This window comes from Lissotriton helveticus, chromosome 1_1 (genome assembly GCF_964261635.1).
Source record: "Lissotriton helveticus chromosome 1_1, aLisHel1.1, whole genome shotgun sequence".
NCBI lineage: Eukaryota > Metazoa > Chordata > Amphibia > Caudata > Salamandridae > Lissotriton > Lissotriton helveticus.
Window position 1 is genome coordinate 86,433,947 of NC_136057.1, and position 551,000 is coordinate 86,984,946.

The following is a 551,000-nucleotide window of genomic DNA, read 5'->3' on the forward strand; positions in this document are numbered from 1 at the left end:
GTTTCAGTTATATTCAAGTTCAAAAAGAAGCTAAGTGACAAAATGCCAGTTTCACTGAAAACGTGTCAATGTCTGAATGAGGAAATGCAACAGGACACTCGTCTACTTGTACGTGGAGCGGTAGAGGGGAAATCGGAGAGAGGTGGAAGAGTAAGGAGAATGAGAAATGTAAAACCCAGCAGGGCAAGTAATCTCGAGACATCATTTGGAAAGCAGAGAAAGCAGCACTAGCCCGAGTCGGCTAAGGAAAATGTAATTGCAATAAGGCCGGAAAACAGCCCAAGTCCTAAACAACCTCTGGCATTGCGCGGAGGGGGGCGGGGGAGCGGATTCCTTTGAAGTCTTTGAAGTCTGAAGCTCACAGGCTGCCAAATGGTGTGCGTTGTGCACGCACCCAAACACATGCACTGTAGGCAATCCGCCTGGAAAAGCATTTGGGAGCATTTTTGAAAGTCCCTACTTTATATCTCGCCAAAGCATTGCTAACGCAATGGCTCAGGCGAGACCTAAAAATATGGGTGGCACATCCTTCTCTGTTCAAGCAGCCAAACTATGGAACTCTTTACCCCCCCCAACAAAAGATCCACTGACAACCACCTTATCTTCAGAAAACTACTCAAGAATTGGCTCTTCCTCACAAAAGCAGCATACTGTATGTAAGCATTTATTTCACCATAGATATGTACCGATCTTTGTGTATTGCTTTCTATAAACATGCACAATAATTATGTTATTAATAAAAAATTTAAAAAATCATCTTTGGCCTACATGTACTTGCTTCCATTGTGCATCTATGTACTTGGATCTGTGTGTCAGTTACTTTTCTCCTGAAAAAGCATATCCAATGCACTACCCTATTTCTCATCCTGTACCTCTATCAATATCTTTAATCTACATATACTTACCTCCTTTATGCATTTATATACTTTCAATGTACTTATGGATCTATACATTTATCACTTTCTTCTAATTTAGCATTTCCAATGTACTACCATATTTCTCAGCCTTTACCTCTCTCAATATATCTTCTAGCCCAACTATCTGTCTCATCTCTACTACTCTTCCCAAGGCACTACCCTATCCCTCACCCTGTACAGCTATCAATATATGCTCTACGTCCACTCTCTCATTTATCCCAAACCCCATACCACTACAAAATAACCCTTTCTAGACTCTCTCCTACTCTACCCCTCCTTGCATCATCTGACATCTTTTACTATACCGATCCGTAAAGCAAACCTTTCTAAACTCTTCTCTCTGACTCTTCCCCTCCAAAACCCCTTTTACTCAACCAAAAGCCTCCTCCTACTGCTATGACCTCACAAAAAAACCTTGACTCCTTTATCCCTCCACTATCCTTTTCAATCCAAATAACAGTCTAACATGTTCACTTCTCAAGTTCCATATTCCACTATACTGATTTAACACTAATCCTTTATGGGTTCCAGAGTAGCGTGCTACTTGCCAATAAAGCGTTTCAACACCCCATCAGGGTTAGAAGCGATATATAATTACAAACCTCTTTCCCACTTCTATCCTGCTGCCTACCCTTCTCTATCCAAATAAATGACTGACATATCCACTACTCAAAATAATTTCATGTTTCCCCATACTAATTCAATGCTAATCCTTATGGGTTCCACAGATGCGTGCAGATGCGTGCTACTTGCCAGAAAAGCGCTTTAAAACCCCATTAGGGATAGCAAGAGCTATATAAATACAAACCTCTTTCCCTCTTCTATCCCACCACCTACCCTCCTCTATCCAAATAACTGGAATTGATAACTTGGCAATTAATGTGCGAAGACCCTTCCAGAACTTAACGAGATCAGAAAGAATCGCTTTGGAAGAACTCCAGACAAATGAGAATATCGTCATAAAACCCGCTGATAAGGGTGGAGGTATAGTTATCCTCGGAAAAGAAGGCTATATGAATCAATGTCTTGATCTATTGGCGGATGAGAAATTTTACACCAAAATCACAATTGATCCAACACCAAGATTACAGACAATCATTGCCATCATGGTTCATGAAGCCGAAACAAATGGCTGGATAAGCAAAAAAGAGGCTGATTTCCTAGTAACTGAGAACCCTAAGATCCCCTATTTCTACTCCCTCCCCAAGACACACAAAAACAGAATACCTCCTCCAGGCCGTCCAATTGTGTCGGGGATAGGGTCAGCACTGGAACCCCTATCTAAATTTGCGGACAAATTCCTCCAACCACTTGTCAAAAGAACACCAGCCTATTTACAAGACACCCGAGATCTGTTGAATCAGCTGAAAGATCTAACCTTTGACCCCACCAAGATGCTCCTGGTGGGATTAGATGTTGAATCCCTATATACGAGTCTGCCCCAAAAAAAGACTCTGGAAATGTTGGAAGACGTACTTTTCATGGAGAACTGGGATTTCAGAACACCCAGACACTTTGTTTTGGAATGCTGCCGGATGGCACTTACTGAAAACTATTTTGAATTCGAAAACCAATTGTTTTTACAGAGCCATGGGACCTCTATGGGCAGTGCCTTTGCGCCATCGGTGGCTGGACTCTACGTCAGTAATTTTGAAACTCATCATGTACTCACAACTGCCAACCCATACGTTTCCAGTATCATTTACTGGAAACGTTATATAGACGATGTCTTCTTGATTTGGCTCAATAACCAAGACCTGAAAACTTTTGTCGACTGGCTTAACACACGTGATCCCTGGTTGAGATTCACATACACAGCTGACAAGGAAAGTATTGACTTCCTAGACCTCACGATCTTTTCAGAGAATAACCAAATCGAGACAAAAACCTTTAGAAAACCGACTGCCAAAAATAGCTTGTTGTCCTACAAAAGTTATCACCCTCAACCGCTCAGAGACAACCTACCTTACAGCCAATTTTTGCGCTTAAAAAGGAACTGCAGTCAAAGAAAGGATTATCAAACACAATCACGAGCCCTGAGTATCAGATTACAACAAAGACACTACAAAAACAGCACAATATTAAAATGCCAAAAAAGAGCCCAGAACCAGCCGAGGGAAAACCTTCTAACATCTTTTGAAAAAACTGAAAATAAGGACCTCGTAACCTGTGTGACCACATTTGGCCCTGCAACATACCAGGTCAACAAACTGATCAGCAAGAATTGGCATATTGTAAACACTGGCAAATTCAACTGGCCAAAACCCCGTTTTGCAAATAGACGTACAAAAAATCTACGTGACATGCTGGTTCATACCCGTCCAAAACAGAAAAATCCAACGAATCAGATCAGAAACATAAACATGGCTCCAGTGTCAGGCCACTACCCATGCGGTTCTTGCACAGCTTGTACTTCTACATCCATTTCTAAAACATTGCAATTGTCACCAACATTCACGTGGACCCAGCGACAACATAGCAACTGCAACTCTTCCCATGTGATCTACATGGTCACCTGTCCATGTGACAAAAAATACATCGGTATGACCTGCAGAAAGGTTAAACTGCGCATAGGAGAGCACAAAAGCAACATACGCTTAAAAAAGAACACAACCAAACTATGTGCACATTTCATCGAACAAAAACATAGTATTGAAGACCTGAAGTGGACAGTTATAGAGAAAGTTCAAGACAATACACCCAACGTTGAAAAAGTGTTGTACGAAAAAGAACAACGCTGGGTGGACCGCCTTAAGACGAATAAATATGGTCTAAATGATGATATTTGCTGGCACCACTTCGCACGCTGATACTAGCAGTTTGTTAATCTGAAAATTTAGAGTCCACTTAGTGTTCTGACACTCATAACCCTATGAGATTCTAAGTTCATCCCGTCTACAAATGTACTCCCTAAGGAACAGGTACAGTCCGTATCCTTTACAAAGGATATATATTTCAAAGTTCATCCCGTCTACAAATGTACTCCCTAAGGAACAGGTACAGTCCGTATCCTTTACAAAGGATATATATTTTTCAAATATAAATTTCTATGATTCAATGCCTTAATAATTACGAGACCATGATGTAGATAACCTATAAATTACTTATTAGGCATACAATTTTTTAATAATTACTTTTGAAGCTGTTCTTCGGTTGTATACAAAAGTCTCATTTCTATCTCTATGATTAGCGTAGTTAAAACGCCATTGGAAACGTGCTCTTGGCGTCCAGGAGGCAGAGCCAGCACAAGACGCGGAACACATTTCCGCTGCGGGTAAGTCGTCCCTCCACCGCCCTCGCTTATCTACAACTTATAGCACCAGAGTGACTAATACCTTGATTCTCTGATACTGTTATAGCCTGGGATCTCCTGAGGGAACCTTTTTCTAAACACAATTAAGGTAAGACCTCACATGGGGTATGACGGACTTTCTTACCATTACGTAAATGTGCCGAACACTTATCATCCCCGTTTTCTCTGTCAGGTTCGCATACTCAAGTTCACCTGATTTAGAGGTATGTCACATTCCTTGCAATTTACATGTCGCATTAAGTCGCCACCATTTACTCGCCAACATGTCCCTATTGTTCTCAATTTCCTAAAACAGCATGCCACAATTGAGCTTGCATGAAAATGGTACAATGTTTTTCCATTTCTTCTTTTTAACCGCACTTTGGTAAAATGCCACTAGTGACCCCAACCCTCTTTTTCTTAAAATTTACAGGTGACTACATAGAACCACGTAAGGGTAAGATTGTAAATTACACCTCTACCCCCCTACATCACAAATAGTGATAGGTAGATCTCTGTTTATTGTTGTTTTTTGTCCTGACGAATGCTCTTAGACCCACGGGCCAACAGAGCAGAAACATGTCGACGTTTTGTCAATACTACTAATATATGCTATGGATTCCTAATTTTCCAGCGAGCATACCAACTTCTTTTTAAACTAGTTGTCCACCGATACTAATAATAAAGAGTATCTTAATCGGTTGGAAACTATTTTATCCCTTTTTGTGCCTTTTCTGTTGGGGTTATTCGAATTTTTTATCTCTGGAGACTGCCACGAAAAAACCAGAGAAAGCCTCGGGCGAGGCTAGGCAATACACAATTTTGTCAAACCCGATGATTGCTGCCAAAACGTTTGTGTGGGGCGGAGAACAAGATATACCGCTTCTCGTTATACACAACGCTTATGAGGGTTTCACAATATATTTCACAATATATTTCTCTTGGTATAAGTGGTAACAAGTGTCCTATCCATTTTTGATAATCTTAACATATGCACCACTCAAATTACTTCATATTTCACTATACTAATTTTAAACACTAATGCTTCATGGGTTCCGGAGTAGCATGCTACACGCCAGAAAAGCACTTCAACACCCATCAGGGGTAACAGGCGCTATTTGAATGCAAACCTTTCTTCCCCTTCTATCCCATCACTATCCTTCTCACTCCAAACAACTGACTAATATCCACCACTCAAATTACTTTCATATTTCACCATACTAATTCACCACTAATCTTTTATGGGTTTCTGGAGAAGCGTGCTTCAACACCCCACCAGGGGTGACAAGCTCTATATAAATACAAACCTTTATTTCCCTCCTCTATTCTTCTACTATCCTTCCGAATCCAAATAACTGACTACCCTATCCACTACTTAAAATGTACTTGCATGTTTCACTATACTAATTCAACATTAATCCTCTATGGGTCCTGGAGTAGCGTGCTACTCGTCGAAAAAGCGATTTGACACCTCGTCGGGGTAGTAAGCGCTATATAAATGCAATTACAATACAATACAATGAAAGTGAACGGGGATCCCATTGTGGCTCTCTTGGACACCGACTGTCATCAGAGTGTCATCACTGGAGGGGCTCCTGAAGTGGAAGATGCCCCATATATTGATGACATTGTTATATACAGTCCCTCATGGTAAACACATCTACAACACGTATGCAATGGTAACTGCCTTAACAACGCGGTCTGAGACAGGCATGTAATTTACCTGCAAGTGAAACCATGCTTACCTTAACCACATATATGCATGTTTAAGGCAGTGCGCGGTCTGAATGTCGGATAGGCAGGGAGATGAACAGGAAGCGTTAAGAAAGAAAGGTCAACGCGGACATCATCTGACATCTTTTACTATACCGATCCCCAAAGCAAACCTTTCTAAACTCTTCTCTCTGACTCTTCCCATCCAAAAGCCTCCTCCTACTGCTATGACCTCACAAAAAAACCTTGACTATCCCACCACTATCCTTTTCAATCCAAATAACCGTCTAACATGTTCACTTCTCAAATTCCATATTCCACTATACTAATTCAACACTAATCCTTTATGGGTTCCAGAGTACACATCTACAACACGTATACAATGGTAACTGCCTTAACAACGCGGTCTGAGACAGGCATGTCGTTTACCTGCAAGCGGAACCATGCTTACCTTAACCACACATATGCATGTTTAAGGCAGTGTGCGGTCTGAATGTTGGATAGGCAGGGAGATGAACAGGAAGCGTTAAGAAAGAAAGGTCAACGCGGACAGGTAGAGGGGCTGGGGTCGGGTTTGGGGGTGGAGTAGTTGGTTTTGGGAGGGTGGTCAGGGTAATTTTTAGGGCTTAAGGTTGGATTGGGTTAGGGCTCCTTGAGTTAGGACTCAGGGGCCATTTCAGTTTTGCACATATAGGAGTTAGCAAGGTTTGGCTGAAATTTGGTTTTTGACTTGGTTTGGCTGAATTTTGCTTGTTTTTGAATGGGTGCAGGTGTTTTTTTTTTAGGTCAAAAGTCATACCCATTCCTGTGAATCGATCGGATGCAGCTTGGTAGGTATTTGGGGACAAGTGGGACTTGTGTCCTTCCAAGTTTACAAAGGATCGAACAAGTGAAATTAGTAGAAAAGCAATTGTTTCTGAGATGCTGGTGTCCAATTTTATCCAATGGGCCCATTTTGGAGGTTCTTGAGAAATACTTTTGGGGTGGTTTCAGTTGCTCCAGGTGAATGCAGCTTCTGATGGTTGGAGATGCCTGCTGTGTGTATGAACATTTTGGGGAAAATCGATCCGCACTAAGGGGGGTTTTGGACCTAGTTTGCAAATCGCCTGCATTGGGGCCTATGGGATTGCATCTTGTGTTTCTGAGTGGAGCTAGTTGGATTTGCTGGTTTTGAAATTACCACACATATTCATTTAGCAGTCAAACCTTTGCAACAAAAATCGTTGTAAAGGCATACATAGTAAACAAATGCATAGTTAAGTCGCATTTGAGGTTGGAACTGCATTGTAGAGGCATGCGTGGTTCAGCCATGACTGCCTCTGTCATACAACCTTATGTAATGTTTTGGACTCATTAGGCTTGGTGGGTCTCAAGGTCAATCTCGTAAAAATCCACTTAGCCACTAGAAAATGTGTTGCAGGGATTCTGATCCTACACAGAACTGTGCACAGAGACCCAGGACCTCAGTCAATTGTGGTATACCAAAAAACTCACCTCAGTGCCTAGAAACCCTAACCAGCTAGCATCAGTGTCACATTAGCTCTTCATCCTATAGCAAAGGAACCAATGATTAGACAACCCAGAACATGCGACTTAGGGTATACTCAGGAATGGTGGGAAGCAAGATCACTGTTTCATTATACTCTCATACCAGTCCACAACAGGAGTAAAGAGAGACAGGGGCAAAGTTAAAATATTTATTTTAACGACGTGCTCTAAGATGCAGTATTTTTGCTAACATAAGCAGACATACAGTCAGAAATAATATGGTCAGCATTGTTACAATTCCATAAAGCACAAAAGGAGAAATCATATTACAATAATGGGGAAAACTGGTCTTATAGTGCCTAGTATAACACCCTCCCAAGATAGGAACTATGTTTTATAAAATATAGAAGGTCTCAGGCTTGTGCGGGTAACCCCATACCTCTAGGATCAGCAGGAATGTATCACATCAGGATCTGCAAGAGCTCTCTGTGTCTCTGGAAAAACGTGAGTCTTCCAAGTGCCTGAAATCCTGCTTACAGTGCATTATTAAAGGCACCAGAATCACGTTGACGGCAGCTGCATGTATGTTATGGCTAAAACGTGAACCGATCAGCCCGAACAACAGCTACCTTGTTATGATAACCTTGGAGGCTTTAGAACACTGTGTGCAGACTAGAGTCTCGATGTAAGTCTCGGGATGCTAAAAACAAGCCATTCTCATGTGAAGCATTTCACGCAGCCTAACTTACAACAACATTTATGTGTAGTGTCGTGTGTAAAAGCAGCGAAAAGGTAAAATGGCGTTTAAACTTCTAATAAGCCTATGCTAAAATAGCAATGCACGCAACAAGGCCCAGCCCTCACTACACCCTCCCTTGATCGGAGAACGCACAATAGCGGGGCAATTTCTAGAACGCAGAGTTCAAGTTTGAATGAGAGAGAACCCAGTTCAAAATTTCCCCAAACTGAATAATTTGGAGTACAATCCGAATTAGTAACCAGAAAAATTACAAATCCCATCAGGGGTGCATGTTGTTAACACACCTAAAAAGAGTAAAAAAGAAAAAAAAATGAATGAAAAAATCACGAGTCCACTACTTGTCTATGAAGCAGAGAAAAAAGTTTCACTTCAATCCAACAGCGTATAGCCACAGTACGTTGCAACCGCCTCCAACAGGAAGTCGTTGTTTTCGTCAGTGAACATTTCAGCCATCCAATTTAGCAATGGAAAATAACACACATGTTCCTCAACAGCTGGAGCCTCCAGCACCATTAGAGGACAACTCTGGTGTTCTTCAAGATAACTGCGCGCCAAGAAATCAGTGGCAGCAGTCCATACATTCCAATTGCCTAGGATTCTATGGGCCCCTGCGCAGGCCATAATCCCGACTCCAGAACAGTCTATTTCATGAGCAACTAAGGGGCTCATTAGTAGATCATATACTGGGTTAGGAGACACTGTGTTGTAGAGACACAAATCCAGAGCCCATTCAAAACTGCAATCCAGACAGTGGAAAACTGGCTGCACGCATGTGAAGTACAAAAACAGGAAAGACAAACCATACGCCACACTCAGAGTCGCCAGAGGTAGCGATCCATAGTATTCAAGCATCTGGTTGCGAAGTTGGAGCAGCCAGGGCAGATTGTCATGGGGCCCAGAATGTGCAACCATTTTGGAGTAAGCAAATCAACAGCAGTACACCAGCAGCCAAGGCGAGAATTAACAGGAAACCGCCAAAGAGGCTGGAAAAAATAGAATGAAAAAATTTTGGTATCACACCGAATATAGTTTGGAATGAGGTCACAAGGCCAGAACTTACTACTTTAAAAAAGTGTGCCAAGCCCGTGGTCGAGGAGGCATTGAATATAGAGTGAATCAACGGCCCCAAAATGCAGGGGGAGATCAGTATTTAATAATGCATGTACCTCGGTACGAGTATTAGCCACGTGAATGACGAATGTTTTACGCGCAGATGTAAGGGCGAATTCTTTTTGAGACAAAAGAGCCCTTATTCGACTCATCTTATTGAACTCTGTTTTCAAGGTCGGAATGGAAGGCCAGATGGATATATCGAGCTTCCCCGGTGGAGGAGGAAACACGACATTCTTAAAACAGACAACACGTTGGGAAACAGTTACTATGTACAGAATCCCTGCCAGCATACCACAGCACTCTTCATTAAGTAACTACTGTTTGCTAATAACGTGAAAGTAGGTGTACTAGCCGGTTCGGGTGTCCCTTTTAAAATACAGGCCAAATTCGGGCATCTGAATTACAGGAACCGAGCAAATATATATTCCTACAGACCAATGAGTGATCAGGGGGGGAAGTGCAATCTTCAACTTTTATGTAAACTTCTTTACCCTCCCTCAGACACCTATAGGTGAACAGAAGAGACCAAACCTCATGGAGATATGCACTTCCCAATGGTTCATACCTGCCTATGGCATAGTGTTTCATGCAAGCTTCAAATTTAAACAGTGGGAAGGTAACATTATTAACCCATGAAAAAGCTACACTGCAGAATTTGTCTCGGCCACAGAAAATGGTAAGGGTTCTTACTTTTCAATATGAGCAAAAGTAAAAATGTAGCATCTTTCATTGACATAAATTGTTATTTAACAGTCAGATTAAATGGTAAAAACAGTGAAGACGTGTTCATATAGTCCCAAGGCACTTTCCCAGCCTTCAACGTTCGTAAAGTCCATGTGAACTGCATAATAGAACGCAATTGATTTTGACCACGGTACAGGACTGTGACTTCATCTTGCACAATATCAACAACAGAAGAAACAATATTATCTAATGTGTAAATTCGGGAAGAAAGTTTATTAATGCTATTATCTACAACTGCAAGCACCTTTCTAAATTAGCTTGATCAATAGCTCTTAACCTAGAAGCAGCTTTAATTTGGGACAGTTTCCAAATTTTGTTATAAACTGCATAAATCCATCTTTTGGACCTGCCTGTTGCAGGACCTTTTACAAAGTAATTCAAGTCAACGGCGTCAGTCAATTTAGACAAATGGAGTTTAACTGACGCTAAGGTGGAGTGCTCGAACCAGGACTGACATAGCTTGCCTACAGAATAGGTAGTGACAGAATTGTCACTCTCAAAATGGGGAACCACTCTAAACTGTATATAGCCAGGTGTTAAACCCAGAAAACAATGTTGGCACGAATCTGCACTTTTTTGCCATAATAACCAGTCTTTGGGATTCAAACTGGAAATGTTAAAGGACGAATTTTGTAAATGAGTCTGTAACTCACTAAGGGACCTACTGGTTTGATTATTCCAATTGGAGTCATCTCCCAAATCAGGAACAGAAGGAGCATTTAATTTTTTAGACGTTGCCAATCCAAAGCAGGTGGTTTGTGAAATAGTAGAATTCAGAAACAACATATGGTTCGGTATGAGACAAGCACGATGCAAAGCTTCAGTGCCGTGCACTTGTCAATCTTTAGAACCCCAAACAGATTTAAGATCAATAGTATCTTTCCACAGCTCATAGCCTCATACAGCCACTTGGTCGATAAAGGACTTTGAATATAATAACTTAGTGTGGGTAAGTCTAACTTTGGAAGAAGACTTTTCAGTCATCATAAACAAAAATGCATCAGGGTGTGATTGATTAAAACCTGTAAAGTAAGAAAACTTTTTCAAAAGAGTTTTAGAGCTTCCTGCAACGGTAGCGGGACAATGTTCCCATTGTGTGTAATTAACTACATTCCTAAATGTGTTTGCTTTGTGCAGAAAATGATTGCCATAGTGTTGGTAACAGAACAAATCAGAATATTTAGCAGAATCTAAGTACAAACTTCAGCAGCGTAATATTTCAAATCAGAAAAAAGAGCCTCTACGGCTTGGACGTCCCAATCATCAGAGCGTGTATTTTGTTTAACCACACCCCCCATTGAAACACAAAGTACATTAGGGACATTAATAACCTCTGTGGGTCCGTGAATCTGAGATTTGATAGCACCCCATACAATCCCATCTAATACAGGCCAAGCAGTGATAGTCATGAAAGTCTGGTCCCTCTTCATTCTGTGTGGCGAGGAGTGAGGGGTCAAAGTTCCATCAATTAATCTAATCATAGTTCTTTCCATAACATAGTGGCCATTCACAAGACGGAAAAAATACACCACAAATCCAATGGACATAAACAAAAAAATTGAAAAAAGCACCAGCCAAATGGAAGTCCAAGGAGGAATCAAAAAATGTTTTTGAACCAAATAGCAAAAATGGAAACTTTTGAGGGAGACTTTGATCTGGTAGAGTCAGTGTCACATGAAAAACGTGATTGATTAGCCACACAGGTCTCTAAATCAGGCATGGATAAATCTGTGGGATAAGTGTACTCAGTATCATCCTAGGTCTATCCCAGTGGAGCACTAGAATAGAGAAAGGAATAAAGTAGTGATCGGACCAGATCACTGGACTAGGGTCACCGATTGTAATATCAGGGAGGTTAGAGCAGATAAGGTTGAACGTATGCCCAGCCCTATGTGTGGAAAGAGTCACCAGTTGAACTAATCCACAGTCATCCAGAGTGGATAGGAAGTTATTACTAGACATTCCTAGGATACTGGTTAAAGAGTTTGGCAGAAACTGGAGTAAGATCTCATCGGAATGTTTATTGGATCATCTCCCCTCTGCTGAACCACCAGGTGCCTTAGACCTGGATTCCCGTCTAGACAATTTTAATATTTGGGTGTCTTCAGCCATCGATTCTATTGCCCCACTTCGGCCTATTAAAACCTATCGCTCAGCCCCTGCTGCACCCTAGTATTCTGATGACCTGCGTAAATGTAAGTCTGCATGGAAATCTCTTGAACGCAGCTGGAGACAGTCCTATTCAGCAGACAGTAAACTAAAATACAGAGCCTCTCTGAAAGATTATCGGAAAATGATTATAAATCATAAACAATGTTACCTCTCGGAAAAAATCAATCAGGCTCATGGCTCTTCCAGGGATATTTTTAAAACGGTCAAAACTTTCACTGACCCCCAGCCTCTTGACCGGCGACCACCAGTGTCCCAAACTCTTTGCTCACGGCTCTCCGATTACTTTGAGGAGAAAATAGCCTTAATCTATGACTGCTTCCCCATTACTGAAAGTCATGATATCAGGGAAGTGTCATCGGTACCCCCAGCACCAACCTCAATCTTTGCTGAATTTCAGGAAATCACCGAAGATCGTTCCCTCCAAGAACTATACAAATGCAAGTCAGGGTCGCCTAACGACCCCATGCCAGCTAAACAATACAAAGCCCTTGCTATACTTCTCAATCCCCACCTTAACAGTATCTGGAATGCCTCTCTGCGTACCGCTTTTTATCCAGAGTCATGGAAACATGCCCTCCTTGTTCCCATTCTGAAGAAGGTCAACGCTGACCCCGATAACCCGGCTAACTACAGGCCCATTCCTTACTTCCAGCCCCAGCTAAGATCCTTGAAAGACTGGCGCACCAACAGCTCGCAGGCTTCATCGAATCAAATGGCCTATTTCATAATTCCCAACACGGGTTTCGGTCCGGATACAGTACTGAGTCGGCCCTGATAGAGATGGCCGACTCCGTGCGGTGGACGCTGGATAAGGGTTCAAGGGCGATGTTGGTGCTGCTGGATCTTTCCGCAGCATTCGACACCGTCTCCCACCCGATCTTGCTCAACCGTCTCAGTGCCATAGGCTTTCAGGGCATAGCACTCAATTGGATTGTTTCTTTTTTGTCCAATCGCACTCAACAGGTGTTTACCCCTCCCTACACCTCTACCAGTCGCCCACTTAATTGGGAAGTGCCGCAGGGCTCCTCGCTGAGTCCCCTCCTATTTAACGTTTACTTTTCCCCCCTGGCTGAGTTAACATCCCAGACTAGAATTAAGATGACATCGTACGCTGAAGACTTCCAGCTTCTTTTTTCCTACGATGATTTTAACCTTACCACCTTTGATCTCCTAAAAAATTCTCTGAGAGACTTTGATAACTGGATGGATGACAACTTTTTGACACTGAACGCAGGAAAGACCGAGGTTCTTTTCTTTAATCAACGCTCTCCTTTGGATTCGAACCTCTGGTGGCCGGTGGATTTGAGTCCCGCTCCCCTCCCTAAGGAATCAGTAAGAAACCTGGGTGTTAGATGGGATACGTGTCTTTCTTTCCATTGCCAAATTCATACGGTCTCCGCAGCCTGTTTCCAAAAAATTAGGTTGATAAAAAAATTCATCAACTACTTACCCAGTAATACCAGAAAAACAATTGTTAAGGCCCTTATTACATCTCATTTGGACTATGCCAATGGTTTATACCTTGGATTATCTTCAGGCCTGTGCCACAGATTGCAGATAGTCCAAAACGCCGCTGCTCAGCTAGTCTGTGGCATCTCTCTCCCAGAACATATCTCCCCTCGTTTGCGTAAGCTACATTGGCTACCGATCCACAAAAGGGTGGAGTTCAAAGCTTTGACTTAGGCAGAACTGCGTCCTTTTGTGGCCCGGTGAGCCAATCTCTCATCGTGCCTTCGTCCCTATAGTAATTCCCGAAATCTCCGCTCCAATTCCAAGCTACTACTTGTAACTCCCAGATTTAAAAAAGTACGCTCTGGCGGAAGAACATTTCAAGTGTGTGCTTCCTCTCGGTGGATCAAACTTTCGATCTATCTGCGCATGATTCAAGAGGAACTGCCATTCCGTAAATCTCTTAAGACCTTTTTTTTCTGTTAATCGTATCCTCCAGTAAGATCCAGTATCCTGACCATTAGCGCCAGGACACCCCGTTGGGGTAGCTGCGCGTTTTTTAAAACACACAAATAATAATAACAAATAAATAATAACCATCAAGAGGATCAGCAGTCTGTGGATTCAATAAAGGATTCGTAACTGTAGTCATCATGATGGCAACATCAGGTCCGGCAGCAGTTGTCGGGACTAGAACAAAGTTTCGCAGCATAGCTGGACAAGAGACCGCAGGTGTCATACTAAGAAGAATCAGCCACTCTGTGTAGTTTGACATTGTCAATGGAGATGTACCTGTTTTCCTTCTGACCAGGAAGTGGAGGTAAAATGACTGTTCTTGTATCCTACACGCCAAGCACAGGAACTGGAGCACGATATGAGGGGCCAAACTCCATGTTTGCGACCTTTTCTCTGACCAATTCACCAACTTGGGGTATCTAGCCAACTACCGGGATCTGCAACACAGCATCAGATGTGGAGGGTAAATGTTCCTTTTCAAGACAGTCACGGGTCTTTTGTAGATTCTGGAAAACAGTACAAGGTTCATCTACGTCAGAGGGATCGGCAGACACCGCTTGGTCTAGACCTTCAAAGTCCGGAACAAACATTTTGATACCAAAGAGCATCTCATATGGGGTCCGCTCATCCAGAGACCTTCTAGGGAGATTATTAAGTGCACGCTGACCGCTATTGAGGTGGGCTGGCCAGTTCCGGCCTGTACCTAATACCCCAGCTGTTAAGGATTGCTTTAAGTCACGGTTCATCCACTCCACAACACTGTTGCCCTAAGCCCGCTATGGAGACGAAAATTTGACTTGGACCCCCAATGAAGACATGGCATCCTTGTATGCCTTAGAGGCAAATGCCGGACCCTGGTTCAAATGGAAGGTACCACATGCAAAAATTCCCACAAAGACACGCAAATCCCTTACGACAGTTCGAGAATCAGAACTCCTTTGGGGCCACACCCACACAAAGTGCGTCCAAGAATCAACTGCTACTAAGATGTACTTATACGCAGTATCAGAGGAGAAAGGACTGCAGTGATCTAAATAAACACACCCAAGTGGTTTATTAGATATGTACAACTGTGTCTGGGGCGGGCGTGCAGCAGTAGAACGTTTAATCTGCTGTCAAATGTCACAATGAAGGACATAATCACGCATCTGTTTGTACAATCCACGCCACCAGTAACACTGTTGTTGGAGAGATACAGTAGATGACACGCCGGCATGCGCTGAGGCCATGCCCTCGTGAGCTGCTGTAATCAAAGTCTGCCTGTAGTCCGCGTTGGGAATCAACCTGTCACCAACGTCGATAATTCTCACATAAGGAACTTTATCAGGACTTAAATGATAAGAGTATTTAGAAGGGAAACCTTTTAGGAAATTACCTCCCTTCTCTGATGGGGCAATAGCTGCCAATATGTCATCATCTATCTTACTTTTGGAACGTGTAACTGCTGCTACTGTGTATGTCCCCACTGCTGCCTTGGCCGCTTCATCGGCAAGACTATTGCCAACAGCGTGAACTCCAACATGCTGGTGACCAAGAGTATGAATCACAAACACGAGTGGGAGCCGTTCTTTAAGTTTAGCCACTCGAACCCAGATCATTTTATGTTTTATTGTGTGACTGTTGTAGTCATTGTATGATTGAACACAGTAGTAAGAGTCACTTACGACAAGAGTAGTCAACCTAGGATCCACGTAATCTAATGCAAGCATCAGAGCACGAATCTCTGCCAATTGGGCAGTACAGTCCCCTAATGTCTGTGTATGCACGACATCGGACTTGAATTCACCAACCACCATAGTACCAACCACTATTGCACAGGCAGAAGAATAGGCGTGCCTTGAATCCGTAGCCAGTTGCACTGAACCGTCAGTGCATATGATACAATGGAACTCCTCCAGTGGCCGCATGGTCAGAAGAGCAGATGAACAAATTCATACTGCAAAAACTCCTGAGTCTGCAAACAGGAATCAAAATGAACGTGACATCCGGAGATGTCAAGGACGTGGCCCATTGTATCCACCTCGGGTGCAAAGTCTTTGAATTTGGTACACTGGCTTTTTTCACTGCCTCCAAGGCAGGATACTGAGTAACAACCAAAATGTGTTTTCCCTGCGACAGTGCATGTTCTTTAAGAATTGCCATTTGCACTGCTATCAAAACTTTTTCCACAGTGGAAAAACGCAACTTAGCCAAAGTGTACAAGTGTGACTTGTAAGCGATAGGGACTGTGTCACCCTAATTAAAAGTCAGGTACGTGAAACCCACCGCCCCAGGCACAATTCCTATTACCAGGTTAGTGTGGTTATCACAAGTCAATAAGAATTTAGATTCCAGAAGATCAGCCAGCAAAGATTGCAAGATGGCTGAATGAGCAGGCAGCCAGCAAGATTTGGAGAAAGTAGGTTATACCAAAGCGTAAAGAGGCTTGATACATTGGGCATAATCGGGAATGTAAGTACACCCGAAATTCAAAAAGCCCAACAAAGACTGTAGTTTTTTCAGTGTTGTAGGCGCGTGCCGTTGTGCGCATTTCTCCAGGAAGTGAGGAGCCATACCTCGACCTTCATTGTTGAGCTTGTAGCCCAGGAACAACATTGTGTACTTTGCAATGTGCGATTTTGCAAAGTTTAATTTATAGCCAAAGTCCGCAAAACGGCAAATTATGTGGTCAACACGACACAGATGCGGAGATAATTTGTCGTCTGTGAAATAAATTTCATCCACATACGAACAAGCATCTGGGTTGAGCCCCTCCAAAAGAGAGACTATGTGGGCGGCAAAGATGCCTGGACTGTTTTTATAGCCCATAGTCAAACGTCGGAATTGGCGTTGTTTGCCAACACTGGTAAAAGCTATCCATTGACTACTAATAGAGGATAGATTGTGGGCAAAGAAGGATATGTCAAGTGTGGTTTTAAACCTTTTGCGCACAAGACTATCCACAAGAGCAGAACTGTGAGTATTCTGTACCACGCACGTACGACAATGTGAGTTCAAGTGGCAGTAATCCAATACCAAACGGTACAAGCCATCAGGCTTAGTCACAGTAAAAAGAGGGTTATTCATCAGAGACACACATGTTTAAATCACACCTTGATATTCCAATTGCTCAAGGATTTCTGCTACGGGAGCTTTCGCCTCACGTCGCATGGGGTATTGGGGTTGTGGCTGTGGCATAGACCGCAAGGGAATCTCATGTCTAGGGGATCATTTGTCCCATCCACAGTGAGTACAGAACAAAGCCAGTGCAAGCACATTAGCCCAATCTTCTGCAAAATACAGAGCCTGCTCCTTCGGCACCGTGTGCGCAAAACTAGGGAGGGTTACCTCCTCCCCTTGTGGAGCTGCTAAAACAAAAGGCAGGGGCCAGTTGACCTCCACCAACAAAATGTCATAGGTAGCAGTCAAATTTTCACAATATACCCCTTTTATAGTACGTTGTATGTCACCTTCAATTGAAAGGACAATTTCAAAAAGTCTTTCAGGGGGAGCCACTCTAGTGTCAGCTGTCTCAACAACAACGAACGTGTCAGTTGCTGTCACCTTCAGAAGTGGATGCAGCCCCTCGCGCACTATGGTAGTCTCCGCTGCGCTGTCCAACAGCGTCAGAGCCCATGTCAAGTTCTGAAGCTGTGTTCTCACTATCCGTGACATATCTCACTGTTAAAGCAGCAACTTTCTTTTTCTGAAACTGGGGCCTCTGACGTGGAGAGTCGTCCTGCTTGCCTTTACTGTCCGTCTTGAGGCGTTGCTCTTGCTTCGCAACCCTTCCTCTGCCGCCGTCTACTCCACCGGTGGGTGAGACCGATGAATCCTGCAAAGAGCGAGGAGAACGTTGATCAGGAACCTGAAAACGATCAGGTGACTTAATCATTCATAAGTGCGCTCAGTAGACGCAGGTATTGGCGAGGTGGGATGGGACCGCTGATTCTGTTGCTTCTTCACCTGTGTCTTATTCTTATTCCAATTCTGTTTTGAAACAGAGGGGCCATAATCTTTGTCAGACCTCATGTTGGACCTGGCCTCGTGGTGTGGTTCCCCCCGTTCCTCAGCACCCCGTTAGCCCAGCCCTGCACCCAGAATCCCCTGGTCGTCCTGGTTCCTGTACGCCCAAACCCCCTGCACGACCCCGCAACCGACGACCAGCCCCGCATGCCCCCGTCCTACTCCCCGGCTCCGAACGCCCAGAACCTGTATTCCCCCACAGGGCCCGGCAGCCAATTTCCTTTCCTGAGGTCCCTGACTCCCTGGGCCTAGCATTACCCCGGCCCCAGCGAAACTTAGGCTCCAAGGCGCACCAGTCCCGGCTGGGGGGTAAAGGGCTCCCCGAGTGAGATAAGAAAGGGAGTTTCGATCGCACCGCTGGCCTCCCCGAGTGCTAGCTCCAGACCCTGCTGGGCGTCTGGGAATTCCCGGGCGCATCTTCAAAAGGATCAAAGAGCCAACCGCCGGACCTCTCCAACGACCAGCCCCCAAGGCATGAGACCTCCGCCTGCGAGGGTCCGGACATCAAACGGCCACTGGACTATATCAAGGACCGCCCGAGAACTAGCGGGCAGTTGTATCCTGGACAAGAAAGCCCTGCTGATCTGATCGCGGCTGACCCTTGGGGAGAACTGAACCTTCGAACTCTTCGAGCCCTGCTGACGCTGACGCGGCTCCTCAAGAACACCTCCGGATCGAGCCCTGCTGACCTCGTCGCGGCTCGAGGAGTACTCTGGTCCATCTGGACCATCGACGCTACCAACATGACCTGAGTCGACTCGAAGTGAGTGAAGCAGCCAGTACGACCGTCATCTTCCGTATCCCCCGGCTCGAGGATTGAGAGCTGTGCGCAGGGTACGCTTCGTACTGGCCTAAAGACTGAGACTGTCCCGCTTCCCGAATCTCTGAGACTTTACGATCCCTCGATCGCTTGTAAATAAGAGTGCTGATTTCTTTTTACTGTTCATAAAGAACTTGTTACTGAAAACCTACGGTGTGGTGTCCGTTCGTAAGTGTGGTGTGAGCTCAGTGTGTACGATCCTAGACTCGAAGTCCTCCCGGACGAGGACCTCACGATAAGACTCGGCAGTACTTGTGGGAGAATTGGGTCATGGAGTGGTCGGGTGAGCATAGCCTGGCCCTCTGGGATCACCCTTCTAACATTGGTGGCAGCGACGAGATAAGAGCCTACGTCTAGGGATCGTACAGTAAAGCGACTAACACACTACCCGAACGAAGAACAACCATGAGTCTCACTGTAACAAGCGAAAAGACCACATTCCAGAAGGATCTTCTGGAAGAGTATACCCACCGAGAACTGAAGCAATTCTGCAAAGACTTCCATATCGCTACCACTGGTTTAAGTACCAAAGAAGACTTCCAAAAAGCCCTGACAGCATGGGTAGAGGCCGGAGTCCATCTTCCCCCGCCAGAAGGAGACGGTGGAGAGGGAGGGCCACCGACCGAAACCCGCGTTCAAGAGGTTGAGGGAAGGGATTCCCTGACACGGAGTCCCAGCACGGAGAGAGGTCTGTCACCGGAGGAGATGACAGACCGAGAACGCAACCGAAGCCACGAGCTAGAACTGGCACGCCTTAAAATGGAAGGAGAGCTCAAGTTGGCCAAAAAGAAACTGGCCATGGAGCAGTTACGGCTGCAAGGAGAGCTGTAGGAGAAGAAGCTCCAGAGGGAACATGAAGGCAAGAGACTCCAGCTGGAGCACGAGCGCGGCCTGAAGGAGATCGATCTAAAGGCCCGGAGCGGAGACAACCGAACCTCGGAGAACCGAGAAGCCGTTCCCCCGGCGGAACCAAAAGTCCACATCCCCAAGGATGTGGTAAAAGAGTACTACAAGAACGACGATATCCAGCAATGGTTCAAGGCCTACGAAGACGCCATGACCTCCCACCGAGTTCCTCAGAAGGATTGGGGAGCCGGGTTGTGGGGTCGATTCCTGAGCGAGGGGAGGGACACCCTACTTGATCTACCGTCCTCCGAGCAAACCTCCTACAGCCACATGAAAGAGGCCCTCCTCACGAGCTACGGGCTCACCCCAGAGATGTATTGACAACGTTTTAGAGACTGCAAGAAGATCCCCGGCACCACATGGGTAGAATATGTGAATTTCTACAGCCGGGCCTTGGAAGGGTGGATCAAGGGCAGCAAGGTGACCACTTTTGAAGGACTCATTGATCACATCGCCTATGAACACTTATCCACCAATTGCTTTGTGGAACTGAGACAGCACCTTCTGGACAGCAAGTTGGCAGACCCTCGGAAGCTGGCTGTCGAAGCAGATCGCTGGGTGAGCACCAGATTCCCCCGGGGGCCCGTGGGAGACTATGGCCGAAACGAGCCGGGATCTTCCCGCCAGAGGGGAGGGGGAGGTCAGGGTAGAGAGAGGGGTTCCCACGCAGGGCCCCAACAAAGCCCCCCCAGAAACCAGTCAGGAACCTCTCCTCCCGCAGCGAGAGCAGGGTTCCCCCCAGCTAGACAAGGACCCAGAATCAGCACAGCCTGCTATAGATGTCAGCAAACTTGCATTATGCCAGTGACCCCCTGTGCCCCATGCTCTAGAAATCCGCTACTGCAGGTCCCCCAGAGCGCCAGCTAGCCACAGTAGCCTTAGAAGGTGAAGAGATAGAGGACCCAGAGGGGTGGGAACCAGCAGCCATGACTTTAGTCTCCCTGGGTGATAGGGAAATGGTCCCCGGAGCCCCCTTGCCAGACAACACTGAAAAGTACCGACAGCAGGTGACCATCAACGGGCACCGCATAGGGGCGCTCCGAGACACAGGGGCCAGCATTACTGCAGTAAGGTGTCACCGAAGACCAAATTGTACACAACGCCTCCTGCAGGGTGATCTCAGCAGACAATTCCGTCCGCACCTGCCGAAAAGCTCAGGTTCCGTTCGAGTGGGAGGGCGTCTCCGGGGAGTTACGGGTAGCGGTCCGCACCGACATGCCCGTGGACTGCCTACTGGGTAACAACCTGGAGAGCTCCCCGTGGGAGCAGGTAGAGCGAAGAACTCACCTGGAGATGGTGGGCCTGCCCGAGTGGGCCTGCGTGAACACCCGGTCCATTACCGCCCGACTGTCCACCCCCGAGGGGGTGTAACCCGAGAACCCTCGCCCGGTCTCTGAAGACCCGGAGGGCAGCGAGCAATCCGAAGTCCCCGAGCTTCCCCCCCGTGAGAGTATTGACCCCGACGCAGGTCCCCTAGGCCCTGACATCGGACAGACCCAGAACTTGGACGACCTTCCTGAATTAGCCCAGGGAGGACCTTCCCGAGAGGAATTCTGCCTGGAACAGACCTCCTGTCCTTCCCTGGTTGGGCAGCGGTAGCAGGCCGACGTCCAGGCCGCCGGTGACCAGTCCAGCTCCCACCTTGTCTATTGGGAAAACGGCCTCTTGTACAGTGAACAGAAGTCCACCGAGCTAGGGTCAGCCCGGGTGCTGGTGGTACCCCTACGCTTCCGCGGCTTCCTCCTGAACCTGGCCATGATGTGCCCCTGGCGGGACACCTGGGACAGGACAAAACCTACCACCGCCTAGTCACTCACTTTTACTGGCCCGGCGTGCGCTCCGATGTAGAGGCCCACTGCAAGTCCTGCCCCATGTGTCAGGCCAGCGGGAAGAGCGGAGGGAGGTGCAAGGCGCCACTCCAACCCTTCCCCGTGGTCAGTACCCCCTTTGAACGGGTGGGAATAGATATCGTGGGACCCCTAGACCCCCGGACCTCCTTAGGCCACCGGTTTATCCTCGTCCTGGTGGACCATGCCACCCGATACCCTGAGGCCATTCCCCTCCGAATGGTGACGGCCCCCGTAGTGGGACGAGCCCTCATGGGGATATTCTCCCGGGTGGGATTCCCGCGAGAAGTGGTGAGTGATCGAGGGACGAACTTCATCTCCAAGTACATGAAGTCCCTCTGGCAACAGTGTGGGGTGACGTACAAGTTCACCACCCCATACCACCCCCAAGGTAACGGCCTGGTTGAGAGATTCAACCGGACCCTCAAGGGAATGATCATGGGTCTCGAGGAGCCCCTGAGGCGCAAGTGGGACGTCCTCCTACCCTGCCTCTTGTTAGCCTACCGAGAGGTCCCCCAGAAATCCTTGGGGTTTAGCCCCTTCGAGCTGCTCTATGGGCACCCCGTCCGGGGGCCCCTCAGCCTGGTCAAGGAAGGTTGGGAAGCGGCGGCCCCGGAGCCCCCTCCAGATGTGTTTTGATACATCCTGGCCCTCCGAAACCAGACTCGGAAGTTCCGGGAACTGGCCGAGGCAAACCTCGAGGCCAGTCAAGAAGAAATGAAACGTTGGTATGACCAGAATGCCACTCTGGTCGAGTTTCAGCCCGGACAGCAGGTCTGGGTGATGGCCCCAGTGGAACCTTGTGCCCTGCAGGACAAGTGGACAGGGCCCTTCAAGGTGGTGGAACGCAAGAGCCAGGTTACCTATCTCATCGATGTGCAGTCCCCCAGGAACCCCTTAAGGGTCCTTCATGTGAACCGCCTCAAACCCCACTTTGTGCGGTCCGAGTTGAGTTTGCTCCTCGCCACCGACGGCGGAGCGGAAGAGGACACGGAGCCTCTCCCCGATCTCCTGTGTGCTAAAGAAAAAGATGGCTCCATAGAGGGAGTGAGTCTCTCCCCCTCCCTCACTCCCGAGCAGCACGAGGACTGTCGCCAGTTACTGGGACAGTTCTCTGACCATTTTTCCCTCATCCCCGGCGTCACCAGCTTTTGCGTCCATGATGTGGACACCGGGGACAGCCCTCCGGTACGGCACAGATCCTACTGCGTCCCTGACAGAGTTTAGGCATGCAGCAAGGCCGAAGTCTCTAAGATGCTAGCCTTAGGAGTGGTCGAAGCCTCTGACAGCCCATGGGCCAGCCCCGTGGTCCTGGTTCCGAAGGCGGCCGCCCCCAGCGCTGTTCCCGAGCTGAGGTTCTGCGTAGACTACCGCGGGCTCAACGCAGTCACCCGGACCGACGCTCACCCCATTCCCCGAGCAGACAAGCTTATTGACCGCCTAGAAGCTGCTCGCTATCTCAGCACGTTCGACTTGACCAGCGGATACTGGCAAATCGCCCTCACAGAGGGGGCCAGAGAGAGATCCGCCTTCTCCACCCCCGGATGGACACTACCACTTCCGGGTGATGCCCTTCGGAATGAAAAATGCCCCCGCCACCCTCCAGAGGCTGGTTAACCAGGTACTGGCTGGGTTGGAGGAATTCAGCACCGCGTATCTAGACGATATCGCGGTGTTCAGCTCCCACTGGTCCGAGCACCTCCAACACCTCTGGGAGGTGTTGATGGCCCTGCAGAGGGCCAGTCTCACCATTAAAGCAAGCAAATGCCAAATCGGACAAGGGTCCGTGGTCTACCTGGGGCACCAGGTCGGGAGCGGCCTAGTGACACCCCTTCAGCCCAAGATCGATGCGATCGTGGCCTGGGAGGCCCCCACAACCCAGACGGAAGTGCGGGCTTTCCTAGGGCTCACGGTGTACTACCAAAGATTCATAAAAGGATACGGCAGCATCGTAGTTGACCTCCAAAAACCAGCTGAAGAAAGTTAGCTGGACCCCCTGCCTGCCAAGAGGCATTCGAAGCGTTGAAAGACGCCATGTGCACTGCCCCTGTACTACAAGCCCCCGACTACTCCTGAGAGTTCGTGGTCCAAACGAACGCGTCCCAGAATGGCATCGGAGCGGTCCTATCTCAGGTGAACGAAAGCGGCCTACACCAGCCAGTAGTAGGGTAAGAGTACCTTCAAGGGATTTTAATGAACATAGGGAATTTTGATCACTTATAAGATGAAATCGTGTGGGTTTAGTAATTTAGGCCCAGTAATGCTATTTATGCAACCATAGAGATGATATATGTTCTAGCGCTGTTACTCATAAGTAATCAGTGAGGAGAGAGAGCAAACAAAGATTAAGGAGCAGGTGTGTACAAACAAAGAATATTTAATCTTTTTCTTTTTCAAAACAAGTTAAAAGGTTGGGTACAAGATGAATAGCAAAGATGTAAAAGGGAAACCATTAATTCACAAAGCCCTAGTTACATCAATTGCATGAGCTTTCTACCATAAACAAAATTCAGTAAACATTCAGTGGTAGATAAAGCCACAGTCGACGTTTCGGTCTCTATTCTTTCGTGCAGGAGACCTTCCTCAGGACATGTGTTTCATATCTTGAGTACCCTCAATAATGTAGTCGCATATGTCTATCCTAAAAAGAGTCCGGATCATAGAGTTAATTTCAAAGCGCTGATACCGGTACAGGAGTATATCCTACTGCACTGAAGTACCCTGCTGAGTTAGTTATTTACACAGCCGCAGGTTGTAGAGAAAAGGGGATCCTCGTTTACTTTGAAGGGTTACCTGACTTACACCTTAAAAGGAGTAGCAACGCTTTATAGCAACTCTTTTTCAATGAGGTAGGTGATTCTGGATTCAATGTGTCAAAGTCCGTCTCCATGTAGCAAATGATCTAGCAGTAGATGCCAGGGCATTCATTAGCCGGAGGCTACTCCCTCGAGAGCAAAGGTGGAGCACCATCGAGCGGGAGGCCTTCGCGGTGGTTTGGGCCCTGAAGAAGCTGAGGCCCTACCTGTTAGGTACTCACTTCCGGGTCCAAACCAACCACCGACCACTCCGGTGGCTAATGCAAATGAGAGGGGAGAACCCCAAACTGTTGCGATGGTCCATCTCCCTCCAGGGGATGGATTTCACTGTTGAGCACCGGCCTGGTGCTGACCACGCCAACGCAGACGGCCTGTCCCGATTCTTCCGCCTCAGTGAAGAGAACCCCCAAGGGGATGGGTAGTCCTCTCTGCCTTTCAGCTGGGGGGGACGCGTGTTGGACCTGGCCTCGTGGCGTGGTTCCCCCCCGTTCCTCAGCACCCCATTAGCCTAGCCCTGCACCCAGAATCCCCTGGTCGTCCTGGTTCCTGTATGCCCAAACCCCTTGCTCGACCCCGCAACCGACGACCAGCCCCACATGCCCCCGTCCTACTCCCCGGCTCCGAATGCCCAGAACTTGCATTCCCCCACAGGGCCCGGCAGCCATTTTCCTTTCCTGAGGTCTCTGACTCCCTGGGCCTAGCATGACCCCGGCCTCAGCGAAACTTAGGCTCCAAGGCGCGCCAGTCCCGGCTGGGGGGTAAAGGGCTCCCCGAGTGAGATAAGACAGGGAGTTTCGATCGCACCTCTGGCCTCCCCGAGTGCTGGCTCCAGACCCTGCGGGGTGTCTGGGAATTCCTCGGCGCATCTTCAAAAGGATTAAAGAGCCAACCGCCAGACCTCTCCAACGACCAGCCCCCAAGGCATGAGACCTCCGCCTGCGAGGGTCCGGACATCAAAGGGCCACTGGACTATATCAAGGCCCGCCTCGAGAACTAGGGGGCAGTTGTATCCTGGACAATAAAGCCCTGCTGATCTGATCGCGGCTGACCCTTGGGGAGAACTGAACCTTCGAACTCTTCGAGCCCTGCTGACGCTGTCGCTGCTCCTCAAGAACACCTCCGGATCGAGCCCTGCTGACCTCGTCGCGGCTCAAGGAGTACTCTGGTCCGGCTGGACCATCGACGCTACCAACACGACCTGAGTCGACTCGAAGTGAGTGAAGCAGCCAGTACAACCATCATCTTCTGTATCCCCCGGCTCGAGGATTGAAAGCTGTACGCAGGGTACACTTTGTACTCGCCTAAAGACTGAGACTGTCCCGCTTCCCTCTTCCCGAATCTCTGAGACTTTACGATCCCTCGATCGCTTGTAAATAAGAGTGCTGATTTCTTTTTACTGTTCATAAAGAACTTGTTACTGAAAACCTACGGTGTGGTGTACGTTCGTAAGTGTGGTGTGAGCTCAGTGTGCACGATCCTAGACTCGAGGTCCTCCCCGGCGAGGACCTCACGATAAGACTCGGCAGTACTTGTGGGAGAGGTGGGTCACGGAGTGGTCGGGTGAGCATAGCCTGGCCCTCTGGGATCGCCCCTTCTAACACCTCGCTACCTGAGTTTGATTTCGCGTTGCCTTGGCAAAAGGCTTAACACCTAAACTATTATGGCCAAAGGTCTTATATGCCGCTGTAATAATTTTCGGCAACTGACGGGGTTTCTCTGCATCGGTGACATCGCGTAAAGCATTAGACACCCGGAAGCTTACTTCATCTCCCTTAAAATTAGCAAGGACAAGATCGGAAACTACGTCAAACACTCCAACGAGTCTCATTCCCAATTCAACAGCCGACTCCGGCCCGTGCTCATCTTGAACACATTTAATGACGGAGGGTAGGACAGCCATTGACGGTGTGCCAAAGCACCTCATATAGACTGCCACAAAAAACATACCCCATGTGGTACGGTCATTTACTTCTGGCACTAAGTCTTTCTGCAAACTAATTGTAAGAATCCTGTGTTTCTCCACAGGAGTTGTATTAGGAAATACTGCCTCCAGTTGGACAAATTTCTCAGCAAGCCAAAAAGGCATTTCAATCTTATCCTGGGGACACTTGCCCATAACCGCATTAACTATAACGGGACTAAGCTTTAACCCGTTTGGCCTAACTGGATGCGCCGCAACACCAGGAGCCCCACCCTGCATGTTGCGTGAAATGTAATGAACAAAGGCCCTTATAACCCCTACAGCAGAGGTATAAAGGGTACTTACTGCACCGACGGGAGCCGTTCCGGCTCAGGGGTGTGGAGTAAATCCAGACAAAACAGGCCAAGAAGAGCCTGGGATGGACAAAGGACCTAATCTCACCGCTGTCAAGGAGTGGGGGAGGGCGTCATTAAACCAAACTCGGTGCTGCATAGCAGAAATCGAATCTCCTGTGTCCTATAAGGAGTGTACTCCATAGGCATGACAGTGTGAGTGCATGGAACATATTGGTATCCGCATTGACCGCAGGAAACGTAACCTTAAGTAGAATAGCTCAAATGGGTAAGTCACGTTAGCACTCACAACAAAAACCCATTGCCAGGCTTTCCAAGGGGACGTTAAAAGCCTGAAAATGATTGCGAACCGCCAAGCGACTATGCTGCGGGATTTCGATGTCACCCATTATGACACAGAAGAGAAAAGCACCATACAAAGTAATCTTGAACAACTGGGCAGTAATCCAACAGAAACCGTTTTAAATATCAAGCTTAAAAAGACCTATTTAACTATAGGTAGGTTTAGCCGTCATCGCTGTCAACCGGAAACAATAGTGAGGGGGTCGTGGACTGATATAAGCACTACTCGAGAGCCTCAAATGAAGACCACAACATTAAGTGCGCCATGTAGCAGGGATTCTGCTCCTACACAGAACTGTGCATAGAGACCCAGGACCTCAGTGAATTGTGGTGTACCAAAAAACTCACCTCAGTGCCTAGAAACCCTAACCAGCTAGCATCAGTGCCACATTAGCTCTTCGTCGTATTAGACAACCCAGAACATGCGACTTAGGTTATACTCAGGAATGGTGGGAAGCAAGAACACTCTTTTGTTATATTCTCATACCAGTTCACAACAGAAATAAAAAAAGTCACGGGCAAAGTTCAAATATTTATTTTAATGACGTGCTCTAAGATGCAGTATTTTTGCTAATATAAGAAGACATACAATCAGAAATAATATGGTCAGCATTGTTACAATAATGAAATTAATAGATCTCCGTGCACACTTAATGCTTTATGAAAAGTTGAGGGATTCTTAGCGCGTTTCCTTGTCACACCGTGCCAGTGGTGTCTTAAATAATGATGTCAACATGTGATTAAACCATCACTGTAAGGCGCGCTGGTTATACATGAAACCGACTGGTTTCTACACCATCTTTTGAATTATTAAGTAAATTCTTTTTAAAAAAACAATTCACTTCATTCTTGTATCCATCTTAAGAATTAATTAATTCCTTTAAAGGGGTTTCATCAAAATCAGAGGTGATTCATTTCATTCATGAATATTTTTTCTTTTCTTTTTTTGTGTTATTTCATACATTATTTCCTTCCCGCCCAATGCATTTCGGGGTAAACCTTCGTCAGGGGCCTATAGGATGAAAGCATACAGGACCTTAGTATTCAGTTTCCGAACTTAAAAGGTAATTACAATTTATAATTGCTTGTAGTGAATTTATGTACAAATACTGGTGCACTAGACATACATAATAAACAATCTATAAATGTTTCGCGGATAAATCATATCATATATAATGAAAACATAACTCGAACAAAAACGGCATTTACTCCTAAAATGCACATAGCATCAGGTAGGTTCCGTTTAATAATTAGCGCCCATAACGTGTAAGTAGCGAGTGGCGATGCTCATGGACTTACCAGGAAAATAATGCGCGGCGTTCTCGTGGTTCCAAACACGGAAATGTTCGAATGAATCAGAGAACCAATGAGGTTCTATGTTATAGGCAAGTGACGAAGTCACGTGATCTAGTGAGCAGAAACTCATGATCGACGATATTCATTGGTACCGAATGATAAGTGTGGATATATCTAACGTTCTCGGGTATAATCAGTAGATTATAACAACTGCAGTCTTAAGTTTTTAACAACTCGCGGTCGTTTAAAGACCGGGTAGTGATTAAGACGGGTTATGCGATAGGATGTGAGATAGTCACGTGGTGCCGTCACTCGGATAGACGGACTGGGTAGCGAATGAGATAGGCTATGTGATAGAGTGTTAGATGGTCACGTGGTACGCTATGCGATAATCAACAAACCTTTGGGACATGATGCGCGCTGTAGACATAAAGAAGGTCTGTTATATACAACTTAGAAAAAAGAGGAGAAAATGTGCATGTCAAGTAATTTGTGTGTAAATAATAACAATATTATAGCTCACGTTCGAACCTGAATGATAAACATATTAACATTGTAAATACCAATATAAACAGTATACTGTATCTCTGATCTTCATCTTACTCGTAGAGTAGCATAGAGTCTCTCATAGTGTCCAATGTAGTGGATAATTCACAGAAAACATGAATACTCAATTCTGTCATTAATCCCTGTGGGTTGTAGGGAATTCAATTTTTTGATCCAATAAAATTCCGCCTGTAAACGTTGTTTCAGTGGGTCTGTGTCATGTCGTTGTGGGAGTATCTCCAGTATGGTAAATTTCAACTGTGCAATTTGATGACTATGTTCTAGCCAATGCTGGGCTACGGCTGATTTTGTCTGCTTTGTCCTAATGTTACTTTTATGTTCCGAAATCCTAGTTTTGAGTTTTCTTTCAGTTTGTCCGACATATGTCTTGCCGCAGGGGCATTTGATTGCATATATCACATTTTTAGTGTCACAATTACCTGTGTATTGCAGATTGATTTTGTTACCTTTAGTTGGATGCATAAATGTATTGCCTGGTATTACGTTATTGCAATGTATGCAATTAAAACATTTAGACATTCCTTTATGTAGAGTTTTAGTAGATTTAGTAGATGTTAGCATTTCTTTAAGATTTCTTGATCTTTTAAAAGCAAAGGTCAGTCGATCAGTGTAAAGATTAGTTAGATCCGGTTCATCTTTAATCAGTGCCCAGTGTTGGTTGATGATTTTTTTGATTTTCGTAGCTGCGGTTGAAAATTTTAAGACACATACTGTCTTTTGTTCAGTTGTCTTGGATTTTGATGTTAATAAACTCTCTCTAGATAAGATTGCTACTTTGTTGATTGACTACTCTAAGATGTCTCTGGGATATCCGCGATCAAGATGTTGTTGTTGTTCATCTTTGATTGTTTTTTCTAGAATCTGTTGATCAGAAGTGATTCTTTTTTGTCTTATGAATTGCGATGTAGGCAGATGTTTTTTCAATGTTTCTGGATGGAAGCTTTGGAACAATAAGCTGGAGTTACGGTCTGTGCTTTTTTTATACACTTCAGTGTGTATATCTTGATTCAAGATGGTTATTCGTACATCTAAAAAGGATATGGTTTCTTTGTGTATGCTGTGTGTGAATTGTATTCTGGGATTCACTTGATTGAGTTCCATGATGTTAGTTAACAGTTTTTCTTTCTCTCCTTTCCAGATCATAAACAGATCGTCAATGAATCTTTTGAATATTATAAGATGGTATGTCCAATTGGTGTTGTTCAGGATGTGGTCATGTTCAAATTTAGACATATACATATTAGCATATGAGGGCACTCCCCCAAAGCCCATCGAGGTTCCATTACACTGATTAAAAAACTTGTTGTTCCATTCAAAGTAACTGTGATATAATGCGAAATGCATTAGCTCAGTTAAGAAAATCTTATTAGCTTCACAAGTTCGGAAACTGAATACTAAGGTCCTGTATGCTTTCATCCTATAGGCCCCTGACGAAGGTTTACCCCGAAATGCTTTGGGCGGGAAGGAAATAATGTATGAAATAACACAAAAAAAGAAAAGAAAAAATATTCATGAATGAAATGAATCACCTCTGATTTTGATGAAACCCCTTTAAAGGAATTAATTAATTCTTAAGATGGATACAAGAATGAAGTGAATTGTTTTTTTAAAAAGAATTTACTTAATAATTCAAAAGATGGTGTAGAAACCAGTCGGTTTCATGTATAACCAGCGCGCCTTACAGTGATGGTTTAATCACATGTTGACATCATTATTTAAGACACCACTGGCACGGTGTGACAAGGAAACGCGCTAAGAATCCCTCAACTTTTCATAAAGCATTAAGTGTGCACGGAGATCTATTAATTTCATTATTGAACTTTTGCCTGCAGTATCCCCCAGTGCACCTACAAAGTTTGAAAAAATGCAACTAGATGAGATCGCCCAGATGACTTCTAAACAAGCAGAACTTTTAGCTTTTACTCCAGAGTCAGCAGAGGAAATATATGGACTCATACAGGAGACCAGAGCCTTCAGTCCGAACGTGTCAACTAAAGCACAACTCATCAGACAATTCGAATTTCTCAGTAAAAAGGAAATTAATCAAAGACTACATGCTACCACTCTTATTCACTATCACAAGAACAAGAGGATACCCAGAGGGCTAAGAATCACTCTAAAACCAATGTTGTGTAAAAATAGTAAACAATTCGTCGATAAATGGTATCAAATTCTCAATAAATGCTCGCTTGATCTAATTTTACTTATTATACAAGAATTATCCAAAGTGCTTAAAGAAATTGAGACAGATCTCAACAACATGAAAAAAGAACTTGATACATTTCCGGATCTACAAACCACCCTTGAAGATGTGAACAAGAAATTAGATAAATATGCTAAGGAAGTAAATGACAGAAAAGTGAGAAAGTACAAAAGAGATACTATTGATTACAAGTATGACGAAGTATATACCTGGGCAGGAATATATAATCAAAGAAAATGGCAACAACCTAAAACTAAACCCACAACTAATTCTTCACAAGAAAGTTTAGTCTCTGAATCAGATATTTCTCAAACGAGACAACCCATGGATAAAACTCAGCAACCCAGTACATCTACTAAAAAACAGTCTTTTTTAGACATCAGCCCAGCAGCCAACGCCCCCCCTGGAGGCGCAACAGGAGAGGGAGAAGAATCTCCAGAAGAAATAGCCAAACGAACAAGGAGCCAGAAAGTTCAAAAAACGACTTAGTGATCAATATATCATCTAAAGAGTTGACACCGGCACAGATGGCTGTGCTTAATAAAGGAACATCATTCGTACCGACTTACAAAACGAATTTGGCTGAAACAGAGATAGCACTGTTTAAATTTTTCAGGACACTCAAACTGAAATATTTTTTCAAAGATGCCACTTCTACTCCAGGAACCTCTACCAAAATATTTAAACCCAAGAGTACTTTTTGTGCACCAAACGCTCACAAAACGATAGAAATATGTGAAAGACTCATTCTAACTGACATTCAGAAAATCAACTTCAACAAAACTACCAAAAGCAATTTGTCTAAAGCCGAATTAAGTACCATCACATGTTTATCAAGAGACACTGATCTTACCTTCCAAAGAGCGGATAAAGGGGGAGCCCTTGTTATAATGGATACGGATTTTTATCAAGACAATGTCAACCAACACGTGAATGACACTAACACATATATCCCGCTGGATATTGATCCAACTGAAGAGTATCAAAAAACCCTTAAATTGATTTTGGAACATGCACTAGAAATGAAATGGATTGATGAAAGAACAGAAACATTTTTGGAGACTAAATACCCTCGTAGACCTAAAATATGTATGCTACCAAAAATTCATAAAGACTTGAAGAAACCACCATTTAGACCTATAGTGTCCGCTTGTGGGTCCATATCAGACAGTATAGGTAAATATCTAGATTGTTTTTTGCAACCAATCGTACAAAGAGGACACACTTACATTAAAGACACGACTGCATTCCTGAATCTGCTGAGAAGCATTGAATTAGAACCTGACTCTGAGTATTGGCTATGTACAATTGATGTAGTATCATTATATACATCCATACCGCACAATGAAGGCCTAGAAGCCTTCGAATGGAACCTGTTACAAGACCAAGAATGTGAAGCTAATAAGATTTTCTTAACTGAGCTAATGCATTTCGCATTATATCACAGTTACTTTGAATGGAACAACAAGTTTTTTAATCAGTGTAATGGAACCTCGATGGGCTTTGGGGGAGCGCCCTCATATGCTAATATGTATATGTCTAAATTTGAACATGACCACATCCTGAACAACACCAATTGGACAGACCATCTTATAATATTCAAAAGATTAATTGACGATCTGTTTATGATCTGGAAAGGAGAGAAAGAAAAACTGTTAACTAACATCATGGAACTCAATCAAGTGAATCCCAGAATACAATTCACACACAGCATACACAAATAAACCATATCCTTTTTAGATGTACGAATAACCATCTTGAATCAAGATATACACACTGAAGTGTATAAAAAAAGCACAGACCGTAACTCCAGCTTATTGTTCCAAAGCTTCCATCCAGAAACATTGAAAAAACATCTGCCTACATCGCAATTCATAAGACAAAAAAGAATCACTTCTGATCAACAGATTCTAGAAAAAACAATCAAAGATCAACAACAACAATATCTTGATCGCGGATATCCCAGAGACATCTTAGAGCAGTCAATCAACAAAGTAGCAATCTTATCTAGAGAGAGTTTATTAACATCAAAATCCAAGACAACTGAACAAAAGACAGTATGTGTCTTAAAATTTTCAACCGCAGCTACGAAAATCAAAAAAATCATCAACCAACACTGGGCACTGATTAAAGATGAACCGGATCTAACTAATCTTTACACTGATCGACTGACCTTTGCTTTTAAAAGATCAAGAAATCTTAAAGAAATGCTAACATCTACTAAATCTACTAAAACTCTACATAAAGGAATGTCTAAATGTTTTAATTGCATACATTGCAATAACGTAATACCAGGCAATACATTTATGCATCCAACTAAAGGTAACAAAATCAATCTGCAATACACAGGTAATTGTGACACTAAAAATGTGATATATGCAATCAAATGCCCCTGCGGCAAGACATATGTCGGACAAACTGAAAGAAAACTCAAAACTAGGATTTCGGAACATAAAAGTAACATTAGGACAAAGCAGACAAAATCAGCCGTAGCCCAGCATTGGCTAGAACATAGTCATCAAATTGCACAGTTGAAATTTACCATACTGGAGATACTCCCACAACGACATGACACAGACCCACTGAAACAACGTTTACAGGCGGAATTTTATTGGATCAAAAAATTGAATTCCCTACAACCCACAGGGATTAATGACAGAATTGAGTATTCATGTTTTCTGTGAATTATCCACTACATTGGACACTATGAGAGACTCTATGCTACTCTACGAGTAAGATGAAGATCAGAGATACAGTATACTGTTTATATTGGTATTTACAATGTTTATGTTTATCATTCAGGTTCGAACGTGAGCTATAATATTGTTATTATTTACACACAAATTACTTGACATGCACATTTTCTCCTCTTTTTTCTAAGTTGTATATAACAGACCTTCTTTATGTCTACAGCGCGCATCATGTCCCAAAGGTTTGTTGATTATCGCATAGCGTACCACGTGACCATCTAACACCCTATCACATAGCCTATCTCATTCGCTACCCAGTCCGTCTATCCGAGTGACGGCACCACGTGACTATCTCACATCCTATCGCATAACCCGTCTTAATCACTACCCGGTCTTTAAACGACCGCGAGTTGTTAAAAACTTAAGACTGCAGTTTTTATAATCTACTGATTATACCCGAGAACGTTAGATATATCCACACTTATCATTCGGTACCAATGAACATCGTCGATCATGAGTTTCTGCTCACTAGATCACGTGACTTCGTCACTTGCCTATAACATAGAACCTCATTGGTTCTCTGATTCATTCGAACATTTCCGTGTTTGGAACCACGAAAACGCCGCGCATTATTTTCCTGGTAAGTCCATGAGCATCGCCACTCGCTACTTACATGTTATGGGCGCTAATTATTAAACGGAACCTACCTGATGCTATGTGCATTTTAGGAGTAAATGCCGTTTTTGTTCGAGTTATGTTTTCATTATATATGATATGATTTATCCGCGAAACATTTATAGATTGTTTATTATGTATGTCTAGTGCACCAGTATTTGTACATAAATTCACTACAAGCAATTATAAATTGTAATTACCTTTTAAGTTCGGAAACTGAATACTAAGGTCCTGTATGCTTTCATCCTATAGGCCCCTGACGAAGGTTTACCCCGAAATGCATTGGGCGGGAAGGAAATAATGTATGAAATAACACAAAAAAAGAAAAGAAAAAATATTCATGAATGAAATGAATCACCTCTGATTTTGATGAAACCCCTTTAAAGGAATTAATTAATTCTTAAGATGGATACAAGAATGAAGTGAATTGTTTTTTTAAAAAGAATTTACTTAATAATTCAAAAGATGGTGTAGAAACCAGTCGGTTTCATGTATAACCAGCGCGCCTTACAGTGATGGTTTAATCACATGTTGACAGCATTGTTACAATACCATAAATTACAAAAGGAGAAATCATATTACAACGATGGTGAAAAACGGTCTTATAGTGCCTAGTTTAACTCCCTCCCTAGATAGGAACTATGTTTTATAAAATATAGAAGGTCCCTTAGGATTGTGCGGGGGACCCCATAACTCTAGGATCAGCAGGAATGTATCACATCTAAGCATGGGCGTAAAATCCGTTCCGCTTGCGGAGTTTGTGGATTTTCAGTAAATTCGCAATCCGCGAACTCTCGCGAATTTGCCGAAAATCCGCAAATCCGCACGCGGCGGATTTTTTTGCTTGGTGATACAATATTGCGGCGCGCGGCGTTCACTTACCATCATTCAGCGTTTGCCGAGTTGTTTTTCTCGATATTTTGCGAGTGCTGCGCCATTTTTGATCTTGCTGCGGGATCCTGCGGGAGTTTGGCGACCGCGATTACGTAATCGCAGCTTGCCACCTTGCACAGCACGCATCGCGAGAGTTCGCAAATGCGAACACGTAGGTGCGGCGGGCAGCAACAATCTCGCACTCACGAAATACAGATTTTGCAATTCTGCACAAGAAATCCACCAGCAAACAGCATAAACCTTCAGAAAATGATGATTTTTTATCAGAATCACTCCTCAGGTTGACATTTGCCTGCACTTTTTTTTGCAAGGAGTCCATTTGGGGGGGGGAGTGCCCCACAGTCTCCAACTTCCTGTTCCTATCCAGCAGGCTCCTCCCAGTGCTTTCTTCATGTGCTGGTCACTTTCATTTGGATTTTGACCTGGAAGGATTACTTTTTGTGGATGCTGCTGGATATTTGGATTTGAGGCCTTTTTGACTTTCTTTGGATCACTTTTGGATTAGAAATCAACTTTCACAAGTAAGTTTGTTTGGGGCATTACAGTTGCTGCAACTACAATTTTGGAACTTTTTCAGAACATTAAATAAAACATATTGTGGGTAGCCACAGTATCCAGTAGGACCAGGGTTAGTTATGGGTGCATGATACAACTGTTTTGTTGAATTTAATCATCATTGAGGCCATAGATGGGCTGGGATTGTGCTGAATTTTGTGGTTTTTGTCGATTTTTTGGGGCTGCTGTTGGGGCCTTTTGCCCAGGGGTAGTGAGTGGTGCATTGACTGAGTCTGCCTGTGGGGTCTCACTCTCTTTAATGTAAACATCCTGGATGGCATTGGATTGTGGTGATTTTTCTGTGTTTTTCGTTTTTTTGGGGTGTATTGTTGATGTGGACTGGCCATGTGGGTGGTGGTGGCCATCTTGAGTGCTGGTACAGGCAACATGTGCTTGGGGTGCAAGGGGCCATTTTGAAGACAGGCAGTGTCTGAGGTCTGCACCCATTTTACCTAGCTTTCATCCATTATGCCCAGGGGTAGTGTGGGGTGTCTTGAATTTAAACATCATTGAGGCCATGGATGGGCTGGGATTGTGCTGAATTTTGTGGTTTTTGTCGATTTTTTGGGGCTGCTGTTGGGGCCTTTTGCCCAGGGGTAGTGAGTGGTGCATGGACTGAGTCTGCCTGTGGGGTCTCACTCTCCTTAATGTAAACATCCTGGATGGCATTGGATTGTGGTGATTTTTGTGTGTTTTTCGTTTTTTTGTGGTGTACTGTTGATGTGGACTGGCCATGTGGGTGGTGGTGGCCATCTTGAGTGCTGGTACAGGCAACATGTGCTTGGGGTGCCAGGGGCCATTTTGAAGACAGGCAGTGTCTGAGGCCTGCACCCATTTTGCCTAGCTTTCATCCATTATGCCCAGGGGTAGTGTGGGGTGTCTTCTTGAATTTAAACATCATTGAGGCCATGGATGGGCTGGGATTGTGCTGAATTTTGTGGTTTTTGACAATTTTTGGGGGCTGCTGTTGGGGCCTTTTGCCCAGGGGTAGTGAGTGGTGCATGGACTGAGTCTGCTTGTGGGGTCTCACTCTCTTTAATGTAAACATCCTGGATGGCATTGGACTGTGTTGATTTTTGTGTATTTTTCGTTTTTTTGGGGTGTACTGTTGATGTGGACTGGCCATGTGGGTGGCGGTGGCCATCTTGAGTGCTGGTACAGGCAACATGTGCTTGGGGGGCACCCATTTTGCATAGCTTTCATCCATTATGCCCAGGGGTAGTGAGTGGTGCATGGGCCTAGTCTTTCTGTGGGGTGTTTTCTTGAATTTAAACATCATTGAGGCCATGGATGGGCTGGGATTGTGCTGAATTTTGTGGTTTTTGTCGATTTTTTGGGGCTGCTGTTGGGGCCTTTTGCCCAGGGGTAGTGAGTGGTGCATGGACTGAGTCTGCCTGTGGGGTCTCACTCTCTTTAATGTAAACATCCTGGATGGCATTGGATTGTGGTGATTTTTGTGTGTTTTTTGTTTTTTTGGGGTGTACTGTTGATGTGGACTGGTCATGTGGGTGGTGGTGGCCATCTTGAGTGCTGGTACAGGCAACATGTGCTTGGGGTGCACCCATTTCGCCTAGCTTTCATCCATTATGCCCAGGGGTAGTGAGTGGTGCATGGGCCTAGTCTTTCTGTGGGGTGTCTTCTTGAATTTAAACATCACTGAGGGCATGGATGGCCTGGGATTGTGCTGAATTTTGTGTTTTTTTTTACTTTTTGGGGTGTATAACTGATGTTCCTCTGTCTTCCATTGCTTTTAGGTGCACAAGAGAACCACCAGTGCCAGGAAGAGGTCCTGCTGCGGTGTGTGCAGCACAACGTCACGTGTGGCCACAGACAACTCTGCAACTTGTGCAACTGCGGCCTGCTGTTCTGAGTGACATCTGAAGAAGATGGCCCCAAAAAAAGTTCCCCGTAGCTCCTCTAGCAAGAAAGTTGCCAGAAAGGAGCAGAAGAAGCAAGTTACCAAGCAGACTGGTGTGCCGGCCGCCACATTTTTGGGGAATAAAAAAAAAAGTACGCCTGCAGCAGCAGCGGGATCTGCTGGGGACCAAGCTGGGAGCAGCACCCCCGCTCCATTGGGCTCAGTGCCACCACCACCACGCCAACTTAAGTCCAAGCCCTTGAGTGCTGCAGAGGCAGCCAGTCTACTTGTTCAATCACCATCGACCAGTGATGTTGGCTCATCGCAAGAAAGCAGCAGCAATGTCCCTCAATCAACACAGGTTGTTGTAACTCATCTGACGAGTGTTGAACAACCACAGCCGCAACAACAACCACATGTGCAAGTACAAGCCCAAGTACATGTGGAAGGGGAGGCAGCGCAAGGAGATGCGCAAGCAACAACAAGTGCCCACAATAGTTGTTCCTCCAAAAGTAGGGGCACACCAGGAAATCGACAATCAAGCCGAGGTATCATTCGAGGAAGCCACTCCTCCTGAGGATCATTCATTGTCTTCCACATCCCGAGCAAGGAAAAGATCAAGGGTGGTGTCTACATCTTCTTCAAGCCCACCTCCTTCTGATGATATGGATCTTACTTGGGAACCAGCACCACTGCCGTCTGAGAGTGAGGCTGAGGCACACCATGATCTGACAAAGGTAGCTAAGCATAAAAGGAAGGTCGTCGAAACTCTCATAGTTATGGAGTGTGATGCCGCTCAACAAGAAGTGGCGTATACTCCTGCTGCTGCTGAAGACTCTCACGACAACGACGCAGTCATCACAGGCTTCACTCCAGCCCCAGCGGGCATGCAGCAAACAGACATTTTGACCCTAGCCCGACAAGCTGCTGAGCGTGATGATGTTGTCGACGAGGAGGCAATGGGAACACCACAATCATTGGAGTTAACTAATACACCACCACCTACCGCTTCCATATTTCTTCCTCGCCAGAAGGGACCTCCATCCACCTCGACCTCAATTAGTGGTGGGGAAAGTGCACAACGTAGTAAAGTTCAGCAATACGCAACCTCCACTTCATCTGGCATTAGCAGCATGACCACCACCAGTATCGCCTCCTCCGGCCCCCACAGACATTTCAAGTCCGCAGTTTGGGACTTCTTTAGTGTTTGCCCAAAAAAGGAAAACCTAGCCATTTGTAGCATTTGTAAGCTTGCAGTTAGTCGTGGTAAGCTATGGGACTGGAGGCCAGAGAGGTCATCTTGAGAGACAGCACCCTGTCCAATAGTTTGCGCACCTAAAGGAGATCAAGGAAGCCCGAATTGCAAGTCAAGAAAACGTTGATGTTCCATCTGATGATGACGAGGAGGAAGAAGCGTCACACACTTCACTTACACCCAGTACCCCTGGCAGCACACCCCCTGTGAGCCACACTAAGAGTGTGGGACCGAGTGAGACACCAATGCGAAAAAGTTCATCAGCGAGCGTAACTGGGTCGAAGAAGTCGTCATCATCCCGTAAAATGGTCCAGGGCAACATTAGAACCATGTTGTTTTCAGACGCGCCATATGAATGCAACCACCCAACGGCGCGTCTGTATAACACTAAGCTGGCTAAAATGCTAGCGCTGGACCTTCTCCCTTTTTCTTTTGTAGAAGGGGTTGGTTTTCTAGAATTAGTGGCAGCGCTCTGCCCTAAATGAAAGGTTCCTAGCCGGTTCTATTTTGCCCGAGTTGCGGTTCCAGCACTACATGAAGATGTGCTGGAGGTGATTGGGGCAGCTTTGCAGAAGAGTGCTGTTCACACTATACATCTGACAACAGACATGTGGACCAGTGGCGCAGGCACTGATTACATGTGCATCACTGCACACTGGGGCTCTTTTTCAGGGGTTAAAGCAAAGCTAAACGCAGGTGTTGACCTGGACCAAGTTTTTAAAGCTGCTCGGAAACATGCAACACTAGCCATGTTTGGCTTGGAGAAACGTCATACAGCAGAAAACATTTTGAATGAGTTTAACACAAAGGTCTTTCACTGGCTGTCCCCAAAAAAATGCGAGATTGGTTATGTTTCCACGGATAATGGCGCCAATGTAGTTAAGGCCATGGATCTGGGTCACTATTTCAGAGTGCCGTGTTTGGCCCACTGTATAAACCTGGTTGTTAAAAAATTCTTGAGTGAAGACAGTCCAGCGTGCGAGTTAGTGGCCACCTGCCGAAAAATGTGCAACCATTTCAGCCATTCTTTTAAGCCCCGGAAGCATCTGAGGAGCCTGCTACATGAACGTCGAATGCAAGTGAAAGCACTCATCCAGAAGGTGCCAACACGTTGGAACTCAACCTTCTACATGCTTGAGCGTCTGTATGAGCAGTTTACGGTACTCAATCAGTATTTCTTAACACTGGGTACAGCTCAGAAAGACCTGAGGCTAGATGCGGCGGAATGGGAGCTAGTTAAAAGCCTGACAGACATGCTTCGTCCTTTTGAGGTCTTCACGCGTGCAGTCAGCCGGGAGGACTGTAATTTGGGAAAAGCTATCGCATTGTTGCGCATGCTGGAGCACAAACTGAAGGCGGTGTCTTCTAAGTTTCAAAAAGATGAAGAAAAGCAAGAAGCTTTTGTTTTGGCGGAGAAATTATTAGAGCTCCTACTTGGCGATGAACGTCTTCAAAAGATCCACTCAGAACAGCATTACATTTGTGCTACTATTCTGGAACCACGCTACAAAAAGGCGCTGGCAGGCAGAGCATCATTTCCTTTTGGTGATGAAGATGTTACAAAGTACAAACATTGGCTAGCCGTGTCAGCCATGAGGTTTGAAAGAGAACGGCTGAAAATTCAAGGAAGAGGCAGTACATCAGCATCAGCAGGCCATCCCCAGTCAAAAGAATCCACTTCTGCACCTGTGGCTGTGGCAGAAGTGACCTCTCAGCTGTTAAAGACACCGGCAACCGGATCATCTGCACCAGACACAACAGAAACATTGGGTGCAGAAGAGGATTGGCTAAGGTCTGAGCAAAAAGTAAGCAAAGTGGAGGAAACGTGGAGAACCTTGAGTCGATGGTGCAGGACTCAACAGAGGTCTATGTTAATGCTGACCCATTGGCGTATTGGCATGGGAAAAAAAAATTGTGGCCAGAGATCACCAACCTGGCTATAAATTACTTGTCTTGCCCACTCGCAAGCGTGTCTTCTGAACGTGTTTTCAGTGCTGCTGGTGGCATTGTAACTTGCAAACGGACCCGCCTCTCGCCCAAAAATGTGGAGAGGTTAACAATGATCAAGATGAATCAGCACCTCATACCACCAGATTACAAAGTACGAGAATACACGACGGAAGAAGACGAGGAGGACAGCAACTTAGATGAGGGAATTTCTTCTGTGTTAGGTGACACTGACCTACTCCTGCCTGAATTCGCAGAGTATGAGGATGAACTCTTCTTCCCTGACACCGAGCCCTGAAAATGAGCCAATCAACCAATAACTTTCTTTTGCGTACTTATTCACTTTTATTCCTGTGTGTCTGTCTTTCTTTGTTTTGCACATACTTAAAACTTTAATCACCTGTACTTTTGCTTATTGGCTCTTTGGGGGTCTTCTACTTGTTTTCGCCTGGGTTGACGGCTCTGGGGCCATAGCTGGGAAGGTCTAATACCGGATAAAACTGGTTTGGACAAAATCCATGAGGAAAAAGTTTTTGCATTTTCTGACATTTCGCTCACTGTAGCGTTTTCGGGGGCCTGTTTGGGGGGCTTCCTGGTGTTTGTGGGTGGGTTTCGGGGTCTGGGAGCACTGCTGGGTATGGATAGTTTTGATAGCAAGAGGTTTGAAGGAAATCCATGGAGGCAGAGGGGAGTTAGGGCCTAGCTGCAGAGCGCGCGCTGAGTGATTTTGGAAATTTTCACAAAAGTGACCATTTTTGTACTTTTGCTTTTTGGCTCTTTGGGGGTCTTCTACTTGTTTTCGCCTGGGTTGACGGCTCTGGGGCCATAGCGGGGAAAGTCTAATACCGGATAAAACTGGTTTGGACAGAATCCATGAGGAAAAAGTTTTTGCATTTTCTGACATTTCGCTCACTGTAGCGTTTTCGGGGGCCTGTTTGGGGGGCTTCCTGGTGTTTGTGGGTGGGTTTCGGGGCCTGGGAGCACTGCTGGGTATGGTTAGTTTTGATAGCAAGAGGTGTGAAGGAAATCCATGGAGGCAGACGGGAGTTATGACCTAGCTGCACAGCGCGTTTGGACAGAATGCCGAAAAATATTGTAAGTAATATGAAATTTTCCATTTTGGCTTTTTGGCTGTTTGGGGGTGTTGTGCTTTTTTGCGGGTGGGTTGGCGGGTCTTGGTCCATTGCTGGGAAAGTCTAATACCGGATAAAACTGGTTTGGACAAAATCCATGCGGAAAAGCCTTTTGGCACTTTTTGTAACTTAGGGTTCGTTAGGGTTAGCCCTAGCAGCAGGATTGCATGTGTTTTAGGGTGCTCTTAATTTTTGCAACTGAGTTCTGGGGTCTTAGAGCACTCGTGGGAATGTGTAATTTTGGTTGCAAGTAATTTGAAGAAAATCCATGGTGGGAAAGGGGGGATTTGGCATAGTTAAAGAAAGCGTTTGCCACTATTCTTAACTTAGGGCTCGTTAGGGTTAGCAGTATTTGTATTGCATGTGTTTGGGAGGGGGCTGTTTGTGGGGGGGTTTGCGAGTCTTGGAGCGATGCTGGGTATGGATACTTTTGCTTGCTTGCAAGTGCTTTGAATACAATCCACGGTGGGTAAGGGGGGATTTGGGCCTACTTTTACTTTCAAAGTACGTTTTGTCACCAGTTTTCTACTAGGCCTCGTTTTTTGAGATCTGATTGGGGTCTTCTACATTTTTGCGACTGGCTTTAGTAAGGGTCTGGGTGGGAGCACTGCTGGGAAGGTCTAATTTTATTCTAAAACACAGTTTACAGTACACCTAGCTTGAGGGGAAAGATCCGCTAAATTAATTTGCCATACTTATTTATCCTTCAAAAGGAGAATCAGACAGAGTACGCACTTTCAAAAATATTGTACTGTCTATTAGGAAACTCAAAGTGTGACTTTTTGCACTACACAGCGTACATACCTTATATTTATTTGTCAGTGGTGTTCTAATATCACTTCCTGTTTTTCCATCAATAATTACAGGCCGGGTTTCAGTCTGTCCAATGGGAAAAATAGGATGAAGTCAGGCTTCACATTAGCGAGCCGCGCAATTCAGCATCCGCCAGGCAGGCAGTGGACAGGGTGTCTTCTGGTCACCAACATTGATGGACGGAGCGTCCGATGGAATGGAGGAGTCCTGCTAATAAGAGGAATGGTTTGATGCGTGCAACTTACTTACCAAATTCAACAGGACAACTACAACAACATACAGATACAGTATCCATTCTTTTCAAATTATTTTTTAAGTAAGGTTATTGCTGTGAACTTCTATGAGTGTGACTCTGCATTTCTTGGATCTCTCTCTGCTTCTAAATTGATCCCTACAGCCATTCTATAGGTTTTAAATCGGCTATTTTTTAAACCTAATTTAATGTAAGAAGTGTTTCTCTGAGTGCAGAGATAGGCAAGTGAAAACGCTGCAGCCCAGTACTGTCGCATTCTGTCATTCACGGTTGTCGAAAGTACTACTTACTTTTCAGTAACCGTGCATGCAGTAGTGCATGCACTTCCTTTATGTCACTTAAAAGATTTATGGTTAGCTTTATACCCAAAGATTTCTTTATCTTCAATTATTGTTTGTCCATGCTGTGCTTTTTTTTTCTTCTCTCAACAAAACTTACCCCAAAAAAAACCAATTCCCATCCATTTTCCAAAACCTAACCCTCTTCCCCCGGGCTGTGAGGTTTTGATTGATGTGTGACTAAATGACAGCAATAATTCCACACACTTGCTGGGGAGGATAAGGTCATAGCAACAGGCTGGTGAAGGAATCCAAGGATATATTCTAGACTTACTCAGCTTCAGTACTATTTCTTGTAGTAATAGCCAATGTCAAAGAAATTCAACGCAAGTACTAGTTATACTTTCAATACTTTACCATTTGTTAGGCTACATTGTGGCACTGTTCTAGTGTACTGTCACCTGCTATATTCTCTATCGTACCGTTGTAATGCTCCAGTAAGGACAAACCAGGTTTCATTTTCTTTTTTTCCATAGGCATGAAACTGCCACTGTGTCACACCACTAGTACCACCGCAATGAGGACATTTCATCCGCCCAGGATTGCCAACCTTAATCGCCATTTCCCGTGGAGCCTGCCCTGAGCCTAGCCCTACTTTCAAACACAAATTACAGGTAAGATAAGCGTTTGGTGGGAGGTAGTAAAATGGAGTATTAGGAGAGACGAGAGATTGACGGTAGTACTACTAAAGTCCTAGGACTCTTGAATTCACTTACTCTGTGAGAGGCACTTAGTGTTGAAAACATTTAGCCATTTACACTTAAAGGAAGAAAATGACACAGACTTAAGTTTCAGGAAAACAAATTTACTGGTAAACCCCCACCCACCAGACTCAAAAGCAGTAAAAAACAGGTATGCTCAGATAAAGTTTCAAAAAGTATATTTGTGTAGCCCTAACAAAATAATCTCCCGCAAGACCCTCCCTAACCCCAACAATAATCCTTCAAAAGTCCCCAAAACAACCCAACTCCCAATTCCCACCCCCCAAAAGTCACTAAAAAAGGGGCAAGGGACACTACGGCAGGATGCTGTTCACTTTAGCGGCCAGGGCATCATACTCCTTGCGGAGGGTGGCATGGTCGGAGCGGAGGCCCTCCACCGAGGTCTTATATGTTAGGACCTCCTGCTTCAGGTAGGACACTCTGAGGCATAAGCGGCGCTGGCGTGCCTTGCAACTCCTGTGTGGGGCAGCTGCTGTCTTTGCTGCTCGGCGGTTGGCTTTGGTAGCCCGGCTCCGTACCGCTGGAGCACTGCGCTGGCTGGCAGCCCGTGGGGGCACGGAGGAGGATGCAGCTGTCGCAGTGGATGTACCAGTAGACTGCATGTCCTCCTCCTCCAGGGCCAGCAGCCGCCGATATTCGGCTACCGTGGCATCCAGCCTCCGTTGCCAGGCCATTCGAGCCAGCGCCTTCCTTGTTGTTTTTTTTTATTTGGAAGGAGCAACTATATGAAGAAAGAAAGACATAGTCTGTAACCAATGCTCCTTAAGATTAACACAAAATGATTGAGCAGAAAGTTGTGTCACAGTACAACTAGCAACTTGAAAGCACAGTACATAACTATTGAGGCCAATATCTATCTAACCTCCCACTTCTTCATCCTTGCTCTAACATTAGTGGGAGTTTAAGGAACAAATTCTACGAGCACTATGGACTTCCATTACAGTCAACTATGACAGTACACCAGTCTTATTCTTCTTCTTCTCTCTTGTTTAGGAAAATTGGTATGTTATCTTATGCAAGCCGGCATAATGCCAGCGCAGTGAACTTGCACCCGAGAAAAACAGACGCACACCATGATGAGTGAGACATACTTGCGTTACTGTACTGGTCCAGTACATGCAGGTGGTGAAGCTCTTACTTTTCTTTTACGGGTGGCACTGAGAATACTCTGTTAAAAGGGCTACTGCTTAATTAATTTAACTTTCACCCTACAGTGCAAATGAGTACTAGAAAAGGAAAATGAAGAAGCTAAATAATCTGATTATCTATCACTTCACATGGGATGTATTTGATTACATATGGGATGACTTTAGGTGCTCTGCTTTTTATTGAGTGAACAGTGATACACCCACACATGAATGACGTACTACTACTAAACTAAACTTATTAAGAGAGGTAGGGAGTGTCCACCGTAATAACCGGATATATGCTGTGCTTGCAGTTGCAATACAAACTACTGCTACTATTCATGGTAGTATTTGGACAAAATTACAACTTCTTTTCCTTGCCTTTCCTACACTGGAATGGATGTGCGGTGCGGTGTTACATGCTCTTCAAAGTAACACTTAGTTCATCCAGTGACCGTCTACTCTCTCTAGATACACATATGCTATCTAAGAGTCAGATAGTACCATGATCCAGGCATCCATCCATTCAAAGTATATGCACACATACAGTTTCTGTTTCACCCACCCAGGCTGTTCTCCTTCCACCCATCCTTGTTTCATCATTCACCCAGCCATGCACCATACCATATTCTTTCCTTCCCAGCCACCTCGGGGACCAAGCAAACACATATCATTCTTCTTTGCCAGTCATCATTAAATTTCTCGTCCTTCCACACTTACTTACACCCTTCTTTCGCTTTTCGTTCATCCCATCCATCAAGTTCATCTCAGATCTGATTGGTATTCTTCTCGCCAAAAACTTCACAGCTAAGTCGAAGTACATTTAGAGGAGGCTACTACCTGTTGATTTATAATACACCCGTGCAGAAAGCACACTCTGCAGTCTTCAATCTCAATAAGTAAGGAATATATAGCTTACCTCTGCCCGCCACCACCGTGTGAACCCTCACAGGCACATTGGTGTTGTCCGGCACTTGCACCGCCTCCTCCCCAGAAGTGTTCTCCTCATCCAGCACCACCACTTCCGCGCTGGCCCCACCACCAAATGTTGCACCTACAAAGTACATTTAAGAATGTTAGAATCCTCCACTCACTACTATATAATATTTGGTCTAGGAATAAAGAAATGTGAAAAAAACCAGAAAACAATGTAATAATTTGTGACTGTCTACTCTAAAGTAAAAATGCCCCTTTTTCCAGGGAAGGCTGTTGTCTTGCTGCACTTTTTGGCACAACTGATGAATGCTTGCTTTTTATTTTTAACACGCACCGCTTTTTCTCCTAACAGACAGAAGCTTGACTTCTAAGAACACGAGCAAGATCAAGTTCAAACCAGGTGAGAGCTCGGCTCGACCACAAGAAATGTGTTCAATTAATCGTCAGCACTAAGCACTTTTCCATTTTCAGTTAAACGTTTAGTTTTATGACAAACTTGATTTTAATAAATGTGTTTACTTTTAATAAAGCTTTTAAAGTTAAATAGACTCTGTGGTTTTTGGTCCTCCAGACTAGAGTGGCTGAGCTAAAGGTTTTGCAATTTTTGCAAGCATGAGTCCGTGCCTCTGACACTTCTTGACTCTGACTCCGTACTCTTGTCCTGTGTTGGATAATCAATAATCATCATTGGGGATCAATCATCGGTGACTTTGGGAGCTAAATGACTCTGCCACACTATCTAGTCAGTAAGGGGATTGGGGGTTCAACTACAAAGTCTGTTATCACTGAGGTATGTGGAAAGTCTAACAGCGCCTATTATAATTGATAAGCTAAGCAATGCATTATTTAGTGTCCATAGTTCTGTTTGTGCAGATTTGTCCCTGCAACCGTTGCAACAGTAGTAGAATGGATTGTCCTCCTATCCAAACCAAAAGTAAAGTTGTATCTTATTCTTTCTTGGTGGTCATTCACCTTTTTATTGTTGGCAATTGTCAAAGCATAAACATTTAGAAGACTTGAAAAGACATTATGGACAATCCCAGAGGACTGCACTCAGTGCATAGAGCTATTGCTGACTAGAATGGGAGTCCAATGGAATTGCAAAAAATGTGCAATCTTAGTTAGCTACACAGACAGACTAATAAGAATAATCTAGTAATACCACAGGGAGTCATAGTCGAGGCAGGATAAGAATTTAGATACAGTCTACAAGAAGATCAAAGACGATTTAGAAAAAATCAAATGAGGAAAGCTAGGAAAAAATAGGTACTCTATATTAAAATTAAAACTTACCGGGGCCAGCAAAGGAGCCCTCGCCTGATCGATCCAGTTCAGCAGCAGCAGCAGCCTCCTCCAATGCCCTCTTGCCCCTTGGGGGAGCTGATGTACAACATGAAAGAAAGAAAGACCAGAAAACATGGATGATATTTGTCAACCAAATCAAACATTTCAAAAGAACAATAACAAAATATTTTGGCGAAATAGCAAATGGACAACTATTCCACAGGATATATTGACCGATCTCATGTGGTCTACTACGTTATTAGTATTGCTTGATTTGCGGACCGTCGACTTGGAAAGTTCTTATGTAACTCACTAAACAAACTACTAAAAAGGTTCGCCTAGGACTGGCAGGCAGCAGTCCGCAGCACGCGAAGTGACAGACAAAGTCCATCGTGATTGCAGATCAGTGAATACTCAAACTATCAATCCACCACCACTATTTCTTCTTATCGCCATGTGTACAAAGGAAGGACTGGACTTGAGTCTGTAGGGGCTGATTTAGAAGCCCCTTGCGGCTCTTTTGCTCCATTGTTGCGTGACTTTTGTGACGCAGCGGCAGAACAAAAGAGGCGCCATGGTGCGGCGTATATTAACAACGTGACGCATATGGGAGATGCATCACGTTGTAAAGCCCTGCGCCATCAGGGGGCGTTCCGGCGCAAGGGAGGGCGTTCCTGCGCAGGAACGCATCCTAAAAGTGGCTGAGGGACATCTACAAGATTTCAATCAGTCACTTTGAGGACAATTATGCGTGACTCAAACCCTGCGCCTGCTTGAAGCAGACGTACGGCTTGATGCAGCATTGGGGAGATAGGGCACCCCAGAGCATTGCTGGAGCTGCACCATCGTTGCGATGCAACTCCAGCAATGCGCCGCCTTTACGGCACAGAAGCGTAGCGCTTCGGTGACGTTTTGGGCACATGGTGCGCCGCATTGTAAATACGGCGCACCATGGGTGGTGGTGGCGTGGCGCACAATAACTGGCGCATCCCTGCTACTTTGCAGGGATGCGCCGGTAATTAAAAATCTGACCCTTAGTGTCTAGCATTATGCAGTTCTTTAAACTACACTCATGCATAATTTCACAGGCCAATGAAATGAACACAAAATTGAAAACAAATAAGCATAGTAGCAGCGCTACTGAGAAGGAGAGCAGTGCACCTGAAATGCACAGAAGATTTTGAAATATAATTTACCTACAATGTAATCAGCAGCATTATTGCTCTTGGTAAAAAACAAAAATTTGCAAGATAATAACACACAGAGCAGGAGAAAACAGAGTAGAAAAGAAATAGCTACTACTACTCACCAAGCTCGGGGATCTCAAGGCCGAGCAGGTCCAGCAGATTGCGTTCCCGGTCCAGGATATCCGTCCAACGGTGGGTGACCTGGTTGTAGGTGCGCCGGACGCGAGAGTGTTGGTACATGGCCCGGCACACCTTCTCCCACCGCTTCCGGCGCTCCCGGATCCCGTACCCACTAGCGATCCTGCCGCCTGCCATGATGGTCCTGGGGAGGCGGCGCTGAACATAAAAAACCAGTGCGCCCACCTCCTCCGCGCTGAAGATCTCTCGGGCTTGGAAATTCTCCCCCCTCAAACGCCCGCACGGGAGCCGGGCACGGGGTGCGGGACCCTTCCCCTTCTCAGGATGCTTCCCGGCTCCCTTTACCATGGTCTGGGCAGAAAGGAAGCTAAATAATAAAGAAGAAATAGAATAGGGAAGAAGAAAAGAAAAGCGTTTAAAAAAGTAGTTTAAAATTAACCAAAAGTAGCAGAAAACACAAAAATATAGAGCTAGAAAAATAGAGGGATAGATAATAAGTAAAATAGATTAAAAAAAAGCAGGTGCAAAAGTTCAATCTTAACATTAGTAACCATTCCCTCTAGTGCTTCCTGAGGGGCCCCTCCAGAGTTCAGTTGCCTATTTGCAACTATTCTATGACCCTGCTCTGACCCTCACAGCAGGCTCATAGAATAGGTACAAGTAGGCCACAAAGGTCCTGTTAAAAAAATTTCACTGCAACAGAAAGCAATTTACAGATAAGGAAGCAGGTGCCAGCCAGACTGGAGTTTAAATTCAGTGACACATTAATCAACCCCAAATTGATTCAGGTCAGCTGAAGCAGGGCAGGTGTGCTTGCTTTTTTTCACCCCCATAATCTACAGTGATTAACCAACGGGGTGGCAGTGATGTACCAGAGGGTGGCATGGGTGTACCAGAGGGTGGCAGTGGTGAAACAGAGGGTGCTGTGAACCTGTGATGATGAACCAGACGTAGAAACAACATAGTCGCGGCCGTTGCGAGCCGACAAGTAAGTTTGCAATTGCGAACTGGTACAAAACCCTCGCAAACTGGCAGAAACCCTTGCGAACACAAAAAAAAATCCGCAAATTCGCGAGAGTTCGCGTATTTTGCGGATTGCGAATCCGTAAATACGCAATTTTGCGGATTGCCAATTCGCAAAATCCGCCCATGCTTAATCACATCAGAATCTGCAAAAGCTCTCTGTGTCTCTGGAAAAACAGGAGTCTTCCAAGTGCCTGAAATCATGCTTACAGACCCCAGCTCACCCCCCACGCCGCACGGCTCCTCGTGATTGCCCGAGTCTCTGTCCTCTGCTCCGCCGCTGCCGAGGGTTTGCCCCTGGTATCCGGTAACTGTGTTTTTCCCCCTCTGTACTTTGCTATGGACTGTATATTGTAATTTGTATTTTTCGTATTGTATTCTCAGGCGCTCCAGGCACCCCTGCCCTCTGTGCCCCCCGCTCTCCGCTTCCCGCCGCTGCTCCCTCGTGGCTGCCCCCTTTTCCTTCTGTTTCTCCTGCCCTCGCCCATTGGCTGCCCGCTCCCGCCTCCCAGCTGCTCCTCCCTCCTAATTTGCCTCTTATGGAGGCCGCGCTCCCCGCAATGCCAAACTACACTACGACTCCAGCACCCTCCACGCATTCAACACCAAACGAGATCACCCTGCTACTGGGCCAACCCGAAGCACACCCAAGGGCCCTTCGCCTGCCGGAACTGCAGATTCACCAGCATCCAGCCCACCAAACCACCAACCAGAGAACCCAACCACCTCCGCTGCATCCTCCTCAACAACCGCTCCGCTCGCAAGCACGCCATCGAACTCTGGGACCTCCTAGACTCCACCGCCCCAGACGTCGCCTTCCTGACCGAGACCTGGCTGAACGCCACCTCCGCACCAGACATCGCCATAGCCATCCCACAGGGCTACAAGATCTCCTGCAGAGACCGCACCAACGGAGTGGGAGGGGGAATCGCCATCATCCACAAAGACTCCATCAGAATCTCGACCAACACCGACGACACCCTCACCACTGCCGAGCACATGCACTTCCAGATCCACACCGACCCCAAACCACCCTCAGAGGAACACTCGTCTACAGACCACTCATCTACAGACCACAGTTCAGAGACACCATCGCCGACCTCGTCAGCACCCACGCCCTCGCCTCCATGGACAACATCCTACTCGGGGACCTGAACTTCCACCTCGAGAACGACGCCAACTACACCGCCCTGATCGCCAACCTCGCCAACCTCGGACTCAAACAGCTCGTGACGACACCCACCCACACCGCTGGACACACGCTGGACCCCATCTTCTCCACAAGCCCCCACGTCTCCTTCAACCACACCACCGAACCCCACTGGACCGACCACAGATGCGTCCATTTCACCTTCAGGAAACCCACCACACACCACCGCACCCAACAGCTGCCACGCCACTGCTGGGGCAAGATCACCAAGGACCAACTGACTACCACCCTCGCCCTGAGACCACCCGCCGGCCCAGACACCACCGTGACCAACCTCAAACAGTAGATCAACGACTGCGCCAACACCCTTGCCCCTCTTAGGACCGCCACAACCAACCACACCAACAAGAAAGCTACCTGGTTCACCGAAGACCTCCGGATCTCCAAGCACACCTGTCGGAAGCTGGAGAAGGAATGGCTCCACGACCGAACACCTGACAGCCACACAGCCCACAAGAGTGCCACCCCCAGACACCACCAACTCATCAGGGCCGCCAAGAGGACTGCCTTCAAGGACCGCTTAGATAACGCACACAACACCAAAGAGCTCTTCAACATTGTGAAAGAACTCTCCAACCCCAGCTCCAACACCAACGACATCCCACCATCACAAGACCTGTGCGACTCCCTAGCCATCTTCTTTCACCGCAAGATCACTGACATCCACGACAGCTTCAACTCTGACTCCCCGCATCCACCACCGAGTCCACCACCCCTGCGACCACCACCCGCACCAGCCGCCTGACCGCCTGGTCCAACGTCAGCGACGAAGACACCATCAAAACCATGAACTCCATCCACTCCGGATCCCCATCTGACCCCTGCCCTCACCACGTCTTCAACAAAGCCAGCACAACCATCGCACATCACCTCTGAAAAACAATCAACAGTTCCTTCGAGACAGCAACCTTCCCAGAAAGCTGGAAGCACGTCGAGATCAACGCCCTTCTGAAGAAGCCCAAGGCGGACGCTAAGGACATCAAGAACTTCCGGCCCATCTCCCTGCTCCTGTTCCCGGCAAAAGTGACAGAGAAGATTGGCAACAAACAGCTAACCCGCTACCTCGAAGACAGCAACATCCTGGACCTTTCCCAATCCGGCTTTCGCAGCAACCACAGCACCGAGACCGCCCTCATCGCCGCCACTGACGACATCAGGATCCTGATGGACAAAGGAGAAACAGCCGCCCTCATCCTCCTGGACCTATCAGCAGCCTTTCGACACAGTCTGCCACTGCACCCTATCAGCACGCCTCCATGACGACGGAATTCAAGAAAAGGTCCTGGCCTGGACCACATCCTTCCTCTCGGGCAGAACCCAGAGCGTCCGCCTCCCACCCTTCCGCTCAAAATCCACCGAGATCATCTGCAGCGTCCCACAGGGATCCTCCCTCAGCCCGACGCTGTTCAATATCTACATGGCACCGCTCGCCCACCTCGCACGACAACATAACCTCCACATCATCTCCTACGCCGACGACACCCAGCTGATCATATCCCTCACAGAAGACCCCCACACCGCCAAAGCCAACCTCCACAGAGGAATGAAAACCGTAGCCGACTGGATGAAGGACAGCAGACTGAAGTTTAACTCAGACAAGATGGAGGTCCTCATTCTCTGACCCACCCCATCAGCCTGGGACGACTCTTGGTGGTCCACATCGCTAGGCACAGCCCCGGAACCCACAGACCACGCATGCAACCTAGGGGTCATCCTCGACTCCACCCTCTCCATGACCAAGCAAGTCAACGCCATCTCCGCGTCCTGCTTCAACACCCTCCGGATGCTCCGCAGGATCTTCAAATGGATCCCTCCCGACACGAGAAAAACCATCACCCAGGCCCTCGTCACCAGCAGACTCGACAACGGAAACGCCTCAGGAACAACAACCAAGCTCCTGAAACGACTACAACGAATCCAGAGCACCTCGGCACGACTGATCCTCGACGTCCCCTGACGCAGCCACATCACACCCCACCTGAGAGGCCTGCACTGGCTCCCCGTCAACAAGAGGATCATCTTCAAACTCCTCATCCATGCACACAAAGCCCTACACAACACTGGACCCACATACCTCAAAAACAGACTCAGCTTCCACACCCCCACCTGAAGCCTCCGCTCTGCCAACCTCGCCCTCACCACAGTTCCTCGTTTCCGGAAAACCACCGTCGGCGGCAGATCCTTCTCCTACCTCTCCGTCAAGAGCTGGAACACTCTCCCTACCAGCCTACGAGAGAATCAGGACCTGCTGGCCTTCAGAAAACTCCTCAAGACCTGGCTCTACAAATGCAGTGATTGATTGATTATTAAAGGTGCCAGAATCACGTTGGCTACAGATGCATGCATGTTATGGCTAAAACGTGATCCGATCAGCCTGAACAACAGCTACCTTGTTATGATAAATTTGGCGGCATTAGAACACTGTGTGCAGACTAGAGTCTCGATGTAAGTCATGGGATGATAAAAACAAGCCATTCTCATGTGAAGCATTTCACGCAGTCTAACTTACAACAACATTTATGTGTAGTGTTGTGTGCAAACGCAGCGAAAAGGTAAATTGGCGTTTAAACTTCTAATAAGCCTATGCTAACATAGCAATCCATGCAATAAGGCCCAGCTCTCACTACAAAGGTACAATACTTAGGGCATTTAATTGGGAAATCTTAATTTAACCCCAGAAAAAATTGCATCCATTCTCAAGATACTCTTCCCAGAAACAAAAAGAGACCGGAGGGCTTTCTTGGGACAGGTTGGCTACTGCATAAGATTCCTACCCAAATTTTCTCAATTAGCTGTCCCCCTAACACACAGCTTTCCAAACTTTATATGTTGGTGAGACACCTTTCCAACACTCTCCATATGGCGACAGTAATGCGAGCGAGTGCATCGAGCTTGCCCGAACCACCCCAGTTGGGGTTCGGGGGGGGCACGGGGGGTTCTCCCCCCGAGAAAATGTTCAAAAAATAGTGGGCAAATGGTGCATTTTCAAGCAAATTTGAGAAAGCAAGAAGGTTAAGAAAGCAATTGTGAATCTGTTCTAACAAAGACAGTGACTGGCAAAACTGGGTGTAAGCAGGATTAGGTTTGTACCTGAAACAAGAATATAATCATGGACACATTGACACATGCCCCAGTGATTTACGGCACAAAAAGGGGGGTGTACGCACGTCCAGCGCAGAGGAATGCCTGGAGACACCGACGGAGAGAGCGGTGCTCCTCATTTACCTGAGCTGCAGCCAGGTGAGGTGAGGCGCGATCCCCACTTTAATTGGATTGTGCTGGAGTATCTGAACCTGACAATCAGGTGATATGATTCCTTTTTATTCTTTTCACTATCCTTCACAGCAGTAGCAACAACTAGGTCCTGATGAATGCATGGGCACTTTCCGTTGATGCAGAAACATGTTGACCACTCGCTGAGCAGATATTTTGTTAAATCTGTTACTACACTTTTGTTTTTATGTTTGGGGAGCTGAGAGAAAACATTAAAAGTGCTTCTTCTACTCAGTCTCACCTAATTTTATATTCTCACTAATCTCTCACTTGCACTGCTTTTTTCAGTTGTCACACTACACTGATACCGCTCACTAGACAAGAACGGTGGGTCTTCTTACCCTCACAGTCCTCTTTTCCGTTTTGTGTGACTGTGTCTGCACTGACTCCTGGATAAGGAGAACCCAAATGATGTAAAAGTGGCGGAACAGATAGACAGCTGATGGGAAAAATTCTCACCTTGGGTATGTGCATCATGTGAATGCGGTGATATAATGTCACGTGGTGCAATTGTATATTTCAGCTCACACCCTTCTCTTTTTTGTCACGTTAATAGTTGTTTGTGATTTGAGCTTATTTTTTACTCCTAGATATTCCTTTGTGTAAACTGGGGTGTACGCACTGCCAACCCTTTCAACCATGCACGAAGCCTTGCTGAATAGGAGTTATACAAAAATCCGTTCAGGAAGGGAGAATTGCGATTGGTAAAACAATCAGGCAACTTATCAGCTGGTCTCTGCGCATTGAACTAATGTGTGACCGCTTTCCTCATCGCAGTGCGCCAAAAGGCAACAGAATATAAGACGAGTCATATGTTTTTCCATCCAGCACTTTGAGGTAAAAGTAACTGGATATAAGAGATAAGGACAAATACATATATGGCATATACATTGTAAATATCAATATGTATGGAGACCCAACATATCTTACGAAAACCTTTACTTGATTTAAAAAAATATATATATATGATTTGTAATATAACACACATACTTTTGCAAAACATGTTGTCCTTTATGAGTAAAAATATGTAAATATGTGCAAGAATGACAAACTTTGAATATAAACAATAGCACTTACTATTTTATTGAGATGAATGAGGGGAATAGGATGAACACGGCTGGTCAATAGTTGGTGGAATATTAGATAAAGACACTCGCATTTCGTCATTAAGCATTTTCAAGCTTCCACATTTCAGTGTCATGTTTTATTTCAGCTAATTCTTCTTCAGAAAGTGAAAAAGTTCCCAGTTGCAGTTGAAAGAAATGGATTTCTGATCCAATCATAGTCTTGGATTTCAACATTTGGGAAATAATGATAAACTTTCTCTTCGAGCCATGTTAAATGGTCAACAATCACCGGGCTGATCTCATTTTTCAGAAGGCACTCATCAGTTTTGGAAAAAATTTCAAACCTGCCCTCATTCACTTTGCTTTCCCAAATATGTATTTTGTCTCTCAAAGCACAAATTTTATCTACTGCCGTTAAGATATTTTCTCCTATTCCTTGCATACTGGTGTTAATTTTATTCAAATGTTCAAATATGTCAGTAAAATATGCCAATTTTGTGCACCAAAGTTTGTTTAGAATTAGATCGCAGAATCCGTCTTGCTGATTTTCCTCCAAAAGTTTAAGTATCATTTCCCGCAATTCGTATACACAACAAAGCACTCGACCTCTTGAGAGCCAACGAACATCTTTGTGCAGCAGCAGCTTTTTAAATCTTGTCCCCATTTGTTCACAAATATGAGTAAATATTTGTGATTCAAGAGGTCTGATTTTAATGTAATTGACCATTTGCATCACTGTGTCCATAACTTTTTAGCGACTAGTGCCTCGCGATGTAAAAAGCAATGAGTAAATATGATATTTTCATTTTCTTTCTTTGCTAAAGCTATAAAACCTTTTGTTGAGCCAACCATTGAGGGTGCACCATCCGTGCATATCCTGACACAATTTAATCAGCGCAAATTATTTTCCTTCATGAAGCAATTTAAAGTTTTAAATATATCCTCACCTCTAGTTCTCAGTGGAAGTTCTAGGCAACACAGGAATTGCTCAATTATTCTGTCACTATGAATGAAACGTATAAAAACCAGTAATTGAGCTAACCCACTGACATCTGTTGATTCGTTTAATTGCAATTTAAAGACCATATTATCGTCTTGGAAAAATCCTTCCTTTGCAGCTTAACGTTAGCTGGCATATCTTGAATAGGTCTTCCAATTGTGATATCTGCCAAAGGGATTTTATTAACTTCTATCTTAAATTCTGCCCCAAACATTGTTCGAACAATAGCACAGCAATATTGCTTTATGGTGGTTTCGGCAACAATGTGTGGTTCCTTGTTTCTGGCAATTATTTTAGCAACCAAGTAACTTGCCTTTTGAGCTTTCTCTGATGTCTTCTTTCTCTTTGTGAATGATGCAGACTGCTTCCTTATAGATTTAGAAAGTTCAAAGTATTCTACCGGTTTTTCTGACAAATGGCTGTGTTTTGTGGTAAAATGTCATTTTAATTTATTTGGTACCATACTTTCATTTGCAAGTATTTCCCCACAAACTAAACACTGGAGACAAGGATGGTTTTCATTACCCGAAAATGTGAACCCCAGTTACATATAAGCTTTATTATATAAACGAGGATTGGAGATTTTCCCTGCACACTTCTTACGTACTGAGACAGACCGCTCAATTGATTCTTGGGTTCTTTGCTCAATAGCTGCTACATTTTGTTCTTTGCAAACGCCATCTTCACCAGCTTTTCACTTTCTAATTATAAACGTATCCATTTTTGAGTTTCTGTTTGCCTTATGGGAAAATGATGAAATGTGGAAATCTAGACATAGGAAGAACATGAGATATTAAGTTTAACATTCTTACGCCTTGCTTACAGTCCTCATTCTCTCTAGTAACATTTCAGGATTTGAGTAGTAGATAATCATTTGAAATCAGAGCTCTCAGCATAAGGTGGGACAGAAGTAATAACTGCATTGACGCGGGCTCGGACAGACTCAGGATGCCAAGTGAGCTGTCCAGAACCCACAATTATATTCCATCCTTTATCAGAAGGCCCTTACATTTCTATGCCATGGTCTTTCCCGCCAAACTAGATTGCTTACTTTCCTAAACAAGCATTTGCAATGCAATAGGTCTCGCATTTGCGAGAGTTTGCGCTATTGGCATTGTAAATGAAAATGCCTTTTATTTGTGTGTTTTGAAATTCTGTAAGTGATGTGTAAACTCGCACTTTATACTTATAGTCATTGCTTAGGAGAAGCAAGGTTGGCAGTAAAAGAGGCACAGTTACTGCCAGCCTTGTTTCTTGTAAGCAACAACTATAAGTATAAAGTTGCATGTTTACGCACCACTGGCAGGTTTTCAAACATAAATAAAAGGCATTGCCATTTACATGGCCAATAGCTCAAACTCTTGCAAATGTGAGATTTATTCCATTGCAAATGCTTGTTGAGCTCTGAGACAGAGGCGACAGCTGCCATAGGAAGGCAGGGACCGTGACGTCAGGCCGTGCGTTTCAAAATCAGGAAGGAGGAGGAGGCAGCTGCAGCCAAAACAGACCTCAGACTTTGAATGCACAGCAAATGTGGCAAGATAAGAGCAAGATTTACAGCCCTGTTTACATCAGAGCTCTATAAACCAGGAACACTGGTCTCTCATGCTCCAACTTAAAGAAAGAAATAGTGCTCACAAGCTCTGAGTGACAATACATGTAACAGGGGGTCAGTCTTTGAAAATGGGCCGCGTTTTTAAAGCCCATTTCCTGAATACAGCATGTCCTGCAGATACAGCGCAAGCGCTGCCTCGGCGAGATAAAAAAAACTCCAGTGTTCCTATTTGAATTCACATTGGCATTTTGAGAAGCCCATGATCTGCACCTTTGCTGAAGTGACCTGCCGCAGAAGCAAAGATGACTTCCAAGCTGTCCTTGCAAATATGCCCCTAACGCCTGGCATATGAACAGACCTGAGATAACAAGTTCAGACTTACTGGTGTGTTGCTTTGTGCAGCACACATTAGAGATACATTGCGGAAGACTGACGTATGTAAATGTTTGTGCTGGAAGGTCCAGCTTGCTGTGTACATTCACAGCATGTGTCCTTGCTAATCCCATGTGTGCTGCATGTTGCAGCTCACCTGTACAAATCATAAATGGGCATCATCATACATGTCTGCTCATCATCATTTAAATCTACAGGGATGTTTTACTTGGAGCTCGGTGCGCAGCAAATTATGATTTCCACAATTACACCTCAGGGCCAGCCTCTGATGCAATGTGTGTTGTCGTGTTACAACATACACAAGATACAATGCCAGCCCATTTACACACAACACTGTGTGACAGTGTACCTCATTGTCATGTAGGTGTTGATACACATGGAGTTACGTAACACTGCTTAAACATGATGCTAGGCCCTCTTAGCAACGCTACTTTGATTACAGTCATGTTGAGTGTGCAAATTGGCTTGAGGATGCGCACATCACTTACAATGTGGCTGTCAACCTGGTGACGGGGAAGTTGCAACAGTGATCCAATGCATTTGTCCAGTGTCACTTACTGATTGGTGCACACTGCTGCCTTCAACACTACATCCTCAAACTGTAGTCCGGGTAGCTGTGATACACACCCATACTTCATGCAGCCGTGTACATCATGTGTTTCAGTCATCCATACCACTGCAACTTGCTAGTCAATTCATTTCAAACTCACCAGTGGGTCCTCAAAGCTGTCGATGTCCCCCTGTGTAATTGGCAGACGTCCATCCGTGAGACAAGTAAAGAAAATGTATGTGTATCAGCCAGCAATTCATACAGGACGTATTCACCTTAACAATCATTTACGTGACAGCATATGCTACCATACACTAGTGTGTCATTGCATGTTGAATACACATTCCAAGAATGTTCCTACTTTGAATGGCATTGACACCAGACGTGTGACTGTAGATATTTAGACAAACAAGAATGCTATGCTTGCTTCCATGAACATTAAAATTATGTCAGTGAACCACAAGGGACCCTTGCTCTGTGGTTCTGAAAAATATGGATCCGTAATAGTACCGGACTCGAGAATAAAAACTTCGTCGAAATAGGACGAATTTGGTATCAAAAGACCGGAAATGACGAGTACATCAAGCACATGTATTTTCAGTATATTCGAGTGACAATTTCACCTCGAAATCGTCATTTACCTTCTGAACCCTTAGTTGCATGTTGCCCTCTACATAGGCCTTAATCCAGTCGAATTTGATTCCACAAGGACACGTACTCCTTAATCGACTTCTTCCTGACCCCAGTACAAGTTAGAACCATTGCCCCAGGCCGAACTCGTTAGGTCAGTTCCCTCCCAGTGGCCAAGCAAGATAGTATCTAGGCCCAACCGGCCATAAAGCCATTTCAGCACGCACACCTGCCATATCTCGCTCACATCTTTCTTCACTCCTTTTCCTCACTTATTTTATGGTGGGGAGGTGACCATCTTTATTAGGGGTCCAGCGATATCTGATGAAATGTTGGGCCTTGCCGGATGATTTGTTATGGGTATCACGACGTGAAATATGTACATGTCATCATGACTCTGCTTTCTTTTTGTAATCAGTAACCATAAATGAAATACCGCGCACCCAAGGAATGTTTCGCCAAAGGGCAAATGTTATGTATAAGAAGAGAAGCCTAACTTTGTGAAAGTGTGCAGTCTCCTGAATATACTGGCATTGTACTTCTAGGACCCTGTCACCTTGGTTGCAGCCAATAAACTAATCTTTGACTTCACCTAGAAGACTCTGAAGTTTCTGTGGGTCTGACTCAGGAGAACCCGAGGTCTTTGGTGTGTTGATCCCCTGGCACCGCTGGGTTACCGGTTCGGTACCGGTTCCTAAAAACCCTGTACCTCATTTGGCGCCCAACGTGGGGCGATTCCAGTGGTACCAATCAGCCTGAAGATCGTGAGGAGCTTCGTGTGAAAATTCCGGAGGAGGGCCCACCACCTCATCGACCCCTGCATGTCGACGTGGTCCGAAGGTCTTTACTACGAGGTTCCCCGCTTCCCGACGGCTACAAGGACTGCTGCCCTGGCTATCGCCCTGATGTTGGACCCTTGAAATTTTCGGTAGAGCGAAACGCTGAGACGAGTCTTCTGGTGAAGCCATCGATATTTTCAGTTAAGTATAAGTGGAGCGTCTCCCAGTCCTTAGTTGGACTTACTTTGTGATATCTTAGAGATACATAAAGGTTTTTATTGGTTCTTGCAAGTACCATAACCGAAGGACTCGTGTTTTCACGAGCAATATCGTAATCGATAACTCCTTTGAAGTTTTGGAACTAGACTAGAGAAGAAGGATGCCTAGTCTTAGACTCGGGAATTTGTTTTGTCTTGGTAATAATAATAGGGACTCCCGATTGGAGGACTCATGTCCGGTTCCTCCAGTTGGAACTCCGACTTACGAGCTATACGTTAAACATGGGGTAGGCCCCATCGTTTACAACGAGGTATGGATTAAATACACTAGGAAAGACGGTGTTTTAAAATGGCCCCAATATGGTAGCTTTGATTCTGAAATCTTAGACAACCTTGAAGTTAAACTCTTCAAAAAGAAAGCCCGGCCGGCGATGTTTGACTCTTTCCGCATATGGCGCAAAGAAGCCAAACAAAAAGAAATTAAATTAGCTAAGAAAAATAAGAGAGAAGAAGGACTTTCAGTAATGCAAGCTGCCGTGCAGTTTAAAGATAATGAGGAAGAGCAGATAAATGAACAACTGCACAGGCAACGTAAAATGGCAATAGATAAGTGCTATCCAGTCTTGCCGTCTCTTCAGCAAGGGAAAGCAAAAGAGCGTGAAAAAGACCAATTAATGTCGCAATTGTTAACTTCGCCACCGCCCTATGCGCAGAATGCTACCGCACCCCCGCAACCTTTAGTTGCACAAGCTGCGCCTCTGGCTTTTCCACAGCACCCACCAGCTGTTCTTCAGCTGGCTCCTACTTCTTCGGTGCAGCCTCCTCTAGGCCCACCGACCACTTCTGTTGCTCCTGTGTTTTCTACGATCTATCCTACTGTACTTTCTACAAATGCCCCTTCTGTGATTTTGCCTAGTACCACATCTATTATTCCTCATACCTCTTCTGCCATCTCTGCATCCGCTTTACCTCACCCCGTTCTTTCATCTGTTTGTTCTTCCGTTTCACCTTCCCTTCGGCAAAAAATGGCCAGTACTGTTACTAATCTTCTTTTACCACTTTTCGGGTCGCCTGCTACGACCCCTAACATAGGAAAAAGACAGTTGCGAAGTCAACTGCCCGATTATCAAGAGAGAGATTCCCTGAATAATTTAGCTCGGAAATGGGTCATGGACACTGCGAAATATGATTTACAGTCTGTCATGGAAGTTTTCCATCAATGGGAAACAGCGACACAGAGATATGTGTTCGAACAGATGTGTGTTTTTCTTTGCGAGGATTTAGAAGACAATGATCAGGATTGCCTCCCACAAGAGATGTGTCGTACAAGGTTTAAGTTTAGTCTGGGTATGATTGTAGGTCCCGATGTAGAAGAAGCAGTTGAAATGCTATTATCACATCGAAGTAAGGGAAGTAGTTCTGGGTCACCATCAGAATCTAGTGCATCTAGTAAGAAAAAGGCACGACAATACCCTATGAGAGAAGTTCCCCCACAGTGGAGAGAGGGTGACGCGACAGCTGTCCCACCTGTCCTGCCCCACTTTCACCGAGTATGGGTACATGTTCCATGGAAGCGAGCAGAAGTTTTAGCACTCAAACAAACACTACCAGATCCGCGTAAAAATCCTGCAGGGTACTATAAAGAATTGTCGCAAACTGCTGGGTCATGTATTATGAATTTAGCCGATATCGATATGTTATTCGGGAACGTTGTTCCACAGCCTTTATGGGGAAAAATTCGTCATGAAGATCATGACCAGGAATTAGGTGACACGTGGGCTAATATTACTGTTGCAGATGCACGACAAGTTGGTGGTGCAAAACCTGAGCCCCTGATAGCGGAACTACCTGGTAGAATAGTAGATTACATGAAGACGATAATGCCTGCGATACGTGTAAATTGGGATAAGTTATCTGCATGCAAGCAAAAGAAAGAAGAAACTGTGTCAGATTTCTTCACCAGATTTGAAGAAACATTCATTGATCACAGCGGTCAAGATATGACCACAGAAGGTGGTCAGAGATTGTTCGTCGATAAATTTGTGCACAATCTGTTTCCAGACTTGTGTAGAAAATTGAAAGATTCAGAAAGTTCTTGGGCAGTCTCATCTTCAGCCCAGATATTAGCTACCGCACAGTACTACGAGAATAGAGACAAGGATGAGAAAGATAAAGTAGAGAAGAAAACTAGAGAACTCAAAACGAAGGTTTTGCTACAGCAAGCATATCCTCCACGTGGTGGTGGTAATAGAAATAATAATGGTCCGAATCACTACCGGAACACTTTTCAGCAGCCGCAGAGAAACTTGCAGAGATTCGATTACAATCAAAACCGCGTAGGTCCCAATCAGTGTTTATACTGCAAACAAGAAGGCCATTACAAATATGACTGTCCTGCCCTGCCGCAACGTACAAGCGAGTTTTCTGGTGTACGAGGTCGTGGTAGTCAGCAAGCGCCCAGAGGTAGAGGGCGTGGAAACACCCCTCAGGACACACGTCCCCTTCCACCACAAAACTCTATGAACAGGTTTGACCAGCAAAATAACGTATCTGATAGGACAGCTCAATACTACGTCGATGAGTATTACACAGAAAATGAGCAGTGGGAGAATAACGATTGCTAGGACAGCCTTAGACGAAGAGAGGGAGTTGTTTCAGTTCCAGTAGATCAGAGTGGACCTTACGTTGAGGTGATTACATCGGGTGTGTCAGAACCTTTTCTGTTGGATACTGGTGCTACAAAGAGTTCTATTATGCACTCCAAACTCCCTGGCGCACCTTTGTCTGGCGAAATGAACGTTTCCGTAGGTTTTTCTGGCGCCCCGGTTAGAAATCCGATTTCTGACCCTTTATCTCTTTCTGTTGGTCCTTGTGAATTCGAAGCACCCCTTATTTTGACAACAGGTTGTGGTGAAAATTTACTAGGATTAGATTTGCTAAAAAGATTGTATGCGACTTTGTACTGTTCTCCCTCGGGAGTACAACTGACTTTAGGTAAGAAAGTGGTCTCTCCCATGTATTTGTCGAGAAATACGCTTCCAACAGAATTGACACTTCTTCCGGATATTCTTTGGGCTACTGGTCCGAATGATGTAGGTCTTTTAGAAATTCCACCGTATGTTGTAACATTTAAGTCGAATGTCAAAATGCCACGAATTCCCCAATACAGAATATCCAATGAGGGCGAAAAAGCTTTGCTAGCGATCGTTTACGAGTTGATTGAGAAAGACGTAATTGAGGAAACACGAGGCAATGTTTGCAATAGTCCTGTTCTGCCTGTTTTAAAACGAACTGACCCTTCTCAGCCACCTGTGTACAGATTTGTGATTGATCTTAGGGAGGTAAATAAGATAGTGGTGCCACAATTCCCAGTTGTCCCCGACATTACAACATTATTGACTATGATTCCAGCATCCGCATCATGGTTTTCGGTGATTGACCTGAAGAATGCTTTCTTCAGTATCCCGATTGCGGAGGAGAGCAGGGATATTTTTTCCTTTAGTTAGGTGGTCGCAGTTTCCGCTTTAAACGCGCTCCTCAAGGCTACTGTGAGAGCCCCTCAATATACAGTCAAGCTCTGAAAAGTCAGCTTGACGCAATGGTTTTGCCCAAAGGTTCCACTCTAGTATAGTACGTGGACGATTTGCTCATAGCTGCGGATACTGACAAAATATGTAAAATGGCCACGTTGGCACTACTGCGTCATCTATGTGATCTACATCACAAGGTGTCACTTTCCAAGCTCCAATATTGCCGACAAGAAGTGACCTACTTAGGTCATCTCTTATCGAAGGAGGGAAGGAAACTGACCCCAGAAAGAATTCAGGCAATAGCGAAATTAAATGTGCCAAGAACGCAGAGAGAAGTACGCGCTTTCTTGGGCATTACATCGTACTGTAGACAGTGGATTCCAAATTTTTCGTTATTAGCCAAACCCTTATTGGCACTAACGTGTACAAATACACCCAATCCCATTCCTTGGTCCGATGAGTGCCAGAAAAGTTTTCTCGAATTACGCACAGCATTATGTTCGGCCCCTGTGTTAGGTAACCCCAACTACAGTAAGCCTTTCACATTATATGTCCACGAGAAGGAGGGCTGTGCATTGTCTGTGCTGACTCAGTTATACGGAGATAGACAACGGCCATGCGCCTATTTTTCGTCAACTTTGGATCCAGTAGCACGAGCATTGCCAAGTTGTCTAAGGGCCACAGCAGCAGCAGCTGTTTCTGTTCGACAGTCTGCAGGCCTAGTAATGAATAATACACTAATTGTGATGGTTCCGCATGCAGTAGATACATTGTTAAATAGGACCAAGACACAGCACTTAACTAGTGCTCGACTGTCCAGTTATGAATTGACGCTACTAGCGAGCCATGTGCACATCAAAAGATGCAGTACTCTGAACATAGCCACATTGTTACCAATTGCTGAGGAATCGGATGCTTCAGAAAAGCACGATTGTTTCCTCAGGACGGAGGAGGAGACCAAAGGGAGAGTTGATCTATCCGATACTCCTCTCGCCTAAAGTGATGGTACATTATGGGTGGATGGTTCATGCTTTAAACTCCCAAATGGTAACGTGACTACAGCGTATGCTGTCACAACTCTGCACACAATCGTTGAAACTGCGCGAATACCACATGGTTCGGCTCAAGCCGCCGAACTCGTGGCACTGACGAGAGCATGTGTGTTATCAAAAGGAATGAAAGTGACTGTCTATACCGACAGTCAGTATGCTTTTGGAGTGGCTCACAGTTTTGGTCGATTGTGGAGAGAACGTGGGTTCCTGACTTCGCATGGAGCTAAGATTCAGCATGGTCAGTTGGTGAATGAGCTTCTTGAATCGCTGACGTTGCCCCTGAAAGTAGCAGTTGTAAAATGTAGTGCACACAAGAAAGTGATCGATGATGTTGGTCGTGGAAATGCATTTGCTGACGAAACTGCTAAAGAAACGGCAAAGAATGTGATGAGCCGAATGTATGTTGCGAGCCCAGAAAGATGGACTGGTGATGTTGGAATGTGTGAAGACACGATAGAAAGTGTGAAGTCCATCCAAGCTGAGGCCACGGAGAAAGAGTTAAGCATGTGGAAAGAAAGTACAGGGAGAATGGATGTAAATGGTTGTTGGATTGAATCGACAGAGCAACAAAGATGGATGTTACCCGATGCGTATGTGCCTGCAGTGGTTACAATGGCTCATGGGATGGCCCATATCAGCGCGAAAGGGATTTGCGAGTTGTTGGCCCCAGTGTGGAAGAATTCAGGGATTCCCAAGTGTGCAGAAAATGTTGTCAAGAATTGCATGGTATGTCTGAAGCACAATCCTGGTAGGGGAACTCCAACTCCAGCTGGTCATTTCGCACCTCCTACGTATCCTTTCGAGGTTTTGCAGCTAGATTTCATACACATGGAGAGGTGCAACAACTTAAAATATGTGCTCGTGGTTGTTTGCGCCTTCTCAAGGTGGGTAGAAGCCTATCCCCTAAGGGACAATACTGCCTTGTCCACAGCGAAAGCCCTTGTGAAAGAGTTCTTCCCCAGGTTCGGAATGCCTAGAATGGTCTGGTCGGACAACGGAAGTGAATTTGTGGGTAGTGTGATGAAACGAGTGTGTGAAGGGCTAGGCATTAGTCAGAAGTTCCACGCTGCAAATCACCCCCAATCAGCTGGATTAGTGGAATGTTACAATGGCACGCTTAAACTTAAATTGGCCAACATCCAAGCGAGCACGGGTCTTAAATGGCCCGACGCTCTACCCTTAGCACTCCTATCCACCAGAATGACTGTGCATTCGCGAATGAAACTCAGCCCCTATGAAATAGTCTTTGGTCGGCCAGCCAACATATGGGGAGTGCCTAGGCCCACGAAGTTTAGCGAGCTGCAACACCCCATTTTGCTCGACTATCTGTATGAATTGACGGCTAAATTGCGTGTTTTATATCAACAGGTCCACAACACCTTGCCTCCGGTTTCTGAGACACCGGGTCACTCCATTGACCCTGGCTCCTGGGTTCTGGTCAAGAATTTCCAGAGAACAAGAAACGACCAGCCCAGATGGACCGGACCGCACCTCGTCCTCCTTTCTACAAGGTCAACTGTTAAAGTGGAGGGGAAGGCCAATTGGGTCCACGGGATCCATTGTAAGAAAATACCCTTCCCTCTGCCACATGACCAATGGGTCAGGACAGGAGGCACTGACTCAAAGCGCACAACTGATGAACGCGTAGAAGAAGCTAAACGCGATTGTGACAGTAAGAACATTTTTCAAGAAACTACGCCGCCATCAGAACAATTGAACTCTGTGGAACCTGAGCTACTATTTCCGGACCAGACAGCACCCGGGAAAAGACGCTATAATTTCCGACCGAGAAAAACAGACTAAAGTAAAAGTGATTCATTTTTTGATCCGAGAGAAAAACCTGTGGACTAATAAAAGCATGAGTTTTTTCCTTCCAAAATGCTATTTTGAAAATGCAGATTCTCCCATCTAGGTAACTTGCTTATTTTTGTTTTTTCGAACCGCCATCCGGGTTCCGCTGCTAGGGTCGCGGTTGACTAAAGACTTTTGGGTGCAGCTGACAACAATAGGTTGCCGGTTCCAGTTGGTCGAAGGGAGCCACCCTAGACTGACGGAAGCATCCTTTAGCAGAAACAACCTACCGCCGCGGGCAGCACCTTAGAGAGGATGGAGTTTCCTGATGTGGAGAGAACTGCCAGACAAATGAACTTTAAGCAGAGACTTTTGAAAACAATGAGAAAGAAAATTTTTATAATGATGTGTATTTTTATGATATTTAGCGTAATGGTGTTTTTGATAAGCTATGCTTTATCCTCTTTTCATGTGACATTCACGCCTACTACATCGCCCATACCTCCCCCTACTGTTTCCTCTCATTCTTTCCACTCTTTGCCTGACCACGAATCAAATAGGAGATTAGAGTTCATTAATAACTCCTTCATTCAGCTATTACACCAACACCAACTTGTGATGAACACAACCAACTGTTGGGTGTGTGGTCTCATGCCCCACACCACGGATAGAGGTATCCCCTATTTGGTCCTGCCATTTAGTCACAATGGGTCAGTATGGGCATATAGGACAATGTTCATATATGCACGAGAAATCCAACCCCTACGTTCTGTAAAAGACAACCTCAAGACTAGCGCTCTAGTGAAGGGTATAGTTGACATGATCAAGGAAGTGACTTCTTACGAAGATACCCCAGACGATGAGATACTTGCATATGTAGGTTGGAATGTGACCGGATATGGCACTACACTAAGTGAGAAACAGCAAGCCAAGAGATCGTCCCCTATCTGGATCGTACCCCATCAAGGTCACCTGTGTCTGCAAGGTATTGGTAGGAATCCCAGAGCTCAGCTAGGGAAGAGTGTCTGCACAGAAACGTATGTTTTTGGATCTCAGACTTCCCCTGCCTTTTTAGCCGCAAAGGGTACTTATTTCATCTGCCACGATAGAGCCTATACATGGTTGCCCCCTGACTTCTCAGGCTCATGTTTTGTTTCATTCCTGTTACCTCCCACCTACACAGCAGCGGCGGATTACCATCGGACAAGGGTAGTTAGAGGTGTTTTGAGTAAAGAAGACACTGCGGGTCAAGAATTTGGTGACTTTGCAATGGGTATTCTGCCGTTCTGGGGAGCCATGGTTAACAGCAGAAACATAAGGCAATTGACAAGGGTAGTTGAATCCACCGTGATTGAAACTGCCGGTGCCCTTAGTAACCTGACTGCTGAGCTCCAGTCGGATCGACTGATGACCCTTCAGAACCGGGTCGCTTTGGATGTAATACTTGCGGACCGGGGTGGGGTATGCAAATTGATCCAGTCCAGTTGTTGCATTTTTATTCCGGATAATGCTCCAACAGTGTACAGGGCCATCTCCAAACTACATAAGATTTCCGAATCTATCCATGTGGACAAAGGAGATTGGTCATTAATGGGATGTTTCTGGGGGCTGATATCTGCCTGGGGATGGAAAATTCTGATGGTCATTGGGATGGTCTTAGCCATTCTTTTCCTGTTCTGTCTATGCATACAGTGTGCTCCTGCAATATGTGGCCTCTGTGCTACATCATGTGTAAGGAAGCCTGTGTCAAGACACGAACTCAGCACTAGAATGATGTTGCAGCAACACCTCAATGACTTTATGAATATAGATCTGGACTCAGATTAACATGAGGATAGATTAATTGCCTATGTAAGGGCAAAAGGAGGGGCTGTGGTTCTGAAAAATATGGATCCGTAATAGTACCGGACTCGAGAATAAAAACTTCGTCGAAATAGGACGAATTTGGTATCAAAAGACCGGAAATGACGAGTACATCAAGCACATGTATTTTCAGTATATTCGAGTGACAATTTCACCTCGAAATCGTCATTTACCTTCTGAACCCTTAGTTGCATGTTGCCCTCTACATAGGCCTTAATCCAGTCGAATTTGATTCCACAAGGACACGTACTCCTTAATCGACTTCTTCCTGACCCCAGTACAAGTTAGAACCATTGCCCCAGGCCGAACTCGTTAGGTCAGTTCCCTCCCAGTGGCCAAGCAAGATAGTATCTAGGCCCAACCGGCCATAAAGCCATTTCAGCACGCACACCTGCCATATCTCGCTCACATCTTTCTTCACTCCTTTTCCTCACTTATTTTATGGTGGGGAGGTGACCATCTTTATTAGGGGTCCAGCGATATCTGATGAAATGTTGGGCCTTGCCGGATGATTTGTTATGGGTATCACGACGTGAAATATGTACATGTCATCATGACTCTGCTTTCTTTTTGTAATCAGTAACCATAAATGAAATACCGCGCACCCAAGGAATGTTTCGCCAAAGGGCAAATGTTATGTATAAGAAGAGAAGCCTAACTTTGTGAAAGTGTGCAGTCTCCTGAATATACTGGCATTGTACTTCTAGGACCCTGTCACCTTGGTTGCAGCCAATAAACTAATCTTTGACTTCACCTAGAAGACTCTGAAGTTTCTGTGGGTCTGACTCAGGAGAACCCGAGGTCTTTGGTGTGTTGATCCCCTGGCACCGCTGGGTTACCGGTTCGGTACCGGTTCCTAAAAACCCAGTACCTCAGCTCCAAGCATCATGATGTTCTATATGCACTGTGTACAATTGAGTTGCTGCCATTTGCACTACACCATTACACAGGTGTTGTTCGCCTAAGACGATGTGGAGATGTCCACTTTATGTAGATCTTTAGGCACATCGACATGCATTTCCCCACGGTAACTAGCTCCTGAGGTCAGTGTAGCTGACATGACACATTTCCTGATACACGCATATTGACCCAGGCTTTAGGACATCACACATCTCACATGCTACAAAAAATGGATAGTAAATGTACTCTCACACTTGTCAGTCCAAAAATTATTTTTGCATAGCACCAAGGGCTGTATCGCCACTTTATTAGCAGTACTTTACGCAACAGCAAAGATGTTCACATCACCCAATCAACAAACTGGCACAAACATACTATGGCTCATGGATGTAGCCGTTTGGATATTGCCTAGCTTCCCTTGGCTAATGTGATGCAAAGTAGGTGTGCCTCTCAGGGTACAACATTGAAATGTTAACTAACGGTACATCACAGGAATCACAAGATGGGTCAGTACTTGCGTAGTGAAGTAACTTCCACCACAACAGCCGATACGGGGGATTACTAACGTCTCCAAATTGTTGGATTTAGCCATGTGCATGATGGTTTGTGAATGTTAAGGTTACAACCACCTCTCACTATTGGGAACATGCCCATCTGCGCTTGTTAATTTGAGCTGGTTTACAGGGCATTTCTTTAGACTGGGCTGTATATGGCTGGTTCACACATACCCAGTCCGGTACTCATTGAATATACACAGCTAACACGGCACTGTACACTGGTGAGATTATGTGAGATTAAGAATGGCGTTAAGCGCAATAGGCGTTGATCAAAGCAAATCTGTTCTAATATGCCCCATGAATCTTCTTGCAATCACACACATTCACAGTCTACCTGCAATGGCAGGACAGTGATAAGTGTTGTAACTGCGCAGTGGGTGACACAGACTTGTAAAATGATGCTGGAGAAAGTAATGCGTATCTCCTGCTTGGATATGGCAACAGTTTGCACACACCTCAGCCAACATCCATATCTCACAATCTAGGCGGTGGCCCGCACATTGGGTTTTTCTATCCTCATACTATCAGATAAATGATGTAGAGACTGTACTCACCACTCTGTAGTCCTGTCATCAACCCGACATAATCAATGAGGTCCGCCTCACGTGCCAGCATGCCCTACCATCTATGTTTCCATTGGCGCATATTGCGTTTAACACCAAAGCACCGTTCCATTTGTGCCCGCAGGTGCTCCCACTTCATCTTCCGCACAGTGACATTATATCCCTGCAGGATCCGACCTCCTCTCTCCAACATGTTTGGTAGATAAAATTTAATCAGCCAGAGGAAGCCACCCAAAGCCGCCTCCGACATCCTGCCCTCCCTGCCCACAGACGACATCTCCCCACACCCCTGTGACCCTCAACTACCAAAAGAAAACCCTCCTAACTAACCCCAACAACTATTTAGATATACTACCCCAAGACAAACACCCAATAAAATATAGGACAGTAGACAATTTCACAAAGTTACAAAACACACAGCAGACACAGGACACAGCAACACTCAGCAAACTCTCAAATACAGCACACACCACCAATACACAACCAGCACTCTCAGCAATCACACTAATGTGCTTAAAAGTGAAAGTGAAACAGTAGAACACTACTCCAGTAGACAGGAAGCATGCATACATCACTTCCTGTCTGTTTGCGGCCCGTTTTCTGGCTTTGCGACAAAAATCTGCACGCAGAGAGTCGCAAGGGTGTCCTTATTGGTTTAGTGGCTGGAATCGACAAGCGAGGAGTCGCAAGGGTATCCTTTGAATGCTTGCAAGTCTCGCGCGATGTATTCAGCCATCGTGCGTGACAATGCATTTAAAATACTTGTTGCATAGTTATGTTATCGACTAAATCTTCACGCTAACAGCAATTCAATACAGTGATACTCTGTCAGTGCAATAATCAGTAGGTATATGTGGGTGTTGTTTTTCACTCACATTATACCATGCACATGGTGGGTGCTAAAGCATGTCCCCTGAATACATGAGTACCACACATGTCCTACCAGTTATTTAAAAAAACAAAAACAATTCATGTGAAATGTAATCTATTAATACAGGCGGCACTGTATTTATTTGTTTAGCATCCCATCCATCATGTATGAACAGCATAGAAAATATAAAATAGATATGCACAAACATTGTTATGGGGACTCTGTGCATTTATCTCATTGTCTCTATGCGCAGTGTCAGTGCCAAGAGTCTGTTGTTAATGGCTATTTAAGTGAACTGTAACTAATCGTTTTAGATTAATCAGGACACAATGGAACGCCACTTTGGCATGACGAAGCCGCATTGTAGGGTTGGTGTGTAGGAGTATGAGTTTAAATACATTGGGAAAGCAGGGCCAACGATAAGAGCACAGTCTCGTGTTATGTTAGTGAAATGCGGTGTGCCACATCGTTCACTAGCCGTGTCTGGCCCACCATGTGTGAAATGGAGGAGGTACATGCCATCTTGTCAAAGTGTGGAGGAGGTGGAGGGGGACAGCGTGCTGTGGTAGGGTTGCATCAATGCCGCAAGAGCGTTGGGAATCACGTGCTGCGGCGTATGGGTGTGTGAGCTCTTTGAGGAGTACAACTCAGACCTGGGCAATTTGGCATTTGTGCAATCCTGCACTTTCCTCCTAGAGTAGCATAGTGCTCTCAGCGCACATATTGTGAAGGATCACTTCCAGTTAACCGACGCTGGTGGGTCAGTGTGTTTCCATGGTTTTGTGAGAAAGCATATTGCCGTTATCAAGCCCATGTCTCAGAATCGGGATGTTACTCTATACTTTTTTCCCTGTGGGTACAGCCTCAGGGCACTGGTTTCCCAGTAGAATTGTTAGTGCTCTGCGGTACAGTTTATCAATGCATCCTCTACTGCTTGCTAGTAGGACCGTAGTGAGGCACAACACCAAACATGTGTAGCTAATCCACGCCTATTACTTTACACTGGGGACAAGCAGCATTATTGAGGTAGAAATAGTCATTGATCGTATCATGGGATAGGTACGCCTTATGTATTGTATATATCTGAAGAAGTTTGAATCGGGAGATGCATGGTATATAGGTGGAACCAGCTACAATTGTTGCCCATTTATTGTCTGTCCCCAAACGTCGTCTGTCTGCAGCCCACTTCTTGCAAAGTCTCATCAGTGGTTTCAACATGTGTGACAGGAGAGACTCTGCCAGCCAGTGTACCACGTGTGAGCCCTCCACCATTACATGCAGGGCTTGTATGAGTAATTGTGTTGTCGCCCCAGGCCACCGTTTGGGTACGCACTATTGCTGTGTGTTGGAGAAATTGGCTGGCAGGAATAGCATTTTCCATGCCCAAAGTATCAACTTTGTGATGGTTGCCCTCCACATATAAATTGCCAAATGCGTCTACAGCTGCCTCATGCCACGCTTCTAATTCAGTATCTGACACGTTCCCCTTGCCCCTGGGGGCTCATATTGATGGTAATGGTGAAGCATAGGGATGCGTATTGCGGGTCAGATGTAAGCTTATCCTGTAGAATTTATGAGCCAATTATACATAGATCTGTGGCAGACAGGGGAGCCGATTCATAGGTTGAAAGTTGTAGTACATCTGGGAATGTGGCCACGGCGGCACCGTAGTCGCAGTGTCCGTTAACCCCTGCCTGCTGATAGCTGTGAGCCAGGTAATACAATTCCATATTTGTGACCAGCGCCTTCTTCTGGAGGAGCCACGTGTTTTCTATAAATTAAAATTATGAAAACAAAGAAGAATGCAATTAATAAAAAACAATTCAATCTAAGGATAAAAAATAGACAGGTAGTCTTATATAAACCTCTTATATTAAAACAAGTTCACTAATCAAATACTTTCAACATTAATTTCAATTCCTTGTATATTTACAACCCAAAGGGGGTCAATTCTTGGGACTGTTGGGAGAGAGGAAAGGAGGGGGAAAAAAGTGGGGGAGAGAGAGAGGGGAGACCAAAGGACTTTGGAAAATGTCTTAAGAAGAGGGGACACGGATGACTAATTCTCTTGTGGATACATTAGTGGTCCTATTATCTATAGGTGGGTCATGAACTCTTTTTGTGAATGGGACACTCAAGGCTTGTCCTAGTGAATTCAAGCATAAATCAAGATAGTAGTTTTCTATAAAAGAGAAGGAACATTTGATTCAAGAATGTCTATGACTAGATTAGATGCCTAATTTAAGGGGACCCAATTCCAGAATTTTTTATATACTTACAGGTCAAGATAGAGAGAGTCGTGATGTATTTAAGATCAATGCTTCCATGGCTCAATTTCTATCTTCACGATAGTGTTCTGCATAACAGGTCCCTAAACTGTAAACAACATATCCCAATTAGGGTCTTTAATGCCTATTTTTAGGGGGGACCTGATTCCGTGTTTTTGATACTTACCGTTAGTGCTAAATAAAGTTGTGATGTAATAAGGTCAAAGATGAATGGTTCAATTTCTTTCTTCACGATAGAGTTCTAGAGTATCGGGTCTCGGAACTGTGGAAAACATAACATAATCAGGGTTTTCAATCTGATAATGGATATACATTGCCGATGTCAAGCAAGGGCCCTTCATGCCTGCTTAGTGAATTAAGGCGTTTACCTATTGAGTTTAGTTAGGCGCGTCCTCGAGATATCACTTTCTCTAGATGTATGATGAAACCAAGGGATGATTATTTATTTTCAATCGTTTTCCAGATTCCTATATTGAGACATAGAGCGGGGATTTCCCTTGTTATAATCATGTTCATGACATGTAGAAAAAGGTTGATATACAACAAAAAAGTATATATGTAGATACATAGCACCATTGGGTGGTATCGAACTCTAATCTCGATTTAATGGGTACTTATAGTACTGGGATTTATGATTGAAACAGAGCAGGGTCTATGGGTTAAGAAATATGTCAACATGTTAGCGCATAGGGTTCTCTTAATATATAAGGTCATTTTAGTATTTATGGTCATATTCTCGTTCGCAAATGAACTTAAAAAAAAAAACATATACCTGATATATATATAAAAAAGGGGGGGTGTGCCCTCTCGCCGTCCGAACTGCTGATTACTTAATGTTTAGCGGGCTGGAGACAGAGAATAAATAGGATATAAACGATTCGTTTTTTCAAACGATCGCCATAATAATAAAGATGATTCAAAGGGTGTGAAAGGTCAAAATACCTCCAAGGCCGTGCTGATTCCGTCTATGTCGGAAAGTCCTCCTGATATGGGGAAATTCCTTCTTTTTCAGATTCCTAATAATTTGTAACAAAGGTACATTATATTAGTTGTTACCGTTGGACAAAGCCAACACATAGCTAAATATCAGCTAAATAGCGTGATGGAACGTATAGAGTCGCATAGCTCTTACCTAATTTTGATATTGTAAGGAACTCATAAAGTCCGACGGCGAGAAGCGGAGTTCTGGAAACAACACCAAACAACTGATATATCTCGGGTAATGGGCAAGCGACGCTTTTATAAGGATATTTCCAAGAGTCATCGGCTTCAGCTGAGGATGATAAGTCGTCATTAACGATGCGACAATACTTTACTCTGTTTGTGAAAATCAAAGAGGGACTATTGTGTCAGGTACTAAGGAAATACAAAGGAAGGACTTCCCGTTTCTGGAATACGTCGGAATGCTAGAACGCAAAGACAGACTACAAACTTTTAAACGCAATGAGTAGAGAAAACTTAATATGTCGTCCTCTGAAGTGCGACAATACTTAACTTTATTTGTAAAGATAAGAAGTTAACTATTGTATCAAATATCAGGGAAATATATTTATTATTTGTAAAGATAAGAAGTTAACTATTGTATCAAATATCAGGGAAATATAAAGAAAGGACTTCTCGTCTCTGGATTACGTCGGAATGATAGGACAAGAAAACAGACTAAAGACTGTCACACGTAATGAGTGGAAAACATCAAAACCACTTAATAAACAACCTAAAATCAACCTATATTGGTTGATTGATATTCTAACAGCTACATAGATCCGCTAGTGTTCGAGATAAAGAGGAAATTAATTATTTATTGCATTATCCACCACATAATTATGTGAATAGATATTGCAGTAATCTTTAACAGAACTAAGTGGGGCGTGATAAAACTAATGAAAACTATTTTCTATAATATGGGTAATCAATTCATTCCAATTATCTAATAGCTTAATTATAATGCTGATCCATTACGTATTGTATTCCGAGTCCTAAACAATTGATGGACCTAATAAGTATTACTAGTCCAAGTTAACAGATTGCGTTCTCCCATGGGATTTCGCTATTGAGGCCATTCCGGAAAGAGTCAAAAATAAATATCCAATACACCTCTCTTTTCTTTCTTATTATTGCTCCAACTTTAGAGTCTGGTGTCTGGATTTTTTCCAACACACGCCATTTCATATCTTCTGGGCTATGATTTTTTTCAATGAAATGTTTCACCATGGGGGCAATAATCTTTTTTGTTCTGATGGCAGAACGATGTTCGGTGAGACGAGTTTGGATCATTCTGGATGTCTCTCCTACGTATCCTAAGAGACAGGGACACTGTATAAAGTAAATAACATTAGTGGATCTACAGTTCCACATCTCTTTTGCTCTAGTCGTGTGTCCATTATACCTGAACTCCTCACCTGTGATGATGTTTCTACATGATATACATGAAGAACAAGGAAACGTACCTTTGATTGGATTTTGAGTTAAGATTGATCTCTGCACTAAACTCTGTTCATCTGTTGGAATCTTGAACCGGGAATGTACAATATGTTCCTTAATGTTCTTATTTCGTCTGTAAGCAAATAATGGTTTTGCTAATTTCTGCTCCACTGAACAATTACTGTTAAGAATATGCCAGTTAGAGCTTATGATCTGCTTCACCTTGGCGTTTACAGTAGAATGCTTGGTAATACAGACCACCTGCTCATTTACTTTAGGTGTTTTAACTTTCAGCAGACAGTCTCGGTCGTAGTAGCGGGCCCTTTTATATGAGTGTCTCACCAGCCGGTGAGGATAACCCCTTTCTATGAATTTGGACCTCATAATCAACGCTTGCCTGTCAAAGTCAGCAAGGTCTGTACAGTTGCGCCTAACTCGCAAAAGTTGCGAGAACGGGATGCTATCTTTCTGTGTTCCAGGATGAAAGCTCCTATAGTGCAGGAGAGAGTTTCTAGCTGTAGGTTTTACATGAAGATCAACTTTTAACTTCCCTTGATTGTTCATTATAACAATGTCAAGGAATTCCACCTTCTCAGCACTAATATGTGAAGTGAAGCCTAGATTAGGATCTGCTGCATTTATCCATAAAATGAATTCCTCCAGAGTTTCTCTCCCATCAGTCCAGACAAAGAATATACCATCACTATATCTGGACCAATGGGAGATTGATTCGAAAAATGGAGCAACCTCATTCTGGATATATTTCTTTTCAAAAGCGGCCATAAATATGTTAGCAACTGATGGGGCTACCGATGCACCCATGCTACTCCTTTAATTTGTTGGTAAACATGAGGTCCAAATCCAAAGATGTTTTCAGTGAGAACAATTTCCAGGCAAGCAAGAACAAAAGTTATTGGGCAAGGGATACTATGTTGTTCGATAAACAAAGCAGTGGTTTTCATTGCTTCTGCGAGCGGTATATTGCTGTATAGAGATTCCACATCCATGGTTACCAGTAAGTCTTGGGTGGAGTTGAACGCTAAACCTTCAGTTTTCACAATCATGTGGCCTGTGTCCTGTACATACGAGTCAATTTTAGGTATGTAAGGGCGCAGATAGTTGTCCACATACTTGGATAAGGGTTCTGTTATTGTGCCGATAGTGGAAACTATAGGGCGATATGGGGGGTCATTTTAATTTTTATGTATTTTCGGTAATCCGTAAATACATGCCATTTTACCTTGATTATGATTTAAAAAATCATCGTATTCTTTAACTGAGATATCTCCGTCCTGTAAGGCTTGCTTTGTTAAAGAGCGTATTTTTTTAGACAAATTCAAAGTGGAGTATGTTTTAATGGGCTATAGAAAGCAGGGTCGTCAAGCATTTTAAGCATGTTCATCTCATATTGGGCCGTATCAATAATGACTATACCGCCACCTTTATCACATCCTTTTATAGTTAGACTCTCATTAGAGGAGAGAGAAAGTAGGGCTTTATTTAGCACTAACGGTAAGTATCAAAAACACGGAATCAGGTCCCCCTAAAAATAGGCATTAAAGACCCTAATTGGGATATGTTGTTTACAGTTTAGGGACCTGTTATGCAGAACACTATCGTGCAGATAGAAATTGAGCCATTGAAGCATTGATCTTAAATACATCACAACTCTCTCTATCTTGACCTGTAAGTATATAAAAAATTCTGGAATTGGGTCCCCTTAAATTAGGCATCTAATCTAGTCATAGACCTTCTTGAATCAAATGTTCCTTCTCTTTTATAGAAAACTACTATCTTGATTTATGCTTGAATTCACTAGGAGAAGCCTTGAGTGTCCCATTCACAAAAAGAGTTCATGACCCACCTATAGATAATAGGACCACTAATGTATCCACAAGAGAATTAGTCATCCGTGTCGCCTCTTCTTAAGACATTTTCCAAAGTCCTTTAGTCTCCCCTCTCTCTCCCCCCCCCTTTTTTTCCCCCTCCTTTCCTCTCTCCCAACAGTCCCAAGAATTGACCCCCTTTGAGTTGTAAATATACAGGGAATTGAAATGAATGTTGAAAGTATTTGATTAGTAAACTTATTTTAATATAAGAGGTTTATATAAGACTACCTGTCTATTTGTTATCCTTAGATTGAATTGTTTTTTATTAATTGCATTCTCCTTTGTTTTTATAATTTTAATTTATAGAAAACACGTGGCTCCTCCAGAAGAAGGCTCTGGTCACCCAAACGCGCGTCGAGAATTATTGTGCCACTTTTTACTTTTGAAAAAAAGAATTTTTCCTTTTTTATTGTAATTCAATTTTGTTTGTTATACCCATTTATATTCAATGTGTGTGATTAATTGATTTATTTATACATTTTTGTCATGTAATTGATGTTTTTAAATATCAATATTAATAAATATCAGATCATTTGATTGGTAGCTCCTTCTCTTTTAATATTTGATTTAAACAAGTTCTAACCATTGATTGCCTAGGTTCTTTTATGGCTGTATGTTGTGCCACCTGACTGCAGGAGGTTAGCAGTCTAGTTGTTAGGTACCCAGCAACCCCTGCTTTTGGAGGGAAAGCCTGGCACCCAGGGTGCGCTACTCCTCCCCAAGAGCAAGTTTAAACCAGTTTTCTAGAGAATTCCAGAAGCTGCTGGCACTGTCTGGGAGTTGGGGTGAGGCGGGTATAAATAAGGGGGATGTGCCACCATGTGCAGAGACAGAGCTGGGACAGGAATGTGAGGGGACCTGCTGCTGGGGGATACTGCCACTTGGGCCTGTGTGCTGGACCCTGCACCCACCTAGAACCCCCTTACTGTCCCCAGGCTAGTGGAGGCCCACTTCAGGAGTTCAGGCTGCTGTGTAGGAGGAGGGCCAAGCTACAGTGGGGATGGTGAAAGCCTACCGCCCTGTTTTGATGATGCCCCCACTAACTGCTGACCTGGCCCAGTAGTGCCTGATGCTCTGTCCCCCGGGCCCCTGACGAAGGAGGGCCCCCTAGGTCCCTGAAGCGCCTAGAATGAAAGGAGCACCTTGGACCCACCACCCAGGAGGTGAGAAGAGTTACCCTGGGGCTTGCTGCTGGGAGTGTCCGCCCCCCTTGCGCCGTGTGCCTGGAAGTGCTGGCTTGCAGGAGACTGCTTGTGTCCCCAGAGCACTGTGACCAAGAGTGCCCTGCTGATTGCCTGCTAAGCGCTATAATCTGGGAGTGCTGTACCTGCTAAGCGCTGTGTTGAATGATCCTACAGCGCTGGGCTAGGAAGATTGTGCCCTCAAGGAGCTGTGCTGCCTGGAAGCGCTGTGGGAGCCCCAGATAACTGTTGTTGGGGAGCGCTGTGTTGCTCAGGAGCTGTCTGCCTACAAAGCGCTGCATATAGGGCCTGCGCTGTGCCTCTAAGCGCTACAGCGGCAAAGTTATGCCCCCGAACCGCTGCTTCACCTAAGCGCTGTGTGGCCCAAAAAGGAATGGTTCTGCTGTAAAGCGCCGCGGGGGCCTACCCCGCGTCTTGGCGCTCTTGGACTAAGTCCTACTGTCGCGCGTGCCTACCCCGCGTCTTGAATAAATTAGGAGCGGGGTGCCCACCCTGCAGAATTGCCACCTGAAACTCACCGCGCGGCCCGGGGCCTGGAAGAGAGAGAAACCTAGCCGCGATCACTGCCGCGGCCCCGGCGCCGCAGAAGACAAGTCATCGGTTGCTCAAGGCTCCTTGTCGCGGCCCCTGAAGCGAGGGAGGGCCGCCGTGATATCGTTGAGGGCCGCGCTAGGCCCTGAAGCCGCCACTGCCCTCACGTGACTGGGGAGGCAGGAGAAGGTGCTGCATGTGACCCGCGGGGCTCCCGGTTGTAAAGGGAAGCCCCGCGTCTACCACGGAAGGGAACAGCCCGGAAAACGCCTGCTGCATTAGCGCCGGTGAGAGCCCGGAGCCAGAAGGACATCACAAGGAGCCCGGTGAGTGGGGGGCTCAAACAGACTGTGTTTGGGGGTATTTCGGGGCATACTGTCGGTGCCCAACCCCGCTGCCAGCATTCCGTGGTGAACTGCCGCCCCCAGGAACAGTGTTGTTCTCCAGGTACCCCGCCTGTCAGCGGGCACCTGCAACGTAGGGCCCTGACTTTTGCCCCCGGGACCAGGGTTTTGTTGTAGGGTTACATGCCTATGGCCCCCCCAGATCCCGGACTGCTTTTGCTGAACAGGGGGCAGGGGCAATGAGTGAAGGGCCATGCCCAGTCTTCCAATGGGTCTGAGTTGATGGTATATGCCCCATGTTAGAGGTGTTGAGGCTAATGGGATGGCCCCATGGTTATGGGTGTGGATAACGCTTTTACACTTAGTGGTTTATGCTATGTCTGACCCCTGCAATGTTACCTGTGCCATACAGGGGTGGTTTACTTATGCTCCACTAATGACCAGTTTCCAGATGGTGTATTAGGCTGCTGTGCTCTGCCTATCTGATAGTACCCACGGTGAATGCGATTATGCCTGGCTAAGCCTGGTATTAAGATTGCATGCCTTTTGTTCCTTTTTGCAGGAGGCGCAAATGTTTTATTTCCTGTTGACCTGCCCCAAAGGCCGATGCCTAGAAGTTCTCGCCCTCACAGTGATATTGCTGATGGTTCATGTCAATTGCTAATGTTCTTTTTATTTCAGCCTGGAAACTGATGGACTTACCCTTTTTCTTGCTTTATACATTTTCCCTGTAAATAATCCCCCTGGTATCCATTGCCCTGGCGCCAGTTGGCGCCCTATTGTGATTATGGAGCATTATTGTGTTTACTTTTGCAGGTTGGAGACAATACATGAGTTATTCTTTTCTTCCAACCCAGTGTCGTGTCTCTTTTGTAGTGTGCCTGGTGTGTCGTCTGTGGGTACTGCGTGGATGCTTCGCACATGTCCTCAGGAGTTTGGCCTGCCCGCTCTGCTCCATGCTACCCCCTGTAGAATTGGCAACCCCATTTCTAACAAGTGGGCAGCAATTTTATGGCTCTCCTTTTCAGAAAAAGGTAGAGACAAGCTCCTCACAGTTAGTGATGAGGATGCTGACAACTACAATGTCCTGAAGAGTGCTCTAATAGATGGGCTTGGCTTAAACACTGAGCAGTATAGGTTACTGTTCAGAGATACCCAGAAGACACAGACTCAGGCCTGGACTGACTTTGAAGATTGTGCCACTAAGGCTCTGGAAGGCTGGTTATTGGGCAGTACGGTTAAAGACTATACAGGATTGTATAATTTAATTAAATAATAATTGTCAGAACCAGTTATTGCATCAACACCTGATTGACTCTGATCTGACCTCTCCCCAAGAATTGGGAAAGAAGGCAGACAGATGGGTCAGAACCAGGGTGAAGCAGAAGGTCCAGACCAAGGTGGTGATCAGAAGAAGCAAGACCAAAAGGGCGGGGAGAAAGCAAAAGACCAGAAGTCTTCTCAAGGTCCCCAAAAAGCTTCTAATGGTAGGGGTTCCCAACAATCTATGAAAAAGGAAGGCCCAAAGAAACCTTGGTGCAAAACTTGAAAGTTAATTCTCACTGGACTAGTGATTGCACAAAGAAGGAGACAGCTCCAACCACTGTTGCCCCTATGGCACCTGCACCCCCAGTACAGTTAACAGAGGTGGTTCTCAACCCAAGGCTATAGTGGGGTTAACCCTGGCTACTGAGATGGATTCTGGCCTAGTCAGAATACCAACTCAAGCTGTTCTTGTCTGTGATGTGGACATGGCTATGTCCTCTACTGTGAGTCTCAATAACTTGGGCAAGTATAGACAGACACCTTTAATCAATAACAAAGTGGCTCAGGCCTACAGGGACACATGTGCCAGTGTCACCATGGTGACACCTAACTTTGTGGATCCTGGGCAGATAATACTAGGTGACAATTACCTAGTGACCAATGCAAGCAATGTCACTACCACCCATAGTATGGCAATTGTTCATTTCTCCTGGTGAGGGGTAACTGGCCTCAAAAGACTTGTTGTTAGTTCAGACCTCCCTGTGGAATGTCTGCTTGGCAATGATCCAGAATCTTCAGTCTGGTCTGAAGTGGAGTATAGGACTCATTCAGAGATGTTAGGTATACCAGCACATGTCCTTGCTGTGACCAGGTCACAGGCCACAAAGTGCAAAACTGAACAGGCCCTGGATCCTGAAACTATGGACCAGTTGCCTTCCAAGCGAAAGAGCAGTAGGGTTAATGCAGTGCCTTCCCCCCTGCCTCAGAGTGAGGATCAGCCTTCTGAGGAAGCTGATAGTTAGACCCAAGAAGGAACTGTCCTAGAAGAGCTTGAGCCTGATCAGGTTGGGTTTCTTAGGACAGGGGGACCTTCAAGGGCAGATCTGAGGCAGGCGCAGTTAGACTACCCCTCTCTTGAACCCCTCAGACAGCAAGCTGCTGCTGAGGCTGCTGGGAATGCTACAGGTACCCATAGAGTGTATTGGGATGAAGGACTCCTTTATTCAGAGGCTAGAGACCCCAAGCCTGATGCTTCCAGGAGGTTGGTCATACCTCTGGCATTCAGGGGCTTCCTTCTTACCTTGGTCGATGATATTCCCTTAGCGGTACATCTTGGCCAGAACAAGACTTGGGACAGGCCTGTCCCTCACTTTCACTGGCCACACATGTCAGAGGATACCAAGGAGTGTTGTCGCTCCTATGACATCTGCCAAGCCAGTGGCAAATCAGGTGGTACCACAAAGGCCCCCCTAATACCACTACCTGTGGTGGGGGTACCCTTTGAAAGAGTTGGGATAGACATTGTTGGACCAATGGATCCCCAAACAGCATCTAGGCACACATTTATACTGGTGGTAGTGGATCATGCCACCAGGTATCCAGAAGCTATTCTCTTAAGGACCACAACAGCCCCTGTTGTGGCAAGAGCCCTCCTGGGAGTTTTGTCAAGAGTGGGCTTTCCGAAAGAGGTTGTCTTAGACAGAGGTGCAAACTTTATGTCTGGATATTTGACTGTTATGTAGAAAGAGTGTGGAGTGAACTATAAGTTCACCACACCCTGCCATCCACAGTGCAATGGTCTGGTGGAGAGATTCAACAAGACCTTATAGGGCATGATCAAGGGACTCCCTGAAAAGCTTAGGAGAAGATGGGATATCTTGCTGCCCTGCCTTTTGTTTGCCTACAGAGAGGTCCCACAGAAGGGGGTTGGCTACAGCCCTTTTGAACTTCGATTTGGGCACCCTGTAAGAGGATCCCTGTGTCTGGTGAAAGAAGAATTGCGTTACCTCTCAAAAAGCCTAAACAAGACATAGTGGATTATGTACTTGGTCTCCGCCCCAGCATGGCTGAGTATATGAAAAAGGCATCTAAAAAACTTGAGATTAGCCAGGAACTCCAAAAAGCCTGGCATGACCAAAAGGCTGTGCTGACTGTTTACCAGCCAAGTCAGAAAGTTTGGGTGTTGGAGCCAGTGGCCCCAGCAGCACTCCAAGACAAATGGTCTGGACCCCACACTATTGTTGAGCAAAAGCGAGAGGTAACCTACCTGGTTGACCTTGGAACTCCCAGGAGCGCCCACAGGGTGCTTCATGTCAACAGATTCAAGGCATATGTTGACAGGACAGACTGGGGCTTGCTCATGGTTACAGATGAGGGACAGGAGGAGGAGAGTGACCCTCTCCCAGACCTGCTCACTCAGAACCCTGATGATGGTTCATCATCAGGGCTGCTTCCTGTTTTCTGACACCCGCACTTCAGTCCGCCAACTCCCTGGTCCACCACAGGTTTTTCCCAGTTGTTGTAGAGGGAGTGATGGCAGTACAGACGCTTTCCGGGTTAGAGGACAGGGGGCGGGACTACTCCTGGTTCAGTATTTAGAAGGCCCATGAGCACGATGCGCAAAGGCAAGCCCGTCCGCGCCCGTCCGCGACCAACCGGGACCAGGGGCCAACCCCCTGCTCGTAATACGATCCAACTTAAATATTCATATGGTGAGCTTAATAAACTATGTTCTGCCTGCCACCAGAATTGTAAACTACTAAACCTATAACATCCTTCATCTTCTTGCCAGGGCTGTAACTTCTCCTTTTCCCTGAGCTTACAAAATGTGTTAGGGGATACTCGGGTGTACAACAAACATAATCCCTATAGAAAGCATAAAGAGGTTAGTACGACCAGAGATTTCCGATTTTTTAGTATAAATTGTCGATCGTTGCCTAAACATAAAGAAGATATTTATGATTTAATAAATGATCTCCAGCCTGACGCCATTTTCCTGACGGAAACTTGGCTTAATGATAGCTCTGGACCGGATATAGCCACGGCAGTCCCGCTTAATTATACGATTGTTAGGATGGATCGCAAGAACAGAGTGGGTGGAGGTATAGGCATTATTTTTAGAAAATAATTTATCTGTAAATGGGAAGATTTACCATTAAACTATTGTGTAGCCGGATTATTTAAATTAACACTTACACCCCAGTTTACACTCTCAGGGATGTTGATTTACCCACCCCCAGGAGCAGCAGGAGCCTGGGTGGCTGCATTTCCAGACTTTATTTCCCCATATTTACAGAAAGCCACTAATTTCTCCATGTTAGGAGACTTTAATTTACATCTTGAGGATCACAACTGCTCCACTAGCTCGAATCTTATCTCTGATCTTGAAGCTCTTAATTATTTGTTGCTACGTAATTCCGGCCCCACACACAAAGTAGGACACTTGTTAGACCCCGTCTTTTCTAGTCTCATCAACTTAACATGTGAGCCTACTATACCTCTTCTATGGTCAGACCATTATTTGGTTAGTTTTAAAATCATGCTGGCAATGTCACAGAAAACAGAATAGGCTGATGCCATTTGGTCCAGGAACTGGAAAAAGCTTAACATTGACGGCTTAAATGCTCAATTACTCAACTCAATGCCAGATATAAAAGAGGCTAGAATTGCAGACACAACCATAATTAACCGCATGCGTGCGGCGGCTTTTCCCGCTGTGTGCGGCATTTTTAAAATTACCGCGATACATGACGAGCTGAGCTCGTCATCAGCGTACGGCAGGTAACGCTGAGGACGAGCTGAGCTAGTCATCAGCATGGAAGGGGTTAATAAATGGCTAACTGAGGCATCAGATATTATCATTCCACTTACTAAGAATAAACCCAGATCTAGCCGCCCTCCAGCTCCATGTTTCTCAGAATCGCTTAACACTGAAAAAAGTAGATGGAAGGTGCTTGAGAGGCAGTGGAGGAAACATGAACCAATAAAAAAATCGGAATATAAACAAGCTATCAGTCCTACCAAATTTCAGAATTTAGGAAAAATAACATCATGGCTGCACAAAATATTTCTAAACTCCTGTTTAAGATGGTACAAGATTTGTCGGGCACAGCACAACAACCTGACCCCCCTAAACTAACGGTTATGAAATGTAACCAATTGGCAAAGTATTTCAAGGATAAAATCTCTGAAATTTACACCGACTTCAGAACAAATAAAGAGCCGAGCCCTGCCCCCAGCTGTACCAACGAGCTGGTTTGACCTCCTAGGAATCTACTTACTAGCTGGCAACTGTTAGACCCTACTTCCTTTATGGAAATTTTAAAAAGCATTAAGTCGGGTTCCCCGAATGACCCTATCCCGGTTCACATTCTAAAACAACTGGACCCACATATCCTAAACTAAATTAGGGGACTTCTTAATGCTTCATTGGGGGAAGCAGTGATGCTGGACACATGGAAACATGCCAAGGTCTTACCTTTACCTAAGAAAGCCAACGGGGACCCAGAGGTTTTCTCTAACTTTCGCCCTGTCTCACTCTTACCGGCTTTCTCCAAAATCCTGGAAAAGCATGTGAATAACCAATTGGCAGAATTTGTAAATACCAACAATCTTCTGCACCCGTCACAATCCGGGTTCACAGCAGGTTACTCAACTGAATCTACTCTGCTGGGAGTGACTGAAACAATCCGCCAAAGACTGGACGGGGGTGGCACGGTGGCACTCATATTATTGGATTTGAGCGCCACCTTGGATACCATCTCCCATGAAACCCTTGACCTGACTCTGGAAATAAAGGGTGTTAGGAGCTCTGCCCTGCAATGGCTCGTGAGTTTTCTTACTAATCAATCTTTTCAGGTGTTTTCCAAAAATAATACGTCTAGGACGATGATCGCCCAGTATGGAGTGCCTCAGGGCTCTATCTTAAGTCCGTTGCTCTTCAATATATATATATAAGTCCTTTGGCGTCAATAGCAGAAGAAGCCGGCCTTACGATATTCTCATACGCAGATGACACACAGCTTGTTTTCTCCCTATCGGTAGCTGACAAGGCTGAGGTGTCTCCTCTTCGCATTGGACTTCAAAAGATTGCGGCTTGGATGCACTCCAATAAATTGAAGCTCAATGGGGGTAAAACAGAGCTGCTTATCCTCGGTGAACAAAAAGAGCTCTGGGGTCCTTTGCATTGGCCAAAAGAAATGGGTCCTACCCCTCAACATGTGCCATTTGTTCTCAATTTGGGCATTATGATCGATGATAAATTGTCCATGCGACAACAAGTAACGAAAACTGCCTTCATATGTTTTGCCATTTTAAAATGGCTGAGGAAAATCCTCTGGCAGCTTCCTAAAGGGGCCCAAAAACAGTAATTCAGGCTCTCATTGTTTCTAGACTGGACTATGGGAACATCTTATACCTGGGCTCCAATAAAGAAGTCACTTGTCGGCTACAAGTTACCCAAAATTCGGCAGCCAGACTACTGTTTCGCCTCCCTAGAAGAACCCACATCTCTGACTATCTACGCGATCTTCATTGGCTTAAGATCGGCAATCGCTCCAAATTTAAAGCACTCTGCTTTATGTTCAGAATCAGCACAGGAATGGCTCCCAGCTACTTATGTAAGCTGGTCCAAAAATATATTCCATCTCGTCTCCTTCGTTCACCGAATCAGGCGAAATTTGTAGTCTCTAGATTCAAACGAGTGCGGATGGGGGGGCCGCTCCTTTGCGCAACTGGCTCCTGTCCTGTGGAATTCACTTCCACTTCAACTACGACTGGAACAGAGTTATGCAAAATTCCGTATAGGCATTAAGACATGTTTTGTTCAATCAATAAACCTCTTTGTTCACTTCTAGGTGAGTGCATGTCCAGGGCGCCGGGAAACCTTAGGGTAGCTGATGCGCCATATCAATTCATTAAATAAAATAAATAAATGGTTCAGTCGATGTAGTGGCCTTGGCAAGCAGCCTCACTGACCAACAGCAGCAGGACTGCAGACAAGTTCTACAGTCCTACAGACATATGTTTTCTCTGACTCCAATTCAGACAAGCTGGTGCACCCATGAGGTGGACACTGGTGACAGTCTGCCTGTCAAGAGTAAAATCTACAGGCAACCTGACCATGTCAGAAACTGTATCAGGGCAGAGATCCAAAAGATATTGGAGTTGGGAGTTATTGAGCCCTCAGAGAGCCCTTGGGCCAGTCCTGTAGTCCTTGTGCCTAAACCTCACACCCAAGATGGTGAGAGAGAGATGAGGTATTGCATGGACTACGGAGGGCTCAATGCTGTCACTAGGACAGATGCCCATCCAATACCAAGGGCAGATGAGCTCATTGAAAGATTGGCTTCTGCCATGTTTTTGAGCACATTTGACTTGACAGCTGGCTACTGGCAAATCAGACTAGCTGAGGATGCAAAAGCGAAGACAGCATTCTCAACCCCAGGAGGTCATTATCAATTTGTGGTAATGCCCTTTGGTCTGAAGAATGCACCTGCCACATTCCAAAGGTTGGTGAACCAAGTCCTCTCAGGTCTGGATGACTACTGTGCAGCTTATCTTGATGATATTGCTGTCTTTAGCTCCACATGGGAAGATAACCTGATCCACCTGAAGAATGTTTTGGAGGCCCTTCAGAAGGCAGGCCTAACTATCAAGGCTACCAAGTGCCAGATAGGGCAGAGCAAGGTTATATACCTGGGTGACCTAGTAGGTGGAGGTCAGGTTCAACCACTGGAGCGCAAGATCCAGACCATAAAGGACTGGACTCCTCCGACCACCCAGACACAGGTCAGAGCTTTCTTGGGCCTGTCTGGTTACTACAGGAAGTTTGTTAAGAACTATGGGTTCATTGTGACTCCTCTTAATGACATCACCTCAAAGAAAATGCCAAAGAAAGTTCAGTGGACAGTCAGCTGTCAAAAGGCATTTGATGACCTGAAGCAGGCCATGTGCACTGCACCTATTCTACAAAGTCCATATTATCCAAAGAATTCATTGTCCAAACAGATGCTTCTGAGTTGGGTGTGGGAGCTGTTCTTTCACAATTGAATAAAGATGGTCAAGACCAGCCCATTGCTTTTATTAGCAGAAGGCTGACCCCCTAGAGAGAAATGTTGGTCAGCTATTGAGAGGGAGGCCTTTGCTCTGGTTTGGGCCCTGAAGAATCTGAGGTTATACTTGTTTGGTAGTCACTTCAAAATACAGACAGACCATAAGCCCCTCTTGTGGCTAAATCAGATGAAGGGTGAAAATCCCAAACTGCTTAGGTGGTCCATTTCCCGACAGGGGATGGACTTTACAGTAGAACATAGATCTGGGACTGACCATGCCAATGCAGATGGACTCTCTAGATATTTCCACTTAGAACCTGAAGACTCAACTGGTCAAGGTTAGTTTAATGTCCCTACATTTGAGGGGGGGAGGGTTGTGTAGGAGAGTAGGGTCTGCTTCCTATGGTCACCCCCACTTTTTGCTGTGATTTACTGGTTTTTCGACTTTAGTGTGGCTGTGGGCCTGCTAATCAGAATCACAGCCCAGCTGTTCTCTCTCTAAATTGATACCATGTACTTTAGGTACATACCTGATTGGGTCACCTCTGTGAGCCCCTGTATAGTGTACCATAAGTACCCAGGGCATAGGTGCATCCAAGGCCTACCAGGGGCTGCAGTATGTATTATGCCACCCCTGGCTGGCCATCCAAACTGACACCACAGGCTGATCACTCAGCTTGGGTAAGGTGGTGTAAACACCCCTTACATAGATATACTATTCCTATATCTAACCTTATATATAGACACATATGCACCTATAAGTCACTCCTATGGCAGGCCTCGACAATCCTGGAGGCAGTGTGCTTGGTTTTATGTGAGATGGTACTCTAGCATGAGCTGAGCCTGTCTGCAGCTTGCGGAACCATGTCCTTATAGCTGTTCTGGGATATTGCCATACCATATACTCTTAAGTGCATTATGAACCTCGCAGTTAAATGCTATCTTTGGTTTGGCTTTATCAAAACATGTTGTGTAAGGTGTAATACGCTTTGGAATACTACCCCCTCACCAGTTCTGGCGACGGGGGTAGCATTCCACCCTTCTAGAGGGAGAAGACATGTTACTAACCTTAATCCCGGTTAAAGTTAACCAGAGCCTCAGCATCACAAAATGGATGCTACTGCCAACGACACAAGTCTGACCTCCTGCAGCTGGGGGAAACTCCAGCAAGGGAGGCCTGGACAATAGGTTTCCTGTCGAGGGAGGCGCTTATACCTCCCCAGACAGCCTGTAGTGTATTGGGGCAGGGTGGGTTGAATGGAAAGATGCTTTTCCAGACACTGCCTGAGGCCCACAAGGGGCTCCATGCATAGCCCGGTTCAAACCAGTTGCTGGGGCCCTCCAGCCCTGCTCTGGTGCTAAACTGGACAAAGAGAAAGGGGTGTAACCAACCCCCTTCTCAGGACCACCCATAGGAGGGACCTAGCAGGTATTCCAGCCCCTTAGTTTGGTATAAAGTTAGGAGCAGTGCCTAGAGACATTAGATTACCCTGGAAAGAAACTACGATACAGAACTCTTGGACTTCGACATTCTATGCTGACTAGAAGACTGAAGAAGAACTCCCTTGTGGTCAAGGAGTGACCACCCTGTTCAAACAGGCACCACCAGTAACTTGCCAGTTTGCTTTGTCAGTGCTCCAACGGGCACCCGACAACTCAGCGACTCTGAAACTGGACTTCCAGACTTCTCAGACTTCGATCCACATCCACAGCAAAGCTGAGACCCGTGGCGGACACGAGAGACGTGGGACCGGTTATCCTGGACTACCTGCACTTTGCTAATTGTGCAACGACCGAGGTACCCTCACAGTTGGAATTGGAGTAAGAGAAGCCCCAGACCCGAGCATCATTTGCACCAGAGCTCAGCCCTCCTCACTCCACGAGTGCCACGCGCGGCCCCCTCCTGCATTTCTGCTCGATGCGTCTTCGCGGTTGCTAGCCTGTTGGGTAGTGAGCCCTCCAAAGACGATCCTTTGATTTTCCAATGCTTATCTGGTTGCTCTGGGCTTGCTCCAGCTTCCCTCCAAAAGAGAAGCGCCTCAGACCTTGCTGGTCTGACCTGAAGCCAATCTTCACTTTCTGTGTGGGTTGCGGTTGCCAAGGCTTGTTGGGTCCAATCCGGATACCGACACCGCAGTCAACTAGATCCTTTGTAGGACTGCTCGAATCCAGCTCCTGGTCATCGTCAACACCTCCTGGTCCTCGTGGCTGCAAAGACAAGCTTCACCTCTTCACCTGTTTGCATCGTAACATCACCAGGTTCCATCCTGGTTCCATCCAGGTCACTGGCTAGTGACCCAGACTCTGTCCCCTCTGCTGTCAGGTTCTTCACTGCTTCGATCCACCCTTGGATCAACCCGGACGCTCTTTCTTCAGCCGCCTGCAGCACTTCTTTTGCAGGTCTCCATTGAAAGCATCGACGAAACCCGACACGAAAAGACACCTATGCACCTGGCTTCCCTGGGTGAGGTAACTCAAGCACTCCAGTGCTCCCGTGGGTATTGACTATACAAGTGTCCTAGTTTAAAGGGGTTTTATCGTAGTCCACTCGGAAGTGCCCTAAATCAGTAACTTTGTGATTCCTTCGTGCTTCATTGAATTCAATGAGAACCTGCACCTGTGTTTAGACACTGCAGGCACCGTCCGTGGGTCTCCTACTTCCTAACCTTTAGTACTGTAGTGTAGTCGCAGCGATTCCCTAGGCCCTAGGCCTATTCACTGTTCGTGCAGTGGTTCTTATACCACTTACTTAGTATATGGTTTGTGAAGCCCCTAGAGCAGAATTGTATTTGTGCAACTTAAAGTATGCTAAATGAGTAACATGTAATGTATTTCGATCTCTGACCTCATAAAGAGTTCAGAGGGGTTGTGTAAGTAATAAATACATATATATTTGATGTATACCTTGTGTGGTGTCCTTTCATTTGGTATTCAAGGGATTATATATGGTAAATCAGCTGGCTTCATATGCTCTCTGAAGTTTTAGCCCAAGACTGCTGGTCCATGCTACCACTAGGATAGCTTGTCTATAAGGTTGACTTTACAACCACCATCAATAAGGGTCGTTTAGACGGGCGCAAGGTGCCCACTAGGATAGTGGACATCATATACCATGCTAACTTCTCACACCCCTCAAGGGTTATTCATGTTTATTCAAGACTACCTAATGCTGGTGTTTGTTCTTCAGCTGGGAGCTGATGCTTCTGACTGCGCAGAGCTGTGAAAGGCTGAACATGGATTGTCTTTGTGGAGACATCCCCTAGAGGTGTAAAGGTGCAGTTGTACAAGTGGTGCATTTACATGATGTTGTTTCCCTTAGGGATGGGAAGTCACATGCAATATGCAGAATGATAAGTAAATTGGAAATATGTTGCTAGGCGTTCTGGCCATGGTGCCTGGTTGTAATTTCATAATCAAGTGATAATGAATACGATGCCGTTTAGGGTCTGGGATTGACTTGCATTGATCATGTTACCAAATATGATAAGTACCTGTCATTCCAAGTGATGCTTAGGCATCATTTCTTGCTAATGCGTTAGCTAAACAACCAGACTGCCAGCCACTGTGATTTAAATATGTATACTGTATGGTCAGTATGAGACGCTCTCAGTCAGGGTTATGTGTCTCTATGGCAGATGTTCCCATTATAAGTGCTTGTTGAAATAATGGGTTGGCCACCACTCCAGGTTATGGTCAACCAGATGCATTTGGGGGCTGATGATGTTCACACAGTTAGTAGCGGTACTAGACCCCCCCGCGGGAGGGTTGGGAGTGTTTACGCAATGTCAACAAGTATTTCCATCAACTTATGTATATTTGTGAATTGATGCATAGTATTGAGTAGTGTGACTGTAATAAATGTGCTCTTCCTTTTTATAAAGAAAAGTACAGAGTGTTATTTCTGCGTACCTGTAAATGGCGATTTCTAGCCCACACTACAGCCCTAGACTAAGCCTTAGACTGCTCTGCAACGCTACCCTCTGAGAGTCAAGTGCTACATTGGGGTGTTTGGTTCCCAGTGAAGGACAAATGTAGACCCATTATTTGTGCAGGCCTCACAACTAATGCCTTGTTTTACAACAAGGAGTTAAGCAAAAAAGTCTGTTGGGCACCCATGGGAAACAGGGCAGCCATTCAGTGAACTTTAGGTGCTTTTAGAGGAGCTCCTGTTGCTCCTCTGAAGACAGAGGGATGGCCAGGTTGGTGGAGATCGCTAAATATGGTGGACGGTAGTCCAACGGGGTAGTGGAGGTTGTTACGTCTGTTCCTCTGGCAGACCGTGGACCCCTGTCAAACTATAAATGAGCGGGACATTCTTCAAATGTAACTCAAAATAGAAAAATCACTAAAGAAAGATGGGCTGGATTCAGGGTGTGGTGGACAGGGCACTCTATCAAAAATGCAACTAAGCATTATACCAGCCAAACCAACGGTTCACCCACCAGCCATGTTTAGAGGTGGATGGATTGTCAGCCTTTCATCGGAAATCCCACTCGGTCTGTCGATGGAAAACTTCTTCCGAAGGAGAAAGGGTTTTTGAAGAAAACCCACCAGACATTAGATAAAGCAGTGCTATAAACTTATAGAAACTTTAAAAAAAACTATTTTCTATTTGACAAATTCATGTTTAAATCCCTTGTATGGCAGACTGCTTTCAAGTACTCAACATTCTGTGGTATGTTTATGAATTATTAACAAGAGAAGTGCCAGGATACAGACATATTTTCAGCACCTCTCACTCTGAGAGAAGGCACACTGGCGAGAATAGTCCCCTCTAATGCCAACTGCGGCAGACTCCTGCTGAAAGCAGTCATGCTATTGTGACTAGGCCCCTCTAATGCCACCTGCAGCAGACTGCTGCTGAAAGCAGTCATGCTATTGAGACTAGGCCCCTCTAACGCCAATTGCAGCAGACCCCTGCTGAAATCAGTCATGCTATTGAGACTAGGCCCCTCTAATGCCACCTGCGGCAGACTCCTGCTGAAAGCAGTCATGCTATCGAGATCATTTGACCCCTCTATTGCCAAATAAACTAGGCTCCTTGCTGACATCACAAATTATCTTTATAGTTTAGGAAATAGCTCACATTTAAGATCTCCTAAACAATCAGCAGTCAAATACCATGAATTCAAATAAATGTGTTGTTTTATTACATATCAAAAAACATACATTTCTTATTAATAAGTAAAATCTAGTCATCATTGTGTACATTTCATAACAGCATGATTGTTCTTGCTGTATCATAATCTAGTTCATGTTATTGTTAAAGTAAATCCTGGTACACACCTCTGTAGTGTGGTTTTTAAAGGCTCTTGGATGTCCATACGTGGATGATGTTTGGTTATGTATCATTAATGCAGATTCATAAAGTATTGGGTTTCAAATGCATTATGCCACTAATGGCTGTAAAAACCACTTGTTCCTAAATATAAATTGTCCAGGTTAGAACTTGTTGCTGTTAACGTAAAACTAAAGTGGGTTTGACCCTGGAGCAAACCCCTGTAGTGTGTTATGTATAAGGATGGGCGTGCTGAAGTGCCGTCTTCTTGCTGTTCCTCGCTGGGTGGGTGGTGACGGTAGTGATGATGATGGTCGGCAGCAGGAAGAACTTCCTGGACTCAGCACTTTGTTGAAATGAACTTGGTGGAAAGCATTCGTTTCTACTATCTTTGACTACTGAAGATGTATCCTTTCTTCTGAAGTACATATTATATCGGTGAACTCCTTCCTCTATGCAAGGCTGGGCTATGAGAACACTGTATATTTGGCAGCTCCAGCAACACAAGAGCACCTTACAGATGATTCAGAATGCTACAATCCATCTTATTTGTGGTCTGAGGACGCCCCAACTACATCACAAAGTTTCACTGTTGGCTAACGAGGCAGCACATACTTTTTATGTCCATTCATTCACTGACAGTTTATAAAACAACGGGTTCGTTCTGCTTGTTATGTTATGTTAAATGGTTTTATAAAGCGCGCAGCTGCCCCAACAACGGGCGTACCAGTGCTAAAATGTCACTGCCATAAGCAAGCCAAGAACACCGAGGAGGCAATTATGCAGGGAAGAGAGAGTTTTGACGGCTTTACGGAAGAGAGAATGTTTTTAAATGTTTCTAATATGTGCAGGGAGGGAGTTCCAAAGCTTAACCGAGGAACAACCACTAGATGCTGGTCCTTGAAGCGCAGCTGACGGGTAGGTCTATAGGACACCATAAGGCTAGCCAGAATAGCAGGAGATTGGAGAATCATGATTCTGTGGGCAATACAGAGAGCCTCGGATGCATTTCTCCACTATCAATATCTGTTAAATCTCCCTGAAACTTAAGTGCACCCTGCCCAGAGTCGTCAGATAATGCCACCACCAGCTGTGTGTCATCCGTTTAAAATACCACAGCTAATCTTCTGCTCCTGGCCACTGCTCCCAGAGGATGGATATAGATGTTAAAAAGGGTTGGGCTTAAAGCTAGTAAATGCAAACCTGAATATCATTTGTTTCAAAACTCAGTATCTTTTGTGTTCCTTTACTTATGAATCCAGATTTCTTTTCCAATGCCAAGGATCAAGAAATGTAAAGCAGTGGGTTGATATTTCTGAATTCCAAGAGCTGTATTCTTTACTGCTCAAGATTCAATCTTTACCTAATCGTCAAGCTTTCAGAAACCTATTAAGAACTAAACTTTTCAACTGCTTTCTTTCTGATCAATAATTTTGGCATCATGCACGGATTTTGTCCTTTCACCAGTTATGATTTGGTTGAATGATTTTCTGTAAATAAGAAAGGTCTAAAATATGTTCATATACAATTAATCTTACTGTGAATCATTTACATTCAGCGGTGAGCCAGCAAATTTCCCAAGGGTCCAGCTTGATATTGGACACCTGTTGGGAAGTCCCACTAGGGTGGGTTCATTTACAGATGCATGTGATGAGTGAAATGAGCATCATTTGCCCCGCGTCAGAGCTTCGGATGTAAATGGTGTGCGCTGCAAGCATGATCTCTCGCAGTTACAGGTCACAATTTCCTACTTTTACTTTTTCTGCCTTTGAACGTTGTTCTCTAGCAGCTGTCATTGAACCAGTTGTTGCACAAAGGGACCAAACACCAAAATCAGCTAGAAATAATCTCTACTCTGTGCTTGTTAAACTTGTTCAAGTGTGTTGTGTTTATAGGTTTTACCATTAATCCCTGTAGTTTGCTGAAAATCCTTCCCACAACTACTTCCAAATCCACTGCAATGGTATGGTTTCTCTCCTGTATGTGTTTGCTGATGTCTTCGTAGAATTGATAATCGACTAAAGCTCTTCGTGCTTTCAGTGCACTTGAAAAGCTTTTCCCCGAGTTGTGTTCGCTGATGGTTTTTTAATGTCGAATGGTCACTAAAACTACTTCCACATTCAATGCAATTATATGGGCTTTCCCCAATATGTGTTTGCTGATGTCTTAGTAGGTTTTCTAATCGACTAAAGCTCTTCACACATTCACTACATTTGAATGGCTTTTACCCAGTGTGTGTTCGCTGATGTGTTTGGAGATGTGATAACTGACTGAAGCTCTTCACACATTCACTGCACTTGAACGGTTTTTCCCCTGTGTGCGTTCGATGATGTCTCTTGAGATGTGAGGAATCAGTAAAACTATTTCCACATTCACTGCACTTGTATGGTTTTTCCCCAGTGTGTGTTCACTGGTGGCTCCGGAGGGTTGATAAATGACTGAATTTCTTCACACATTCAGTGCAATGGTATGGTTTTTCCCCTGTGTGTGTTCGCTGATGGCTCCAGAGGGTTGATAACTGACTGAATTTCTTCACACATTCGTTGCAATGGTATGGTTTTTCCCCAGTGTGTGTCCGATTATGTTTCTGTAGGTCTAGTAACCGACTGAAGCTCTTCACACATTCACTGCACTGGAATGGTTTTTCCACCGTGTGTGTTCGCTGATGACTCCTGAGATTTGAGGAATAACTAAAACTACTTCCACATTCACTGCAATGGTATGGTTTTTCCCCAGTATGTGTTCGCTGATGTGATTGAAGATGTGATAACCGACTGAAGCTCTTCACACATTCACTGCACTGGAATGGTTTTTTCCCTGTGTGTGTTCGCTGATGAATCCTGAGATTTGAGGAATCACTAAAACTACTTCCACATTCATTGCAACGGTATGCTTTTTCCCTAGTGTGTGTTCACTGATGTCTTTGGAGTTGTGATAACCGACTGAAGCTCTTCACACATTCAGTGCAATGGTACGGTTTTTCCGCCATGTGTGTTCGCTGATGATCTTTTAGGAGTGCTAACTGACTAAAGTTCTTCACACATTCATTGCAATTGCACGTTGCTTCTCCTGTGTGTGTTTGCTGATGGCTCTTTAGTAGTGATGACAAACTAAAGCTCTTGCTGCATATGTATGAAGTGTCTCTGGGTCGGGTTTATATTTGTCTCCATCCCATGACTGCGTGTCCTGAGGAGCTAACATGGTTGATAAAGCCCTTGTCTTATTCTCACATTCCCTGCTTGTGTGTGGTATTTTGGATGCTTGATTTGAGATTTCACAATGAAATGCAAAACTCACCAAGTACATTTATTATAATTGTGGCAAGTAAAGCTTATTTTAGGTGGTTTTGCATGTTTGCGGGTAAAGATTAGTCTTCAGTCTGTTGTAGATCAGAGACCCTCTCTTTCCTTTACTCTTCAGTTGTCTGGCTCCACTCCATTGTGATTTTCTCTTGCTCCTGTGGTTTGGCTAGAAAGAGATTACAATACACCTATAACACTGAATGGTAGTCTGCCCTCATTACAGGAAGCAGAGCAATGCTCTATCCACCTCATACCGAACACATGATCAAAGCTGGTGGTGGAGGCCTGTTTATTCAGGAGGTAGTTTGTCGGTGTTGTTGCCTTAATTTTCTAGAGGTCATTTCTTAGTCCTGTTGCGTGCACAGCTCAGACTCTTAGATCCACTGAATTGCTCTGGACTGCTTCTTCCAGGATCTATCAGTTTATGTTCAGGTTCCTCAGTCTCTGACTGTGCAGATCTTTTCCTGAATATTGGAGCTCATTTTTATTAACCGCTTTTTTTCAGATTTGCACGATTACTGTAATTATTCACGATCATTTGTGCATTCAAGGCCGGTTTCCTATAGGATGTAAAGAGATTTAAAATCACTAAATGGAAATGTAAGAGAATGTGCATACACAATATTTAACTAGTTGTAAAATACATCATTCTTTACCATTTTTGAAAGTTACCAAGGACTATTTCACCATACACAGATATTTAACTAAATCTTCCTTTGAACATTTCACTCTTATCTACTTCAGAAAAGGAGGTGATTTTCCAGTGTTCACAGAGTAACTTAGCACAGAAAGAGCACTCACGGAGCGCCCTCTTGCTAGAGGAACCGCTTTTGGAAGATGCACATGGCCAAGATTTCATTTAAAAAAGAAGGGATTGTGGAAAAAGAGATGGATCAGGATGTGCTTCTGTCACTTCAGTTTCAGGAACTGCATAACAACAGTAACCCTTTCAAGAACTATATGACAAAGATAACTCTTCATGAAGTATATAATAAAGGTAACGCTTCAAGAAGTATATAATAAAGGTAACGCTCCTGGTAGTATATAATAAAGGTAACACTCCTGGTAGTATATAATAAAGGTATCGCTTCAGGAAGGATATAATAAAGGTAACGCTTTAGGAAGTATATAATAATGGTAATGCTTCAGGAAGTATATAAGAAATGTAGCTCCATTCACACTCTTCTTGACAATACTTTCCAGTTCACACTGTAGCAGCTGAAGTTCCAACTCCTGTCTTTACTTTTCTGTTTGTTAAGTTATCTTTGTCACATTCCTAGGGATTGCTCAAGCATTTGTTGGAAGATTGCAGCATTTATTATAGAGATCCCATCACAACCTGTAATATACCTGCGATATCTCTGCTGAGAATACAGGTCTGCGTTTTGTCTTTTTCTCCCTTACCATGGTTTCTGACAATGTTTTAAGTTTGGTGCCAGTATGCTTCTCTGTCGGTGGATGGAGCATTGGTAAAGTCGGACAAGATGTCCGTTGCTTGAGGGTGAGTGCAGCATTTACACAACTCCACATTTCTTACATTCAGCTTTACCTTATCCCTGTTCATCATCTACCATAATCCCTTATGTCTGTGTACTCGCTCAGCAGGGTTCATTGACAGCTAAAGCAGGGGTCGATGCACACAGCAGACATAAGGTAATGGTCTGATAGTCAAACGCCATGGTTGGCAGTACAAGGATCTTAGGCATCTTTAGAGAAGCTCGCCCAGACCATACAAACGGAGGATGTGCACAGGTAGATACTTATGAGGTACAAACAGGGGAGGCGAACATGTAGGTACATGCTCCTTTATTAGGGTCTGTTTCAGGGCTTTACTGGACTGGGTATTGGTGTGCACTGTCTCTTATTTCTGATGCTGATAAAGGCACTTACTGCATGGATGTTACCACTTTGACCCTTTACAAGAGGGGAGCAGAGCCTTAGAATGCACAACACCGGGAGACCTCCTGCCCTGAGGGGAAGGTGAGGGTCCGGGTGTCAGACAATATAGGCAAGGGACATAAAAGGATCCTAAGAAACACAGCCGCAGAGAGGCAAAATCGTCAACCCAGATGGAGAAGAGCCGGGTCTTCCACTGTTTCCGGATCAGTAAGTGCTATTGAATCTTTCTTAGGTTAGAAGGCATAGATTTCCATCGGGTCAGATCTAAGACATGGAAGGAGCAACCTCTCATTCTGGCTCTGCTATGATGAGGGATGTGGGTCAGGTTTAGATTGGCGAAGCTCTGTGTTCTGGACGGCATGTAAAACTTCATCTAGGCAGGTAGGCTGGGTACTCCCTGGGTCTCTGTTTTTTGGAGTTAAGTTTTAAACAGTTGTCATGCATCCATCTGGCCACCAAAGTTTTTAGATTTGGCACAAAAGCCAGTCGACTACTGGCAGGGAAATAATTAGCTGAGTGTTATCAGCTTACAACACTAGTGAGATATTCCAAAAGATATTTAGAAAGTGGATGGTGCGCACAACCGTTCACTTTGTAAGAAGAGTAAGAAAAGTTAACAGAAAATATTCTTCTTTTTACGCGGGTGCACCGTGGGGTGACTTTTCCTTCCTGGAACGTCTTAAATTCAACTCTACTTTTGTGCTTCCATAGAACCTGGTCGCATCCCCCTTTGGGGCACTCTTTAGTATAGTTCTGATTAAATTTCAATACAAAAGTTCCATTGATAACAATTACTGAATGTATTCATTCATGTTAAGCAATATATCCTTTGCTTTCTAATATATTCATTGTAGTTGCAGACATTAAATTATATATTCATCATTCCCTTGTCGTAATCTCCAATGCCTTTCGAGCATCTCCTGCTCTTCATCAGGGAGAACTTCCTGGAATTCAAACAATATGTGCTTACTGATACTCAGAAGACCAATGGTAAAAACAGGGCTCGACAAATCCGAAAAATGGTACTAGTCCTGCAGGTCTAGTACCATGGAAAATCCCCTCGACCTGACTGCAACCCACTTGACCTCCGTCTCTGAAAACGGAGCAAAAGTGACAAGATAACAAGATTTAAAGGCATCTTTATTGCTCATTCCCCTTATGAGCAATAAAAGTGCCTTTAAATCATGTTATCTTTTCACTTTTGCTCTGTTTTCAAAGACAGAGGACAAAAGTTAGTTTGACTTCCTACTCGCCAGAAAGGGCGAGTAGGACCTAAAAATAGCTCGTCCTGATCCATTCTCCCTCGCAAATGTGAGCGGGCGAGTGGATTTGTGGAGCCCTGAAAAACCATATCAAGCTTTTAGTGGGTGATTAAGTGTTATCTTGTTTGTAATGACAAAAAAAGTGCAGCAGCGTGAACTGATGTGATGGACAAAGTTAATGGTGAAAATAATCAGTGAAAATAATCAATGTGAGCCCTAGGTGTAAATACATGCATATACTCACTAGGTTAATGTTGAAAGGCTGATGCTTTGCAACTAGATTCTGTAAAAAAAAGTGTCACTAGTAAGCGTGGGTCTGATGTCCTCTATTATGCATCTTTAAACTACCAATTGTCAATTGCCCCAAGTCCGCTATGAGCTTTCACATCTGTCTATAAAGTTAGATGAAAAAAAACCTATGCCGTGCTGATGGCGCTAAACGCGTTAAAACTTTCTCTCTCGCTCTATTTTAAAGAGCACTTAGACTGTCAAACGGTGCGTGAGTCACCTACTCCTGCGGTATGGTCTCAGTCCCGCCCGGTGTCCGGACGCTGTGTGTGTTCATCTGCCGGTGTGTGATCGTTAGTGCTCTACAAGCAGTGTCACGTGTTTTTAAAAAAGTGAACAGTGGAAAATGGACTGGAGTTATGTATGTGAAGATGGCGGACATCTTGGAATGTGGAAAGTAGCTCAATCTCTAACTGTCAAAACGGACATATACAATAAACGGACCTCTAAAATATTAGTATGAAAATACACGTGCAAGTACAAGTATAATACAAGTGTTAAAAGTGTACAGTTGAAGTTTATTTGTCAAAATCCATAGCCATCGCCCCTAACGGAGCAGAAATATGGGGCAGAACTGAATTGGGTGCTCTGCAGAAAGTGGAGGATAAGTTTGTTAAAAATGCTGCTTCCAGTTACTCTGGCTTGCTCGAACCTGATTGGCCACAAAGAACTCGACCTCCCTTTTATTATTGACACAATCAAACTGGCCCCTCTCCACCTATGGTAGGGTATCTGGAAAAGGGACTCGGTTATGTTGAATCAAGCTGTAATAAAAGATATTTTCAGCCTTGACCAAGCCATTAGTATTCCTTGGCTAGCATATGTCAAGAAGTCTTTCACAGATTTGGGCCTAGCTTTTCTGTACACAACACCCTCTAAATGCTTATCATTCTCTAAAACTGAGTTAAGAGAGGCTTTTGTTAATAAATGTGAGTTAGAAAGATGGCAATGTAATCAAAGTAAAGTCACAGCTATATTCTACCAGACACTTCCTAGGGTGCCCACAGGACAGGATTAATTTCTCTACTTTGTCTCTTATAACATGCATCAATATCATTTAACAAGGATGAGATTTAATTTTAAGAACATGAACTAAATAATCTATTGATATGTCCTTGTGATGGCTTGTCTACTCAAACAATGTCTCATATTTTATTCTTCTGTTGTTTTTATAAAATGTAAAGAAAGAAATTCCTTCTCCCAATGTTAACAAAACTGAGTCTATTTTCTTACTCTTCAGCCCTTACAGTAATTCATTCCCTGGAAACCCCATTCATCTCTTTTATGACTGCAAATTTGTTATACTCAGTCATTCGGACTAGGAAAAGTTAATTAGAGAGGGGGGTTGTTTTATTTGATCATTTTCATTAGCCTGTCGTTAATTGCCCAATTACTGATAATGAATTGATGTAAGGCATCGTTACCAGGGGTTTCAATTTTGCTCTTGCTGTGCAGCACGGTGCAACTAAAATGGGCCTGCGTAAAGAAGGCTTCCCTGAAAATAGGACACACAATGCCAAGGGAAACACTCACACCACAAGCCAGAAACAGGAACCGTCCATGCTCAAGATACGGACACAAACAGCCAGGGTAGTAGATAACTCAATTAGGAAGGGGCACTGTTAGATTTGGGTTAATGTATAAAAAGGGCCCGCTCTTAGGAGTCCAGAACACCAGAGAACAACTGTTGCCTGTACTACCTAAATCACCATAAAACACTGGTTACAGTTCCAGAGTGACCCTTTATCAGATCAACATAACACAGTTGTCCTCTGTTCATTCCTAGAACTTACCGTGATGGAAACATCAGACATGGAATAAGCCTCAAACACACCAGGAAGATTGCAACAGAAAAATCACATGTGGTCCCAGGATCTAATACTTAAAGCAACAAGTCAGATGCACACACTCAAACACAAATAAATGCACAGCTGAGAGCATGCACTCCGGCCATGGAGTATGTCAGAGCAGCCGGTTAGTTGCACTCATCAGGTAAAGCCCAAACAATGTATTTGCAGTAAGCTTTACTCTAGATAACATACACAACACACCTGGACCACCTCAGAATGTGACATCCAGTTGGTATTAATGGTCCCTTCTATAAGAGTGGAATAAAGTATCTGAACACAATTTTTATGACCCACTGTACCAGAATTTCCTGCCCAAAGGGGGGCAAGCTTCACTTTATTGCACCAGGCGTACAGAATAAAACATGCCATGAACCTAACGCAAAGTGAATTCCAGCACGAAGCTGTCGGAGATGTGGCAGCTATTCCTGGCCATTATTGTTTAATTAATTTAAACTGTTCCTGACTGCCAAGCCTCGCTGTTCTACTTTTTGATAACCCGAACCTGCTTCCACGCAGCAATGGTTACAACATTCCACATTATCTGTAGTTAAGGAACATCTAAACTTCCTTTCTGATGACATGGATTTACAAAATTTCTTCTTGGGTCTTAGGTCACCACATTCTTACAGATTCATACACTCCACTTACAATGAACTGTGGAAAACTTCTCAGCAGGACCCTGCTGAACACTTAAGACAAATTGACAGGATTAATTTGGAAAATGCATTGGTTGTTGTGGACAATGGCATGACGGCATTGTCAAATCACATATATTCTTTGAAAAAATATTGTATCATATGCATTCTATGTTACGTTTCATGACAAGTGTCTCAAAAAGATGGAAGCTAACCATTCTACACAGGCTGGCTTTGTGATACACGACAGTCAGGTATGCTATGTACCATCTTAACCATCTGGTATCCTAGTAAGTTTAGGGGGGTCAGATGGGGCACTGTGAGCTAGTTAGGAACCAGGCCCAAAATGCCTGATGATTCGTGTGAACCAAATTACCATATTCTGACATTTATGTTGCCCAGAATACACAGTCCTACTATATTCGTATGAACAGTATAACATTCCCAGGGGTATGACACAGTCAAAGAGGGAATTGGATTTCAAGTCAGTACAAAAATGAAAGAACATTCTTTCAAGCCAAAAGGGATAACTTGCTACAGGGGTCACAGTGAGTGGCAATTCAGTAAAGAACTATCAGGTGACAGACGTGTCTCAGCAGCACCCATTATACCGAGTGTGTTGACTTGGGTAATAGCTCCCTGTTGGATTCAATCTAGCAGCAATCACCATTTTCAAAGGGGACACAGACGTTCAAATAACATTGGGTCTCTGTCCGTAGCTAGCCTCCAAGGGAGGAAGGTCATTACCCTGACACAGGTGCTGACAGGACTATAGTTGGGAGGAAGTATCCAGAGCATGAGGAGATTCTCTCTAGTGCCGGTTGGCACAGGCTGGCTATCCAGTGGGGATGACATGGAGTGCCCAATTGCCCGAGATGGGGTAGAAATTAATGGCACGTCTACCAATGATGTGATTGACCCTGGTTAAGTACCATGAACAGAAGCCTTCTCATGGATACATCTACGGTTGCTTGGACAGACAGATCAAGCTTACTCCTTATTGATGTTGAAGAATGCTTTGCTGTTGGGGACGTGGGTGGAGATTCTGTCTTCGAGCGCTTTTTTTCATCATTTTTCTGATGAGTTGGTGGTGGACTGTGGTGGCGGCTCTGAAGTTGTTGGGGGCTTCTGTGGATTTGGTATTCCTCCAGTCCTTTTCAAGCTGGCAGCAGGTGCGTCTGCACTCTTGAAGTTCGGTGATAAACCATCTAGCTTTCTTGGGGTGGGTGTTGTTGTTTTTCTTGAGGGGGGATAGGGTGTTGTTATCAGTGATCCATCTGTGCAGGGTTCGGGCTGTGGCATTGGGGACGTCATTTTCCGCAACGGTAGGTGCCATGACACCTGTGGTCATAGAACGACCAACAGAAAGTGTGTTTCTACAGCACCACTGCCCTGGATGATGCTTGTTGTTGCTCTGAGGCCAGCTGAGCTGGAAGTGGCCAGTGGTTTGTGGTGGCTCACTGGTTTGAAGCCACCTCCAGGAAGGAGGTGCCTCATGAAGAAGTTACAGAGCTTGCTTCCAGTCAGATGTTGCTCCTTTTCTGGCTGAGCGGTTCAAAGATCAGGTGACTCAGAGGTGCTCTAGGTCACCTTCCTCCTGATTGGCATTTGAGTGATAAAGTCACAGAGCTCAAATTGACTGAAAAAAAGGAAGCTGGATTTCACTGAGCTCAGAGGAAAACTGCTCCTACAATGAAAGGGATTTCAAGATCCCCCACCTACTTCCAGTATCAGGTAGGGGAGCCATAGCAATAGAAATGGTCAGGTTGTCAGGCACATCAGAGACACAGCACAACCAGCAAGTAACAACAAACAGCCAGCCAGACAGACACATACCTGTCCTCCCCACCCTCAGCCAGCAGTATTCCCCTTAGGTGTGCAAGTGAACACTGATCAATAATCTACTGCCATCACAGCCAGTCACATCATAGCATTGTTAGAAGGGGATCTATCCACTCTCAATGTGATTGGGGTACACTTTGGCCATTTTTAGTCTCTTGGTAAAGAGTATGGATCACAGAAGACTGGATGGGTATTCCACGTAGTATTCAAGACATCAAATAATTAATCAGAGAGTATACAACGGTTGCTATCTGAAGAAGGTGACCTTCACACGGACCGAATCCCGTTTGGGGAAAACCCCAATTTTCTTTTTTCGCCTCAGATGTTCACAAACTAAATGAGGTTCTCATTGGGTCAGAGATTGAAGAATTCAGCGTCGTCAAACTTTTTGGAAGAATTAAAGTGACCTAGCCGACTTATGTCTTTCTAGGTTAACAACAGAGTGAATTATCAAAAGTCAGCAGGTGAGGGATGAAAAATCAGATTTCCCTCCCTTTCAGTAGCATTAGATACAATTATATATTGTTAGCATGATGTACCTATATATCCTTTCATATATTATATAATGTATATTTACTCGTGTATTTTCTTTAGTGATATTAGGAGCATCGTACTGTTTCCCCTTTGTTATTAACGAGTTAGGCCGAAAATCATGCAGACGCCATTTTGTTGGCCATGTCCTATCCTAAGCTGTAGTCACGTTTTATTTCTATTCTGCTGACAGGATCTCATTATTTGAGTTGCAGAGAGCAGCTGAAAGGTAGACTGTCTTTTCCCTTCCCCAAGGACTCAAGGTCACATCTGGCTTTGAATGTGATAAGCGCATTCCGAAAGGCTCTGTGCCTCCACTCCCGGGCGCCAGGACAAAAGGGAGTCACCCCTCTGACCTTACTATAAGAATAGAGGTATTCTGAACCAATCCTGTATGCCATATATGGTCCTTCCTTGAGGCCCCCTGGGCCAGCTTGTACTTTTCCATGTACAGTGACTTCATGTGTTGATCTGAAAGTATATATGTTCTGTTTTGACTATAAGCCAGCAGTCTTCTCTGCGCACCCGAGGTGTGAGGGTCAGAGAGGTTCCTCTACAGAGTATTTTTGTTTAATAAATGATTGAACTTTCTTCACTGCCAACTGACTGATTATTTGGTAATTGGTATTGGGGGCTAGTGGTAAATATAGCTCTATAGGTTATTTATTTATGGTACTTCACAGTCCCAAAGTAAAATACAGATATAATTCTGTGTAACAGAAAGACTGGAAATTGCAATGAATCTAGTCCATCGTGTGTGTTTTATCTAGTTCTGAGATTACCCTCCTCAAAAGCCTTACGAACCCCAAACTTACTCAGCACATCACTAGACCCACCCACACCATCAAACACTTCCTGGCCCCTCTCTTCTCCACACTAAACAACATCAGAGTCTACAGACAAAGGCCTATCACCCGAACTGACAGCACCCTTTTGAGTTTCCAGCTCACCAACCTGGATCACAGGAGAACCACCACCTCTGGACAGGATTGCTGATGCAGGAAGAACATCCCAGAGAACGACTGGGCTTCTGCACTCTCCATACGCCTCTCAAAGCATACCAGGAACCTAGTGGAAGACATCAAAAACATCAATGAATGGATACCACCTGCACCAATACCCTGACTGACCCCCCCCCCCCCCCACCCCCAGCACAGAAAAAAAATCAAGATCACAAAAGCAAGCCAGCTGGTACACAGAAGAACTCAGGGTGGTGATGCAGCACTGTAAGCAACTGGAAAGTAAGTGGAGAATGATCCAAGATACCGCAGAAAATGACGTCTTCTAATCTGCCCTGACATGCTTCCACCAGCGTGTCTGAAATGCCAATTGAACAGCTCACACCCAATGCATTGAAGCCAGCAACAACAGCACCAAATAAATCTTCTCCATAATCAGAAAATTCACAGTGCTACAGCCACCAGCAGCACCATCTCCCCTTACAGGACCCATTGCAACAATCTCTAACTTATTTTGGAAGGCGATCACATCCACGTACGGAAACTTCAACCTTTAACCTGACTTCAGCAACCTCGCAGCCAGTCTTCCAATCTCACTCACCTAATGAATGGACCTTGACCATGTGGAACGGCATCACCACAAATGAGACTGACGCAACCATGAAGACCACCCACTGTGGGGCCCCCTGACACCCATGCCCCCACCACACTTTCAACAAAGGTCTAACCACCATCAGTGAAGTCCTCACTCCCATCCTGGATGACTCCATCATTGCGGTCCTCTTCCCAGAAACCTAGAAGCAGGCAGCAGTCACTGCCCTGCTGAGGAAACCCTCTGCATATCTCACCAAACTCTCCAGCTACTGACTGATCACCCTCCTACCATACATGGCCAAAGTCCTAGAAAAAAACCATCAAGAAGTGTCTGACCAGCTACCTCAGCAACCACCAGCTCCTCCAGGCCACCCAGTCTGGATGCAGGCCCAACCAGAGCACGGAAGCAGCACTCATTAAACCTACCTACGCCATTTGCATGAACTTAGACAGAGGAGAGAGTAAGGCAGTCATTCTATCGTACCTCTTGGTGGTGTGTCACATGGTACCACATTCAATCCTGATCAGGCTCCTTCACAAGTTTGAGATTCAAGGCCCTGCATGTGACTGATCTGCTCCTTCCAGATAAAAAGAACTCAGACAGTCAACCGGACATCATACTCTTTGGAAACTGGAAATCTCATCTGCAGAGTACCTCAAGGATCACTCCTCAGCAGAACACTTTTAATTCAACACTTAAATAACCCCACCGGCCAACGCCATCCATACCCACTACATCAATATCCTCTCCTTCACTGACAACACACAACTAATACTGTCCCTCTCGGGCAAAATCCAGAACACAAGGAACAAGTTCACTGCCTGCATGAAGGAAGTAGCCACGAGGATGAAGTTTAACTGTCTCAGACGCAACACTGACAAGACTGAAGTGTTGATCTTTGGAAACATCACCTGTCCATGGGACTCCACCATCCAACCTACGGCCTACTCTCACCTCTAGCTCTTGCGCCATCAACCCAAGGATCATCATTAACAAAAAGGTGGACATGTTCGCCCAGGTTAATGCCGTCACTGCTTCCACACCCTCAAGAACAAATGGCTCCTGAGAATCACCATAAGGCAGTCATCCACACACTCATCACCAGTAGTTTGGACTACGGGAACTCTCTCTATGCAGGAATCATCAAACAGCTCACCAGAAGGCAGCAACCATCCAAAACACAGCAGCCAGACGTATCCTCAACCTCCCACTCAGAACACATATAACAGCTCCCTGGCTCCAGATAAATAAGTGCTCACAGTTAAAACTCCTCACCCACACATTCAAGACACTACCCAACAAATTCCTGCCTACATGAACAACTGCATCTCCTTCCATCAACCCCCTATGCAACTCCGTTCACCCAGACTCATACTCAGACACATCTCATGCATACACACAAACAGACCCAGAGGCCAACTCTTCTCATACATCACTCATAAAGCGTAGAACGACTTCTCTCAACACATCAGAGCCTCCTCCTCACTTCTTGAGCTAAGCAATAAGCTGAAGACATGGCTCTTCAAAAACATGTCTAGAGTTGGAACAGATTGAGGTGCAAAATTGGTGCAGCTTACATTTTTTTTCAATGTATTTATTATTAGGAATTTGTTAGACCCAGCGGTTTCTGGCTAATATGCATCTAAGCCAGGCAGAATCCACTGTTGTAGATAGGTTGAGTATGAAACACTTGTCTCATAACCTACGCTCACCCTTGGATAGCTTGACACAGAGCAGTCAGGCTTATCCTCCGGGTCAAAGTGTAAAGTGTTGGTACAACCCTCAACCTCGCAACACCCTGTGGATTCTACAAAAAGACTCCACATGGTATGTATACAACACTGGGCTTTGTATTGCACACACACTGAAATCAAAATGACATACACATAGCGTATATACTTTACAGTTCAAACTCTTCCATTAGCAGCAGAACGGCATTAACCTACATATAATTGTCCTAACATATATATAATTGTCCTGGGTGTTTGCTTGCACCATTATCCCTTCAGCCTTGTAAGCAACATACACAAAATACAAGCAATCCCTTCCACATCAAAAGCAACAGAAACATATATCCAGGCTGTTAAGAGGTATTTCACTTTTCCGCTAACACATTTGCATAAACAACAACATTCCCATTATCGCGTACTCCGTATACTTGTAATGGTCAAGAAATCACAGGTTCTCCCTACACCTTGTGACTTAGCAGCTCAGCCACTCAAACTACACCAGCCAACGATACACATTGCCCCTACTGTTGACATGTTAATTACATTAAGGGACCACCTAAAGCGGAAGGAAACAGTTACGTATTTTCATCCATGCAGATTAGGTCCTCAGGCACCCAGTGGCACCTTCACAAGTGCAGGATCACTATCCTCCCCACTGGAAAAATTCTGCAACACCAGAAGCTGGCATGCTCCCAATTTGGAGATTACACTATGGGCTGTGTACAATCGTGATATGCTCTTGTGCTCAGTTGTATCGCCCTTTAATACAATTGCACCCTCCTATTGTTGACCAAAGGAACCTTAGTACGTTTTCTTATCTTTCAGGTGACCTTTACAGGTTCTTGCATATTACCGCCTTCTGACTGTAGTGACTTACGACCCCCCTGACGTCCTTGGACACATACGTGGATTATTTGACTCCTACAGCGATTTTTCTCTGGTGAGGCTTTGTACTCTGTGTCCTATATCATCTCTACCAGTTGTCACTTAACAGCCTTTGATAAATTGTGCATGAGTTAATATGGTACGAGTTTTTGATAATACAAATTTCCTTTGTTTCTAACTCTAAAGAGCACTATCTCTGTTCTATTGGATTTCGTTCAAACTATATTTCCATGTACAACGCTGGTCAAGCTATACCATAATGGACGTCGCTATTTTTACCCGATCCTAGGACCTATACAGGTTTCAGCTCACTTGATCTTGGTAAGGCTTTTTGTTAAAAACGTATTGCAAAAAGTGTTTGGATAATCTGTGGGTAAAGCTCTTCCTTTTCTTAACGTTATTGGTCTAGTCTTTTTCTTCTACTCTGCTCCTTTGTTCACATCCCCACTGTCTTCCTTTTTTTACCAAGTCTTTTCTCTTTAAAAATTTTGCCACCCCCCCATTCTTTCTCCCCCCTCTCTTTTAAAAAAAAAAACTGGTAGATCTATGTGACCATGCTACTTGACTGTAGGATATTAATTCAAATGATGGTTGTATCGTATTTTTAGTGTTTATATGTACTGTTCATTGTTCATTTGAGGTGCCATCTCCCCTTATAACTGTTGTGCTAATTGTCTTTTAATGTTGTAAATCATGTTCTGTATTTTTTTATATGTCTGTATGTATTATTAATATATGTATATATTTTCACATTTGGTTTCAGCCCTGACGAAGCCCCCAAGGCTGGGGATCGAAACGCGTTGGCTGTTTTTGTGCACCTTGCAAAAAGAAAAAAACGAATAAAAAGAAAAATATTTTTATACACCACCTTTCGCTTCTGCAAATTACTTTGACTTTGGTGCTGCCTCCATGTGTCTCTATACAATTTGGAAAATGATTTCGCCTCTGGCAGAGGTGGGAGCTACAGTTACTCCAGGGAGCAAGTCGTGGGTGCACACAAGGCACAAGGAGACCTTTCAGTCACGCCATCCTTAACAACGTAGTACCTTGTGGCGTGATGTCAGGCACTGCCGTCCTCCCAATCTGGAGGTCAGATACAGTCTATGCTGCCAGCTTGGCTATCGCAGGCTCTGCAAACTTCTCTCAACACTGTTCAGAAACCATACGCTAAGGAATACTAACTAGCAGTGGTTTCCGGCTGAAAGCTCGAGCCTCTCGGCCTCATTAAACGTCCCCAGCACTCGTCAAACTTGTCACGCTATAGCCACCCCAGGTGTGCCACTGAACTTTACCAGCTCACTCTTTAGCACAGTCTGATGACTGCACACGTCGGGAGGGTCCTTGTCCCAGCCGACGATCATGTTTACGCATCACCCTGTGCGGTCCTTATGATCTTGTGGAAACGGGGAGATCTTTTCTGTCCCTGGGAACTCATGGACAGGAGGCCAGTCAACCAGCCCTTGGAGAGTGCTTGGGGACCTGGGCTACAACAGTTGCCAATTAGATGCAGGCCAGCAACATCCAGGCAAAATTCACCAAGTGATAGTCCCCTTCCTAAAGGATAACAGGCCCCAGGCCACCAGTAGTCTGCAGATAATCCAGTTGCAGCCCCCTTGCCCCAATAGTTCTTCTTGTTGATGTCCCAGCATCGAACCAGTGTAGTATGTTTCCAATCCCCAAAGCGTTTCTAACTCCTAAAGGCAGAGCCCCAGTGGTTGCACCCACAATGACCTATGAAGATGAGATCAGCTCAAAAGGCCACCTTTGAAATGCACGGGCCCTCTCTAAATGTTGTCATGTCTGACATCCTACCCTGGGAGGCTTGATCAGTATCTTTAGTGGGGCCACAACCCTGCCACTTGGAATGCAGATGCCATTTCCACCCCCTCTTAACCAACACAGGAAGGCCCCTCAGAGTGAGAGGTCTACAGTATACCTTGAGCCCTTAGTTTATGGCTTTCTTATCAGAAATGCACAGATATAGCCATCCCCCCAGCAGCCAGCTGTGAATTGGAGACAGGTGGATAGGCATACAGACATTCCTACTTTCCCAAAATGGTATTTCCACCGTCAAAATGTCGAATTCACTCACACCACCGGAGCAGAACTCATCGATATCAAACACTATACTGACACTCTTCTGCATGCAGGAAATCCTGCTCAATGGTCTTTCCACAGATCCCTCAGGCCAATCCAATACGAGGAGCAGGCCCTACTGTGCCAAACACACTACTGTGTGCCATTCACTATCAGTGTATGTAGCAGGCACACGCACATACCCTTTTTTTTTTTTTTTTTGCAGAGTTTTTATATAGCGCGAACTAGAACCGAACCGAATCAGTTATCAGAGCGCTTTACATAGCACCAGTTTCGTTACATGAGGACACACTTTCATTTTTTTTTAGGCACGGGGAGATTAAGTGAATTGCCCAGAATCACAGGGGTTTTTTGGCGTTGTTACTGAGACTCGAACCCAGATTCCGAGGTCGAGCGCCTTAGCCGTTAGGCCAACCCCTTCCCTTTACCGACACCGCACACTGTCCCCATAGAGTACTCAGATATAGCAAGAGACATGCAGAACCTTGGAAAGCGTTTTCTTAAATGTCAAGCCTAGTAACAGTAACCTACACACACAGGCCCCGTCATGGCAAATCTGTGGCACATTTGAAGAACTACCTCCGTGGGTGGCATAACCAGTTCTGCAGGCCCACGGAGAAGGTGTTGAGTTACATGCCCTAGGTATAAGTCTCACCTCTAGACAATGGACTAACAACAAACTCAAATTAGCCAATCATGTATACACCAATCACCAGTATGTATATGACAAGCACATCACTTTGGCACTAAATGGCAGTGTAAAAAGCGATAAAAGTCCTTAGGCTATTACATAGATCAGTGGAAAACCAGGAGGGACAAAAGCAAAAAAAGAATTTGAGGGAAAGCACCCTAGAAAGGGCCACCTCCAACAGAATGTATTAGGATTGGTATGTTTGGTACAAAGGTAACACAGATCTGTGCAGTATGTGCATAAACACATTTATAAAGGAGGACGGTTGGAGCCTGGGACCTCCTAACTATCTCACTTGAGCTGAGATTGGTAACCCGAAAATACATTGATCCCTCCCGTTGGTTCATTACACCGTTCGGTGCTTGGGATTAAATCCCAGATCCAAAGCTATAAAGTTGGTTCAAGTATTGGTACCACTAAACAGCACATTATACCTATAACACTTGAAGACTCACATTCACGTCACACTTAAATCACATTTTTAGCTCCTAAAATATAATTCAACTTTTGGCAATTTATGAATTTATGAATTTATTGAATTTATGTATTTATGAATATTGTTCATTAGATTTTTTTTTCTGGCCATCTTTTAGAACTCTTGTTCGCTCTCGTGCAAATTTCTTTCTTTCACATTTTGGCCAATATGTATTAATTTCTTTTCTCCACCCTTCGTGTGTTTTCTCTCTGTATCCCTCTTATTTCTCTTCTCTGGCCTCTTTTTGCTTTTTCTGCTCACTCATCTTGTTCTCCCCTTCCTGCTGAAGTGACAACTAGAGCAGAATGACTTCAAGAGTCTCTTGGAATCCTTCATGTAGGCTTCATATCCTAGCACAATCCTCATCAACACACTGTTGATGAGAGAGTGAAGCAACCCCTTGTAGCATTGTCAAACAAGTAGCCCTGGTTGCTTGTGGGCAGTCACATATTTGAAAAAGCTGCCAAATTCTTCCAAACTATGGGGAAGAACTATAACTTCACATGTGACTTTGCTCAGACATCTACAGTGTGCTGAGTAGTTACTGACTATTCTGCACAGAGCAGACAATCTTACAGCAAGTGATCATAAAGATTTCAGTACAGAGAGGAGAGGCCAAGAAGAGTGACTGACAACTCGCCAACATCTGCATAAGCCAACCTATGCCGCTGGAAACTATTGCAATTACTAAGGTTTTACCTAGACTGAGATATGAAAACAGAGGCAAAGGGGCAACAGGGGAGCCTTGACGTTCAGCTGCCAGGTGGACATGCTTCTGACACAGGGGTACAGGAGGGCAAGTCAACAATCTAACAGCGAGAGCCGAGCAAAGAGTGTGCACAGATTTATCATATAGCGCTAAGATGCAGTGCAATTTAATACATTTTTTCACAGTGCAGAGGGATGCAGTAGAGTGGCACAAATTCCTTAGTACAGTAAGATGCACTATAGTGACACAGATTCCTTATAATGCTGTAAAGTGCAGTGTGCATCGATCTGCATAGCTGCCAAGGTTTTGGATGTCTATGTGTGACATTTTCATAATTTCAGTGTAATTATGAGTGACATTTCAGTGACAATGAGTGACACTTTCTCGCAAGCAAAATCAAGCAATGAAGACGAGGGAAACATATAAATATCAGAAATGATACCCATTTGAGCAACAAGAAACTCCAAGATCTTAAAACTGCTCTAAAGCACCAGACATGGAGGTAGTAATCTAGTGCCCTTGTAACGTAAGAGGCGACCACACAACATCATCATCCATGAACAGTGAGTTACATCATAAATGCTGGTCTCCTTAGTGAGCACCCACTCTGAAATGCAGCTGCCTGATCGCGCCACTCTGCCATTAATGCGTCTGACACACATTCAGGGTGGCTGCTACTTACTTGTTCAACACTTTGCAGCAGGCGCCGTGACTGTGTCTGCAACTGCCCTCCTAATATTACCAAATGTTTGTCCCCGATGTAGCTCGATTGGTCAGTGTGTATTTGTATGTATGTATTTTAATGCTTATTAAGCGCAGCTGTCACCCAGCGGGTATCCTGGCGCTGAGATCAGTTCCACCATCTGGTCTACAATTTAATCTGCTCTAGGTAAGAGATAGGTTTTAAGGTCCCTTTTAAATAAAATCAAATTTTGTCTGCTCCTCAGTGTTAAAGGTAGAGTGTTCCACATTGTGGCGGCCGTAAAACTGAAGGCGCGGCCGCCCATTCTCACTCTGTTTATTCTTGGGATTTTCACTAAGAAAGCTGAGGCGGATCTCAGAGGTCTGGCAGCCTGATACCACGAAAAGAGGTTTTGCAGTGGTATTGGTCCTTGACCATGCAGAGCTCCAAAAATCAGGCATAGAGCCTTATAGGAGATCCTCTGCTGGACCGGTAACCAATGTAATACTGCCAGAGCTCCGGCAGAAGAGGCCGAGCGAGGCAAGGACAGAGCTAGTTTAGCCGCCATATTTTGGACCCTTTGTAATTTAAGGATCAAGACCTTTGGGGCTCCTAGAAGTAGTGCGTTGCAGTAGTCTAACCTACTGAGAATGGTACTACGCACTACTTCTACTCTGGCTTCCCGCGGGAGAAGCGGCAGTATCTTCCGTAGAGCACAGAGCAGACCCATACATGTCCCAACAGTCCTATTCACCGAGACCTCCAATTGCAGGTTCGATTCAAACATGACTCCCAGATTGCGGGCCGAGTCTGCCGCCTCCACCGAGCCTGGAATGGAAATAGGCCAAAAGTCTTCCGGCAATGGGCGAGGGAGTCGGTCTGAAGAGCAGTGCAATATCTCCGTCTTTGCGCCATTGAATTGGAGTGAATTGGCTTGCAACCACTCTGCTGTGGCCGACATACACTGTATGTATTTACATATGGAACAATGTAAGGAACAATGTAAGTCTATCAGCCAGGAATTTCACATATATATTTTGATGTCAAGGTATAATAATGTTATTTGTCTGTTAGATAATCTTTTCATAGGAAATCTCTATCTGGGTTATGCAGGACTGTAATATCTGGACCATACATGGTTTGAGTCACTATTCCCATATTGGCATGTTTTAAAAAACCTGTGAGTGGTAATGTATAAAATGATTCGACATGGTGTCAAAGTCGATGCCTCTCGATATGGCAACACACAGTGCACATAAACGTATGTGAGAAGAAGGAGTTAAAATTTAAAATAATAGTAACATTACTTTGGCTAGGGCAAAACTGCTTTCTTAAAAAAGAAATCTATCGTAGAAGTTCGTGAAACAAAAAACAATGACCGTAATATGCATTTTTTCCTAGGAAGCACGGCTCCATAAAATATACAGGATCTAAGTTTTTCATACCATAAAACTTGTAAAACTTGTCAAAATTCGATTCCGAATAACTTAACCAGGTGCTCCAGTAAAAAATCGGCTCCAGTTCCCCAAATCAGTTCTCCGTTTTTTGCAGCCTGCACACATTTTACTTACAAAGTGTACACTTGTTACTTACCATGTCAGGCTTGGTTTCCTTTTCAGATATAACCATTCATGGCAGGAGCCAGGCTCCTTAGGCCCCGAGCAACTGACTCCCGCGGGCAACAATCATTTCTGTTTGGCGCCCACCTCCTCAGTCCACTGCAGGATAGTCCGCTCTCGGTTGGCGGCCTGGTGAGTGTGACACGTCTGTCCAGTGCTGGCAGCCCCTGGCTGCTGCACAGCTGGGTGACGCTCAGGCACAGAGTGCGCTAGAGAGAGACTCGGACCCCAGGCTCGGCAATTTCGGATTTGCAGCTGGTGGCGGCCATATGACAGGGCTACAGTGCGGGCGGCCAGGTTGATGCAAGCAGCAGCGCTGCTTAAAGAGAGCCATGATTATGATTGTGGCCTGGTCTGTGCACAAACCCAGCAGCTCAAAATCTCGTCGGCAACAGGAGATGACGTCACCCCGCAGCGACACGGCCGGGCGGCCAGATTTATTACAACCTGACCAGCAGAGTGGCGCCGGGGATTAAGATACATTGTAGCAGAACAGTGAGCTGCCTGCCAGCGGCCCGTAGTTTAACTGCGGGCACACCAAGCCAGCACGAGCTGTGTGTGCAGGCCAGGGGCGACGTGCTGATAGCTGCCACACACTTCAGTTTAAGGCAGCACTTCAGCAGACACATAATGTGGAATGCATCATATGCGTGACAACGCATTTCAGTGCGGTGATGCGGACCACCACACTGAAATGCGTTAGTGTCACACCTGATGCGTGATACTTGGCAGGACTGGATCTGTCACTGTCCATTAAGATGCAGTGCAGCGTACACAGATTCCTCATAGTGCAGTAAGATGCAGTGTACAGATTCCTCATAGTGTAGTAAGATGCAGTGCAGTGTGAACATATTTCTCACAGTGCATTCAGATTCAGTGCAGTGCACAGATCCCCTCTTTTACACAAATGATGACCATAAACACCCCAAATGTCCCTGGATAGAAGAGCCTTGCTCCTGAAGGAGATTTCCTCCAGGATTATTCAGTCTATTTCTACAAACACAGTACAAGGTGCTGACAATCTCCTACCTAAGCAGAAACCAGTGCAGACATTTCCAGGCTCTCTCCTCCTCCTATGGCTGGGGTGGGGCAGGTGCAGATTTGGAATCTGGGGTAGGAGGGGGGTCTATGAGGGTCTGAAGATGTAGATAGCTGCACAGACAGACAGAGTGTCCTTCCTCCTCTGCAGCAGGCTGGACACAGAGGGAGAGGCAGGAAATGATGTCAACATCTGCTGCTTGTACTGTCTCTGCCACTGCTGACCTGGAACAGGAACACCTTCTCCATTTCATGCAATGTGCTCAGTGAATTCATCTCAGCAGGCGAGGCCCGCCCTCTGCTGGCCACTTAAAGAACCATCACATCTAGTCTTCAGGAGTGAATATACACAAACAAGCATTTTGTGGCAGGAAATGCCTGGGTTTTTAAAGGTCTCAGAAAGTATTTACAGTTTCACTTCACATGAGCATCTTCAAAACACTGATGCAGAGGTCTAAAGAGTATTTATAGAAAGTTTTCAACTATAAGTGACAGTTTATAGGTCATTAAATATATGAGAATATGTGATAGTGGTGCAATTAAACTGGACAGCTTATTAATTTTTCATTTTATTTTTTTAACGCTTTATTTATCACGTTTTTCAGATGCACATCATGGTACATAGCAAAGTAAATAGAGAAATATACCATGCAATTTCATACACAAGACCAAATACAGTGTGGCCTTAAGTCATATGTCAAAGCGAAAATTTAAAGAACTGATTTTTTCTAATCTCCCTGTGTTTTTGGGTTATTCCTTATCATAATTGCCAAGGTTTCAGATTGCTATGAGTGACATTTCAATGACGATGAGTGACACTTTCTGGCCAGCATAATTAAGCGAAGAAGAAGAGGAGAGCATATAAATATCAGAAATTACACCCATCTGAGCAATAAGAAACGAAAACGTTAAGTGCTGTATAGCACCAGAAATGGAAGGGCACTAACCTAGTGCCCTTGTGCAGTCAGAGGCACAGCACTACTGTTAACTGCTGCAACTATTTAAAATATCTAAAACACGCCTAAAACCATTCATAAGCAATAGCTGTGTCACCTATAGTTTCACCATTAATTTTCGCCATGCGTGCCATGGTTTAAAGCTGTTTCTGTGATATCGACTGTTGAAGCTAAATCTGTTTGTCTATATCTGTATTACACATGCAGAACAAACAGTGTAACTCATAAGGATTCATGCTGACTGCTGTGATTTCTCAGTCGAATCAGGAGGCACGCTGGACGTGAGAGGAGCTCTTTGAACTGGTGGATGTCACCAGCTTCAAAGTACTAGAGTTGCCAGGTGACAGCAACAGTTCCAGGGGCCCAGGCAGGTAGGAAATTGAACTAGGGACATGTTGCCTCGGATACCTGTTGAGGGGACGGGCCAGTGTTCTATGGGCAAAAAAAGACGGGGAGCTCAACACAACGTTACACCCGCAGAAAAGCAATTAGTCATTCCAGCTTTCACCAGCCTTAGTACACCCACTGGGCCCTAGGCTTTTTGCTGGCAATTGAGGCAAAGGAGGAACATCACTGGCCAGGCGGATCTTTCTGTCCCACGCGGGACCCGGGTCTAGTCTTGTAGGATGTGAGAGGCCCGACACAGATTTCCGCTGCCTTACCCTTCATAATTATAGTCAGCTAGCAGTAGTCTAGGTCACAGCCTGGCAGGCTGCTGTATTTCAAAACACACTCACTGATAATTCACAGAATCAAAATAAAAAGCATTCATTATAGCTGAGATTCTGACTGCCATATGAGCCGGCGCTGTAGTTATTGGGTTTGTGAGGAGCACGCCGTTGTATTCTAGGTCATTAATGTTACTCAATCGGTGCTGTGATTAATAAGGATAGTCACTCCTTTGTGAAAAATTTGAATTATGATGGGTATGCTAGCCCATCTAATCACGCACTGTGCACTTGGTGCTCCGCACCTTAATCTCTCATGTTACTATTCACTGTAGTCATCAGTCTTTTTTATTGGTATCATGAGGTTTTTTAATTCACCTTATATTATTTTTATACCATCGTTTTTGATACATTCAATATTAGAACAGTGTGTATTTGTTTGCAACTGTTACATATCTGATGCAATCATTATTATACTGATGTACATTCCAACAATACATTATTGTATAAACATAAAAACATTTTCAATAAACCCAATGCATTTCGGCACCTTGGTGGTGCCTTCATCAGGGGTCAATCTGCAAAAAATAAAAATGTTCAAAATGTAAATGATCATGTGTGATTGCCCATGGGAGTTTACATTAGTGTATTTTCATGTGATTCATACCTGTATGAAATTACCTTCCAAAAAGAGATGTGAACACGTCAATGTCACAATGACCGCTATTTTTTCTGTCAATAAAGAAAACAGTGTGGTTCATTTGTAACCGTTCTACCATAAACGAAAGATAACTACTCGATATAATTGCTCACTGCCAAATATCCAGTCGTCAACGTACCTTATTGTGATTTCTCAAACTTATACCACTGCAAAAACAAATATTACACGCTTGGTTAATGCTTGCTATATTGCTATAAACCTAAGCAATGCTGTTTGACTCTGTACATACCTAATTCTCTTTTCTTCAGTCTTATCTGAAAAAATACCAAAGAGATTTATGTCAATGGCTCCGCCGTGCGCAATACGTCTTACTGGCCTCGAACTTGAAATAATCACCAATATCCGTACCTGTATTCCAATCATTTGCTCTTTACTAGATGAACCGTTCCGCAAGCTCGAACGCTGCCGGTCTCTAAAGCAAGCCGCCATCAATGCTCTTATTATTGAACCCATCCGGGTATTACGAAATAAACATAGGACTAGAACCATAGATGCGTCATCTAGAGACTATTTACGGGCGCCATCTTAGTATGGTGATTTATTCCGGTAAAATTCCCGTATTACTCTACCTTCACCCATACTAGTATCCGCAAACACATAGACACTACCGAATCCTTTTTAACGCTATGCCTCAGTTAATCCCTACAGTATTTCTGGAACGTGCAACTTTGTTATTCTATTAGTGTCTATATGGGATAGTGTTGGTTTTTTTAATGACTCTCGCTAATCGTAGATACCTCCACTGTCATGTTTAATTACTACCGAAATGTCAGATGTCATATATAGTGTAATATACTGTGTTGAAATGTGTCACAGTTCCATTTTATGAGCAATGTCGTTTTTTGAACCATGTTTAGTTGCAATCAAAAAAACATCATGTAGTGTAAATATTCGAATATCACATTATACTTGGTATTATGTACTGTTATAAAAAAATCACAATAATGTTTTCCAAAAGTACATATCTATGACAACATGTGGTATCGTTAACATTTCAATCATTAATTCTGTCCTATTGTCTATTTGCTCATAACCCTACCAAATACCGGCATCTAAGGTGTTCCCTGGATTAAGCTTAGTGATCACTGCTGAGTGCCCTTGTTGTTATAAGCTTGTTTTTGTTTTAAATCTAGATTTTGGATATTCACAAGTAACATGATAGATCGTATTTGTCATTAAGCCCGTTGGGGTGCATCGCATTCAAGTACTTGATCCAATATAGTTCTCGTTGCAACAATTTTTGGTGATTGTCAATCCCTGATTTGATGGGTACTTGTTCAATTATAAAGAAACGTAGCTGGGAAATCGTATGATTTGCTTCTCTCCAATGATAAGCTAATGGGGATGTTAAATTCATATTTCGGATCCTGCTCTTATGTTCCGTTATTCTCGTTTTCACCTTGCGCTCTGTTTTGCCAACATACACTTTGCCGCAGGGGCATTTGATTGCATATACAACATTCTGTGTGTTGCAGTCACTGGTATGTCTCAAGTTTATTTGTTTTCCAGTAATTGAGTGGGTACTTGTGTTTCCCAAAATGACATTATTACAATTACTACAATTGTGGCATCTAGTTGTCCCTTTGTATGTCGTTGCTGGTACTGCCAATTGTGTCCGTTTCAGTCTCTCCCTAAAATGTTGTCCTCTTGTATAAGCATGTAGAGGAGGTTCCTTAAATAGTCCTTGAAAGTCAGGTTCTGATGATAGTAATTCCCACCTGGAATTGATGATTCTCTTTATTGCTTTTGATTGAGTCGTATATTTGGTTACAAAGCCCATTCGTTCTTTTGATGTTTTACTTGTGGGTTTAAGAAGTTCCAATCTATCCATTTTCATTACTTTCGCTATGTGAGCTTTTAGTTCGGGTTGTGGATATCCTCTCTCTCCATATTTTTGTGCCTGTCTCTGAATCGTGCTTTGACAAGTATGTGGGTCAAAACAAATCTGTTCGGCAAAGTGTATGTTGGCAAAACATGTTGTGTAAGGTGTCAAATGCTTTGGAATACTACCCCATGCATAGCCCGGTTCAAACCAATTGCCCCAGCTCTGGCGCGAAACTGGACAAAGGGAAAGCGGTGTAACCACCCCCTTCCCAGGTTCCACCCATAGGAGGGACCTAGCAGGTAATCCAGCCCCTTAGTTTGGTATAAAGTTAGGAGCTGTGTCTAGAGACATCAGATTACCCTGGAAAGAAACTACGATACAAAACTCTTGGACTTCGATATTCTATGCTGACTAGAAGCCTGAAGAAGATCTCCCTTGTGGTCAAGGAGTGACCACCCTGTTCAAACAGGCACCACCAGTAACTTGCCAGTTTGCTTTGTCAACCCTCCAGTGGGAACCAGATGACTCAGCGTCTCAGAAACTGGACTTCCAGACTTCTCTGACTTCGATCCACATCCACAGCAAAGCTGAGACCTGTGGCGGACACGAGAGACGTGGGACCGGTTATCCTGGACTACCTGCACTTTGCTAATTGTGCAAAAAGACCGAGGCACCCTCGCAGTTGTGCATTGGGGTAAGAGAAGCCCCAGACCTGAGCATCATTTGCACAAGAGCTCAGCCCTCCTCACTCCATGAGTGCTGCATGATTTCCCAAACCTTGCCTGGTTGCTCTGGGCTTGCTCCAGCTTTCCTACAAAAGAGAAGCACCTCAGAGCTTGCTGGTCTGACCTGAAGGCAATCTTCACTTCCTGCGTGGGTTGTGGTTGCCAAGGCTTGTTGGGTCCAATCCGGATACCGACACCGCAGTCAACATAGATCCTTTGTGGGACAGCTCGAATCCAGCTCCTGGTCATCATCGACACCTCCTGGTCCTCGTGGCTGCAGAGACAAGATTGACCTCTTCCACTGTTTGCATCGCGACATCACCTGGTTCCAACTTGGTTCCATCCTGGTCACTGTCTAGTGACCCAGACTCTGTCCCCTCTACTTTCAGGTTCTTCACTGCTTCGAATCACCCTTGGATCCACCCGGACACTCTTCCTTCGGCCACCTGCAGCACTTCTTTTGCAGGTCTCCATTGAAAGCATCAACGAAACCCGACACGAAAAGAAACCTATGCACCTGGCTTCCCTGGGTGAGGTAACTCGTGTACTCCGGTGCTCCCGTGGGTATTGACTATCCAAGTGTCCTAGTTTAAAGAGGTTTTATCGTAGTCCACTCGAAAGTGCCCTTAATCAGTAACTTTGTGATTCCTTCATTCTCCATTGAAGTCAATGAGAACCTGCACCTGTGTTTAGACACTGCAGGCGCCGCCCGTGGGTCTCCTACTTCCTAACCTTTGGTACTGTAGTGTAGCCCCAGCGATTCCCTAGGCCCTATGCCTATTCACTGTTCGTGGAGTGGTTCTTATACCACTTACTTAGTATATGGTTTGTGAGGCCCCTAGGGCAGAATTGTATTTGTGCAACTTAAAGTATGCTAAATGAGTAACTTGTAATGTATTTTGATCTCTGACCTCATAAAGAGTTCAGAGGAGTTGTGTTAGTAATAAATACATATATATTTGATATATACCTTGTGCGGTGTCTTTTCATTTGGTATTCAAGGGATTATATATGGTAAAACAGCTGGTTTCACATGCTCTTTGAAGTTTTAGCCTAAGACTGCTGGTCCATGCTACCACTAGGATAGCTTGTCTATAAGATTGACATTACAACACCACCATAAGGGTCGTTTAGACTGGTGCAAGGTGCCCACTAGAATAGTGGACATCATATACCAGGCTAACTTCTCACATTGGTGTGCAGCAGATGGGATAAGATCTTGCTGTTGTTTTACCATATAATCTTGAGATAGCATTTGAAAGATCACATTAAGGTACCTAGAGGTACATATAAATCAAGTCTTATAATATTTAAGTTCTACGGAACTTAGTTGTTGTAGAGGAAAGGGCCTAGCACACCCTGACTACTCCTAGAGAGGTTCTAGTAGGTAACACTTAGTGTAGGTAGGTGCACACACCACACCTCACTAGAGAATGTCCTTGAGAGGAGAGCCTAATGTGTCTCTCCCAGAGGAAGTGGACCCTCCCAGGGTCCCTTCTCACTATGACACATTTACTTTTAATGAAATTAGAAGTTTGTGTTCACTCAGGAGACTGAGACAAGGACAGAATCCAACCCTAAGACACCTTATAGATTTGTTAGTGGAGTTTGATGCTGAGAAAGCAGCAACCCCAGATCAGACTGGTAGTGGAAGAGGGGGCCATCCATCAACAGAGGATTCCCAGGATGACAATCCAGGGGGGTCTGATGATGAGGATGATGATCAGGTCCAAGTTGAAGAACTGAACCAGGTCAACCTAGGACTATGGGACTGGACAGGAGAGAATCCCATCCAGGCCCCCAAGTAGGCCTAAAACTGAGCACAGAAGGAGGAGGTCACTTTCCAGTGACTCCCACCACTCTGATGACTTAATAGGGTCAGCAGTGATGAGGATGACTTCACCTCAGAGAAGGGAGCACAAGGCTAGGATGAGGGAAGTCAAGCTTATGATCAAGAGGCAAGAAATTGCCCTTGCCAAAGAGACCCTGGCTCTTGCTAGAGAGCAAATGTTGAGTGGATTAGATTCCATTAGTGGCAGTAACATCCCTAAAGGTAGGGAAAGGTCAAATGGCCATAGAAACCTAAGTAAGATTGTCCCTCCCTACCAGAGTGGGGATGACATCCACAAGTGGATAACTGCTTTGGAGAGGGCTTGCAGAGTACAGCAGGTACCCCAAAGTCAGTGGTGTTGGACTTGACCCTTTTCCCCCAAAATGTTTTGCCTTTCGCCCCCTAATGTAGGCGGTCTCCCCCATGGTAAAGGTTACTGTATAGGCCATGTGTGGTGTGAGACACCATGTTAATGTGTAATATCATGCAATGGTGTGAGCACTTGTCAATTCCCCCCAGTGTGTAAATGTACCCTGGTGAACTGCAATTTTTAAAATGGATGCCATGGCTGTATGTTGTGCCACCTGACTGCAGGAGGTTAGCAGTCTAGTTGTTAGATACCCAGCCACCCCTGCTTTTGGAGGGAAAGCCTGGCACCCAGGGTGCTCTACTCCTCCCCAAGAGCAAGTTTAAACCAGTTTTCCAGAGAATTGCAGAAGCTGCTGGCAGTGTCTGGGAGGTGGGGTGAGGAGGGTTTAAATAAGGGGGATGTGTCACCATGTGTAGAGACAGAGCTGGGACAGGAATGTGAGGGGACCTTCCACTTGGGCCTGTGTGCTGGACCCTGCACCCACCTAGAACCCCCCTACTGTCCCCAGGGCTAGTGGAGCCCCACTTCAGGAGTTCAGGCTGCTGTGTAGGAGGAGGGCCAAGCTACAGTGGGGATGGTGAAAGCCTACCGCCCTGTTTTGATGACGCCCCCACTAACTGCTGACCTGACCCAGTAGTGCCTGATGCTCTGTCCCCCGGGCCCCTGACAAAGGAGGGCCCCCCTAGGTCCCTGAAGCGCCTAGAATGGAAGGAGCTCCTTGGACCCACTACCCAGGAGTTGAGAAGAGTTACCCTGGGGCTCACTGCTGGGACTGTCCGCCCCCCTTGCGCCGTGTGCCTGGAAGCGCTGGCTTGCAGGAGACTGCTTGTGTCCCCAGAGCACTGTGACCAAGAGTTCCCTGCTGATTGCCTGCTAAGCGCTATAATCTGGGAGTGCTGTACCTGCCAAGCGCTGTGTTGAATGATCCTACAGCGTTGGGCTAGGAAGATTGTGCCCGCAAGGAGCTGTGCTGCCTGGAAACGCTGTGGGAGCCCCAGATAACTGTTGTTGGGAGCGCTGTATTGCTCAGGAGCTGTCTGCCTACAAAGCGCTGCATATAGGGCCTGCGCTGTGCCTCTAAGCGCCACAGCGGCAAAGTTATGCCCCCGAAAGCTGCTTCACCTAAGCGTTGTGTGGCCCAAAAAGGAATGGTTCTGCTGTAAAGCGCCGCGGGGGCCTACCCCGCGTCTTGAATAAATTGAATAAATGAATAAATTAGGAGCGGGTGCCCACCCCGCAGAATTGCCACCTGAAACTCACCGCGCGGCCCGGGGCCTGGAAGAGGGAGAAACCTAGCCGCGATCACTGCCGCGGCCCCGGCGCCGCAGAAGACAAGTCATCGGTTGCTCAAGGCTCCTTGCCGCGGCCCCAGAAGCGAGGGAGGGCCGCCATGATATTGTTGAGGGCCGCGCTAGGCCCTGAAGCCGCCACTGCCCAGCCACATCATCGGCCGCGCCCCCGCCCTTGCGGTCCCACCATTGGTTGGCTCTGCCACACCTCCTTGCCGGCCGCGCTGGGATTGGCGGCCGGCACCACACCCCTCCAGGGGAGGCCTCTGATTGGGCCTGTCCTCGGGAGAAGCCCCGGAAGCCCGCAAACCGGCACCCGTCAGGAGGGGGAGCTCACAGGAGAGCACGAGTCCCCCCCCTCTGCTTGAAGGGCCAGGACCGGCCGGAACACCAGCAAAGGGGGCCCCCAGGAGAGGGAGAGCCCTCATCCTCCCCAGACCTACCAGGAGGACGAGCTAAGCCCCAGAGGCCGGTCTGCTCGAGGCACAGGATCGGTGCCTGAGGATCCGCCCGGGGAAGACTGGGGAGGCAGGAGAAGGTGCTGCATGTGACCGGCGGGGCTCCCGGTCGGAAAGGGAAGCCCCGCGCCTGCCACGGAAGGGAACAGCCCGGAAAACGCCTGCTGCATTAGCGCCGGTGAGAGCCCGGAGCCAGAAGGACATCACAAGGAGCCCAGTGAGTGGGGGGCTCAAACAGACTGTGTTTGGGGGTATTTCGGGGCATACTGTTGGTGCCCAACCCCCGGTGCCAGCATTCCGTGGTGAACTTCCGCCCCCAGTGTTGTACTCCAGGTGCCCCGCCTGTCAGCGGGCACCTGCAACGTAGGGCCCTGACTTTTGCCCCCGGGACCAGGGTTTTGTTGTAGGGTTACATGCCTATGGCCCCCCCACGCCCCGGACTGCTTTTGCTGAACAGGGGGCAGGGGTAATGATTGAAGGGCCATGACCAGTCTTCCAATGGGTCTGAGTTGATGGTATATGCCCCATGTTAGAGGTGTTGAGGCTAATGGGATGGCCCCATGGTTATGGGTGGGGATAACGCTTTTACACTTAATGTTAATGTTAATGTTAAAAAAGCTTATAGAGCGCATGGCTACTCCAGTGACGGGGCGTCCCAGTGCTTGCAGACAGTTAGAGAGAAAGGCGCACTAATCCAGGGGGGAACTAGTAGAGTCATTTAGGAACCCTAGGTAGAAGGAAACAACCAGATTTTGATGAGTTTTCTAAATGAGAAGTAATTATTTGTAGCACGCACTTCCAAAGGAATCGAATTCCAGAGATTCGGAGCCAAATACCTGAAGGAGCGGCCACCAGCTCTGCTCCTTTGAATTTCAATGGTGCAAGCAAGATGGCGATCTGCCGAGCGGAGGGCGCGTAAAGGAACATAGGGAGAACACAGACCTCGCAACACTTGGGGACCAGAGCAGTGAAGGATTTTATGAGTTAGGCAAAGGGACCTAAATTGAATACGTTGTGTTACCGGAAGCCAGTGTAAGCGCCGCAGAATATGGGACGTGTGGCAGTGCTTGGTTAGGGCGAACAGAACACGAGCGGCTGCATTTTGGGCCCTTTGGAGTCGGTTGATGGCTGTTCGATTAGAGCCCAGCATTAAGACATTGCAGTAGTCCAGTGGTTCCCAAACTTTTTTGACCCGTGGCTCCCTTGACCTAATTGGCAGTTGGCCGTGGCTCCCCACCATTTTTTTACCCGCACACCGGGGTGCCGCGGCGCACCCTTTGGGAACCACTGGTCTACATGAAGAATCAAGCCTAGACGTGATGAAGGATTCAGAGAGTAGCCATCACTGTCATAAAACCTTATTTGCAATCACAAAGATCTTATAAAGTACATCTCAATGCATACAACACCATCATAGAGTAGCTTAAAGCACTCCCACTAAAAGTAACCAGGCTAGAGAAAGGCTCAAGGAGCTCTGTGGCGTTACAAGAAGTTTACGTGAAGTGGGCTCTGATCATGGGCATCCGCAGAAATGTTTTCGGGGGGAGGGAAATTTTTAACTTCATCACCATCCCCCTTGCATCCTTTCCCCCTCTGCCTTACACCCTTCTCGCCCTCCACCTTGCACCCTTCTACCCCTTCCCCTTGAATCCTACTTCACCTCAGCCTTGCACCCTTCTCTCCTCTGCCTTGCACCCTACTCCCCTCTGCCTTGCACCCTTCTCCTCTCTGCCTTGCACCATTCTCCCCTCTGCCTTGCACCCTTCTACCCTCTGTACCGACCCACCCAACGCTCTCCACCAAGTCCCTGAACCTGCACCCACCCAATGCTCTCCACCAGGCCCCTAGCCCCGCAGCCACCCGCCCAACGCTCTCCACCAGGCCTCTGACCCTGCACCCACCCAATGCTCTCCACCAGGCCCCTAACCCCGCAGCCACCCGCCCAACGCTCTCCACCAGGCCTCTGACCCTGTACCCACCCAACGCTCTCCACCAGGCCCCTGGCCCTGCACCCACCCAATGCTCTCCACCAGGCCCCTAACCCCGCAGCCACCCGCCCAACGCTCTCCACCAGGCCTCTGACCCTGTACCCACCCAACGCTCTCCACCAGGCCCCTGGCCCTGCACCCACCCAATGCTCTCCACCAGGCCCCTAACCCCGCAGCCACCCGCCCAACGCTCTCCACCAGGCCCTTGACCCTGTACCCACCCAACGCTCTCCACCAGGCCCCTGGCCCTGCACCCACCCAACGCTCTCCACCAGGCCTCTGACCCTGTACCCACCCAACGCTCTCCACCAGGCCCCTGGTCCTGCACCCACCCAATGCTCTCCACCAGGCCCCTAACCCCGCAGCCACCCGCCCAACGCTCTCCACCAGGCCTCTGACCCTGTACCCACCCAACGCTCTCCACCAGGCGCCTGGCCCTGCACCCACCCTACGCTCTCCACCAGGCCCCTGACCCCGCAGCCACCCGCCCAACGCTCTCCACCAGGCCTCTGACCCTGCACCCACCCAACGCTCTCCACCAGGCCCCTGACCCCGCATTGACCCATCCAACGCTCTCCACCAGGCCTCTGACCCTGCACCCACCCACACAACACTCTCCACCAGGCCCCTGCCCCCAGCCACCTGACCCTGCAGCCACCCACCCAACAGTCTCCACCAGGCCCCTAACCCTGCACCCACCCAAAGCTCTCCACCAGGCCCCTGACCCTGTACCCACCCACCCAACACTTTCCACAAGGCTCTTGACCCTGCACCCACCCACCCAACGCTCTCCACCAGGCCCCTGACCCTCTACCCACCCGCCCAATGCCCTCCACCAGGCCTCTGACACTGTACCCACCCAACGCTCTCCACCAGGCCTCTGACACTGTACCCACCCAACGCTCTCCACCAGGCCTCTGATCCTGTACCCACCCAACACTTTCCACCAGGCCTCTGACCCTGTACCCACCCAGCGCTCTCCACCAGGCCCCTGACCCTGCACCCACCCAACGCTCTCCACCATGCCCCTGACCCTCCACCCACCCACCCAACGCTCTCCACCATGCCCCTGACCCTGCACCCTCCCACCCAACGCTCTCCACCAGGCTCCTGACCCTGCACCCACCCAACACTTTCCACCAGGCCCCTGACCCTGCACCACCCACCCACCGCTCTCCACCAGTCACATAACCCTGCACCCACCCAATGCTCTCCATAGGTAGAGTGCAAGTGGGTACATGGCAGTGGGACATTCTGCCTACTGTGGACACGGCGCATTCAGACAGGACAGGCTCTCCTTGCAGAAAAATAGGGCAACAGCAGCCTCAGAGACTCACAGATTGACAAGACAGGAAGACATGCACTGGACTCATTTACAGAGAATCTGGACAGTCAGCTTAACCGGGCTCACAGAAACAGGACAGGCAGTGCAATCGGGCTCACAGAAACAGGACAGGCAGCTCCACTGGGCACAGAAACAGGACAGGCAGGACAGACCCTCAGGGCTAGTCCTTCCAATGGACAGACAGACAGACAGACCCTCAGGGCTCGTCCCCCCTGGACAGACAGACAAACCCTCAGGTCTCCTCTCCTCTGCAGGAGGCTGGGGCTCGCTGCTGCTGCTGACTCTGCCCCGCGTGACCCGGACACTATCACACTCACAGGCCTGAGGAGATCTCGGCAACATCCGGTACGTACAGACGCTGACTCTGCTGACGCTGACCCGGAAGCAGACATTATTGAGAGAGAGTGGGGCGGAGCTTATGGTATCCCGAGAGGAAGCTTCATTCCGCCTCCGCTGCTGGTGCTGACTCTGCCCCCGGTGACCCGGACACTGTTCCCCTCTCAGGCCTGAGGAGCGCTCCATCGGCTCCGTTTCTTCTGCTGACTCTGCCCCGGGTGACCCGGAAGTGAAACTGTACATTAGTTTCCAACAGTGAAGGAGAAGAGAAGAGACCCCTGGGAGAGGAGAGAAGGTGAGACTGAGAGGAGGGGGGGTGCGGCGGGCAGAGGGGGGAGGAAGGGGGGGCAGAGGGGGGGAGGAAGGGGGGGCAGAGGGGGGAGGAAGGGGGGGCAGAGGGGGGGGCGAGGGGGGAGAGGAGGGAGCAGGAGGGGGGAGAGCAAGGGGTGAGGGGGGAGAGGAAGGGGTGAGGGGGGAGAGGAGGGGAGAGGAGGGGGTGAGGGGGAGGGGGGCAGAGGGGGGAGAAGGGGAGCGAGGGAGAGGAGGGGGGAAGACTGAGATGGGGGAGGGGGCGAGGAGAGAGAGGGTGAGACTGAGAGTAGGGGCAGAGGGAGGGGGCGAGGGGGGAGAGGAGTAGGAAGAGGGGAGGGAAGGAGAGGAGGGGGGAGGGGGAGGGGGGAGAGGGAGGGGGAGGGGGGAGGGGAGGGGGAGGGGGAGAAGGAGGAGCAGAGAGGGGGCGAGTGGTGAAGAGAGAGTGTGAGACTGAGAGGGGGCAGAGGGGGGGCGACGAAGAGAGAGGAGGGGGCGGGGCGAGGGGCTGAGAGGGGGCGAGGGGGTGAGAGGGGGCGAGGGGCAGAGAGGGGGCACGAGGGGCAGAGAGGGGGGTGAGAGGGGGGATAGGGGCAGAGAGGGGGGCGAGGGGGTAAGAGGGGGCGAGGGGCAGAGAGGGGGCGCGGGGTGAGAGGGGGGCGAGGGGCAGAGAGGGGGTGCAAGGGGCAGAGAGGGGGGGTGCGGGGTGAGAGGGGGGCGAGGGGCAGAGATGGGGTCGAGGGGCAGAGGGGCAGCGAGGGGGAGAGGAGCTTTTATGTTCATTCTTCATGTTTGCAAACATGTTAGCTGTTGCATATGTAGGAGCTACGCACCAAGGTTTGTGGGAAAGGTGATGGTGTGACCATGTATTATACGGGATAAAGTACCACCTGGTGCATATCATAAGATTATTGCAAGTCACCTCAGTGTTCCCTAACCGTATAAAGGAACTCTGCCTTCCTCGTTCCTCTTTATGGTTATGGAACACCTTGTTGACTTGCAATATCCTTAGAAGGTGCATAAGGGGGTACTTTATCCCTAATATCTTTCCACTGAATATGGTTAAAGTGAAGTTGTAGATGGCCTAGTTAAAACACCTGAATGGGTTTTAAAAAAAACATCAGAAATTCTCTTAAAAACAAGGGTAAAATGCATATATGGTTAAGACTTAAAGCCGAACAAACTCCTGAAATTTGCAAGTTATGGTTAGACCCACAATCTGTCAGTCACACTACCGGGTGTGCAAACCCCAACTCAGTATGTTATGTGTGATGATGCGATGACATTTTACACAGTTAGTGAGTTTGCTAAACGCAGGATGCTGCTGTAGGGAGATCATGGCTACTTTTGTCTGCCCATAAAACAACTCTCTTTACTGAGCTAGAGGTTGGGAGGGTGAACTCACAAGTGACACATAACCAATCACTTTGTGTATCTGTCTACCATGAGCTGGTGTGCACTCCTGGAGAACCCTGCAGTGGCCACAACATCCCTGGTCGGCCCTACTGTTGAGGCTGAATTCAGACTAGGATTTTTCTATCAGGAACTGGAGATGACTGCATCTTACCCAATGTAACTGTGCAACTGGAAACACAGTTCCCTCTCTGGACTGCGCATGTCTGCTATTCTCAATGAACACCACATCACTTGCATCTGACTATTAAGTGTGATTCCGGCCAGTAATTCCTCCCATGAATAGCGCTATTTCCAGTTCCTCAGCCTGGAATAGCGACTAACAAGGAAGGACGGGAGCTACTGGCCTCCTTGTCTCATGCAGAGTCCCATAACCAGGCCTGTTCCTACACAGGAAGGATGCAATCCTGTGTGGAAACAGAGAAGAGTGCAGGGACACATCTAAAAACTATTTTTATTATTTGCCTATTAAAAGAGCTTTGCATGTGCAGTTTTGCCTTTATATTCTGCAAGTTCAGTAAACCTGCCCCCTGCACCCCCTGATGATGGTGTGAGGTCAGTACACCTGCACCCCCTGATGATGGTGTGAGGTCAGTACACCTGCACCCCCTGATGATGGTGTGAGGTCAGTACACCTGCATCCCCTGATGATGGTGTGAGGTCAGTACACCTTCCCCCTGCACCCCCTGATGATGGTGTGAGGTCAGTACACCTGCACCCCCTGATGATGGTGTGAGGTCAGTACACCTGCACCCCCTGATGATGGTGTGAGGTCAGTACACCTGCATCCCCTGATGATGGTGTGAGGTCAGTACACCTTCCCCCTGCACCCCCTGATGATGGTGTGAGGTCAGTACACCCCAGGCTGCATTCACACTCCTTAGGTTGCAGATGTTTGTGAGAGGCTCACTTACCTCGGCTGAAAGTGAGGGTGCCTGCAGCCAGGGCTCACAGGAAGAGCATAGCTGCCAAGGTTTTAGATTGCTATGTGTGACATTTTAATCATTTTAGAGTAATTATGAGTGACATTTCAATGACTATGAGTGACACTGTCTCGTGAGCAACATTAAGCAATGAAGAGGAGAGAAACAATAATATCAGAAATTGCACACATTTGAGGAACGAGAAACGAAGTTAACTGCTGCAAAACGTAAGAAATATAAATGACTTCCATTGATCAGACTCTAGCTAAAATTACAGAAATTAGATAAAGCAGCTTGGAAGTGGTTCAAAATGTCTTTATAATCAGCTGAATGACTCGCAGTCTCACTCAACTGCTGCCAGTGACCTGAGCTATAACACAACTGAAAACAAAAGCAGAGACATACTGTGTGAGTGACAGGGGCACAGGCAAACTCGGAATAAGTCTAGAATAGAGTCTTAGGCACCTGATTGAGATGATCCACACTTAACACACAGAACTGGGTAAGCTCTCAGGTATGTTTTCATGAGTTTAAAATGGTTGAAGTTTTCTGCAGTTTAAAATGCCCTAATATTTCGAAAGTAATCCGTGGTATTTAATTTGACGTTGTGAATAAACATGGCACAGTTTATTCAATTTAACAAGACGCTCTAATAAATATTGGTTCACTAAGGGAGTGGGGTTTGCTGTGCTAGCTGCCCTGACCCGGGCAATCTGAGTGCTTCTGAATAAGTGAAAGATCCGCCGTGGCCTTCATGTGCTGCCTCTAATCTATTTTCCTCTACTTGTGAGGAAGAGCGTGACGCTCGGAACGAACAAGGAGGCCCAATGAGGGGGTAGGTGGGGGGGCTCCTTTACCAAGCAATAAAAAAATCTTTCCAGTCGCTTCAGAGACCCACGGCCTCTCCCAAGGCTCCGAGGAGAGATAACCGAGGTACGGCGGAAGAGCTGCACGTGGGGGTGGGGGCTCAGCCAGCATCTTAAACTTAGCGCACACAGGCTCTCTCTCCCACTGACCACGACCATTCGAACATGAGGTGATAGCAAAGTTTCACTAACCTCAGTCACAGAAGAAGGGCCCTCCACCTCCAGTGTGTCCAGGCGGCCCCGGTGTCACTGACTTCTTTCCGTCGGCTACAGTAAGATATTGCATGATTCAATGGGGAGGTGGGGGGGATGGTGGTAATAACAATTGCACTGGTGCCCGAGCCGATGCAAACTGGCGGACGGTGCCGTAATCTAAGCAGTGCTCGCTCCCTTTAACGGTGAACATGCTGCGCAGCCCGCAAACTATCCCAGCCACATCGAGCGCCCAAAATAAACTGCGCGCGCTTCCGCAGTGACGTCCCCCCCCCCCGGGATGACATCAGCCTGTCAGTAAGAGCCCAGCCGTGGCAGTTAGATTCACCCAGGATATATTGTACTAAAGCTGCTCGCTGCCTCAGACTCTCAGTTTTAGTCAGGCTTGATAGTCACTCAGGCTTGACAGTGACAACCTCAAATACTGGTAATATACTCAGCTTTTAAATACGCTTATTTGCGTGACAATCCTTTCACATGCGGTAATGTAACTTAAAATGCGTTAGTGTCACACAGGATGTGTGACACTTGACAGGGCTGATCTTGAAGATAGGGGACGAGGCTGGGCTCCACTGCTGGTGATGACTCTACCCCCGATGACCCGGACACTGTTCTACCTGCAGGCCTGAGGAGCTCAGCAGGATCCAGTACTAGAGGAGACTCTGCCACCTCGGACCTTGTGAGAGGGAGGGGGCGGGGTAATGTTGTCCTGAGACGAATGCTCCCTCCGGCTTCCGCTGCTGGTGCTGACTCTGCCGCGATTAACCCAGAAGAAGGAATGTGCCGGTGTAATGTTACTTTCAGAAAACACAGAGGCTTTAAACATCCTCCGCGCGGAGCTGCCTCAGGTCACCCGGAAGGGAATCTGTTCAAGAGTTACAGATAGTGTTGCCATATTGGGTGACATTTTTTCCAATTGTGAGGGAAAAACCCATGCCTGGCGGGGGGGCACATTTTTGGGCTGCTATTAAGCGTGTGTGCGCTTTTTTCTGGCTTGGGCGTGCGCCGACCACGATGAGGACGTGGCGTGCGCCTATCACAGTGGCCAGACAGTCCGGTGACAAATGAGCGCGCTGACATCAGAGCAGCACAATGCTAATCATTGGCGGAGGACCCAAGACCACACCCACACTCGCGTGAATTGTGAAGTGCTGTACAGCCAAGACACACCTTGTCTAGTATCAATGTGAGTCCCCAGGGACACAGTTAAAAGTTCAGTTATGGTTCTGGCTCCAATGTGTTAAACCCATCAGGGGTAACAAGTGCTATATGAATGCAAACTTTTCTTCCCCTCGCTCCAAATAACTGACTAATATCCACCACTCAGATTACTTTCACATTTCACCATATTAATTCACCACTAGTCCTTTATGGGCTTCCGGAGTAGCGTGCTTCAACACCCCATTAGGGGTAACAAGCGCTATATAAACACAAACCTTTTTTCCTCCTCTATCCCTCTACTATCCTTCAGAATCCAAATAACTGACTAACATATACACCACCTAAAAAATGTACTTGCATGTTTAACTATAGAGGGGATGTGAGTCCAGGGGTGTAGAGAGGAGGTGAGTCCAGGGGTGTAGAGAGGAGGTGGGTCCAGGGGTGTAGAGGGGAGGTGAGTCCAGGGGGAGAGGGGAGGTGAGTCCGGGGGTGTAGAGGGGAGGTGAGTCCAGGGATGTAGAGAGGAGGTGAGTCCAGGGGTGTAGAGGGGATGGGAGTCCAGGAGTGTAGAGGGGAGGTGAGTCCAGGGGGAGAGGGGAGGTGAGTTCAGGGATGTAGAGAGGAGGTGACTCCAGGGGTGTAGAGAGGGGGTGAGTCCAGGGGTGTAGAGAGGAGGTGAGTCCAGGGGTGTAGAGAGGAGGTGAGTCCGGGGGTGTAGAGGGGAGGTGAGTCCAGAGGTGTAGAGGGGAGGTGAGTCCAGAGGTGTAGAGGGGAGGTGAGTCCAGGGGGGGAGGTGAGTCCAGGGGTGAGAGGGGAGGTGAGTCCAAGTGTATAGAGAGGAGGTGAGTCCAGGGGTGTAGAGGGGAGGGGAGTCCAGGGGTGTAGAGGGGAGGTGAGTCCAGGGGGAGAGGGGAGGTGAGTTCAGGGATGTAGAGAGGAGGTGACTCCAGGGGTGTAGAGAGGGGGTGAGTCCAGGGGTGTAGAGAGGAGGTGAGTCCAGGGGTGTAGAGAGGAGGTGAGTCCGGGGGTGTAGAGGGGAGGTGAGTCCATGGGTGTAGAGAGGTGGTGAGTCCAGGGGTGTAGAGAGGAGGTGAGTCCAGGGGTGAAGAGAGGAGGTGAGTCCAGGGGTGTAGAGGGGAGGTGAGTCCAGGGGTGTAGAGGGGAGGTGAGTCCAGGGGGGAGGGAAGGGGTGAGAACAGGGGGGAGGGCGAGGGGAGTCCAGGGGTGTAGAGAGGAGGTGAGTCCAGGGGTGAAGAGAGGAGGTGAGTCCAGGGGTGAAGAGGGGAGGTGAGTCCAGGGGTGTAGAGGGGAGGTGAGTCCAGGGGTGTAGAGGGGAGGTGAGTCCAGGGGGGAGGGAAGGGGTGAGTACAGGGGGGAGGGCGAGGGGAGTCCAGGGGTGTAGAGAGGAGGTGAGTCCAGGGGTGCAGAGGGGAGGTGAGTTCAGGGGGGAGAGAGGAGGTGAGTCCAGGGGTGTAGAGGGGAGGTGAGTCCAGGGGTGTAGAGGGGAGGTGAGTCCAGGGGTATAGAGAGGAGGTGAGTCCAGGGGGTGGAAAGGGGAAGTGAGTCCAGGGGTGTAGAGAGGAGGTGAGTCCAGGGGTGTAGAGAGGAGGTGAGTCCAGGGGTGAAGAGAGGAGGTGAGTCCAGGTGTGTAGAGGGGAGTTGAGTCCAGGCGGGGAGGGGAGGTGAGTCCAGGGGTGAAGAGGGGAGGTGTGTCCAGGGGTGAAGAGGGGAGGTGAGTCCAGGGGTGTAGAGGGGAGGTGAGTCCAGGGGGTGAGTACAGGGGGTAGGGGGACATGAGTCCAGGGGTGTAGAGGGGAGGTGAGTCCAGGGGTGTAGAGGGGAGGTGAGTCCAGGGGTGTAGAGGGGAGGTGAGTCCAGGGGTATAGAGAGGAGGTGAGTCCAGGGGGTGAGTCCAGGGGTGTAGAGAGGAGGTGAGTCCAGGGGTGTAGAGAGGAGGTGAGTCCGGGGGTGTAGAGGGGAGGTGAGTCCATGGGTGTAGAGGGGAGGTGAGTCCAGGGGTGTAGAGAGGAGGTGAGTCCAGGGGTGAAGAGAGGAGGTGAGTCCAGGGGTGAAGAGGGGAGGTGAGTCCAGGGGTGTAGAGGGGAGGTGAGTCCAGGGGGGAGGGGAGGGGTGAGTACAGGGGGGAGGGGGAGGGGAGTCCAGGGGTGTAGAGAGGAGGTGAGTCCAGGGGTGTAGAGGGGAGGTGAGTCCAGGGGGGAGAGTGGAGGTGAGTCCAGGGATGTAGAGGGGAGGTGAGTCCAGGGGTGTAGAGGGGAGGTGAGTCCAGGGGTGTAGAGGGGAGGTGAGTCCAGGGGTGTAGAGAGGAGGTGAGTCCAGGGGGTGGAAAGGGGAGGTGAGTCCAGGGGTGTAGAGAGGAGGTGAGTCCAGGGAGCGAGGGGAGGTGATAAGCAGCTGTCTCCAAACGTTCATAATGTCATAGCCGCGTCATTCCCAAGCCTGTTCATCTCTGGGTGAGGATTGTATGCAACATTTCTCTAACATGTTTACTTGTCTTCCCCTGCTTTGCGCATATATACTCCTCGATACTGATGTTATTCCGTCAGGACCTCTTCTCTAAGTCCTCCTCCTTTACTTATTATATTTATTTTCCCCAACTAAGTTATTTGGCAGGGTTATTGCTCTTGCTCAGAGAATCTGTTTGTTTGTCGCCTCCTACAATGACTTCATCTAGTTTTCCAACTCATCTGTGTCCCTTTGTATGTCGGCTTCACAGAAACTTTCAATTTATGGAGAAGTGTGGCTCAATGGTTAGAGTGGCAGACCCTGATGCAGAGGTCTAGCCCGGGACCAGGGTTCAATTCCCCGCCTCGGTGGGTCTTGGGCTCAAAATTCCACGGACCTGATAATTCTCGCCTCGGTGCCTATTTCAATCATGGAGTCCCACTCTGCAACTCTGGGCAATAGCTTGCTTAATCTCCACAACGGCCCCCACAACGCTAAGGATGCCTGGCCTCCACCTTGGGGGTGCCCTGGAGTGGACACCTCACAGGGAAAGCTAGGATGGGTTCCACAGCGGTATTCGTACAAGTGCCTTGAGAGCGGGTGAGTAGTGCGCTATACAAGTATCAATTTACATTTTTTTACATTTAATTTATAATTCACTCTCAACTGTGCGACACAACAAAATAAAAACTTAATGGGGAGATTGATTCACGTACCTTTCCCCAGTAGAGACCACTTTAGCACCTAGTATTATTTGACACAAGGAGTTCTCCACTTTATACCCTGCGACTTCTGCAACTTCCTTTTGAAGTGGCTAGATCTGGTTAGCTGAACAACGTCAATCCTGTAACAAATTTCAAACATCTGAACCTCTAAGTTGGTCCAGTACCTCTGTCATTACTCCCCACTTAGTTGTTAATGGTATGGTTCCTGCCCCTCTTAAAAACACCACAGCGAATCCCTTGTTCTGGAAGCCAGGAGCAGATTCCTTGGTTTAAAAAAAGTTATTACCAAAATCGTTACTTTCTTTTGCTCTTAGCTGGTGTAAAGGTTTGTAGCAAAACCACTTTCTCAAGGACACTAGGGCATGATTTCGGCCATCACACAATACAGAGACAGTGCCTCTACCGATTATGGATGAGCTGACATGGGAGCCGGAGCCAGTCCTCAATCTCGCCCCATTTGTTCACCAGTTATGTAATCCCGCTTGCTGAAGCTTTACTTGAGAAAGGTGTTAGAGCATTTATGTGTTCTGACGACACACAGATCTTGCTGTGTTTAGAAAGTTAACTCTCCCCTTGCTTCACATTCCACCAAACAATGCCTGTCCTACAGCAGTGGCTGGGTTGCAATAAACTAAAGTGAAACGCTGAGAAGACAGAAGTTCTGCTTATTAATTGTCATAATGACTAATGGCTTGATGCCTACTAGCCTTCGGAGATGGGCGCTCTTCCACTGTTTGCTCAAAATGTGTAGAGCTTGAAAGTAAATATCAACAGTGCTTTCTTGGTCTGGCAAGATCTGTGAGTCGTGTCATTGTGCATGTATCATATTAAACGCCAGAAAGAGATTGCCCCTTATTTGACACTAGAAAGCAGGCACATTGGAGCAGCTGCATAGATTGGGTCCAGTTTGGACTGGTCGAACATCCTCTACTTACAGTTTCCTACAGTCCACAAGAATGTTTATTTTGAGAGCCCAAAACATGGCCAAGGCATCCTTCCCAGTAGTGGAATGCCTACATTCAGCCTCCGGCAAAGCCCTAGATGCAAAGGCAATCATGACTTGCTTTCCGATCATGCCGCTGTTTCAGTTCCACTCCTAGGCCCTTGTCTCTGGCGTCCGTACCAATGCAATGGGGCAAAACTATGCAGACTGTGAGCATTCACAAGACTCTCCTTAACATCTGAAAATTCTTCTCGTATTCCCTACTCCACACGTAGTCTGCACCCTTCCACAGCAGGGCTCACATGGCACAAGTAAATTAGGTACAAACTGAGAATAGAAAGTTTCTCACCAAAAACGAGAGTGCCTCTTCTTTCTTTATGGGTTTAGGTATTTCCTGTGTGGCTTTAATTGATTCATCTTTGGGGCAGAACCCATCAGCAGAGAATACGAGACCTAGGTAGCTTCTGACAAGCACATTTGTATTTTTTTCTGGGAATTTAAATCTATTATTCCTCAAGGCTCAATTTCATAGAGAATATCTATTATGGTAATGCTTACCAAATTTTAATAACAAATCAATTAAAGAATTACAAAAACGTAATAGGTCTGTTAAATTATAGGGTTAGGTTTGATGATGTCATACTGATACATTTTGAAGCTTAACAGATCCACTCTGGATAGGGAGTCCTCTCTGGCAGGGCAGAGCGGACCTGCATGAAATCTCACCATATCACGTAAGGGCAGCACTGAGCGGGGTTTAGATGTGTAGCAGGGTAACTCCTGATGTCCTCGAGGACAGCCTGACCTTGAGCAGGGTAGATCCTCTCCAGCTCTTGAGACAATTTAGTTCTTTCGCGCCATTAGCTTGGCTAAATAATTTTTATTTAAACCTTAAACAACATGTGGTAAGACAGGAAGGAGTATTTTGACCTAATTGTCCTGTGATAATGTGTTGTCTTTTCTATTTTCTTCCCCTTCACAGACACTTGAGGACGTGAACATCAGAATTTCAGAATGGAGAAAAGGCAGGTTCCAAGACAAAAAGGAGAAGTGCAGTGTTCAACTGAACCCGTAAGAGTTACACTCCCTTCTCCTATCCATAATGGGCCTTCTTCAAGATCCCAAATTGATGCTCAGAGGGACTGTGAGATGGAAGCCCTATCGGGGAACCCGTCTAACATGATCCTTTTATCTATATTGGAGCAGTTGGAAGCCAAACTGGATAACTTGCAGAATACCCTACAGGACGTGCCGTCAAGAGTCGCAGGGCTTATGGAGCAAATCTGGATAGCAAAGGGTCTAGATCACCTTGAAAATGGGGCAGTGTCTTTGGAGAGGGTCAGTCCGGTGGTGGTTAGAGATTGTCCTCTCAGCAGGTCCCCTCCGATCAATCTTTCAGTCAGGGCCAAGGAGGTGAACCCATGCCTTCAATCTACATCTTCACCTGGTCGTGATCAACAGCCGAATCAGTGTCTTCAACCTCTGTCTCCTCATGGGCATGAACCAAAGCAGAGCCAGTGCCTCCAACCTCTGACTCCTCATGGGCATGAACCAAAGCAGAGCCAGTGCCTCCAACCTCTGTCTCCGGCTGGCCCTGGACCACGGCAGGACGGTACTGTCTCCGGGTGCCCTCCTCCAGATGTTCAAGTCATCCCAGGTGAGGCAAGCCTTCGTCTTTCACCAGTGTTTGATGATGGACAGGAACCACAGCAGGACCAGTGCATACAACTAGTTTTCCCAGTTGAACAGGAACAAGAGGAGCACGTGAAGAAAGAACCATTGTATGCAGATAGTTGGGGCGCACAAGAGAACGTCTGCCTGCAGCCACTGCTTCACGAGGGACATGAGCCACAGCGAAACCCCTGCAGACAACCAGTGCTCCCAGATGGGGAGGGACCAAGTGAACTCCTAAAGCAAGAGTTGTTGTGGTTTGATGGTGACGGTCAACGGCAAAACGTCTGCAGACACCCAGCATTTCAAGAGGACCAGAGTCTGCAGCTCAACACATGTCTGCAGGTGCTCTCTGATGCACATGAACCACATCAGAACAGCAAGACCGAACCAATGCACCTTGAGGCACTCAGTCCAGAGCGCGGCTATAAGCTAGAACCACCGAGTCCTGAGGACTACGATCAGAACTACAAGCAAGAACCACTGCACCCTGAGAATCAAGATGAGAACTCTGACCTACAACCAACATGTGCTGATGCGCAGGGCCCATCTGGATCCTCATCCTTCCTGCCACAGAATGTTCCTGATAATGATGGAGCTATCGCTAGAGACCCACTGGAGAGAGGAAATACAGACGCAGATGGATTGCTGCTCAAAGCCATCCCAGGTATTTGTTTCACACTGAATTAACATGCAGAATGTCTACTCACTTGTACAGTTCTGAGGGAATGTAGCATAAAATATCTCCAAAGTGGATCTTTCCAGATTTTTAGTAAGACCTGCAGAGGGCCAAATCTGAGTTGTGTGGACTGGTATCTTTGGGGGCGGGGCCTTGAGTCCACCAGAAGCGGTTATGTACCTAGTATCGCCTTTCTTTTCGCAAAGGAGTTTCTCCTTCTCGTTCAGTGATCGGCTAAGAATTGGGACTCTGCACAAGAAAAATGACAAGAATTCTAGACTGTGCATGAGACGCCCCTATCCGGGCACAGGACCTCTGAGGAATTAGTGGCAGAATCAGTGATTTCAATCGAAGCTCCACGATACTCACCATCCCCTAAGTGTGAGATGAAAGTGAGGTGTTATTCACCGAGAGTAACAGTGGCCTTTTTTGTTGCTAGTGCAAACTAAAGCACTTTCGAGATGGGGCTGGGTCTATGTGATGTGTGAGTGCCCAGAATATAAGAGGATTTCTGGGTCAGTCAGGGTCTGCTGCTTAGGAGGAGAGGAAGGCAGTGTGAAGAAGACAAGTGATCTGTAAGTCAGGTCTGTAGTGGTGGAATGTGTAGGGTAAGGTCTGTGGCATCCCAGAGCCTTCGATAAGAAGTGGTCTATTCTGTGGTGTGTAGGTACATGTACATAGAACTGGGGGGCCTGCAGGTCAGAGAGGGCCAGTTGTATTATAACATAATACATCATGTAGAACAACGTACAAGTTCAAAGAGGTTTCAAGATTAAGTGTGGTCTGTAGGGTTATGTGCACAGTACAAGGTGGTCTGAATATCAAGCCGGGTTATTTGTATTACAGTATACAGGATAGGGTGATATATTTCATTATGTTTATTTGATCTAATATGGGCCCCATTATAAGGCCTTAGCTATGTCTGCCATTTTGTCTCCTATTACATTTCCCTCACTTTTTCCTCCCTCCAAGTCAGCAATATCAGCGATAAAACAAACTCTGCTGAAGGGTGGGTGAAGTAAATGGTGATTGCTCTGAGATATATGGAATTACTGTGGAAATTCGGCATCTGATTCCCCCAGTCATTCCAGAGTACTATGATTGCATACGATTATTGGCTCTGTGATCATGTTTATGCGACCAATAGCTTTACGATATCACATGTATCTTTTGAAGGTCAATTCATCTTTCTTCCTTCTTTAGATAGCTATTGTGTCTTAGCCCCTCTTTAGACACTTCAGTGCATATTACGAAGTCCAAATCATGCAAGTTTCTGCCTCTCTGCACAAAATGGTGCAGTACAGTGTGTTGCGATAAGCTGTAAGCATAGCCCTGACAGCATCGTCCACTTTGATACCCGCCCTGAAAAAAAAAACCCTGATTGGCCAATCTGTGCATCCTCCCTGCTTGGCCATTACTCTGTGGGTGATGAAGTCAAGCACATTTTTGCTTGACACCAGTTCCATCCAAATACTCAAGACAAATTGTACACCATTATCCGATACCAATTCACCCAGAAAACCCTCTCTGCCATGTACAAACCGTACTTGCAACCAATTTGACATGTAGTCCACAAGCACAATGACAAATTTTTGATGTACAGGAAGCATCTGAAACAGACCTAAAAACAAACAAAACAAAACAAACTTTTACCCCCACCCACACACACACACACACACACAGTCTTTACCCAGCCAACAAATACTTGCTGCAGTACATTCCACATCCTCAAAGTCATTCTTTTTGTTCTTATGTTCCACATCTTCCTGCCCTCAGGGCAGTCGAGGCAAGCAATCAGTATTATTGTTCCTCTCTCCTGCAGTGTGTTCGACCTCAAAATGATGTTTCAAAAGTTGTAAACTTAACCTCACCAACCTGGCAGTAGCCTGCTGGTGTTCACATTATTACCATTCAAAAGAGGTTTATTATCAGTTCATATTCTGAACTTGTTCCCACACAAGGATGACTTAAACTTTTCAGTTGCCCTCGTGCAGTCCTACATCCCACGCTCACTGGTCGAGTGTTTACGTTCATGTTGTCGCAGTGTGTGTGATGCCATTGCACATTCCTCATTTCCTTTGCCTTGAGTCACTACAGCACCATTGCCAATGCTACCAGTATCATCAGTGATAGAGCACTCATTGCCTGGTAGATATAGACTCGGAAGTGCTGCATTGAGCAGTTTTCCTCTAATCTCTGCAAATGCAACGTCCTGTCCCCAACCCCAGATAAATCAAACCTTCTTATTGAAAAGGTTGTGAAGTGGTTCAGCAATCACCGCAACATTTTCAGTACATTTTGAATAAAATTCATACATTCCTGTGAGTAGGACCCCGAGAGTAGGGCCCTGAACCCCCGTTACCGGTCCTGGAAACCGGAGATGCCACGAAAACCAGGGGGCGGCAAGGGTTAACCTGTTGCACCGGACCTCACCTTGCAGGAAGAAGGAGGTGGCTTTACGGAGAAGGACCAATCAGGAAGGCCGACAAGAAAAGAAAAGGCAGAGACTGAAGATGCGGAGAGACCCGATGAGGAGGAGGCCGGAGTGTGCATCGAGTTGTAGCAGCAGGATGCCGGAGGAGAGAAGAGGGAAGAGACGCTGAGAAAACGGGACGAAGACGGCAATGATAACCCGGACGAAGGAGAGGAGTGGAGCGAGGATGGGTGGATCCCCACCAACCCCAGGAGGTGCGAAAACGCTGCCGCAGCTCAGGAGAGCTGCGGCTAGGACAGTGAGCGAACCGGGCCAAGTGAGGGCATCAAGTTAGAAGGGGAGAGCATATTGAGGCACAGGGAGGAAGTCAAAGGGTGGTTGTACTGCAGCAAGCTAGAAGGGGAGAGCATATTGAGGCACAGGGAGGAAGTCAAAGGGTGGTTGTACTGCAGCAAGCTAGAAGGGGAGAGCATATTGAGGCACAGGGAGGAAGTCAAGGGGTGATTGTACTGCACCAAGCTAGAAGGGGAGAGCATATTGAGGCACAGGGAGGAAGTCAAAGGGTGGTTGTACTGCAGCAAGCTAGAAGGGGAGGGCATATTGAGGACCAGGGACGAAGTCAAGGGGTGTTTGTACTGCACCAAGCTAGAAGGGGAGAGCATATTGAGGCACAGGGAGGAAGTCTAGGGGTGGTTGTACTGCACCAAAGTAAACCACATATTGTCTTTTCTTTCATGAGGATATTTCCTTGGTTTCTGCCTTTATTTTTCTTTCACCGTTTAGTTACCGATGTCTTGGGCTATTACTCATCTCTGGTGATTCTCTTCCTATAACTACTGAGTGACTCGGCTTGAATTACCTACACGGGGGGCATTAAGCCCATGGCCATATTAAATAGGCGTTAATTGTAATTGTAATTTATATTTGTATAGCGCATTATCACCAACAGTCTCTAAGCGCTTTGAGAGAGGGGCCTGCTTAGGTTAGGGGTGGGGAGATGGTACTTTACTGTGAGCCCCAGGCTTCCTTGAACAGGAGGGTTTTGAGTTGTTTCCTAAAAGGTGACAAGGACTGTTCCTTACGGAGGTTGTCAGGCAGTCTGTTCCAGATCTGTGGAATGATAGACGAGAAGGCTCTGCCTCCCATGGAAGACAGGCGGGAGCGGGGGCAGACCAGCATCCTGGCTTCCGAGGATCGAAGTACTCTGGATGGGGCGTAGTTAGTTAGGCTGTTTCTGATATAAGTCGGTGCCTTGCCATAGATGGCTTTATGTGCAATGCACAGGCCTTTGAACTTAATCCTCTGTCTGATGGGGAGCCAATGTAGTTGGCGCAGAAGGGGGGAGGCATGAGTGCGACGTGGGACTTTAAACACAAGCCGTGACGCGTCGTTCATAGTGGTCTGAAGTCTGGCCAATTGCTAATCTGGGAGTCCTAGGTAGAGCGAATTACCATAATCCAGTTGGGATAGGATAAGTGCTACTACCACTCGTTTGAGGGTCTCAAAGGTGAGTAGCTGGGCCAATTTTCGCAACTGCCTAATTATATTAGAACAAGCCCCGACTGTGGTGGATACCTGTGGAGCCAAGGTTAGTTTGTTGTCAATTTTTATTCCCAGGCTTTGAACTACCAAAGCTGGCTCTGGGTATTTGCCCAAATCGGGTGGCCAGAAAAGACAGTTCCAGGGGTTGGCGTCATTGGTGACGGCCAGCACCTCCGTCTTATCTGGATTGGTCTTGAGGTGGTTGGCCGACATCCAATTGATTGTGAATTTTAGGATGTTCTGTACTTTCTGGTGAGCTGGTAGGGCGTTGTCTATCCGAATAATAATTTGGGTGTCATCTGCGTAGTTGTATATCTGGCACTCCAGCTGGTTGAGGGCAGCTATCAGGGGCTGGAGGTAAGCATTGAATAGAAGGGGAGACAGTGCGGATCCCTGGGGGACTCCTCATGGGAGGGTGCCTGACCTGGATACTGCATCCCCCAGCTGCACTCTCTGAGAGCGATCTTTCAGGAAGGATGCAGGCCATGTCATTGCTGTGCCCTGCACCCCGAGGTCAGACATCCACGACAGAAGTACCTCGTGATTCACGGTATCAAAAGCCGCGGATAGGTCTAACAAAATCAGGGCGCGGGGTCCCTTGAGTCAGCCCTCAGTCTCAAATCATCCAGGACTGCCAGCATCACTAGTTCGGTACTGTGGCGAGGCCGGAAACCAGCCTGATTGAATTGCAGAAGATCGTTATCCTCTAGATGATGAGCTAGATAGGCAAGGACGTGCTGTTCGAGGACTTTGGCAAGGAAAGGGAGCTGGGAAATCGTGCGAAAATTTTTCAGATTTTTAATGTCGGCCCCAGGTTTTTTCAAGAGGGGAATCACACGCGCCTCCTTGAAATCACTCAGGACCACTCCTGTTTCCAGAGACATGTTCAGGAGTGATAGAATCTCACCTTCGATCTCGGGGAGGGCCATCTTGTAGATCCTGGGTGGGCAGGGATAGGCTGGGGAACCAGACTTCACACGTCCAAAAAGTGGCCCCAAGGCCTCGTGCGAAAGCGGGGGGAAAGACGTAAGGGCTAGTTCTGAGGGATGGCCGATGGAGACTGGGTTTAGCGAGCAAGTAAGCTTAGAGGTGTTCTCGATAGTTGTCAGAAGGTCCTCCACTTTGGAGGTGAAGAAGGTTTGGAACTTATCGCAGTCCTCTATGTTAAAGGCGGGCTTCTGCTCTTTGACCTGTCGAAGTTCCTTCAGCACTTTAAACGTTTCTTTATGCGTATTAGAAGCTGACGCAATCTTATTTTCATAAAAGGTCGCTTTCTCAGTCTGTATTGCATTTTTATATGTTGTAAAGACTTCAAGATAGTGTGAGAGGGCGGAGGGGTCATATGCTTTTCGCCAGGCTCTTTCCCCTTGGCGAAGCTGTTGTTTCAGACTGCGTAGATTTTCGTTGAACCACGGGGCCCCTTTCCCCTTATCTTTAATCCTTTCCCTACGTGCGGGTGCTAATCTGTCGATAGCACGATTAATTCTTTCTGCCTGGGCACGGTTTTTTGCATTGATGTCTCCAGAAGGGTAGTCTGGCGAGCAGGACAGTCTAAGGGCAGGGGCAAGGCCGTCTGCACTGATTTTGTTCCAGCTTCTAATTACTCTCCAGCTGGGGGAAGGTTGGGAACCTAATTTAGGGGGTTGAATGGTGCCATAGATGATTGAGTGATCGGACCAAGCACAGGGTTGGATGACAGGGGGGCTGGTAAGAGGCAGTGAGGCCCATACTAGATCCAGGGTGTGACCTTTTGCATGGGTAGGGCCAATGATGGATTGACTCAGTCCTAGAGCGGTCAGAGCCTCATCTAAGAGGTTGGCTTGACTCTCTTTGGGAGAAGCTTCCCAGTGGAAGTTAAAGTCGCCCAGTATAAGTAGGCATAGGTAGCGGGAGCATAGCTAGCCACTTAACAAACTTGGGGGATGTTTTCAGGGGACGGTACACGACTATGGCAGTGACACATCGTGAGGGAGAATGGAGTTTAACCCCTAACACTTCCGCCCCTTCGATGCTTTCCGTGAGCAGGGTCTCGGCTTTCAGGGATTTCTTTGTACAGCACAGCCACCCCTCCCCCGCGTGTGCTGCCTGGCCTGTTGTGATAGAGGGCAGCGTTGTTAGGCGGGATAACGGCTACAAGGTCGGGGGTTGATGAATCTTCCAGCCAGGTCTCCGAGAGGCCCAAGAAGTCGATTGTCTCATCTTCTAGCAGGGTAAAAACCTCTAGATGATGTTTTTGGAGTGAACGGGTGTTTAGCGAAGCGAAGGTGAGGGTCGGGGATGGTTTTTGGAGGGTAGCAGCCCTCCGCGGTGGGTCAAAGGCCTTTGGGGGGGGCCTTAGTAGTCCCTCTGCATTGAGGTGGGTAGCTACCTTGTAGTTCAGTGGTGCCGGTAGACTTTTTAACTAGTGCAGGTCGAAGAAACTGTACTGTATGCCCCGGGCAGGGGGACTGGCCCCTGGGCCCGGAGGGGCGTGGACGGGCGCAGACGGGCTTGCCTTTGGTGCGCCGCCGGCATGCCCACTGTGCGCACGCGCTGCGTGCTTGATCCAGTGTGAAAGATATAGGCAAAGTCACCACCCACCCGCCAATCAGCCCTGCTGTGCAGCGGCTGTCAATCCCCAGCACTAGACCGGTAACCAACCAGATGTGCTTCCACCGGGGTGCGTCATGAGGTGGGAAGTTAAGATGATGCGCCAACACTGTAAGAAATACTTTACTTTAAAAACTCTTAGATCAGTTAAAAAGTAAAAATAACACACTGTGCAAATTCGCGGTAGCAGCAATTTCAGTATCGTTTTTTTTTTTTAAAAGAAGCAACGAGCGTAGCAGCAAGACATTCAGCCTACCACGCCTGAGCAGGGCTCTATCGCCCCCCTCTTCATGCACAACGTGGTGTGGTGACGGGCACTTTCCCATCTCCTGACCTAGTAATTTTCCGAGAACCTGAGTCTCGTTGTCCTTTTTTTGTTCTTTTACTTTCAAGCCATCTGGGGACGGACAGGAACACACACCAGAAGAGACTCTCCGACCACCCGCCAGGACAGCAGCTCAAGAAGAACTAATGATTTTCTCTACAAACTACAAATAAACCAGAACAATTGATATACACCTAAAGCCTCCTAGCTTCTATTTCCGCCCATCCCTCCCACAATTTCCTTAAACTCAAGTTGTTGGTCACAGTGTTTTGGAACATGTATTTTAGTGACTGTCAACAGGCCAGGCCATAGTGAAATCTCTTTAGCTGAAACCACATGCCCAAATTATTCATCCAATCATACATTTATCTCTTTTTTGTGTTTTAAATCTCAAACCTCTTTTCAGGAAGGTTCTCAAGATATTCTAAGAGTACGCATATGCTTATCTAAATCTTTGCCGAAAATCAAAGCATTGTTTTGGAAAACCAAAACTTCAGAGAGACCATTCACCTCCTCTGCCATCCTTCTTTGGAACATGGCTGCTGCAGGGGCCAGACCAAATGGCATTGTGTAATACTGATTTATTCCATCAGGAACTACAAATGTCATCATCTGTCTTCATATCCAATGATGAGAAGATGTTTGCTCTAGCAAGTGTTGTCATTTCATCTATTATCAATCAATCAATCAATCATTTTTAAAGCGCACTACATACCCGCGAGGGTCTCAAGGTGCTGGGGGGCGCTACTAATCGAATAGCCAGGTCTTGAGTATCCTTCTGAAGGTCAGCAGGTTTTGGGTAAGTCGTAGGCTCAGTGGGAGGTTGTTCCATGTCTTGGTGGCGAGGTGGGAGAAGGATCTCCCACCGGTGGTTGTTCTTCAGATGCGCGGGACGGTGGGGAGTGAGAGGTCGTTGGAGGTACGCTGGCGGTGGGGGATGTAGAAGGAGAGCCGTCTGTTGAGGTTGGCTGGGCCAGTCTTGTGGAGTACCTTGTGTGCGTGGGTGAGGAGCTTGAAGGATATCCTCTTGTTGACGGGGAGCCAGTGCAGGTTTCTCAGGTGGGGGGTGATGTCGCCGTGGCGTCTTACGTCGAGGATCAGTCGTGCTGAGGCGTTTTGGATGCGTAGTAGTCGTTTGATGAGCTTGGTCGGGGCTCCCGCGTAGAGGGCGTTTTGGTAGTTGAGTCTGCTGCTGATGAGGGCCTGGGTGACTGTCTTTCTTGTATCTGTCGGGATCCATCTGTTGATCTTGCGGAGCACGCGGAGGGTGTTGAGGCAGGAGGAGGAGATGGCATTGACTTGCTTGGTCATTGAGAGCGTTGAGTCGAGGACCTCGTCAGAGCCGGTCGCTCCACCCGCCGCGTGGCCCATCCTGAGTGTGCCCGGTCTCCGCTGCCAGTAATTGTATTTGCTTCACTGTTGTGCCAGTATTCATATTTGTATTTCTAGTTCGCGTCCACTGTTGTGCCCCTGATTTCGTTTTCGTTGCTTCCACTGTTGTGCCCCTGATTCTTTTTGTGCTTCTACCGCCGTTTTCTCCCGCTGTTCCACCCCGTTCCCCGCTCCCTGCCGCTGCTCTCCCGCGGCCCCACCCCCGTTTCCTTCTGTTCACTGCTCCCCTCCCCACTCGCCACCCCGCTCCCACCTCCCAGCTGCTCCTCCCTCCCACTGGATACTTAGGGTGGTGTCCGCGAGGCGGGGTGCTGTGACCGACCTGACCTCGTCAGAGCCGGTCGCTCCACCCGCCGCGTGGCCCATCCTGAGTGTGCCCGGTCTCCGCTGCCAGTAATTGTATTTGCTTCACTGTTGTGCCAGTATTCGTATTTGTATTTGTATTTCGCGTCCACTGTTGTGCCCCTGATTTCGTTTTCGTTGCTTCCACTGTTGTGCCCCTGATTCTTTTTGTGCTTCTACTGCCGTTTTCTCCCGCTGTTCCACCCCGCTCCCCGCTCCCTGCCGTTGCTCTCCCACGGCCCCACCCCCATTTCCTTCTGTTCACCGCTTCCCTCCCCACTCGCCACCCCGCTCCCGCCTCCCAGCTGCTCCTCCCTCGTTCCACCCCCCCCACTCTCCATTTATGGCAGAGTCCGCACGTACGCGCAGCGATCACGCGCAGCGGGTGCGCCGATGGTGCACCGAAGGCGCGCCAAAGGCAAGCCCGTCTACGCTCGTCCGCGCCTTGACCGAGCCCAGCGCCAGGAACCCTGGATCATGTCGCTGCCAATGCACCCGACGAACATACGACGCTGCCACCCTCCACGCTCTCAACGCCGGCCGAACACCCACCTGCTACCGAGACACCCCGAAACTCACCCATGGACCCTTCACCTGCCAAGCCTGCACATACACCTGCCTCCGGACCTGCACCGCACCCGCCAAACCGAGCACCAGCAGCAACCACCTCAAGTGCATCCTGCTCAACACCCGCTCCGTCCACAGACACGCCGTCGAATTCTGGAACCTGCTCGACACAACATCACCAGACGTCGCCTTCCTCACGGAAACCTGGATGAACGCCTCCTCAGCACCCGACATCGCCATCGCCATCGCCATCCCAGACGGATACAAGTTCATCCGGAGGGACCGCGTCAACCAGACGGGAGGAGGAATCGCCATCGTACACAAGAACACCATCCGCATCACAACCAACTCCGGCGACACCCCGACCGCCACTGAACACCTCCACTTCAAGATACAAACCGACCCCAAGACCACCCTCAGAGGCACCCTCATCTACAGACCCCCGGGACCATGCACACAATTCAGCGAAGACATCGCAGACTTCATCCGCCCACACGCCCTCCCATCCACCGACTACATCCTCCTAGGGGACCTCAACTTCCACCTGGAGAACATCAAGGACAGCAACACCACCACCCTGCTGGACAACCTCGCCAACCTAGGACTCAAGCAACTGGTGAACACCGCCACCCACTACGCCGGCCACACGCTTGACCCAGTCTTCTCCTCCAGCAAACACGTCTCCTTCAGCCACTCCACCGGACTCCATTGGACTGACCACAGCTGCGTCCACTTCAGCTTCAGAAGAACCACGACCCACCACCACCCCTAGCAGCCCCTCGCAGGAACTGGAACAAGATCCCCGCCGACAAGCTCACCACCTCCCTCAGCAGGAACCCCCCCGTCAGCACAGCGGACCCCAACGAAGCAGCCAACAACCTCACACAGTGGATCACCGACTGCGCAGACGAACTCGCACCACTAAAGACCCCTCCCAACAGACCCGGCAGCAAGAAAGCCTCATGGTTCACCGACAAACTTAAGAACTCCAAGAAGAACTGCCGCACCCTCGAGATGGCCTGGCGCAAAGACCAGACCACAGACAACATGACTTCCCTCAAGAACGCCACCTGCAAACACCACCAGCTGATCCACACCACCAAGAAAACAGCATTCAGAGAACGACTGGACAACAACGCCCACAATAGCAAGGAACTCTTCAGCATCGTCAAAGACCTCTCCAACCCTAGCGCCGGAAACAACAACATCGCTCCCTCGCAAGACCTCTGCGACTCACTCGCCTCATTCTTTCACCGCAAGATCGCCAAAATACACAACAGCTTCGGCGCACCAACCATGCACCCCACCACCGAACCAACGCCCCCCACCATCACCCTCCGCGTCTGGACCCCAGTCAGCACCGAAGACACCATCAGCACGATGACCACCATCCACTCCGGATCTCCAACCGACCCCTGCCCCCACCACGTCTTCAACAAGGCCAACTCCACCATCGCACCCAAACTCTGGGACATCATCAACACCTCCTTCAACACTGCCACCTTCCCCAAGAGCTGGAAGCACGCCGAGATCAACGCCCTCCTGAAAAAGCCAACAGCTGACCCCACCGACCTTAAGAACTTCCGCCCCATCTCGCTCCTCCCTTTTCCGGCCAAGGTCATCGAGAAGACCGCCAACAGACAGCTTGCCGCCTTCCTTGAGACGAATGGATCCCTCGACCACTCACAGTCCGGCTTCCGAGCCAACCACAGCACCGAGACCGCCCTCATCTCAGCCACAGATGACATCAGATCCCTGCTCGACAACAGAGAAACGGCGGCCCTCATCCTCCTGGACCACTCCGCTGCATTCAACACTATCTGCCACCACACCCTAGTGCAGCGCCTCAACAACACCGGAATCCAAGAAAAGGCACTGGAATGGATCATCTCGTTTCTCACCGGAAGAACCCAGAGAGTCCGCCTCCCCCCGTTCAGATCAGAGGCCACCAAAGTCATCTGCGGCGTACCACAGGGATCATCACTCAGCCCCACTCTCTTCAACATCTACATGAGCCCCCTCGCAGCCATTGCACGCCAACACAACCTCAACATCATCTCCTACGCCGACAACACCCAGCTGATCCTCGCCCTCACCAACGACCCTGCCAGAACCAGCCTACACGAAGGGATGAAAGATGTCGCCGACTGGATGAAGAACAGCCGCCTGAAACTGAACTCAGACAAGACGGAAGTCCTCATCCTGGGATCATCACCCTCCGCCTGGGACGACTCCTGGTGGCCTCCTGCCCTGGGCTCCACTCCCAAGCCAACGGACCACGCACGCAACCTGGGCTTCATCCTGGACTCCTCCCTCTCGATGACCAGACAAGTCAACGCCGTCTCATCATCTTGCTTCAACACCCTGCGCATGCTCCGTAAGATCTTCCAATGGATCCCCACCGAAACCAGGAAGACGGTCACCCAGGCACTCGTCACCAGCCGACTCGACTACGGAAATACCCTCTACGCCGGAACCACAGCCAAACTTCAGAAAAGGCTCCAACGCATCCAGAACGCCTCCGCACGACTCGTCCTGGACATCCCCAGACACAGCCACATCTCCGGCCACCTTAGAGACCTGCACTGGCTCCCCGTCAACAAGAGGATCACGTTCAGACTCCTCACCCACGCACACAAATCGCTCCACGACCTGGGCCCCAGGTACCTCAACAACCGACTGACCTTCCACACGCCCACCCGCCTGCTACGATCAACCAACCTCGCCTCGCCACCGTTCCACGCATCCGCAGAGCCACCGCCGGAGGAAGATCCTTCTCCTACCTGGCAGCCAAGTCATGGAACTCCCTCCCCACCCACCTTCGGCGAAACCAGGACCATCTCGCCTTCAGGAAGCAACTCAAGACCGGCTTTTCGAGCAGTAACGGACCACTCCCCCCCAGCGCCTTGAGACCCTCCAGAGTGAGTAGCGCGCTTTACAAATGCTATGATTGATTGATTGATTGAGGATGATTCCCAGGTTGGGTGCGTGGTCGGTGGGTGTCGGGGCTGCCCACAGTGCCGTTGGCCACCACGAGTCGTCCCAGGCTGAAGAGTTGGAGCTGAGGATGAGGACCTCCGTCTTGTCTGAGTTCAGCTTCAGACGGCTGGTCTTCATCCAGTCGGCGATGACCTTCATTCCTTCGTGGAGGTTGGCTTTGGCGGTGATGGGGTCCTAGGTGAGGGAGAGGATCAGCTGAATGTCATCGGCGTAGGATATTATGTTGAGGTTGTGCTGTTGGTCTACGTGTGCGAGCGGGGCCATGTAAATGTTGAACAGCGTCAGGCTGAGGGAGGATCCCTGGGGTATGCCACAGATGATCTCGGAAGCTTTGGAACGGAATGGGGGAGGCGGACGCTCTGGGTTCTGCTGGAGACGAAGGAGGTGGTCCATTCCAGAGCCTTGTCTCGGATCCCTGCGGCGTGGAGGCGTGCGCGTAGTGTGCGGTGGCAGACGGTGTTGAAGGTGGCAGAGAGGTCTAAGAGGATGAGTGCTGCGGTCTCGCCATTGTCCAGCAGGGTCCTGATGTCGTCGGTCGCGGCGATGCGGGCAGTCTCAGTGCTGTGGTTTCTGCGGAACCCTGACTGGGAAGGGTCCTGGATTCTGTTTTCTTCGAGGTATCGGGTTAGCTGTCTGTTGACTGTTTTCTTGATGACCTTGGCCGGGAAGGGAAGCAGAGATGGGCCGGAAGTTCTTGAGGTCTCTTGGGTCTGCCTTAGGTTTCTTGAGTAGGGCGTTGATCTCGGCGTGTTTCCAGATCTCTGGGAAGGTCGCGGTCTCGAGGGGGAGATTGATGACGTTGCGCAGGTGGGGTGTGATGGAGCTGCTTGCTCTGTTGAAGACGTGGTGCGGGAATGGGTCTGACGGAGAGCCAGAGTGGATTGAGCGCATGGTCTTAATGGTGTCATCGATGCTCACGCTGGCCCAGGCTAACAGGGGGTCATGGTCGATGGTGTACGGAGGGTCAGTAGTGTTGCTGTCTGTTGGGGTTGTTTGGGTGTTGAAGCTGTCGTGGATGTCTGCTATCTTGCGGTGGAAGAAGGTGGCGAGGGAGTTGCACAGGGCTTGCGACGATGGGATGTTGTAGGTGTTTGAGCTGGGGATTGAGAGTTCCTTCACGATGTTGAAGAGCTCCTTGCTATTGTGTGCGTTGTTGTTGAGGCGGTCTTTGAAGGAGGTCGCCCTGATGAGGTGGTGGTGGTTGCAGATGGTGTCCTTGTGTGCTGCGTGGCTGTCCGGAGTTTGTTCTAGTTTTCCGGAGTTTGTTCTAGTTGTCTAGTTTCCGGCAGGCTTGCTTGGACGCTAAGAGTTCTGGGGTGAACCAACTGGCCCTCTTGCTGGTATCTCTGTGGGGGGGTTTCTTCAGCGGGGCGAGGGTGTTGGCGCACTCCTCGATCCAGCGTCTGAGGCTGTGGGCAGCGTCGTCTGTGTTCGAGGGTTCGGTGGGTGGGCTGAGAGCGAGGTTTGCGTGTAGTTGGTCTTCGCTGATTTTGCTCTAGCAGCGGCGGGGGATCTGTTGGGTGCAGTGGTGTGTGGTGGGTTTCTGGAAGGCAAAGTGGATGCAGCGGTGGTCAGTCCAGAGGAGTTCGGTGGTGTGGCTGATGGAGACGTACGGGCTTGAGGAGAAGACGGGGTCGAGCGTGTGGCCGGTGGAGTGGGTGGGCATTGTGACGAGTTGCTCCAGTCCGAGGTTAGCGAGGTTATCGATCAGATCTATTATGGTTAAAGGATGATGTAGGACAGTGCTCTTTTTGTATGGTCACCCCTGTAACCCTACACTTTTTTCCCAATGCTGATGGCTTTGACTCTGAAAGAGCACAGAGACCTGCTAACCAGACCCCTGAGCCTGTGCTCTCTCCCAAAAACTGTTACATGTGAATTGGTAACCCCAGTTGGCAAGGACTTTAACCCGCTTGTAAGTCACTGGTATGTGGTACCTGTGGTACCCGGGGCAGGGCCATTAAAGAGATCATTAGGGCCTGAAGCTCTATTTGTGCCACCCGAGTGACCCAACTAATCTGATGTTAGCAGGTCTGCCATTACAGACTGCGGAAGCAGTGCAAACCTCTCAGACTCGACTTTGTTTTCCATGGCATCTTTCTTTCTCTGTCGCTGTTGGTCTTTTCTGCTGTCTACCTCTATCATTTCAACTAACTTTTCATCTCTATCTTTCCATACCTTGTCTCTGCCTCTCTCTGTGCCCCAGAATCTCTGTCTTTTTCTCTGCGCCTGTGTCTGCCTCTTTTCTGCTTTTCCACTCTCTCTCTTCCACTGATGGTGTCTGCCTCTTTCAATGCCCCAGTCTCTGCCTCTCTCTTTATCTTTCATTTATGGCCGTGGCGTGGCCTGCCAGATCCAAAAACAAACCACAGTAATATTTCCTTGCAGTTAAACAGCACTCCCATGCAACAACTTCACGTCGCACAAACGGAAACACGCTGGGGTTAGTTCCAGCAAACGAGAAGAATATCCTCTTGCCTATTTATAATTCTTGGTCTGTGGATTTAGCACTTTATTCTGAAAATAATTAGGAAAGTAGCAATTTAGTGCAAATGCAATAAAAGCAGGGGGTGCAAAGTCAGATTTGCTTGCCTGAAAAATAATTCGTTTTAATACCCCAAACAGCTGTGTCAAAGCTTTTCCTGTTGAGCGAAGAGAAAATAAAATGTGAAGATCAAGTTTTTTTAAGTAGCTTTTTTTAGTCTATGCTGCCCAGCATTAGTAAAGCCTATTGGTCCAAACAGCGAGGCCTATTGTCTGTGCCAATGCTTGTTTTAATTGGGCTCTGGATCCGCGAATCCCCACCGATTCACACGGGGGGTGCACGCTGAGCGGCGTGGTGGATCCTCCTGTGGCAAAAATACAATGTTTTTGGGCAATTTCCTTCCCAAGAGGTGTCCCCCACAGACCCCTACATAAGTCCCATGGGGTCAGGATACACCTATCCTGATCCCTCATTCCAGCCAGACAATCACAGCATTGCTGTTGGTGCGCCCAAGATATACATACATCTTTTAGAACTCCAAAACTACTCAACAGATTTACACCAAATTACAAAGAACTCTTTCTGGACCAAGATCTAGATTTCAGCCAAATCTGGTGTAATTCCGTTTAGCGGTTTGGGCTGTAGTCCTGTCAAAAATCCTATGGGAATTTGCATGGGGAAAATATCATTTGGGACACCTCCTTTTTCTTGGTCCCTGCTTGATGAATCACCCCAAACCTATCTCTCTCTCTCTCTCTCTCTCTCTCTCTGTCTTAGTTGGGTGTTGAAACAAGGTAAAAAGGAACGAAAAACAAACCTGAAGTTCACCAGGTATAATTTACTGAGCTAACCATTACATGTGCCCCCACCTTGCACTGCTTGTGCCCTCACATATTACATCAATCATGATATGTTAAATTACATCATTGATGAGATCACTTTTGACCTCTCAAACAGCATTACTGATGACATCACTGATGACATCATAGTCATATGCAGCATAACGTTACTGAATGTACATGTGGAAGTCAATAGCATGAAAATAGTGTAAGTCCAAGAGACACGTGTAAATGTGCATTTTAAAAACTATACTGTGCATGCTTTTCAAATCACTAAAGTTCAGATGGAAGAATGACTCCATGTTGAAAAAGGTAATAGCTGAGTGCACCTGAAGTGGGTTACAGAGGTATATTTGAAAGTAGGTTGCGGCTTAACGCCCATTCTAAAGAAAATCTGTGAAAAAGGCCAAAGTAGCTGTTGACAATTCATTAACAACCTGGATTTCTGGCCCAAGTTAAGTAGTTGTGACACAGTGTTCTAGAGACATTTTATAAGCTGTGCATATTTATTTCCAGAACATAACTAAAGAATTTCAGGCATTACAGATTATTGAATAATATAAAATGCAGTGTTGTCCCATTTAGAGGTGGTTTATCCCATTCTAGTGCTGTAGGCGTGACTCTAAGGTCGCAGTTGTGATGCCTATCTCCAGGATGTGTTCAGTGTATTTGACTAATCATCTTAGCGCTGTGCCCAATGAGCCCTACAGAAGCAAACGTATACTTGTCAACCTCTGGACTTAAAATTTGGATCCATCCGAAGTCTTTAAGTTGATAATAGAAAATTGTCAAGCATGTTGAATTACTTAAAGTCATGACACTCAATAGGACGGTGTCACAATGTCTATATGGTGTCATCAGTGATGTCATCAATATTTTCAGATGTGATGTAATATATGAGGTCATAAGCAGTGCACGGCGGAGGCTCAAGTTATAGTTAGGGTTATAGTTGTTAAATATTAGTGTTTGTTTTGGTTATTTAACATTAGTTTTTGTAGTACTTCAACACCTAACTATAATGTTACTTTTAACCTTAAGTCAAACGGGACTTGTAGTCGATGGCGGCGAGGAGTCCAGTCTCGTGCTTTGATTGCTTCGGAAGCCAGATTGGGAGGTGTTCTGGATGTGGTTCTCTTCGATGAACTTGGAGAGTTGGGCGTTGATGGCCTTTTCGATGACCTTGGCAAGAGAGGGGAAGAGGGAGATAGGTCTGAAGTACTAGAGGTCTGTCTGGTCGGCAGTCGGCTTCTGTAGCAGGGAGTTGATCTCTGCATGTTTCCAGTCCTCGGCGAAGGTGGCAGCTTTGATGGAGCAGTTGATGGTGCTGCAGCTGCTAAATGGAAGATGTGATATGGGCAAAGATTCAGTGGGACTTTGGAGTGGATGCTCCGCATTGTCTTGAGTGTGTAATCTGTAGTGAGTGGAGTCCAGTTGAGCACGATCTGTTTGGGTGAGGCTTCGATGTGTGCGGTGCTGGCAGGCGTTATAGCAGGGTCTTTGGTGTCGAAGCTGTCGTAGATCTGCCTGATCTTGTGGTGGAAGAATGTGCTGAGTTTGTTGCAGAGGTCTTAGGGAGGGTGAAACATCTGTGGGCTCGCTGTTGGGGCTGGCCAACTCATTGACGATGGCGAAGACTTCTGTGCTGTTGTGTGCATAGGCATTGATTCTGTCTTTGAGGGGCCTTTTTCTTTGTGGTTTTGGGAAGAAGGTGGTGTGCGTTGACAGCGGTTTTGAAGGTCGCGTGGGTTTCTGGGATTTTGTTGTTCCTCTATCTCTACTTGAGTTGTCTGCTGGTATGTATGGACTTGTGGAGGGCGGGAGTGAACCAGCTGGCTTTCTTTAAGTTTTGCTTGTTTGGTGTCTTTTTGAGGGTTGCCGGCACAGAGAGAGTTGGAGATCCATTGGTGAAGGTTGTGTGCTGCGGTATTGGCGTCTGTTGGTGGTGTGGTCATGCTGAGAAAGTTGACGAGAAGTTCTACGGTGGCCTTGTTCCAGCTACGGCAGATGTGGCGGGGGCAATGAGGGTGGTGGTGAACGGTGGGAATGGTGACGGCGAAGTACACACAGTGCTGGTCGGTCCAGAGGATTTCGGTGGTGTGGCTCTAGATGATGTTCCTGCTGATGGAGAAGAGTAGGTCGAGCGTGTGTCTGGCTATGTGGCTCAGTGCGGTGATTTGCTGCTTGAGTCCGATGTTGGCGAGGTTCTCCAGTAGGGAGGAGGTGTTCTGGTCACTGGGGTTGTCCAATTGGAATTTGAGGTCTCCGAGTAGGAAGTAATCGGTGGATGCGAGAGCCTGGGGTGCAATGAGGTCTACAATGGCATTGTTGAAGGCCGCGCTGGGGACTGTGCCTTGGAGGGTGGTGTTGGTGTTGGTGTTGCTCTGGATCTGGAAGGGGAGGTGTTTCATGGTAGTCATTGGGTCATTTGAATAAGTGGTCAGTTGGAGGTTGTTCTTGTGGACGATGGCTATGCCTCCTACTGGTCAGTCGACGTGGTACTTGCGGGTGATTTTGTAGCCTTCGGGATGGCAGTGGCATCACTGATTTTAAGACAAACTTCTTGTGCCTTCGTGGTGAGCATTATCAATCTAGTATGATTGTATGAGGTATACCTCCCTTACCCTAAGTAGTGCACTGAAAAATGTAAAGAAATTATATATTTTTAACCTTGCAAGGAAATGGTTGTTTTTTTTTTTAACATGTGTTCTAGAGTGTGTCATTAGTGGGAAAGTGTGCAAATTACCTAGCATGTGTACATATATGTACTTTCGGCATCAGTAAGCATTCTATGTGCACGTGTAATTCCTCATCTTTATTCAGCACTGTTGGAAATGGGATCCCTGGCTGGCCAGGGCTTTCGCCAAAGTCAGTCAGAGACCACCACTCCCAAGTCAGGGCAAGGGAGTTACACGCCAAGATAGCCCCTGCTCACCCTCTAGGTAACGTGGCGCGAGCAGCAAGGCTAAACTCGGAGGCGATGTAAGTTAAGTATTTGCGCACGCACCCCAGCAACAACACCCAGGACCCACCACAAAGGAAACTCCACACAAGGTTATATAAAAATAGCCTTTGTATTACACCAAAACACATTAGATAAAACACACACTTTACAATGTGCCAGAGGCACGGGCAGAATTTACAGGGGATATTTACAAGACAGGGCCACCTGGACCACTGTCAGGAATCAGAAGTAACACTTTCAGAAATAGCACTTAGAATGTAAATCACTGTGGCACAAAATATAAAAATAGAGCACACAACCAGTAACTACTGGTAACCAGGACCTCACTAGCACCACCTGTACTAGCAAGCACATAACACATGATGCAATGCATAACATTCATTCAGAGGTGTAAGGAAGGAAAACACATGATACATTATCAACACATTCAGAGGTGCAGCGCAGGAGAACACATGATGAATAATCTACCCATTCAGAGGTGTAAGAGAAACACATGACGCATCAACACACGTTCAGCGTGTAAGGAACAAGGCACATGATGCATCAACAACACATTCAGAGGTGCAGAACACAGGGTGCACAAAACATACTACACATTGTACATTTCCTAACACCCAAAAGCAATAGGACATAGATCATAACAGCATCTAAACCTCAGTTAGCGCCTAAATCACCTTTAGCGCAGAACTCACAAAGTCCAGGTTGCGCCACATGCGCCAGAACCTAAACGTAGCAGCTGCCCACTACTTGCTGGGCAGCTGAGGGACAGAACAGGGGGCCTAAACGCTGCAGCTGGCACTAAGTGCTGCGCAGCTGGGGAAAGGCCAGGGATGAAGGAGTGCGCCTCACTCCTAAAGTCCAGAGTACATGTCCCTAGGAAGCAAAATACATAAACGGTGCAGCTGCCCACTAATTGCTGGGCAGCTGGGGAACAACTCTCGCCTGGGGCTCTCACTAGCCCCTCAGGGACACTGCGCCACCTTGAGCCATCTGGCTCTCGAAATAACTGGGCACCTGAGCCTCTCTGGACTCTCTAAGAACAAAGTTGCAGCCTCACTGGGCTGTCGGGGTCCCTCTGCCAAGCGGGGACGCTCAGCGTTGCGAGGGAATCCCTCGCGCACCCTCAGCACCCCCCCGTCCCCCGGGGCAGCTCTACTCACCGGCTGCTCTCCGGAGGCGGCGGGGGACACAGTCTTCTGGCAGCAGTCTGCCGGGGCTCTCCCTCGCTCACGGGGGCCTCGGCGGACATCCTCTGGCATCGAGCGGGGCTCTCCCTCACCTCATGGGAGCCCCGCCCGCTCCTTCTCTCGTCTTCACCCGGTCCCCCATCTCGGGACCGGAACTCAGCTCCAGGCTCAGTCTTTCCGACGGCGCTGGCCAATCCCAGAGCGGCGGCGGGCGGGACTTCCTCCGGCAAACCGGAAGTCCCGCCCCGCGTCAGGCACCGTAGTGCCTGACTTCCTGTTTTGCGACGCTCGGGCCGCGGCGGTGAATCTCGAGGGCATTTCAGAGGGGTGGCACCCTCGAGATGAAAATAAACAGCGAGGTGGGCACTCGCTCGCTTAAAGTAATAAACAGGGGCAAATAACGCCGGGTGGGCACCGGCTGAGATCAATAGCGCTCCCAAGCGCTAAAAGGCAAATAAAGCGCTCGCCCAGCGCTAGGCACACAGAATAAAGCTCTCATGCACCAGGGGTCAATGGAAAGCGCTCCCAAGCGCTAGGAAGGAAAATACAGCACTCCCAGCGCTATGAAGGCACAAAAAGCAACAAGTCCTTCAGTATTCCAGCATCTCAGCAGTCCAGGGGCTGGGCAGGGCTCAGGGAGGCAAGCCTTCCCCTGAGCCCAAGCAGCAGCACGCCCCTGGCAAGATTCAAGTTGGGAACAAGAACCTTTTCCAAGAAGTCACAGCCTCTTTTTATACAGACAAATCCTTTGTCTAAGGGTGCAGGGTGGGGGAGAAACCAGTCGCAGCTGGTTCTGGAGCACTCTTGATGGCCCAACCACCCTCTCTATTCACTGGCAGGGCTTGGGTCATTAGACACACCACAGGGGGGCGGAGCCAGCATTGTGTGGGGAAAACCCAGCCCATCCAGGACACAGGTACACTCCTCCCACACATCACTCATGCTAATCTCACACTCACCACCGGGCAGACCCATCCAGACTTCCTGGAGCCTGGCATGCCAGCCAGCTCCAGCCAATCACGCTGCAGCACCCTCTCTGCACACACATATCAATGTCCAGAAGTAGCACTTCCCTTCTAGACACATACATGCCGCATACACCATCTCGCAGCATTCACTCTCACGAGTTCACACATACTAAACTCGAGCCTGCACTCCCCACGCATCAGGAACTACCTGGGACACACACATTCCCCATGCATTCCTATGGGAGGGCAGGCCTATCTCACACACGCACTCAGGGAGCGCACGCACTTTACACTGCGCCACAGTGTCAAAGTGCGCAAAGGCCAGAAATCACTATACTTTAAGGCAAAAAGTTCAGGGGTGAACCTGCCACAAGGCCCAAGTCCAACACAACCCCCTTCCAGCCAAAACGCAGGGTAGGCCAATCACCACCGTGATGGACTTCCCTGCTTGGGGCGATAGAACACGGACGCGGGCCCGCACTGCAGGGACACCCTCCGGTTCTACGCCACGTTGATCCATAAGACAAGCACATACTTAAAAGAAAAACAGGCCCAACTAGGCTACCCCACTGGTACTCCTTAGTTGTCCACGGCTAGGACCAGGCCCTAGGCCACCTAGATACCACTGATCCTGGCCAATCTACAGAGTGGGGGGTAGTAACCCCTGGCCTACAATAGCCATTCTCCACTCCCTTTCTCAGTGTAGTTCCAAACTACCACTGATCCTCCAACCTAGGGTCCGCATCCTCAGGCTGACCAGAGGTCACGGGAAGGACTGCCCCACCCTACCTCTACTTCTGAAGCACCCTCCAGAACACAACTCTCCCACCAGTTTAGGACCTTACTTCCTCAGCTGCAAAAACAACAAGTGATGGACTGAATGTGGATCAATGTCACACACTCCCCCAGTCAAAAGATCTGGGCCCAAATCCATCGTTTTTTTGCACTCCACACCACCCTGGGTTAGACAATGGCGATATGCAAATCAGCTCTGACCCTGTTGCCCCATGGGAACAGTCCAGTCCGAACTACAAAAGCCATGTCCTTCCCAGAACGGAATCAAGCATCCGAGGACCGGACCGGTTTCGAGGTAACACCTCTCTTCAGCCCGGCTAGCTTGACTCCAAGTGGTGTGGAGTGCCTGGGACCCACGTCTGGGCATCCCCAGCGCACTTAGGGCGGCAATTGCAAAAACAACAAGTGATGGACTGAATGTGGATCAATGTCACACACTCCCCCAGTCAAAAGATCTGGGCCCAAATCCATCGTTTTTTTGCACTCCACACCACCCTGGGTTAGACAATGGCGATATGCAAATCAGCTCTGACCCTGTTGCCCCATGGGAACAGTCCAGTCCGAACTACAAAAGCCATGTCCTTCCCAGAACGGAATCAAGCATCCGAGGACCGGACCGGTTTCGAGGTAACACCTCTCTTCAGCCCGGCTAGCTTGACTCCAAGTGGTGTGGAGTGCACTCCGTTCTGGGAAGGACATGGCTTTTGTAGTTCGGACTGGACTGTTTCCATGGGGCAACAGGGTCAGAGCTGATTTGCATATCGCCATTGTCTAACCCAGGGTGGTGTGGAGTGCAAAAAAACGATGGATTTGGGCCCAGATCTTTTGACTGGGGGAGTGTGTGACATTGATCCACACTCAGTCCATCACTTGTTGTTCTTACTTCCTCAGCAGCAGTGACCACGGTCAGACCAGCACAAGAACGGTGTAGTAAGGCATTGCACTTTGCGGGTTGCCAGGTGCGGCGCAGGCGGCGGCTCGCGGACCCCGTCAAGACGGGGACGGCGAGCGGCATAGACTGCGCGGCCGAAGGCAGACGCGGCTCAGTGCGGTGCCTACAGGACACCAGGCTGGTCATGACAGAGTCACAGCTCCCTTAACTGGTTTACCACCTGGGATTCAAATTCACCGGATGCACAGGGGTCAGACATCCTCTGACCCCCTTCCAGAGTTCTGCACCCTCCCACTGTAGAACAGGGTCCCTCCACTTAAGGTAGGCCCCACCTGCTCTCAGGGTAGTACCACAACACTCAGCCAAGAACCCTAAAGATCCCTGCTAGGCCTGTACCACCCCTTCTGGGAAACACAGGGTCTCTTCACTTAAGATGAGCCCCACCTGTATTCACAGGGGTACCCCTAGAAGACAAACCGGCCAGGACACTGGCTACAGTTGCCCTGCCGTCCAGGACAGGCAAACACCTGAACCTGGCTCCCTAACCTAGGGACGCTACCCTTTGGTTAGATGCCTGGCGCACCAGGACTTCTACAAGTTGAAAACAAAAATCTAAGACTTTCTCTCCTCCTTCAGCAGCAAGGCAACCACTGCAGGTCAATACCCCATACAGCTTACCCGGTTCCTTCTCTTCAGGCAGGAGTTCCCTCTTGTAACTTCAGGACACTACATACAGTTGCCCTTACGTCCAGATCCGGAAACACCGGCTACTGGCTCCCCAACCGAGGGACGTACCCTTTGGTCAGATGCCTGGCGCACCAGGACTTCCTTGAGGGTGACACATAACTAATGTGTCGTGTACAAGTCAGCCTGACACTCAGGACAGAAGTGGCATCACCATGGTCACTCCCTGGCGACACAACCCTTCTGGCTGGTCCCTGACCCACTGGTTCTTCCACTGGGGAACCTATCCCCCTCGCACTCCTCCATCTGGACTTCTGCACCCTCCCAACTGGAGCGGTACTGCCAGACACCAGAACTACTGGAACCCTGGTTACAGAGGTTCCACGTTCTCCAGACACTCTGGAAGATCCTCCTCAAATGACCTATTGGTACAGCCTAGGCCCCCGACCTGATGTTCCCTTCAGAAACATTCCAGGCCCTGACACTGGGTTTCGGGCACCTGGAGACATGCAGTCCCACCCACTCCTTCTCCTCTTGAGACAGGACGTGGGCCCCTACACCGAGACCTAGCTGGGCTACACTGAACCTCTTCCACCATGCTGGGCTGGAAGACACCTCAGACACTCCTTTTGGAATCACTCCATCCCCTATGCCTCTCTCCTCCCAAAACATTACCTACTCCAAAATTCTGTCTCCAAACAGACCACAGAAATCAAAAAGCAGGCTCCACTGTCTGCAGACGTTCTTGGGAAAAGTTCAACACACAGGACTTAAATATCTGAGCAAAACTAGCATTCAGCAAGCTCCCCATCCAGAGAACTCACAACACGTCCAGTGCCACACGCCATTCATCCACACACACCCCTCCCCAGACTGGTAAGGCAGTTTCTACCACCCCTGACTTCTCAACCTGACCACACTTGACACAGGTACCATTACTCCAGGGCAGGGACGGGGGACACATGCACTGGACACACTTATGCTGCCACCACTGGATCCCACCCTTCTGGTGAATCCAGAAAACACACTGCACTTAGGGGGATGATCTACCCTCCCGAGCTAGGGACACCTAACTCAAAGTGCACAAGAAACACATTTCCACAGAAATAACATTTTCAGCAAACTTAAACAATAATCCCCACAATGTGATTTCTCTAAAATGCAGAGTTTTGTAGTGCGGCCAGTTGCCACTTTGGTACAACGCAAACACAAATCCTTATCCTCACCGCTGCGTCCAATGTTGGAAATGGGATCCCTGGCTGGCCAGGGCTTTCGCCAAAGTCAGTCAGAGACCACCACTCCCAAGTCAGGGCAAGGGAGTTACACGCCAAGATAGCCCCTGCTCACCCTCTAGGTAACGTGGCGCGAGCAGCAAGGCTAAACTCGGAGGCGATGTAAGTTAAGTATTTGCGCACGCACCCCAGCAACAACACCCAGGACCCACCACAAAGGAAACTCCACACAAGGTTATATAAAAATAGCCTTTGTATTACACCAAAACACATTAGATAAAACACACACTTTACAATGTGCCAGAGGCACGGGCAGAATTTACAGGGGATATTTACAAGACAGGGCCACCTGGACCACTGTCAGGAATCAGAAGTAACACTTTCAGAAATAGCACTTAGAATGTAAATCACTGTGGCACAAAATATAAAAATAGAGCACACAACCAGTAACTACTGGTAACCAGGACCTCACTATCACCACCTGTACTAGCAAGCACATAACACATGATGCAATGCATAACATTCATTAAGAGGTGTAAGGAAGGAAAAGACATGATGCATTATCAACACATTCAGAGGTGCAGCGCAGGAGAACACATGATGAATAATCTACCCATTCAGAGGTGTAAGAGAAACACATGACGCATCAACACACGTTCAGCGGTGTAAGGAACAAGGCACATGATGCATCAACAACACATTCAGAGGTGCAGAACACAGGGTGCACAAAACATACTACACATTGTACATTTCCTAACACCCAAAAGCAATAGGACATAGATCATAACAGCATCTAAACCTCAGTTAGCGCCTAAATCACCTTTAGCGCAGAACTCACAAAGTCCAGGTTGCGCCACATGCGCCAGAACCTAAACGTAGCAGCTGCCCACTACTTGCTGGGCAGCTGAGGGACAGAACAGGGGGCCTAAACGCTGCAGCTGGCACTAAGTGCTGCGCAGCTGGGGAAAGGCCAGGGATGAAGGAGTGCGCCTCACTCCCAAAGTCCAGAGTACATGTCCCTAGGAAGCAAAATACCTAAACGGTGCAGCTGCCCACTAATTGCTGGGCAGCTGGGGAACAACTCTCGCCTGGGGCTCTCACTAGCCCCTCAGGGACACTGCGCCACCTTGAGCCATCTGGCTCTCGAAATAACTGGGCACCTGAGCCTCTCTGGACTCTCTAAGAACAAAGTTGCAGCCTCACTGGGCTGTCGGGGTCCCTCACGGGGGACCCGAGAACACTGGGGCGCCCTGAGCCTCTCTCAGGGCTCTACCACAAATAACAAGGCACTCAAGAGCCTCGGGGCTCTAAAACAAATGACTGTCCCTTCGTTGGAGCCCCCCTCCTGGGGACTCGAAAACAACTGGTGCCCAGGGGAATCATTAGGAAACGTTGGGGTGGCCCTCTACCATCCGGGGCCGCCCTGAAGGCACCTCTCACATTGCGGGGCACACGGACCCCGAAGAAAACGCTATGCCCCCAACGAGCCCTCTAGGCTCAAAGAACAACTACTGTGGGCCGTGGGAGCGGCCCTCTGCCAAGCGGGGCCGCTCAGCGTTGCGAGGGAATCCCTCGCGCACCCTCAGCACCCCCCCGTCCCCCGGGGCAGCTCTACTCACCGGCTGCTCTCCAGAGGCGGCGGGGGACACAGTCTTCTGGCAGCAGTCTGCCGGGGCTCTCCCTCGCTCACGGGGGCCTCGGCGGACATCCTCTGGCAGCGAGCGGGGCTCTCCCTCACCTCATGGGAGCCCCGCCCGCTCCTTCTCTCGTCTTCACCCGGTCCCCCACCTCGGGACCGGGACTCAGCTCCAGGCTCAGTCTTTCCGACGGCGCTGGCCAATCCCAGCGCGGCGGCGGGCGGGACTTCCTCCGGCAAACCGGAAGTCCCGCCCCGCGTCAGGCACCGTAGTGCCTGAATTCCTGTTTTGCGGCGCTCGGGCCGCGGCGGTGAATCTCGGGGGCATTTCAGAGGGGTGGCACCCTCGAGATGAAAATAAACAGCGAGGTGGGCACTCGCTCGCTTAAAGTAATAAACAGGGGCAAATAACGCCGGGTGGGCACCGGCTGAGATCAATAGCGCTCCCAAGCACTAAAAGGCAAATAAAGCGCTCGCCCAGCGCTAAGCACACAGAATAAAGCTCTCATGCACCAGGGGTCAATGGAAAGCGCGCCCAAGCGCTAGGAAGGAAAATACAGCGCTCCCAGCGCTATGAAGGCACAAAAAGCAACAAGTCCTTCAGTATTCCAGCATCTCAGCAGTCCAGGGGCTGGGCAGGGCTCAGGGAGGCAAGCCTTCCCCTGAGCCCAAGCAGCAGCACGCCCCTGGCAAGATTCAAGTTGGGAACAAGAACCTTTTCCAAGAGGTCACAGCCTCTTTTTATACAGACAAATCCTTTGTCTAAGGGTGCAGGGTGGGGGAGAAACCAGTCGCAGCTGGTTCTGGAGCACTCTTGATGGCCCAACCACCCTCTCTATTCACTGGCAGGGCTTGGGTCATTAGACACACCACAGGGTGGCGGAGCCAGCATTGTGTGGGGAAAACCCAGCCCATCCAGGACACAGGTACACTCCTCCCACACATCACTCATGCTAATCTCACACTCACCACCGGGCAGACCCATCCATACTTCCTGGAGCCTGGCATGCCAGCCAGCTCCAGCCAATCACGCTGCAGCACCCTCTCTGCACACACATATCAATGTCCAGAAGTAGCACTTCCCTTCTAGACACATACATGCCGCATACACCATCTCACAGCATTCACTCTCACGAGTTCACACATACTAAACTCGAGCCTGCACTCCCCACGCATCAGGAACTACCTGGGACACACACATTCCCCATGCATTCCTATGGGAGGGCAGGCCTATCTCACACACGCACTCAGGGAGCGCACGCACTTTACACTGCGCCACAGTGTCAAAGTGCGCAAAGGCCAGAAATCACTATACTTTAAGGCAAAAAGTTCAGGGGTGAATGTAAATGTAAATGTAAATGTACAGGAATTTATATAGCGCAAATCACCGAGCGGTTTCTAAGCGCTTGCTTAGGGAACCCGTCCTGGTATTCCCCTGTGAGATAACCCCGGCAGGGTATCCACAAGGTGAAAGCCAGGCATCCCACCGCGAGGGGCCGTTGTGGAGATTAAGCAAGCTATTGCCCAGAGTCGCAGAGTGTGAACCCGTGAATCGAGTAGGCACCGGAGCGAGAATTGTCGAGTCCATGGACATTTTAGGACTCAAGACCCCGCCGAGCCGGGAATTGAACCCTGGTCCCGGGCTGACCTCTGCTTCCAGGTCTTCCAGGTCTGCCTCCTCTAACCAGTGAGCCACACTTCTCCATGAACCTGCCACAAGGCCCAAGTCCAACAAGCACCATGGCTTCCCAGGACCCAAGTCTGTATTATATCTTAAATCGATTATTTTCAATTTTTTCTCTTGATCACCTCCTCTGATATAAGGCCAAAGAAACTGAGCGAGTCTACAATACTATCATGGCATTTTTCAAAATATCCAGACACTGGGGAATTTTTGTCAGCGTGTTTGATGCCTCTCATATGCTCCATCACTTAGCAATAGGGAAAATCAAGTTGATCTGTGCTACAGGTTATGAATTGATTGCTTTGCCTTCCTGTTATGCAGAATAACCTCCTTTATTTTGACACCAGATTTGCAAGCCATACGTTTCCCTGATTTTCTGAAACCTTTTAGGTTAGATGGACCCTTTCTCTCATTGGACTATTCCAATAGCTATGGGGTTGTTGGTCCTTTAGGGATAGGGCTTTACGATGCGTGATGGAGGGATGTGAGTTAATATCGTGTCCAGTCACCTGATCAGCTTTTAATATTTTACCAATGTTTAGAATTTGTCTTGCTGCTGTGTATATAGTATTGTATGTAGTGATGAACCTTACGGTAATATCAGGTCCCTCCTTTGGTGTCTCTGATTTGAAAGTAGTTTATTCATGTTCTGGGTTCTCGCTTGGCTGCTGGCCATGTACTTTTTTCTTCCTTCTCATACACTTCTTGGCTTTCCCTTTTTCTACGGGTCCGTAGCATTTCACCATAGGGGATACTTTCTATAAGTTTCTTGGATGCACACTATTCACAATTCTCTGCTTTTTCCTTTCTATGTAGGCTTTTGACCATATGTGCTTCTATAGCTCAGTATGGATAGCCAGATCATTTATAGATTTATTTCTTATCTAATGAGGGAATTTTAGGTTGAGATCAGTTTTTGTCTGTCTCTGGATTAATCTTTAAACATTTCCCTACTTCCATCCCACAGCAGGGAAAGGTCATCTATATACCTGATCCAAATCAGCGTATGGTTTGTCATGTTTTCATTTTGTGATGTCCAGGCCACCTGTTATGTGCCCGGGTTAGGCCCATGTAGCGAAGTAGCTAATTTCATATATTGTCCTATTTTTTACAGTAACATTTCTGCTGTGACCTTTTGCACATATTTGCATGCACAACAATGTTGGATTTGTTTCTCTGAAACTACTTTGTTTACACATCTAGCTTCACACAAAATTATCACGATGCCTCTAACACCAAGTACAAGGCCTCTTGACGTACTATGTTCAAATGTCGTATCTTCATCCACAGGGTGACAGGGCTATCTACATATGTAGAACATAGACTAATCTATACGTACATCATAAAGATGGTTTCTATTATAAATAATGAGCATCCCAATAGATTAGTAGAGGAGGCGCTACAGCTGACACCCAGGGTCCGTGCAGGCTGAGACTTGACTATGCAGCGGGCTGGCATCTCCGTAAAGGGAGTTCAGTTTGTAACCAATACGGGACCTGCATTCTTTCCTGTCAGGTAATGGGGTGGGATCGTCCCTTAGTGGGGATTCTTGGCTTCACACCCACACACACACTAGGTACACGCAGAGTAGGAAGTGCATAGTAGGAGTACGCCTGATTACTGCCTTGTTTATATGCCTGCATATATACACTGTTTTAGCACCATGGTAGAACTATATCCACTATTTACGTGCTTGTAATCACTTTCAGCTGCTTCAGTCTACTGATTATCGCAGCACATGTATTCTATACAAGAATAACGTTGGTTCAATAAATAATTGAAAACGTCCCACTGTGTATTCTCTGTATATTTCTCTGAGAGCAAGTAAGTTTGCGTGACTGAGCAAAAGGTTCTGTTCTTTTTCCAAGATCCCTGAGGGGTCAGGGTTGTCACGTTCAGAGGTTGCCAGAAACCATTTGCTTCATGGTAAATTTAGGGAGTCTTATGGTGGCACTGTGAGCTAGCTGGTCTCTAGGCCAACTCATCCTGCGGCGGTGCCCGGAGCCAGTCTAGTTTATATTGACCAACAAACGCGCAGGTCCTACGGATTAGTGGGAACTACACGACACACCTGTTCCTTCCACCAGACCACAAATACATTTGCATAGCTGGGAGAACAGGTGCCCATTGCTGTCCCTGAGATTTGTCTGTAATATCTATCTTTAAATATGAAAATATTGTTATTTAGGCAAAAGTCATGGTCCTAAGCATCCATGTATAGTCATATGGAGATATTGGTCTATTGCAAAAAGCGTGTTCGTATGCTCTTAGATCTTGCGTGTGTTTTGTACATAATTAGCAAGATCACATCCTAGGTAATTGTCAAATATGATTGTCTCCTGTGTATATCTTTTGTAGAAAATTCTCTCTATCTATACAATATGAGGGGAGGCTCTCCACAAGAATCAGCATTAAATGGTTTTAGTTTATGGCTATGCTTTCCAGTGAGCTATTGTTGGAGGGCACTATACACCCCCCTTGTTCTTGCATACATTTGTTAGAAGGTAAAAGCATGGTACAGTAGAGAGTAGTGTTTTACACAAATGAAAATTTTGCCATTCCCTTTTCACAACAATCCGTATTTAATAATTATTGAAAAGCCTTTTGTTCATAATTGCAAACAATCATTAAAACCACATTCTTGCCCCTTATCGGATGACATTGGTACTTATTTTGTCATTACGTAATGTGTTAATGGCCTCCCTTTGTCCATTACTCAAGTTGGATCTGATTCTTCCCTTCTTGTCTTGACTGGTGAACAATTTATTTGAACAAGTCTTTGGCGACCAAGTCACTAAAGACATCCAGATTATCAGGAGGCAAGGAGGAGTTATATGTAGCTTGCTTTTTGAAGAGAGTTAGGCTTCCCTGATCTATGTGTGCCCCCTTTCCAAGCAACGCTTCCCGCTCTTGCGTTGCACATATATTTCCATTATCCAGACCAGCCAATGTCGTGATGTATCAGCGTCTCCTGAACACAAGTCATGTTTTCTGTATTGGGCCCCCTATTCTCATGTTCATTGGCTTGGGTCTGACTTTCTGTTGATATCTTAGAAATGGAAATATGTCAATTCTCCATGAACTGTAATCTAAGTCCCTACTGGGGCAGAAATATTAGCCAAGGTTATGGATATTTGGTTCATCCATTGTCAGTTAATGTTGTGATAAGTTAATAATGGAGATTTAATTAATATCTCGCCTTGCTTTATAACCTTTCTCTTCCTATGGGGTGAGTTATCTTTTTGTCTTCCATTTGCTCTTTCCTGTCTTTCTCTTCCTCTGTTTGTGCCTCTTGCTTTTGTTTTTCCTTTTTTATGATATTCCATTGTCCGTCCTTGTCTCAATAAACCGTACTCAGGGAAAAAAGTGTCAAGAAGGTTTTTTTCCTAGGTAGTTGCTAGCAGAGTCGTCTAAGTCACCTTCTGAGCTTGATTCCTCTGTCAGAAGTTCATGTCGTCTTTGTGTCAATGGAATTTTGACTGCTCTCCTTACTTATTCGTATCATCTTACAAAGTTTAAGACTCTTCCAGTACAGTAGTCTTGCTTTTCCCTTTAGAATTTCCTCTTTTGTAGCAATTACCTCTTACTTATCACTTGTTCATCATTCTCGTTGTCCTTAAGTTCAGCTCTTATTTTCAAAGCGAGGTTGGAGAACTCCATCGTACTGCAGACTTAGAACTGTAACAAAAAAAACAAGTTAGCAGGCCATTTCCATCTATGAACTCATGATCTGGAACAACATCCCTGTATCCATCAGGACCGCCCGACATTGCTCCCGTTTAAGAAAGAGTTGAGGACTCCCTTCTTTAAAAATAATTTATGCTCATCTTTGGCTCTAGCTTCAGGCTAGGTTTGCAGTATAGAAATAACATATACATACATACATAAAGAAGCTGGTCTGGCCTACACTAACGTTTGAATACTTTTGAAAAAACTCTTGTGAAAATGTTCATGGGAGAGTTGAGAATGGTTATCCCACCAGAGCACCCCTGGCATCCAGTTAAGACTTTATCAAGAGTAACAAGTCCACCTTTTAAGCCACTACATGACTGCAAGCCTTACTGTAGATAGTTGTCTACCTCGTAGCAGTCACTTTCTCAAACAGTTAGCAAACGGCACGCCCCATAAGTAGATGAACAGTTCCTGCAAGTTTACAAAGACAAAGTTAAATATGCATCCAGTGTTAAACATGCACTCACGCTCTACATTATCAGAATTGAAAGGTATGAAAAATAAGACAGTTTTTTGCACCGGCACAATTTGGCATATGGAGTCCACGTGTGATAAAGATGCAACCATGGCTTTCCTACCCAACATACCTCTAGTAGATAATTATAAAGCAGAAACATGTGGTTCTCTGCATCCTATCATAAAATATTTCTCTGGTGACATCAATGCAAGGAAGAAGCCCAGATGTGCTTAATTATTCTTAGCATATCAGTAACTCAATCAGCCATTCTTTCCTTTGACCTTACAGATTGTTTTAAGTTATTGCACAACCTGTGATGTGCCGCAGCTTGCTGCAAATGGAAAATGTTACTCACTTGCAAAAACTATCCGCTTGTCATGTTGCAGGCTCACATGCATCACCCACTGTATGGTTGGAAAGTATATAGGTTGCTCAGATTAGACAGTTTTTTTTATTTTACACATATAAGCAGTTGTACTCCGATGGAGAAAACAGCACAATGATTTTAATTGGAGTCTGCGCGCTGATGCATTATGCCTTTCTGCTATTGTCAGTCAGTCAAAATACTTTATTTCAGCTTTACAGCCATAAAAGCACAATAAAATGTACATACATCTAATGAGTAGTGAAGAATAAAAGGAGTGCAAGAAGGGCAATTAGAAATAGGTTATCAAAACCAAAATCAATGATATACAAGAATAAATTACATCAATACTACTGCAGACATAACACATGATGGATGACTATCCAAACCCCCAGATTTCGGAAGCACAAGCATGAGGAACCCAGAGCACAATTAGTATAAAATATGTAAGGACAATAAAAACAACACTATTACATCATATACACAATTCAGTTAAACTACATAGTAAAAAAAATTAAGGGAATAGAGCTAAAAACATACATTCCTGAGCAATAAAATAGACATAATTATTATCATCTCATTCACTTACGGAGCTAAATAGCAGCAAGAGGAGTAAGAAAGTAGTGCGAACCGCAACATCAATTGTTTCCCTGCTCTTTTCCCTTTAAAATTTCTCTACTGGTACACCACATTGCAAAGAGGAATTTTGAGGTTGTGACTACAAGATTGGTGATGTTTTATATTCAAGTAGCCTAAAAACCTCATGGTAATTTCTTAGCCCTAGATGTCTACACAACTGGTAGACCCACTTCGATCTAGACCTATGGTAGGCAGGACAGAAGAGTATTACATGGAGTTCTGTCTCTTCCGTGGCAGCACAACCAGGGCAAACAGATTGGACTGAACCCTTCCATTTATTTGTAAATGCACCTAGTGGAAGGGTTCCATATCTAAGTTGAATAAACAATTTTTTTGCCATAAAAGGTTGGATACTATCCAAGGTCTTTTCCAGTTTATACTGCTGTTTGACATCGAGAAACCTCGATGTCAAAGAGCAAGAGATCGTGCTCTTAACTAAGTGGGCAAGTTTGAATTCCTGCAGAGCTAGGACTAAGGCTTTTTTCTGGGGTACTGGAGCAGGACTCCTCCGGGTTCAACCATAAATTACCACAACCTAGAGAAAAACAAACTCCTGACATAGGACAACCATGATAAGTTTATGGCCCCCTATTTACACATTACTTCCCTCAATTCCTCCCTTTAGTTAATTAATTCTGGCGTGCTCCATATGTGACACCAGAAAAGGAGAGGGTGAGAGGCAATGAGATCAGATATGGGACCGATACCAAGGTCCATCCTAAGCGGTGTCAGGGGCGTGCTTTTTGGCAGCCCTAACAACTGTCTAACAAATCTGTTCTCAGTTACCTGTAGTGGATGGGATACACAGTGTCCCCAAAGTTCAACACCATAAAGAGATGCTCCCCTTGCTTGTATTTTATATATTTCTGCCGGAGGGCCTATCACCTTTTGGGTGCATTTTTTGTACACTTTGAGAATGCCTCCCAAGGACTGGGTAAGCTTCAAATTGGCCTTCATTATCTGAGACCTCCATTCCATTTTGTCATTGAGTGAAATGCCTAAATAATCGAAGGTGGAGACTCTCTCTAACGTCTTCCATCCATTTGGGGATGCGGACAGTTAGTTGTTTTTGCGTGGTAGACCATATATTTGTTTCTTTATATATTAATGACCAAATTATTTTGCCTGCAAAATGATCTAAACTTTTCCAAGACACGCTGCATCCCCATGGATAATTTAGGCAGGAGCAGCATGTCGTCAGCAAATATTAAGGCTGGTATTTTCCTGTTTGCTAACCTTGGAGAGTCGATGTCCTTTACGGCCAAGAGTGTATCAATTAAGCCATTCAGGAAAAGAGAGAAAAGGGTTGGGGCCAGCACACATCCCTGCCTGACCCCTTGCTCCACCCGGAAAGGCGCTGTCAGTTCTCCCTTTTTCCCAAACCTAACCCTTGCATAGGTGCCTTCGTGTTGACGTTTTAGGATCTGGCAAAGATACACCAGCACCCCATGTCAAATAACAGACCCCATTACTGCTCACGGTGGACAAAGTCAAAAGCGGACTTAAGGTCCACAAAAGTCAGATAGAGACTACCCCCTCCCAAAGTTACAGTCTTCCAGTAAATTAGTTGTAATCTAAAGATTTGGTCTAAGGTCGAGATTCTGGACCTAAAACTTGCTTGTAGGGGGGTAAGGATATCTGGCTCGTCCATCCAAGATTGCAGATGCCATAAGAGGATACGAGCAAATATCTTTTGGGTGACATCGATGAGGCTAATAGGCCGGTAATTTGCCGGGTCTAATGGGGAACCTTTTTTAAAGATTGGAATGTTCTTGGCACCAAGCCAGGTTAGAGGGAGCTCCATGCCTTGGAAAATGGAATTAAATAAAGACTGCCGGTATGGAGCCCAGACAGTCCGTTCAGATCTGAACAGGTCACCAGGGATTCTGTCCAGACCAGGTGCTTTATTAGGAAGTAACTTGCCCAGTGCCAAATTGACTTCCGACAGAGTGCAGGGAGGTGGTGCCTTGTTCAGGGGGATATGAAAAACGTCCATTAACCCCTGAGATTCAGTTACATTCACAGACCTGGAGTATAACTGTTAGACGGACCGGGAGGGTCGGCCGAGGATAAGGGGAGAGGTCTCCGGGGAGAGCCGTCTCCAGTGAATCGTACAGACAAGTAACCCCCCCCCCACAGACGGACACCACACAATGATAACGTTCAACGATACTTTATAGGCAATTCTTCAAGTACGGTGGAATGGTACAAGGAGGTCTGGACTCAGGGGTCCCCTCTATTCTGGTCTCTGTTTGGGAAAAGGGTAGCGGGACAGTCTTGTTGCCAAAGAGATGGAAATAGCTCTCAATCCTCGAGCTCGGTGGTGTAGATGAACGGGCCGCGGCGGAGCCAGCAGGTCCCGAGATGGATGAAGGAAGACGACGGTCCGCGGCAGAGCCAGCAGGTCCCGATGAAGGTGGTGGTTACAAACGGTCCGCGGCCACGCCAGCAGGTCCCGACGACGATGAAGGATAGGGTGGTTCCCAAAGCCGCGGCAGCGCCAGCAGGCAAGACGAGGGTGCACAAGACAGAGCTACGGCAGCGCCAGTAGTCCGTCAAGGATGAGTTCTTCTTTGCGTCTCTCGACTCCAAGATACAACTCCCGTCCGGCTCTGGAGCTGCCCCAGTTATAGGGCTGGTGTGCTTTGATGTCCGGACCCTCGCACTTGGAGGTCGGGAGGTCCGGGATGAGGGGGTTCAGACACCCAGCAGGGGGGTGGAGCCAGCGCCCGGGGAGGCGATGGGCGAGCGGTACTTGGCGGGGGAGAGCCATCGACACCTCTTGCTCCCATTGACTGACCAAGTAGCCCGCTCACCTCCTGGGTGGATGTTGGTGCCGGAATGTCTGAGGCCTGGCCAGGCCCAGGGTTGAGGTCGATCGGGGGCCAGGCGGCCTCGTGGTGGAGTGTCCAAGATGGCGCCCAGGATGGGCACGCAGGCCGGTAGTGGGTCGGCCTACGCGGTCAACAGGTTCGAGTGTAGGGGTCCCTGCGGGGACGGTGGACGTGTAATGGTGGTGTGTGGTACTTGCGTGGCTGGTTCGGGCCTGGTTGGGCCGGGGGAGAGCGGCCCTTCATGTGGCCTGTCCAACATGCGTCCCCCCCAGCTGAAGGCGGGGAGAGTTACCCATTCTCTTGGGGACTCTTCTCGTCGAGGCGGAAGAACCGGGACAGGCCATCTGCGTTGGCGTGATCTGGCCCAGGCCGATGTTCAACTGTGAAGTCCATCCCTTGTAGGGAGATGGACCAGCGTAGTAACTTCGGGTTTTCCCCCCGCATCTGCATCAGCCACTGCAGGGGTCGGTGGTCGGTCTGTACCCGAAAGGGTGTGCCAAAAAGGTAGGGCCGGAGCTTCTTGAGGGCCCATACCACCGCGAAGGCCTCCCTCTCTATGGTGCTCCAGCGTTGTTCCCGTGGTAGGAGTCGCCGGCTGATGAAGGCCACCGGCTGATCACGGCCTTCGGTGTTCACTTGAGACAGGACTGCCCCAATGCCATGGTCGGAGGCATCCGTCTGGACGATGAACTCCCGGCTGTAGTCGGGGGGCCTGGAGCACAGGGGCGGAGCACATGGCGGCTTTCAATTGTTCAAATGCAGCTTGACACTCTGGGGTCCAGTTGACTTTCTGGGGCTGATTTTTCGACGTGAGCTCTGTGAGGGGCCTCACGATAGTACCATAGTCTTTCACGAACCTTCGGTAATAGCCTGTGAGGCCCAGGAAGGCTCGTACCTCGGTCTGGGTAATGGGGGGCTGCCAGGACTGGATGGCGGCAATTTTTAGCTGCAGAGGGGCCACCAGGCCGCTTCCCACCTGGTGCCCGAGGTAGGTTACAGACCCTTGCCCAATTTGACATTTGCTGGCCTTGATCGTGAGGCCAGCTTGCTGAAGGGCGTGCAGCACTGCTCGGAGGTGGTGGAGGTGCTCGGACCACTGGTTGCTGTATACAGCGATGTCGTCTAGGTAGGCGGCGCTGAATCCTTCGAGCCCCGCCAGGACCTGATTGACGAGCCGTTGGAATGTTGCTGGGGCATTCTTCATGCCGAAGGGCATGACTGTAAAATGGTAATGGCCATCGGGAGTGGAAAAGGCAGAACGTTCTTGTGCCCGGGGTGTGAGGCCGATTTGCCAGTAGCCCGCCGTCAGGTCGAAGATACTGAGGTAGCGGGCAGCTCCCATGCGGTCGATTAGTTCATCTGCCCGGGGGATGGGATGTGCGTCTGTCCTGGTGACCGCATTCAAGCCCCGGTAGTCGACGCAGAACCGGAGTTCTGGTGTGGTGCCGGGGGCAGCTGCTTTGGGGACCAGTACTACAGGGCTGGCCCAGGGGCTGTCTGAGGGCTCGATGACCCCGAGCGTGAGCTTTTTGGCTACTTCCTCCTGGATGCAGGCCCGTACCCGATCTGGCACGCGGTAGGCCCGGTGGCGGATAGGGGTGCTGTCCCCCGTGTCCACATCGTGCGTACACCAGGAAGTGACACCTGGGGTGAGGGAGAACAGGCTGGCGAATTGTGACAGGAGAACTTGGCACTCCTGGTGTTGCTCTCGGGTGAGGGCCTCTGAGAGTCGGACCCCCTCTACGGAACCATCTTTCTCCCGCGTTCGTAGGAGGTCCGGGAGGGGCTCGGAGTCCTCTTCAGCCCCATTGTCTGTGGCCATCAGGAGGCTGAGTTCTGTCCGTACAAAGTGCGGTTTCAGTCTGTTAGCGTGGAGGACCCGGAGGGGGTTCCGGGAAGATTCCAAGTCGATGAGATAGGTAGCCGGACCCTTGCGCTCGACCACTTTGAAGGGCCCTGTCCACTTGTCTTGTAGGGCGCAGGGTTCGGTGGGGGACATCACCCATACCTGTTGCCCCGGTTCAAATTCGATGGAGGAGGCATTCCGGTCATACCACCTTTTCATGTCCTCTTGACTGGCCTCTAGGTTGGCTTTTGCTAGTCCTCGGAATCGCCGGGTCTGGTTGCGGAGTGTTAGGAGGTAGCGGAAAACATCTGGTGGGTTCTTTAGAGGGGGCATCTCCCAGCCTTCCTTAACTAGGCTGAGCGGCCCGCGCACGGGGTGTCCATATAGCAGTTCAAATGGGCTGAAGCCCAGGGACTTCTGGGGAACCTCTCGATATGCGAAGAGGAGGCACGGCAGCAGCACATCCCACTGGCGACGGAGGGGCTCTTCCAACCCCCCGATCATCCCTTTGAGCGTGCGGTTGAACCGCTCAACGAGGCCGTTTCCTTGAGGGTGATAGGGGGTCGTGAACCGGTAGGTAACCCCGCACTGTTGCCAGAGAGATTTCATATATTTCGAAATAAAGTTCGTGCCTCTGTCACTGACGACCTCCCGGGGGAAGCCTACCCGGGAGAAGATCCCCATCAGAGCCCGGCCGACTACCGGGGCTGTCACAGTCCGCAGGGGAACAGCCTCCGGGTAGCGGGTGGCGTGGTCCACTAGCACCAGGATGAATCGATGGCCTTGTTTTGTGCGCGGGTCCAGGGGCCCTACGATATCGATTCCGACCCTCTCGAACGGGGTGGTGACCACGGGAAAAGGTTGCAGGGGGGCTTTCAGTTTGCGGCCGCTCTTCCCACTGGCTTGGCACGTGGGGCAAGATCGGCAATGCTGGTGTACATTGTCCCTCATTTTGGGCCAGAAGAAGTGGGTCACCAGGCGGCTATAGGTTTTGTCTTGACCCAAGTGTCCTGCCAGGGGGACATCGTGGGCCAGGTTTAGCAGAAAGTCTCTAAAACGGAGGGGTACCACTAGGACTCGGCTGGCCCCCAGCTCCGCGATTCTTTGCTCACTGTACAGCAGATCATTGTCCCAGTAGACCCAGTGAGTTCCGGAGGTATCCCCTGCGCTTTGGGCTAGCGCTTGCTGGCGGAGTCCCTCGAGGGAGGGACAGGTCTTTTGTTCTTGGCGAAATTGTTCTTGCGTGGGCCCCCCCTCTTGAGGCCACTGGTCGAGGTTAGCGAGGTCTGGAGGTTGAGCTGGTTCGGGGGGGACGTCACGGTCGGTGGTTTCGGCGGGGGCGACCGGAGGCGGTGGCGCCGGCCATTCGAGTTCCTCTGGGCGGGTGTTGGCACGGGCGGTCATGGACCGGGTGGTGACGCACGCCCAGTCCGGGACGCCCAGCATCCCCAGGTGCTCTTTTCGTTCGACTGCTGCCCATGGAGCGCTTTCCAGGTCATTACCCAGGAGGCAGTCTACGGGGGCATCATCTCGGACCGTCACCTTCAACATGCCGGAGACCCCTCCCCATTCGAAGGGGACGCAGGCCATCCGACACAGACTTTCTGAGTTATCGGCTGAACGTACAGGGCAGAGAATGTTTGGTAAGTATTGTTCGGGGGTCACCAGGTGACAGCGGACGGCTGTTACACTGGCCCCAGTGTCACGAAGGGCTTCAGCCCGGCGTCCATTGATGCCCACCCATTGGCTGTACTTCTGGGTATTAGCGGGTAGGGGGACCCGCGGGACCATGTCTCTCCCCCCTAGGCAGGCGAGAGCCATGGCGGCTGGCTCCCATTCTTGGTGTTCCTGTTCATATTCTTCTTGTTCCTCTGAGATCTGTTCCTCCCCCAGAGCAGCAGCGGCTACTTGGCGGGGTCTTGGGCTCTGGTACTGGGGGCAGTTTGGGTCGTTTGCATAGTGTCCGACTCGTTGGCATCGATGGCAGGTAACATTGGCTCGATGTCCCGGTCGTGCTGGGGTGCTGCCCCGGTTGGCCGGGGGGGTGGGGCTGGTAGTGGGGGTGACCGGAGCGTTGCTTCTTCCGCGTCCTTGGCCTCCACCTCCTCGGGGACGGTGCTGACCATTGTTGTTCCGGTTCTGTTCGGAGGACCCATTTCGACTCACTCTGGTGATCTCCCACCGGTCTGCTTCGGCTGCGAGCTGCCGGGGATCCGTTAACTTGCTGTCGAGGAGGTGCTGACGAAGTTCAATGAAGCAATTGTTCGACAGATGCTCCCATACCATAAGATTGAACAGTTGTTCGTAGGTTGTGACCTTGCTTCCTTTGATCCAGCCCTCGAAGGCTCGGCTAAAGTAATTGACATAGTCCACCCAAGTTGTACCTGGGATGCGGGTGCAGTCTCGGAACCTCTGACGGTACATCTCGGGTGTGAGGCCATAGCGGGTGAGGAGTGCAGCTTTCATATGGTCATAGGAGGTCATCTGGTGGTCCGGGAGTTGCAGCAGGGCGTCGCGGCCCTCATTGAGGAATCTCCCCCACAGACCGGCCCCCCAATCGCTTCTATCGATCCGGTGTGCAGTCATAGCGATTTCATAGGCCTTAAACCATTGCTGGATGTCGTCCTCTCGGAAGTATTCTCGAACGACATCCTTGGGGATGTGTACCTTCTTCTCTGTTGCCCCTGGAGTGTGGGGTTGCTCGGGCACCCCTGCTTCTTTATTCTGTTTGCGTAGGTCGATTTCAGCTAATTTCCGCTCATGTTCATATGCCAGTTTCTTTTCCTCGAGCTCCCTTTGTCTCTGTTTCTCCTCTCTTTCTTCTCGGAGACGCAGGTGCTCTAAGTTGATTTTCTGTTCGGCCAACTTTAGTTCAACGTCCATTTTGAGCCGGGCCATTTCCAGCTCGTGTAGTCGGGTTCTTTCTCGTTCCTGGATCTCGTCTGGCGAGAGACCCGTTCTTCGTTCTTCAGGGGCCATGGGGGTTTGTGCTGCGATGTCTTGATCGGGGGTTCCGGCAGCCCCGGTTTCTGCCCAAGATTCCAGGGCCTGCTTAAAGTCATCTTTGGTATTTAGTCCGGTGGTAGCGATACCTAATTCGATACAGAACTGTTTAAGTTCACGATGGCTGGACTCGTCCAATTTCTCCATCTGGAATTTCTCCGTTGATCCGCTGTCTTTAGTTGACATCGTGATTCGCCGTGGGGTGAGCTACTCTCTGTACGGTTTATGCGGTGATTCGGATCCCGTCGCTGGCCACCAATGTTAGACGGACCGGGAGGGTCGGCCGAGGATAAGGGGAGAGGTCTCCGGGGAGAGCCGTCTCCAGTGAATCGTACAGACAAGTAACCCCCCCCCCCACAGACGGACACCACACAATGATAACGTTCAACGATACTTTATAGGCAATTCTTCAAGTACGGTGGAATGGTACAAGGAGGTCTGGACTCAGGGGTCCCCTCTATTCTGGTCTCTGTTTGGGAAAAGGGTAGCGGGACAGTCTTGTTGCCAAAGAGATGGAAATAGCTCTCAATCCTCGAGCTCGGTGGTGTAGATGAACGGGCCGCGGCGGAGCCAGCAGGTCCCGAGATGGATGAAGGAAGACGACGGTCCGCGGCAGAGCCAGCAGGTCCCGATGAGGGTGGTGGTTACAAACGGTCCGCGGCCACGCCAGCAGGTCCCGACGACGATGAAGGATAGGGTGGTTCCCAAAGCCGCGGCAGCGCCAGCAGGCAAGACGAGGGTGCACAAGACAGAGCTACGGCAGCGCCAGTAGTCCGTCAAGGATGAGTTCTTCTTTGCGTCTCTCGACTCCAAGATACAACTCCCGTCCGGCTCTGGAGCTGCCCCAGTTATAGGGCTGGTGTGCTTTGATGTCCGGACCCTCGCACTTGGAGGTCGGGAGGTCCGGGATGAGGGGGTTCAGACACCCAGCAGGGGGGTGGAGCCAGCGCCCGGGGAGGCGATGGGCGAGCGGTACTTGGCGGGGGAGAGCCATCGACACCTCTTGCTCCCATTGACTGACCAAGTAGCCCGCTCACCTCCTGGGTGGATGTTGGTGCCGGAATGTCTGAGGCCTGGCCAGGCCCAGGGTTGAGGTCGATCGGGGGCCAGGCGGCCTCGTGGTGGAGTGTCCAAGATGGCGCCCAGGATGGGCGCGCAGGCCGGTAGTGGGTCGGCCTACGCGGTCAACAGGTTCGAGTGTAGGGGTCCCTGCGGGGACGGTGGACGTGTAATGGTGGTGTGTGGTACTTGCGTGGCTGGTTCGGGCCTGGTTGGGCCGGGGGAGAGCGGCCCTTCATGTGGCCTGTCCAACAATAACATTTTAAAATGTGATCTCCAGGATTCTTCTGCTAGATTTGGAGCAATGACCAGGTTACCCTCTGTGTGACCTGTCTTCACTAAGTTCCAAAAGGAACGCATATCTCTACTATCCGAAACTTTCCTAATCTCTTCCCATTCTTCATTTTCCTAGGCTACTTTTGCCTCAGCCCGGATGGTTTTAAAGCGAGACCTAGCTAATCTGGTGCCTAGGACATCCTTGTTCTTGACTCTTAGAAATAATGCAGTTTTAGCTTCCCTGCAAGCCTTATTAAACCATGAATGTTTCGGTTTGGGCTCAGGTTTATTTTTATTATCATGTATATAAAAGAAGGCTGCCAATTTTAAAAACATCTCATGATTATTTTTCAGCAGTATCAAAGATTTTTGGTCTTGGTAGTTTTCAATAATATTAAAAGCAGACTCAAGAAAAGGGATAATCTCAGTATAGAAGATGGCCATTTTCTCGTCAGAGACAGCCGGTGTACCCCAACTGACTCTTCTCCTCCTTCACTTTGGTTAAGTTTAGAGAAGGTTGGATAGGGTGCTCTTGGGCATTCCCAAGTTGGGGGATACAGAGAGCCAGAACTAATGGATTCTGATCATTTTCGCATCTTGGATACACAACAAAATGCTGGATTTAGGCCAAATCTCAAAATCAACCAATATGTAATCAATTATGGAGGCCTGTCCTATTTTATTAAAGGTTGAATTTCCCGGGTTGTCTTCTGGGAGTCGACCATTGCAGGCCCTTAGTGAGTGAGTTAGTGTTAGTGAGGTCAATTGAAGAACAAGGGGGGAGTTTGTTCCATGCCTTGGATACTAGGACTGGCAGAGATTTGCCACCCCTTGAAGTGAGTCTAAAAGTCGGAATAGCCAACAAGTTGGCATTGGAGGATCTAAGGATGCGCGATGGACAATATCGGACAAACCTTTTTTGTATGTACTTTGGTCCATGCGAATGAAAGGCCCTGAAGGTGATTACTAGGACTTTGAACAACACCCGTTTGACCACTGGTAGCCGATGAAGAGTGTTCAATGCGGTAGACGCTGAGGATTTCTTTGGCCATTTCAGAACTAGCCTGGCGGCTGCATGCTGCACCATTTGCAACTTGTGAGAAACTACCTTGTTGGTTCCTGCATATAGACTATTACAATAGTCAAGTCTCGATGTTACGAGGGTGACTGCTACCATTTTCCTGGCTGATAGTGGGAGTAAGTCAAAGAATTTTCTTACAAAAACCACAGTTTATGGACAGAATGCAGAACAATGTCTTACATTCACCCAAGTACAAAGATCTGGGCCTAAATCCATCGTTTTTTTGCACTCCACACCACCCTAGGTCAGACAATGGCTATATACAAATCAGCCTTGACCCTGTGCCTCATGGGAACAGTCCAGCCCGAACTACCAAGCCATGTCTTTCCTAGACCGGAATCAAGCATCCAAGGACCGGTTTCTGGCTATCAGCCTTCTTCAGCCTGGATAGTTTGACTCCAGTGATGTGGAGAGCCTGGGACTCACGTCTGAGCATACCCAGCCCACTCGGGGTGAAAATTGCAAAAACCACAGTTGATGGACAGAATGCAGATCAAACCCAGATCTTTTACCTGGGTGTGAGTGTTTGATTGGTTCAGATGCTCCGTCCATCACCACCCCATTTTGTACTGTTTTTGGCCGCCATAAGTGTGGCAGGGTATGCTCAGACGTGAGTCCCTTGCTCACTTTGCCACTGGATTCAAGCAAGCCGGGCTGAAGACGGCTGTAATGCCAGAAACCGGTCCTCGGAAGCTTGTTTCCGGTCCAGGGAAGGTATGGCTTGGCAGTTCGGGCTGGACTGTTCCCATGAGGCACAGGGTCAGACTGATTTGCATATAGCCAAAACTGAACTGGGGTGGCAGAGTGGGCTAAAGAACGGTGATGGATCAAACCCAGATCTTTTGACTGGGTGTGAGTGTTTGATTGGTTCAGATGCTCAGTCCATCACCACGCCCTTTTGTACCGCTAAAGAATTTTCTTAGACATTAAACGACAGATCAGCATTGTAGGAACTGGGGTCACCAGTTCCCCGGGGGTAGCCTGGCACGAGCGGGTAGGCAACTGAAAGCTCAGGTTTTAAGTGACTACACAACACACGCATCCACTGAGACAATAAGTACACGCAAAGTCTGAGACCACACCAGTATGTTTGATTCAAATCAATGAGTTGTATCTGCATTCAAGATCACGGTCATTAAAATCACAGTGGAAATAACGTATTACTTCTCTTTAAAAGCACATAACTTTGCATTACCTGGCCATAAATACTTAAATACATAAATATTGAATAATAAATAACGGTAGGCCTGGTGGCATCAGCCTTACTCCTCAACAGCACCTGCAAGGATTCTCCATTAAAGACATGTGAATAACATTTCATTCCTTACGCATAAACATTCCTGCAACTAGAAGTACACAGGTCTTTAGAAACCAGGCAACATCCTATTACGTCAGGAGAAGACCTTTCATTAGGCAAGCGTAAGCAGATCACTGTTGTAGCAGGATTAGAACATATTATCAAAGGTAAATCACTTTATCCGCAAAAGTAAACATTGCATTGGCCAAGCGAATCTGGTGAACTTTGTGCCAAGGGACTAACCAAACAGCCCAAGACAGCGCTGCTTTTAGGACCTGCCTAGGGGCAGGTAAGGACATCCAGTCCCCCCAACGCTGGGGTTAAGTCTTAAATCAGGCTCAGGCCACATTACCAGTACTTCAATCGACCAATTTGGGCCAACAGGGCCCCACACAGTCTCTCCCAGGGGAAGGGGCAAACTCGGGCCTTCTCCGGCCTTCCGCCCTCCTCCCTGGGGTTACCTTGCTCTTCGGCCTCCTTGGCCCCTTGCGATGATCCCGGAGGAGGGGGGCTCGTGTTCTCCTTGGAGCCCCCTCTAGAATGTGGGCCTTCAGGCCGGGCTCGGCGATGTCAAGGGCAGACCGGGCCGACAGGGAATCAGCGCAGGCCCTGCGGTGTTGAGGAAGCAGATGGGGCCCCCTCGTCACTTGAATCGGCCTTCCCCAAGCTCCGGGCAGGCCTAGCCAATCAGGGCACAGCTTTGGGCAAGGCGTGGCAGCGGCCGCCTATCGGATTGCGGCCTCCTCTAGAGAAGTCGCGGAAGCCAATCCGGATGCGGCGATGATGGGGGCGGGCCGGTGACGCGGCTGGCGCCCTCGTCACATGGTGGTGGTGGCGGCAAGGGCTTCAGGGCCTATCGCGGCCCCCTTAAACTATACGGCAGCCCTCTCCTCACATCGGGGGCCGCCGCGACAAGGCAGGCAGTAGAGGGGTGGCCCTACAGACGGGCCGGGCCCGCAGCGGTGTATTCCCAGTCAGCACTTCGTGGCCAGGTTAGTCAGCGCCCTCAGCGCTCGAGGGGGCAACCGCGCTTCGCGGCACAGCAGATCTAACAGTCACCGTTTTTTAGGCAGTTGTAGCACTTCAGCAGGCCATCGCAGCGCTCTGGGAAAAAGGACAGCACTACTCCGGGCACGTCAATCTCCCATGCCCCAGCAGGTCAGAGGGTTACAGCGCTACAAGGATCTCCGCACTCCTCTCAGGCAGCACTTCACGGGGGACAACACTGGGTTAGGTAGGCAGACAGTTCACTAGTGGAGCTCTGAGGAGCAGCCAAGTTCAGTTCAGTCCAGGCAGGACAGCAATACAGCCAGTCCAGTTAGAGGGAGTTAGGCAGATCAGCGCAGGGACCCAGGGGAGGAAGGCGGCGCAGGTGCAATACAGTCCAGTACCTTGTTAGCACAGGTGAGCTTCTTCTTGGCGCTTGTTGGTTCTGGCGCCCTTGGGTTGAAGTAGTTTCTTGGTTTCCTGAGAGGGGGCGGGGGGGGTTGTGAGTTGAAGGCTTGTCAGCAGGTCACTTCAGATGGTCCCTGGGTTCCCCTCCCGCCGGGCCAGATCAGTGGGCTAGTTCAGGGTTCCTCACTCTACTTGGAAGGCAGCACCTAAGCCCTGTCACTCCCAGTGGCATAGGTCCCTGACTAGGCCCTACCGCCTAAATCTCCTGCGTGGGTCCCCCAGGTCAGTGATGCCCCAACTACTCTACTCTGCTCTGACTGGAAAGTTTCCCTCCCTTTCCTTATATAGCGACAGTTGGCAGTGGCAGTTGGTGTCACATCCCTGTTCTAGAAGGTTCCAGGAGCTTCCCTCCTTCTAGCTATGGGCAGGCTGGCAGGCTGGCATTGATACATTGTTTGAGGGTTCCAGCCAGCTCCTGGCTACTAGAGTGAAGACCACGCTGCAGTAGCAGGGGTCAGTGGCAGCCATGTTAGGGGAAGAGAGCACCTGCACCTTAACATTGATAAGCAATGGGAAGGTGCCCAGAGTCCTAAAGCCAACAAAAAGTAGGTGGGAAAAATAAGGCAAGGGCGAACAGAAATAGGGAAAGACCACCCTAGGGCTGACAGGTCTATCAGGCATCAAACTTGATGCCTAAGTTACGTGCCGCATTAGTCGTGTTTGGTGGTACCTCCGCATCTTCAGGCCACCATAGTTTAGGAATAAAGTCACTTTGCGGGACCAGCGGCAGAATTTCAGTTTTTCCCGTGTTGTACTTCAAATGATTCTTTCCCATCCAATCAAAAGTGGCCGTCAAGCAGCGTTTCAGATTTTCTTCCCAGTCCTTGATCTCTTTATCAAGGACTAGGATAAGCTGCATATCGTCCGCATAAGCGATAACATCTATCCTAAAGGACGATATCAGCCTGATCAGAGGGGTAGTGTAAACATCAAAGAGCGTCGGGCTCAGGCTAGATCCCTGAGGAACTCCTGACGTAAGTGTTTTTTCCCTTGAGCAAAAGTAACCGAGAGTAACCACTTGCAGCCTGGCACTCAAAAAGTTCTTAATCCACTCCAATACGTCTCCTGCTATGCCAGATGTTGCTAGCCGGTCAATCAAGATGGTGTGTGAGACCGTGTCGAAGGCTGCCGACAGATCTAATAAGATCAGGACTGAAGGACTGTGCTAATTAAGGCCCAGCGGTGCCAGGGAACAACACCTATAACCTTCGTGGGATACCTGATTCGGCGCACAAGTGACAGAGACACGGGAGACTTCCTTCGGCGTCAAAGATCAGAGTTTATTACTGCAGGGAGGCAAAAGTCGCTAGAAGTACAACAGCGTGTAGGTTCTACGAGTCTGCTTCAAATGCATATGTGAGTCGCTCTCTTTTATATAAGATTTCGCCATTGCACAACATGTGAACAAACGGTTACAACCCAGTTCCCACAATAAACTAATAAAAGGGTCGCTTTCATGCTTTCAGAACCCCGGAACATAATCAGAGTAACATTACCAGTTCCCAACTGTAAAGGCACATTTTCCCATCGTGAGGCACATTCCACTTGAGTTGTAAATGAGCAAGAGTAAAGAGACAAGAACAGCTGCTAGGAAGTCAGGCACACCTAAAGAAAAGAGTGTGGGGGTAATATTGGAAACATGATCATAGGATCAAAGAGCTTGATCCCAGCACATGCACGGCTGAAACAATAGGCCGGTACGGCAAGATTACCCTCAAGCTGTGCCATTTGCCTCTGCAGTGTCATTCCTCCGGTCATAAAGACGCATGAAAGGAATATGCGTCTTCCGTATGGCTTGGGAACTAACAGGTCATGATGCGGACAGTTGCCTGTTCACTGACTACGTGAGGGCAAGAAACAAAATGGATGCCGTATCTAAAATGGAACCCAAGGGTTCAGATGTAGAAACACGTAAATAAGGCGAACCAAGTCAGGTAGTGTAGTGAAAACGCGTACATTTACCGAACTCGCCATTTACGGTCCATAGATACCAAACTCGTCCATATTCGGCAATGCCCAAAACACCGTAACGATTTTCACGGAACCTCAGACGCTCCTTTTGCCCTCATGTAGGCAAGCACTAGTCGAAATCAGAGTCGATCTCGATATTCTTCAGATCATTCAGGTGTTGCTGGAACATTATTCTATCCATCAATGCCTCTCTGGAAACAGATGGCCTTCTTATACACGTTGTAGCACAAAGGCCACATAAGGCAGGACCACACTGTACACAAAGACAACACGTGAACAGGAATGTCACAACAACCCCTATAATCATCAGAATCTTCCAACCCCAGGTCGACATTAGGCCTCAAAACCATCCTAGAAGCGTCCAATCTCCCTCGTCCACGTGTATGGACTCCGAGATTTTGTGCAACTTGGAAATGGCTTGATAAACCGTTGGAGCGTTATCAGGTATGAATATGCAGCAGCTCGAATGGATGACCTTACACACACCTCCTCTATCTGCTAGAACAATGTCTAGAACCATACGGTTCTGTAACGTCATAAGCCTATCCGCTTGAAGCTCTGCTGTCAAATTACCAAGGGCACTTGCGGTTATGTTAGCAGTTGACTCCACTACACGAGTTAACTGTCTCAGATTTCTGCTATTGACCATAGGGCCCCAAAACGGTAGGAAACCCTTAAAGAAGTCTCCTGCTTCTTGACCGGCAGTATCTTCTTTGCTAATAACACCTCTCTCAACTCTAGCTCTGTGATAATCTGAGGCAACAGTGAAAGTCGGAGGCAAGAGATTTGCAATATAGCAGGTACCCGAGAAGTCATGAGGTAACCACGTATATGCTCGATCATAACATACAAAATAGGTACCCTTGGCAGTTAAGAAGACAGGGAAAGAGAGCATCGGTAGAACGTAAGTATCCACACAAGCACTCTTCCCAAGCTGGGCTCTTGGATTTCGGCCATGACCTTGCAGACAAAAGTGGCCTAGGTGAGGTACAATCCAGATTGGAGATGAGCTTTTAGGCTGCCTATCACCCACTGATATACTATACTCAGCCTCACTAAGGTACTTGTAGGCCTGCACTTCCTCCTCTGGGATAAGTGAAGGATCAAAAATGTCTCTATCTAGATCAGCCATCGCTATCGCCAGAGACTTATGGTACGGGCCAGGATCAAAGTTTGCTGAGCGTGGCTCTCGATGGGGGTAGGAATCTAGTGCACTACGGAACATGATTTGGAATGCCCGAGCTGACCCTTGGGGGCTGTACGGAAGAACCAAATATGGGATACCCCTGTCCATGGTATGTGGCATTAGCCCACACACCCACCAATTTGTAGTATTTACCACCAACTGATGCTGATGCAAAAGTTGCACAAAAGAATTGTTTCTAAATTCCGCACGTCTGACTTGCTCATGTTGGGGCAGTATGTGAAAAGAATGTGGAGAAACAGTAGAGACGAAATTGAGATCATGAGAAGGAGAGGTAGGTAAGGCAGAAGGCAGCAATGATTGAAAACCAAAGTATACTCCACCCACCAGCAGCATAGAAACAGTTAGGAACAACATGAAAACCTGTAGCAAGAAACATTTTGTATGCAACACCTTATCTAATGCAGATCTTTGCGCCGACATTTTCTCTCTTTTCGACAGGTTAAAAAATTCCATCCTCTAACGACCGTCCGCGACGTTCTTGACGCACTCCGTTCTGTGTAGCGATTATCAATTCCCAGGAGTTCCCAGAAATTGACAAAAGAAACCGACCTAGTGTCGATAACTGCTAAACAGAAGAAAGTACCCGCACGGCCCTACGGCCAACCCGGATGATAGGTTCTAGATAAATTGAACATTCAATTTACTATAAGGTTCTTGGCTGCACGGAAAAGGGAAAAAGGTACACCATATAAAATGTCCACAATATTCAGGGTAAATGTGGAATCCAAAAATAACAAAAAATTATTTTATTAGTCTTTTGTGCGTGGGCGAAGAAAGTATCGGCTGCTCCCAGGGCGAGTCTGATCTTCAAACAGTGAATTGGATGGCAAATGAGTGTTCGATTGTTCAGACAATTGTTCAGCACTTGAAGTTTTCAAGGTTGATGGAAAGGAAATTGGTTGAGGGGAAATCAACAAGGGTGTCAGATATGGGCTGAGCTTCGCTGAACGGGACAAAGCGTAGTGGAGCGTCGGTCTCGGACGAGGAAAAACCCTTTTTTATCCAAGTATCCGCCGGCAAAGGAAGCAGGACTTTCTTGGTGTGGGTGGCATGCACCCAATGCTTCCGTCCTTCCAGCCGAACCGCCGTCCTTGTTGCCAGTAGCACCTGGAAGGGTCCCACAAACCTCGGCTCAAGGTTTCGTTTTCGTCTGAAGTTACGGGTGAGGACCCAGTCCCCTGGTTGCAGCCGATGACCAGGACCCTCTGTTTGTGACGGCAGAGCCTCAAAGACCTGTTGATGAATCAAACTCAATTTAGCAGTCAGATCATGGAGATAATCAATCAGCATGGGATATTCAATTCTACCAAATTCTTTAGGCCTCGGGACTCCCCAAATATTAGCAGGACGGCCGAACACAATCTCATATGGGCTAAGCCCTACTCGAGAGTGCACAGTTGCCCTGGTCGATAAGAGAGCTAGAGGCAAAGCATCTGGCCATGATAAACCAGTTGTTGCCTGAATTTTTGCAAGTTTCAGTTTCAGGGTGCCATTGTATCCTTCCACCAAACCCGCTGACTGAGGATGATTAGCACTATGAAATTTCTGTACTATACCTAAACCACGACACACACTCTTCATCACACTTCCCACAAACTCACTTCCGTTGTCCGACCATACAATCCGAGGCATGCCGTATCTGGGGAAATACTCTTTGAGCAGAATTTTTGCTGTGGATAGGGCAGTATTATCCTTAAGGGGGTAAGCCTCAATCCATCTGGAGAACGCACATACTACAACCAAAACATACTTCAAATTGTTGCATCTCTCCATATGGATGAAGTCCAACTGGATAACTTCGAAAGGGTATTTAGGGGGGGCAAAATGACCAGGTGGAGTGGGAGTGCCCTTCCCGGGATTATACATCAAACACACCATACAATTCTTAACCACTCTCACTGCACATTTAGTAATACCATCATTCTTCCATACAGGAGACAACAACTTGCATATGCCTTTTGCGCTTATGTGTGCTGTACCATGAGCCATTGTAACAACAGCGAGCACATATGCATCCGGTAACATCCATCTCTGTTTTTCTGACAAATCAACCCAACATCCATTCTCATCCAACTTCCCCGTGCTCTCTTTCCATTTAGTCTTTTCCGTCTCAGTGGCCTCATTCTGTATTCCCTTCACACTCTCAACTGTGTCTTCACACATACTAGTCTCCGTTGGCCATCTCACTGAACTCGTAACATACATCCGATTTGTCAGATCTTTAGCTGTCTCCTTAGCAATCTCGTCTGCAAACGCATTACCACGACCAACATCATCCGTCACTTTCCGATGCGCACTACATTTGATTATTGCCACCTGCTTAGGCAATGTAAGTGCATCTAGAAGGTCGTTCACAAGCTGTCCATGCTGAATCTTTGTGCCATGCGACGTTAAGAATCCTCTTTCTCTCCACAATCGCCCAAAACTGTGCGCCACACCAAAAGCATACTGGCTGTCGGTAAACACATTCACCCGTTTTCCTCTGGACAACACACACGCTCTCGTCAAGGCGATCAGCTCAGCAGCCTGAGCCGAATTCTGACTCAATCTTGCAGTTTCTACAACCGTACTCAATGTCACTACAGCATACGCGGTCGTCACATCACCATTCGGCAACTTAAAACAGGAACCATCCACATACAAAGTACCATCGGGATCTACCAATGGAGTATCTTTCAGGTCAATACGACCCTTTGTTTCCTCCTCAGTTCTCAGATAACAGTCATGTGGTGCTTCACCACTTGACTCCATGTTGATCGGCAACAATGTTGCTGGGTTCAACACATTACACCGTTTTATGCGTATGTGACTAGCCAGTAACGTCAACTCATACCCAGACAACCTTGCGCTCGTCAAATGTTGAGTTTTCGTTCGGTTCAAGAGAGTGTCAACTGCATGCGGAACCATCACCGTAAGCATATTATCCATGACCAGACCTGCGGACTGTCGAATGGACGCCCCGGCTGCCGCTGTTGCTCTTAAACAACTCGGCAAAGCTCTAGCTACTGGGTCTAAGGTCGAAGAAAAATATGCGCATGGGCGCTGTTTGTCACCAAATTGTTGCGCCAGAACACTCAACGCACAACCATCCCTCTCGTGAACGTACAGTGTAAACGGCTTACTGTAATCAGGAGTACCTAACACAGGAGCCGAACACAACGCATCACGTAATTCAGAGAAACTTTTCTGACCCTCTTCAGTCCATGGCAAAGGAGTCGGAACATCCTTGCACGTGAGAGCTAACAATGGTTTCGCCAATAGTGACAAATTTGGGATCCATTGTCTGCAGTATGACGTAATACCTAGAAAGGCACGTACATCTCTGAGTTTTAGGCACAGTCATTCGAGAAATCGCTGCAATTCTCTCTGGGGTCAACCTTCTCCCTTCTTTTGACAATAAGTGACCTAAGTAGGTTACTTCTTGGCAACAATATTGCAGCTTGGAAGGTGACACCTTGTGATGTAAGTCATGTAGATAGCGCAATAGCGATACTGTAGCCGTTTTGCAAATAGCCTCCGTATCAGCTGCCACTAATAGGTCGTCAACGTATTGAATCAAAGCCGCACCCGTCGGTAACACAAATGCATCCAGTTGACTTTTAAGTGCCTGGCTATAGATCGACGGACTTTCACAATAGCCTTGTGGTGCGCGTTTTAGTCTGAAACTGCGACCACCTAATGAAAATCCGAATAGGTCTCTGCTTTCCTCAGCGATCGGGATACTAAAGAAAGCATTCTTTAGGTCGATCACCGTGAACCAGGAGGCAGAAGCTGGAATCAGGGTCAGCAAAGCGGTGATATCAGGGACCACGGGAAATTGTGGGATCACGATTTTATTCACCTCTCTCAAATCGATTATGAAACGGTACACAGGAGGTTTAGATGGATCAGTGCGTTTTAAAATTGGTAGTACAGGACTATTACACACATTTCCTCGAGTTTCTTCAACAACATCCTTTTTGATCAGGTCGTGTACAATCGCTAATAGCGCCCGTTCTCCCTCAATGGAGATACGATACTGTGGTATACGTGGCAGTCGCACATTTGGTTTCAGCTTGATCATATAAGGTGGGATGTCCAAGAGACCCACGTCATTGGGACCTGTGGCCCATAGAGACGCAGGAAGGGAGCTCAATTCCGGTGGGAATTTATCGATCGACAAGTACATAGGAGAGATTACTCTTTGACCCAGACAAAGGTGCGCCAGGGAGTTTCGAATGCATGATGGAACTTTTCGTCGCACCAGTGTCTAACAGAAAAGGATCAACTACGCCAGAAGTAGCTACTGCGACGTAAGGCCCACTCTGATCAACCGGAACTGATACTACTCCCTCTCTTTGTCGGTGGCTGTCCTAGTAATGATCGTTTGCAACAGTCTCATGTTCAACGTAGTAATCGTCCACATGATATTGTGTAGATCTAACTGACCCCGCATTTCGCTGGTCAAAACAATTATTCGTATCTGATGAATTCTGAGGGCGATCATTCTGATTGTGAATGGTACCGCGGCCTCTACCTCGAGATGCCTGCTGAGGACCACCACGGCTTCCTTGTGACGATACACCATTAAGACGGTCACGCAAAGCGGGACAGTCGTATTTTATGTGACCCTCCCTTCTACAATACGCACACTGATTATACCCAAGTGTAGATCTATAGTCAGAGGAGTCAGAACGTGGCTGTGTTCTGGAGGACTGTGATTGTGGTCTATATTGCTGTTGCGACTCATTCTGATTCGAACGTGGAGGATACGCTTGCTGCAACAAAACCTTCATTTTGAGCTCTTTCGTTTTCTTATCTACACGATCACTTTCTTCTTTCTCCCTATACTCATAATATTGAGCCGTTGCTAATATCTGTGCAGTGGTTGAGACAGCCCATGCACTTTCTGAATTTTTCAATTTGTTGCATAGTTCAGGCAACAAATTTAATACGAATTTATCGACAAATAAACGTTGGCCTCCCTCAGTGCCCATATCCTGACCGCTATGATCGACAAATGCCTCTTCGAACCTAGTGAAGAAATCGGAGACACTCTCGTCCTTCTTTTGCTTACAAGCTGATAATTTATCCCAGTTTACTCTCATCGCCGGCATAAGCGTTTTCATGAGCGTAATTATTTTCTGAGGCAGTTCCAAAATTAACTGCTCAGGTTTAGCCCCACCAACTTGTAGTCCATCAGCCGCTATTAATGCAGCCCAATCACCACCTAACTCATTCGCATGATTTTCCTGACGAATTCTCGCCCAAACCGGCTGTGGTACTACATTACCGCATGTCGATGTCGGCAAGGTTCATAATGGTAGCATCTACCAATTGGGACAACTCCTTATAATAACCCGCCGGATTCTTGCGTGGATCAGGCAAGGACTGTTTGACCTGCAAGACTTCTGATCGCTTCCATGGGAGGTGTATCCAAACTCTTTGGAAATGTGGAAGAACCGGAGAAACAGCACCAGCATCACCTGGCATCCATACTGGCGGAACCTCTCTCATAGGATACTGACCAGGAGCCGCTTTCCAATTCTCAGAGTCGTCATCAAACGACACTCGAGAAGGCACTGTCGACCTATGGGCTAACAATCGCTCTAAGGCACGTCGTACATCTCCACCTACAATCATACCATTCGAAAATTGACTCTGAAGTTCAATCATATCGGGCGGTACGGTATCTAAATCATCATTATACCATTGCTCCCTCAAAAAATTACACATTTCTTCGAACACGAATCTCTGTGTAGGCTCATTAAACTGAGAAAACGTGTCGAAGACCACACGTGGAGGGTAATTAACAGGATGTCTTATCCACCTATGTGTCATTGTTACTAACGTCTCTCTCTCCCTTCCACCAGGGATTTGACTTCGTCTCTGAGAAGTTTCAGAAACGCAGGGTGGTAGTATCGATCCAGATAGTGGTGAATAGAGCGTAGCAACAGTATTAGGGATACGGGTACGAGCAGAAGGAGAAGAAGGAAAAAGAACAGGAGCGACAATATTAGAAGTGAACGTAGGAACAGTAGAGACAGACGAGACAGTCGAAGTAGCAGAAACTAGCAGTTGAGGAGGTACAGGCAAAGGTTCAGTAGGAATAGGAACAGGTGGTGGGACAAACGCAGCATTAACAACGGGCTGACCAGCAGCCGCCGGAACAACAGGAGGGACAACAGGAGGAACGACAGGCGGGACTACTGGAGGAATTACAGGGGCTGTAGCACCCTGTGCATAAGGAGGTGGCGATTTCATCAAATACGCTAACAGGGGATCCTCCTTCGAATCCTCTTCTTTCTTATCAAAACTAGCTGGTAAAACCGGATAACATTTGTCTATCCTCATATGATGTAGTCTAGTGGAAACTTCTATTTCTTTCTCTTCTTTATCTCGCTGACATTGTTGCACAACTTGCATTATCGGAACGAAACCTTCTCTTCGATCCTTTTTAAGCTGTTTGATTTCTTTCTGCTTGGCCTCTTTACGCCACAACCGAAAAGAATCAAACATAGCTGGCCTAGCTTTCTTTTTAAATAACTTAGCTTCAAGATTATCTAAAATCGTAAGTTCAAAACTTCCATGCGGTGGCCAACTAAGGACACCATCTTTTTTCGTGTAACGGACCCAATATTTATTATAAATGATAGGACCCACACCATGTCGACTATAGAGCTCATATGTCGGAGTTCCAACTGGAGGTATCGGACACGAGTCCTCCAACCGGGAATCCTTGTTGCAACATTTAAGAAAACCAAGAAATCCACTATGGCTAGGCATCGTGCACACTAACCTAGTATCAAACTTCAAGGGTTACCGAAGCACTAATTCTTCGTGGAAGACAAAACCCTCGGTTTTTGGCAATTGCAATTGTCAAATAACAACTAAGGACCAACAACTAAGAACCACAAATGCAATGGAACCATGCATACAACAAAGCTTAAAAACAAACAAAAAAAAAAAAAACTCGACAACAACTAAGGACTGGGAGCGACCCACAAATACTTAACTGAGAACTTCAATGGCGTCACCAGGAAGGCCCGTCTATCGTCTCGCCGTACGAAAGGTCTACGCCGGGCGTCGAAACCAGGTCGACAGTCAGGGCATCGGTCCGTCGCAGCCGTCAGGAGGCGGGAATCTTCGCGGGAAAAATCTTCGGACCACTTATTTCGACAACGGGATCGATGAAGCGGGGTGCACCTTTTCCTCTGAGATTTCACACGAAGTTCCTCACAATCGTCAGGCTTCGGACCGGTACCGCCGATGTCGCCCCAAGTTGGGCGCCAACTGAAGGACTGTGCTAATTAAGGCCCAGCGGTGCCAGGGAACAACACCTATAACCTTCGTGGGATACCTGATTCGGCGCACAAGTGACAGAGACACGGGAGACTTCCTTCGGCGTCAAAGATCAGAGTTTATCACTGCAGGGAGGCAAAAGTCGCTAGAAGTACAACAGCGTGTAGGTTCTACGAGTCTGCTTCAAATGCATATGTGAGTCGCTCTCTTTTATATAAGATTTCGCCATTGCACAACATGTGAACAAACGGTTACAACCCAGTTCCCACAATAAACTAATAAAAGGGTCGCTTTCATGCTTTCAGAACCCCGGAACATAATCACAGTAACATTACCAGTTCCCAACTGTAAAGGCACATTTTCCCATCGTGAGGCACATTCCACTTGAGTTGTAAATGAGCAAGAGTAAAGAGACAAGAACAGCTGCTAGGAAGTCAGGCACACCTAAAGAAAAGAGTGTGGGGGTAATATTGGAAACATGATCATAGGATCAAAGAGCTTGATCCCAGCACATGCACGGCTGAAACAATAGGCCGGTACGGCAAGATTACCCTCAAGCTGTGCCATTTGCCTCTGCAGTGTCATTCCTCCGGTCATAAAGACGCATGAAAGGAATATGCGTCTTCCGTATGGCTTGGGAACGAACAGGTCATGATGCGGACAGTTGCCTGTTCACTGACTACGTGAGGGCAAGAAACAAAATGGATGCCGTATCTAAAATGGAACCCAAGGGTTCAGATGTAGAAACACGTAAATAAGGCGAACCAAGTCAGGTAGTGTAGTGAAAACGCGTACATTTACCGAACTCGCCATTTACGGTTCATAGATACCAAACTCGTCCATATTCGGCAATGCCCAAAACACCGTAACGATTTTCACGGAACCTCAGGACAGCCTTCTTACCCTGATGCATAGCCGTTCGAATAGTATCAGTGGTAAACAGGAGGGCTGATTCTGTGGAGTGTTTGGCTCTGAAACCTGATTGATTCGGGTGCCAGGCGTTGTTTTCCTCAAGAAACTTTGTGAGTTGTTTGTTCACAAAAGTTTCTGTTAATTTACATAACACGGGAAGCAACGAGATGGGTCGGAGATTAGACGGAGTGGTGGTATCTGCTAGTTGTTTTTTCTGCAAAGGCTTAACTGCCGCAAGTTTCCATTCCGAAGGGATAATTGCAGTGGCCAATGATGCATTTACAATATTATTAATTACAGGGTTAACAGTATCTACAAGAGCTTGAAGAAGAGTAGGGGGACACGGATCAAACGGCAATCCTGACTTGATCCCTAGTGTGGCCTGGTGAGTTTCCTCCAGACTGATAGGTCGAAAGGTCTCCATACTGTCCGAGTGTAAACTTAACACACTCCCTTCTTCTGCTATTAGTATGTTGGGGGTGACAAAATCTTTGGTGAGTACCTGTACTTTTTGTTCGAAAAAGTCCGCTATAGTATTGCAGAGTTTTTCAGGTGGGGGATTTCCTGCAGCAGTATTTTTGGGTTATTAAAACCATTCACGATCTTAAAGATCGATCTTTGTTATTAGCCGCTTTTATTGCTGCCGTATAAAAATTAGTTTTGGCCTCCTTAATCGGTGCATGATATTGTCTTCAAACTATTTTATATCTGCAGCGTTCCTCATCATGATAGTTCTTTCGCCACCTACGTTCAGATACTCGCACCTCTCCTTGTTAGGTTTCGCCTGTCGAAAGCTGCGCACCGTGCAGCTTTTCGGCGCAGGCGAAATCTTTTGTTTAGAGTATGTGAGTGTAGTCCTGCCCCTCTGTTCCATTGGCTAGCTCCATAAATGGAGGCTAGCCATTGGAACAGAGATCGGTCCGTCAAAGCCGGAGCAGATTCGTGGGCGTTCCTGAGACTTTTAGGCTTTTGCCTATGTCATGCGTCTGTGGGCGGTGCTTTTTTTTTTTGGGGGGGGAGGTTTGTTTTGGTCATTTCTCCAGGAAAGCACCGCAACGAGGGACGTCTGCCTGGCATCGGCTAGCAGGTAAGCGGCATATTTTACTCCCGTTCCCGCCCCACCTCCCGCTGTCTGTGAGCCCGTCCCCCCTCCCGCTGTCTGTGAGCCCGTCCCCCCTCCCGCTGTCAGTGAGCCCATCCCCCTCCCGCTGTCCGTGAGCCCGTCCCCCCTCCCGCTGCCCGTGAGCCTGTCCCCCTCCTACTGTCCGTGTGCCTGTCCCCCCTCCCGCTGTCCGTGAGCCCGTGTGTAAATGCATCGTAAATATGCATCGTAAATGCTTGGTGTGTTCTTCTTTTTGCTGCATTAGGGGTTTTTCATTTCTTTAGGCCTCTGTTTGCATGCTTTTCCGTATGAAAGTCAGGCCTATTAGCTTTGGTCATGGGTGTTTCATTAGAGCTCACTCGCCTCGGGACTTTGGCTCTTCTGGGCTTTTTGGTCCACACAGAGAGCTTGGCTGCATCTCCCCCGTGCATTTCCTGTGCCAAGCTCAGCCCCTGGGCCAGGCTGCCAATGCCATGGCCGACATTAAAAGCAGCATAGTTTACCAGTGTCTGCTCGTTCTTCCCGGGTTTGTGGAGGTGCCAGTATCCGTTCTGCAAAACATTTCGTGCCATTTTATTGCTTTGTTTAAAAATGTATAACAGTGGAAGAGGAACCCGGGCCAGCATCTGTCCACAGCTGTCCGGATGCCCTCTCCATGCCCTCAACAGCAGCCTCAGGGAGGCAGTGGGAGGCCCTCTTCAACTAAAGGGACATAAGCCACATTCTATGCAGAGCTCACAGGTTGGAAACATACAAGGGCACAGTGGGGCGGGATACTCTGAAGGGACCCAGGAACAGTGCGAGGACTCGTCTGCTGCACAGAGAAACAGGTAGGCACACACTGTCAGAAGCTAACCAGCTGCAGAGCAAAACACACAATCTAATGGCACACTGGCTGGAGGGAACCACATACACACAGCCCCATTTCCTTTTAAGGAACAAGCATTAACAAGCCATTATTTCTCGCTGACGAGAGCTTTTGGCTTTGTCAATGTTTTAGGTAGGGCTTTAAGTGGGCCTGGTCCTTCCGGTGCTCAGCACCGACAGTACTATAAAGCAGGTGCTGAACCGGGACTCTATTGGTCTCTCCATTTTTGTCGTCTGGGTGAAAAAAAAAATCTGGAAGGACACAGAGAGTCCGCCTCCCCCCGTTCAGATCGGAGGCCACCGAAGTCATCTGCGGCGCTCCTCAAGGCTCCTCGCTCAGCCCAACACTCTTCAACGTCTACATGAGCCCCCTCGCAGCCATCGCACGCCAGCACAACCTCAACATCATCTCCTATGCCGACGACACCCAGCTGATCCTCTCCCTCACCAACGACCCCGCCACCGCCAGAGCCAACCTGCACGAAGGGATGACAGACGTAGCCAAGTGGATGACGAACAGCCGCCTGAAACTGAACTCGGACAAGACGGAAGTCCTCATCCTGGGATCCTCACCCTCCGCCTGGGACGACTCCTGGTGGCCCCCCGCCCTGGGCAGCGCACCCAAACCAACAGACCACGCACGCAACCTGGGCTTCATCCTGGACTCCTCCCTCTCCATGACCAGACAAGTCAACGCCGTCTCCTCGTCGTGCTTCAACATCCTGCGCATGCTACGTAAGATCTTCCGATGGATCCCCACCGAGACCAGGAAGACGGTCATCCAGGCCCTCGTCACCAGCCGTCTGGACTACGGCAACTCCCTCTACGCCAGAACCACCGCCAAACTCTAGAAGAGACTCCAGCGGATCCAGAACACCTCAGCACAACTCATTCTGGACATCCCCCGTCGCAGCCACATCTCCGGACACCTGAGAGACCTGCACTGGCTCCCGGTCAACAAGAGAATCACCTTCCGGCTCCTCACCCACGCACACAAAGCCCTACACAACCAAGGCCCAGGATACCTCAACAACCGCCTCAACTTCTACGTTCCCAAACGCCAGCTTCGATCGACCAGCCACGCCCTCGCCGCCGTCCCCCGCATCCGAAGAGCCACCACAGGAGGAAGGTCCTTCTCCTACCTGGCCGCCAAGACTTGGAACTCCCTTCCGACCCACCTCCGCCTGACCCAGGACCACCTCGCCTTCAGGAAGCAGCTCAAGACCTGGCTGTTCGAGCAGTAGCGGACCCCCTCCCCTAGCGCCTTGAGACCCTCCGGGTGAGTAGTGCGCTATATAAATGCTTTGATTGATTGATTGATTGATCCCGATGTCCGATGATCGATTTCCAACCTCTATTTCTAGACTGCGACGCTTTCCCTAAGTGTTTGCTCGTGGCTCCCCAGTCTAGTGAGAAGTTGAAAGAGACCAGTGAGTGATCCGACCATGTCTGGACAATAGGGTGTTTTACTTCGAGCGTAGCCAGGTTAGAGCAAATACAGTCTAAGTTGTGTCCTGCCCTATGCGTTGTATTCTGTGTAAGCACTGATAGACCTAAAACACCCATTGTGTCTTTAAACGAGATGGCTGCCGGCTCTGTAGGGGAGTCCAGGTGAAGATTAATATCCCCTAGTAGAATGAAATTAGAGAATCTAAGGGCCATGTTACTGAGTGCCTCCCCAATGCATTCCAGAAATTCCTTATTCGGGCCTGGAGGGCGATAGACCAGGGCTCCTGAAAATGTAAAGGAGTCATTGACCTTAATGCAAGAACCAGCGCATTCTGCGCCTTTGATGTCCTGGAGCTCATTTATAGAGTATTTCAAGGTACTCACCAGGCCTCCACCCCGTTGTTCCACTCTGTCCACCCTTTGTATAAGATAATTTGGGGGCAAAGCGTGCACTATATCTGGATTACTCCATGACTTGAGCCAAGTCTCTGTGATAAAGTCCAGGTCACTTTCAGTTATCAAATCAAAGATGTGCAACGCATGTTTGGACATTGACCGTGCGTTTATGAGACCCCCACGCAGCCCTTTCCTAGAGCCTGTGATTGATGATATTTGCGTGTAAGGGAAGGATTTTTTACAGTCCAGGCAGCTGACCGGTCCTTCCCAAGATAATAAATCTAGTAGGTGCTGACATGCACGGGTGGTACTGTGTAATGATAATAAAGAATCCCTACTATATTGGATAGTTGATTGCAAACGGACATCATCTCTGGCCCTAGGCCCGGCCGGTGTGCGGACGGACGCAGACGGGCTTACCTTTGCCGCACCTTCGGCACGCCATCGGTGCGCCCGCTGCACGCATCCGCTGTGCGCTGTCGCCATAGGTGCTTTAAGTAGTAGGCTGGGCTCGGTCCTAGTACGAGACTAGACCGTCAACCTCAGCCCAGATGGCTGCGTGTAATGTGCCCCCGGAAGTGAGGATACTCGCTCCCTATGTGCTGCGCTGTCTCCCTTCATGCAAACCGCACCAGCTGCCGTGGACCGGGGAGCAAAGCGGGGACTATGCAGTGGATGTTACCAACAGCTAAAAAATTGTGAGCAGTTAACCCCTTCGATGCTCATGAGGTATACCTCTAGGGTGCTCATGACGAGCTCAGCTCGTCATGACCAGATTCATCAACATTATGGCCCAGCACAGCAGGAGAATCGCTCAAGCAGCCAAGGTGTTAAAAACACATCAGGTAACAATTTTTTTAAATAGACGCATGCTACTCTGAATCTTAACTCATTCAGGCAGCGCGCTCAACACAATTTAATAGTTCTATGCCTACTAGCAATTCAGTACTAGCAATTCAGTCTGACACACGTACAAAGCCTAGTTCAGTGTCTGAGTACTACCGAAGCAGAATGATTCTTCTGCAGCCTTAGATAAGTCCTCAAGGTAACAAACCCCTTGCATGATTTGTTTGTTTATTTATTATTATGCATGATTAATAAAAACCGTTGCATACAGTACATTTAATAATAAAATCAATCTCATTGCATTAAAAGGATAAAAATGTAAAGGTTTTAAAATAAAGCACTTTTATGTATACAAAGAACTTTTAAGATCATATCAAAAGAGCATGTGACCCTAGAAACAGTCAGCGCTGGGTCTTTTGAATGGCAGCTCAATAAGGAGTTCCTTTTTTTATATTGCTGAGTCTTTCACATTCTTGCTGCGGAGGTGTCTGAGTAGTTTATACCTTCAGCAAGTTTTACTGGGGGGTTTAGTCAATCAACTAAGTCTAGACTGCTGAATCTATTACATACTGGGATGTTGAAGGACGGGAATGTTTCAAATCCCCGTGGCATATGTGGTAAAAAATCAGTCTGGGCTCTCTTTTCCCATTGGTTATACACAACACCCATTCTTTCTATTAGTGGAGTGAGATGATAGAAATAGCCAAGAGGAAGGGTCCTTATACCATTAGTATCCCTTACGTGGTCCTATTTTAAAATGTAGTGGACCACCCTGGGGTCCCTGAAGTTAATTAATACACATTCCCCCCTGTATATCAACTCAATTGAAAAGTCTTTATTTCGATAAAAATCATAAAAGACACAATAACACGACAGTTTACATTTATGGCTATTTCAGACAAATCCAGTAGCAAATGTAGCATCAACAAATAGAAAGATTATCATTAAAATATAAATAGTTAATTAATAAAATAGAGGTAGATTTTATACCAATTTGAATTGAATACAGCTTTTTGATAAAAAAAAAGAAAAAAACATAAATCAAATTATTTAAAAACACAAGAAGGATTCCACCTCCGTATTTCTATAAAACAGTAAAGTGACAGGTGCAAGTTTATGTGGTTAGATAAATCACACAACGTATCAGTATATGCAAGGACCTCGAACTCGTATGATCCACATCCAGTGGAGAAATTTTGTGACAGCTACAACCACAGGCTGTGTGTTTTTAAAATCCTCAGTGCCTCACAACCTGTTTGTATACCTAGCTGGAGGCAAATAGGTCTCAACCATGTCCTTCTTGGGACTTTATATTCGGGGCAGATAAAAAGTATGTGGTCGGCATCCCATTTGGGAGCCATAAATCATGGCATATATGGTCCCGAATCGCACCCCGCTTTTGCCATGGATAGATGGCTCCTGCCCGGTGGCAACTATTATAGGGCGCTGTATTCTAAATCTGTTGTCAGGGTTCTGTCCGGACCCACGAAGATAGCAGTGCGCCTGTGGCTGGACGCGACTAACGCGACGGGATGGACTGATCGTCTGACTCGGGCGACCCCGCTTTTTTGTTCAGATAAACTTGGCAAACTGTGGAATACCAAGGGGTTCGATAAATGGGACCTCATTGGTATTAGTAAGGTGGGTGACCTCTGGAATAAGGGACAGGTTAAATCGTTTGAGTCGTTGCAAGAGGAGTTTGAGTTAAGTAGCTCTGAGTACTTCCGTTATGTTCAGGTCTGGCATGCTTTGCGGTCGGTTTTCCAGGTCGGGGAGGTAGTTCCGGAGTCGTCTCCGCTCGAGGACAGATTGCTGGATGGATATGTGCCTGATAGCACCATCTCCCTAGTCTATAAAAAACTAATCAATGATAGAACAGACCTCCTAATACATCTCCGAGAATTGTGGACCCGTGACAGTCTTGAACTGGATGACGAAGACTGGCAATCTGTGATCTCCTCTCCAAAGGAGGTCGCAATCCCAGCTCGACTCCGGTTAGTTAAATTTAAGATTCTAGATTGGATTTATGTCACGGGCCCTCGTTTGGTTCACATGGGTTTTCCTGAAGATGGTCTGTGTAAACGAGGATGTGGGCAGGTGGGGACATTCCTAGCATTCTTTGGGAATGTCGTGAGATCGTTGCCTACTGGAGTGAGGTGCATGATGTAATGAATGAAGTGACGGGGATTGCCCTTCGGCCGGAGGCTAGGCGCTGTCTACTGAATGTTTGGGAACCAACGGATAATAAAGTAGCTCTGACGCTGTGGGTGACCCTGGGGGACATAATTGCTAAGAGAGACATTGCCCAATTGTGGGGGTCCCCGAGGCCACCTACGGTTATGGCATTGAAGGAAACATGGATTGGTGTATGTTCAGGGAAAAGACGGTGTACCTGGCCCGAGGCAGACCCCGAAAGTGGTGTAGAGTGTGGGGACCCTGGAATGGATACCGCGGAAATATATGTACACCGCCTGTAGTGGATATCCCGGATATTCCGCTCTCCCCCTGAGCCTGCATTCGCTATTGCTCCACATATGCTATAACTCTGACTTCTCCCTTCACCCCCCCCCCTCTCTCCTACATTGATTGCTGATTTTGATGTATTGCTTTTCCTTCTCCGTCTTGGAATCAGTACTGTATGTGATGATTTTCCTTGCCTTGTTGTTTATATATGAAAATTTTCAATAAAAAGAAACAAAAAAAAAAGTATGTGGTCAATACTTTCCCTTTCAGAGGGACAAAAGGGACAAGTGGCACCGGAATCACTGCGCCATTTAGCAGTATAGCTGTTGATGGGTAGAGTACCAATCCTAAACTGATGGTATCTTTTCCTGTCTCCAGGAACAGTTATATAGTCCCAATAGCCCTCAAAGGCTGCTGTATGCTTGATGTCCAGAAAAGCGGCGGTCAGGGAGGGGCCACTAGAGCGACCAAATCTTTTCTGGGCTACCAGACTCCAATAAAGTTCTCTAAGTCGATTCCTCGGTGGGAAGACATTGGCCTCAGGATCTTTCCACAGAGTTAGCAACCCCATTGCTTTAAATGTGACTCCAGCCTCCCTCATCCATGAGATCTTATGGGCCCTGTCTGCATTTCGTACATCCATAAATGCCCGAGCATACTGGAAGAGTTCTGGGGTAACCCACAATCTTCTCCAGTAGGCTATCGTTCTGTAGCGAGCCATGTTCTCCAAATGCAGGCAGCCTAGGTCCTAAAAAAGAGGTGTCAAGGGAGTTGACGCCGGGAAGCCTGTAATTCCCCATAGGAATTTATTTTGTGCTATCGTTAAACAGCTGAGGTTGCTAAACCCCAATAATTCTGGCCCGTAAAGAACAGCTGAGCCAGTTTTCGCATCATAAATCTTAAGAACTGGACTAACCGGCCTAGTGTGGGAGAGATAAAATTCCTTCATTAAGGCCCCTGCCAATTGTGCATGTTTCATGACCAACTGGTTAGTATGATGTTTCCAATCCTTTTTGGAAGCCAGGGTAATACCAAAGTATGAAAAAACCTCTGTCTGCTTGAGCTGTACCCAACTCACGACCGCCCTGCCTCTAACTTGCTTAGATTTATGTAAGACCATAAACTTGGTTTTATTAACGTTTATAACAAGTCCATAGCCTTTGCAAAGTAACTCAAAAGCATCTATGGCCTTCTGTAAACCTTGCTGAGTTTTCGAAATTAGAAGGGTGTCGTCGGCAAACATCAACAGGGGGATCAGCTTCCCATCCAACTTGGGGGCATCAGTTGGGTGGTGTTCAAAATAGCTGATCACCCTGTTGATGTATAATGAAAAAGAGTTGGTGCCAATACACACCCTTGGCGCACACTCCTGGAGATTAGGAATTTTTCTGTAACGCTCCCTTGTTGGTTCCAGCGGACTTGGGCATAGTTACCCTCGCGTAACTTAATTAAGAAAGAAAGGATGTTCAAGGGCATACCCTGTTCTGCAAAGACAGTCCACATTTTGTGACGAGGCACCAAGTCGAACGCTGATTTCAAATCAATAAAAGCAGCGTACAGTGTACCCCCCTCCCCCAGTACCACAACCCTCCAGTAAATTAAAACAAATCTAAATATTTGATCGATCGTACTAGTGTGACTACGAACCCCAGCTTGGAGTGGAGAGATTACCTCTTCCTCCTCAATCCATGCTTGTATCCTCAGAAGGACAAGCCTAGCTACTGCTTTTTGGATACAATTAATTAAACTTATAGGCCTGTAGTTTCCCGGATCTGAGCGTTCCCCTTTCTTATGTATCGGAATTATCACTGAGCCCTTCCAGGTTTCGGGTATGGGTGAACCCTTTGCGATACTGTTTATTAGCGCTAATATATATGATGCCCACACCTCCTTGTCTTGCATAAATAGGTCAGCAGGGATCGAGTCCAAACCAGGTGCCCTTCCTTTAGGGATGGTATCCAGCACCTTTCTAACTTCAACTCTAGTGAAGCATAGGGGGATGGTATCTTGCTCGATGGTGATGGGAGCCTCGCTAACGCCCAGCAGCTCAGTAGGGGCAAAATGGGTGGCATAATGAGAAACCCATAAATTCGGGGGAACATGATTAGTAGGTTCAGCCCTTTTGAGCCCTCTACCCCACCTAACCATATCCCAAAAGGTACACATGGAGCGTTCTTTACTAGCTCCCAGCAGCTCACCCCAGTAGTCCTCGTCCCATGCTCGTTTGGCATCATATTGCGTTTTCTTATATAATACTCTAGCGCTCTTAATTTTATCTCTATCTTTTGATTTAACAGCTTCCGCTAGACCTTTGTATGCGGCCTTACAGGACTTCCCATACCACTGTTCTTCTTTTCTAACAGGCCTTTTCTGTTTGTTTGGAATCTTTGCTTTAATCTTGTAAAACTAACCCGCCTAGCAAATAAAATGTCACTCTTGATTAGGAGGGGCAATGGTCTGTGTTCATCTAGCCAAAAAATGACTTTATATTTTAACTCTGGGTATTGCTCTGTTCTATTTGATTCCAGCTCAGGAATTGCAGTTAGAATGATAGTATAAGGAGTTGAGGCAGAAGGCCGATCTATACATTGCTGAGTATGTTTGATTATTGATCTATTAGGATCTATATTGTTCCCAGGATCTCCTCTACTAGTGCTCGGAGAGCTACCCTCTGCTGGCAGATCCGTTATAGCTGCCACTGGCGTCAGCCCTTGGCCAGCTGCCCCTCCTTTACAGCCCCAAGACAAGACCCCCCTGGTATTGTAGCGTGATTGGCTGCAGTGGAGGGCTCAGCTACAGAATTAGATTCTCTATTAACATTTCGGGGGAGTGTGGCCGCCTGATTGCTCTGTTGTATAGAGGCCAGTTCTGTTATTTTCAAATTACCCAGAGTTTTAGAAGGGGCATCAATTTTACTTCCCCATAAATGGACCTTCAAGGTAAGCTTCTCTAAATGCTGTCTGAGAACTCCCATCTCACTATGGATGTGTGTTTCCAAATGCTCTTTAATTTCTTTTAGCAAAGTTGAAGCCCATATTGGGGGCTCCAATGCTAGCTGACTACTTCCATTAGGCTTGTTGCTCACAGTCTGGGTCATTGACGTTACTCTCGATAAGGAACTTCCCCCCTTTTCGCCTTTTGTTTGGTTTGAAGGCGTTTCCTTTTGGCCCCCTTCAGAGGTGATTTAACGGGGCATACAGAAAGAACCCTTTCCGGGGGCCACATTAAGTCAGGGGTGGCAGAGAGATCTAACATCTGGGCTAGATCAGGAACTCCCGATTCTAAAACCAAAGAGGGGCATGGGATTGAAGGTGTCAAAGAAAGTCTACGTTCTATGCGTTCAATCTCATTAGAGACGGCACCAATCGCCTGCCGTAACATTTTATCAATAGCAGGTGGTTTCGAGTTAGGTGTATGCTTAGAAGCTTTCTGGCGCGTATTAGGCCTGGAGGTTAGGGGTGGACAATCTCCCATACTTAAGTGGGGCTAATTACTCAGACGGGATACAAAGAGAAATGTGAAAAACTGTGTGAATAGTAAACTTCCCATTGTATTTGCAGGCCGCTAAGAGATGCCCTAATAAGCCCCTCTACAAGTTATGATACATACAATACTTTAACTTCATTGAAGCAGCCCACTAAACTTACTTTAGGTAACTTATTAGAGGGGTGGCCCTGTCCAGTCTCTTCCAGGCTCGGATGGGCTCGCTCTTGGCACAAGCTTCGCCTGGTCGTCACCCGCGCGCGTTCCACGTTGCGTGGATGAAGGCGGCGCTTTGTAGCGCGATGTCAGCACCTCCCCCTGCAGCAGCAGTGGCCACTCGAGGTGGAGCGATGCACCCTGGGACCAAGAGTTCCACCAGGGTGGTGTGGCATGAAGGGAACGTCCCGCAAAGGTGAATGGCTGCTCGCCAGCAGTCTCAGGCAGCAGAGAAGGTTAGTGAGTCCTGCGCTGCGTGGGGGAAGGCGGCGCTTTGTAGCACGATGTCAGCACCTCCCCCTGCAGCAGCTGTGGTCACTCGAGGTGGAGCGAAGCACCCTGGGCGATACAAAAGGGGATGATGGACGGAGCGTTTGAGCAAATCAAACACTAACCCCCAGTCAACTGATCGGGGTTTAATCCATCACCATTCTTTAGCCCACTCAGCCACCCCATTTCAGACATGGCCATATGCAAATCAGTCTGACCCTATGCCTCATGGGAACAGTACAGCCCGAACTGCCAAGCCATGTCTTCCATGGACCGGAAACAAGCATCCTGGGCCCGGTTTCGGATTCATAATCCTCATCAGCCAGGCTATCTTGAATCCAGTGGCCAAGTGAGCAAGGGACTCACGTCTGAGCATACCCTGCCACACTTAGGGCGAACAAAGCGATACAAAAGGGGATGATGGACGGAGCGTTTGAGCAAATCAAACACTCACCCGCAGTCAACTGATCTGGGTTTAATCCATCACCATTCTTTAGCCCACTCAGCCACCCCATTTCAGACATGGCCATATGCAAATCAGTCTGACCCTATGCCTCATGGGAACAGTACAACCCGAACTGCCAAGCCATGTCTTCCATGGACCGGAAACAAGCATCCTGGGACCGGTTTCGGATTCATAATCCTCATCAGCCAGGCTATCTTGAATCCAGTGGCCAAGTGAGCAAGGGACTCACGTCTGAGCATACCCTGCCACACTTAGGGCGAACAAAGCGATACAAAAGGGGATGATGGACGGAGCGTTTGAGCAAATCAAACACTCACCCCCAGTCAACTGATCTGGGTTTAATCCATCACCATTATTTAGCCCACTCAGCCACCCCATTTCAGACATGGCCATATGCAAATCAGTCTGACCCTATGCCTCATGGGAACAGTACAGCCCGAACTGCCAAGCCATGTCTTCCATGGACCGGAAACAAGCATCCTGGGACCGGTTTCGGATTCATAATCCTCATCAGCCAGGCTATCTTGAATCCAGTGGCCAAGTGAGCAAGGGACTCACGTCTGAGCATACCCTGCCACACTTAGGGCGAACAAAGCGATACAAAAGGGGATGATGGACGGAGCGTTTGAGCAAATCAAACACTCACCCCCAGTCAACTGATCTGGGTTTAATCCTTCACCATTCTTTAGCCCACTCAGCCACCCCATTTCAGACATGGCCATATGCAAATCAGTCTGACCCTATGCCTCATGGGAACAGTAAAGCCCGAACTGCCAAGCCATGTCTTCCATGGACCGGAAACAAGCATCCTGGGCCCGGTTTCGGATTCATAATCCTCATCAGCCAGGCTATCTTGAATCCAGTGGCCAAGTGAGCAAGGGACTCACGTCTGAGCATACCCTGCCACACTTAGGGCGAACAAAGCGATACAAAAGGGGATGATGGACGGAGCGTTTGAGCAAATCAAACACTCACCCCCAGTCAACTGATCTGGGTTTAATCCATCACCATTCTTTAGCCCACTCAGCCACCCCATTTCAGACATGGCCATATGCAAATCAGTCTGACCCTATGCCTCATGGGAACAGTACAGCCCGAACTGCCAAGCCATGTCTTCCATGGACCGGAAACAAGCATCCTGGAACCGGAAACAAGCATCCTGGGACCGGTTTCGGATTCATAATCCTCATCAGCCAAGCTATCTTGAATCCAGTGGCCAAGTGAGCAAGGGACTCACGTCTGAGCATACCCTGCCACACTTAGGGCGAACAAAGCGATACAAAAGGGGATGATGGACTGAGCGTTTGAGCAAATCAAACACTCACCCCCAGTCAACTGATCTGGGTTTAATCCGTCACCATTCTTTAGCCCACTCAGCCACCCCATTTCAGACATGGCCATATGCAAATCAGTCTGACCCTATGCCTAATGGGAACAGTACAGCCCGAACTGCCAAGCCATGTCTTCCATGGACCGGAAACAAGCATCCTGGGCCCGGTTTCGGATTCATAATCCTCATCAGCCAGGCTATCTTGAATCCAGTGGCCAAGTGAGCAAGGGACTCACGTCTGAGCATACCCTGCCACACTTAGGGCGAACAAAGCGATACAAAAGGGGATGATGGACGGAGCGTTTGAGCAAATCAAACACTCACCCGCAGTCAACTGATCTGGGTTTAATTCATCACCATTCTTTAGCCCACTCAGCCACCCCATTTCAGACATGGCCATATGCAAATCAGTCTGACCCTATGCCTCATGGGAACAGTACAACCCGAACTGCCAAGCCATGTCTTCCATGGACCGGAAACAAGCATCCTGGGACCGGTTTCGGATTCATAATCCTCATCAGCCAGGCTATCTTGAATCCAGTGGCCAAGTGAGCAAGGGACTCACGTCTGAGCATACCCTGCCACACTTAGGGCGAACAAAGCGATACAAAAGGGGATGATGGACGGAGCGTTTGAGCAAATCAAACACTCACCCCCAGTCAACTGATCTGGGTTTAATCCATCACCATTATTTAGCCCACTCAGCCACCCCATTTTAGACATGGCCATATGCAAATCAGTCTGACCCTATGCCTCATGGGAACAGTACAGCCCAAACTGCCAAGCCATGTCTTCCATGGACCGGAAACAAGCATCCTGGGACCGGTTTCGGATTCATAATCCTCATCAGCCAGGCTATCTTGAATCCAGTGGCCAAGTGAGCAAGGGACTCACGTCTGAGCATACCCTGCCACACTTAGGGCGAACAAAGCGATACAAAAGGGGATGATGGACGGAGCGTTTGAGCAAATCAAACACTCACCCCCAGTCAACTGATCTGGGTTTAATCCATCACCATTCTTTAGCCCACTCAGCCACCCCATTTCAGACATGGCCATATGCAAATCAGTCTGACCCTATGCCTCATGGGAACAGTAAAGCCCGAACTGCCAAGCCATGTCTTCCATGGACCGGAAACAAGCATCCTGGGCCCGGTTTCAGATTCATAATCCTCATCAGCCAGGCTATCTTGAATCCAGTGGCCAAGTGAGCAAGGGACTCACGTCTGAGCATACCCTGCCACACTTAGGGCGAACAAAGCGATACAAAAGGGGATGATGGACGGAGCGTTTGAGCAAATCAAACACTCACCCCCAGTCAACTGATCTGGGCTTAATCCATCACCATTCTTTAGCCCACTCAGCCACCCCATTTCAGACATGGCCATATGCAAATCAGCCTGACCCTATGCCTCATGGGAACAGTACAGCCCGAACTTCACCAAGTGAGTAGACTTAGAGAAAGAAAAAGGTTGAATACGGTACGACCTGTAACAACCTGGAAACATTACACCTCCATGGGAAATACGATTTGAGTCTTGGGGGAGGTGACCTCCCCCAAGACTCAGATGAGTGCTTGAGGTACCGACGGATAGTGCGGGGCCTCGTAATACCTGAGCAAGGTCCAGGTGAGGTGAGGTCTATTCCCCTACCATGAAGGAAATAGTATTTCCCATGGAGGTGTAATGTTTCCAGGTTGTTTCCAGGTTGTTACAGGTCGTACCGTATTCAACCTTTTTCTATCTCTAAGTCTACTCACTTGGTGAAGGTGGTGTTTGCTTTGTTTTTCACTACTATTTAAGTGCAACTAATAAAAGAACAAAGGCCCTGACGAATGCCATGGGATTGGTTACCCGTTAGGCAGAAACATGTTGGCCCGTTACAAGACAGATATTTGTTGACTGTCTCTTTTGCACTGTTCTTGGTTTTTAATTAGGAGGTGGGGTTCGTCCGCAGAATAAACTTTTCTGTAGGAGAACACTCCATCCTATTTTAATGTCACTTTATAATTTGCGTTGCACTATTTTTCACTTGACCATCATAGATCAGCCATTACTGACGTTTCATTTGTAGTGGTGGTCCAAATCCTTTACCAGCAACAAATGGTGTGGTGCTTGATGTCCCAATGATCAGGGGACCAGCCGGATTTACACCTGGGTTTGGCCAGATGATAGGACTGATCATTGAGTCAATTTGATGGTAACCCATTGCTACAGTGTTTGGATTTGTTAACCATCTGTGATTCTTTCGAATGGTGTTGGGTCTTTCTATACACTGTGTTCACTCTTCATTATAACACGCTGTCTCCATGCGATTTATACGCTCCGTGATTTTCGTAACTCGGTTTGACATTGAAGCCATATAATAGATTTGGCAGACCCTCTGATTTCTTGTGTTATATAAACCTTGTACACCATCAAAGAACACACAGGCGACGGCCATGACGCCGAAAGGGGTATGGAAACTGCTGTAAACAAAACGTGGTGCTCAGCAGCATCAAGTAACGCATACAAGATGGAAGCCTTCCCAAAGCACTGCTAAAAAACCTTCATTTAAAAAAAAGAAATGTGATCTTTTACATCATCTAAGAATCTACACATGAAGTTAGACCTCCTACGACATCTAACGATCCTTCCGGGCTGAGGTCCTCCCTTTCCTCTGAATGTCACTCTAATGTTCGCAGCGTCTCCAAACAGAATGTAGGTTCTTCAACGTCACTTCACCAAGCAACGAACTTCACAGAGGCTGCTTCCCTGCGAATTAAACCTGTCAGACTCTGGTGAGAATTATTTTTGTTTCTATTATCCTTTTGAAAAACAAACAAACAAAAAGACAGCATACATCTTACACAGTAAAGCCAATTCCATCTCCAACAGACAGTAAAAAACCTCACCCAAGCTGGAAAGCAGCACCCCTTAACATGGAAGAGCCAAAGCTGTCGAGTAGGTTCAGCCATTTGCCCCAAACCCTGTGGAACCTCGCATGACAACCATGTGTCTCAAAGAGGGGTTCCTCTTGGGCCGTTCACCAATCCACTCTCCGGCACCACTTTTGCAGGGTAGGGGGGTTGGGCTGGGCCCAGGCTGCTGCAATATCTCGTTTAGCCACAGCGACCAGTGTTCCCAGAAAATGTTTGTCCGGTCTAGAGCCGTCCAAACCATTAAATACACCCAGGGAAGACGTAAGGGATTGTGTGGAACCTGCTCAACCCAAGGTCTGTGTGAGCTCAGATTCCACCTTGGACCAGAATGGGTCAAGGCCTGGGCAAAGCAAACCATATGGTAGAAGTCGGCCAGAGTTTGGCCGCTATTCTGGTGAGAATTAAATAAACAAAAACTAACTTTCACATACTTTACAAAGCAAAACAGATTGTCTGATAAAGACACTGTAAGGAGTATTTCAACGCATGCTGTGATGTGTTTTGTGAGGTCAGTTGTTGTCCTGTTCTAGTGGGAGGGGTGAGATTGACAACTAAACAAATGACACTATCGCAGGGAGCTGTTTGCCAAGAATGACTTATTTTATGCAATAAACCTTTGCTAATAAACTAATCACCCCGCCTGTTTTATGTGGTGATGAGACTGAACGCCCTGATGAGTTTGAAGTATCTCCAGAGTGTATATTTCTAGCCTGGTGATTAGTCTGTCCTGGAAGAGGGTGGGGAGGAGCTTAGGCTCCCCTGCAGCCCTCCCACCACCAGTCCCTCAGATGTGAGGCATTCCAGTGTGTAGTTCGCTCCATCACTGTGTTTATTAGAGAAGGGCAAGCGTTACAAGTACAATGTGCAATGTTGATATTTCGGAAGACAACTTTTGACATTTAATAGTGTAATTGCTTTGGGAACACCTTTGTCTCTTGGACCTTTTACTTCACTGAACGTATTGGTTGGCTTAATATAGTCTGATGACCCTGGACTCTGTGCCATTTGTTAGCGCACAAGGCTTGCCCCCAAACCATTATATTGAAGCAACAGCACTAGTGTATGGAGTCGTGAAGCATCCTAGTTAACGTTGTGTGTGACCCCACAAGATACACCCGTGGTCCTCCATTACCATGAAGCAAGGGACAGACAGATGTCTGTTGCTAGGCTTTGTGCGAGGCTGCTCTTGGGTCACTCGGACACCAGTCCCCAGGTCGCCACCCACATTTGGCCATGTGATGGAGCTTGCTGTGGCTGGTAGCAAGCCCTGGATCTGCAGTGACATGTGTGGGTCTCCAGGAGTGAACTAAGTGGTAACGGTGGCATGTATGTATGTGTCTGCAATGATGAGACGCCCTGGGTGCTAAGTGAATGATGAGACTAGGAATTGGGGGCCTCAGCTAAAGCTGTGATACCGGATTATTGTCAAGAGCAAGTCAGTGGTCACAATATTGTTACAGCTGCGTTGGCACAATTACGGCATATCAGACCGCCATAAAACTTTATTTGGATTACATAGGCCATAAAAGTACAAGTTACAAACATATTAGACTCAAATTTCATTTATTAAAACACATAGATAAACACATTCAGGATCTCAACAAATATAAACATGGTATAAAATGTCGATAACTTAAATCCTACGACCAAGACCAACCCATTAGCAGTATCTTTTCCTAATTATAAGTGACCCTCTAATGAAACTGATCACAGCAAAGCAAATCTCAGGTGGGTCAAGGTGCTGCAGCAATCTAAAACCTCCCTGAAAAGAAGTAAAACTATGAGGAAATAAAAAAAATGCTTTCTCACTGATTTATAAAGTGCTCAGAAAAGCAGAAAGGGCAATGTGCTTTGCCATAACTAAGGGCAGGATGAAGGTTCTCAAACCAAACCCCTTGATGTGGGAAAGCAAAGAGAAAATGCAGGGACCACAATCAAAGCCTGCTCAAATAAAACCTATGTTGGGCCTTTCAATACAAGAGAAGTAAAATTCCAGCTTGTTGCCACATGTTAAAGCAAAGTAATTTGCCAGAGAGGGAAGCTGAGCGGCTTGTTGCTGTGCATACGCTGCGCCTGGTCCTAAAATGGCGGCTTTATCTGATCTCTAGCTGAGCGGGAAAATTGGTTGGGGTTCTTAAAAAGCTCTAAAGCTCCCAGCCTACTAAGAGTGTGCTTAAAATACCCTACTTAAGGAATAACAAGAATTACCCAAGTTCAGGCATTCCTGAAGAATACATTTAGAGAACCATAGCTCCGGAGTTTGCTAATTTTTCAATCATAATAACAGAGTGGGGCCAGACCCAGGATATGCCACACAAAATGTAAGCCCACTTCTGAGTGACAGAAAAAAAACGGTGCGCCCTGTGGCATCATCAAGAGTCTTTGGAGAAAATTGTTCTCTGTTATTTTGAATCTAAAGCTATCGCACATCCCCCAAACACCGGCCCCATACGAGGCTATTGAAAGACACTTTGATTTAAATAAAGTGATAATTTCCCTCACTGGCCTAAGACCTAACTGTGCTGCGAAGTGAAAAATTGCTTCCACGGTTCTGTTAGTTTGTTGTACCATCAACACCATCAAGAACACCCAGTTAGCTTGTCGATTGAAGGGCAACCCCAAATAACAACAAGCATTTGCAATTCAATAGGTCTCACATTTGCGAGAGTTTAAGCAATTGGCATTGTAAATAACAATACCTTTTATTTATCTATTTTGCTAATTAACACATAAATACAAGACATTCTAATTTACAAAGCTAACAGTTGAAACTCTTTTAAATGCAAGACCTATTCCATTTCAAAGAAGCGGCCGCCATTGTTCCGGGCTGCTTTGAAAGTGAAAGCGTGCATGGCACACTGAATGTTGCAGGAAAGCATGTGGTGCCTGCAGTAGGAGATACTTATTAAAGAAAATAGTGTTTACAGACTAAAACAAGCATTGGCATAGCCAATAGGTCTCGCCTTTGCGACCTTATGTGTTTAGCTAAAACGTTCGGCTATGTTGTAGAGTATTGTAGCTGCTGTGCATTATGTTGAAAATTTATAATAAAAAGTGTTGAGCATTTTTGTTACCTTTATACAAACTAAGACGACATTATATATTACTGAATAACCTGATTAAATAAAGATTTTAACCTAAAAAATGTCTTCTAGTTTTTTTGTACTTGTAATTATGTGCTACTGAATGGTATGTGGAGTGTATTTATGTTGCATTGAGTAGAGTGTAATTATGTGGTGTGTAACTTTGTCGCACTGATTTCAAGGCTAGCGCTAGTTTTGAGTTGAGATGACACCGCTCCTCCTCCTGCATCAATAAATGGCAGAAACCGAAGGACTGTGGCGTGACGGTAAAAACAACCTCTGATGCTTAGCTTACCCTTTGACTTTGAGCCTTGGTGTGCTGCTCGCCCTCTGCAAAGTGAACGTCGCCCCTCAGTAGCTTCCTGTGTGCTGCTTGCCCTCTGCAAAGTGAACGTCGCCCCTCAGTAGCTTCCTCTGCCTACCCAAGAAACAAGGACACACGTCGCCGCTCGTAGGTGCCAAGATCCACGCTGAAAAATGCGTCTCCTAGGAAGAGATGCCGCATCTAACCCCCTTTAGAGGGGTCCACGGCCTTTGGGGTGCGCTATTATGCAGCTCCGGGGCAATAGTGCTGCCCTTAGTTTTCAAAAGAAAGTGGCGCTGCGCGGATCTGTGAATGTTTCCCAGGTCGGATTCGCCCCTTCCTCCTAGTGCTTTAACAACACGGGGCTGGCAGAAAGCAGCCCTGGTGGAATGCTTCTGTGGAAGCACTCAGGATGATAATAATAATGCTCCCTGGGTGGAGGAGAGCGCGCGGCACTCATGCAGGCGCCCGTGGCTGATTTTGGGAGGGAGAACAGAGTCCACAACAATCCAATACCACAATAGCAGCAGCACCACTGGCGACAGGCAGACGCCGTCTATAGTACAATTAATCCATTGTGCGTCCCGCAGAAGTCCATGGACCAATTTCATTGACCGCTTGCCTCCTCCTCCTCCTGTCCAGGCCCGGTTCTAGTGGGTGGGCCAAACAGGAGCCTTGGCCCACCCAAACAGGAGCCTTGGCCCACCCAAACATGAGCCTGGCCCACCCAAACAGGAGCCTTGGCCCACCCAGACAGGAGCCTTGGCCCACCCAAACAGGAGCCTTGGCCCTCGCAGTGAGGGCTTGAAGGCAGCTTCCCTTGCGAATACACAAACACACAGACAGTTTTAGAGATTATCGCAGCCGCACCCGAGTACTTCACAGGTCTTTAAAACACCATTAACATGTTAAGGAGGCTTTGTTTCTTTTTTCACCCCTTCATCTCTTGGTTAATGGTAACCTTTGCCTACTGTTCTGCTGCATGGATATTTCTTTGCCTATGCAGCACAGGAGAAAATACATTTGTTTATTCCTATTCTGGGGAGGGTGGAAGTGAGGGAGTCTGAGGAGGAGGTCATGAGGGGGAGGGGCTACAGAGAGATGAGGGGCACTGGGGGAGGGTGGTAGTGAGGGAGTCTGAGGAGGAGGTCATGAGGGGGAAGGGCCACAGAGAGATGAGGGGCACTGGTGGAGGGTGGTAGTGAGGGAGTCTGAGGAGGAGGTCATGAGGGGGAGGGGCTACAGAGAGATGAGGGGCACTGGGGGAGGGTGGTAGTGAGGGAGTCTGAGGAGGAGGTCATGAGGGGGAAGGGCCACAGAGAGATGAGGGGCACTGGTGGAGGGTGGTAGTGAGGGAGTCTGAGGAGGTCATGAGGGGGAGGGGCTACAGAGAGATGAGGGGCACTGGGGGAGGGTGGAAGTGAGGGAGTCTGAGGAGGAGGTCATGAGGGGGAGGGGCCACAGAGAGATGAGGGGCACTGGTGGAGGGTGGTAGTGAGGGAGTCTGAGGAGGAGGTCATGAGGGGGAGGAACTACAGAGAGATGAGGGGGCACTGGTGGAGGGTGGCAGTGAGGGAATCCGAGGAGGAGGAGGTCACTAGGGGGCCTATGAAGGGATGAGGGGCACTGTTGGAAGGTGGTAGTAAAGGTATTTACGGAGAAAGAGGTCAGTGGTGGGCTGAAAAGGACCTTCGCACCAGCGCTAAAGCCGGCCATGTCATGGCCTTTCTGTTTTTGTTTATTTAGTTAGCAGTCGGGTCTTAAGGGCTTCTGTGGAACATACTTCAAAGTGCGTGCTAATTATATTTACTGCTATATTCAATGTTTTAAGTTTGAAGGTGATTTGACTAATGTTTTTACTGGGAAAAATGAAAGTGGAGCCTGATGGTGCCTGATATGGGGCTGGGGCTCCAAGGTCAGCTATACGATAAAGTACACTGGAGAGGAGTAGTGGATAATCAAGCCTGTAAGGGAGTGCGTTGCAGACTCCGGGGTCCGGTGGATGTAGTAATGAAGAGAGATTCTCCCTGAAGGCTCGCACAGAGGGAGCCCGAGAAGTGTCACTTGCCTGATACTCCCACCTCAGAAACCTCCTCTTCCCATCAAAGAAACATTACATGGAAAAAACACTTTTTGAGAGTGATAATTTTTAGAAAGAGATTTGGAAAAGATTGTGCTTTACTGGGCCTTGTAAGACTAACAAGAGATAAAGGAGGGCCCTTATGCAGGCTTGCCCAGACATATATGTGACAAATCGAGCTCGCAGTGGCCCACCCAAATGCATCCTTGGCCCACCCAAATAAAAATTCCTGCCTGCTCCTGGTAAACGGCTGAGGTGCCTGTTCCAAGAGGCTGCTGCTTTATCCAGGGAATAAATGGATTAATTGGATTAAATTGCATGTCAGTCTGCTGCCTTGCAGTCAAGGTGTATGTAGTAAATGTCCTCTCCACTGTTCTTCTCTGGATAGACTGTACTATGATATCTGTGACATCATGGAATGTCTGGGTGTCCCTCTGGCTCACTGTGCCTCTCTCTAACTTACTGTGGCAGTTGGTCATCTCAGGGTGAGCTGCTAACGGCTGGCTCCTGGTGGGGTTTTACTTATGATCTTGACCTGTCTACCTAACTTGGAAGGAACTTGCAATAAAGGATCTTAACTTACACAGTGGACTGTGTATCATTCATTTACCACAACTTAGCGACGTTTTGAAAAGGATGAACCTACGTGTGAACTAAGGAAGCAACTACAAGGAAAGGAACCATAGACTTTCTGAACTCAAACTTAAGCGGAAAGGTAACAGAATTAAATACATTTGGAAATTATGCTTAAGCTCAAAAGTAACGCCCAGCTGACCCCACTAGTGTCCTGTCCCACCTGGACAGCCTGAACCCTGGGTGTGTGTTTTTATTTAGTTGTTTGCTGTCTGAGCACCTGTGACTTATGAGCCTGTTCTCATCTGGAATATTTCTGAAGAATCCAGCAACATACTGATCAAGTACATTGGCAGCGTTATTCTGAGTCAACGCATTCTGGGATACTGTTTTCATGTGAGTGTACCGTTTTAGCTTGACGCGCAGCGTGTGACTACAAGCGGAACAATATTGAGGATCAGTCTTTCTTGTGAATTACTGCACTCTTTTTCGCTTCAGAACGGGAAAAACTCCCTACTATCTGCGCAGTGTTCTTGTATTTCGCAGGCTGAATGTTGAAGTGTTCTACGGCATGGCAACTCGTTAAGCTTACTGAAGAATTTAAAGTTTCTAGCAACATGTAAAGTCTGCACGGCCTCAGCTTTAGTCTAAATGGTGCCGATTTCGTTTACTCACCGTCCTGGATGCTGATGACGGTTGGTCGACGGTTTGCCAGCAGCGATCTTCTCTCTTTCTCTGCTGCCGTCCAACTGATGACGTGTTTAGAATGCTCAGGGAGCTAGCGAAGGTCTTCTCCATTTGGCGAGGTATTACTCACGTTCTAATTCTTTCCTCCTGTTACATTTCACGCTGCTACTGTCAGGTCGACTTTGTTCAGCACGCCTTTGCCGTGAACCATCCGGCGGAGGCGTAACGGCGTGCCTCCATCTTGGTCCGCTTTATTGCGCTGTTCCAGGCTACTTCTGTAAGCGTGTCTGGTGCTGTGAATTGCGTCATGGAGCTCGAAGCATTTTTGTGGAGTTTCTGCTTTGGCGAAATGACAACCTTTTGTATACGCCTCTGTGCCGCTGAGCCTTTCAGTTGTGGCACACGAGTTAAGTCCCTACTACTACACCTCTTCCAACAATTTAGTGTAATCTTCGAGAAAGTGCGGAGCAACGGTGTTGAAGGGACTTTCCTCATAGTTTGGATTATTTCCTATTTTTCGGGCAAAACTCGACGGCGACTGCGGGGACCTCAGTGGCGTCTTTAGGGAGCGGAGTACAAAGACCCCGGGTGAGAGGGCGCTCACCGGAGCTCATGTCTTTTATTAATTTTCGTAATGGTAACATGTCTCCGCAGGGGTGTGTTTAGTGTTTAACAGGTTTACTCTTTCTAAGGGTGGTTGTGTGCTTTGTGCATAGTCCTTGCCCATTTCTGCTTTCTAGGGTGATCTAGGGCCTTATTGTGTACCCTATGTAGGGCATATTGGGTATGTGCATGTCTGTAGTCATTCCTCTATTTTGCTTCTTGGGGGATGTATGTCTGTACTCTGCTTAGAGGAGGTTGTGTGTCTGTTTGCGGGTAGTCCATGCCCCATGTTTATTCCCAGGATTACTACCCTGCCGTGTACCCTTTGAGGTTGAGTACTTACGGGTAGTCCATGCCCCATCATTTGTCCCAGGGCTGTTGTCTTTATCCTGCGTTGTACCCTTTTCAGGGGAAGTTGGGTGTTTGTGGGTAGTCCATGCCCCATCGTTTGTCCCAGGGCTGTTGTCTTTATCCTGCGTTGTACCCTTTTCAGGGGAAGTTTGAGTGTTTGTGGGTAGTCCATGCCCCATCTTTTGTCCCAGGGTTATTATCCTTACCCTGCGGTGTACCCTTTTCAGGGGAGGTTGATTATTTGCGGGTAGTCCACGCCCATTTTTATTCCCAGGCTTAGTGTCCTGTGGTGTACCCTTTTCAGGGGAAGTTGAGTGTTTGTGGGTACTCCATGCCCCATCTTTTGTCCCAGGGTTATTGTTCCTACCCTGCGGTGTACCCTTTTCAGGGGAGGTTGATTATTTGCGGGTAGTCCACGCCCATTTTTATTCCCAGGTTTAGTGTCCTGCGGTGTATCCTTATCTGGGGAGGTTGAGTGTTTGCGAGTAGTCCATTTTCCACACTCTGTGCTGTCCCTTGCTTTTGGTGGAGATTGTCTGTGCACTATGTTCCTGTCGAAGTCTACCAAGGTGAAGCTACTGGCCAGGGCTTCATTTTGGTAAGATTTTGAGCTGTGAATTTTTCTTATGTTTAGTGTCAGCATATCTGTATCAGGGGTAGTTTTTTTCTTTTTTTTTTCTTCTTTGGTGAGTCTTTGTGAATCTTACCCCTATTGTGTCTCTCCCAGTCCACACTAATTTTTAATTCTAGGGTGTTTACCCTGTGGTGTACCTATGTGTGGGGAGGTTATGAGTGTCACCAGCTAACTTAGCTGTTCGTCTTGTTTTTTTCGAAACCATGCTGTTTTGTTAAGGGAGGGGGATGAAGCATATTGTGACGTAATGTTGTTTCTTTGTTCTTTTCTCTGCTTATGATACCTCATTCTAATGTCATCTCAGGTCGTACATTTTTACTTTTGGTTCATCTCAATTGTGTACTTCTCTGCTGATGTTGTACTTAAGGTATTTGCCAATTGTTTCTTTATTCTGTTCTTACTCCATAAGGGAAGAGGATGTGTAGTAAATGTCCTCTCCACTGTTCTTCTCTGGATAGACTGTACTATGATATCTGTGACATCATGGAATGCCTGGGTGTCCCTCTGGCTCACTGTGCCTCTCTCTAACTTACTGTGGCAGTTGGTCATCTCAGGCTGAGCTGCTAACAGCTGGCTCCTGGTGGGGTTTTACTTATGATCTTGACCTGTCTACCTAACTTGGAAGGAACTTGCAATAAAGGATCTTAACTTACACAGTGGACTGTGCATCATTCATTTACCACAGTGTACAGGGAAAGGCAGCGCAAGGCGCAGCAGCAAGCTTCGATCAGCTCTGAACGCTTGCTGCCATCCTCTGTGAATGTTGCTGCTTCCGGGGCTCTCTCGCCTGACTGAAGGGTAGTGGTCGTTCAAGTGTAGCTGCACACAAAGGAGAGACGATGTGGGTAAAGTTCAAAATGAAAAGGGTGCTTGTCGCGCAATGTCCTGCGGCTTCCCACAGCTATACCGAAACATTCACCAAATATTTACACCTAATCGCCAATCACGCTGAAGTCGTGGTGCAAAGTGCAAGGTGATGATGAGAGTGGAGTGGAGAGTGGAAAAACCAGCAACAAACACAAGCGCCTCGCGCGGTGGGGGGGGAGGGGTGCCATTCACTGGCGGGAGCGATAATTGCTGCCAGATGGTGGAGCGCACTCCTGCGAATGAATCACTGACGTGCACACGTTGCCAATGAAGGCAATGGCAACGCGTGCACGTGCTTGGCTGAAAAGCCAAAGCGCTTGGAAGAGGTCGCTTTCCTTTGCAGAGCATGCGCTGCGAAGGCTCGACCTAAAAAGACGTACCGTGTAACAACAGAAGTAAAATGGCTAGTCCTCATGAGAGGTTACAAATGAAGACAAGGTCGTAGTAAGGAGGGACTAACAAGCCTATTAACGAATCAGAAGCCAGCATTTACTAAGGGCAAAGACACAAGCCAATGACAAATATGGGCAGGGCTTCAGTTCCATGCCCCAATACAGCATGTCGCAAGTGCCTTCGCTGCCCAGGCTTGATCTAAACAAGCATTGGCAATGCCCAATTGGTCTCGGCATATTATTGAGTTTAGGGTGTTGTTGCTATTATAAATATATTAATATACTGTGTTTAGTATCAGATGAATAAGTTAGCAGGTTAGCAATGACTTCAGAAGTAGCAGAATAGTATTGCAGCAGTTTTAGTAGTAAATGTTGTATGGGCTGTACACCATCTGTGCTAATCTCTTGGTCACTTGAGCTATAATCTGGCATGTCTAGATCTTCTAGCATGGCCACGCGTCAATGCAAAACAACACTGTGCAGCATGCGTCATATGATTGTAATTTTACTCCCTTTCTCTGGTGTAAATGCTAATACCCCACCACTACAGTAGAGGGATCTAATGCAGGTTTTAAGAAGTCCAAATTCAAACTCAATTACATTTCTTGCCCTAGAGTACATCTCATTATGTCCGCTTTGAGACTGAATGATGGGACCATGCACGGGTGTCCGAAGTATTCACATATAGGATAACTAATCACCCAAGTCAAAATTAAGCAAACAAGTAGATGTTAAAAATATTATAGATATCATATGTAGGAATAGTCTGTCCCTTTAAAAATAAAAAATACATATGTGTGGCTTTATACTCACCTAACTTCCATATTCTTTGTATTTTTTATGAGTGATATCTTGTCATGGTATAGGGCATCTGAATATTTCTTCAAATCATGGAAACCTATATTGATCCGGAGAAATCGGCACAGCAATGAGCATCAATGTATTGCGGTGCAAGTTAGAATAGGGCACCCATCATCTGCTTCAAAACCTCTGATAAGGTAGGCTGTAACATGGCATGAAGGCTTCGTAGTGGAGCTTTAACCCCACCTGTCGCCAAACCATTTTGCACTGCCAGAAATGTTAAAAGTGGTGGAAAAGCAGAGTTCGTTTAATATTGGACTGTGAAGCAGCCTCAATGGCATCCAATAAACTGAGGATGGTGTCCCCGTCAAGGCGATAGTTGTTAAGGATATAGTCCCTGGACACATTTAAAGGATTGAGACACCCCCTGATCATTTTTGGCCTTCTTCTACGCCTATTGGGTGTGTGTTGTCTTGGTTGTTGGGCCTATTAGTGTACTTGTGCAGTTACAGCTGTAGGACTATTACATTTAGCCCCTGTAGATGGAAGTGCCAGTGCTTCAGCCATGCGGCTGCCTTGCAGGATGAAAGAGTGATGGTATTGTCTGCACTTATATATGCATGAGATTGATAAACTGGATTATTTGAAGCTGGTGTGTTTGACTTTCTCGATACATGTGTTTGTGGTGCAGAGGTAATGTTTTATTTAATAATAAACTTTTGTAACCACAAATATACATTTTAAAAATAAATTTGTGGTGTTCTCAAACCAAAAAAACGGTGTTTTTATTTTTAATAAAGCTACAAAAAATACAACATACAATCAACCCATCCTACTATTGTGCTGCTGTTCTCTAAATATGTTTAGTCACTATCAATTAAATATATATATATATATATATATATATATATATATGTGTGTATATTACCTACTGGCGGTCGCCAGTAGGTATATATAGTTAGGATTTTTTCTCTATGGGTTTTTTGAAAATTCTATGTCTAATAACTTTGGCGTTTGTGGACGGAATTGGCTGAAATTTTCAGGAAAATGGCACATTTTGTTTCTGAGCAGCCCTTGAAAATTTGGGGGGGGTTCGTCCAGTGGGGGCCGAGAAAAAAGGGGGTCCCAAAACGTGTTTTTAACATTGAGTTTTCCATAGGGCGGTTGGCCTCACTTTTAGCCCGAACGGCTGAATGGATTTGCACGAAACTTGGCAAAATTGTAGGGACTGGTAGCCCGATGTGCCTTTGCTAGGTCTCAATATATGTGCTTCAGTGGATTTTGAGAAATTAACGTTCAAAAAAAGATATATATCTGTAACAGCGCACCGCTTCGCGTACTTTTCGCGTTACGGAGCTTTGCGAAGCGAAGCTGATTGGCTCTCCGGTGTCTGTAAACATTCCAAACAGTACGTAGCGGCCGCCATCTTGTCTCTCGGTAGGATCGAGAGACAAGAGGAGGCCAAAGCGAAGGGGCAAATGACCATAAGGGGGCATAGTAGATCCTCGCTGACCCCCTAGGTTTGATGTGGAGGTTTTAAAAGGGCCCCGCGGGGCAAAAAAAAAAAAAAATAATAATAATCGAACGGCTGAATGGATTTGCACGAAACTTGGTAAAATATTAGGGACTGGTAGCCCGATGTGCCTTTGCTATGTCTCAATATATGTGCTTCAGTGCATTTTGAGAAATTAACGTTCAAAAACAAGATATATATCTGTAACAGCGCTCCGCTTCGCGGAGATAAAATTATATCTGTATTACCTAGCTGTTGCTAACACCAGTTAGCGACGGCTAGTAGGAGATAGCGACCATCTTGGGTCCCACTTTGCATGTGAGTGATATTTATCACTAATGACATGCAAAGTGGGCATGCCAAGATGTTAGCGACTGGAAACAGTCGCTAACATCGCTATCTCCTATTATCAACTTTTGGAAATATTCGAGATAAGCGCGAATATCTCCAAAAAGTAACAGCTGCCCTGAGCAGTTCTTAGCCATGTTATCCAATGGGAGGTGGATAACATGGCTAAGAGCATTAGCTCGGTAATGCATGAATATCGCGGAGTTTTCAGCGATATTAATGCATTGCGCTCGTTTTTTATCGTATTTGCGATAAACCTTGATAATAGCAAGGTTTATCTGCGATAATTTCTGACGGTAAAAAAATCTTTGCAATGCATCGTTAGGGATAAATATCGCTTAACTTTGGTAATATGCCCCAACGTCTGTTAACGTTCGATTCGAAGGAAATCAGGAATTGTTGAAAAACATTGTGTGCGCCATCTTGTCTTTTTTCAAATGCCACACTTTTGTCGTGCACGGCAGCCATTTTAGATGCCTTGACCAGACCCACTCTGTGCACGCTGTCGATCCTTAGCATGGCTCCCCACCCTCGCAAGCATCTCACCCAGGCAGTGGTCACCCCCGCTCTCTGTCTTATGCATGGGTAATAAACCTCCCCCCATCTGCGCTGCTCTTCCCTGAGAATCACACCCTGTGCCCGCCCGACACCTCCCTTTCGCCCTATTCACTACCGCACCCTCTGACACTCCTTTTCCTCTGTGTCCGATTGTCCAGGCCGGTCCTAGGCTATCAGCTAGCCCTGCAGATGTAGTTTATGGCCACAGCTGTAAAGAATCACCCCTCTTCAAAGGAGTTATAGTAGATCAAGGCCCACACTCGATGAGATCCGTCACAGCAGAAGCGTTGCTATTATCTGAAAACCATCCTGTATTGTGATTGGGGAGGGGACCGAGCGTGAAGCGGAAGATTCCAGGGATGACTCTTTGTACATCAAAGTTTTTACAATTATGTGTCACATTAAAAATATATAGCACTCCGACAAAGTAGTAAGATTATAAAACTTTAATAATTTATAAATATATACAAGAAAACAAAAATAGTAATAACATATAAACATTTTTAGGGAAAAACAACGAAGTAGCGGTCGGCTGTGCGAATAGTCCCAACGCAGCACAACGTCCAGATTTCCGGCGTGGGGCGTCGCGGGGGGTGGGTCATCAGTAGCAAACTGTTGTGCGAATAGTTCCAAGGCAGCAGAACGCGCCGAAATCTAGATGACACGAAAGTGATGTCTAGTAAGTTGCCACCCAGCAAATAACGGCGTGGGGCGTCGCGGGGGGTGGGTCATCAGTAGCAAACTGTTGTGCGAATAGTTCCAAGGCAGCAGAACGATGGCACCAAGGTGATGTCCAGTAAGTTGCCGCACTGGTTTTGGTATCCTACAATGCTGCTCCGAATAACGGCGTGGAGCGCCCCGGGGGAGGCGGCGTGAACGGGCCTCTCCAGGTGGAGTCTCATCTGTTTCAGTGGGGCGCCCCTTTACCGTTTCAGTTGCCATTCCCTCCGCTTTTGGTCCACTGTGTCAAAATCCGCCATTCAGCTGAGTTGCGCCCACTCTTGCGGTGCAGCGATAGGCGGCTGCCACAGGACTCCCAAAATGGCGGCAGGCTCTTTCCTTTTTGGGCGTGGTCCACTGAAATGGCCCTGGGACACCTTGGAAATCGGACGCTTGTCTGCTAGGTCTTGGACCCCATTCTCGAAAGCGTCCCCTCCGCCTTGAGAATTCATCAAAAGTTTTGGGGGCCCCGACTCCTGCAGGCTTCTGGTGGGGAGCGGCTGCCATGATTGCTCGCGGAATGACCACGACGGAGCTACGAGATGGTGGTGCTCTCATGCTGACGCCAGTTTAGTCTGAAACATCCAGAAACAAGGTGGGGCTTTCATCGTTTGGGGGAAAAAAAAGTTTTCATCCAATGAAAAGTGTTGTTTTTAGGTCATATGATCAAGCCTTCCATCATTCGGAAACCAAAAGTAAAATGAACCAATGAAAAGTTTTATAAACAAGTCACATGACCTGTTATGCGGCATAGGGTATAAAATGCGGAGAAAATACGTTGGCACGTGAGGCGGCGTCAGTAGCGGACCAATGTGCGAATAGGCCGAAGGCAATACAACGCGCCAAGATCCGGATGGCACCGAGGTGGTGTCCAGCAAGTTGCAGCACTGGTGTGGCCATCCTACAATGCTGAAAGTCGGCGTGGGGCGCCCCGTTGGCCTGTGAGTTTGCGTCAGTAGCGGACCGATGTGCGAATAGGCCGAAGGCAGCACAACGCGCCAAGATCCGGATGGCACCGAGGTGGTGTCTAGTAAGTTGTCGCACTTCTGTGGCCATCCTACAATGTTGAAAGTCGGCGTGGGGCGCCCCGTTGGCCTGTGAGATGGCGTCAGTAGCGGACCGATGTGCGAATGGGGCCAAAGGCAGCGCAACAATATTTTCTGACTGACACCACAAGGCGCTGAGATGCCAAGATCCGGATGGCACCGAGGTGATGTCTAAGTTGCGGACTGATGTGCGAATGGGGCCAAAGGCAGCGTAACAATATTTTTTGTATGGAAGATACCACTAGGCGTTGAGATGCCAAGATTCGGATGGCACTGAGGTGATGTCTAGCAAGTTGGTGTGGTCATCCTACAATGCTGAAACTCGGCGTGGGTCGCCCCATTAGCCTGTGAGATGGCGTCAGTAGCGGACCGATGTGCGAATAGGCCGAAGGCAGCACAACGCGCCAAGATCCGGATGTCACCGTGGTGGTTTCATAGTTGAGAGGCACTTCATCTGCAGTGGGGCGCCGAGATCCGGATGGCACCGAGGTGATGTCTAGCAAGTTGCTGTACTGGTGTGGTCATCCTACAATGCTGAAACTCGGCGTGGGTCGCCCCATTAGCCTGTGAGATGGCGTCAGTAGCGGACCGATGTGCGAATAGGCCGAAGGCAGCACAACGCGCCAAGATCCGGATGTCACCGTGGTGGTTTCATAGTTGAGAGGCACTTCATCTGCAGTGGGGCGCCGAGATCCGGATGGCACCGAGGTGATGTCTAGCAAGTTGCTGTACTTGTGTGGTCATCCTACAATGCTGAAACTCGGCGTGGGTCGCCCCATTAGCCTGTGAGATGGCTGTTCTTTGGATTTGGGCCTGGTCCACCAAAATGGCCCTGGGACACCTTAGAACTCGGACGCTCGATTTTTTTTTCCTTTCCTGTACATGCAAAAAAAGGTAAATGCCCGGTACGTTACACGCTTCATCTGCCACGATGAACTCTCCAGAGGAACCGAAAAAAAATATAGTTGTGGTAACTATACCATGCATCGTCATATGGAGAGGTGGCACCAATTAATTATAGTGCTGCATAAAAGAGAGATTTGGAGGAGAACCCCTGACCTGCTAGTACATTCATCAAAGAAGTGGCACTGAGAGCTTCAGAGGCAAGGGAAACGGTCCCAAATATTTAGAAGAACTTTGGAAAGATTAAAATGACATGTTTAGATTGTGGCAAATTAATTTCATGTGGACAGATGAGTGTTACTCTAATAAATACAGCATATGAACATCATCATAGTCGATGGTTGGTAGAGACATTTTGACTATATCCTGGACCTGCCCGTCCTCGCCCAAAATGGCGCCGGAATAAATGGGACTCGTAACTCCTTGTTGTGTACTGGTTGCAGAACCTTGAAATCACGAGATACGTATGCAGTTTTGAAGCACATGGCGGGCGGGGACGAGAATTGATTGAATATTTCGACATCCCTATTGATATTAAGTTCTGATGTGTTATTGATTACTGTACTGTTGAAAGTTCGAATTAACGTCACCCATGGTACTTGCCCGCAAATGTATATCTAGATAATTTTATTGTAACTGGCCCTGTCGTATTTTAATTATAAAATGTACGTCCACCGATTCCGTAACTGTTAGACACCTTAGTTCTTGCAACCTAATGGCCCGCCCGTTACGTTCCTCTACAGTGTAAATGTCTATTCATCATATACGATTACAGTTTGCTCTGTGGCAGGCCCACGTGGTTATAGGCTCGTATTTGTATAATGAAATTTTCACAATAAAGGTTTTTAAAAGAAAACATGGTAGTAGTATATACATTGGTAAAGTTTTTAATAATAGTGACTGTTTTAGAATCATTAAAAGGCAAGTGAAATAAAGCAGACCAATTACATGAAGGGTAAAAGGTATAATACGAAGGAACGCAGTAAAGATAAATGGTCAAGGGCTGTTGTGTTTTCTATTCCTGCAACATAAAGTGATCGATAAGAATCTCATATTCAGGCGTATCGGCGACTAAGACAGCAGGTCGACCCTCTTTTGCTCAACGGCTCCGTCATGGGACGAAGAAACGCTCTTTTTCTCGAAAAAAGAATATATTTTACTTGCAGGACAGTTGTAAAATTTCCGGGAAAGTACATTAGCCTGGAACATTATAACATATATTTAAGAAAAAATAATGTTCGGAAGTAATGAAAAGCGTAATTTTTAGGTCATATGACCAAGCCTTTCATCATTACAATAAGAAAAGTAAAATGAACCAATGAAAAGTTTTATTAACAAGTCACATGACTTGTTATGCTTACGTTACGCGCTGCGCGCCCCGGATGACTTCCGGATGCGCTAACGCGGCGCGTCATATGACGCATTACGCGACAACGCAGGTACAGAATATAGTCAAAATGTCTCCACCAACCAGCGGTCGGAACACAACCCCTTTCAGCAGGCTAAATAGTTCTGTTAAATGACAACAGAAGGGACAGGCAACAAGAACCATCAGTCAAAGAGGGGAGAGCTAGTTCTTCTCTACCGGGTTACATTGGGGCGCTACCGGAACTGATCGAATTGGTAGTCTACAGTGTTTCTGGATGTTTCAGACTGAAGCTGGGGTTAGCATGAGAGCAGCACCATTTCGTAGCTCCGTCGTGGTCATTCCGCAACCAATCATGGCAGCCGTTCTTTATCGTTATTTTGGGCGGGGTGGGTGGCGGAGCCGAGCTGTTTTGCAGCCATCATTGTGTGGAGTTCAGTTCATCTCACTAGTTTTGTATTTGTCATGAGGGGTTGTTCCTAATGTTTCTATTTTAGCGAGGTCAAAAAGAGATCCCATTAGTGGCCTACTGATTTTGCTCGATTCCTTTTCTTTTTTTTTTACACGATTTTTCGTTATCTGCAAAGACTAAACAGAGTATTGCGACTCTGTGTTTGTTTGTAAATAGAGAATGAACCAAAGAGAACTAATTCTAAAACAGTAAATACTTGGATAACAATCAATCAAATGGAGAGAGAAGCAGGCACGACGGATTACAATGGGGGCAAAGACCTGCGTTAACTACCTTTCACTATCTGCAAAGAGAGAGTACTCCTAATAGAAATGAGGGGGGGGGGGGGCACCATTCAAAGCAGATCAGTGTGCATAAACACGAAAATGTTTTCACTTACCACGTACTTGACATTCGACAGCTTATGATATTTGCTATTAAAAAACCATTGAAATTCACTGAAAAAAACATAGGTTATAGACCATATATAGTTAGGAATTAGCATTTACAAAACCTTGAAAATTCACTGAAAAAACCATAGGTTATAGACCATATATAGTTAGGAATTAGCATTTAAAAAACCTTATTTTACTCACACAAAACCATTGAAATTCCATATATAGTTAGTTGCACTAACTATATATCGCGCACCTGCAATCCACTGCTGATCATGTCACATATTACATCATTCATGACATGGTCAGTGACATCACTGATGACATCACTGATGACATCTCAAATGACATCACTGATGACATCACTGATGACATCTCATTTGACATCATTCTTGTGCTAATACGATAAACCTCTTCAGACTCTAATATAACCTTAGATACACTCAGTGTATACAGACACTCACACACTGCCACTCATCCATGGAGTTACTCACACACCCAGTCAGTCATGCAAAGAAACAATCTCATCTCCATTTCTTCAACTATACAGTTAAACACACCTTACTTATTGAAACATATACTAACACATATTTACTCTCTTATACAATCCCTGATACAAGTTCACAATGATCGATACAACCACTCACTCATTCGGTGGCTCTCATGCACAGTTATTTATATATGCCAACTCTCACATGTACTGTGTTTTACATATGTACTTACTATGACATGTAGCATTGAGATATCCATTCACTCATCAATACACTCATGCACACAGTCAACTGCCCATGTAGCTGTTTCCACATGCACTCTTGAACTCATACACCTAGTGAATAAACTGTTCACACATCTATGCATAGAGTCACACACCTTCCAGCCACCCCCACACAAACTCAATCTCCCATAGAAATACTTGGGCAACCAATTAATAACACATATAGCCTCTCGTATAGCTAATGATCAACACATGCAGCAGTTTACAGAACAACAGACGTAATGATGCACAAATTAAGACAGTTTAGTCACTAACCCATGCATTCAGTGAGACACATTTAATCACTCACTCATACAGTCAGTCACGCACCTACTAAATCCTTCATCCAGACACTTATACATCCACTCATTCTTCAATATGTAAGACATATTTTAACTTTACAGAAACATACAGTCACTGGATGTTGTCATCAGTGATGTCATCAGTGATGTCATTTGAGATGTCATCAGTGATGTCATCAGTGATGTCACTGACCATGTCATGAATGATGTAATATGTGACATGATCAGCAGTGGATTGCAGGTGCGCGATATATAGTTAGTGCAACTAACTATATATGGAATTTCAATGGTTTTGTGTGAGTAAAATAAGGTTTTTTAAATGCTAATTCCTAACTATATATGGTCTATAACCTATGGTTTTTTCAGTGAATATATATATATATATATATATATATATATATATATATATATATATATATATATATATATATATATATATATATATATATATCTCTTTCAGATGCTCTAGGGTAATAATGATGCTGTCCACAAATATATATAGCTCTCGCTTGTCTAACTAATATATTTACTATGCCATTTCTCTTCCACTTGCAGATGTTGTGCAAGTTCTTATTCTATACACATTTACGGCCTTTGCCCTGCCCTGGTGGACTTGGAAAGCCATGAACCAAGATTCAATTTAAGCTTCTTTTTTTTTTAATGTATCTTTTTATTTAAAGAAGAAAAAACAAGAGGAAATAGTACACATATCAGGTGTCATACAATACGATACATTGCAGCGGTGCGCAGGAGAATATGCCAATGTGACATAGTCAATACAAGGAGCGTGGGGCATCAACATGAATAGATAAATATAGAACAGAAATCAATATAATCAACAATCCCATTGAGCTTGTACTAGCAAGGCCCGTCCACCCACGCATACAGGATAAACTGGACCAGAGCAGACACCCAGACATGTGAAAAATAGACTCAGGATGGACAAAACGCCTCTCGTAAAAGGGGAGGGAATAGGCCATAGAACTAAATAAGGAAAAATAAAAAAATAAACCATTCCCCCCACCCTGCACCCCTGCAATGGCTACGGCCTAACCCCACTAGCAGCGTGCCTGTCGCCCAACAACTAAAACCTAAAGGAAGGAAAAGAGTGGAGGAGATGTCATACAGGCTCCCGGTCCCCTTTATTCCCCGCCAGAAGCAGACCCCCCCTGGATATAGTCAGACAATGTAAAGCCGCAATTAAAAATCAAACGGGGGGGGGGTTTAAGAGAACCGTCCGACTCCCGCATTATTTTGGCTACAAGTCCCGTTTCAAAAAGCCTTTGTTTCAGACCCAGACGATTACACTCAACCCTTACCACTACGATTTTTCGTGCGAGTTCTCACCGCTCGGGCCGCCATCTCAAAAGGAAAGTCAAAGCGTTCAAAAGAGTCAAAGTCAGTATAGTAGGATCGAGTCCAAAGTAATAATGTTCGAAGACCATGAATCAAACGGAGATGTTCGTCCACCAACAATAAGTTACAAAAACGTATTCGAGCCAACTGGGGAGAAAAGAATAAGAAATCACTACGGAGATCGCTGTGGAAATTATCCTGGAGTATGAGGTTGGCTGTGTCCATCTTGGGCGGCATCGGGATAGAGTATGGTGAGTTTTCGGTAGTTCCGGGCTCGCTGTCTGTTGTTCGGGGGCCGACAAAACACACCAGGTCTGGTTTCCGCACGGGGCCCTTTGTATCAGGCATGTCCTGCTTCGCGGTTAAAATAACATGTTTCAAGTCCATCAAGGGATCGGCGTACAGTCTCAAACACATAATGTCAATTGTTACGGCCATTTTATGGATGGCGGCGGTGACTTGCGAGTGAAGCGCCCCAATGGCGGCCATTACGGTCTGCAGCGACGGCGTACCTTTCTCTCGCTCCATCTCCTCTCACAAAGCAGCTCTTTTCAACCCCGGCGGTCGACTACTCCGGTGTAACAGGCACAAGCAGGGCCGACGTTAACAGGGGGCACTCGTCAATGTCGCGGTCTCTACACCATCGCCTCCAGCGAGGATCCGAGCCCGCCAGCCCCGGGGGCCCCAACAGGGCCACCGGGCAACGGACCCCCGCCCACAGCTACCGGTGCGTCTCGCCGCCACGTAGTGCAGTCAACCCAGCCACCGCACGACCATCCAATCCGGTCAGGATATACTTCCACTCCGGGCGACCGGACGCCGTCCTGGTCTCGCAGCCGATGCTGTTCAACTCCCACCCGGATGGGTTAGAAAGCGAGGCCCCGGCATCCACACTGGATTAGGCCGAGAATAAAAACACGGCATAACTTCGTCAATCGAGAAGATGGAAATCTCGGGGTTGCATCTTTATTCTCAGCAGCCCATCAGCCATACGGAAATCTGTTTCGAATTCAGGATATATATCAGGATTCATGAGCTTCTGGCGGAGGACGGCGGAGCCGGGAGCTTACGCAGCCATCTTGGTTGCTAGCGTAGCTCCTCCATTTAAGCTTCTTTTTAATGGACTTTGAGGCCCATAGGACTGGCAGCTAAGACCAGGAAGTGAATTTCATATTTCCTCCTCGATTCTTTACATGCTAATTACACGGGCACTAGCACAACCGGAGGAAACAAAATAGTTATCGAACGCTGGACAGGTCAAAGTGCAGTAAGAGGGTCAGGGGCAGCATATTTCACACCCTGCCCTGGGGTGCTGTTTTATATTCTGGCTGGGTCCGTACCAATGTTATAGTTTAAAAGAGTACATGCTGTGCTTTTGGAAAGAGACACTTCATCTCCTTTCAGCAGTGCGCCTGTTGTTTATAGGGCTGTAATGCCTCACGCGAAAAGCTCTCTCCTTCGGCGTAAAGTCGGGAAACATGAATTCGGTTTAAGAAATATGAACCCTGGCCAGCTACTGTGCTGTGTGGGAGAGCGTTCATTCCCTTTCATTACCCTACCCACAGGTGTACCGATCCAGACCTATTGTCAATATCCTCTGACTTAATTGGCCTTTAAAACTTCTGTCATTTCCATAGAGATATCTCTATGGCTCGCCCAGCCCTCCAGGGAGGGTAATTCTGCGCCTTTGAATACCTGTTATGTCAGTGTTTGTGACTGCACCCAGAACCCGAGACTGAAGGTACAAAAGTCACAGCGGTTCCTTAGTAAGTGCGCCTCCGATGACTTGAATGAGCTAGATTCTCAGAAACTAAGCAAGGGAGCGGGGAATGGGTCGACCAGTTTAAAGTCTCGCTCCAGAGTTGGGACAAATCTCGCCCGACTAAATGCCCTCAAAGCTGTTTGGCAACAAGACGTCACTGCTCAACATACCCGGAAGTGTTCGGTGTCACCTGTGGCAAACCAAATTTTAATTTGTGCCTCTGGCATTATGCAGCAGGAGAGCTGCAGCAGGCTGACGCTGGGATGGAGCGGCTGTGGCTGAGGGGCGGGTGCAGGCGCTGCAGGCTCACTGTTTTGTCCTGCATGCGTATGATGGCATTGTGCACATGCAACAAAGAGTGCGAATCCATGGACCAATCACAGGACAACCAAGCACTGAAAAGGCAATAGGACTCGTATTTACGAGAGAGCTATTGCATTTTAAATAGAAGTGTTTGCATGAAAGAAGGCACGGACGGGAGCGGGTGGTGTGGATGGTGATGGTCCAAGAAGTTACGGACTACGGGAGGGAGAGGGGAAAGGCTGGGCAACAAAACTGTTGTGAAAGTAAAGGGGTTGATAGCCTCGGAAGGTGGAAAATGACGACATGGCTGTGAGGAGGCGGGATTAAGTTCCTGAAAACCAATCAAAACACAGCATTTAGAATTGTGGCCAAAGAAAATGATAGACGGAAAGTGGGCGGAGCTTCCCCCACTATACTGTATACAGCATCTCGCAACCAGACAGCGCATGCGCTGCCTAGCCGAGACCCAAAAAGGCACTCAATATGCCCCTCAGCCGCGCTCTATTGAACAGGAAAGCAGCAAGTCTAGAAATTACTTGCTGTATTCCTTGTTAATAGAGTGCAGCTGTGGGAGATTGCTTACCTGCCACAGACAGGCTGATGTGAGCGAAGACTGCTGTTCAGAGGAGCTCCGCAGCTTGTGCGAAGCGACTGAGCTTTCTCCGCATGTCAACTGATCCCAGAAGTGTCCATATTTGTATGTTTACCTTCATGCCAGGTAGTTTCTCAGTTTGCCTCCCAGCTCCTCTGCTATGACCAAGAAGAGGATGCTCTGCTTCGGAATGGAAAGTTAATCGCGGTGTATGCTGGTCTCTAAATTCAAAGTCCCTCTGGTGTGATACTTTTTAGTGGAATAACAAATGTTTCGGACTGATACACTCTCTTCCCATGGTACTTGGCCGGTGCGCTCCTTTTCTTGTTAGTCAGTTCAGTAAAGGTGTCACACCCTACGGAGACTCTAGAGAGACAGGACATTTCATATGCAAAATAGTTACCTACTCTCCCGATAGCATCAGAAGTATTATGATGAAAAAGCTGAGCATAAAATGATTAAATCTGTAGAGAGATACATGCTCGCTGCACAAGCGGTGCAACAATGCTGACGTATGCCTTTCCTAACAAGAAACTGTTCTGGGATGCAGAGTTATCTCGGAGAACAAAGCATTTCACCTTTCCTTTCAGCTCCCATTCATTCCGGCCCTGGCATTCTTGACCGCAAATGTGCACAGCCCATCGCGGAGGCTGGAGGCACCAAAGACAGGAATAACACACCAAAGACAGGACTAACACACCAAAGACAGGAATAACACACCAAAATGGGCTAGCAACAAGCTCAGTGGGCTGTTATAAGTGGACACTCTGCACTGCACCTGTTCATTTCTAGAGGTGATGTTACTATGGACACCATCATTATTAGAATACCAGGGATGCCACAATTGTACCTGGTCAGCAGTACAGGCCCTGACAGGCCTTCCATTCCTAAAATGTGAGCAGCTTACCAGTATGCCCTACCCTTTCTAGCATGACTGCATTTGGATGTTAGATAGTTTACATTTCCATACGTTGAATAACTGGTGTTCAGCGAGGAAGCAGAAACAGCAGAACAAGACCGAGAGGCCAATCGGATTGTCCTTCTGTCTCTGATGCTCTGTAATGTCCTCCATCACTCCCTGAATGACCCTCCTGCTTCTAGACTTGCTGCATTCCTTTTGTTGATAGGAGTGCGGCTGCTGGGCAGATTGAGGGTCTTTTTGAAAGTATTTGTGCTGATTGCAGCCCCCGTCATGCTTCTACATGGTGCTGCAAATAACATGAATACTTTCAAAAAGGCACACAATCTGCCCTGCAGCTGTACTCCTATTAACAAACTCCATCGCTTTTAAACCTTTACATTTAATGAGAAATGTAAGATGACCATTGGGAGAGGACTTGGCCTCATGGCGAGGGCGCTCGACCGCGGACCTGGGGAACTGAGTTCGAGTCTCGGTAACGACGCTAAACACCCTGTGATTCTGGGCAAATCACTTCATCTCCCCGTGCCTAACAAAAATGAATGTGTGTCCTCGTGTAACGTAACTGGTGCTATGTAAAGCGCTCTGATACCTGATTCGGGTCAAGTCCGCGCCGTATAAAACTCTGCAAAAAAAAAAATACTATATGTGACATTTGACCACCTGTACTTGTCTGTGTAACCAACTCATGTCATGCGTGTATATCTACATTACAACCTCGCCTTAAGACCCTCACGTTGCGCAGTATGTGTGGAAAGGCACTGCCTTTTCAAGTTTTTTAAGAAAATGTTTAGAGTGATATGTGTCACTGCACCCACACACGTGGTCGAGTTCTTGGGCACATACATAGAGACCTTACACTGCTGCACACGAGGAAATAAATTAGAGGGAACATTGGTGATAGGTGCTGGTGAGTGTCTCTTAGTTGCCGCCACAGGGGTGCTGTTTTCTGGTCAATGTCCGATGTTGAGGCCTTGTGCCAAAGCACCATGGCAGAGGTCTCCCTGGCAGGCGTAGGGAATGGCATGGCATAGCAGGGCAGGCACAGGGGGCACTACGTGTCTGGGATAGGCTGAAGTGAGAATCTCCCCTCTACCCCTCTGATTGGGGTGCACCGGAGGAGGCAAGGGGATGGTCAGATCAAGTCAGCGGATGTAGGTGCCTACATCTAAGGTGGCCAAGGCAAGACAGGGAAGCACCACCGGGCACTGGTCAAAGTGGTGAGGGAGTGCGTGCCATTCAAAACACCCTGATCGCTTCTCAAGGCTCGTGTTTTCTTGAGAGTACCCCAGGTGTTCAGCCGCCATGAGCCCACCAGCCACCCAAGAGAAGTCCGAAGGCATTGCAAGTGGACACAATTGGTGTGACCAGTCTCCCATGTGCTCTTTGTATGCACTGGAGGGGCAGTGTAGGACTTGCAGCACACGCTCAGGAAGGCCCCAGATGTAGCAGCAAGCAAGGGAGGTAGTGGCCTCACAAACAGGCTGTCAGGAGAACAGGCAGAAATAGGCCTTCAATTATGGAAGTTCAGACACATCAATGTAGGGTGAGCCCGTGGCCTCAGACTGCACCCCAGCAAGGTCCACGCACCCAGGACGAGCCCAGCCCACGTCAGCCCTCAGCTCGCCGATGTCCCCCCACACCAATGTAGTCACTCACCAAGGGGGGAGGCCTCTCCCAAATGGATCGTCCTCATGTCTGCACTCTTGGCCGGCAGGGTTGTGGCTTGGGGTATCCCTGGGCTAGACATCAAGGGGAACCTCCAAATTGACACAAGATCATGCCGGACGCAGTGGATGGTGTGGGTCATGGACCCAAGGCTGGATGGATGGCGGGACGTGCTCCAGAGCTGAGTGTCCACAATATCGGTTATGCAAGCGGTGCTAGGCTTCGGGAGAGCGGGCAGCTTCAGTTCTCCACCCTTGGGAGCGATCGTCCAGGCCCACAGGTTACAGCAGAGAGCAGTAGGAGACTTTAGGGCCTGTCCCAGGCAGTCTTGAGGTGTAAGAGCTCGTGAGAGTCCGGAGATGCGTCTCACTCCTATCCTGTCCTGGCCACACCCCCTAGTAAGCGCTTTTAAGATGATCTGTTTGAAATTCCAAATGTTCAAATATAACATCTTGAATTTACAAGTTACGTTTAGTGACTTATTCTAACTCATACAGAAAAACATCCATGAAAATGGGCGTCTCATGGTCAATTGCAAACAAGAATTCCAAGATCCATTTTCAATGATAAATTGGAAATGTTTCAAGAAAGTTTTCATAAAAGGTCTTTAAATGATTGAATATTTGAACATACTTGAATGAGAACAAAAACAGCCAACAATGCCAGATTGTTAATGACAAATATTCAGCGAGGCGGTACACTTAATTGTCGTGACATTTGACTCTAACTCCAAAGAATCATTTTTGCTTTGACGTTGAAAGGAACACAAACACACACAAAACATATTTACATTTGAATATTTCATGGACAGCGGATGAAGGAAGTTCAGATAGTCAGGCATATGTTCAGCATGTTGGGAGCCGCAATACCAAGTCTGGAGGCTTGCCTCGGGCTGTCCCTGCCCTTCATCCTCCACACCGCCGACCATGCTGCCCGACGCCTCTCCCCAAGTCTAGAGGTTCGCCTCTGGCTGTCCCTGCCCTTCATCCTCCACACCGCCGACCATGCTGCCTGACGCCTCTCCCCAAGTCTAGAGGCTCGCCTCTGGCTGTCCCTGCCCTTCATCCTCCACACGCCGACCATGCTGCCCGACGCCTCTCCCCAAGTCTAGAGGCTCGCCTCTGGCTGTCCTGCCCTTCATCCTCCACACCGCCGACCATGCTGCCTGACGCCTCTCCCCAAGTCTAGAGGCTCGCCTCTGGCTGTCCCTGCCCTTCATCCTCCACACCGCCGACCATGCTGCCTGACGCCTCTCCCCAAGTCTAGAGGCTTGCCTCTGGCTGTCCCTGCCCTTCATCCTCCACACGCCGACCATGCTGCCCGACGCCTCTCCCCAAGTCTAGAGGCTCGCCTCTGGCTGTCCCTGCCCTTCATCCTCCACACCGCCGACCATGCTGCCCGACGCCTCTCCCCCACACCGCCCGTGGCTGTTGGCGGGGGTGGCTCAGAGGGCTGCGGTTTGTTGCTCAAAGTTCAGAGTGCAAAGCGGGATTAAACAAGCACTGGCAGTGCCATAGGAGTAGGCAGGAGACAGCCCGATGAAGCATGCAAAGCAGAGCTGTGTGCTGCAGCTGTCCAGGGAAGGATTGGGTGTTGCACCTAGTCGCAGACGCTTCTGTGATCTTTGCAGATTCCCTTCACCGTCCCAAAGTGTCCAGGCCCAGATGAAACGAGTTGCACATCCCTCGTGCGCAAGGTTGGTAGGTCCGCTGGGACAGCTCCTGAACCCGCCCCGCCTCTGAGTATAGAACAGAAAGGCGCAGTTTCGGCATCATAAAGTAAATATACATAATAAAACGTAATTAAAAATGAAGCCATACCAAAGAAGAATAGTCAGGAGGGTGATCTGCGGGTGAGGATTGTCGTGTCGTTATGCCTGACTTCCCAGTGAGACAGGTCAGGCAATGAGGAAAAGGAAACAGGGACAGGAAAAGGAGGAGCGATTAGTCTGTGAGCCAGTAACTTCCTGGCAGGGAATAAAGAAGGTTGCCCCTGTCCAAGCTCCGTGTCTTGTGGTCATTTGGGCGGGCTAGAGCGCGACAATGGCGACGAGGGTGGGATGAGCCAAACCCCACACACAACGTCGCGCAGCCCAGCCGAGTACCGGCCCCAACGACAAGCCAGCAGCTCAGGAAAGAGTGTGCAGCTGAGCGACGCCTGCGTCGGATCCTGGCTCACGGACGAGTGGAGCAAGGAAGAGCACGCGAGGAAGTGCCTGCGTGATAGCGCCTAGCTGCGGAAGAAGCGGAGAGCCTGCCAAGCGGCGCTGAGGTGCGCAAGTACCTGCCCCCCCCGAGGCTCGAGGACCGCGAGAAGTGGAAAGCCCAGCCGAGCGGCGCCGAGGTGAGCGCGGAGTCCCCGCACCTCTTTGAGGCCTGAAGACTGCGAGGGTGAGTCCCCCAGCACACGCGACCGCTAGGTAAGCCAGAGCGGGTCTGCACGTGCGCCAGAGACTGCCGAGAGCCGGGGAACATGGCGGCCATTTTGAAGTCAGGCGCCGGCCCTCAATAGACCCATGTGTCCCACACGGCGGCCATTTTAAAGTCAGGCAAATGGCCCCGAGCACCTGAAAAAGCGGGAACAAAGATAATTACATCACGCAGGAGCCACAGAAGGCAACTATAAGTTAAAATATTCACAAGCACTACTAGAGAATACAAGAACAATCAAGTACTGCCGAAAATAAGTGCAAACACCTACTATATAGAGCCACCATGTCTGATAACGACGCCCAAAGTACTTCCTCGACCGGAGGCGCACCTACGCAACCCACCACAACGGCGGTGCCTCAAGTAGCGTCCATAGGAGCACCTTTCATGCGACAACCACAGCCGCTGGTGCTGACGCCTGGCAACACCATGGGCCCGGCATGGAAAACCTGGAGTGAGGACTTTGAAGATTATATGGAAGGGTCTCTTGTACAAGACTCTAAGCGCAAGCTGGTTGCGTTACGAAATCTTGCTGGCCAAGAAATAGCACAAATAATCAAAGAAATGCCCAACGTTGCCACAGCCACTTATGACGAAGTGAAGGCTGCCCTTGATCGGCGATTCCTGCACAAGCGCAATGTCGACTACGAGCGCTATGTGTTCAACCTAGCGTCTCAGGAGAAAGGAGAGTGCATGGGCGATTTCATCACGCGCATCAAAAGGATGACGCGTCACTGTGACTTCGAAAACTTCAAGACGGAAGACGCATTACGGCTCCGCATCATCGATGGTTGCCGCTCAGAATCACTACGCAGACGTCTCCTGAAGAAGTCCTACACACTGGAACAAATCGAAGAACTTACAAGGATTAACGACCAAGCAGAAGACCATGCTAAGAGGATGGAAACACACAAGCCTGAACACAAAGACAAAGACCACAAAGAGCAGGTTTTTCGAATACAGTCGCGCACAAACAGCCGCCCAGGGTCGAGTGCGCATAGGACAAGCAAACATCATCGCAGCTCCCGGAAATCATCACCCCGCCGAGACTCACGACATACCAAGCACACCAAACCTGCACCTGCCTGCTATCGATGCGGTCAAGATTACCCCCACTCAGGGCAGTGTCCGGCCATCGGCCAACGATGTCACCGATGCGGAAAAGACAATCACTTCGAGATAGCTTGCCAAGCCAGACAATCTGCCCGAAGGTCACCCACTCCACGAGCTGACACCCGGCACCATGCCCGAGCTGTAACGGGAAGAGAGAGCCACTCATCAGACTCCTCAGGTTCTAGTACCCGCTCGACATATTCTCACCAACGGCACGGCCGATCCACAAGTACGCCTCGCTCTCGTCATCACTCCACGAGGTCACGGGCTCACCGCTCGTCATCCAACAGCTCATCGGCACTCACCACAGTGTCACAAGACAGTGATGAGTACGTCTGTAGAGTGTTTGACTCGTCAACAACAATGCAGGACAGTGACGAATACATATGCATGGTGGCCGACCCAGATCGGCTCAAACGATATCCAAAACTAGACATTCTGATAGGAGACCACCCAGCGAAATTTGTCCTGGACTCGGGTGCCTCGTTGAACTATATATGTGCGCTAGAGTACCAGAAGATGAAGAACCGACCCAAACTAGAGCCAGCGGCAGTCCGCATTTTCACATGGATGTGCCGGAAACCACTGCCATGCCTTGGTCGGTTTCATACCACACTGACTTTCAAGAATAGGAAAATTCCTGCATATGTCCACGTCGTGGAAGGACCCGACTTCGCCGACTGCTTGCTCAGTCTGCCAACAGCGGAACGTCTGAAGCTGGTGGAGCTGTTATACATGACGGAAGATACCCCTGACATCGTGGCAAAATTCCCGAAACTGTTCAAAGGTCTAGGCAAACTGAACCATTTCAAAGTAAAACTCCACATCAACGAAAACATCACACCTGTTGCCCAGCATCACAGGAAAGTGCCCTTCCATTTGCAACAAGCCGTTGATGATGAACTACAGGACCTCTTACAATCAGACATCATAGAACGCACGTCTGGACCCACCCCATGGGTATCACCGGTCGTGGTGGTCCCGAAGAAAGGACAAGACAACAAAGTCCGGCTATGCGTGGACATGAGAGCACCCAACACCGCCATCGAACGGGAGCGACACCCAGGGCCACACATCAGTGATATGATCACAAAACTGAATGGTGCCACAATCTTCTCCAAACTCGACCTGAACAAAGGTTACACCAACTAGAGCTCCATGAGCAGTCACGTTATATCACGACATTTACCACGCATCAAGGTTTATTCCGATACAAGCGCCTGAACTTCGGCATTTCATCAGCCGCCGAAATCTTCCAGGAAACCATCCGAAAGGTCATACAAGGGATCCCGAATTCCTTCAATTACAGCGACGACCTGCTGGTCTTCGGCAAAGATCAAGTTGAACATGACACCGCGCTGGATAGGGTGTGCCACGCACTACTGCAGGCAAACCTGACACTGAATGCCAAGAAGTGCGAATTCCACAAAAGCACCCTCAAATTCTATGGACATACCTTCTCAAGTGAAGGCATGACACCGGACCCCGACAAGGTGGCCGCACTTGCTGACACTCCGACACCCAATGACGTAAGTGACCTCCGCTCCTTCCTGGGGATGGCGAGCTACTGCGCGCGATACATTCGTGACTACGCCACCATCAGCTACCCGCTCCGAGAACTGACACGTCAAGGACAACCCTTTGAGTGGTCACGAGCGTGCGCCAAAGCCTTCGCAGAAATAAAACAAGCTGTTGGATCTGCCACTAACCTGGCATACTTTGACACAAACAAAAGGACAGAAATCACCGTCGACGCCAGTCCGGTGGGTCTGGGCGCCATCCTCGCCCAATACCGTGAACATTCTGATCAACGGCACATCATCGCCTACGCGAGTCGCAGCCTCACGGACACGGAAAGAGCATACTCCCAACCGGAGAAGGAAAGCCTAGCTGTGGTGTGGGCGTGCGAACACTTTCACTTGTTTGTATATGGAAAGCACTTTACTATCATTACTGATCATCAGGCCCTCCTCACAATCTTTGGCAATCCCAATGCTAAGATGCCACCCCGCATCGAACGATGGGGTTTGAGGCTCCAAGATTATGTGTACACGATTGTTCACAAACCAGGCAAAGCTGAAAACCCTGCGGACTATATGTCCCGACACCCTTTGCCGAGTGCCACAAAAACTGAATCCCTTGCAGACGATTACATCCATTTCGTCATTGATGCCGCGTGTCCTCCTGCAGTTCCACTGGAAACCATCCAGAATGCATCTGCTTCTGACCCGCTGATTCAAACTGTCATGACCCACGTGCGCAACAACTCCTGGCGCAACGCACTGAACACCGCACCTGGATCAGATCCTCCCCTGCACGACCTCACAGCGTTTCACCGTGTTCGCGAGGAATTGTCCATCAGTGATAACGGCCTTCTTTTGCGAGGGGGAAGGATCGTGATTCCTCACAACCTGCGCCAAGGCATCATCAATCTAGCCCACGAAGGCCACAGAGGCCTGAACGCCACAAAGAAGACTTTGAGAGAACGAGTCTGGTTCCCCTCTCTCGACTCCATGGTAGAGACAACTCTAAAAGACTGCATGAGGTGCCAACTAGTGAGTCGTGAAGAACCACCAGCACCTCTTCAAATGTCTGAACTGCCAGATGAGGTGTGGAAGCAAGTAGCGATTGACTTCTTTGGACCGCTCCAGTCTGGACAGTACATCATGGTTGTCATGGATGAATATTCAAGATTTCCCTTTGCACACATGACAGCATCCACCAGAGCAACAGCCGTCATTCCCGTACTGGATGGCATCTTTGCAGCATGGGGTGTTCCCGCAAGAGTCAAGTCTGACAACGGGCCTCCATTCAATGGCCATGAGTTCGCGGAATTTGCGAAGCATCTCGACTTCAAACATCACAAAATAACTCCACTGTGGCCACAAGCCAATGGCATGGTGGAGAGATTTATGGGTACATTAAAGAAGGCCATCCAACAAGCGGAGATAACACGCCGAGATGTCCAGCAAACTTTGAACGAAGTACTAAGGGCCTACCGGACCACTCCTCACAACACCACGAATCAGTGCCCGGCCACAATAATGTTGGGAAGGACACCGAGAACAAGAGTGCCCATGGTAAGCACCACGCCTCGATCAAGGACTGTCACCGTGGACCACGAAACACTTGTCGACATTGACAGGGAAAGGAAACAGAAAATGAAAACATATGCAGATAGTCGCCGGCACGCCAAAGAATCTGATATCCGTGAAGGCGACTGGGTCATAGTGAGAGGAGACCGGCGAACGAAAGCAGACAGCCGATACCTGAACCTTCCCCTACAGGTCCACAAGAGGAAAGGAACCATGATTACAGCCAAAGCTGATCATAAACAAATAACGAGAAATATATCTCACTTCAAAAGACACTATCCGGTGAACAGGCATGAATCATCCTCAGGCCACACGTCAAGTGACTCTACCAGTCAAAATGACAACGCCGAGATCCAACATTATCAACAGCCAAGAAGGACCAATAGTCCTGAGCGACGCCGACACACACCAGAGAGAGAGACTCGCCCCAAACGCCAGGTGAGGAAACCACGGCGACTCGTCGAAGAAATGTAGCACCACTTCTTTGTACAAAAGGGGGAGATGTCGTGTCGTTATGCCTGACTTCCCAGTGAGACAGGTCAGGCAATGAGGAAAAGGAAACAGGGACAGGAAAAGGAGGAGCGATTAGTCTGTGAGCCAGTAACTTCCCGGCAGGGAATAAAGAAGGTTGCCCCTGTCCAAGCTCCGTGTCTTGTGGTCATTTGGGCGGGCTAGAGCGCGACAAGGATGACAGAGTGGAACCCGCCGGCTTAGTGCGAAATCACACAGCCAATCCCAGAAGATAACAAGCACTTACAAATGCAATAGGACTCGTATTTATGCGACCCTATTGCATTGTAAACAAAAACGTGGACGTTCAAGAAGGCACAAACGGGAGTGGGTGGGGGGTGGGGGGTGGGGGTGAGCATTATAGACTGTGTGAGGGACCAGGGGAGGCAGGGGAACAAAAGAGTTTTCAAAGTAAAGCGGCTGATAGCTATGGAAGGAGAAAAATGATGACATGGCCATCAGGAGGCGGGACTAAGTTGCAGAAAACCAATCAGATTGTAACATTTAGGATTTCAGCCAATCAAGAAGATAGGCGGAAAGTAGGCAAAGCTTCCCCCACTATACTCTATACAGCATCTACGGCCCCTCGCGGCGGGATGCCTGGCTTTCACCTTGTGAATACCCTGCCGGGGTATCTCACAGGGGAATACCAGGACGGGTTCCCTAAGCAAGCGCCTTGAGACCCCTGGGTGATTCGTGCGCTATATAAATCGAAATACATACATACATACATACATACATCTCTCAACGAGACAGCGCATGTGCTGGCTAGCCGGGACCTAAAAAGGACATAAAAAATGATCTACATAATATATAAAAATCAAGAATGATCACACTTTCAGGACTACTTCATACATGAAATTTAATCGCAGCTAGATCTAAGCCTAACTGCAACCTTTAAAAAGCTAGGAACCGCCATCTTGGATTGTTGTATAGCGGTTTAGGACCCTAGTGCCCTTATATAGGTATAAAGTACTGTATCTTTATATAGGCATAGAAATCATAACCATATTAAGACATAGCTCAAGTAGTCCTAATACGGCTTGGCTACTTCCACTAGTTGCGAAAATCTACAACGATTTCTTGGAAAAATCCGCCTTCAGCAGTCAGGGACTTCCCCCTGCATGAATATTAATTTATCCAAGAACTCATGGAGTTTTCAGAGAATTAAGTCTCTAATGACGTTATTATGTCCAATCTTACGTCAAACTCGGCACCTTCAAGGTATAAATATGCCCACTCTTGTCGAAAAAACACACGGTGGTTTGGAGCAGTTCAACTATCTACTTGCCCGACGCATCTCGCTGCAGCAAGTGCCGAAGGAAGCCGACCCTCCAGCTGACGCACTGAGAGACGCTGTACTTTCTCCAACCGAGAAATCCAGCTCTAGTGTTTCCAGGGTACACTTGCGGGTTGCAGGGAAATCGTGTCCTGAGAGAGAGATACCAGACCTCCTACATTCTAGAACCAAGGTACAGAGCTGATTAGACCCTTTAGAGAATTCTTGGATTAGATTCTTGGCAAAGAATACTGAAACTAAGCTACACCTCAATTTCTTCTTCCCTTGTACTAGACCTAGGTTAGGTACACCGGGGTAGGCGTATTTTAGAAGTACCAGTTGAGTACTTTTAGTCATTATTTTTCAATGTATGTGTTTTATGTATTGTATGGCTTAGAAACCATATCATGCTTTTACAATATTATCTTATAATACTCTTCGTACTGTACGCTTTGTACTTTACCACAAGTATTACGATTGCAGCAGTTCATTTCTTTTGCTTGCGAAAGAAGACTGTTCAATAAATATCTTTTTATTGAAAACGCCCGTCTCTCTATTTCTCTGCACCTCTGGTGAAACGAAGCATGCAAAATTGACTGAGTAAAATAACTATCTATTGTTTCCGCGACTCTAGAGATATATTTCTTATTCTTGTGAAACAAAGTTGTCATGTTTTAAGCGGTTGTCAGAAACTAATCCCTTCTTGTTCATTCGAGAAAGTTTCTAGTGACCTCTGAGCTAGCTGGCACACACACAATTAAGTCTAGTATATTCGGTAGAGAACTAGTCGACCTCAGTCCTACGTCTCAACTACAGGATACACTATTCCAATGCGCAGAGCCTATTGGGAATATAGAAACTACACTAAATGGTGCCCAACATTTAGTAAGGCGATAATTTAACGCTAGATACTAGCGTAACTCAGTCGTACTTTTCACACAGACCCCTTTTTCTCATAAAATACTCCCAATAGATGCCTGGAGTGGGTTAAAGGATAAAATATCCGCTTTAAACTAAGTAGGACGAAAATCCTATGTATTAGTTTTTGGTTTGTTCAACGTTGAAGGATACAGTGTTCCAAAATATTGTGCACCTAATATTTGTTTCCTTGAAACTTGCTCTGCAAACTTTCGGTCAACAAAATGACAGATAGTGAAGATGTAAATTGATACTTGTAAGATGAAAGGGATAGAGCTGCACTAGCAGCTCAGGCAATTTTGGATGACACAAGTATCCAACAAAATGACCCGGATGCAATACTGATTCCGGCAAATAAAATGCAAATAATAACTATAATAACTATAAAACTTATAGAAAATGGAATATCACCAAGAGGTGGTAAAGTAATGTTTGTCATAGAGGCACATGAATATCAGCAGACAGAGGTATTCTATTCATGGATTCTGTTTCCTGCAGCAAATGCAGCAACACACGAGTTCCACTTCTATAAATTAGAGGAACCACCAGCGGAATACTTGGTTCAATGGCGCCCTACAACATCAAAATCACATTACCAGGCTCGGTCCACTAAGTAGACCAGTAGCCACATGGCCGGTACTAGCCAGCTATACGCCACATCCTGACATTGAAAGAATGACAGCTCCTGAACTGTTAGCTCAGCTAAAACAGCTAATTAAAATACACAGGCAGTTGGTTCAATATGTCATGAGGACTTTAACAGCCCAACCAGCTGTAAGAATTCCACAACACATCCCTCATCAAGGGAACAAAAACAAAATTACACCACAGACTATACAGTCAGTCATTGGTAAATTACCAGCAAAACGGGAACAAATTCCATTCTGGTTAGCTCAAAAAATTACTCAAATAGAGGCAGTATTTCTTTATAGTACACCTCATGAGAAACACAGGATTCTAACAATCTGTTTACCAATGGGGATTGCACCACACATAGAGGACTGCGACACATGGGGTACAGTCTTTGCTTCAATCTACACAAAAACACATGGTGTCCCGTCTATGGCGGTAATACCAGACGTTCTAAGACAGATTCAAAATGAACATGGTCCAGAACCGGCTTTAAATCTAGGTATGAAATTACTGAAAGATTTCAAACAGGTCTCGGCTATACTATTAGCCAACATCAAAGGTGAAGCAGCATCAGTGGCAATCCGCCAAAACTAAAAGAAACAGATATAACAGAGCAACCATTTGAACTTGCCAGAATTACTTAAAAATCATATGAAGACCTAGGTAGAGATAGTTTGGGTGGGAAACCAGTAAAACCCCAACTAACTGAAAACCCTGAAAAAGTTTTTATTAAAAATAATCTCACCACTACTAAAAAGAAGTGGGAAAATAGCAAACAGACACTTCCTAAAGAGAAGCGATCTCAGTCCAGAGGTAGGTCTCCTCAACAGGAGCCGTCTGAAAAAAGGTACAACCTCAGAAATAGGGATAATTTGAGAAAGCCTGATAATGATGCACGTTCCTCTCGTACCTTTCAGACTTCCTCGCAGAAATCCAAAAGAAGTGGGTGATCAGAACAAAAAGAAGAACAAGTAAAGTCCAAAGACGAACAACACGTTTCAAAAAATAAGAAAATTCAATTCACTAAGGAGAAGGTAGCAAGTCTAAAGATCAGACATGCCGAGGATCTTGAGGACACAACTCAAGAACGGGGAGTGGGCTCAAACAATGCTAGACAGCGCAGCAGAGGTAACCATAGATCGCAAGATCCTGAAGGATCATTTGGAGACCGTGGACTTGAATGAAAGCATCCAAGTTGAAACTGACGATGCCAGGGTTAGTGTACCACATAGGTTATATGAAGTAACACTCCGGATGGAGGAGGACAAACCAAGAAAAATTAGAGCACTGTTTTGGGAGAAGCTCTCCAAGGGTTATGACATCCTCCTAGCTGAACAAGATTGGCCACCTGAATTTGTCAGGGAGTGCCCACATGGCGAATATATAATTATGCCAGCCTTCTCCAATCACATTCCAATTAAAAAAAAATACACATATGCCAGGAAATGGGCTGTAGCCCAGGCCCCAGCAATATACAAAAATCATGTAGGATATGATGAGGATTCCCCTCACCATAAAATCCAGTTGAAAACACAACCAACAATGCAAAGGCAATATCCTGTAAAACAGGAAGCTAAAAAACAGGTCAGGGAGATTTTAAATCACCTTGAATACCAAGGGGTGATTGAAACATGCACCTCATCAATCAACAATTCATTGTTTCCTGTCTCCAAACCAGACAATTCACATTGTCTAGTTTTGGATTACAGACATCTAAACTCTTGTAATATTTTTGCAGTACAAAATGCACATAGTGCCGCACTGATGAATAACATTGGGCGCAAAAATATAAAACTACATTAGATATCTCAAGTGGTTTCTTTTGTCAAAACATTGCACCTGAAAGCAGGTATTTGACCGCTTTCTCAATAATGGGGACACAGCGACAATTTTGCCGTCTCCCCCAGGGATGCAAGAATAGTCCAGGGTTATTTTTAGCCAGTGTAACAGAATTACTACAAACTTACGATGATGAGACATTATCATAGGTCAATGACATCTATCTTACGGACGATGATTTGGACGTACACTTGAAAAGAGTGAACACCATCATACTGGGGTTCGCTTCTGAAAGGTATGAATTCAATTTTAAGAAATCACGAATTGCCCGCCTCAACATCGTATTTTTGGGATATGAGCTATCAAGTGAAGGAAAAAGCCTGGCAGCAAACTTCTTAGAGAAATGTGCGCTGCGCCAATCTATAAAAACGCTGAAAAACTTACAGTAAATTCTAGGTTTCCTGAATTTTGGAAGAACTTATGTTCTAAATTGCGCAAAAAGGGTTAAACCTCTCTACGAACTAATCAAACCTGATTTCAAACTTAATAATTGGACACAAAACCACACAGAAATTTTGCGTTCAGTGCAAACAGACATGTTAGCAAAAACACAGTTACAAACACGCAACAACGTGCGCAACCTTGTGATCCGAATCATCCCAGGGAGATACGGATTCACATACCTAACCTTTAACGAAGGTGAGACGGTACCAATAGCATACAAATCACACTTGTACACACATGCTGAAATGAAATTCACTTTGACAGAAAAAATTCTGACAGCAGTTCAGACTGCTGTAGCAAAGGAGAGAGCCCTCGCACAGGGTAAACGCATTAAAATCGTTACACCTGTACCTGCCTTAGAGGCAGTGACAAAGGCAAGCATTCCAAATGCTAAAGCTTTACATCCAAGATGGATACAATGGGTTAATTCTCTTGCTGCAACAGACGTTAAATACGTTTTTGGCCCGTATTTAAAAACACAAGAATTCCTACAATATGAATTAGAATGCCCTCTGCTGACTGAAATTCTGCCCCTTGAACATTACGGCTGTATAATTTATACAGACGGATCAACACAACCCGCAATTAGGGGTAAACCAGCATATAGTGCTGCGTGCGCGATTGTTAAAGGTCGCTGGCCTGAAGGTAAATTCAGACCTATGGTCACGAAAACTCAATCTCTCGGAGACTGTACAGCTCAGCGAGCTGAACTACAGGCTTTCAAGATTGTGCTTGAGAATACCGATCATGAATTCCCCACACTAACAGAGTGCGATTCGTATTACTGCGTTCAATGTTACAATGAATATTTGCAGAACTGGGTTCAGAACGGTTTCAAAGACGCGAAAGGTGGCACAATTAAGCATAAACTGCTATGGGAACAGGTAGTTCTTTTACAAAAAGAACTACAAAAGACTCACGTGATTCATACACAGAGTCATCAGCATGATGGCGTTCACGTTGAAGGGAATTCATTGGCTGATGAGGCCGCGAAGGCAGCTGTGCAACGGCTTCCGTAGCTGCAATCACTCGTTCAAAAACGAAAATAGACAGCAAAATAATGCAAGCTGTCACCGCTTCAGTAAAAGACAGTGGTAAGACACTCCCGAAAGGCTTTCCAGTGAAGTACTCATATATAACTGATGCAAATAATGTTCCTTTTGCTCGAATCCCTGGAGTGGGGGATAGGGCAATCCCAAACATGGAACATATGTTAGGACTAATATTAGCAGCACGCGAAGGACTCGCCGCTGCACACGCAGGAATTCCTGCAACAGTATCATTGTTAAAACAGAGATACTTTTGGCCACGCATGAGGAAACAAACTAGAAACTATGTTCTAGATGTGAAATCTGCCAAAAAATGAAAGTTTCTACAGTGAAACGTCCTGCGCAGATACCACTATTGATTTCAGATAAACCATTAGCATGTATTTACCTGGACCACTGTGGTCCCTTACAAAGGGACGGTAACTATAAATATATCATGGTCACAGTGGATTCCTGCACAAGATTCATTTGGATGTGGCCTCAGCGCTCAGCTGACGCCAGAACTGTTTAAAAGATTTACGAGTCTTTATCGGCACATACGCAATCGGCACGCTACATTCTGACCAGGGTCCTGCGTTTAGCTCTCGAGCTTACAAGGAGGTCATGACCAGCTTGGGCGTTGCATTGCGGTTTTCAAGTCCCTTCCATCCTGATGGAAATGCGGTAGTGGAAAGAAAAAAAACGTGACATAAAGCAATCTATAACAGCTAAGGTATTAGGTTCGGGTGACGGGTGGGTCAAACATCTAAATAGTGTCCAACGTAGTGTTAACAATCTGCCAAGAAGTTCTCTGGGGGTGAATCACTCCATATGAATTATTATTTGGTACTAGAATGCTTATCCAGGACCTTGATTGTCAAACGTCATTGGTGGATCAGAAACCCTTTGATATCAAAGACTGTTTGGCTGTTTTATAGGACTTAAATGAAACAAGACGAAGTCTTAGTAACACAACACAAAGCCCAACGACCACTGATGAAAAACCACTGTCCCAGCAAGACCTGTCTGGATTCCAAAGATTGGGGATCTAGTCAGGAAAAAGATTGCGGTAAAGAAGGAATTTGGGCCTTCTTATAGAAAAGCAGTACCTGTCTTAGCAATTCTTGGAAAAAGATCAGTGCTACTACCGCCACTTGCTGGAAAAAGGGAGAACAGAACAGTATCAATTGACCTGTTAAAACCACAATCATGTGGCCGATAATAAGTAGTAGGCCCAGTGAACTCCCAAGAAGTAGCAGACGACCAAATCTAGCTACTATCCAAGAGATTCAAACTGAGAGACTTATCGCCTTTAATAAACCTCCAGTGAGAAAAAGAAGGACTTTGCAACACAGCCATGGAACCCATGATACCCAAATATCAGTGCGTCAAGAAACTCCTGTCTACAATGATGTAGCATCTGACTATACAAACATGTCAAAGGAGGAAGCAACTCCAGTGATATCAAAGAATCCGGATGCGATACCAACTATTGACAGAACTGCCTCTGGCTATTTTATCAACTTTGATAACTTTTCTGAGGATCCCAGTGAACCAGAAATAACGCCAGCAAATAAACATTTTAAAGAAAAAATAACAGAACTCTTTCGTCAAGTTGAGAAAACATATCTGGTTTCAGCATGGGTTGAATTTTGGATAGTATTAAGTGTACTTTTTCTCCTGCTATGGCTCATTCTTGTTTTAAGTTTGGGATAAATGATAGATGGAAAATACAGTTCAATGGACACAGCAAGTTAGAACATCAACTTTCTTCTGCAACCCTGCAAATCGTCTCATCGCGAGCGAAGAGACCTGTCATCAGGGAACATCACAGCAGTTCCTATACCTGGTGGTACAGCATGGGACACAACTGATTACGACATTTATGGCCCAGTGGAACTGTTAACAATTCTACACCAGTTTAAGGTTTCTTTAAGTGATTTTGTTTCACTAGGCACTTTTTCTGATGATTGGGACTTTGAAACTGTTAATAATATGATGTCAGATTTAGAAATGTCAGCAAAATTTCAGAAACATGAACACCTAGAAGGTTCAACAAGTTATAAAGAACTATATTGTTATAATCATTATGGCCACCATTATTTGCACAAATCTGCAAACCCTATGAATGTTTTTTCTTATAATCAATGGGAACATTGTACTACGCCACCAAAAGGCAGCTCTAAAACATTTTATGAGAAGTTTCCATACTTCACAGGTTTTAATGTGACAAATGCAGAAACGTTTTATTTTAAAAATATAAATAAGATAGGAATGAGAAACATGTTGACAAATACTAAACATTTAAATTCTGCAAACTTTTATGCTCAGCTGTCTACATCAGGGTTTAACTTTTGGAAAGACAACATTGAGACAAAAAGTGTCTGGGGCACAAAAGAATGGCAGGTGCAAGGTTTAGAAGCCTTGTTCAGAGCCTGTATTATACCAGAACAAATATTATTTTTGAATGACACTGTTCAACAAACATCATGTCTTGGCTTAGCTAAGATAAAAGATTTAAACGAACCGTACCTACCTAAAGCCACACCTGACAGTAATGAAACTACAGATGAGTAGGTAGACTTAAAACAGATTTTACAACACAACAGAACTAATCCTGATTGGAAAAAATGGTTAATCTGGCCCATAGACACAAATAACTGCCAAGATAGATTCATGAACAAAACACAAGGGTTCAAAATGAATAGGCCAGATCCAAGATACTCCCAAAGACAACATCCAGGGATAGTAACGCCATACAGTGTGGGTAAACTATGCCTTGAATGGCTACAGAAATCCACACTCCCAGAAATTAAACAACACTTGACTTTACTTAAGGAAGGCGTTGACTTGCAAGACTTCTTACTTGGGCCTTTAAAACAACGTCAAAAACGTTTCATATACGCCGGTATATACGCAGCGTACAACGAAGCTTGGAAAATAACGCAAATGGGAACTGCAGAAAAAATACAAGAAATTAATCGTATTAATTTAGGGAAAGCACTCTCTGTAGTGGACAATGGGTCAACGACTCTGTCCTCCAGAATTTATTCTTTGGACAGCATTTTATCATCTGCCATTGACATAATAGAAAAGGATTTGCTAATGTTACAACATGGCCAGTCTCAATTGCGTTCTATAATGCTACTAGGCTGGATGTTGCAAAATCTCCGTTCAGCGTCTAATCAATACCTTGTCATTGTTTTCTGTCTTTAACCTTACAGATAAACAAATCTCTTTGGCACAAAGAGGAGCAGACTATACGGTGCTGAGCATTGAACAACTAGAAAGATTACCATTACCAGCTCCATCATGAAACCAGTAACGATTTTCCAATTTCAGTATTGTCTACGGCATGTACCAGCAGGCCTGTATGAAAGGTTGGGTAAAGGATACATTAAGTCAACCTGGAATTTACCATACACACACAAATGTTGGAGTGGGGGAAAAGAGGTATTTCTTAGTACAAAAAATTGTAAAAATTCACTAAGCGGTACACTTTTATGTGAAGGTATTAATTTACATGGAGCCTGCGAGGGTTCTTTAAATAACCTTTCTTGCCACATGCACGTTACTCCAGCGGCCGTGATAGACCCTTTTTCAGGCAGCTTTCCAATGGGAGCTACGTTATGCTCAACGATCACAGCTGTTGTGGCATGTTGCCAGGAAAAGCCTATCTGGTCAGTGTGTCAGCCAGGGTCACTTGTTGTATGCAAGTATTGTATCCAAAAAGCAAGACAGACAGGGATACATTGATACTTTAAGCAGAATGAAAGCCATTCTTTTACAAAAAACTGTGCCTCTGACCTCGTCTAGAGAAACGTATGATCTGCAAGTTGCAAGGACTTCGGCAGAGATACATGCATTATTATCAACAAATTGCCCAGTGCATTTTGCAGAAATGTTAGGTCAAATCTTAAACATGTCTGATACCAGTGGCATCGCACATGTATTTAAGACGATCTTTTCGGGACTGTTAACACCATTCGAAGCAGTCCTAGGCATTTTTCCAAATTTCGTACACTCTATGTTTGGCGGTCTGCCTCTCATTTTGGGACTCGTAGCAGGAATTCTATTTTTGTTCCTCCTGCTCCGATATGGCAAGTCCAGTCATCATCATCAAAGTCTTTATTTCGGTTTTACAGTACCATAAAAGAAGCAAGCACATTAGCCTTATATGACAATAATCAAGATAAAAGGTACTATAAAAAGCTCCCTATCCAAGTTTATATCTGCAAAAAACTTGACACAAGAGTACAGACACATAAAAGGTACAAAGCTAGATGAATTTCATTATTTAAGTGCTTTGTCATAATAAAACAAAGCTAAAATGCTAGTGCCTATATAATTTTTGTTTTTATGTCCGTTTTACCAATATACAACCCAATTACACAACCCCTTTCCATTTTAAAACCCATGCTCCAAATTACAGATAGAGAGATAAAAGATTTAAAATAGTAGTTTAAAAACCAATTATTTGCAATCCAAAGTGCTAGTGCAGGGTACACATCCAATTGGTCTGGTCATTTAGATGTCAGTAAACTGTATTTGCACCAGACGGGCGAGTAGATAGAGCCCTCCTTCTTATCGCCCAGAATTGACCCAAGAATTTCGCTGTTGCACAAGCAAAAAGTGGTCTTGTATCGGACTTTAAAATGCATAGGGCATCTTTATGACTATGAGTCCCAAATTGTCTACATATCGGAATTAGCCAGTTCCTTCTTGGTCTAGAGTAGGCAGCACAGGCAAAGAAAACATGGCTTAGTGTTTCATTTGGACATGGACAAGAAGGACAGTCCTTATGCTGTGATGTATTTGTCAACCAAGCATTAGTAAAAACATTAATAGGAAGGCAACCGTATCTAAACTGAGTGTACAATTTTCTATCTGCCGGTACTTTTATAAAATCAAGATAACTTTCTAGCCGGCTTTCTGTTTTGGTAAACACATCAGTTAAGCAGCCGTGGCGTATTTTCAAAAAATGTGTCTGTTCAACTCATGCCCAAAACTGTGATTTTAGTGTATCCCTAGAGTATGTGGGCGGGTGACCTTCTGGCTCCTCAGGCACCCCTATGTCTCCCTGGATGGTATTTATATATTTAAACCACCCAATGTTATGGTTTATGTCCAAGGCTGAAACTTCTGCATAAGCAGCAGCATAGGACATCAGTTTGGGGGTTGTGACCAAACTATGCCAGAAAAGCAATGGGAGTAGGCTCGCCTGGTCATTGATAGACTTGACACCCATATCAAGTTTCAAAGGAAGGAGGGGAGTACTCTTGGGAAGTGATACCAAACTCCTAAGAAACTTAATTTTCTATTGTCGAAAGTGCCTCCCCCCCTTCAGATCAGAGGCCACCGAAGTCATCTGTGGAGTACCACAAGGATCATCCCTCAGCCCCACCCTCTTCAACGTCTACATGAGCTCCCTCACATCCATCGCACGCCAGCACAACCTTAACATCATCTCCTACGCTGACGACACACAACTGATCCTCTCCCTCACCAAAGACCCAAACACCGCCAAAACCAACCTACACGAAGGGATGAAAGACGTAGCCGAGTGGATGAGGAGTAGCCGCCTAAAGCTGAATTCAGACAAGACGGAAGTCCTCATCCTATGATCATCCCCCTCTGCATGGGATGACTCTTGGTGGCCACCGGCCCTAGGCAGCGCGCCCAAACCAACGGACCATGCTCGCAACCTGGGATTCATTCTAGACTCCTCCCTCTCCATGACCAGACAAGTCAACGCCGTCTCGTCATCATGCTTTAACATCTTACGCATGCTCCGAAAGATCTTCCGATGGACCCCCACCGAAACAAGAAAGACGGTCACCCAAGCACTTGTCACAAGCCGGCTGGACTACGGGAACAACCTATACGCCGGAACCACAACCAAATTACAGAAAAAACTCCAATGCATTCAGAACGCCTCCGCCCGACTCATCCTAGACATACCGTGCCACAATCACATTTCCGGTCACCTGAGAGACCATCACTGGCTCCCCGTCAACAAGAGAATCAAGTTCTGTCTCCTCACCCACACACACAAGTCCCTCTACGACCTAGGACCCAGTTACCTCAACACCCGCCTGACCTTTTACACCCCCACCCGCCAACTTCGATCATCCAATCAAGCCCTTGCCGCGATTCCACGAATCCGAAGAGCCACCATGGGAGGAAGATCATTCTCCTACTTAGCGGCCAAAGCATGGAATTCTCTCCCCACCCACCTCCGCCTTACACAGAACCACCTCTCCTTCAGAAAACAACTCAAAACCTGGCTGTTTGATAAATAGCGAAACCCCCCTCCCCAAAGCGCCTTGAAACCCTCTGGGTAAGTAGAGCGCTATATAAATCTTGACTTGACTTGACTTGATGTTGGTATTTGTGGGACCCTAAAGTTCAGCCCCATAATGCACACTACTCACTACCTTGCAGCTATAAAACTTGAGTACGGGGGCTACAGGCCTGGTATAGGAAAGGCAGTGCTCCCGTCGCAAGGCACCAGTTAACTGGGAGAATTTCAAGGACGCCCTCTCTAGGTGTTTCTTCCATGCCATTCCCTCGGACAGCTTGATTCCCAGGTAATCGAAGGAACTCACTCGTTCGAGCGGGACATCATCAAGAACCAAGTTAGCTTTAAAGGTTTTGTGGGGATTTAGCATCATTAGCTTTGTTTTTGTAGTGTTGATAACCAATCCCCTCTCATCACAGAAAGTCTTGAAACAATTTAAGAGCTTTTGTAGGCTCATGGGAGTTTTAGACACCAGGAGGGTGTTGTCTGCTAACAACAAAGTAGCTATTTTATGGCTTGCCAACGAAGGGGCGTCAGCCGGAGTAGAGCGCAAAAGGTCAGCCACCTGATTTACATAGAGGGAAAAGAGGGTGGGGGCCAGGACACCCTTGACGTACCCCTCGCCTGATCTTAAATGGTTCTGTGTTTTGACCCTGATTTCCCCACCTTACACAGGCGAAATTATCCTCGTGTAACCTGATAGGTGGCTCTAAAAGTTCCAAGGGAATGCCCATGACCCGAAGAACTTGCCAGAGTAAATCCCTGGGGACTAGGTTGAAAGCTGTTTTAAGGTCAATAAAGGCAAGATATAAACTGCCTTTGCCCAACACAACAACCTTCCAATACAGCAGAACCAAGCAAAACGCCTGGTCAATGGTGCCAGTCTTCCGCCGAAAGCCCGCCTGGAGAGGAGAAAGGAGGTCATTCGCCTCCATCCAGGTCTGGATTTTATTAAGGAGCGAGCGGTAGAAGACCTTCTGGGCACAATCTATCAAACTAATTGGACGGTAGTTGGCGGGCTTCGACCTGTCCCCCTTCTTAAAGATGGGTATTACTTCAGCCCCCTTCCAGCTATCCGGGATACTCCCCCCGCCAGTAATGTCATTGGCCAATCTCATAAAATAGGTTGCCCAATGATCCCTGTAAGCACGAAAAAGGTCTCCAGGGATTCCATCGGGACCGGGGCCTTTTGCTGGAATAATGGCATCAAGGGAGCCTAATATTTCCTCCCTAGTAAACATGAGCGTGCATGCAGAAAAACCTATATCATGGAGCATCCACGAACTATCAATTAATGAACCACTAGAATATAACTCACTACAATGCTTATGCCATTCAGCAGCAGGAATATTATTTACCAAGGGGGGTGTACGTTCAAAATTGCTCTTGGACACCAGGGACCAAAATATCCGATCATCAGCATGCCCAATGGCCTCCCCTAGCTCCTCCCATCTCCTCTCATCCCATTCCTTTTTTGCTTTGTCCTGCTCCTGTTTATAATCCTTCCTGGCTTTACGGATACTGGATGGCTCTTTGTTCTTAATAGCAACAGTAAGTCTCCCTCTCAGGGTCCTACACTCTTTATTAAACCAAGAGTAAATTCCCAAAGGTCTTCCAGATGAAGAACTAGACTTATTAATCGGGACTTGGAAAAAACAGGCCAGATGATCAAAAAATTCACTGTGGAGGGAACTACAGCTGCTGCCTTGACGCAAGACCGTGGTCACTGATGTTAAAGTCACTAAGTGGTCAATTAGGGCATCCTTAATCAATTTAATCTTTGATTCATCCGCCAATACCACAGGCCATTTAAGTCGCCGCTTGTCGCTTGTGGGGATAAGACTCTTTGTGCTTACTAAGGTCGGGGACTCTCTCCCAACACCACCCCAGGGATTTAGAATGGACAAAATATTGTGGTCACTGTCGCATGATGGAATTATGGCCATATCCTGTACCAGTGGCCAGAGTGTCAAATCCACCAATAAATAGTCGATCCTACTTGACCCATTTGGTCCAACAAAGGTCATTCCTCCTCCTCTGTCTGAAGTTGTTCTACCATTTGTGGCCCTTAACCTATATTCTAGGGATATCGCATTTAACTGTAGTGCGGCTTGCGACCATTTTTGAATTGGGGTGAGTTCCAGTGGGGGTACCCTCCAAAGTTTGTCCTCCTCATTCACATCATTGACCTCTGTCCAATCTAGTGGTTCGAAGGTTACATTGAAGTCCCCACCAACTATTAGTGGGTAGCAATTAGGCCTAGCTTCCAATAAATTGTCCAAGACCTGAAGGGTTGGAGAGCTGCCACCTCTGGTACTCCTGGCATACACGTTATAAATGTCAGCTGGCCTACGCTCACCATTATTTATCCTAATCCCAAGGACATCTGGGCTATTGGTGGCCAACTCCTTGACATCGCAATTTAATGCAAGACTTACAAAAATGAGCAGCCCTCCTGAGGGCCGACCATGTTTTGATGGTATTGCAGGTCTGTGGAAGGTCATAAAGCCTGGAATAAACGTAGGGGTCAAGCTCCAGGTTTCTTGGAGTAAACAGATCTCCGTCTGTGCGATGAGTTCCTGCCAGTACGGATGGTCAAGCTTCCCCCTTATACCTGCCACATTCCATGTCGTAATTCTCAATGTTTGCCCATTTACTTTAGGAGTAAGAGCCAAATAGAGGAAGGGACATCTAATTGTGGCAATGCCTGGCAATCAGTGGTCGCCTCCGGGCGGCTAGCCCGGATACCATCACTCATCACCGGTGATGGGTTAAGGTCTAAAGCGAACTTTGTATGGTCTAGGATGCTCTGTTGTTCTCTAGGTGGTCCGTCCGAATGAAAAGGTGCATGGTTTATGTTGTTCATATCGACTCTAGTACAGTTACTGGGGAAAACCATGTTGGAATCTAAGGTTAGTCAATCATTCTGGGATAGAGATGAGATGGGTGAATCCCCAGGAGGCAAGCGTGTATTTTCAGCTAGGACTGGTACTACAGGGATGCTTAGTTTCAACCTAATTTTAGTGGAGGTACTAGGATGGGATCTAGTTTCCAGGGCAATTAGATCATGCACCAGTTGTTCAGACGCTAATTTTAGCTCAATTACATCATCTGTACTCAGATGTGAAGAGCACCTTTTAGCGTAAACAATGTCATCCCTAATAACTGACCTGCACCCCCTAGTGTGCCTCCACCAATGTATAGCTTTATTTTTTAAAGCATTGACATTCTCATACTTGATATTTTGGGAATCTACTTTAGGCACATTAGTCAAGTAGACGGACAATGATGGAGGGTTGCTTTGCTTACGATATAAAGGCAAGGGGGGCTAGCAGGGTAAGGGTGCCCTATTGTAACTTGTAGCCATACTCCGCACTGGTGGCCCTAACTTTAGCCCATGTCCACCTTGATTATGTGGTAACCCCATACATTTCCTATCCTGCCCATCATTTGGCCCACATAGCTCTTGAGGTACACCTTTAGTTGCTCTTGGGCTAAGAATGGATCCAAGGGCCGATGGAGATTTCATATGTGAGCCAACGGTGGTGGATAAATGAGGCAATTGTAAAGATTGTGCCAATTGTTGTAGGTTTGGTCTAGTATGGCCATCTAATTGCTGATAGAGTTTAAATACCAAGGTAGATAATAATTTTACGCTATTTCTTAGGGCTATGATTTCCCTTTGGAGTTCAAGGTTTGATGGTATGCAATCGGGAATTATTTCTCTTTCTCCCTGTGGAGTAAAGTCAATGCTAGTTATATGGGAGCTGTTCATATTTATGGGAGCATTATTTGCAGGTGGTTCGTCAGCTAGAAGAGCAAATCGATTGCTGAGTGGTAGCTCATGAAGCATAACACTATCTCTGTCAGGGAGAGATTCTTCCCTTTGGGCACACAATGGGCTTAGAGTATTACTATTGGGCACTTCCCCTACTAGGGTAGATTTCCCTTTTCGTGCTGCCTTCTTAAAAAAGTTGGGGATGTTACTGTAATGGGAGGACCGTTAGAACTTGAGGCACATGGGGACTTGGTGTGAATTATATCCTTATTCGGGGGGGGATTAATGCAGGTGTGAGTAACAATTCTTTACAATCCGTGACAATGTTCTCTATACGGCCGAGAACCTCCTCTCCTATCCTGCCATCACACCCTGTTCCCCGCACCAGTGGCTGAAGTCGTTTTTTTGATCTTTTCCTTATAGTCCCTCCCAGCCCAATCTCAGTCCCTTTTCTCTTCCCCATAACACCAATTAGAATATCGGACCTCAACTGGGGTAATACAGACAGTACTAGCCCTAAAAGAACTATGATAACCAACAGAAGAAAGCAAATCGTTAGTCCAATCTTAAGGTCCAATGTGCAGGAAGCTCCGAAGGCAAATTGGCAACAGTACCTTAGTAAGATTAGCTTGAAGCTCCGATCCTGTGATGTTGGGAAGGTGGCCGAGCCTGGCCTCCTCTGGGCGATGACGGGCAAGGACGGGACCGCCCTTGGCCTGGGCTTCGCCCGCGCACGTCCCGCGCTGCGGAAGCCCGCACTGCCCTTTAAACTGGCGCCTCCTGGCGCTGGCGGTGACGCTTGTTTGCGAGCGTGATGAGGCACGAGGCACCCTGGGGTGGTGAGTCCTTGCCCCCTCTGGTCCGGTAATGCTGCTTATTACGGGCGTCCCAGGCTGCGGGAGCCCTCACTGCCCTTTAAACTGGCGCCTCCTGGCGCTGGCGGTGATGCTTGTTTGCGAGCGTGATGAGGCACGAGGCACCCTGGGGCGGCTAGTCCTTGCCCCTTCTGGTCCGGTAATGCTGCTTGTTACGGGCGTCACCAACGATACCCAGACAGCAATGGAACGGGCTCGTCTGGCCATGTGGTATCGTGACAGAATTACACAGATTCTTGGTTTGGCTTGTTTAAGAGATCTGAATACCACTTAATTCCTTTCATTCAGACCCATCTGGCAAGATTGCATCTTACCTGTTCTACAATGCCTGCTTTGCGGAGAAGAATGCGCGTTAGACATTTGTCTTACACTTCCATCAGCACTGCCAACGGATGTTGACACTGTGCTGGGGCCTGCAACGACTCATACATCGTGTTGCCCCCAACGGCTGCCTATCCTGACGACGGCATTCATTGAGATCTCACCAGCGAATACAGCTATTGGTGAGGTACATGGATCAACAGGCACACAGGCACCATCAACATCGAACATTGCTAATGCGAATGACACTGACGGCGATGCTTCACATCTATGCACATTTGATCTACTTGATGAAGTAGTTCCACTTTCACCAACTGTGGTAGACGGTTTCTTTGCCAGCTTAGATGATTTGATGTTTTCTCCCGACACCGAGAATAACCTTTGAAAAGTGCACGCAGCGTTCCATGAACTCTGAAATTTGGCCTTCGGTTTTTCAAAACAAACCCTCTAACTTGGGAACTGTATGTTTCTGCAATCTACATTTGAACTTTTTTCTTTTTCAGAATAGAACTTCTCCCTTGGCACAAAGTAATCTGCTTAAAGTGGAACTATTCTTAGAGAATAAGAGATTCGTTAGATTCTTCCTAAAATAAATTGGAATTATTGTATAATGAAATGACAACAGTTTATATATTCTGCTATGGAATGGTCTCGACCTTTTTCTTCTGTAAATTTAGAGCCATTTCATAAATGTCATTTCATGATTCATTTAGATAGCATTTTTTATTGACAGCTATTTCTTGTAAAATGCGTGCAAGACAAATACTCATGTATATGTATAAACCATGTTTTATGCATTTCATGTATTTTTGGTGGGCTTATGAACACATGCTTTAGTTATGTTCTTTATGCTTATAGATTTAGTAATATTAGACATAATATGTGGAGTGGGTGTTGTATAGCTGTGGAAGACCGGTGGTCCCTACCTCGTCGGAAGGGCGTTGTAGACGGGGGGGCCACACCCCCACCCCGGGAGGAACAGCGTCCCTTGGTCACCGGACATCCTCTCTTCGCCCACAGGATCCGCTAACCCCCAAAGACCCGGAAACAGAACAACAAGAACCCGGAAGCGGAACTCCTGCCGACGACCCAGAACCCGACCCATCCGGAACCGGAAGCACGTCCAGTGTGGTCCGCCGGGAACACAGAAAAGACGGCAGGAACGGGGAAACAGCGTTCAGCCCAGCGGACTCGTGGCAGGAGACAGCGAACGGCGCGGAACCCCCGACGGAGAGCAGCAGGACGGAGGAGAGCGAAGAGGAGACGGAGATCGGAGAAGAGGACGAGGAAGAAGACCTGTGGACGGAGGATTGGTGGCGACCTCCGGAGGTGGCTGGAGAGCGGCCGTAACTCGGATGAGAGTTACGGCGGGGCACGTGAGTACACTCTATCCTTCTCCGTGTCCCCTAGTGTAAATATTGTAATTGCCTGTAACATACTGTATATAGAGCCTCACGAGCACCCTGCACTCGCCTTAGTCATTAAGAGACGTATCACGAGCACTGTAAGTAACTGCCTCGCACTTATCCCGGACACCTCCCATCACACTACCCTCCTGCTTGCTGATTGGTCTTGTCCCTACCTACCCTTCCCACCTTCCCCACTTTCTTGACCTGGCCCTTCACTTCCTGGTGACGGTGGAAGTACTCAGTAGTCCTTACTGGACGGGACTAACCCCTGTACTCTCTCTCTTACATATCTCCGAGGAGACCCATCAACCGGCCGAACCCTGACGACCACAGCCCCCGCAGAGGACCACAACCCGGAGATCCACACAACATCCACACCCTCCCGGCTGGGAGCTTCTCGGAGGCACTTCTTCCCTGCAAACTCTGTTGATCCAGACTTTGTGTGCACTGTCAACGAATAAATCCTTGAACATAGCTCACTATATTCGGCCTCCCCGCCTGTTATTCCGGTCCGCCCAGCCCAAGGTCTCACAGGTGGTGTCAGAAGTGGGATCCGCCGGAAGCATGGAGGCCGCCGTCAAACACCTAGCAGAGAGCCAAGAGCAGCTTGGCAAAATGATGGAACGCTTCCTGAAAACCGCGGAAGACGATCGGGGTCAACTCCATGACGTCCTTAAGGGACAGGGGACCGCTCAGGATCAAGCCCTTGAGAAACTGACCACAGTCATGGGGCAACAAAGGCCCACAACCTCCCTACCGTCAGTCGTCCTCCAAAAATATGTCCCGGGTGAAGACCCAGATTATTTTTTTACAAATTTCGAGCGCCTGGCTCAGGCAGCAGCGTGGCCTGCGGATCGCTGGGGCCACTATCTGGGGCCTCTATTGACTGGTGAACTGCAGGCAGCGTATCAACAGGCCAATGTCCAGGGCCTGACTCCCTACCAAGACATAAAGACCTGTATTCTAGAGAGACTGGGAATCGATGACGAAACGTATAGGGTTCGTCTGCGACAGGCCAAAGAGGGTCCCCAAGAGACGCCACGGGCTCTCTCATTTCGGATACAGGACCTGGCAAACCGATGGTTGAAACCTGCCACAGCCATGAAAGAGGACATTCTCTCAAAAATATATCTGGAGCAATACCTGGCGTCTCTCCATCCGGCCACCCAAAAATGGGTGAGACAACACGCCCGCCTGACCCTGGACAGTGCGGTGGAGATAGCTAGTGCCTATAGCAGAGCCCAAGAGTCACAACGGGTCAAAGAGGAACCTCATCCCCGGATTCCACACGGCAGCCACGCACGTCCCCAAAGACTTCCTCCCGCGACCAGAAGACCAGATCCTGCTCCCCTGATGCCCTACCCCGTCATGCCTCGACCTAACCCACCTGGTCCTCAGTGCTATCACTGCGGAGGGTATGGCCACATTGCTCGGGTCTGTCCCCAAAGAGAGGAGCCCATGGACATAGGGATGGCCCGGAATTATGTATGTCTTACCGATGAAGTCAGCCCTCCGCCGTTCCGCTGCCCAGTGAGAATCGAGGGACACCGGCTGATGGCATTGGCCGACACGGGATGTAGGCATAGCGTCCTCAGACCCCAGGAACTACCCCATCCTGTCGGACCACTAACTGGAACGGTCGCTATCAAGTGTGTCCATGGAGACACCCGGAGTTATCCGACGGCCCAAGTACGGGTACAACAACAGTCCGATGAAGGTAGAATGTTAACTGTCGGTTTGGTTCCTAATCTCCCCGAACAAATCATATTAGGTAGCGACTACAGTGGTCTTCCCCACCTCCTGAAAGACACCACGGACTCCCTAAAGAGGTGGTGGGCGGAGGCCCCGTTTCCCCAGGGCTCTCCATCAGCAGACTCTCCTTCAAAACCTGGAAAGACCAAGAAGCAAAAGAAAAGAGAGAAAAGGACTTTTACTGGGGCTTATCCAGCTCAGGTTGATGTTCACCCCTGGGAAACCGACCGCGAGTTCCGAGCCACCCAGCAAGAGGACCCCGTGCTGCAAGAAGCCTGGAATCGTGCTCTGGACAACGAGGATCCCCTGCATGTAGGTCCTTACTTCTTTCGAAAGAATGGTCTCCTCTACAGAAAAGGGGGGCCACAGCTCCCCGCCCAGTTAGTCATCCCAGGATTGTTTCGAGACAAAGTCCTATATCTGGCCCACAGTCACCTGCTGGGAGGGCACTTCAGTGATGAAAAAACGGGGCAAACAATCCTTGCAAAATTCTACTGGCCGGGCGTACATGGTCAAATAAAGCAGTACTGCAGGGAGTGCCCGGTCTGCCAGAAAAATAGCCAGTATCGGCCCCCCCGAGTCCCGCTCCAGCCCCTTCCTCTTATTGATGTGCCTTTCTCCCGAATAGGGATGGACCTGATAGGACCCCTGTTGCCCTCTAGGACGGGGTGTAGATACGCCCTGGTGTTGGTGGATTATGCTACCAGGTTCCCGGAGGCCGTCCCATTGAAACAGCCCACTACCCAAAACATCGCCAAGGCCCTTATCTCCATCTTCAGTAGAGTAGGGTTCCCTCGGGAGATCTTAACAGATCAGGGTACGCCTTTTGTGTCCTCCCTCATGCGTCAGGTCTGTGCCCATCTGGGTATTAAACAGATAAGAACCTCGGCATATCACCCCCAGACAGATGGGTTGGTGGAACGCTATAACGCCACCCTAAAGACCACCCTCAAAAAGCTGCTAGGCCTTGAGAGTAAAAGGTGGGAGGAGATGCTTCCTCTTGCCCTCTTCGCGATCCGTTGCAAGGTGCAAAGTAGCACCGGGTATTCCCCATATGAACTGTTATATGGCCGAGCCCCTAGGACTCTGTTAGACATGGCCCGCGAGGCATGGGAAGCCGAGCCGGATCGAACACGTCCCCTCCCGGAATATGTCGACAATCTCCGAACCCACTTAACCCAAATCAGAGAAATAGTGAGACAGAACATGGTAGCTGCTCAGGTCTCCCAGAAACAACAGTATAACAAAGGAACCAAGGCCCGTTCATTTAACCCTGGAGACCTGGTGTTATTGCTTCTACCCTCCTCCGACCATAAACTGTTGGGACAATGGCAGGGCCCCTTCCCTATCTTGAGACAGGTGACTCCCGTCACCTACAAACTCGATATCGATACCAACCGAGGGGTCACCCAAATATACCATGTCAATCTGTTGAAGCAGTGGGTAGGGCCCGTCCCTGTTCTAACAACCACTCCCTCTCTCCCCTTTGAGGGCTGTATTGATCCGGACCTCCCGGAAAGGAACAAACAGGACCTTAGACACGTCTTATCCTCTGTACAAGCAGTATTTTCCTCCATGCCCGGGCACTCCACCATTGTGGAGCACGCCATTCACACCGAAGCAGGGAAAACAGTGCGACAGAGACCCTACCGGATCCCTGAAGCGCGAAGGGCGGTCATACAAGAAGAGACGACCCAGATGTTGAGGATGGGTATAATAGAACCATCCAGCAGCAGTTGGAATTCCCCAATCGTTTTAGTACCCAAACCCGATGGTTCTACTCGTTTCTGCATCGACTTCAGGGAGGTGAATAAGATCTCTGCCTTTGATTCCTATCCCCTTCCTCGCGTAGACGAGATGGTAGAGCGCATAGGTAAAGCCAAATATATCAGTACCCTTGACTTGTGCAAAGGGTACTGGCAGATCCCTTTAAAACTCGAAGACAGACCGAAAACGGCGTTTTCAACCCCTGAGGGTTTATTCCAGTTCAGAGTGATGCCCTTCGGGCTCCATGGAGCCCCGGCGACTTTCCAAAGGGCCATGAACCTGGTCTTACGACCCCATACCAGCTATGCCGGGGCATACCTAGATGACATTGTCATTTATAGTGACAGCTGGGAACAACACCTACACCATTTGCAGACCGTAGTACACTCCCTTGGTATACACAGCTTTACCATCAACCCTGCCAAAACCACCTTGGCGGCCCAAAGTGTGAAATATCTGGGTTATCTATTGGGAGAAGGGGTCATTCGCCCTCAAAACAATAAGATTCAGGCTATTCACTCCATACCCTTCCCTCATACCAAGAGAGAACTTCGAGCCTTTCTCGGGTTACTGGGGTATTATAGGAGGTTTATACCCAACTTTTCCCAAATAGCCGCCCCCTTGACCGACCTGTTGAGAAAAGCCTCCCGAACCGAAGAGAAGTTACAGCAACCCACTCCCCAGCTGCTGCAAGCCTTCGGCCTCCTCAAGCAGACCCTGTTGTCAGAACCCGTGTTGATCAGTCCTGACTACTCCCGACCTTTCATCCTGCAGACAGACGCCTCCGATCAGGGTTTGGGGGCCGTCCTGTCCCAGCAAGATGCGAAAGGGGTCGAAAAACCAATACTGTATCTCAGCCGAAAGCTCTTCCCACGAGAGCAGAACTATGCGGTTGTAGAAAAAGAGGCTCTAGCGATTAAATGGGCTGTGGATAGTCTCCGGTATTATCTGGAGGGCAGGGAGTTCCTCTTGTATACGGATCACGCCCCGCTGGAGTGGATGGCCCGTAACCGGGGCCACAACGACCGGGTACTTAGGTGGTTCCTTTCTCTGCAGCCTTTTCGATTCAGGACACTACACCGGAAGGGACTAGACCAGGGCAATGCGGATTACCTCTCCCGTTTTCCTGTTACGGCCAACCCTACTAGTAAGACAGCTAGGAAAAGGGGATGTGGAAGACCGGTGGTCCCTACCTCGTCGGAAGGGCGTTGTAGACGGGGGGGCCACACCCCTACCCCGGGAGGAACAGCGTCCCTTGGTCACCGGACATCCTCTCTTCGCCCACAGGATCCGCTAACCCCCAAAGACCCGGAAACAGAACAACAAGAACCCGGAAGCGGAACTCCTGCCGACGACCCAGAACCCGACCCATCCGGAACCGGAAGCACGTCCAGTGTGGTCCGCCGGGAACACAGAAAAGACGGCAGGAACGGGGAAACAGCGTTCAGCCCAGCGGACTCGTGGCAGGAGACAGCGAACGGCGCGGAACCCCCGACGGAGAGCAGCAGGACGGAGGAGAGCGAAGAGGAGACGGAGATCGGAGAAGAGGACGAGGAAGAAGACCTGTGGACGGAGGATTGGTGGCGACCTCCGGAGGTGGCTGGAGAGCGGCCGTAACTCGGATGAGAGTTACGGCGGGGCACGTGAGTACACTCTATCCTTCTCCGTGTCCCCTAGTGTAAATATTGTAATTGCCTGTAACATACTGTATATAGAGCCTCACGAGCACCCTGCACTCGCCTTAGTCATTAAGAGACGTATCACGAGCACTGTAAGTAACTGCCTCGCACTTATCCCGGACACCTCCCATCACACTACCCTCCTGCTTGCTGATTGGTCTTGTCCCTACCTACCCTTCCCACCTTCCCCACTTTCGTGACCTGGCCCTTCACTTCCTGGTGACGGTGGAAGTACTCAGTAGTCCTTACTGGACGGGACTAACCCCTGTACTCTCTCTCTTACATATCTCCGAGGAGACCCATCAACCGGCCGAACCCTGACGACCACAGCCCCCGCAGAGGACCACAACCCGGAGATCCACACAACATCCACACCCTCCCGGCTGGGAGCTTCTCGGAGGCACTTCTTCCCTGCAAACTCTGTTGATCCAGACTTTGTGTGCACTGTCAACGAATAAATCCTTGAACATAGCTCACTATATTCGGCCTCCCCGCCTGTTATTCCGGTCCGCCCAGCCCAAGGTCTCACAATAGCGTTTTAGGACCCTAGTGTAATTTTCCCCATCCATGCCCTTATATAGGTATAAAGTACTGTATCCTTATATAGGCATAGAAATCATAACCATATTAAGACATAGCTCAAGTAGTCCTTATACGGCTTGGCTACTTCCACTAGTTCTGAAAATCTACAACGATTTCTTGGAAAAACCCACCTTCAGCAGTCAGGGACTTCCCCCTGCATGAATATTAATTTATCCAAGAACTCATGGAGTTTTCAGAGAATGAAGTCTCGAATGACGTTATTATGTCCAATCTTACATCAAACTCAGCACCTTCAATGTGTAAATATGCCCACACTTGTCTAAACAAACACACGGTGATTTGGAGCAGTTCGACTATCTACTTGCCCGACGCATCTTGCTGCAGCAAGTGCAGAAGGAAGCCGACCCCCAGCTGACGCACTGAGAGACGCTGTACTTTCTCCAGCCGAGACATCCAGCTCCAGTGTTTCCAGGCTACCCTTGCGGGTTGCAGGGAAATCGAGTCCTGAGAGAGAGATACCAGACCTCCTACATTCTAGAACCAAGGTACGGAGCTGCTTAGACCCTTTACAGAATTCTTGGATTCGTTTCTTGGCAAAGAATACTGAAACTAAGCTACACCTCAATTACTTCTTCCTTTGTACTAGACCTAGGTTAGGTACACCGGGGTAGGCATATTTCAGAAGCACCGGTTGAGTACTTTTAGTCATTATTCATCAATGTATGTGTTTTATGTATTGTATGGCTTAGAAACCATATCATGCTTTTGCAATATGATTTTATAATACTCTTCGTACTGCATGCTTTGTGTATTACGATTGCAGCAGTTCATTTCTTTTGCTTGAGAAAGAAGACTGATCAATAATTATCTTTTTATTGAAAACGCCCGTCTCTCTGGTTCTCTGCACCTTTGGGGAAACGAAGCATGCACGATTGACTGAGTAAAATAACTATCTATTGTTTCCGCGACTCTAGAGATATATTTCCTATTCTTGGGAAACAAAGTTGTCATGTTTTAAGCGGTTGTCAGAAACGAATCCCTTCTTGTACATTCGAGAAAGTTTCTAGTGACCTCTGAGCTAGCTGGCACACACACAATTAAGTCTAGTATATTCGGTAGAGAACTAATCGATCTCAGTCCTACTTCTAAACTACAGGATACACTATTCCAATGTGCAGAGCCTACTGGGAATATAGGAACTACACTACAGGGTGGCGGTCTAGTTACTGCCGCGGCTGCCATAAAAACAGCTGATGGAGCCGATGGGCAGCATAGAAAAGAGCAGCTAACGTGGAGCTCTTTACAGCGGGTACTTTTAAATACTTTTAACTACTGTCTAACTTTGAGGATTCAGGGTCAGACCCGAGCCCCTATGGTTAACGGGTTGAAGGTAGCGGTGCTTAATACTCGCTCCTTGCAGAAACCTCATCTCGAAGTGTTTGCCCTACTAGGAGAGGGAAACATTGATATTCTGGCACTCACTGAAACCTGGTTGGGGGACGCATCTACCCCAGAGATTGTGGCAGCCCTGCCAATGGATTTTGACGCAGTATGGCACAATAGGCCAGGGGACTCCAGGGGCAGGGCAGTAGCGGCCTTGTTTAAAAAGAGCCTCATGGTCACTCAAATATTGGCAGAAAATTGTGACAGTGCGGACGTGTTGGGGATAAAAATAAAAATTTCTTTGAAATTCTCCTGCCTCATACTGATGGTAGTGCATCGGCCCCCTAGATCTACCCCTGATTTCAATGATGGTTTTCTGGAGCTCACAACTGACCTATGTTCCAGATATTAACACCTCATTGCAGTGGGGGATTTTAACTATCATTTGGACAAGACGCAAAGAGAGCCCGTAGAAGCTCTATTTGAGACGAATATGATCTCTCTGGATCTGCAGCAAGTGGTGAATAGCCCTACCCACATTAAAGGTCACACTTTAGACCTAATCTGGTCTTCACAACTGCGGGCACAGATAACTGATATCAGCCCCTGTGCCTGGTCGGATCACTCACTGTTAAGATGCTGGGTCCCTAGTGACTGCCCACTCTTGCGGCCTCCACCTTTGTGGAAAACGGTCAGATTGTGGAAAAATGTTGAGGCAGACTCTTTAGTAACTATGCTTCACTCAATTCCTTTCCCTGTGGGGAGTGAGGACAACCTGGACCACAAAAGTGCGGCCCTATTCTCCCGGCTTCAACAGGCCATTGATTCACTGGCACCTGAACGGAAAGAAAGGGTCAGAGACAAAGGGAAAGGGGCCCCATGATTTGACGACACACTAAGGGAAAAAAAGCAACTCCTCCGCCATTAAAAACCTATAAAGCCCTCTTTGCTACGTATAAATCAGCTATCCTACTTAGGAAAGCAGCATTTTACAAAGAAAGGATTGCCCTGGCAGGAAATAAACAAAAAGAGATCTTTGCCATTCTGAAGGAACTGAGTCAAAAAGGGGAAAAAATGCCCTCAATCGCTCTTCCGAACTGCGATAGATGCCAGGATTTCTTTCTCCAAAAAGTTTTGAACATTGTTTCAGAAATCACCACAACCCCCACTGACTTCAGCTCTCTGGATCAGATTACCCCCCTGCCCTAGCAGCCAGCTGTCTAGCTTCCCAAGTTTTGATTCTGCCACTCTGGCTGCACTAGCAAAACAAATTAAATCAGGCTCTTTAATGGACCCCTGTCCTCCGAGGCTTTTCCAAATGGCTCTGCCGGGACTGGAAATGCAGGCTCTGGGATTACTCAATGACTCCTTAGACCTGGGCTACTTACCAACTAACTTGAACGAAGCAAGGGTCACCCCCCTATTGAAAAAATCAGGGGCGGATATGACAGCCGTAAAAATCTACAGGCCCATCTCACAGCTCCCCTTTCTAGCAAAACTTTTGGAACAACATTATTAAATCTCCAGATTTAAATTAAATACGTTTATTGTATATAATTAAAAGCAGCACAGCAACAAGCACTGAACAGCTCCAGAGTACCACTGCAACTGAATACTCAGGAGTTAAACATTTCACCAAGATGTTCTGATGGAATCAGAACATTAACTAAATGATAACACTATTGCATGAAAGTATTATGCAAAATGTAACATATTTCCCTTATATAAAATAAAAGCAAAAAAACAATAACTACAAAGCAGAAGTACAACAAAACAATAACCACAAAGCAGAAGTACATATGTAGACTATCTAACATAATCCACCATCTTGGCAGGTAACGATCTAGAACGTGCAGAGTCTTTAACTCTATTGGCTACAGAATCATAGTGTACATCAGTAGTGTTTAAATCTATTGATTGAAGATCATACAAAAACTTAGGCGTATTTATTACATCACCACAATCAATTACTTTCCCATTGTTGTCAACAATACTATTTTTATAGGTCTCAGGACACCTAGACACATGCCTAACATTCCAGACTTTGCCATCTTGTGTTATAGTAGAATTCTTAAACACTCTGGTGATCTTAATAGGTTTGTAAAATGTGCTCATACATTTACCTACCAATCCAGGTTTTTTTATTCTTACCCATTCTCCTACTTCTAAAATTATGTTGCTTGGTATCCCATTTTTTGTCATACCAGTTCTTATACCTTTTCTGTTTTTATCTCACTCTTCAACAAATATCATTTTTTCTACATACATTCTCAATGTTGTCACAAATCTTTCCTTTGAGCCACGATGGACAAATGTTAGAAACAGGATCTCTGCCTCTTAATAAGCGAGAGGGACTGACCTCCGTTAAAGAATGTGGTGTAATTCTATACAGCCACAATCTTTCCCTCAATAAATGTTTCCAATCTCCTCCTTCCTTCATGACTTCAGTAATTTAACCTTTTAAAACCCTATTGAAGCGTTCCACTTGGCCATTCTCATGTGGCGCATACAATGATGTTGTAACATGTTTTATACTGTGGGCCTTGAGATACTGCTCCATATCATTGGACGTCAGTTGAACACCATTATCTGTGACAATTATTGAAGGGGAACCCTTCCTAGCAAAGACATCCTTGAAAAACTCTAAAACCTTAATGGTGGTAGCCATGGGAACCATTTTAACTTCCGTCCACTTTGAGTGATAATCCACTAACACCAGAGCATAGCGTGAATCTGCAGGTAAATTCAAGAAAGGACCAGAAATATCAAACGCCAACTTCTTCCACGGTTCTTGTGTCCAATCTAAAGTCTTGAGGAGTGGAACATTAACTTTCAACATTTTATCACTTGAATTGCAAATCAAACAGTCTCTAACCACACGATCTACCATGCGATCCATCCCTGGCCACCAAAAGTAGTTCCTAATTAAACGTTTCATTGCTGACATGCCGGGATGAGAATCATGGGCTAACTTTAGAATAATCTCCCTCACCCCCAATGGTGGCACACATTTTCCATCCTTGTAAATAAAATCTCCATCTAACTTTAATTCATCAGAAACCTTAAATAAAGGTATAATTTCTTCAGATATGTTGTGCATTTTTGGCCAACCATCTACCAAATAACTCTTGACCAGTTGAGACAACAAATCCCTTTCTTCACTCAATTTCCACGCTTCCTCTGATATATTAGAAAATGCACCAATCACAACATCCTGGATAGAGGTTACAATATCTACATCATCCTCCTTTTCTTTACAGTCTGACTCACATGAATGACGTGACATAAAGTCAGCTGTGATGGTTTTTTTTCCAGGAACAAATTCTGTGCTAAAACAATATTCTTGTAACCTAGAGGTTAATCTGGCAATCATTGCCGTGGAATTCCAACCACCCACAGGTGATAGAATGTTTACCAACGGCTTGTGAGTATGAACTTTGTTCCCCAAATATAATTTCTGTAATGTTCTATAGCCCATACACATGCAAGCAGTTCTTTCTCTATAACCGCATACCATCTTTCTGTTTCATTCAACGTTCTCGAGGCAAAACACACATTCCATTCCTCATTTCCACTCTTTTGTGACAACACCCCACCAATGCCATATAAACTAGCATCTACCGTTATAATACATTGTTTTTCCATGCCAAATGGTCTGAGAGTGGGTGCGTTGACAATGTCTTTTTTGATTTAATTGAAAGCATTATCTTGTAATTCTGACCAATCAAATGACGAATTGTGTCTCAACAACCTTCTCAACGACTCCATTTTTGTTGCAAAATTTGTCAAACATTTTGAATAATATTCACACATCCCCGCGAAGGACAGCAATTGATCTTTGTTTTTAGGTGATGGAGCATTCATTATACCTTCCACGCTTGATTTTTTTGGTATCACACCATCTCCTGTCAAAGTATGTCCTAAATATTCTACACATTTTCTAAACATTTTGCATTTGTGTGCCTTCAGGGTCAACCCACTCCTTTTCAATCTACCACAAACTTCAGACAAATGTTTCAAATGATCCTGATTATTCTCTAAAAAAATTAAAAAATCGTCCTGAAAGCATTTAACAAAATTATCAATATCTCTAAAGATGTTAAACATGATTCTTTGAAACTAAGTATAACAGCACAGGTGCACCACAGCATTTAACATAAGGCAAATCAATATTTAATATACAATTCCAATAAGTCACGGAGATCGAAGTTCCTCGATTTGATTTCTTTATTTCAATAGAAAAATGAACCACCATACAGCTGACGCGTTTCGTCCCTAAGAGGGACTTCTTCAGGGCTTCTGCTAGTAGGAAGAGTCTTCAAATAGGGATGATTTGCCGGAGGACTCATCGCGGTCGCTGCTGGGTGGACGTTGACACTGCCGGTGGTGTTTAACAAATCACAACTTGGGCATCTAAACCATGCAACTAATATATATGACTGTCTATGCGCGGTGGGATCGCACATCTGATATAGATGACAGATAAATCTATTTATCACATGTAGAGCCACCCTCTTGGACCCACACATATCAGTAACTCTGAATACAACGGATATTTCTACTAGATGACCATTGGATCACTTGTCCTCAATTTGGCGAGACGAGCCTTTCCGTCATTAGTGGTGCTACATCTTTAGATCTTCATTTATCATCCCTATTTGAAGACTCTTTCTACTAGCAGAAGCCCTGAAGAAGTCCCTCTTAGGGACGAAACGCGTCGGCTGTATGGTGGTTTATTTTTCTATTGAAATAAATAAATCAAATCGAGGAACTTCGATCTCCGTGACTTATTGGAATTGTATATTAAATATTGACTTGCCTTATGTTAAATGCTGTGGTACACCTGTGCTGTTATACTTAATTGATTTTGTTCCCTAGGGAACCAGCATTGTTACAGTGGGTGCTATTCAGTGTGAACACGAACCCCTGTGAAATTAGTAGGAGTACCTATCTTCATCCGGGGCTACTTTATGTAAGGTGCTGACCCTGAGAAGGTTCCACTGTAAGGTCGTTTACCTGCATGATTCTTTGAAACACCGATGCCGCTGAGGCTAAGCCAAATGGCATCCTTGTGAACTGGTATAAACCTTGGGGCGTGATGAATGCTGTTTTTGACTCTTCCGTTAATGGCACTTGATGATACGCCGATCTCAAGTCCAATGTAGAGAAAACGTTGGCACCCTCTAGCATGGAAACAACCTCATTAATGTTAGGTAATGGGTGGCAATCTACCACAATTTCTGAATTCAATGCCCTTAAGTCCACAGAGAGTCTCAATTTTTTTTTAAACATTTTTATTTGCATTTTTTCATATTGCAACAAAACAGACATGTCATCATTGGTCAACACTTCCCGACCTCCAGCCCGCCACCCCCCGGCCACACCATTAAAAACAATATTTCTCTTTTCTTCCCACACCTAGTCTTGAACCTTATCTCTAATTCAATCTGTCTTTTGTCTTCCGCATACCCTCAGTGCCCTCTTGCCTTTGGGTGTCTCTTTCTCCCCCCTCTCTTCTTACAGACCCCCCTCAAGTCCCCGATATTTCCTCCATTTACTCCAAACTCTGCCAAATCTTTTAGGACATCCTCTAACTTTGTATGTAACCCTCTCTGCTGCCATATACAGATCCATGCCTCTTTGCCACTCCTCTAACTGCAGTATCTCTGCCGCTCCCCAGGACTTTGCCACATCTCTTTTAGCCACCACTAGGGCCAACACCAGGAAGAGCACTAACGGGCGGTTGAGGTCCATCTCATTGGTCATACCCAGTAGGACTAGTTTTGGGTCCGTTGGCAAGGGTGTTTCCAGGACTTCACCTAATTCTTTCAGAATCTCCTCCCAGTAAACCTGTATCATCGGACATGACCAGAGTGTATGATAGAAGTCTCCCCCTTCTTGGCCACATCGCAGGCAATTTGTGTCACCTATCTTCCCCATTCTGTGTAAGCGTACCCTATCGAAGTAGGTCCTGTGTAGGATATTAAACTGTATGAGCCTCAATCGCGATTTAATTGCTACCTCTCTTGGATGCATAAGGACAGTGTCCCAGTCTACCTCGTCCATTTCCCCCACCTCACTTTCCCATTTACTACGGAGAGTACCCATGCCATCGGGCATGTTATTCATAAGGGTCCTGTATGTCAGTGACACCGCTCTCTCCGGTATTTGCTCCTGTAATAGGCGACCCTCTAGGGGTGCCTATTCAAGGAGCGTGTCTTCCGGGATTCCTCCTGCCTGCCATGCATGTTTCAGTTGGGCGTATTTCAGGTATTGCGTGGGGAGGTGGCCAAACTCCGCTCTCAAGTCTGGAAATGACTTCAGTGTCCCCCTTGCCATCATATCTCCCAGGGCCGAGATTCCAATGTCGTCCCACCTCTTGAACCCTTTCAATTTATTCAGCTCTCGCAGCCACGCGCAGTGCCATATGGGTGTTTGTCTGGTGTGTTTCTTTTCCCAACCTATGGACTTATTTGCTCTATTCCAAAGCACCAACGTGAGCCTCGTGGCCGTCAGTAGCCTCCCCTTCCCTTTGCCTCCGTACAGATAATAATTATATGAGCGCATACCCATGGCGTGCCTCTCCAATGCATACGTGGGGTGCGTCGCCGGGGCATGAAGCCAATCATTGATGACCACCAGGTGCTCTGCCCAGTAGTAGGCCTCTGTGTTAGGGAGTGAGATCCCCTTACTATATTGGTGCCGCTGTAGTGTCGCCAGAGCTACCCTAGGTTGTTTGCCAAGCCAGAGGTACGTGCGGCTCTCTGAGTTGATGTCCTTAAAAACCCTTAGCGGGAGAGGGTAATATTCATTTTGAAACGCGTAGAGAAGCTTGGGCAGCGTCATCATTTTGAACATGGCCGCACGGCCTAGAAGCGTGAGAGGTAAGAGCCGCCACCTATTCGCGTCCTCCACGAAGTTCCGTATAATTCGTCCTACATTTTTGGCATATGAGGTGCTCTTATCGAGCGTCATGAACACTCCAAGGTAGGTGAAGCCTTCCGTCGTCGTCTGCAACCTCTCCGGGAGGTTCACCCACTGTTCTCTGCCTCTGGGGTCGTATAGGACTGATTTGTGCCAGTTTATCCTATAGCCTGCATGTGCACCGTATCGCTCTAACTCAGAGAAGAGTACGGGTATCGTCGTGGCAGGGTGTGCAATATACAGGAGGACATCGTCGGCGTAGAGGAATATTTTTTCTTCCGTGACGTCTAGTGGCCCTAACCGAAAACCCCTAATGTCTGGATGTTGTCTGACAGCCGCCGCAAGCACCTCAATCGTCAGCGTGAAGAGCAGGGGGGACAGTGGGCATCCCTGCCTAGTTCTCCTCCTCACTGGAAAATCCCAGGACAAGATCCTGTTCACTTTGACCCTGGCCCTCGGGTCTGTGTAAAGCAGTTGCACCCATTTCCTGAAAGTTGGGCCGAAGCCTAGTCGTATCATCACTCCCTCCAAGAAGGGCCAGTGGACAGCATCGAACGCTTTCTCCGCGTCCAGCGACAGGAACCAATGGGGGTCCTGTCTCCTGCTCACCTCCTGTAGCCAATTATGGGACCTTCTGAGATTCAACCTAGTAGCCCGACCCGGTAGAAACCCCGTTTGATCCAAGTGGACCAATTCTGGGATCACCCTCCGTAATCTAAATGCCAGTACCGTCGCCAAGAGTTTCACTTCAATATTGAGCAGAGAGATAGGACGGTAGGACGAGCATTCCTCCGGCGGCTTACCGTCCTTGAATACTGGGATGATCGTGGCCATGCGCAGGTCTGGAGGAAGAACCCCTTCTTCTAGCGCCCCTTCGAAGAGCCCCAGCAGGTGTCGCGCTATAAGGTCAGCTGTTTTCTTAAAGAATTCTGCTGGGAACCCATTCGGGCCCGGGGACTTCCCAGCTCTCAATTTAGTCAGGGCCTGCTTGACTTCGTCCAGTGTGATGGGCGCCTCCAGGTCTTTGAGGTCTGTGTCAGTCAGTGTCGGGAGTGCGAGATGCTCCATATATCTCAGGGCATCCTCCTGTGTGCCCAGCTCTCTTGCCTCATAAAATGACTGGTAGTGCTTGGCAAAGGTGTCTGTGATCTGAACGTCCGACCCTATCAGGTTCCCTTGGGTGTCACGCACTTGTTCTATCCACCTGGCGTCCCTCTCCCTCCTACTTAACCAAGCCAGCAGTTTGCCCGATTTGTCTCCTACGTCGTACAGGCGATGCAGAGTTGCCAACGCCTGCGTTTTGGCCTCACCCGTTGCTAGCTCTCTGTATTGACTTTGAGTATCTATCAATTGACGTAGGGTCTCTGTAGCTTTATTATCCTGATATGCCCGTTCTAGTTCTAATATTTTAGCGTCCAGCATCGCAAGCTCTCTCTGGGCTTCCCGGGTCGTCTCTGCCAGCCTAGATTGGGCCCTGTTTCTCAGGACCGCTTTAAAAGCCTCCCATAGTACCACTTTGGACGTAACTGAGCCCTCATTTTCTGCTATGTATACTTTGACATCTGCTCTGAGACCCTGCAGTATTTTTGGGTTTTGTAAGTCCCAGGCTGAGAGTCTCCAGGTTCCCCCCTTCTGGGTCCGTCGACCCACCCTGACCAAGAGCGGGGAGTGGTCCGATATCCCCCTGGCTCTGTATTCGGCTGAGTCATCTCTCGATATAGCGTGTCTGGCAAGGAAGACATAGTCTAGTCTAGAGTAGACCTTGTGTGCACTCGAGAAGCATGAATAGGCTCTTTCATCTGGGTGTAGCCACCTCCAGACATCTGTTAGTCCGATAGCCTTGATCATGTTGGAGAGGGCTGTAGGGGTCTGGTCTCTGATCCTATCTCCCGTTCTATCTAATGTCTGGGCCATCACAGCGTTAAAATCTCCCCCCAGTATCTGTATAGTGTCGGATGAATTAAGAAGGACCTCCGTTACTCCTGCCAGCGTAGCTGCCTGCAATTTGGGAGGCGCGTATGTCGATATGATCGTGTATTCCTTCCTTCTCCAGGTGCCCCTCACTCCCACATACGTGCCCTGTGTGTCCACCCAGGTCTGTGCCACTCGGAACGGCTGGTTTTTCCTAATCAGTATCGCCACCCCTCGTGAGCCTTTGGTAAATCTCGCATGTGCCAGGACTTTGTAGTGCCCTCTCGCTAAAAAAGTGCAGTTTCTACCCATAAGATGCGTTTCTTGTAACAGTATTATGTCTGGGCCTACCCGTTTGATGTACGCGTTTACTAGGCCCCGTTTGATCTTGCTGCCTAGACCATTCACGTTCCAAGTTAGTATTGAGAGCCCCTCTGTACTCTGGCTCTGTTCCGTGTGTCTATCCGACATCTTGCCAAGCCCTGCTGTGGATGGTGTTTTTGTCCCTCTCTAGTGGGGTGTCCCGTTGTTCGGCAAATGTGACCTTTCCGACGTGTCTCAATCCCTCCCCCCCTCCCTCCCCTCGCCCTCTCCCCGTCCCCCGCCTGGTCCCCAACTACACCCACCCGAGAACTTGCATAGTTCCCCCATCCCCCATCCATGTGGTCGCATGAAAACACCTTCATTCCCCCCCAACTTGAAACAAAAACCACTTCCCGTCTCTCCCCCCTCCCTACCTCCCTCCCCCTGCAGTCCCATCTTATACAAAAACAGAAAATCTAGGACTGTCTGGCGGAGAAGGTCTGTCGCCCTCCCCCGAGTAACCCCCTTCACACCAACGTTAAGTGTCTATGTAGAAAACATAGGCCAAATTCCCACTCTAGCTTCTTAGAGGTGCGTAGGAACAATACGTAGCTGATGTGAGAAGTTGGCCTGGTAGGGGGTGTTTCCAATTCTGGAACCACCTACTACCTGACCAAACAATCCCTTATGGTGTCTGGTTGTAAGTCAACCTTATTAGACAAGCTATCCTAGGGGTAGCATGGACTAAGCAGCCTAAAGGCTTAACTTAAGAGGTCGTGTTAAGCGAGCTGTTTTACCACATACAATCCTGTAATACCAAATGAAAGGACACCACACAAGTATATATTATAAAAATATATGTGTTTATTACTAAAAACAATCCCCAGTATTCTTTATGAATAAAGGGGCACAAGCGTTAAATCAAAAGCACTGTTTAAACATACAAGTTGCACAATTATGGATGAGGGCGGGTGGCCACTCAAACCATATACTAAACAAGTGGTATAAGAGAGGCCACTCGAACAGTGGTTAGGCCTAGGGCCTAGGAAATCGCTGGGAGCAGTCAGGACAAGCAATGCTGAAGTCGGGAATGGCCCTCGGGATTCGGGAGATGTGCGGAAAGCGCACGCATGCACCAATGTTAACCAATGGTGCGTAAAAGTCATAGAGTTAAAGTTTAAGGACACTTCCGCTGAACCTAGAGGAAGAAAACTTAACTCACAGACCCTAGAGGTGTGCACCAGTGTGGGAACACCGGCGGAGCAAAGTTACCTCACCCACAGGAAGTGGGTGCACAGGGTCGAAGTGGCGTCGGGTTTTGACACGCAGGCTCTTGGTGCTTGGAGCTGAAAGGGCTGCAGGCGGGTTAAAGATGAAGTGTCCGGTGGAGTCCAAGGGTGGACTCAAGTTGTAGAGTACCTGAAAGCAGAGGGGACAGAGTCTGGGTCACTCAGCAGTGACCAGGGTGGAACCAGGACGGAACCAGGCAATGTCAGGCGCAATCAGGTGGTCGTCGAGGAGCTTCTCTCCGCTGTCACGTGGGCTCTGGGGCATCTGCGACGTCCAGGAGCAGGTCACGATCTGTCCCACGCAGGCTCTCACCGTCGGTGCAGTCGGCTTCAAGTTTGGAGCAAACAAGCCTAGGCAAGAGCAATCCACGCGGGATCGGAAGATTGCTTCTCACTCGGACCAGGAAGGTCAGAGTCGGGGCTCCTTTTCAGGGGAGCTGGTGTGGATCTGGAGCAACCAGATTCACGAGTCTTCTTTGTAGTTTCGTCGGCACAGGGACCACTAGCCGGCTGGCAAGTGACCGGGCCAACGCGTTGAGCCAAATGGAGCAGAAGGGCCCCACGCAGCACTCGTCGAGTGTGGAGGGCTGAACTTCGGCTCAGGAGTAGCTCAGGGTGGGGGCTTCTCAAACCCCGGTGCACAGCTTCGAGGGTCACTCGTGGGCTGCACGGTCAGCGTCTCGTGGTCAATTCAAGATGGCGTGCCCCACGCTTCCGGTCGCCTCCACGGGTCTCAGCTCTGCAGGGACTGTGGATCGGGCTGTTGGAAGGCAGGCAAGCTTGATCTCGTCGATCTCAGTCGCTCGAGTTCCGGCGGGAACTGCAACTAAGTAGACGTCGAGGGCTGGATGGTGCCTGCTGCTGCAGGGTGGTCACTCCTTGACCACAAGGGAGATTCTTCGGGCTTCCACGTTGAGATGGAGGTCCAAGGGTCCAGAGTTTCGTTTCTAATGTTTCTTCCAGGAAATCTGATGTGCATTGGCACTGCTCCCACTCTTATTCCAATCTGGGGGGCGTGATTACCTGCTAGGTCCCTCCCTATGGGTGGGACCCAGGAAGGGGGTGGATACACCCCTTTCCTTTGATCCAGGCCGCCCTGGCACGAGGGCTGGAGTGCCCCAGAACCGGTTTGGCCGGATTATGCAAGGGGCAGCCTTGTGCGCCCGAGGCAGTGTCTGGTTTCTTTCAAACCTCCCTGCTACAATCCACTATCTCCTGTCTGGAGGGTGGTGACACCCTCCTGTGACAGGAAACCCTTTGTCCAGGCCCCATCTGCTGAGTTTCGGTCAACTGCAGGGGTCCAGACATTTGTCTGTGGCAGAGGCATCCATTTTGTGGATCTTAAGGTCTTTGGAGAAATTAACCGCATTTAGTAAAGGAACATGTCTTACCCCTCTAGAGGGGTGGAATGCCATCCCCGTCGCCAGAACTGGCGAGGGGATGGTATTCCAAATCGTATGACACCTTACACGACATGTTTTGATAAAGCCAAACCAAAGTTGCTATATAACCGCGAGGATTATAAGGCACTTAAGAGTATATGGTATGGCATTATCCTGAAACAGCTTAGGGAGTTGTTCCCGACAGCTGCAGACAGGCTCAGCTCATGCTAGAGCTCCATCTCACATGAAACCACGCACTCTGCCTCCAGGATTGATGAGGCCTTCCATAGGAGTGGCTCACAGGTTAATATGTGTCCAGATATAGGTTTAGATATAGGTATACTATATCTAAGCAAGGGGTGATTACACCACCTTACCCCAGCTGAGTGATCAGCCAGTTGTGTCAATTTAAGAACCAGCCAGGGGTGGCAAAAGATATGCTGCAGCCCCTGGTAGGCCTTGGTGGCCCCTATGCCCTGGGCACCTATAGTGCATTATACAGGGGCTGACAAGGAGTCCATTTCCAATTGTGGTATGTACCTAGGGTACATGGAATCCATTTTACAGAGAGAGCAGATGGCCTGGGGCCCTGATTAGCAGGGAACCAGGTCAACTAAGTCAAAAAACCAGCTAAACACAGGCAAAAAATCTGGGGTAACCATAGTCAGGTAGCCACCTTCCTACATAACCCCCCCCCAAACGAAAGGAGATAAGGCTATCCTTGGCCAGGTAAGCCTATATTGCCTGAGTGGCCATATAAGGAAGTACCTGCACTAGCATGGGTACCCCCTGTCTCATGGTCCACTAAGCAGTCCCTCACCCTTTGGGTATTAGAGGGTCTCCACCATAGGGAATTACTACCTTGGGTGTGTTTATGCAAAGTTAAAGGCTGGTTTGGATATGGAGTATTGAAGTGAGGCTCTACTAAGTTAGGGCTTGGCTTCCTCCAATTATCTTCCACCATGTGTGCCTTTCTTTCTTTAACTGAGTTGCACTGTGCTCTCAGGGTCAACCTCTGGCTACCTAAAGCTGGAGGCTGGGTCCCTCTGTTTGGCTTGCTGGAGGGACAGTTCAGGTTTGGGCCCCTTGGGTCCCAGGTTTGGCTGTGCCCAACAGAATCCATCTGTGGGAGGTCCCTAACTGTTTTTAAGGGGGCTCCCTCAGGAGTATTTAAAGTTTTCACCTTACTAGGGCTACTAGTTTTGGTGCACCTAATCTTTTGATGGGGGTGCTTTATTTGACAGGGGGCCCTCTGGGTCTCACTGTCCTTCTTGTCCTCTGCAGCCCTGGGCTGGCTAAGGCAAGGGAGAGAGGGGCAGGTTACCTGCCCCAGACTGGGTCCCACCTGAGAAGGGTCCACTGACATCAGAGGTTCTGTCAGGCTAGGCCCAACCACCTCTGGGGCAGTTCCTTCATCAGGGGTAAGATCAGTTCCCTGAGGAGGCTGATCCTGTCCTAAAGTCTGGTGAGGGGGAGATTTCTCTTCCTCCTCCATGCTCTCAGTTTGTGTGGAGTTATCCATCATTTCAGGCTTCACAACACACATATCAGTTTGAGTTTGGGCTGTGGCCATCACAGCCCCACCAACCTTTTCAGGAGGAGACTCAGTTTGGGTTTCTGCTGTTATCATAACAGCTTTGCTATTCTGTTCAGGAAGAGCTTTTGCTAAAGATGGGGCAGAGAGTTTCTCAGCCCTACCAACCTTTTCAGGAAGGACATCTTGAATTGGGGCTGTAGCCATTACAGCCCCACTAACCTTTCCATTGGAATTCACCATTCTAGAATGGGTTTCCTGTTCAACCTCAGCCCAGGCTGAGATCTCCAAATCATTACCAAGTAGGCAGTCTACAGGCAAGTTTGGTGACACTGCCACTCTCTTTGGGCCAATGACACCTCCCCAGCTGAGACTTACTACTGCCATGGGATGATTTGTTTGGATTCCATCAATGTTTGTAACCTGGTATGTGGCACCAGGTAAAAGTTGCTTAGAGGGGACTATGCCATCAGCCACCATGGTGATGCTAGCCCCTGTGTCTCTAAAAGCTTCAACTTTCAAACCATTGATGATGGGTTCTTGTCTATACTTGCTCAAAGTATTTGGGCAAGCAGAGAAGTTGGCAAACCCCATGCCAGTCTCATAAACAAGATCATTGGGTGATGGGGACCTGGATAGGCCAGGGTCCACCTGAGCTCCAACAGTAAACCCACCCAGATTCCTGGGTGTGCTTCCACTTCCTGGGGGATTACTGCTGACAGTAACAGGAGGTGTTGAAGCTGGCTTTGGAGGTATATTTTCTTTATTGTTATTCTTGGGACAACAGTTGTCTGTTTTGTAATGCCCAACCTGTTTACAGGCATAACAATAAGGCTTTTTCTCAGTTGAAGAAGTGTCTTGGGACCCACCCCCATTCTTGGAGTTTTGGGGCCCTGGGGAAGTCTTTTCTTTATTTTTATCCCCACCCTTATCTTGAGGCTTGGTAGACTCCTTCTTCTGGTTACTGTCCTGATTCTTAGGCCTAATCCTGGTTCTGACCCACTTGTCTGCCTTCTTTCCCAATTCTTGGGGAGAGGTCAGATCAGAGTCCACCAGGTGCTGGTGTAAGAGCTGGTTCTGACAATTACTTAGGATCTGCTCCCTCATAATCAAATTATACAATCCTGTAAAGTCATGTACTTTGCTGCCATGTAGCCAACCCTCCAGAGCCTTAGTAGCACAATCTACAAAATCAGTCCAGTCCTGTGTCTGTGTCTTCTGGGTGTCTCTGAACTTCAACCTGTACTGTTCAGTGGTTAAGCCAAACCCATCTATCAGAACACTCTTCAGGACTTTGTAATTGTTTGCATCCTCATGTCTGACAGTGAGGAGCTTATCTCTCCCTTTCTCTGAAAAGGAGTACCATAAGATTGCTGCCCACTGTTCCTCAGGAACCTGCTGTACCATGCAGGCTCTCTCAAGAGCAGTTATCCACTTGTGGATGTCATCCCCTTCCTTGTAGGGGGGCACAATCTTTGTCAGGTTTCTACTATCATAGGACCTGGGTTTCTCTTTAGGAATATTGCTGCCACCAGTGGCATCTAAGCCACACAATTTCTGCTCTCTTGCCAAGGCAAGTTTAGCTTGAGCTAAGGTAAGTTTAGCTTGACTCAGGGCTACCTCCTCTCTCTCTATCTGGAGTCTGACAGCCCTCATCCTAGCCCTATGCTCAGCTTTCTGAGAAGCAGTCATGCCTCTCTCTGATTCTCTGGAGGCACTAGAAATATGAGAGTCCCCTGAGGGAGATCTCACTCTTCTGTTGCCTGGGAGAATAACATGTTGGGTTCTGGGGAGGTGCTGGCCCTCTCCATTCCCCAGTAGGTCCAAGTTGGCCTGGCTAAGCCTGGCAACTGGAACCTGGCTACCCTGATCCTGTACTTCTAAGTCCTCAACATCTGAGTCCTCATCTAAGTCATCATCATCCTCCTCCTCCTGAGGGGGATCAGTTTCAGGGGGGTTCCCTCCACTTCCTGTGTCTAGGGAAGCTGCCTTTGCCTTTTCTAAGTCATCCTGTTCTAGGATTTCTACCAGGATTAGGCAGGTGGGGCTTCTGCCCCTTTTTAACCCTCTTGCTTTGCACAAGGCAATCAAGTCTCTGCGGGTTAGTTTGTCATATCCAAAAGTTGCCTGGGTAGGGTCAACTATCACAGGAGCAGACCCTGAGGCTTTTCCTGTGTCAGACATGGTTACTAGTGAGGTGTAAGTGGTGCACTTACCTACACTAAGTGTTTTCCTACTGTACCTTGCTAGTTAGTTGTAGTCAGGGTGTGCTAATCCCTTCAACCTACAACTACTAAGTTCAGTAGAACTTAATATGCTAAGCTTTTGATTTATATGTACCTAGAGGTACTTGATGTGATCTTTCAATTTGATATAAAGATTGCAATGGTAAAACAACAGCAAGCTCAAATCCGCACCGCTGCTCACCAATGTGAGAAGTTGGCCTGGTAGGGGGTGTTTCCAATTCTGGAACCACCTACTACCTGACCAAACAATCCCTTATGGTGTCTGGTTGTAAGTCAACCTTATTAGACAAGCTATCCTAGGGGTAGCATGGACTAAGCAGCCTAAAGGCTTAACTTAAGAGGTCGTGTTAACCGAGCTGTTTTACCACATACAATCCTGTAATACCAAATGAAAGGACACCACACAAGTATATATTATAAAAATATATGTGTTTATTACTAAAAACAATCCCCAGTATTCTTTATGAATAAAGGGGCACAAGCGTTAAATCAAAAGCACTGTTTAAACATACAAGTTGCACAATTATGGATGAGGGCGGGTGGCCACTCAAACCATATACTAAACAAGTGGTATAAGAGAGGCCACTCGAACAGTGGTTAGGCCTAGGGCCTAGGGAATCGCTGGGAGCAGTCAGGACAAGCAATGCTGAAGTCGGGAATGGCCCTCGGGATTCGGGAGATGTGCGGAAAGCGCACGCATGCACCAATGTTAACCAATGGTGCGTAAAAGTCATAGAGTTAAAGTTTAAGGACACTTCCGCTGAACCTAGAGGAACAAAACTTAACTCACAGACCCTAGAGGTGTGCACCAGTGTGGGAACACCGGCGGAGCAAAGTTACCTCACCCACAGGAAGTGGGTGCACAGGGTCGAAGTGGCGTCGGGTTTTGACACGCAGGCTCTTGGTGCTTGGAGCTGAAAGGGCTGCAGGCGGGTTAAAGATGAAGTGTCCGGTGGAGTCCAAGGGTGGACTCAAGTTGTAGAGTACCTGAAAGCAGAGGGGACAGAGTCTGGGTCACTCAGCAGTGACCAGGGTGGAACCAGGACGGAACCAGGCAATGTCGGGCGCAATCAGGTGGTCGTCGAGGAGCTTCTCTCCGCTGTCACGTGGGCTCTGGGGCATCTGCGACGTCCAGCAGCAGGTCACGATCTGTCCCACGCAGGCTCTCACCGTCGGTGCAGTCGGCTTCAAGTTTGGAGCAAACAAGCCTTGGCAAGAGCAATCCACGCGGGATCGGAAGATTGCTTCTCACTCGGACCAGGAAGGTCAGAGTCGGGGCTCCTTTTCAGGGGAGCTGGTGTGGATCTGGAGCAACCAGATTCACGAGTCTTCTTTGTAGTTTCGTCGGCACAGGGACCACTAGCCGGCTGGCAAGTGACCGGGCCAACGCGTTGAGCCAAATGGAGCAGAAGGGCCCCACGCAGCACTCGTCGAGTGTGGAGGGCTGAACTTCGGCTCAGGAGTAGCTCAGGGTGGGGGCTTCTCAAACCCCGGTGCACAGCTTCGAGGGTCACTCGTGGGCTGCACGGTCAGCGTCTCGTGGTCAATTCAAGATGGCGTGCCCCACGCTTCCGGTCGCCTCCACGGGTCTCAGCTCTGCAGGGACTGTGGATCGGGCTGTTGGAAGGCAGGCAAGCTTGATCTCGTCGATCTCAGTCGCTCGAGTTCCGGCGGGAACGGCAACTAAGTAGACGTCGAGGGCTGGATGGTGCCTGCTGCTGCAGGGTGGTCACTCCTTGACCACAAGGGAGATTCTTCGGGCTTCCACGTTGAGATGGAGGTCCAAGGGTCCAGAGTTTCGTTTCTAATGTTTCTTCCAGGAAATCTGATGTGCATTGGCACTGCTCCCACTCTTATTCCAATCTGGGGGGCGTGATTACCTGCTAGGTCCCTCCCTATGGGTGGTACCCAGGAAGGGGGTGGATACACCCCTTTCCTTTGATCCAGGCCGCCCTGGCACGAGGGCTGGAGTGCCCCAGAACCGGTTTGGCCGGATTATGCAAGGGGCAGCCTTGTGCGCCCCAGGCAGTGTCTGGTTTCTTTCAAACCTCCCTGCTACAATCCACTATCTCCTGTCTGGAGGGTGGTGACACCCTCCTGTGACAGGAAACCCTTTGTCCAGGCCCCATCTGCTGAGTTTCGGTCAACTGCAGGGGTCCAGACATTTGTCTGTGGCAGAGGCATCCATTTTGTGGATCTTAAGGTCTTTGGAGAAATTAACCGCATTTAGTAAAGGAACATGTCTTACCCCTCTAGAGGGGTGGAATGCCATCCCCGTCGCCAGAACTGGCGAGGGGATGGTATTCCAAATCGTATGACACCTTACACGACATGTTTTGATAAAGCCAAACCAAAGTTGCTATATAACCGCGAGGATTATAAGGCACTTAAGAGTATATGGTATGGCATTATCCTGAAACAGCTTAGGGAGTTGTTCCCGACAGCTGCAGACAGGCTCAGCTCATGCTAGAGCTCCATCTCACATGAAACCACGCACTCTGCCTCCAGGATTGATGAGGCCTTCCATAGGAGTGGCTCACAGGTTAATATGTGTCCAGATATAGGTTTAGATATAGGTATACTATATCTAAGCAAGGGGTGATTACACCACCTTACCCCAGCTGAGTGATCAGCCAGTTGTGTCAATTTAAGAACCAGCCAGGGGTGGCAAAAGATATGCTGCAGCCCCTGGTAGGCCTTGGTGGCCCCTATGCCCTGGGCACCTATAGTGCATTATACAGGGGCTGACAAGGAGTCCATTTCCAATTGTGGTATGTACCTAGGGTACATGGAATCCATTTTACAGAGAGAGCAGATGGCCTGGGGCCCTGATTAGCAGGGAACCAGGTCAACTAAGTCAAAAAACCAGCTAAACACAGGCAAAAAATCTGGGGTAACCATAGTCAGGTAGCCACCTTCCTACAGCTGACAATAGTTAAAAGGGGGTGGATATAACTTGCGTGCAGTCCGGTTACGAGCTGGAATCTTCATTGTCCATACCGTCCCGAATCAGGAATGTGAGTCCTGGGTCTCGTTCTGTGTGCTCCCCAGTTGCTTAGCCCTGTCCTGCTCCATCTCGTGAATTGCTACTACCAAAGGATGCAGAGACGGAGCGTCCGCTGCCTTATCACCCGATGAGTGACCCTCTATTTCCTCCTCTCCTTCGGATCGTGCTTTCCTCTCCTAGCAGCGAAATCTGGACCCCGCCGTGTTTCCTGAGCCTAGTGATGCCGAGTTCCGCCGTCTATCCGTCTAATCCCGTGTGGGATATGGCGCTGTTTCCAGGTGTCTGCCATTTCTGAGCCCTCTCCGTCTCTGGGTCTTCGGCAGTTCCCACTGTACTCTTTCAACGGGTGGCGTAGTTGTCGCCATGCACTTTTCTCTTTCCGTTCTCTGGGGTGTGGGGCGTTCCTCCAGCCACTGCCATGCATCGTCAGGGTGTGTGAAGAAATGGGTCCTCTCTTTGTATATCACTTTCAGTTTCGCCGGGAAGAGCAGCATATATTGAATATTCAAGTCTCTCAGCTTAGCCTTTACCTGATCAAACGAGCGCCTCTGTTTTTGCACTTCTTGGCTGTAGTGGGTATTTTCTAGTCGGATTTGCCCTAATTTCCTGGCTTCCCTCAGGAGCAGGTCTCGGTCGGCAAAGTTCAGGAATCTTGCGATGACCGGCCGCGGCCTCTCTCCCACCGGCGGCTTTGCCATCAGAGCGCAATGGGCACGTTCAATCAGAAAGCAATTAGCGAATTGCGTCGTCTGGAAAATGTTCTGTATCCAAGAGTGTAGGAACGCTGTCATGTTAGTCCCTTCAAGTCCCTCTCTAAAGCCCAAAAAGCGAAGGTTGTTGCGGTGGGCCCTATTTTCGGCGTCATCCACCTTCCATTGTAGTTGACGGTGTGATGCTTGCAGTCCTTCTTGAGAGTAGAGATAGAGTCCTCCGCCTCACCCACTCTCGTCTCCGCTATGGTCACCCTCTCCGTTAGGTTGCGAAAGTCTTGTCTGAGCAGCGTGACTTCTGAGCCCACTTCCCCGATTTTGATTTCCAGCGCCGCTCGGGACGCCTGTATGTCATCTCTTGAGGCTTGTATGGCCCCCATCAGGCGCTCTGTGTCCGAGCGTGGGCGGCGGCATAGCGGTCCAGTGTCTCTTGGTGTGGCGCCCTGGTTTCAGTGTCCTTTTTTCCCATTCTGTGCGCCTCTATCAGCCTGGCCCTTGCGTCGGCGCTCTTAATTGTGTTGCTTCTTGCCGCTTCCACAGGTGCCCTCTCTTTATCTGTGTGTCTGGGGCCGCTCCGTCCAGCTTTCTGTGATTCCTTGGGTGTAGGTGGGCTGCGCAGCCATACGGCTCGCCAGTCCTTGGTTGATCTCTCTCCCCGTGGGCGCCACCAGGCCAAGGGTGTATTTCTCCCCGCACCTCCGGTGGCCTCAGGTTCTAGCTTTGTTCCTCTGGTCTGCGCCTTATCCTCGTTTCTATGGAGGGGAGGGTTGTGGGGGGATCGAGGGACCCCTGCAGCGACTCTTTAGGGTGATAGGCTCCTAACTCCCCCGCCTGCTTCTCGCCGTCTTGGGGTAGGTGTCGCCGGATGTCGTCCGGGGGTCCCCCCGTCTCTGGGCGGCTGCCCTGCTTGCCACTTGTCTGTATCCTCCCCTAGGGGCGACACCGCTGCCCCCCGTGGTCTCGCTGCCAGGCCTCTCTGCGATGCGCCCTCTGGGTGTGGGTCAAGGCCAGGGATGCTCACCTTCACCTCCTTGTTGCACCGTCACAGGGCCTCCGGTCCTGGCCTCCTGGTCTGAGTGCTCCCGTCTGTGTGGCGAGTCCTTGTGGTGTACCGCCAGGGCCCTCGCCTTCTTGTTCTTGCCGAGGTGCCTCCACTCAGCCGGGTCTGTTGGGCCCGCAGGATGTGGGTCAAGGCAGTGAACGCCTCCCCCTCCTCCTTGTTGGACCGTCTCAGGGCCTCCAGGCCCGGCCTCAGGGTCCGGGTGCTCTCGGACACTAGGTGCCCCCGGGGGGTGCTGCCAGGTTTGATGCTCGGGCTTCCTGTTCCCACTGGGTCGTGGCTGGTGTGCCCGCAGAATGCTGGCCAAGGCCGGGAGTGCCCACTTTCTCTCCCTCTGTGCACTGTGTCAGGGCCTCTGGGCCCGGCCTCGGGGTCTGTCTGTTCCCGGCCGCGTGGTACCCCGGGGTGTCTTGCCAGGGCTCCAGCTATCCTCCTTTCCCTCTCTGCCTGAGTGCCGCCTTGCAGCACTTCCTGTCGCGTCCACGAGCGATGGTGCAGGGCCGGGGCCGCCCACCTCCCTCCGTATGTCGCCGCTTCGGGGCGTCTGGGTCTGGCTCTAGGGTCTAGGCGCTTTGGGCGATTCCGGACTTGCGGCCCCCCCGGGGCGTGCCGCCAGGTTTTGGTTATTTGGCTTTCCTACCCTCTTCGGGACACTGCCGCGTAGCCGTACCTGGGTGTTGCGACTGGGCTCCCGTGCTGCACACCGCTCGGTTGTTTATTGCGACCCGGACTCTCTCTCTGTTAAGTTGAGCTCTGCCGCCATCTTGGGTCTGTCGGCAGTGCTGGTGCTGTGTTCGAAGCGACCTTACTCTTAGTTCCGATGTCGGGGGGCTCAGGTTTCGGTCCCCTAATACTGTCTGGACCTTCCGCGATCCTTCGCTCGCGAAAACGGGACTTTACGGGCAGTTTTGAATGTCGGATTTTGATCAGCTCTCTGGAGCTGCGAAGGTGTGTGTCTTATCCGGCCATGCTGTTGGCCACGCCCCCAGAGTCTCCATTTTTTATCCGGTTTGCGGACCAAAACAATTGGCGAAACCCATTCTGAAGAATGAATAGGCTCTATAATACCTTCAGTGACTAGCTCATTCAACATTTCTTTGAGTTCTCCTCTTACATTAATTGGCACCGGTCTTATCTTTTGTCTGATCGGTTTAACATAAACTTTCAGTTTGATCTGATAGGAATAGTCTTTGAGTCTACCTAAAGAATCTGAGAACACATCTTTAAATGAAACCTTAATAAATTCTTCCATGTCATCTTCTCCTGTGAAAGAAATGTTGTTAGAGCAAAAGGATTCATCAAAAATCACAGGATCCTTGAGTCTTGGGGTCAACATTGTTCCCAGTTTATATTGATCCCTCCAACCAAGAACAATTATTCTTTACTGCCACATATAACGTTATGCTCACAACCCTGTTCTTAAAGGACAGATTTGTGTTAAAGTATCCTATCATGTCAATGCCTGAACCATCATAACTTACAGAATTCATGTCAGATGGAATAATATCTCCAATATTAAATGCTTTATCCAATTTCTCTGCAAAGTACTGATTTGAAATTATGGCTCATGGCGATCCTGAATCAGCCATGAGCCTTAATTCCACCTTAGAGACCTGGACTAAACACATTGGTGAATTTGTAAGAGGTATGTCATTAGGATCTTCCACATTAGCAACACTATTCTTCAGAGACACAACAAACCCTGACATAGACTCTTTTGCAGAAGCTTTTACAAATTCTGCAGGTTTATCACTCTATTCTGAACCTTCTATCAGGGACGAAATTCTTGGCCGAAATTGCGTGGGCAATTTTCTTTGATCCCTGCACATGTTTGCAAAATGTCCTATCCTTCCACAATTATTGCACTCACTTCTAATTGCAGGACAACCAATGAATGATGACACATGGTTTCTGTTTCCACATCTGTAACAATATACATTCTTGCTACTTCCTTCAAACCTTCTATTGCTATTAGAATATTGATTTTGACCTTGAACCTCATTCGACTTCTGTGTGTTCTATCTCATTTCATCTTCCTTTTTTATAACAGCAACTTTGTCAGCTTTTTCCCCTTTGCTACTAATATTCTTGACAGTATGCATCCATTTTTAAGTTTGTTCAAAGGCTTTAGCTGATGAAATAGCCTCTGAGAGCTTGGGATCTCCCAAAACCCATAGTTGTTCCTGTGTTTTCTTACACCTCACATGAATCACAATCTGATCCCTAGTCATTTCGTCAGAAATTAGTTCCAAAATTACAATGTAAGCTTAAAGTGCGCAAAGCCGTCAGGAATTCATCAAAAGATTCATTTTCTTCGTGTCTCCTTGTGTAAAATTTGAATCTATTCAATGCAATATTGCTGGTAGGTTTGAATCTTTTCTCCATTCTAAGTAAGGCCTCATAATATACATTAGTGGCCTCTCCATTTTCCGTGACACTTATCTGAGGCAGGGATCTAAACACTATCTCTCCTTCAGATCCCAGAAAATGTAATAAAATACTTTTCTTCCTTTCTGCCCCCATTCTCTCTCCATCTATTGCCTTCATGTAATTCACAAATTCCTCTTTCCATCTTGACCACGGCAATGGTGGTTCCCCTTTGGATTGTAGGAATTTTGCAGGGGGATCAAACTGCATGTTTCGTACATAGTTATAATATTAGTTATAAAATAGTCTTTATATTATTGTTACATAAATATCTTGTATTGAGAAATCCAAATATAGTTGTTTATATCATTAACAATACTAAAAACTTCTATTTTTAATCTTCTTTTCTTAAAATTTTGTAGTACATTTGTATTAGCTAATTGCTACTTGTTCCTTATACTATGGTTACTTCTTTCCGTAGAATTTGTTTCCTGTAACCAGCCCAAAGGAAAGTGACCACTTACTTGTCAATTCGCCAAGTTGTAGTTGACTCTTATTCTGCTTTCGCGATTAAAAATGTAATTTTATCTATGCGTCTTTTTAATTTTACTTCCGATGGTTGCTATGTGGGGTTCTATTTGTGGTTACGATTCAATTCAAAGTGGCCGCTACGTTTTGCGGGGTGACGTCCTACGCTCCCAGAATGCCTTGCAATCCTTCGCAGGATGCTTCAGGCTTCTGGAATTCCTTCGACGAACAAGACAGCTGAGATTAGCTCTTACCGGCGTGGAATATTGCCTCCGTCACGCAAAAACAGCACATTATTCCAAGAATGGCAGCGCTCGTGATGCCTCGGTAAATTTTCCTTTTTGAAAAATGCTTCTTCTGTGTAACAGTACGCTGTACCCGTTACAACTCGTTTCCCAAACAGTATTTGTGAGAAGTTAGCCTGGCATATGATGTCCACTAGTTCTAGTGGGTACCTTGCACCAGTCTAATCGACCCTTATTGGTGATGGTTGTAAAGTCAACCTTATAGAAAGCTATCCTAGTGGTAGCATGAACCAGCAGTCTTCAGGCTAAACTTCAGTAGGCGAGTTAAGCAAGTTGTTTTACCATATATAATCCCTTGAATACCGAATGAAAGGAAACCACACAAGGTATACATCAAATATATATGTATTTAATCTAAACACAACCCCTCTGCACTCTTTATGAGGTCAGAGGTAAAAATACAATACAAGTCACACAGTTAATACACCATAAGTTGCACAGTATACATTATGCCCTAGGGGCCTCACTAACCATATACTAGGAAAGTGGTATAAGAACCACGTGAGAATTAGAAAGCAGGCCTAGGGCCTGTAGAATCGCTGGGGCTACACTAAACGACCAGTTGTTAGGAAGTAGGAGACCCACGGGAGCTGCCTGCAGTGTCTAAACACAGGTGCGGGTTCCCATTGACTTTCTATGGTGTTAGTAAAAGTTACAAAGTTAAAGATTAAGGACACTTCCGGATGGACTTGGATGGAACCCTTTTAAACTAGGACACTTGACGAGTCAATACCCATGGGAGCACCGGAGTACTCGAGTTACCTTACCCAGGGAAGCCGGGTGCATAGGTGTCTTTTCGTGTCGGGTTTTGTCGTCGTTTTCTATGGAGAGCTGCAAAGAAGTGCTGCAGGCAACAAGAGGAAAAGTGTCCGGATGGATCCAAGGGTGGATCAGAGATGTGCAGAACCTGAAAGCAGAGAGGACAGAGTCTTGGTCATTAGCCAGTGACCAGGAAGGAATCAGGCGATGTTGGGTGCTTTGAAGGTGAAGATGGTGAGCGTGTCTCTTCAGCCACGAGGTCCAGGAGGCATCGACGATGACCAGGAGCTGGATTTGAGCTGCCCCATGATGGATCTAGATGACTGCGGTGCCGATATCCGGATTGGACCCAACAAGCCTTTGTAACCGCAAACCACACAGGATGTCGAGATTGGCTCTGTTGTAGACCAGCAAGGTCTGTGGCACTTCTCCTTTTGAGGGAAGCTGGAGCAAGCCTGGAGTAACCAGGAAAGCAAAGTAGTTTCAAAATGCCATCTTCGGGGGGCTCACTAGCCAACGGGCAAGCAGCCGGGAAGGCGCGTCGAGCACAAATGTGAAGGCGGGGCCCACGGACCCTTGCGGAGTGTGGGGGCGTGGGCTTCAGTGCAAATGATGCTTGGGGCTGGGGCTTCTTGTACCCCAATGGACAACTTACTGAGCCTTCAGGAAAGGAGTGCAGTTAGCAAAATGCAGGATGTCCAAGATGTCCGGTCCCACGTCTCTCGTGTCCGTCACGGGTCTCAGCTTTGCTGTGGATGTGGATCGGGGTCAGAGAAGTCTGGAAGTCCAGTTCTTGAGTCGCAGAGTTGTCGGGTTCCAGCGGGAGCCTAGAAACTGCAGACCAGCAAAGTTGCTGATGGTGCCTGTTTGAACAGGGTGGTCACTCCTTGACCACAAGTTTGAACCGGGCTATGCATGGAGCACCTTGGGTGCCTCAGGGAGTGTCTAGATGCATTCACTGAATGCAGCCCTCCCTGCCCGAATACGCAAAGCCCCTGTCTGGGGAGGTGCTGGCACCTCCCTGGACAGGAAACCTATTGTCCAAGCCTCCCCTGCCAGAGTTTCATCCAGCAGCTGGAGGTCAGACTCGTGTCAGTGGCAGCAGCATCCATTTTGTGATGCTGAGGCTCTGTTTAACTTTACCGGGTAAAGCAGTAGCATACATGTCTTTTCCCTCTAGAAGGGTGGAATGCTACCCCCGCCGCCAGAATTGGCGTGGGGGGTAGTATTCCAAAGTGTTTGACACCAAACACGACATGTTTTGATAAAGCTAAACCAAAGTTATCATTAACCCCTTTTACTGCTACAGGGTATTTTTCTCCTGTGCTGCATTCCCAGATTTACCATTGTTCATGACAAGGTCAGCTCGTCATAAGCACAGCTCCAGTGGTACTGCATGACGAGCTGACCTTGTCATTAGCATAGAAGGGGTTAACCGCGAGGATTATAATGCACTTAAGAGTATATGGTATGGCGATATCATAGAACAGCTATAAGGAGATGGTTCCGAAAGCTTCAAAGGGGCTCAGCTCATGCTAGGGCACCCACTCAGATACAACTAAGCACTCTGCCTCCAGGATTGTCGAGGCCTGCCTTAGGAGTGGCTTATAGGTGTATATGTGTCTATATGTAAAGGTAGATATAGGTATACTATATCTAAGTTAGGGGTGATTACACCACCTTACCCAGGCTGTGTGAACAGACATGTGGTGTCAGTTTGGAAGGCAAACCAGGGGTGGCACAATACATGCTGCAGCCCTTGGTAGGCCTAGGGTGTACCTATGCCCTGGGTACCTATGGTACACTATACAGGGGCTCACAAGGGTGACCCAGTAACCAATCTGGTATGTACCTAAAGTACATGGAGTCCAGTTTATAGAGAAAGCAGATAGTCTGGGGCCTTAATTAGCAGGGTCCCAGGCCAACTAAGTCGAAAACCAGCAAAACACCAGGAAAAAAGTTGGGGTAACCATATAGTCAGATTTCACCTTCCTACAGTATTTATCCATAAAATATTATCGTATGCACACAGTACCTTAACTTGAATGAGGTTTCCTCTCGTAGTATATTCCTCTTTTATTTTTAAGGTTGTGTTTCCTCTTAAAACAAATATCATGTTTTCTTCTGTTTCTTCTGTCGTTTTTATGTTTCCTTCTTCTTATAATCCTCGAGTTAAAGTTATTCCAAATGTATTCCGTTAGGTTCTATTTAAATTGCTTCACCATAAAAGTCCTTTTCTAATTAAATAAAAATTTCCAACTTTCTTCTTCGTTCTGTAAATTAAAAACATTGCAGTTCTCTTCTTTTCAAGAGCACAACTCCTCTGTGCGGCATCCTTCTGTTGAGAGAAATGCTCTTGTCCTCGTCGCCATTATTAAATCTCCAGATTTAAATTAAATAAATTAAACAGATTAGACAAGATTCCGGGAGACCTGTACAAACATGATCCAAAAATATGGGCACCCTACATTAATTATCTGTGCAATGAGTTATCCCGAAACCTAGACTTCCCAGAGAGTTGGAAGGGAGCTGAATTTGTTTTAATTTTTAAAAAAGGAGACAGGATGGACCCCTCAAATTATCGGCCAATAAGTCTAATGGATATACTCCAGAAAATGTATGCACAACATATTTTATTTCGTGTTAATGACTGGTTGGACGATAAGGCAATTCTGACTAGATACCAAGCGGGATTCAGACCCAAAGTAAGCACAATAGATCAAATTTTCCGATTCTGTTGCCTGTATTGGAAATATGTTAAGATCAAAAAGGGCCAACTATATGTTGCGTTTGTCGATCTAAGGGCAGCATTCGACTTAGTGCCGCGCAAATTACTATGGGAAGCATTGAGTGTAGCAGGGATGCCAACCACCCTAATAGTGCAAATTAAAGAGCTCCATAGAAACAACTTTGCGAGAATTCGCTGGGGCCCAAAAGGAGAACTAACCCCAAAAATTCCTATCGAGCGTGGTGTGCGACAGGGGTGTGTCCTGGCCCCCACACTCTTTTCCCTTTTCGTGAATGATATTCCATCACATTTAGAGGGATGTAAAAACGATTCCCCCAAGCTCAATGGAGAAAAGGTAACTTCCCTATTATTTGCTGACGACACTATTCTGATTTCCCAGACAAAAAAAGGTCTCCAAGCTCTCCTAAATTCCTTCAGCGTGTATTGTAGCATGAAAGGATTGGAGATAAATGGGAAAAAGACTAAGTGTATGGCCCTAAACCCAACTAAAATAGATAAAAGCTGTTTAACCCTTAATGGTTTAAAACTAGAATCGGTTCCTTATTTTGCTTATTTAGGGGTGACACTGGATTCCAAATTTTCTTGGAAGGCTCAATTGGAAAAAAGTAAGATGACACTTCACCAGAATGCAAAACCGATTCTCAGGGAACAAAGTCTGAGTACCAGTAAAGCCGTGTCTCCTGCGGTTGAACTTTTTAAATTTAAAGTCCAGCCAGCAGTACTTTATGGCTCAGAAATTTGGGGTCCCGGGTTGAAAGGCACTTTTAGTGTCCTAGATAACAACTTTCTGAGAAGTCTGGTCAGGGTTCCTAGAAGTACCCCCATGGTGCCTCTTCAACTGGACCTACATTTTCGAAGAACGGACCACCATATTATTTTACGCCCTCTGCTGCTATGGATAAGGCTATGGCAGGTACCAGAACTACAAGACTATAGAAATGGCCTTAAAGAAATTATGGAGCTTGATAACTACAAAGTGATACCGTGGTTCAAACATGTAAAAACCTGGCTTCATAATTTAGGCCTGAAACATTACTGGGAAAACCCGGACCTATTACCACCTAACTCAAAAAAATAGCAAAAAGGGCTTTTTGGTCATATATCATAGACATGACCACAAGTGTTTCATCTAGTGGAACACTAGTAACAAAGTTCCTCACCTTTAAAGACGAACCAATCTTTGAGACCTTTTTGGATGAAATAGAACCACCGCTTGCAAAAACACTATTTTTAAAATTTAGATATGGCAACCTCCAAATAGGCTCAACATTGGCTCGTTGGACTGGTGGTACAAATACCCCAAATCAAGTGGTAGATGAATTCTGCCCCATGTGTGGAAGTCACCAAAAAGAAAACGAGCAACATATCCTCTTTTTCTGCCCACTATATGCCCAGGCCAGGAAAAGATGGATCAAACCAATATGCCTAGTGTTAGGTGTGAGATCATATACTCAGGCTCTGAGAATCCTTTCTACCAACACAAGCCAACCCATAACATTTAGTGTCAGTAGATTTTTGCATTCTATCTTTTTCCAAAGAAAAAAATTGGGCTATCGATTGTAAATAGCTAGAAATGCCAAAATTCCCTTTCAATTTATTAATGAGGGACCAACTGCAGAATCAGAATGCTGTTGTTTACAATTGTCTCCTATATAAATGAATTGTTCCTAACAATGGTTTTATGTTCCACGCTGTACAGTTTTTAATATGTTTTTGTTGTATGTATTGGAATTGTTTCTTTATGGCATCCATGCCGAAATAAAGATTCTTGAAATGAAAATGAAAATTAAATAAGTTTATTGTATATAATTAAAAGCAGCACAGCAACAAGCACTGAACAGCTCCAGAGTACCACTGCAACTGAATACTCAGGAGTTAAACATTCTACCAAGATGTTCTGATGGAATCAGAACATTAACTAAATGATAACACTATTGCATGAAAGTATTATGCAAAATGTAACAAACATGTCCTGAAAACACTTACAAAATATTTAGATGACCACCAATTGCTCCACACTAGACAGGCGGGCTTCAGGCCACACAATAGTACAGAGCTGCTGATGGAGTCCGTCCTGGACGAGCTTAGAGTTAGGGCCGATAACAAACAGCCGAGTGCTCTGATTTTATTAGATCTGTCAGCAGCATTCGACACGGTAAGCCATAACATTCTGCTAAACCGTTTGTCGAATCTGGGCATAAAGGGGCAAGCACTTCAATGGCTAAGATCCTTCCTGACTGATCGCACTCAGAGAGTCCAAATGGGTAAGCAGTTGTCGATCTTGGGCTCCCTGACCTGTGGAGTCCCCCAGGGTTCTGCATTGTCTCCACTCCTCTTTAATATCTACTTGCAGCCCTTGGTGGAGGCTCTCACACGCAGAGACTGCCAGGTCTTTAACTACGCTGATGACACCCAACTCCGGGTCTGGCTTGACAACACCAGCCAGGTTCAAGAGTCATAAAAAATCTACTTAGGTTTACTGTTAACTGGATGGCAGCCAATTCCTTGAAAGTCAACACGGATAAAACCGAGGTGCTTATTATTCCAGCTCATAATAGCCCTTGGTGTGATCTTTTTTGTCCCCCAGAATTAGGGGTGGTCCCAACCCCAGTGCCAGTAGTAAAAAGCCTTGGACTGAAAATTGACTCGGATTTGTCTATGTCCTGTCAGGTTTCTTCGGTTGTGGGCACCTGCACGGGCTTACTTAGGCAGCTGCGGAGGCTTGTTCCTCTCCTCTCTACTTCTGTATTACAATCAATTGTTTCCGTCAATGTCATCTCTCGACTGGATTATGGGAATGCCCTCTATTTGGGCATTCCCCAGAAGTTCTTGAGGAGATTGCAAGTTGTACAAAATAATGTGGCCAGGCTCATTATTAGACTCCATAGGAGAACGCGAGCCACTCCATTACTTCATAAATTGCACTGGCTGCCCATTGAACAGTGTGTGCAATTTAAGAGTCTTTGTATAGCCCACAAAGCCATTTATGAGGATGCACCGAAATACATAAAAAGATCGAGTGAAAAAGTACGTTCCCGGCCGGGATCTACGTTCCTCCGACGCCTGTAGGCTAGCCTCCTCCAGGTACAACTTTAAAAACAAAGGGGGCTGAGCGTTCTCGGTCCTCCTTCCACAGATCTGGAACAATCTACCAGAGAACCTGCGAAAGGAATCGGTTCTGCTTTCCTTTAGAAAGCTTCTAAAGACCTACCTGTTTTGAGAGACATTGACATCGGTCTAAGCTCCACCTCCGCAGTCACTAGACCTTACTACGCTAACGACCTGTTCTTTCTCTAGAAGCGCTTAGAGACCAGTGGTCATTTGCTCTATATAAAAATAAAATAACATAACATAATAGGAACGTGCCATAAAGTGGACCCTGAAAGCATGGCTAAAAAGGTAGGGGCGCACTTGTGTAAAGTTTGATTGTTTTAAAACGGGGATTACAAACATTTCCCTCGGCACCTCATAATAACTACAAAACCTTAAAACTGAGGGGATTTGCCATCGCAACCACATGGCAACAGAGTCTCGCCTTTTCTACTCCCCCGTGGGTGGGCGAGGAGAAGGTTAAATAAATCAAAACGTAATCTTGTTAATAAAAAACAGTCATTCATTTTGGGAAGTCCTAGGAGATACGGTTCAATTTAGAGTCCGTCTTAAGAATAATATGTTTACGTACACTGGGCTTTATTAACTCACGCTCTTCCCTGTTCACCAGCCACTGTCTAAAAAAAGTCTTTTCTTTCTATTGAATTCGGATTACTATAGCGATCCGCCCTACCAAGAGTCCTATATCCATCCCGGATGTATTTTAACCAAGGAATGTAATGGGCATGGTCAGAGCCATACAATCCCTTAGAATCTCTCTATTTAGGGCGGTACGCTTGTTCAAGCAGACTTAGAGCCAATGAGAAAGGGGGCGAAACGACAACATGTCAATTTATTGCGTCTGGATTTACCTCACATCCTAGAGGGGTCCTTATCTGAGCTGACAATAAGACAGGTGTGACGATAAAAAATGTTCGCATTGACCCAAGCGGTAGAATTGTGATGGCCCGTTGTTATAAGGAAGACGTAGCAGTCCTGCCAGTTGGACTCTCCGGTCCTAACTATGATGACCCGCAGTTTTACCACACACTTGCCACCTACCTGCACCAGGACGATGGCCTGACTCAGATTTGGGGGGGGTGGGGGGGGGGGGGTACTTTATTTGCCTCCTGGAACCTGCTAAAGATAGATCAGGGACCCGACCCGCAGACCTGCAGCAACTGCAAAAGCCATCACAGATATAATGGACTGTATGGGATTGGTGGATATATGGAGACATTGCTTAAATACGGGGGGCGGGTATATGCACTATTCCACCGTACATGACATACCCACTAGGATATATTATTGGTTAATCTTTCAGAGCCTAGTGCCTAGGGTTACCCAACGTGAACCTCTCCCCCGTACATATTCAGAACACTCGCCAGTGATATTGACCATGGACCTCTGACAATGCCAGACCTCTGCCTTTACTTGGGGATTCCCACCGTTCTCTCTTCTAGACGCCTTTAAAGTTGAATTGAGCCAGCTAATAAGTGAGTTTTTCTCAGACAATGTAGGCTCGGTGGATACATTTGCTGCAGTCTGGGAAATATCCAAAGGTTATATCGGGGGGATGGTTATATCAAAGCAGTCAGGGGTACTGAAATCCCTCCGGAGTAGGTGAACACTCCTAGAAAAAGAAATGTAAGAGCTAGAAACGGAACATCAATGGTTGGGAGATAAACAAACGTTAAGGTACATCCAGGTTAGTCTAGAAGAGTACAATGAAATAGCATCCCAGGCGTTTCAGCATATGGGACAGTATGCGGTAGCCAGAGCATACCGAGAAGGGGAACACCCAGGGGCAACGCTAGGGGCATTAGTGTACCCTAGGAGAGAGGTAGAGACTCTGTTGGAAGAGTTAGATGAAGATGACAAACCCCTACATGAGCCGCACCATATAGCCGAGTGATTTTGCAAATACTATGCTGAGTTATATAGGTCTTGAATAATCCTGGATGAGGCAGCCATGAATGATTATTTGGAGCACATTAAAATGACGTGGGAGCATCTGATGGCTCCGCTGGACCCGGAGGAGATCCGTGCAGCACTGGGGGGTATGCAACCTGGGAAAGCGCCGGGAATGGATGGCCTTACTGTGGCTTTTTATAAAGCATATCAAGATGTCCTGATACCGCACTTAGTCACTCTCTATGAAGAAATGCTACAGACCGGATGCGCGAGGCCCTTATAGTTGCAATACCTAAACCTGGCAAACCTCCCAATGCCTGCTCCTCCTGTGGGCCTTTATTGTTATTAAATGTTGACGTGAAAATATACGCTAAAGTACTTGCCAATAGGCTGGAGTTGATATTACCAGGGGTGGTGGGGCCAGAGCAGAAGGGATTTGTCCCGGGTCGGAGTCTGAATACTAATCGTAGGACGCTGCTGGACACTACAGCACCTGGACCCCGAAACAGAAGAGGTCGCAGTCTTTTTGGATGCCGAAAAGGCGTTTGACTCAGTCGAGTGGGTATTCATGAGAGCAACCTTGAGACGGATTGGAGTGGGAGAAGTATTTTAACAATTGGTTAGTACACTGCACGACAAACCGGTGGCACATATTCATATTGGTGCAATAACCACGTCCCAAAGTCTGATTACAAGAGGCATCTATTAGGGCTGCCCACTAGCGCCCCTGCTATACGCTCTCATAGTGGGGCTGCTGGCGTGCGCGCTCCGTGAATATCATGGTCACAGAGGGCCGCGATCCCCAAGCTACAGACTAGTCATATCAGCATACGCTGACAACATGTTGCTGTATGTTCGGGAACCAGGGAAGAATCTTACGCCTATGTTAAGAGAAGTTGTACGATTTGGGGGTCTTTCAGGACTAAAGGTTAACTGGGATAAGTCCATTATTTTTCCACTTACCCCATCTACAACGCCACCAGTATTGGAATTCCCCTTGCGATAGACCACAGAAGCAGTACGGTATTTGGGAATACAGATTCATACAGACCCAGCAATAGTCATACTTGAGAACTACAGTAAGGCAATACAAATGTTAGGAGAAGATGTGAACTGCTGGGTCAAACCACCACTCTCTCTCATTGGGCGCATAGCTCTTATGGAAATGGTAGTCATCCCTATGTTTCTGTTTCTGAACATACCTATTGTCCTGCCTAAAGCAATTTTTGCGACATTCCGCAGTTTTCTGACAAAATTAGAATGGGCAGGAAAGCAGCCAAAGGTTCGGTGGGAGGTGCTCACTCTACCTTATGACATGGGGGGTCTTAATGCGCCACACCTAGAATTGCACTATAAAGTGGTGCAAAGCTCCTTCGCCTACTACTGGGCTCATGGCCCCCACGATCTGCCTAATCAGTGCCTGGAGAGAGAGACCGCACACCCCCACACACTGCCACAGAAACTTTTCAAGGCTCCAACCCGCCAAATTAGAGTCTTTGATCTACTGAACACTACATCACATGCATGGTGGAGCTTGTGAGATAAACAAGTGGACACACTTGTGTATTCCCGCATGTTAAACTGGAGCGGTGCACCTGGTTCTCGTTAGTACTGGTAACAAATATGAAAACTTCCCTGCAAACGCAAAGGGTAACAGAGATGGGAGATCTTTTTCACACAGTAAAGGTTGGGAATAGGAGGAAAATATCCCTGAGCAAGGCACCCGCCATCAGCCCTGACTCGATATCACTGCCATGAATTGAGAGAACTATTAAGGCAAGACTTGCAACAGCACGTTCTGCCGTGATACAGAAGAAGCCCCTGACAAGTTAGTAAGAGTACATAAACCGTGTGTACTATACGCTGGAAAGATTGTACCGATATGGCCTACGGGAATCTGCAAACTGCCTGTGATGCAATGAGCAGGAAGCTGGGTTTATACATGCTGCTTGGTATTGTCCAGCGATACTTCAATTCTGGGAGGGTGTTTTCCAGGATTTTACTGCTTTAACAGCCTCACTATACAAATGGAACCAATGCTAGCTTTATTGGGATACGATAAGGACATAGGTCAGGAAGCTAGTAGGTATTGGAGTACTATTAGCTAAGTGCAGAGTAGCGATACGCTGGGCAAGTGGCCCAGACCCAAAATTGAGGGTTCGGCACTCGGACATGGCATACTGTAATGAGTAGTTGGATACTTTTAATGAGCTTCAGTCTGCGCAGAACCACCACCCTAGGGACTACTGGGCCCTTTATAAGGTATACTTAGTGGACAAAGGCAAAAATGCCGAGGAGGAAGGGCACGCAGAGGGGCGATGCTGGACACAGGATACTAAAAGAGGATTGCAGGCTGCAGCGTGGTGGGCTATGGAATGGGGCTGCAGTATAACCAGACCACTGCAAAGGACGAACGAATGTATGCAGTTGAAGAATGTACGTACGACAGGTCCTGTGAGGCAGGCGTGTGTGGGGATAGGTCTATCGAATGAATGTCAGCAGCAGAAAGGTATACTGAAGAGCGCCACTTACCACTGAATGCTTTGTACTACTTTCTGTATCATACAAGAACTATGGTGTGCAGTGGGACTACAAGGTGGTCAAATGTGCATGTGTGATCTTTAAAATGTTAATAAAGAGGGTGTGGCTTGAATGCACGGCAAAATGGCCGCTCATTAGAAAGGCTCTGCCTGGCTGAGCCCACAATCCGCCTAAGATCTGCCTACAGCACTGCCAGTTAGCGCAAAAAAACAGAGCGATGCCAACCCCTGCGGTGCCCTAACCAGATCAGAGCCGAAATTGAGACGCCCAGTGTGGTGGAGTCTATCCCGGTGACCATCCTTCAAATGGCGGCGTCCGCGCAGCCTGGGGGTCGTTGTGCAGTGGCTTAAACTGTGGCTTTCAGCATTTGTGGCGGGAGCTGGCACGTCCTGCGAGGCTGCCCTGGGGATCGGCACACAAGCGGTGCTCCCAGGCGACCCCTACATTGGACCACCAAGCTGAACAGCGAGACCGCACATGCCACCGGAGGGGTGAGTGCGGTGAGTCCTCGGAAGTGTGGAGGCTAGAGAATCCTGCCTGATCCACCTGGAGCTGCATAGGAGAGCAGCGGACTTCGGCGCGCTCGGCGACGGTTGCAGTGAGTGGGAGGCGATCTACCTCTTGGCCGGTGACCGTGGAGGCAGCGCTACCTGGGGCTAGGACTGTTGCCTGCGAGCTGTGGCTTATTGTCTGAGTGCGCGGGCAGGCAGCTAACTGCGTTGGAGGCACATTATCGAAGAGGCAGCTCGGAGCAAAAGCCGGCTGTCAGAGCATGGCCTGGGACCCGAATTGCTTTGGCCATTGAGCAAAAACCAGAGTGACAACGCAAATGCTGCTGAACTGGGGCATATTGGATGCTGACTGGGTGTCATACACTCTGGTGGTATCTGTGAGTAGAAGAGGCTGCCCACCAGTACTATCGTGTTAGGTCGGAGACTGCTTGAAAGTTACGTCCAACTCCGCCACAATTGCCCCGCTGGGTGCCCATATAGTACCAGATTCACCAGAGCTGCGAGTTGCCACGTTGGGAGGGATCCGTTGCATCTGGAGACCCATTGTCCTGCTGGGGCGGTGGGTTTAACCCCATTCCCCCGCTTAGGTGGATCACATCACGCGAGGGGGTATCAAAAGCGGCTTCATTGCAGAGATGGACGACTCCCTGGGCCCTCTGACAGCGAGCCCTGCGCTAGCTGAACCACTTGGGCTTACAGGCCCGACCTGAATTCAGCCATGAGCCGAACGTTAAAACACAGCCCTGTCTCACATTTGAGGCACTCAAATCAACCAAGACCACGCAGAGAGCAGCCTCAGATTCAGAGGTGGAAGTCCCGGCTGCTGGAACCCCACCCTAGAGACAACACTTTTGGCCATGCATCGCAGTTTGCAGTCTATTGAGGGGACAATGGCGCGGGCAATCATCGACTACACCACGTGTCGGCGCAACTTGAAAAGCACTGTGCCCGAATGGGGGAAGTGGAGCAGCGAGTGTCGGCGACGGAGGGCAACCTGAGCGAGGTAGCCGGGAAGGCACTGAACATTGAGAAGGTGCTATCCTTGATACAAGCAAAGAATGAGGATTTGGAGGCATGTTCTCGACGTAACAACATTCGCATAACGGGCCTTCCAGAATCCACGAATGTTGGCAAGATGTAAGTATTTATTGAGAACTTGGTTAAAGAGATTTTTGGCGATGAACAGTTATCCCCCAAGTTTATATTCGAGTGGGCACACAGATCCCTAGCGGCGCGGCCTGTACCGGGTAACCCGCCCAATTATAGAGCAACTGTTAAATTACAGGGACAGTGATGCGATTCTCAGAATGGCCGGCAACAAGGGAAACATTGTGCACCAGGGGAACTCTATTTCTTTCTTCCCTGATTTTACTGTTACAGTGCAGGCTGCAAGGAGGGAGTTTGGTGCTGTAAAAAAGTTTCTGCACTCTGAAGGGGCCCCATATACCATGCTATACTCTGCCCGCCTGCTTACAGATCCTGAGGGGGACTCAAACATTTTTACAAACCCTAAGGCCGCACTTGAGCATGCTAAGCATTTGAAACGGTCAAGGCGGGTGTCGCAGGTCGCCTCCAACACTGAGGATCAGTAGGGATATAACGGCTTGCTCTCTGCACAATAGCTCGGCTGTTTATCATTGTTTAAAATGACTACTGCAATCACTCACCATTGTTCTTCTCCACAGGTTGATTTAAATTGGACTCACTGATGATATATGTTACTCTATGAAAGGGGGTGGGGGGGACACTGTACTAATGTGTATAAAGCATAGCTATCATGGTTGCACAGCCACCTCCTACGCGATGGGAGGTTAGAAGCACGCTGACGCCCCCCACATGGGAGTACCCCATCTGTACTTGTTTTGTTGTTTTCTGGGTTGGGTTGGATAGGGCAGATTTGGAATGGTCACCTTTGGGGGGGGTTTATTACTTCAACACAGGGATGGCTTTGGCTAGTTGGGGTGGCCAAAGTGGGTAGGGGGTAGGTGGGGGTGATGGGATGGGTATCGTTGGCACAAGGTTTTGAATTATACGGTTTGTATATCAATGCAGGAATATGGCGTGGTCCTTTGATTTCCCAGGTTGGCATATCTATGACCCACTAATCCCCCAGCAGTTCTACACTATCGACACCCGCTGTAATGTTCACCAATGTATTTCGACTACAACTACAACACATCCAAAACGCCTCGGCACGACTGATCCTCGATGTACCACGACACGGCCACATAACTACCCACCTGAGAAACCTGCACTGGCGCCCCGTCAACAAGAGGATATCCTTCGAGCTCCTCATCCATGCACACAAGGCACTCCACAAGTCCAGCCAAGCCTTCCTCAACAGACGGCTCTCCTTCTACACCCCCAACAGCCAGCTACGCTCCACCACCCTCTCACTCGCCACCGTCCCGCACATCCGAAGAACAACCACCAGAGGGAGATCCTTCTCCCACCTCGCCGCCAAGACATGGAACACCCTCCCACTGAGCCTACGACAAACCCAAGACCTGCTGACCTTCAGGAGGACACTAAAGACCTGGCTGTTCGATCAGTAGCGGCCCCCACCTCCCCCCACGCCTTGAGACCCTCACGGGTATGTAGTGCGCTTAACAAATGACTGATTGATAGATTGATTGAACGTATTTAAAAGGTATATGAATTTTAATTATATATGGGCCCTATAAGAGATAACTTTAGATTTCTAACATGGAAAGATAGGAGACTCAACAGTCCTAAAAAGATACGCACAGTGATAGTGAGCCTAGATAGGCTGAATGTGCACGTGGACATACTGCAAGAGACTCATCTCACTACCCTATCTGACCGGAATGTGGGATCACTGTGGGCGGAGTGACGATTGCCTCATTCTTTCTTCATACTCTCGGGGGGGTGATGATTCTGGTCAAGAAGTGGGTCCCATTCCAGGTCCATGGTACAGAAGCGGATGATCAGGGGCGGCAGGCCATTGTGCATGGGATGCTAGGGGCGACGAGTGTGATCTTAGCAAATGTATATGGTCCAAATGGGGATGATCACACCTTTTTTGCGAATGTATGGCGTCGTATCTCAGCTTTCCCCACAGCAGAGATTATGTGGGGTGAGATGTTAACGCTGACAGACTGGGTGTGGGGGGCGGCGCGGCATAGACTGTCCACTACCTCACTGTTGGGCATACTGGATGCTGGGAATTTGCGGGATATTTGGTGTATGAGGCACCGAGGGGTAAGGGAGAGTACGTTTATCTCGGCTGTGCATGTTACTTGGTCCCGGCTGGACTATTGGCTGTTTTTGACTGCGGCTGCCTGTACCTGGGATGTGGATGTAAAACACCTAGATAAAACACTGTTAGATCATTCACCTGTTCTTCAGGAGCTTAAGTTCCCGGGCTATGAAAGACCCCCATTCACGTGGAGACCACAGCTGTCATCCCTGACGGATCAGGTTTTCAAACACACAGTCGGTGAGGCTATCCATACCTTTTTGGCGGGGAAAACGAGGGGACGGTCGACAGTCAGGGGGTTCTGTGGGAAGCATTTAAGGTTATAATTCGGGGAATATGTATTGGCGCCCAGGTTCCATGATATCAGTGGTGTGCACAGTGCAGAGTGAGTGTGCAGAGTGCAGAGTAGTGAGTGCAGAGTAGTGAGTGCAGAGTAGTGAGTGCAGAGTAGTGAGTGCAGATTAGTGAGTGCAGAGGGTGAGTGCAGAGTGTGAGTGCAGAGAGAGTGTGCAGAGAGTGTGCAGAGTAGTGAGTACAGAGTGAGTGTGCAGAGTAGTGAGTGCAGAGGAGTGAGTGCAGAGGAGTGAGTGCGCAGAGGAGTGAGTGCGCAGAGGAGTGAGTGCGCAGAGGAGTGAGTGCGCAGAGTAGTGAGTGCGCAGAGTAGTGAGTGCGCAGAGTAGTGAGTGCGCAGAGTAGTGAGTGCGCAGAGTAGTGAGTGCGCAGAGTAGTGAGTGCAGAGTAGTGAGTGCAGAGTAGTGAGTAGTGAGTGCAGAGTGCAGAGTAGTGAGTGCAGAGTAGTGAGTGCAGAGTAGTGAGTGCAGAGTAGTGAGTACAGAGTGCAGAGTAGTGAGTGCAGAGTAGTGAGTGCAGAGTGGTGAGTGCAGAGTGCAGAGTGCAGAGTAGTGAGTGCAGAGTGCAGAGTGCAGAGTAGTGAGTGCAGAGTGCAGAGTAGTGAGTGCAGAGTAGTGAGTGCAGAGTAGTGAGTGCAGAGTAGTGAGTAGTGAGTGCAGAGTAGTGAGTAGTGAGTGCAGAGTAGTGAGTAGTGAGTGCAGAGTAGTGAGTGCAGAGTAGTGAGTGCGCAGAGTAGTGAGTGTGCAGAGTAGTGAGTGCAGAGTAGTGAGTGCAGAGTAGTGAGTGCAGAGTAGTGAGTGCAGAGTAGTGAGTAGTGAGTGCAGAGTAGTGAGTAGTGAGTGCAGAGTAGTGAGTAGTGAGTGCAGAGTAGTGAGTGCAGAGTAGTGAGTAGTGAGTGCAGAGTAGTGAGTGCAGAGTAGTGAGTAGTGAGTGCAGAGTAGTGAGTAGTGAGTGCAGAGTAGTGAGTAGTGAGGGCAGAGTGCAGAGTAGTGAGGACAGAGTGCAGAGTAGTGAGTGCAGAGTGCAGAGTAGTGAGTGCAGAGTGCAGAGTAGTGAGTGCAGAGTGCAGAGTAGTGAGTGCAGAGTAGTGAGTGCAGAGTGCAGAGTAGTGAGTGCAGAGTGCAGAGTAGTGAGTGCAGAGTAGTGAGTGCAGAGTGCAGAGTAGTGAGTGCAGAGTAGTGAGTGCAGAGTAGTGAGTGCAGAGTAGTGAGTGCAGAGTAGTGAGTGCAGAGTAGTGAGTAGTGAGTGCAGAGTAGTGAGTAGTGAGTGCAGAGTAGTGAGTGCAGAGTAGTGAGTGCGCAGAGTAGTGAGTGTGCAGAGTAGTGAGTGCAGAGTAGTGAGTGCAGAGTAGTGAGTGCAGAGTAGTGAGTGCAGAGTAGTGAGTAGTGAGTGCAGAGTAGTGAGTAGTGAGTGCAGAGTAGTGAGTAGTGAGTGCAGAGTAGTGAGTGCAGAGTAGTGAGTGCGCAGAGTAGTGAGTGCACAGAGTAGTGAGTGCAGAGTGCAGAGTAGTGAGTGCAGAGTGCAGAGTAGTGAGTGCAGAGTGCAGAGTAGTGAGTGCAGAGTAGTGAGTGCAGAGTAGTGAGTGCAGAGTGCAGAGTAGTGAGTGCAGAGTGCAGAGTAGAGAGTGCAGAGTAGTGAGTGCAGAGTAGTGAGTGCAGAGTGCAGAGTAATGAGTGCAGAGTGCAGAGTAGTGACTGCAGAGTAGTGAGTGCAGAGTAGTGAGTGCAGAGTAGTGAGTGCAGAGTGCAGAGTAGTGAGTGCAGAGTAGTGAGTGCAGAGTAGTGAGTGTAGAGTGCAGAGTAGTGAGGGCAGAGTGCAGAGTAGTGAGTGCAGAGTAGTGAGTGCAGAGTAGTGAGTGCAGAGTAGTGAGTGCAGAGTAGTGAGTGCAGAGTAGTGAGTGCAGAGTAGTGAGTGCAGAGTAGTGAGTGCAGAGTGCAGAGTGCAGAGTAGTGAGTGCAGAGTAGTGAGTGCAGAGTAGTGAGTGCAGAGTAGTGAGTGCAGAGTAGTGAGTAGTGAGTGCAGAGTAGTGAGTAGTGAGTGCAGAGTAGTGAGTGCAGAGTAGTGAGTGCAGAGTAGTGAGTGCGCAGAGTAGTGAGTGCACAGAGTAGTGAGTGCAGAGTAGTGAGTGCAGAGTAGTGAGTGCAGAGTAGTGAGTGCAGAGTAGTGAGTAGTGAGTGCAGAGTAGTTAGTAGTGAGTGCAGAGTAGTGAGTAGTGAGTGCAGAGTAGTGAGTGCAGAGTAGTGAGTAGTGAGTAGTGAGTGCAGAGTAGTGAGTAGTGAGTGCAGAGTAGTGAGTAGTGAGTGCAGAGTAGTGAGTAGTGAGGGCAGAGTGCAGAGTAGTGAGTGCAGAGTGCAGAGTAGTGAGTGCAGAGTGCAGAGTAGTGAGTGCAGAGTAGTGAGTGCAGAGTGCAGAGTAGTGAGTGCAGAGTAGTGAGTGCAGAGTAGTGAGTGCAGAGTAGTGAGTGCAGAATAGTGAGTGCAGAGTAGTGAGTGCAGAGTAGTGAGTGCAGAGTGCAGAGTAGTGAGTGCAGAGTGCAGAGTAGTGAGTGCAGAGTAGTGAGTGCAGAGTAGTGAGTGCAGAGTAGTGAGTGCAGAGTGCAGAGTAGTGAGGGCAGAGTGCAGAGTAGTGAGGGCAGAGTGCAGAGTAGTGAGTGCAGAGTGCAGAGTAGTGAGTGCAGAGTAGTGAGTGCAGAGTAGTGAGTGCAGAGTAGTGAGGGCAGAGTGCAGAGTAGTGAGGGCAGAGTGCAGAGTAGTGAGGGCAGAGTGCAGAGTAGTGAGGGCAGAGTGCAGAGTAGTGAGTGCAGAGTGCAGAGTAGTGAGTGCAGAGTGCAGAGTAGTGAGTGCAGAGTAGTGAGTGCAGAGTAGTGAGTGCAGAGTAGTGAGTGCAGAGTAGTGAGTGCAGAGTGCAGAGTGCAGAGTAGTGAGTGCAGAGTGCAGAGTAGTGAGTGCAGAGTAGTGAGTGCAGAGTAGTGAGTGCAGAGTAGTGAGTGCAGAGTGCAGAGTAGTGAGTGCAGAGTGCAGAGTAGTGAGTGCAGAGTGCAGAGTAGTGAGTGCAGAGTAGTGAGTGCAGAGTAGTGAGTGCAGAGGAGTGAGTGCAGAGTAGTGAGTGCAGTGCAGTGCAGGTGAGTGCAGTGCAGTGCAGGTGAGTGCAGTGCAGGTGAGTGCAGTGCAGTGCAGTGGAGTGCATGCGAGTGCACTGGAGTGCATGCGAGTGCAGTGGAGTGCATGCGAGTGCAGTGGAGTGCATGCGAGTGCAGTGCAGGTGAGTGCAGGTGAGTGCAGTGCAGGTGAGTGCAGTGCAGGTGAGTGCAGGTGAGTGCAGTGCAGGTGAGTGCAGTGCAGGTGAGTGCAGTGCAGGTGAGTGCAGTGCAGGTGAGTGCAGTGCAGGTCAGTGCAGTGCAGGCCAGTGCAGTGCAGTGCAGGTCAGTGCAGTGCAGGTGAGTGCAGTGCAGGTCAGTGCAGTGCAGGTGAGTGCAGTGCAGGTCAGTGCAGTGCAGGTCAGTGCAGTGCAGGTGAGTGCACTGCAGGTCAGTGCAGGTGAGTGCAGTGCAGGTGAGTGCAGTGCAGTGCAGGTCAGTGCAGGTCAGTGCAGGTGAGTGCAGTGCAGGTGAGTGCAGTGCAGTGCAGGTGAGTGCAGTGCAGTGCAGTGCAGGTGAGTGCAGTGCAGTGCAGGTGAGTGCAGTGCAGGTGAGTGCAGTGCAGTGCAGTGGAGTGCATGCGAGTGCACTGGAGTGCCTGCGAGTGCAGTGGAGTGCAGTGGAGTGCATGCGAGTGCAGTGGAGTGCATGCGAGTGCAGTGCAGGTGAGTGCAGTGCAGGTGAGTGCAGTGCAGGTGAGTGCAGGTGAGTGCAGTGCAGGTGAGTGCAGTGCAGGTGAGTGCAGTGCAGGTGTGTGCAGTGCAGGTGAGTGCAGTGCAGGTGAGTGCAGGTGAGTGCAGTGCAGTGCAGGTGAGTGTAGTGCAGTGCAGGTGAGTGCAGTGCAGTGCAGGTGAGTGCAGTACAGGTGAATGCAGTGCAGTGCAGTGTAGGTGAGTGCAGTGGAGTGCAGGTGAGTGCAGTGCAGTGCAGTGCAGGTGAGTGCAGTGCAGGTGAGTGCAGTGCAGGTGAGTGCAGTGCAGGTGAGTGCAGTGCAGTGCAGGTGAGTGCAGTGCAGGTGAGTGCAGTGCAGGTGAGTGCAGTGCAGGTGAGTGCAGTGCAGTGCAGGTGAGTGCAGTGCAGGTGAGTTCAGTGCAGGTGAGTTCAGTGCAGGTGAGTTCAGTGCAGGTGAGTGCAGTGCAGGTGAGTGCAGTGCAGGCGAGTGCAGTGCAGTGCAGTGCAGGTGAGTGCAGTGCAGGCGAGTGCAGTGCAGGCGAGTGCAGTGTAGGTGAGTGCAGTGCAGGTGAGCGCAGTGCAGTGCAGGTGAGTGCAGTGCAGTGCAGGTGAGTGCAGTGCAGGTGAGTGCAGTGCAGGTGAGTGCAGTGCAGTGCAGGTGAGTGCAGTGCAGTGCAGGTGAGTGCAGTGCATGTGAGTGCAGTGCAGTGCAGGTGAGTGCAGTGCAGTGCATGTGAGTGCAGTGCATGTGAGTGCAGTGCAGTGCAGGTGAGTGCAGTGCAGTGCAGGTGAGTGAAGTGCAGGTGAGTGCAGTGCAGGTGAGTGCAGTGCAGTGCAGTGCAGTGCATGTGAGTGCAGTGCAGGTGAGTGCAGTGCAGGTGAGTGCAGTGCAGTGCAGGTGTGTGCAGTGCAGGTGAGTGCAGTGCAGTGCAGTGCAGGTGAGTGCAGTGCAGGTGAGTGCAGTGCAGGTGAGTGCAGTGCAGGTGAGTGCAGTGCAGTGCAGGTGAGTGCAGTGCAGGTGAGTGCAGTGCAGGTGAGTGCAGGTGAGTGCAGTGCAGTGCAGGTGAGTGCAGTGCAGGTGAGTGCAGGTGAGTGCAGTGCAGGTGAGTGCAGTGCAGTGCAGGTGAGTGCAGTGTAGTGCAGGTGAGTGCAGTGCAGGTGAGTGCAGGTGAGTGCAGTGCAGTGCAGGTGAGTGCAGTGCAGGTGAGTGCAGGTGAGTGCAGTGCAGGTGAGTGCAGTGCAGGTGAGTGCAGTACAGGTGAGTGCAGTGCAGGTGAGTGCAGGTGAGTGCAGTGCAGTGCAGGTGAGTGCAGTGCAGGTGAGTGCAGTGCAGTGCAGTGCAGTGCAGGTGAGTGCAGTTGAGTGCAGTGCAGTGCAGGTGAGTGCAGTTGAGTGCAGTGCAGGTGAGTGCAGTTGAGTGCAGAGTGGTGTGTATTGACAATGTAAATGACAATGCCATTTATTTATGATTTAAAGAAAAAAAAATGTCATGAGCAATGCCAATAGCTCTACCTTTAATGATGCCGAGACCATTGCATTGTAAATGCTTGTTTATTTGTGAACATCCCTATTCGTTTGAACAAAGCATTGCTCACTACACTGCAGTCAGCCCTTCTAATGTTCGTTGTGGGGGGTGGGAAACCCCGCTGCAGTTGGAATGTACTTCCTCAGCCCTTTGATAGTGGTGGTTTTGAGGGACCAGACTTGCGATTATATTATCTCTGCGCCCAGGCGCAGTTCGCACACTTCGGGTATTTCCCACAGAAGTTTCCCCTGCACATTGCGATCAAGGCGGATTCTGTGCTGCCGATGCCTCTGAAAGCGGCGGTCCTGATGGGGAGGAGGAGGCAAGTGCTCGTACATTAACCCGGTTGACTACACTGCCTGGGCATGGAAGGCCCTAGCGTGTTGAGCACAGTCAGAATATTTGTACGCACCCAATCTACCATTTGCAGCACAGCCTGGTATATCAGCCGCTGGGGAGCCAGCAGCTTTGAAGACATTTGAGTAAGGTGGGGTTTGTTAATATTGGTGACTTATATAAACATGGTTAATTCCGAACCCTGGCTGACCTGCAGACGGGTCAGGACACTGGAATGATGTTGGGATTTACCTATTTTAGGGTCTGACAGGCAATTCGGGACATCTATCCGGAGTTCCCTACTGACCCGCGAACACTGTTAGCCTTACGGGCGGTTTTAGGAGGGGAAAACCGAAATGGCCTAATCACCAAAGTGTACAATGCTTCTATCCGGGAACAAGAGATAAATGAATCCCCCTCTTATACGAGATGGAATAATCTCCTGTCCTCTCCACTAACAATGGAGGCTTGGAAGTCTTGCTGTGCTTTAACGGGGCGCATGACGGCGAATTGCAATCTATGCATTATTCATTTTAAATATTTACACCAGCTTTACTCCACACACCGACTCAATTATGTAGTTTTGGTTAGCATGGAAGTGCGTGCTGAAAAGCTGTGGATTTTATGCACTTAGCATGGTTTTGTGCTGGCACCACAAAATTTTGGACATGTGTCACGCAGGTGTTAACTTAGATCACTACAGAACCTGTTGGGTGCGTGCCTGAGGTGTGTCTGCTGGGATGGGTGCAGAAACTAAAGCCCTGCAATAGGAGACTAGTAGCCATAGCAACCCTATTCAGAAAGAGAGCTGTGGCGATGTGCTGGTGAGCACGTGCTGTGCCAACGGTCAAGAAGTGGATCCAGGACTTAATATATTGTAGGGACCAATTGAAAATATACGCTGAAGAGCTGCCCGAAGCATCTCGTCCAAAGGACTTCTGGGCTCCCCTCACTGGATATCTCCTTACCAATCCAGATCTATCATAAGTAACTGCATAGGTGAATGCTGCATGCCAGCCTGGAGGTATAGGGCTGCACGATGGGGTTATGCGTACCACAATGTATCACTACCAGATGCCATGAATGTATATACTAGTGCCGGGGTTGGGGGTCTTTGGGGGCTGAGGGTTTGTTTGCAATGTGAAGTTATTTCCTAAATGTAAAACAGCTTGTGCGAGATGTGCTGACACTGTCGGAATTGCTACCCCCCCTTGTTGGGGGCTTGGATTGTTATATTCAACAAAATGTTAATAAAAAAACAAAAAACAGCAGCAAGGGAGTTGGGCAATGAAAGAAAGGAATCTCCTGAGAGTGCAAAAGATTTTTCTGAACTGTACAGCCATTTCGGATATTTCCTGAATTGCCTTAAATAAATGGAAGCTCCAAACTGCCTGCTTGTGGAACGGTGGAGGATGAGTGGAGCCTGCAACCTGCTGTGATACAATGTTCTCTCCAATTTGTTTCCTCTGTGTGCGACAGTGCAAGATCTTTGTGCACTGCAGCCAAGGCTATGTGTGCCAAGAAACTGCCCACGCATGCGAGTGCAGCTGCAAAGACCTGTGGCAAACACTATTCTAAAAATGTGTTCATGATGAGAGTGAAAAATGCCGATTTCGACACTTGCGGCTCCACGTATCGGGGTTTGAGACAGGGCTGCAGTGTAGATTCATACACAATGACATGAATTGTTCACACAGGTACACACTCCAGGTTTACCAAAAGACAGGGCTCTGAAGGGCGTACCGTTATAAGATTTTACTGAACGTTCTCAATTGGAATACTGTTCATTCTACTTTCCCAACAGAGAGTTTGAATGCACGTGTATGTGTGGAGGAGCTGAAAAGATGTGTACACATTTTGATCTTGGCCCTTTGGTGAGGCTACAGACATCATGTGGCACCATTCTCAGCCGTACCAGTACTTCAAATGGAATTAAATTGGTGAAGGGATCTCTAAAAGGTGCATAGCCAAAGAAGCGTAACTAAGAATCCTTTAAAAAGGTATGACATGTGAACAAATCCTGTTCTTCACTCAAAACCCAACCAACCGGTATTAGGGTGCTTCTGAGTTTTCTGACATAACAACAATAGATCAATGCCTAAACAAGCCAGACTTATTGGCGTTGTCAATGTTTGTTACCTGTATCAAATATATATTGTAACAACGATTTTGTTCTGATAACAATAACTGAAAAGTTCTGCCCTTCACACCACATTCCTCTGCAATCTCTCGCTCTGTTAGAGACACCCAGACCCCTTTTTTCCCTACATCTTTTTGAAATCCTCCATATGCATATCGCGAGCATCATCTCTTTCCTCCTCTTCAGCGCCATCCTTTCATCTGATTTACTGCAACATTCCCCCAAATAAACACCACCGCCTGCAGAAACACTGCATTTTGTTACCCTTTGGTACTGTTGTGTAACTCCCCCAAACACTTTCCCACAGGTACAATTTGCACAGGTGTGACCCTCACTCTATGTGCTGTGTGAAGAGGACAGAGTGGAGGGGCGTGCAGTCTGAACCCCAAAAGGAGCCACTGACGTACACTGTGAGAAGCCGACACTGTACTCTGACTGAAGTCCAGAGCTGTCAATCACATCCCATCATAATCACACACCCACAATTTCTACTCAATAACACACTTGGATGCAGCACAATATACAGTATACACTGCATAAGTGCCATGTGTTGCATACTAAACTACTACATTTGGAAACACAAATCCTCTTAGGTAAAGCAGGATAAAATTATGTGTCAAGCATCCAGTGTATTTAGTTTTAGGTGGACTGGTAATGGTGAGCCGCAGCACAGTGAACATGAAATGCAAAGTGCAAAGAGCTAAAGAAAGAAAGTGCTTGCAGCTACAAACAAAAAAGTTTAGGCGATCCTCTAAACCAAAATGTTTGTTGATCCTCAATTGGCACACATACAGCATTGTTCCTGTGTCTTAGTAAGCATGTAAGGTAAGATGGTTAACGCATCCACTGCGGACACCTGCAGCATGCAGAGCACAGGCTTGAAACCTTTAAAGATGCAACACGTCCTCGACATTTTTTTGTGAAGGCGTCCCCTCCCTATGACAGGGAATGCTATTCTACACTTGGAGTGGAGTATAATGGGCATAAAGTGTGGATATTCTTAAAAGGGTTGATGCGTGTGTATGTCTGTTTTGTATTTCCAAAACACGTGCAGGTATAATCCTATGTGCTGTTCATCCCACTAAAAGCTAACTTTGCCATTGCATTTAGGAAGCAAACTGTGATGTTAAATGAAACATACAGGAAACTTATTTTAGGTAGAATGAAGTCCTGCATGAACCAAGAAGAGGTAGACGAAGGGTTCCTGCTGCTCCGGCGTGGGCAATGCAGTGACTCGTAATAATGATCATTTTATCTGAGCATGGTCCTGAGAGATCGACTCTCCTTCCAAAACGTACAGCCCTCCATCAGTGCTAGCAGGAACGCCCTGCTCGGGTTTATGCATATTTGTGGAAAGACCAGGATGCCATGAGCTCAGGTGCAAGCAAAGGAAATCACCAATTTGACTGTTGTTGGGCTGCTAATATACAGTAATTTACAGGGTCAACGGGCCCTCACAGTCCTGGGCCCCGTGCCACTGCACCTGCTGCACCAATGGTAAAGCGCACAGAAGCATGAGGAGTCAGCAAGCACCACAGGAGTGTGTGATGAATGGACCAAGAACAGCAGGAGCTTCTGCCGTCCGCTGGAAAAACACGAACATGGACTTCAAACAAAATATTATCTCCAAGCCTAAGGCTGAAAGAGATATCTTCAATCATGAGGAGCACAAATAAATGAACGCTTGCAGTGATTAATTTTTTTTTTTTTTAAACTAAGTGCCTGTGCTCAAGCCACCGCTGTTGCTGCACACGTGCAAAGCTGGCGCTGCACCATTAGTTTAGTGCCCTATTGGCTAGTTCTCCAGCTGGGGGAGTAAATCATTAGGGGCCCCTTGTACAAAACATTTTTGCAGTGGGAAACGTCCAACCGCAAAAATGCTTTTACAAATGTACCAAATACAAATTGTGATTCGGTAACACGCTACCTACTTGCAATTAGTGTTTGCGATTTGGTATTTAAAAGGGGCGTGTTTACGGCATTTCTTTCAATTACTGAATCTCAATGGGATGTATGAATGTTTTGGAACTGAATTAAGGTCAAATTTTACTGACTCCCTGAAGGAGGGGGTAACCCATTTGCAAATAGATAGGGGTCCTTTGAAGAATGGAAAGAAAATATTTTCAAGAGCAGGCGGCTGTCCCACGGACCCCACTGTCTACTCTTAAAAACTTTAACGATAAAGCTTATTTTTTTCTTTTTAAATGCATCCTATTACCCTTTAAGGAAAATGGGCAACATTAAAAACATTTTTTTTTAAAACAATCAGACATGGTGGTCTGCTGACCTCAGCAGGCTGCCATCTCTGTGATGGCTGTGATTCCTAATGGGTCTCAAACTGCGACCTGCCTCACTAATATGCATGAGGTAGGTCTATTTGTCACTCGCTAGCAATCGCTAATGAAACTCAAAAGAGTTTCATACATTAGGATTTCCGATTTCCAAATTGCGACTCATAGAGAATCGCAAATAGGAAATCGATATTCCTGATGCTAGTACATCCTGCCCTAAGTCTTGTTGTATTTTTCATTCTTCGAATGAGGAAAGCAAAAAAGGGCTGGGATGAAAAAAAGAAAATAAAAAAATCAGTCTGGACACAGTACTTACTCCTTACAAGAGGTAAATCAAGTTATACCTGGCGGCACTCGTAGATAAGGGGCTGCTCAGTGGGTTAGCTGCTTTCCAGTTGGTTGCGGCAGTACTCTTCACTACCGAAGCCTGAGCGCTGTAGAGCTTACAGAGTGCCCAAAAAATAAATGGGCACCCTATAGGAGGGGATCTTAAATGCACAGAATGCTGACTCTAACCCATTGCAATACTAGATACAGCAGGATTTATTTAGGAAAAGAGGTCTACATACATCTGCATTAACCACAGTTCAACTACTAACTCTTAAACATATGTGATAAAAGGTATGATGGGAAGGGAAAAGAGCCTGCGTTTCTTTCTGCAGCTCCAACGGTAATCACGCACTTCAAAGAGCGAGCAGCACCTGGGCTGAAGATGGAAGCAAGTCCGTTTCGAGAGGCGAGTACCTCTGTGAGCTGCAGAGGGGCTATGGGCTTCGGTTTGTTGGGACTTTGGCACCTACGAATAGGGGGCTGTGCTGAGAGCCCTAGCTGTGGGCTCAAAGTTGTTGTGACGTGTAAGTAGTAGTTTAGTGTGTGTTTTGTAAGACGGTGTGATAGCGTTGCGGCTGTTCCCTCATGTAATGGCGTGAGCGAGGTGGTAAATGAATCCTATATTCGGTTGGTACAATAGAATCAACTAGCAGTGAGAAAGACTCAGCACATTTATAAAGAAATTACACGAGGATGTGATTGATTACCGATCATGTCTCCTTACAATCTTGTACGGCTGCTCGCAATCACGCTTCACAGGTGACCAGAGCTGCAATTACAGAGCCCAGATCTAGGCCGGGAAAATGACTCATCTTAATGATGCTGCCTCACTGGGGGCACATATGCCTTAGCATGCTTGCGGCAGGGTCAGAATGACTTCTCAAAATAAGTTTAGCACCGGCATACCATTATGCACGGAGTGCTTGCCTTTGAACACTTTTAGCTGGGACTTAACCATCAGTATGCCGCACATCGTGCCCTTAAATACCGAACAATGCTAATTAGTGCATGGACTTTTAAAAAAAATTAATCTGCAAGGAGCGGATCACGCCCAGAGAGCCACAGCTGCCTGTAAAGCCCTGCAGCCTCTCTCCGAAACTAGTGCAGCAAACGGCATGCGAAGAAGCAAGATGCTGCACAACTTGTGACCCTCGGCAACCCGATACCTGCCGTTTAAGAGACACGCTGCAACGTTCTCCCCTCTTACACGGTGGTATGTTGCTAGGCCCAAGATCTGCTCTCTGTTCTCCATCACGCAAGAGATCTTTTTTTGCACGCTGCTCACTTTTTGAAAGCAAGAGCTGCAAATAGTGCCTCGATGATGTGTGAAGTGTATACACTTCGCAACGGAGTTTGCGCACTCAGGGTTATTACACTAAATGCACGCACCCTAAAGGAACACTGGCCATTAGGCATTTTTGACTATAAGCCCTAGCTAAATTACAACATTCCAGTAAAACTTACTTTGGGGTAAGCAGGACATAAGATTGTTACAGTGAAAATGGATCTATCTTGTTTGTATTAACTGGTGTTGTAGAAACTTTCGTTTTGAGTGAAGTTCCTGGCATAAACTGTGCAGTGATAGGGTTCAGTTCAGTGTGTATTATTTGGTGCCGTTGCATATGTGCCTTTCGAGTAAATCTCTTCTCACACCCAGTACAGCGATGAGGCCTCTCACTGGAGTGTAAACTTCGGAGCCGTAGAAGATGTGCCTTACCGGTAAAGCTCTTCTCACACACAGTGCAGTGATAAGGCCTCTTTCCTGTGTGTGCACTTTGATGCCATACATCGCCTTTCTTTCTGAGAAAAGCGCTTGGAAGACACTTTGCAGTGATAAGGTTTCTCTCCTGTGTGTTTGGTGTTACGAGACTTGACTTTTGATTTTAGCTCTTCTCGCACACAGTGCAGTAAAAAGGCTTCTCTCACGTGTGTACGCTTTGATGCCGTACAAGGAATCCGTTCTGGGAAAAGCGCTTTGAACACACAGAGCAATGATAAGGTCTCTCTCCAGTGTGTATTAGTTGGTGCGTTTGTAGATTTGCCTTTTGATTGAAGCTCTTCTCGCACACAGTGCAGCGAAAAGGCTTTTCTCCTGTGTGTGTTTTTTGATGATGTACAAGGCCTCCCTTATAAGCAAAGCGCTTGGAACACTCAGTGCAGTGATAAAGCTTCTTTCCTATGTGTACGATTTGGTGCAGTACAAGGGTTGCCTTCTCAGAAAAGGTTTTGGAACACATGAGGTCTCTCTCCTGTGTGTACACTTAGATGCCGTACGAGGTCTCCCTTTTGAGAAAAGCGCTTTGAACACACAGTGCAGTGATGAGGTCGCTCTCCGGTGTGTGTTCTTTGATGCAGTACAAGGGTCGACTTACGAGAAAAGCGCTTCTCACACACAGTGCAATGATGAAGTCTCTCTCCTGTGTGTACACTTTGATGCCGTACGAGGTCTCCCTTTTGAGAAAAGCGCTTTGAACACACAGTGCAGTGATGAGGTCGCGCTCCGGTGTGTATAAGTTGGTGCTTTAGTAGAGTTGCCTTTTGATTGAAGCTCTTCTCACACATGGTGCAGTGAAAAGGCTTTTCTCCTGTGTGTATGTGTTGATGCTGTACAAGGCCTTTCCTATAAGCAAAGCGCTTGGAACACACTGTGCAGTGATGCGGCTTCTCTCCAGTGTGTTCTTTGATGCTGTAAAAAAGTTGCCTTTTGAGTGAAACACTTTTTACACGTTTCGCAGGGATATGGCCTGAGGCTGGTGTGTCCTTTTTTGTGCCTCACAAGAAGTGTCTCATTGATAAATCCTTTGTCACACACATTACAAGCAAAGCATCTCTCGCTCATGTGCATTATGCGCTGTTTTTTTAAGTAGATATTTTTAGTAAAATTCATCTTTCCTCCGGAACCTTTATGGCTTTCTTTCACATTCATACTTTCTAGATGTGATTGTTGTTCTGCAAAATAGAAAAAACATTGAAAATTACACATGGAAAATATTTATTGAAAAAGCTGCATTGTTATAATATAGAGAAGTGAACAGTTACAATTCAGGGGAAAAAATTGATGTTCTAAGAAAAAGAGTCACAGTTCCCTTTGAGACACAAACGGTGGCTAGTCCTCCTACATAAAGTGTGTTGACCTAGTCCTGCAGCAGGAGCATGCTGGGAAATCAAGTGATTCACAAGAACCACTGTTAGACATGGGGTTTCTGGTTGGCTAGGGTAGGCACCTAAGTCAGGCAGAATCCACCACTCTAGTCAGGGTGAGCCAGATACACACCTGAGATAACCTGCGCTCACCCTCTGGTAGCTTGGCGCAGAGCAGTCAGGCTAGTTTAAAGAGGCAATGTGCAAAGCATTTGTGCAACACACTAGTGCAGCAACACAGTGAATAAATCACAAAAGGGAATCCACGCAGGATTAAGTAAAAATAGATTCTATATTGTACATCAAACAAGACCAAAATGACTTAAATAACACCGTTAGTGCAAATAATGCAGGTTTGATAGAGAAAAACACATAAATTACTATGAAAACATAGGTAACAGCGCACCTGCGCTCCTATTACACTTCATATGGTAACTGTAGTGAACGTGGTTGAAGTGATTGCATTTAGAAACCAAACGTACGGCGCAGGAGCACCTACTAAACGCCAAACAGTAATTGAGATTGAGTCTTCCAGCAGTTCTCCTGTATGGACTTTTCTGCGCCATTCTTTAGGTCATCTCCAGAGCAGAGAAAATGCTGAACAAGAAATGCCCCTCACGCTCTTGCGAATTTGGAGCCCACCGGAGCCACTTGAATCGGGTCTCTTTGCCCAAGGGAAACCAAGCCACCCGTGAAGGAGAGGAGGGCGGCTTTACCACTCTGCTCGACTCAACCCGCCTCACAGTACCTTTGTGGGTGCAGGGTCACTGTCATCAGGGCATCTGTAACGTGCTAACAATGTTGTCATGTCTCGGGAGTGGGACCCGATGTTGAGAGCTTCGTGCAGTATACGCGTTAAAACCAGAGGACAAGGCTGGCTGGAATGAGCCTCAGAATGCTGGCCGCCGCATGTTACGGAACAGCGTGTAATCGAAAGGCCTGCCTTGAAGGCTTTGTGCAGCTCCTGTAGCTCTGCAGCCTTAGACGCTGCACTGTACCACCTCTGAGCAGTGCAAGTCTTCAGGGGGCTGTTCCTCGAGTCTCACGACCAGAGGGGACACACTAGTTTGTTCTTGGTGGCATCTGACGGTGGTGATATCTTGCCAGACTCCGGGGGCGAGGTTCACAATACAATTCAGCTGCAGTGAGCACGCTGGCTCAAGGACGTGTTTGTTTCTCTGGTAATGCCTCCAGGGGAAAAAACGCTGTTCTCGCTAGAGAAAAACGCTCACCACATGCTGGTTTGTAAAACATGGAGCACTTCCCTAGAAGGCACAAAGGCACTCCCCTGGTCAGAGTGCTGCACTGCAGGCCCATGATGGTCAGAGGGCTGCACTGCAGGCCCATGGTGCACTCTCCTGTAATGCACAAAGTTTTACCTTGGTGCAGATGGGTGCACTGGCGACATGCTAGCCCTTGTATAATGGGCTCACCCAGCAGAAGTCTTGGAGAAAAGAGGCAACACGTTCTTTGATGGCCCTGAGATCTCAAGAGAACAGGGGGCAGTCAAACAAACCCTTGGAGAGCACTTCGGGGCACAAAAGGAGGTGGCAGGAAGCAGACAGCACATACAGTTAGGTTGCAGATTGGCAGTCCCTCCTGCATCCCAGCAGCAGCAGGTCAACACAACAAGGCAGTTAGTCGAAATGGTGGTTGCTCCTGGCAGCACAGTAGTTCTCATGGCAATGAGCAGTTTGTAGAGCCAACAGTGTTTGGCTACAAGTCCCAAGCAGCGTCTAAAAACATGGGATCAGAGCTCCAGTACATATACTCAAAAATGTATTTGATGAACGGGTGACTTCAAATGAACCCTCAGAAGTGTGCAACAGTCCCTTTGAGTGAGGGCAGAACACAACTTACTCAAATGAAAGTGTGAATCACCTCTCTCCCAGCCCAAGAAGACTATCAGCATGCAGATGAATGCAGATGAATCCCCTGTCACACCCAGCCCCTTCCGTTGGGAAAGCTTGGTTGTCATGGCTCTTCCAAACATGATAGTTGCAGGGGTTTCCTCTGTAGTTGAGTGAGGGGGTCAAACGGTAACCTCAAAGAATAGTGTTCAAAACACCTTCGAGGTTGAGCTTCCCCAATGCAGAATGCTGAACAGATTTCTTTAGAGTACTCATGAGGCGTTCTACCAGACCATTGGCCTGGGGTCAAAGGGGAGTGCTTTTTTTGATGCTTTATATTGAGATGATTTAGAAACTTTTTAAATTCTCGACTATTAAAAGGTGGGTCGTTGTCAGATTTTAAGATTGCAGGTACAAGTCATGTCGCAAAGATGCCATCTAGGTTTTGAATAACCCTGCCCATGTGTAGTGGATGAAATGTCTTCTACCAATGGAAAATGGGAGTATTGATCAACAATAACTAGAAGATAATGTCCATTATCCAGAGGGCCATAAAAAACTCAATAGCAATTCTCTCCCAAGCATGATGGGGCAATTCTGACACAATCAAAGGTTGCTGACTAACTTCAGATGAAAGACAGTTTCATATGTGACAAGTCTTCAAATCTTTTTTGACCCTTTGGTCATAATACGGAAACCAGACGCGATCACGGAGAGCTCTCTAAGTGGCAACTATTCCTCGATCTCCTTCTTGGGCAAATTCGACTACTTGTTGTCAGAGATTTTGATGAATAACAATCCGTGCACCTTGCAGAATGAGGCCTTCCTGCGTTACTGAAAGTTCATCTCTTACACTTCTGAACTTCATATACTCGCTGTCATTAGTGAGAGGTCTAGAATACTGGTTCCACAACTTTTAATCTTGACATGCCACTACCTTGGCTTGTGGCAGTGGCAATTTGCTCTAAAGACATGGCAGTTGGTGTACTCGATTTCACAATAAATTGGATGTAATCCTCCACTTTCTTAGATGGGGCACCAGAGCATAATCAGCCAGTTTCTGAACTTTCCCTGGACGATGAGGAATCGTTTAGTTGTAATTCTTGTGACCTCAAACCCCAACGCTCAATTCGAGGAATCATTTTTGCTGTGGGATTGCCAAATACCATCAACAATGCTTGGTGATCAGCCACTAATGTGAAGAGCTTTCCATACACAAACACATGGAAATTATTCACAAGCCCAAACCAGTGCCAAACTTTCTTTCTCAGGGTGCACCTATGCACGTTCAGTTTGTTGCAGGCTCTTATTGGCATGTGCCACGATATGTCTCCAGGCATTTTGCGGTCCCTTGTGCTGTGCAAGGATTGCGCCTAACCCGACAGGGCTAGCATCACCTACAACCTCTGTATAGAGTCTGGGATCAAAGTCGGGTATTTCAATGGCGCTCTCAAAGGCTTGTTTGATTTTTTGGACGCTCTGTTGGCCTTCCGCAAGCTCCTGAAAACCCATCTCTTCAAGGGATCGCTCTAACATTGCTGTTCCTCTGCCGCTCGGTCCATAAGCGCTAGGAGGCCTCAGGGGAGCTACGCGCTATATAAACTTAAATTCATTCATTCATTCTTCTCACACTCATCTGACCAATGAAAAGACACATACTTTTTGGTTAGTTCTGGTGCAATGACCATAGCAAAGTCTTGCATGGATCTAGAACAGTAATTGACCGTTCCAAGAAATAATCGCAAGATAGAAATGCTTTGTGGGGGATTGGCAGTAGACAATAGATGATCAGGTTTCATACCTCCATCACAAAAGACATGGCTGAAGAATGTCAAGCTTTTCTTGTGGAATTCACATTTGTCAGCATTCAGAGTTAAGGCTGCATCATTCAGCAAACGACATACTTGCATGAGAGTTGTGTAATGCTCTTTCTGTGCAGCCCCACAATAACAATATATCACTATAGTTAAATACATTGACTACAGGCTATATGATATGTCAAATGACGTCTTGGAAAAGTTCTGCAGCAGAGGAAATACCAAAACTCAATCGCTTTTAGCAAAACAAACCAATATGCCTAGAAAAGGTTGCAATGTATCTGGATTTTTCTTCAAGGTCCAATTGGTAAGATCCTTTATTTAGGTTGAGTCGAGAGAAGAACTCTGCGCCATTCAATTGAGGTATTATATCAGCAATGTGCGGATTGTGAGTTTTTTCTCGCTCAGTTACCTTATTGGCCTGACGCATGTCAACACTTATGCATACAGGTCCTTCACTGTCTCTTTTAGGCACTGTTACAATGGGAGAAAGCCATGGTGTCGGACCAATGGAGCGTTCAATGATGCCATATATAAGTAAAAAATGAAGTTCCTTTTCAACAGCTTCTTGCAAGTGAAACACAACTCGTCTGTGTCTTTGATGAAAATTCTCATTTATGTGTAATCTTACTTTCATTGTTTGACTTTTCCCAACCAATAAAATAATGAAAGAAATCGACTTACAACTTGATGATGAGCATTCATAGTGTAGTTCACTGATATCAGTCTCATATCAGCAGCACTATGGAAATTTAGCAAACACTTGAAGCTGTTCCTTGAAGTACATGAATAGGCACATTCACCACAGTTTTTTTCTGTTTCATCGTGGCTACAAAAATTTTATTTGACTTTTGAAGGGCGTTGAGGCAGCCCATGCGTATACTTTAGTCTTTGAGTTCGTAAGTTGTAGTACCGGAGATAATTTGCGATACATCTCCAGCGGCATAATATTTATCGACGCACAGCTGTCTTCATGTTGAATTGTCTTCACTTTGGATTTTTTCTCACATTCGACTAGCCCCATATGTACATGCCTTTGTGAAGTAAACGTCAATATTGCACAATTATCATTGTCCCTTTCATTGTAAACAGACACAGAGGAATTCTTTCTCGATGATTTAGACGATTATCAACTTCATCTTGTGTCGATTTGCCTCAATTGGTGTGACCGCTTAGCCTTGTGGGAATACATCGAATGTCAGTAATGTAGCGTTTGGTCTGACATTTTGTCTTCACGCTGCAACACACTTACTTTTATCTTCACGTTGCAAGTCATCACAAAATGATTCGCTTTACCACAGTCTATGCATATCTGTCCAATTGCAGGACATTTACCTTCGCGTGGAAATGACAGTCCATGTCTGTAACACGTTTTCTTTTTCTGTGGAGACAGGACATTGTGAACCTTGTCTTACTTTTCGTGCTCATGACCGACGCACTTTAGGCGCCTACGGCCTCCATGTCAGTCACTTGGCAATAAGCACTCTTGTCAGCGCAAGCAGCCTTGAGGACTTGATACAAGCTCAGTTTCCATCAGCATTCGTCGTTGAAATGCATACGACAGACATCCATTGATTACTCTGAGGAGGGTTGCCTCCTCATCATAAATTAATTTAATTTACAGTGCTTTACCAAACATCCAGTCTTTGAACAAACTCATCAATGGTCGTACCTGGTCCTTGGCATTCTTGGCTGAATATATATCTTTTATAATTCACATTTGTCACTGGCTTAAACTTAACACTAAAGGCCTTTTCCATTTGATCATATGTCTTTTCACCTTCTTGCAAATTCTTGTTCATGGCTTCTTTCACTCCTTCACCGGTCATGTTTCTCAAGATACTTTATACTCTTTTTCATCTATTGCATCTATGAACTCTTCAAAAGTCTCTATCCATCCATCGATCGCCAATATTCTCTTTTTTTGCAATATCACACGCAGTTGGCGGTTTTAAGAATGCAGCAGCCGTGTTATTCATTGGAGGACAGTAGTGCTCTCTCAGGCACTTCCTGTTGAACTTGATCAGACAGAGCTTTTCTAGCACCTCGTGATGTGCTGGCTTCGGGGTCAGCCTTAATGGCTTTTAGAGCTTGGATCTCGTCCTGGCTCTCCATCGGAGCTCTGTATGTTATGGGTGTCTAAGGAGTTGTGCTGAGCCCCTTAGGCCGCAGCTTTGGTGGTAGGCCGACCTATTAGTCCCCCTGGCCAGCTGGCCTTCTCAGGGGCTCTAATGCCCTATGTCCCAAATGTCAGGGCTGCTGCCAATGCAGCGGAATTCGCAGTGCGCAATTGTGCTGGGCAAAGGAGTGCATTTTATTTATTTATTTTATTTATTTGATGGTTTTTGTAGAGCGCGTAGTAACTCCGAAGAGCATCCCAGCGCTAGACTGCTACTCCAGGGGTTTTGGCCAGCTAGTAGGGATTATATTTGCGGGAAGAGGAAGGTCTTTAAGGTCTTTCTGAACTGAAGATAGTTCGATTCTGTCCTAAGTTTTCGGGGTAGCTGGTTCCATCGTTTCGCCGTGTGAACCGAGAAGCGACGGCCACCGGTCTTGGCTTTTCTCACTCTAGGGACAGAAATGAGGTTTTCTGCATTGGACCGGAGGTCCCTCTCTGCTTTGTATGGGATTAAAAGTTCTTTCAGGAGAGGGGGACCGTTGTTGTTGAGTGTTTTATGAGCCAGACAGAGGGCTTTAAACAAGACCCTTTCTCTGACTGGGAGCCAGTGGAGAGATTTAAGGGCCGGCCTGGCGGAGGATCTTCCAGGTGTGCCCGTGAGTAGACGGGCTGCAGCATTTTGGACTTTCTGCAGTGAGTTCAAGGTGGCTTCAGGGGCTCCCAAGTATATAGCGTTACAGTAGTCTAATCTTGCCAGGATTAGACCCTGGATGAGGAGCCTCCTTGCAGTCTCTGGGAGCAGGGGAAAGATCTTCCTGCAGGCTCTGAGTAGTCCAAAGCATGTCCCTGCGGTTCTCTTTGCCTGGATTTTAAAACTCATGTCTTTCTCAATCCACACACCAAGGCTCTTGACCTCTTCCTTGGGTGCGGGAGGGTCCCCTAGGCACCTGGGCCAAAGGTGAGATGGTAAGGAGGGCCCATTGTGGCCCATCAGGAGGATCTCGGTCTTGGACCCATTCAATTTTAAGGAGGAGAGATTCATCCATCGGTGGACTTCGGAAAGGCAGCTGTGGAGGTCGGAAGAGGCGTGGTGGGGATGGGAGAGGGTGACGACCAGCTGAGTGTCGTCGGCGTAGTTGATGACCGACACGCCGAACGAGCTAACCCTCTTCTCCAGTGGGGCCATGTACACGTTGAAAAGTGTGGGGCTCAGAGATGAGCCCTGTGGCACTCCACACCGGAGGGGGATGATGGATGAACAGCTGTCGTTTTCCCGCACCTGGAAGGAGCGTCCAGTCAAAAAGGATTCTAGCCATTTCAGGGCCAGGCCTTTTAATCCGATCTCTCCCAGTCGGTGGATTAAGGTGGAATGCATCTCACTCCTACCTCATTCAGAGAAGCCCCCAAAGGAATGCTGGCCTAAACATGGCAGCTGCTCACTACTTGCTGGGTAGCTGTGCAATCCAAAAAGATGGGCACTGGCACCCCCTGTCCCCCACTGGGATTCTAACAAAATAAATGGGCCCAAACGTTGCAGCTGCCTGCGCTTCGCAGGGCAGCTGTGGGAATGCACCGGCTGTCCTGGCACTCACTGTGCCTCTGGCGCCCAAAACAATGCCCCACAAGCAATGAGGACGGGCAAAGTGCACATGGGAGTCCCGCCCTGGGACTCTGAAAATAAACTCTGCCCCAAATGTTGCAGTTGCCCACTGTCACGCGGGGCAACTGTAACGAAATCTGGCCAACACGGGGAAGAGCAGTGGCCTCTAGTTGGAGATTAGACTGAAGAAGGGCCCAAAACGTTGCAGCTGCCCGCTCCTGCGGCGCAGATGAGAAAATGCCACAAGTACAAACAATGTGCCTCGAGCGGCACCAACACGGTGGTGCATTCAGCCCCCCTCACTCACTGGGGCCGCACTGGCAGATTTCTCTGGGTTCCGATGGGTGGGAGCAGGCACCGACAACGTGACTCGTCTCTCTCCCAACCCTGGGCCCCTCCTCACCTAGTCGGGCGGGCGGTCTTTCTCTTCTTTTGGTCCAAGGAACGCGGGGTAGGCTCCCGTCTGCTACCTTTCTCCTTTTTCCACAGGAGCGCGGGGTAGGCTCCCGTCTGCTTCCGGCTTCTTGCAGAGCGCCCCGCCCACAACCAGGCCGCTCTGCCTGGCTTCCGAATCAGGGCGGGCAGCGCGGGTCCCCTCTTGTAGAACCTCTGTGTTCTCGGCGGCAGCGGCCTCAAGCCGGGGGGGGGCCAGAACCGGCGGGGTGGGCTCCCACTTAGTTTTTTTTTTAAAGTACTAATACGTGGAAAGAGCGGCAATGCGGGGTGGGCACACGCTCTTTCAATAAAGATGATTGCGGGGTGGGCACCCGCCGGCAGCACACACAATTGCGGGGTGGGCTCCCGCTTCAATAAGGAGCTCAGGGGGGTATCCCACACGCTGAGATTCCCTCGCAGCTTCGCGCTGCAGAAGGGCCTGCTCCTCTCCCCTTAGGTAACCAAAATACAGCGCTCACGAGGCGCTAGGCCACAAAGTCCTCAAAAAGGCAGAAATAAGAGAGACCTTGGTGCTGGGGAGACCCCAGCAAAGTGCAGCCGAAAGTAAGAACAGCACAACACTTTCATGGGGTCACAGCCCCTACATTTATAGGACAATTTCCTTTGTGTTACAGCATTGGGCTTGGGAAACCAGATGCAATTGATTTTGGAGCACTCTGTTTACCAGGCTCCTCTTCCCTATTGTTAGGTGGGGGCTCAGTGATCAAACGCACCACGGGGGGGGAGCCAGCATTGTGGAGGGAAGGCACAGCCCTATTCAGGTCCTAGGTGCAACTCCTCTCTTCCATCTGAATGCAGATCTCTCTATTCATCACTGGGCTGACTCACCCTGTCTCCTGGAGCCATACACACCATCCAGCCCCTGTCACTCACAAGCCAGACATGCAATTCACATTAGGCAGGCAGACACACAGCAATGCCAACTTCTAATAGTGGCATTTTTCTACCACTCACCATAAATCTGTGCACACCATTGCACAGCATTTATTTTCATAAGTCCATACATACTAAACTCGCCCCTGCACTCCTCTCATACCAGGAATTACCATGGACACACATATCCCCCCATGCATTCCTGTGGGAGGGCAGGCCAATCTCACCACAGGCACTCAGAGAGCGCACGCACTCTACACTGGGCAACAGAGCTAAAGTGCCCAGAGGTCTAAAATCACTACCAGCATGTCAGAGCTTAAGGCAAAAAGTTCAGGGGTGAACATGCAAAAAGGGCCAAGTCCAACACAGATGAAGAGTGGGCGGAGTCTAGGGAAGAGCAAGCGCTGCACTCAGCTTTAAAGTTACAAAATAAACCTTAAACGGCACGGCTGAAGCGGCGAAAGGAGAGGGTGTTGTTTGTAGTGTTGCTTCTGGTGTATGCAGCAGAAGGGGGGTAGGGTTGATGAAGCAATAAGAAAAAAATGTGAGTAGACTGACAGCAACATACTGGTTACCTTGGACTTCTGCGCATTATATACTAGTATCCCCAAATCAGGGGGGATTGCCGCCATACAGCATTTTTTGGAAATCGGAGACACCATTCTACTTGAGCATTCTGGAATGCTAACAGATTTGATTACTGTTGTTTTGGCTAACAATGACTTTATCCGGGGAGTAGTATGATTTTACAGCAAGTTGCAATAACTTAGCATGGCCAGATTATCAGGCACAATCTGTTTTAGGATTTCACCATATGCACTTGGCTCTTCACAGGGTATCCTTCAGGATCACAACGGTGTTCTTCTTGTTCTATCTGGTGGTGGTGACTTAACAGCTGCATTTCTTATCCCTATGTCATTGTTACAATTGTGTGAGATACTTTCTATATCCTCTTGCAGCCTTGAAAAAGTCTCTATGACAAAACACGTAACGTCTGCCTGTCTGTAATGGATTTTACGTCTCAGACGCAAGAAAGGTGAATAATTGTGACAACAATAAATCATCTCTGATCTTGCAGCACTTCTTTACTGGCCACAAGGCATGGCCATTGGACTTCGCTGAGGGCTTCAGTATTCCTCTGCTCATTTGGATGCGAGGTGTTGGCAGGATAGGCCTCTTTGACTTAACGAGGGGGAGCAGCTGTCACTTATCACAGTTGCACATCACAAAGGCTCTGCATGAGCACTCTCACAAAGGAGTTATCACTGGTCTTTTGTGACTCCAGACAAGCTGGACCCAGGGCAAGGAGGAAGCGGGTGCCTGACACGTTATGGCAGTGGAAGCCTCTAGAAACACCTACTTGTGGGCGCCAGGTATAAATATTGGACTCCAGACCGCAAAAGAATAAATGAGGTCCCAGTGCCATCTACTGTCCCTTCTGATACTTCATGCCAATAAAAACAACTTTCAACAAAGTCCCACAAAATTATAGTGTCAGAGACAATTTACATAAATGACACCTAGTGACCCTCCTAACATATCTCACCATTAAAATGAACGCCCAACAAAGTTCCACAATGCTAAAGTGCAAGATGTTCTCTTGCGAGTAAACTGTGTCTTTATATCGACACTGTTATTCTAAGCGTACATGGGGATTGTTTTGTCCATCTTCTTCCAATATTATCTCGTGCATATACTGTTATCTCAAGTTGATGCTGCTTCGTATCCTATCATGTGCGTATAGCAGTGACCCATCCTTTGTGATGTCTACTAGTCTATGCTGATATTGATATACTACCTATGATGTGGGTGTATAACTTGTATATATGCCCTCGAATATAAAGGATGTTTCTGCAGACTGACCAATAAACTCCATCACAACCTCCAGCTACTAGATACCATGGCCACTAAGAACCCAGTGACATCAACAGGCCCTCTGGCGCTTTTCGGCATTCAAGGCCCCCTTTTCCTCAAAGGAATCCTACCAGATCGCCTTGGTGACCTTTTTCCACACGCCTCTGACTCTCGCATCCCACTCTTCCAAAGAGTGCCCACCAACCGTCCACTGAAGGCCCCAATGTTACAATCAGGCGGTCATCTCAGCTGTTGGAGGCTGCCTCTTGACCACTATGCACAGCTCTGAATGCGTCTCCTGAAGTCTAACTTTGGTTATCCCTAGAAACACCTTCCGAGTATCACTTCGACTTCGGGAGCATGGAAAGATACGCCCCCAACTCATTTCTGCAAAACCTCTCCAAACATGCTGCTAAAAAGTACAAACACAAAATCCTTAAAGAACACCCAGCGACACTAATAACAGACATCTTCTACAATCCAACACACGGAAGTCTTAAAATGGACTTCATCTTATACACTACGAAACCCACCAAAAGGAGAGAAAACGCCATTCAACACCTTCATGTAACTAATGCTACCAATGTCCCTTATGGATCTAAACAAACTATATCCCTATCCCAGAACTTTAGCGGAGCTCGGTCCATAATTATATACAGAAATGGGAACATCCTAATCCAAGCCACTGAAAAAAATAATCTATTTTCCACTTTCCGGCTCTCTGCGCCGCCATGCCATTCGCTCCCATCACCACTCTTCCACCCTCTCCCATGCACGCCCTCATCTACTAGCTGAACCTTTTACTCCCAAACCCCCTTGCACTGCCCCCACCTCTACCCCCCCTACAGCCTCTCTGATCCCCAGACGCACTGAAGCTTCTGTTTCGATACCAAAACTACTTGCCCCCTCTGCATGGCACACCTCCACTGCCCAGCTTGACTTATCTATCCCTCTGGAATCGTCTCAGTCCTCTAACCACAGCAGGCTGGATACTACATTAGCCCAGGAGCGGCCAGTGCAGGTAAGAGCAGTGGGGGTCCGGGGGAATGCGACAGACAATGACCAGGGAAAATCAAATAAATCATTTCCCCCTTGTTGTCATCTATTGAATCCCCCACCCAGCCCCACCGCTCTTACCTGCACGGGCCGCTCCTGCATTAGCCCCCGCCACAAACTCTGACAAGCTCCATCACACTCCACTTCCTACCACTGACCCAACCGCCACTCAACTGATCCCTACAACAGCCCAGCTTGAACTCACAATCAACACTATTCTGGATGTAATCTCGTAAGAACGCAAAGATTACCTACTTCCTGCCCCAGCTTCACGCATCTATAGCGAACACTGATCCTGCCACAAACATACACTCTGATCTCCTATCCTTTACCCCTAGACAAACTATCCCCTATATCCATCACCAACTGAAACATAGATGCACCACGACTGAAATCACGCTACGGGAAGCTGAAATGCTGAGCAACACGTATGACAATGCCCAGAGCAAGCCTTGTCGCCGCCAGATCCCGGTCATCCTTGGCACGACTAGAACCCTGAACACCACTCACCATCCCAGGCGGCCTACCCAAATAACAACCATCCAACCCTGTCAGCCTGGTTCAAGATCACTACCTATGCATGCTACTAACCTGTCAGTCAGCAGTCAAGCATGCCACTCAAATAGCCGAAACCATCCTAGGACACAAAATTGACTTCTGCTTTCCAACTGAAACCTGGCTGAACGACCACTCATCCTCTTTTATCAATTTCCTCAACCCACAGGGCTTCTCAATCATCCGTACGACCGCTAAGATCGTATTGGTGGTGGATTAACCATTATACACAAAAACTATCTGTGCTTACCCCCATTCTTCAACACGAAATGCCCTACCTTTGAATATGTAGGAGTTCAACTCTCGTCCAAAGGCCCCAACTCTGTCAAAATTCATGTCATCTATCACCCACCTGGTAAAAAATGACAAATTTTTGAGGACTAAATAAACCTATTAACGCAAAACTGCCTTAAAGGCAACACAGACATTCTATTAGGAGACCTGAACCTGCACTTGAACAATGCCGATGATCCAACAGTACAAACCCTATCCACCCTCCTGGAAGCGAACAATCTCACCCAACACTGCAATAAACAAACTCATACCAAGGACTCTACCCTTGATGCAATCATCTCTAATCAGAACACCTTATCCCTTCGTTCTATCTTAACCACTGACTGGACTCACCACCACCTAATTCTTTTTAATCTCAATGCCATCCAACCAAAGGCCCATCCCCAAAATACCCGGCACAAGCACTGAGCGAGAAACATACATTGAATCTCCCAGGCAGAGTTAGAAGCGTTAGTCAGTTCCAAAATTCCAAGGTGATGATCTCACCGCCCACTACAACAGACAAGCATTTACAATGCAATGGTCTCGGCATTATTAAAGGTAAAGCTATTGGCATTGCTCATGACATTTTATTTGGTTTTTTTAATCATAAATAAATGGCATTGTCATTTACATTGCCAATAGCGTAATCGTTAAATAAATGGCATTGTCATTTACAATGCCAATAGCTTAATCACTTGCAAATGCATGACCTATTGCATTTACACCCACACAGAGCCACACACACACACATACAGAGCCACCCACACAATCTGCACTCTGCACTCACATTCTGCACTCTGCACTCACAATCTGCACTCTGCACTCACAATCTCACAATCTGCACTCTGCACTCACAATCTCACAATCTGCACTCTGCACTCACAATCTGCACTCTGCACTCACAATCTGCACTCTGCACTCACAATTTGCACTCTATACTCTGATCTGCACTGTACACTCACCAAGCACCAGAATGGTTCCATAACACGAGAGAGAATCATGCCCCACCAATTTGGAAATCACTGTAGGGTGAACACAGTTTAGCTGTCTGTCACAGTTCTTTAGGCAGTGTGATTAACTTCGAAGTAGCCCTTTTTCATTAATAAGGATCGTCGCAATCCCAAACATGTCTTCTTGGGCTGTGCGATAAAGCACATCGCCTTATACGGATCTCAAAATAGACCATACCTTCTTAGGGACTTAAACTTCGAAGCAATTGCTCTTCTCAGTAAAACTGGATTTCAGAATCAAATAGTCTCGAAGTTTATCATACGCCTCAAGCATACTCAAGTTTGAAGGTTCGTGGGGAGAGATGACATTGCTTAATTCTGAAGCATTAATAGGGGGCCTTTTATACAGGTAAAGCGCACACTCAAGTATCAACAAGATTTAACCCTCAACCATATGTGGCTTTCATGCCCAGCACCACACTGGAGTTGCACCACTCTTCAGCATCGGTGCACTTTCACCATAGAACATTAGCAATTGCAAAATAATTGTTCCTGTGTATGCAGAAATAGGCAAGACATGCCATGATTTCGACATCTGTGTTGAAGTAAACTCATTCCAAGCTTTTTTATGCAGCAAGCACACCCTTTACCATAATCTGTTGAGAGTCAAAAAAACATGAAGTATGGGGGCACAACAATTCCAATGTTCTCACCTTTTTGTCTCTCTCAGTTAAGCTTTTCTTTCCAAAGTCAGAGTAATTGTGTTAAAAGGGATTAGAAGCACATGAACACAGGACGTCATACAGAGTATTCTTAGATTGAGCATATTACAATAATTATTATGGGAGACAGTGCACGCCTGGGGTTTTGTACAGATGAATAAGTAGCTTATCACGTCAGTATGAGGACTGCACCTTAGTATTTCATCCCAGTGCCACAGTAAATACCCCTCCTCCCTATAGTAGGAAGGAGAGGCCTTCCGGGAATCCATAAGGAAGCCATATTGGACCCATATTGGACCACAGTGCACTTAAGGACTGGGCCACTGAGAGTCCTCCCTTTGTTGCCTTTTTCTATGGTGAATCCCTCCCTAACACTAACCCTTAAACAACATGCCACTGATTAGTGTACGTTATATTTCTTGCTCTTGAGTTTTTGTACTAATGCTTCCGATGGTGCACAGTTTTCACAATCCACGAACTTGTCTGCAGGAAAGTGGGTGCGCGACTCACAAAGCTGGCAAGGGATAGCCACCTGTACAATATCCTGGCCTTACTCCGCTAAACAATGGTGACCAAACTATTTAAAAATCACAAGGCAGAAGAAAAAACAAGCAACAGATGCTTGTTTGACAAAGGACCTTTTTATTCTGGCTAATTAAGCAGTTGGAAGGCCACGCTATGAAAGAAGGCTAATTAACCCCTAGGAGAAGGAAGGCAATACTGCACCGGCCCAGCTGCTGAATGTGACAAGATTAGCATTGCCCTAAAGTTGATGGGCAAAACCTAGGCGCAGCAATGGCGTTACAGAGCAAGCATGCTCCACTGTGCTTGGGATGACATCTAAAAGAATGCTGGACCGGGAAACATGACAAATGCCATACACTACAAATTTCAGAATCACCTCGTATCCTGCTGCCTCTATGACATAATCCCAGTCACAAAATCCTATTCTTAGTTAAATGTCACTCTCCTGTTCTCCCTCTGCAGGCAGCACTGCCTCCCCACACGTAAGGATCACAGGAGACCATTATCCACACAACGTACGCTACCAACACTTACGCACCCCCTTATCCCTGTGCATACAATCTCACTACTCACCGCTGTAGCCACCACTCCCTAGCCCATGGCACAGTACACTCAAGGAAGCCGCCATAGCTGCCAGGCTGGCGCTTTTGCAGTGACGACACCAGTGCGCGCCGCTCGCGGGAATAATTGAATCGGAGGGAAGCGATTGTACAGCGATCAAGTGGCAAGCATAAACTCAGGGAATCTGAGAGTAAGCGTAAACGTTTCAGTCCGATGTGTGCATGCGAAGGATGAAGTAAGGCGCACTCGGAGGCTGAGCCAAATGACACATTTGCATGGCTTGCATGACACTTAGTATCCCGAGTAAAAGCAAGGCAGCAATGCCGGTGTAAATAGATACATTTTAAAAATGACTCCCTTTTAAGAATCAAATGTTTTCTTAAGTCTTTGAAATATCTGCACAAATTACTAAAGTGCTGATGCCAAAAAAGTGACAGTAAAACAGACAACGCGCTTTACGTGCACAGATCCTATCAGTGCAGCTCACGGTCAGTATCACAAGCTGGGGCAGTTAGGCACAGATCAGAACTACAGTAGGCATATGGTATTGAGTGCAAACTTAGTCAAAAGGCAGCGGAGCGCTGCACAGGTTCAAAGGCAGGAATACGTTCAACGAGTCATCGGAGAGTAAGCTGGTTCTTGGAGAAAAGTGAACTTTTTCTTCATTGTGCTGTAGTGTTCGTTAAGAAGGCGAATCTTAAACTCTATCCTAAATAGGTATCCCAGTAGGCATGATCTCTGGTATCACAGCTCGCGGGTATGTATGTAGGGAGCTGCCGAAAGGCATCAGACACGAAGACTACAGCCCTCCCCAATCCTCATTCCCTGAAGAAGCTCTCTCAGCCCGTTCCGATGGAGGTGGGGAAGGCGCGTCAACCGCAGAAACAAAGACGGCTCCCGGAGAGCCCGCCCGCCCGCCTTTCCCATCCCGGTGAAAGCTGGAGGTCCACTCACCAGCCAGCCGGAGGGGTGAGAATGAGAAGCGGAGTCGCACAGACGACGCTGGGAAGGCACAGCCCCAGCTTTGTGCATGCACTCGAGGACCGGCTGCGGCGAATACCCCAGAGAGTGGACCATGGCAAAGACGGCTCCCGGAGAAAACGCCCGCCCGCCTTGTCCATCCCGGTGAAAGCCCGAGGTCCACTCACCAGCCAGCCGGAGGGGTGAGAATGAGAGGCGGAGCCGCACAGACGACGCGGGGAAGGCACAGCCCCAGCTTTGTGCATGCACTCGAGGACCGGCTGCGGCGAACACCCCATAGAGTGGACCATGGTCGCTAAGACTGTTGATGCAGTGGGAACCGTGTTTAATAGACTTCGCACTTAAGAACACTTTTCATTTTCCTAGAGCGGCAGCTAGGCATTGTGTGAACGTACAGCGCAAATTAAGAACAAGGGATAGTTACCTCATGTCCGACGCTGCTCGAGCAGCAAGGGTTCTGAGTGACGGGTGACGTCATAGGGCTAAAGAACGAAAAAACCCGCCCCGAATCCGAAAGAGACGGGGCTTTATTGGAGTGACTGCATTCTCCTCCAATGGCTGGCCTCCGTTTAGGAAGCCAGCCAATGGAGGAGAATGGAGGAGAGAGGCGGGTTAAAAGCCCCTAACTCCAAAACATTAATTCTTCGGGACTCCGCCCCTCACTGCTTCGCAGTGAGAAGAGACATCCATCCACAAAAAAATGGGAGAACTACTTGACATAGAATCCCCTTTGAAACTCAAGAAATCATAAGTATTCCTTCCAGATCTTGGTTTAACAACGACCTTAACAAAGAGGCAACAACTCCGATTGGCTGAAAGAAACTGGAGACAACAACCCTTGTTAACACATCTTGCGATACCGGGAGCTAAACGCATAAAATACAAAAAACATATCTTCAGAGAAAAATCCCCCTTCTTCTGAGTACAACTTGACCGTTCTAGGAACAGACCTAAAGACCTTCTCAACATCATCAAACAGCAAACCTCCTCTTTCCCTCAACACTCAATAAATGACTCTACCATGCACTGCAAAGAGTTAGCAACATTCTTCTCTGAAAAAATATCTAACATTGAAATCTCTCTTGACCCACCCATCTCTCCGTCCTACACTAAAGATGTCCCCCCTAGCAAAGAGGGTCTACCCAAGGCCCTACCTCCAACTAATGGTCGTCTCACCAAACTCATCCTATGCCAGTTGGACTGAATTCGACGATGTCCTTTAAGAAGAAGTGCTCAAATTATTCGCTTGCATTAAACCAACATCGCACATTTCCGATCCCTTCCCTCCTGAGCCTATCAAGAATCTCAGTCACATCATATCTCACCTGCATGAACCAAAATCATCAACTCCTCCTTTTCAAGAAGCCCCATGCCAACCTCCCTCAAACTCTGCCAAGTCACCCCCCTCATCAACCAACACATTTACCTTCAAAAGCATGTCTCATCAAAGCACAAGAGTGCCTGACAAACTTAGAAGTTCATAAGCTGGTACTTTTCAGACTGGATTATTAAAACTCTTTCCTGTCTGGCCTTCCCCGAGAAAACGAGAAAATTAGCATCACTGAGAGAAATGCTTCATACAGTTATGCTCTTTGTGACAGGTCACAAAGTGTTTAAATCACATTTCTTCTATACTTCGCGTCCTACAATGGCTTCCAATTGAAGCAACAGACAAATGTAACACTGAATGCATCACCCACAAAGCCCTCCACAACTCCACACCCTCCTACGTGGTTGAAAAACTCAAAATCCCTGGATCTGAATAAGGATCGAGAATTCGTAAAGTCCTCCTGCTGGAACAAGCGACATTCAGGCAAGAACGCTTTATAAAGCTCGCCTTCTCTGACAGCGCTACAAGGATCTGGAACTCCCTCCCACAATCACCTTGAACAACCACAAGTCTTGCCACAATTAAAAAGGAACTCAAAATCCTCCTATTTGAGAGACGTTTTGAATAATAAATCTGTGATCGCTTTTCTGCATTCACTTTTCCAATGTATCCAGATATTTGCTGTTTGAACTTTCTCCCCTGACGTGATCTGTGGGATTAGTCTATTGCTTATCTGTTATTTTATGGAACATCTAATCTGCATTTTGGTGTGTCTTCTTTAGAAAAGTTCTTCAATGCCCTTCAGCCAAGATTGTACTCTATAAAACCACAAAAATAAACACATTTGGTATAATAAAGAGAAACCAGAAAAAACATCTTTTTGAAAAGTTTGTGCAGATATGTCAAAAGTTATTAGCAAAGAAATAATTGCTTTTCAATAGAAACTCTTATAACCACAAACAACGTGGGAGGGAAGGAAGGAAGAGCGCGGAGAGAGAGAGAGTGAGAGAGTGAGAGAGAGAGAGAGAGAGAGAGAGAGAGAGAGAGGGTGAGAAAGAGAGCGAATCTACCACACTCCATCCAATCCACCCGATCTACCCCATTCCACCCAATCTATCCCTCTCCACTCCATCCATTCCAACCCACTCCATCCAATCCATCCCACTACAATCCACCCAATCTACCCCATTCCACTCCACCCTAATCTATCCAACAACACTCTACTCCAATCTATCTAATTCCACTGCACCCCATTCTACCGAAACCTACCCCATTCTAATCTAATCCACTCCACCCTACTCCAATCTACCCTACCCCACTCCACCCCAAACGTACGTATCCCAATCTACCCCACTCAAATCTACTCCAATCAATTCCACCACCCTCTACCCCACCCCAACCAAATCTAACCTACACCACTCTATATAACTCCACTCCATTCTACTCCATTCCAATGTACCGCAATCCAAACTACCCCAATACTCTGCACTCTAATCTACTCCACTCCAGTCTTCCCACTCTACTCCAATCTCCCTCATTTCACCCCACTCTTTCATAATCTATCCCACTCAAATCCACCCCAATCCATCCTACTCCACGTCAATCTACTCCACTCCACCCAAATCTATCCCAATTCAATCTAACCCACTTGACTCCAATCTACTGCAGTCCACTCTACCCCAATCTATCCCCCTTCTATCTACCCCACCTGACCCCATGCCACTAACTTTTTGCCATGCCGAACAGCAGTCACACTGGTGTACATAATGGCTAAAACTTATTGCCAAAGTCAATAGCTTTCGGATAGTAGACACCTATTTGCTTTGACAATGCTTATTTTTTATCATATACACACGCAACAGTTCCCTCAGCCAACTCCAAGCAGGCACAGGTGTTCAACGGTGCCTGGGCACAGCAGGGGATTCCTTGAAGGGCCTGGCTTATGTTTTTATTTTTTATTTTAAGGGTTTCCGGACACTTTCCTGGGGTTCTCGGACCCTTGAAAATGAACATCACAAATGTCCACCAGGGTACAAGGACAATTACTGTGCCTGCACTGACACCTGCCTAAGGTTTGCGGACCTCAAGGGTCATGATGTGGAATCCAACCTCTGTCTCAGAATCAGACATTTCTTTCTACATTTTAACATTAGGCAGCCCCTGAGTCAGGGAGAGACAGGACGGCACCACAGCTCTTTATGGCTTCTTTAGTATTCTTACAGGATGCGGGGAACAAGTCTCTTCATCTGCAGACCTAACTTTGGGTTTACGTATCCAAAATGGATGGGCGAAAAAGCTCCCTCAGCCAATCGGATCCAATATATTTTTACATTTGAGTCCACGAGTCCAGATGCACGGACCATTCGTGTGCTAAAGGTCCAGCTAGCTCGATCTTAAAAGACTAGTGGCTTAATTTGAGGACCACCAGTTATTATATGTGTATATAAATAATTATATTACATAGGATTCTGTAATCCCTGTATAAAGGGCAGTCTCTATTTTCTTTATATAATCAGAAATTTGTGATGCACCAAGTCAGTGATTATGAAGAAGAGACGTCAGAACTCGGCTTTTATAAGTTATTACAGTCGAGTCCTGAGGGCACAATGCCTGCTGCCAGCGCCAGCAGCTGATGTGAAAAGAAGGTCAAGTCACGAAGCATAATTGAAGCAGGTGTTTAAAGCAACAAACAGAACTTTGCTTTTATAACTTCTGCTGTATGTTACTAGTTTACTATGAGAAGCAGAGGGAATATGTTTATCAGTTTCCTTAGATGAAGGAAGGGTGGAATCTTTCTGCATAATTCTACACGTTCCGAGCTAGTGCAGCTTTTTTTTAAATGGACTTTTATTGAACTGTTTCTAATATCTTTTTGCAACAAATATCTAACAGTTTTTTAATGTTTACTTTTGCACAAGAGGTTTTATGTTCATTCTTCATGTTTGCAAACATGTTAGCTGGTGCATATGTAGGAGCTACGTACCAAGCTTTGTGGGAAAGGTGATGGTGTGACCATGTATTATACGGTGTGACCATGTATTATACGGGATAAAGTATCACCTGGTGCATATTATAAGATTATTGCAAGTCACCTCAGAGTTCCATAACCTTATAAAGGAATTCTGCCTTCCTCGTTCCTCTATATGGTTATGGAACAACTTGTTGACTTGCAATATCTTAGAAGGTGTGGCAGGGGGTACTTTATCCCCAATATATTTTCACTGAATAAGGTTAAAGTGAAGTTGTAGATGGCTTTGTTAACCGCATGCGTGCGGGCGGAATTCCGCTCGTACGCTGAGATTTTTTAAAGCGCATGTTACGTGATGAGCTGGGCTCGTCATCAGCGTAGCAGGAGGCTACCTCATGACGAGCCCAGCTCGTCATCAGCGTGGAAGGGGTTAAAACACCTTAATGGGACTTTAAAAAAATCAGAAATTCACTTACAAACAAGGGTAAAGTGTATATATGGTTAAGACTTAAAGCTGAACAAACTCCTGACATGTGCAAGTTATGGTTAGAACCACAATCCGTCAGTCACACTACGGGTGTGCAAACCCCAACTCAGTATGTTACGTGTGATGATGCGATGACATTTTACACAGTTAGTGAGTTTGCTATAGGCAGGATGCTGCTGTAGGGAGATCCTGGCTACTTTTGTCTGCCCATAAAACAATTAACTCTCTTTACTGAGCTAGAGGTTGGTTTGTGTATCTGTCTATCATGAGGCCGTGTGCACTCCAGGAGAACCCTGCAGTGACAACAACATCCCTGGTCGGCCCTGCTGTTGAGGCCGAATACAGACTAGGATTTTTCTATCAGGAACTGGAGATGACTGCATCTTACCCAATGTAACTGTGCAACTGGAAACACAGTTCCCTCTCTAGACTGAGCATGTCTGCTATTCTCAATGAACACCACATCACTTGCATCTGACTATTAAGTGTGATTCCGGCCAGTAATTCCTCCCATGAATAGCGCTATTTCCAGTTCCTCAGCCTGGAACAGGGACAGACAAGGAAGGACGAGAGCTACTGGCCTACTTGTTTCATGCAACATCCCATTACCAGGCCTGTTTCTGCACAGGAAGGATGCAGTCCTGTGTGAATACAGAGAAGAGTGCAGGGACACATCTGCACCCTGTGTACTCGTACTCTGGGGGTCAGTATCGCTCAGGGGGTTCCATCCAAGCCAAAATGATCCCCTCGGAGACTTTCTAAAATCTGCCTATATGCATTCTAAAGAGGTTACATGTGTTTGGGCACTCCGCGTGTCCATGTATAGCGAAACACATACCTGGGGTGGCTTTGGACGGCAATAAATGTGATTTTATATTTCCTCTCTCCAATGAGTCTTCATCTGCAGTATTTGTATCAAGTTCTAGGAATGATGGAGGCACAGACTGACCCCGCACTTCTGGACAGAGCCGTTCTGCCTTGCAGTTCTGATGTTGATCCTGTGATTCAGAGTTCAGTAACTTGTTGTTCTGATCTGAGCCCTGTGCATCAGTACAGGGAGTTTCTAGCTTGTAGTTCCGATTTGAATCCTGCTCCTCAGGGTGCAGTGGTTCCACCGTGTTGTTCTGATCTGGTTCCCGTGCTTCAGGAAGCACTGACTCTAGCTCTCGGTCCTGTGCCGCAGTGTGCAGTGGTCCTAGCTTGTACTTCTGATCTGAACCGTGTGCATCAGTAAAGGCCGTTTCTAGATTGTCATTTGTATCTGGTTCCTGTGCTTCAGGGCGCACAGATTCTAGCTCATAGTTCACGTTTGAATCCTGCGCATAAGGAAGTTCCTGCTTCAAGCATAGGTGTTGCTGGAGGCACTGGGTTTGTTGTGACCCCAACTCATCAAAGGACAACAGAACAGACTCTAAGTGTTCGTCTGGTGACATCCCATCAGGTGACAGGGGTTGTAGGCTGCGGTTCTCCTGGGGATCTTGGAAATCAAAACACATCAATTCTTCCTCCAAGGGATCATCAGGTCCGGTCCCATCTGGTAGCATGGGTTGTATTCGGTGGTTTTGCTGTGGTTCGTGTCCTTCAGGAAATAGCGGGTGTGGGCAGAGGTTTTGTTGCTGGTCCCAGCTATTAGCAGACAATGGGGATGGTTCTTGCTTCAGGTGCCCATCTGGTTCCCTCTTTTCTGGGAACGCTGACTGTACGCTCTGGTCTTGCTCTGGTGCCTGCCCATCAACACATTCCGAGTGAAGACACCGCTTTGCCTCCAATGATCTGCCTGGAGGATCTGTCTGAGGGCAACTGGATAAAGTACAATCCTGCTGTACTCCATTTTTATCTGGAAACCCAGTTTGCATGCACTGGTCTCGCTTCCACTTGTGTACATCTGGAAACCCAGGTTGCAGGCACTGGTCCTGCTGTGACTCGTGTACATCTGGAAACACAGGTTGCATGCACTCATCCTGCTGCGACTCGTTTACATCTGGAAACCCAGGTTGCAGTCACTGGTCCTGCTGTGACTCGTGTACATCTGGAAACACAGGTTGCATGCACTCATCCTGCTGCGACTCGTTTACATCTGGAAACCCAGGTTGCACGCACTGGTCCTGCTGTGGGTCACATCGATATGGAAACATTGGCTGTAGATAAAGGTTTGGCTCCTCTGGACGCCCTTGAAGATAGGTTGGAGAAGAGAGCGTACAGTACTGCTTTGGTGCATGCCCGTCAGAGAACACTGGCTGAAGACACAAGCTCGGTTCCACTGGCCTGTCCAGTTGAGGTGTCGCAGGAGAACGGCTAACAGCACAATCTTTAATGCTCGCTGGACAGACCACCTCCAAAGTCACTCCAGCATTATCGAGGGAACCTTGATCCTTTTCTATCCAGATTTTCTTTATCAGCCCAGCGACTCTAGAAGGTACGTCCTTCACAGTATTCATCAGGTTCTCCAGTTTGGCTTCCAACTCCTCCAGCATGGATAGAAGGATAATGTGGGGCAGGTTCTCCGAAAGCGGTTCCAGGTCCTGGTCCCTTTGAGCATCATTTCGGGATCTTGAAGTTGAGACGTCATGGAGAGGTAAAGACGGGACTGTGGCTCTTACGGATTCACATGAACACTGCGCTGTCACTTTCTTTCCTGGAGCCCGTCTTCTCCCCATTCCGGTATTTTGATTTTCAAGTCTCAAGTGTCTGCAGAGGAGAGGAAAAGAGAAAAGACAACACGTTATCACAGGACAACTAGGTCAAAATACTCCTTCCCGTCTCACCAACACAGTGTGATCAGAGGAAACTGCGAATTTCTAAAACCAGAAAAAAATTAAATCATTCAAATTTAACAATATCCATAACATAGTTCATATATTATGAAAGGTATTGATTTGAAATGCATTTTCAACACTATGGGCCCGATTCACAGAATGAACTTAAGACTCAGTCCTAAACTTACTACTATTTTGGTATTCACAGAATGAACTTACTACTTTTGGTATCCACAGAAGTTAGGATTTTGTCTTAAGTTTGTCTTAAGACAGACTTAAGACAGACTTAAGACAGACTTAAGACAAAATCCTAACTTCTGTGAATACCAAAAGTAGTAAATTTATTCTGTGAATGCCAAAAGTAGTAAGTGCATTCTGTGAATACCAAAATAGTAGTAAGTTTAGGATTGAGTCTTCAGTTCATTCTGTGAATCGGGCCCTACGTCTTTTCCTTGGTCTGCTCAAATTGCACACTTTTATGAAAAAAATTGAATACTGTAACAGCCTTGCAGCAATGAAAGGTTTATAAAACCCTAGCAGACAAGACTGCGCTATCATCCTCACTTGCACTGTACATCTCTCTTTTGCAGTATTCAGTTCAGAGACTGAAGCACGCTCCAACATACCAAACCTCTACAGGATCTACAAAATACTTCTAATGTCATTACATATATAGGAGCATGTTCAACCTGGGGTTTCTTGGAACTGAATCAGAAATACATAAAAGAGGAGACAACCGATCAGGCCAGGGAAGAATCTAGCATGAATAGGCTTGTGGGCTGTCAGATTTCTGGGACAACATTTGAAGTTAGATTCAAAATGGATTTCGCTGGGAGAGAGATCCGAATGGAAGGAGCTTGTACCACAAAGCTGCGTCCACCTGATCTGATCCTCTGTAATTTTGGAATAGAAAGTAAATTCAAGTGAGGCGATCTCTGGTTTTGTATGGGTGTATGCATTTCCACCTGGCTTGCAATGAAGTGAGGGGCTAGACCTCTCGACCCTTTAGAGGTGAGGCAGAGGGTCTTAGAGGGGATTTGTTATTTCAATATAGGTGTGGCGCGTGCCCACCTCTGAAGATGATGTAGTAAACAATCTGTGTCGCTGTGAATTACTTGTAGGCTATGAATGGTGATACTGGGCATTCTTACAAATACTCGGTTGGCATGATGAGATTTAGATAGGACTGCGGCCACCACTATTGCTTTTCTTGTCTAAAGCGGGAGAAGGGGGGTTATGTTCTCAAGCAGTTTCAGCACAAATCTGTATTTAGATCCTACTGCTCCAGCAGCTGGGTCTTGCTAAGATTGCTATCGATTACCACTCAGAGGCTTTTAGCTGTGGGTTTAGGCTCCGGTAACAATCTCATTTTTGTTGGAGAGTAAAGTTGGTTCCAAAGATTGGTCTTATTCTTTCAAATTACAATCTCAGTTTTGTCAATATTCAGTTTTAGCTGATTCAACCTCATCAAGTAATCATTAAATTGCATCATATTTTGAAACTGGAGTGGTAAGGTGGACATTCTGCCCACACAAATCAACAACTGAGAGTAGGTATAGTTATAAAGCCTGGAAGCTCTTGAAGACAGTTCTCTGACCAATAGTTTTTGCAGGTTAAGGAAGCAGAGATATTGTCCTATAATTCCTGGTTATATCCGGGACTTCTTCCTGGTTTTTCAGTAACGTGAGCTCTACAACATTATGAAACGCGCTTGGAGCGACAGCTTGAGCTGCTGAATTGATGAAAACGCTCTCCAGAGGACTGCTCAAGACCTCGCTTTTCGACTGAGAATCAGCACCCTCAGCGCCCAGATACCCTTGGGGTACGCTTTATAAATGCTGATTGGTTGATTGCTGAGGTCAGAGATTCTATGACTGCTGGAGGGCAAGGGTCAGTTGGTGACCCGAATTTGACCTTGATCATACATTCAGGAACCCTGTTTATTTTCTTCAAACAAGGATAAGGAGAGTATAGTTATTTTCAGACTCCACTTCAGAATTATTGCTGCTGTATTTGTTTATACTATCTTTAAAGAATGTTTTTGTTAAGTATTTAGATTGTCAAAGAATGCCTCGATAGGAGTAAGGGAAGTTCTCATTTCCTCTGAGGGCGACTAATCATTCAGGATATCAAAAAACAATTTTCATTTGCTTCTTAGATTTTTTTGCCTATTAAGAGGACTTTGCATGGAACGGGTTTGCCTTTATATTCCTCAAGCTCAATTTAAAATGTGATTTTGCTCTCTTCATCATCCCTTTCCTGCCAGTGTCGACGCAATGCAGGTTTCGCCTCCTTTAACTCTGGATTGTACCAGGGCACTGGTCTGGTGCGGTTTTTAACACGCTGTTGGATTTGAGGGGTGTGGGTCACTAGCATGTCTGAGCCACAGAGTGGATTATTTTTCTTTAGAGAGAATGTCTTCAATTGATGGGAAGAGGGGGGAGGGGTTGGAAAGTGTTGTTAACACTAGCTTTGTATTAATGTATTGGCATGTGTGTATGGTTTTACTTCCTGCTTGTGGATAAAGTTAGAAAAATCTACCGGAATACAACGCTGATCAAATACTGATTGGACCGTAAGCAAGGAAGGATGATAATATTCAGTCAATTCGAATTATACGCCCAGATCAGATCTAAGGGATTTCATTTTTTGTGATCCGAGCATGTAATGTGTTGGTGTAAATTCAACATCATTAATTCAGCAAATTCATTATCTTTAGAGTCCGAGTTGAATTCATCAATTCGAAACTTGAAAAAGGAAAGCATATCTACCCCTTCAGTTTGAGTAATTTGTAAAAGAGGTGTGTGGATCCACAGGTGAATAATTACTGCTATCTCACTCCTTCCTCTAAGCTTGTTCTCTTTTGGTCATCTCGGGTACGGCTTCTGGAGATCTGGAGTAGATTCCTCTGACAACCAGGTTTCAGTTAAGAACAGGATATCCGACTTAGGAGATTGTAATAATTTGATTATTTCCACCTTATCTTTGCCAGGGAGGGTGGGTTTAGTAAAGCCGCTTTTATTGACTCCTCAATCTGAGGATTTAGAAGAGTCTTATTGTTTGTTGGTCTGCAGTGAGGGCTGTTGAGTGCCAGATTACCCTATATGTGTGGCTGGAATACACGCCATTTGCTTCTAAAGTTGAGACAAGCATGGGGGGATACTAAAATCTCAGTACCTTAAAGACTTTAGATCTTATTAAGAATATGAGAAATATTGAGTATACTACGTCATTCCTGGTCCCAGCGGATGCAGCCAGGGGTGCCTGGTAGCAGACAGGCTTGTCTTTGGCAAAATGCTTGCAACACACACGCAAAATGTTCTACAACAAACACGCACACAAAAAAATTGCTCTTTAAAAAGTCCATTCAATTGTGTACTCACAGATGTGACACAAACTCCAACTCTCACTGGTACAGCCTCACACCTCATTTATAAATGGATTAATGTAACAAACCAGAAATCTCTTAACCACATCTTCAATGCTGCACAATTACACTGGCATTGTGCTCTGCTGTGCACACACACACACACACACACGAAACACAATTGCTCTCCAGGCACAAAGACCTATACACTGGAAAGAAGTAATCAGATGGATCATTCGCTTACACGCTGATATATAATGTATCCACCCAAGACGACCAATCACAAACAAACACATACACACTGTCTCGTACACACAAATCACTTCCATACATTTTGTAGTGAAAGGTTAGGCTTCGTCCAAGCCATTCACAGGCATCAACTACTCCAAGAGACCTACACACAGGGTGGGCACAGGGCGGGAACAGATCTGCACAATCACATGTAACACCTCAAATAATCACAGCTCACTCTTCACACAAAGTTCTTGCAGTCTCTTCAACAGAGCTGTGACATCCCAGAGTCTCTGAGGCAACACCCAATGTGGAATGCTGCTGAGAAAGTTGGAAGGTGTCAGTATCTGAGGAGGAAGCAGATCTGTGGGTGGAGCATTCTGTAAGAAATAAACTCCTCCTTTCTATCACCACCATGGACACGCGATACTTCATATATTAGCGACGCGTGGAAATATGGAAAAATGTACAACGCTTCAATATCGCATTGTGAGAGCACTGAGGGTCTGTGAATTTTATGATAAAAAAAACCTTGAATAAGGTGATAACACGGAGAAACTTTGTCCCTTCTTCAAACACTCCACACATTGCATATGCGCTGCACTTTACAGCACAAACACAATCTGCCCTGCACTTCAGAGCACAAACACAACCTGCCCTGCACTTTACAGCACAAACACAACCTGCCCTGCACTGCACAGCACAAACACAACCTGCCCTGCACTCCACAGCACAAACCCAACCTGCCCTGCACTGCACAGCACAAACACAACCTGTGGAGCACTTTACAGCACACACACAACCTGCCCTGCACTTTACAGCACAAACACAACCTGCCCTGCACTTTACAGCACACGCACAACCTGCCCTGCACTTTACAGCACAAGCACAACCTGTTCAGCACTTTACAGCACAAACACAAAATCTGGACTGTTTAAGGATTACTCTATGTATAGGATTGTATACTGTAATGGTGTGTTTCCAGTACGAATCCTATGCTAGACAGCACACACGCCTATGGTGTAAAGGTTTTGTGTGGCTCTAGGTAGATTGTGTACTAGTGCCGGGGCAGTATGCAGCAGCGTGCTGTATTTCATAAATATGGCTCAGAGCGTCACTCTCCCCCTCGCACATCACTGTGCTGCACCTAACTGCTGAACTATGTTGCACTAAAAAATAATAAATCTGCTCTGTAGTGTCCATGCGTGGTCTGCCCAGACTTAACCCTCACATTCTCTTGTGCATGCGTGGTCTGCCCAGCCTCAACCCTCACATTCTCTTGTGGACGCGTGGTGTACCCAGATTTAACCCTTACATTCTCTTGTGCATGCATGGTCTGCCCAACCTCAACCCTCACATTCTCTTGTGCACGCGTGGTGTGCCCAGATTTAACCCCCTCAGTCTCCTGTGCATGCTTGGTTCGCCCAGCCTCAACCCTCACATTCTCTTGCGTATAATTGGTCTGCCAGCCTCAACCCTCACACTGTTTTGTGGATGCTTGGTCTGCCCAGTCTCAACCCTCAAATTCTCTTGTGCTTGCTTGGTCTGCCCATCCGCAACCCTCACATTCTCTTGTGCATGCTTGGTCTGCCCAGCCTCAACCCTCACATTCTATTGTGCATGCTTGGTCTTCCCATTCTCAACCCTCAAATTCTCTTGTGCATGCTTGGTCTGCAGGCCTCCACCCTCACATTCTCTTGTGCATGCCTGGTCTGCCCATCCTTAACCCTCATATTCTACGGTGCATGCTTGGTCTGCTCAGCCTCAACCCTCACATTCAACTGTGTATGCTTGGTTTGCCCAGTCTCAACCCTCAAATTGTCTTGTGCATGCTTGGTCTGCCGGCCTCCACCCTCACATTCTCCTGTGCATGCTTGGTGTGCCCAGTCTCAACCCTCAAATTCTCTTGTGCATGCTTGGTCTGCCCAGTCTCAACCCTCAAATTCTCTTGTGCATGCTTGGTCTGCCCATCCTCAACCCTCATATTCTCTTGTGCATGCTTGGTCTGCCGGCCTCCACCCTCACATTCTCCTGTGCATGCTTGGTCTGCCCATCCTCAACCCTCACATTCTCCTGTGCATGCTTGGTGTGCCCAGTCTCAACCCTCAAATTCTCTTGTGCATGCTTGGTCTGCCCAGTCTCAACCCTCAAATTCTCTTGTGCATGCTTGGTCTGCCCATCCTCAACCCTCATATTCTCTTGTGCATGCTTGGTCTGCCCAGTCTCAACCCTCAAATTCTCTTGTGCATGCTTGGTCTGCCCAGTCTCAACCCTCAAATTCTCTTGTGCATGCTTGGTCTGCCCATCCTTAACCCTCATTTTCTACGGTGCACGCTTGGTCTGCTCATCCTAAACCCTGACATTCAACTGTGTAGGCTTGGTCTACCCAGCCTCAACTCAGAGTTGAGTTCTGTGTGATTATAAGATAAACCACATCATCTGTAATTCTACGCGCTTGGTCACCGGCACTAATGATTGAATGTGTTTTACACCAAGCGCGTAAAATTACAGATGACGTGGTTTATCTTATAATCACAGTGAACTTTCGCCAGCACTTATTTGGTTGGAAATGACAAGGTGCCGCACATGACGATGCAGAATTAATGCTTTTCGCAATAGCACGTAAAACAATCAAGAAATATTTTAGGTTAACAGCAATGACCTAATGTTTAATTTACATACTGCATGATGATTTTAATGCAATGTCTCGCGATGTATCTGCCAACATTGACTAAACAAGTCTGTTTTCCCAGCTCCGAGGACGTTCAAACACCTTGAATCTGTTGTCACTGTCTATTACCTAGAGGTGTGTCACATGATATTGTAAAAACACTGTGATTTGCACTGCACTCGTAGTCGTGAACAAGGAGGTTGCCTCCGAAACGCGCAAAGTGACTTGGCTTAAAATAAAAACACGCTGAAAAGGAATACTTGTGGCCCTGGCATCGTTTGTGGGAAACCGGCGAAACCGGCTTAAACAGGAAAAATCATCGTGCAAAAGGCTGGAGAGACAGTGGCGTCGGTGTAAGTCCATACAATCTAAGGCGCTTTTCAAATTGGCTCTGGTATCTTATCACCAGAATTTTAAGGCAGCCAGATGCCGGTATATAGTGACACAAATCGAAAGAGCAGATAATTCTTCTAAGGCATTAGTCGACATTGTGAAAGATTTCACGGCACCGGATGCCTGTAAACAACCAGTAATTGAATCACAAGAATTATGTGACTCGTTGGCCGTTTTTTTTCAGTAAAAAATTGAAAAAATATACGCCAACTTTCCTTCTCCTAAACAGGACCCCACTTCATCGGAAGGGTGTGGGGAAGGTTGCTCTGACCAGGTCGAAAGTTTATTGGAACATTTTACTCCTATCTCGCTTACGGAGGTCCTTAAAGCCTTGGAAACAGCTAAATCAGGCTCCCTGGCAGACCCTTGCCCCCCCCAAGGTTATGGCACTTTTGGCAAACGCTCTGGGCCCTTCGGTTCAAAAGATTTTTAATCTTTCGATTTCCGAAGGCGTGGTTCCATTCGCATGGAAGAAAGTTTTTTTCCGCCCAATACTGAAGAAGGCTACAGCTGATCCTCAGGACAATTATCGCCCCATTTCCTTGTTCCCTCTTTTGGGAAAAATGCTGGAAAGCTACATTAATCAACAATTAAATAGACATCTTGAATTAAATTCTATCCTGGACCCTTCACAATCTGGGTTCAGACAGGGCTTTAGCACAGAGACAGCCCTGCTGGCCATAACAGATTCCTTGAGGATGACTATGGACGGAGGAGGATCGGCTATTCTGGTCTTGCTTGACTTCTCCGCGGCTTTTGATACCATCTCACACACTAAGCTCGCGGAGAGGTTGAGCTCGGCCGGTATTCAGAGTCTAGCCTTTAAGTGGCTGCAGAGTTTTTTGCAGGACAGACAGCAAACTGTCACCATGGGCCCCTATCAGTCCAAAAGCATTCGGTTGAAGAAGGGTGTCCCCCAGGGCTCCTGCCTTAGCCCCACCCTTTTTAATATCTATTTGGCACCGTTGGCTAAGGTGGTGGAAGCCCTGGGGTTCGAAACAGTGTCATACGCCGATGACACCCAACTGGTGTTCAACTGTGGACCAGATAGGGAGGCCGATAAACATCGTTTCTGTACGGGTATGTTGGAGATTTCCAATTGGATGGGCAAAAACTATCTTCAGCTTAACCCAAGCAAGACAGAAATTATGCTTCTGGGCAAGGCAGGAGAGTCATGGTCCTCGGACTGATGGCCGACGCAGCTCGGTGCACCTCCTGTGCTGGCACAGAGTGTTAACAACTTAGGTATCAAATTGAATCAAACCCTCTCAATGCAGGACCATATATCTTAAATTGCCGGGGCTTGCTATCTCATGCTGAAGCTGTTACGAAAAATCCTACCCTTTATCCCTATAACCTATCGAAGGACACTGACCCAAGCGACAATCATTGGTAGGCTAGATTATGGCAACGCTCTGCTAGCCGAGGTTGGAGTATCCCACCTGAAAAAGTTGCAGGTTATTCAGAACACTGCTGCCAGGCTAGTTCTGAATCAACCAGCTGGCACACCGTCACTGCCTTTGTTAAAATCCCTCCACTGGCTTCCGGTCAAACAGCTGTCCTTTTTTAAGGTCTGCTGTCTGACATTTTCTGCCCTTCAGGACTTAGGTCCCGTCTATTTGCAAAAGAAAGTGGTAAGATACAGACCCACCCGAGCGCTGAGGTCTCATTCGATGCGATTACTCCAAGTACCGCGCATCAAACGCAGTAGGTCGGGTGGCAAGGCCTTCTCTTACTTAGCCCCCAAATATTGGAACAGTCTCCCAGTGGCCCTGCGTGGAATTTCCTCTTATTATGCTTTTAGGAAACAACTCAAAGCATATCTGTATTAGCAGTCCTGACTGAAAGCGCCGAGATGCCCCCCGGTGATTCGTGCGCGATACAAGTTCTCCACATAACATAACGATTGTTGTTGAGATTTGGGGTTTGCGACACCGCCAAGGCCCGCCACTGAAAGCGGCTCGGGTTTCTGCACGAACATTTAGCTGTAGGTTTACACATATACAGAAGTTGAGATGGACAAGGCAGGGGAAGAGAAATAAAGAGAAAGTTATTTGATTTTCACAAATGCGATGGCGAAAATCCTGAGATCAGTGCTTGGAATTTCGCTGCTGCAGCAGGAATGCCTATTGTGAAAGGGGATTTATTTGTAATTGCAAATATTCAGCAACTAAAGTTACACTCTCAAGTGGTTTATGTATAAGTCTTTTTATTGTAATATTATGCACTAGTCCACTAAACTTAGAACACATAACCCATAACAGGATTTCCTGCAATAGGAGTAACAAGCTGACTGGACAGCCACATAAAAACTTTTTGCAAGAAAAAATATAGACTCAAACGCAAAAATAAATATCTTTATCAATGACTGTTCAAGCTTCTTTGATAGTACTTGGCTGGTGGACTACAGCCAGCTTGGGCTTTTAGATGCTTTTGCCGGCCCCGGGTTCTGAAGGCTTAACATGATTAAATATTTTTGGGGCATCACACGGACTTCAATGAGCCTAAAAGTTGTAATCAATTCAAATGTATTCCAAATAGGGAGCCCCAAATATGTGTTGCCCAGGCCCCACAAATTATTAGTATATCAATTAACTAGAAGTCAGCTTCATATGCTAGTTATGAATAAAACAATCACCTTACTTTATGGAACAAAGTCTGGATATCAAAGGGTTCAATGTACAGAACTGTGGACAAAGGTGCTTAATAAAGACATGCATTCTGAGAGAAGAAAATAATATTGTTCTGTAAAAATATACTTTTGTTTCCTCCTAGCATACCTCTTAATCCATTGCAGAGACAACCTCCCACTGAATACAAACATAAAAAAACAGGGTCTGAGCAGGTATTTGTGAAAATGAGTAACAACTCCAAACGGACCCATTCTGGACGAATGTATGACGTTACAATGAATACATTTACAACGCATGCACTTACAACGCAGTTTTTACATTGCAACATGCACTACAACGCATTCTATTAGATCGCATGAAACTACATCGCATTTTAAAAAACTACCTTTACAATGCATTCCATTACATCACATACTACCTTTACAACGCAAACCATTACAACACATACCATTACATTACATTTAAGGTAAGTATTGGATAGTATGGGGATATAAATTACTATTCTAACTCCAGGGGGTGCAACAGGAGGGTAAGTCTTGGATAGTGTAGGGGTAATAAATACTATTCTAACTCCAGGGGGGTGCAACAGTAGAGTAAGTGTTGGATAGTGTAGTGATAAAAATTATTATTCTAACTCCAATGGTATGCGTTGTAATGGTATGCGTTGTAATGCCTGCGTAGTAGTGAATTGCGATGTAGTATCATGCGTTGTAATGCCTGCGTTGTAGTATCATGCATTGTAAAGTATGTTGCGATGTAATGCCTGCATTGTAAGTGTAGTGCGATGTAATGGTTGTGTCGTAAAGGTTGTTTCCCATTCTGGATATAAAGGAGTTAAGACCACACACTGAGGCCACACTGAATCTTTGATGTACAATAACAAGGTCACAAAGTGACCCCCTTGCACAGTACACCTCAAGTCCTGAATTTCAGCAAGGATACATAGCATTCTGGGACATGTAGCTTGGATCTAAACACTGTTAATATGAGTGTTTAAATATCATAATGCAATGTTCTTTAAAGAGCCATGGCTAAATGAAGGGATTCATATATAACAGTGGGCCATGTAGTCTCACAATTATTAAACATTACACATACACCTGCAGGCTGCATCCCTTGATGATGGTGTGAGGTCAGTACACCTGCACCCTGCACCCCCTGATGATGATGTGAGGTCAGTACACCTGCCCCCTGCACCCACGATGATGGTGTGAGGTTAGTACACCTGCCCCCTCTCCCCCCTGATGATGGTGTGAGGCCAGTACACCTGCCCCCTGCAACCCCTGATGATGGTGTGAGGACAGTACACCTGCTCCCTGCACCCCCTGATGATAGTGTGAGGCCAGTACACCTGCCCCCTGCCCCCTGATGATGGTGTGAGGTCAGTACACCTGCCCCCTGCACCTCTGATGATGGTGTGAGGTCAGTACACCTGCCCCCTGCACCCCCCTGATGATGCTGTGAGGTCAGTACACCTGCCCCCTCCCCCCTGATGATGGTGTGAGGTCAGTACACCTGCCCCCTCCCCCTGATGATGGTGTGAGGTCAGTACAACTGCTCCCTGCACCCCCTGATGATGGTGTGAGATCAGTACACCTCAGGCTGCGCCCCCTGATGATGGTTTGAGGTCAGTACACCTGCCCCCTGCACTCCTGATGATGGTGTGAGGTCAGTAAACCTGCCCCCTGCATCCTCTGATGATGATGTGAGGTCAGTACACCTGCCCCCTGCACCCCCTGATGATGGTGTGAGGTCAGTACACCTGCCCCCTCCCCCTGATGATGGTGTGAGGTCAGTACACCTGCAGGCTGAACACCCTGATGATGGTGTGAGTTCAGTACACCTGCCCCCTCCCCCCTGATGATGGTGTGAGGTCAGTACACCTGCCCCCTCCCCCTGATGATGGTGTGAGGTCTGTACACCTGCCCCCTGCGCCCCCTGATGATGGTGTGAGGTCAGTACACCCCCAGGCTGTATTCACACCTCTTAGGTTGCCGATGGTTGTGAGAGGCTCACTTACCCCTGCTTTGTCTACAATTGAAACTGAAGGTAACTGAAGCCAGGGCTCCTCCTTCCACTGGACAGACAGACAGACCCTCAGGGCTCCTCCTCTCCCCTGGACAGACAGACAGACCCTCGGGGCTCCTTCCACTGGACAGACGGACAGACCCTCAGGGCTCCTCCTTCCACTGGACGGACAGGCAGACCCTCAGGGCTCCTCCTTCCACTGAACAGACAGACAGACAGACCCTCAGGGCTCCTTCTTCCGCTCCTTCTTCCACTGGACAGACAGACAGACCCTCAGGGCTCCTCCTGCCAATGGACAGACAGACAGACCCTCAGGTCTCCTCCTTCCTGGACAGACAGACAGACCCTCAGGGCTCCTCTCCTCTGCAGGAGGCTGGGGCTCGCTGCTGCTGCTGACTCTGCCCCCCGTGACCCGGACACTATCACACTCACAGGCCTGAGAGGAGCTCGGCAACATCCGGTACTGACGCTGCCTCTGCCGCCGCTGACCCGGAAGCAGACATTGTTGGGAGGGAGGGGGCGGGGCTTATGTTCTCCTGAGAGGAGGCTTCATTAAGCCTCCGCTGCTGCTGGTGCTGACGCTGCCCCGAATTACCCGGACACTGTTCACCTCTCAGGCCTGAGGAGAGCTCCATCGCTGCTTCTGTCGACTCTGCCCCGGGTGACCCGGAAAAGAAACTGTTCATGAGTTTACAACAGTGAAGGAGAAGAGATGAGAAGAGAAGAGACGAGACCCTGAGAGAGGAGAGAGGGTGAGACTGAGAGAAGGAGGGGTCAGAGGGGGGTCAGAGGGGGGCGAGAGGAGGGGGGTGAGGGGGAGGGGGGCAGAGAGGGGGGTGAAGGGGTGAGAGGGGGGCGAGGGGGTGAGAGGAGGGGCGAGGGGCAGAGAGGGGAGTGAGAGGGGGTCGAGGGGCAGGGGTGGTTTTATGTTCATTCTTCATGTTTGCAAACATGTTAGCTGTTGCATATGTAGCAGCTACGCAATCAAGGATTGTGGGAAAGGTGATGGTGTGCCCATCTATTATACGGGATAAAGTACCACCTGGTGCATATAATTTATTTATTTATTTATTTATGCATTTTTATATAGCGCGGACTTTACCCGAAGGTGTCAGAGCGCTTCACAAAAGGAACAGAAATGGAACATAATGAGAAACATTACAACAGCATACGTTACGTTACATAAAGTAATAGTGACATTTGTGATCAAACAATATACATGAGGTATTAAATTGTGAGCAACCAAAATACATGAGGTAGTAAAGGTAATAATGACAATTGTAAGCAAACAAAATACATGAGGTAGTAAAAATTGTGAGCAACCAAAAATACATGAGGTAGTAAAGGTAATAGTGACAATTGTGAGCAAACAGAATACAGGAGGTAGTGAAAATTGTGAGCAGCCAAACATACATGAGGTAGTAAAAAGTGCACAGGAGGAAAAAGTGACAAGTGTGCAGTTACAAGAGAGAACAAAGTATCATTTAAGGTATAATACTGCAAAAGGTGCTAGACACTCAGGCACACGAACAAGCGTTATGTAGGCAAGGTGGCACTTGTGCAAGTATCAAAGATAAAAACATGTGAGAGGTAGCAAACCGTGTATTACAAGGGCAAAGTGGTGTGTGCATGTTACACAAGGGCACCAAACACAAGTACATGGAAAATACTCCAAAGAGGCAGACACTCCAACCCCAGGAATACCCTGGGAAAGCACTTCCATGGGCATGGAAAATATCAGTAGTGGGAAGTCTTCCTCCAAATAACAAGAGGACGTGAATTACTTTTGGAGGTGTCTCTGGAGGAGGAGAACTTTGAGGTCCCTTTTGAAAGCCTGGGAGGAGGCAGTGGTCCGGAGCTGAGGCGGGAGTGAGTTCCAGATTCTCACTGCGTTGCCTGAAAAGGATTGAGCCATTGTTCTCTCCTTCTTGAAAGTGGGAGGTTCAAGTAGAAGATTCTCCGCATTGCGTGAGGGTCTAGAGCCTCCAGAGAGTTTCAGTTTATTCGCCAGGTAGCGAGGAGAGGAGGAGTGCAAGGCTTTGTGGGTGATACAAGCGGTCTTGTAGATAGCTCTAGCCTCGAAGGGGAGCCAGCGAAGGGTGGATAACATCGGTGTGATATGATCGCTTCTTTTGGCCCCATAAATGAAGCGAGCTGCTGAATGGAAAACAGACTTAAGTGGGGACAGGTGGGATTTGGGGAGGCCAGTAAGAAGAGAATTGCAGTAGTCTAATCTGAGAGGACCAGCGATTGCACCAGGGTTATAAGGTCCTGTTCCGGGAAGAAGCGTCTGATTCCCCAAAGAAGGCGCAGTTGGTAACGAGCAGATTTTGCAATAGAATTGATGTGGGGGGTTAGATTGAGTTTTTTGTCTAGAATAACTCCAAGGGATTTTGCGCTGTCGACAATGATGGGTTTAGTGTTGAGTAGATTCAGCTGATCCATCCATGATTGAACCGGGGGGGGGAGAGAGTGAGGAGGAGAAGAGGAGGAATTCAGTTTTGGAAGGATTCAGAATCAGTTGATGAGTTGACATCCAGTTTTGGATGGAGTCCAGAGTAGAGCTTAGGAAGGAGAGATCATGGGTGGAGGCAACCTTGAGGTAGAGTTGAGTGTCGTCTGCATAGAGATGGTAGTGAATCCCGGATTTGCTTAGGAGGTTTCCCAGTGGTTCTAAGTAGAGATTGAACAATGTGGGTGCAAGTATAGAGCCTTGAGGAACACCCTGACCTACCGCCACAGGAGAAGAAAGACTGTTCGCAATTTTGATCATTTGGGATCTGTCAGAGAGGAAGGATGCAAACCATTTAAGCACAGTGCCCTCCATGCCCATTCTCTGTTGAAGGATATTGAGGAGGGTGTTGTGATTAACAGTGTCAAAGGCTGCAGAAAGGTCCAGGAGAATTAGAAGACAGGACCCCCCCGAATCGAGTATCCTCAGCGCGTCATCAACCACTTGCAGTAGGGCTGTTTCAGTGCTGCAGTTTTGCATGAAGCCCGACTGACAATTGTCAAGAAGATCATTGTCCTTGATATGACGAGAGAGTTGTTTTGCTACACATCTTTCTGTGATCTTCGCAAGGAAGGGAATGTTAGTGATGGGGCGGAAGTTGTTGAGGTCCTTCGCATCAGCAGTGGGCTTTTTAAGCAGAGGGGTGACCTGCCCAGTTTTGAAGGGGACAGGAAGGGAGCCTTGCCAGAGAGAGAGGTTGATCAGAGTGGCCCAATAGGAAAGGGAATGGGTATAGAAGTCCACGGCAATGGCACTGGGGATAGGGTCAAGGGAATGGTTGGAGGGCTTTGTTTCGCGTATGCACTTGAGAAGGGCATCTTCAGATATGGGGTCAAAGCTCTGCCAGATGGCTAAGGATTTGCGCTCCTCTAGAGGTGTAGGATGAGCGACCTGATCCACAAGTGATTTCACTTTTTCATCGAAGAAAATAGCGAAATCCGCTGCTCTCTTAGTAGGATCCTCCACCTCGGAAGAAGGGGGAGAGCAGCTTGGAGACTTGACGAGTTCGAATAGTTTTTTAGGTCTATTTTTGGCGGAGTCAAGGAGGGTTTTGAAGTGCGCCGCTTTCTCAAGGAAGATATGCTTGTGGTACCTGGATCTTGCTGTGCGAAGCATGGCTAAATTGTCTGTGGAGGGCACTTGCCTCCATTGCTTCTCCATGAATCTTAGCTGCTTCCTTTCCTCATAAAGGGATTTGTTGAACCACGGTGCTGAGGGAGTGGGCCTCATCCTTTTGCTTTTGAGTGGAGCGACGTTATTCATTTCAGCTGCAAGAACTGTGAGGCATTGGGAGGTGAGATCGTCAACAGCTATGTTTGGGTCTAGCCTTGGAAGTGATAGCAAGGCTGATTCACAGAGGGGACCGACTTCAATATTTTTGGCATCACGGAACCAAGAGATGGCCCTCTTGGGTTGGCCAAGAGTTATAGAGTGTGAAAGTTGAAGAGAGAATGGGATGAGGTGGTGGTCAGACCAATCTACATGTAATGGGGAAGAGGTAGAAAGCATGCCTGCTTTAGAAATAACAAGGTCCAGGATTGCGCCCTTAGAGTGGGTTGGTTCAATGCAGTGTTGGATAAGATCGTTTGTAGAGAGGAAGGTGGCCAGAGAGTTCGCAGAGGAGTCTTGCGAAATGCCCCAGTGGAGATTAAAGTCACCCACAAAGGTCTGATTGTCACTTTGTGTATATTGGTCGCTGATGAAGTCAGTGAGATCCTCTATAAACGAAGGGCCACTACGAGGCGGGCGGTAAATGATATGGAATCTGAGTGATGGACGGTGTTTCAATTGAAGCTCAAGAGAAAGGCATTCAAAGGTGAGGGAGGAACTGCTTGGAGAGGCCTTAAGTTGGAGGGCGTTTCTAAAGATGACTGCAACACCTCCCCCCGTGTTGTCAGTTCTGTCATTCCTAAATAAGGAGTAACCTGTGGGTAATAGGAGATCAAAAATAGAGTGAGAGGTATCATTGAACCAGGTCTCAGTGAGGAAGAGCATGTCAAGTTTGTGAAGGGTGATGGTATCGGAGATTTCAAGTTTGTGTTTTACTGCAGATCTGCAGTTGTGAAGCATACAGCGTAGCTCTGTCAAGACTGTTTTGGTGACGGGGGCACTTGGGCTCTGAAGGGTGATTGGGATATTGTACTTATGTGGGGGTGCTCGGGAAGGTTTAGGTGGATGCTTTGATCTGACAGAGGTGATGGTCGGAATAGTGTAGATAGTGGGGTTGCTAGGGTATGTCTGTTGAAGGAGGGTGGCGTTCAAGGGCTTATGTGAATTCAAGACGTTTGCGGACGAGAGGTTGGGCTTGGCTGTATTGGGGTGAAGGGGCGAGGTGCATCTCATGGGAGGTTGAGAGGGAGTAGAGGTGCATGGATGGGTGGAAATCTTAGAGCATAAAAGTGAAATGGCAGCTGTCAGCTGGGAGATGGAGGTGATCAGAGAGCCTAGCGTATTTTCCAGTGAGAATGAGGCAGAGCACGGAAGGTTGGGTGGCTCGATTGAGACATGGGGTGGTGGTATTGGTGGTGGAAGGCAGGAAGAGGTGGGGGGACAGGAGGTAAGTTGGGGAGAGGTGGGGGGACAGGAGGTAAGTTGGGGAGAGGTGGGGGGACAGGAGGTAAGTTGGGGTGTGGGGTTCACAGGTGGAGAAAGTGCATTGGGCGTTAAAGGAAAGTTGTCATTGTTGGTGTCGCAAGAGAGGGAGGAGTTAAGGACAAGTTTAGAGGGAGAAAGGTGCGGAAAACGGCGGTAGGGGAGTAGGAGGGGGGAGGCCTGAGTAGCGTTATGGGTATGTAGGAGGTTAGGGAGGAAGCGAGGTGCAGTAGCTGTGGAGGTCCTGACAGTTAGGAGAGGTGGCTGTGAGGGAACGGTCATCTGACCGAGTGAGGGGGATTGAAAGAGAGGGAAGTTGTGGAAGGGAAATAGTCCTGCTGGGCCCGAGGGAGGGAGATGGGAGGGGTTACTGGGAGAGGAAAGGGGGTAGTGCAGCAGTACTGGCGGAGTAGGAGGGAGGGGAGAGAAGCAGTGGGAATGTGGCGAAAACGGGATGAAAGGCGAGGGGAAGAAGGGGTGGAGAGGAGGGATGGAAGGAGGGATAAGGGAAGCATAGCGAAAATTAATCGGGGGAGAGGGTTGGAGGAGAGGAGAACTAAGAAGGGGGGTGATAGGGAGAAGTATGGGGGAGGAGAAGAGATTTGAGTATTGCGATAGTGCGGATGGTACGAGGAGCGTACTAGCTAATGGTAGGGCTGAAGTAATGTGGGAGGGGACATACTGTGAGGGGGAAGGAATAGGAGATGAGGTAAGTTGGGGCGGGGAGGGAAGAGGACCGACCTGTGCTACTCGAGAGTGCAGCCAGGTAGAGTGGGGTGGGGTCGGCGGGGGAGAAAGGGAGAAATGGGTGGAGCTGGAAGGAGAGACAGGGGGAAACCCGGTTGCAGAGGAGGGGAGTAAGGAGGGGAAGAGGTGGTCAAAGAGCGAGAGGCAGGTGTCTTTGCCTTGGATCATGACAGTAACGTTGTTATAGAGTGAGATAGTGAGGTAGCCATTGAAGCACTCAGAGGGGGAGATTTTTAGTTGTTTCCCATAGGGGATAGAGGAGGAGGAGGTGACGTTGAGGGAATTGTAAAAACTGTTGGACCAAGAGAGGGTGTCGCGAGTGAAGAAAATGAGATCGTTTTTGAGCCTCCCAAGACAACCATTGTAAAATTGATCGACAAAAAGGGAGTCCGGGAAACGTTCAATAGTGTTATGCTTCAGTCGTTTTATTGTAGATTTAGATTGATTGGGAGGGAAAATGATTTTGTAGCAATTGGCTCCAGACTTAACTCGAGAGGTGGCCATGTTGTGTGGGTGAGGCGAGGAAGGGTGGGGGAGGGATGAGAGGGGTGTTATTGGGAAAGCGGTGGTGAGGAGAAATAAAAGGGCAAAATTATAAGATTATAAATAATAAGATTATTGCAAGTCACCTCAGAGTTCCCTAACCTTATAAAGGAACTCTGCCTTCCTCATTCCTCTATATGGTTATGGAACACCTTGTTGACTTGCAATATCCTTAGAAGGTGCAGGTGGGGGTACTTTATCCCTAATATATTTCCACTGAATATGGTTAAAGTGAAGTTATAGTTGGCCTAGTTAAAACACCTTAATGGGTCTTTAAAAAAATCAGAAATTCACTTAAAAACAAGGGTAAAATGCATATATGGTTAAGACTTAAAGCCGAACAAACACCTGAAATTTGCAAGTTATGGTTAGAACCACAATCCGTCAGTCACACTACGGGTGTGCAAACCCCAACTCAGTATGTTACGTGTGATGATGCGATGACATTTTACACAGTTAGTGAGTTTGCTAAAGGCAGGATGCTGCTGTAGGGAGATCATGGCTACTTTTGTCTGCCCATAAAACAATTAACTCTCTTTACTGAGCTAGAGGTCGGGAGGGTGAACTCACAAGTGACACATAACCAATCACTTTGTGTATCTGTCTACCATGAGGTGGTGTGCACTCCTGGAGAACCCTGCAGTGGCCACAACATCCCTCGTCGGCCCTACAGTGTAGGCTGAATTCAGACTAGGATTTTTCTATCAGGAACTGGAGATGACTGCATCTTACCCAATGTAACTGTGCAACTGGAAACACAGTTCCCTCTCTGGACTGCGCATGTCTGCTATTCTCAATGAACACCACATCACTTGTATCTGAGTATTAAGTGTGATTCCGGCCAGTAATTCCTCCCATGAATAGCGCTATTTCCAGTTCCTCAGCCTGGAATGGCGACGAACAAGGAAGGACGGGAGCTACTGGCCTACTTGTCTCATGCAACATCCCATTACCAGGCCTGTTTCTGCACAGGAAGGATGCAGTCCTGTGTGAATACAGAGAAGAGTGCAGGGACACATCTGCACCCTGTGTACTCGTACTCTGGGGGTCAGTATCGCTCAGGGGGTTCCATCCAAGCCAAAATGATCCCCTCGGAGACTTTCTAAAATCTGCCATAACCAGGCCTGTTCCTTCACAGCAAGGATGCAATCCTGTGTGGAAACAGAGAAGAGTGCAGGGATACATCTAAAAACTATTTTTTATTATTTGCCTATTAAAAGAGCTTTGCATGTGCAGTTTTGCCTTTATATTCTGCAAGTTCAGTAAACCTGACCCCTGCACCCCCTGATGATGGTGTGAGGTCAGTACACCTGCACCCCCTGATGATGGTGTGAGGTCAGTACACCTGCACCCCCTGATGATGGTGTGAGGGCAGTACACCTGCATCCCCTGATGATGGTGTCAGGTCAGTACACCTTCCCCCTGCACCCCCTGATGATGATGTGAGGTCAGTACACCCCAGGCTGCATTCACACTCCTTAGGTTGCAGATGGTTGTGAGAGGCTCACTTACCTCGGCTGAAAGTGAAGGTGCCTGCAGCCAGGGCTCACAGGAAGAGAGGGGGCGAGGCTGGGCACCACTGCTGGTGATGACTCTACCCCCGCCGACCTGGACACTGTTCTACCTGCAGGCCTGAGGAGCTCAGCAGGATCCGGTACTAGAGGAGACTCTGCCACCGCTGACCCGGAAGCAGACATTGTGAGAGGGAGGGGGCGGGGTAATGTTGTCCTGAGACGAATGCTCCCTCCGGCTTCCGCTGCTGGTGCTGACTCTGCCGCGATTGACCCGGAAGAAGGAATGTGTCGGTGTAATGTTACTTTCAGAAAACAAAGAGGCTTTAAACATCCTCCGCGCGGAGCTGCCTCTGGTCACCCGGAAGTGAATCTGTTCAAGAGATACAGACAGTGTTGCCAGATTGGGTGACATTTTTTCCACTTGTGCGGGAAAAACCCATGCCTGGCGGGGGGCACATCTTTGGGCTGCTATTAAGCGGGTGTACGCTTTTTTCTGGCTTGGGCGTGCGCCGACCACGATGAGGACGTGCTGTGCGCCTATCACAGTGGCCAGACAGTCCAGTGACAAATGAGCGCGCGTACATCAGAGCAGCACAATGCTAATCATTGGCGGAGGACCCAAGACCACAGAATTGTGAAGTGCTGTACAGCCAAGACACACCTTGTCTAGTATCAATGTGAGTCCCCAGGGACACAGTTAAAAGTTCAGTTATGGTTCTGGCTCCAATGCGTTAAACCCATCAGGGGTAACAAGTGCTATATGAATGCAAACCTTTCTTCCCATCACTCCAAATAACTGACTAATATCCACCACTCAGATTACTTTCACATTTCACCATATTAATTCACCACTAGTCCTTTATGGGCTTCCGGAGTAGCGTGCTTCAACACCCCATTAGGGGTAACAAGTGTTATCTAAACACAAACCTTTTTTCCTCCTCTATCCCTCTACTATTCTTCCGAATCCAAATAACTGACTAACATATCCACCACTTAAAAAATTTACTTGCATGTTTAACTATAGAGGGGAAGTGACTCCAGGGGTGTAGAGGCGAGGTTAGTTCAGGGGGGAGGTGAGTCCAGGGGTGAGAGGGGAGGGGAGTCTAGGGGTGTAGAGGGGAGGTGAGTCCAGGGGTGTAGAGAGGAGGTGAGTCCAGGGGGGGAGGTGAGTTCAGGGGTGTAGAGAGGAGGTGAGTCCAGGCGTGTAGAGGGGAGGTGAGTCCATGGGGGGAGGTGAGTCCAGGGGTGAGAGGGGAGGGGAGTCTAGGGGTGTAGAGGGGAGGTGAGTCCAGGGGTGTAGAGAGGAGGTGAGTCCAGGTGTGTAGAGGCGAGGTTAGTTCAGGGGGGAGGTGAGTCCAGGGGTGAGAGGGGAGGGGAGTCTAGGGGTGTAGAGGGGAGGTGAGTCCAGGGGTGTAGAGAGGAGGTGAGTCCAGGTGTGTAGAGGGGAGGTGAGTCCAGGGGGGGAGGTGAGTTCAGGGGTGTAGAGAGGCGGGGAGTCCAGGGGTATAGAGAGGATGTGACTCCAGGGGTTTATAGGGGAGGTGAGTCCAGGGGTGTAGAGGGGAGGTGAGTCCAGGGGTGTAGAGGGGAGGTGAGTCCAGGGGTGAGAGGGGAGGGGAGTCCAGGGTGTAGAGAGGCGGGGAGTCCAGGGGTATAGAGAGGAGGTGACTCCAGGGGTTTATAGGGGAGGTGAGTCCAGGGGTGTAGAGAGGAGGTGAGTCCAGGTAGTGTAGAGGGGAGGTGAGTCCAGGGGGGGAGGTGAGTCCAGGGGTGAGAGGGGAGGGGAGTCCAGGGTGTAGAGAGGCGGGGAGTCCAGGGGTATAGAGAGGAGGTGACTCCAGGGTTTTATAGGGGAGGTGAGTCCAGGGGTGTAGAGAGGAGGTGAGTCAAGGGGTGTAGAGAGGAGGTGAGTCCAAGGGTGTAGTGGGGAGGTGAGTCCAGTACACCTGCCCCCTGCACCCCCTGATGATGGTGTGAGGTCAGGTGAGTCCAGGGGGAGAGGGGAGGTGAGTCCAGGGATGTAGAGAGGAGTTGAGTCCAGGGATGTAGAGAGGAGGTGAGTCCGGGGGTGTAGAGGGGAGGTGAGTCCAGGTTTGTAGAGAAGAGGTGAGTCCAGGGGTGTAGAGGGGAGGTGAGTCCAGGGGTGTAAAGGGGAGGTGAGTCCAGGGGTGTAGAGAGGAGGTGAGTCCAGGGGTGTAAAGGGGAGGTGAGTCCAGGGGTGTAGAGAGGAGGTGAGTCCAGGGGTGTAGAGAGGAGGTGAGTCCAGGGGTGTAGAGGGGAGGTGAGTCCAGGGGTGTAAAGGGGAGGTGAGTCCAGGGGTGTAGAGAGGAGGTGAGTCCAGGGGTGTAAAGGGGAGGTGAGTCCAGGGGTGTAGAGAGGAGGTGAGTCCAGGGGTGTAGAGAGGAGGTGAGTCCAGGGGTGTAGAGAGGAGGTGAGTCCAGGGGTGTAGAGAGGAGGTGAGTCCAGGGGTGTAGAGAGGAGGTGAGTCCAGGGGTGTAGAGAGGAGGTGAGTCCAGGGGTATAGAGAGGAGGTGAGTCCAGGGGTGTAGATGGGAGGTGAGTCCAGGGGTGTAGAGAGGAGGTGAGTCCAGGGGTGTAGAGAGGAGGTGAGTTCAGGGGTGTAGAGGGGAGGTGAGGCAGGGGGGGAGGGGAGGTGAGTCCAGGGGTGAAGAGGGGAGGTGAGTCCAGGGGTGAAGAGGGGAAGTGAGTCCAGGAGTGAAGAGGGGAGGTGAGTCCAGGGGTTTAGAGGGGAGGTGAGTCCAGGGGGAGGGGGGTGAGTCTGGGGGGAGGGGGGAGGTGAGTCCAGGGGTGTAGAGAGGAGGTGAGTCCAGGGGTGTAGAGGGGAGGTGAGTCCAGGGGTGTAGAGGGGAGGTGAGTCCCGGGGGGAGGGGAGGTGAGTCCAGGTGTGTAGAGAGGAGGTGAGCCCAGGGGTGTAGAGAGGAGGTGAGCCCAGGGGTGTAGAGGGGAGGTGAGTCCAGGGGTGTAAAGGGGAGGTGAGTCCTGGGGGAGGGGGGAGGCGAGTCCAGGGGTGTAGAGAGGAGGTGAGTCCAGGGGGTGGAGAGGGGAGGTGAGTCCAGGGTGTAGAGAGGAGGTTAGTCCAGGGGGGGAGGGTAGGTGATAAGCAGCTGTCTCCAAACGTTCATAGTGTCATAGCCTCGTCATTCCCAAGCCTTTTCATCTCTGGTCGAGGATTGTATGCAACATTTCTCTAACATGTTTACTTGTATTCCCCTGCTTCGCGCATATATACTCCTCGATCCTGATGTTATTCCTTCAGGACCTCTTCTCTAAGTCCTCCTCCTTTACTGAAATATTATATTCATTTTCCCCAACTAAGTTATGTGGCGGGGTTATTGCTCTTGCTCAGAGAATCTGTTTGTTTGTCACCTCCTACAAGACTTCATCTAGTTTTCCAACTCATCTGTGTCCCTTTGTATGTCAGCTTCACAGAAACTTTCAATTTATAATTCACTCTCACACTGTTGCACCAACTGTGCGACACAACAAAATAAAAACTTAATGGGGAGATTGATTCACGTACCTTTCCCCAGTAGAGACCACTTCAGCCCCTAGTATTATTTGACACAGGGAGCTCTCCACTTTATACCCTGAGACTTCTGCAACTTCCTTTTGAGGTGGCTAGATCTGGTTAGCTGAACAACGTCAATCCTGTAACAAATTTCAAACATCTGAACCTCTAAGTTGGTCCATTACCTCTGCCATTACTCCCCACTTAGTTGTTAGTGGTATGGTTCCTGCCCCTCTTAAAGACACCACAGCGAATCCCCTGTTCTGGAAGCTAGGAGCAGATTCCTTGGTTTAAAAAAAGTTATTACCAATATCGTTACTTTCTTTTGCTCTTAGCTGGTGTAAAGGTTTGTAGCAAAACCACTTTCTCAAGGACACTAGGGCATGATTTCGGCCATCACACAATACAAAGACAGTGCCTCTACCGATTATGGATGAGCTGAAATGGGAGCAGGAGCCAATGCTTTGTTCTCATTAGAGATCTCTGCTGACGTCCCACAGTTGAGTACTCCATCTTGGTGAACCGTGTTGAGGCTTTGGGCATCGGGTTCTAGGCGCTAAAGAGGCTCATATCATTCTTTACAGGCTGAACATGTATCGCCAGATTGGTCAACTTTTCGTCCAACATATTGCATAAATTCCAGAGTGACTCGTGGGTCCTCTATCTCGCCCCATTTGTTCGCCAGCTATGTAATCCCACTTGCTGAAGCTTTACTTGAGAAAGGTGTTAGAGCACTTATCTGTTCTGACGACACCCAGATCTTGCTGTGTTTAGACAGTTAAATCTCCCCTCACCTCACATTCCAAGAAACAATTCCTGTCCTACAGCAGTTGCTGGGTTGTAATAAACTAAAGTGAAACGCTGAGAAGACAAAAGTTCTGCTTGTTAATGGCCATAATGACTAATGGCTTGATGCCTACTAGCCTTCGGAGATGGGCACTCTTCCTCTCTTTGCTCAAAATGTGCAGTGCTTGAAAGTAAAGATCAACAGTTCTTTCTCGGTCTGGCAAGGTCTGTGAGTCGTGTCTTTGTGCATGTATCATATTAAACGCCAGAAAGAGATTGCCCCTTATTTGACACTAGAAAACAGGCGCCTTGTAGCAGCAACATAGGTTTGGTCCAGTTTGGACTAGTAGAACATCCTCTACTTACAGTTTCCTACACTCCACAAGAATGCTTATTTTGAGAGCCCAAAACATGGCCAATGCCTCCTTCTCAGTAGTGGAATGTCTACATTCAGCCTCCAGCAAAGCCCCAGATGCAAAGGCAATCATAACTTTCTTTCCGATCATGCCGCTGTTTCAGTTCCACTCCTGGGCCCTTGTCTCTGGCATCCGTAATAACACAATGGGGCAAAACTATGCAGACTGTGAGCATTCACAAGACTCTCCTTAACATCTGCAAATTCTTCTCGTATTCCCTACTCCACACATAGTCTGCACCCTTCCTCAGCACGACTCACATGGCAAAAGTTTATGGGTCTAGGCATTTCCTGTGTGGCTTTAATTGATTCATCTTTGGGGCAGACCACATCAGCAGAGATTATGTGACCTAGGTAGCTCAATACCTGACCAGCAAATTTGTATTTTTATCTGGGAATTTAAATCTATTATTCCTCAAGGCTCAATTTCATAGAGAATATCTATTATGGTAATGCGTACCAAATTTTAATTAAAAAAAATATAGAATTACTAAAACGTAATAAGTCCGTTAAATTATAGGGTTAGGTTTGATGAGGTCATACTGATACATTTTGAAGCTTAACAGATCAGCTCTGGATAGGGAGTCCTCTCTGGCAGGGCAGAGTGACCTGCATGAAATCTCACCATATCACGTAAGGGCAACACTGAGCGGGGTTTAGATGTGTAGCACTGTAACTCCTGATGTCCTCGAGGACAGCCGGATCTTGAACAGGGTAGATCCTCTCCAGCTTTTGAGACAATTTAGTTCTTTGAGCCATTAGCTGGACTGAATAATTTTTATTTAAAGCTTAAACAACGTTTGGTGTGACAGGAAGGAGTAATTTGACCTAATTGTCCTGTGATAATGTGTTGTCTTTTCTACTTCTTTCCCTTCACAGACACCTGAGGACTTGAACATCAGAATTTCAGAATGGAGAAAAGGCAGGTTCCAAGACGAAAAGGAGAAGTGCAGTGTTCACCTGAACCTGTAAGATCCACACTCCCTTCTTCTCCTATCCATAATGTGCCTTCTTCAAGATCCCAAACTGATGCTCACAGGGACTGTGAGATGGAACCTCTATCAGGGAACCTGCCTAACATGATCCTTTTATCTATGTTGGAGCAGTTGGAAGCCAAACTGGATAACTTGCAGAATACCCTAGAGTACGTGCCGTCAAGAGTCGCTGGGCTTATGGAGCAAATCTGGATAGCAAAGGGTCTGGATTACCTTGTAAATGGGGCTGTGTCTTTGGAGATGGCCAGTCCGGTGGTGGTTAGAGATTATCCTCTCAGCAGGTCCCCTCCGATCAATTTTTCAGTCGGGGCCAAGGAGGTGAACCAATGCCTTCAATCTACATCTCCCCCTGGTCGTGATCCACAGCCAAATCAGTGTCTTCAACCTTCGTCTCCTCATGGGCATGAAGCAAAGCAGAGCCAGTGCCTCCAACCTCTGTCTCTGGCTAGCCCTGGACCACGGCAGGATGGTACTGGCTCCAGGTGCCCTCCTCCAGATGTTCAAGTCATCCCAGGTGAGTCAAGCCTTCGTCTTCCAGCAAGGTTTGATGATGGGCAGGAACCACAGCAGGACCAGTGCATACAACGAGAACCAGAGGAACACGAACAAGAGGAGCACCTGAAGAAAGAACCATTGTATGCAGATAGTTGGGACGCACAACAGAACGTCTGCATGCAGCCACTGTTTCATGAGGGACATGAGCTACAGCGAAACCACTGCAGACAACCAGTGCTCCCAGATGGGGAGGGAACAAGTGAACAACTGAAGCAAGAGTTGTTGTGGTTTGATGGTGAGGGTCAACCTCAAAACCTCTGCAGACAACCAGCATTTCAAGAGGACCAGAGTCTGCAGCTCAACACATGCCTGCAGCAGGTGCTTTCTGATACACATGAACCACATCAGAACTGCAAGACCAAACCAATGCACCTTCAGGCACTCAGTCCAGATCGCGGATATAAGCTAGAACCACTGAGTCCTGAGGACTACGATCAGAACTACAAGCAAGAACTACTGCACCTTGAGAACCGAGATGAGAACTCTGACCTACAACTAACATGTGCTGATGCGCAGGGCCCATCTGAAGCTTCATCCTTCCTGCCACAGAATGCTGCTGATACTGATGGAGCTATCGCTAGAGACCCACTGGAGAGAGGAAATACAGACGCAGATGGATTGCTGCTCAAAGCCATCCCAGGTATTGGTTTCGTACTGAATGACCATGCAGAATGGCGAGTAACTTGTACAGTTCTGAGGGAATGTAGCATAAAATATCACCAAAGTGAATCCTTCCAGATTTTTAATAAGACCTGCAGGGGGCAAAATCTGAGTTGTGTGGATGGGTATCTTTTGGGGGGCCTTGAGTACACCAGAAGCGGTTATGTACCTAGTATCACCTTTATTTTCGCAAAGGAGTTTCTCCTTCCTGTTCAGTGATAGGCTAATAATTGGGACTCTGCACATGAAAAATGACCTGCATTCTGGTCCGTGCATGAGACGCCCCATTCCGGGCTCAGGACCTCTGAGGAATTACGTGGCAGAATCTGTGATTTCAATCCAAGCACCGCGATACTCACCATCCCCTAAGTGTGAGGTGAAAGTGAGGTGTTATTCACCGAGAGTAACATTGCCCTTTTTTGTTGCTAGAGCAAACTAAAGCACTTTAGAGATTGGGCTGGGTCTATGGGATGCAGTGTGAAGAAGACAAGTAATCTGTAAGTCAGGTCTGTAGTGGTGGAATGGGTAAGGGTAAGAACCACGGCACCCAAGAGCATTCGATAAGAAGTGGTAGTTTTTCTGGGGCCTGCAGGTCAGAGAGGGCCAGTTTTATTATAACATACTACAGCATGTAGAAAAACGTACAAGGTCAAGGGAGGTTCAAGATTATGTGTGGTCTGTAGGGTTAGGTGCACAGTACAAGGTGGTCTGAATATCAATGGGTTAGTTGTATTACCGTATACAGGATTGGGTGATATATTTTGTTATGTTTATTTTATCTAATATGGGCCCCATTATAAGGCCTCAACTGTGTCTCCATAATGTCTCCTATGACATTTCCCTCACTCATTCCTCCCTTTAAGTCAGCAATATCAGCGATTAAAGAAACTCTGCTGGAGGGTGGGTGAAGTAAATGGTGATTGCTCTGAGATATGTGGAATTAATGTGGAAATTTGGCATCTGATTCCCCCAGTAATTCCAGAGTACTATGATTGCATAAGATTATTATCTCTGTGATTATGTTTGTGCGAACAATAGCTTTACAATATCACATTTATCTTTTGAAGCCCAATTCATCTTTCTTCCTTCTTTATATAGCTATTGTGTCTCAGCCCCTCTTTAGACATTTCAGTGCACATTACACGGTCCAAATCATGCAAATGTCCGCCTCTCTGCACAAAGTGGTGCAGTGCAGTGTGTTGTGATAAGCTGAAAGCATAGCCCTTGCAGCATCTTCCACTTTGATACCGGCCATGAAAAATCCTGATTGACCAATCTGTTCATCCTCTCTGCTTGGCCATTACTCTGTGGGAGATGACGACTAGCACATTTATCTTAATACCAGTTTCATCCAAATACTGCTTCATCTCGAACAAGACAAACTGCACACCATTATCCGATACCAATTCACACAGAAAACCCTTACTTCCATGTACAAACCATACTTTCAACCAATTTGACATGTACTCCCCAAGCACAATGGCATATTTCTGATGCACAGGAAGCATCTGAAACAGACCTAAAAAATCATTACATTCATTGGCCCGCACTCTGTCAGGAAAACCCACTTCTGTTATAAGCAGAACTCTGTATATCATCCTTTTATCATTTTACAAACAACTGGTAACTCTCTCTAATGAGTTTTTCCACATCCCTGTCCATGGCAAGCGACCAGCATTGCATTGTCAGTCGTTTGTTGCTAGATATCACACCTAAATTTCCTTCATGGCTCCCCTCTGACAGAATGAACTTGGCCATCGGTCTGCAGTTCACACAACAAATCGTTTTTCATTTGGCCATTCTTTCCTCGTGAAATGAATCATTTTCAGTAAAATAGAATCTTCATCCAATGTCATTCTATACTTTTGCCCCCACACACACACACACACACACACCCACACACACACACACAGTCTTTACCCGGCCAACAAATACTTGCTTCAATACATTCCACATCCTCACAGTCATTCTTTTTGTTCTTATGTTCCACATCTTCCTGCCCTCAGGGCAGTCGGGGCAAGCAATCAGTATTTTTGTTCCTCTCTCCTGCAGTGTGTTCGACCTTAAAATGATGTTTCAAAAGTTTTGAACGTAACCTCACCAAGTTGGCAGTAGCCTGCTGGTGTTCACATTATTACCATTCAAAAGAGATTGATTATCAGTTCATATTCTGAACTTGTTCCCACACAACGATGACTTAAACTTTTCAGTTGCCCACGCACAGTCCTACATCCCAAGCTCACTGGTCGAGTGTTTACGTTCATGTGGTCGCAGTGTGTGTGATGCCATTGCACATTCCTCATTTCCTTTGCCTTGAGTCACTACAGCGCCATTGCCAATGCTACCAGTATCATCAGTGATAGAGCCCTCATTGCCTGGTAGATATGGACTCAGAAGTGCTGCATTGAGCAGTTTTCCCCTAATCTCTGCAAATGCAACGTCCTGTCCCCAACCCCAGACAAATCAAACCTTCTTATTGAAAAGGTTGTGAAGTGGTTCAGCAATCACTGCAACATTTTCAGTACATTTTGAATAAAATTCATACATTCCTGTGAGGAGGACCCCGAGAGTAGGACCCTGAACCCCCGTTACCCGTCATGGAAACCGGAGATACCACGGAAAACCAGGGGGCGGCAAGGGTTAACCTGTTGCTCCAGACCTCACCTTGCAGGAAGAAGGAGGTGGCTTTACGGAGAAGGACCAATCAGGAAGGCCGTCAAGAAAAGAAAAGGCAGAGACGGAAGACGCGGAGAGACCCAATGAGGAGATGGCTTTACGGAGAAGGACCAATCAGGAAGGCCAACAAGAAAAGAAAAGGCTGAGATGGAAGACGCGGAGAGACCCAATGAGGAGGTGGCTTTATGGAGAAGGAGGTGGCTTTACAGAGAAGGACCAATCAGGAAGGCCGACAAGAAAAGAAAAGGCAGAGACTGAAGACGCGGAGAGACCCAATGAGGAGGAGGCCGGAGTGTGCATCGAGTTGTAGCAGCAGGATGCCAGAGGAGAGAAGAGGGAAGAGACGTTGAGAAAACGGGACGACGACGGCAATGATAACCCGTACGAAGTAGAGGAGTGGAGCGAGGATTGGCGGATTCCCCCCTCCCCCAGGAGGTGCGAAAATGCCGCCGCAGCTCAGGAGAGCTGCGGCCAGGACAGTGAGCGATCCGGGCGAAGTGAGGGCACCAAGCTAGAAGGGGAGAGCATATTGAGGTACAGGTAGGAAGTCAAGGGGTGGTTGTACTGCACCAAGATAGAAGGGGAGAGCATATTGAGGCACAGGGAGGAAGTCAAAGGGTGGTTGTACTGCACCAAGCTAGAAGGGGAGGGCATATTGAGGCACAGGGAGGAACTCAAAAGGTGGTTGTACTGCACCAAGCTAGAAGGGGAGAGCATATTGTATTGTATTGTACTGCACCAAAGTAAGCCACATATTGGACCAGATGTAGGTAATTCCTATTTACCGACTCTTAAATACCGACTCATACCGAATCGGTATTTAAGAGTCGGTAAATAGGAAGGAGGCAGATGTAGGTAAAAAATTACTGATTCCGTAAGAGTCGGTATTTACCGAATCTGTAAATACCGATTCGGTATTTGACATGGATTCCTATGGGCCTTGAAGCCCATAGGAATCAATGTCAAATACCGATTCGGTATTTACAGATTCGGTAAATACCGAATCCTGCAAGGGTTGCAAAGGGTGTCACTTTGACACCTTCTAGCACCCCAAGTACAGGCATGTGTGCCATGTGGCACACATACATGCCCTAAGGGCATGTCTGTGTGTTACATGGCACAGGTGTGCATGCACAGATGTGCATGCACACATGAATTCGGTATTTTACCACCCAATAGGATTGGGTGGTAAAATACCGACTCTTAAGGGCCTGTGGCACTCTTAGGAGTGTCACCTACATATGGATTTACAAAATCGGTATATTTACCGATTCGGTAAAATACCGAAGTGGTAAATTTACCGAATCGGTAAATATACCGATTTTGTAAATTCAGACCCACCTACATCTCAAAAGCCAAATACCGGTCGGTAACGGCCGAAATCGGCCGTTACCGATCGGTATTTGGCGACCTACATCTGGTGATGAATAGTTATCAAAGACCCCCTGATTACAATGGATTTGGGATTCCTAGGTCAGGGAAAAGCAATTAATCAATAAATAACAACCTAGGCAATCATGATAAATAGTTCACGATCAACATAAGATTTTAAAAGGAAAAAAGAGCTACTAATGAATTCAAATTCTGATATTTATTTACACATGTATTAAAAAGTTAACACAAAATTATATATACATAAAATAAATAAGCAATAGAACATAGAAAAGAATTTATAAACATCATACATAATTCACAACTCATTGTGAAAATTCATTAAAACAATAGAAATGGCCTAATAATTCTCGACGCGCGTTTCGGCGACCAGCGCCTTCTTCTGGAGAAGCCAAATCTGTTACTTCAAAACGATACACATAGGCTGAAAAACGGGGCTGCCTCAAAAGATTTCCTTTCTTTAGAGCATTTCATTCATTTGATCAAAAATATTCAAAGCGAAGGGCAACTAATTGGACACCTGAATTGATGTCTACTTTGAATATCAGGATTCAGTAAATAAGAGGAGCACGGGTTTGTTCTGATATAAAGGTTTGTATTAAATTTGTAGTTGTTCTTTGGAGCCGGGTCTGGTGGAGTTGATAGAACGACTTTCGTTTCTCGCCGTCAACAGGGTTAAAAACACTGAGTACGATGTGTGCCTTTGTAGGTCCCTGTATGGGTATCGATGTAACTTTAAATATGCAACCTCTCCTGATGTGGGGAAGTTCCTTTCTTTTAGTTTCCTGAAGGGGCTACTAGCGCAGTTTTCGGTGAGGCTTAACAGTCTGACGGCGAGAAACGAGGTCCCAGCGGCTCCAATCGTCAAAAAGCTTTTTGACGATTGGAAAGTCGTTCTATCAGTTCTTGAGGAGCCGCGACCACGTCAGCAGGGCTCAGGGTGTTCCACGAAGGTCTTTAGCGTTCAGGGATGAACCGCGACGAGGTCAACAGGGCTCCGATGTTCCAGTTCCTTCTTCACGAGGATGAGCCACAACAGCGTCAGCAGGGCTCGATAAGTTCGAAGTTTCAGTTCTCCCCAAGGGTTAAGCCGCGATCAGATCAGCAGGGCTCTCTTGTCCAGGATACAACTGCCCGCTAGTTCTGGGGCGGGCCTTGATATAGTCCAGGGGCCCTTTGATGTCCGGACCCTCGCAAGCGGAGGTCTCATGCCTCGGGGGCTGGTCGTTGGAGAGGTCCGTCGGTTGGCCCTTTGATCCTTTTGAAGACACGTCCGGGAATTCCCAGACTCTCAGCAGGGTCTGGAGCCAGCTCTCGGGGAGGCCAGAGGTGCGGTCGAAAACCGGCCCACGGGGAAGGCCAGAGGTGTGAGGGAAACCAGTCTCCCAGGGAAGGCCGGAGGTGTAATCGAAACTCCTTGGTCTTATCTCACTCAGGGAGCCCTCTACCCCCCAGCCGGGCATGGCGCGTCTGGTGCCTAAGTTCCACTCGGGCCGGGGTCAGGCGAGGCCTAGGGAGTCAGGGACCTCGAGCAGGGAAAATGGCGGCCGGGGGCCCTGTGGGGTGATGCAGGTTCTGGGCGCCCGGTACCGGGAAGGAGGATGGGGGAATGCAGGGCTGGTCGTCGGTTGGTGGGTTGTGTGGGGGAGCGGGGTGGACCGAGAACGGGACGACCAGGGGATTCTGGGTGTAGAGCTAGGCTAACGGGGTGCTGAGGAACGGGGGGGAACCACGCCATGAGGCCAGGTCCAACAAGCGTCGTCTGTGTTCGAGTGTTCGGTGGGTGGTCTGAGAGCGGGTTTGCGTGTAGTTAGGCTTCGGTAATTTTGCTCTAGCAGCGGCGGGGGATCTGTTGGGTGCGGTGGTGTGTGGTGGGTTTCTGGAAGGCAAAGTGGATGCAGCGGTGGTCGGTCCAGAGGAGTTCGGTGGTGTGGCTGATGGAGACGTACGGGCTTGAGGAGAAGACGGGGTCGAGTCTGTGGCCAGCAGAGTGGGTGGGCATTGTGACGAGTTGCTTCAGTCCGAGGTTGGCGACGTTATCGATCCGATCTATTATGGTTAAAGGATGATGTAGGACAGTGCCCTTTTTGTATGGTCACCCCTGCAACCCCACACTTTTTTCCCAATGCTGATGGTTTTGATTCTGAAAGTGCACTGAGACCTGCTAACCAGACCCCTGAGCCAGTGCTCTCTCCCAAAAACGGTTACATGTGAATTGGTAACCCCAGTTGGCAAGGACTTTAACCCGCTTGTAAGTCACTGGTATATGGTCCCTGTGGTACCCAGGGCAGGGCCATTAAAGGGATCATTAGGGCCTGAAACTCTGTTTGTGCCACTCTGAGTGACCAAACTAATCCGATGTTAGCAGGTCTGCCATTACAGACTGCGGAAGCAGTGCAAACCTCTCAGACTCGACTTTGTTTTCCATGGCATCTTTCTTTCTCTGTCTCTGTTGGTCTTTCCTGCTGTCTGCCTCTATCATGTCCACTAACTTTTCATCTCTATCTTTTCCATAACTTTTCTCTGCCCCTCTCTGTGCCCCAGAATCTTTGTCTTTTTCTCTGCACCTGTGTCTGCCTCTTCTCTGCTTTTCCGCTTTCTCTCTCTCTTCCACTGATGATCTCTGCCTCTCTCTTTATCTTTCATTGATGGCTGTGGGACAGCCTGTCAGGTCTAAAAACAAACCACAGAAATATTTCCTTGCAGTTAAACAGCACTCCCATGCAACAACTTCACGTCGCACAAACGAAAACTCGCTGGGGTTAGTTCCAGCAAACGAGAAGAATATCCTCTTGTCAAAATCAAGGCCTATTTATAATTCCTGGTCTGTGGATTTAGCACTTTTATTTTGAAAATAATTAGGAAAGTAGCAATTTAGTGAAAATGCAATAAAAGCTGGGGGTGCAAAGTCAGATTTGCTTGCCTGAAAAATAATTATTTTTAATACCCCAAACAGCTATTAAAGCTTTTCCTGTTGAGCGAATAGAAAATGAAATGTGAAGATCCATTTTTTTAAAATAGCTTTTTTCAGTCTATGCTGCCCAGCATTAGTAAAGACTATTGGTCCAAACAGCAAGGCCTATTGTCTGTGCCAACACTTTTTTTAATTGGGCTCTGGATCCGCGAATCTCCGCCGATTCACACGGGGGGTGCGCGCTGACGGGCGTGGTGGATCCTCCTGCGGCAAAAATACAATGTTTTTGGACAATTTCCTTCCCAAGAGGGGTCCCCCACAGACCCCTAAATCAGTCGCATGGGGTCAGGTTACACCTATCCTGATACCTCATATCCTATTTACACTTTATTGCTCAACCCCGAAACCCATTTCCCAATTCACAAAATGGCGGCTGCAACTTTTTGCTAAGGTTCCAGACAGACAATCACAGCATTGCTGTTGGCGCGTGGATCCGCTCCCAAGATATACATACATCTTTTTTCTTAAAGAACTCCAAAACTACTGAACAGATTTACACCGAAAAACAAAAAGCACTTTCTGGGCCAAGATGTAGATTTATGCCAAATGTGGTGTAATTCCGTTCAGCGGTTTTGCTGTAGTGCTGTCGAAAATCCTATGGGAATTTGCATGGGGAAATCGTGTTTTGGGACCCCCCTTCCCCTTTTTCTTGCTCCCTGCTTGACGAATCACCCCAAACCTATCTCTCTATTTCTCTCTGTCTTAGTTAGGTGTTGAAATAAGGTAAAAAGGAACAAAAAACAAACCTGAGTTCACGAGGTATAATTTACTGAGCTAACCATTACATGTGCCCCCACCATACTCTGCTTTTGCCCCCACATATTACATCAATCATTATATGTTAAATTACATCATTGATGAGATCACTTTTGACCTGTCAAACAGCATTACTGATGACATCACTGATGACATTATAGTCATAAGCAGCATAAGGTGACTGAATGTACATGTGGAAGTCAATAGCATGAAAATAGTCTAAGCCCAAGAGACACGTGTAAATGTGCATTTTAAAAACTATACCGTGCATGCTTTTCAAATCACTGAAGTTCAGATGGAAGAATTACTCCATGTTGAAAAAGGTAATAGCTGAGTGCACCTGAAGTGGGTTACAGAGGTATATTTGAAAGTAGGTTGTGGCTTTAAGCCCATTCAAAAGAAAATCTGTGAAAAAGGCCAAAGTAGCTGTTGACAATTCATTAACAATCTGGATTTCTGGCCCAAGTTAAGTAGTTGTGATACAGTGGTCCAGAGACATTTTATAAGCTGTGCATATTTATTTGTAGAACTTAACTAAAGATTTTTAGGCATTACAGATTATTGAATAATATAACATGTAGGGGTGTCCCACTTAGAGGAGTTTTATCTCATTCTAGTGCTGTAGGCATGACTCTAAGGTTGCAGCTGTGATGCCCATCTCCAGGATGTGTTCAGTGTATTTGACTTATCTTCTTAGTGCTGTGCCCAAGGAGCCCTACAGAAGCAAACGTAAACTTGTCAACCTCTGGACTTAAAATTTTGATCCATCCGAAGTCTTTAAGTTGATAATAGAAAATTGTCAAGCGTGTTGAATTACTTAATGTCAACACACTCAATAGTACTGTGTCATAATATCTGTATGGTGTCATCAGTGATGTCATCGATATTGTTAGATGTGATGTAATATATGAGGTCATAAGCAGTGCATGGCGGGGGCTCAAGTTATACTTGGTAAATATTAGTGTTTTCGTTATTCAACATTAGTTTTTGTAGTATTTCAACATCTAACTATAATGTTACTTTTAACCTTAAGTCAAACAGGATTTAAGTTATTAGTGATACGAAAACACTCTTACTATGGAAACTCAGGCCTAACTATAACTGCTGCCACTGCGCTGTGTGTGTGCAGACTCGTAACTCGTATTTCCTCAACTCCCAACAAAAGAGGTCCAAGCCAGTACTCCTAGACGCCTAATTTGTGTTCAGCAAGTGTCGTAGTGATGCATTGTAGCTTAACAACAAGCCTTTGTCTACCTCAAGTGAAGTGCCCTAATCTCCATAGACTTACATCTTTTGGTCCGCGATAGACAATCAATACTCATTGCCTACTTCTTTTTCACATCATCAATCACAATCATTTTTAGGATGCATTTGTTTTATGCACCAATGCAGCATACAAAAAACAGGTTCATTATAATCATCTTTGTTCATTCATACAGTGTTTAGAGCTTTACAATCATTTTCATGGTATTCGGTATCCCCTTTGGGTCTGTCATTAGTTAACATAGAAATGGGACTTAAACTCGACCTGTCACAAATGTATAATTAAATTATCGTTTCTATAGCATGCAGCAATTTGTTACTACTATGTAAATGCATGTGGGTTCATCAGATTATGTCATTCTTTTGTGGTGGATCATAATGAGTCCAAGCAATAGAGCCTGGCCCTTAGCAGCTTAGCAAACTAGAGGGGGGGGGGGTGAAATGAGAACTAAGGCAGGCAAGTATCACAATGTATTATTCGATGCTCTGTTCCATTGCAGAAGAGTAGAACCCTATTTATGAATATATCGCTTGGGACTCGACAGTGAGGGTATAATTATACAATGCAAGTCATTGCGGTAATACCAGAGCGAGAACCCCAGTGTGCACATGATTTCTGACAATCACATATTCGCCCACGTGTACACAGCATTCATACTGGATCAGATCCTCTGATGTATTCAGTTTCACAGATCCAGTGGGCTCTATTCTGAAAAGCAGGCATTGTTCAATTAATCCGGAGTTTGTATAGTGCAGCTACTCACCCCTGAGGGTCTTAAGGCGCTGAGCGGGGGGTGGGGGGGCTACTGATCCCTCTGGGCGTGGAGGTTCAGTCGAAGAGCCGGGTCCTGAAGCCCTTCCTGAACTGGATCAGCAACGGGGATTGCCTGAGGTGGAGGGGCTGGGTGTTCCATCTCTGGGCGGCGAGGTAGGAGATGGCTCTTCCTCTGCTTTGGTCTTTTGCATCCATGGTACGGTGGCCAGGGCAGGTTGGGCGGGGTGAAGTCGTCTGGCTGGTACGTATAATGTGAGGCAGTGGTTCAGGTATGCTGGTCCTATGTCCTGGATAGCTTTGTAGGCATGTGTGAGGAGCTTGAAGGTGATTCTCTTGATGATTGGGAGCCTGTGGAGTTGTCTGAGGTGCTGTGTTATGTGGCTGCAGCAGGGGATGTCTAGGACCAGTCTGGCTGTGGTGTTTTGGACGTGCTGTAGTTTCCTGAACTATTTCTGAGTGACGCGCAAAGTAAAGTAAAGTAAAGTCCAGATTTGTAAAGCGCACAATCACCCGCAAGGGTCTCTAGGCGCTGGGGGCCGTCGGGAAGATTAAGCGAGCTATTGCCCAGAGTCACATGGTGCTGGGCTAACCTGCCGCCGGAGCCGGGGATCGAACCGTGGTCCCCAGATTCCAGCGTCAGTCGCCCTGGCCGCGGCGCCACACCTCTCCCCGCAAGTAGAGTGCATTGCCGTAGTCCAGTCTGTTGGTAATGAGTGCATGGGTGACAGTCTGTCTAGGTTCCGCGGGGATCCACCTAAATCTCTTTCAAAGCAAGATTAGGCTACAGCGTTAATTTGATGGTTCATTGTGAGCGAGGAATCGAGTATGATGCCGAGGTTGTGTGCGTGGTCCATAGGGGTAGGAGGGGTTCCTAGTGTGGCAGACCACCAGAAGTTATCCCAGGCTGAGGGAGCGGGTCACATGATAAGTACTTAGGTCTTGTCTGAGTTGATCTTGAGGCAGCTGTCTTTCTTCCAGGTGGCATCGGCCTTAATTCCGCTGTGAAAGTTAAATCAGGCGGCTGTGGGTTCGTTGGTGAGGGAGAGGATCAGCTGGGTGTCATAGGGGCAGGACTCGATGTTGAGTCCATAGTTTCTGACGATGGCCGTGAGGGGGCCATGTAGACGTTGAAGATGGTGGGGTTCAGGGAGGAGCCCTGGGGCACTCCACAGCTGATTTCTGTAAGTTCTGAGAGGAACAGGGATAGTCTGAGACACTGTGTTCGACCTGTCAGGAAGGAGTGGATCCAGTCCAGTGCCTTGTCGGGGACACCGGCGTACTGGAGTCTTGTGATTAGGGTGCGGCCGAGAGGTCCAGTAGGATGAGGGCGACGGTTTCGCCCCAGTCGAGGAGGGACAGGATGCCGTCGATGTCGGCGATGAGTCCAGTCTCGTGCTGTGATTACTTCGGAAGCCGGCTTGGGAGGTGTTCTGGATGTGGTTCTTTTCGATGAACTTTGAGAGTTGAGCGTTGATGGCTTTTCAATGACCTTGGCAAGAGAGGGGAAGAGGGTGATAGGTCTGAAGTACTAGAGGTCTGTCGCGGTCGGCAGACTGCTTCTTTAGCAGGGGGTTGAACTCTGCATGTTTCCAGTCATCGGGGAAGGTGGCAGCTTTAATGGATCAGTTGATGGTGCTGCACCTGCTAAATGGAAGATGTGATATGGGCAAAGATCCAGTGTTGCAGAGGTCTTAGGGAGGGTGAAATGTCTGTGGTCTCGCTGTTGGGCCTAGCGAACTCCTTGATGATGGCGAAGACTTCTGTGCTTTTGTGTTCATAGACATTGGTTCTGTCTTCGAAGGGCCTTTTTCTTTGTGGTTTTGAGAAGAAGGTGGTGTGCGTTGACAGCAGTTTTGAAGATTGCGGGAGTTTCTGTGTTGTTCCTCTATCTCTTCTCGAGTTGTCTGCTGGTATGTATGGACATATGGAGGGCGGGAGTGACCAGCTAGCTTTCTTGAAGTTTTGCTTGTTTGGTGCCTTTTTGAGGGGTGCCTGCGCAGTTGGAGATCCATTGGTGAAGGTTGTGTCCTGCGGTGTTGGTGTCTGTTGGTGGTGTTGTCATGCTGAGAAAGTTGATGAGAAGTTCTACGGTGGGCTTGTTCCAGCTATGAAAGATGGGGTGGGGGCGGCGAGGGTGGTGGTGAACGGTGGGAATGGCGAAGGTGAAGTACACACAGTGCTGGTCGGTCCAGAGGAGTTCGGTGGTGTGGCTCTAGATGATGTTCCTGCTGAAGGAGAAGACGAGGTCGAGCGTGTGTCTGGCTATGTGGCTCAGTGCGGTGACTAGCTGCCTGAGTCCAGTGTTGGCGAGGTTCTCCAGTAGGGAGGAGGTGTTCTGGTCACTGGGGTTCTTCAATTGGAATTTGAGGTCTCCGAGTAGGATGTAATCGGTGGATGCGAGAGCCTGGGGTGCAATGAGGTCTACAATGGCGTCGTTGAAGACCACGCTGGGGACTGAGCCTTGAACGGTGGTGTTGGGGTTGCTCTGGATCTGGAAGGGGCGGTGTTTCATGGTAGTCGTTGGGTCGTTTGAGTAAGTGGTCAGTTGGAGGTTGTTCTTGTGGACGATGGCTTTGCCTCCTCCTGGTCCGTCGACGTGGTACTTGCGGCTAATTTTGTAGCCTTCGGGGATGGCGGTGGCATCACTGATTTTAAGACAAACTTCTTGTGCCTTCGTGGTGAGCATTATCAATCTAGTATGACTGTATGAGGTATACCTCCCTTACCCTAAGTAGTGCACTGAGAAATGTAAAGAAATTATATATTTTTAATCTTGCAAGGAAATGGTTGCTTTTTTTTTTAACATGTGTTCTAGAGTGTGTCAGTAGTGGGAAAGTGTGCAGATTACCTAGCATGTGTACATATATGTACTTTCGGCATCAGTAAGCATCCTATGTGCACGTGTAATTCCTCCTCTTTATTCAGGCCCTTGGCTTCCTCGGTACCCAGCTCTGCATTATATCTTAAATCGATTCTTTTAAATTTCTTCTCTTGATCACCTCCTCTGTTTTAAGGCCAAAGAAACTGAGCGAGTCTACAGTACTATCATGGCATTTTTCAAAATATCCAGACACTGGTGAATTTAATTCCGCGTGTTTGATGCCTTTCATATGCTCCATCACTTAGCAGTAGGGAAAATCAAGTTGACTGCATAACTTTTTCTGTGTGTACATTCTTTCACGTATACACACACACAAATCTGTGCTACAGGTTATGAATTGATTGCTTTTTCTTCCTGTTATGCAGAATAACTTTCTTTATTTTGACACCAGATTTGCAAGCCATACATTTCCCTCATTTTCTGAAACCCTTTAGATTAGATGGCCCCTTTCTTTCATTGGACTATCTATATAGCTATGGGCTTGTTGGTCCTTTAAGGGGATCACTGACATAATACCGATAACACAAATATCGATGTAGCAAAATATCGAATTAAAAATATAGAATACAAAAATATCGAACTCCTATCTCCAAACAGGTAAGTGTAAAAATATCGAATCAAAAATATCGTTGTAAAAAATATAGATAGTCAAAATATCGATTTTTTTAAATGTCATTTGTAATTGAAAAATAATAAAATATTAAATATAATTAACTTAAACATACTTCAAAAACTTAAATAACCTTAAAATTAATACATAATTAATTTAAGTTAAAAATAAATAAACATACAATTCAATTTTTAAATACATACATATATATAAACATAATATTAATAAAAAAGATACCATATTTTTACCATAGGTTAGCGGGACAGTGAAATTAACTATTACCACTCCACTGAGTGCAACAGTAGAGAAAGCGTTGGATAGCGTAGGGGTAAAAATTACTATTCCCACTCCAGGGAGTGCAACAGTAGGGAAAGCGTTGGATAGCGTAGGGGTAAAAACTACTATTCCCACTCCAGGGAGGGCAACAGTAGGGAAAGCGTTGGATAGCGGTAGTGTAAAAATGTATATTCCCACTCCAAAGAGTGCAACAGTAGGGAAAGCGTTGGATAGCGTAGGGGTAAAAATTACTATTCCCACTCCAGAGAATGCAACAGTAGGGAAAGTGTTGGATAGCGTAGGGGTAAAAATTACTATTCCCACTCCAGGGAGTGCAACAGTAGGGTAAGTGTTGGATAGTGTAGGGGTAAAAATTACTATTCCCACTCCAGTGAGTGCAACAGTAGGGAAAGCGTTGGATAGCATAGGGGTAAAAATTACTATTCCCACTCCAAGGAGAGCAACAGTAGAGAAAGTAAATACTTCATATATGATGAAAAATAAATTCAATATTAAGACCAATTCCAAATTAATTAAAATTAATTACCAATTTAATATAATATAATAATTAATCAATTAAAAATTATTAAAAAAAATAATTACTAATAAATAATTACCTATTAATACAAATGAATTACCAATAACAATTAATTAATTAACAATTGAAAAATAATTAACAATTAATTCAAAATAAATACCAATTAATAAATAAAAAAAATTTATTAATTACAATTAAATTACTTCCCACCCAATTCCCCTATAAACCCACAACCCGCTACAGAAAATAAATTAATAAATTGAACATAATTATCAATTAATAAAAATGAACTACCAATTATATTTTAATTAATTACCAATTAAAAATTAATTAACAATTAATTCAAAATAAATACCAATAAATACATCAAAATATTTAATTAATTATAATTAAATTACTTCCCACCCTATTCCCCTATAAACCCACAACCCGCTACAGAAAATAAATTAATAAAATTAACATAATTATAAATTAATCAATTAATACAAATTAATTACCAATTATATTTTAATTAATTACCAATTAAAAATTAATTAACAATTAATTCAAAATAAATACCAATAAATTAAAATATTTAATTAATTATATTTAAATTACTTCCCACCCTATTCCCCTATGAACCCACAACCCGCTCCAGAATTATATTACGCAAAAATTAAATACCATAAAATTAATTAATTAAAATAAATTATAAAATAAAAATACACTTTTAACACATATACTAACATAAAAAAACACTTACATATCATTAAAAATATAAATATTAACTTACTTACCTAAAATTCGATATTTTAGTTGTCTATATTCTGTCCATCGATATTTTGCCCATTCTATATTTTGGATTCGATATTACTTCTATTCTATTCGATATTTTTGCAGTCTATATTCTGTCCATTCGATATTTTGCCCATTCTATATTTTTAACTCGGTGTTTTGCCCATTCTATATTTTTTACTCGATATTATGACTGCATACCCCTTTATGGATAGGGGTTTATGATACGTGATGGAGGGATGTGAGGTAATATCGTGTCCAATCACCTGATCAGCTTTAAATATTTTCCACTGTTTAGAATTTGTCTTGCTGCTGTGTACCTCGTATTGTTTGCAGTGATGAACCTTACGGTAATAACAGGTCCCTCCTTTGGTGTCTCTGATTTGAAAGTAGTTTATTCATGTTCTGGGTTCTCGCTTGGCTGCCGGCCATGTACTTTTTTCTTCCTTCTCATACATTTCTTGGCTATCACAGTTTCTACGGGTCCGTAGCATTTCACCGTAGGGGATACTTTCTGTCAGTTTCTGTGGATGCACGCTATTCACAACGCCCTGCTTTTTCCTTTCTATGTAGGCTTGTGACCATATGTGCTTCTCTAGCTCCATATGGATAGCCGGTTCATTTATAGATTTATTTCTGATCTAATGAGTGATTTTTCGGTTGAGGTCATTTTTTGTCTGTCTCTAGATTAATCTTTTAGACATTTCCCTACTTCCATCCCACAGCAGGTCCCCGATCCAAATCAGCGCATGGTTTGTCACGTTTTCATTTTGTGATGTCCAGACCACCTGTTATGTACCCGGGCTAGGCCCATGTAGCGAAGTGGCTCATTTCATATATTGTCCAATGTTTTACAGGAACATTTCTGCTGTGACCTTTTAGACATATTTGCATGCACGACAATGTTGGATTTGTTTCTCTGGAACTCCTTTGTTTACACATCTAGCTTCGCACAACATTACCACGATACCTTGACCACTAAGTACAAGGCCTCTTGACGCACTATGTACAAATGTCGTATCTTCATCCACAGGGCGACAGGGCTATCTACATATCTATAACATTGTCTAATCTATACGTACATTACAAAGATGCTTTCTATTATAAATAATGAGAATCCCAATAGATTAGTAGAGGAGGCGCTACAGCTGACACTCAGGGATGAGACTTCACTATGCAGCGGGCTGGCATCTCTGTGAGGAGAGTTCAGTTTGTAACCAATTTGTGGCCTGCATTCTCTCCTGTCATGTCCCTTAGTGGGGATTCTTGACTTCACACACACACACTCTAGGTACACGCAGAGTAGGGAGTGCATAGTACGAGTTCGCCTGATTACTGCCTTGTTTATATCCCTGCATATATACACTGTTTTAGCGCCATGCTAGAACTATATCTACTATTTACGTGCTTGTAATCACTTTCAGCTGCTTCAGTCTACTGATTATTGCAGCTTATGTATTCTATACAAGAATAACGTTGGTTCAATAAATATACTGAATACGTCCCACTGTGTATTCTCTGTATATTTCTGTGAGAGCAAGTAAGCTTGAGTGTCTGAGCGAAAGGTTCTGTTCTGTTTCCACGATCTCTGAGGGGTCAGGGTTGTCACGTTCAGTGGTTGCCAGAAACCATTTCCTTCCTGGTAAAGTTAGGGAGTCTTATGGTGGCACTGTGAGCTAGCTGGTCTCTAGGCCAACTCATCCTGCGGACGTGCCCAGAGCCAGTCTAGGCACCTCATCCAAAGTTTATGTTGTCCAACAAACGTGCAGGTCCTACGGATTAGTGGGAACGACACGACACACCTGTTCCTTCCACCAGACCACAAATACATTTGCAGAGCTGGGAGAGCAGGTGCCCATTGCTGTCCCTGAGATTTGTCTGTAATATCTATCTTTAAATATGAAAATATTAATATTTTGGCAAAAGTCATGGTCCCAAGCATCCATGTATAGTCATATGGAGATATTGGTCTATTGCAAAAAGCATTTTTGGAGGCTCTTAGACCTTGCGTGTGTTGTACACATAATTAGCAAGATCACATCCTAGGTAATTGTCAAATATGATTGTCTCCTGTGTGTATCTTTTGTGGAAAATTCTCTCTATCTTTACAATATGATGGGAGGCTCTCCACAAGAATCAGCAATAAATGGTTTTAGTTTATTGCTGTGTTTTCCAGTAAGCTATTGTTGGAGGGCACTATATGCCACCCTTGTTCTTGCATACATTTGTTAGAAGGTAAAAGCATGGTACAGTAGAGGGTAGTGTTTTACACAAATGAAAATGTTGCCATTCCCATTTCACAACAATCCGTATTTAATAATTATTGAAAAGTCTTTTGTTCATAATTGCAAACAATCATTAAACCACATTCTTGCCCTTTATCGTATGACATTGGTTCTTATGTTGTCATTACGGGATGTGTTAATGGCCTCCCTTTGTCCATTACTCAAGTTGGATCTGATTCTTCCCTTCTTGCCTTGACTGGTGAACAAATTATTTGAACAAGTCTTTGGCCACCGAGTCACTAAAGACATCCTGATTATCATGAGGCAAGGAGGAGTTATATGTAGCTTCCTTTTTGAAGCGAGTTAGGCTTCCCTGATCTATCTGTGCCCCCTTTCCCAGCAATGCTTCCCGCTCTTTCGTAGCACATATATTTCCATTATCCAGACCAGCAAACGTGAAATTACCCAAATTCCACAAATTCCGCAAGTGGAACTGAATTTCCCGCCCAGGCCTAGTGGAGACACCACATACCATAGGCTGAGTCCACGTGTGATAAAGATGCAACCGTGGCTTTTCTACCCAACATACCTCTAGTAGATATTTGTAAAGCAGAAACATGTGGCTTTTTCGATAGAACCTCTCTCAAACCCACCCCTTCTCTGGAACTCTGTCACTCCCTGAATGACTTTTTTATTCAAAAAATCGTAACCATTAAAACCAACATTCCCTCTCCTTCCCTTACCTTTGTGGACCCTCAGTGTCCTCCCCCCAAGGACTATTTCACCACCCTCCCACCTTTAACTAAGGAATCGATAACTGCCATAATCTCACTTGTTAAATCTGGTTCCCCGCTAGATCCTTGTCCGACTCATATCCTCCGTCATATCTTTTCTAGCTGCCCAGATCCCCCCCTCCACCTTCTCAACAGTTCTTTATCCCAGGGTGTGGTACCCAACTCACTTAAATCTGCTGTAATTGTCCCTATTTTGAAAAAACCTGGTGCCGATCCCTCAATCCCAGCCAATTTCCGCCCCATCTCTCTTCTACCGTTCCTGGCGAAAGTTCTCGAGCGTCACGTCACCCACGCCCTGAGCTCTTTCGTGGAGAAGAACGGGGCTCTTGCCCCCCGCCAGGCCGGGTTCCGCCCCGCACACTCCACGGAGTCCGTAGTGCTCTCGGTCCTTGATAACCTCAGGGAGGGAATGGATACCAACCAACATCAGGCCCTGGTTCTCCTCGACCTCTCAGCCGCCTTTGACACGGTGGACCATTCCATCCTACTTTCCCGTGTCAGGGCGGCGGGGATCGGGGGTACCGCGTTGGTCTGGTTATCCTCCTTCCTGAGGGACCGCACCCAGGCAGTTCGCCTGGGAGATTTCACTGCGAACTTCCGTGACGTTCAGTGCGGGGTTCCCCAAGGATCCTCCCTTTCTCCCCTCTTATTCAATCTCTACATCTCCCCTCTTATCTTTTCACTGCAACAAATGGAGGTCTCCGTATTTAATTATGCGGACGACCTCCAGCTTGTGTTCAACCTTTCCTCTTCTCCCGACTCTGTCTCCAACTTTCAAACTATCATGATTCACATCCGAGACTGGATGAACCACAACCATCTTAAACTCAACCCAGACAAGACTGATCTGGTGTTGACGGGTGGTTCATCCAGTCCCTGGTCCCCCATCTTTTGGCCCCCTTCCCTTGGTGCCCCACCTGTTCCCTCTACCTCAGTTAAAACTCTAGGCATCAAGCTCAACTCCCAACTCACCCTTCACCCCCAGGTTAGTTCTGTGGTCTCCTCCTCCTTTTTGGCACTTCGCACTATTCGCAAGGTGTCCCGCTTTTTTTCTTTTGATGCCCTAAAACTTATCACTCTTGCCATGGTCGTATCCCGCCTGGATTATGGCAACGCCCTATATGCAGGTATCCCTGCATATAGTCTTCGGCGTTTGCAGCAGATCCAAAACCAGGCGGCGCGCCTGGTGTTCAAACTCCCAAAATCCTCCCATACCACTCCCCTCCTGAAATCTTTGCATTGGCTTCCTGTCTGTGCCCGTGTCCAGTTCAAGCTTGCATCTATCACCTTTCAAGCACGACTGGGCACGGCGCCAGCTTTCATCTCCTCGGCGATCATTCCCTATGTTCCTTCTAGGGAACTGAGGTCATCTTCCCAATCCCTTCTCACTGTCCCACGGTTTCGAAGAAAGAAATGGGGAGGCTCGAAGTTTGCGACCCTCGCCCCTACTTTTTGGAACTCTTTGCCTGCAGAGCTCAGAGCTTCAACCTCTTACCTGTTATTCCGGAAACAACTCAAGGCATACCTTTTCGCCAAATCCTTTAACTAATACTATAGTCTCTCATTTTTCTCCTACTCCGGGTTTTCTGCCCTGACCTCTTTCAGTTTTAGCGCCAAGAAACCGCTGGTGAACGTGCGCTGTAAAAATAATTTTAAATAGAAATAAATAGTGGTTCTGTGCACCCTTTCATAAAATATTTCCCTGGTGACATCAATGCAAGGAAGAAGCCCAGAAGTGCTTAATTGTTCTAAGCATATTAGTAACTCAATTAGCAATTCTTTCCTTTCAATCAATCAATCAATCAGCGGTTTATAGAGAACGCTACTCACCCGTGAGAGTCTCAAGGCGCTGGGGGGGGGGGAGGGGGAGCAGCTCCGGGTCAGTCGAAAAGCCAGGTCTTGAGGTCCTTTCTGAATGTGTGGAGGGTCGGGGAGCGTCTGATGTTGACCGGGAGCTCGTTCCAGGATTTGGCTGCGATGTAGGAAAAGGTTCTCCCGCCGGTTCAGTTTCTGCATATGCGGGGGACCTCTGCGAGGGCGAGGTCAGTGGAGCAGAGGTTCCTCTTGGGTACCTGGAGACATACTCGGTCGTTGAGGTATGTGGGTGTGATGTTGTTGAGGGGTTTGTTGGCATGGGTGAGGAGTATGAAGGTGATCCTCTTCTCAACGGGGAGCCAGTGGAGGCTCCGTAGGTGTTGGGTCATATGTTTCTGGTGTGGTGTCCCTAGAAGGAGCCTGGCTGCGGCGTTCTGGACCTTACAGATTCTTTTAAGTTATTGTACAACCTGTGATGTGCCACAGCTGCTGCAAATGGAAAATGTTACTCTCTTGCAAATACTGTCAGTTTGTCATGTTGCAGGCTCACATGCATCACCCACTTGCTGTATGGTTGGAAAGTATTTAGGTTGCTCAGATTAAGCAGTTTATTTTTTTGATTTTACTCATATAAGCAGTCGTACTCCGATGGAGAAAACAACACAATGATTTTAATTGGAGTCTGCGCGCTAATGCATTATGCCTTTCTGGTATGGGATTACGAGCCGTTCTCCAGATCAAAACTCAATCTTAAATACATTTCTTTTTAGTAGTCAGAACCCAACACATTTTCCTTCCTTCCTAGATATTACTGTCCACCTTTCTCATATTATAACTTTGCATTTCTTTCAAGAAATATTTTCCATGTATAATTCTCAGTGTTCATTTCATTCTGCAGCACAGCAGTCGCAGACAGAAAGTATGAATGGGAAAGAGAAACGTAGAGCTTCTGGAGGAAGGAAGAATTTTGCTTATAAAATGAATGAAAGAAAACACCAAGGAATACACAGGAGAGAGAATTTTAACAATAAAACACACCGGCCTAAGAGCTTATGCCTGTGCTGAGTGTAAGAAGACATTTACTGGAAAGACGCATCTTTTACTGCACAAACAAACACACACAGATCAGTATCCCTACACTGAGCATGAAATGAGGTTTGCTGATAAGGCAACACATGAAAAAACTCACAAAGGAGAGCGGCCTTTTCACTGCAATGTCTGTGAGAAAAGTTTTACTCAGAAGGGAAATCTTCTACAACATCAAAGAATACACACAGGAGATAAGCCTTATCACTGCACTGTGTGTTCCAAACCCTTCTCTCAGAAGGCGACCCTTGTACGGCATCAAATAACTCACACAGGAGAGAGGCCTTATCACTGCACTGTGTGTTCCAAGTGCTTTTCTCATCAGACAAACCTTATGCTGCATCAAAGAACTCACACAGGAGAGAGGCCTTATCACTGTACTCTGTGTTCCAAGTGCTTTGCTCGTCAGACAAACCTTGTGCTGCACCAAAGAACTCACACAGGAGAGCGGCCTTATCACTGCACTGTGTGTGAGAAGAGGTTTTCTCGGAAGGCGATCCTTGCACGCCATCAAAGCGTACACACAGGAGAGCGGCCTTATCACTGCACTGTGTGTGAGAAGAGGTTTTCTCGGAAGGGGACCCTTGTACGGCATCAAAGCGTACACACAGGCCAGAGGCTTTATCACTGCACTGTGTAGCAAGAGATTTGATCTTAAAGCAAGCCTTCTACGCCATCAAAGAACACACAGGTGACGGCCATGACGCCGTACAGTATATGGAAACTTCTGTAAACAAAAGGTGGTGCTCAGCAGCCTCAAACAACACATACAAGATGGAAGCCTTCTCAAAGCACTGCACAAAAACCTTCATTTAAAAAAAGAAATGTGATCTTTTACATCATCTAAGAATCTACAGCTGAAGTTAGACCTCCCATGACATCTACCAATCCTTCCGGGGTGAGATCCTCCCTTTCCTCTGAATGTCAGAAGAGCTTCGAGTTAAAGGACAAACTCCAACGTTCGCAGCGTCTCCAAACAGAATGTAGCTTCTTCAACGTCACTAACGTCCCTTCACCAAGCAACGAACTTCACAGAGGCTGCTTCACTGCGATTAAACCTGTCAGACTCTCATGAAATGTGTGCAGTGTTGAAGACATGTTACCAACTGTGGATCATAAACTATCCTGATAGACATAACTTCTAGGATTCAACAAAAAAGTATTGAAAGACCTGAGCACATGGGAAAAAGGAATCAAAAACCACTTGAGGACAAAAAATATAAACTCCTTTCATCACCAAAGCGGGAACATCTACTCCCTATCAGTATCTTCAGACCGGCTGTGTAAATATTCTGAACAACCCATCCAGGCTGAGAGATCAAAAGAGGATTCATGGCTGTCCAGATTGTAACAACTTACAAAGGTGGCACCAATCATATCATTCTGCAGTTTCAATTGCCGAGACCGTTATACAATTCAGAATGTTTTGAGATGGTTTATTCTGGTCAGAATTTTTTTTTTTTTATAATCAATTTATTATCATTTTGAAAAACAAACAAACAAAAAGACAGCATACATCTTACACAGTAAAGCTAATTCCATCTCCAACAGACAGTAAAAATCCCCACTGTGTGGGTAGGAGTATTTATGCAAGCCACCCAAGCTGGAAGCAGCACCCAGTTACACGGGAGAGCCAAAGCTGGCAATTTAAAACAGTAGGATCAGCCATTTGCCCCAAACCCTATGGAACCTCGCGGGACAACCATGTGTCTCAAAGAGGGGTTCCTCCTGGGCCGCGCCCCAATCCACTCCCCGGCGCCACTTTCGCAGGGTAGGGGGGTTGGGCTGGGCCCAGGCCACTGCAATATCTCATTTAGCCACAGCGACCGCCGTTCCCTGAAAATGTTTGTCTGCTCTAGAGCCATCCAAACCATCAAATACACCCAGGAGAAGACTTAAGGGATAGTGTGGAACCTGCCAACCCAAGGTCTGTGTGAGCTCAGATTCCACCTCGGACCAGAATGGGTCAAGGCCTGGGCAAAGCAAAGCATATGGTAGAAGTCGGCCGGAGTTTGGCCGCTATTCTGATGAGAATTAAATACCCAAAAACTAACTTTCACATACATTACTAAACAAAGCATATTGTTAGATCAGATAAAGACACTGTAAGGAGTATTTCATCGCATGCTGTGATGTGTTTTGTGAGGTCAGTTGTGTCCTGTTCTAGTGTGAGGGGTGAGATTGACAACCAGACAAAGGACACTGCCGCAGTGAGCTGTTTGCCAAGAATGACTTATTTTATGCAATAAAACTTTGCCAATAAACCAATCTGCCTGCCTGTTTCCTGTGGCGATGAGGCGGGCGATACTTCAAACTTATCAGTACGTTTAGTGTCTGTTTTCTATCTTGGTGATTAGTCTGTCACGGAAGAGGGTGGGGAGGGACTTACACCCCCTGCAGCCCATCCACCACCAGCCCCTGAGATGTGAGGCAAGCGTTACAAGTACAATTTGCACTGTTGATGTTTCCAAAGACAAGACAACTTTTGAAGTTTAATAGTGTAATTGCTTTGGGAACACCTTTGTCCCTTGGACCTTTTCCTTCACTGAGCGTATTGATTGGCTTAAAATAGTCCGATTACTCTGGACCCTGTGCCATCTGTGAGGGCACAAGGCTTGCCTCTAAACTATTATATGGAAGCAACAGCACTAGTATAAGAAGTCTTGAATCATCCTGGTGAATGTTGTGTGTCTCCCACAAGATCAATACATAGTCATCAGTGACCATGATGCCTGATGTGAGGCTGCTCTGGGGTCATTCAGACACCAGTGCCCACGTCGCCACCCCTATCTCCGACAGTGTTTAACATATACGTCTCTCCTTGGGCCTGACTTATCAGGAGGCATGGATTTGCCCTGGTCTCATATTCTGATGATTCTCAGCTTGTTATCTCTATCTTCAATCAGCCTGAGGCCACAGCCGCCAGGTTTCATGCTTGTCTCACTGAGATCATGACCTGGATGAACCATAGCTTCCTGAAAATGAACACTGACAAAACGGAGGTGATAGAGTTTGGCCCTGGCCGGTGCCTGTGGAATGACTCCTAGTGGCCGGTTGAGGGCGGGGAATGCCCGTGTCCTGTCCCCAAGGTCAGGAACCTCGGAGTCATCTTCGATGACCAGTTTAATTTTTCTGCCCAGGTAAACAGTCTCCTCCTGCTTCTTTTTACTAAAAACCTTGAGAAAAATCTTCCCTTTTCTCTCACAAGAATTGCAAAAGACGGTGGTGGTGGCGCTCTTCCCGTCTAAACTGGACTATTGCAATGCCCTTTTTTTGGGCATTGATAAGACCCAGCTGAGAAAACTGCAGTCTCTACAGAACACTGCAGCAAGATTACTTCTAAACATTCCTAAAGGACAATCGACCTCTGCAGGAATTAAGTCACTGCACTGGCTTCCCATCCAGCAGTGAGTGGAATTTAAGGCCTTATGCCTGGTGCACAAAGCACTTTATAGTGGCGGTGCTAAGGATCTCCAAAAATTATTCCTACCGTATACCCCCCCAAGTGTCCTTAGATCTGCTAATTTGGGCCTTATCCAGATTGCTAACATCAGACGGGCAAGATGGAATGGCAGGACTTTATCAAGTTGTGCATCAAAGTTATGGAATGAAATGCCTATGGCTATGAAATTTCAATCTAATCTGCAGGTCTTTAGGAAGGACTTGAAAACATGGCTGGTCACTTCCACATAGTCCCCCGGTAACACAGGCCATACTTCCTTTCTACATACACTAGCGCCAAGACGCCACGGCAATCGAGCGCTCTATAAACATATATCCTATCCTATCCTATTTGGGCAAGTGCTGGAGCTTGCTGTGGCTGGTAGCAAGCCCTGGATCTGCAGTGACGTGTGGATCTCTAGGAATGAACTAAGTAGCAATGGTGGCATGTATGTGTGTGCAATGATGAGACGCCCTGGGTCCTAAGTGAATGATGAGACTAGGAATCGGGGGCCTCAGCTGAAGCTGTGATACTGGTTTATTGTCAAGAGCAAGCCAGCGGGTCACAAGATTGTTACAGCTGCATTGGCACATTTACGGCATATCAGCCAGATATAAAACTTTATTCGGCTTACATAGGCTCTAAAAGTCAAAGTTACTAGCATATTAGACTCAAAATTCTTTTACTAAAACACAGTGATTTTTTGGCCCCAGATGTTTGTCCCGCGCAGTAAAATCAGTGCGAACAGCACCACGCACAGTGCAAAAGGGCGCTGCATCTTTCCGCGGCTAGAGTAGAAGTTCTACTAGAGCGGCAGCTTCCTCAATGTGAATGGAAGGTTTCTCGACATGAGTGCGAGTGCCCATCCCCGGGCAGCCGCAATGAGAAATCTGGCTGGGAGATGGTCTAGTGCTGGATTTTCCTTGCTCACGCTCTTCAATTTAAGGTTGGTGAGCACAAGCAAGGAAATGTTTTTCAGAACTCCGAGTGCTCTGCGGAGTGCTAAAAACTCCACAAAGTCTACGAACGGAGCGGAGTTCACCGCCCAGACCTAATGTTTATGTATCTGTATATAAGTGTTGAGAGAAATTTTATTTGAGCTATCACGTCAAGAATTAATAATTTTATTAGGCACATATTGGTGGGAATAATGCTTCTTTTTCTATTACTGAATTTGCACAGCAACCAATCAACAGTACACTTAAAAACTACATTTCCCATGATGTCAGTAACCACAGTCCACAAATCACAGCCCATTATGCTCGGGTATGGCCAGCACCATCTTACTGCCTCGTATTTGAGTATGCTCAGTTTCAAACAGTTCAACCACAATATCCGGGCCCTAGATGGGTTTACCTTCTTTGTCTAACCTGGAACACTGCAATAGTTGTATAAACGTCACTCAGCTGAAGAGCTGTAAAGCTCCAACTTGAAGTCTGTTATCTTGTCTAGTATCCAGGTGTCTTGAGACAACATGTTCCAGTTGTTAAAGAAATATCTCACTTTTCCCTCCACCCAGATGTTATTTGACATGGAATTATCTATACCCTGAAAAAAAAGCATGGTGGGATGTCTCGCTCTGGACGGTCCGGTCCCCACTTAATTGATTTATTGTAGTCCTTCTCAGTGGTAAGGGCATCAGGGGCAGAGTACCCTTGTACTAGACAGCTACTCTCTGTAGAGAAATAGTTTTGATCCTGCTGGTGCAAACTCAGGGCCTCATTTACAAGAGGCCTGCCCAGATGGAGCGTCACTTTTTTTTTTAAAGCTTGTGTGGTGCAGGCCTCTGAATCATATCTACAAGGCGACGCAAAAGGCTTCATAGATATGGAGTAAGGCTAGCTAGCCCAAAGCGCTGTGTTGGCTTACTTTGTACCAAGAAGACATTCCATGTGTGTTGCTGTGGGTTTTTCCACGAAACACCCATTTATTTTGACACTGCCCAAGATTTAGACACTCACGTAAACCTGGGGCAATGTCAAAACCTTACACCTCCCTAAAGCAGGCATAACGACGAGAAATGTTTTCATTTCTCCTCTTTTATTCCTCTTTCCATGTGTGCCACGTTCTTCAGCAGACATAGACCCCGGTGCACCATGGTGCAAGGGTGTCTGTGTTGGTGCTCGGCTGCAAAATGTGCGCCTGAAAGGCCAGTAATGCACTGTGTCCTGGACGGTGCATTCCTGCCCTTTCGATTGGTGCAGAGCAGTGCACCAAAAAAGACTTGCAATTCTGCTGTATGCCAATTCTTGGTAAATGAGGCCCTCAGTGTTCCTCGATCAGTGTATGAGGTGATATTGAACGTGTCTTGTTGGTCTAATTATCACAGCTCGGCCTTGGGCTTATCGCTCATGCAAAGCGGAGTGGGCACACTAGGGCGCGTGCATCAAAGCAGGCAGTAGAAGACTGCGCTCCTCCGATCAGAGAGGGTGCAGTCTGACCCAAATCAACTGCTCCACAGATGAAAACGTTGTGGCAATTGCCCACTGATTGCATCACTCGGCAGACAAGTATAGAAGCTTCTCTTTCAATTACATTAACAATCAAATAAAATAATCAATCAAGAAGCAAATACACCGTACATAGCTTATATAAGAAGATATCACCACAACCAGATATATGAATGATAACTGTAGGAAACTGGCTCTTTATATAGTATACCAAAAAGAGGTATACTGTGCATTGAGTCATGAGTGGACGGGGTTTGCTTTAGCAATCTCAAGTTGCTCTTCTACGGAGTAGTGAGGTCGAACAGCTTTAGGCTTATCAGAGAGGAGTGTCAGACATCTGCGATACACGCACAGAGTCAATAAATGGTACACACTACTCAATAAGGAGATATATAACCCTTGATATATATATTTAGGCGCCAGAATCAATACGATCAAGTAACAGTGCAATTTTCATAAGCGTCAATGCTATCCTATGGAGGAAAAACAAATACTGCATACAAGTTCTTTACAGCGACTCACCTGATCACTCTCTTGAACTTAAGGTGAGTATGGGGCAAGGTCCAAGGCAGCATCAACAGGTCACCATCAGGGGCACTAGGGCGGCCGGGAGCAGTGGTGCAATTCAGCATCTGGTGCCCAATGTTAATCTATGGGGATCGGTCTGGTTGCAAAAAGGCTTCAGGTTTGGACTGGGAGGCCACTCAGGCTAAATCAGCAGGTGGACTCAGCTCTTATGATGCTCCGGGACACCTTTGGTCCTCTTCGCCAACGGTGCATGCAAGTGTTGGGTTTTTGGTGTCTGGAGTTCTTTCAGTCCTGTTTGGGTGCCTGCAGGATGCAGGGAAGCAGCTCTGCTGCTCCATGGGCGAGCCTGATTCGTGGGTGTAGTGATGGCACTTCTCTCAGGCTTCTGGAGACACGGCAGCTGCAGGACAAGTGGTCTTTGTCGCAGTCGTCAAGGACAGCAATACGGTTTGCACCAAGTCAGTTAGTGTCTCCTGTTCCTTCTTGTGAATCTTCACAACCGTCTTCTTCTTTCAGGTCATCAGGATCTGATTTCATGGTGCCAGGGGCTCCCCTAAATACTGGATTTAGGGGAGTGAAGGGTAGTAGCCAAAGAGTCCTGAGGGAAGTGGGCATTACTCTGTCCCAGAGTTCCTAATTCTTTCATCACAAAGATGACTCTGAGATTTCACGTTCACTCAGGTAGCCCATCTTAGGGGTGGAACTATCCTGACGGTGAACACACCTGTCTGACTACAAATTTTCCCACCTTGTACAGGAGCCAAACAGACCCTGGCCAAGGGGGATCAGCATCCTCTCCTGTGAGCAAAGCCAGGTTCCCAACGGCGGTGGGCTCTTTGAATCTCCCTGCCTTGGAATGCTAATTCAGAGGTCATCCTGTGGGAGGGGTTGTAAACACCCTCTGGCTGAGCGGGCTTTAGTCAGACCTCCTGAGAGAAAAAGGCTGCCACCCTTGGGTCCCAGAACCTTGTCTGTGGTGGCAGGCTGGCTAGGACCAGTCAGCGTAGCACACTGGTAGTTGGTAGGTTTCTAAGGTGCCCTCTGGGTGCATGTATTAATAAATCATCACTGGAATCAGTGCGGGCGTATTAATACGAGATGTTTGATACCATCATGTAGTTGGGGAACTCGTTTTCACCAGTGTTCTGCACATGCTCTTAAAACGGCTTCCCTGTTCCCTTTTACTGGCAGTAATGGAACTGACCAACACAGCGCCAATATCTGCTCATGCAGATTTGTCCACACATGTAGCATAGTGCTCCCTGTCTTAGGGCAGTAATTCCTGCTGTAGGGGTGACTTACCCACAATGCATGCAGTCTATGCTGGCATGGCACACAGGGAGGTGAGCGATGTGGTGTTTTCACTTTTGTCTGCACCAAGACATGCAGCCTGCTGTGGCAGTGCGTATGTTTTTGCTGAGGGGTCCCTTAGGGTGGCACACTATGGGCCAGATGTAGGTAGGGTTTTACCGGTCGGTAACGGCCGAATTCGGCCGTTACCGACCGGTAAAAGGATTTTGAGATGTAGGGGGCAGAATCGGTAAATTTACCGATCGGTAATTTTACCGATTCTGTAAATATACCGGTCGGTATATTTACCGACCGGTATTTTTACAGAATCGGTAAAATTGATATGTAGGTGGGACTCTTATGAGTCCCACAAGGCCTAAGAAATCGGTATTTTACCATCAAATTCAATTTGATGGTGAAATACCGATTCAGGTGTGCATGCACATGTGTGCATGCACACCTGTGCCATATGACAGGCAGATCTGCCCTTAGGGCAGGTATGCCTGCCATATGGCCCCCGACCCTTTTTTGGGGGTGCTAGAGGGTGTCAAAGTGACACCCCCTGCACCCTTGTCAAAATCGGTATTTACCGATTCGGTAAATACCGACCGGTAATGCCCCATTCATTCCTATGGGCTTCAAAGCCCATAGGAATGTATGGAGCATTACCGGTCGGTATTTACCGATTCGGTAAATACCGATTTTTACCGAATCGGTAAAATGCACATCTGGATGGACCTACATGTCCACCCTTCATATTTACCGATTCTTAATTACCGAATCGGTAAATATTTTTTACCTACATCTGGGCCTATATGCTGCAGCCCTTAGGTACCCTCTTTAGCCTCCTTGCCCTAGGTACCTGGGGTACTATTTACTAAGGACTTACAGAGGGTTCCATTTGTGGAAACAATTGAACAGTTTTGGGAAAGAGATCTGGCAATGGGAACCTGGTTAGCAGGAACCCAATGCACTTCCAGTCAAAATCGCATCAAATACTAGATAAAGTAGGGGTGACCATGTCAAAAAGGGGCGCATTACTACAATAATGTCTGCACTCAAATACTTCTGCATTTATTTTGGCTGCTGAGCAGCGAAAAAGAGGCAGTCAAGATGGTGCCGGCCATATTTGAGGAGAATAAAGGGCAGTGATTGGTAAGCAGTGGTTACTGATATATACTATATAAATCTTGTTTTTGATATTACTCCTTTTTGATTGGCAGCTGTGAAAATTCTGTTAAAAAAAAGAAGCATAATCTGAGCCCGGGCCTCACATTATTGCTCTCAGGTTCCAAATTATCATTTTAGAACATTTCAAACACTAACTCCTACACTAACTATCTGACCCTAACTCTTACACTAACTATCTAACCCTAACTCTTACACTAACTGTGCTCTATACCCAGATACACCATAGAGATCTGGGACCTGCTCACCACCCTCTCGCCAGAAGTCACCTTCACAGAAACACTGACCAATGCCTCCTCTGCCCCTGACATCCCTGACGGATTCAAGAATCAGAGAAAGGACCTCCCCCAGCGCCCAGACGGAGGACTCGCCATCGCACACAAGAGATCCAGAACAGCCCCAGAACCACGCTGCATGGGACCCTCGTTTACAGACCGCCCGGGCCTCATGCCTCTACTGCCACCACCATTGCTGACTTTGTCGCACCCCACACCATCGCCTACATGGACTACATGCTCATCGGAGACCTGAACTTCCACGTCGACAACCACAGCGATTCCACCACCCTCCTTGACAACTTCGCCAACCTCGGACTGAAACAGCTGGTCAACATGCCCACCAACAGAGCCGGACACATCCTCAAACCCATCTTCGCAGGAGGGACAAACATCCACTTCAGCCACACCACACAGCCCCTCCGGGCAGACCACCACTGTAAACACTTAACTTTCAACACCACCACCGCACCCAAACCCGCCCTGTGCCTGCCACGCAGGAACTGGAGTAAGATCACAGAGGAACACCTCAGCACCAACCTCCTCCACGACCCCCACCCGCCACAACTGATACCAACTCCGCAGTCAAATAACTACACCGCTGGATCTCCAGATGCGCAGACAAGCTCGCACCCCACCGCCACCCTGTCAAAGAATGCCCCCTCAAGGCCACCTGGTTCACCTCTGACCTCCAAGAAGCCAGGCGCTCCTGCAGATGCCTCGAGAAACTCTGGAGGAACAGGAAAACCACCAAAGATCAGAACACCCACAGTAATGACTGAATACCACCAGCGTATAAGAGCCACTAAGTGAACCTTTATCAAGAACAAAATCCACACCAATGCAAGTAACGCAAAAGAACTCTTCAACGTTATATAACAGTTTACCAAACCCCCTGCGAAGCCATGGACGTCTCAGCATCCCAGGACCTCTGCAACAAGCTCAGCTCCTAATTCCATCTTAAAATCAAGGCCCTCTATGACAACATTAGCGAACAGACTCTAGACACCACCACCCTTCCCACGACCAACAACCAGCCCACCATCACCACCTGGAAACCTGTCACAACGAAGACACCGCCATGATCATGAAGAACACTCACTCAGGAGCCCCACTTACCCCACAGACCCCTACCCACCGCATATCTTCCACAGAGCAGCCGCCACCATGGCACCCGAGCTAGGCCAGACCATTAATACCTCCTTCAAATCCGGCATCTTACCCAACATCTGGAAGCGGGCAAAAGACAAGCCCCTCCTCAAGAAACCCTTGGACGACCCGACGGACCTAAAGAACTACTGGCTTATCTCTCTCCTTCCCTTCGCAGCCAAAATCACAGAGAGATCCATCAATGTCCAGCTGACCACCTTCATCGAAGAGAATGCCATCCTCGACCCCTCCCAGTCTGGAATCTGCAGCAACCACAGCACGAGACTGCCCTTTTTGGCGCCACCGGCAACATCCGCATGCTACTTGACCAAAGCCACACTGCGCCCCTCATCCTACTAGACCTCTCTGCAGCCTTCGACACCGTCTCTCACCGCACTCTCGCAACCAGACTCCACGACGCCGGTATACAAAGAACCTCCCTCGACTGGATCCGCTCCTTTCTCTCTGGCAAAACCCGAAGGATCAAACTCCCACCCTTCCTCTTCGTACCTACAGAGGTCAGCTGCAGAGTACCCCAAGGATCCTCGCTCAGCCCTACGCTCTTCAACATCTACATGGCCCCCCACGCCACCATTGTCAGGCAGCATGGACTCAGCATAGTATCTTACGCCGACGACACCCAGCTCATCCTCTCCCTCATGAAGAACCCCTAAGACACCAGACTCTGCTTCCAGGAAGGAATGAAGGACGTTGCAGCCTGGATGAACAACAACTGCTTGAAGCTCAACTCGGAGAAGACAGAGGTCCTCGTTCTTGGGCCCTCTATCAGGAAATCCTTCCACATTATCCTTGGCTCGCCATGTGTTATTTGCCAACATACATGTGGTCAAAAGATTAATCATGTCGCTGTAATTCAACAATGAATTAACTGTGACCAGTGGTTTCTTTCATTATTCATTTGTTGCTGTTTTCTGTGACCAATGCTTATTTGTATATTATTTTCTTTTTTAACATTTGTTTTTGCCAATGCTTGTTGAAGTTAAGGAGATAGGGGAGCACGTGCATTGAAATGAGACAGCTGCTCTGTGCAGCTTAAACATGTGCTTGGTAACTGAATTGACACGTTGCCAGAACACGCCCAGACAAAGCCCAGTATCCAGGCTATAAATAGCCTTGCTCTTCAAAGCACTGGTTGGAACACCACGCTACTTACCTGACTTTACTGCCAACGGGCATTGCCGTGAGGGGAACGGCGGGAGCAGCACACGCCGGGAGGCGTCACGAGCGAACGGACCACACTCCCCAGAACTCCCTCTGCCAGCAGCGCGCCCGTGACGCGCAGAGAGCGCCGGAGGCGCCAGATAAAGCCTGACCCCCCGGGAGCCCAGTGGGGGAACACCACGCTACTTACCTGACTTTACTGCCAACGGGCATTGCCGTGAGGGGAACGGCGGGAGCAGCACACGCCGGGAGGCGTCACGAGAGAACGGACCACACTCCCCAGAACTCCCTCTGCCAGCAGCGCGCCCGTGACGCGCAGAGAGCGCCGGAGGCGCCAGATAAAGCCTGACACCCCCTATCGCCCCGCGAGACGCGCGCGGGAGCGCCCGGGGCGAAGCGCGGGCAAAGGGCGGGCCCTCTACGGCCCTCATAGGCACGAGGAGGCAGGGCAGGGCCAGAAACCCTGCGCAAGGTTCTTGAGGCATCCTACCGTCCAAGTAAGACTGTATTGTTTGTGATACATAGTTCCCTGTGTGTTTGAGGAGTTCTAGCTCTTTGTTACAATTATCAGTATGCCTAAAAAGGGATCTGCACCACCAGCCAATACAATGGAAAACTACTTGGTGCAAACAGTGAAAAAAATCAATCTACAGAGGAGAGAATCGCTGGGATTGAGTCAGTCACCTGACTTACACTGTTTGTCCCCATCTTCATCCCCCTCACCTGAGGACTTAGTGTCCCTGCAGACTTTCTCTGATGCCTGTTCTAATTGCCCCACCACGCAGGAATCCGGCTCCCTAAATGATAATATGTTGTCTGGTCCCGAGGTTCTTATCGTGGAGCTTGGAAATAAATCTGACAGTGATGTGGATCAGGAAATTCGTGCTGACCCTACAGATGAAGATATTTCTATCACTGAACAAACTTCTCGATTAGACTCTGTGAAAATCAAAAACCCGCCGAGACGGGGGGGGACTAAGATCAGGGGCCAGGAGGAAGAGGGTAAACACCCCAAAAGCAAACCTCAAGGAAGTTGAAGGGGGAAGTGTTAAGACTAATGTCAGCCATGATGAGGACTTGTTTGATAGAATTGCTGACTTAATAGATAGTAAAATCAAATCCATTGTTAAACCATTACTCTCTAAAATTGATAAATTACAATCTGAAGTCAAAAAGCTGGGAGGGCAGTTGAACAAACTAACAGAGGGTGTTGATAATGTCACGATGTTGGTATCAAACCTGGACAATAATAGTAGAGAAGTTGATGATCAGGAGGGGGAGAATACAGATGACGTATTATATAATCCACCACCTCAGCTTCCTGATCCAAAAACTAATGGACCCAATACTAATAGAGGGGACGGTCTTTTAATGGTTGAGATACCCCCTGCACACGCTCAGTCAACTGACCCTCTTTAATTTATAGTTGAAGCCTCCCCTGTTGTTTTAGTACTGGCAAATGTACCACCCTTAGAAGCCGGTGCTGAAGAATCCTCTTCCTCTTTGTCTAATAAAGCCTTGCAGTGGCTTACAACTAATATGAGGTTAGCCCCAGGGGGGGGTCAACTGCTGGCTCAAGAGATTAAAACTGCTAAAAGGGTCCCATGGCTAGGTAATCGCCCCAAAAAATTTAAGGGGGATTGCGTGGCAGTAAGCTTCTCACACTCAGGCGTGTTGCCTAACATCCTCATTAATCTACTCCCACCCCAACGCAGGCAGGGTTCTGTTGTACCATTAACTTTGAAGTTCTTTTATGGTGAGCAGCAGAACGTCACCTACCCTAAAACACCAGCCTTTGGATGGGATACCAATTCTGATTTAAACTATAGATGGGGCCGTGTACAACATCGGAATACTGTAAATCAATCCGCTCCCTTAGTACATCAGAATCCTTTTGCTCAACCCCTCTTATTGTCTAATCGATTTGCACCCTTATCCTTTTTGGATCATAATGACTGACTCTTGTCAGAACATTCTAGACAGACAGAGAATAGTGTGCCAGTACTCAGTATGCTTACTTGGAACATAGCAGGTATAAAGACTAAAGTAGGTAACGCAACATGGTTGACTTTTATAACTAAGTATGATATCATTGCTTTGCAGGAAACTTGGGAAACAAATAATAGTTTTTCTCTTGATGGCTACAGTTATTTTTGTATACCTGCTGTGGCAAGCACAGCAGGAAGAGCGAAGGGAGGACTGTTAAGCCTCTTCAAACTAGACATCAAAGGTAGCCTTAAGAAATGTGACTCAGGATCTGAGCAATGCCTTATTGTTGAATTGTCTCGTGTGGAATCTCCCAATATTTTGTTTATTAATTTTTATAATTCCAACGCTGCTGACTGTACATCACATAGTCTAGGTAGATTGGATTACTTTCTGTCAGTCTATAGTGAAGATGTTAATGCATTTGAAATCATCTTTTTGGGGGATTTTAATATACACCCTTGTTCACTTATGTGTGTTTGCGATGACTCAGAATCCCCTCCAAATTGTGCACTGGTCCATCTTGAACATAACAAACAGGGGGGTTGTTTAGAGAACTTCCTCGCAAGATGGAACTTATACGAATCCAGCTGTGGGGAGGGGGGGATTAGGGCCCCTACTTTCAAGGGCTCAGACAATGACTCTATCATTGATTATATTTTTATTTCTGCATGTTTTTTATTCAAGGTTTTAATGTATAGAACTGTGGTTTCCGCTTTTAGTGATCATAACCCAGTTTCCATGGACCTAGTAGTGTCTGACCTTTTAGGGCGAAACCATGGTCCTTGTTATGAAGAAAGAAAGCTTAAAGTTAAGGACCAGGGACGGAGATTGAAATGGGATAGTATAATCCCAGAACCCTTTGTTCAAGAAGTTCTTTCTGAGGCTGAGGAGGAGGTCGGAGTGTGTTTATCCAGTGATTCTAATGATGGGGAAGTGATCCTTGCATTTAGCAGCATATGTAGCAAGATAAACGGCAGGCTTTCTGTGACTAGTAAACCCAAGTCGAAACCTCTTAAAAGATGGTTCGATCACAGTTGCTCAAAAGCACATTCTGCATTGCTCAATGCTTTAAAAACCGTTCCAAAAGATCGTGCCCTCATCAGTAATAGTAGAGCACTATACAAAAAGGCCATTGCAGTAAGGAAAAAACAGCTTAAAGATGAAGCCTGGACACAACTCACTGATCCAGCCATACTAAAAAATAGTGGAGAATTCTGGAGGATTGTCAACCAACCCTTACTTACAGGGGAGGATAACTCCCCTCTAGAAACTAACATCCCTGATGAGGGTTGGATTAAACACTTCAGAGACATCTATTCAGTTCATAATAACGCTGAAACCAGGGAACAGGATGTGAATATCAATCCATTAGGGAACCATTTGCACTTTGAAGTCAGTGAAGTATTATCTGCAATAGATTGTACTCTGAAAAAAAAGGCACCGGGACCTGATGGTGTTCCTGCTGATGCCTTTAAATGCTTCCCTAACTTCTGGTCAAGATTGCTCTGCAGGGTCTTTAATGCCTTAAACCGTGATAATATTCCCAAGTCATGGAAAACATCAATAATTATTCCTGTTTTTAAAAAAGGAAATAGGCAGGATCCTGCATGTTATAGACCAATTTCACTGATTGATTCCTCAGTTAAGATTCTAGGGAGAGTCATATTAGTCAAATTGAACGAATGGGCCACTGAGAATAATATCTTGAGTAATGTGCAATATGGGTTCAGACCTAAAAGAAGTACCCTGGATCAGTGCCTTAATCTCCACCTGCTGATCGAGAAATACACCAGGGCTAAGGATGGGTCCATGTACCTTGGGTTCATGGACCTCTCCTCTGCGTTTGATATGGTCAACAGAACCAAGCTCTGGTTAAAATTACTTGACATGGGCCTGGATAGATCCATAGTTAATTTATTGGCTGACCTACACTCTGGCCTTACTGCTAAAATTAGAGTATCCTCGAATGGAAGGTGTACAGATGTTTTTGCGTCTGAAAAGGGAGTCAGACAGGGTTGTATACTGGCACCACTGTTGTTTACGCTTTATGTGAACGCGCTGGAGCCTGCCCTCAGGGGCGTTACAAGCGACATCCCACGTGCAGGAGAGCAGGGGATACCAGTTCTCCTTTACGCGGATGACGCGGTTCTTCTTGCACGTACCGGGGTGGGGCTTCAACGACTCCTGGATGCTTTTGAATCCTTTATGGGCTCACTTGACCTGAAAATAAACGCGAAAAAATCGCAGGTTATGCTCATGGGCAGGGCCTCTAGGAGACCTTTTCATAAAACCTTTCTCTGTGGGCAGGAAAAGCTTGCACGCGTCTCCTCCTTTCCCTACCTGGGGCTCACCTTTGACGAGAAAGGTAGCTGGGGTCCTCATGTTAAAAGCAGAGCATCCATGCTGGCCAGGACATCTGCTGCCCTCCATGGGTTTTCTAAAAAACTGGGGGGTAGGCCATTTGCAGCTGTCAGCAAAATATACAAGGCTAAATGCATTTCAGTTGCATCATATGGTGGTTCATTGTGGGGACATAGGGGAGTGGAACCCATACAGACAATGGAAAACAAATTTTTTAGATCTGTTTTGGGTGTCCCTCAGTCAACCCCGTCCTATACCGTCCACATGGAACTGGGGGAAGGCTACATCTCAGACCTGATTAGAATAGCACCTTTAGTTGCCTGGCTGAGGATGTGGCTTAACACAGAAATTCCTCTAAATCATACCATAATGAGGGACTGTTTGACCCTAGATAATGTACACAGGATCAGGTGGTTGATGTACATTAAGGAAAGTTTTTTGAGGTTGGGGAGGCCTGAACTTTACACTGTTATTGACTCTGTAACATCTAAAGATATTGTTTACACCAAAGTTGGAATGAAGGAGCTCCTATCCCTGGAGAGGGAAGAAATTGAGTTGAAGAAACCCTGTGTCAGGGCCAGTGTATTGCTGGCTATACCCAACGGTCCTGACAGTTACCTTAACGTGGTGATCCATCCCTACCACAGGTTTATTTTAACTCGTTTTCGATTTAATTTGATACATTTTAGCTTGGGTTTTTATCCCGTTTGGAGTACCCCTGAAAAGGCACCACCCTGTTCCTGCGATCATTTCTCTGAGCAAAGTACTATGCATTTTATAATGTTTTGTAGCCACTACAATGAAGCTCGGAAATTGTTTCTTGTACCTATACTCAAGGAAGCAGGATTTATTTTAGTTAGACCTGCTCTTATTTATTTACAAATGTTACAAATTCCCAGGATTATGTTTTATGTGGCTAGCTTCCTGGTGAGAGCTATTAGAAGCAGGAACATCAGACTTAAAAATGTGTCTACCTCCCTTTGTAGTATAGACCAACACTCTAGTTAGTCTGTTTGCTGGTGACCTCTTGGGTCAGCATTTTTAGAAAGCACTGTAACAGGGTTAGTAGTTGCCAGTTCTAAATATTCTGCTGGGGACCTCCTTAGCATTTTTAGACCTTTATTTAAGCCTTCTTTGCACTTTAGCACTTTGCACTTTAGCACTTTGCACTTTGTATTAGTTATGCTGATGTAAAACTGTAACATTGTGTATGTTGGTCTTTTTCTTTTTTTAACTTGTTAATCTTAAATTGTTTTTAACTGTTTCTAATGTATGTGTTGTTTGTATTTTTGTTTTATATATTTGCCATTGTCTTTGTATGATATTAAGTTATCGCAATAAAGTATTTTGACTGACTGACTGACACTGGTTGCTCGGCTCTTTTGATTTCTGCACGTCGTTCAAGGATTCCACAGAGCCCTGCGTCATTCAAGCCTTCAAGGAAGAATTCCCCAGAGCCTTCTTCTCTTCAGCAAGCACTGTGACTCAGCCTGCAGGCATTTCTCCCAACTTCAAGTTCAGACAGAGTTCAAGGACATTGCAGAGCCCGCTCGGAAGAGCTACGTTTTCAATCATTGTTTATTTTAACTTTGTCTCCTTTCCGCTTCAGTTATCTCTGTGTTAATTGCTTGGGACTTTACATGCATTTTTGATGAGTGGACATTTTGGGACAATATTGATCTTGTTAATACTATCCTTTATGAGGACAATAATTATTTCGTTTTTATGACTATTGCCTAATGTAAAAGCATGTTACTGGGCTGAGAATAGGCAATCATTATTCTTTTTCTTGTAAAGTGTGTAACCCTGTTTGTACACGTATTTGGCAGTGTGTGCGCAGAGAACGGATCTTGTACAGGTCGCCTGATTTAGGCATACATGTTTTTTGTTTATTTTAAAAGTGACTTTATTTAACGGCGCAAGTAACTCCCTCTAAAGGTGCGCCATCCCCAAGTTGTTGGAGAATCCTGGCAGCGTATTAAGGACACTTTGGCCAAAGTATTATATGATTGACATTAGGAAGCGTCTTGCATACATTAAGGTGAGATCATAGGGTGAAATAAATCAATTGCATTAAATCTCATGTAATGAACTAGATAACTCAGCATAATACAATGCCTGTTTATGTTATAGAAGCAAACTGTATATACCATAGTCTTTACTGAGAGACAAACTAGTTGACAAGGCATCACACAAAGAAAGGTAATGTGAACATTAACCCATGTGTATGTTTTATATGTAGTCCAACGAAATTGGGGAATGCAATGCTTATGCGCTTTGTGTATTTTTTAGGATATATCTCAAGTAGCTTGCAGAGTAACCTTCCAGAAGCTGGCTGGCCCAGACAGCACATCCTCCTTTTGGTGAAGCACGAAGCATAGCAGTCTCTCTCTCTTTGTCTCTCATCCTAAAACCCCTTCCCTCTTCGGGCACCTGCCAGGGATTCTGTTTTTATCAGGAGCACTGAGAGGTGCTCAGGGTGGGTTGAGAAATAGTCATCGCCCTTGCAGACGGACCTGGTTTTAAGGTGAGTTGCTAGACTCACATCTTACACCCTCCTCCACTGCCTGGGACAACACCTGGTGGCCTCCCACCCTCGAAAACCCACCCACTCCATCAGACCATGCCCGTAACCTATGCATCATTCAAGACTCCTCCCTCTCCATGACCCACCAGATCAACGCCGTCACCTCAACCTGCTTCAACTCCCTCCGCATACTCCGCAAGACCCTCAAGTGAATCCCCCCCGAATGCAGAAAGACCATCACCAATACACTTGTAACCAGCAGATTGAACTACGGCAATGCCCTCTACACTGGAATAAACGGAAACCTGCTTCACAAGCTCCAAACCATCCAAAACACTCCAGCCAGACTCGTCCTCAGAGCCCCTCGACCCGAGCACATGACCCAGCACCAACAAGACCTCTACTGAATCTGTGGGAAGAAGAGAGTAACCTTCAAACTACTCACCCACGCTTACAAATCCCTCCATAACATCAGACCCAATACCTGAACGAGAGAGCCACCTTCCACGTACCCAAAAGGAACCTCCACTCCGATGACCTCGCCCTAACAGTGACCCCACGCATCGGCAGAATTCGAGAAATTAGAAGAGCCTTCTCCTACGTCGCTGCAATGACCTGAAACGAGCTCCCAGTCAATATCAGATGGTTCCCTACTCTGCACACCTTCAGGAAGAGCCTGAAGACCTGGCATTTCAACTGATCCGGAGCTGCACCCCTCCATCCCAGCACCTTGAGACCTTCGCAGGTGAGTACCACGCTTTACAAAACCCTGATTGATTGATTAACGCTAACTTACACTATCTAACCCTAACCCTTACACTAAGTATCTAACATTATCTCTTACACTAACTATCTAACCCTAACTCTTACACTATCTAATACGAACTTACACTAATTATCTAACGCTAACACTTACAGTAACTATCTAATGTAAACTCTTACACTAACTATCTAATGGTAACTCTTAGTCTATGTATCTAACGCAAACTATTACACTAACTATCTAACCCTGACTCTTACACTAACTATCTGACCCTAACTCTTACACTAACTAACCCTAAATCTTACACTAACTATCTAACCCTGACTCTTACACTATCTAACCCTAATTCTTACACTAACTATCTAACCCTAACTCTTACACTAACTATCTAACCCTAACTCTGACACTATCTAACACTAACTTACGCTAACTATCTAACCCTAACTCTTACACTGTCTAACCCTAACTCTTACACTAACTATCTAACACTAACTCTTTCACTACCTAACCCTAGCTCTTACACTAACTATCTAATGTTAAATCTTACACTATCTAATGATAACTCTTACACTAACTATCTAACGCTAAATCTTACACTAACTATCTAACTCTAACTCTTACACTAACTATCTAACACTAACTCTTTTAGAATGCTGATATGGGACGCAATACAATTATCTCTTAATTCCATTGGAATACCTCAATACAGTATTATCTTGTCGAACGAATCATGAACAGAACATAGGGCAGGGCGCAGTGTATTTAAATAGTTGGAGATGTACTTTAAAGTTTTACATTGCCTGGTAGTAAAAAACCCACAAATTCATTTTTTCACCACAGTGAGGCCTACCTCTCACAAAGAATAACATTGGATTACCTTTAATAAGAGATAAGGTTTGCTAGGGAGCGGGTAGTAATAGCATGTTTGGTGTGTGAATAATTGTATTTTAAAACCCTCTGTAGTGGTAAAGTCAGATTAAAAGACACAATTCTAGAAATGACACTTTAAAAAAGTTGCTATGCAACAACAACTGGTTCTTTAGGGAAGAGAACAATTTATTTCAAGCTACAGGATTCTGGTCCTGATTAACTAGGACGTGCCAAATAATGGCGTGACAGAAAAATTATTTTTAAACACAGTAAATGAAATTAAAAAGCACCACAGAAAAACGTATTCTCTCAATAAATTTGATCTCATGCGATTTCTTCTTCAATGGTTCCTTTTTAGGACCCTTACAGAACTTGGATACACATGATCCTTTGTCCACCTCTTCACTAAGTGGAGGGATACTTCCCAGTTCATGCTTTGATGAGAACCTCAAGCAAAACGATGTTCGTACTTTGACTGGGCTGTATTCCTGCTTTCTAGTCCTGAGGATGACCAGTTGTGATGTTTATGAACAAACCTATTTGAGGTGGTCGAAACGTCAATGATACAAATAGTTGTTCCATACCAAAACCTTACATATGTACTGCCAAGAAATTAGGATATGTTTGAACACACTAAAGAGTTTTAAATGGACACCACATTAAGTGATTTTTGTTCTTGTATATTGTCAATTGTTTGTTATGTGGTATTACTTTTTATGTGACCACATTTTTTGTATTGTACTGATTTATGTTTATTATTATTATTTTTGCTGAAAAACAGTCCTGTGTCTGTGATGTGTTGCACTTTGCATTTCTGCATTATGTGAATGTTATGCGGAAAGACTATTTTTTTTCTTTGTCTATGGTGCTTATTAACTTAATTTATGTTTTCAAATCCTGCATATGCCATGTCATTCATTGGCACATCCTAGTTTATGAGGACCCAAATGCTCTAGCTTAAAAGTAATTGTTCTCTCCACTACAGAACCAGTTGCTGTTGTATAGCACTATTCTCCCAGGTTAAGCAGGATACTGGGTTTACCCATTAGAATTCATGGACTTTCAGAAAGTTGCCATTTTGTTGTCTCTTCTGGATCACTAGACTAGGTGTTGTTGGCAGTTTGCCTTTGTGTTTACCTCTCAGACAACGACACAACAGAGGGCCTGGGTGTTGGCAGGTTGGGCCACCCAAGGCAGGATGGGTAGGCAGAGCTGTGAACAGCCCTAATTGCACTTCAAAGACACTGCCTCAGCTCAAAAGCACGGAACTTTGCACTAGCCTATGTTGCCTGCAGACAGACTGGGGCCAGGGCAAGGGGCAATAACTTCCTGACACCTTCCAGTGGGGAAGGCTCCAGAAGTTTCTCCCACTTTTAAGTGGATACGAGGAATAAACAGGGACCCTCAAACCCACTCTTCAGTACACTCTTGGACCTGTGGATACTACAGAAGAAGGACTGCTTGAGGCCTGCTCTGCTCTCTGGGAAGGAAGACTGGACCTGCATCCTTCATCCCAGGCTACCTGAGTGACTGAGTGACTCTAAGGGCTAGTTAGTTGGCTGCCTGTTCTGAGCTACAGGAACACAACAAGCTCCAGTGGTCTCCCTGCAACTGCCCATCTGTCCTGTTGCACTGAACCTGCCTGTACCATGCTGACCTCTGTTCGAGTGAGTTCCTTATCCCAAGAGGTGCCTCCCAGGTCCTGTCCCCTTGGCGTGGCATCGGTCGAGGTCTTCCTAGTAGAAAAGGAGAAATACAGAAGTTTTGGGCTCTTTGAGACGTGAGAGCTGCACTTCGGCTATAGCATCGACAGCGCACAGTGACCACCAAGATACAACAACGACCATCTGTGACGTCGAACAGCTACAGTGTCACGCGGACTGGTGTTTTTGCCTACAGTGACGACTGTGCGGAATGCTGTCCCTTGTCCCTGTGGCCTTTACTAACACGAACAGGACTCTTAATGCTTAACTTTAGCTGAAGATAACCTTTCCAGTAGGTCTAATCTGGTCCCTCTATCCTGCCTGTGCTCCAACATGGTTGGCCTGAATTTGTGACTTTCCCCCCGGTCTCGCACGACCAGATACCCACGAGTGGCACTTTGTGCTTTGAGGCGCTGTACCTACCTTACATCTTTGAAATTGCATAGCTCCAGTTCTTCCTGTTGGATTATTATCATTTTGGTGTTAAATCAATAGAAACATATTACTCAATTTTTTTCTAAATTCAGGTGGGAGTTTTCTTGTGTTTGTGTTTTTACTTTATTTCTGTGTGAGTGCTGTGTTGGACATCGCCCTGTTCTCATGGTCATCCCAGAACATTTTGCCTTCATCCTGTATATTTTTTCTGACCTGTTGTTGGTGGTTTAATGATTCTGGACACTTTCTCTCTGCTGATCAGTGCTAAAGTGCATGTGCTCTTTCTTGTAAATTTGGTAAGATTGGTCTACACCTGTTTGGCATATTTAATTTACCTGTAAGTCACTTGCACAGTGGTATCCCATATACCGAGGGACTGTAAATTAAATGCGATTGGTGGGCTTGCAGCGCTGCTTGCGCCACTTCCCGAAGTAGTCTTTCAAACCTGTCTCAGGCCTCTGTGACTGCAGGGTCTGCGTGCGCAGTTTACTGCTGCCGTGACGTGGCACGTAAAAGGGTTGCCACGTCTGCAACCTCTCTTTTACTACTTGTATGTCACCCCTAAGGTAGGCCCTGGCTAGCCCTAAGGAAGGGTGCTGTGTAGGTAAAAGGTAGGACATGTGCTTTAACTGTGTGGCATGTCCTGGTAGTGACAAACAGTCTATTTGTTTTCTCACTACTGTGGGGTTGCCCTCTCATAGGGATACATTGGGGATTCCCTGATATGTGCTTCAGTGGTAATTTCTCATCTGAGAGGGGTAGAATGGCCAAGTCTGGTATGTTTGGAACAGTAGAGATAAATCCTGCTTATTGGCGAAAGCTAATTTATTATTACTATTTTAGAAATGGCACTTTTAGAAGTAGGAAGTTCTGTGTGCTAGGTGTGTTTGTGCCCTGTCTGGGTGTATTGACCGTCTGGTTCTGAGTGACCTGAGACAGGGGATGTGCATTCACTCCAGCTAGTCCATGGTGGGTTGAGGTGCGTCCTGCCCTGCCTGGGTGACGCAGCTGTAGGCTGAATAGATGTTGGCTGAATTCAGATTAGCAGGAGGAGTTTTCCCTTGCACCCTGAATTTGCCTGTTCTGCATTTGGAGTGGTGGGAGGAGTTGTAGCTGCACCTGAATAGGGCTGTGCCTGTATTCAATAATGCTGGCTCATCCTTCTGTGGTGTGGCTGGGGCTGCAAATGTGAAAGGGGGTGTTGTGCACTTCAATAGTGTTTGAAGTGCCCCCAGAACAAACACATTGCACTATAAGTACAGGGGCTGTGATGCCATGATGAGAGAGAAGACACTGCGTGGACTGCTGCGCGCCAGAAGGAACCGCTTGTTTGAGACTAAGCTCCTGCCCTCTGGGAGGCTAAAGGCTAAAGGGACTGCCCTCTGCTAAGGGGCCCCGATGTGCCAGCCTGCCTGTGCCCTGTCCTCCGTGCCGCACCCGAAGGAAGTTCCCTTCAAGCACTGAAACCCGGAAGGAGCCTTCATGACTCGAGGCGGGCTTGTGGGTGACGCGCCACAGTTCTTGTCCGGACCTGAGGAGGCTGCTACGGGGGCACCCATCATTGCTGCATTGGGTTCCTGTTTTGTTTTTGTAGCAGCTTCGTGTGTTGGAGGCAGCTGCTCCTGGGCATTTCCCATGAGTGGGGGACGAGTGACATCTCCCCGCAGCAGTGGAAAGTGGGTGTGCCCCCTCTGGCCTCTTGGTGACATATCGCTTGAGGGGGGCACTTGTCCTGGTGTTAACCTTACGGTGAGAGCCCTGGACGGAGGCCCAGTTCACCGGCGAAGGAAGGCCCCGAATATGACAGTACCGCATTCCCTGTGGTAGGTGGGTAGGTAGCCCAAGAGCCTATGCAGGGAAAGGCAATGCTGCAGTACAGGTAGCAGGAGCGCAGGTGCCGCTCTTAGTTGTGGTAACCCATTGTCAGGGTTCCCCCCTACGTACAGTACAAGGATGGCGATTTGCAGCAATGGTGGTATGCCGAAGGTGGGCATGATGTGGTTATGATAAGTGCACTGTACAAGTGGCCGCTATGGTGCACTGCTGTTGATGTTTATACCTAATGCTTTACGAGAAGCGCAATCCTGCCGGTATCACTGGGTATCCTAACTGTAATGTTTATGATGGTGCCTGACTGGCCAAGTGGTTGATGTAATCCCTGTGAAGTCATGACAAGTGCCTGGTGGCACAGTAATATATGTGATTGTGATCTAATGTGTTTTTATGGATAATACAAAGAATATTTTTATATAACCTGGTGTGGAGTTTCTTTTGTGGTGTGCCTAGTGTGTTGCTGCTGTGTGTGTGTTGCACAAACACTTTACAGATTGCCTCTGGGATAAGCCGGACTGCTCTGCCAAGCTACCAAGGGGGTGAGCCTGGGTTATCTTCAGTGTGTAATTCCCTTGCCCTGACTACAGTGATGGAGTCTGCCTGGCTAACCAGAAACACCCTTTCTAACATGCTGCACAAATACTTTTCACTTTGCCTCTACCTAAGCCTGACTGCTTTTGTGCGAAGCTCCCTGAAGGCTAAGCAAAAGTTCATTTAGGGACTGTGTGTGGTTCACCCTGAGAAGGATTGTGGCTGTTGATCGAATAGAGTTTCACCCCCTCAACCAACAACCCAATTTGTTACACAAGATATACCATGCAATCCAACTTAAGAACCTCAAGAAATAGGCTTGCTGTTAAATGCGTTAGCCAAAATTTAGCACAGTTTAGATACATCTTTAGGGTCTTAGATATTAGAAACTTGCTCATCATGTCAGAAAGTTCCTTTTGTTCTCTCTGACAATTACATGCCTTGGTGCATTTATTTTTTTAATTGTTTATGGTTACTGTTTGTATTTTATACACTGGAATAAGATTTAAAAAAATACATTTTGAGTTATACATTCCATTCATAATGCTATTTTTTAAGTGTGTTATTCATGTATGAAAAGAGTTTTGGGAGTTGTATCGTGTTTCTCATCTCATCTAATGGGACTGGTAGTTACCAAAAAACACTCCCTACGCAGTGCTGCTCAGCGAGCAGTGTTTGAGCCAATAACCAGTTGGATTTTGACTCATTTTTTGGTGCATTAAACTGAGTCCTTGTTCTAGGGAGTTATAAATCCGGGCCCAACACCTCTGAGGGGGACGGGGGGGGCAGGGGGTGCTCCCTAGACTGTCTCAAGAGTCCAGTTCACTTTCACTTTTCTGTCTGATATACTTGTCCTCTTGCAGAACACTGATCATGATCCACCCTTCATGGACTCCTACAGTGGAAGAGAGTCAGTCTTTCTTTTGTGTTTAGCCTGCTGCTTCTTAGTTTCCAGGGCAGCCTTTTCTTTACCAGAAGCCTCCTATTCGTTTTTTGCTTTGAGTTGCAGTTTTGCGGCTTGAGAACCTAAAACATTCCGGCCACAAAGGAGCAGATTTCTGATTGATTCTTTCTAGGATGCTCCTATTCACAATCCTAAACAGTAGCTGCAGCCAAGCGCTAGCTCACTCCCAGAGCAGACCCTTCTCCTTGAATACTGCGATAAACGATCAGGGGAAATGTTTCAATATTCCATATTGACCTCATAGCTAAATCAACAGGTGGTGCGGTTTGATAGGATTGGATATTATTTAAAGAGCGTACTTCTACCCAGAGGTGTCAAGGCGCTAGAGCAGACAAACGAGGAGAAATGAAAGAGGTGCACCAGTAGCAACCTTAGATGAGATAAGCCAGGTTTTCAGATGTTTTTTAAAAACTGGAAAAGAGTCCACGCTGGAGGTAATGGTGGGTAGGGAATTCAATAGCTTGGCGGCCGCTACCGAAAAGAAGCGACCACCCCATCTGATCCTGCATAATCTGAGAGCCACAAGTTTTTTCTGTGAGGGGGTCTCAGGAGCCTCCCTGGGGTGTACCATTGAAAAAGAGTTTCTGTAGATGTGGCGTACCGTTACTCTGCATGGCCTTGAATACCATGCTCCGAGCCGTAAAGCAGATACGCTGCTTCCTGATGGGGGTCCAATGTAGGAAACGAATCACATTTCTGGCTGACTGGCACTTGGGAATTTTACGACTCGGCCACGCCGCTGCGTTCTGTGCCACCTGGACCTTGTTAAGGGAGAACACATTGATGTTCAGGTACAGAGCGTTGCAATAGTCCAGCCGAGAGGTGACTGGAGTGATGATGATTAACTGGTGGAGTTTGCACAAAACAAAAGGCAAAATCTTTCTAAGAATCCTCAGAATATAAGAGCAAGTGCTAACTGTGCTGCTCACCTGTGCGTCAAAGCTGAGACCATCGTCAAAGATGACCCCCACATTTTTTGCTGCCCTAATCCGGGACTGGGAGGGACCACAAACTGCCGGCCACCAAGAGTTTGACCAGATGGAAATCAGCGAGCCAAATACCAGCACTTTAGTCCTGTCTGCATTGATCCTCGGTGAATTGTCCTTCATCCAGCAGATAATGCTGGACATCCACTGATTGAAACTCTCCAAAACGGATTTCAGGTCATTCAAGATGGAGACGATAATGTGCGTATCATCCACATAGGATAGCACCTGGAAGCCAAAAGACCGCACCAGGTCGGCCAAAAGAGTCACATAAAGAATACAAAGGGTGGGGCTAAAAGACTAGCCTTGGTGCACCCCACAAAGCAAAACTAAAGGCCTTGGCTCTAAAGCCTCCACAGCTGACGAGAAGAGCCTTATTTGACGTAAAAGAATGGAGAAGCTGCAAGACATTCCCAGCGTTTTTCCCGCTTGACACATGCACTGAACTATACGTCCAGGGAAACGGTGTTGAATGCCGCCGATAGGTCGAGCATGATCAAAACCACCGCCCCTCCCTGATCAACCTTGGCGGGGATACAGCCAGTAGCCACAATGAGGGCAGACGCAGTGCTGTGACCAGCGTGGAACCCGTTCTAAGACAGATCCAAGATCTCCTGGGATTCAACATATTTCTTCAGTTCTTTATTGATGAATTTCTCCAGGATTTTAGCAGGGGTGGGGAGAAGAGAAATTGGGAAAAAGATTTTCACATCCAGGGGGGGTCAGCATTAGTTTATTTTATTTTTTGTAAACACATTTTATTTGGTTATTTTGAAATATAATGGGCGTAGACCCTCCTATGACCTGTGTGAGCATAAGGATAATAATCGTATCGGTAACCCTTGTGATGATAATGAACAATTCCTGCCGAACATGCAGGTAAAACAATAATACAACCAATATGCAGACAGTGGTCAATCTCCGTAATACAATACATGATTCATCAGATTCGAAATATGCATCAAGGCAGAGTAGTAATATGACCAAATGATATACCATAGGGTGATACACGTCAGGGATCAGAGGGTGCCACTCATGGATCCTCCTCGGGCAGGGGGCAGGTTGATTCCACGATAGGACGCCCACCGTGTCCAGATCTTACGATGTTTTCTGGAGCAACCCCGGGCCTCAAAGACTGCAATCTCAGCCCCCATACATTTATCCAATTTGTTCTTCCATTTGCCTATAGTCGGAGGAGATGATGCCTTCCACCCCTGTGCAATATCCATTTTGGGGATAGTAAGGGCAAGAAATAACAGATGTTGTTTATAGCGGTTCCCCCCGATGTTGTCTGTGAAGTGTAATAGAAACAGTCGGGAGTCCAGTGGGAGCACCCACCCCAGCACCTCATTTAGAAATGACCGAACGATATTCCAGAAGGGCTGTAAGGCCATGCAGCTCCAAACCGTATGTAGGAAGGGTCCATCTTCCCAGCCACACCTCAAACACACTGGGGACTGAATAATCGCCATGTGCCACAGTCGTACCCTCGTGTAATATACTCTATGTAAGTATTTGAACTGGATGAGCCGGTAGCGTGTGGAGACCGCCGCACCCCTCGGGCTGGCAAACGCTTCAGCCTAGTCATCGCCCGTTAATTCAGGAATGTTTGCTTGCCAGGCCAGTCGGGTTTTGTCGAGGGTGGTAGAAGTGTGTGTTGTCAATGTTTGATATATTTGTCTGATTTTGTGCAGACCGAGGTCCTCCATAAGCAGACAGCCCTCCAAGGTCTGGAACTCGGTGAGAGCCTCTATATTATAGATCTGAGGGGAGAGTACATGGCAAAGCTGTAGAAATGTATAAAATTGTGACTTTGGAGGCCAAACTCTGTCTGCAGTTGTTGGAATGATTTTAGGGTAGTGCCCCATAAAATATCCCCAAGGGTCAAGATCCCCACCAGGTCCCAACCCCGAAACCCGCATAGTGTGGTTGCTGTTTGGAAGTATGTGCTGTGCCACAGGGGAGTTTGTTTAGTGAGTTTCCCTTTCCACCCAATTTGTCTGGTCTTGGCCCTTCACAACTGTATGACCACCCTGACAGCCGGTGGTAAGTGGTCTAACCCTGTGGAGCTATACAATAAGTGAAGAAGGGGGACTTGTTCCATTGCTGTATGCTCAATAGCATTTGCCAGATCTGTAGGGGAATTATACCACCATTCATTGATTACGAGGATGTGAGACGCGACATAGTAAGAGTAAATATCGGCTGCCGCTATCCCCCACAGTATGTGGACTGTGCACAAGTTCGGAGTGCCACAGGAACTACTCCACCTCCCCAGAGAAAATCTTTTGTATAACGTTTACCTGCACAAACCACACGTGAGGGAGAGGGTAAGGAACATTTTGGAGGAGGTATAGGATCAGAGGCAAAGAAACCATCTTAAAGATGGCTGAGCGCCCGTAGAGGGTGTTGGGGAGAGCGGACCATAGCATTGTTTCATTTTTAAGGCTAGTTAACAATGGGGTAATATGTGCCCAGGAATTCTTGGGGCATGGGGAAATATAGATCCCTAAATATTTTAACCCATCTGGAGCCCTGGAGAGCCGCGTGGTCCATGAGTCGCGACCCTGATGTCCACACACAGGAAATAAGATGGACTTAGCAGGATTGGCATGGAGGCCCTTGGTGCCACAAAATTCCCTATGAATTTCCAGTATACGGGGTCAAGAATACCTAGGGTCCATCATGAAAAAGAGAACATCATCGGCATATAATGCTATACGATCTGATCGCAACCGGGACCAGTCAAACCCACTGAGCACTGGGTTGCTTCTAACCCAGGCCGCTAGAGGTTCGACTGCGAGAGCGAACAGCAATGGAGGGAGTGGGCAGCCCTGACGGGTACCCCTCTGGATCTGGAAAGAGTGTGAGCGGTGCCCTGCAATCCGTACTGATGCAGGTAAATCTGTGTATAACAGGCGTATATATGTCAGGAAGCGAGGCCCAAAATTGATCGCCTTGAGCAGTTGGAAGAGGTAGACCCAGCTCAGCGAATCAAAAGCTTTCTCAATATCAGCTTACAACAGAGCAGCGGGTCGGCCCAAGTTAGGGGCTCGCCTGGTATTGTGCCTAGTGGCTCTCTGAGGCACAAAGCCGGACTGGTCAGTGGATCAGATCCGTAATACATCCCGAAGGCGATCAGCCAGGACTTTCTCTAGCAGTTTGGGTTCAAAATGAATAAGGGAGATGGGGCGATACGAAGAGGGGTCCTGTGGGGGTCAACCAGGTTTGAGAAAGAGCACAATCTCCGCGTGTCGCCAGTCCCTTGACAAACTTGCCAGGTCTGCGGCTTCCGCAATGGTCGCCAGTAAATGAGGCCTCGGAAGAGACATGTAAATGTAAATGTAAATGTGTGGGACTTGTAAAGTGCACGGCTGCCCGTAAGCGTCCCGGCGCTGAAGACAGCTGGGGAACCCGTCCTGGCTTTCCCTGTGAGATGGTCCCTTCTGGGTATCTCCAAGGTGAAACCAGGTATCCCCGGCGTCTGTGGGGGGCCGTTGTAGAGATGAGGCAAGCTTAATGCCCAGAGTTGCTGAGTGTGATCCCTGGTTAGAGTAGGAACCGAGGCGAGAATTGTCGAGTCCGCTGACCCTGGTCCACGACCCTGCCGCGTCGGGAATTGAACCCTGGTCCCGGGCCGTTCTCTGCTTCCGGGTCTGCCGCCTCCAACCAGTGAGCCACACCACTCCACTTTAAACAGCATACTAATGGAATTGTCAGCTGACTTGATCTCTGCTTTCCTTTTTCACCGGGGCAGGGGTTAGTACGCCATTTCTGTTCTTGTCTTTGGCATTCTCGTCTAAGGGATATGGGGCCAGATGTACAATGTTTTTTAGCGTGTGCAAACAGGTTTTAGACCCGTTTGCACATACTAAAAACCTTGCGCGTATTTACAAAACCTATTGTGCTAGTCTCAAAATAGGTTTTCTGACTTGCTATTAGGAAAGGGCGTTCCATTCCTAATAGCGACTCATGAGGCATGTATGAATATTTTGCAACTGCAATTGCGGTCACAAAACACTCGCAAATTGCAATGTAATCGCAAATGGAAAGGTTGCAAATGCATGCAAAAATATTGCATGCCCTTAAAAACAAGCATTGGCAATGCCAATCGGTCTCGCCATTAGGATTTTATATGTATTTAACTAGGCAGCATATTGACAGGGATGGGTTTTAAGTCTCACCCACTAATTTGATCCAATTTTTGTGCTTGAAATGTCCGGCTTAACTTCCCTTTTGTGGTATATAAATAAATAATACCGGATCTATTTTTGTCTAGGCATAGCAATAACAGATAGCTCAATAAATAAGAGTCAAGATTCGAGGTAGTAGGAGTTTGCAGGTTTATTACAGCATAAAGGACAGGAACAGGACAACCTGCATAGGAATAGGATGGCAGGGCCCGGCAGCTGCCGGGGCTGGATCTGGGATGAGCGCGCTCTGGGGAAAGGACTGGCGTAACATTTAATAACAATACACAGGCATATATATAGTAAAACAGTTGCATTACAGTACATATGATAGGCGGAGCAGTGGGTGTGATCAATAGCAGTCGCGAAAGATAAGAGTGAAAGTAGGTGTAACAGGGCGTATACATAGACATGTGATGCAAACGTAACAGAATATGTCATGAATGGGGCGGAAACAGGGAGGGGGCTACCTAAGGAGCCGGGACCTCTAACCTAATGGTGCGCGCAAACTGGCAATGACGTGTTACTAGGAGAAGCTGGGGGCTATGAACTCTGTGCTAGGAGCAGAGACTGAAGTCTGGAGAGTCAGGGCGACATGTACCTAAACAGTATCTAGTATCTGATGTTTAGAGAACATGTTGATATAAACTAGAAGTCAGGAGGGGAAAGGCTAACAGACTCTAAGACTGGTGCATGCATTATTCTACATGTAGTGCGTGATGAAGAATATTAAATGACCATTAATACAGTATTTCTCTAACATGGAGACGTAAAGGCTAGACTATGACGGTAACTATTGATGCGATTCAGTAGCTTTAGGAATGCAGAGAAGGAGGGCTGGACTGATAACTAGAATCATAACATACTCTTGGCAGACTCAGAGGCAGAGCCAGGCTGAACCGGGCACTGCGAGGCAGGAAGTAAGTGAAGGGTCAGGAACACAGGTGGGGGCCGTGTCGCTCCTCAGCGAGGGCTTCAGGAGACAGGAGCTGAATCTGGCGTCCGGGCCCTTTTGAGGCCTAGGAACGGGGACTTTATAATGAAATAACGTGCACACTGAGAAACGTGGCAACGTAGCTTTACATAGGCCTGATATTCGTATCATTCACGAGAACTGGAAACAGGCATACTAGAGGTGGACACAACTATAATTGCGTCTTTAATCGAACATGGGGAATACATATGCATATTAATCATGCACACATAACATATGATGGAGGACGCGTAGGGACACAGAACATGGCAGAATTTACTTTTCCACATTCCCTCCTTGTCACTACGTTTCCATCAGGAAACATCAATATTCATGATACCATCTATCATTTCATGCAGTATCATTTGCTCGTCTCGAATTGTCTTGGAACGGGATTTAGAACGGGACTTGGGACTAGGAATACAAGAGGTAGCACAAATGCCACAAATCGCAGGGCCACATTGTATACAGAGGCAGCAACTGAATATGATCGCTACTGCAATACCTAGAAAGGACAATACTTTCCATCCCCAAGCGGAAATTATATTCCAGAACCAACCGGACCATGTCCAGGTGCCTGGGTCTTGGTGTAACAGATGGGCAATTTTATGGAGTCTGGTTATAGCTGAATAAACAGACGGCGCGTTATTAGGAATGAAAATGCAGCAACTAGATCCGATGACTCTACATGCCCCGCCCCTATCGGCCAGTATGACGTCAAGGACGAGACGATTCTGGAAAACGACAAATCTCATAGCAGATTGCTCTTCGGTTAAATTACCTAGAGCAGAGGCAGTCTCATTTACTACAGCTTCAAGGGTTCTGGTTAACCTACGGATTAGCTTACTATTCTGGACAGGTCCTATAAAGAAGAAGAAACCTCTATTGAAATCTGTATACTGTTCTAGAGCAGTTTCAGTATAATCGACAATTGGGGACTCGATCTCCCTTTTATGTCTAATGTGTACTAGATGTGTATTTCTATGATAATCGGATGGGGCTAGGAAAACAGGTGGCAGTAGGAAGGCAATGTAACAGGTTCCCTCCCAATCGAGGGGCAGACGAACATATGCAGTCTGACCACAAATAAAATATGAATGACGTGAGGCTTTGAAAATAGATTTCCCACTGTCACTATACTTGACAATAGTAGTACAATCACTATGTCCTACATGTACGGAACCATTATTTCGGACACATAATTCGCCTTTGACTGGTAGTACTGAAATAGCAGGTAAGTCTGGAGTAGTATCAGACTGAACATTCAGGACCATGAAATTCGAAGAATAATTACCTAAATTGTAAACTTCATTCTCTAGATCTAACCCTGTTCTGTGGGGAAGACCTTGCTTGTCTGGGAAACATGTACTGTTAAGAAAAGACATATCTGTTGAGGATGACGTTAACGTGGACCATGCTCCACACGAACCATTATGTGAAAATGGATAAGGAAAGAGTGGCAGAACTCCCTTCGGGGTCTGGAAAGGGGGGAGTCGACCACACACCCAACAATTAGTGGCATTGCTGGTCTGGTGTGAATAATGTAACATGCGGATAAAAGAATTGTTACGCATAGCGAGGCGGTAAGAGAGTTCATGAGGAGGCAGATCACTAAACGTGTGCTCTACTGTAACATTAGAAGACTTATTTACATGAGAAACTGGAAAATACAAGTAAAATGCATAACTGGTGCAGGAAATCATAATGCTGAGAAATAATATGAAACTTAGAAAAACGATACATCGGATTGAGTTTTGACTAACTCTCTCACTATGGGGGTCTATTTTATACATGTCAGAAACCGGTCTAACCGTTTCACCTAGGGGAGGACTTAGACAATCAAACTGGCTGACTTATTTTACTAGACCTTAGCTTTTTCTTATACTCCTGTTGCGGAGTTGTCTCTAACAGGGAGGGTTCAGTAACAGTGTCTTTTGCGGGACAGTCCTTAAGAATAGTACTTTGGCAGTCCTTTAAATCCTCGGAAATGTTCTTTGAAGCTGGTTTCAATCCATAAAATTTCTTGATGTGCGATAGATGCACCCAGCCTTTGCGTCCCTCCAACTTCACGGCTGTACGGGTGGCCAGGAGGACCTGTCGGGGCTCCTTCCAGCGAGGCTCCAGCGGACTTGAGCGGTCAAAATTTCGCACTAGGACCATGGATCCGGGAACGATTTCATGCGGTGCCACCTCGGTATTGTCTGGAAATGCGGCGGCAACCTGTGAACGACAAGAGTTGAGGGCAGACATCAAGGAAGCTAGGTAATCTGTCAGCATATTACTTGAAACATCGGTAATACTTCGAGGTCTAGGTGTACCCCACATGTTAGGGGGGCGGCCGAAAACGACCTCGTACGGGGACAGACCTGATCTGGAATGTGCGACCATGCGCATATAAAACAGGGCAACTGGCAGAGCTATTAGCCAGTCCATGCCTTTCTCTTGACATACTTTGGCGATGCGAATTTTCAGGGTCTGATTATGTCTCTCTACGAGACCAGCTGCTTCAGGATGGCGTACACAATGGAACTTCCACTGGTACCCTAACAAAAGGGAAACATGTTTCATTAGCTCGGATGAGAATGGCTGGCCGTTGTCAGAATATACGACTCTAGGGAGTCCATAACGTGGGAAGAATTCACGAACCAACTGCTTGGCAGTGGTCGTGGCTGTGTAATCTGGGACTGGATATGCCTCTGTCCACCTGGACAAAGCGCATACAACTACGAGGACATACTTGAAACCTCGACATCGCTCCATCTGAATGTAATCCATCTGGAGGACTTCAAAAGGGTGGTCAGGGGGCTGGAATCCACCTTGTTCCACCGGGACACTTTTACCTGGATTAAACTGACAACATATCATACAGGTACGGACCTTCTGCTTGGCTGCAGCTCGTAAATGCTTGTTGAACCAAATGTTCTGGATACTGTCTAACATAGCTTTTTCTCCTAAATGTGCTGGACTATGTGCGGTATTAACAATGACTTGAACCATAGAGTCGGGGAGAAACCATGTGGCTTTACCCTTCGTTAACCATCCTTGATCTGTCTGGACCCCTCCTTGTTCGGACCATTTCTTGATTTCATCGGGAGTAGCATGAAACTGGATATCTATGACATCTTGAGTAGGGTCCTTAACTGTCATACATGTAGTCGGATCTGGAGTAAGTGTCCGTGTCGGGTTAACTGGAATGTCTGGAGTCTGTGCTGTAAGCTTGGCTGTGCGATCTGCTAGATCATTACCTTGGGAAATAGTGTCAGTAACTTTCGTATGTGCTTTGCATTTCATGATAGCAATGGATGTCAGTAAATGTATTGCATCTAACAGAGCTTGAATAAGGAGACCATGCTGAATCTTCGTTCCATGAGAAGTCATGAAACCTCTCTCCTGCCAGAGCACTCCGAAGTCGTGTACGACTCCGAATGCGTAGCGTGAATCTGTGTAAATATTAACTTTCAGGTTCTTGGCGTGTATGCAGGCTTGAGTCAGAGCAACTAGCTCTGCTGCTTGAGCAGACAGGGTGTCAATACGGTGTGTTTCAATAACTTCAGTGTCGGTAGTCACTGCATACGCGGCTACTAGTTCTCCTGTACTGGTTCTCATGCATGAACCATCCACATAAAGTGTCAGGTCGGGATCTGGTAATGGAATATCTGTCAGATCTTGTCTTGGCTTTGTCGTAATGTTAACTACTTCCACACAGTCGTGTGTGGCAGGATTTGGATTAACTGATGGTAACAGTGTAGCAGGATTTAGGATGTTGCAGCGTCTGATTTCTATGTGTGGCTGGAACAGTGTCAATTCATAACCTGTTAAACGTGCAATGGTCAAGTGCTGAGTTTGTGTTCGGTTTAAAAGAACTTCCACAGAGTGTGGAACTTGTACTGTCAGGGAGTGTCCTAAGACTATGGAATCACTTTGTCTGATAGCTAGTGCTGTGGCTGCAACTGACTTGAGGCACGCAGGCAGAGCCTGGGCTACAGGATCTAATGTGCTCGAAAAATAAGCACAAGGCTTGTATTGTCCTGCTTGATCTTGTGTGAGAACAGATAATGCTGTACCTTCACGTTCTGTGACGAAAAGTGTAAAAGGCTTACTGTAGTTCGGTGTAGCTAGAACTGGAGCTTGACATAGGGCTTTCTTTAACTCATTGAAACTAAGTGTATGTTCAGATGTCCAAGGGAGGACAGTCGATACGGCTGCCTCCTGTGTCGTTAACTGTATCAGTGGCTTAGCTAGAAATGCATACTGAGGAATCCATTGTCTGCAATAAGAAGTGAGGCCGATAAAAGCACGTACCTCCTTCCGGGTCTTGGGCTGAGGAAGACTCGCTATTAACTGGATACGGTCTGGTGTCAACTGCCTACCCCACTTGGACAGTAAGTGGCCTAAGTAGATCACTTGCTGGACACAGAATTGAAGCTTCGAAGGGGACACCTTGTGCCCCATCTCGGCTAAGAAATACAAGACTGTAAGTGATGCTCGCTCGCAAGCACGTTCAGAACGGGCTGTGATCAGTAGATCATCGACATACTGGAGCAGGGCAGTGTCAGTTGGCATGTGAATGTTGTCTAGTTGTCTCTTGAGTGCTTGACTGTAAATACTAGGACTTTCTGTGAAACCTTGAGGAGCGCGTGTGAACATATAGCTCCTTCCATTTAAACAAAATCCGAAAAGAAACTGGCTGTCTGGATGAATGGGGACACTGAAAAACGCGTTCTTGAGGTCTATGACAGTGAAAAATGTGGCTTCGGAATCAATGGCTGTCAATAGGGAAGAGATATCTGGGACAACTGGGTACTGGGGAATAATACATTTATTAAGTTCTCGAAGGTCAATCACTAATCGATATACTGGAGGTGCATTTGGATCAGTACGTTTCATGACTGGAATGATCGGAGAATTACATATGTTGGAGTCAGTTTCTACCACTACTCCTTGAGCCATAAGCTCGTCAATAATTTTGGATAAGGCTGCTACAGCCTCAGGTGGCAATCTGTACTGTCTGATTCGTGGTAACACTACACCTGGCTTGAGAGTCACACGATGGGGTGTGATTTGCATAAAGCCAACATCAGTTGGACCTTGCGCCCATAGATGCTGTGGGACATTGGACAATCTCGGATCAAAATCTCGTAATACATAGTGACCCTTGAAGTCACGTAGGAACAATCGTATTCCCTCTGGGGAACAGCATATAACTGCACCTAACTCTTTCAGTGTCTTAATGCCTAATACATTTTCTGGACATGACTTCGTAAGTAACAGATCAGTAGTGCGGGACAATGGACCTACTTCTAGAGTAACTGGCTGAGATATCTCATTTACAATAGGTTTTACTGAAAATCCAAGGGAAACATTTCTAGAGCCTGAGAGCGGAGCCCCTGGAACTTCGGCGTGACTGATGGTGGTCCTACTTGCCCCTGTATCAATCAGAAACTTTCTGTCTTTCCCTAGTACTTGACTGTGAACATAGGGACCCTCTTGATCTACAGGTATCTCGATGAGAGGCAAGCCTACCTCCCTCTCTAGGCTGTTTCATGAATACGGTTGATACTCTGGATACTCGGACTGTGCATACTGGTACATCTGTTGTGTAACATGCTGTGTTGCAGCGATAGGCTGTGGTACTGGAACTGTCTGTGGTGCATTCTGTGGCTGAGGAGTCTGTGAAACTTGCTCTTGTCTAGGCGGACGTGGTCTTTCTTTAGTCTTACCAGTAGCTATGTTGTGTTTCAGAACTGCACACTCGTTTATAAAATGACCTGGCTGTTTACAATAATTGCAGTTCCCTTTAACGGGAGCTGCGGGATGACTGGCTTGATTCGGACCCCTCTTCTGACTGTCTTGAGGAACAGATTGTGCAACTAGTACTTTCATTTTCGTGTCTTTCATACGTTTTCTCTCATGTTCTTGCTCTTCTCTGATTCTATTCTGGTGATATTGAAGCATCTGTAACATCTGGGACGGGGTATTAGCTTGCCAGGTACTTTCGACTTTCAAGACTCGGTTTTTAATTGGTGGGCTTGAATTCTCGACTAATTTAGTAACAAAAAGATGAGGGTATGACTCACTACTTGTCTTGAGGCCACTGTTGATGCTAAAACATTTCTCAAATCTGGAATAATAATCACTAATATCTTCATCTTGTTTCTGTTTACAGGCTGAGATTGCATCCCAGTCTTCCTTTCTAGTTGTCAATAATCTAGGCAAAACTTGTATTAATAATTCTGGTAATTCTTTACATTTATCTCCAAGACCGGTACCTGGTACTCGTATCTTGTCTTCAGCTTCTAGAACTGCCCAATCGATCTTTTTCTCTCCCACCTCCCATTCTTTTTCCTTGAGTTTCTCATATACCCCTGCGGGCAACAGGACTTTTAACATTTTAATAATATCTGGATACGTGTATTCTCCCATACGGAGCATGTCTTTTAATTCTCGGTGGAACCCTGCTGGATCTTTGTCGTGACAGGGAATTAATTTTTTCATCTCTAAGAGTTCCATCTTTGTGATCGGGGTGTAAACAAACACTCGTTCTAGTTCGCCACCCGTTCCTCTAACTGGGTGGACTTCTCGTAACGGATTCTGTCTGTCTATGTAAAAGGGTTTACTTTCTGGAGGTGAGACATGAACAAAATGCGGGTTCAGAAACATACTATATTTGTGGCGCTGTTCTAGAATGACACTAATTAAATCGGTACCTAAACCTTTCCATTTATACTGGAGTAACTCGTTCAGGACATCGTGTAACGGACCTGGATCAGAATGTTGACCCTCATACAATGTAATGAGGTGCTGAATCATATACATACCCGCCAGTCGTTGCTCGGCTGGGGGCAATTTCAGAAACATTTGTGCCACTATTTCATCTGGAAAAGTGGTAGAATCAGTAATCCATCGGACTGCTGATCGGACTAGTTCTTGCTCATGCATAGTACTTAACTCGCTATAACCGATTCGTGATTTCAGAATATGGTCGGTAGCTTGAAATACTTGTTCTAGAGAACCTTGTTCTGGTGCCGGACGATGGAAAGTTGACTTGTGTTCTAGGCGTAAATGTCGGTCTGGAAATCTAGATTTTCCTACATACGCTATTCTGGCGGGATTCTCGTCCTCTACCTCTTCCGCAGAGTCATTTTCTTTCTCGCTTACTTGTGCTGCTTTACGTTGATCATGTAACCTTATTATTTCCTTACGAATTTTCTTGTACATACTCTCTATACTGCTGATGGTCTTATGCTTACCCTCGGCTATATTATCACTCCACCTTGTCAGGACTTTCATTTCGGCTTGATCTTTGGTCGGATAATCTTGTTCTCGTATTAAACAATTAATCAGAAACTTTAATAGCATGAGCTGGACTTCAACTTTTCTTTGAGACATAACTTCACTAATACTTTCTGGATCATCCCCTGTACGGATGAAACGATATATTCTGTCGAGATCTTCTTTCATATCTGGTAGGGTGACTAGATACTCGGTCACCTTTCTCACGCGTAATGAATATAGAACCATACTACCCTCGCCTGGGACTGGATCATAGCCACATTCGGTAAGGGCTTTTCTTATGTCTGCAACAGACTGATACCTGGGCGTACGCTGTGACGCTTGTGCATGTAATTCGGCTAACGTTAAACGCTTGTGTGGCGGCGGGGTTCCTGGAGGACCTCCTCCGGCCCCTAAACTAGAGTCGTCTACTGATGCTCTTCGTCCTGGCAGAGTGGGAAATGGAAGTGCAGGCTGGACTTGTATGGCGGGCTGAACCTGGGGGACCGTAGCAGGTACTGCAAAGGGTGCCCCGGTGTCTGGAGGAGCAGGAAGTGCCTGATTTACAGGGACTGGCGGAGCAGGAACAGGATTTGCATATTCCGGGACTGTGTCGTCCAAATAGGACGAAATGAAAATATCAGCTGCGGTCGGTTTGTGACGTAGCTTGGTCGGAACTAAGGGTGGCGGAAAGTTACTGGATGCCTCCGGGGTCGCTTTTGGCAAGCCCTCGGCAAGAAGAGGATACATACCCTTAATAAGAGCATGCCTCTGTCTGTCTGACTGTTCGGCTTTAACTCGTTCACCTATCTCGATTAATTCTTTTTCTTGTGCTCGCTCTAAGGATTCTCTACTTAATTCAGACTTTCTGATTTCTTTTTCGGTTCTTTTATGAGATTCTTTGCGCCATAACTCAATGGCATCTTTCTGTGACTGTCTGGCTTTCTTTTTCCATAATGCTTCTTCTACTCTCATGATGCACTCGGCATCCCACGTACCTGATACGGGCCATCTATACTTTTCCTCCAACTGTTTGGTATACTCTACCCATAAATCTAGATACAATATGGCGCTTATGCCATGCTTCTGATACATAAAATGACCTGGACTGTCCCTAGGCGGGACAGGAACTGCTGCTTCTAGCAGACCTTTTCTGGTTTTTAACTGACGCAGTTTTGAAAATAGCGGCATGACTGAACTATAATCTGGACACAACACAATACACAATAAACACGATAATTACTTCACACACATACCACGACATTAAAATACATGAAGAACATTTTGAATAATAGTTCGAACAGAATACTACCTGGAATACGGAAAACAGAATACATGAATTTTCTCGAGAACAGAACTGACTAGAACAGAAACTAGATGCACTGCTGAAACAGTACGAAACTCACCGGTCTCATAAAGAGACACGTCAGGACCCGCATCCACCGAAGTGGACACTTCGTTTTGTGGGTCTGTGTACCACCAACCCACGGACCAGAGTCAATTAGATTGACCCTGTCTAGATACTACCCCAGTAATGGTACTCACCGGGCAGCAAGAACGGAAGGCCTCAGACTGGACGGGACTGCTTCGACGCCGGACGGACGAACTTCGGACTTCTGTTACGGGTGGGCCTCCGGATACCTCGGACCTTGGACTCTCGGCTTGGGCTCTGGTCGGGACTTGCCGCGTTCCTCCACCGCCTCGTCTGGATGCTGGACCGCCACCTCCGTCTCCTCCGTGGGCCTGAGGGATACTTGAAGCAGAAATATCTGCACGTGCACGGTATGGTTCCGTCACGGCTGCAGAGGGTCAGGGGGCCGGCGTGGCTTCACCGGCGCGTGGGGAAAGGGCAAGTCCCTGTTCGGGCGCCATTATGTGGTATATAAATAAATAATACCGGATCTATTTTTGTCTAGGCATAGCAATAACAGATAGCTCAATAAATAAGAGTCAAGATTCGAGGTAGTAGGAGTTTGCAGGTTTATTACAGCATAAAGGACAGGAACAGGACAACCTGCATAGGAATAGGATGGCAGGGCCCGGCAGCTGCCGGGGCTGGATCTGGGATGAGCGCGCTCTGGGGAAAGGACTGGCGTAACATTTAATAACAATACACAGGCATATATATAGTAAAACAGTTGCATTACAGTACATATGATAGGCGGAGCAGTGGGTGTGATCAATAGCAGTCGCGAAAGATAAGAGTGAAAGTAGGTGTAACAGGGCGTATACATAGACATGTGATGCAAACGTAACAGAATATGTCATGAATGGGGCGGAAACATGGAGGGGGCTACCTAAGGAGCCGGGACCTCTAACCTAATGGTGCGCGCAAACTGGCAATGACGTGTTACTAGGAGAAGCTGGGGGCTATGAACTCTGTGCTAGGAGCAGAGACTGAAGTCTGGAGAGTCAGGGCGACATGTACCTAAACAGTATCTAGTATCTGATGTTTAGAGAACATGTTGATATAAACTAGAAGTCAGGAGGGGAAAGGCTAACAGACTCTAAGACTGGTGCATGCATTATTCTACATGTAGTGCGTGATGAAGAATATTAAATGACCATTAATACAGTATTTCTCTAACATGGAGACGTAAAGGCTAGACTATGACGGTAACTATTGATGCGATTCAGTAGCTTTAGGAATGCAGAGAAGGAGGGCTGGACTGATAACTAGAATCATAACATACTCTTGGCAGACTCAGAGGCAGAGACAGGCTGAACTGGGCACTGCGAGGCAGGAAGTAAGTGAAGGGTCAGGAACACAGGTGGGGGCCGTGTCGCTCCTCAGCGAGGGCTTCAGGAGACAGGAGCTGAATCTGGCGTCCGGGCCCTTTTGAGGCCTAGGAACGGGGACTTTATAATGAAATAACGTGCACACTGAGAAACGTGGCAACGTAGCTTTACATAGGCCTGATATTCGTATCATTCACGAGAACTGGAAACAGGCATACTAGAGGTGGACACAACTATAATTGCGTCTTTAATCGAACATGGGGAATACATATGCATATTAATCATGCACACATAACATATGATGGAGGACGCGTAGGGACACAGAACATGGCAGAATTTACTTTTCCACACTTTGACCATTCTTACCTTCATTGAGCTAAGAATCTGGGGCCCATCTACGAACAGTGCAGCAGGTGCAATGGACCGGAGACCAGGAATGTTGGCTATCGACCCCAACTAGGGCTGTGTTTCTACAAACTGTGCGGAGCGGGTGGGTGGAGGGGGTATTTTCACTGTTTGCAGGAGAGCCTTTTGACCCTTTGCTATGCCACTGCTGAAAATTCAATATTAGGTTGTGTGAACGGAGGAACTCCATGGGGAACCCATTTGTACCCGGGGCTCAACCAGGGTGTAGTGCATTAATGGCGCCAGTCAATTCCTCCTATGTGATTGGGGTCTCTAGTCGTTCCCGGATGGTGTGGGGGAGCCGTCGAGGAGGAATGTCCACTAGAAATTCCACAAGGATTTTGGCAGAGATCTGCTCCTTCTGGGCGTATAGGGATTTGAAGTGCCTCGCGAACTCCCCCAGCAACACCTTCTGGGGTCGTATATATGGACCCATCTGGACCTCGAATAGTGGGCGTAATGGCCGGGGTACCATCTGCTTGGCACAGAACGTTGGGTTTTTTGAGAAGCGGTGAAACAATGGCTTCCTTACTGATGGTCAGATAACTACCACATTAATGTGTGCTGTTAAACAAGTTGCACACGAAATTGGTCACTGGGTCTGGAGCCAATTTGAGAATGGAGGGTGTGCAAGGGTCCGATAGAGTGCCCGATTTTAGCCTCAGCCAATGTTCCTTCCTTTGCTGAACCATGATCTGTGGAAAGGTGGTGAAGAGATTCTTCCTTGACCCCTGAATTAAGGGCCAGATGCATCAAGCAAAGAAATAGCGAGTCCTTAATAGCGATTTTTAAGGAATCTCTATTAAAGACTCGCTGTTGTCTATGCATGAAGAGAAAAGCGAAAAAATAAAGAATCGGTAAAAATCGCAAAATACTATAGCGAGCCCATGTTAAGGACTCGCTATTGTTAAAAACGCACAGCTCGCATTAATCCCGCTTATTGCTATAGCTATTTGCGAGCGCAATTAGCGGTCGCAATTAGCTAGCGCAAAAACGATAGCGTGAAAACTACAGAGTCGCTTAGGAAGCATACTGATGACATCACAACCAGGAAGTCAATCAGCACATGCAGCCACCTGTGCACAGAGGAACACAGAGGCAGAAGCTGAGTGCAGGGAGACAGAGCTGAAGAAAACTAACTGCAGTCAGCTCACAGGGGGAGACAGCCATGTCCCAAACAGCCACAGAGGAGGGTGCAGTGGGCAGGAAGCGAAAAATCTAGTTCAGTGAGGGTGAACTTGACCTCCTCATTGAGGAGGTTGCAAACAATCATGAAAAGCTATTTGGGAAGCTCTCCCTTAAAGTGCCAGAGGCAGACAAGAGAAGGATCTGGAACAGGATCAGGGACAAGGTGAATGCTGTGGGGGTCACACACTGCAGCATAGATGACCTGAAGAAACGCTGGTACGACCTGCGCAGTCGTGCCAAGGAGCGTGTAGCGGAAAGGCTGAAGGAGGCGAAGGGGACTGGAGGAGGAGGCCCAACAGTCCCAGACAACACACCCCAGGAGGACATGGTAGAGGGCACAATTGAGCATGAAGCTGTGGTTGGAGTAACCATTCTGGACACATCTGGGCCAGCCTGTAGCACACAAGGTAAGATGCATGAGTATGAACTGAACAATGTACACACTGATAGTGGGCAAATGTGAATCGACCTGCAAAAAAATTGTAAAAATAGTCCAGCACACATTTCACATAGGGAGACCAATGCATCATGGGACTTGTAGTCAGTACTACCCAATAGCCTGTTTGAATCCAATACAGTAAGCCCTAATGCAGACAAAAAGCAGTACAGTGATAGATGAGAGACAGTTAGAACATAAAAGTAGATTTTAATTAAGGTTGCATTTTAATATAACCAAATAAAATAACATTGCACTGTTTCACATCACAGATGCAGCTGATGTACACAGTGAAGACAGTGATATTGAAGACAGCACACAGCCATACCAAGAGTCTGTGGTGTCAAAAGATGTGACACCACCACCCAAAGCCAAGGCACCAGCAAAACGCAGGGCCACAGTTACACCACTGCAGCCAATGGAGAAAGAACAGGAGAAATCTACTGCACCTAGTACAAGCCGTGGAAGTGCCAGCAACACACCTACACCGCAGGCACATGTCCGGCCAGGGACCCATACTTGGGCACAGGAAGCAGGAAGTCCCGATCAGTGGGGTGGCGTGGAGTCACAGATGGTGCGGGTGCAGCGCGTGCAAGCAAGGCACATGGGAGCAATCGACCTGCAGATGACAAAAATGAACACTAACATTACTGCAATGGCTGACAGTGTGAGGGAGCTCACAACTGCACTAGTGGAGGCTCACAGGGAATTGAAAAACGCCCTGCTGGAGGTTGCGCGTGTGATGCAGGAGGGACACACCACAAAGAGGAGAAGGCATCACCAGTTTCTCACATGTATGGCCGCCTATACCAGGTCAAACAACAAGATCAGCACAGGCGTGGCCCAGCTGTCACGTCGGTCTGTAGAAATGCAGATAGATATGGGCCATTGTTGTGGGGATGTGTCCAAGGCACTGGGGCATATTACAACTGCCGTAGAAATGATGCAGGCTAGCACTGGTGTTCAGGGTGATGTTACAGCGGAAGAGGGTAGTGAGGGTTCAAGCCGCAGCAGCATGACTGTGCCACTCACCACTGTCAGGAGGAGCAGTAGCCGTAGACAGCCAGCTCCAGCTGCATCCGGAAATGCAGATGCAGAAGCAGGAGAAAGACATTTGGGTGTGAGAGGGAGGAGACGGTAAACACAATTGGAGGGGTGTTAGACTTCATGGTGACGTAACCATGTGCAAGACTATCTTTGTGACTGCATTACAAGTCCTCAGTGTGTCTTCTCTGTCCTTCAGTGCATGGAGTTAATGTGCTCATGGACACCATTTTTGTTATATTTACGCACCCCTACCGCCTGCCGTGGTAATAAATAGTTCACCTTCAAATGCTGATGAGTGTTGTGTGTCATTGTTACATACCTTAGAAATAATGCTGGGTGATGTCAGCACGTTTTCTCTGTCCCTCCGCTGAACAGTACCAAGATGTGCACGGCGTGGTTGTGCTGGGGGCTGGTTGCCCTCTGTGTCGGATTCCTCAATGGGGATGCCTCTCCTTGTTGCTATGTTGTGCAACATTGCACATGCCGCTATTATCCTGCAGCAGGTTTCCGGTTGGTACAGCATTGCTCCTCCAGTTTTATGCAGGATGCGAAAGCGACTCTTGAGCAATCCAAATGTCCGTTCAATTAGATTACGTGTCCTGATGTGGGCTGCATTGTACCTCTGTTGTTGTGGGCTGGCTGGGTTAAGGTATGGAGTCAAGATGTAATGCCTCACCGCATATGCACTGTCACCTACAGAGTTACAGACAAGAGGTTAGTGTCAGGTATGCATTGCCATGACTTAGTCAGTGATGTGTACAGTGTTGAACTTACCTAGCAGGTGTCCATTGCCAAAATCTCCCCTGAGCAGACGTGTGTGCAAGCCACAATGGCGGAAGATGTACGAATCGTGAGTGCTTCCAGGGTATTGTGCTACCAGGTCGGTGATGATGTTGTCAGCATTGCACACTGCTTGGACATTGATTGAGTGATATGCTTTACGGTTGCGGTATATATACTCATTTACGGCAGGGGGACATATGGCTACGTGGGTGCAATCAATGCATCCAATCACGTGTGGGAACCTTGCTACTTGGTAGAAATCCTGTTTTGTTTGGCTCAATTCCTGTGGGGTGGTGGGGAAGCTGAAGTGGTTGTTGATCACAGTCATCATGGCGTCCAGGAAGGATTTGAAGAAACGCGAGAGGGAGCTCTGTGATACCCCTCCTGCTTCTGCCACTATGTCCTGGAAACTACCTGACGCAAGGAGGTGCAGGCTAAATAGCACCTGGACATGAGTAGGTATGGCCTGTGTCCTATGTGTTTGCCGCTGCAATAGTGGGTCCAATTCAGCTATCAGGTCTAGTATCATGGCTGCATTCATCCTGTACTTATCATATATTTGCTCACGAGTCTGTCCTAACAATGTGATGCGCAGGCGGAAGACTCTCTCCTGGATTCTCCTTCTGGCCTGCTGCAAGTATCCTCCTTCTCCTCGCGAAAATGTATAGTCCTGCCATTGTGGGAGGCCACTGTGGCCTCATGGGTCTGTTTAAATACACCTCTGATGTGAGGCAGGTGAGTGAGGAATTGTTTTTTTTTTTTACCACCTGATTGTGATTCCCTGTAGACTGCTCATGCAAAATAGCGATTTTTGATTGATTCGCAATTAGCGAGTGTTCATGCATGTGAATTGCGAGTTCATAGCGCTTTCGCAATTTGGATTTAGCGCTTTCGCTATGTGACTCGCAGATTCTTTGGTTTCTCGCTAGTTGCGACTCGCTAATGGGGTTCTGCCTTGTCATTGCGATTTATTTGCGCTTTCGCTTATTTGCGTTTGCGATCCCGCTTTTTTTTCCCGTTTTTGCTTCATGCATGCCGTTTCTTTCATTTGCGATCGCAATTGGTGATTCGCACCAGTTGCGTTCGCTTTTTTGCTTGATGCATCTGGCCCTAAGTCCTCAACGGCCGGTTCCTTCCCTCCAGAGGGGACGAGGTCTTGAACAATCTTAAGCACCTTGTCCTGAAAATAGACCGCAATCTTATCATCAAATTCTTGGGAGGGGTTCAGCAACTGTGTACTCTGTGTCTCAGATATCTCCTTCATGACTTTAAACAACATACTAATGGAATTGTCAGCCGACTCGATCTCTGCTTTCTCTTTTCACCGGGGCAGAGGTTAGTACGCCATTTCTGTTCTTGTCTTTGGCATTCTCGCCTAAGGGATATGGGGCCAGGTGTACAATGTTTTTTAGCTTGTGCAAACAGGTTTTAGACCCGTTTGCACACACTAAAAACCTTGCGCGTATTTACAAAACCTAGTTTGCAAGTTGCAAAGTAGGTTTTCTGACTTGGTATTAGGAAAGGGCGTTCCCTTCCTAATAGCGACTCATGAGGCATGTATGAATATTTTGCAACTGCACAAAACACTCGCAAATTACAATGTAATCGCAAATGGAAAGGTTGCAAATGCATGCAAAAATATTGCATGCCCTCAAAAACCAAGCATTGGCAATGCCAATCAGTCTCGCTATTAGGATCTTATATGTATTTAACTATGCAGCATAGTGACAGGGCTGGGTTTTAATTCTCACCCACTAATTTGATCCAATTTATGTGCTTGAAATGTCCGGCTTAACTTCCCTTTGACCATTCTTACCTTCATTGAGCTAAGAATCTGGGGCGCATCTACGAACAGTGCAGCAGTTGCAGTGGCACCGGAGACCAGGAATGTTGGCTATCGACGCCAACTAGGGCTGTGTTACTACAATCTGTGCGGAGCGGGTGGGTGGAGGGAGCATTTTCACTGTTTGCAGGAGGGCCCATTAACCCTTTGCTATGCCACTGCTGAACATTCAACATTAGGTTTTTAGACTAACGTCCACAGTGCTGACATAACCTCACATGTAGCTATGTGCTTAAGACCATTGAAAGCCTTAAACAAACAAAATGGTGCTATGAAAGAACAGTCTGTCATCAGTCACGTTATGAGACTAAAGCTGTGATGACTTACTACCATATAGCAAACAGGTTTGTATTCCTAATTGCAAAGCTGTCTGTTCACAGGTGCAGTATAATCACCTGTCTCTCCCATGCCTTTCTTGTTCTGCTCGGCCAAGCTTCTTAGGCCATGCGCCTAGATTTACTAGGATTGCGTAAGCACTTGTGCGCTGATACACAACTAACGCTGCATTTTAAGGCCTTTTTAATGGTCAGTAAATCGACTAAATGCTTATTGTCGCTTTGCACCATGAGAGCACGCATGCAAAGCCACTGCAAATACCTCAGTTGGGATCTTGGTGTGCCACTGTGTAGCTGGGTTGGCATGTAGTGGTAATGACCTGCATAGGGCGAACGCTGCTCCAGGCGGGACATCCTACTTTTGCTTTCATTATGAGCAACAAAGCATGCGTCAGGGTTGAATGAATGAATGAAAGAAAATGTATAGAGCGCGAACTAAGCCCAAGGGCATCAAGGCGCTAAAGGCGCTAGGTTGACTAAATTATGCTGCAAGAAAAGCCAAAAACAAGTAAGTTACAACCAGCGCCACTTGAATTATATCATTTTGTAAATGCAGCATTTTCCGCATAATTATGGATAATGGATTTACCACATTGACACATACCCCTCCATTTACTAACTTGAAAATGTCAACAAAAAATTATTTTAGCTCGCACAGATGAAAAGTTTCCAAATAAACGAGAACACTTAGACCCTCGTTTTTAATCATCATATTTATAGCCAGAGTGGTTCTACTGCTGTGAAACCTTTACTTTGAAAATAATATTGTGCATTAAAATGATAAAATAGATAAATGATGCTACTATGGAATATGCCACATTATTCCTCATATGTGCCTTTTCTTGCTGTGTAACCGACGCTGCATAATGTGGCCGTCCTTTGCCACATAACTCCAGTGGCTCTGCTTGTAAATTCGCTTCTACAATAAACCTCGACCTGTGTATCTACATGATGTGGCTGCCGGACTCCTGCTTCTCAAGGGGATATCTCCAATTTGAACAATACACGTTCACAAGCTGTCAGAAGTGCATTCACAAGCGCTCAGAAGTGCATTTACAAGTGCTCAGAAGTGCATTCACAAGCGCTCAGAAGTGCATTTACAAGCACTCAGAAGTGCATTCACAAGCGCTCAGAAGTGCATTCACAAGCGCTCAGAAGTGCATTCACAAGCGCTCAGAAGTGCATTCACAAGCGCAAACAAGTGCATTCATAAGCGCAAACAAGTGCATTCACAAGCGCTCAGAAGTGCATTCACAAGCGCAAACAAGTGCATTTACAAGCGCTCCAAAGCGGCCCTCGAGGCTCCCTGCTTTATTTATCCTTTATTTGCCAACGGATCACATGGATTGATCCTGGCTGAGGTTTTCAAAGACATTTGTTGCAAGCAGACTGCTCTCACAAGAGTTCCCACAGGGCGAGAGATGCTGTGTCTGGATGGAGATTGATGCTGTTAGCCTAACCACAGAGGGACCTCTGAGAGTGGTGCCCGGAGAGGCGGTCAATGAATGCACCTTTCTGCGGACTGCACGGTATGTGAAAGACAACAGTGGCCTCTGCAAAGCTCCCCTAGAGATGTGTGCACCAGACCACTTCTATCCGTGCATCATCATATGCACCAGTATTCGGAGTGAGATGGGGGGCGTGTGCAGCCCCGCCCCCTCCAGGGTCAATTAAACCGGACCTTTTCAAGTAAGAGAGAGTACAGAAACTGACTGGGATACACCTTTTTTGAAAAAGAGTTTTTTTGCCAGAGTGTTGATTCAATTATTAGTTTCTGCCTTGAGACTGCCAGTCTTTTGCTTGCCGTCCAAACGTGACTTTAACCAGTGGCACAATAAGATTCGGTCCGTGGATGAAAGATGCGACGGCAAAAGCATCACCATTCACCGGACTTTAAATAGAGCAGGTGAACTAGGAAGTTTGATAGACAGGGTATACTGTCGCGTCTGCCCACCCAATCCTAAATAAGGCTCTCCATAAACTGGCTATACATTTGATCCCAATAAACATGGGACGATATAAATCTGGGCCGCCACTGCTGCTGTTAATAAGAAGATGGAGGTCAGAGCATTGCAAGCTGTGGGCCAGCCTGACCCTTGACTGAAGTGATCCGGCATTTTGGCTATTTAACATAAAACCTCATCAATCAGCCACAGCGACCACTCTGGCAATGCAGGGAGTGGGCGTGGGAGTGCGGAGAGACAAATACAACAAGCATTGGCAATGCAATAGTAAGGGGAAGTGAGGAGGCATCTGAAGAAAGTAGAGGGGCCAATAGCTGTGGAAGGACACAAATGAAGAAATGCCCATCATAAGGAGGGACTAACAAGCCTACAACCAATCAGAAGGCACCATTTAAGACACCAGTCATGTCTCCCCTCTTTTTACTGCACGCTTATTTGTTTTTGTATATAGTGTACTGTCTTTATCACCAACCACCACATGTCACTTTTTCACCACAGTCATGTATTCCATATTGCAATTGAAATAGTAAATTGAGACAGCCATAATTATTTGATATTTTTTCTGAATAGACTATTGAATTCTGATTTTGGTGTGTGTTATATTATTTTCTCTTCTTTTGCAAATCGTGGATATGTGTTATAAGTGCGCTGTAGCTACTTGCTCAAAGCAATTAGAAACCATGACAGAACCATAAGCATGTCGCAATAGCTAAGGAATTAAGTACTATACATTCTTATTGCTCTTTGATCTACCTGACTTTTTAAATCTATTCAAATTATTGAACGTTACCTAGAATTTTCAGATTAATTGTATATATACTTTTCAAACAATCTGGAGATTTGGATGATGGATAGCGGATTTTTGTTGTTTTTGTTTAGATATTTGCGTGTATTTTTCACTATGCACTTTTATGGTTGTACTTTCCTTTTCACCAAATAAAGTTTATTATCTGAACTGAGTTCTCCAAGAAATGTGTTGTTCAGAGATAGTATCTGTTCTTCTGCAGTATAGTCTTCTGTTTGCTGGAAAACCCATTTTACGATTAGGTGGATGGGTAGATTATGTGGAGGTAATGAGAGAGTGAGGATGCAACTTTGAAGTATTTGAAGGTAAATGAGTACAATCAAAGGGCTTTTTGTGTAGGTCTCCCCCATGTTTGAAGAGTCTATCTTTATAAATGATCTCACAATTTGGTGACACTAAGGAATCCATCTTGGGATTTAAGAACTCATTCAACCACATTTCAGTGATATGGAGGAGAACAAGGTGATGCATAATGACGGAATCTGCTGTATCCCAACGGTGCGTGTTAGGAGATCTGATGTTGGACAGTATACGGGATCGTTTGAAAAGAGATGGTATGGTAGGATTTGGTGCTTGGCTTGGAGAGGTCTTTGAATGTGTATGACTTGTCGTCAGGGGGCTTTGTTGTTGTAAAATGGTTAAGACCTTGAAGCAGATGATTGATGCTTGTAGCAGGACAAGGAGGGTATCTGAGGATGGGCCTGGAGTCTACCCTTGGATGTAAACACATGATGTTTAGATGTATATAGACGTTGTCGTGTTGCTGACTGGTTCTAATGGTTATTAAGCCTCTTGCGACTAATGATGACTGTCGAAACAATGTCAGCTATTAAGGAGGAATTAACCAGAGTGGATTCAGGGTAGTTAAACCTATGATGTGACACGGCAAAAGGATACTTTAGAGCCGTGCAACGGCTATAATTAGCCAGCAGCAGTCTGTACTTAATCATAATGCTGATTCTGGTATTAGATTAGAAGCAGACTGTGTTCAATTATGGGCCAAATATTTTATTTATGTTTCTGAATACAGATTCGGCACTCCTACTTCACTTTTGATGACTAGGCAGTTTAGGAGTGTCACTATCTTATTATTGTGATGACAAAGCAGCTTTATTTAGTCCTTTCCTTATTTATTTATTTTTTGCTTGGCTAACTCCTATCTTTCAGTCGGGATTGAATCCCCCTCCCCAAGCCTCATCCATATCGCCATTCCTCCTGCACCTCCTTCCGTGCCGTGTGACCTTGCCCACATCACTCACTCTTGCCAGTTAGCCATACTCCCACCCAGGGTCGGATTGGGATCACAATTCGGCCCGGGCACCACTTAAAAAAGTGGCCCACATTCGCGGATCTTACCCTTTTATTAAAGCATTTGGCTAGTCGCATTGGGCTCATTTTCAGGAAATGTTTGATAAATTACATATTTTAAAGCTCATAGAGCCATACACATTGGTGAAAGCTGGAAGCACTACCTTTTGGCTGATAGAGTGAGGTGAAATAAAGTGGCAGAAATGCCAGAACTCCTGATGCACTCTTAAAACTTGGCAAACGGATGATTACTTCTTATTGTAATTTTAGAGTAAACTTAGCCCGAGGGCAGTGATTATATGAGCACCAGTCACATTAAAAAAGATCAAATTAATGTTTATTTTAGACCTTAAGCAATTAGGTTATTTGCCCAGATTCACAGCGTGTTGCGTTGAGGCTCGGACTGGAACCTATTTCTAAATTCAGCAGCTCTGACCCTAACATTACATCCTCTTAATTTTTCTAGCTGAAATATGCCTCACAGTGAGGCCTGTCCAAACATACACCCATCTGTCTACCAAGACCTGAAACACTCTGGCACTAAGGTGCCAACAATATGCACCCAGTGGTGCCCTTCACTTACCCTTCAAACTCCCCAGCCAAGTATAGCCTCAGGGCGATGACATAGCAGGGAGGGGTAAAGTAAAGTACAAAGCTGCTGCTGCTCCAGGGAGCTGAGGTGATAATAGCCCACCATCCGCATAACCTGCTCCCAGCCAGGCGCCTCAGTTTAACAGCACAGCAGGGAAGTGAGACACTGCTTCTGAGCATCTGCCCCGGCCCCACGAGGGCCAAGCTAAAGTCTGCAGGGGCGAGAATACTGACCGAGGGATGTTGCTGCAAGCTACCCCTCTGATGCTTGCTCCACATAACAGTGGCTGGGCTGGGAAGAGGCAGTAAGGCACAGTGGGCCGGTTGATTGAGCTAACAAAAACCGGCCCACAGGGGACCCCAAAACCAGCCCATCAGCCGATGCCCGACTGCCTGCCTTCCCAAACCGATGCTGCTCCCACCCGCATTTGCCCAAGCCCTGACCTGCATCCCAAGTGTGCCAGCTCCCCACTCCCTGGCCTGCCCCATAGAAGGCTACCACCACCTGCGCCAACGACCCCCGGACATCCCTGCCTTTGTTACCGCAACTACCCCCTCCCCAGACCGCGCCCCGCAACGTATCTGTAGCCCCTGTAGGAATCGCCACCAACCGACCGGCCTACAGATCACGTCTTCCGTTCCCGTCCCCCTGCCGCTATTACTGAAAGCCATAAGCACCGTGTTTGCTTTGAACCCTTTCCTCGACTGACATTTCTCTGTACGTCCTTAAGCTATTAAATCAATAGCTATTAATGAAATAGCTTAAGCAAACGGTGGCAACATCCTGCCACTCCTACCCGCTCAGCAAGGCCGTTCTTGGGGTAAGTCTCCGGCGCCGCCAGCAGTCTGTGGGATTTATCGGTGTCCGGCCCTTTTAATTTTCTTTTCCATTCCCATTAAGATGGATCTGTTTTCCACGCTGGGTGATTTCCACTCTGGCTGATATATTTTCCCCCGTCATACCCAAGTGCATGTAAAAGGACCAAACACCTCTTGTTTAAATTAATGCACAGGATTAAGCTGACAAGACTCTGGGGTCGATTAGGATGACGGACGGACAAAGTCCGTCCGCCATCCTGTCTGGGGCAGGTACCGTCCGGTACAAGGGCCCCCAATTAGGATGCACCCACCACAGTGGCGGGTGCATCCCACATTTTTAACATTGCGGCAGACGGTGCTTAAAGCATCGTTCGCCGCAATGCAAAAAAGACATGCTGTGCGTTTCAAAGCACAGCATGACGCGGTGCCTGCCATGTTGTACTTCGAAATGGTACCTATGGTACCCCCCCATGTGCACCCCCCACCCCCTTCACCCTGGGGGCCCGCAATGGGCTCCCAAAGCAAAGACCGTATGCCTTTCCGTGGCGCCATTGCCTCCAAGGAAAGGCATACCCCACAGCTCATCCTAATATGGCTGGCGGTGTCTGATAGACACTGCCACCATATTAGAGCTTTTCCACCACTGTCGCAAGCCGACTGCGGCAGAAAAGCAGCGGACGGTGTTTCTGACCGCCGCGGGGAAATTGAGAGCGAATGGGCACGGATGACAGACGGATCGCCACCGCCTGCATGGCGGTGGCGATGTCCGCCATCCTAATCGGCCCCTCTCTTTTTTTATTTTTAATCGGGCTCCCTCTATCTTTCTTAAAGGAATTTTTATATTTGATTTTAAAGAGTGCTTTTTAATGTTTTATTATTCTGATGTATCAGATCAATTTCTGTGTATTAACTGTATATTTTATTAATACGGCACTATGTATGTGTTGGTATGTACCTTGCTTATTTATTGGGGAGTGGGATAATAACTTGCAATTGTAATATAGGACTTTGGGGCCTTGAGTTTAGGCCCTGGTGGATGCTTGTATTATAATTTTATGCACTTGCATTTTTATGGTCTAATGACCATGAATATCAAGGCTTTCCACTAATTCGCCGATTGTTTCACCAACGTTCTGTTTTTCTTGCCTGAAAATATATTGCTCATAATAAAACAATTGCCATTGGATTGAATTTTATATTGAGCACCGCTTTGATTTGATGGTAAGAAGCCTCTTTAGCTTGTAATATTTTCTTTATCAGGTGCTTCACTCCTTCACCTTCAAGGTTCTTGAAGTATTTGATTATATTTTTGTTGTCTTCTTATTCCGGTGCATCAATGAAATCATCAAACGTTTCAATGCAGGCAGTCCTCAATGCGCCAATATTTTGTTTCTTGGCTGTATGAAATGGAAGCGGTGGTTTTAGGAATGCCTATGCTGTTCAGTGTAACCTGGGACTGCCGGATAAACTAATAATAAACATTGAGATTGGAGGTAGACGGCTTTGGAACCAAGATGATGAAAATCACACAAGTACCAGTCAAAATGACAATGTATGGTCGTGGTTACCAAACAACTTAAATGGAAACAAACATGAAAAGACTGACAAGCTTCCTTTTTAGCAACAGCTCCACTATCGTCTCGTGGAACATAGCGGGTTTAAACCTTGATAAAATATCTCGGTTGATAGGCATCTAACCTTCAATAGTATGCCTACAGGAAACTTGGTTAGTCCTTCTTCGTCTTCAAAACTCCAGCCACAAGAACCAGATGAGGACATGCAAAGGGAGGCCTGACTATCCTGTTATCAGAAGAATTAAGCTGGGACCTTGAAATAATTCACCTAACTAGCCGTAATGTACAATGACTTAACCTAAAGCACTTAGATAAAAATGCTTGTGCTAATTCAAAATTTCTGTTTAACATTTTTGTTCCTCCTGGGTTTGAACACGATACAATACTCCTAAACATTTTCGACCAAATAAATATTACCCTAGGTTCAAATGAGAATGCACAGATACTCCTAACGGGTGATTTTAATGCAAACATTTCTAATTCTTTACTGCTTGCATTTCGGAATTCCGTCCTGCTCTAACCCAGCAGCAGTTTTCCCAGACTATGTCAAAATTAATAAAAGAGGGAAAATCATATTGGAACAGATCAATGAATCAACAGGATAATTTTAAACGGAAGAAAGAGAGGAGATGTGCCAGGTTCATATATGCGGAAGGGTCCATCAGGGTCATCTAGACTGGACTATATTATCAGCAGTTATGACTTATTCAATACATTTCGCAGTTTATCTACACAGTTTGTCCAAAGCAGTCACCACGCAATACTTTGTCTGGAACTAGACCTCCCTCTTCAGCCAGTTTCTATATGGTCTCTATCGCATGGTAGGGGAGAGGTATTAGTCAAAGCCAGCCCGAATATTTTGGAGCAGCGAGAATCAGAAGCAAATTAACAAAGAAATTAATAGGATAATTGAATTCCTGTCGTTTGAGCAAACCAACGAGAGAGCCAATCCAATCTCCTAGTTTGAAAGTACTAAAATCTTTATATCGAGTACTATGCGGAGGAAGTCTCTTCCCATTAAAATTTGTTCCTTAAAAAAGAAAAACTTGATAATTAACCTCCTTTCTAGGAAATTAAATAATCTAATCAGGCTGCAATTTACAAACTTCTCTCTGGGTAGGATAGCCAAAATTTCGGTATTTCGGCTTTGCATGAAAGAAAATAGAAGAAGAATGGACAGGTACTGGGTAGACCCGCCAGAAGCAGTGCGACAAAAAAAAAACAAGGCCTTCTAGGGGGCATATTTGCAGAAGCCAGTGTAAATAAAATATCCGACTGTAACTCCAGTCACACAAAAAGAATGGATTGCTAACTTATCCAAACTGTATGGAAAAAACCTATCAACTATCGACATAGGGAAATCTCTATGGGATGGAACCTGCAGCAATAACGATCAGCAGATAAAGTTGCCACTGAAGACCAAATTGCCGTATAAATAAGGAAAGCGAGAGATACAGCAGCAATGGGACCAGGCAGGATTCCGGGGAAGGTTCTAAAGCAAAACATTGAAGGATGGAGTCAATTCTTGTCCCTTCTATTTATGTACTGCTACCAAAGTGGCGCAATTCCCAGCTCATGGACGGGCAGTATAGTAGTCCCTCGTCTGAAAAAAGGCTCCCGTTTCCCCCAAATAATTATCGCCAAATTGCCCTCTTTAATGCTACAGGAAAAAAATTTGCGGGCAGCGTTTTGGACCATCTGAACGACTGGGACACAGCCATGGGGTTAATTCCTGTGGTCCAAGCAGGCTTCCGTCGAAATCACTCTGAGATTGATAATATTGCTATCCTGAAAAATATTATTGATAAATATGTAGTTAGTAAAGCTCAGGTAGTCTATAGTTTATTTGTGGATTTCTCTACAGCTTTTGACAAGGTGGATAGGCCTTCCCTGTGGAGAAAATTACAGAAGCTAGGTGTTCCTTATCTATAATAATAGTAGCGCTTCATACATCCACATGGTGTAAGGTACAGATGGGAGGAGATAAGGGTTTAACTCAAGAGATTCCCACGGAAAACAGTCTTAAACAGAGATGTTTACTTGCTCTCCTCCACTTTTCACTATTTCTTAGCGATCTTTTAATGTACGGTGATGACGTGGTTATATTTGACTTAACCCCAATTGGGCTGCAGCGCAATATGGAGGCTCTTTTTAACTACACAGAGAATTTTTTTTTTTTTTTAATGATCAATTTTATTGATTCTGCAAAAATAAAAGAAAAACACATAAACAGCATAGCACCTTCAGCACTGTAATAACAGATGACAAAAGGCAAGTAAAACAATAATATGGTGGTTTACATTGCCATACCTCCGCCCTCTGACTGACACATAAGGTTAGACCCAAAAGAGACGGGAAATGTGATTACCCAACCATTCCCAACCATTTGCCCCAAATTTTGCGATGTTTGGCCGGGCAACCCCAGGCCACATACTGCGGTTGTTCTTGTGTGGTGCACCAGTCTACTCCTTGGCGCCATTTGGCTATGTTTGGCAGGACCGGATTCTTCCATGCCATTGCAATGTCTCGTTTGGCCACCACTAGGGCAGTGCCTAAGAATAATTTGTCTGCTCTAGAGCCGTCCAGTCCATCTGTGACTCAGAGTAAAATATTCAAGGGGTTGTGAGGGCCCTTCCATCCCAGCACCTCCATAAGTTTCGCTACCAGGACTCCCAATAGGAAGCTATGAGCAAGACCATACCATATGGAAAAAAATAGCGGGTTCTGCCCCACAGCGTGTACAGGATGGGTGTGGTGTTAGGCCTGTCCTATGTAGGCAGTCAGGGGTAAGATAGGAGGTATGAAGGTAGTATAGCTGGACCAAGCGGAGCCTGGCTGAGACAGTGAGGGTTTAACAGCCATCAAGGCGTCTCTCCAGTCGTCGTCCTCCAGAGCACATAGCCAGGACTCCCAACTAGTCCTCAGCGGGTCGAGGGAGGGCGGGGGGCATTGTCAGTTAAGGAATGATAAATGCGTGACCCCCCCCCCCAAGTCCCCCATTGTGATTTGTGCTTCTAAGGGGCTGTGTTCTAGAAGCGACGTGCCTGTTACTAAGTGCACGCTGAGGGCGTGGTGGGGTTGTAAGTACCTTATAAACTGTGACGGGTGGAGTGAGTGTCTGACTTGAGGGTCCGAGAAGGAACATACATGGTCACCGAACCAAACGTCACCGAGTTGCAAAATACCAATAAGATCCCAGCCCCGAAAACCCTCTGGGTTCCCCACTTCTCGAAGCCATGTGCCTTGCCAGAGGGGAGTTTGCTGGGTCAGCCTATTCCCCTAGCTGGTATGGCATAGGGAGTCACACCAGGCCACACCCCCTACACAGGATACTGTGGGTAAGACCCTGGAAATGGGTCCCCCGTACAACATAGTCTGGATTAGAGAGAATCCCAGGTCTTTCAACTCGGTCCTGTAGGCAGGGTCGGACAAGCCACCATTAAACCAGTCGTGCAATATTAGGGGGCGGGTTGCTAGGTAATATAGGTACAAGTTTGTCGTACCCATGCCTCCATCGAAGGGTGGAATTTGGAAGCGAGAGAGGGCCGTGCGTGGACGCTAACCATTCTAGAGGAACCGCACGGTCAAGCTGTCTAACGCCCTGAACTAGGCCCGTGGAATATGGAATAGGATCTTTTGAATGATGTAGAGGAATCGGGGAAGAATCATCATTTTAAAAAGTGCCACCCTGCCTAGTGGGATTAGCGATAGGGCTTGCCGCTTCTGGTGGTCTTTTTTGACCTGTGGGGTGATGTTAAGTGCCCAAGCCAGTACAGAGAGCAGAGCGCCCCAGATTCTTAAGTATTTCAATGATTGCGATCTAATGGGGATGGTAGACTACCAATCAAAGCATTCTCTAGATAGATGTAGGGGCACCAGGGTTGATTTTGCGGAGTTCAAGCGTAAGCCAGAGACTCGTTTGAAGACACGAGGTATCTGCAGGCATCTAAGGCCAGATTGGGCCTGGTCTGCGAGGAAGAGTAGGACGTCATCTGCGTATAGAGCAATTTTGTCCTCATGAGAGCCTCCAGCCTTGGACCCGGTCATCAGCATGAATAAGCTTGGCCAGGGGCTCCATTGCCAGGCTGAAGAGGAGGGGTGAGAGAGGACATCCCTGCCTCATCCCCCTCCTGATTGGGAATGTGTCAGAGAGTGCTCCATTAATAAGCACTCTTGAGGTCGGTTTGGAGTACAGGACCTGAACCAAACGGCGGAGGTCCAGGCCCATGCCCATAGCGGCCACGACATCGTCCAGATATTGCGAGTTGACTGAGTCAAACCTTTCTCGAAGTCGACTAGGAGAGAGCCAGATAAGGGGTTAGCGACTGACAGTTGTCCAAGGCCAGATGGAGGCGCCTAAGACAGTGTCTGGTACTCTGCGCCTGCATGAAGCCGAACTGGTCGGGGTGGACCAGTTTGTTGAGGTATGGTATGAGACATTGAGCCAGGATGGTGGCATCAATTTTGACCTCTGTATTAATTAGGGATACGGGTCGGTAGTCGGTGCGGGCTGATGAGGGTGATTGGGTTTTGGGAATGATGACTATTGTGATCGCATCGGTCTCCAGAGGGAATGAATCAGTTTCTAAGGCCTTTGTATATAGGGCAGTGAGCTGTGGGACCAGTGTGACTAGGCAGAGTAATATTCCTGTGGGTAGCTGTCAGGGCCTGGTGTTTTCCAGGCAGTGACGTGTGAGAGGGCATCTTGTATTTCTTCGTGTGTGATGGGTAATCCATTCGGCTGATTTGACTGTGCTAAGCTTAGGAAGGTGGAGGTTTTCTAGAGTGGTCAGCTCTGATAGTGAGAGTTAAGGCCTCTGGGCAGAGTAAAGTGAGGAGTAATAGTCGGGCGTGCGGTGGGTAATCCCTTCGAAGTCCCAAATTTCTGGAGCTATTCTGTTCGCCAAGAGGTATGACACTAATCTATGTAGTATTCTCCCATTTTTATTACCCCATCCATATGTGCGAGCGAAGGAGGACCTCCATAGGAGCTTCACTGAGTCTAGTGAGATGTGTTTAATTTCATCCCTCACCACAGCCAGTTGGCGCAACTTGGACTCGTACGTTGCCCTGGATGAGCTCCCTTTGAGTCGGGTCTCTTTGGCCTCGAGGAGGGCGAGCCTGCTATCTTTGGCTGCTCATTGGGCTTTAAGGTGGCCCTTGACGAAACCACATATGGTGGCCTTACCCGCCTCCCAAAGGGTATCCGGGGAGGAGACGGTATCTTGATTAGTGAGAAAGTACTGCCTAAGTAACCGCTCCAATTGCTTCCTTGATTTTCTCGTCTTTGAGGAACCAAGCGTTCACCCTCCACATGGAGCAAAGTGTATATGCGGGGTCACCTAAGGTTAGGAGCAAAGGTGTGCGATCCGAGATGCCTCGGAGGAGGATAACTATTTATCTGACCCTGCAACATTCGGGAGCCGGCATAAAGATCATGTTGATGCGAGCTTGAGTGTGGTGTGCTTGGGTGTCCTGCGGGTTTCATGTCCTCCATATGTCACAAATACAGATGGCTTTCTGTGGTGCGGTGGAGAAGCAGAGCAGGATAAGTGGGTAGTTTTAAACTATTCGGGTTTATTGGTGGGTTACTCAAAACAAAGTTTTCTGGGAAGTGTAGTCTTATATCCCCTTCTTGGTTCTCTCCTTCTCGGCTGGATTCGGGACATCCTCTTTACTCCAGATATCGGGAATGCTTTATTCTCCGTGGAAGGCCAGTGTACAGGCCCATAGGGAAAGAGAAGAAATAAAAGAAACCATAAGGAAGGTGATTTTCCTTCTACAGGGAGTCGCGGGAAGCACAAGGGGTGCAAGGAGTTTTGTCACCACTACCGTCACTAGTGTTTCTCATGCACAAGAGGCGGTCTGTTTAATATCGCGCCTACGGAGTCAGTGTTACTCTCCTGTTACACCCCCTCCCTTGGGACCATCAATAGGCAAAAACCAAAGCGTCTCTGTACCCTCCGGGCCGTGGCTGGCTTCTCCGTGTTGCCAGGTAGGGTCTGGTTGCCCGTCTGTTCCTCCCTCAGCCGCTTTTGGGTTTGGGTGCTCTTCTCCGGCTGACGAGTGCTCCACATCCTCCTGTCGATTTCCCGAGTCCTTCCAGGGATGAACAATTAAGGTTTCCACCAGGGCGTCCTCCTGCTTCGTTGTCTCTGCAAGTCCAAAAGAACTCGCCTCTCCTCCGGCGTCTTTTTTCTTGTACCCGCGTAGGTCATGTGATCCAGTCTCATGACTCGGAAAGACCATGGGCTTAAAGGTACAGTGTTCCTCTGGAAAGTCTGAAAATATAGAAGGGGAGATGAAGAAAGATAAGGGGGAAAGTGTTCTCTGTCAGGGTGTTCATGGAATGCGTGTGCTCACACACCTTTACCCCAGTCTGTTCAGGGTCGGGGAACAGAGGAAGATGGGAAAGTAAATCAGCGTTCCCATGTCCGCACCTTTTGATTGATTACCTCAAAAGAGAAAGGTTAGAGGGAAAGGAACCAGCGTAGAATCCTTGGATTGTTCCCCTTGTTGCGGCTCATCCAAAGCAATGGGGCGTGATCGGTATAAAGGAGGAAGAGGGCACCCTCAAGATAGTATCTGAGTTTGTCCAATGCCCACTTAATAGCCAGGCATTCCTTCGTAATTATCGGATACCATTGCTCATGGGGGAAAAGCTTATGAAGTTTGGGACAGCACCGCCCCCAACCCATGTTCAGACGAATCTGTGTGTAACAGGAAGGGCTTTGAGAAATCGGGAGAGCGTAGAACGGGAGCAGTGGTTATACCTGTTTTTAAGTCTAAGGAAGCCTTCCTTTCTCTTGGACTGGGTTGTTGATCCTTGGTCTTAACCTGCTTCTGAAGCAAGTCAGTAAGGTGCGTAGCCAGCTCAGAATACTGGGGTATAAATCTTCTGAATAACCAAGGATGCCCAAGAACGCCCTGACTTCTTTTTTTGTGGATGGAAAAAGGGCTTCTGCTATAGCCTTTACTTTTTCAGACTGAGGTTCAATGACTCCGTTGACCATGAGGTACCCCAATTATTTTACTTTTTTTAATGCTACCCTTGATTTTTTTGCATTAATGTGTAAGCCTGCGGCTTGAAGGGAGGTTAGGACCGTGTTGGAGATGGGTCTCCCAATGAGGTACTGGGTTTTTCAGAACCGGTACTTAACCGGTAACCCAGCGGTGTCAGGGAGCACACCCAAAGACCTCGAGTCCTTTTCCTGATTCAGACCACAGAAACTCAGAGTCTTCTAGGTGAAGTCAAAGATCGGTTTATTGGTGCAACCAAGGTAACAAGTGTCCTAGAAGTACAACACACGGAAGTATGTTCTCAGGAGACTCCTTCAAAATCACGAAGTCAGGCTTCTCTTCTTATACAAAATAATAAGCTTCAGGCAAACATTCCTAGATTTTCAGGATACTATTCACATATTTCGACTACAAATAAGTAACAGAGTTATGATGACAAGCTCACATTTCGTTTGTCTAATACATAATAAATTACTCGGCAAGGTCCGGTATTTCAATCAGATATCGGTGTTCCCCAATAAAATGAGCACGTCCTCATCATAAAACAAGTAGAAAAGAAGGAGCGGGGCTAGGTGTGGGCAAGATTCGGCAGGGTGTGTGTGTGATGAAAGGGTTTTATGGCCGGGTGCGCCTAGATGCTATCTTGACCGGCCACTGGGAGAGGAACTGACCAAATGGGTTGGCCTGGGGCGATGGTTTCAACCTGCCCAGGTCACGAAAAAGTCAATCAAGGAGTGCTTGTCCTTATGATATTGGATTAAGCCTATGTGAAGGGCAACATACAAAATGGCTGCCGTATACAAAATGGAAGCCAAAGGTTCAGGGTATAAGTGACGATTTCGAGGTGAAAGCAACCTTCGGATGCGACGAAAATGCTTGTGCATAATGTACTCGCCATTCTCGGTCTTTTGATACTAAATTCGTCGTGATACGATGAAGTTTTATTCTTGTGTCTGAATGGTTACACGAGTTTGGATTTTCAGTACTACAAACCCTCCTTTTGCCCTTACATAGGCAACTTAACCTACTCTCATGCTAATCTGAGTCCAGGTCGATATTCCTAAAGTCATTGAGATGTTGCTGTAACATCATCCTAGTACTTAGCTCGTCTCTTGATACAGGTTTCCTTACACATGATGTGACACAAAGGCCACATATTGCAGGAGCACACTGCACACACAGACAGAACAGGAAAAGGATGGCTAAGACCATCCCAATGACCATCAGGATTTTCCATCCCCAGCTTGATATCAGTTCGCAGAACCCCCCAATTAATGACCAATCTCCTTTATCTACATGAATAGATTCGGAAATCTTATGCAGTTTGGAGATGGCTTGGTACACTGTTGGAGCGTTATCTGGGATAAAAACGCAGCAGCTAGATTTGATCAATCTGCATACCCCACCTCGGTCTGCAAGTATGACGTCTAAAGCAACCCTGTTCTGAAGGGTCATAAGACGATCCGACTGGAGCTCAGCAGTCAGGTTACTAAGGGCACCAGCAGTTTCAATCATGGTAGACTCAACTACCCTTGTCAATTGCCTTATGTTCCTGCTGTTTACCATGGGTCCCCAGAACGGCAGAAAACCTCTTGCAAAGTCCCCAAATTCTTGACCTGCAGTGTCTTCTTTACTCAAGACACCTCTAACTACCCTTGTCCTGTGGTAATCCGCCGCTGCTGTGTAGGTGGGAGGTAACAGGAACGAAACGAAAGATGAGCTCGAGAAGTCAGGGGGCAACCATGTATAGGCTCTATCATGACAGATGAAATCAGTACCCTTAGCTGCTAAAAACGCTGGGGAAGTCTGAGACCCAAAAACATACGTTTCTGTACAGACACTTCTCTCTAACTGAGCTCTGGGATTCCTGCCAATGCCTTGCAGACACAAGTTACCTTGATGGGGTACAATCCAGATCGGGGAAGATCTCTTCGCTTGCTGTTTCTCACTTAAGGTAGCTCCATATCCGGTCACGTTCCAACCTACATATGCAAGTATCTCGTCATTAGGGGTATTTTCATAAGAAGTTACTTCCTTAATCATGTCAACTATGCCTTTTACTAGGGCGCTAGTCTTGAGGTTGTCTTTTACAGAACGTAGGGGTTGGATTTCTCGTGCATATATGAACATCGTTCTGTATGCCCACACAGAACCATTATGACTGAAAGGTAGAACTAGATAAGGGATACCTTTATCCGTCGTGTGAGGCATAAGTCCACATACCCAACAGTTAGTTGTGTTCATTACTAACTGGTGCTGGTGCAGGAGCTGAATGAAGGAGTTATTAATGAACTCTAATCTTCTATGGGATTCATGGCCAGGAAGGGAGTGGAAAGAATGAGGGGAAACAGTAGTAGGAGGAGGTTTAGGGGATGCAGGTGGTGCGAGTGTTACATGAAAAGAGAATCCTATCAGAAATATCATCACACTGGATATCATAAAAATGCACATTATTAAAAAACTTTTTCTTGTCACCACTGTACATAACTGGTGTCTAGAGTTCGTTTGCTTGGCAGGCCTTTCCATTTCAGAAAACTCCATCCTTTCTAGAGTGCTGCCCGCGGTGGTAGGTTGATTCTGCTAAAGGATGCTTCTGTCAGTCCAGGGCAACTCCCTTAGACCAACCAGAACTACCGACCTAACATTGTTAGCTGCACCCAAAAGACTTTTTAGGCAACTGCGGCCCTAGCAGCGGAACCCGGATGGCAGTTCGAAAAACAAAAATGAGCAAGTTTTCTTCTGATGGAGGAGCTGCCTTTTCGAAAACAGTACTTGGAGGGAAAAAAATACTTTTTATTGGTCCATAGGTTTTTGCCTTAAAGTGGAAAAAGAAATCATTTTATTAGTTCGTATTTCTTGGTCTCAAATCGTATCTTTGTCTTCCCGGTACTGTGTTGTCCTGGAACAACAGTTCAGGCTCCGAAGTGTTCAATCGTTTTGACGGTGGCACACCTTCTTGAAGAATGTTCTTGTTTTCGCGCTCAGAGTTAGTTCCTTTCACTTGTGCATCACTGAAAGGTATGAACCGAGGTACCGTGTCTGTTTCTGAGTCGCCGACACCTTCCTGGACCCACTGGTCATATGGCAGAGGAAGAGGGACTTTCTTGCAGTGGACCCCGTGGATCCAGGCCTTTTTCCCTTCCACTCGCACTGCCGATCTTGTAGAGAGAAGGACAAGGTGTGGCCCTGTCCACCTGGGCTGGTCGTTTCTGGTCCTCTGGAAGTTCCACACCAGTACCCAGGATCCAGGGTCAATGCTGTGTCCCGGAGTCTCAGAGACCGGAGGCAGGGTGTCGTTGACCTGTTGATGTAAAACACGCAATTTAGCCGTCAATTCATACAGATAGTCAAGTAGAACGGGGTGCTCAAGCTCGCTAAACTTTTTGGGCCTAGGCACTACCCATATGTTGGCCGGGCGGCCGAAAATGATTTCATAGGGGCTGAGTTTCACTCGCGAATGCACAGTCATTCTGGTGGATAGGAGTGCTAAGGGTAGAGCCTCAGGCCATTTAAGACCTGTGCTCGCTTGAATTTTGGCCAATTTTAACTTAAGAGTGCCGTTGTAGCATTCTACTAATCCAGCTGATTGGGGGTGATTTGCAGCTTGGAACTTATGTCTGATACCTAATCCTTCACATACGTTCTTCATCATACGACCTATAAATTCACTCCCGTTGTCAGACCAGATCATTCTAGGCATTCCGAATCTAGGGAAGTACTCTCTCACAAGGGCTTTCGCTGTGGACAAGGCAGTATTGTCTTTCAGGGGGTATGCTTCTATCCATCTCGAGAAGGCACAAACAACAACAAGCACATATTTTAAACTGTTGCACCTTTCCATATGGATGAAATCTAGCTGCAAAACCTCAAACGGATACGTAGGAGGTGCAAAATGACCAGCTGGAGTTGGGGTTCCCCTACCAGGATTGTGTTCCAGACACACCATGCAATTCTTGACCAAATTCTCTGCACACTTGGGAATCCCTGAATTCTGCCATACTGGAGCCAGCAACTTGCAAATCCCTTTCACGCTGATATGAGTCATACCATGAGCCATTGTGACTACTGCAAGCACGTACGCATCGGGTAACAACCACCTCTGATGCTCTGACAATTCAATCCAGCAACCATTCTACCCGAACTTTCTTTCCACGTACTCAACTCTTTCTCTGTGGCTTCGGCTTGAATGGACTTCACACTCTCTATCGTGTCTTCACACATTCCTATGTCACCAACCCATCTTGCAGGTCCTGCAACATACATTTGGCTCATCACATTCTTCGCAGTTTCTTTAGCCGTTTCATCAGCGAACGCATTTCCACGACCAACATCATCAGTCACCTTCTTGTGAGCGCTACATTTCACAATCGCTACTTGTAAGGGCAAAGTCAGTGATTCTAGAAGCTCATTTACCAACTGACCATGCTTAATTTTAGCTCCATGCGAAGTCAGAAATCCACGTTCTTTCCACAATCGTCCAAAACTATGAGCCACGCCGAACGCGTACTGGCTGTCGGTGTAGACAGTCACTTTCATTCCTTTCGACAACACACATACTCTCGTGAGTGCAATTAGCTCCGCTGCCTGAGCTGAATTATGTGGGATGCGTGTAGCTTCAACAATCGTGTGCAAAGTCGTGACAGCATATGCTGCAGTCGTATCGCCATTCGGAAGCTTGAAACATGAACCATCCACCCACAATGTACCATCACATTCAGCAAGAGGAGTGTCGAAGAGGTCTACTCTTCTTTTCGTCTCTTCTTCTGTTCTATAAAGACAATCATGCTGTTCTGAAGCATCTGATTCTTCTATGAATGGAAATAACGTGGCTGGGTTAAGGGTGTTGCACTTTTGAATGTGCATATGACTTGCTAGCAAAGTCAGTTCGCACCCTGACAATCGAGCACTGGTTAAGTGCTGTGTCTTGGTTCTATTTAACAATGTGTCTACTGCATGTGGGACCATCACGACTAGTGTATTATTCATGACCAGGCCAGCAGACTGTCGAATAGAGACAGCTGCTGCCGCTGTGGCTCTTAAACAACTAGACAATGCTCTAGCCACTGGATCCAAAGTCGAGGAAAAGTAAGCACATGGACGCTGTTTGTTCCCAAATAACTGAGTCAGGACTGACAATGCACAACCATCCTTCTCATGGACATACAATGTAAAAGGCTTACTGTAGTTGGGGTTACCCAACACAGGAGCCGAACATAAGGCTGTGCGTAATTCGGAAAAACTAATTTGACACTCTTCAGACCAAGGGACGGGATTGGGTGTATCTTTACACGTTAACGCCACCAAAGGTTTGGCCAATAACGAAAAATTAGGGATCCATTGTCTGCAATATGATGTAATGCTCAAGAAAGCACGCACTTCTTTCTGTGTTCTTGGCACACTCAATTTCGCTATTGCCTGAATTCTCTATGGGGTCAGTTTCCTTCCCTCCTTCGATAAGAGATGACCTAAGTAGGTCACTTCTTGTCGGCAATATTGAAGCTTGGAAAGTGACACCGTGTGATGCAAATCGCACAGATGGTGTAACAATGACATTGTTGCTTTCTTGCAAATTTCCTCAGTATCCGCAGCTATAAGCAAATCGTCGACATACTGTACAAGAGTAGCACCTTTTGGCAAAACAATCGTATCAAGCTGCGTTTTTAGAGCTTGACTGTATATTGACGGACTTTCACAGTAGCCCTGAGGAGCGCGTTTGAAGCGGAAGCTTCGTCCTCCTAAACTGAAGGAAAAAATATCCCTGCTCTCCTCGGCGATCGGGATGCTGAAGAAAGCATTCTTCAGGTCAATCACCGAAAAACAAGTGTCAGAAGCTGGAATCATAGTGTAGGAGAGTAGGGTCTGCTATCCTATGGTCACCCCAAATTTTTGCTTTTTGCTTCACTGGTTTTCGACTACTGAGGCTGTGGGCCTGCTGATCAGACCCCCAGCCTGCTGTTCTCTCACTAAATTACTGACACATGTGCTATAGGCACATACCAATTGGAAATGGACTCCTTGTCAGCCCCTGTATAATGCACTATAGGTGCACAGGGCATAGGGGCCACCAAGGCCTACCAGGGGCTGCAGCATATCTTTTGCCACCCCTGGCTGGTTCTTAAATTGACACAACTGGCTGATCACTCAGCTGGGGTAAGGTGGTGTAAACACCCCTTGCTTAGATATAGTATACCTATATCTAAACCTATATCTGGACACATGTAAACCTGTGAGCCACTCCTATAGAAGGCCTCATCAATCCTGGAGGCTGAGTGCGTGGTTTTATGTGAGATGGAGCTCTAGCATGAGCTGAGCCTGTCTGCAGCTGTCGGGAACAACTCCCTAGGCTGTTTCAGGATAATGCCATACCATATACTCTTAAGTGCCTTATAATCCTCGCGGTTAAATAGCAACTTTGGTTTGGCTTTATCAAAACATGTCGTGTAAGGTGTCATACGATTTGGAATACCATCCCCTCGCCAGTTCTGGCAACGGGGATGGCATTCCACCCCTCTAGAGGGGTAAGACATGTTGCTTTACTGAAACGCGGTTAATTTCTCCAAAGACCTTAGATCCACAAAATGGATGCCTCTGCCACAGACAAATGTCTGGACCCCTGTAGCTGACCGAAACTCAGCCAAAGGGGTCCTGGACAAAGGGTTTCCTGTCACAGGAGGGTGTCACCGCCCTCCAGACAGGAGATAGTGGATTGTAGCAGGGAGGTTTGAAAGAAACCAGACACTGCCTGGGGCGCACAAGGCTGCCCCTTGCATAATCCGGCCAAACCGGTTCTGGGGCACTCCAGCCCTCGTGCCAGGGCGGCCTGGATCAAAGGAAGGGGGTGTATCCACCCACTTCCTGGGTTCCACCCATAGGGGTGGACCTAGCAGGTAATCACGCCCCCCAGATTCGAATAAGAGTGGGAGCAGTGCCAATGCACATCAGATTTCCTGGAAGAAACATTTGAAACGAAATTCTGGACCCTTGGACCTCCATCTCAACGTGGAAGCCCGAAGAATCTCCCTTGTGGTCAAGGAGTGACCACCCTGCAGCAGCAGGCACCATCCAGCCCTCGACGTCTACTTAGTTGCAGTTCCCGCCGGAACTCGAGCGACTGAGATCAACGAGATCAAGCCTGCCTGCCTTCTAACAGCCCGATCCACAGTCCCTGCAAAGCTGAGACCCGTGGAGGCGACCGGAAGCGTGGGGCACGCCATCTTGAATTGACCACGAGACGCTGACCGTGCAGCCCACGAGTGATCCTTGAAGCTGTGCACCGGGGTTTGAGAAGCCCCCACCCTGAGCTGCTCCTGAGCCGAAGTTCAGCCCTCCACACTCGACGAGTGCTGCGTGGGGCCCTTCTGCTCTATTTGGCTCAACGCGTTGGCCCGGTCACTTGCCAGCTGGCTAGTGGTCCCTGTGCCGACGAACTAACTAAGAAGACTCATGAATCTGGTTGCTCCAGATCCACACCAGCTCCCCTGAAAAGGAGCCCCGACTCTGACCTTCCTGGTCCGAGTGAGAAGCAATCTTCCGATCCCGCGTGGATTGCTCTTGCCAAGGCTTGTTTGCTCCAAACTTGAAGCCGACTGCACCGACGGTGAGAGCCTGCGTGGGACAGATCGTGACCTGCTCCTGGACGTCGCAGATGCCCCAGAGCCCACGTGATAGCGGAGAGAAGCTCCTCGACGACCACCTGATTGCGCCCGACATTGCCTGGTTCCGTCCTGGTTCCACCCTGGTCACTGCTGAGTGACCCAGACTCTGTCCCCTCTGCTTTCAGGTACTCTACAACTTGAGTCCACCCTTGGACTCCACCGGACACTTCATCTTTAACCCGCCTGCAGCCCTTTCAGCTTCAAGCACCAAGAGCCTGCGAGTCAGAACCCGACGCCACTTCGACCCTGTGCACCCACTTCCTGTGGGTGAGGTAACTTTGCTCCGCCGGTGTTCCCACACTGGTGCACACCTCTAGGGTCTGTGTGTTAAGTTTTGTTCCTCTAGGTTCAGCGGAAGTGTCCTTTAACTTTAACTTTACAACTTTTACGCACCATTGGTTAACATTGGTGCGTGCGTGCGCTTTCCGCACATCTCCCGAATCCCGAGGGCCATTCCCGACTTCAGCATTGCTTGTCCTGACTGCTCCCAGCGATTCCCTAGGCCCTAGGCCTAACCACTGCTCGAGTGGCATCTCTTATACCACTTGTTTAGTATATGGTTTGAGTGGCCCCCTGCCCTCATCCATAATTGTGCAACTTTGTATGTTTAAACAGTGCTTTTGATTTAACGCTTGTGCCCCTTTATTCATAAAGAATACTGGGGATTGTTTTTAGTAATAAATACATATATTTTTATAATATATACTTGTGTGGTGTCCTTTCATTTGGTACTACAGGATTGCATGTGGTAAAACAGCTCGCTTAACACGACCTCTTAAGTTAAGCCTTTAGGCTGCTTAGTCCATGCTACCCCTGGGATAGCTTGTCTAATAAGGTTGACTTACAACCAGACACCATAAGGGATTGTTTGGTCAGGTAGTAGGTGGTTCCAGAATTGGAAACATCCCCTACCAGGCCAACTTCTCACATTGGTGAGCAGCGGTGCGGATTTGAGCTTGCTGTTGTTTTACCATTGCAATCTTTGTATCAAATTGAAAGATCACATCAAGTACCTCTAGGTACATATAAATCAAAAGCTTAGCATATTAAGTTCTACTGAACTTAGTAGTTGTAGATTAAAGGGATTAGCACACCCTGACTACAACTCACTAGCAAGGTACAGTAGGAAAACACTTAGTGTAGGTAAGTGCACCACTTACACCTCACTAGTAACCATGTCTGACACAGGAAAAGCCTCAGGGTCTACTCCTGTGACAGTTGACCTTACCCAGGCAACATTTGGATATGACAAGTTAACCCGCAGAGACTTGATTGCCTTGTGCAAAGCAAGAGGGTTAAAAAGGGGCAGAAGCCCCACCTGCCAAATCCTGGTAGAAATCCTAGAACAGGATGACTTAGAGAAGGCGAAGGAAGCTTCCCTAGAAACAGGAAATGGAGGGAACCCCCCTGTAACTGATCCCCCTCAGGAGGAGGATGATGATGATGACTTAGAGGAGGACTCAGAAGTTGAGGACTTAGATGATCAGGATCAGAGGGGTAGCCAGGTTCCAGTTGCCAGGCTTAGCCAGGCCAACTTGGACCTACTGGGGAATGGAGAGGGCCAGCACCTCCCCAGAACCCAACATGTTATTCTCCCAGGCAACAGAAGGGTGAGATCTCCCTCAGGGGACTCTCATATTTCTAGTGCCTCCAGAGAATCAGAGAGAGGCATGACTGCTTCTCAGAAAGCTGAGCATAGGGCTAGAATGAGGGCTGTCAAACTCCAGATAGAGAGAGAGGAGGTAGCCCTGAGTCAAGCTAGACTTACCTTAGCTCAAGCTAAACTTGCCTTGGCAAGAGAGCAGAAATTAAGTGGCTTAGATGCCACTGGTGGCAGCAATTTTCCAAGAGAAAAAGACAGGGGCTATGACAATAGAAACCTGACAAAAATTGTGCCCCCCTTCAAAGAAGGGGATGACATCCACAAATGGATGACTGCTCTTGAGAGAGCCTGCATGGTACAGCAGGTTCCTGAGGATCAGTGGGCTGCAATTTTGTGGTACTCCTTTTCTGAGAAAGGGAGGGACAGGCTCCTCACAGTTAGACCTGAGGATGCCAAAAACTACTCTGTTTTGAAGAGTGCTCTTATTGAAGGGTATGGCCTAACCACTGAGCAATACAGGTTGTTGTTCAGAGACACCCAAAAAGCACAGACTCAAGACTGGACTGATTTCGTTGAGTGTGCCACTAAGGCTTTGGAGGGTTGGTTGCAGGGAAGTAAAGTTTCAGACTATACAGGATTGTACAATCTTATGATGAGAGAACAGATCCTTAATAACTGTACAAACCAGCTGTTGCATCAATACCTTATTGACTCTGATCTGACCTCTCCCCAAGAATTGGGAAAGAAGGCAGACAAATGGGTCAGAACAAGAATTAAGCAGAAACCCCAGAACCAAGGTGGTGACCAGAAGAAAACAGACCAGAAGGGTGGTAATCAGAATCAGAAAGATAAAGAAAAAGACCAGAAGTCTTCAGGCCCCCAAACTAATAGTAAGGAGGGTGGTTCCCAAAATGGTAACAAGAAGAAGAAGAACAAAGGTCCAAAGACACCTTGGTGTAATACCTGCAAATCAGTTTCACACTGGGGCAGTGAGTGCACCAAGGCAAATCCAGTTCCCACCACTACAGCTCCTAAAGCAACTACAACCCCAAGTACAGTAAGCAGTGGTGGAACACAGTCCAAGGGTGTAGCTGGGTTGACCCTGGGTATTGAAGTAGGATCTGGCCTAGTCAGAATCCCTACACAGGCAGTTCTCCTGTATGATGTGGACATTGAGTTGCCCACTGCAGTAAGCCCCACTAACCTGGGCAAATACAGGCAGACTCCCTTAATTAATGAGAAACTGGCTCAAGCCTACAGGGACACATGTGCCAGTGTTACAATGGTGACACCTGACTTTGTGGACCCTGGACAGATTGTACTAGGAGAGAGCTACCTAGTAACCAATGCAAGCAACTCCACTACTTCCCATAGTGTGGCAGTTGTGAACTTCTCCTGGGGAGGAGTTGATGGCCTAAAGAAAGTTGTGGTGAGTGCAGACCTACCAGTAGACTGTCTGTTAGGCAATGACCTTGAAAGCTCAGCATGGTCAGAAGTGGAGTACAGGACTCATGCAGAAATGCTAGGGATTTCAGAGCATGTCCTTGCCATGACAAGGGCTCAGGCTAAGAAGTGCCTTCCTGAACCAGTGGTGGATCTTGGAACAATAGACCATCCACAACCCAAGAGAAGGAGCAAGAGAGGAAAGGCTGAGCCTTCCACCTTGCCCCAGGTTGAGGATCAAGTTTCAGAGGAAACTGATTCTGCAGTCCAAGAGGAGACTGTCTCTGAGGAGCTTGAACCTGACCAGGTTGAGTTTCTGGGGACAGGGGGACCCTCAAGGGCAGACCTGAGGCAGGCTCAATTAGATTGCCCTTCCCTTGAACCCCTCAGACAGCAGGCTGCTGCTGAGGCTGCTGGGGATGCCCAAGGTACCCATACTGTGTATTGGGATGATGGACTCCTTTACTCAGAGGCTAGAGACCCCAAGCCTGGCATGTCCAGGAGGTTGGTTATACCTCTGCAGTTTAGGGGGTTCCTTCTTACCTTGGCCCATGATATTCCCCTTGCAGGACACTTAGGCCAGAACAAGACGTGGGACAGACTTGTCTCACACTTTCACTGGCCTCACATGTCAGAGAATGTCAAGGAGTTTTGTCGCTCCTGTGTCACTTGCCAAGCCAGTGGTAAGTCAGGTGGCACAACAAAGGCCCCCCTAATACCACTACCTGTGGTGGGGGTCCCCTTTGAGAGAGTTGGAATTGATATTGTGGGTCCAATGGACCCCCAAACAGCATCTGGGAACAGATTCATACTGGTGGTAGTGGATCATGCCACCAGGTATCCAGAGGCTATTCCCCTAAGGACCACCACAGCACCTGTGGTGGCAAAGGCCCTCATTGCAGTTTTCTCAAGAGTGGGCTTTCCTAAGGAGGTACTATCAGATAGAGGCACAAATTTTATGTCTAGCTATCTGAAAGCAATGTGGAAGGAATGTGGAGTAAACTATAAGTTTACCACCCCATATCATCCACAGTGCAATGGGCTTGTGGAGAGATTTAACAAGACCCTTAAAGGCATGATAAAAGGATTACCAGAGAAGCTCAGGCGGAAATGGGACATTCTTTTACCCTGCCTGCTCTTTGCTTACAGAGAGGTCCCACAGAAGGGGGTTGGCTACAGCCCTTTTGAACTTTTGTTTGGCCACCCTGTGAGAGGTCCATTGTGTTTGGTGAAAGAAGGATGGGAGTTACCTCTCAAACAACCCAAACTAGACATAGTGGACTATGTACTTGGTCTCCGCTCCAGGATGGCTGAGTACATGGAAAGAGCATCTAAAAACCTGGAGGCCAGCCAAGAATTACAGAAAGCTTGGCATGACCAAAAGGCTGTGCTGGTAGAGTTCCAACCAGGACAGAAGGTATGGGTACTGGAGCCAGTGGCTCGAGCAGCACTCCAAGACAAATGGAGTGGACCCTATCCTATTATTGCAAAGAAGGGGGAAGTCACCTACTTGGTGGACTTTGGAACACCCAGGAGCCCTCACAGGGTAATCCATGTGAATCGCTTGAAAGCATTTGTGGACAGGGAGGACATGAGCTTGCTCATGGCCACAGATGGGGAACAGGAGGAAGAGAGTGACCCTCTCCCAGACCTGCTTTCTCAGAACCCTGATGATGGTTCAGTTGATGGAGTAGCCTTGGCAGGCAGCCTCACTGACCAGCAACAGATGGACTGCAGACAAGTTTTGCAGGCCCACAGGCATTTGTTTTCACTCACACCCAGCCAGACTGACTGGTGTACCCATGTTGTGGACACTGGTGACAGTCTGCCTGTCAAGAATAAGATCTACAGGCAACCTGACCATGTCAGGGATTGCATCAAGGCTGAGGTGCAAAAGATGTTAGAGCTTGGAGTGATTGAGCCATCAGAGAGCCCATGGGCCAGCCCAGTAGTCCTGGTGCCAAAACCTCATACCCAAGATGGAAAGAGAGAAATGAGGTTTTGCGTGGATTACAGGGGTCTCAATGCTGTCACTAGGACAGATGTTCACCCCATTCCAAGAGCAGATGAGCTCATTGACAGATTGGCTTCTGCCAAGTTTCTGAGCACATTCGATCTGACAGCTGGCTACTGGCAAATCAGACTAGCTGAGGAGTCAAAAGCCAAAACAGCATTCTCTACCCCTAGTGGACATTATCAGTTTGTGGTAATGCCCTTTGGTTTGAAGAATGCACCTGCCACTTTCCAAAGGTTGGTGAACCAAGTCCTTACTGGGTTGGATGACTTTTGTGCAGCTTATCTGGATGATATTGCTGTCTTTAGCTCCACCTGGGAGGATCACCTGATCCACCTGAAGAGAGTTTTGGAGGCCCTGCAGAAGGCAGGCCTAACTATCAAGGCCACTAAGTGCCAGATAGGGCAGAGTAAGGTTGTATACCTGGGCCATCTAGTAGGTGGAGGCCAGGTTCAGCCACTGGAGAGCAAAATCCAGGCCATACAGGACTGGGCTCCTCCAGTTACCCAGACACAAGTCAGAGCCTTCTTGGGCCTGACTGGGTATTACAGGAAGTTTGTGAAGAACTATGGGTCTATAGTGACACCATTAAATGACTTGACATCCAAGAAGATGCCAAAAAAGGTTCAGTGGACAGTTAGCTGTCAGAAGGCATTTGAAGACCTGAAGAAGGCCATGTGCTCTGCACCTATCCTAAAGAGTCCTGACTACTCCAAACAGTTCATTGTACAGACAGATGCTTCTGAGTTGGGGGTGGGAGCTGTGCTCTCACAACTTAATCAAGATGGTCAAGACCAGCCTATTGCTTTCATTAGCAGGAGGCTGACCCCAAGAGAAAAACGTTGGTCAGCCATTGAGAGGGAGGCCTTTGCTGTGGTTTGGGCATTAAAGAAGTTGAGGTCCTACTTGTTTGGAACTCACTTCCTGGTGCAAACAGACCATAAGCCCCTCTTGTGGCTTAATCAGATGAAGGGTGAAAATCCCAAACTGCTCAGGTGGTCCATTTCCCTACAGGGGATGGACTTTACAGTGGAGCACCGCCCAGGGACTGACCATGGTAATGCAGATGGTCTCTCCCGGTACTTCCACTTAGAACATGAAGACTTATCTGGTCAAGGTTAGTTTAATGTCCCTGCGTTTGGGGGGGGGGTTGTGTAGGAGAGTAGGGTCTGCTATCCTATGGTCACTCCAAATTTTTGCTTTTTGCTTCACTGGTTTTCGACTACTGAGGCTGTGGGCCTGCTGATCAGACCCCCAGCCTGCTGTTCTCTCACTAAATTACTGACACATGTGCTATAGGCACATACCAATTGGAAATGGACTCCTTGTCAGCCCCTGTATAATGCACTATAGGTGCACAGGGCATAGGGGCCACCAAGGCCTACCAGGGGCTGCAGCATATCTTTTGCCACCCCTGGCTGGTTCTTAAATTGACACAACTGGCTGATCACTCAGCTGGGGTAAGGTGGTGTAAACACCCCTTGCTTAGATATAGTATACCTATATCTAAACCTATATCTGGACACATGTAAACCTGTGAGCCACTCCTATAGAAGGCCTCATCAATCCTGGAGGCTGAGTGCGTGGTTTTATGTGAGATGGAGCTCTAGCATGAGCTGAGCCTGTCTGCAGCTGTCGGGAACAACTCCCTAGGCTGTTTCAGGATAATGCCATACCATATACTCTTAAGTGCCTTATAATCCTCGCGGTTAAATAGCAACTTTGGTTTGGCTTTATCAAAACATGTCGTGTAAGGTGTCATACGATTTGGAATACCATCCCCTCGCCAGTTCTGGCGACGGGGATGGCATTCCACCCCTCTAGAGGGGTAAGACATGTTGCTTTACTGAAACGCGGTTAATTTCTCCAAAGACCTTAGATCCACAAAATGGATGCCTCTGCCACAGACAAATGTCTGGACCCCTGTAGCTGACCGAAACTCAGCCAAAGGGGTCCTGGACAAAGGGTTTCCTGTCACAGGAGGGTGTCACCGCCCTCCAGACAGGAGATAGTGGATTGTAGCAGGGAGGTTTGAAAGAAACCAGACACTGCCTGGGGCGCACAAGGCTGCCCCTTGCATAATCCGGCCAAACCGGTTCTGGGGCACTCCAGCCCTCGTGCCAGGGCGGCCTGGATCAAAGGAAGGGGGTGTATCCACCCACTTCCTGGGTTCCACCCATAGGGGTGGACCTAGCAGGTAATCACGCCCCCCAGATTCGAATAAGAGTGGGAGCAGTGCCAATGCACATCAGATTTCCTGGAAGAAACATTTGAAACGAAATTCTGGACCCTTCGCCCTCCATCTCAACGTGGAAGCCCGAAGAATCTCCCTTGTGGTCAAGGAGTGACCACCCTGCAGCAGCAGGCACCATCCAGCCCTCGACGTCTACTTAGTTGCAGTTCCCGCCGGAACTCGAGCAACTGAGATCGACGAGATCAAGCCTGCCTGCCTTCTAACAGCCCGATCCACAGTCCCTGCAAAGCTGAGACCCGTGGAGGCGACCGGAAGCGTGGGGCACGCCATCTTGAATTGACCACGAGACGCTGACCGTGCAGCCCACGAGTGATCCTCGAAGCTGTGCACCGGGGTTTGAGAAGCCCCCCACCCTGAGCTGCTCCTGAGCCGAAGTTCAGCCCTCCACACTCGACGAGTGCTGCGTGGGGCCCTTCTGCTCTATTTGGCTCAACGCGTTGGCCCGGTCACTTGCCAGCTGGCTAGTGGTCCCTGTGCCGACGAACTAACTAAGAAGACTCGTGAATCTGGTTGCTCCAGATCCACACCAGCTCCCCTGAAAAGGAGCCCCGACTCTGACCTTCCTGGTCCGAGTGAGAAGCAATCTTCCGATCCCGCGTGGATTGCTCTTGCCAAGGCTTGTTTGCTCCAAACTTGAAGCCGACTGCACCGACGGTGGGAGCCTGCGTGGGACAGATCGTGACCTGCTCCTGGACATCGCAGATGCCCCAGAGCCCACGTGATAGCGGAGAGAAGCTCCTCGACGACCACCTGATTGCGCCCGACATTGCCTGGTTCCGTCCTGGTTCCACCCTGGTCACTGCTGAGTGACCCAGACTCTGTCCCCTCTGCTTTCAGGTACTCTACAACTTGAGTCCACCCTTGGACTCCACCGGACACTTCATCTTTAACCCGCCTGCAGCCCTTTCAGCTTCAAGCACCAAGAGCCTGCGAGTCAGAACCCGACGCCACTTCGACCCTGTGCACCCACTTCCTGTGGGTGAGGTAACTTTGCTCCGCCGGTGTTCCCACACTGGTGCACACCTCTAGGGTCTGTTTGTTAAGTTTTGTTCCTCTAGGTTCAGCGGAAGTGTCCTTTAACTTTACAACTTTTACGCACCATTGGTTAACATTGGTGCGTGCGTGCGCTTTCCGCACATCTCCCGAATCCCGAGGGCCATTCCCTACTTCAGCATTGCTTGTCCTGACTGCTCCCAGCGATTCCCTAGGCCCTAGGCCTAACCACTGCTCAAGTGGCATCTCTTATACCACTTGTTTAGTATATGGTTTGAGTGGCCCCCTGCCCTCATCCATAATTGTGCAACTTTGTATGTTTAAACAGTGCTTTTGATTTAACGCTTGTGCCCCTTTATTCATAAAGAATACTGGGGATTGTTTTTAGTAATAAATACATATATTTTTATAATATATACTTGTGTGGTGTCCTTTCATTTGGTACTACAGGATTGCATGTGGTAAAACAGCTCGCTTAACACGACCTCTTAAGTTAAGCCTTTAGGCTGCTTAGTCCATGCTACCCCTGGGATAGCTTGTCTAATAAGGTTGACTTACAACCAGACACCATAAGGGATTGTTTGGTCAGGTAGTAGGTGGTTCCAGAATTGGAAACATCCCCTACCAGGCCAACTTCTCACACATAGTCAATAATGTAGTGATGTCGAGGACAACTGGAAATTGTGGCACCACGATCTTATTCACCTCTCTGAGATTGATCACAAATCTGTACACCGGTGGCTGAAATGGGTCAGTTCGTTTTAAAACAGGTAGAACGGGACTATTGCAAACGTTACCTCTTGTCTCTTCAATCACATCTTTTTCAATTAACTCGTGAACGATCGCTAGCAAAGCTTTTTCACCCTCACTGGAGATTCGGTATTGCGGAATTCGTGGCATTTTAACATTGGCTTTCAATGTTACAACATATGGTGGTATTTCTAAGAGTCCCACATCATTGGGACCAGCTGCCCAAAGTATGTCTGGAAGGAACGACAATTCTGTTGGAAGTTTATCTCTCGATAAGTACATTGGAGAAACCACTTTCTTACCTAGGATAAGTTGTACTCCTGATGGAGAACAATACAAAGTCGCATACAATCTTTTTTGCAAATCTAAGCCTAGCAAATTTTCACCACAACCTGTTGTCAGAATAAGGGGTGCTTCGAATTCGCAAGGACCAACAGAAAGAGACAAAGGGTCAGAAATCGGGTTCCTAACCGGGGCGCCAGAAAAACCTACATAAACGTTCGTTTCGCCAGACAAAGGTGCGCCAGGGAGTTTGGAGTGCATATTAGAACTCTTTGTAGCACCAGTATCCAAGAGAAAAGGTTCTGACATACCTGATGTGATCACCTCAACGTATGGTCCACTCTGATCTACTGGAACTGAAACAACTCCCTCTCTTTGTCTATGGCTGTCCTAGCAATTATTACTGTTCCATTGCTCGCCTTCTGTATAGTAATCATCTGTATAGTATTGAGCTGTCCTACCAGATGCGTTATTCTGCTGATCGAATTTATTCATAGAATTCTGTGGTGGAAGAGACTGCGCATTCTGGGGGACGTTTCCACGTCCTCTACCTCTAGGTGCTTGCTGAACGCCTCTACCTCTTACGTTCGAAACACCATTCACACGTTGTAAAAAGGTAGGGCAACTATACTTAAAATGACCTTCCTCCTTGCAATATGAACACTGGTTGGGACCTATATTGACACGTGGCTGATTATACTCGACTCTTTGTGAGTTCCCTTGATACTGTTGAGGCTGCTGATAGTTATTCTGATAGGTGTTCTGACCACCGTTATTCTGGCCATTACCACCACCACGTGGCGGATAGGCTTGCTGCAATAAAACCTTAGTCTTTAATTCTTTCGTTTTCTTTTCTACTCTATCTTTCTCGTCTTTGTCTCTATTCTCGTAATATTGCGCAGTGGCTAATATCTGTGCTGAAGAGGAAACAGCCCAAGAACTCTCCGAATCTTTTAACTTTTTACACAATTCTGGAAGCAGATTGTGCACGAACTTGTCGACAAATAATCGCTGACCACCTTCGGTGGTCATGTCTTGGCCACTGTGATCGACAAACGTTTCTTCGAACCTGGTGAAGAAATCTGAGACCGTCTCGTCTTTCTTCTGCTTACATGCAGATAACTTATCCCAATTCACACATATTGCAGGCATTATCGTTTTCATGTAATCAACTATTTTAATAGGAAGTTCTGCTATTAAAGGCTCAGGTTTAGCACCACCAACTTGTCGGGCATCTACAGCAGCGATATTGGCCCATGAATCACCTAATTCCTGATCATGATCTGAATGACGAATCTTACTCCATGAAGGCTGTGGAACAACGTTCCCAAATAACATATCGATATCGGCTAAGTTCATTATACATGACCCAGCAGTCTGCGACAATTCCTTGTAATACCCTGCAGGATTCTTACGCGGATCTGGTAATGTCTGTTTAAGTGCTAAAACTTCAGCTCTCTTCCATGGGACATGTACCCATACACGCTGAAAGTGTGGCGGAATAGGAGGTTCAACAGATGTGTCACCCTCCCTCCATTGAGGGGGGACTTCTCTCATGGGATACTGTTGTGCCTTTTTCCTAGGTGTATCGCGTTCAGATTGCGAGCCAGAAGTGTTCCCTTTACTCCGATAAGACAACAATACCTCAACCGCTTTTTAGACATCGGGACCTACGATCATGCCTTCCCCAAACTTGAACCGTACACGACACAACTCCTGCGGGTTACTTTCTAAATCATTATCTTCCAAATCCTCACAGAGAAAAACACACATTTGTTCAAAAACATATCTCTGTGTCGGTGCTTCCCACTGAAGGAAGACTTTCATGACAGATTCAACGTCATATTTTACAGTATCTATAATCCATTTATGAGCTAAACGATTCAATACATCTCTCTCTTGGTAGTCAGGCAGTTGACTTCGCAACTGTCTTCGTTCCGTGTTAGGGGTCGTTTTAGGCGACCGAAAAAGGGGTGAAGGAATGTTAGTGACAATGCTGGCCATTTTATGCCAAACGGAAGGTGAAAGTGAAGGAGGAACGGGTGGAAAAACAGTGTGAGATAAGGCTGAAGTAGAGGCAATAGCAGAGGGAGCATTATGAGAAATCGAAGGTGTACTAGGCAAAGTCATAGAAGGTATAAGCGAAGTAGATGTAGCCGGTGTGCCTTGAGGAGGCTGCACCGGAGGAGCGGAAGCCAGCTGAAGAGCAGCTGATGGGTGCTGTAGAAGAGCAGGCATAACAACCATGGGCGGCGCAACTAATGGTTGCGGAGGCGCCGTGGCTGTTTGCGCATACGGGGGTGGTGAACTTAATAAATGCAACATTAATGGGTCTTTTCCACGTTCTTTGGCTGTCTCTTGCTGAAGAGACGGCAAAACTGGATAGCATTTATCTGTTGCCATTTTACGTTGCCTGTGCAACTGCTCACTCATCTGTACCTCTTCTTTGTCTTTAAACCGCATAGCAGCTTGTATTACTGAAATATTCCCTTCTCTCTTATTTTTCTTCTCTAATTTAATTTCCTTCTGTTTGGCCTCGTTACGCCATAGGCGGAACGAGTCAAACATCGCCGGCCGGGCTTTCTTTTTGAAAAGTTTGACCTCAAGATTATCTAAAATTTCGGTGTCAAAGCTACCGTATTGGGGCCATTTTAAAACACCATCGTTTTTGGTATATTTGATCCACACTTCATTGTATGTGATGGGGCCTACCCCATGTTTCACATATAACTCGTAAGTTGGAGTTCCAACCGGAGGAACCGGACATGAGTCCTCCAATCGGGAGTCCCTATTATTACCACCAAGACAAAACAAATTTCCAAGTCTAAGACTAGGCATCTCTGCTCTCTAGTCTAGTTCCAAACGTCAAAGGATTATCGATTACGATATTTTCTCGTGAAAACACGAGTCCTTCGCTTTTGGTGCTTGCAAGTACCAACACAAAACTTTCCCAAAGGATACCCAAAACTAAGAACCAACTAAGGACTGGGAGATGCTCCACTTATACTTAACTGAAATGTCGATGACGTCACTAGAAGACTCGTCTTAGTGTTTCGCTCTGCCAAACTTCAAGGGTCCAAATCAGGGCGATAGCCAGGGCAGCAGTCCTTCGTAGCCGTCGGGAAGCGGGGAACCTCGCAGCAAAGACCTTCGGACCACGTCGACATGCAGGGGTCGTTGAAGTGGCGGCCTTCCTCCGGAATTTTCACACGAAGCTCCTCACGAACCTCTGGCTGGACTGGTACCGCTGGAATCGAGCCCCAGGTTGGGCGCCAACTGAGGTACTGGGTTTTTCAGAACCGGTACTTAACCGGTAACCCAGCGGTGTCAGGGAATACACACCCAAAGACCTCGAGTCCTTTTCCTGATTCAGACCACAGAAACTCAGAGTCTTCTAGGTGAAGTCAAAGATCGGTTTATTGGCTGCAACCAAGGTAACAAGTGTCCTAGAAGTACAACACACAGAAGTATGTTCTCAGGAGACTGCTTCAAAATCACGAAGTCAGGCTTCTCTTCTTATACAAAATAACAAGCTTCAGGCAAACATTCCTAGATTTTCAGGATACTATTCACATATTTCGACCACAAATAAGTAACAGAGTTATGATGACAAGCTCACATTTTTTTTGTCTAATACATAATAAATTACTCGGCAAGGTCCGGTATTTCAATCAGATATCGGTGTTCCCCAATAAAATGAGCACGTCCTCATCATAAAACAAGTAGAAAAGAAGGAGCGGGGCCAGGTGTGGGCAAGATTCGGCAGGGTGTGTGTGTGATGAAAGGGTTTTATGGCCGGGTGCGCCTAGATGCTATCTTGACCGGCCACTGGGAGAGGAACTGACCAAATGGGTTGGCCTGGGGCGATGGTTTCAACCTGCCCAGGTCACGAAAAAGTCAATCAAGGAGTGCTTGTCCTTATGATATTGGATTAAGCCTATGTGAAGGGCAACATACAAAATGGCTGCCGTATACAAAATGGAAGCCAAGGGTACAGGGTATAAGTGGCGATTTCGAGGTGAAAGCAACTTTTGGATGCGACGAAAATGCTTGTGCATAATGTACTCGCCATTCTCGGTCTTTTGATACTAAATTCGTCGTGATACGATGAAGTTTTATTCTTGTGTCTGAATGGTTACACGAGTTTGGATTTTCAGTACTACACCAATCAGGACTAAAAATGACTATGTCGTCAAGGTATGCCGACGAATAGTCTTGATGTTGTACCAATACCTTGTTCATGAGTCACTGGAACGTGGCAGGTGCACCATGCAACCCAAAAGGTAAGACAGTGAATTCATACAAGTCCGTAGGTGTTGACAAGGCTGTTTTCTCTTCTGGCCTGAGAGGCACCTGCCAATAGCCCTTGGTCAGGTCAAGAGTAGTGATGAATTGAGCCTCGCCTAGCTTTTCTATCAGATCATCGACTCTGGGAATGGGATAGGAGTCGCACTAAGAAATGGAATTGACTGCCCGGAAGTCGATGCAATAGCGGACTGTACCATCTGGCTATGGCACTGGTACAATAGGTGATGACCAGTCACTCTTGGATGGTTTTATAACGCCAAGGGCTAGCATACTTTCCACCTCCTGATCTATCGCTTGCCTTCTGGCTGCTGGTATACAATAGGGTTTTTGTTTAACTATCTTCCCTGGCTGTGTCTGGATAGCATGTTCAGCAAGCGCTAGAGGCTGAGTCATTTGTCAGAGTCTGAGGTACGAAGCGCCTGGTAGAGGGCTTCTAGCAACCTCTACCACTTGCCTATTGAGTAATCTACTAAGTTTCTTATAAAACTGTGCACTGCTCTTAACTTCACTATTTTAAAAAAAATCACTGAGCATTTTGGTACTTTCACAGCCGGTCGCCTAGCGCCTTTCCCCGGTTCACCACGGATTCTTCCGTTTGAGTGGAGGGAAACTACGGCTTAGACTGCAAGGGGAGCATTCCTAGGGCCTACCGCACAATCAAGGTCGGCAGTCTAGTTCTCAGCAGGCGGTATAAATTTGCATGCTTCCCTCTAAGTGCAGCCAACGGCAAGCCAGTCTGAGCCCGTCCGTGCCTGGCCCGGGCCGAGGGCCGGAAACCCTGGTTCAGCACCGATTAGCTGTATCAAAAACCTGTCCGAAACATACAATGAGGTAACCCATTAATTGGGCATTATGAAAGCTCCTATGCTCACTTATAGTCCTGAGCAGTTTAAGGCCCTTCTTGTCCCCCTACCCTTAGAATGTGTTAAATTGCATATGGAGGCTACAACAGCAGTATGTTCTAACTGCAGCTTTGTTTTTACTCCTAATTTTAACCCCAAGAAGGATAAGAAATGTCAAAACTCCAATCAAGGAATCCCACAAAATAAATCCTTCTCATTTATCAGCTTAAACTGAAGATTCCTCCCTAAACACAAATTTGAGGTATTTAATCTGCTTATAAATGACAAACCCTATGCGATTTTTCTCACGAAACCTGGCTCCATGAGAGTTCAGGTCCTGACATTGAGGTTGCTGTCCCTGACAATTACGCACTAGTCAGGATAGATAACACCACTAAAATAGGGGGTGGCATCGCCATTATTTTTAAAAGAGTATCAATGCGAATTTACACATCAACCGATTCCCAATTGTGAAGCAGCCTTATTTAAGTTGTTTCTTACTCCCAAATGTACATTTTCCGCTGCACTTGTTTATCGATCCCCTGCCCCTGTCTCCTCCTGGGCTTCTGCCTTCCCTGAACTTATAACTCCCCTGGTTATGAAAACAGCAAATTTTTCCCTCCTGGGGGGACTTAAATATTCATTTAGAAAATCCGGCTTGTAAAACGAGCACTGAGTTTATCTCTGACTTGGCCTTCTTTAACGTGAACTTGCTTAACTCTGGACCTACGCATGAGGCAGGTCATTTACCTGATCCTATTTTTTCTAATGTCGCTGAGATCACATGTTCGCCTGCATTGCCAATATGTTGGTCCGACCACTATCTTGTTGGTTTCGCCCTACCAATCCCAGCTAATGCGGTATTGACCCCCACGGATCAAATCGTGCAAATTAGAAATTGGAAAAAACTGGATTTTACTAGCCTGAACACTTTTTTAAACTATCACTATCCACCTCAGTGCAGAAATGGCTTCTCACAGCAATAAACACTTGTCTACCACTTTCTAATAAAAAAGTTAACAATCACCGGCCCCCAGCACCTTGGTTCACTGAACAGCTAAAAAAAAAAACTGACTGTAAAGCGTTGGAGCGAAGTGGAGAAAAAGCTACACGCTTGAATCTAAGAATTTCTTTAAAATCAAGATAAAAAAATACCATAACCTTTGCAGAAAAACTAGAGCTGACTACGTGCCTTCTACTATTTCTGATGACCTAAATTGATCCAAAATGCTATTTAACATGGTGACAGAGCTTGCAGGCTCAAAAACTATAGCTACGCCTCCGTCACTAAATAAGCAGCAATGCGAAACACTGGCTACTTTTTTTGTTCAAAAAGTTGAAAAAATCTACCAAGACATCGTGCTTGCGCAAGATAAGTGTCTCCTTACCCCGATTGTATCACCTATTCCTCTTGTCGCCCACATTAATTGCAGTAACCAAATGAAGCCTACTGATACCTCAAGCGGCTTCATTGATTTCTGGCCTAGGCTGAGTCTAGACACTCTAATAAAACTTCTTAATAACATCAAATCTGGATCCCCTAAAGATCCTTTGCCTGTCTCTGTACTTAAGCAGTTAGATCCTTTTTCTCTGGATGTAATTACAGATCTCCTAAATGCTTCCCTTCAGGAAGAAACCGTCCCACCGGATTGGAAACATGCAATGATACAACCACTTCTGAAAAAAGCAGGAGCTGATCCTGACCAACCCACGAATTATCGGCCTATTTCTTTATTGCTGGTGTTCTCAAAAATTCTAGAAAAGCATATTCACATGCACCTTGCCCAATTCGTAAAGCCCAGTCGGGCTTTAGGACAGGCTTTTCTACTGAAACCACCGTTAGGAGTCACGCTGCCGGGATATGGGAGACACAGTGGCGCTTATCCTATTAGACTTAAGCGCCGCATTTGATACGGTATCTCAAACTGTATTAATCAATACTCTTAGCTCCTTGGGCATCCGCGGCTCAGCTCTCAACTGGCTTGCCTCATTTTTGACCAATCGCACGTTTCAAGTCTTCTCCCGTACAGCCTGATCCGGACACGCATGTCTTTGCCCATGGGGTGCCACAGGGCTCCATACTTAGTCCCCTACTTTTTAATCTGTATGTAAGTCCTTTGATCGAAGTGGTAGAGAAATCTGGGCTGACACTATATTCTTATGCCGATGATTCCCAACTTATTTTTTCCCTTTCTTCTAAGAATACTAAGGACTCCTCCCCCCTAAAAATGGGCCTCATCAAAATAGCATCATGGATGCAACAAAACTATCTGAAATTAAACGGAGAAAAAAGGGAAGTGCTCATATTTGGTAAAAACAAACATTAGTGGGGTCCCCAACACTGGCCATGCGAAATGGGTGCTCTTCCTACGCCCTCTCCCCAAGAGCGTAATCTGGGCATCATTATTGATGAATCCCTTAGCATGCACTCGCACACAGTAAAAAACGCAGCTATATGTTTTGCCATTCTTAAATGGCTAAAAAAAATCTGTTGGATACTGCCTGAGTCCACCCAGAAAACCGTGGTCAATGCCTTGATTACTTCAAAGCTTGACTATGGTAATGTGCTTTACCTGGGCTCAAACAAAGCCATAACACGTAGACTACAGATGGTTCAGAATTCTGCAGCCAGGCTGTTATGTAAGGTCCCAAGAGCCACTCCTACTTCCCAACACCTACGAAATCTGCACTGGCTCAGGGCCAAGTCAAATTTAAAGCCCTAAGTTTCATGCACAAAATCAAAGCAGGAAATACCCCGAAATACCTTCAATCTCTTGTCTGACCCTATTTTCCCTCTCGAAATCTCCACTCCTCCAAGCAAGGAACGTTTGTCGTTCCTAAAATCAAACTTTCCCGGATGGGTGGAAGGTCTTTCTCCTATCTAGGTTCCTCCCTGTGGAATACACTGCCGACTTCACTACGCAACAAGACTGATTACATTACATTTTGCAAAGCCTTAAAAACTTGGCTTTTTAACACTTAGCCAGCTACCATGTCTCCAGCCTCTCCTTGGATCTGCGGTCTGCGCCGGGAAACCCTTTTTGGGTAGCTGCTGCGTATTATAAATTCAAATAAATAAAATAAATACCCGTAGTTCTTCCCGGAAAAGAGATGCTCAAAGGGACTTAAAGAGTCCTGGAGGGTTCTCCCCTGGTCCTGGGTTAGTTCTGGGTTAATAACCATCTGTCTCAGGGTGGTCTCACTCTGGGATACCCCTACCGCTTTATGTACAACCTTGGGAGGGGGACCTAGCCATTTTTTAAGGAGGTTTATGTGGTATAGTTGCTTTTTCTTCAGGGTGACCTGAATCCTGTAGGAAGTCATCCCGAAGTTTTCTACGATTTTGTATGGCTCTTGCCATCCTGCTCTTGTCTTTGCTATGGCTGAAGGTAGAACGACTAACATCCAAACCCTTACATTGAGGTGTTGCCATTTCTTTACTTTGTTGTATAACAACTGCTGTTTTACCTGTGCTTTCTCTAGATTATAATCAGCAAATTTCCTTAGTTTATGTAGTTTAGAGCGAAGACCCTGTGTATAATCAAGAAAGGACTTGGTCTCTTCCTCTTTTTCTTGTTCCCAGACCTCCTTTGGTGATTTCTAGAAGGCTCCGCGGTTCTCTTCCATATAGGAGTTGGAACGGGGAAAACCCTAGGCTGGTTTGCACTTCTAACTACATACAAGACTAAGGGAAGCAACATGTCCCATTTCTTACATTCCACGGTTAGTAGTTTCTTCAATGTCAATTTTAAGGTGGCGTTGTAACGCTCACAGAGACCATCCGTCTGAGGATGGTAGACAGATGTTTTAATGTGTGAGATATCTGGGGATTTGCAGATTTGTGACATTAATTTAGAAACAAAGGGAGTCCCGTGATCAGTGAGTATCTCACGAGGAAACCCAACCCGGGAGAACAGTTCAAGCAGCTTCTCAGAGATGTTCCGGGTTGTGTGGGTCCGTAAAGGAAAGGCCTCTGGATAACATGTGTCATAATCAACCATGACCAAAGCAAATATATGACCTTTCTTGGTGCGGGGAAGAGGCCCAATGAGATCCATACCAATACTTTCGAACGGGTTACCCACAACCGGAAGAGGCTGTAACGGAACTGCCGGGGGTTTGTAAGGTTTTTTCTTTGGCACACCTCACATTCCTGACAGAATCGGGTGACATGTGAAAAGATTCCGGGCCTGTAAAAGTGTTACAGCAACATCTGGATGGTCTTCTGGGCCCCCCTATGTCTGGCCAATAAATGCGAGTGTGCAAAGAAAAGAACCTGCTCCCTGAATGCTTGAGGTACTACCAGTTGAGGTGCATCGCCTTGATTTCCAACCCAATTCAGCAGTTTGTTCTTTTCCTGAAACAAGGGGTAAGTAATGGGTGTTTGCTGGGCTATTTGCTGGACCTGGTCCCAGGCTGGTTGGAGAGTTGGATCATTTTTCTGTGTATACCTAAAACATTTGTCCGCTAGCCAGGGGGCCTGGGTTAACAGGGCAGATTGTGTGGAAGTTGTGGATTTGAGAGACTGAAGATTGTCCTTTAGCATAAGTAAAAAGTAGGGGTTATCCTGTCCTATAATCATCTGTTCTGGTGGAGCAGGAACAACCCCAAGCTTGACCTCTAAAGTCTGCCCATCCGGAAGTGTGACGGGGACTTGTATTAAAGGATACACTTTGATGTCCCCATGTACACATCGTATAGGTACAGCCTCTTTTGCTATACCACGGAGAGGGGTCAGTATGCACTGGGGGACCACAGACTGTTTGCACCCCGGGTCGAGTGGTGCTTTCACCCGTATCCCCTGTACTTGTACACTTACGTGAAAGCTGGGTCCCATTTCAGCAGAGTATAAAATAGAACGAGGTATGCATCCAATGTCCATGGTCTCTACCTGAGATTTCTTCCTGGGACAGTTCCTTGCAATATGCCCCCACTAGCCACACTCGAAACATTGGGGATTACGAAGAGGAGGCGGTTCTAGGCGAAACTGTCTAGGCTTCACCGCTTCTAGTGAGGATTTCAGTGGCTTCTTGTCTTGCTTCCCCGCGGTTCCTGTCTGTCTTGGGGTCTTCTCTATGTCCCATGGCAAGGCCAGGGGTTGAGCCCTATAAAACAAAGTGGCCATTTCCACTGCTTGTTTGGGGCTTAGGTCGTGATGCATTTTAAGCCACCGTTGGATAGGGAAGGGAAGGGCCTTGATAAATTGCTCTAAATATATCATTGCCATGATTTCCTCTTTAGAGTGGGTCTGCGGTTTTAGCCACTTATCCGCGGCAGCTTTTAACTTAAAGTACAGGGTTTTAGGATTGTTGGGGGAGGTACCCCTCTCTTTCCTGAATTTCACCCGATATGCTTCTGCGTCTATGCCCATGTGGTCTAGGATAAGTTCTTTTATCTCTGCATATGGGGTGTGGCAGTTAGGGTTGGCCACCTGGTAGGCGGCCTGGGCTTCTCCAGTAAGGAGTGGGGCTAAAAAAAGGCCATTTAGCTTTGGTCCACCCGGAGGCCCTTGCCGCTCTTTCAAAATTAAGGAGAAACGCATCGGGATCCTCTCCTGTAGTATACTTCTGTAGGGAGACATTACGCCCGGTTCCTGCACATATTTGTAGCTGAGTCGTCAGTGCTCAGTGATCGTCTGCTACCTTCAACATTTGATCTGCATGATTAGCTAAACCGTCTTTTAGGAGTTCCCGGTCTGCTTGGGTGGAATTCATCTGTTTTTCCACCGCCCATTCCAGCTTCTCCTGGCCCCGTATTAATTGCTGGATTAAATTTTCCATTTGGAGGCGAACTCTTATCCCAGCTCTGACCCACGTGTGGCGCGGTGGAGAAGCAGACCAGGATAAGTGGGTAGTTTTAAACTATTCAGGTTTATTGGTGGGTTACTCAAAACAAAGGTTTCTGGAAGTGTAGTGGAGAAGTGTGGCTCAATGGTTAGAGCGGCAGACCCTGATGCAGAGGTCTAGCCTGGGACCAGGGTTCAATTCCCCGCCTCGGCGGGTCTTGGGCTCAAAATTCCACAGACCTGATAATTCTCGCCTCGGTGCCTATTCCAATCATGGAGTCCCACTCTGCAACTCTGGGCAATAGCTTGCTTAATCTCCACAACGGCCCCCACAACGCTAAGGATGCCTGGCCTCCACCTTGGGGGTGCCCAGGAGTGGACACCTCACAGGGAAAGCCAGGATGGGAACCACAGCGGTATTCGTACAAGCGCCTTGAGACCCTTGCGGGTGAGTAGTGCGCTATACAAGTATCAGTTTATATCCCATTCTTGGTTCTCTCCTTCTTGGGTGGATTCGGGACGTCTTCTTTACTCCAGATATCGGGAATGCTTTATTCTTCGCGGAGGGCCAGTGTACAGGAACATAGGGAAAGAAAGGAAATAAGGGAAACCATAAGGAAGGTGATTTTCCTTGTACAGGGTGTTGCAGGAAGCACAAGGGGTGTAGGGAGTTTTGTCACCACTCCAGTCACCAGTGTTTCTCATGCACAAAAAGCGGTCTGTTTAATAACGCGCCCACGGAGTCAGTGTTACTCTCCTGTTGCACCCTCTCCCTTGGGATCATCAATAGCACGCCCCCAGGCAAAACCAAACCATCCCCGTACCTTGTGTAGCCACAACCCTCCGGGCCGTGGCTGGCTTCTCTGTATTGCCAGGTAGGGTCTGGCTGCCCGTCTGTTCCTTCGGGTTCGGGCGCTCTTCTCCGGCTGACGAGTGCTCCACGTCCTCCTGTGGATTTCCCGAGTCGACTTCCGTCTAGCTTGTCAACTGCTTGGCATATAGAACGCATGAGGCAGAGGGGGTCCCTGTGGTGTTGAGACTGTGTTGCATGACTACATTGAAGTCTCCTCCTACCACCGTTGTTCCCGGCGGGAAGGAGCTAAATACTTCACCAGTGTATCCTAGAGTCTGTGTGTGCGTGGCACAGATGGAGGGGAAGTTGAGGGCGTTTTCGCCCATTGTTCCGGAGAGGGCAACAAAGCATCCGTGGGGATCCCTGGTGTTTTGAGTAGGCACGAAGGGCAAGTTACGCCTCAGGAGGCTCACCATTCCGAGAGAGCCCCGTGTGAAGCCGGAGTGCCAGGATCTGTCGATCAAGTATCTCGCGAGGAAGGGACAGAGATTACCCATGAGATGGGTTTCCTGGAGCAGGAGTATGTTGGGAGTGTATCTTTGGGCATGTCGCAGAACAGCGGTCCTCTTGATTCTGTCCAGCAGGACAATGACATTCCATGACATTACCCGGAGAGAGTCCTCTCTGTGTACCATCTGTGTCATGGTTGGTGTCGGGGGCCCAAGGAATAACGGAGTCCTGCTGTTGTGAAGGGAATGCTTGGATTACTAGTGGTGGCTGGAGGCCTAGCCTGTTGGTGTGTAGTTGGAGTGTAAGGTTGTGTTGGTGCAAGGCTGAAGTGCTGTGAAACTTGACCTGCTTTACTAGGTGTGAACCCAAGCCAACGGTCCAAACCCCGCCACCCCCCACCCTATAATTCGAGCACAGAAGCATCTGTCGTCCTATAACTGTACAAGAAACAGGCTAAACTATAATGTTTAGTTTCAGGGTAGCATGGAGGACCCCCCTCATTACAGTATAAAACCGTATATCGGCAGATTGATCTGATTGGCATGGTGTGTTGTGTCCATGTATAAAGAGGTTGCTCTGGCCTGGAGGGCACCGGTCATGGTTCCTCGCGGGTCATGTCAGCCGAGAAATGCCAGGCTCCGGGAGAGGTCCGAGTCTGTGGATTCAGCGCCCAAAGTCTTAGGAGAGTTGTCTCTCATGGGTGAGTGATCTCGAGAGCCGGTCTGCGCTGGAGGAGAGGCTCTGGTGGACAGTTCCTGGCGTTGGGGGTCCGGGACCCCAGTTCCTGGCGAGCCAGATCCGGCTCTGCTTGTTCTTTGACCATTGCGGGAATGCGTACGCCTCCCTCTTGGAGTGGGGGTGGTAGTGGAGGTGGCTGTGCCATTTTTGGGCAGGGTCATGGCTCTGAGTCTGAGAGGGCGTTCTTCGGTCAGCCAGGTCCAAGCCGATTCCAGGGTGTCAAAGAAATATGTTTTATCCTGAAAGACAATGCGTAGCAGAGCGTGGGAGAGCAGTCTATATTGTAGATTAAGAGTGCACAACTTTTGCTTGACTTCCATGTACGAACGTCTTTGGGTCTGGACCTCCCTTGTGTAGTCTGAGAATATCATCATAGTATGGTTTTGGTAGGATAGGGTTTTCTGAATGTGAGCCAGCCGTAAGATCAAATTTCGGTCTCTGAAAATGAGGATCCTGGCAATGATGGACCAGTGCGGGGCACCCGGGGGGGGGGAGGGGTTTCATGCAAGGGAGCGGTGGGCCGGTTCTACTGCCAACTAAGATGATAAAGCGTCTTTGGGCATCCATGAGGTGATACATTGCTCAACAAAGGACTTCACCAGGCCTTGTTCTTAGCCCTCCGGAAATCCCACCAGGTGCACATTGTTGCATCTTGATCTGTTCTCGGCCCGTTTATGTAGTTCCTGCCTTGGGTTTATAGTTGGGCCATCTGTTCTTTCAGTCTCTGGGTGTTGCCTTCAACCCAGGAGATGCAGGATTCAGTTTCAGTAATGGGGACCGCCGCATTGCGGTGATCCTGACGGAGCAGAGCCCCATCCACCCGGACCTCCCCGATCTCATTGCCAACAGAGGCCTGGGAGGCGATAATGACTTGCAGGATTGTATTAAGGTCATATCCTGCTGGTGCGGGCCTCTCGGCGGTCCCGAATGACTAATACATTGCCAGTGTATTAGTCGATTTTGGTCTGCGTTGCAGGAGGTTTTGGGCCGTGGTCTTTCCCCATGGTTGGGAGAAAAGAAGGGCAGGCAATCGATATTGTTGGGGCTACTTAGAGTCGGGCGGTCTTTACCATGATTCCTGTGGTTCATTTTGTCCAGGCGTCTTGTGGGTTCACGTAAGTGCTTGCAGGTCTTTCGGGCGGTGGGGGGGATGTCCTGGTTTCACCTTGGTCGGGCCGTTTGGCGGTGCTGAGGTAGGTCCCGACATCAGGCACAGCAGGGCCCCACTGTCGATGCCTCAGAGCCACAATAAGGATGAGGGTAGGCTAGTCCTTGGGATACGGCCACTTCAGCCCGAAGTTTCACTAGATTCTCTGATACATGAAGTGCAGGGCCGATCGGGTTGGCAGGGGAAAGGCAAGGTCCTGGAAGAGCTCATGCCAGGGGTTGCCGCCGTCGTGTGCGTTTCTCTTCGGGGCTGAGCCTCTAGTGGCCGGGCCTGATGGGCATCGCCAGGTCAGTGGGGTGCGGGGGAATTGGACCAATTCCACTCATCGTCGGGCCTTCCTAACTTGGCCACCCGGGCCGCCCCCCGCCAGGAGTCAGGGTGGTCCAGATCAGTCTGGTGACAGCTGCACACCCGGCTCGGGATGCGGCTGCTGGAAACCAGGTGCTCCCAGGGCCAAGTCAGGTGTTCACCACAAGTTTGCTCTGCTTGGGGACTGCTGCCTGTAGGATGTGGGTGTAAGGGTTAAGGTCCATAGCCTGTAGGATGAAGCAAGGATGTACTCAGTTCCCCTCGGACATCCAAAGTCGGTTTGGGTTTTCTGGTTGGATAAATGGAGGAGATAGTGAGCATTAGCCAGGTAAGGATGCCCGAATGCAGAATCTCGTGGAGGTATGGGGGGGCTCCGGTCCTATTGCCGCCACGGGCTCAATGGGGATGGGCGGGGGGACAGAGGCTCACCGCTGCGTGAGCTCGCAGCCGATCTCCCTTACCTGGAGGCAGTCAGGTGTCATCCCGCGTTGCTGCACAGTAGGATGACGAAGCCGGCTCTTCTCCTCTGGTGCTGTCGAAGCACTGACTCTCTCTCCTAGGGCTCACCAGCTACTCAGACCCAGGAGGCCCCCCAGTCAAGGAAGAGGGGCTCCCATCAGGATCCGAGCTCCCGGAGCAGGAGGCGGCAGCAGCCGAGGAGTCCCAAGGAGACGCGACGGTCAGGAGAGCAAGAGGGGGGGTGTCTCCACCCGAGGCCCCACTGCGCGAACACCACAGCCGATCCTTGGCCTTCAATAGGTGCGGGTGGATAAGTCTTAAGGCCCAATCTCCCTCAGGGCCTTCTCCGGCGCACGATTGAGCACCAAGGGCTTGGAGGCAGGCGGTCTATACAAATCCTCAGATGTGATTGTTCCAGTCATGACAGGTTCCGGCCAGGAGGCCACCCTACTCCGGAATAATTTGTGTATGGCCCCTTCACTCACAGGTATGTAATAGAGGTTGTGCCGGGTGGGTGGCTCCTGTGTCGCACCAGGCTGTGACCAGAACACTGGGCGTGCCCGTGGAGCGCGATTCTGGGCCCACCTCAGGGGTCGGAGGACTCAATCGATGTGTAGTTTTGTGCCCGGTACTCCCTGGCCTCTGATTGCTGCTTGGTTTTGATGCGGGGGCCTCAGGAATGTGTTGGGCCACATCTACTTCGCTGTGAGGCAGGAGGGTGATCTCTGGTCTTTATGATTTGGTGTGGTGACTGCGGGCCGCCATTTTGTCAGGGGTGCAGTCGGCAGGCCTGGGGCAGATCCGACTGCTGCACCTTGCGTTTCTTGGGTCTGCTCCACGCCAACATCCACCCCTGGCTGCGGTTAGATGGGTATCTCCGCTGGAAGGGGCGGACAGCTGCCGATGGTGGCGGATACTCAGAGTGGATGACATAGGGGTCCAGAGCGCTCTCAGAGTGCGACCGCCATCTTAACGCTCCAAGCCACGCCCTCTTATACGATCCCACTCCATTACCCTTCATCATTAGCACTGGCCGCTCTCATACCACTGTTGCCTGGACAATCCCATAAGCCTTTGCAGTCTCTTTACACCTTTGACCCACCTAGGGCTTTAAAACTTCATGTAATGCTCTGAACTTCATTTCTCAGAGATGACTGTAAAAACCCTAACGTCCCCCAGCTCAGCAAAGCAGTCTCCATTCACATTTCACATGCTTTCATCCATCTTGCATTTCCTAAGAGAATTTCGTTTTTTCAGATGTCCAATCCTTGGCCTCTCTGGAGAGCGCACAGAGCAATGGTCATATAAATGACATTTGTAAGTGAAAGCACTACTATGCACGTGCTGGTGGGGTCTAAGTTATGGTCAGTTTCGCATTCCCCTATGGGTGAGGTCATACCAGGGCAGTAGGGTAATTTTTCTCCTCAAATCTTTTCCTCAATCTACGAATCTCAAATAATATCTTAAGACCCCTGAGAGATAGCGTCTAGGGAAGAGTGGTGACGGAGCAACATCTGCCCTCATGTGTGCACCACCTTGTATAGTTTACAATACTTTTAAGTTACTGGGAGGGAAATTTAGGGGGGGTCTCAGAAGTGCTATGCCAAGTTTGGGAATGTATAGCGGGGTTGGTATTGTCTGTTTAGTTTTGTTAGGTAGAAGTGTGTATGTTGACAATTTGGCTACTCGTAACTGCACAGCACACAAAGCACTGAGATCATGGAAGATACAAGAAAAGGAATGATTGATCCACACACAAAGCCGCAGATTAGACTCCTTACATGGAATGTTAGAGGGTTGAATGACCATAGTAGAATACGGAAGGTGACAGAATATCTCAAACGCTACAGTGTAGATGTAGCAATATTACAGGAGACGCACCGGGCCCCCAACAGTGATGAATTGACACAACGTAGATTGCAAGGTCAATCAATCAATCAAAATACTTTATTCAGCTTTTGTATAAAAAACATGAAAGTCCAAGTTACATTGTAGCGGATGGATCCCATCCATGAATATCATTGAATAAATAGTTACAATTCATTATAAAGTAGGTTAAAAAAAAGGACATAAAAATGTATCTACATCATATATAAAAATCAAGAATGATCACACTTTCAGGACTAGATCATATATGAAATTTAGTCGCAGCTAGATCTAAGCCTAACTGTAACCTTTAAAAAGCTAAGAATGTGCCATAAAGTGGACCCCGAAAGCATGGCTAAAGAGGTAAAAGAAGGACACACAGAGATTACAAACATCTCCCTCGACACCTCATAATAACTACAAAACATAAAAAAATGAGTCATATCCTGAGGGGATTTGTCATCGCAACCACATGGCAACAGAGTCTCGCCTATTTCACTCCCCCGCGGGTGGGCGAGGAGAAGGTGAAATAAATTAAAACGTAATCTTGTTAATAAAAAACGGTCATGCGTTTTGGGAAGCCCTAGGAGATACGGTTCAATTGTGGGTAAGTCTTAAGAATAATATATTTACGTACACTGAGCTTCATCAACTCACGCTCTTCCCTGTTCACCAGCCGCTGTCTAAAAAAAGTCTCCTTGGCCCAAAGAAGATCTGTTCTTTCTATTGAATTCGGATTACTATAGAGATCCACCCTACCAAGAGTCCTATATCCATCCCGGATGTATTTTAACCAGGGAATGTAGGGGGCATGGTCCAGAGCCATACAATCCCTTAGGATCTCTCTATTTAGGGTGGTACCCTTGTTCAACCAGACTTTGAGCCAATGAGAAAGGGGGCAAACCGACCACATGTCAATTTATTGCATCTGGATTTACCTCACGTGCTAGAGGGGTCCTTATCTGATCTGACAATAAGGCAGGTGTGACGATAAAAAAATGTACGCATTGACCCAATCGGTGGATTTGTGGTGGCAAGAGGTAAATAAATCAAGTTATATGTGGTGGCTTTCATAGATACGGGGCTGCTCAGTGGGTTAGCTGCTTTTCAGTTGGTTGCGGCAGCACTCTTCACTACCGAAGCCTGAGCGCTGTAGAGCTTACAGAGTGACAACAAAATAAATGTGAGCCCTATAGAAGGGGATCTTAAATGCACAGAATGCTGACTCGAACCCATTGAAATGAAAGATACAGCAGGATTTATTTAGGAAAAGATGTCTACATACATCTGCAAAAAACACAGTTCAACTACTAACTCTTAAACATATGTGATAAAAGGTATGATGGGAAGGAAAAGAGCCCACCTTTCTTTCTGCAGCTGTAACGGTAATCATGCACAACAAAGAGCAAGCATCACCTGGGCTAAAGACGGAAGCAAGTCCGTTCCGAGAGGCGAGTACCTCTGTGCGCTACAGAGGAGCATCGGGCTTCGATTTGTTGGGACTTTGGAATCTGTGACTAGGGGGCTGTGCTGAGAGCCCTAGCTGTGAGCTAAAAGTTGTTGTGAAGTGTAAGTAGAAGTTTAGTGTGTGTTTTTTAAGATGGCGTGAGAGCGTTGCGGCTGTGCCCTCATGTAATGGTGTGAGAGAGGTGGTAAATGAATCCTATAATCTGTTGGTACAATAGAATCAACTAGCAGTGAGAAAGACTCACTTATAAAGAAATAACACGAGGATGTGATTGGTTACTGATCATATCTCATTACATTCTTGTATGGCTGCTCGCAATCACGCTTCACAGGTGACCCGAGCTGCAATTGCAGAACCCAGGTCTAGGCCGGGAAAATGACTCATCTTAATGATGCTGCCTCACTAGGGCACATATGCCTTAGCATGCTTGCGGCAGGGTCAGAAATGACTTCTCTAAATAAGTTTAGCACAGGCATACCATTATGCACTGAGTGCTTGCCTTTGAACACTTTTAGCTGGGACTTAACCATCAGTATGCCGTACACCATGCCCTTAAATACCGAACAATGCTAATTAGTGCATGGACTTTTAAAATAAATGAATCTGCAAGGGGCGGATTATGCCCAGAGAGCCACAGCTGCCTATAAAGCCCTGCAGCCTCTCTCCGAAACTAGTGCAGCAAACGGCATGCGAAGAAGAAAGATGCTGCACAACTTGTGACCCTCGGCAACCCGATACCTGCTGTTTAAGAGGCACACTGCTCGTGGTCTCCTCTTCCACCGTGGTATGTTGCAAGGCCCAAGATCTGCTCTCTGTTCTCCATCACGCAAGAGATCTTTTTTTCCATGCTGCTCACTTTTTAAAAGCAAGAGCTGCAAATGGTGCCTCAGTGATGTGTGAAGTGTATGCGCATTGCAACGGAGTTTGCGCACTCAGGGTTATTACACTAAATGCACGTACCCTACAGGGAACACTAGCCATTAGGCATTTCTGACTATAAGCCATCGCAAAGTTACAACATTCCAGTAAAACTTACTTAGGGGTAAGCAGGACAAAAGATTTTTACAGTGAAAATGGATCTATCTTGTATTAACTGGTGTTGTAGAAACGTTTGTTTTGAATGAAGTTTATGTCATAAACTGTGTAGTGATAGGGTTCAGTTTAATCTATATTATTTTATGCCATAGCATATGTGCCTTTCGAGTAAAGCTCTTCTCACACCCAGTGCAGCGATGAGGCCTCTCACTGGAGTGTAAACTTCGGAGCTGTAGAAGATGTGCCTTACCAGTAAAGCTCTTCTCACACATAGTGCAGTGATAAGGCCTCTTTCTTGTGTGTGCACTTTGAAGCCGTACATGGCCTTTCTTTCTGAGAAAAGCGCTTGGAAGACACTTCGCAGTGATAAGGTTTCTCTCCTGTGTGTTTGGTATTACGAGACTTGACTTTTGATTTAAGCTCTTCTCGTACACAGTGCAGTTAAAAGGCTTCTCTGATGTGTGTATGCTTTGATGCCGTACAAGGCCTCCGTTCGGGGAAAAGCTCTTTAAACACACAGTGCAGTGATAAAGTCTCCCTCAGGTGTGTATTAGATCGTGCTTTAGTAGATGCACCTTTTAATTGAAGCTCTTCTCGCACACAGTGCAGCGAAAAGGCTTTTCTCCTGTATGTATGAGTTGATGCTCCTGAAGAACGTTCTTCCGAGTGAAGCTCTTTGCACATACAGAGCAGTGATAAGGCCTCTCTCCACTGTTTATTTATTTTAAAAGTTTTATATAGCACTGGCAAGACCCAGAGGTATCAGAGCGCTTTACATGTGTGTTTTCTTTGATGATGTACAAGGCTTCCCTTATAAGTAAAGCGCTGGGAACACACAGTGCAGTGATAAGGTTTCTCTCCGGTGTGTTTTCTTTGGTGCTGTAGTAGATTTGCCTTTTGATTGAAGCTCTTCTCACACAAGGTGCAGTGATAAGGCTTTTCTCCTGTGTGTATGTGTTGATGCTCCTGAAGAACTTTCTTTCGAGTGAAGCTCTTTGTACATACAGAGCAGTGATGAGGCCTCTCTCCACTGTGTGTTCTTTGATGATGTACAAGGCTTCCCTTATAAGCAAAGCGCTTGGAACACACAGTGCAGTGATAAGGCTGCTCTCTTGTGTGTGTTCTTTGATGCAGCACAAGGGTTGCCTTACGAGAAAAGCGCTTTGAACACACAGTGCAGTAATAAGGTCTCTCACCGGTGTGTATTAGTTCGTGCTTTAGTAGATACACCTTTTGATTGAAGCTCTTCTCACACATGGTGCAGTGATAAGGTCTCTCTCCAGTGTGTGTTCTTTGATGCTGTAAAAAAGTAGCCTTTTGAGTGAAACACTTTTTACACGTTTCACAGGGATATGGCCTGAGGCTGGTGTGTCCTTTTTTGTGCCTCACAAGAAGTGTCTCATTGATAAATCCTTTGTCACACACATTACAAGCAAAGCGTCTCTCCCTCATGTGCATTCTGCGCCATTTTCTTAAGTAGATATTTTGAGTTATATTCATCTTTCCTCCGGAACCTTTATGGCTTTCTTTCCCATTCATACTTTCCAGATGTGATTGTTGTGCTGCAAAATAGAAAAAACATTGACAGTTACACATGAAAAATATTTCTTGAAAAAGCTGAATTGTTATAATATGGAGATGTGAACAGTTACAATTCATGGGGAAAAAAAAAAATTCTAAGAAAAAGAGTCATACTTCCCTTTGAGACACAAATGGTGGCTAGTCCTACACAAAGTGCGGTGACTTAGTTCTGCAGCAGGAGCATGCTGGGAAATCAAGTGAATCACAAGAACCACTGTTGGACTTGGGGTTTCTGGTTGGCTAGGGTAGGCACCTAAGCCAGGCAGAATCCACCACTCTAGTCAGGGTAAGCCAGATACACACCCGAGATAACCTGCGCTCACCCTCTGGTAGCATGGCGCAGAGCAGTCAGGCTAGTTTAAAGAGGCAATGTGCAGAGCATTTGTGCAACACACTAGCGCAGCAACACAGTGGGTAAATAAAAAAGGGAATCCACGCAGGATTATGTAAAAATAAATTCTATATTGTACATCACACAAGACCAAAATGACTTAAATCACACCGTTAGTGCAAATAATGCAGGTTTGACAGAGAAAAACACAAATTACTATGAAAACATAGGTCACAGCGCACCTGCGCTCCTATTACACTTCATATGGTAACTATAGTGAACGTGGTTGAAGTGTTTGCATTTAGAAACCAAAGGTAGGGCGCAGGAGCACCTACTAAACGCTAAACAGTAATTGAGCTTGAGTCTTTCAGCAGTTCTCCTCTATGGACGGCCCTGCACCATTCTTGAGGTCATCTCCAGAGCAGAGACAATTCTGTACAAGAAATGCCCCTCACGCTCTTGCGAATTTGGAGTCCGTCAGGACGCTTGAATCGCATCTCTTTGCCCAAGGGAAACTAAGCCACCCGTGAAGGAGAGCAGGCGGCTTTACCACTCTTCTGGACCCAACCCGCCTCACAGTACCTTTGTGGGTGCAGGGTCACTGTCCTCAGGGCATCTGTTATGTTATGTTATGTTATGTTAGGGATTACTTGTATAGCGCCTATCACCGCCGGTCTCTAAGCGCTTACCAGAAAGAACATAACACACTAATGACCCTAGAACCTCAATTGTTTCGCCTCCTATGATGTCATAAAGGCCTTTCTAAAAAGATAAGTTTTTAGTTTCTTTCTGAAAGGTAGAAGCTGCGATTCCTCTTTCAGGGTGGATGGGAGCGCGTTCCACAATTGTGGAAGGAGCACAGACAAGGCCCTGCCTCCTTTGGTCATTAATTTGAACCTAGGTTGAAACAAGTTGGAAGTTGTTCCTGAGCGCAATGACCTCCCAGGAATGTACCTCTTTAAACGTTGCTTAATGTACTCTGGGGCTTTCCCAAAGAGTGCCTTATGGGCCACACAGAGACATTTGAACTGCACTCGGAACTTCACTGGGAGCCAATGCAGCTTCTGCAGCAGTGGGGTTACGTGCGAGTTTCTCGGCAAAGAATAGATCAACCTGGCTGCATCGTTTTGAATTACCTGCAGCTTCCTCAACAGCTTCTGTGGTAAGCCTAGGAATAAGGCATTCCCATAATCAAGCCTCGAGATAACTGTGGCGGATACGATGGATTGCAGGGTGGAGGCGGATAGAATGGGGACTAGCTTTCGCAATTGCCTCAACACACCAATGCAGGATCCGACCACAGCAGAAACTTGAGGGGCCATTGAGAGATCTGCATCGATCCTTAAGCCTAAGCTTTTTACCACAGGGCCAGGAGATGGAGTGGTTCCTAGCTCGGGGGGCCAGTACAGGTCACTCCAGGGATCCTCTTTGTTGCTAATCACCAGCACCTCCGTCTTGTCAGCATTTACTTTCAACAGATTGTTAGTCATCCAGTTGACTGTAAATGAGAGCAGATTCCTCACTGATTCCTGGGCCTCTTTGGTGTTATCCAGCCGGACTAAGAGCTGAGTATCATCTGCGTAATTGAAAATTTCGCAGTTCATACGCATGAGCTCCTCCACCAATGGTTGTAAATAGATGTTAAAAAGCAGGGGGGATAGCGCCGACCCCTGGGGCACTCCCCAGGTCACGTCGCGGATCTCAGACAGTTGGGCTCCTAGCTGCACTCTCTGGGTTCGACCTGACAGGAAGGATTCTAGCCACTTTAGCACCTGGCCTGTGATCCCCAAATTCGCGACACGGTCTAGCAAGATGGTGTGGCTGACCGTGTCGAAGGCCGCCGAGAGGTCTAATAGAATCAAGGCACAGGGCTGTTTGTTATCTGCCCTGACTCTCAACTCATCGGCGACCGAGGCCATGACTAATTCTGTGCTGTGTTGGGGCCGGAACCCAGCCTGCCTGGTGTGAAGAAGATGGTGTTCTTCCAGATGGCCGGCTAGAGTGTTGAGAACATGCTTTTCTAGGATTTTGCTTAGAAAAGGCAACTGTGAGATGGGCCTATAATTTTTTAAGGCTGTCGTGTCCGTTCCTGCTTTCTTCAGAAGTGGGGAGACCCTGGCTTCTTTCATCTGAGTCGGCAGATAGCCTGAATTAAGTGAATAATTCAGTAGACTCAGTACCTGGGGCTGAATGCCTGGCAGAGCCATTTTATAAATTTTGGAGGGACATGGATCAATGCTAGAGCCTGATTTAGTTTGGCCGACCAGTTGCATTAAGCACTTGTCGTTAATGGGAGGGAAACCATTCAAAGTCATGGATGGCACCTGAGCATTCTGGCTAGGCAGCATGGTTGTGACTGGCCGTGTCCTGATGTCAGTGATGATGTCCTGTACCTTCCTGAGGAAGATGGATTGAAAGGAGTCACCGTCAGGTTGGTCGTCCACTGATATTTTCCCTTCACGTTGTGTGAGTTCCCTTAGAATGGTAAATGTCTCTCGCTGTATGTTAGTAGCCTCCCTAATTCTGCCCTCATAAAAAGCAGCCTTTCTTTCCAAGATGTCTGCCTTGTATTTAGAGAGCAGGATTTTGAAAGTTTCGGCGTCAGATTTGCTATAATGGAGTCTCCACTTTCTCTCTGCCTTACGAAGGGCTTGCTTCTTTTGTTTCAGGGAGGCGTCAAACCAAGGTGCTCCTCTCCCTTTGGTTCTAGGACTCTCCAACTGCTCAGGGACAAGTTTGTCCATGGCGGCGAGAATCCAGGTATTCAAGATCCTAAGATCATGATCCAGATCTATGCCATTCATATTGGGGGGGGGGGGGGGTAGAGGAGAGCAGGGTTGAAATTAGGAGGTTTGCTTCCATCTTACTCCAGGATCTAATTTTTTTCCGTGACTTTATAGGGGCAACCTTCACAGGGTCACCTGAAATCCAGCATCTGTAACTTGCTAACAATGTTGTCATGTCTCAGGAGTGGGACCCGACATTGAGAGCTTCGTGCAGTATATGCGTTAAACCCAGAGGGCAAGGCTGGCTGGAAGGAGCCTCAGAATGCTGGCCCGCCACATGTTACAGGACAACGTGTCGTCGAAAGGCCTGCCTTGAAGGCTTTGTGCAGCTCATGTAGCTCTGCAGCCTTAGACGCTGCACTGTACCACCTCAGAGCAGTACAAGTCTTCAGGGGGCTGTTCCTCGAGTCTCACGACCAGAGGGGCCAAACTAGTTTGTTCTTGGTTTCATCTGATGGTGGCGATATCTTGCCAGACTCCGGGGGTGAGGTTCACAATACAATTCAGCTGCAGTGAGCACGCTGGCTCAAGGACGTGTTTGTTTCTCTGGCAACACCTCCAAGGGGAAACAACGCTGTTCTCACTGGAGAAACAAGCATTTGCAATGCTATAGGTCTCGCATTAGGAAAGTTTGAGCTATTGGTATTGCAAATGACAAATTTTGTATTTATGTGTTGGTTTTGAAAATAGCTAAATTAATAGCTTTGTCATTTACAATTCCAATAGTATTAACTTTCACAAATGTGACTCCTATAGAATTTGTAATACAATATGTGTTATATTTACGTGACTTAGATGTATTGATATTACAAATAATGGATTTCTTTTTTAATAATTAATACTTAAATAAAAGTTATTGTAATTTATAATGGCAATAGCTTAAACTTTTGTAAATAACTTTTGTGAAGATTATGTTCAGTGTATTTTATTGTGACGAAAATCCAAGAACAGAAGTGAAATATTAACATGTTCTTGTGACATTTGTAATAAAGCTTGAAACATTGAGAGAACATATTTGAACCAGTTGTTGTTGAATGGTTGCACAGATTGATGCTGTGGTGGCGCTGAGTGATGTTGTGGTGGTGACGAGTGATGCTGTGGCGTTCAGTTATGGTATGGTAGAGCATAGTGATGTTGTGGTGCCCCCGAGTGATGCTGTGGTGGTGCTGAGTGATGCTGTGGTGACGCGATAGATAGAGGGAGGGCAATAGATAGAGTGAGGGAGGGCGATAGATAGAGTGAGGGAGGGCGATAGATAGATAGATAGATAGATAGATAGATAGATAGATAGATAGATAGATAGATAGATAGAGTCAGGGCGATAAATAGAGTGAGGGTGATAGATAGAGTGAGGGCGATAGATAGAGTGAGGGCGATAGATAGAGTGAGGGCTATAGATAGAGTGAGGGCGATAGATACAGTGAGGGCGATAGATACAGTGAGGGCGATAGATAGCATGAGGGTAATAGAGTGAGGGTGATAGATAGATAGTGAGGACGATAGATAGATAGAGTGAGGGCGATAGATAGAGTGAGGGCGATAGATAGATAGTGAGGACGATAGATAGATAGAGTGAGGGCGTTAGATAGATAGAGTGAGGGAGATAGATAGATAAGGTGAGGGCGATAGAGTGAGGGCGATAGATAGATAGAGTGAGGGCAATAGATAGACAGAGTGAGGGCAATAGATAGACAGAGTGAGGGCGATAGATAGACAGAGTGAGGGCGAGAGATAGATAGAGTGAGGGCGATAGAGTGAGGGCGATAGATAGATAGATAGAGTGAGGGCGATAACTAGATAGAGTGAGGGTGATAGATAGATAGAGTGAGGGTGATAGATAGAGAGTGAGGGCGATAGAGAGTGAGGGCGATAGAGAGTGAGGGCGATAGATAGAGTGGGGGTGATAGATAAATAGAGTGGAGGTGATAGAAAAATAGAGTGAGGGTGATGGATAAATAGAGTGAGGGCGATAGATAGAGTGAGGGCGATAGATAGAGTGAGGGCGATAGATAGAGTGAGGGCGATAGAGTGAGGGCAATAGATAGAGTGAGGGCGATAGATAGAGTGAGGGCGATAGATAGAGTGAGAGCGATAGATAGAGTGAGGGCGATAGATAGATAGAGAGATAGATAGATAGATAGAGTGAGGGCGATAGATAGATAGATAGATAGATAGATAGATAGATAGATAGATAGATAGATAGATAGATAGATAGATAGATAGATAGATAGAGTGAGGGCAATAGATGGATAGAGTGAGGGAGATAGATGGATAGAGTGAGGGTGATAGATGGAGAGTGAGGGCGATAGTTAGGGCGATAGATAGATAGAGTGAGGGCGATAGATAGATAGAGTGAGGGCGATAGATAGAGTGAGGGCGATTGATAGATAGAGTGAGGGTGATTGATAGATAGAGTGAGGGCGATAGATAGAGTGAGGGCGATAGATAGATAGAGTGAGGGCGATAGATAGATAGAGTGTGGGCGATTGATAGAGTGAGGGCGATTGATAGATAGAGTGAGGGTGATTGATAGATAGAGTGAGGGCGATTAATAGATAGAGTGAGGGCGATAGATAGAGTGTAGGGTGTAGAGAGAGGGGGTGTAGAGAGAGGGGGTGTAGAGAGAGGGGGCGTAGAGAGCGGGGGCGTAGAGATAGAGGGGCGTAGAGAGAGAGGGGTGTATAGAGAGAGGGGTGCAGAGAGAGAGAGGGGTGTAGAGAGAGAGAGGGGTGTAGAGAGAGAGAGAGGGGAGCAGAGAGAGAGGGGTGTAGAGAGAGAGGGGTGTAGAGAGAGGGGTGTAGAGAGAGGGGTGTAGAGGGGGTGTGTAGAGAGAGAGAGAGGTGTAGAGAGAGAGGGGTGTATAGAGAGGGGGTGTAGAGAGAGAGGGGTATAGAGAGTGGGGTAGAGAGAGGGGTCTAGAGAGAGAGGGGTGTAGAGAGGGAGAGAGGGGGGTGTATAGAGAGAGGGGTGTAGAGAGAGAGGGGGCTAGAGAGAAAGGGGGCGTAGAGAGAGAGGGGTGTAGGGAGAGAGGGGTGTAGAGAGAGAGGTGTCGAGAGAAAGGTGTAGAGAGAGAGGGGTGTAGAGAGAGAGGGGGCTAGAGAGAGAGGGGTGTAGAGAGAGAGGGGTGTAGAGAGAGAGGGGTAATGATATGCCTTCTACAGAATAGTCCAGGGAAAAAGCGTTTGAATACCAATGTGCATTGGTTGTTGCGCTTACAGTTTCATGGCATTCCCACTAGTGCAACACCCATCTCTCTATAGGAGAATTCCACACACGAAAATATTGCTGCAAATCTTTCTTGAGTGTAGAACACCCTTTTTGAATGTCCAGTGGCAGTCCGACTATCTTCACCTGTACACTAAACATAAAGTGCTACATTGTTTTGCACTTAAACTGAGAATTGTTTCAAGTTGTGAAAGGATGCCTAAGCAGATTCAACATGGAGAGTTCTGCTATATCTAGTAGATCGATCCATTTATTAAATACATGATGGCGAGAAGGGGGAGGGGGAGGGAGAGACTCCAGAGGAGGTGGACATAAAAGAGAATTGAAGGGCTAGTTACACTGCAGAATGGTTACGCCAATGGAGAGAGTGAGGTGGTAGCGGATTGTTACATGTGGAAAATGGAGGCGATCGGTGGAAGTAGCGAGATACAGAGGAAGGGTAATTAAAGAAAAAGGAAGGATGGGTGGAAAAAGGAAGAATGGGGAATAACCGGTGCGTGAAGGGGTACAATGGGAGAGGAGGGACAAGGAAGGCAGATGAAAAGCGAGACAGTGGAAGGAAGATATTCAGTGAGAAATGGAAACATCAGCGGACAATGGAAAGGCATGAGGAGTGTGAAAATTAAGGATGGGTAATAGCAATGGAGGAGAGGAAGGGGTAGGAGACATTCAGGGAGTGTTACAGGAATACGGGAATAAAGAGCTATAGGGGAGCAGGGTGCGGTTAGAAAATTAAAGGACCCTGTAGATGTTGGTAGTGGTATCGCGTCCGGGGGAAATATCGATGGTGAAAAAGAAGCGCCCTCTACAGGGTCACTCTACAGAACACATCCCCGGACTGCGAGCTGCGCATTGGACCCTGGTGAGAATTCCTACTCTCACTGGTGAAGGAGGCGGCAAATGGTCGGCGCAGGAACAGAGGTGCTGTGACGTCATAGGTCACATGTTAATATTACAACACACTAGAAGAGAATAAACTTCAGGCCTTCCTATGAAGCCAGCCTCCCAGTCATTTAAAGTGGGCAGTGCGCTCAGACTGAGAAGCCTCCTTCATTCATCATGCCGGCTGAGAGGGCAGCCCTTATATGTGCTTTTAACTACTCTGCAGATTTCTCAAAAAACACTGATTTGTAAATGAGCTAGGTTTGTTTTCTGGCTGCTCTATTCCCTCGACATAGGAATCAATTGGTCAAAAAATCACACAGTAAGCATATAGTTTGACTAGAGAATGAAGGCAACAACAAGCTCTGGCATTGCGCAGAGGGGGGCAGGGAGAGGATTCCGGATCAAAAGCAGTTGGGGTGTTGTGTGTAAACAACAAGCTCTCGGCATTGCGCGGAGGGGGGCCAGGGAGCGGATTCCTTTGAAGTGTGAGTGTGGAGAGAGGCTCACAGGCTGCCAAATGGTGTTTGACGTGCACTCGTCTGGCTCACATGAACTGTACCTAATCTGCAGTTTGGGTAGACTTTTGAAAGCCTTAGTATAATCTCGCCAAACAAGCATTGCTAAAGCAATGCTGTAGGCCGAGATCTAAAAACGCTCACCACATGCTAGTTTGTAAAACATGGAGCACTTCCCTAGAATGCACAAAGGCACTTCCCTGGTCAGAGCGCTGCACTGTAGGGATATGGTGCACTGTGCTGTAATGCACAAAGTTTTACCTGGGTGTAGAAGGGAGCACTGGCGGCATGCTAGCCCTTGTAAAATGGGCTCACCCAGCAGAAGTCTTGTAGAAAAGAGGCAATGAGGTATTTGATGGCCATGAGATCTCGAGAGAACAGGGGGCAAGCAAAGAAGCCCTTGGAAAGCACTTCGAGGCACAAAAGGAGGTGGCAGGCAGCAGACAGCACATACAGTTAGGTTGCAAATTAGCAGTCCCTCCTGCAACCCAGCAGCAGCAGGTCAACACAACAAGGCGGTTAGTCAAAATAGTGGTTGCTCTTGCCAGCACAGCAGTTGTCATGGCAATGAGCAGTTTGTAGAGCCAACAGTGTCTGGTCACAAGTCCCAAGCAGCGTCTAAACACATGGGATCAGAGCTCCAGTCCATATACTCAAAAATGTCTTTGATGAACGGGTGACTTCAAATGAACCCTCAGAAGAGTGCAACAATCCCTTGTAGCCCATTCCTGGCTCCAGACAATCCGTAGGGGGTAAATCAGCCCTTTGAGTGGGGGCATGACACAACCTATTCAAATATAAGTGTGAATCACCTCTCTCCCAGCCCAAGAAGACTATCAGCATGCAGATGAATGCAGATGTATCCCCGGTCACACCCAGTCCCTTGGGAAAGCTTGGTTGTCATTGCTCTTCCAAACATGATAGTTGCAGGGGTTTCCTCTGTGGTTGAGTGAGGGGGTCAAACGGTACCCTCAAAGAATCGTGTTCAAAACACTTTTGAGGTCGAGCTTTACCAATGCAGAATGCTGAACATCTTTCTTTGGAGTACTCTTGAGGCGTTCTACCAGACCATTGGCCTGGGGTCAAAGGGGAGTGCTTTTTTGATGCTTTATATTGAGATGATTTAGAACGTTTGTGAATTCTCGACTATTAAAAGGCGGGTCGCTTCAGATTTTAAGATTGCAGGTACAAGTCATGATGCAAAGATGCCATCCAGTTTTTGAATAACCCTGCTCATGTGTAGTGGATAAATGGTTTTCTACCAATGGAAAATGGGAGTATTGGTCAACAATAACTAGAAGATAATGTCTGTTATCCAGAGGGCCATATAAAATCAAAAGCAATTTTCTCCCAAGCATGATGATGATTGTGACATAATCAAAGATTGCTGACTAACTTGAGATGAAAGACAGTTGCATATGTGACAAGTCTTCAATTCTTTTTTGACCCTTTCATCAAGATACGGAAACCAGACTCGATCACGGGAGCTCTCTTACTGGCATCTATTCCTCAATCTCCTTCTTGGGCAAATTCGACTACTTGTTGTCAGAAACTTTGGTGAATAACAGTCTGTGTACCTTGCAGAATGAGGCCTTCCTGCGTTACTGAAAGTTCATCTCTTACATTTCTGAACTTCATATACTCGCTGTCATTAGTGATAGGTCTCGAATACTGGTTCCACAACTTTTAATCTTGACATGCCACTATATTGGCTCATGGCAGTGACAATTTCCTCTAAAGACATGGCTGTTGGTGTGCTCGATTTCACAATAAATGTGTATAATTCTCCACTGTCTTAGATGGGGCAGGGCTCGAAAAATTCACTCCACCGATCGCATTTGCGAGTCAGATTAATTCAGGATGAGCTATTTTTAGGTCCTACTTCTGGCGAGTAGGAATGCAAACTGACACTTGGCCCATGCCTCTGAAAGCAGTTTGGCGGTCCCTTGTGCTGTGCAAGGATTGTGCCTAACCCTACAGGGCTAGCATCAACTACAACCTCTGTATGGAGTTTGGGATCAAAGTCGGGCGTTTCAATGGCGCTCTCAATGGTTTGCTTGATTTTTTGGACGCTCTGTTGGCCTTCTGCAAGCTCCTGAAAACCCATCTCTTCAAGGCATCGTTCTAACATTGCTGTTTCTCTGCCGCTCGGTCCATAAGCGCTAGGAGGCCTAAGGGTAGCTATGCGCTATATAAACTTAAATTCATTCATTCATTCATTCATTCATTCTTCTCACACTCATGTGACCAATGAAAAGACACATACTTTTTGGTTAGTTTGGGTGCAATGACCATAGCAAGGTCTTGTATGTATCTAGAACAGTAATTGACCATTCCAAGAAATAATTGTAAGATAGAAATGCCTTGTGGGGGATTTGCAGTAGGCAATGCTTGTATTCTAGATGGATCAGGTTTCATACCCCCATCACAAAAGACATGGCTGAAGAATTTCAAGCTTTTCTTGTGGAATTCACATTTGTCAGCATTCAGAGTTAAGGCTGCATCATTCAGCAAACGACATACTTGCATCAGAGTTTTGTAATGCTCTTTCTGTGCAGCCCCACAATACCAATATATCACTATGGTTAAATGTATTTACTACAGGCTATATGATAAGTCAAATGACGTCTTGGAAAAATTCTGAAGGGCGTGGAGGCAGCCCATGAGTATACTTTAGTCTTTGAATTCGTAAGTTGTGGTACCAAAGATAATTTGCGCTAAATCTCCAGCGGCATAATATATCTGAAAGAGACACGTTAGTATTAGATTCCTTACCTTAGAATATCCCCAGGCGTCAGACTGGATCCGGAAACTTTTGCGTAGCAGTACCCTTGCGCGTCTTCTCTGCTAGCCAGAGAAGAACACATTACTGGGTGTACCCGTGGCTGCCCGTGACTGAAAGATAGCTAAGATCTATCGAAGCATCTATAACCCACTACCCGTTATCCAGAGGCGAGTGGGAGCTATACAAAAGAAAGACAACCACGGAGAAGGGAAGACCCCATATTTTCTGAGGGACTCCTTGTGCACAATTGATCAAGATAACAATTAAAAGTCCCATATCCGGAGGGCAATTCCCGAGACGTAAGGGCGAGTGAATACCCTTAACGACTCCATGCAGTTTCCACCGATAGTCCGAGTCTAAGGTCAAGTTGGGCGAGGAAACGGTCAAAGTTTAATAGAAAAGATTCAGATCCTTATCGAAAGGAAGGATACATGTTTTCAACCCCAAACGATTCCGAACTGTCCTGAGGAAGGTGTGCCAATATCCAAGGGCAGATACACCGAAACGCGTCAACGCTTTTTGCTTTATAGAATTCAAGCCCAGGAAATTCTCGATACGTGGCATACTGCAATACGAGAAATCTATTTGAAGTATTGGAAGGGCTATTGAATCTCAAAATCTGTAACAAAAACAGGTGTTGTTTTAGAGTAGGGTTTTGCATCTTTTTCGTTTATTCCATTATAGAATGTACTTGTCATTCCTTCATCTTTCTTAAATAATGTGTTCTATAAATTAGATAGGATTATGTTGACACTTCAGAATTGTATTCTATTTTTCTGCTTTACTTCTGTATAAAAATGAATATATTTTAATATGATTTTTAATTTATTGCACAACATGATATGTCTTTAATTTTATATGTATTATGGAATTGATTTTGTAATGAAACAATTTTTTATCTATATGTTTTTAATAAAAAGACTGTGAACGGTATAAATTAGTTTGTGACCAGTGACTTGAATATTACCTGTAATACTAAGTGTGAGTGAGTGAGATAACTTCCCGTTAAATCATCTTCTCCAGGGATAGTTCTTTGACTTTTTTTCCCATTGATTGAAAACCCTGAGTATCAGGAGATGGGTGATGAAGGGGATTGGGAGGGGTCTGAGGACCCTCTGACCCGAGAGTGTCAGTCTCATGAGGACTGGGCAGGAGACCTTGGGGAGGCCAGTGGCCTGGACACCTCTCCAGACACTGTTTTTTTCTCCCCTCCTACCGTGGCTTCGGAGGAGGGGGCAACCTACAGTGTGGTGTTGATGAGGGCTGCCAAGGCCTTGGGCCTTGAGCTCCCCGTCGCGGCCTTGAGGACTAACCTCCTCACTGAGGTCCTTAAACCGCAGTCAAGCTCGGCCGAGCCTCTGCTGCCCTCTAATGAGGCCTTGACCGACGTTCTTCTGGGCACTTGCTCCAAGCCCGCTATGGGTTCGCCCGTAGATAGGAACGTGGCCAGACGCCACCGCCCAGCCACGGGCGACCCATGTTTCCTGTCCACCCATCCCACCCCCGAGAGCCTGGTCATCCAGGCCTCCAATTCCCAGACCGCATTCCCGTCGGCGCCGCCAGACAGGGAATCCAAGAGGTACGAGCAGTACGGTAAAAAGATCTTCTCGTCCCTTAGTCTGGGAATGCGGTCTTCCAATACCGCATGCCTCTTGGGCCGCTACACCCACTCTCTGTGGGATACGGTTGCGGAAGTGCTGCCAGAGTGTCCGTTGGAGGTACGGGCCAAACTCGGCAAAGCCCTTGTGGAGGGCCGGGATGCAGCCAAATATTCTATCCGGTGTGGGCTGGATACCACCGACTCACTAGGTAGAGCGATGGCAACGACGGTGGCGGTGGCCTGGTTGAGGTCCGCCAACTTTTCGGCCGATGTCCAAAACACTCTGATGGACATGCCGTTTGATGGCCGTCGCCTCTTTGGCGACAAGGCAGACCATGCGCTTGAGCGCTTTAAGGACTCCAGGGCTACGGTCAAGTCCTTGGGCCTCACGGCCCCACGCCAGCAATCGGCTGCCTTTCACTCCTTTCGTGGCCACGGAAGGGGTGTACCCACACGTGCTGCCAGCTACGCTCCGTACGGTAATACCCAACGCAGTGGCGGCCGTGGAAACCGCCGTCCCGGCGGTCGGGGACAACGGCGAGGTCAGTCCACACCTTCCCCAGCAGCATCCACCTCAAAACCCTCCTAGTCCGTGCTTTCAGGCCCATGTGACGCCAGTGGGGGGCAGGGTTCACCATCACCACCTCCACTGGCGCACTGTCACTTCGGACAGGTGGGTGCTGCAAATCGTCCGAAGGGGCTACTCCCTCCCCTTCGAGGCAACTCCTCCAGCCATGCCACCGCAGACCCACCGTGTATCGGGGGATCATTTGCGACTTCTGCAGGAGGAAGTTACGGCCCTCTTGGCCAAGGGGGCCATCAAGCGCGTTCCTGGGCCAGAAGTAGGGTGTGGTTGCTACTCCCACTACTTTCTGGTACCCAAGAAGGGCAAAGGGGGCCTACGCCCTATCTTGGACCTAAGGAACGTCAAAGGCTTCCTCCGGAAGGAGAAGTTCAAAATGCTCACAATAAGAAAGGAGTTCCCTCAACAGCCACAATTATTCAAAATCTGTATATATCATATTCCTCATATAAACAGTGATAAATGTACAACAACCATGTTTTTTCAGTTTTTTTCAAAAAATATATATCATTTATTTTGTATTTTTCAAAATATTAGCATTGCTCTCAAGAATACATTATAATGTTCATTGTTGGAGAATACAAAAAGACATTAAATCACAAAATCTATAAATCAAAAAGATTTACATAGTTCATACAATAAAGAAAACCAATATTATAATAACATTACACAAAAGAGGAAAATCTGAAAAAAGAAAATGTATATGTAAAAGAGAACAATCCATGTGTCCCTGGAGGTTCTCACCCAAAAACAACATCCACACTCATACATACACATTCACATACACTACAAATGTCAAAAGGAATCTGGTACTAGTAAACAGGGAGCCCCCTGCCACTAGAGCGGTCTCAAAATGAAATGTGAGACCCGCACTCTGGTAGTCGACGCGCGTTTCGGCGGCTCTCGGCCACCTTCCTCAGGACCTTTTTCCAGATGAACAGCAACCCAAAGAGACCCCAGGGGACACTGTAAGGTCTTTGTTTATATTCTAGACAATGGTAGCAAACCAATATGCCACAGGAAGGATGACTCTCGTTCTAATCAATCTCTCTTTGTAAATTTGGAGATGTCTCTATGAAGGTACCGAATTGATGTATGAATGATGTCGCACACGTTTAGGGGCTAAGTCCATATTTTACACTTCACTAGGATGAACTAGAGTTGTAAATCAGGATGCGTACTTTCCATAACAAGGAATTCCTTGAATTTCTCAATACACAACGAAAAACGTATCAATCAGTTTCCAACCGAAGACCCACAAGAGAGGATTCGAGTGTATGCACTGCGTGCAGGGTCGAACGGGAACTCCACGAAAACTGGCGACATCTGGTTTGATGTCGCCGGTTTTCGTGGAGTTCCCGTTTGACCCTGCACGCAGTGCATACACTCGAATCCTCTCTTGTGGGTCTTCGGTTGGAAACTGATTGATACGTTTTTCGTTGTGTATTGAGAAATTCAAGGAATTCCTTGTTATGGAAAGTACGCATCCTGATTTACAACTCTAGTTCATCCTAGTGAAGTGTAAAATATGGACTTAGCCCCTAAACGTGTGCGACATCATTCATACATCAATTTGGTACCTTCATAGAGACATCTCCAAATTTACAAAGAGAGATTGATTAGAACGAGAGTCTTCCTTCCTGTGGCATATTGGTTTGCTACCATTGTCTAGAATATAAACAAAGACCTTACAGTGTCCCCTGGGGTCTCTTTGGGTTGCTGTTCATCTGGAAAAAGGTCCTGAGGAAGGTGGCCGAGGGCCGCCGAAACGCGCGTCGACTACCAGAGTGCGGGTCTCACATTTCATTTTGAGACCGCTCTAGTGGCAGGGGGCTCCCTGTTTACTAGTACCCAGATTCCTTTTGACATTTGTAGGGTATGTGAATGTGTATGTATGAGTGTGGATGTTGTTTTTGGGTGAGAACCTCCAGGGACACATGGATTGTTCTCTTTTACATATACATTTTCTTTTTTCAGATTTTCTTCTTTTGTGTAATGTTATTATAATATTGGTTTTCTTTATTGTATGAACTATGTAAATCTTTTTGATTTATAGATTTTGTGATTTAATGTCTTTTTGTATTCTCCAACAATGAACATTATAATGTATTCTTGAGAGCAATGCTAATATTTTAAAAAATACAAAATAAATGATATATATTTTTTGAAAAAAACTGAAAAAACATGGTTGTTGTACATTTATCACTGTTTATATGAGGAATATGATATATACAGATTTTGAATAATTGTGGCCGTTGAGGGAACACCTTTCTTATTGTTTCTTTCTTTCCCCTCTGTTCCTTGGCCGTAACTTACTTTTTTGAGGGGGTCCCATCATTACTGCTTTCTGAAGTTCAAAATGCTGACACTGGCTCAGGTCCTAGCTGCCCTGGACTTAGGAGACTGGATGGTAGCGTTGGACTCGCAGGATGCTTATTTCCACATCCCCGTCCTGCCGGCCCACCTGTGATACCTGCGGTTCACGGTTGGCCACGAGCACTTTCAGTATACCGTGCTCCCCTTCGGCCTTACCAGCCCCCCACGGGTGTTCACAAAGGTGATGGTGGTGGTCGCAGCTCATCTGCGCAGGTTAGGGGTTTCAGTCTTCCCCTACCTCGACGACTGGTTGTTGAAGGCGGGCTCACCCCAGACAGTCGTCAGCCACCTCCAGACTACGGCAGATCTCCTGCACCGGCTGGGGTTCTCCATCAATGTGCCGAAGTCACACCTGTGCCCCTCTCAGACGCTCCTTTTCATCGGAGCGGTTCTCGACTCGGTGCGGTTTCGGGTTTATCCACCCGAACAGCGGGTCCGGGATATTCAGGCTCTGATTCCCATCTTTCAGCCGTTATCCCTGGTCTCGGTCCGGTTGACGCTGCGGCTTCTGGGGCTGATGGCCTCCTGCATCCTACTGGTGCATCAAGCCAGGTGGCAGATGCGGGCTCTGCAGTGGGACCTGAAGTTTCAGTGGGCCCAGCATCCCGGGGGAGTGTAGTGCAGGTGTTCACGGACAACACCACCGCCATGTGGTACTGCGACAAACAGGGCGGGGTGGGGTCGTGGACCCTTTGCCAGGAGGCTCTGCGCCTCTGGCAATGGCTGGAACGCCAGGGTGTGACCCTGGTGGCTCAACACCTGGCAGGTTCTCTGACTGCCAGGGCGGACGAGCTCAGCCGTCGGTGCATGACGGATCACGAATGGCGTCTGAACTCGGACGTGGTGCAAGGCCTCTTTCAGCGATGGGGAGAGCCTTGGTTAGATCTATTCGCCACCGAAGAGAACGCGCAATGTCATCAGTTCTGCGCGTTGGAATTTCCAAGGCGGCACTCACTCGGAGACGCTTTTCATCGCGAGTGGAGTTGCGGTCTGTTGTACGCCTTTCCGCCTATACCACTTCTGCCCAGAGTGCTGAAGAAGATCAAGCGCGACCGGGCCCAAGTCATCCTTGTGGCTCCGGACTGGGCAAGAAGGTACTGGTATCCAGAGCTACTCAGTATGTCAGTCGATCCCCCGGTTCGTCTGCCTCTTCAGGAGGACCTTCTTTCGCAGCAGCAGGGGACGGTCCTCCACCCGAACCTGTCCAGTCTCCACCTCCATGCTTGGAGGTTGAGCGGCGACAGTTGAGGCCATTTGACTTGCCTCCTGAAGTCTGTAACGTCATTCTGGCAGCCAGGCGTCCCTCCACAAAGTCGGTATACGCCTGCAGGTGGAACAGATTTGTGGCATGGTGCACAGCAAAGGCTGTGGATCCTCTTGCTGCCCCTCTTTCTGAGGTTCTTCTCTTCCTTCTTTCTCTTGCCCAGCAGGGCTCTGCTCTGGGCACTATCAAGGGCTACCTTTCTGCCCTTTCAGCCTTTCTGAGGCTGCCTGATCAACCTTCTTTGTTCAAGTCCCCTATTGTAAATAGATTTCTAAAAGGCATCACACACACATTTCCCCCTGTTCCGTTTGTGGTGCCTCAGTGGAACTTGAACCTGGTTCTTATGTTTCCGATGTGTGCTCCTTTTGAGCCACTTCACAACTGTCCTCTCCGCCTTCTTACTCTGAAGACTGCTTTCCTGGTTGCCATCACCTCTGCCAGGAGAGTGAGTGAGCTCCAGGCCCTTTCTTGTACTCCACCTTTCCTTTCTGTCCATCCGGACAAAGTGGTGTTGCGTACTGAGCCATCTTTCCTGCCCAAGGTTGTCACGGCCTTCCACATCGGGCAGTCTATCACCTTGCCAACCTTCTTCCCGCCACCGCATCCCTCTAAAGAGGAAGATCGGCTCCACCGTCTGGACCCAAAACGTGCGCTCTCATTTTACTTGGATCACACAAACCAGTTCCGGGTGGATAACCAACTCTTTGTTGGTTACGTGGGCGCTAAGAAGGGGAAAGCGGTGCACAAGAGGACCATCTCCCGGTGGATCATCTTGTGTATCCAGGCATGCTACTCCTTGGCTAGAAAGGAGCCCGCTGTTGGATTATGGCTCATTCCCCCCGAGCCACGGCGACTACAACTGCCCTGGGCCGGGGTGTGCCCTTACAGGACATCTGTCAGGCGGCTACGTGGGCATCACTGCACACGTTTGCAAGACACTACTGCCTGGACAGCCAAGTCCGGAGGGATGGCTTCTTTGGCCGTTCTGTCCTCCAGGACTTTCTGGTGTGATTATTGGTTCGCAGACCCACCACCGGGGTTGGTATTGCTGGGGTATGTATTCTAAGGTAAGGAATCTAATACTAACGTGTCTCTTTCAGATGCACAAGTTACTACTTGTGTAACGATATATCTGTAAGAGACATTATTTAGTATTAGATTCCTTACCGACCCACCCATCCTCCCCGTTCTGCAAACCGATATCTAGGGTTAGGGTTAATCCCCCTTTCAGGGCCCTAGTTCCAATGGCACCAGTGTTGGTTTTTAACATGGCTCTGCGTTTCTGGCGCGGAAAAGCTGTGTCTAAGAACGGATGTCAGCATGCGGAGGTGGCGTCTAAGTATCCGACGACATCATCACGGCAACCACGACGCCGACGATGGACGCAGAGCCGCAGACGGCGCCTACCGACGCGCAAGGGTACTGCTACGCAAAAGTTTCCGGATCCAGTCTGAAGCCTGGGGATATTCTAAGGTAAGGAATCTAATACTAACTAATGTCTCTTACAGATATATCGTTACACAAGTAGTAACTTGTGCTTATCGACGCACAGCTGTCTTCATGTTGAATTGTCTAAACTTTGGATTTTTTCTCACATTCAACTAGCCCCATATGTGCATGCCTTTTAGAAGTAACCATCAATATTGCACAATTGTCATTGTCCCTTTCATTGTAAACAGCCACGGAGGAATCCTTTCTCGATGATTTAGACGATGATCAACTTCATTTGTCGGTGATTTGCCTCATTTGGTGTGACCGCTTAGCCTTGTGGGAGTACGTCGAACGTCACTGATGTAGCGTTTGGTCAGCCATTTTGTCTTCACACGGCAAAGCACTTACTTTTCTCTTTGCGTTGCAAGTTGTCACAAAATGATTCGCTTTACCACAGTCAATGCAAATCTGTCCAATGGCTGGACAATTACCTTTGTGTGGAAATGACAGTCCATATCTGTAACACGTTTTCTCTTTCTGTGGAGACAGGAGAGTGTGCCCCTCTGCCTTGGAATTTGGCTTATTTTTGTTGGTCATGACCGACGCACTTTGGGCGCCTACAGGCTCCATGTCAGTCATTTGTAGATAGGCACGCTTGTCAGCGCAAGCAGCCTTTAGGACTTGATACAAGCTCAGTTTCCATCAACATTCGTCGTTGAAATGCATACGACGGACATCCATTGATTACTCTGAGAAGGGTACCCTCCTCATCATAAATTATTTGAATTTACAGTGCTTTACCAAACATCCAGTCTTTCAACAAACTCATCAATGCCTTATATGTTCTCTGGCATTCTTGGATGAATATGTATCTTTTATAACTCACCTTTGTCACTGGCTTAAACTTGACATTAAAGGCCTTTTCGATTTGATCATATGTCTTTTCACTTTCTTGTAAATTCTTTTTCATGTCTTCTTTCACCGGTCATGTTTCTCAAGATACTTTCTACTCTTTTTCATCTATTGCATCTATGAACTCTTCAAAAGTCTCTTTCCATCCTTCTATCACCAATATTGTGTTTTTTGCAATATCAAATGCAATTGGCGGTTTTAAGAATGCAGCAGCCGTGTATACATTGAAGGACAGTAGTGGTCTCTCAGGCACTTCCTGTGGAACTTGATCAGACAGAGCTTCTCTAGCGCCTCGTGATGTGCTGGCTTCGGGGCCAGCCCCAATGACTTTTGGAGCTTGGATCATGTCCTGGCTCCGCATCGGAGCTCTGTATGTTATGGCTGTCTAAGGAGTTGTTCTGGGCCCCTTATTCAGCAGCTTTGGTGGTAGGCCACTTCGTCTGGGGAAACTTGTCAAACCCAACCCAACCCGCTTTCTAGGACTGCTCTCCAGCATGTTGTGAGATGAGGATTTGTTGATGGTTTAGAGAAGGAGATACATGTTTGTACACTACAAGTACATAAAAGCAGATAACACAGGTCGATTTTGTGCTTAAATATTTCTTCACAAACACCTGGTTATTCTCTGCTTCATAGCATATGAATTTCAGTGTAATGTGTACTGAACTACTGCTGTGTGCTTTCCTTGTCCACCTTTAGTTTGCTTACTCCGCATAGCGTAATGGTATTAATTTGCGTAATGGCACCATATATTCTATTACAAGCTGTTTCGTTCAGTTCCTGTCCAGCGACATGTAGACTTTCAGTGTCGCTGTCTTTATCTTTAAGCATTTTATGCAGGCTGGCACTGTGCTGAGACTCCACCAGTGCCAGTATCGATTCTGCACTTCAACTGAGGCACATGTGGCACGAACGAGCAGTGTGTTGGACAACGGCAAACTCTCTGGAAGAACGCTTTCAGTGTACGGACTTTGTATCCCCTATCTTGTCACCAGTTATAGTGTCCTGCCAGCCCAGGTACGCACCAATAACCAAGCTACTCACTTAGAGAAGTTGAATACGTCTTGATTACACTGTGTGTATGTCAGAACTCAACATTCTACACTGGCCTTTATCTCATCTCTCCAGCGCATACGTCCTTACCGATGATATACCTTGTTAGTCACTTATGAATAGACCCTCCAGGATTTCGCGGTTTGCCGCGAAATCGGCACTTTAGTAAAAATGCCGCGATTTTTACAAAAGTGCCAGCGAAATCGGCACTTTTGTAAAAATGCCGCGTTTTTAACTTAAATGTTCAAGAATGTCAAGTTCAGTTGGCTTAAATACCAGAACTGTTTGAGGGTCTCAAACATGGCATGACCATTTTTCAGCTGTGCATATGGTGGAAAATGAAAAAGGAATGTATATTTCTTATTTATTTTCACAATCATCTCATAATTCTTTTTGATTTCTTGCTTAAAATTTTTCTTTGCTTGTTCGATTTTGAACAAAGAAATGCGTTTCTTAAATAATAATTTTGTGTTAACTGTTCCGTCAGACTTTTTCCTGGCATGTATTTGTATTTCGGTGCAGGCACATGGGTCCCTTGTAATATGCACTCAGGCAATACTCTATGTGGGTCAATTAATTTCCTTGATCACTGGATTTCTCTCTAACAATGTCCCAATTAAAAAAAAAATTAATTTGGTGAAAGAGTAAAATTCTAATTTAAAAACTAGGTGCGCTGAGTTCATTCTCGCTCGTTAAGCAGTCCCACATAATGCACGCGGGTCTCTCATTCTTAAAATAGCTCCAAAAGAATTTGGCATATGATCCCGCAAGCCATGTGGCAAGAAATGAGCTAGTAAAATGGAGAATCTGCGAATCGAGGCTTCTGCCTGGGTTCATGGGTGAGGTCTCATTATAAAAGGTCCATCGATCGATGGGTAAGTCAGACCCTCCAGGATTTAGCAATTTCGTGTTTTGCTGCGAAATCTGCACTTTTGTAAAAATGCCGCGATTTTTACTTTAGTGCCCGCGAAAATGAAGGAGGTGGGGAGTGATGTGGGTCAGCTCTTTCTCAATTTCTCGGGGTCTCAGTTACTCTTCACTGTTTGTAATGTAGAGGGTGGCAGATGATAGGCAAGGGAGAAAGCTGTACCCATTTAAAAAGACGGAGGATGGCAGTGTGACCTATTGGCAGAAAGAGCAGGAGTACAAGTATTGGCACGCGGGCAGGCACAGAGCGGGAGAGAGCACACCCTGGTAGCAAGCCACGCCTGAATCTGGTTGGGCCGAATCTGCAACCAGGGACTCTCTGAAATGCTGTGGGGCCTACGTCCGCTGCGCCCAGAACTGCAGCCTCGGCAAACCGCCACCGGACACCCGGCCTTACTGGAACTACTGTCCGTAAGTGTGAGGGCGATGGCAGAATACGCCTGATATGGCGGGCTCCATTTTCGCCTAGACGCCTTCTGCCTATCGTCTCACGACTCATTGGAGCCTGGGAGGGGTGAGTGGTGAACAGCAATGGATGGGCAGCAAGGCATAGGGGCAAGGCGGCGTGAGGTTGGGGTTTTCAGTAGCTTCAGCAGCTCCTGTAGCTCGCGTGCCTGTAGCTTCTCCTCCTATGCCGTGTGTCTTTCCATCCAACTTGTAAGTCTTCGGTTTGCAAATCACATAAGTTACCCATTCCATTCCAATTATAATCAACAGGAGCTAGTTCCTCCTTCTGCAGCACAAAGAGATAATCCCTGATGCATACTCTTAATTCGATGTATGTTTCTCTTTCTTTACAGTGTGCAATATTTTAGGTGAAGTTCCCTATACATAACATATTTAGCATGTACACAATTAAATAAAGCATGTATTTTTGCCTATAGAGGGACATTCTATATATATGACTATGAACTGGTTCAAAATAGCAGTGAGAGAGAGGCTTAATAACCAAAACACTTACAAAAGGTTTTACTTTTTTAACACAAACATTTAACATACACTAAAGGTTTTCCATTTCTTGTTGTTATATAAAAATCACATTGCTGCCCTATACATCACAGGAAATGACATCACATCAGGGCCTATTTCAAAGTGGAATACTCTGCTAAAACAGTTTCCACTGTTTAAAGCTGAAAATGAATGAATATGAGTAAAATAACGTGCCGCAAAAATGCCGCTAAATTTCCATATTTGTGCCTCTAAATTTCCATATTTGTGCCGCTAAATTTGCTAATCCATGCCGCTATATCTTGTGGGATCTGTATGTAGGATCGATGCTACTACTGCAAGAATAAGCTGGTTAGTTGCACTTGAAGAAAACAGCTATTGAATTTGTTAGACATGGCCCTCTCTACAGGGTCACCCCCAAACTGGTGCCTTCACCCTTCCTATTTTTGCTGAATTTGTTTCTGTTGGCCTTAGGACCTCCTGTTCTACGCCACTGTGAACCCATGTGGTACCCTTTGTAAAAGCTCTCAGGACCAACTAGGCTACCCCACTGGTACTCCTTAGCTGTCCACGGCCAGGACCATGCCCTAGGCCACCCAGATGCCACTGGTCCTTGCCCATCCACAGAGTGGGGGACGTTACCCCTGGCACATAGAAGCCATTCTCCACTCTTCACCCTCATCAAGGCAGTTGTAGACTGCAACTGATCCTACAGCCTAGGGTCGGCACCCTCAGGCTAACCAGAAGTCACGGGCAAGGCTTGCCTCCCCCTACCTCTCCTCCTAGGGTTCCGTACTCTCCTCCATTTAAAGGCCCCCCTCAACACAACACAACACAACTCTCCCACCAGTTCAGGACCTCTCCACAGCAACTGGTCTCCCAACCTAGGGTCTAAACCCTCAGGTTGCACCGTGGTCAGAGGCGAGGGCTCCCTCCTTCTACACCCCCTTCCAGAGTTCTGCACCCTCCCAACTGGAGCGGTACCCCTGGAAGCCAAACTGCTCAGGACACTGGCTACAGATGTCCCTCCCTCCTGGTCAGGCAGATCCTGAACCTATCCTCCCAAACAAGGGACCAACCCCTGCCATTGAACACTTGCCTGCTACGCCAGAACTTCTGGGGGCGCACACAGCCTGAACCCCATGAGGGTCATACATGACTCATGTGTCGAGTGAAAGTCTGCCTGGCGCAGATCTCCCGACCCCTGTTCATCTGACAGCGCGCAAAGATCCCCCAGGACAGAAGTGGTGTCACCATTGCCATTCATCGGTGACTCAGTCCTTCTGGCTGGCCCCTGGTACTTCCACTGGGGGACACATCCCCCTTTCACCCCTCCATCCGGACTTCTGTGCCCTCCCAACTGGAGTGGCACTGCCAGACACCAGAACCACTGGAGCTCTGTTTACAGACGCACCAGGGTCTCCTGAGACTAGGAGATCCCCCTCAAATGGCTTCCTAGTACAGCCTAGGCCCTCAACCTGGTGTACCCTTAGGCATCCATCCTGGCCCTGAGACTGGGTTTCAGGCACCTGGAGACACACAGTCCCACACTCACTCCTACTCCACTGAGACAGGACGCGAGTCCCTACTCCCCTCCCACTACACTGGGACCTAGCTGGACTACACTGAGCCTCTTCCCCCACACAGGACGGGAAGATACCCCAGCCGCTACTTTTGGAATCACGCTCCAATGCCTTCAGGCACTTACCCAGAAGTCTGTCTCCTGTGCAACTTCCCAAGGATTAAAGGACTCACACTCCAACAGATGTTGGCACAACCCTGGAAAACAACAACTGAGCATGTGCTCTCTGATCACCATATTGATCAGTCCCTCAAAATTATGTTCCGGGTTAACTGTCACACAATAAACTAGTGCATCATAACATTCATCTGCAAACTCCCCCCAAGACTGGTGAGACAGTTTCTTATTGCCCATGAACTTTAACCTGTACTCCTCTTCTTGGGAACAAGGTACCATATTTTGGGAACTGGGAATGGGACTTCCTGCACTGGACTCCATATTGCTACCACCACTGGACTCCACCCTTACTGGTGAATCCAGAAAACCACAACTGCACTCAGGGTATAATCTACCCTCCAGAGCTAATTTTTCCCAGGCGAAGGCCCTCTCAGCCTCCGCCATCTTCTCCTGCGCGCTAAGACGCTTTCAGTCTCTAGCTTTTTCTCCTCCACCCTCAGCTGCGCTTTCTCCTTGGCATGTATAACCTGAGCTTCTCCAAAGCCAGTTGATGCTCCCTTTCTTCCCTCCTATCTACCCACTCCTCTGGGGATAGGGAAAGGGATGGGGCACTGCCCCCGACACTGGACCCAGATCCCTATCTATGGGGTCCTCACTATCTACTAGCGTCCCTGTCCTGTCATTTTCTTCCTCCCCTTCAGACTCTACAGGGCCCTCCTCAGACCCACCACCCTCTTGGCGTGCGTCTAAGGCCCTCATCTCCTCATTGTGCTCACGTTCTCATTTGTCCTTTTGCCATTGGATCAGATTTTCCCGAAGTTTTGACGTGGTGTCTGACCTACTCACTGCTACGTTGCTCTCCTCACAGAACCCCACCAACCCCCACATACTGTATCTAAACAGACCATAGAAATTAAAGACAGACTCCATTTTGGCAGGATGCTCAGAGACACAAGCAACACAGGAGACCTAGGTGCAAGAGCTGCAACAGGGGTACGTAATTCAGAAACACTTTTAGGACAAAACATAAAACTCAGAAACAATAAACCCCAAACATGTGATTATCAGGGTTTGTAGTGCAACCAGTTGTTGCTGTGGTACTGCGTAAACGCATATCCCATCCTCACCACTGACCACCAATGTTAGAAATGGGATCTCTGATTGGCTAAGGCTTGTGCCAAAGCCAGGCAGAGGCCACCACTCTAGTCAGGGCAAGGGAGTTACACGCCAAAGAGAACCCCTGCTCACCCCCTTGGTAGCTTGGCACGAGCAGTCAGGCTTAACCCGGAGGCAATGTGTAAAGCGTTTGCCCAACACACACACATAAAGCAGCAACACCCTAGGCACACCACAAAAGGAGCTCCACACAAGGTTATATAAAAAATATCCTTTGTAATGTCATAAACACATTAGAAACATAATCACATAATATACACTGTGCCAACTGGCACTAGGCAATATTCATAGGGGATTATATACAGGACCAGGCCAATCGGGCCCTGGTCAGAACCATCAGAACAGGTAAGTAAAACACAAGTAATGAAATAACCAGAAACTACTGATACCATAATGACCTCAGCATTATCACCTGTAATAAACACATTATGTCTGCATCACTTTGGGCATACACACATTACATTATCTCATTAGGCATAAACACATTAGGATAGACCTCATACTCATCACCTTTTAGCCTGGCGCCCTACAAACCTATTAGTCCCCCTGGCCAACTGGCCTTCTCAAATGGCTCAAATGCCCTATGTCCCAAATGTCAGGGCTGCTGCCAATGCAGCAGAATTCGCAGTGCGCAATTGCGCTGGGCAGAGAAGTGCATCTCACTCCTACCTCACTCAGAAATGCCCCCAAAGGAATGCTGGCCTAAACGTGGCAGCTGCCCACTACTTGCTGGGCAGCTGTGAAATCCAAAAAGATGGGCACGGGCACCCTCTGTCCCACACTGGGACTCTAACAAAATAAATGGGCCCAAACGTTGCAGCTGCCTGCGCTTCGCTGGGCAGCTGTGGGAATGCACTGGCAGTCCTGGCACTCACTGTACCTCTGGCGCCCAAAACAATGCCCCACAAGCAGAGGATGGGCACTAAGCACATGGAAGGCCCGCCCTGGAACTCTGAAAACAAACTCTGACCCAAAGGTTGCAGTTGCTCACTGTCACGCGGGGCAACTGTAACAAAATCTTGCCAACACGGGGAAGAGCACGGGCCTCTCGTTGGAGATTAGACTGGAGAAGGGCCCAAAACGTTGCAGCTGCCCGCTTCTGCGGCGCAGCTGAGAAAATGCCACAAGCACTGACAATGTCCCTCGAGCGGGGCATTCAGTACCCCCTCACTCACCGGCGGCCTCACGTGGTGGGCTAGAACAGGCGGGGTGGGCTCCGGTTTCGTTAAAAAAAAAACTACTAATACGTGGAAACAGTGGTAATGCGGGGTGGGGACCCGCTCTTTCAATAAAGATGATTGCGGGTGGGTACCCACCGGCAGCACACACAAATGCGGGGTGGGCTCCTGCTTCAATAAGGAGCTCAGGGGGGAATCCCACACGCAGGGATTCCCTCGCAGCCTTGTGCTGCAGCAGGGCCTGCTCCACCCCCCTTAGGCGATCCAAATATTGTGCTCACGAGGCGCTATGCCACAAAAGTCCTCAAAAAAGCAAAAATAAGAGAGTCCGTGGTGCTGGGAAGACCCCAGCAAAGTGCAGTCAGGGAGGTCAGCACCCAGCGGCGGTTCCTCCTGGCAGAGTGTCCTCCCAAAGTAAGAACAAGCACAACACTTTCATGGGGTGACAGCCCTACATTTCCTCTATGTTACAGCATTGGGCTTGGGAAACCAGATACAACTGGTTTTGGAGCACTCTGTTTACCAGGCTCCTCTTCCCTATTGTTAGGTAGCAGCTCAGTGATCAGACGCACCACAGGGGGCATTGTGGAGGGAAGGTACAGCCCTATTCAGGTCCCAGGTGCAACTCCTCCCTCCCATCTGCATGCAGCTCTCTCTATTCATCACTGGGGTAACTCACCCTGTCTCCTGGAGCCACCCACATCATCCAGCCCCTATCACTCACAAGCCAGACATGCAATTCACATCAGGCAGGCAGACACACAGCAATGCCAACTTCTAAAAGTGGCATTTCTCCACCACTCACCATAAATCTGTGCACACCATCGCGCAGCATTTATTCTCAAGAGTTCATACATACTAAACTTGCCCCTGCACTCCTCTCATACCAGGAATTACCATGGACACACATATCCCCCATGCATTCCTATAGGAGGGCAAGCCAATCTCACCACACGTACTCAGAGAGCACAGGCACTCTACACTGGGCCGCAGTGCTAAAGAGCTAAGAGGTCTAAAATCACTACCACCATGTCAGAGCTTTAGGCAAAAAGTTCAGGGGTGAACCTGCCAAAAGGACAAGTCCAACACAGATGAAAAGTGGGAGGAGTCTAGGGAAGAGCGAGCGCCACACTCAGCTTTAAAGTTACAAAATAAACCTTAAATGGCATGGCTGAAGGTGCGAAAGGAGAGGGGGTTGTTTGTAGTGTAGCGTCTGGTGCATGCAGCAGAAGGGGGGTAGGGTTGATGAAGCAATACGAAAAAAATGTAGACTGACAGCAACATACTGGTTACCTTGGACTTCTGTGCATTATATCCTAGTATCCCCAAATCTGGGGGGATTGCCACCTTACAGCATTTTTGGGAAATCGGAGATGCCACTCTACTTGAGCATTCTGAAATGCTAATAGATTTCATTACTGTTGTTTTGGCGAACAATGACTTTATCCGGGGAGTAGTATGATTTTACAGCAAGTTGCAATCACTTAGCATGGTAAGATTATCAGGCACAATCTGTTTTATGATATCACCATATGCACTTGGCTCTTCACAGGGTATCCTTCAGGATCACAACGGTGTTCTTCTTGTTCTATCTGGTGGTGGTGACTTAACAGGTGCATTTCTTATCCCTATGTGGTTGTTCTAATTGTGTAAGATACTTTGTATATCCTCTTGCAGCCTTGAAAAAGTCTCTATGACAAAACACCAGACGGCTGCCTGTCTGTCTGTAATGGATTTTATGTCTCAGACGCAAGAAAGGTGAATAATTGAGAAAAGAATAAATCACAACAAACATCTCTAATCTTGCAGTACTTCTTTACAGGCCACAAGGGATGGCCATTGGACTTAGCTGAGTGCTTCAGTATTCCTCTGCTCATTTGAAAGCGAGGTGTTGGCAGGATAGGCCTCTTTGACTTAACGAGGGGGAGAAGCTGTCACTTATCACAGTTGCACATCACAAAGGCTCTTTATGAGCACTCTCACAAAGGAGTTATCACTGGACTTTTGTGACTCCAGACAAGCTGGGCCCAGGGCAAGGAGGAAGCGGATGCCTGACACGCCATGGCGGTGGAAACCTCCAGAAACTCCTACTAGTGGGCGCCAGGTATAAATATTGGACTCCAGACTGCAAGAGAATGCATGAGGTCCCAGTGCCACCTACTGTCCCTTCTGATACTTCATGCCAGTAAAAACAACTCTCAACAAAGTCCCCCAAAATGATAGTGTCCGAGACAATTTACATCAATGACACCTAGTGACCCCTCCCAACATATCTCCCCATTAAAATGAACTCTCAATGAAGTTCCACAATGTTAAAGTGCAAGATGTTATCTTGCGAGTATACAGTGTCTTTATATCTACACTGTTATTCTAAGCCTACATGGTGATTGTTTTGCCCATCTTATTCCAATATTATCTCGTGCATATACTGTTATCTCAGGTTGATGTTGCTTCCTATCGTACCATGTGCCTATAGCAGTGACCCATCCTTTCTGATGTCTACTAGTCTATGCTGATATTGATATACTTCCTGTGATGTGGGTGTATAACTTGTATATATGCCCTCGAATGTAAAGGTCGTTTCTGCAGACTGACCAATAAACTCCATCACAACCACCAGCTCCTTGATACCATGGCCACTAAGAACCCAGTGACATCAACAGGCCCACCGGTGCTTTTTGGCATTCAAGGCCCCCTTTTCCTCAAACGGATCCTACCACATCGCCTTGGTGACCTTTTTCACATGCCTCTAACACTCGCATCCCACTCTTCCAAAGAAGTGCCCACCAACCGTCTACTGAAGGGCCAATGTTACAATCAGGCAGCCATCTCAGCTGTTGGAGGCTGCCTCTTGACCACTATACACACCTCTGAATGCTTCTCCTGAAGTGTAACTTTGGTTTTTCCCAAAAACAACTTCTGAGTATCACTTAAACTTCGGGGGCGTGGAAAGATACACCCCCAACTCATTTCTGCAGAACCTCTCCAAACATGCTGCTAAAAAGTACCAACACAAAATCCTTAAAGAACACCCAGAGAAACTAATAACAGACATCTTCTACAATCCAACACACGGAAGTCTTAAAATGGATTCATCTTCTACACTACGAAACCCGCCAAAAGGAGAGAAAAAGTCATTCAACACCTTCATGTAACTAATGCTACCAAGGTCCCTTATGGATCTAAACAAACTATATCCCTATCCCAGAACTTTAGCGGAGGTCGGTCCATAACTATATACAGAAATGGGAACATCCTAATCCAAGCCACTGAACAAAATTACCTATTTTCCAATTTCCGGCTCTCTGCGCCGCCATGACATTCGCTCCAACCACCACCCCTCCACCCTCTCCCATCCACACCCTCATCTACTAGCTGAACCTTCTACTCCCAAACCCCCTCGCACGGCCTCCACCTCTACCCCCCCTACAGCCTCTCTGATCCCCAGACGCACTGAAGCTTCTGTTTCGATACCAAAACTACTTACCCCCTCTTCATGGCACACCTCCACTGCCCAGCTTGACTTATCTATCCCACCGGAATCCTCGCAGTCCTCCAACCGCAGCAGGCTGGATAATACTTTAGCCCAGGAGAGGCCTGTGCAGGTAAGAGCGGTGGAGGGCCGGGGGAATGCAACAGACGATGACAAGCGAAAATTAAATAAATACTTTCCCCCTCGTTGTCGTCTATTGAATCCCCCCACCCGGCCCCACCGCTCTTACCTGCATGGGACGCAGCTGCATTAGCCTCCATCCCAAACACTGCCACGCTCCAGATAAATGGAAGAACTTTTTGACATAGACGCCCCATTGAAACTCAAGAAATCATATGTATTCCTTTCAGCTCTTGGTTTAACAACGACCTTAACAAAGAGGCATCAACTCCGATTGGCTGAAAGAAATTGGAGACAACAACCCTTGTTAACACATCTAGCGATACCAGGAGCTTAACGCATAAAATACAAAAACATTTCTTCAGAGAAAAATCCCCCTTCTTCTGAGACCAACTTGACCATTCTAGGAACAGACCTAAAGACTTTCTCAACATCATCAAACAGCAATCCTCCTATTTCCCTCAACACTCAATAAATGACTCTACTATGCGCTGCAAAGAGTTTGCAACATTCTTCTCTAAAAAAATCTCTAACATTGAAATCTCTCTTGACCCACCCATCTCTCCGTCCTACACTAAAGATGTCGCCCTAGCAAAGAGGGTCTACCCAAGGCCCTACCTCCAACTAATGGTCGTCTCACCAAACTCACCCTATGCCAGTGGGACTGAATTCGACTATGTCCCTTAAGAAGAAGTGCTCCAATTACTCGCTTGCATGAAACTAACATCGAACATTTCTGATCCCCTCCCTCCTGAGCGTGTCAAGAATCTCAGTCACATCATATCTCGCCTGCATGAACCAAATTCATCAACTCCTCCTTTTCGAAAAGCTCCAGGCCAACCTTCCTCATACTCGGCCAAGTCACCCCCTCATCAAACAACACAGACGCCGACTAGAACAACCGTAACAATTACAGACCTATATTTATACACATTTACCTTCAGAAGCAAGTCTCATCAAAGCATAAGAATGCCTGACGAACTTAGTAGTCCATACGCTGGTACTTTTCAGACTTGATTATTGGACCTCTTTCGTGTCTGGCCTTCCCCGAGAAAATTAGCATCACTGAGAGAAATGCTTCATACAGTTATCCACTTTGTGACAGGTCACAAAGTTTTTAAATCACATTTCTTCTATACTTCGCATCCTACAATGGCTTCCAATTGAAGCAGCAGACCAATGTAACACTGAATGCATCACCCACAAAGCCCTCCACATTTCCACACCCTCCTACTTGGTAGAAAAACTCAAAATCTCTGGATCTGAACAAGGATCGAGAATTCGTAAAGTCCTCCTGCTGGAACAAGCGACATTCAGGCAAGAACGCTTTATAAAGCTCGCCTTCTCTGCCAGCGCTACAAGGATCTGGAACTCCCTCCCACAACCACCTTGAACAACCACAAGTCTTGCCACAATTATAAACTCAAAATCCTCCTATTTGAGAGACGCTCTGAATAATAAATCTGTGATCGCTTTTCTGCATCCACTTTTCCCCTATGGAGATTCAAAGGACGCTGGACAACTTTAGTGCCTTCTGCAAGCATCAGGGCCTGGAAATTAATCTGCAAAAGACTAAATATATGTCCTTCAGTACTGGCAATACTACTCGCCCAAATCTGAGTTTAGATGGGCAGTTACTAGAAAAGGTCAACATCTTTGATTATTTGGGTATTACATTAACAGAGGGAATGGATTGGGGTTCCCAGATTACTATAGCTAGCTTGAAACTTTCCCAGGTAGCCGGAGGCATTAACATTTTTTACAGGAGTGCTGCAAACCGAGTTGTCAGTCCTGCATTAGAGTTATATAAAGTACAGGCAAGGAGTGCCTCTTTATATGAGGCAGAAATATGGGCCCATTGTGTGTTAAATAGGTTAACGTGTACCGAAAATAGCTTTACTAGACAACCCTTGATGCTTCCATCCAGCACCCCTTTAGTTCCTCTGCGTATGGACCTTGGTGTTAGACCCATCGCAGAGGAAGCTTCCTTACGATCATTATTGTATTGGCGGTGTTTGTGGAGCTCCTTAGAGTTAGTGCATTATAGGGAGGAGCTTTCAGAACTAATGGGGCTTCCGGGTGCTCAAAAACTTGCTTGGCTCAAACACATAAAAACCATGTGTGAGGCACTCGGTAGGTCCATCCTCTGGAGCAACCCTGAAGTAAGTACCATGATGATAACCAAGAAGGATTTGGCTAAGAGTTTTAGAGATTTTAAGCTTATGGGTCTTTACACAAGCACCTCTCTGGGCCGATTAACATCTGAATTCTTATCACTGAAGGATGTTTATTCCACAGAATTGGTATTAGATGACATCCAGCCATTCCTGTCAAAGAAACTTTATTTACAGTTCAGATATGGGGTACTGCCATTGCGTACATTTACAAAGAAATGGGCAAGCTCTGAATCAGAGAATTGCCCTGTATTCAATACTGCAGTAGAAACGCTCCTACATGTGCTATTCTTTTGTCAAGCATACAAACGCCATAGATCCCGTTGGTTAAAACAACTTATAATAAATTTGAGATCTGGCCATTGCGAGGTATTTAGGATTCTCAAATCTGATACACAATTACCGATTGTTTTCTCTGTATCCCGATTTTTGTTCTCCATGTGGTGTACCCGTAATGCTATTCTCAAAAAGGGCCTCTGATAAGTTCAAACTAATGATATTGTATTTTAGTTAATCCATTTTTTTACTCCCCAGTGACCAAAATTAGATTGGTTCTCTTTGTGTCCATAGAAAGGATGGGGTTTCCTGTGATCTGTTTTTATTTATAAGTAAATTTGTTAGAACTTATATATGATCAATGCATTGTATTTGTATTTTAACTCAACGGTTAATCAGGCATTGCCTTTTTTATCTGTTTTTTTTATAAGGAAGTTATGATGTATTTTATACATTGTAAAAGAATGCAACTATTTATTTTATTTGTATTTAAACAATTTTATGCTGTATTCTAAACAATGCTTTTATGGCTGTTCGCCGAAATAAAGTTTTTCAAGCAAGCAAGCATTTACTTTTCCAATGTATCCGGATAGTGACTTTTGAACTCTCTCCCCTGGCGTGATCTGTGGGATTAGTCTATTGCTTATCTGTTATTTAATGGCACATCTAATCTGCATTTTGGTCTTTCTTCTTTAGAAAAGTACTTCAATGCCCCTTAGCCAAGATTGTACTATGTAAAACCATAAAAATAAACACATTTGGTATGACAAAGAGAAACCAGAAAAAACATATTTTTGAAAAGTTTGTGCAGATTTGTCAAAAGATTCCAAAGTTATTAGCAAAGAAATAATTGCTTTTCAATAGAAACTCTTACAACCACAAACGACGTGGGAGGGAAGGACGGAAGAGCGGGAGGGAGAGAGAGAGAGAAAGAGAAATAGAAAGAGAAAAAGATAGAAAGAAAGAGAAAGTGAAAGAGAGAGAGAGAGTGAGAGTGATGGTTTAAGTGAGTTTCAAATAATTTGTAAACATAAATTAAGATGTTAAAAGAAAGCAATCCCAATAATAACTTCATTGTGACCTTTGTGTTTTTGATCCAAGACTACCAGACAGCACTAAAGACATCGTGGGGATATTCAGAAAGCATCCCTGGGAATATATTCCTCACATCCGCCCCTCCCGCTGCCCAAACCTTGTTTACTGTATTCTTCCACAAACACGCTTTATGTAAAAAGGCCTTTAAATCTTGTTTTTATCTGGTCACATTTGCTGTGCATTCAAAGACAGGGGTTAAATGTCAAGCTCTCTCTTTGAGGGAGCTTGATGTTTACTTTTCTTCCTATGACTTCAAAATGAGAGAATTTATGTGACAATTCTGCTGAGTATCCATACAAGAGGAGAAGGTGTAAATTGTTTTCCTAGCACACAACATAAAAACAAGCACTGGCAAAGCCAATTGGTCTTGCCTTGCGAATCTACTGACTTTGCAAATGACTTTTAGCAGTGTCCCACACCATCAGTTGAAAAATAAATATCATACTGCATTTTGCCGGGTGACAAAGATTGACACGTAGTTACTGAGGCCTAACCCTTTGAATTTCAATCAAATGTGGTGGATATGATTAATAAAAATAGAATGCCAAGAACCGAGAGTTATTACTGTGCCATCAATAAGCTTCTTAGGTGCTGCACCTAAAAATGTTGATATTATTTTTTTTTTTCTGAACCCCGGGAAAGGGAGTATTAGTCTTATAAGAAGCTAGATATGGTTGCTCTCTGTTGCAGGAAATCCCAGCCCACAATCAGAGTCTGAGAAGTCTTTCCCCAGTGTAAGTATGTTATTTTTTAAAAGTAGTTTGGCCTCGCCGCCAATATTTGATTATTTTCCTCAAGATACCACTAGCAAAGCGCCCAATAATTTCCAAATCAGCCTACGGGCTTGCTATCTTTCAGGGTATTGGGTGTAAATGCCTGAGATGTCCTGATGGTTTTCTGCTCCAATATGGCCACCACGCAGGCAGCATCGAGGGCGCTGGCCTTGCAGGGCGTAAAGGTAATTTTTCTGCCCTCACACACCTTCTTCACAGAAGGCACCAGGTGTGTGTGTGGGGGGTCTCCCTGCACTCAGGTGTGTTATTCATTTATTAATTCGGTGTTTTATATAGCGTGAACATGACCCAACTCGGTATCAGAGTGCTTCACAATTCTATAGCATTGTACTTCTGACATTTGGTTTGATTAGTCCTTTAAACTAACTACCAAGTACATGTATTCAATTTTAAGTGAAAGCATTTCTACTTTACAAATAATACATGTCCTAAACATTACTAGAGATCAACTTCCATTACAATAGTATGTGTCCTAAATATTACAACATGTGACATTTTAGAAATACATGTACTAAGAATACCTCATATCATTTAGTACAGTGGATTGTATGTAGCAAACAGACTGGTTACAGAATATATAACTATTATCCTATACTGCTTTCGGCCCGGAAACGTTGTACAGATGTGGCAGGGTCGCGTCATAATGCTGCAGGTGAGAGCTGCCAGAAGAAGCTTCAATGGCACTGCCCTCTGTACATGCCAATGTCCCCTCCACCCCAAGCCGTCCTTCCATTACCTTAGCTGCCAACTTTACAGTCGACAGTGAAGTTTCTGGTCGGCAGCAGTAGAAATGAGCACTTTAGTTGAAACGGCTGCTACCATTATGCAAAGGGGAGGTGGCGAAGGCAAGAAAATGAAGAAATTTGCTTTTATAAATAACGAGCAAGGAGAGGCAAGCAGCGATGAGTGAGACGGTGAGGAACTAGCTCTCTTACTTTGAAGTCAGAGAAAGAACAGGCTGTTTAGGGGAAACATCATCTGACATTTGATCTCGGTCTGTGAATGAACAGCAAATGTTATGTTATGTTATGTTAAAATTTGGTCGAGCGCAAACAGCTTCCCCAGCAAAGGGGCGTCCCCGCGCTAGAAAACCACAGAAACTCCATAGGGGACAGAAACAAGAGGCAAGGGATCTAAAGGGGAGGTAATAGGTGGGTTTGACGGCTCTCCGAAAGGCAGACAGATTTTCCAGGGAGCGAATGCTCCCAGGCAGGTTGTTCCAAAGTTTGGCTCATAGCACTCTAAAGGATATGACGAGATATGAACAAGAATTACAGCCATTTACAAAAAAGCTTGGAGTGAGTGAAAAAAGTGCTCATATGAAGGGCTCTTAGACAAAGAAAAAAGAAAAAGGGCCTAAAGCAGTTGATAATATGGGACCATTGCAAGGATAGAAGTAACGGTGCGGTGCTCCGTGGGAGGGAACAAGCTACGAAAAGGAGGGACAAGTTTGAAAGACTAGCCATTTGGAAGCAAGGCTGTTTAAAGGAGATTCAAAGAAACAAATAAAAAGCAACGGGTGGGCAGTAAGCCCACAAAGTTAAGCGCTGTTGCGGCAATACCTAAAAAAAAAGAACTGTGCTGATGTTTCAGAATATATCAGAATTATTACAAATGAAGCACATTTGTTTTGTATTACTGAAGTGTGGAGAAAAATATTTGAATAAGATTGAAACACATTAATACACTAGGGGATGACATTTGCAAACATTATCATTGATGTGCAGTAAAACCATATTTCGATGTAAATGTAATGATCATTTCAATTGAAAATGTGTTGTCTGTAATGGCAGTGCGCTACCACACCAAGTATACTCCACACTACGCCACTCAACTCCACACCACTCCACTCCAATCTATGCCACTCACCCCATGAAACAACACTCCACTCCATGCTCCTCTACTCCACACCAGTTACCCCACTCCAATCCACCCCACTCCACTCCAATCTATCCCACTCCACTCAAAAGTACCCCAATCCATCCCGCTCCAATTCACCCCATTCCAATCTATCCATTCCCAATTTAACCACCGTAATCTACCCCACTCTAACTCAATCTACCCCATCCCACTCCAATCTACCCTACTACACTCAATCTAACCCAATCAACCCCACCACACTCCAATCTACCCCACTCCACCCCAATCTACCGCACTCCACTCAGATTTACCCCACACTGCTCCAATATACCCCAGTCTACCCCACTCCACTTCAATCTACCCCAACTCCAATCTAACTGACTTCACCCCAATCCACCTCACTCTACTTCAGTCCAATTTACCTAACTCCATTTCAGTTTACCCCACGGCAATCGATCCAACTCATCTACACTCATACCACAATTTACCCACTCCAAACTACCACAATCTACCCCACTCCAATCTACCATAATCTACTGCACTCCACTGTAATCTACCCCACTCCACCCAATCTATCCCTCTCCACTTCATCCAATCTAGCCCACTCCATCCAATCTAGTCCACTCCATCCAATCTACCCCACTACAATCCACCCAATCTACCCCATTCCACTCCACCCTAATCTACCCCACAACACTCCACTCCAATCTATCCAATTCCACTCCACCGCACTCTACCCAAACCTACCTCATTCCAGTCGAATCTAATCCACTCCACCCTACTACAATCTACCCTACCCCACTCCATCTCAAACTTACCTATCCCAATCTACCCCATCCAATATACCCCACTCAAATCTACTCCAATCAATTGGACCACACTCTACCCCACCACAACCCAATCTACCCTACACCACTCTATATCACTCTACTCCAGTCCAATGAACCGCAATCCAAACTACCCCAATATTCTGCACTCTAATCTACTCCACTCCAGTCTTCCCCACTCTACACCAATCTACCTCATTCCACCCCACTCTTTCCCAATCTATCCCACTCCAATCCACCCCAATCCATCCTACTCCACCTCAATATACTCCTCCCCACCCAAATCTACCCCAATTCAATCTACCCCATTTGACTCCAATCTACCCCATTCCAACCTACCCCCAATTTATCCCCCTTCTAGCTACCCCACCCGACCCCATGCCACTAACTTTTAGCCATGCCGAACGGCAGTCACACTGGTGTACATAATGGCTAAAACTCATTGTCAAAGTCAATAGCTTTCGGATAGGAGACACCTATTTGCTTTGCCAATGCTTGTTTTCAGTGGTTTTTTCCCCATCATATACACACGCAACAGTTCCCTGCAGCCAACTCCAAGCCGGCACAGGTGTTCAACGGTGCATGGGCACAGCAGGGAATTCCATGAAGGGCCAGGCTTATGTTTTTTTATTTGTTATTTTTAAGGGTTCCCGGACACTTTCTTGGGGTTCTCGGACCCTTGCAAACTTGTGTATCCTTATTGGACATTGATAGGGTTTCAGACCGAGCAGCAGGTCTCCGAACATCACAAATGTCCACCAGGGTACAAGGACAATTACTGTTCCTGCGCAGACACCTGCCTAAGTTTGCAGGCCTCAAGGGTCATGATGTGGAATCCAACCTCTGTTCAAAATTAGCAATTTCTTTCTACATTTTAACATTAGGCAGCCCCTGTGCCAGGGAGAGACAGGCTGGCACCACAGCTCTTTATGGCTTCTTTAGTATTTTTACAGGATGCGGGGAACAAGTCTCTTCATCATGTAATGGTTCAAGATGTAGCCAGCCAATCAGGGAGCTTCAGGTCTGCAGACCCAACTTTGGGTTTACGTATCCGAAATGGATGGGCGAAAAATCTCCCTCATCCAATTAGATGCAATATATTTTTACATTTGGGTCCGCGAGTCCAGATGCACGGACCATTCATGGGCTAAAGATCCACCTAGCTCTATCTTAAATTACTAGTGGCTTAATTTGAGGACCACAAAAAACACTGCATGAAACTAAACATTTGTCACGGGGTCACGGGATCATGCGAAGTATCCCCCGAGAGTGACTTTCGATCTCCTCCACAGGATTGGAGCGGGCCCTTTAACGAAGACCTGGACTTTCCAGAGCCAAGGCCTGCCCCCGTGACGACAGCACTCGTCGGCCTATCCCGGCCAACTACATTGGAGAAAAGGGCGGACACGGAAGAACCAAAGAGAGAAGCAGGGAGCAAAGACGGAGAGAGACAGAGAGCAAGCAGACCGGAGTGGAGATGCGACGAACACGCGGAGGGACTTCCAAACAGCGGAGAAGACCCGAAGGAACCATCGGAAGGAGAGCCAGGAAGCCAACGGCAAAACGCTTCACCCAGCCACGCTCCTGGAGACGCGTGGCTAAACCAGGTACGGAGAAGACTCCGGGGCCTCTTGTACCTTAAGGGTGGGAACGGGTAATTGAAGTGGGCGGTCTAGAGTGTTGTGGAATACTCTGCTTCGTTTCTTTCTTTTTTTTTTTTTTGCAGAGTTTTATATAGCGCGAACTAGACCCGAACCGAATCAGGTATCAGAGCGCTTTACATATTTTCCAGTTACGTTACATTTTACATTTTCCAGTTACTTTCATTTTTAGGCACGGGGAGATTAAGTGATTTGCCCAGAATCACAGGAGGTTTTGGCGTCGTTACCGAGACTCGAACCCAGATCCCCAGGTCCGAGGTCGAGCACCCTAGCCGTTAGGCCAACTCCTCTCCCTTCTCTTTAGAATCACGTCACGCCTTATGGTACGAGGAATTGCTGCCTGTCACGAATATTTTGTGTTTACACTGGTGGTGGCTGTTTTCACAAATGTTACCTGCACTCCCTTCCCCATATCGTTTGTAGTATTCAGAGCAGTTGTCTAAATACTACGTATCCTCTTTTCTTTCTGGGTCACGTCCGGTGACGAGAGCCGAGGACTCAGGAGGACCGAGAAGAATGGAAGGACGGCAGGAAATATTCAGCCCTGCTACTCCAAGATGGACTCTGTTTCCAATCAAGTCACCACATTCTTGTAACCCCAAATAAACCCTCTTACGTACAATCACTTTGTTGTTGGCTCCTTCCCTCCTTGTTAGCCCCGTCAGGTTACAAGTGGCGAGCCAGATAGGAGTTTTACGTCTGACAAGATGGAACCCTTAATAAACGAAATGAGGGAGGGACAGGCCAAACTTGAATGGGCCTTGGGACAGTCGACCGATCAAGCCGAGCAAAACCGAGCGACTTTCACTGCCGCGATACAACAACAGGCAGACAACCTAACAAAGTTAGCCGAAGGACAAACCCAGATGCTGGCTGCGATAGGACAAACTCGGGCTGCCGCACCTCCGGGGGCTGTAGTTCCACTTCAAAAGTATGTCACCGGAGACGGTCCCATCTCATTTTTCTTGAACTTTGAGAGGGCGGCAATGGTCGGGAGAACGCTGGCCCTTTAAACTAGCCCCCCTTTTGTCAGGGGAAGCCCAAGCGGCTTATCAGTTGGCCAACAAAGACGGTACTGCCACATATGGCCACGTAAAAGAGTTTGTTCTGGATCGAATGGGAGTAGACGATGAGAGCCATAGACTGCGGTTCAGACAAGAGCGAGGACTCCCCGCCGATACTCCTAAAACTCTTTTTTTTAAACTAAAGGACGCAGCTGATAGGTGGCTGAAACCCCTGGACTCTACGATGGATGACGTTATGAACAAGATCTATCTTGAACAGTTCCTCGAAGCCCTGCCATACGGAACCCAAAGATGGCTTAGGCAGCATGCAGGGTTAACCCTGGAGCAGGCCATAGAGATGGCCAATTCATATGCCAGGGCCCAGGGAACCGGAAAGGGCCACCAAAACCATACCTTCTGCTAAAATTGAAAAGAAGAACTCTAAAACCGTTACAGATCCTCCTTTTCGTGTTCGCCCCAGTAAGCCTGAAACTCCTGCTGTGATGGGACCACAGTGTTAGGACTGCCGTAAATGGAGGCACATAGCCCGGTATTGCCGAAAACAGAGAGAGAAAGGGGAAGAAGAACTGATGGAAGTAGGCTACATGCCCCACGCCATCATGTATGCCCAAGAGACAGGACCCACGTTTTATGTAAGTGTGATCCTAAACCAACACAAAACACGAGCTTTGTTGGACTCCGGTTGTCGCCATTCTGTTGTCAGACAAAACCTTATCCCTGCTTCATGTATCCTGATAGGGCACACAGTTGGGATCAAATGTGTACATGAGGACATGTAAATTGTAAATTGATACTTGTATAGCGCACTACTCACCCACAAGGGTCTCAAGGACATCAGGACCTATCCATTGGCCAGGGTAACAATCACAACCGAAAATGGTAAAGGGTTACAGTGTTAATTAGGGGTACTCCCAGAGTTACCCGAACCCCTCATTATAGGTACAGACAACTCATGCTTCTCCACCCTTATGGGCAAGTCCCTACAGGAGAATAGGGAGACTGGTACTTCCATACCTGGTCTCCTAGTTTCCGAGCCCTGGGCCGCTGACTCCAATTTTCGAACTGCCCAACTCAACGATGCCTCTCTAGCCCAGGCATGGCAGAATGCACAAGACAACAAAACCCGGGGCAACCGTACTTACCCCTGTTTTGTTGAACAAAAGGGTCTTCTCTATAGACTAGGGACCGAAAAAGCCCAACCCCAGTTGATAGTACCAAGCGATTTCCGCAAACAAGTTATGTTTTATGCCCATGCACATCTTTTGGCAGGGCATTCAGGGACAGAGAATACCACTGACTCCATTACCCAACATTTCTTTTGGCCAGGCACGTATGCTCAAGTGAAACGTTTTTGTCAAGAGTGCCATATCTGTCAGAAACGGAATACCTACATTCCCCCAAAGGGTCCACTAGTTCCCCTGCCTATCATAGGAAAACCATTCGACCGCGTAGAGGTTGACATCGTAGGTCCCCTTCCCAAATCAACCCGGGGATATCAATATGTAATGGTTGTCGTAGACTACGCCACCCATTATCCAGAGGCGTTCCCCTTAAGAGCTGCAACATCAGCAGCAATTGCACAACGCCTGGTAGAACTGTTTTCACAAATGGGTTTTCCCAGGAAACTGATAACTAACCAAGGCACTCCATTTGTCTCCCGCATGATGAAGCAAGTGTGTGCCCTCCTGCACATAAAACACCTTTGCACTTCGGTTTACCACTCACAAACCGACGGGTTGGTGGAGTGGTATAATGGCCTCCTTAAAGTCACCCTGAAGAAGCTACTGACGGGGGATGGGAAACAATGGGACCAGCTGCTTCCCCTGGCTCTGTTTGTTCTACGCAGCCAGGTACGGAGCAGCCTGGGGTCCTCCCCGTTTGAGCTCCTTTTTGGTAGGAAACCCCGCACCCTTCTTGAAATAACTTGGGATAGCTGGGAAAGGGAGGGGGCTCAGGACGCACACAAACTGCTTGATTATACTAACCAACTCAAAACCAGACTTCATAAACTAAGAACTCTCTCCTATGAGACCCTGGAGAAGGCCCAGAACAAAGAAAAAACCTTTTACGATAAAGGAAAGAAATGAGAGTTGGCGGTTGGTGATTGGGCCCTTGTGTTATTACCTACTTCGACTCACAAACTCCGTAAGGAATGGCAGGGTCCCTATCCCGTTCAAAGAAAAATTGGAAGAACCACCTATGTGTTGCGGCTCTCGCTGACCAGAACACAGATATATCACATCAATATTCTAAAAAAATGGTTGGGGCCACCACCCTGTTCCCCCCAGTCGGTGGCCACGCTTACTCCGGTCCTACATACGGTGGACCAAACCGTTATAAACCCTGACCTTACAGAGACCATGAAAAAAGGATAACCATTTGTCACGGGGTCACGGGACCATGCAAAGTATCCCCCAAGAGTGACTTTCGATCTCCTCCACAGGATTGGAGCGGACCCTTTAACGAAGACCTGGACGTTCCAGAGCCAAGGCCTGCCCCCGTGACAACAGCGCTCATCGGCCTATCCCGGCCAACTACATTGGAGAAAAGGGCAGACGCCATTCTCAGGTGTCTTTGGTGGATAAGCGTTAATTCATTCATTAACTTGTACAGATAATCCGACATTAATATGTCCGGGACATCATTAAAGGTGGTTGGTTTCGGTGCCGCCCAAGTATTCATAGGCCTGCCAAAGACTACTTCGTATGGGGTCAGTCTGTGCTTGGTTGGGGTGGAACGCATCGATAGCAATGCCAGTGGGAGTGCGTCGGGCCATTTCATCCCAGTTGTGGTGACTATCTTTGCCAATTTTAATTTTAGTGTGGCATTGTGTCGTTCCACCAGGCCCGCTGATTGGGGGTGAAAGACGGCGTGGAACTTTTGCTTCACCCCTAAGCCCTTCAGAATGTTTTGAATCACTTCCGCTACGAAATGGGGGTCATTGTCGCTCCATAAAATTCGACAAAGGCCGTATCTAGGGAAGAATTCCTTGAGCAACACCTTAGCATTAGCTGTGGCGGTATTGTAACGAGTGGGGTATGCTTCCACCCATTTGCTGAAAGCGCACACAATGACTAAGACGTATTTGAGACCATGGCATCTTTCTAACTGTATGTAATCCATTTGGAGGATTTCAAAGGGGTGATCGGGGATCACAAACCCTCTCCGTGGTACTGCTGTCCCCTTCCCTGGGTTGTGTTGCAAGCACACCATGCATTGCTGTACTAAATGTCTTGCTGAGTCTGCAACCTTGCCGTTATGCCATACCCTCGTGATTAGTTCGGTCAAGGGGCGGATTCTATATGTGCGGGTAAGTGTGCCATGGTCAATATGGGGATCAGATAGGCGTCTGGTAACAGCCATTCATCACCATCTTTTGTCCTCCAGCAGCCTTCCTCATCTTTCAGTCCCACCTGCGCCCATTCAGTCAGCTCGCTCTGTGTGCCTGTTGTCTGTATGTCCCTTATAGTTGCCCTAGCGTCAGTCCAGTGTTCTGCTTGTGATCTGGTCACATACATGCGTGTCGTGGTTCTGTCTTGTGCTGTGGTTCGTGCAGTAATGTCTGCTAGTGCATTTCCCTGCCCAATGAGATCGGTCACCTTCTTATGAGCCTGACACTTAATTACCGCTAGCTGCTTGGGGAGGAGGGCTGCTTCTGTCAATGCGGAGACTAGGTCCCTGTGTAAGATGGGCGTGCCGTGTGATGTCAGGAACCCTCTTTCCCTCCAAAGGAGTCCGAAATGATGAACTACCCCAAAGGCGTACTGGCGGTGTAGATGTTTACTGTCGTGCCAGCCGCTAGAATGCATGCTCGTTTAAGGGCAATGAGCTCAGCTGCTTGGGCAGATCGTTGGGCAATGCGGGCAGTTTCTAGAACAGTTTGAGCTGTGGTCATGGCCTACGCTGCTGAGGTAGTGCCATCAGGGAGCTTGAGGCATGAGCCGTCTACCCATAGTTCCCCGTCTGGTTCTGGGAAGGCAGTCTCGGAGATCAACTCTACTTTTAGTCTGCTCGTCAGTGAGGGTTACGCAGTTGTGTAGCGAAATTGTATTAGGGTCATTTTCTGGAAGAGGCAGCAATGTGGCTGGATTGAGGATGGAACATCGTTTCAGCGTAATGTGTGGTGCTAACAGGGTCAGTTCGTATCCAGTCAGTCGGGCACTCGTCAAATGTTGCGTCTTAGTCTGGTTTAGCAATGTGTCAACTGCATGTGGTACTAGCACTGTGATGGGGTTGGAGAGCACTATTCCCTCGCTCTATCATTCTCGGGAGAAATGCGCATGCGCGGCCGCCCGCGCATGCGCATTGGTATCTATGGTGACGCAATTCCAAGAGGGAGCCCCGGACGTGCCCCGGACACGGTAAGTGCTTTAAAATTGTTTTATTAAGGGTATTTTCCTTAAATAATGTATGTAAAGGAGAGCGGGAGGGAGGTGCGTAGTGGGGTTACGCGGAGTGCGGGAGTGGGCGTAGCTTCTCGCCCACTCCGCGTAGCTCCGCGGAGCCCCACTACGCCCACTACGCCCAGGGTAATGTCGGAAACGACTGGATATTGGGGCACTACGATCTTGTTTACCTCTCTTAGGTCAATGATAAAGCGGTAGGCTTTTCCATCTCCCTCTCCGTTTCTTTATGATCGGCAGAATAGGACTGTTACAAACGTTGCTCACCACTTCTTCTACCACCCCTGCTTCTACAAGTGAGAGAATGATGTCTGTGAGTGCTCTCTCTCCCTCTGGTGAGATTTTGTACTGTGGTATCTTTGGCAGAGTCACGTCTTGTCGTATTGTTACATGCACTGGGTCAATCATCATTTGTCCTATGTCTGAGTCAGCCCTAGCCCACAAGTGCGATGGTAAAGTGTCCAGTAGGGATGTGTCTGCTTCGGAAACGGGATACATGCGTTGGAGTGAACTATCTCTCTGGTGTTGGTGATTGTCATATAAGATGACATGCACTCCGTCCGGGGAACATTGAATAGTTGCACGAAAGTGCTTCAGTAAGTCAAGACCCATAATGGCGTCTGGGGTGTTGGAAGAGAGAAGGAATGTCGTGTCGATGAAGTTATTTTCTAGATTAAAAGGGAGGGGTCTGGACAAAGGGTTAATGGAGGGCGTACCATCAAATCCTATTGAGGTCACATGTGAGGGTGCCCTTGGAATCAGTCGTTTGGATAGTGCACTACGTGTTGCTCCTGTGTCTACCAAAAATGGCGACTCTGTGCCCAGAACCTTTGCAGTAACATAAGGGCCTTGCTGATCAACATAGAGCTCGACTGGATCCCTCCCTTACCCTTGGCTGTCCTATGCAAAGTTGTACGTGTTGTCGTAGTCTGATTGCTGATACTGGTTCTGTCGGGGCTGTCAAAAGCATTTGTCCTACCTGGCCTCTCCTCACTAATGTCGTTAGTGTACCCTCTTCCTCGTCCTCTACCTCTTGGCCCATTTACTAATTCTCTCGTTCCCTTTTCTTTATTTATTTCTGCCAGGATTGGGCATTGGGATTTCCAGTGTCCATACCCTTTACAAAATGCACACTGATCTTCCCCTAAGTCTCTGTGTCCGTTGTATGGTGCAGGCACGTTATTTCTAGGTGGTGGTGGCGCTCTAGGGGTATTTTGCTGATATCCTCCCTTGTACTGTTCCCTTCCTGAATTTACACCCTGTAGCTGCGCTATCATGATTCTTTCTTTCAAATCTTTCTTTTTCTGAAGGATGGCCGCTGGTTTAGAGGCCGCCCAACTGCTCTCACTGGTCTGTAGTTTCTGTGAGACTTCTGGCAACAGTCCCTTAACATAGTTCTGTACGAACAAGTGGTGTCCGGTCGCAGTGGACATGTCTTGTCCACTATAATCGGAGAACACTGTCTCGAACCGGGAGACGAATTCCGAAACATCTTCTTGAGGTTTCTGGCGGCAAGTTGTTACGATAGACCAATCTATCTTTTTCTCGGGAATCAGGGTCTTTACCTTCTGCACTATTTTGTCAGGGAGGTCTAGTATGGCTTTCAAGGGTTTCTGACCAGGGTTTCGCTGTTTATCCAGCCCATCGAGTTGCCCCCAGGTATGACCGAATAGGTCTGTGTGGTCTACTTTCCTGATCTGTTTCCACACATCGGCTGGCAGACATAGCCCAAAGAACAAATCGATGTCGGCTAGCGTCATAATTGTCGACCCTAGGGCTGTACCTAACTCCGTGTAAAATGCAGTAGGATTCTTTCGTAAGTCCGGCAGGGATTTTCGGAACGTCAGAATGTCCTGTCTATCCCAGGGCTGATATACCCAATTATAGATCACCCTTCCCTTAGCGTCTTGGTGATTTATGTCATCATGAGTTCCTTGTCCTCTAGGGGGGACCCAATAGGGGGCAGCTTCCCTAATGGGCATCATGTTATCCTCTCTATCGGGGGTTCCGTCATTGCAGATGTTGCAATTTTGTCTACCTGTCCTTGCTCTTTGAGGTGGTGGAAGACTTCTAATGTATCGGAAAAAAGTTCCGCTACATCGCATTCACTCTCCTCTCCTGTATCTACCTTTCTGTACAGAGTCACGAGTCGGTCGGGCCCTTTATTCCTATACTTTTTCTCATACGCTGTGAGTGTGTAATAACAAAAGCACACGACAAAGTGTCGTTTGCGGTTGTCGGCGTAGGAGTTACATATATCTGTTATGTATTCCTCTGTTTCTTTCCTGTCTACTAGGGTTTTAACTATCCTATCGATGCCTGCTCGCTCATTTTTACTTAATCGTGGGATTCTCACCAGCCCTTTCACTTTGATTCTTTCTGATGTGTCCTCTGGCAAGGCATTAGGCGTGAGAGGCACGGTTGGCGCAGAGGCCGTGGATACCGAGGACATGTTGCTACCTTCAGTTGTATTCTGAGATCCTTGTTGTTGCACTAGAGGATGGGTAGGGGCATATGGAGGTGGCATGTAGATAATCGGTGGACCTAGTAGGAGTAGATTGTCGTCTACCCTTTGTTTCGATGGGAGCTCAGGGTAAAGAGTTGAGGGAGCTCTAACCGGGTGTTGACCTGAGATCTCTGCCTCTCGCTCCTTCCTAGCTTTTTCTCAACTTCCTCTTCTAACTTTTTGCCAGCTAGGTGTGCTGATTTTCATAGTTCTTTTTCTATTCTCGCTTCATCTCTTTTCTTTCGCTGTGTTGTTTCTTTTCGCCATAAGCCGAAGCTGTCAAGCATAGTCGGCGTGGTTTTCTTTTCGCGTAAGACTATTTCTAGCGTTTCTATTTTAGCAGGATCAAAAGATCCCATCAGTGGCCACTGATTTTCTCAATCCTTCCTAGTGTGCTTGTGCCATAGTTTGCTATAGGCTACAGCGACTAATCCATACTTCAGATACATGTCCTTATTAGGGGTGCCCTCCGGTGGAGCCGGATGACTGACTTCTAATAAGCGGTCCGTGCTGAACCAATTACCAGTCAGTGGGAGAAGATAGGCATGACGTATAATCGGACAAATAAAGATCTCAAACAATTGTGGTCAAAGGTCCGCACTACCTATCCTTCGCTGCCTGCAAAGACAGAGAATATTCCTATTCTTCGTTGTTTGCAAACAGGGAATATCTCAAAAAGAGCCAACGTACCAAAATAGCTAACGAGCTAACAAACCAATAAAGTGCAATACTAGTATTCAATCCAAACAATTCCAATACAATCAATCATTCGACAGCTGTTGTTTTCACGACCTTACCCGGACCGCATGGACAGTTCTTTATCTTCTACTTCCAGCGCCCGATCATCCTCTTTTCTCCGTATTAGCTGCGGCACTCCTGTGGGATCCCAGTCAGGACCGTAGGTCACTCAAGAGAGGTCCGTTCGGAACCGGTGAAGTTCGGATGATTGTCTGCCAGACGAGGGTCTCTTTCAGGCAGGTGCACTTTCCCAATCGTTGCAGTCGTTCACTCCGTCGTTAGGACCTCTCCACCGGACCCCGTGTCGCTGATGGGCCCCGCGTTGGGATGCCAATTTGTGGAAAAAACAGCCAATCTCTAACAAATACCCAGGCTGCTTGGCGCAAGACACCTCTAATTCCCAATATCGATAGTTACCAAAATAAAGAGGCAGGCGCTGGCAAACTAGAAGGCAAGAACAGGTTGATGGCTCCAGAGGAGAACACGTCAGGTCTGACACAAGGGATGTCTTCAGGAGGTGTTCTAACAACTTCTCCGCTGCTCTCCTTTTTATACAATTTACAGTAACTTTATTGGTGGTCAAACATCTTAGGAATTCCCGCCCCCAGCAGGTTCTCACAGAGTCCCAACAATTTGTCGTCCCCCCACCCGGGTCCTAATTAGTGATTGATATCTCGCAGCTGGACATTCCGACAGGATCTGTAAATGTGTGTAATCAGTCACATCTAAGGGTTATGTAAGTGATAAGATCGGGCATTTCTGTTCGTGCAACAAGTCCTGTCTTGTGGGGGCAATAAACTACGTCCGCAGGGCTTGGTTTACAGCCTGGGACTGGATCGAGTGGGCAGGTGTAGTTGGGGGTTATCAGAAGGGCCTGCTCGAGTGTGGAGGATGAAAGGACAAACGTGTTTCGGGCGAGAAGTGGCTCCAGGGTCTTGTCACGAGGACAAGGTTTTATGACCTTAGTGCATTTGGTCATGCTGAATCAGGACCCCAACACTATCCTAATCCCTAAAACACTACCCTACACAAACACCACATCACTATTCCCCAACACAACACTTCACGACCCCCGACACTACCCTAAACTCAAATACACTACTCTATAATACTCAAACACAACCCAATAACCTAAAAAACCACCCCTGCATGACCCAAAAAAACTACACTTACCTCTCTCTCCTCCGTGGTTCCTCTCTTCTCCGGCTTCCAGCGACGTCAAATCTGTACTTCGTTGTATGCAAACAGAAGCGCCTTCCAAACAACGATGTGGATACCATGACTATGCATGCATTGTAACAACGCTTGCAATGTAACAACTTGCGTACTTATGGTACGTGTTGTAACATCGCAAGTGTAGTAAAGTTTGCGAAATAATGATAAGCGCACTAGGAGCTGCGTACAAAGGGCCAGATGTAGATAGGCAAATACCGGTCGGTAATGGCCGAAATTCTGTAATTTCGGCCGTTACCGACCGGTATTTGGAAAATGAGATGTAGGGCCACCTAAAATACAGATTCGGTAATTTTACAGATTCAGTAAAATTACCGATTCTGTAAAATTACCGAATCTGTATCATGAGATGTAGGTAGCACTGTAATCAGTGCTACACTGCTTTAAGAATTTGTTATTTACCACCAACTAGAAGTTGGTGGTAAATAATGAAAAGCCTTGAAAAAGCATTTTTTTAGCTTTTCAAACGCTGCCATGTTGCAGACATACATGCCCTTAGGCATGTATGTCTGCAACATGTGCACCCATAAACGATTGAGGGGTGCAACAGGGTGTCAAAGTGACACCCTCCCCCCCTTCAATGTTTCCCCCAATTACCGAATCGGCCTCCAGCCCATAGGAATGAATGGCAATTACCGAATCGGTAAATACCGATTCGGTAATTTAAAAAGAAAAATTACCTACATCCCATTTACCTACTCTTAAATACCGAATCGGTATGATTCGGTATTTAGGAGTAGGTAAATCGAGATTACCTACATCTGGCCCTAAATGGTGTTTACCAGACAGAGTACTCCATTTTATTTAATGGAGCGCTGAACATTCCAATGTTTAATCATAGCCTTATTGCTCTACTCCGCCCATTAAAGGCCCACTCCAGTGTTAAAGGCCCAAGCCGAAGGTAAGGGCCTTTAAAAAGGGAGCAGGTCTTTAATGGCTGGTATAGCCCTGCTACAGCAGGTTGTAAGGCTATGTTGGATTTGGCCCTCATGGCAGGGTCATCCCTGAACTTTTTGCCTTCTCCAATATTCTCTCTGACCTGTTTTTGACTCTGGGCACTTTACCACTGCTGACCAGTGCTAAAGTGCATATGCTCTCCCTACTGTAAATTGCTACATGTGATTGGTTTCCATAATTGGCTTATTCGGTTAACTGTCAGTCCCCAGTAAAGTGCACCAGGAGTGCCAGGGCTTGTAAATACAAATGCTGCTGGTGGGCTTGCAGCACTGGTTGTGCCACCCACAGAAGCGGCCTAGTAAAATGTGCCTAAGGTCTGCCATTGCAAGACCTGCGTGCAGTCTGGTACTGTCATGCTAACTGCGCAAGTGCACCTACTTGCCAGACCCTAAACCTTCCCTTAGCTTCATATTAGTCACCCCTATGGTAGGCCCTTGGGCAGGGTGCATTGTAAGCATAAGGTAGGACATGCCTTGATGCGTCTGGCATGTCCTAATAGTGAATTACAGCCAATTTCGTTTTTCACTATTGTAAGGCTACCTGTTCTCATAGGCCAGAATGGGCTGCTGGAATTATTACACTCTATAATCCCAGCAGGCTCAGGGAACATGGTAGAAGGTCAAGTTTAGTATGCCTGAACTCAGAATAATAAAATACTTATTTTAGTAAAGTTTATTTTAATATCCTGTGTTTGCAAATGCTACTTTTAGAAAGTTAGCATTTGCTTGCCTAACCATTTCAGCCCGCCTCTGCTCTCATGTGTATCTGCTGTCTGGGTTCTTTGAGTGACCGGGCTAGGGATGACAGGTGGAGAATAGAGGGATTACACCAGGATGGGTGGGGGGAGTGCCCCTTGACTCTGAATAGGGCTGTGCTCTGCCACTACAGTGCTGGCTCTGCCCCCTGGGGAGCGACTGATGACTCTGCCCTGCACGTGGCCCAGGAAGAGGGAAGACTGTCAACAGAGTGCTCCTGGCTGTACTTGTCATCACAATGCTGGCTCCACCTCCTGCGGAGCGTCTGCTGTCCCTGCCCCACACACTGAAAGGAGAAACCAGAGCCTGCAAAACCAAGTGCTGAGAGACTGACTGGATTAGGCAAAGGCCCCCCTGGCCTGCAAGAACAAAAGAAATGTCCTATAAAAGTAGGAGCCCTGCTCCTAAGAAATCAGATCCTGTTTGCGCTAAGAAGGAACTCTGCCCGAAGAGAAGGACCTGGGAAAGCTGCATGGAGGACTACTGTCTCTAATCCTGAGAGACTGGCCTGTGGTGGGTGCCTTGCTGCAAGAATGAGAGGAGACAAAGACTGAGAAAGACTTTATTTTATTCAACTGGTGCATTCTTCTACAAAGATCTCCAAGGGCTTGCTTGTGAACTTGCCCCCTGAACTGCGCCCCAGGAACATTGGGCGCTACCCCCCTGAAGAAGGAACTGCTGTGTGTGCTGTTTGTCCCTGCAGCGCTGATCGAGGAGACTGAGAGCGTTGTGCACCCTCGTCGCGCTCTCCGTGATTTAGTGTACCCGTGTCCCCCGAGCACCGTGACTTTGGCCTGAGCGTGCTGCAAAAACAAAGTAGAGACCAGCCCTCCGCTGGCCCGAGCACCGTGACTGCACCCGCACCGAGCTCTAGCTCGCAAAGTGAAGGAGGACCTGTCCGGTCCAAGCATCAAGATCTACTGAGCCCCGCGCCATCGATCACAAAGCAAAGACGGACCTCCGCCCTGCATCACCTCCCGCTGATCAACGTCCTGCCTGAAGCGTCTGCCGCTGTGAAGTGCACAGCTGCGACCCGCACTGTGGCTGGGTACGTCCCGCACTTGGGGACTGTACTGCCGCTTGTCCCGCACTCTGAGAGCCTGTGCCCCCACCTGGTCCAAGCAACTTGAACCCGTGGCCCCCGAGCTGCAGGAACACACAGTAAAGACTGGTGGCCCCAGGACTCGTCCCTCCGAGAAAGAGGCCCTGTTCACAGCGTATCGCCGCTGGGAGTATCTCCAGCCACTGCCCCCTCTTCAGGTCGCGGACTCTGCTTATGAGCCTGTGTCCCCCCGAGCACCGCCAACCAAAGGAAAAGTGATCCCTTGGCCCCCGCGCCGCAACACTCTTCTGGATGGCACCGCAACGTGGGATGTCAGCCTAGCATCGTCCGCATCGCACCCGCATATCAAGGAAAATGTATTGTGCGCTTCGTGTCCAAGATCGACTGTGCGCGGCGTACGGCTGCATTGCTAAGGCCTGTACGCCTCGCCTTTGGCATTGAGACTGTGCACCTCGCATTTGACACCAGCCCGATACGCAGCTCACCCTTGCTTTGAAGAGGGCCGTACTCGGAGTACAGTACGCTCGGTACAGCGAGATGCGTGAGCATCGGTAGGGCCTTTCAACTTGCATAGAACGAAGCGCACAGAAGCACTAGTAAGCACGTACCTTACAGGAACTTGCCTAAAAGAACTGAATCTCGCCTATAAAGAACTGTGGCCTATTTTAAACATTACTGAGACACATCCTAAAGCCTAATGACTGTATTTTTGAAGCCTGCTTGAAAGTTATATATAAAGGATATATATATTTTTACAAACCTACAGTCTTGTGTCCCTGTGTGATGGGTTGATGGTCATTGTGGGGGATGCCTCAAATGCTTAACTGTGCTCCAGAGATCAGCCTTGACTGCTTGCGCCACACTACCTAGAGGGTGAGCAGGGGTTATTTCCTGAGGGTAATTCTTTGCCCTGAGTTAGAGGAGAGGGACCCTGCTTGTCGCAAGTGCATACCTGCGCCAACCAGAGACCCCCAATTCTAACAGGCTATTAGGAATCCCCTCGGGCTCCCTCCGTGAGGCCTTGGTTCAGAGCTGTTGCTGTGAAATACAAACCCTGTCACGTGGGAGCTCCGGGCTTCTAACAGCCATTAGAAGCCCCGCGCCTCTCATGGCCTTCAATGGAGGGCGCAACATTCCAATGTCTAATTAGCAATAAACAGCCCCCCACTTACAGAGTTTGCTCTTGATTTCAGACAGGCGTGTCCTATCACTGATCTTTCTTCAGGGTTCGTAGAAACATTTCAAACAGAAAAGCAGACCGTGAAATCTTAGGGCAGCAAGCATGTACATACATGTGTGCAGGTGCGGTGCGTCCATAGGGGCGTGGGGGCGTAGCTCCCCCGCCCGCAGCCGCCCGCAGGAGACGCTGAGGGAGAACTGACAATGCATGCCAGTCAGCATGACGCGGACCGCCCACCCCCTTCAGACACTTAAGGGGGTGGGCGGTCTGGCGTCATGTTGATTGACATGATTGTCACCAGACACCAGGGCAAAAGGGAGGCAGCAACACAAGTGCGCATGAGTGGGGACGGAGGGTGAATTTTTTACCCGTGCCCACGCATGCGCACTTGTGTTTCTGCTTTTTTGCGCATGCCCATTAGGAGCCCTTCGGTCTCCTAATGGGCGTGCTGCGGGCACAGAGTAACCTGTGCCCCTGCAGTGCCAGGACTGGCTGCAAGGGGCTGCCAGTGGCTTTCGAGGACGTGAAGGCGCCAAGGAGTTGAGGAGCAGAGGAGGTGCGGACCCGGACCGGCGGTGATGTAAGTTTTATTATATATTTAATCCCCCCCCCCCCCCCGCGACCCCCCCGCGCGACATCAATCCTCCCCCCCCCCCCCCTTCCCCCACGACTGATGTACAGGGCTTTTATACATCATGGGTTTTCAACTCCAAATGACTGCCGCAAGCATGTTTGTTCACAGAGCGCTTCATGCTGCTATGTGTTGTTATGTAACCTTCAGCTAGGTATTTTTACATAATGCCAGGTAACTGGTGATCATGTAAAGCGCTTCAATGCTTTCTTCGGGCCGAATTAGCGCTAAATAAAACTGTAAAAAAATAAATAGCATGATTTCATTTAGTGTTACGAAATGTTTTTGATTTACTTTCACATTATTTTAATAAGCACCTGTATGTCAATGCAGTGACTTCGAGTCTCCGAACAGTGTAATGGGAAAAACCTTTCCACGTGCTCGCCATAGGAACTCAAACTTTTACGCCCACCCCTTTCAAATGTCACCAGCCGCCCCTGCATGTACATACATGTGTGCATGTGTCAGTCTGATTCCAGGTGCCACAATTGAACTCCGTCTACTAACACTAAGTGAACACAAAGCCCTCAAAGCGCTGTAACCCTACAGTCTCTGCACGGACCAGCATGCACTGCTCGACTTCCAATCCCGGCTCCCCCTTGAGCACCGTGTGATCCTCCGCACATCGGAGCCTTCATGCATCTTTTTCCTGAAAACAAGCAGTTTGAGAGCGCCTCGAAGTCCTTGGGAACAACCTGCTGATGTATAAAATAACATGGTTTCACATTCCATCCTAATCTCGGCTCTTTAAAGGAGGAACATGACCCTTAAGGTGCCTCGAGGCGGCGCCGCCAGGGATTGGTGGACGTTTCATGGTTTAACCTCTGACCTTCGAGAAATGTCGCTCCTTTCGGAGGTAGAATCGTTCACTTCATTCAGACACTAACACGTGAAGGTGTTTATTTTTAAAGTCTTTGTTTTCCTGGCAGTTGTTGCCCGAGTTACATCTTCTGATCCCCCCCTGGGGAAGGGTTTATGACGTGCACTGCCCCCCCTGGGGCAGTGTCTATGACGTATGGCTGCAGTGTCTATGACGTGCACTGACCCGCGCAGGATCACACGCCGCGTCGGTGGCACCGGGCACAGCGCCCAGAGAGCCTGAGAGGAGCTCAGGGCGCAGCCGTGGACACGGAGGGCAGAAAGAACAGGCTTCGCCAGGGCGAGGACGGGCGGTGCCCTCTGTTCCTGGTAACAGCTGTCGGAGAAAGCAGAGAACCAGCTGTGCCACAGGGTACATGGGGAATGGGGACTTCCATCTCATGGCACAGCGCCCAGAGGCAAGGCCAGGAATGGGGAGGAGGGGGGTACATCACACAGCGCCCAGAGGCGAGGCCAGGAACAGGGGAGGGGGGTACACCACACAGCGCCCAGAGGTGAGGCCTGGCACAGGGGAGGAGGGTACATCACACAGCGCCCAGAGGCGAGGCCTGGCACAGCGCCCAGAGGCGAGGCCTGGCACAGCGCCCAGCGGCGAGGCCAGGAACAGGGGAGGGGGGGGGGGGGTACACCACACAGCGCCCAGAGGCGAGACCTGGCACAGGGGAGGGGGGTACATCACAAAGCGCCCAGAGGCGTGGCCTGGCACAGGAGAGGAGGGTACATCACACAGCGCCCGGAGGCGAGGCCTGGCACAGGGGAGGGGGGTACACCACACAGCGCCCAGAGGCGAGGCCTGGCACAGAAGAGGGGGGTACATCACACAGTGCCCAGAGGCGAGGCCTGGCACAGGGGAGGTGGTACACCACACAGCGCCCAGAGGCGAGGCCTGGCACAGGGGAGGAGGGGGGTACATCACACAGCGCCCAGAGGCGAGGCCAGGAACAGGGGAGGAGGGTACATCACAAAGCGCCCAGAGGCGTGGCCTGTCTCAGGGGAGGAGGGGGTACATCACACAGCGCCCAGAGGCGAGGCCTGGCACAGGGGAGGAGGGTACATCACACAGCGCCCAGAGGCAAGGCCTGGCACAGGGTAGGAGGGTACATCACACAGCGCCCAGAGGCAAGGCCTGGCACATGGGAGGAGGAGGGTACATCACACAGCGCCCAGAGGCAAGGCCAGGAACAGGGGAGGAGGGGGTACATCACACAGCGCCCAGAGGCGAGGCCTGGCACAGGGGAGGAGAGTACATCACACAGCGCGCCGAGGCGAGGCCTGGCACAGGGGAGGGGGGTACATCACACAGCGCCCAGAGGCGAGGCCTGGCACAGGGGAGGGGGTACATCACACAGCGCCCAGAGGTGAGGCCTGGCACAGGGGAGGAGGGTACATCACACAGCGCCCAGAGGTGAGGCCTGGCACAGGGGAGGAGGGTACATCACAAAGCGCCCAGAGGCGAGGCCTGGCACAGGGGAGGAGGGTACATCACACAGCGCCCAGAGGCGTGGCCTGGCACAGAGGAGGAGGGGGGGTACATCACACAGCGCCCAGAGGCAAGGCCTGGCACAGGAGAGGAGGAGGGTACATCACACAGCGCCCAGAGGCAAGGCCTGGAACAGAGGAGGGGGTACATCACACAGCGCCCAGAGGCAAGGCCTGGCACAGGAGAGGAGGAGGCTACATCACACAGCGTCCAGAGGCGAGGCCTGGCACAGGGGAGGGCGTACATCACACAGCGCCCAGAGGCGAGGCCTGGCATAGCACCCAGAGGCGAGGTCAGGAACAGGGGAGTGGGGTACATCACACAGCGCCCAGAGGCAAGGCCTGGCACAGGGGAGGAGGGTACATCACACAGCACCCAGCGGCGAAGCCTGGCATAGGGGAGGAGGAGGGTACATCACACAGCGCCCAGAGGCGAGGCCTGGCACAGAGAAGGAGGGGGGGTACATCACACAGCACCCAGAGGCGATGCCTGGCACAGGAGAGGAGGAGGGTACATCACACAGCGCCCAGAGGTGAGGCCTGGCACAGAGGAGGGGGTACATCACACAGCGTCCACAGGCGAGGCCTGGCACAGGGGAGGAGGGTACATCACACAGCGCCCAAAGGCAGGGCCTGGCACAGTGGAGGAGGAGGGTACATCACAAAGCGCCCAGAGGCGAGGCCTGGCACAGGGGAGGGGGGTACATCACACAGCACCCAGAGGCGGGGCCTGGCACAGGGGAGGGGGTACATCACACAGCGCCCAGAGGCAGGGGCCTGGCACAGGGGAGGGGGTACATCACACAGCGCCCAGAGGCGAGGCCTGGCACAGGGAAAGGGGGTACATCACACAGCGCCCAGAGGCGAGGCCTGGCATAGGGGAGGAGGGGGGTACATCACACAGGGCCCAGAGGCGAGGCCTGGCACAGGGGAGGGGTGGTACATCACACAGCGCTCATAGGCGAAGCCTGGCACAGGGAGGGAGGGGGGTACATCACACAGCACCCAGAGGCGAGGCCTGGCACAGGGAGGGGGGGTATATCACACAGTGCCCAGAGCCGAGGCCTGGCACAGGAGAGGAGGAGGGTACATCACACAGCGCCCAGAGGCAGGGCCTGGCACAGGCGAGGAGGAGGGTACATCACACAGCGCCCAGAGGCGTGGCCTGGCACAGAGGAGGAGGGGGGGTACATCACACAGCGCCCAGAGGCAAGGCCTGGCACAGGAGAGGAGGAGG

The 551,000-nt window shown here is 47.1% G+C and overlaps 3 protein-coding genes and 1 pseudogene across 3 annotated transcripts in view; 2 read left to right on the plus strand and 2 right to left on the minus strand.

The window, feature by feature from the left end:
* Nucleotides 1-110,719, plus strand: part of LOC144753669 (uncharacterized) — a 248,402-nt gene extending 137,683 nt beyond the window's left edge. Inside the window, exons 4-6 of the transcript XR_013594538.1 lie at nt 109,860-109,974; nt 110,106-110,240; nt 110,683-110,719. The gene's annotated coding sequence lies outside the window, so the exon portion shown is untranslated. The remainder of the gene's footprint in view (nt 1-109,859; nt 109,975-110,105; nt 110,241-110,682) is intronic.
* Nucleotides 44,627-117,405, minus strand: LOC144754117 (uncharacterized). Its single transcript, XM_078641720.1, has 6 exons — nt 117,222-117,405; nt 106,705-106,818; nt 49,030-49,412; nt 47,730-47,816; nt 46,420-46,554; nt 44,627-45,094 (listed from the first exon to the last, which is right to left on the minus strand). Exons 3-6 carry the CDS (start codon nt 49,391-49,393, stop codon nt 45,078-45,080), a joined length of 603 nt encoding a protein of 200 aa, XP_078497846.1. The 5' UTR covers nt 49,394-49,412; nt 106,705-106,818; nt 117,222-117,405; the 3' UTR covers nt 44,627-45,077.
* On the minus strand, nt 93,991-120,004 carry LOC144758827 (uncharacterized; annotated as a pseudogene).
* A 21,016-nt stretch (nt 120,005-141,020) lies between these two features.
* LOC144753562 (uncharacterized) lies at nt 141,021-397,547 on the plus strand. The gene is given in 4 exon segments (XM_078641237.1): nt 141,021-141,096; nt 373,161-374,471; nt 395,139-395,271; nt 395,273-397,547. Coding segments are annotated over 3 exon segments (2,106 nt in total). The 5' UTR covers nt 141,021-141,096; nt 373,161-373,192; the 3' UTR covers nt 395,967-397,547.
* The last annotated feature ends 153,453 nt before the right edge of the window (nt 397,548-551,000 follow it).

Coding starts and splice junctions, on each gene's coding strand:
- LOC144754117 (XM_078641720.1), bottom strand. CDS start 49,393: ATGGTAAAGGGAGCCGGGAAGCATCCTGAGAAGGGGAAGGGTCCCGCA. Junction 47,817..49,029: donor CCTTGAGATCCCCGAGCTTG/GTGAGTAGTAGT, acceptor GTTGTACATCAG/CTCCCCCAAGGGGCAAGAGG. Junction 46,555..47,729: donor GGGCTCCTTTGCTGGCCCCG/GTAAGTTTTAAT, acceptor TGTACTTTGTAG/GTGCAACATTTGGTGGTGGG.